The sequence below is a fragment of the Anguilla anguilla genome, chromosome 16, assembly GCF_013347855.1.
Source record: "Anguilla anguilla isolate fAngAng1 chromosome 16, fAngAng1.pri, whole genome shotgun sequence".
Lineage (NCBI taxonomy): Eukaryota > Metazoa > Chordata > Actinopteri > Anguilliformes > Anguillidae > Anguilla > Anguilla anguilla.
In genome coordinates this window covers 14,418,589-14,995,304 of record NC_049216.1, presented here as the reverse complement: position 1 = coordinate 14,995,304, position 576,716 = coordinate 14,418,589, and the positions used below count along the sequence as shown (strand labels likewise).

The 576,716-nt window shown below is 42.0% G+C and overlaps 28 protein-coding genes, 1 long non-coding RNA gene and 1 other non-coding gene across 63 annotated transcripts; 13 read left to right on the top strand and 17 right to left on the bottom strand.

Moving 5' to 3' along the window:
- The first annotated feature begins 111,942 nt into the window (after positions 1-111,942).
- On the top strand, positions 111,943-127,830 carry znf507 (zinc finger protein 507). The gene is made up of 7 exons (XM_035396217.1): positions 111,943-112,048; positions 114,506-116,844; positions 117,257-117,377; positions 117,790-117,901; positions 120,550-120,654; positions 123,738-123,872; positions 125,066-127,830. The coding sequence occupies exons 2-7, from the start codon at positions 114,508-114,510 to the stop codon at positions 125,460-125,462; spliced, it is 3,207 nt and encodes a 1,068-aa protein (XP_035252108.1). The 5' UTR covers positions 111,943-112,048; positions 114,506-114,507; the 3' UTR covers positions 125,463-127,830.
- A 23,530-nt stretch (positions 127,831-151,360) lies between these two features.
- LOC118214698 (neural-cadherin-like) lies at positions 151,361-280,013 on the bottom strand. Its single transcript, XM_035394838.1, has 33 exons — positions 278,745-280,013; positions 241,366-241,563; positions 239,011-239,236; positions 235,321-235,525; positions 231,865-231,976; positions 228,948-229,197; positions 218,235-218,377; positions 215,724-215,896; positions 214,036-214,204; positions 212,806-212,976; positions 212,265-212,437; positions 211,419-211,586; positions 209,030-209,279; positions 204,759-204,886; positions 201,673-201,859; positions 200,292-200,435; positions 198,275-198,558; positions 193,501-195,115; positions 192,927-193,020; positions 190,325-190,509; positions 186,446-186,672; positions 182,691-182,968; positions 175,434-175,648; positions 172,047-172,174; positions 170,894-171,021; positions 170,549-170,672; positions 169,114-169,294; positions 165,024-165,190; positions 160,999-161,263; positions 160,251-160,431; positions 158,719-158,963; positions 154,828-154,982; positions 151,361-152,718 (listed from the first exon to the last, which is right to left on the bottom strand). The coding sequence occupies exons 1-33, from the start codon at positions 279,757-279,759 to the stop codon at positions 152,227-152,229; spliced, it is 8,676 nt and encodes a 2,891-aa protein (XP_035250729.1). The 5' UTR covers positions 279,760-280,013; the 3' UTR covers positions 151,361-152,226.
- A 10,434-nt stretch (positions 280,014-290,447) lies between these two features.
- banp (BTG3 associated nuclear protein) lies at positions 290,448-304,957 on the bottom strand. 8 transcript variants are annotated; one of them, XM_035396181.1, is made up of 14 exons: positions 304,824-304,936; positions 301,460-301,566; positions 300,820-301,023; positions 299,880-299,956; positions 299,387-299,565; positions 299,119-299,226; positions 298,207-298,376; positions 297,041-297,280; positions 296,778-296,936; positions 295,733-295,857; positions 295,521-295,592; positions 295,316-295,360; positions 291,964-292,107; positions 290,448-291,427 (listed from the first exon to the last, which is right to left on the bottom strand). In XM_035396181.1, the coding sequence occupies exons 3-14, from the start codon at positions 300,890-300,892 to the stop codon at positions 291,299-291,301; spliced, it is 1,521 nt and encodes a 506-aa protein (XP_035252072.1). In that variant the 5' UTR covers positions 300,893-301,023; positions 301,460-301,566; positions 304,824-304,936; the 3' UTR covers positions 290,448-291,298. The 8 variants fall into 8 exon arrangements, with proteins under 8 accessions (XP_035252072.1, XP_035252075.1, XP_035252074.1 ...); XM_035396184.1 differs by having other exon boundaries at positions 300,820-301,020; XM_035396183.1 differs by having other exon boundaries at positions 301,460-301,602; positions 304,824-304,894.
- On the top strand, positions 304,946-309,606 carry LOC118215413. Of its 2 annotated transcripts, none has more exons than XR_004762813.1 (2): positions 304,946-305,069; positions 307,589-309,606. It is a non-coding gene; the product is annotated as an uncharacterized LOC118215413 (long non-coding RNA). The 2 variants fall into 2 exon arrangements; XR_004762814.1 differs by lacking the exon at positions 304,946-305,069 and adding an exon at positions 307,259-307,384.
- Positions 305,705-309,558, bottom strand: pdcd2l (programmed cell death 2-like). Its single transcript, XM_035396190.1, has 6 exons — positions 309,424-309,558; positions 308,204-308,367; positions 307,500-307,925; positions 307,256-307,369; positions 306,315-306,463; positions 305,705-305,885 (listed from the first exon to the last, which is right to left on the bottom strand). The coding sequence occupies exons 1-6, from the start codon at positions 309,547-309,549 to the stop codon at positions 305,755-305,757; spliced, it is 1,110 nt and encodes a 369-aa protein (XP_035252081.1). The 5' UTR covers positions 309,550-309,558; the 3' UTR covers positions 305,705-305,754.
- A 357-nt stretch (positions 309,607-309,963) lies between the features above and the next one.
- On the bottom strand, positions 309,964-319,096 carry fbxo31 (F-box protein 31). Of its 2 annotated transcripts, XM_035396178.1 has the most exons (10): positions 318,601-319,096; positions 316,725-316,796; positions 316,510-316,596; positions 314,747-314,823; positions 314,259-314,426; positions 313,924-313,998; positions 312,857-312,966; positions 312,583-312,736; positions 312,124-312,443; positions 309,964-312,045 (listed from the first exon to the last, which is right to left on the bottom strand). In XM_035396178.1, exons 1-10 carry the CDS (start codon positions 318,992-318,994, stop codon positions 311,823-311,825), a joined length of 1,680 nt encoding a protein of 559 aa, XP_035252069.1. In that variant the 5' UTR covers positions 318,995-319,096; the 3' UTR covers positions 309,964-311,822. The 2 variants fall into 2 exon arrangements, with proteins under 2 accessions (XP_035252069.1, XP_035252070.1); XM_035396179.1 differs by lacking the exon at positions 316,510-316,596 and having other exon boundaries at positions 318,601-319,094.
- A 2,098-nt stretch (positions 319,097-321,194) lies between these two features.
- Positions 321,195-337,251, top strand: fanci (FA complementation group I). Of its 8 annotated transcripts, none has more exons than XM_035396168.1 (40): positions 321,195-321,505; positions 321,960-322,044; positions 322,345-322,388; positions 322,546-322,640; positions 322,768-322,840; positions 322,924-323,054; positions 323,195-323,348; positions 323,486-323,543; positions 323,680-323,721; positions 323,802-323,925; positions 324,550-324,635; positions 324,915-325,047; positions 325,201-325,290; positions 325,791-325,927; positions 326,013-326,193; positions 326,310-326,397; positions 326,485-326,615; positions 326,948-327,018; positions 327,260-327,374; positions 327,625-327,747; positions 328,089-328,157; positions 328,365-328,466; positions 329,047-329,229; positions 329,401-329,519; positions 329,840-329,998; positions 331,353-331,532; positions 331,814-331,977; positions 332,228-332,307; positions 332,387-332,503; positions 333,025-333,076; positions 333,747-333,874; positions 334,216-334,281; positions 334,388-334,484; positions 334,651-334,835; positions 334,952-335,008; positions 335,181-335,240; positions 335,353-335,421; positions 336,189-336,284; positions 336,446-336,532; positions 336,815-337,251. In XM_035396168.1, the coding sequence occupies exons 4-40, from the start codon at positions 322,548-322,550 to the stop codon at positions 336,875-336,877; spliced, it is 3,963 nt and encodes a 1,320-aa protein (XP_035252059.1). In that variant the 5' UTR covers positions 321,195-321,505; positions 321,960-322,044; positions 322,345-322,388; positions 322,546-322,547; the 3' UTR covers positions 336,878-337,251. The 8 variants fall into 8 exon arrangements, with proteins under 8 accessions (XP_035252059.1, XP_035252063.1, XP_035252064.1 ...); XM_035396172.1 differs by having other exon boundaries at positions 321,960-322,119; XM_035396173.1 differs by lacking the exon at positions 321,960-322,044.
- Positions 321,406-321,478, bottom strand: trnar-acg. Its single transcript has one exon. It is a non-coding gene; the product is annotated as a tRNA-Arg (tRNA).
- polg (polymerase (DNA directed), gamma) lies at positions 336,658-351,592 on the bottom strand. Its single transcript, XM_035396176.1, has 23 exons — positions 351,461-351,592; positions 350,204-350,823; positions 349,420-349,615; positions 349,063-349,230; positions 348,357-348,503; positions 347,820-347,899; positions 347,463-347,645; positions 346,497-346,639; positions 345,856-345,979; positions 345,547-345,768; positions 345,222-345,333; positions 344,173-344,244; positions 343,935-344,048; positions 343,533-343,693; positions 343,077-343,130; positions 342,734-342,851; positions 341,520-341,655; positions 341,181-341,427; positions 340,818-340,940; positions 340,535-340,703; positions 337,842-338,050; positions 337,553-337,713; positions 336,658-337,091 (listed from the first exon to the last, which is right to left on the bottom strand). Exons 2-23 carry the CDS (start codon positions 350,776-350,778, stop codon positions 337,018-337,020), a joined length of 3,588 nt encoding a protein of 1,195 aa, XP_035252067.1. The 5' UTR covers positions 350,779-350,823; positions 351,461-351,592; the 3' UTR covers positions 336,658-337,017.
- A 4,376-nt stretch (positions 351,593-355,968) lies between these two features.
- rhcgb (Rh family, C glycoprotein b) lies at positions 355,969-362,364 on the bottom strand. Its single transcript, XM_035394912.1, has 11 exons — positions 362,023-362,364; positions 361,244-361,436; positions 360,447-360,597; positions 360,170-360,317; positions 359,870-360,036; positions 359,533-359,670; positions 359,237-359,373; positions 358,594-358,718; positions 358,263-358,336; positions 357,760-357,833; positions 355,969-357,289 (listed from the first exon to the last, which is right to left on the bottom strand). Exons 1-11 carry the CDS (start codon positions 362,309-362,311, stop codon positions 357,256-357,258), a joined length of 1,530 nt encoding a protein of 509 aa, XP_035250803.1. The 5' UTR covers positions 362,312-362,364; the 3' UTR covers positions 355,969-357,255.
- Positions 362,365-369,316: 6,952 nt separating this feature from the next.
- On the bottom strand, positions 369,317-373,488 carry gdpgp1 (GDP-D-glucose phosphorylase 1). The gene has a single exon (XM_035394913.1). The coding sequence runs from the start codon at positions 372,171-372,173 to the stop codon at positions 371,043-371,045; it is 1,131 nt and encodes a 376-aa protein (XP_035250804.1). The 5' UTR covers positions 372,174-373,488; the 3' UTR covers positions 369,317-371,042.
- A 269-nt stretch (positions 373,489-373,757) lies between these two features.
- On the top strand, positions 373,758-377,769 carry LOC118214736 (calcium and integrin-binding protein 1-like). The gene is made up of 7 exons (XM_035394917.1): positions 373,758-373,988; positions 374,497-374,531; positions 374,760-374,859; positions 374,992-375,145; positions 375,305-375,423; positions 375,734-375,822; positions 375,932-377,769. Exons 1-7 carry the CDS (start codon positions 373,938-373,940, stop codon positions 375,951-375,953), a joined length of 570 nt encoding a protein of 189 aa, XP_035250808.1. The 5' UTR covers positions 373,758-373,937; the 3' UTR covers positions 375,954-377,769.
- A 193-nt stretch (positions 377,770-377,962) lies between these two features.
- On the bottom strand, positions 377,963-382,658 carry LOC118214735 (RCC1 domain-containing protein 1-like). Of its 2 annotated transcripts, XM_035394915.1 has the most exons (8): positions 382,357-382,658; positions 381,744-381,953; positions 381,490-381,655; positions 380,093-380,214; positions 379,231-379,332; positions 378,781-378,906; positions 378,581-378,610; positions 377,968-378,229 (listed from the first exon to the last, which is right to left on the bottom strand). In XM_035394915.1, exons 1-8 carry the CDS (start codon positions 382,556-382,558, stop codon positions 378,063-378,065), a joined length of 1,125 nt encoding a protein of 374 aa, XP_035250806.1. In that variant the 5' UTR covers positions 382,559-382,658; the 3' UTR covers positions 377,968-378,062. The 2 variants fall into 2 exon arrangements, with proteins under 2 accessions (XP_035250807.1, XP_035250806.1); XM_035394916.1 differs by lacking the exons at positions 381,490-381,655; positions 382,357-382,658 and having other exon boundaries at positions 377,963-378,229; positions 381,856-381,953.
- A 1,279-nt stretch (positions 382,659-383,937) lies between these two features.
- Positions 383,938-389,092, top strand: selenos (selenoprotein S). The gene is made up of 6 exons (XM_035394918.1): positions 383,938-384,155; positions 385,549-385,680; positions 385,793-385,902; positions 387,312-387,401; positions 387,515-387,584; positions 387,888-389,092. The coding sequence occupies exons 1-6, from the start codon at positions 384,074-384,076 to the stop codon at positions 387,965-387,967; spliced, it is 564 nt and encodes a 187-aa protein (XP_035250809.1). The 5' UTR covers positions 383,938-384,073; the 3' UTR covers positions 387,968-389,092.
- Positions 389,093-389,583: 491 nt separating this feature from the next.
- On the top strand, positions 389,584-395,568 carry LOC118214914 (chondroitin sulfate synthase 1-like). The gene is made up of 3 exons (XM_035395208.1): positions 389,584-390,551; positions 391,683-392,178; positions 393,528-395,568. Exons 1-3 carry the CDS (start codon positions 390,277-390,279, stop codon positions 395,121-395,123), a joined length of 2,367 nt encoding a protein of 788 aa, XP_035251099.1. The 5' UTR covers positions 389,584-390,276; the 3' UTR covers positions 395,124-395,568.
- A 487-nt stretch (positions 395,569-396,055) lies between these two features.
- Positions 396,056-402,464, bottom strand: LOC118215468 (creatine kinase S-type, mitochondrial-like). 2 transcript variants are annotated; one of them, XM_035396308.1, is made up of 10 exons: positions 402,316-402,440; positions 401,543-401,613; positions 400,777-400,975; positions 400,151-400,246; positions 399,224-399,445; positions 398,989-399,074; positions 398,399-398,522; positions 397,579-397,713; positions 397,070-397,195; positions 396,056-396,503 (listed from the first exon to the last, which is right to left on the bottom strand). In XM_035396308.1, the coding sequence occupies exons 3-10, from the start codon at positions 400,936-400,938 to the stop codon at positions 396,390-396,392; spliced, it is 1,065 nt and encodes a 354-aa protein (XP_035252199.1). In that variant the 5' UTR covers positions 400,939-400,975; positions 401,543-401,613; positions 402,316-402,440; the 3' UTR covers positions 396,056-396,389. The 2 variants fall into 2 exon arrangements, with proteins under 2 accessions (XP_035252199.1, XP_035252200.1); XM_035396309.1 differs by lacking the exon at positions 401,543-401,613 and having other exon boundaries at positions 402,316-402,464.
- A 2,118-nt stretch (positions 402,465-404,582) lies between these two features.
- LOC118215168 (pleckstrin homology domain-containing family O member 2-like) lies at positions 404,583-417,179 on the top strand. The gene is made up of 6 exons (XM_035395630.1): positions 404,583-405,070; positions 406,551-406,682; positions 407,505-407,627; positions 409,400-409,504; positions 412,538-412,636; positions 414,367-417,179. Exons 1-6 carry the CDS (start codon positions 405,062-405,064, stop codon positions 415,750-415,752), a joined length of 1,854 nt encoding a protein of 617 aa, XP_035251521.1. The 5' UTR covers positions 404,583-405,061; the 3' UTR covers positions 415,753-417,179.
- Positions 417,180-417,986: 807 nt separating this feature from the next.
- LOC118215169 (maspardin-like) lies at positions 417,987-424,242 on the bottom strand. 3 transcript variants are annotated; one of them, XM_035395633.1, is made up of 9 exons: positions 424,113-424,242; positions 422,991-423,055; positions 422,475-422,636; positions 422,127-422,207; positions 421,875-422,020; positions 421,659-421,767; positions 421,314-421,421; positions 420,736-420,876; positions 417,987-418,650 (listed from the first exon to the last, which is right to left on the bottom strand). In XM_035395633.1, the coding sequence occupies exons 2-9, from the start codon at positions 423,051-423,053 to the stop codon at positions 418,495-418,497; spliced, it is 966 nt and encodes a 321-aa protein (XP_035251524.1). In that variant the 5' UTR covers positions 423,054-423,055; positions 424,113-424,242; the 3' UTR covers positions 417,987-418,494. The 3 variants fall into 3 exon arrangements, with proteins under 3 accessions (XP_035251524.1, XP_035251523.1, XP_035251522.1); XM_035395632.1 differs by having other exon boundaries at positions 424,082-424,239; XM_035395631.1 differs by lacking the exon at positions 424,113-424,242 and adding an exon at positions 423,562-424,067.
- A 1,927-nt stretch (positions 424,243-426,169) lies between these two features.
- On the top strand, positions 426,170-432,965 carry LOC118215592 (ubiquitin-associated protein 1-like). The gene is made up of 6 exons (XM_035396487.1): positions 426,170-426,429; positions 427,996-428,128; positions 428,713-429,207; positions 430,262-430,450; positions 431,681-431,782; positions 432,056-432,965. The coding sequence occupies exons 2-6, from the start codon at positions 427,997-427,999 to the stop codon at positions 432,188-432,190; spliced, it is 1,053 nt and encodes a 350-aa protein (XP_035252378.1). The 5' UTR covers positions 426,170-426,429; position 427,996; the 3' UTR covers positions 432,191-432,965.
- A 672-nt stretch (positions 432,966-433,637) lies between these two features.
- LOC118215354 (ras-like protein family member 12) lies at positions 433,638-438,216 on the top strand. Its single transcript, XM_035396055.1, has 6 exons — positions 433,638-433,904; positions 434,188-434,279; positions 434,625-434,681; positions 435,775-435,848; positions 436,258-436,448; positions 437,029-438,216. Exons 2-6 carry the CDS (start codon positions 434,189-434,191, stop codon positions 437,351-437,353), a joined length of 738 nt encoding a protein of 245 aa, XP_035251946.1. The 5' UTR covers positions 433,638-433,904; position 434,188; the 3' UTR covers positions 437,354-438,216.
- A 17-nt stretch (positions 438,217-438,233) lies between these two features.
- LOC118215353 (early nodulin-75-like) lies at positions 438,234-443,257 on the bottom strand. Of its 2 annotated transcripts, none has more exons than XM_035396054.1 (5): positions 443,138-443,257; positions 441,887-441,945; positions 440,834-440,968; positions 439,645-439,735; positions 438,234-439,242 (listed from the first exon to the last, which is right to left on the bottom strand). In XM_035396054.1, the coding sequence occupies exons 1-5, from the start codon at positions 443,164-443,166 to the stop codon at positions 438,552-438,554; spliced, it is 1,005 nt and encodes a 334-aa protein (XP_035251945.1). In that variant the 5' UTR covers positions 443,167-443,257; the 3' UTR covers positions 438,234-438,551. The 2 variants fall into 2 exon arrangements, with proteins under 2 accessions (XP_035251945.1, XP_035251944.1); XM_035396053.1 differs by lacking the exon at positions 443,138-443,257 and adding an exon at positions 442,893-443,086.
- On the top strand, positions 441,180-449,627 carry mtfmt (mitochondrial methionyl-tRNA formyltransferase). 4 transcript variants are annotated; one of them, XM_035396048.1, is made up of 10 exons: positions 441,180-441,317; positions 444,167-444,411; positions 445,837-446,037; positions 446,181-446,303; positions 446,650-446,752; positions 447,159-447,234; positions 447,493-447,584; positions 447,677-447,755; positions 447,864-447,931; positions 448,409-449,627. In XM_035396048.1, exons 2-10 carry the CDS (start codon positions 444,362-444,364, stop codon positions 448,631-448,633), a joined length of 1,017 nt encoding a protein of 338 aa, XP_035251939.1. In that variant the 5' UTR covers positions 441,180-441,317; positions 444,167-444,361; the 3' UTR covers positions 448,634-449,627. The 4 variants fall into 4 exon arrangements, with proteins under 4 accessions (XP_035251939.1, XP_035251940.1, XP_035251941.1 ...); XM_035396049.1 differs by lacking the exon at positions 441,180-441,317 and adding an exon at positions 441,395-441,574; XM_035396047.1 differs by lacking the exons at positions 441,180-441,317; positions 444,167-444,411 and adding an exon at positions 444,431-445,649.
- Positions 449,628-449,650: 23 nt separating this feature from the next.
- On the bottom strand, positions 449,651-457,752 carry LOC118215350 (protein regulator of cytokinesis 1-like). Of its 5 annotated transcripts, none has more exons than XM_035396045.1 (14): positions 457,620-457,752; positions 454,659-454,791; positions 454,453-454,575; positions 454,030-454,269; positions 453,690-453,860; positions 453,449-453,598; positions 453,055-453,202; positions 452,838-452,974; positions 452,449-452,544; positions 452,209-452,355; positions 452,009-452,125; positions 451,376-451,486; positions 450,929-451,111; positions 449,651-450,373 (listed from the first exon to the last, which is right to left on the bottom strand). In XM_035396045.1, the coding sequence occupies exons 3-14, from the start codon at positions 454,561-454,563 to the stop codon at positions 450,302-450,304; spliced, it is 1,683 nt and encodes a 560-aa protein (XP_035251936.1). In that variant the 5' UTR covers positions 454,564-454,575; positions 454,659-454,791; positions 457,620-457,752; the 3' UTR covers positions 449,651-450,301. The 5 variants fall into 5 exon arrangements, with proteins under 5 accessions (XP_035251936.1, XP_035251934.1, XP_035251937.1 ...); XM_035396043.1 differs by lacking the exon at positions 457,620-457,752 and adding an exon at positions 455,764-456,437; XM_035396046.1 differs by lacking the exon at positions 457,620-457,752 and adding an exon at positions 455,210-455,719.
- LOC118215355 (huntingtin-interacting protein K) lies at positions 457,737-459,296 on the bottom strand. The gene is made up of 4 exons (XM_035396056.1): positions 459,094-459,296; positions 458,598-458,653; positions 458,421-458,472; positions 457,737-457,966 (listed from the first exon to the last, which is right to left on the bottom strand). The coding sequence occupies exons 1-4, from the start codon at positions 459,253-459,255 to the stop codon at positions 457,871-457,873; spliced, it is 366 nt and encodes a 121-aa protein (XP_035251947.1). The 5' UTR covers positions 459,256-459,296; the 3' UTR covers positions 457,737-457,870.
- A 10,450-nt stretch (positions 459,297-469,746) lies between these two features.
- On the top strand, positions 469,747-471,474 carry LOC118214970 (cocaine- and amphetamine-regulated transcript protein-like). The gene is made up of 3 exons (XM_035395283.1): positions 469,747-470,236; positions 470,628-470,711; positions 471,138-471,474. Exons 1-3 carry the CDS (start codon positions 470,072-470,074, stop codon positions 471,243-471,245), a joined length of 357 nt encoding a protein of 118 aa, XP_035251174.1. The 5' UTR covers positions 469,747-470,071; the 3' UTR covers positions 471,246-471,474.
- A 4,226-nt stretch (positions 471,475-475,700) lies between these two features.
- On the bottom strand, positions 475,701-480,463 carry cdkn2aip (CDKN2A interacting protein). Of its 2 annotated transcripts, XM_035396604.1 has the most exons (5): positions 480,154-480,463; positions 478,895-479,027; positions 478,460-478,709; positions 478,098-478,219; positions 475,701-477,829 (listed from the first exon to the last, which is right to left on the bottom strand). In XM_035396604.1, the coding sequence occupies exons 3-5, from the start codon at positions 478,705-478,707 to the stop codon at positions 477,234-477,236; spliced, it is 966 nt and encodes a 321-aa protein (XP_035252495.1). In that variant the 5' UTR covers positions 478,708-478,709; positions 478,895-479,027; positions 480,154-480,463; the 3' UTR covers positions 475,701-477,233. The 2 variants fall into 2 exon arrangements, with proteins under 2 accessions (XP_035252495.1, XP_035252494.1); XM_035396603.1 differs by lacking the exon at positions 478,895-479,027 and having other exon boundaries at positions 480,154-480,462.
- Positions 480,464-487,163: 6,700 nt separating this feature from the next.
- On the top strand, positions 487,164-531,751 carry LOC118215073 (microtubule-associated protein 1B-like). 2 transcript variants are annotated; one of them, XM_035395491.1, is made up of 7 exons: positions 487,164-487,463; positions 493,428-493,529; positions 511,740-511,822; positions 512,433-512,573; positions 513,241-524,587; positions 526,067-526,299; positions 526,556-531,751. In XM_035395491.1, exons 1-7 carry the CDS (start codon positions 487,202-487,204, stop codon positions 526,709-526,711), a joined length of 12,324 nt encoding a protein of 4,107 aa, XP_035251382.1. In that variant the 5' UTR covers positions 487,164-487,201; the 3' UTR covers positions 526,712-531,751. The 2 variants fall into 2 exon arrangements, with proteins under 2 accessions (XP_035251382.1, XP_035251384.1); XM_035395493.1 differs by lacking the exons at positions 487,164-487,463; positions 493,428-493,529 and adding an exon at positions 498,629-498,820.
- A 2,844-nt stretch (positions 531,752-534,595) lies between these two features.
- Positions 534,596-558,077, bottom strand: LOC118215748 (inositol hexakisphosphate and diphosphoinositol-pentakisphosphate kinase 2-like). Of its 3 annotated transcripts, XM_035396719.1 has the most exons (32): positions 557,955-558,077; positions 555,200-555,463; positions 554,684-554,879; positions 554,302-554,392; positions 553,963-554,048; positions 553,499-553,653; positions 552,711-552,812; positions 552,299-552,460; positions 552,043-552,164; positions 551,635-551,736; positions 551,187-551,273; positions 550,951-551,026; positions 550,533-550,642; positions 549,674-549,697; positions 548,436-548,521; positions 548,062-548,187; positions 546,922-547,095; positions 546,465-546,509; positions 544,936-545,057; positions 544,039-544,221; positions 543,473-543,614; positions 543,065-543,288; positions 542,847-542,974; positions 542,260-542,374; positions 541,893-542,000; positions 541,685-541,801; positions 541,386-541,517; positions 541,082-541,169; positions 539,864-539,926; positions 537,140-537,271; positions 536,829-536,941; positions 534,596-536,509 (listed from the first exon to the last, which is right to left on the bottom strand). In XM_035396719.1, the coding sequence occupies exons 2-32, from the start codon at positions 555,320-555,322 to the stop codon at positions 536,483-536,485; spliced, it is 3,561 nt and encodes a 1,186-aa protein (XP_035252610.1). In that variant the 5' UTR covers positions 555,323-555,463; positions 557,955-558,077; the 3' UTR covers positions 534,596-536,482. The 3 variants fall into 3 exon arrangements, with proteins under 3 accessions (XP_035252610.1, XP_035252611.1, XP_035252612.1); XM_035396720.1 differs by lacking the exon at positions 539,864-539,926 and having other exon boundaries at positions 541,386-541,538; XM_035396721.1 differs by lacking the exon at positions 546,922-547,095 and having other exon boundaries at positions 541,386-541,538.
- A 2,207-nt stretch (positions 558,078-560,284) lies between these two features.
- On the top strand, positions 560,285-570,268 carry LOC118215746 (aggrecan core protein-like). 2 transcript variants are annotated; one of them, XM_035396718.1, is made up of 17 exons: positions 560,285-560,566; positions 562,272-562,357; positions 562,679-563,050; positions 563,501-563,675; positions 563,974-564,101; positions 564,409-564,702; positions 564,851-565,159; positions 565,318-565,492; positions 565,756-565,883; positions 565,974-566,267; positions 566,736-566,822; positions 566,914-567,873; positions 568,473-568,631; positions 568,741-568,823; positions 569,095-569,239; positions 569,387-569,569; positions 569,934-570,268. In XM_035396718.1, the coding sequence occupies exons 2-17, from the start codon at positions 562,279-562,281 to the stop codon at positions 570,026-570,028; spliced, it is 3,666 nt and encodes a 1,221-aa protein (XP_035252609.1). In that variant the 5' UTR covers positions 560,285-560,566; positions 562,272-562,278; the 3' UTR covers positions 570,029-570,268. The 2 variants fall into 2 exon arrangements, with proteins under 2 accessions (XP_035252609.1, XP_035252608.1); XM_035396717.1 differs by having other exon boundaries at positions 568,413-568,631.
- A 965-nt stretch (positions 570,269-571,233) lies between these two features.
- LOC118215749 (hyaluronan and proteoglycan link protein 3-like) lies at positions 571,234-576,086 on the bottom strand. Its single transcript, XM_035396722.1, has 5 exons — positions 575,980-576,086; positions 573,235-573,407; positions 572,688-573,053; positions 572,273-572,575; positions 571,234-571,681 (listed from the first exon to the last, which is right to left on the bottom strand). Exons 2-5 carry the CDS (start codon positions 573,368-573,370, stop codon positions 571,398-571,400), a joined length of 1,089 nt encoding a protein of 362 aa, XP_035252613.1. The 5' UTR covers positions 573,371-573,407; positions 575,980-576,086; the 3' UTR covers positions 571,234-571,397.
- Between the last annotated feature and the right edge of the window lie 630 nt (positions 576,087-576,716).

Sequence of the window (576,716 nt, the reverse complement as noted above, 5' to 3'; positions counted from 1 at the left end):
CCTCGGCGGCAAGGGCGGAGACCCCACATAATCTGATCTTCTACTTTTAAAGTCAATGTGAAACAGTAATCTTAAGTGATACGTTCAGCAGAATTTAAGAGCTCACCTAAAGACTGCATTAGTATTGCTTGAACTTGATTTCAATCATTTTGAAAATGGGGGTGCCTTTTCGATAGAGAAACAAATTGAAATTATTTCAACAAATCACTACAGCTGCTATCTCACAAATATGGGTAAAACAAATGAATGTGTAGTTTCTTTTTTTTTTTAGTTTAGTTGTTGTGTAATTACAGAACCCAGTTGCTTTGTTGGGTTATTTTAAAGGCAGAAAAAACATATATAGGTTGATGGTATGAGGTCAGATCCACACAGAATTTATTAATGTCTCACATCTCTTTATACCCTGACCCCTCGTGCCAAAGTAAACAAGGCCTGCCAATGTTGAAGGAGCACCAAGGTGGCAGCATTATATTTTAATTTAATTACCTCCCAAAGTGTGAAAAATGTCTCTAAATTTAACATCTATACCCAACAGGGCACTTACACCTCATACAATACAATAGTTTCTGTATGACCACCAGTTTTTGTTATATAATGAATTCTCCATCAGCAAATACATGCAGGCACACATAACACGAAAAGGAGGAATCCAGGAAAATGCTATGGCATCATTTTACATACGTATATCCTTATACTCTTATTGCTGGAATTATTCCAGTTATATGCTCGTTTAATGATTACACTTTTCTGTCACACCATTGTTTTTACACTCGTGGGCAGAACTGATTTCCTGCCAAATTGTCTAGTCAGCGACTATAAATTCACCATTGATGTCTTGTTTTTCAGGAATAATTACACTGTAGCTTAAATGTTAGCCCATTTACTACCGGTGTAGGAAGTGACAATAAAATCAATTCAAAACAATTCCCAAAAGTGCGCAAAATGTTCTGCAGTGTAAGAGGATTAACCGAGCCTGCAGCCCACTCCCTGCGTTCACTTAGCGATACCCATCTCCCTCACCTGAAATGGCGAGGGCCAGCGCGCTCCTCCACAGGAAAGGGAGAGGAGGAGGAGGAGGAGGAGGAAGAAGGGGTGCTGTAGTTTTGACCCCTTTTTTTCCGCTGAGCTGACTTCCTTACTCTGAAGCTCAGGATCATTTCTCAAGACTCACCCGGAGTTTGAGGAATCGCGGGGCCCGATTCCCCACCCTCCTCATCAGTGACATCATGATGAAAGCTGTCTTTTTCCCCCCTCCCTCGCCTAGTCGCTACCTCCCTCTTTCTGATCTCTCTCTCTCATTCTTTCGCTCCCTCTCTCCCTTTCCTTTTTTTCCCCCCTTCGCCGATGTTTCCGCGGGAGTCAGAAACTCAACAAAGCGGATCGCGCGAGCGCCTGGCGCCGCAGAGCAGAGCAGAGCAGAGCATGCTGCTCGTGTCTGTGACCACTGTATGCAAAGCTTGGCATTAGTCACAGACCGGCCGCCCCTGACAGTCCCGGCAGTGTGAGGGAGATTAATGTGAGGTAGGGCCACTTTATTATTGTCACTCTGTTCTTTCACACTCTGCCTCTGACTTTCAATTCTGCTCCAGGATTAATTGTCTGCTCCCTCCTTCCCCCCCTATGACGGATGTGGAGGGACGGGAGTAACACAGGCACCTGCCTCTGGCCTTGACAACCCCCAGCCTAGCCCGAGGCCAGGGAGGAAATATGGTACATGGTCACTTTCCTGGGCAGCGCTTGCAAAACAACAACCACAACAACAACAAAAAAAAAGACAAAAAACCTGTATTTTTTTCCACTGGCCACTGTGCTGTTACATATCAACTGGGTAAAAATAGGATTCTTGCTTCCGAAGAAAAAAGAAATACTGCTTTACACTAAAAACACACCAAAATATGCATTTACTGTTGTGTCTTGAATACTGACCATGTTTCCTGTTAAATCTAAATGGAGATTCAAATCCACAGTATATGCACATGTATGTGTATGTATACATGGAAATACAAATACATCAGTAAGTCGTGTTTATGGCATTTACTGATGAATGATATACAAGAGGTAGGGTGTCACATATAGAAATGGTATCTTCACCTTGGAGACTGGAGACCGGATTTCACATGGCTGTCAGGAGGAGGTTGCTGAATTAGCCCCTGTCCCACACACACACACACACACACACACACACCTCATAGAAATCAGAACATGAAAGAGTACTTAGGAGAGGTAGAATCTGAGAGTAATGTGGATGCAGGAAAGCACTGAAGAGGATTTATATAATCATGGAGACCTCATTGGCCCATCATGGTCTACTAGCCAGGTTGCCCAATAACTCTCATGTAAAACTCCACTGTTCGTCAGAATAGTTTTAATTAAATAACTTTTTTATGCATCTTTTTTTATGTGTTCATTGATTTCCTTCTGTGGTCCGGCACTGGAGTCCCCAAAGCAGAATACTCTCATGCCATAGGAGGAACTCAGGACAAATGACAGTGCACTGGATCCATCTCCTGCTCACCGTCTGTACTCACGCACAGATTACATTGCTGCAATCCCCCCCACCCCCCCACCCCCCCCAACCAGCCCTCATCTCCCAGGTTTCAATCTGCACCTGTCCTCTTTTTACAGCTGGGAGTTTGAGTTTCTTTGTGAAGGCAATCACTCTTGGTCTCAATAAAGCCTTAGCTGATTGCTGTAGCATGAAGCTTCAGACCACACTGTTTTGTACATATTTCATTCCATAATGCCTGGATGTATAAAAAATGTATTTTTAAAGGATTGCTTGACACCAATGCCTGCAAATAACTTCACTGGAACAGAAAAAATAGAAAAAGTGTAAAACCTAACTGGTTTATGTTTTAAAGTGTTTAATATACGTGACCAACTGCAGAGGAGCACTACGCCTACCTTTGAGAGATTTGGCAAGAAAGAGGTTAATAAAGTCTCTAACCATAAATTGCACAATATGGACACCTCCATAAAGTTACATCCAATATATAAATATATACACACTCTCTCTCTCACACACACGTACAAAACGAAGATGCACATACAAGTATTGAGTATGTGCACAAATGGAGGATAAAAAACAGGTCCAGATACTGGCACAGAGTGCAGTTTGTAACCCTGAACTCTCACGTACACTCTCAGGAAATACTCCTTTTGTGGAAGCACCTGAAACAAAATGGGCGAAGGTGGCTGAAACAAAATGGGCGAAGGTGGCCCAAAAGCAAAGAGCTGCCTCTTTAAGAAACCCGAAAGGAAGGAGAGTGCCGAAACATCCTTCAAACCTGACATTAAGTATTCAGATGTTACTAAAGCAAAGTGTTGGCAATTAAAATAATCAATCTTCCCGGCGATGCACCTAACAGCTGTTCAATAAGTCCTCCCCTTTTCCTGGGGAGGGGAGAGAGGAGGTCCACTTTTAGCTGTCCTTCAGCGATGACATCGCCGGGCTCCCTCCCGTCCTCGCGGCGCGGGCCCTCCTGGGCCCGGTGTCAGCCGGTTCTGCTGTGTTGTTTCTTTGTTATAAATAACAACAGGCCACCTGGACTAGCAGCGGTACCTGGGCGCCGGAGCCTTAATGATCCCGCAGGCTAGCGGCGCGGCTCGCTCCTGATCCCAGATAATGGGACTGATGGGAGCTGGAGAGGAGTGACGGATGACAGAGACGGATGGCTCCAGACAAACATGTGCTGACAACCAGTGAATACGGGGCAGCCTTGCAGAAAGGTCAACACTGAAAAGTACCTCGCATGACTTTCAAAGTTTCACCCAGCGGGGGAAAAAAAAAAAGACCCTGCCCCCGCAATCAGGAGGGTGGTAGTGAGTGTTTTGTGCCTCTGTGCGTGTGTGTGAGTGTGTGTGTGTGTGAGAGAGTGTGTGTGTGTGTGCCCCATTTATGTACATGCGAGTTGTTTGTTTTGATTACTTTTCTGAGTCTCCTGTTGCCCCATACTATGAATAGATTAAATAATTTTTCTCAGCAAGAGGTGTTATGTATTGGGAAACAAATATATGCATTTCTTAGGGGTGTGCTTAAATGATCTCCTGTTTAAACATATGCAGGTCTTATGCACGTAATATTGCGGAGCTTACAAAATCACGGAAGACCCACATTTCTGGACTAACACATGGATCATGATATTGAGCGAGTGCTAACTGCTAACTGTGCTAACAATTTTCGATTGTCGTAACCACAAAAAAGAATGTTCTTGCCATGTTCGCAATGTAGCAGAAATGTTCATCTGTGTTTTGTGTTAGCGGGGTTTCCAGCCAGCCTCGGTCTCAAGAGGTGCCCCTACTGAAGCGCTGCTCGTGCTGGCGTACAAAGGGCAGTAAATTACGATACGTCTGCATCTATAGGAATGCTGAAGTATGTGTGACGAGCCCGAGACTCACTCTCCCGCAGGATAAAAAATGGCAGGTTGTGCTGGGAAGGGGATGAGAGGGGGAGCAGAGGAGAGGAGGGGGGAGCGCGTCTCCAGCTTACACTTGGGACAGTTGTACATCTTCATGCCCTCGCCCCTCGGCCCCCATTTACACCGGAATAAGGCTCGTGCGAGCTCCCTTGTTCAGCATGCTGTTTTTTAATCCAAAACAAATGATTGCAGAGAAAAGGGGTGAGAGGGAGAAACAAAAAAGGAGCATTATCACCTTGGCCAAGCATCAGGAGTATAAAAAAAGAAGAAAGGGTCTGTGGGCAAATTCATCTTCCTCCTGCTACAATCAATCTCTCGCCAAAAGAAATACACAATAACTAGGCAGGAAGGGGCCAAGATTTATGGGCCAGAGCCATCTCCACTGACCAGCATCCACCTCACCCGCTCTGTGCCTAACGCTCCCTGCTGGACTGCTCTCTCTCTCTTACTCGCTCTCACTCGCTCGCTCGCTCTCTCTCTCTCTCTCTCTCTCTCTTACTTGCTCTCTCTCGCTCTCTCTCTCTCTCTCTCTTATATACTGTCACTGTTGACCATTTTACAAGTGCATTAGCTTTATTTAATGAAATCAGCAAGTTATTTAACAGGTACAAGTTATGCAGGATGTAAGGTTAGTTGTAAAAGTAATAGTTGTAATGGTTTAACATCCTAACTAGAACATTTTTATACCAACATATTCCTTTAGTTGATGTCTTGATGGCCAAGAAAGCATAGGAGTTTAAATTCACTTTTTTGTCTCCCAATGTCCGTAATTTTTTCACGTTTACTCAATGTATTTATAATGCAATAACTGTTCAGTTACAGATATAGTTTGCACTCATTTTTTCATTATTGATATTACAAATACAAATAGTGACAGATTACAGAAAATCAGCATGCTTAAACTGACACAGTGGTCTCTTCTCAGTTTGCTTATATATCAGGAGGACACTCGTTTATATTTCTGGTATTTTTACAGGCTTGCAAGAAAATGCTGATCTCAAAAATGAATATGAAAACCAATAACCGTTGTGCCTATTAGCATCATTCTAAAACAATACACCACTCAAAATGTAAAAAATAAGATTTAACAAGAGATAAATTAATAATACATAACCAATTAAATGTGTTACATATTATTCCACGTAAACAGACTTCTTGAGATGACTGAATTTTAGAACTTTAAAAGTTTGCGTAGGGTGGAAAAGGCACAGTAAGAGGCCTGGCTTATTGACTTCACTTCCTGGACAGGTCTGCCAGCCATCACCCACATCTAATTTGAGTATAATCGATCCTTCAAATAATTAGGTCTTCATGAAATTGGCAAATGCAGCAAATTAGCAAAACTCCTCTTTACTGCAACTCTTCAGATGTTTCTATTAAAATGTCAATTGATTGTGAAAATGAAATTATAACTTTAATTAGGCTTTATGCATATAAAGGCATTCAATAATTACCTCAAACACAAATGAGAAAGCGCCAAGGAGCCAGCAGCTGATACCTAATGTACTGAAAAGATCACATTACCTAGGAAATTGGAGGACTACTTATTCTAATTATTATTATTTGGTGCTTAAATTTTATGAGGAACAGAACTGATACCAAAAGGTAAAAATGTACATTTTTATAGGAGAACATTGCTAGGGTTCAATTAGAGACCTGGAACCATTTTTGACACTTTGACATTTGTTCAAATACATATGTGCAATATCTGATTTGATTTATTTGATCTGTCAATCAAATTATATTTTATATTTCAGCCTTTGAAAATTTACCATGGACTTCCAACCAAAATGGAAATATATTATTTTCAGATTACATTTTTCAAAAGAAAAGCCTAATTTTTTTTTTCCTTTGGGGGGGCGGGGGGGGGGGGGGGGGGGCGGCAGAGGGGGTGTTCCCATAAGAGCAGATACAGCGCACAGAGGTAAAAATTCATTTCTTAAGAGCTATATATCAAGCCATATTTGTTTAATGAGTCTAACAGTGAAAAGATGTATAGAACATGTCAGGCCTCCAGTACCAGTGCGTTCTGGGAAACAGATAACATCAGAGAATGTGACCGCTCACTCTGTCTCCACACCCGGCTCCTTTATCTACAGCTTCCTCACCGGATTATAAATGAGAGGGCACCAGGGAACAAGGAGCAAAAATAATGGGAAAAAACATCAGCTCAGGGAAAAAAAAAAAAATGATAAAAAAGTGAAAACAGATTCATATTTACCACAACTACCAGAAAGAGAAAGTTCAACAGCCATAAACTTTTAAGTAATAAAAATGTTATTTTCATTTTTATTTGCCATGCTGCACTTTTTTCTTGTTTTTGCATGTATAACTAACCTTTATTTCCCGCGCTGGATCCCTCTTTTGTTAAGATATGTAAATGAAATGCGAGTTGGAGACGTGGGGGTAATTAATTGTAAATCTAAGAATAATGTTTCCTTGTCAGGAGTGTCTTTGAGTTGTGTAACATTTTAAAGAGTAATGCGGTTAAGTGTGCTAGCATCCGTTAGCGGACTGTCTAACTGTTTGGCATCCGGAATGCTTAAACAGTGGCAGTACTTCGCCCCTCCTTGCCTTGTCTAAGCCCAGAACTTCATAACCACCTCCTTGAGTATTTCACCAAAGCCCTAGAGTATACATTCACCACAGAGCCAGACAAGAAGCACAGGAAATGGCAGCATGTTCCCAATGATGGCTAAAATCCCCCAGAATCCTGCTGAAAAGCTATTTAATCCTAGAGTAATCTACTTGTTCAGTAGGATGCTTTTCAAGGCTTTATTATTTCATAATATTTGGCTATTCCCTGTATTTTGTTGCTCATAATTATATTAATTCGGCACAAAAAAATGTCAATTAGCTTTATGTCCAATCATTTTAGAAAAGTGCATTGTTTTCATCTTTGTGCAGTCATTACTACTTCTAAGGTAAAAAAAATCACTTACTATATGACCTTGTAACCAATAATTCAGAAGAGGAAAAGATATAGTGGAAAGCAGAAGGGTTAAAAAGTTCAGAGGTATTCATCCTTTCTCTTTAAGAAGTGACAGATCTGTCCCTCTGTCCAAACACATTGTGCCAAAAAACATCCACACCAATGACGGGCCATCTCGAAACAAAGGTGTGAAAAAGAATTTTAATAAATAAATAGAGAAGCGCGTGTGCCACTACATGACAGCATAGGCTAACATCTGCACCATCTACATGGGAGCTAAAAGCCTATTCAGGTTTGAGTCCTCCTGGATGTCTACCTGAGCAAATGAGCATTCGAAAGCTCTCTGTTTTATGTTGACACAAACTCTGAGGTGCTTGGGACACGCTTCCAAGTGTACAGCAAGACAGGTGAGAATGAAATGCACTTTTACGAGTTCCCAAGTCAAAACACCTCGAGAAATCCAGCCTCTGGGCACTGATGGCAACACAGGCTAACCAGATAAAGACAGGTTGGTTTGGAAACACGAATACAAGACTGTTCAAAATCCGTTATATTAGAGGTCTTAATGTATGCTGGGCTGTTACGTTAGTCTACATTTTTTCCTCAAATGAAGACTTCCCCTGGAGGTAAAGAGCCAACTGTGTGAGTTTCTTTATTGACTGCACGAGAGAGTGGATCTGTGAGGGAGTTACAGCCTTGTGGAGCCCGCTGATCTGGCCGGATGTCACAAACCAGTGGTAAGCCTGGTAATAGCACCCTGGGGACCCTCCGAGCCTCATTGTAGCTCTCCCTCACAGTCAGTCACACATTTAAACCCATGATAAAGGAACGGTGCCTTTCCTTCCTTGAAGCCATTTAGAGCGTTCATTTACAACCCAAAAACAGCGAAGCCCTGTTAGCCTGCCTGCAGTTCTTTCAGCCATTGCCATTTCTGATTATCAAGGCCCATGGCGGCACTTTAGTATACTGTATTCTCATTTGACTATTTAACATGATCTCATTTGACATTCCTGCAAATCAAAAACACTCATTGGTCTCTGAAAGGTATTAAAAGGTACACCTCCCAGCATGACACCCCAGCCATGCCTTCAGTTCACAGAAGGCCGTGCTTAAGCCATGTGTCTATCATCGGCGTCTTGAAGGACCCCCTTTTTAACATCCCTCCACTTCTCCGGCTTTGTTTTGAGCCGGCCTGTCTTCCTGTCGATTAGTGACGAGCAAACTGACCTTTTCCCCACGTCACATGTCAGGGCCCATCACGTCTGTGACCCACTCCCTGTCGCAATAGCGTCCGGAGCTTTTTCTGACCCGGTTAATGTTTCTCAAAATGTATCATTTAAAGTGAGCTGTGATCTGAGGCGAGGTGACAGAGGGGGCCGCGGTCGCGGCGGCGGCCCCGGCCCGGCAGGATGTGCGCGGCGAAGACGCGCCGCGCGCCGCTCTGGCGTTCCGGGACAGGAAAAAGGAAAAAACACATCTTTCATTAGCGCCGTGATAGCAGACAGCTGCCAAGAAAAATGCCAAGACGACGCCCCTTCGCTGACACTCTGAGGCGCGGGGGGGAGCGTGACAGAGAAGCTGGTCAGCTCCGGTTAGGAGCGGGGCTCAGGATGCTCAGCGGACAGCGGGGCGGGCGGGCCGAGCGTTTGGAGATGCCTGAACGGCGCGGGATCGCACCCGCGACTGGGCCAGTCACCACCTCGCTGAGGGATTTATGGGCAGGATGACCTCATTTGACGACAAGCAGTGATGACCCAAATAATTCATATCGCATGGCCTTGGTGTAAATGTGACACCTATGCTACTGCCTGAAATATCTTCACAATAGTGATTTACTCAATACAAGGCTATGCCAGAGGATTATCAGCTGAATATGTATTGGGCACACTCAAATTGTGCAGAATAGGTCCTTCCCTTTCAAAATCATTCCAACACAAATAAGAATATACATGAATCTTTCTTATTGTTTTGAAAGTGAAATTTAGCTCTTTTATGATCATCACATAAAGAGAGTCTCACTTCTCAGATGCATGAAGGGAATACTATCTATAGCCAAGACCAGTGCATAAATATAACTATTACATCTTGTGAATGAATGAGTGTATGAATAAAGTTAAGAGGCATTGCCATACTTACAGGGGCATCGTCATGACTAACCAGAAACAAGCCTAAGGTGCAGCAACACGAGGCCTCAAGCAATTTTCATAACAAAAAAAGAAGTTATTCTGTCAGTTATTCAGTAATGCCTTCAGTAATTACATTACTTGTAAGAATTTAGTCATTGCAAATGTAACAAATTACACACAGCAGTCACAAGTATGATGCACAGACCAATAAGAAGCTCACTTAGGGCCCAATCCTGATTCTAAAAGCCCAATTCTAGGGGCTTTTTATGCACTCCCAGCCTTATAAGACTGTATTGTCTGAGACATGTGCACTCTCACTTGAGATGTGCACCCCCGCTTAAACCTGAAGTCCACTATAATTATATTAGCACCTCCCTAACTATTCCCACTGATGGAAAATGTGAAATGGTTCAGATTTCCCATGCTATTGCTTTTTGGCAATGACAAAGAGAAGAACAAGGCAAAAAAAATCATAAAAGTGTGAATAGTAGCTAGTCACTAAGCTCTTGAAGGGCTGGCTCATAAAAAGGTGGCCAGGACCCTGCTCTTTAAAACAATTCTGAGAATGCTCCAATTAGACTGGGTTTGAACAGCGGAGGCATATTTGTTATTAGCCGAATCGGCTAGCAAAGGTAGTGACATTCAAATAAAAAAAAAAACATTTATGCTATTTTAATTTGTCTTCATATTATTTGTTTCAACACAAAAGTTTGCATTTCTATGAAAATCTACACTGATTGCATCAATTTCATATTGCGTGCAAAACTATTGTTATCCACATGGAACAAAAGCCAGAGCCGTATTTCCACATGCAGGGTGACAGATTTTCCCTATGTATGCTAACTTTTTATGCAAGCAAATACTGCATAGACAAAACCAGATAAAAGCCTGAAGCTAGGGTTCAAGTTAGCTCGGAATTCAACGGGACACACCTTGTTTTCAGTGAGACTGCACCCAAAGTGTGCATCTGTTATCTCCCCAGCTAACTCGCTTATGGGAAAAAACCGTTAACTTGTGTGAAAACTCAAGCTAAGCGTGGCATCTCAAACCAGGATCAGGCCCAGCGTGAGTATGGACAGATCACCGCACATCATCTTTAGGTGCACTAGTCTTATTTTTGTTTAAAAAAAAAAAAATCTTTTAGAAACCAAACACCATTTTGGCTTGGTCATATCAAATGTCAAATGAACTCACTCAAGAGTCCATTAAGCATTTATGTGAATTTATAAGATTTAACTATTAGTCAAATATAAACTACTCATGGATATATTATGAATTCATGGAGCATTTTCTCTCGGTTTCCTGTATTTTCAGTCATATTTTATTCACTCCCTCCCCACATGCACGCAAATACACACCCTCATATACACACATGCACAAACAAGCACTTTCCATATCTCTGGAGGAAAAGCGGTTTTGCTACGTAAACATTTTCTACTCTTTGTCTTTTTTCCACGATAACTGTAACAAAATTAATCTAGCTGTCTTGTGAGATAGGTAATGGCAACATAACACTAAATAATAAATGCAGCGTGTGACATTGGAGACCTTAGTGATGGAGGGACAGGAATCACTTTTAATGCTGAAAGGGTTTCTTTGCCGTTTCTCTAATTGAAGGTTTCTGACCTGGTTTGAACCGTCTGCTCAACATTTTGTGTCACGGACTAATCACCCCTCTGATTTTGTGGGAGACTTCTTTCTCACATTCAAATAACAGAGATAGCTTAAAAATAACCACGAAAGAAACTGACAACAGCTTCAAGTAATACCAAGGGTAAGAAACAAAACAAAAAGTAAGGCATTGTTGAAAAGACATATTTGCAGTAACCCAAAACCAATCTAGTCTCTTCAAACCGAATTAGACATCTCCTGGGTAATTTCAATGTATGAATTAATTATATAATTAAAATAATGATTAATGGCCATATTAATCAAAATGATTGTACATTAGATCGGTTTTTGGATTCATTGCCGATGAGGTCAGAGGGAGGTGTCAGCTGGATCACCGTAATTACGAGCTGAACAAATATAACACGTTCTTTAAACAAAGGCTTTGCATTCAGAGTGCGCGCGCGTGCTTCCACAGAGCACACACAGAGGGTGTGCGCTAACTTTGGGAAACGCAGAGAATGGCGGCGTAATTAGCCGGGGCCCCGTCTGGGGGGGAGGCGAAGCCGAGCGGCCCGCGCTGAACACCGGGGTTCTCCCGGCGCGTGGCGGCGTGTCGCGGCGTGTCCCCGCTCCTTCCCCCTCGTTACGGCTCCGGCGGCAGGGCAGGTGCGCGGCGGTGGCAGCGGTCACACATCATTGCCTTATCTCATCTTATCTGACGCAGAGAGATGATGGTCCTCGTTCGGCCCGCCGGACGAGCCCCCTCCCCCCGCACACCCCCCCTCCACCCCCCACCCCCCCACTGCCTAGTAACAGCGTTGGGGCCGTGCCCGGCCCCGCTCCCTCCCTGGTCTAACCGTGCCACGGCCAGACGAATAGATTTTCTTCTTTATTTATAACCCGCATCAGTCTTCCTTTCAGGGCCTTCAGCGCAGGTAGCTGTTTTATATGAAATGAACAATCTTTATAGACGTACCGGAGCCATAACAAGGCTGATTTTCAGTGCGGCTTGGGTATATAAGTCTCGGAGAATTGTCAGGCTTCTTGCTCGACAAATCAAGCCTAACTTATGATGTTTTCGGTGTAATTTTTATTCCCGTTTGACTGGCCAACTACCCGGTGGTAATAGGATGTTGGGAAAGGCCGGTGGGGATGTTTGCGCGGGCCGTGATTGATGGACGCGGCCCGCATTTTTCATTTATATCTCCCCATTCTGAATCAGTTAAGTTTAGGAAAAATGAAACAAAACGGCAAGAAAAATGCCCGCAGATTACGGAGAGGCGAGCTCGTAGATCTAAGTTCAGCCCACATCGGGGCACGGATTGTCCGCCGACATTAAGTTATCTAAATGAAAATCAATACTATATGTGCCAGCGTTTACTACAGAGAACAAGTGCCCTGAGACTGGGGGGCTAATCACGCTCTCGCCTCTCACGGGCCTGCATCTGCGCCACAACCCCTAGGGTGCCTCTAATTGGCTTCGGGCTGATCATACAAGAGTTAAATGCATAAGCAGAGAGGACATCTTGTTTTTCCAAGCAGTCACGGCTGCGAGGTGGAGAGGCTCACCTGTGTGTGCATAACCAGGCGAGATGGCCCCTGGCCACTGGAGAAATCACACACCGGTCACGCAAGAGCTGCTTCTCACCTGTCAGCCATGTTAGAATCATCTCATCCGGCTCACAATTAGGCAAAGAGCGCATCCTGCACAGGAGATGGTGGCTGATGAAGACCTACGCATTGCCTGTACCCGATGCAACCCGCCAGAGTGCCTAATGCTGCCGCTACCAAAAACACTCTCGCAATGTCTCTGTAACATCACAAGCGTTTCAGGCGGTAGTTGCGTAAACCACACACCTCATCTGCAAAAAGGTAAAACATGTATACTGAATGAAACAAATACTCAAATTTAACTGCAGAAAATCTCTGCCTCTCTCACTCTCCATCTCTCTCCCCCTCTCTCTCTCTCTCATTTGATCTTTTATACCGTAGTTACTCCTTGTGATTTCGCCCATTCTAATTTCCATTATTAATCCACTTTCTCTTTTAAGAAATCCTGCTGTGAAGGTGGATAGGGCCATCCTTCTGGGAAAGACCATTATCCTCCCGGCTTTATGACAATCTCAATGATTTTTTAATGCCAATGTTCAGAGAACATACCAATAACGAGATTAATAACAAGGTAATCTAGATTTGCTGGTTCCCTGCACTCTGATTATACTCCAGAATTCACTCATTGAGAAGCACCTAATACACCCAACCACTTGTCTCTCAATTATAAGAAGTACATTAACTCTCTGCTCTCCACAGATGCGCACACACCAAATGCATACACATACGTGCATATGCACACACACACACACATTCACACACACTCAGAATGCATGCCTGCATAAGCACATACACACGTGCACATATATCCTCTCTCACATGCACACACACTCTAGGGAATGGTACACTTTCACCTTTTTAAAAAAAAAACACATTTTATTCTATTAAGCAGCACAAAGCCTGTGCTTCTGTATATTTGCTTTAGAACAGAAATGTATATGTAAGCAGGGGGGAATGTGCATGGAAAATGGTGTCTCTAACGCACTAATCCTCTATCAGAGGAAGGAGGCGATAAATGTCATTTCTACAGACGCACTGTAATTCTGTTTTTTATTTTTATTTTTTTTAAGCTTTGATTTAATCAGATAAAACACAAGCTGAGAAAACACAAAGCTTATTTTTTAAAAGAGAAACAAAAACATACGAAGAGCGGGAGAGTGAGACAGGGAAAAACAGGTGCCGAGACAGTGTATTAGGAGTATTCCATAATGCACCTCCATTCTCCGGATTCTGGCGCTGTTTAAAAAGAGGAAATTTCTACATTGCGGATGCAGTCAGGCGGAGGACAGGAACTCGGCCGTCCTAATAAATCAGCCCTCGGTCCCTGGTGGCAGATAGCAACAGGGGAATTCTGCAGAGAGCAACGCTGCACGTTGACCCAAGCAGGAGCTTAGCGAGAAATGATGTTCTCTTAAACAGCCCCCCCGTAGAGATCCTCCACATTTCCCCTCCTCTGACAAATTAGAAATGCCCCCGACCGCATTGCTCCTGCGACAAAAACAGGGTCCGATTTAGCAATGCACAAACTGGCCATTATCTCACTGCATAAAGAGGCCATTTATAGGAGAGCCTTAGGACACTGGCGGCGCAGGGGAAGGGCTGAGCGTGCCTGAAAAATGACCCCCATCTGGAGCCACCAACACCGCTAACTACCCTGGGGAAAATACCTCGTTTGAGCTTATGGGAGTCTTATTAAAGTTAATAATAAAAAAATAGAAAATAATAAAAAAAAGTCACTTTTTATTTCTCTAAATGGTCCCCACCAAACAAGCACCTTGACTTCAATAAGCGCACTCTATGGCAGAGAAAGCGCCGTTGCTATTATAGATCAACTTTCATAATGCATTCTCTGACTTTCTTATTCCCCACATGTCCAGGCTGCCAGAGGAGGAAAGCAACCAGCGGAAGACAGACCATAAGACATTCACGTCAGCTACAAGCAGAAGCATTAGGGTGCACCTGCCATCAATAAAATATGAAAGGTTTTCTTTTAATGTCACCTTACATTTCTTATATTAATGATTTGCTTTGATTAACTACCACTCAAATGTACAGCCATATCTCTGAAATGATAATAAGATATATGTGGCTTCAGTATTAGAATCACCATGCATTCAAATGTGTCAGCTATTTATAAAAAAAAAAATTATAAAATTATTTTAAAAAATTATATATATATATATATATATATGACCAACTAATATCACGCTATTACAACAAACACTGTACAAATACTTATTCAGATTCTGAGAGCTTCTTGACAGATTTTCAAATTACATTCATAAAAATAGTATCAAGTCATTATTAATTCCTTATCTGGAACGATTAAATAACACACTCAAAAGTATGACAGTAGTTTCTACGTGGGATTCAAACCAGCGAAGATCTGCAGAGCTTTGTTGTAAATCCTATTCCATTCTGTTACCCACATATGCATCACCAGAGATAATTGAAATGATATCAAAACTATAATTAAAGAGTCTTGAGAACTAACAACCTATTGGAATACGCTTTCATTGCACAAAGCTATACGTCACTAAGGTCAAAGGTTTGACAACATCACAAAAAGATCATATCTGACTGCATTTTAAAACAAAACTCTCTGAGTAAAAATGTGTGCAAAACATACACCGACTGTAATGGCACATGGCATTACAGTACATACATTAAATGACATTATGAATATGGCCTTCAAAAGAATGTCTCAGGTCTTAGCATCTGTTCATGGTGGAATGGACTTGCCTGCTTTTCAGTGTACGCTATCCCCATTTTCGCATCTCCAAAGCTAGCGTGTATAAAATATGAGATTGCTTAAACTGTGCCTCTCCTTCTGAGGAGCACCTAGCAGCGCTAGCATTAGGTGTGCGGTTAACAAGTAGGCGTTTCTCTGGGGGAGGAAGGTGCGGCAACTAGCACAACAATAGATGCAGGCTCCTCTCTGTGAGTAAAGCACTCAGTGGGTATCACTCCCGTGTAATTTACAGAAGTGGCGCCCAATCCATCACAGGGAAGCAAACTCCATCTCCCTCCCCGGCTCCCCCAGTCCAGGCAGGCTGAATCACAGTAATGACATTGCTTTCTTTAATAAACAGATATTGGACTTTTAATAGGTTTTGTTGTGCTATTGACCTATTTTGTTGTTCTTTTGTGTTGACATTTGTCATTATTTACTAAATTAAAATACTCAGCGATAGAACATAGCATTTGCCCCTCTGGAATCGGATATGTCATTTTGGAACTTCAAAATAAACCTCATACACTGCATGGGACATGCTATAACTGTTTCTATATTGCTTCGGTATGATGACTGTCAGTTGTTTTATCAGTATGAGTACTGAACATGCTACAGTACAACTTCTTAAATAATGACTGTGCATCCAAAAAAAAAAGTCACTTATCTTTAAAGAGCAGTTACTACGCAGGTTAAGCAGAGTGATATAATTAAAGACTGTTCTTTAGTCTTATTTCAGGCTCTGAGGAGTCAAATAATCACCAAACCCTCAGTATTCAAGACTAGTTTAAATTCACTTCTCAGAGCAAACAGCAACCCATTGCAGAGACAGGCAAAAAAAAAAAAAAAAAAAAAAAAAGTGGCGTTTGGAATATCCAAGTACACTTCTAATCTCCGTTTTCCATTGTCACCGCCATTCAGGCTGCTGGGGAACCCATACTTTTTGCTGCGTTTCATCTTAAGTGAGTTTATTCAGGTGCTGGCAATGTTTTCCCCCGAAAGAGCAGCATGGGGGAGAGGAACGGTGGTAAATGTGGCCACACATCCACAATGAAGCAGCCAGCCCAGAGGACCGGGTCAGTCGTCCCACCAATGATGTCCGCCGCCCCGTGATGGCTACCAGCCCCACAAATACCCACAGACCTCAATCCATTTTTATTGTATTCTGGCTGCAGTGTTATATTTCCTGCCTCCCCTTAGCACCACACACACAGTGCACTCGAAAACAAAAATCCATAATATCGATCCTGCAATGTCACCACAATTATTCTTTTGAAACAGCCATTGAAAACAAATTACATCTGCACTGCCTTTTCATCTGATTGCTCCGGGTGAGCAATGCTCACTCCTCTCGCCTCCAGCATTTCCACCGCTAGCAGTGTGTCACTAACGACGGCAGCAGGACGTATGGGGGGGGGGGGGGGGTCCAGGAGGGGGATCAAGGCAATGGCAATGAAAGAGAAACTTAGGGCAAATGAAAGCTTAAATTAGTAATACTATAGAAGAAGCTCAAGTAGCTGAAAGAAAACAGGGAATGATGGGATGTACCTCCAATAATTACCTGGCTGGTTTCCTCCCTCGCCTATAGGAAAATGCACCATTGGCACATTAAACAATGGTGAAATCCAATTAGAATGATCCTGGTCCTATTTTTCTTTCTGAAGCACTGAGTGCCTCACATTTTATGCGTACTGTAGTTTTACATTTTATTTATTTTCTTTTTTTTTTTTAAATAATCTATAAGTATTCAAAATTTAATCTCCAGTTAAATACCGAGAAATATACTGTGAATTCCATTAATATTCTGATTTGCATATGTAATTACCATATATAAAACTGTCATATCTTTGAATTCTAATCCAGGTGGAATTGAACTAATTCATGTCATGGGGATTGATATTACATGTTTTACTCTTTTATTTCTGTATATTTTTGTAATAAACATAATATTGTCATGTAATTTTAACAGGTGTGATACTAGTTCAAATTCAAATTATTAACTATGTGCCAAGACTCAAGAAACATTATTAGCTGTTTATCTGAAGTGCAAAATGTAATTTTAATCCTGTAAATTATTTATAGCAATTGATGGCTGTTTACAAAGCACTTCTGTTTTTGATTAAATTCATACATACTTCCAATATATTTGAAATAATATGGTTCGCATTTTACATACCATTGAATTCTACTGTGGATTTCAATTAGACTAGTAGGCATTAAATGAATTAGCATTTGATACAAGTAAAAAAATGTGCAATCCGTCTTTGTATGAAAACCAATGAAATGCAAAAAGTGCTAACTAGGTCCTACTTCCTTCTACGAACTGTAAAATCAAACCTGTAAACCATACAGCATATCCTAATTTACTAGTAGAACTGACTATTCAAATGCAAGATTACAGAACTCATGACAACGAATGAGCATGATAACAAGAAATATGTTTCTATGCAATCAGCATTTAAAGAAAAAGGTTTTGTTCCATCCTGAATGATTCAAATAGTGCTGTACCCAAACCGCGAGACCAATGTAACTTACACAAGTACACTTTCTTTCACACGCAACACACATGGTTAGCATTTCCTCTTTAGTTTCTGTCAAAACCACATATTATCTCAGTGCAAACTACAAAGTTTTCTAATGGATCTGGTTCAGCGGGGCCTGCTTGTGGTATCACTTGACAACAGAGCGGGTAAAAAAAAAAAAAAGTGTCAAGTCATCCGTGTTTGTAATTAATTCCGGCTTCCCCTCACCACCCCAGGAGTGGGTTTGAGGCAGAATTCTTTTGTTAAGCTTTGACCACACAAGTCACAGTAGCAGGCTTCCTGCAGCAGGGAAACGCCAACTTTGGAGTATTAAGAAAACCAATAGCCTTGTTGACATGAACATGGGAGTCTAACCCCCGAAGCCTCCTGATATGAAGCATTGATTTTTCTGTCTGGGCACAGTGCTAAAACCATTCATTCTCTATGGGCAGCAGCACTCTCCAGGCCAAATTTTCTCTGCCTTTTTCCCCCTCCCATACTCACCTCCAGGCAAAAACTTGAGGAATAAATTCACCAGGGCTCCCAGATGTGATTTGTGTTGGGCCCATGTCAAGATGAGGGGGTTAAACATCTCAGGCACTTCGGAATAGGGCTGACCCTGCGACCCCTGGCCCAACAGCCTCTCTCCCTCTTGCGCGCACACGCACGCACACACACACACACACACACACACAGAGTCGTGCACGAGTCTCTCCATAGGCAGAGCACGCGACATGACTCCTGCTAGCTTAGCAGAACGCATTCAATTATCGCTTAAACCCTTTTCATCAATCCGTCTCTTTCCCTCCAATATTCGACTTTTTTTATCCACCCCCCTCCCCTGTTCTCCATTTCTCTCATCTCGTCTCGTTTCTAAACCAAAATAACAATAATATTAATTACTGCTCTAACGAGATTCAAACTTACTGAGGTGTAGCAGAGCAAGGGTTTTTTCTGGATATTTAATTAATTGCAGCTATTTTTGAACTGAGTTTTATTCACACTTTCTGTGTCTGAACTCTTCTTATTACTTCTTACTAATGTACACCCTGCACACGTCTGACGTAGGGTCTTTCACTAGGGTAAAAAGAAAAATAATGAGTTGTGTGCTTATTGATATAAATATGTTGTTACTAGCCTTGCCTTGTCTTTTAACATATAATAAGGAGACCTCAAACTTCTTGAAGTGGATCTATTTAAGGGCCGTCTCAAAAATAGTGGCAGCCACAATAAATTGGACCATGAATTATTCTAAGAAGTTATTGTGTATTAATTCACAGTTTTATCAAACATCAATAAAATTATGCATCTTATTGTAAAAAAATACACTTTTAATGGTGCTCTCACTTGTTTTAATAGTCATTTTCTTAATGACTGCTCCGAAGTAGTTCATATCAATAAATAAATGATATATTATTTTCGAGTTCTCTCATCTGTCCAATGTCACATAGAAAACAGGAGCTGGGAGCTCCTCCATGCCGTAAAAATGCATTAAAGAGATTTGGAATGAGGACAGGCACTGTAGCTCTAGGCCACAAATTTAAATAATAATCCCCCCCTCAATCACTTCAAATGTTTCCAATTCATTTATTTAAATCAAAGGCTCATAAACCCAGACTTAAAAAAATGTGAAACGCTTTTCTTCCGTTTTTCAACTACCATAAGGTTGCTGTGACGTTCCTTTCCAATTTCAGCATCCAGTGAGAAGGTTGATAACGAGGAATGTCCCTGCTCTCATCCAGGTCTGCAGTCCATTTTGTGTGTGTTTTTTATACACTTTGTTTGATTACATCAGGAACTGCCATCTGCCGGCTAATATATTCATTTGCCTATAACGCTTAAAGATGAGAAGGGAAAACTTATGACACGAACCTGAGAGTGAAGACGCAGATTTGAAATTAGAATTTATGTAAACAGCGCAATGATTTTTTCAAGGCTTGATTAGCCAAGCCCATGAAGAAATTCTGGAAATGTATATAATTATTTTAACTGTCATACAGTGGCAATCGTAATTGACAAGATTTGTATGAGATATGATGCAATAACGGAATATATTAAAAAAATATCTTGGCTTGATTACCAGGAGAACATTAGGGGAGCTGCAATATTATAACAACACAATTATCATGGCCTCCCCAGGACATGCTGGTAGCATTTTTAATGCATTAGCGAGCCTTAGCTAACGAAGAAAAAAAAAATTAACTACAGCAGATTTTCAAAGCACCAGTTGTACCCAATATCATTAAAAATTTATATAACTTTCCCTCAACATGACAAGTGTTTGGTCTGAGAGAAGATGTGCCGTGAGCTGGGAAGAGAAAAATCTTGTTATTTTTTGCAGATCTCTCCCTCTCTCACTCCTTCTGTATCTTTCATTCTGCCTCCCCCCCCCCCCACCCCCCCCTCCGCCCCAGCCATCACCTCTCCAGCTGAAAGATGTACCCATTACAGAGTGACAGTTTGACACACAATGACCCGTCAGAGCATTCATCTCTCAATGTTTTATTTTAGTCAGCAGCCAAAACTGAGGAGAAAATAAGCAAGTTGTTTCAAGGCCCTGGAAAAAGATCAAACATTCACTGGCATCCTTACTCTCTGGACCTTTGATTTACAGTGGATGTGTCAGAGGCTGATTAGCCAGGGTGAGTGCTTAAAAACCTATAGATGCAGTGCAATTATACCAGCGCCATTCCCCCAACCCAGCACCCGATGCATTCTCTACCCCGGCTTACCATTGTGTGTACCTATGTGAATGCATGCATGTGTACAGGTGTGTATGCATGTTTGTATGAGAACGTATACGTGTGCATGAGTACGTACACGTGTGCATGTGTGTACGAGTATGTACGCGTGTGCATGTGTGTATGAGAACGTACGCGTGTGCATGTGTGTGAGAACATACGCGTGTGTATGAGTACGTACGCGTGTGCATGTGTGTATGAGAACGTACGCGTGTGCATGTGTGTATGAGTACGTACACGTGTGCATGTGTGTATGAGAACGTACGCGTGTGCACGTGTGTATGAGTACGTACACGTGTGCATGTGTGTACGAGTATGTACGCGTGTGCATGTGTGTATGAGTATGTACGCGTGTGCATGTGTGTATGAGAACGTACGCGTGTGCATGTGTGTATGAGTACGTACACGTGTGCATGTGTGTACGAGTATGTACGCGTGTGCATGTGTGTATGAGAACGTACGCGTGTGCATGTGTGTATGAGTACGTACGCGTGTGCATGTGTGTATGAGTACGTACGCGTGTGCATGTGTGTATGAGAACATACGCGTGTGCATGTATGAGAACGTACGTGTGTGCATGTGTGTATGAGAACGTACGCGTGTGCATGTTTGTATGAGAACATACGCGTGTGCATGTGTGTATGAGAACATACGCGTGTGCACGTGTGCAAGAGTACATATGCGTGTATCTGCACAGGAGTGGGTTGGACTTGTTGGTTTGGTATTGGTCTGCCCTTGAGAGCGTGCTCAGCTTACATGTTGCATCTCTGCCTCCGCTGCGCACAGGAAGCAAGAGCCTGTTACTCCGCTTCCTCCATTTACTGCACTCTACCATTCTACTGCTCTCATCCAGACAGCATCCAGTATGCACATTAATTCATTTTTCCCCTCTTTCTCCGATTGCAATATAACACAATAGAGTGCCATTGCCATTTAACATTTTTGTAATAATCATAAAGCCATAACCATAATCATGATGTGCAACACCATAAAACGGTTCAAACAGGGATCTGGGGCTCCAGCGTGTCTCAGTGGTGCTAGCCCCGCGCGCGGGCTAAGCCCTGCAGCCTTTGCATCGCCGGTTCGAGTCTGGGCCACGCCGTTTTTCAGCCGGGAGTCTGCAGCGGAGGGACACAATTAGCCTCGTCTCTCCAGGGGTACGCTGCGTTTAAGTCAGGCAGCATCGGGTTTCTACTGCATAAGCTCCTCCTAACGACTGTCTTCAGTAAGAGCCGGCCTCTCCTCTCCTCTCCTCTCCCGCTCTACTCACCAGCTCACAGGCAAGCGTACGAGAGGAACGCGTGTCTTCAGCTGTACATGCAGTCAGTACAGCGGTGATACTAGAGAATAGTACAGCTGCCGTTTTCCAAATAGGAGAAAGGGGGAGGGAGACGAAGCGGGGTTTGGGCTTTATAGCGATTCAGTCAGTGTGTGAGACCAAGCCAACGCTCGCCTGTGTGAAGGGCAAGGTGCAGTGGAGAGGCGGGGCCGAGGACTCGTAGCCAGGTCCGGTGGGCGTGCCACTGAGATGGTACCCTTGGATAAGGTCCCTAACCCAATTAGCTCCGGTGAAAACACAGAGGTGCAGACGGGTCGACCGAATATGTGGAAGATGTAAAAGTGCAGCGCGCTTAAAGTCACCTTGAATAAGGCTGAGTAAACGCATCGCGTGCAGCCTAACAACCGACGCTGAACCTGGTCCAGGTGCCGCGCGCGCGTGAGGTCCCGCAGCTTTATTGAGTTTTATGGAGACCTGGTACGTGTGCGGTCCTGACGATCAGTCACCACCCACAAGGTGTCCAGAGCATCGCTCCGGTCCATCAGAGACCGCACACAGGGCGCAAAGCACAGCCTCACACACAGCCTCACTCACAAGCCTCACGCTTTCTGCCCAGAAACCAATTCACCAGCTTTAAGATTCAGTGCTAAACCCACATCATTTGTTGTCCATAACATTTCAGCCTCTTGACAAATTTAAGCCGACAGTACCTTTTTTTTCTGTTTGTACTGTTATGCCATTGAAATTCATTTGAAAATGTAAATACTGAAAAGGTAGAACTTAAGCGATTATTCAGTTAAGCACAAACCTCAATGTGGTAAGTCCAAATTCAGAATACAAGAATTCAGTATTTTTATGATTCATTAAGAATGCATTTTTCTAGGCAAGGCTAAAACTGCAAAACACAACAGGTTTTAAGAGGAACAAAAAATAAAACGCATATTTTTTTCAGGCATAATGTTCTTTGAGCATTCCCTGATCACTGTCTGCATATTGTTTCCCAGGCACAGACACAACCAGTTTCTGGGTTCTCAAGAACAGATATTGCTGGGCTGGACCTCCAATAAAAGTGCAGTACCCAGCATGTTTTAAAAAAATAAAACACACCGTTTCATGGTTGTGTATTTCCCCAAGCATTTTATAATCGCAATCTGTATCACATTTCCAGTGTATCTATCAAAGCGAAATAGCCAGCAGATCCATCCATTGTGCTGGAGGTTTTTTGTCTCAGATAAAGTGCAAGCCATGCTAATCCACGTAGGGGAGAAACAAACACACTACAGGGCATTGAATTCAAATCTAATAAACCTGTGTGGAACTGTAGAAAATCAAGGCCTTCCTTGTGTAGTGATTACCTCGCTGTCCCCATTATGGGCTTTCTTAAAGCAGTCTGATTTGTTTTCTTTTCAGCTGCAGTGTACCTTAAGCTCACTTTCTTTTGACTTTTCCTATATTTTAAAAAAGTACATTATTTTATACATTATTATTTGGCCATATTGCCATATTGGGTTCAATACATAAATATTTAGGAAGATAAACATATAAATACATTAGGACATATATTTGTTCCTTATGCTATAATTCCTTAGTGAGATGGGGGCTTTATTTGAGATTTTATGCCATGTTAAGGACAGAAGGAATAGGTTGCATGATATTTTTATACAAATCAAATGTAATTGCATGGCTAAATTGTCCAGTTAAGTTTTTAATGAGATCTTCTCTCTGACTGTAGTCCAGTCAGCTGTAAGAATTAAGCATTTTTTGCAGAATATAAATGCAGTTGAGAGTTGGACCCAGAGTGCTTACTACTGTTCTTCATGACCGTTTTAGAGTAAGATGTATGAAATCAGACTATAATATACACTATTTCAAATTGAAAGCACAGTGGTGGTGTCAGATAAGGTGAGTGTGTTTGTATGTGTATGTGTGTGTGTGTGTGTGTGTGTGTGTGTGTGTGTGTCTGTGAGCGCGTATGGCAGCATTTAATGTTTAATAACATGAATCTGCGACATGGCCATGTCTTACTAAATAGTAAGACAACTGCAGTATTGTTGGCATCGTGGCATATCTTTGATTGTCCAACCCAGGATGTCTAGGAGTTGAACCATCTTTCTAGTTTCTGAAATCTGAAGATTTTACATGTTAATCAAAAACGTTAATATAATATCAGTGTGCCTGTTAATAAGATGAATGAAAGAAATTTGACAAAACCCAAAAATCATTTTAAAAATAATTTCTCCTATTGCTACATTCTTACATCATTATTTAAGTTCTGCCTCCATTTTTGCATATTGAACGTAAACCACCTCCTACCATATTCAATATAATAAGCCGTCAAATGTTTCATCTTCTTTGTTTCCACAGCTTTGCCATTCATTCTGTCTTGTTTTAATTGTAAAGTAATTATGCTGTCACAAAGATCTTCTCATTTTGAACTATGGAAATAATTGCCCTGGTTTTAATTGAGAATGCATTACTAAAACATTATTCTTAACTATGTCCTCCAAAGAAGAGCTGAAAAAATCCCAGATTAAACATTCATTATTGTGCCACTATGATTTTTAAAAATGCTTTTGAGATGCAGTCACGGGTACCGCCCAAACGCTTTACTGTAGTACAGGATGCATCATTTAACCATAAAACTGCAAGAAGATATAAAAATGACCTCTTGTTTAAGTAGTTCATGTTGTGTGTCAGAAACCACATCTTAATCTAAGCATTTCAAATTTATCTCACCGTGTAATAAACGCGGTCCGCTACGGTCTACATTATCAAAATTAAAAGCGGAAAAACATTTTACACAGACGTAAGCTTTTTACATTTTTCTGAATGACATTAAAGCCCAATCATGGAGTGTCAACAAATTGCTCCTTCAAATCGCTCTAAGTGAATTAGTTGTTCATCTGGAGAAAGAGCTTTTTCATCAGGCCCGCGAAACCTTTTCTGCTCCCCTATGCACCAGCAAACATGCTGATACAATTTAAAGGTCATGTTCTTTTCAAACTGACAGGGGCCTTCCAAAACTTTGACGAGGGGTCCCTCCAAAGAATCGCACCGTCCGTTTAAACGGAAAAGGAATTAAGCTCGGTGTCAAGCTGGTGTCAGTTCAATCATGTAAACTGATTAGAAAACTAAGCCAGGAACTGCACTGCCCTGCTCTGTGACCGACAGCATATCAGCGTCAGCAATGATTTTGTGTTGAAAACAATAAACTGGTAGCCGGTAACTGACACGAGTGAAGCAAGCAGGGAAAGCGAAGAAAGAATAATAATGCACAAGTTTATGATAAAGATATGAATCTCCTAAAAAACAGAGGTTTTCCTTCATATTTTAATATTGTTTTATTTTTATTTCAATGTCTCCGAGATTCTTCAAACATATGCAAGTTTAATCACATGAACAGGCCACTCAGAGCGTAATGGCCCCCAGAAATTAAGCATTTAAGTGTCTTAAATGTCTTTCACTTACATCTAATACCTGGAATTAGTCTTGTTGCCCTTCTTAGTACTTTTTATAGAGCTTACAATTTATATTCTTATATTATTGTGGCACCCAGAACTTGACACAGCAAATGTAAATGTAGTCTCACAAAGGCATTGTTTAACACCTCCTTTGATATATACTCAATACTTCCGTACGTCCTGGCATAATTTTTACCGTTTTTACAGCTTCTGCACAATCCATAGATTCACATGGGCTCAGGTCATCTGTTACATTCCAAGTCCAGTCTTTTTTTTTTTTTTTTTTTTTTTTTTTAAAGTGGTGCACATTCTACTTCAGCACCTCCAATAAAATAATCCTGTCTTAAACCGTTCTCCCCGGATCCTACAGAGGCAGACGTACGGCCTGCGCCACACACAAACACGCACACTTGGCTCCTTTATACTGAGGACGGCGAGCAGCGAGGTGGGCTGAGGACTGTATGCATCGAACACTCAAACTCTCCGGATCCCACTGCACCTAACAAGCCTTCAGGGGCAAAGGGTTAACAGCCATAGACGAGTCTTATTCTGAGTCGCCCCCAAGTTCCTGTACAGATCTAAAGGACGGATCTAATGCACGGAAAAATCAGCCTGCTTAGCTAGTCCATCTTTTAACAGTCAGAACCATTGTCAGGAAATGACTTCAACAACACTTGGCTTGGAGGAATGTAATCATTAGGTTTGACAATGTTACACTTGGACACTTTGCTATGCAAAGAAGGATGCTATTCTTGGTCACTTGAAAACACAGATGAAAATTAGAATTTTTGTTTGCTTGACAGCCATGAGTGGCTGCCATTTTCCAGTTATTAATGACTTGGTGTTCAATGATGATACTAAATATTATGGTTTTTTTATGGAACACTATTAAAATTTAGGGACCGCCATCATGCTGTAGTAGTGGCAACTCTTGTGTTCCAAAATTCTACTGTCCTCAACAGCACGCCATTCAACTTGAAAGCAACGCCTATTACATATCAAATGGACAGAACTATAATCCGAAACCACTAACTATCTTATCGCAGGATTTAATCACACAGAAGCTAGAGGGCTATTCCAGGTTCCCTTTTAACAGCCAGTGTTTCCATAATGTCTTCATTCAAACCGCCTACCTAGATAAAAATTTGACGCAAAGTAGCATTTATTACAGATTCCTAAATTCTCTGTAATAAGCAACTGCTCCCTAGATGTGAAAATGGACGATTCTCGCTCGAAAATCATTCTCACATCCCTAATCTTAAAGGCGGTTTAAAGGGTCACGTGGTGCCTCAGTACCAACGATGTTCCACAAAGGAAAAATAAAAACAAAGTAAAACAAAAAAAAAAAGGTACGAGCCCCATGATATGAAATAATTTCTTGAGGGGAGAAACGGTGGGAAACAGAAAGGGGAACGGCGTGCGTGCGGAGGGCAGGAGTCTCGGCGGACAGTTCCCCCCATACCCCTGATTTAAAAGCAGCTGTAATAGTCAGTGAGGAGAGTGTTAAGAGACTCTGGCGTGTGCACGCCTAATGCACAAAGGTCATTGATTCCGGAGCCCATTTTTTGAACAATTTGTCTGGATTTTGGCATTTTGCGAGCGCACACAGGACAGCTCTCCAGCAGGCCGACCTTGACAGCGAATTGGATAAATAAACCCTCAATTTAGCCCTTCTCGCTCGGAGCCGGCCGGGCAGCCCGTCCCGCCGGGAGCCTTCACCTATCCATATCGTTCAGCCCGGCGGTTCAGCTTCCAAACGGCGGTGCGGTGCGGTGCGCCGGCTGCTGCTCACCGCCGGTGACAAACAGGGCCTTAAAGATAAGCTAACAGCGCTCGCTCTCGCACCAGTCAAAGTCAATCGCGCCTGCATTGAAAATTTAATGCCAATTCCATCTCTGCGCCCATCGCCGCCACCCCCCCCCCACCCAACCCCACGCCCCCACCTCCCCCTTCCCCCTTCCCATCACCCCTCCCAGCTTCTCCTATCCCAGGAGGCACCTCAACTAAGAGCATCACTCCATAACAGGTAATGACGTGGCATTTAATGATACTGTCCAAAGTGATCCAGGCCCTGCAGACAGGTAATGTACGCTCGTGTACCAGAGATAAGCATGGCTGAGTGTGCCAGAACAGAGCGGCAATACTGTATCTTTCACCGCCCTGTCACCAGATACAATGTGACATATGCACTGCCATCCTACCTGGCCTTTCCTTTACTTTGGGGAAAAGAGCATTTCCTGATATAACTAAGCCAGCCAAGTGTAAAGGAAAGGAGGCTAGGGGGGAGGCAGGAGGCAGGGGGTGGGAGAAAAGGGCTACCACCAGGCAGTGATTAAGAATTCACAGCCCTCTTTTAATAGTTCTGCACACCGCGTTCCCAGGAACCAAAGCAAACCTTATTGAAAGGAGAGCCCTTCATTTGAGTGTTCGTGCAGGAGTGCAGGCAGAGGGGGGGTGGGGGGGGGGAGCGTTTTGGGATGATAGATAAGGTTAAACAAGGTGCATTTCTGATTATTTACTCCTGCCGGGATGTCGGCGAAGAGCCGGGCGGACGGGGGGCAGACGGGGAGTAAAGGAGCGGAGGAGAAGGAGGGGGGGAAGAAAAGGGAGAAGTCATTTGCATCTTTCATTCGGTGTATCGGGGACGAGAGAGCAGGATTATCTGACAGCTTTCTGCCGCTGATGGGCCTAAAGTGTGCATTCATTTCCAGTTCTCTGACAAACTTCCCCTCTGCCTGTTTGAGATGCACCGGGGAGAGAGAGAGAGAGAGAAAGGGGGTGGGGGGTGAGAAAGAAAAACAGATTGTGGGAGAGAGAGAGAGAATGAGAGTGTGAGAGAGTGAAAGAGAGAGGAAGGGGGGGAGTGAGAAATAGAAACAGATTGTGGGAGAGAGAATGAGTGTGAGAGAGCGAAAGAGAGAGAAACAGAGACAGACAAACAGAAAAAGAGAGAGTTAGAGAGAGTGAGACAGAAAGAGAGAGAGAGTGAAAGAGGCAGCAGTAAGGTTTCTGGATCCTTCCATCAGCACGCTGATCCTGGCTTTAACTAGCAGGGCATCTGCAGAGGGTGTTTGTGTGCAGCATGACAAACGGAAATCACTGTTATGATAGCAAATCAAATAAAGCATAAAGTGCTTCCTTTACTGCAGAGCATGAACCCGGGAACCCTCCCCAAGCAAAAACACCTGAAAACACTCCACCGTCATACAGCCATAACCTGCCTCTGTACCACCATACAGCCATAACCTGCCTCTGTACCACCATGCAGCCATAACCTGCCTCTGTACCACCATGCAGCCACAACCTGCTTATTTACCACCATGCAGCCACAACCTGCTTATTTACCACCATGCAGCCACAACCTGCTTATTTACCACCATACAGCCATAACCTGCCTCTGTACCACCATGCAGCCACAACCTGCCTCTGTACCACCATGCAGCCACAACCTGCTTATTTACCACCATGCAGCCACAACCTGCTTATTTACCACCATGCAGCCACAACCTGCTTATTTACCACCATACAGCCATAACCTGCCTCTGTACCACCATGCAGCCACAACCTGCTTATTTACCACCATGCAGCCACAACCTGCCTCTGTACCACCATGCGGCCACAACCTGCTTATTTACCACCATGCAGCCACAACCTGCTTATTTACCACCATACAGCCACAACCTGCCTATTTACCACCATACAGCTACAACCTGCCTATTTACCACCATACAGCTACAACCTGCCTATTTACCACCATACAGCCACAACCTGCCTATTTACCACTATACAGCCACAACCTGCCTCTGTACCACCATACAGCCATAACCTGCCTCTGTACCACCATGCAGCCATAACCTGCCTCTGTACCACCATGCAGCCACAACCTGCTTATTTACCACCATGCAGCCACAACCTGCTTATTTACCACCATGCAGCCACAACCTGCTTATTTACCACCATACAGCCATAACCTGCCTCTGTACCACCATGCAGCCACAACCTGCCTCTGTACCACCATGCAGCCACAACCTGCTTATTTACCACCATGCAGCCACAACCTGCTTATTTACCACCATGCAGCCACAACCTGCTTATTTACCACCATACAGCCATAACCTGCCTCTGTACCACCATGCAGCCACAACCTGCTTATTTACCACCATGCAGCCACAACCTGCCTCTGTACCACCATGCGGCCACAACCTGCTTATTTACCACCATGCAGCCACAACCTGCTTATTTACCACCATACAGCCACAACCTGCCTATTTACCACCATACAGCCACAACCTGCCTATTTACCACCATACAGCCATGACCTGCCTCTGTACCACCATGCAGCCACAACCTGCTTATTTACCACCATGCAGCCACAACCTGCCTATTTACCACCATACAGCCACAACCTGCCTATTTACCACCATACAGCCATAACCTGCCTCTGTACCATCATGCAGCCACAACCTGCTTATTTACCACCATGCAGCCACAACCTGCCTATTTACCACCATACAGCTACAACCTGCCTATTTACCACCATACAGCTACAACCTGCCTATTTACCACCATACAGCCACAACCTGCCTATTTACCACTATACAGCCACAACCTGCCTATTTACCGCCATACAGCCATAACCTGCCTCTGTATCACCATGCAGCCATAACCTGCCTCTGTACCACCATGCAGCCACAACCTGCCTATTTACCACCATACAGCCACAACCTGCTTATTTACCACCATACAGCTACAACCTGCCTATTTACCACCATACAGCCACAACCTGCCTATTTACCACCATGCAGCCACAACCTGCCTATTTACCACCATACAGCCATGACCTGCCTCTGTACCACCATGCAGCCACAACCTGCTTATTTACCACCATGCAGCCACAACCTGCCTATTTACCACCATTCAGCCACAACCTGCCTATTTACCACCATGCAGCCACAACCTGCCTAGTTACCACCATTCAGCCACAACCTGCCTCTGTACCACCATGCAGCCACAACCTGCTTATTTACCACCATGCAGCCACAACCTGCCTATTTACCACCATTCAGCCACAACCTGCTTATTTACCACCATGCAGCCACAACCTGCCTATTTACCACCATACAGCCACAACCTGCCTATTTACCACCATACAGCCACAACCTGCCTATTTACCACCATACAGCCATGACCTGCCTCTGTACCACCATGCAGCCACAACCTGCTTATTTACCACCATGCAGCCACAACCTGCCTATTTACCACCATACAGCCACAACCTGCCTATTTACCACCATACAGCCATAACCTGCCTCTGTACCATCATGCAGCCACAACCTGCTTATTTACCACCATGCAGCCACAACCTGCCTATTTACCACCATACAGCTACAACCTGCCTATTTACCACCATACAGCCACAACCTGCCTATTTACCACTATACAGCCACAACCTGCCTATTTACCGCCATACAGCCATAACCTGCCTCTGTATCACCATGCAGCCATAACCTGCCTCTGTACCACCATGCAGCCACAACCTGCCTATTTACCACCATACAGCCACAACCTGCTTATTTACCACCATACAGCTACAACCTGCCTATTTACCACCATACAGCCACAACCTGCCTATTTACCACCATGCAGCCACAACCTGCCTATTTACCACCATACAGCCACAACCTGCTTATTTACCACCATGCAGCCACAACCTGCTTATTTACCACCATGCAGCCACAACCTGCCTATTTACCACCATACAGCCACAACCTGCCTATTTACCAACATGCAGCCACAACCTGCCTATTTACCAACATGCAGCTACAACCTGCCTATTTACCAACATGCAGCCACAACCTGCCTATTTACCACCATGCAGCCACAACCTGCCTATTTACCACCATACAGCTACAACCTGCCTATTTACCACCATACAGCCACAACCTGCCTATTTACCACCATACAGCCATAACCTGCCTATTTACCACCATACAGCCACAACTCGCCTATTTACCACCATGCAGCCACAACCTGCCTATTTACCACCATGCAGCCACAACCTGCCTATTTACCAACATGCAGCCACAACCTGCCTATTTACCACCATGCAGCCACAACCTGCCTATTTACCACCATACAGCTACAACCTGCCTATGTACCACCATACAGCTACAACCTGCCTATTTACCACCATGCAGCCACAACCTGCCTATTTACCACCATACAGCCACAACCCGCCTATTTACCACCATGCAGCCACAACCTGCCTATTTACCACCATACAGCCACAACCTGCCTATTTACCACCATGCAGCCACAACCTGCCTATTTACCAACATGCAGCCACAACCTGCCTATTTACCACCATGCAGCCACAACCTGCCTATTTACCACCATACAGCTACAACCTGCCTATGTACCACCATACAGCTACAACCTGCCTATTTACCACCATACAGCCACAACCTGCCTATTTACCACCATGCAGCCACAACCTGCCTATTTACCACCATACAGCCACAACCCACAAATTTACAAATGAGTGAGCACATACTTAATGTATAAGCATACATTAGAAAGAAATAAAATTCCATTTCACCTGAAAATTTTCAATGGATTCAGTCGATTTAGAATTAGAAATGCTTAAATTGTGTTTTCAGGGAAAATTCTCTAAGAATCTGAAAATGAATCCCTGTGGCAGAGGCAGCCCTGGCAGGCATGAATTAAATGAATGACACTTAAAATTTCGTCTGCGCACCCAAATACTTCCACCGAGCATTCTCATATTTTTTCTCCAGTAAAATGTGGGCCCTTTCAACTTTGAAAGAAGGCGCATTTAAAAAAGAAAAGAAACAAGACTCAAATTATTTTTGTAAGTAATATGAATTCATTCTTGACAAAATGGAGATCATGCTTAAGAGTGGTTTTTATGGCTAAAGAGTGTGCCGTTTATCAGGTTTTTATAAAGTAACCACACCATCAACCCTCGATCTCTCACACACACACACGCACACACATGCAAGCACATGCACGCACGCACGCACGCACACACACACAATATACAGTATTCCCTACCCCCCACAGTGGATTTGATTTCCCTGCTGTTGAACTGAAAGGGCTGTTTGAACAAACAGGCTGTGTCACAGACAGCCCTAATGACACCTTCAGATATAAAAGCATGAAATTCAAGCAAAATACTTTCTGGCTGTGATAATGAGAGCCTTGGTCTAATACAATGTCAAAGGAAGGAAAATGCATGTGGGCAACTTCATCTTGTTAATGTAATATACCTAAAATTTCTTATAATAATAGTCTATGTGGTGCTAATAACTACGTTTCAGCCCCTTCCGCTATTTTATGTCTCTTCAGTTTAATCAGTCTTTTTCTGGGCCCTGAACGTGTGTGCGTGTGTGGTTATGGATATGTGCATTTGCATGTGCGCGCATTTTGTGTGTTTGCATACATGTATGCGAGGCATCAATGTGTACGCGCGGTGGTGTTTGAAAACGCAGACGAACAGAACGTGCATCAGAAAAGTGTGATTGGAGTGTTGCTGAGAGATTGGAACATGTTCTCCTGGAGCAGGTCTGTCTCTCCTTGTTGTTTATGCTTCCCCGAGGGCTGCCTGAAGGCATGCTTCAAGTCCCTGTTGTCACACAATTCCTAAAATCAGAACAGCATTGAACACTCCTGTTCACTCCTGTGCTAGGGGTACCACACACTGAGATCAGATGGAAGCATGCACACACGTACACACACACACACGCAACCACATGCGCGCGCACACACACACACGCATGCACGCGCGAGCACACACACACACACACACAGAGCATAACATCCACATGTCAGAAACATGCAATGAAACATCAGTCTTCATCAGATACATACAATCTCTCAGTCTCTCTCTCTCTCTCCCACACACATACATGTACACACACACACACACACACACACACACAAAATAACTATCAATGTCCATCTGAAACGCACACACACGTCAGAGGTGCACAACCTTAATGGCTGTGAGAGCAGCACACACACAGCCGAGTGAACACAGCGCAGCACAAGCCAAAGCCAAAGATGGCACACACCGGCCTTCTCCGCAGTCCGGCTCCTCACACACACCACCCCACCGCGGCTCTCCTCCCGCCCAGCGGCACGCGTCTGTTCCCGGTGAACACACTAAAGCTGTCTTTTGATTTGATTTTTATTCCAGAAGAATAAATACACGGGGATTATTTAGTAATGTGCAGCAGGCCCCACAAATCAGCCGGCCTTCTCTGACCATCATTCACGGGCGAATATTTTACAACACAATTATTTCCCCGCTGACACAAATGAGTTGCAGCAGAGAACCTGCAGCAAGCTAATTAAGTTTAGGACGGCCGTGCCGTTATTAAAACAATCAAAGCATTTTACTGCCAATGCTGTGGGACATGGCATCTCGCCGGACACGACAGGACAGGACAGCGCCGCAGACCGCTCCAGCACCGCGCAATATGGACAGAACCAGAACCGGCTCATGAATACACTGTCCATTACACTTTCATTGGGAGCTTTATTCTGGAACTTTATTTTTCTTGATCGATATATGGGTGTGTAAATAGGTAGCCAATTAATTTTCGGTTTCTAACAGAACCCCAGATAATATATTATGCATGCCCACTTATTATTCATAGTAACCGTAATTGTAGTCGGGTTTTACTAATAGTAGTATTTTTACTATTATTATTGCTACTAGAAGTATTACAGCATGTTTATTTGGACCATATCCATTTTCAAGTATGAAGCAAAATACAATTTTTTCTCTTTTTATATGAAACTCAACCTCTGATTTTTGTAAACTGTTCTTGCCTTGAGTTTTGACAAATGTATATTAATTTATAGCATCACACTTGAAAAAAGGGTATTTAATGATTGTAAAACTATTCTTTTACCTGATTGGAGAAATGTTCCATCTAATTTTCCAGACACTTGGGCTATATAAGTATGATCACAGGCCATAGAAAATGACAAAGAGGAAGGTGTTGTAACAATTACAATAGGCGCAGTGAGCAAATTGAATTTAACAAAAAAACCCATCGTACACAAATGAAAACTGGAGGACGCATAGTTTTCTGACAATTAAAACGCGGGCGTGAACAGCAAAATTGTATTCTACAATTAAAACACCTAATTCAATTTCACATTCACAGACCATTAAAAATGCAGGGCTCTGTTCTTTTCGGGGGTGGGGGGATGAGCAGATCAGCCCAGCCCTGGGCAGTGTCGTGGCTCAGTTCCTCTCTATAAGTGCTTCTTTGTTCCTTAGTTATTGGCATTCCTGTTAATTGGCATTAAGACGCCTGGAGCTCCTCGTGCAGGAGCTCCGCGCAGCCAAGTAGCTTTTCCCTGCAAACGGCAGCGCGGAGTGGCTGACTTGTCAAAAAATAAATAAATGCCTCCTCTGAAGTCCTTGGCGGAACAAAAAATGCAATGATAGCTGATATTCTCTGCTCCTAATTACTTTGTATTTATTCTACCCCCCTCCCCCATTTTCTTTCCTATTGGGTTGAATCTAAAACTTTGGTAATAATACAGACCTGTCTGATTCCTAAGGGAACGAAGGCCGATGCGGACCGGGCTTGCCGTTGCTGGCGGCGTGGCGAGCGGCTCTGGTCTAAAGGTGATCTCGTACGGTCGTCTCGAACAGTGACCTGCCGCGCTGAAAGACTCGGGTCCCCATGACCCGAAAAGCTGCACACTCCTGCAAACTCCCACTCATTATGCCAGACGACCTCAGACCGCTGCCTGGCAGGCTCCAGTCTGTGCATGACACAAACAGGGCAAGGCGACCCCCCCCACCCCCCGCCCCCCGCCCCTCACCCCTCTGCATGTGCCCCAGCAGGGGGCCAGGTCAATGCCACACAGCGGCGGGGCAGTCAGGTAAACCAGATTAAGACATCTTTCGGTATGCGCCCAGCCGTTCGCAGGCATCATTGCTCCCGGGGGACCCCGCGGCCCTAAACCTTCCCTAACGGGCTAGCTGAATAGGTAAATGGCTTCCACGAGGCCCGGGAAAATCAATGCGTGTAAACGCAGTTCTCACTGCCTCGGGATGATCCTGTCCAAGTCATTTTATTATTGCTCAAGGAGCCGGCATCGACCTGACCGTTAACCACTCAGAGATGGCTAGTAACAATCCGATGAAGAGGAGCCGTCCTGTCCGTTTGAATCTGACTTCCCCACCCCGGGAAGACTCTGAATTAGTCTCACTTCTGCATTATTAGTCGCACACATGTAGGTACTGCACTCACAGACATACACGTATGCTCATTAATTTATGCACAAATAAGAACACTATGGATATGTCCGTGTTCGGGCTGGAGGGTTCAAATCCTGACTGGATCTGCTGGTCTACTTCTGAGCAAGCCATTTCCCTTCAGCTGCTCCCATGTGATCGGACTGGTTTACTGAGCGTGCAGTGTTATATGTACTGTACAGTATGCTGTACTGGATGTTGTCCTACTGGTTTACTGCACATAGTGTTATATGTACCGTACTGTAGGTTGCCCTGAATTAGGGACTGTCCCAAGTACATTCATTTCACTGTGAAACTGTTATTCAGACACCAAGGATGTTGTTTTTGTACACCTTTAAATGCTAAAGCAAATATCATCACTATTCCTGCAATCAGACCTCATGTCCCCCAGGCTCTCTGAATGCTGAATGCTAACCCCTTTTTTCTAAAATTGACTGTTTTTACAGTTCACTCTCTAGGCCAGGATTAAATCAATATTTGTCCTTAACTTTGATTTTAAAAAGAAAAGTAAGGGTTAACAAGCCTCAAATCCTGTTAGTTACATTCAAAGTTACTGAAAGTTACGGACAGACATTTATTGGATCCAGCCCCCAGAGAGCCCCGGTGGGTAAAAACCACAAGCATCACCTCCAGAGTCGTGTGTTCTAACCGCTCCTTCACGGCGTCTGGCAGACTATAAGCATCTCAAACGCAGCGAGATCATCACTTTCTCATGTGTCAAATCAACAGCAAGCAGCCCTTTCTCGTGGTGTTTTCAGGCATGAAAATCCAGCAAATGCGCTTCAAACGCATGCCTACAGCAAACCTCTTTTTTTAAAAAGTGTGTTTATCCGACAATCTAACGCCGAGCCGGCGCTGGATTCATTCCCAATTAGTATTATGTTTAAAACGTACGGCACACTTTAACTCTCTGTCATGACAGCGTCAGCAAAGTACAGTACGTTTGCAACACCGGGAGTCTGCATATACTCTACAATGAAGCAAAAAAAAAAATTGTTATTTGAGCCGTTTATACATGCATACTTCTGTTAGGATAAATCATCATCTAGTCTGGATATGCACCAGGCTAGTGTGGTGCTTAGGCCCTGGGGGAATACATCTATAGTCTACTGCAAGTTTAGCAGTACTGCTGCACTGTTGTGTGACACAGATTTCTCTGATCCATTGCATTCATTTGCATTACCTGGGCATTTTAAAGCTCATACATGATGTAGGGGAATGACTGTTCGGGCTCGGATTCAATATTACCGCTATGTGTTTTGTCCATAACTGTGAATAATGAAATTAGTCAAGTGTTAGGTTTTTTTTTTGTTCTTCACTCAACATAATGGGGTACTCTATATGCATAAACTGTCCAGAATAATCTTAATCATTGTTTTCCACCATATTATTAAAAAGTGGTTCATAGAAAAATATCCAAAGTCTTACTATGGAGGCTGAAATGATAGTCCTGGTGCTGGTTTCAGAAATGTAACCAGTGCAACTGTGTATGTATATGATGTACAGTACAATAAATTATATAACAATACCCAGCGAGCAGAGAATTGCTGTGGTCTGTGCTTTGGGCATCTTGAGGATGTGCAGACATATATTTAGTTTGATCATAGTTTATAATAATACTCATGTTTTATTTCTGCAGTCTTCGGTCTACAACCAATAGCACAAAAGGCATATTACCTACACACTGTCCCCACCTACATTCATGGTCCCCCAGTCATTGTCCGATCGAGATCAATAATGCTGTGGTAATATTGTAAATGTTATTTACGACGGGCTAAAATTTAATGGTTATGAGGAATATGGACATTTTGGTTAGTGTTCATGGCACAAAGTTCTGGAAAACCTCCCAGAGTATGCATTTACACATCACTAATCAACAGTACAAGTGTTTCTAGTATCACAAACCATTATGAATGCAATCTCTTGAGTTTAGTGCCCACAAACTAAACTTTAAAATATTGTAGGCTAAAACAATGAGACTGTTACCTAATTTGCCTATCCATATTTTCAAATGAAGCACATTGGTGCTGAACTGTTGGTTGAAGGCCAAAGTATTATGGAGGATCAGAGTGATTTTTTTCCTTTTTCCTCAAAAAATGAATAAATTAAAACGGAAAACATTCATTTTTCAAAAGGAAGGTTGACATTTCTGGCAGAAATTAGACGAGAGTCGATCAATAGAGCTGACTTGGCTGATGCTTTTGCGATTCTTAACGTACAAAAGAATGGCGTTCTTCTCTCTGTCATTTGTTTGGTTTAAGTTTTGAAATGCTTATTAAACACTGGGAGGATGTAGAAATAGGCTGTGTGCAATGGGTTCAGCTGTTTTCTGGCAAAAAAATGGATCTCCTCAGAGTTTTAGGAAGTGCACTGAAAATATGTCTCGTGTCCCCCGTTGTGTGTGATGCTGTATTAAAGCCATATTTTGTGTCATCACTGACAGATATATGGTGTGCCTTAAACAATATGAACTATGTGTTAAGAAATAAACTGCTTACACCACCGGAATTCTTACAGGAACACTTCAATCCAGACTCAGCCACTTTTATATAATTATTTTTTTTAGCACATTTTTCCCTGGTGCAAGCAGTCAGGGACACGTCTTGCAATAAAACACTGAGGGAACGAATCCCAACTATCAAATTACATGTTTGGCGGAGAGAAATACCTTGTTTGTTTAATGCACATTTACGGTACGCAACTGCTAACGTTTTGCAGGGGAAAATACAGTGGTGTGGTTTTCGCATTGCTTTCAAAGCAAAGACGATGATGCTGCCTTTTTTTTTTTTTCAAAACAGCAACTTTGTAAAGTAAGTCTTGGATGATGCTGTGTCTGCATTCTTTTTTTTTTTTTTTTTTTTTTTTTACTGTAAGGTGATGTCAAATTGCAGAGATAATATTTTATGATCGCGGAGGAAAGAAATTTCTTGCCAAATTCATGTTAGCTAATCCTCATCTTAAACAGGATTGAAAGCACAACAGCACCTTAGCGTTGCACTGCCATAGCAGCAGCACTCTCTCTCTCTCTTCCTCTCCCTCTCCATAATATATCTACAGTATATAAGCTGAGAGAGAGAGAGAGAGAGGTAACTAGTTCCTGCTCCTTTTAAGCAGTCCACTTGTTTAGAGCTCTCCTGTGGCAGATGACCTGTGAGTGACAGTACACAGACTCTCCTCACTCCCTACTCCTCTCCCGCTGTGGTCCTGGGAAGGGGAAAACAGATGTTGGGAGGGCTGGAGGAGAGCAGGATGGCATTCTATCGTTAATGCTCCCCGCGCATAAATCTGCGTAATGAGAGACAGCCCATGCGCTAACCCCGGCTACGTACTCTTTCATTATTCCACCGGGGGAGGCAGGGAGAAAGATGGCTCCCTGCTCGCAGGAATGCAAGACCAATGATACTCCATTTCCCTGGCAAGACACTGCAAAGGCAAGATGCCGTGCCTTCCTGTCTTCCTGACAGAGAGATCCGGTCTGTGCTAAACTAAACTCTACTATCTATGTATCCTCGAATATTAATGAGCAATCAGGCCCGGAAAGTATTTTCTGTTTGAATTATTGGCAGTTAAGAAGGATTACACATAGATCCATACTGATTACAGTCAGAACCTACCAATGAATATTCATAAGCTTGTGTATTGAACAGTAGGCAAAGTTATCCATTCTACTGGTAAATCGTACTTTCCTTTACCAGCTTAAACTTAACAAAAGTACTTAACATCTTGTATCATATTCTATCAGCCTTAAATTTTCATCAAGAGTAAAAAAAATTTTTTTTTAAAAACATTAAATTCATTTTGGTAAAGAAACACCTCAAGAACATCACATTGGTAAATTATTTACCAAAATGTAAATTCCTCTAACCCATTTCTTAAGTCTGTTTTCTTGCAACCATATCCTTCTTGCTAACATATTATCTTTCAGACCAGAGCCAGATCATTGCCGTGATTAATGCTGTGTGTATGTGCGAGGTGCTAACGCAAAAATTTATTGTGTTCTTTCGCACAAACAAAGAAGAAAGATGGCATCTTGTGATTTGGGCCAGCCCCAAAATTTGCTATGGTGCTGGTGCCCTCACACCCAGAATGCTTTGCTTCAGAGACAGTGGTCTGTTGTGGAAGACAGACATTGGTCTTAACCGATAAAGCTGTCAACGATGAAAGAAGAAGGCCCTCCATAGTGGTGCACAGCAACAATGGTGGCAGTGACATGCACTGTGGGCTTCCCTTTGCCTTTTAAAGCATGCCAAACTTTTGAAGAGGCTCTCTCACTTTATAAATCATCTCGCTGGCTCCTAGGATCCTGGCAGACTCCATTGACAGGAGAGTCAAAATGACGTGAGTGATGGCGGGGGTGGGGGTGGTGTCAGGATAACAATCAAAAGCATGAGAGAATACAGGTGTTTCGGTTTACGAGACAACCGCTCTCCCCTGGATCTTTGACAGCTGTTGATGTTATCAGTAACGCGCGGCTATTATTGGCTGTGGTCTAGGGGGCCGAGAGGCCTTTCCCTTAGCAACGTCTTGCTGGTTGATAACATTTGGCTGAACTTTCAGACGCGAGCCTCCCTCCTGACTTTCCTACAGTCAGGCCCGCCTAAACCGATCAGAGAGAGAGACGCGCGCCAGGGAAGACAAGTAAAATATTATTGACTGGAGTGTTTCACGTCTATTAGGGAGAAAGTGCAGAGGGAGGGAGCGGTGCGGAGAGCTGACAGGCTTCAAGATAATCAGGGGGAAATGAAGGCAGCGGAGTAACCCTTCGCCAGAGGAAAACCCGCCGCCGTGCAAGAGGTCGCTGTGCACAGCGAAAAACAAATACAAACTGGCAAACAAGAGACGGCCATTAACTTTGATCCTAACAGCCTCTGCTCTTAATGTTATAAATAACTTTTTTTTTTCTTTCCTATTCTCTCCGGCCCTGGCAAAACAAAAGTGGCGAACAAAGGCTAATGTTTCGAGTAACGGTCTGTTTTGTAGGAGCGCCATTAAAGTTCTGAGAACACTGGAAACTCGTGACGTCCCCCTAATTACAACGGGAAGTATACGGATTAAGCGCCCCGTTCCTGGTATGGGGTCACAACTTGGGTAAAGATGCAAGGGACTAGAACTACCATTTCCCTTTTTTTCTATAACCGACTAAATTCAGCAATATCACATACCAGTGGAAATGCTTCCATGGGGGCTGTTCTTCCAAGGACAGACTTCATTTTGTGCTTAAGAATGACATATTTCTGACAAGAAGCCCACTTTCCAATGGCCGTCTGGTGTGGGTCATCACGCTGGCGCTGACTTGAAGGGGGTCTGTATACCGCACTTGTGGGAATGGGGGGGGGGGATTACGGACCCTCGGCCGCCCCCCCCCCCCCCCATAGTCCCGCTTGCCTTCGAGTCTGCGGTTTATCTGTTCGATGTAGCACCATGGGAAACTGATGCATTTCAAATCCCATACAAAATGAAAGTTACTCTATTATTTACTACAATATGTAAACCACACGTAATCCCTGCTCACGGCCTGAAGATGCATATGGCTTGGTATGTTCGGAGATAAATATGAAATGGAGTCACGACAGGAGGCAGCAAATTAATGGCTGCCATGTTGTGATAAAGGGTGATTTTCCTTCTAAAATTTTGCACTGATAAAACTTTAACCTGGCGAGATTACCGACAGGAAAGAAATTGAATGCATGCAATCCCTTTTTTCCATTTTCTTTTTTTAACGTTAATTCACCATTCCAAAATGCTCACCACAGATAATCTGTCATAAAGCATTTTCCTCCGCAGAATGAGTCATATTACTATTTGAAAACTGTAAGGGACTCTCAATCCAACCCTTTTACGTTTAACAAAATATTAATTTCCACTTCCGATGTTCACGAGTGATATTCAGAAATGAAGACTAATAGCAGAAATTATATTTGGTAATAATTTATGTTGCGGACCCTAAGAGCTACAAAGTCCCCATCTGACTCATCCGTAGGAATCCAGTATAATTTCAATACTATGCATATTTAAGCTCCCTGCTTTTCAAACCTTCTTCTGGGAATACATCCAGTCTGGTTCTCTCTTATAGTCTGACACAAATTCAAAATAGGGTGTTTAGGTGTATACAAGCCATGCCGTTTGCTTTGCATTTAACTCCCGCTTGTGGCTCAAATCCAAAAAGCACTTCTTTAACCTGATTTTTTTTTTAATTTTTTTTTTACATGACTACAATATTTATCCTCTTGCATAAATATTTTAATGAAGTAAATTTTCACCAGGAACAGTCATCTTTTATCATTAGAGGCCTCAGATAGCAGGGTGTAGCAAAGCAAAGGGGAAGGCAGGGCTGGGGCGGCGGGGCTTTAAATCATAAAGCCATGTGCCTTTCTTCTCTGCCAGTCCATTTTATGTGCAGGGTAATAAATTACACCCCCGCTTATTATTCTGCAATTATGAGCAAAACCTTGTTTTTGCTTTACTTAGTTACAAAGACAGGAAGTCTTCCAAATGATCCATGGGAGTCCCATCATGAGCCTACATCCCATGCCTTGGACAGAGTGGAGATTATAGAGCAGAGTGGATATCAGTCCATTTCAAAAGTAAACATGCATAAGAAGCCATTTCACTTTACTGTATTATTTATTTTCTTTGCTGATGTCATTTTCTAGGATAGTTTATACAGGATTCACATTTTACATATTTACTCATTAATATTGGTAGACGCATACATTTTTACCGAATCAATTCAGATGGTTATACCCTCTCTGGGTTCAAATTAGAAAACCCCTGCATACAAGTTCAGTTCCTGAACCATTACTTGATGTACAAAAGGATCAAAAGCACATCATAATGTGGTGAACCTTGGTTCCCAAGTATCAGGTATTTATAAAGAATCTACTGCATTCATTTTGGGTTCAAAAATTAACACCACGAGCAAAAGAGTAGTAATAAAGGTAAAGAAACTGACCTTGTAACTCAAAGGTTGTGGATTTGATTCCCAGCTAGGGTGGTGCCATCACACCCTTGAGCAAGGTACTAAACCTGAATTGCTGCAAAAAGATTCATTTGTATTAATGGACTGTATGCAAAAAAATATAGTAAACAAATAAATGTAAGTAGTAATCTATGTAATCCCTAGAGATAAGAGTGTCCGCTAAATGCTGAAATTGAATGAAATGTTGATCTGGGTGGAGGAACCTGCTCCAGTGGGGCTCTGTTTATCTGGAAATTGTTACATAATCTATTAAAGTCCTTCATCGTGGCCATCCATCCATCTATCCATCCATTTTCTTATAGTGCTTATCCCAGCATGCAGGACTACCCCCTGGACAGGTCGCTAATCCATCACGAGGCACACACACACACCATTCACTCCCACACTCACACCTATGGGCAATTTACAGTCTCCAATTAGCCTACTGTATGTCTTTGGACTGTGGGAGGAAACTGGAGGACTGGGCGGAAACCCACGAGGACACGGGAAGAACGCGCAAACTCCGCACTGAAAGGTCCTCGGTCGGGATTCAAACTCGGTACCTTCTTGCTGTGACACGACAGAGGTATTCACTGCACCACTATGCCGGCCCACATCATGGCCTTTAAAAAATATTCTATTGTACTTGGACATACAGGAATAGTCAGTATGGGCATGGGACCACACAAGTGTATATGTAAAACTAATATTCAGTAGTGTGCAATCACAAGTGCATTCCAAAGTGTGTCATCAAGATAGCCGGCAAAATAATAGATTATTTCAGATCCCATTACGAGAGATCATTTTGCATCACGCATGGACAAATGAAAACTGACAGTGATTCCAGCTTTGCCTCCGGGTTCAGCAATGACACAGAAGACTCCTAAATCGCCTTCTCCGGGCAAAGGTGAAAGTGTTTATTTGCAGTAAATTCAAACGCATATTGTGTTGAAAGCGAAAACGTTTAAGTCAGCATAGCAATAAAAGCTCAGCAAATTCTAAATGTTGCACTTATTGATGTAGCAACCAAAGACCACACATTTTACAGAACCACCAGAAGCCATCATGGAAAGTAACTGATTACTGATGTAGTGATGAATGGTAGCCATGTTGCTTTAGTAGGCTATAAACCTAGGCAGGCAGTTGCTTTGCATGTGAAGGTAAGAACTTTGCACGTTGAGAGGAATCACTCAGTCCACTCTAGTGCTGCAATCTGACATCGTAGCGTGTGACTTTGCTTCAAATGACCTCCGAAATCTCATTAAGCTATTAAACCTTCAAAAATGTTTTCTAACAGAAGTGCACTTTAGGCTGGACATGTTTGTACATTCATATGGTCCTTTGTACAAACATGCCTTTATGGTTAACAAAAAACACTGTTTACAGGAGAGACAGTCTTTAATTGTAAAACATGGGTGCCCTGCCTCAGGTGACATTTTCTACAGTGAAAGGAAATGTCCATAGTTAAAAACCATTTTAAAAGAAATTGTCAAAAAAAAACACAATCCATCTATACAATAAACCAAAAGGAAATCAGGGAACCAGCCCAGACTCATATCATCACTACCATAGCCACTTTCATCCCCTCCACCCCACCCTCTGTGCCACGAAACAATATGCTCCCTAACATTTGCCAGGAAAATAGATTATAACTTTAATCGCAAAATAAGCTTTGAAAAAGGAATTGGTAACTCTAATCACACAGGCCTTTGTTGTCCCTGTGGTTTTGTCTTTGAGAAGGAGATTAATTTCAGCCTCTCCGACAAAATAACTGTCTGGTACAGTACAGGGAGGGGAAGGGAGGGGAGGCGGGGTGGGAAGGAGGGGGGCATGGGGTGATTCCATGTTATTGAGTGCCATGTGAAATTCAGAGCAACTGAAATGAGGAGGGCCATGTGGCCTGTCCCTAGAAACAAACTGACGAGCAAGTGGTTCCAATCAGCGCATTATTCTGCTACAGTAAGAGAGAAATATGGGCGATGGCAGAAGAGGATGATGGGACAGCTTGTAAAAATCAAATCTGGTGCTAAACTTTTACTCATAAGAAAGGGAACTCAGGTATTCTGAAGTACATGGTTGATTCATACTAAATTTCTGCTATAAATGTATGAGTGGAAATCCTTTTTTTCCATAATGATCTAGGATTTTCAACTGACTAGTGAAAATTTGTGCAAGTCATTGTTAATCTCAAGGATGCAACTGGATACCTTTTCATAGTCCAGTCTCATTCAGGCCTGGTCCTGGTAGGCCATTGTATACGTACATGCTGAACAGAATTTTAAATCTCTTGACAATTAGGCTAACTGCTATAAGTTATTTGCGGAATGTGTAGCTGGATATGTGCTTATGTTCTGAAAAGATAAAAGTGAAGGTATTTCAGGGCTCAATTTTTTCATTTGCAACCCTCAATTTAGCAATGTAGATTACATTCAAATTAAGTGATTATGATTAGTTATACTGATTGATTGTTATAGAGCCTAAAACAATTAAACAATTAAGACAAATCCAAAACCTCCACTCAAAATATGTTAGTGTGGTAAATTTTATAAAAATAAGAAAGAGATGGCTTTACCTTGGGATTTTTAGCTCCACAAACACAACTCTGACCATACATTCATTCAACTTTAATGTAAATCAAATAAACACCAGGAAATGTCAAGTCTGCATCAGTATTTAATTACAAGATCAACCAAGTTCAGTGAATTAAACACAAGAAAATATCAGCACACACTGTGGTTCACCAGAACTCATATTAAAAAAAAACATTTATAACCCACAAAAAAACTGGCAGCCTAACACTAGTTAAATATCTTCTGATTACTGGATACATTGTATTATTTTAATCCTCATTTTGGTAATATTTTAATACTACTTCAACCTAACTTAACATTTTATAGCTAAACCTTGCTGTCCAGATTTCCCCCCTCCCCCCACCCACACTTCATGATTTTTAAGCTCCCAGAAAACTATGTGCTCATGCACATGCATGCATGAGTCTTTATATTTATTCACATGAGTGTGAGTACATACATGCCTAAGCCTGTGTATGTATATGTATATGTATATACGTACATTCTATTTGTGATTGAATTTGTCTGTTCATTCTATGTGTTTGAGCACGCTCATGTGCATCTGTGCGCATGTGGGTGTGTGCATGTGCGTGCGTGTGCATGTGTTTTTCAGTGTGTGTGTGTTTGTGTGTGTGTGTGTGTGTGTTTGTGTGTGTGTGTGTGTGTGTGGATGCGTGCAGCAGCAGTCCTCGAAGCGGCTTGTTGGTAGTCCTGTGATGCAGACCAACAGAAGCTGATGCTTTTTTTTTTCCAAGCCATCTTATTTCTTCATACCAAAGAAAACAGCCACAGGTCTTAAAAAAAAAAAACACCAGAAGACACTTAACGCAAGTCCAACTTAAGCCAGCCAAACTCAGCTATGACACTGCTGCTACTGCTCTGTCACAATGCAGTTTACTTTAAAAAAAGAGAATTCACAGCATAGGCCACCTTACGCTTTCTAGCCCACTCCACCAGTTCATATCCCTCCAAGTTTTCTGAAAATGGGCAGAGGAGCAAATACACCACATCTGAGGAGATTAATTATGCACTTTATGCTTTTAATAATATGCAACACAAATGCTCTTGCTTTTATCATGCGGCTTCCTCCAAATTTAGAAGTTCTGCATATGTAAGCTCTCCCCTTTGCTGTGAGCGACAGCCTTTTCACTTGCGAAAAGCAAAGGAACAGGAAGGCAAATAAAATGCACATGTTCCCCCCACAGCTCATTTTGTAATTAGCTCCAGCCATGTCAGCAGTTTTTATGAAAAATTTCCGAAACACACGAGCAGCTCATCTGCATGTGAGGGAAGACAGCACTACTGCGGCGACTCCGTGACGCATTTACAATGTGTGTGTCTTTCTTCTTAACCAGCCCACTAATCACACAAATTATTGCATCTAATTACCACTGAAGCTCTAATTAATTCTTTCAGTACCACATCATTTAGTGCGCATTCACACCACAGCACCTGTTTTGAAAATCCCCGCCGTTAATTTGTTTATAAACAAACATAATTTGCATAAAATGTTTAATGAATGGTTTTGTGATTCGGTGCGATCCTCCAGTCGTGTTTTGGTTCCGAGGAGGGTCAGAGAGAGAGAGGGCCGCCAAATTAACCCGACCAAAATTCCTCTGCACATTGCACGATTTTTTTTTCTCCCTAATATATATTAATAAAATGAAAACACTCAGTGCTAATTAATACGAGCATGCGCTGCTAATTACTCTGCTGTATAACAAGCGAGTTGTTGAACCCTTTTAGAAAATCATGTCAGTTTGGTTTTTTAATACGTTCTCTGTGCATGGACTGTTAATGGAACGAGGAGACAAAGAGCGAGCGTGGGACTCCGAGACACAACAGATACAGGCGCTGCAGAGCAACAGTGCAGACGCAACGCTCCCACAACACGGTTATAACAACGCTCACCGACCCTCACCGCTGCATCTGGTGCACACATTCACACTTCCCACTCAGGTAAGAAGCCAATTACGGCAACAGAGAGAAACCAAACTGAGTCTGTCTGCAGAGGATCAGACTTTTTAACCAGGAAAGGATATGACTGTGATGGGTTTTGTTGCAAACACCAAGTTTCTGTTGCTGACCAAGCAGAAGTATAAAACACATGGGCACGATCCATACTTTTACATTTGCAATTCAGTGTTGTCGGAACCATCTTGAATGCCATACAGGCAATACATTTTCTTTTTTTAAAATTCCATGCATAAAAACATGATCTCTCTCTTCGTGTTATTTGTGATGTTAATAAGAATGAAGAGATACATGGAAGTAATTAACCACTTATGAGTACTAATCTTAATAAACTCTTTTATTGGGGAAAAGTGTAAAGAAATACTGTATTATCTGTATTACGTTTGTACACCACCTACAGTTGAGCATGTTAAACATAGTACAATGTCAGGCTCACAAAAGCAAACACAAATTGCTTGAAAAACATCTAATCAAAAATAATGACAATAATATGAGAAATAAGCATGCTGGGTGTATGTTCTGTGTTAAATATACCCTTTCAGTCAAGGTTGCTGTTGATTACATATGACACTAATGTTTGTTCCTTTGGACACTGTTCCCCCTGCTGGTGCAAAATCATAATTGTGCTTCAGTTATTAATATAATTATTCAATACTATATTATTAATGTGTGTTTCATTTGAATGTAAGCTTTCAGAAAGAAATCAAGATAACCAAAGTGCATTATGTATGTAAAAAATGATAAATATCCCAAGATATAGTTAAAAGCTCCTTCACTCATAAAATTTGCTAAAAAAATTATTAAATAAAAAATCAGTCTATATTAATATTTTGTCTGTATAGAGGGTGTTTCTTTATTTTTTTCATAATCATATTTCTTTTTCAACATTTGAGTTTTTTTTCAAAGTGTTTAAAATACCATGCATTTTGATATACATTATACAGGTACAGTATAGAGAAGCGTATTTTACTCTGCAGACACTAGAAGTCATGAAAATGCCCTGCTTTTCTCCCCACAGACATACCTAGAGTTCATTCCTTCAGACACATATTTATATATTGATAGAGTAGCATCTTGTTTTCATTTTTCTTGTCTGAAAGAAGTTTTCCAATTAGATACAGCATGTATGAGAACTATCTTGTAAAGATGCCTGTTAAAATATAATAAATAAAGGAAGACATATGTATTACCTGTTGACTATAGGAACAATATGAGTATGACAAAAGATTTTCTAAAAATCAGAACTAAGGAAACTAATTGTATACTGCTAGCATTATAACTCATATTCCCATGTTTGCAAAGAGTGGCATCATTCTATTTTAGAGATATTTACCATGGTTCAACAAGAATTAGTGGTAGGTGGTGATTTTTGACGGAGCATATTAAGAATTAATCATTCTTAATAATTCATAAGGCTTCTAAAGTTATACATTAATTTTTGATCTTCTCCATCCAACTCTATTATTTGCATGGAATCAAATCAGATTATAAATAATGCTATGACATCAGTTCAGAACAGCAGTGTCCCTGTGCTGTAATGCCAGGCAAACGTTGAACACATTTATTATTATTATTATGTGTCTAACACTGTTCTTTTATTTTCCTTGGGCAGCTCTAGAGTCCTCAGCTGTGACCCACATACAGTTAGAGACAACTACAGACATATCTCTATCTTGCACGCACGCGCACACGCGCACACCCAAACACATGCACAAGCACACACGCAGACACTCACACATGCACACACACACACACAAACACACACGCTTCTTACATAAATAATTACCCCACTTCCAATTATGATTCATTCAGAGTTAAACATGCTTTATGTTTCTCCGACTCTTATTAGACCACTTGAGTTTTCAGAAGTGCTGAGCTATTTGAGAAATGATCAATTAAAAATGGAACACAATTTGCATATAAGGAAGGGGAGATTTATGAGGAGTAAGAGTACACAGCAAAGTACATCAGTCTCACATCCATCGGAATTCATATGGTTTGTGACTGATCTTAAATTCTAGAGCCTGAAGAAGATAAAGTGTTCTGTTGCTGCTATTGTCAGGAGTCTAAATCCTAGACAAGATTTATTAGTAATCTTATCAGACACGTCTCAACTTTTTTTTCTTTAATATGTGTCAGCCTCCTCCCAGGAATTTTCCTTGCACCAATTATGTTTTTCCAACGCTTGAACCTCCTATTCTCGGTAGATTGTGTATACACGGATTTCTCACCCGCACGTGTGTGTGTGTGTGTGTGTGTGTGTGAGAGAGAGAGAGAGAGAGAAAGAGAGAGAGCTCTTTGAATGTGCAGATCTATAAATCATGGTTTTTTATAAACCCCCTTTCACACCCCATGACTCTGACTAAAACAGGGTGATTGATCATAGACTAGTTAGTTATGTAATTTTAACAAAAGCACAAAAAACATATATCCTTGGTTTGATAATCAGGGTATTCATCATTAAAATCTGAACCCTGAAGCAATGGTTTTAACATATTCTAATGACTACCTCATTTGCAAATTGCATTGACCTTTCATGTGCGCTTAGTAAGCACCTTGTTCTACTGTGTACTGTATTTATTGTTTGCCAATACAAACTAGGCAAAGATTGGATAATTACTGCAATCTATTAACTCCATTGCTTTTCACCTACTTGAATGGTGTACCTGTACACGATATGGGACTGTTTATAGGAGGACTCAAGTCTAAAATCTGAGAGCTTTTATCATTAAAACTCAGGCATGCATTTTGACAACCTGTGATGGATAAGGTGGAGGGGGCTTCATTCAGCAATTATAATTATCATGTCCCTATGCCTCCTTATGCTTCCTTAATAATATTCATGTACCACCCCCGCCCAAAAAAATAAAAAATAAAAATACATGTATCATCAACAGTATTACCAATAGTAAAAACTGGACATGTCATCGAAAAACTTGCAAGCACACCCTTACAGTTAGAATTCAATCACCTAGCTCCCCAGAGAGGTACATGAAGAGTTACTGTGATGCCTTCTCTCAAACACGTATGCCCCCTGCATATGCATAAAGTATGTGTGAATAATATGTGCCTCATGTGTAAACAGAGTGTAGAGTATAATGCATTTCATATTCACTTAGGCTGTGAGCCACCTGACTTCTTTAAAAAAAAAAAGTGTACCGTGTACATTAACAGTACAGTAAAACTAAATAAATAAATAATTGTAAACAAATAAATAAAAGCAAAAAAAAAAGAAAAAAGCCAAGGCACACATCTAGTGCGCCCGTGCACCTGCATACATCTTTACTGTTCTGGGGAAGGGGAATTCTGTGTGTGCACGTGTGCATGCCTGTGTTCATTCTACATACACAGTACACGTGTGTATTCATGCATTACATTTGAGTGTGTGTGTGTGTTCATTCTATGTGTTTGTGTGTGCATACATGTTTTCATTCTGGGTGTGTATTCATTTTATTTCAGGGCATGCGTGTGCACATGTGTATTCTTTTTGTGTGTGTGTATGTGTGCATATGTGTACTTATTTTATGTGAGTGTGTGTGTGTGCATGTGTGCTCATTTTATGTGTGTGTGTGCGTGCACATGTACTCATTTTACATGTGTGTGTGCATATGGGGACATGTGTACTTATTTTACGCATGTGTGTGTGTGTATGTGTACTCACTTTGTGTGTGTGTATGTGTGCACATGTATTCATTTTATGTGTGCATAGGTACACACACCACAAACCTTGGCCTACTATCAATCCCTCTCCAGTGCTCCTGCTCAACTCTCTGGCTGTCCATTTGAAGACAGTTATGGATAGATAACACTACAGATGCTGGTAATTAAAACAACACTAATTTTGTCTTGCTAGCTGCGCTTTGTTGTTGGAAATCATCTATCATGGCCACGCCTGCCTCTCACAAAGAGGAGACATTTGTCTCATCGTCCTTTCTGCTTGCTCGACACTTTTGCTCGCCTTCTCTCCTCGTCCCTCAGAGTACCTGGTTTCGTTTTTTTTTTTCTTTTTTTTTTGCAGATGCAATACGACTGCCCCCTGTATCCCCATCACCTGGATGGTGCACACACCCCCCCCCCCCCCCCAGCACTTTCCACCCTGTAGGTTACACATGCAATCTCTACGGTTTCTTTTTTACCCACAGGGTACAAATTCTGTACGTCTGAACCCCCATTTGGTATGAATATAATATCCACCTATTTCCCGCCCAGAGAAAACAAGTACAATCTCTACCGCTTCTTTTTGGCCCAGAGAGCATGGTCTTGGAATAAAGAGAGTGATTAAAATATGAGATGCATATGCACAGGATATGTTTTTTTATGAGTAGAGCCTGAGAAACAGAGACACAGGGTCATTGATTTCCGCTGGTTATTTATTCTATCTGCTGGTTTATTATCAGTGGGTTCTGCCTATATCACAATTATTTTTGTTACTATCTCAGCGTGTCGGTGTGTTTAAGTATTCCGTGTTTATCTTAAAATAAGACTGTATACGATAATTATTTTTGCGAGAAATACATCCTTTCTTCTTCAGAGAATTAAGCCCGTGAAATAAGAATGTTTCAATTATTTTGAGAGCAAATGCAAATTGAATACGTATGCATTGGAGGGAAAACACAAAAAAATATAAATATGTTTTAATTTTAAGATATATTTTCCTGAAAAAGTAAACTTTGTTTAGCGTGGGTATCATGTGCATATGGGCCAATATTAATGAATCACCGTCTTAAAGACTTAATTTTAGATATAATAATGTATTGAATAATATTCCCTAATTAGAGTTTGATTTGAAAGATGAGCCAATAGACAAGCCAGACATATACAGAACATGTGGAGTGGATGTCACATAATGTCACCGTTAGATGCAGACATATGCAGTCAATTACAGCATGCAGCCCGGGCAAGCAGGGCCTAAATGTAAAATGGTATCTGAGCACATGCTAATGGTCAAGGGATGCCATTCTGTTGTGTGATACCGTGAGGATGGATCTACAGTACATGCTTGCAATGTCATACTATTACATGTACATCAGGGTTACATACTCTCTGTATCTCTCTCTCTCTCTCTCTCCCCATCTCTCTTACATACAGCAGCTAGTTTTAGAGAGGCACAGTCTCAGAGACTGCACCCCTGTAACCTAGGACAGCCATAAAGCGTTTTACTCCGATTCAGCGGTGATTATATAGCATCCGGGCCTGCAGACACTGGCTGCGGTACTTAAATCTCTGTTTGGGTCCCAGTCACCGGTGGCTCCCCCTAATTGCTCTCAGTGGGGAAAGTAGCAGCCGCTCCCTTAATAACAGCACAGATGTGCATCTTCCCACCACCAGGCAGACACCAGCAAAACCCCTTTATTAAAGCAACTGCTAATTGAGATAGGAACAAAATAATAGAGGATGACACTTTAATGAAGACGTGCACGGAGCCACTTCCCCCCCCCTCCCCCCTCCTCCCAAGAAAATATGCACTTCTTCGGCTATATTACAAAATTATACGGAGATATCCTCATAGTAATTCGTTTGGCGATACTTAAGAGAAGCGAGAAAACATTATCGTTCTCAAGTGTTTGAAGGCAATAAAGCTCAGCCGGCAAGGAACAGCAGACACAACAGAATCAGTTTCCCCCCCCCCCCTTTTTCTTTCCCCCCCCCCGTGGTGTGGTGTGGCGCACTGGCATGTCCCGGTGCCTGCATCCGCAGCCTCGCTGTGGAACGCCAGGCTTACAGCGGGGACGCGCGAGCGCCCGCCCCACGCAGATCACTCCTGCGCCCGCGCCCGGCGACGGAGGGAGCCGCCACAGGTCCGGACAGGGGGCAGCGGTACCAGGCCCTTCCGCCGCCGCCTCGCCCAAACGGCTAGCGCCCTGGCTTCTGAGCAAATGAACGCGAGCGTTTCATAAATATGCATGGAGCGTGCCATTCTTTCGGCTTTCTGAAGCAGAGACAGGGACGACTGTCAACCGCCCGCTCCAGCCTCCCACACAGGAAAACAGTGAAAAATGAGCGGGTAATCACGTCGCTTTTGATAGAGCGAAAGTAATTGTTTTCTTCAAGCGATACAATTTTAGAAACGGCTGATTTGATTAAAACGTATAATCCGAACGACGTTGGCTTAAAGGCGCATCAGTCGGGGGTTAGGGAAGGAAATGACACGGGGAGGCAGGCTGACTCTTGTCAAGGGCTGCACCTGATACCTGCTGTGTGGGTGTAGAACAGGACGCCGTGAAAGACCACTCGCACGTCCTTGTGAAACAAGTGCTTTGCAGAGCTCTTTTTCCACCCTGTGGAATGGTTATGCTTGTTAATGAAACCAACACGGTGCGTTCCTCTCAAAGCCTCATTCTGCTATTCCACGGTTTTAAATGTGGGTTATGCTCTTCTGAAAACACTTGTAGATTTTGCAGTTCACCTCATTATATAACTCTTTGATATGGGGACCTATAACTTGCTGTTCACCACACAAGAGCAATCCTAAAATAATAGTCATTTTATTTTGAATGGCTTTTATTTTAGGATTGTAAGTAATGGAATAAATGTAATTTGTTATTTTGTAAATAATGCAAAAAACTATTATTTTTGCAATAGGATATTAATTAGGCTTAGCTCACACTACAAACTGTGCAACCAAAATTACTATCTGGATGATGTCATGGTCACACCCTTCTTATTGGATATATGGTCACCATGGTAGCATTTCCCCAGTCAGCCTGGCTCCAAGACTCATCGCTCTCTAGGGACCTCCACCGGTCGATTGGGCACCTAAAGTTCTGCTTGCTAAAGCTGGACACAAAGTGTCTTTCTCTGACTCATGTCTGCGCAAGCGTGGCTCTTGGGCTGTGGCGTCAAAAGGAGCTATTGTCAACAGCGTGCACTTCAGAGGGGATTGGCTACTCATTTACACACTCCAGCATCGACTACAACGATTGCAGCATGAGCATGGCGGTACATGATTGGTTATTCCAAACTGGGGAGAAAATTGGGTAGAAAATCATGAAAAGCTTGCAAATTTTGGAAAAAGACGGGGAGAATTAATATCAGAATTTAAACTGTATTGGGTCACAGTAAAAGCCACAGGGCTACCATCTGCTCATGATTACCTCCAGAATGTCACACACTGAATTCAGTGCCCTACACTTGAAGTGTACTGTATAGTAAGAGTGGGTACTGTTTCATCTCTAATGTTCACCACCTCTTTCATTTTTATTTTTCTGAAGACAAGAAAGCAAGCAGCTTTTAAGCTAGTCTCTGTTACAGACAAGGCTTTCTTATGACTGTGCAAGAAATATGCCTATTCTTTACAAGGCACAATGTAATCCGAGTTGATGTGTCTAATGTGCCGTGAACATTCAACTAATGGGGACTACAACAGAAAAATTCTGTGACAGACAACGGAAAGGAAAAGTTATGATTAGTTTTCGAGGCTATCTAGCTAACCAGGCTATCTAGCCATCTGACCAGCCTATCTAGCTAGCTTACCAGGCTACCTACCTACATGACAAGGATGTTTAGCCAGCTGATCAGTTACAAGAATTACAATTGCCCATAAAGGAGTGAAGTATCAAGGGGATTAACAGCTGCTCTTTGTATAGTATACTGTATACAAGCGCCAGCCCAGTTACTGCCTCAGAATTACTTAAGAGAATTACATCCAAGAATTACTGAGAGAATTAGTTCAAAATCAGAAATCAATTCTCTGAATCTTCTGAAGAAATTTTCCAATATTATGGCTGTTTTGCATCCTGATATTGCAGAGATGTAATATATGCAGTTTTATGTGCAACTGTTATAACAGCATAGGGAATGCTTTTAAAATGAAATTTTTCTTCATGTATGTTTTTTTTCATATGAATCTTCAAGTATATATTTGCATAAACAAACATAAGTTAGGCCAAAATATTGGCACAGTTCCTTGCCCATCAAAATACTGCAATGCCAAAACACTGCACCACAACACAGGAAAGGAATGTTTTTTTATAATATACGGTCCATCCATAAAATATGCCCGCTCCATCAATATCGCACAACATGGAAAAATGTGTCATTCTGAAATATGACTCAGGAACCAGATGCGGGTTTGACAGGTTACATCACGCAGACTCTGTAATAAGGCCGGATTCTGGAGCGGTTCAGATAAAGTAACCAACCCAGAGAGCGGTCCGTCTGTCCATCTAGGGTTTCGATCCGACGTCCTTCAGGTTGCTGGAGGGTTGGTCGGTAGGATGGTTCTGAGCCGTGCGGCGGGGGCTGTGTTGAGCATGGGACGACGGGGGCTGCGCTGAGCCTGGGACGGCGGGGACAGTTAACCCCTGGGTTCTGGGCTTCACAGAGCAGATGCCTTCAGCTCATTAGAGCTGGCGGCGCGGGGGAGCCTCGGGAGGCCTCCCTCTCCCCCCGGCGTGTACGGTGTCTGCTCGCGGCCCCTGCGCATTGATCAGTCAATTTGCCTCAGCCTGACCCCTGCGTGTCACCTCCCGCTCCTCCGAGGGTTACTCTCTCTCTTTATCTCCGCGCCTCCGCGCTCCCCGTCGCTCTTCCTACATACGTCGACAATTTCTGCAATTATGTCCCCAAATTGGCGCGCAATTTTATTTTTATTTATTTTATTTTTTTTTTGGATGTTCGATACAGAGCCCTCCCCCGGCTCCAGCGTACCGAGAAAAGACGATCCGACTCATTCCCCCCTCTTGACCCAGATTAAACAGAATTTGAACTTGTGTGTGCTCGCGGTGGAGCGTCGAAGGAAAGCAGGAAACAGAATACGAGACATGCAAACAGAATGCAAGAGCCATGACCGGTTCATGTGCGCGTGATGGATACAGTAGGAGGCAGGTTTCTGTATCTGCCATGACTCCAGACTCCTTTCAAAGGCCATGTCTTTCAGTGCTCATTTCCCCACGTGCCATCTAATATGACCACAAATGTGGAAATAAGAGACACATTAGTCCCACACATTTAAATCTCAGTGTGTGAGCCCCCAACAATCAAGAAATCATGGCAGAATGCAGATTGTGTGTTCCAACCACACATTTTACACTGTTAGAGTAAAGCACGTTACTGTGAGCGCCACACATTTTACACTGTTAGAGTAAAGCACGTTGCTATGAGCACCACACATTTTACACTGTTAGAGTAAATCACTTTCACTTCCTCTCTCTCTTTTTCACTCTCTCTCCCTCCTTCACTCCCTCTCTCTCTCATTCACTTCTCCCCAGCACACAGCTGCTCACAGGCTCCACCCAAAGGCAGATTTCCCTCTCAGCAACAACCAGAAGCTGCTATGCTTTTTCTTTTTTTTCTTCTTTTTTTCTGTTAATTTCAGCAGTATATGAGCATAAAAAATGAGACTCTTTCACAGGCGAGCGGCAGCTTTTTGATTGAAGTGAGTGATTTTCACAGCTGCACCTGTGGAAAATTGATGATAATGCTGTTGAAACCATTTATTACAACTTTACTAAGATGAATACGAGATGTATTCTCTCATCATGCAAATGCTGGGGATAATAAGCCCTCTTCCTCACCAGGAAAAAAAGGAAAAATGAACTTTTTTCCATTTTCTTTTTTCATTAGAAATTATATTCTGCTCCCGAGTCTTCTGGGTTTCCAGGATAAGACTTGATCCTGTGTGTCATAAAGATGTGATCTGAAGAAGTCCAGAGGGACTTCAGATATAGCTGTGGCCTTCAAAACAATAAGGACTTCTTTTTTTAAAAGATTTGACTTTCTCCAATAATACCCTTTTTTTCAATGGAATAACTGAAATATCCCAATAAATTGCGTGTTGTGACCCTTTTGTGTCAAATGATAATTGATGAATGAATAATAATGACATTATTATTATTATTATTATTATTACTACAGCACTTCAACCTATTTTTTTTTTATTTTTTTAAAGAGAGCTCCTTTTTCCCTACCTGTCATATTGCAGAATGGTGAGCCTGTTTTTAGAAATCCCCGTTAGTCTTCCTGGAGTGGCTGTAGTGGGGAGCAATGTCACTTTTTTTCTTCCGTTTGTCTGCAGTATGTCCTGGGCTCCAGCGCCTCCCTCCCCCACTCCCCCCTACCCCTGCCTGGCAGGGCAGATTTCCCCTAATGCCTCACGGCTCCTGCCGCGAGGCGGCTGACGGACGGCAGGCCGCGTACGGGCGTGTCACAGTCGGGCCCCGCTGTCAGCCGGGCCCCGCGGCCCGAGGAGGACGCGGCGGAGGCAGGCCGGGGCCCCGTAACCACGGCGAGGGGGGACCGAGGCCACACGGACGCGCCAGATTGATAGACAGCGATCAGGACTCTGGGCCTGTAATATCGATCAGGAGCCGGGATTAGAATCTCTCTTTCTCTCTCCCTCTCCCTCGCTCGCTCTCTCCGCTCCTCCGGGCCACGTGTTGCACTCTGCCTGACCCGGCCGGCCGCGCAAACGCCACATTCGTCTCCAGCAGCGCTCAAAATGTCACCTGTCACCCTGGAGTTGGGGGGGGGGGGGGGGGGGAGCAGTTGTTTTCTGAAGCCACACACACACACACTTTTTTCCTTTGTTTCCCTCTGCACGGATGGAGCAAGTAATCCAATCAGTATTTAACAACCAATCGATTGCTTTGATTATTAAATTACTGGTAAAAAAATTTTTTTAAAGAAGTATAAAGAGAGCAGTAAATAGAGAAGTTTGAAAAGTGGTGCATCAAAAACCTGTGTATTTCAGTAAATTTAATTCCTCTTGAACCACATTAGACGATTTCACAGTACTGGGAAGAGCCTTTCATATACAGTTTGACTCCTGGATTTCCATCTGTGTTTGTTTAAACCTGTCTAAAAGACCAGGAGACAGAAAATTTGATGAATCCCTTTTCATTGAGCAAATAGTTCATCTTAAACAACAAATGAAATTGATTTAAAATGTAGTGCAGAAAAATCACTACAGAAAGAATGCAGAACAACACACATTATAACTGAACAAGTTATTTCACATTCCTGAATTCTCAATCAGCTCTTTTGCTAAATAACAAATATGACACGTATCACATTGTCATTTCCAGCTATATATACCGTATCAGTTTATTGATATTGCCACAAAGTTTGGTTGAAAGTGCAGCATACGCCTTTTTTAATCCCATCTCTCCTCTTTAATATTTACATCACAGCATGGCAACTGGGCGGACCATTATTTTCCCTCCGTCTCCGTGAAGAGGGATTTGGCGATATTAAAAGTAAATATGTTACAGTGTGACTTTTCAAGAGGACAGTCCCCTGATTGTTCATCCAGGGGGCATGTGGCATTGTGCACCGAGTAATCTCCCAGATTGTTGTCTCTCTCCCGGGCCACTGATAAGAAGGTTCTGGAATTGGATAGCGGAGCCCGGTTCTTGACACTGAAAACCGAAAACTACTTTTATGTCCCAGAGCTATTTAATTTACCCGCAGCGAGCGACGTGCACTTTTTCTTCTTCTCATCATCAGGATTATAAAAGGATCTTAAAAGTGTCTGTACATGCTACTTCTTTCATATGCTTCTGGTTATTGCACTGCAAATGCAGCTGCCCTCCAGAGTAATGTAAATCACTCAACGAATGACTTCGAAAACTGCACCTGGGGGGGGGGGGGGGGGGGGGGGGGGGGGGGGGGTGGGGGGGGGAACTAAAAGCTGGAAAAAATTCACTGTTGAACATCGATCCATATCTAAAACTCTTTACCTAAAACTCATATCAATGGTGAGTTTAAATGAAGAATTAAGGATTAGTCCATTGTGTGGCCAGATGTTATTCCTGCTCATGATATTTCCATGGGCTTTGGGCACTGAGCAGTTGCTCTCTGTCTGGTGCATGTGACTGCTGTTCCGAGGCCCTCCTGCAGCAGAGTAATAAAGCCTTTATCAAGGTAGAGCGCTGAGATCAAAGGCATATCCTGTACTCACATTCTGAGTGATATGACAGAATGTGATTCATCTCCATGAGATGAATTCTAGCAGGAGTGCAAGAGATGAATTAGCTAATTTTGCATCAAGGCGCAGCTGGTGGCTTCACTTTCAGGTCACTGGTGCATTCTGGGATACACGTCAGACTACATGTCTGGGATACATGTCAGACTACTGGCTCCAGTTCAGCTTTTGGCCCAGTTCAGACTTTATTATGGAAAATATTTTTTTACAAAAACTTTCAAAAGTAGCTTTCAGATGGCTATCCGGACTATTATGAATTTCACATTTCACCATTTGTGACTTTTTTCCCCAAAAGTCTGTCATTGGTAAAAATCAGTTTTAAAAAGAAGGAATTAGGAAAACAAGTGCAACTAATCTCACGTGATTGTCTGAAAATTGTGGCCACTCTACTGATAGCCACAAGGAATTCTTATCTTGAGTTTCCATAGTTTATGTTAATCAGACTTGGACTGCTACACAGCACCCATCAGAGGCTGAATTAAAGCAAAACTGACCCCTCCTAGAAGCACAAATCTATACAATCCAGCACACATATTCAAATCTGCCTGAGGTATTGTGTACAGTTAACTGATAAACAAAATTGACACTAATAAAAAAAGTGCAAATGTGATGATGAAGCAGCATCAGTGTGGTCTTTCATACCAAAAGCAAGAGGATACTTTCGTGTATTTTCAGCCTGAAATGACCCATATCAGTGAGCAGTTGTGGAGTAGTTATGGCTTGTCGCCACAAACTACAGAATATTAAGTGTTACATAATTTGAAAACAATTTTTCTAAGAGAGGGGAAAGGGGAGGAAAAAGCAAGGGGGGGGAGAGAGAAAGACAGAGAAAGAGAGAGAAGAAGAGAGCGAGACAGAGAGAGAGAGAGAGAGAGAGAGAGAGAGAGAGAAATCCACAGTGAAGTTTGGGATTCAGAAATACCTTGGCTTGCTTTCCCTGGCCGAGACGTCAGGCGGAATGACAGGGCAGTATGGCGGTGTTGATGGCTCTGACAGGTTGTCACGGGGAGATCACTGCCACACCGCTGTCTCTCCTCCTGAAAACTGACCCCTTCAGCTCGCCGGGCCCACTGGTCATGCCGTCCCTGTCTTTCTCCAAGCGTTTCTGACAGGAGACATGAGCTCTCCACCGCTCACGCTGGCACCTGGGACACATCGGGGAGTACACAGGTAGGGCCCGCTATTTTCTGTTGTCTCCAGGCGAGCATTCCAGTAGAAATAGGGGGAAAAAACTGACATTTAAAGTAGCAGACCCCTCGATTTTAATAAAATAAATAGTGATGAACCCCATCGATACCCTTTACTGCGCAACTGGGCGTTTCACAGGCTTGATTCCGGTTTAATTTGCTCTAAAAGCAACATTAAAGCAACTCAAGATATAAAGGTTGGGAATATTAAATATGGTCACCTGTATGAAGATTAAATAAAGTAAAAGGAATAAGTGGATGCTGAAAAAGCTAGAGGATTAGCCATGTCAGTGCACATGCTGAGAAACGAGTTTAACCAAGGTGACAGCATTTAGTCTTAAGAGTACACTTTTGTCCACTCCCTGTGGAGAAGGGTAATCTAATTTTTATGTTTATGTTACAATTTGAATACCATCTTTTTTTCTCTATTCTGGGCGAAGACAGGTGCCTCATGCACCCTAAATACGACTAAATACGATTTAATGGGACTTAAAAAAGACAAAATATCCACAATTCTCAGTTATGCCTGACAAGGCTATTTTTATTGATTTGTGAAGAGACATACCAGGTTCTGAGTAACTGAAATTAGCCGATAGATTAGAGATAAACTAAAATGGCCTTTTTACATGAAATTCAGAAAAAACACTTTTTTTAAACACTGATATTATGTCAGGGAGCCATTCATTTATTTTCCTCAAAAGTATAAATGCAATGTTCTTTCCAGATATCTGAAAAAATAAGCACATAACTTTCTAATAATACAGAATGATCAATTTAAGAAGTGGAAGACATGTGAGGCTAAACTTTTTTTCCCTCCAAATAAAGGACATGCACTCTTAAAAGTACCTTTTAATAACACTCCAAGAGCCTGAGCAGACAGCATATTTATTATTAAAATTGTTATGGAAAATCATTCTGTGTTCATAAATCTTCTGTCTTGTTGTTGCCAGACGGCACGGTGAAGAGATTTAGAGGCAGGCAGGAATTGATATCTGCACTTTGAGCTAATGGCTGGTCCGATCACTTGCGCTTGAGGAATGAGGAGTCAGGGGAAGAGAGGCTCAGCTGAATGCTGTGGGGCGGGGGCCAAATGCCTGCCATCATGTACCCATGGCTGGGGGCGCTTGTTTCTCTTTTAATGGCAACACATTTTCCGGGATCATCTGTCTTTGGATGCAAAGTCCTTCAGTTATTAAAGAGGACGTTGTGACAATGGGGTTAGGAAGTTGCTATTTTTTGTAAATGACGCTATAAGTCTGTTATCTGCAGCTAGGTAGTAAATAGAGCATGTGTAGTTATGCGTCATAGATCGGTAAAATATGCTTCTGAGGCATTAAGGGTCATTTTTAAAATTGACTGACTTTAATCAAAAAATCTCAAGGAGAAGAGGAAGAGGGCTTTTGTCCAAAGAATCTGTTTCCCTGTCTCCAACTCTAATTCACCCTTTTACCCCCTAACAAAATGTCACATGCTCTCAAAATGTAATAAATAATAAGTAAATAAATACATAAATACATAAATTACCTGAAAGACCAGAAAACACTCAGGAAAAATGTCACATAGATTTTGCTGAAATTATTTATTAGGTTACTCTTTTGTCCTCAATATGCTGTGCGTATAACATGGAGACACTTAATTCTGAGGCAATAATAAAACATTAGTGAAAGATTCACAGATTTTAGGAATTATGTACTGAAGTATAAATCTTTGCATGCAAGTAACTTTTAAGTTAGTCCTCCAAAAATGTGCCGATACACACGTCAGTGCGTGTGGAGTCACTCTACTGTTCAGACAGCTGGAAGAGAATGTGTACACTATTAGTATCCATATGGCCAACCTACACTGGAATATGATTTCTCAAAAATATGACAAAGCAACACGAAAGAAACAGGTGTCCAGACCACTGATCACTAAGCTTGTCTGAGTTTGAAAGAGCAACAGGACTTAATTTCCTAACTTCTATCAAATGACAGCAAAGGAATGAGCTGGCTTCTAGTTTTACCCAGGAACATATCACTCCACTCCACCAACTTCAACCAATTACCAACTTCGGTAGTATGGCAGTTTTTAGCAAGAATTGGCGTACTCAACAGCAAGTCAGTACTGCTCATCTAAGTTTTGTCTCATCAGCTCCTATAAAGTAGCTACACACAGAAACACAAATTGCAAGCTCGAGTTACAGTAGCTAAAGTTAAGCAGTTATTGTTAGCACACTATGATATACTTCATTACAAATTACTTCACCATGAAAGTGTCACTAGCTAGCTATTACACTTGTAACATAAGTTGCTTGTAGGCAACATAGCTTTTAACTATGGTACGAGCATTTCATTAACAGTAGCACATCATAGAAAATAACTATATAGTTACAGCTAGCTACCCACACAGTTGGTTTGTGTTGAGAGACTACAATAGGAAGGATGATTCCTGTTCCTACTCTTATTTTAATTGCATATTCGTTTAACTCAGAAATATATGGAAGACCATTTTCAGCAAAATTTTGCATAATTTGGAGCCAATTCAGCCAACTACTCGTTCCATCAAAACTGTCAAATCTTCTCAAATTCAAACACACACTCACACTCTTTAGCTTGTATTTTTTATGATGTTATTTTTATGTTTATTTATTAATTTTTTTTAAAGAACATAGATACTGTATTTGGGGGAGGAGGGGAGGAGGAGGGCACGACGGATAAAAAGAATGTGCAGTAATTTGGCCAGAGAATATCTTCAGGGCCAAATGTAAGCTGTGAAATAAAAGCCATAAATTCTAAGTGGCGGCACCACTGAGATAAAAGTATGGGGACATATCCAGTGCAAAGAAATAAATAAAGACGTCATTTAGATAAAGACGCAGAGCTCAGTCAGTGCTGTGAAATAGGTGGGACAGAAAAATGACATTTCTGAACTCATTGGAAATATTTTAAAATAACCAGAAGCCAATTTTTTTAAAACCATGCTGTAAAGATTTTGTAAGTTTTTTTCACCTCTGATGTTCCAAGAGGACTTTATTATCTGAAGGATGTTTTTCCATTCCAATTTATTTTTGTACTTTTTATTTATTTTTATTTTTTTCAGGGTCAAGATTTGGCAAATGATCTTTTCATGTGTCCATACAGACAGCTTGTTTAATATTCCCCATGCAACAATAACTAATGTCACGTCATGACACTATTTTTAAGCTAACATTTCGGACCCCAGAAAGAGTAGCTAGGAGTAGCTGGCACAGCTACTTAGCTAATGGTGATCTAAATAAATAAATAAATAAATGAATGAATGAATGAATGAATATTAGATTGCATAAAGCTTGTTGTACTGGGTGGCTAATGCTGTATGGAACAACATGAATTTTCTATTTTTTTCACCAACTATTTAAATTAATCTTAGAACATTCCATGAAATTTGTAAGTTTGTTCAGGAGCATAAAAATATGTTAAGTCATATTGTTATTTTACTTATCAAGCACAATATTTTCAGAAAATTCCAGTTTTATCAAAAGTATTTTTTATATAAGCTGGAAAATTAAACTTTAACATTTTTGTATTTGTGTGAGTGTGTGCGCGTGTGTGTGTGTGTGTGTGAGTGCGCGTGTGTGTGCGTGTGTGGACAGAATAATATACGAATAGATACGGTTTACAACTATGATTAAATAAAGACAAAAAAAGCATAATGCAGTTTCTTTACAGTACAATGGCCACAGCAGATTACCAATTTGGCCTTTGCAATGGGGAAATGTTGTGCTTTTGCTTCTCCAGGTCCTTATGGTGGTGGGGTTGTAGAGGCTGTAGGCTTGCGCCTGGGCTGTACAGCCAAAAGAGTGTCAAAACGTATGGGCCGTGCCATTTATCATGTAATCTAGTGAGCGAATGGACGGGGCACTATCAGCAATCTGGTATTGATCCTCACAAGGCCCTGCTATTGTTCATCTGTGCACCTGGAGTGGCAGTGAGCATTAATGAAAGAAACTAAACAATGCATACCAATCAGAGCCCTGAATCACAGTTTTCTGCAGAAGAAACAAGGGGAAAGAATGAAGAAGAGGAAAACAAGAGTGGAAAAAAGAAAGTCTGGAGTCATGGGAGGGAAACTTTTCAGATCTTCTTGTGCTCTCATATGCATACAATGTACGTTGGATGGATCAAAACATTGTTTTGACTTTATTTTCTACTTGCCATGACAGTTATGGCCCATTCTCAATGTGGATCGTAAATCTTAAATTCACTTACACCTGCTTTCATTCCTGGAAAATATAAAACATGGACATCGGTACTGAGCTCTGGGAAACATGTACAGAATCATGTTTTCAGTGGTAATAGAAATGGTTTTTATTCTGTACTATCCTATCTTGTATTCCACTGTGCCAAACAGTACGATTTTCAATGGGAATCCTGGACTTCTTCCCCACATTGTTTGTACATTCGTCATTTGAATTTTATGGTGATTCTCTCGTCTTGCCACTGAGGAAGGCTGCTGCAGGTGAACAAAAGGTGGTGCGACGGATTCTTATTCAGTGTAGTTTTTTAAGACCATGTGCAATCAAAATCATTATTTAGGAATAGTTAATAGAAGAATATATTTAAATGCTATGATATTAAGTGCTCGTTATTCTGTTCAGATTCTGAATGGGTTTTTTGACCTTGCAAGGTACTTAAACAGAATTATTTCAGTAAATACCCAGCTGTGTAAACTGATTTTATGTAAAAGAATGTAAGTAGCATAACCCTCACTGGATGAGCGTCTGCAAAATGTCAAACATGGAAAACGTGAACAGTATGTGTAGAATTACAGTTTAATATTTTCAGGATCTATAGAATTCTTGCTCATGAAACCTGGCAGGGGGGTACACTGTTTTGGTATTTATACCCTCATATAGTTTAAAAGAAGAAAACCTGGCAGTACACTGTAAAATACAGCATGCATGAAACACTAAATTCATTACGATCTTCTTGCGTGTATACATCAGACAAACATGGAGGCTGGCAACCCAGTGCAGCGTAGCTGTCTCACACATGCAGTCTCACACATGACCTCCAACCGCAAATGAGTGTTGCGAATGTGGACCCCGGCTGAGCCCTGGCCCCCCGCGCAAACACACACCCGCACCCCCGGCCATGCGGCTTGTACTTAGCCCTCCCTAATGATTTGCGCCAGTGAGAGTGTGAACCGAGATAACTGAGATGTAAGGGGCCACATGAACTATTAATGCGTACAAGTCCCTTTTCCTGTGGAGCGATCACCACAGCTGTCCACCATGCTGTGGGAACTACCCACATTTGAATGTTTCAATAACGAAACATTTTCATGCAGGGTTTTAAGCTGTAATTAAATGAATGAAATGAATCTTTCCTTTTTGTCTTCCACCAAGTAACCCATCCGCTCCCAAAACAGAATGATAGGGGGATCCAGTTTAATCAAACCACTTCCCCCACCACCCCTATTTAAAAATTGAATTGGATTCATTTCTGTAATGATTCTCTTTCTTCATATACCCAAGTATGACCCTGAAATTCCTCCTGCTCATTTTGTAAAAAATTTCCCCTCATAAGAAAAAATAAAAAATCAAGATTGTATTAATGTGAATAATTTCTGGCAACACAGTCACTTATATTTCTTTACACTTTACAAGGTCTGCACCAAGGGCTGTATTACAGAAATATCCAAACTGCCAAATCCTCTCAGACCGGACACGACATTGGATAGTTTTGATAAAATACCAAGTGTTCCTGTCCTATCTTGTGGCACATTAAGTTAGGAGCCAAGGTTTTACAGAACAATCCTAACGTTCATATTCCATTGTGATCCTATCGTTTTGTAAGTTTCGTAATTACTACAAGAGAAATGAAGGGAAAGGCTAGAAACTTGTGCTTCTCATAATCCCATCTCTAGGTAGGTGCAACCTTTAGCCCATTACTTGTTCTAGGTAATGTTGTCTAAGCTACTATAGATGCACACACCTGATTTAGTAAACACCTAAGTTAGCCAGTAGAGATTGTTAATGGAGAGCTAAAACTAGGCCGTCTGACTCAATGAATTGGATTTACATTAACCAAAGTTAGCTGGCTAGCCATTTACTGTAATTGGCAATCAAACACACAAAACATTAAATTAACAGTAGATTTGCAGTGTGAGTGATGTATTACCCAGTCATATAAAAGCCTGATTTTCCATAGATGAAGGTAATTACAACAGAATTACCTGTCTTTTCTCCACATATGCACAAAATTCACCACAAGAGAGCATAGACTCAGGCACACCACCGGAGATACAATTATGATGCACAATTTTGAGAGCCGGTTGAGTTGAGAGTTTGGATGCATTTCATTGATCTGGGGGACATGAAACCTTCATCCAGACATAAAGGGGACCTCGTGCTCTCCATTTGTGAGAAAAAACACAAATCACTAAAATCGCAAGTTGCAAGGTTTGCATGATTGCATGAGACAGCAAGGGATATTTACAAATATATTTATATACTGCAATGCTTGGATGTTGGCACACAATTGTAAAAAAAAAAAAAATCCCCCCTCCAGAGTGTGATTGCCCATAGCATCACCATCTGTGTAAAGAGAGATGGAGCAATACGCATTCTGCACATTCTGGTCGGTTTGGGGATTGGGGGGTGGGCTCCAGTCTCTACTCAAACAGTATCTGAAACACTCCAGCAATGTCAAGGTAACAGATACCGTTACTGCATTTTGTCTGTTGCTTTAATCATTTTATTAGAAAATGGAACACTCAAGAATGCCTTTTAATACTGCGCCTACTAAACTAACTACGAAAGCATTTTCTGTGTTTTCTCTAGAGGTATCCAGGCCAAGCATTACTCAGGCTTGTATTTGTCTCTGCGCTCAGTGGGGTAATGTTTTTCTTCCTTGCATTGCTAACGTGACAAATAGCACGCGCACACACACAGACAAACACACACACACACACACGCACGTACACACGTGCGCGCACACATGCACATACACATGCACCCCACTTAATGTGCTCTGCTAAATAAACCACCTAGTGCTCTGGCTCCAGCTTATTCGTTTTTTTATTTTATTTTAAGTTTGATGGCTACATGGCTGGCCAACAACAACGAGGATTTTTGGTACAGCTACATTTTTATAGAATGAACATGAAAAGTAAAACAGAACATCATACGATTGATTTTGCACTCTGAAAAATAAATGCCTAATTTTCTCAGGCATAAAAGCAGGTCAATTTCTTAAAATAAAAAAAAAATGTAATTATAGCCTCCTAGACTTCCATCAAAAATGCTGAAGATGGTCAAGACAGGAAACCAGGGACTGGTGTTCTCCGTGAAGCTCACAGACTCCAGTGGTTACCATAGGTTCTGCAGTTTAGTAAGCCTCAGATGCCAAAAAAGCAAATGCCCCCATTGAAGCCCATTCAAAACTACCCTGGCCAATTTAAACTACTTTGGACAGCAATTTTAAATTCAATAAATTTTCACACCGCAAGTATTCTCCAGGGACTAAGAAGATGTAGGACAAAAGATGCAGGATTTTTAAAATTTCTATCGTCACAACACGTGCACCTGCGTGCACGAACACACAGGTGCATTAACGAGCATGAAGCTGTGACAACTAAAGGGAGGGGGGATTGAGCCAGCTGAGACTTTAAGTTGCCTGCACAGAACAGGTGTATCGTAATCTACTGAGGAGAGCTAGGATCAATCCACCTCAGGATACACCTTCAGTGTCAATATTGCTTTGATTATATTGTTTTAATATCATTACTATTAGCATTAATAATAATGTTTTCTCTGTTTTCTGTAATAACATCACGTTTGTGTTTCCTGTAAATAATGAAAATGAGCCAATTAAATTACATGAGTTACAGACCACATTTCTATTTATTTTGGAAGTCATATATTTATCTATTTAAAGACAGTAGCTTGACTATAATCTTACCCAGCAAAGCTAGGTGGTAAGATTGCTAGCAAGAATTTGGATTTCAGTCAGTCAGAAGTAGTGGTTAGCCAGCTACTTACAAGATTACTTACTATTAGCTAGCAAAGTTCAACTCTCTAGCTAGCTGGCCAGTTGCAGCTAGCCAGTTAGGTATAGCTACAGCTTGATAGCTTGTCAAACAATAGTTATTTGGTTAGCTGGCTAACCACAACTTCTCACTGTAATTCAAAGCCTTGCTACCTAGGTTACCTGCTTTTCCATAAGCAGCTAGCTAATGCAATGTTACAGTCAAGTGTAGCAAATGTTTCCATGAAAAATATCAACTTTCTTATTATTTTAACTCGCAGAAACATTAAAAACCACATTAGAAATGTCCTTGTCACAAGGAGTCACTTATTTTCTATCATAAAATAATGTAGCTAGCTAGCTGCTAGATGCAACTGCCAGACAACGTGGAAGCTTTAGCTCTCAATTCTCAGAGTGAGCCCCCAGAGTGCTTAGTCGTTCACATCAATGCTCTGTGTTTACCATGATCCCTCACATTTAGGTACCAAGTGCACATGCTCTGGTGCCAAAAAGCCCTATAGTCAAACATGGCAGCCTTCATGAACTGGCTTCATGCACCAATAAGCAGCTCCCATAAGAATCCATGCAACTGGTAAACGGAAGCAGTCCCCAGTTCTTGTATATCTCGACAGGTCAAAAGAGCCAAGGACCAAGGGATTTATTTTTTCCGTTTATTGGCTGTTGACTGAGAAGACAAAGGAACCAAGCTAGCTCTACTTATTTTATGTTCATATTGTCTACTCTCAGATCAGATTCAACCCAAATCCAAACCACAGCCATAAAAAATTGACAATGATACAGAATCAGCTATAAATGGCCTTACATAACTGTCTGGACTTAAGAACTCATTCCTAGATGGGTAACCAAACTGTTTTATACAGCCAGTCCCCTTGGCAGTTTCAAGAACAGGGTTGGGGTCAATTCCATTTTGAATTTAGCAAATTCAGCTAAGTAACTGAAAGTCAATTAACAAATTTAAAAAATCCTCACAGAACACCATACACATTTTCAATTCATTAATTTAATTTTAATTACTTTTGAGAACTGACTGAATCGAAAGCAGAATTGATTCCAACCCTGTTCTCAGTTGTCCACCGTGGGATGACATCATCTTCATCGACAAACAAATGTACTTCCTGACCCCTGCCACAGTTGCTGTAAAAAAAAAATATATATATATATATATATATATATATATTCAAAAGCATTCTGTGTTTCATCATTTAAAGAGGTGACGCGTTTACAGGCAGTACATTCGACAGCATTGGAGGACGTGGAAATCGACGCTCTGCTTTCTCTCAGGCGTCAGACACACCGCCGCCCCAGTGAGTGAAGTCTTAATCCGTCCCCCTTGCGTTAATCCTCTCAACTTATTTTGATATTATTTACAGAGTGACATATCAGCTGACTCCGGCATGACCCGGCAGGTCTTGAGCGTAAAGAGATGTAAAGGCGAGCTGACTGCTGGAGGAGCAACAGCCAGTAGATAAAGCACTCATCTAAAGCCGGTGTCATGTAATTCCCCTTTAATGCAGTCAAGTCCAATTCCGGCGAGTTTAGATCCACCAACCCTCTGGAGGGCTGCTGTCATTACTAGGTAGAAGCTCAGCGCTGACAATGGCAAAACCGTGCAGGCCTAGTTTCAGAAACACCTCTGTGAGTCTGGTAAGTGTGCGCTTGTGTGTGTGTGTCTGTGCATTTTATGTGCCTGATGTCAATGAAATATGCCTGCATAGCCAGCAGCAGCCCAGTTCACTCTCTTTTCTATCTGATTTTTGAAGAAAGAACAAGGGGCTCACAAAGAGCTTATGTCCCTTGTGTGTCTGCTTTGTTTATCCTTTACTTCCACTCTGCATTCTTCTCCTTCCTTATTCCATCTCTCTCTCTCCCTCGTTCCTTTTGTTTTGTTACTTTGTGTGCGTGTTTTCTACAAGCCTTCCTTATGGTGGTGTTAGATGCACATCACACTAATCTTCTCTGAGAAAAATGATTGCTGCTAGCATCCAGGCTCTGTATGCCCTGTATATATCTGTGCCCTATGGGGAAAAATAGCTTTTATGGTGCAAAACTTAATACAGGTATACCAAAATATTTACTATATCTTGTATATCTTTTGTGTGATAAAAAGAGCACTCAGTTTTCCAACATGATTTGTTGTGTGCAATGACAGTAGAAAAAAGGAGTATATATATATATATATATATATATATATATATATAGGCTATATATATTCATTGTAAATGTTGTACAGTAGTAGACCTAAGTTCAAAAACCATTAGGCTACCAGTTGGACATTACATGCAAAAAAAAAATCATATGATCACAGCTCATGCACACAACATTTGGGGTAAAAACATTTTTTTTAATTCAGTATAATAAAGATGCATAAATGTGTGATCATGTGGAAACACTTTCATTCCATAAACTTTGTACATTAAGCACAAAAAATAGAAATCAGCTACCAAATAATTCAAATAAAGCCATGATGAATCCATAGTCCTAGAAAGGGAAGCCTTGGTAAAACTGTTTGTGCGTGTATGTGAACTGCATGCGTGCCGTGTGCGGGCGTACGCGTGTTGATATTACAGAACAAGGTTGGTCACATATTAATAATTATCCCTGACAATCTTTTACATCAGAAGAGTCCCCCAAGTACAAAGATATTACATCCTCTCTCCTCATTTATCTTTCCTGCTTACGGCCCCTCCGTGGTCAGCAAGCTCAGTGGACATTTAATTATGAGCACATCATAAATGCAGCTGACAGGGCAGCAGTGGTGGACCCTGTGCCCCAGGGAGGGGCCCGGCTCCCCCTGCCTCCTGGAGAATGGGACTTACAGCACAGCTAGCCCACAGCCGGTGTCAACTCCTCCATTTTAACTAATGGCATAAATTGCTGTGCTCTTTTTTTATAGCGGCGAAGGGATTCATGGGGGACTGTGGACAGCGGATCAGGAGGGGAGGGTGCGAGGATATATTTTTCGCCTCCCTCAGAAAAGCACCTTCTGACTTTCAAAATGAAAATGGACGGGGTGCGCTGGGATTGTAATTAATTATTGCAGTTGTGACGTTTCATAAATATAACACAAGTCATATATATGTAAAGGTATGATTCATCTGTGACAGGTATGATCAGTGCCAGGACTTCAAACTACTCTGAGGGAGGAGAAAATCCCAGGATTCTGCCTCTTTATGGCTGCTTCCTACATCATTTCACAGTAATTCCGATGGCTGCTCAGCGTCGCTACGAGGCTGAGCGTCGCTACGAGGCTGAGCGTCGCTGTGTGGATATCCCAGACTGAGCTGAAGAGGTGTAGTCTTCACAAAATAATTAGGCCACCAAATTCTTCATTCATTAATCAGTAAGTAGACAAAGCACAGCCCATCATGCCTATTCTGACACATACAGCAAGGTCTTTTGAACAGTCTTTTCATAAAACTCACTAAATCTGAAAACATTTTTGTTTGTTTTTCTGTATGTATGTCTGTATTGTGTCTGATTTAAATCCCAGTGAATGTAATTTCCTATGAAGATGTGCACTCATGAATCTCTTTCATACCATATTTTAAGAAAAGAAAAGAAAATCCCTAAACAATGTTGATGACCATCACCTCCGCGGTTGACTTTGGATCTGGGCAACGGCTCCCACGGCCATCAGTGCCCAATCTTAGAAACATTTACAACGTGTCAATCCCAGCGGCCATCGGGAAGACTTGATTTAAATTCCACATCAGCTTCCATTGTTCTCCCCATCTATATCACTTACCCAAACCCCTCTCACCTGCCTTTGTGATCTTATCTGCAATCTTATTCTTGACCTAAGGATGGATACGGCTTTACAGTGATGTCATAAGAGAAAAGTTTATTCTTCAACCTCATGCAAAATAGGACAACCACTATCGGTTTCCACAAAGTCATTATTTTCATATTCGGTTACGATTTGCATATAGACAGTCTTTGCAAATACCTTTGTAACAACAACTCACCGGACTCAATTTGTCACAATATTGGAATACAAATACTACAAGTACGAGTGTTTTTGACTGTACGTCCTCCACTGGTCTACTTGTACATTCTTAAAACACTACAACGCATCAGGGGACCAGCTGAGGTGGATCTAAATTGCCAACAGCGCCTTTCCAAAAACCTTGGGCTGACATGGCTGCCCTATGCTGTGTGCGCGCGTGTCCTTTAAATGTATTAAAGCTTTTCAAAATCTGCTACACAAAGCACATTCTAAAACTACGGCTTGTCCATTTAAGCAAACGGTCTCTGGGACACCCACAGGTCAGCAGAGCTTTTTAAAATAAATCACTGGTCCTCTCATGGAGAGAGAGGGCAAGATATAGGGGGAGAAAGGAAGAAGGTTGAAGGTTGACTTTGAGTCCTTTTCTTTCATTGTGGATTTCCATTTTACTTTAGGTATGAAGAGCACGGACATGAAATGTAGTCAGGTTAGGAGAACAGATACACCGGTGAGCCTAGTCTTTATGTTCGGTATGATCACATGCTTTTGGCACCACGTTCTCAGCTGAAGACGATACCCCCCCCAAAAAAACATTGAAAATAACCGCGCTACCATACAATGTGAGAAATGATCTGGTATCAGAAATTTGTTTAATGGCAGATAACTCAGTATGCAAAAATGGCAAAACATCAGTTGTTTCTAAGCTTGTCCAGGTCTCACGCGAGTCAAAGTCAGTCTCAGTAGGTGACGAAATAAGAGCCTGGAGACCTGCGCGCTTTGTACATTTGAGGAAAAAGAAGGGCGGAAGCCCAATGGCAGTTTATTCCCGTGTGAAACAAATTGTTCCCGAGTGCTGTTTGTCACATTTGGCTTTCTCCCCATTGTCATACACTTTGTTGTTTTTTCAGTTCGTTTCATCTTTAAAAATACAGAGTCAAGTAACAATGCGGCAATATCAAAGAGGGGTGAGAGGCTCACATTATTATATATGCGTGTGTGTGTGTGTGTGTGTATGCGTATGTGGCAAGTTTTTTACAAGCAGGGACAAGGTTAACCTTTCTCCTTTTCTGCTTATTGTGTAATTATTCTCTGACTTTAGAAGTGTATGACTAAAATCAGCTACTGTGCTACTGTGTAGCAATGCAGTGCACTCGTAACATTACCAGATCCAACTGGTGGGGTGTTATGGTTTTGGCATGTATGGCTGCCACAGATACTGGTTCACTTCTCATCAATGATTATGTAACTGCTAATAGCAGCAGTAGAATGGATTCTGAATAGTACAGAACCATCTTATCTGCTCCAGCTCAAACAAATGCCTGAAAGCTGATTGGACGATGCTTCATCCTACAAGCAAGACAATAATCCCAAACATACTGCTAAAGCAACAAAGGAGTGTTTCAAAGCCAAAAACTGGAAAATTCCAAGTCAACGGCCAAGTCATTCATCCAAATCAAAGTGAATATGTGTTTCATGTGCTGAAGAGAAGACATAAGGCAAAGAGCCCTAAAAAAAAGCAGGAGCTCAAGATGATTGCAGTACAGGTCTGGGAGAGCTTCACCAGAGAAGATACTCAGCACCTGGTTATGTCTATGGGTCACAGACTTCTAGCAGTCATTGCATGCAAATGATATGCGACAAAGTACTAAACATGACTACGTTCATTTACAAAACATTAATATGTCCCAAACTTTATGGTCCTCTGAAATGGGGGGCTATGTATAAAAAGCACAATAATTCCTACATGGTGAAATAAAAATGTATAAAATACCCTTTAATAAAAACCGAGAATGCGCACTTTTGCCACATGTGGAGTACAGAGCCAAATCAAGACAAAAAAATAAAGGTCTTTGTCCCAAACATTATGGAGCTCACAGTGTGTGTGTGCGCGTGTGCATGTGTGCGTGCGTGTATGCGCACCTCAGTTCAAGCCTACCGTCTAACAATTTGGAAAACGTTTCCAAGTGAAGCTGCCGCAGCGGCTGATGATGGCAGGATGCGTAGCTTCAGTAATGATTTGGGAATCATTCATTGTCAAGCCCCGCGCATCTCATCTGAGCGGCTCCTTATTACAGTGAGTGTTTGGCATCTAAATTCTGCCTGCCTGTAAAGAAAATAGCAACCAACTGACTGGGGAGGGCGCAGAAATGGATCCTAACATTATACACCAATTTGTGAGCGCTGGGAGGTGGGGGCGGGGAAGCGCCTTTTTTTTTTTTTTTTTTTTTTTTGCTGGCAACGAAAGTGTCATATTGAGGAGAAATTGTCCTTCCGAATGCTGAGGTACATATTTCTGTGCCTTCCCCCAAAAGACCAGAAACGGGAAAGACAAAGCATATAATAATTAAAGGCCTGGCACAATGGAGGGATGCTGGAGAGAAAGCTGAAAAGTAGCTATCATGTTGGCAGATAAATTCCACACACAATTATTCATCCCCAGGCCCTTGACATGTAGATTAATGAGTTTGATAACCCAGGGCTTTCCGGAGAAGTAGATTCAATTCTGTTGCACGGGTTCCTCCCGCTGCTCCCTAACTACAAACAACGCTTCGGAATGCTGAGAGGAAAAAAACAAATCGATACGTTTGCGACGGACGCAGGCGCGAAGGAGGAGTCGCGTTCGGCGACGCCGTACCTCCAGCGCCGCTCGCCCGCCTCACCGGTGGGGAACACGCGCGTGGGCGCGGGCGGGAACAGGCTTTGCACCCTCTCCTTCGCCCCTGCATTGTCCTCTGTGTCCTTTCACAGACACGAGTGTGTCGGGGCAAAGAGAGAGGACACGGGGAGGCATCCTCAGTGCTCTATATGAAGGAAACGACGTGCTTTCTGCTCTTCGCTGCTTAGGACCCTGGCCCCAGACAGCCTTTTGAAATGCGCTGCATAACTGAACACAGCTCATCTGCCCATTGTTTCAGTATCGGGCATCAGCAAGGTGGCAGACATGGGGCTGGCAGTGTTCAAACCAGCCAACAAACGGCACACCTTCAATTTTTACCAAATTCTTCGAGCTGAATTGACAATCAAGCAAAATGGGCCGCATTCACTTTTCTTTTTTCTTTCCTTTTGTTTTTAAAGAAAAAAATTGCTGGCCATATTTTCGTTGGTGTTTTTGTGTGTCAGCCGGTTTTGTTTGGAGATAGCAAACCATTGGGTCCCTTAACGCATTGGGAACCTGCTGGCTCAGGAACCCTCCAACAGTCACAATAAAGGTGAGGAGGGAGCAAAGTGCTCCAATTCAGGAGCCAAATGCCGCTTTTCAATTAGCCGTCGCAAAGCGAAAAAGCAAAGCCTGTGATTTAATCACTAATAACCATTTTTTTAAAAACCAGTAGATAAAGTAAAATTAGAAAAGGAATAACTTGAAGAAATAGCTGTTGAAATTCTCCACATTTACAACTTGTTATAGCTACATGCAGTAATTTCAATGTTCTTAAAACTTATGGTAGAACGTGAGCAGTGGGTTATTTGGCAGTGTGTCTGTGGTACAGTCCTGTGGGTGAGTGCTTGTTTAATCTGATTGTTGTAATATCATTTCCCCAGCCGATTCCACACATCTGCCGTGCATTCCATGGCGGTACACAACATGATCTCACGTGCGGAAGCATGGTGGGAAGGCCATTTCCTCCGCGGAGGGGAGTGGAGCCGACACGACCACCCATTAAGAGTCTCCCCTGCCCGTGATCTTCCCAGTGTTCGCAGAGCCAGGAACAGAATGTGCGGAACACTCCGGGGAAATATGTCACAATCCCAGCATGCTCCTACCCCGAGCTGATTGGACCTTTTTTTGAATTACTCCAGCTTGCCGTCTTATACTTGGAGAGAATTATTATGACTGAAGAATAGGGAATCTCCTTACTTAGCCTATACCACTACTATACTCCATGCCCTTTCTAATTAGAAATGGTATAGAGTCATTTTTCAAGATTAAACTCAGATTAAACGGCATTTTTTCTGATAAGACCTCAGTATTTATACAGTGTACAGTATTTAATTAAATGACTGCCAGTCGCCGTGTATATGTGCCTATAAGGACACAGAGATAGTATTATGACTCATTCGACATTCAGGGATACCAGGCATGAGTCTAAATGTGGAAGAGTAAATGTGGAATGAAACTTCTAAAGCAAATATAGTCACCCAATGTGCAGCAGCTTGGTTGTGACATCTAGACTATGTCCTTATGCAGGGGTGGATGATACGGCCAAAATATCATATCACAATTTTTTAGGATATATCACGATTCACGATACGGATCAGAATTTTTTTTTTCATGTTGCTTTTCTAAGACTCTCGCAAGTTTCTGAACAGAACAACCAAACTGGTAATTATACAATTACTCCATCTGCACCATTTTAAGAAAATACAGACCTAAAAGTAAACAAACGTTTAAGTATTTAAAACACAAGTGAAGGAATAACAGAAAGACCACTCAGGCCAAAGTACTTCATTTCTTTCTTAATTTATTTTAAATTCTACACCAGTTTTAAAATGTAAACGGCACTCAAGAGCATTTCTGCAAAACAATAACAGACAAAAATGGCATGCATTCTGAGTCAGGGATTTTAAGAAATAAACCAGTTTCAAAAGCGACTAAACCATAAATCAGCCACCAAAGTGGTGCTCTGAAAACCTTTAACTGTATATCCTGCGGTATACTCAAAATGCAACAGAATGACCAGTTTCAAAAAAGAGATGGACAAAAATCCATGGCTGGATGCACAAACGTGAGATCCCGTATGTTAAACTCTCCGCATGCTCTTTGGGGTGCTTGCTTTTCAGGCAATTAAAAAGGTCTGTTGCATGGCCTTATCCCTGCAAACTTTGCAAATGACTGTGCTTTGAGCACTGTCCGGCTGGAAAAATCTAAACCAGTTCCATATTACTGAACTGGAACTTTTTTCGGAAACAAAACAAATACTTCACACCCTTTCTTATGAATTATTTACATACAATCTATTCATACAGCTCGGTATTTGTTGAAACAACTCAGGTTAATCTGTTTCTTCAAAATGTATTTAGTGATCTTAAATGTTCTGTTTCAAAATAGAGAACAAAGGTTTTGAGTGTGTTCATGCCCTGGACCATGACCTGGAAAACAAAAGGCTGCAACTCTGCAGTTAGAAGGGTGCAGATTTTGGCAAAGGCCAAAGTATGACAGCAGCACAACTGCAGTCCCCAAACACTGTCTAGGCCTACATACTAGTGTCGGTTCTCCTTAACACGCAGAGAGAGTGGGAGCCTGGTCAAGCACTCTGCCAGCATTGTTCAGTTTCACAGTAGGATTAAGGTGAACAAAGGATCTGTGATACAGCCATTTTTTCCTCAGCACGCTCTCAATCTGCTGGGCGGTATTGACAGCTCGGAATTAAAAATGGCTCTGCAATTGGTGCCTAGGCAACGCTGTGTGACATCACCCACCGATTTATATCATTTCATAGTCACTCATCTGTCTCCTGAAACCACGCTCAAGCACTTTAGCTGATGTTTGCGAGTAAGCAGTATTTAGTACCGGGAGGGTCAAAGAGACTCAGTGCCCTGCCATGCCCTGGGGAGGGGAAAGGGGAGAGGTATGAGAGTGTAGCGGGGAGAGGGGGGTGGTTGTTACACTAAATATGATCATGACTACATCCAAAGGTAATGATTAGCATCAAGACAGATAAAGTAGAGTCCACACACTATATAGCCTACTGCTGCCAAGATAAAAGTTTAGTAATTCCATGGATGTGATGCTTCACGCTGCAAGCTTCATCATCCTTCATCAGACAAAAGAAAGTTTGAAAATGGCGCTGTTAAATATCCATATCATTTCCAGAAGGATGAAGTGATGTGGGTGTAAACTTTTTTTTGTCTAAAAAAAGAGCGTGAAAGCAGTGTGCGGACTGTACTTCATCATGATTCGTTTTCGGTCTGGCACCTGTTGAGATTTTGGGGAGTTTTTGTTTTCTTCCTTCAAATTTCTAATTTGAAAATTTGCTGGTTCCAACTGTGAAATCAAAAACATTTTTAAAGTTTCATTAAATTAAGGATCACTGAAAGCACTCTGCCCAGCAGCCAGTAATGATCAACACCAGACCCCTAAGCCGCATGCACCTTTAAAAGGCTGCCTTTACAACAGCGACCGTCTCCTTCCGAAAGGCACAAAAGTTACCGCAGAGTTCGGTATAAACAGTCATTTGCTTACTCTGCATTGTGTTTGTGACCATTTATCATCGAGGCCTTGAAATATTGAGAGGTTTCCTGTCCGTTAGCAGGCCGCTGTCAATGATTTGCACCCCGGTTGTAATTGTCTTTGACCGATTCTACCCAGGCAAACCGGCTTCCATGTTCTCCCTCTAATTCGCAGAGCTTCCGTACTGCAAGCCTTCCCGCGGCTGCTTTTTCAGAGAAATCCAGAGACCTGACTATGCTATGGCCATGGGGACCTGCCACATTAAAAGTATTCAGAGTGCCTATAAGTCACTATAGTCACTATACATGTGTAATTTATGGCAAACATACCATGCATGTTTTATCCTTAAAGAATGTATAATAAATTTAAAATAGCTTACACTGCCAATCCTATGACCACAAGTTAGGGATGGTGATTTTTTCATTTTTTCACAGATCTAGTGATCGCATGATGTGCTTGATTCCTAGCATGGGAGAAGAATCTATTTTTAGAACGCATCTTTGCGGGGCAGCACCACTCGTTGTATAGAAAATGCACGCACCCATAACAATGCACGAGTTGTGGCTAGTTTGTATGGCATGATTCAGTTCACTTTTTTGTATTTTTTCCTGAACTTTGACAAATGAATCTGAACAAGTGCAGGGCTTTTGATTTGTACATGGCATTCTAAATTCATTTCAGCGAAACAAATTAATTCCTGCTTTGTAATGATTCAGATCGTATGTAGCATAAATCTATACAAAGAGACTGCAGCCTGACTGGATTTGGGCCTAAGGCCTGAATTTAGTCAACATTTGTTCATTTGTCCTTTATGTTGACTCAGTGTTGTTTTTTTCCATCATGAATTCAGCAACGACCAAAACGAACGAACAAAACAAAGTAATGGCTGTGTGTGCTGAAGCTCATATACCTATAGCACAAAATAAGCACACATTAACTGAATCCAGGCCTAAGTGTCTTTTTGGAAAAAAAGATTATGCAAAATGGACACCCCAAGTCTGAAGGAATGTAGGACAAACTGACTGTATGGAAACTCAGTTTAAAGGTCATTTCTATTCATTTGGCAGGGATAACATGTAAAGCGAGTATCATACATTAACACAATTGTGAAATGGAAAGAATGAAATAAGTGCAAATAAGGCAGTAATGTTCCCTCAGACCCCATATTCTCCTCCACGCACACCCCGCCCCCCTTTTAAACAGTAAAGTACAGTACACTCTCATCAGAAGCATCGTACTGAAAGGCCAACATCCTGAATAAAATGGAGTGGTATAAATATTTATGCTTGTAAAGTGCCCACATAATCAGACAGAGGGCTGTCAGGAGATGTTTTGTGGAAGGGAATGTGTGTGATGTGCCAGGATAGACACTCATGTACACTCCGGTGTCTATGTGTGTGTGTGTGTGTGTGTGTGTGTGTGCGTGCGTGCAAGTGCTCACATGTGCGTGTACATGCACACATGCATGCGTGTATGTGTGTGTGTGTGTGTGTGTACACACGTGTACACTCCCATGAATTTGTGTGTGTTTGTGTGCCTGTGTTTGTATGTACGTGTGTGTGTGTGTACACTCCTGTGTGTTTGTGTGCCTGTGTTTGTATGTACGTGTGTGTGTGTGTACACTCCCATGTGTTTGTTTGTGTGTGTGTGCGTGTGCACACTAGCTACACACTGCCAGTGTGAGAGGAGGGAGGCCTAGTGAGGAGCCCTCGTCCCTCCACTCCTCACAAACACACACGGCTCTTACAGAGAAGGCCTTTACAGGCAGCTGCAGCGTCCAGCCCGCGGCCCCTCCGCCGAGCCCAGAGAGACGGGGGCTGCAGGGAAACGCAGTCCCTGAAAAGCTCCGAGCCAGGTGGGAGGCAGCGGGGATAAATAACACATACAGGCACCAAACACGCCGATGTTTCAAAAAGGTTCCCAGGGAGAAATACGAGGGGGCCAAAGTACGCGTGTCCATAAAAAAGATGAAATAAGGCGAAGGTGTTACGGCCGTGAAACAGGATGATTTGAGTATTCACAGCTGGGCCGGAGGATGTTCCAGGCCGGCCCATGAATCCACCGCTGCGTTTGTCACGCCTGCACTGTCCCCCGAGGGGAGGTGCACGGCCTGCCGCGGTTCAAATGAGTGCAATATGGATGGTCCTGTTGGGTCGATGGCCAGGCCGACACGTCATTCTCATAACATCGCATTAAGCATGTAACACTGCGCCAACAGAATAGCACAAAAGCACGGCTGAGATAGCTCACCAAGCCTTAGTTATCTGCTGGAAACCTTACAGATTCCATTCCATTATACTTGTAAAAAAATACATTGCACCACACGCACACATCCATAATACTGGAGGTGATCATATCTTAATTTTTTATTTTTCGCCAAAATGATTCCCCGATGCACCGTCAGCAGTGACTGCTGTGTAGAGTTCTCACAACGTTACCTTAACTTTGTGGTCTCAGGATAACGTTTAGCGATAATTACGAGGACGGCGCCAAAAAACAGCATGGCCGTGAGCGAGGCTTAAGCTAGCCGGCGTCGGGCGCTAAAGTCAGAAGACACAAATAGAGAAACCGAGCGCGTTTGCCGGAGTGCCGCAGCCGGGCTGTCGCTTTCCACAACGTCGCCTCCGCCGACCCGCGAGCGCACCGCCCCGCGCCCAGACAGGTATCGGAGTTAAAAGAGGACGGCGCGCCTTAAAAAGCAGGTGCCCTTCTGGGAGATGTAGTGGATAAATGTCTTGTGAAAAGCCCGTAAATATTCCATCGCCTCGCTGTCATTACAACCATGAAATGATAATGAAGCGTGAGAGAAGCGTGATTTCATATTCATGTGACAGCGTTAGGCCTTCATAAGCAAACTAAAATATTTATTAGCGAAATTCTCAATATCTTCGCTGGTAATCTGAAAAAAAAGGACTAAAAATGTTTTATAATAAAAATGAGATTGAATACGGAGGTAAAAAAAAAAGTGGTTGGCTGGTTTTTATTGCTTCTATTAAGTCTTGGCAAAACAATTTTCCCCCCTTTCGTTAGTAAGGCACAAAAATTAAAAAATTGCCCTAGGGCTAGGGGATTTCACAGTAATGATTAAAAACAAGAAATTGTGATACGCAAGCTATTTGACAGTGGCGTAATCAAATTGAAGGCAATCAAATTTATCTTTGGGTGATAATTTTTTATTTATTTTTTTTTAAAGTTGCATAAACCATATGCAAGAGCGAAAGCTTAGTACGTAAATGAATAACATATTACATTTTTATGGCTCTTATTAGGAATCTGTTGTTGAGAAAACCAACATCATGTAGGTGAATCTGGAAGTGAACACATGATTTGCACTATGCCTTTACCTGCACAAAATTAAAGATTGTTGTGCCCCCACCATGCACACAACACGCTTTATTATCTAAAATGAAGAAAATAATATTGAAGCGGTGCTCAATATTATGCGTTATGAAGAGAGGAGACAACAAACAGACCAAATCTAGTTCAACCTTTGTTGCACAAACAAATCTGCCATGTATTGATAGCATTAAGAAACCTACAAACATACCGAAATACACATTCACTCTCTCATATGCGCGCACACACACACACAACAATGAAACAAACACATGCATATTGTCAATTCATACAAGCACATAGACACACAACACACATGCAAACATTCACACAACCACAGAAATCATAACACACACAGATAGGCCTACTATGGATACACACGCATACACACACACACACAGACACACAGATACGTAAACACTCACACACAGACCCCATATCACACACTGATACCGCGATACACACACATACACACACACACACAGATACGTAAACACTCGCACATACATTACACTCACACACAGACCCCATATCACACGCTGATACCGCGATACACACACATACACACACACGCACGCACGCTACATTATGAATAACAAAGAGAGGGTAGGAGGGGAGGGGGGGAGCCCTTGAAACGGATGAAAAATTAGCAATAGAAATGACCACAATCAATTCTGAAACACTGCACAAAATTAATTAGAGTTTTGCATCAGAGGCATGGAGGTGGATTCTGCCGGTCGGCCACATTTGTCTCCCGCCTCGCGATACACGGCACCGCCATTAACACAGCCAGATCTGTTCTCACCCACAAGTACCTCGCCCTCCTATCAGGTCTGGGATTGGCACAAATGATTAACTCCAAATTATTCAAATGATCTTACAACAGCCTCGACAGGAGGGACATTTGCCGCGATTCGCGGCACTGTGAGAGAGGGGGCAGATTTACAGCCATTCATCAAAATCAGCCTTGACGCGCGCTGACAGACTGCACACGCATCTCGCCGCGGCAACATGCCATGGCAACGACGGGGCCGGGCTCCTCCGCACGCCGCTCCCTCCGTCTCTCCTCCTCTCCGAACTCTCTCTCTCTCCTCCTCCTGCTCCTTCTCTCCCCTTCGCTGCTGGGTGCCCTTATGCCCACTGTGTGTGTGTGTGTGTGTCGGGCATCGCACGTCTTCATTTGCATTAATGCACAATTAGCCGAAACCTCGTTTTTTATACATTTTTCTTCCTTCGGGCTGCGTGATCAAATCGTTATGAATACGAAGTTGTGTTTCTCTCCCCAAAAGCACTCAATGGGAAAATATTTTTTTCTGACTGTTCAAAGAGGACTGTACATCTAGGGAAATAAAAAGGGGGAAAAAATGAAAGAGACGATATATATGAACCATAAAATAAATCATAAAATAAAATAAATCTTAAAATGTGTCCCATTGCACACATACACAAGGGGGCAATTTAAATGGGTAGTCAGTGCTGTTGCTGAGGTAGAACTGAAGTGTTGATACTTTCAGTCAACAGTTTTGATTCATTTCTACAACTTTGATTTTCTAAAAAAAAAAAAAAAAAAAAAAGATTTGTACAAAGTAGATTAATTCTCATTCAATATTACTGTTAGGAAAGAATGTCAAATCTACTTTTTTGTTCAAATACTTGAAAGAGGACGAGTGTAATTAAATTAAACGTCTATTGTACAGCCAGGGAACTTGAATGCAATCAAACCTTGGAGAAAAAAAATCATATTAAACAGAGTATCAAACTAAGGTTAGTGTGCATATATTTTCATATGTCAAAATCTAAGGGTTAATGTATCTAGATTAGCACTCAGGAATACCGATCTGATATATTTTAATTAACGGTATCCTATTCAAATGCTCGAAGGAACAAAAAAAAAAAAAAAAAAAAAGTTTTGACAGCTCTAATTAATGGCCACACAAAAATGTGGAGCCGATCTTGCGAAGACGTTTGGTTCATTGGACGAGCGAGTCTGGAGCACGGTCAAACAGTCAAACACTCGCCTGATCCTCCTTTCATTTTTGCTTCAACAGTGTGGGGAAGCGAGGAGAGTGTGAGCCGGTTGGGGGGGGGGGGGGGGGGGGGGGGGAGAGATAAATGACTTTTTACCTCGTCAACGCGGGCCTCCTGACACCAGCCCTAATGAAACCTCCAGGGAGCAGACAATGGCATCTCTCGCACACCACGTACAAAGGACAGCAGATTATGTACGGCGTTTTGGGTCACCGGACGCCAACGCTGGCACTACAGCGCCGTGCCACCCCAAGCGGGTCTGCGCAATCTGCCCCGGAGAGAAGAATGTGCTCGGCTACCCCATACCCAGGGCACAGCCCCAGAACTTCCCAATCCAATGTCCCCTAAATCACTGGGATTGCTTGGGTTTAATCTGAGGTGCTCTGTGGCAATGGCACGCAAGCAAATAGGTTTATTGTGCACCGTTGGTTCATTTTAACCCCAGTTTTTTTTTTTTTTGTACTTTTTTCTTTTTTTTTCTTGAAAGGGGAGGGCAAGAGAAATCCCATCGCCTCACTCGTTTCTTCCATCTGAGGACATAATTCAAATCCCACACTATCGCTTCTGCAAGCTCCTCATAGGCCCGTGATAAACCCGGAGCCAGGAAGGCAAACAAAGGCATCAATCTTCACTGATCAACATGAGATAGAGAGAGAGAGGAAAAATGGGGAAGCAAATTGAATGTCAATATGGAGGCCTGAGACCAAAGGCCTCGCTGGCCAAAGTCCAGCACCTGTCATACTGGCCTTCGTGGTCTGCTGTCTGGTGCTCGTTTGTGTGTGTGTGCGCATGTGTGTGTGCGCGAGCGTGTGAGCGTGTGAGCGAGTGAGCGTGTGCGTGCAAGCGGCTACTAAGCTACGTATTTTAAATTGTTGCGAGCAGAGGTTGATCAGACCCTTGTATAAGAGACTTTAGAAGACTGATCTAATGACAGTAAGAATTTGTGCTTGAGGTTCTGAAACTGTGGTTCAGTTTCTACTCCAGAGGCCAGAAATGATGAGTGGGTATGAAATATAAAGCAAGAAATCTTGTACATGAACCCAGAAAGGGAATTTTTCCCCAGTTTGGAATGCCCAATTGCAATAGTAGCCCTGTCCTACAGTATGTCAATTCAGGACAGCATGCGTTAGCAAGCACAGTCAGTCTCTGCACGTGCAGACAGCCACATGTGAATTTTACTCTGTAGTCCATATGCTGAGCTAAGCAGGACAACTGCAGACTGCTGGTACAGAGAGAAGCAGGGCGCCTGGTCAACCAGGGGAATTTCCTGTTGAACTCCTTACCCACAGGGGGCGCTCTTTCCTATTACACTTTGTCCTGTGAGACTCCCTACCACAGCCAGAACTAGCACACTAGCACAGTTTTGATCGAACCCGTACAGTGTGTCACAACATCATTGGCACCCAAGAGGATGTGCCACTCAGGGGCTTTTATGTCAAAAATGATGAAGAAAATGTCAATGTTCAACCTGCGTTGCATCTTAATGAGATTTCATTCCATTTTGACAAACGTGATAATTTCCTGGACCATTGATCTTTCTGATGCAAACCTGTTTGATGGAAACTTTTCTAACCTCTGTCTGATTTACAACATTGTGACCAAGCATAGATAAAAACAAAGCTTTGCTTAACCAGAAATGAGCAATAAAGATTTTTCCTCATTGAAAAAATTAAATAATAAATAAATACCATTTTAATGTGTTGCCTCTTACTTCCCCCCTCCCCCATTTTGCAATGCCCAGTCATACTCAATGGCAGTGCTCACTGCATTTGGGAGAGTGCAGACAAGCGTGCGCTCTTATACGAAGCATGCGCCGCCAGTCGCCGCTCATCAGCCTAGCGGTTGGGCTCTCGCACAGACGTGAGTGAGAGGAGTACGGTTCAGGTGCAGCCGAACAGGTGGCCGGGGGGCGCCCGGCCGTCCCGCGGGGGTTGGTGGCGGGCGCCTGGCCGTTCCGTTCTGGCGAGTGATTAGACGCTGTAATCTCTGGTGACCGTAATCCTGGGCTTTGAGCAGCGGAAACCCTCCCTGCGCTGCCCTGAGGACCTCCCGGTCACAGTCAACACGGGCAGCATCCAGATCTGATACCACACCCTGGGGCCCAAACACGCGCTAAAACTCCCTACACAGGACGAGCCACCCAGAGGCCTGACGGCCTCATTTTTAGCACTTTATTATTATTATTATTATTATTATTATAATTACTGTTATTGTTATTGTTATTAAGAGTGCCACTTCTCAATACTCCACCAATAATGAATGTAGTTTTCAATTCAGAAATGGTGCATTAGCAAAACAATACATTTCTGTATATGCTGCCTTTTCTTCCAGCTTACCCACTCCACTTTCTCTAATATTCACAATTAAAGCATCTGGATTCATGCAGGTTATCTCCGTCTTCCGCCCTCTGTCTCCCTCTCTCTAATATTCTCAATTAATGAATCTGGATCCATACAGGTTATCTTCCCTCACAATGGTCTTATGAATATGCAAACTGAATTCATCCAGCCACTAGCTTAAGATGCCAATTACAGTCTTGCACTCATTAAAATTCAGAAGGGTTTTTGTTTTTTTTTAACAAATCCATTTTTTGTACTTCTTTTTGAACCGTTAAATATTATAGTCACACTTATTGCTGTTTCCTTAAGTGTTGCCGTGTTGTGTGGTGGGATCAGGCAAGTGAAAAAAACTCAATATATAATAGTTCAACCGCAGGTTTAATTATGCTGGAAGCCTGTTGTTAAAACAGAACTATTTTAATGTAAAAGAATCTAAATGTGGGGCGACATAGCTCAGGAGGTAAGACCGATTGTCTGGCAGTCGGAGGGTTGCCGGTTCAAACCCCGCCCTGGGCGTGTCGAAGTGTCCTTGAGCAAGACACCTAACCCCTAACTGCTCTGGCGAATGAGAGGCATCAATTATAAAAGCGCTATATAAATGCAGTCCATTTAAATGTAGTGAGAGCAAAATACAGTTTCTGTCTATCTATACTGTAAGCATTCAAATTATTATTATTTTAGGGTGTATTTTGAATGTGAAGTCTTACTGTTTGTTGATTTCTACTCAAAATCCAGCATTTATTTTAAGATTGTAACAGAAAGATGGAAAACCAGACAGTTCCTGGAAGGTACCACAAAATAATGGAACAGGAAACAAGTGAGAAATAGACTTTCAGATAGCACATGCAGGGAGTGGCACCACATACTCACAGTCAGTACAGTCATTAATTGGGCCTTTCCCTAGGGGGGGGCGGGTCTGTTGGTCTGGCGAGTGATGGTCACCTCAACCTTCTTTTTGTGACGTGCGGAGTGAGCGATCAGCTGGGCATATGCCTTTTATAGGGCCAGTTTCACTGGGGGCACCGCAGGGCAGGACAGGGCTGTGTTCGACATGAGAGAGGGCGAGTGAACAATCGGTGATTTCATTACTGACGGTAATCCATCAGCGCAATGTACACGCATTAACGGGAGTCAGAACACTCACAGAAATAGTCCGTTTTTATCCCTTTTGAGGTACAAGGAATTAAACATTGAGCAGAGCAATATCCGCTTTGTGTGAATAGAGAAGCAAAGCCGACAGCTACTTTAGGAGGCCTTGTCCATTACAGAAACGATAAAGCAGACTTTCAATTCACTGGAGAGATATAACACAATGTGCACATTATGTTCTCTCCACAGATTTTTGAACCCAGAGCTTAAGGGATGACAGAAGCTTCTGAATATTCGTAAGTAGCGAGACCATTGCCTTGCCTCTAAATCTTTCCACCATCAATAGGCACAACTGCCAATTTTTTAAGTCAGAAAGCAGCGAAATCTGAATGCATTCATATTGATAAGGTGTGACAGAGCAGTGACTTTGCTGGAACACACTGATAAGACACTGGTACAGACAGGATGAAAAAGCGCTAGATCTTATTACGGAAACAAAAATGCTTTTGGTGTGAGAGGAAGGAAGCAGCAGTAATACGCACCCGCAGTGTGGACAGATCCACAGTAAACGGTACCACGACTCCTCTACTCAGTGTGTGTGTGTTCTGTTCGGATTTCAGTCTGGACAGGTGTAGTTATCAGTGTGCACTCACGCACGTGCGGGCGCACAGATTTCAAACTTCACCTCCGCTAATAACGTCCCAGCTCTTCCAGCGTATACACAGGCACTCCGTCTCCAGCAAGCAGTCCCCCCAATAATCACGGCAAAGTGTGTGTGATGAACTGGAAAAAGTCTATTCAAACAAAGCTCATTATCCCCCAGCACCTCCGGGCCCCGTGACAAATTAAGAGAAGGGATTTTCCCAGAGACCAAAGAGTGATGTGGAGGAAACGCGCGGTCGCGGACGTGCGTCGGTTGCGCACACGCGTCGAACGCGTCGACGTGCAAAAGTGCACAGCTACGTGCAGCCGCGAAGCCCGCGAAGGTGCTACTCCGCCTCGCCGCCCCCGCTATCGCCGGGGCGCTAGGTGGGAAGCTGCCGGGTGCGCTGGGTGGGGAGCTGCCGGGTGCGCTGGGTGGGAAGCTGCCGGGTGCGCTGGGTGGGGAGCTAAGCAGGGAGGGCTGACGGCTGATTGACGCGCGGGCGCGGCGGTATAGCGGGAGGCTTTAACCGTTTATTACCGGCGCCGAGACATCAAGGGGAAACCTTTATTGACAGCGGAGACGCGGGGTGTCAAATGTTTACCATCGCTTTCAAGCGCCACATCTGAGGCCTTTTCTTTTAGCGCCTTCCTCTCCTCCTCAGCCGCCGCTCGGCCCTCCCCCCGCCGCCCGATTACTGATTAAAGCGCAGCGCATGTCAGCTGCCTGCCAGCTCCACCACTGTTTACACAGCGGCAATAACACAAAATTAGGCTCCGCCGCGTTACTGTTTCAATGGGAGAAATATTGCGATTGAAAACTCTGTGTCTGGTCCCTCTTTGGTATACTCTCCCCGGTGATTTTAACAGCCCGTGCAGCCTTCACAGACCACGCAGTGAAATCCTAAACATCAAGAAGAAATGGAAATCAAGAAGATTTTTCCCCCTGAAGACATTTCTTTTTAAAAAAAGGTATATGTGTGAATAAAAATCATGTTTGAATCACAGATTATAAAGACAGCGGAATCACTGTTTGTCGTCTTCAGAAAAGGTGATTTTCGCTTGTTTTTTTTGTGAAATTTTTGCAGTTGTTTTCCTTGATTAGACAGCTGATACCAACTGTGATACCAGCCAAAACTCATGATTTTACCTGGCCATACCTCTCCAAATCAATATTGCACATTTACACTTAACTTTTAAAAAATATCTGTGCAATACAATTTACACAGTAGCAACCTAAGCAAGAGGGGCTGGAAAGGAGTAAAGAAAAACATAAGGTAGCCTAATTTTATTGTTGGGAAAAAAAGATAATTCTAAGGACAGTAATGTACAGTACTTCACTTATGGGTAACGGCGCCCTCTGTGGGTGCATCAATGAAATGGAAAATGGAGTCAAAAACTCTCCCATCACATTAGACTTGTTTACCTGCATTTCCAGCATGACATCTCTCCACAACTAGCTCACATGTTAAATAATAAAAACAACCGCCTGCCTTTATGTATCACTGTACTCAGCATGCACTGCACATTATCTACATTAAAAAAACTGTTATTATATTTGGACATGACATTCAAAATTCCAAGAGACATTTTAATGTAAAATTCAAATTCCTGATAATTTGTGAAGGCCAGTTCAGCCAACAGCCTAAATGCAGCCTGCACAGTTGGCATGGTTTCAGTCTCACTTTTGGTAAAGATGATTCCAGCTGCCAAACACTTCCTGTCCAAAAACCTCAGCAGGTATAATGATTTGTAGATCGACTGTAAAATCGGTTTCTAAGGATCTACTTACATGAGGTTCCCGCGTAACCGAATCCAGGAACTTTAGAGTTTACAGGTAGGAAATTACTGTAGAAGAAAATGCACATTTCTGCATTTTAAATCCTGATTTACTCTATTAATTCAGCTTTACTCTGAGGGTTTCCGTTGTTTATCTGGTGCCCTTTATGCATCTAGTTAATTGCTGCTTCAATAGAGAAATACATTGCAAAACATATACGTTAAGTACTGTACATTACGTCACCCTGCTCTGTACACCATTACCAACCTTTCGGCAGTGCGGAATGAGCCTGTCTTTCTGGGGATAAAAATTGAGGGGATTAAAGGGTACCAAGGGTTTTCAATGAGAAAGCAGATATATTATTTGGTTGGGTGTAGTACACACTTAGCCTTCTGTGAGGGACTTTTACTGGATGTTTGCTCATTATGCCCAGATATATCCTTTCCCCAGGGGTTCATTTTTAAACACTTATTGAATCTTTCCTGAAAACCTGAAACTAATTCATAGCCCCAAATAGACATGCGTGTTAAATTAAGAGGGCAAAGTATTCAACACTTTTTTTCTGAGAGCTTTCTTTTGTTTGTTTCTTCAATATTGCCCTTCCATGAAGGTTTATAGAAGGGGGCCAGTATAAAAGGTGCACGTTTGTGGTACTGCGAACGCAGTGCAAAATGTGTGCTCTGTTCCAAATTCTAACAACTCGGGCATCTGTCCCAGGAGCACAGCCATGAATCACCAGCGCCGCTGCGTTTAGCGCTCGTTAAACGATAACGCTAACGGTAGCCTCTCTCGCCGTCTCGTTGGCTGCGATACAGGAATGTCCTTTTTTTCCAGAACAGCGGGAAGAATGTAGCGCTGGAGATCAGGACAGTCAGATCTGAGCGTGTAAAGCTGACATAAATGCTTCTGTGCAGCGCAACTGGCGCGGTATGAGCTTCCATGTCACATCCTTGGATCCGTAGCCCCGGGCAACGAACGCCCCCCTCCCCAGTCCCCCACTGCCCTCCCTCCCTCCCTCCCCTCCCCAAATGGTGACATGGGTAAACTGGGGGCCTGGCCGCTGTGGTAGTGACTGACTGACTGGGCCCCAGTCATGTCACCATTCATTCTCGCAATGTTTTGCAGTCCCGTCAAGTCCTCCTACTGACACCACTGACAGCCCCCGTCTCCTGCCCCTTAACTGTCCAGTGTGGTTTCCTCATCCTGGTAGATAAGACTTTACTGAACAATAAACTATAGAGACAGACAGGTTTCCCCATCCTTAGTGAGCTTAAACACTTAAACCCACAGTTGGCTGAACTATTTCTTATCCACAACAGATATTAAATCTACTTGAAAGCTACTCTTTGAGATCTGTAATGAAATTAAGTTCATCTCGTGTCTGCTGTAAAACAAAAAGTTCATAAATCTTACAATGAAAACGGGGGAAAGTGTTTAGACACACCAAGTCAGTGGGACGCACTGCACTGGGTTTGTATGTGCTTGGTACAGCTAAGCAAACTATTTGTGGACCATTGCATTCTCATAGAACCGCTGCAGGTGAATTTCAAATGATTACAACTATTGCACATTTGACCGAGTAAAGCTCTCCACGAAGCTTGGAATCACTGCCTGGTCAATTGAAAGCACAGAGAGGTGTCCTCAGGATGATGCACCATAACCAGGCCCTTTAAACTAGACTTCATTGGCCCTGATCCGGTCCTAAATTACTCATGTGGCAAATCACCATGTTCAAATGTGCAATTCAGTTCTGCCAGGCTCTGAATATCTCACAAGCACCGAAACCCATTTTGCACAATGTAAACAAACAGACAACAAACCCCGAATAGATAGAAAAGGGGGTTAAGTGAGGCACCCCTGTTTGTCAACCACAGGGAGGGAAGCAGGTGTTTGGCGTTACAGAGGTATAGTACAGTTCATGTCTGTGTGCTGGTGGCCCTCTTGGAAAGCACAGTAATGTTAGCCGGCAAAGGCTCCCGTCAGCAGCATCAAGCACTAACTCAATATCAGTGAAATCCCCATAATGGTTAATGGCCTTTTAGTTCACCCCAATTAAAACAGGTTTAGTTGCCCTTTAAAAAATTCCCTTCCTCATGACAAATTAAATATTACTGAAAAAAATGTGGAAAAAAAGAAAAAATATATATTTTTAAGTCAGCAATAATCTCAAACTAATTACAAGTAAAGCAGATTCACCATACCAAGTTGCTTCAGCCAATTAATTTATATCATTTCCATGATAGCATAGAGTACTATACCACTTTGTCTTTTATTCTGTACACACACACCCACACAGATTTCATAAAGCACTTCGTTGGATTCTCTCTCCCTCACTCTCACTCTCTCTCTTTCTCTCACAATGCGCTGAATGTTAAAATCTCGGAAATACATCTCATTCGATGACTGCGTAATTGTATCATTCCCTAGAAATTGTCACTGAGATTGTGTGCAAACCCTGACCATGGTATTAGAGTATAATCTTAGGGTTGTGATACTGATGTAAGATATTAGAATTACACTTTGCATTTTCAATACCCTCCTTACAATTAAATCATGTGTAGGAATCATTAAAACTCCAACATCTTCATCCCCCCCCCCACCCCCCATATAGACCGTTGACCTTCCTCTGTCCCGTCCCTTCATTAATATTACAGCATTACTGAATCACTGTTTCTCTGTGGTTCCCAGATTGGCCGGTGCTGATTGCTAATGGCTGAGTCCTTTAATAATACTTAAAGGATAATAGTTTGTGCCCAATGTAATTAAACACTAATTAAACTTAAACCCCCTTTGTTAAATTGTGGCCTATATATTGTGAATACAGGAATGTAATTACGCGAAGCTATTTAGAGCCAGCCGCAGAAAAAAAAAAATACAGATCAATTTTTTTTTATTTTTTATGAATGTGTAAAATTGAAGCTGGTAAAGTGTGAGAACAGTGTGGCAGGGTTAGGTTCCGCACCAGGAGGTCATGGGTTTAAATCCCAAGGAATTTTATCTAAATTGCTTCTTTAAAGAGTTCACTGCATACATGGGTCATAAAAGGCATACATAAAAATGTAAAAAATGTAAAAATTAAAATCTCACACATGCAGCTTGCAAGTAATCCCTGGATAGGGATAAGTCCAGTTTCAAAGTAAACAAACATGCACCGGAAAATGATGAAGTTAACCACTTTACTAAAGGGGTTCTAGGTCAGAAATGCACAGAATTGGGTCAGGTCAGCACATCTCAGGTCAATTTGAACACTGAGGTGACATCAGTCTGTCAGGTACCAAGATGGCGATGCCTTCCTGTCCCCACACATTTACAAGAGGAATCGCGAGACAGGGGAAAACGATCAGTGGACTGTGTGAACTGCACGGCACTACTGATCAGTCAAAGCTCGTACATTTACGCCGCGCATTCCTCATTACACGGCCCCTGGGATGCATATGTGGCAGACCCCATTAAAGCAGTTCCACCTTTCCCAAAACGGACTACACTTCCCAGTCACCTCGGATGCATCTCATATTTTACAAAGTATCTGAAGAAAACCATCTTATTGGAGCTATGGGGGGTTTTTTGTATGCACAAGAAAATTAGTGAAGATAACTGCATAAAAAATTTTTTATTTTTTTTTATTTTAAAATTTATTTATCTCAGAATAAAAAAAATAAAGAAAACATTTCGCTACACTGTTGAAAATGGTCAAAAGGAGCCTTGGAGTGGCCGTTTTACAGTTAGTGCGTATTTACAGTTAGCGCGCGTATGGAGATGAGCCTAGCGGAGGGTAAAGGCAGGGGGAAGAGGGAGAGCCGTGTGTGAAGTGGGTGCAGAAAGACCTCCTCCTCTCATTACACAGATGGTGCTTACTCCAACGAGTCTCTGATTAGCGCTTCCTCTTTTCTCCCCCCTCGCCCCCCCCCCCCCCACCCCCTCGTTTTTCCAGCGAGGAGATGTGAGGGGAGTAAAGCGGGGTGTGAAAATATTTACACGGAAAGTGAGCGGCAGGCTTTGTGATTCATTAAGGCGCATTAACGGTGATTTTAGTGCTGATGCGGCCGTCCCACTTTGAGCTGAGATGACAATGGACGCCATGACAGGAATATTGCTCGCTTTTCAAAGAGAGAAAGACTTTTACTGGAGGAATAAAATCCTGTTGGAGGAGAAAGAGAACGGCGAAAAGAGATTGTGTTTTCTCAGTCAGCGGATAAAAGAATTACAATGTGACAAACTTGAAAATCAGCCCTACACCTAAGGGCAAGCTAATTGCATTAATTTTTCTTGACAACTTTACAGAAACAATGGCGTCTATTGTGCAGAGAAGTACCCCTGTCGTTTTTCAGCCGTGATGAAATTAGTACAAAGTGTTCTCTCTGGCTATAATCAATCATTACTTTTATTCGTGCCACAAAATATTGCTGAAACCATATTTTTCTCACTTGAGGACAAATGCTTCTTGATTGTGTACTGCACTTGTCTATAAATATATCTCACTGGGGCTCCCTATAGGATTACGTTGAGTTTTCCAGAATAAACATCTGTTTCTACTAGCCCTGAGATAGACAAACTGCTATTTTTCTTGACCTAAAAACAACAAAAAGGATTTAGAGAGAAGAGCTGCAGGCTCACAGTGAAAGTGCACTCCAGAGTGGAGACCCACACTGTTCCTCTGCACTGGCTGCTGAGCTAACACAGTACACAGCTGGACAGAATGAGAATAAGATGTGATAGGCATGATGAGGAGGATGATGATGATGACGATGATTATTATTATCTTTTTCTGGAGTACCTTTGTTGAATCTCACAGTACTTTGTAATAAGTAGGGGAGGGGAGACTAACTTGAATCATCACCAGTGTGAAGCACACTTGTGTGACACACGGCAACAATGCACCAGAACTGCACCACAATTCTCAACACGCATTGGCCAAGGTGCAGAGGAAGTGATTCACTTCAAAAATTAATCCAGGGAAATGATTAGATGGCCAAATATGGAATCTTCTTAAAAAAGTGCCTTCTGAACTTAAATGATATCAATTAGCCAGGACATTTATTTTCATGGTCCTATATTTTAGAAATCGGGAGTTTACATAGATGTGGCATTGAATGTGCAGTGTGGCATGATACTTATGTGCTGGAAAAATATGAACCTGGTTCTATCACATTCAGACATACCTGTGTGTCACCAGTGATATTGCCTTGTTTGGGGAATGAATGTGCATTTTCTGTCTAGAACAAGTAGCCTAATAGTCGCTGTGGTATCACTGGAAATCAACATCTCTGAAATAAATCAATTTACACTTTTGCCAGTCACCGTACCTCATTTATTAATGTAATTTACTGTACATGGTAAATTGGAGGCATTTCATTGGCATGTATTTTAAGGGTATTGTAAGTTAGTTTTTATTCTAAATGTACATACTACATGAACTACAGCTAATGGGGTTTCTCCTTTATAGCACCATCTCAGCATTTCAGCTGGAAACTGGCTTGATCCAAACAAAATGGCCTTTTTTCCCCTAGAATGGTCCAGGCTGTATGGATCTGATGCCGAATGATTTCAAATGGTATTTCCACTGGTTCAGATCATCCTAGCTAACACAAACTGCATGAGAAAAGTTTTGATTTTCTAATTGGTAACGCATCTGAATTTTTATTGAATTTCTCACAGGGAGACATTTATCTTCCTGTTGGAGCACCGTCTCCAGTCCAGGAAGAGACGGGGGAGGGGGGGATACGGGCAAACCTGGCCCCCCCACCACAACCCCCACCTCCACCCCCCTCCTCAATCAGGATGGAAATTGTTTCAGGCAACACTCTACCAGCCAGGAAGGACTTCACTAAATTAATCTGGCCATTTACCTAATTATACAGGGGCCGAGCACGGGCGCAAGACCGCACCGCAGCACCTGGGCTGTGCAGCAGGCAGGATGCAGCCAGGGCAGACGCTCCCGAATCTCATTTCCTCCCTGCTTTTACCACAGTAAGAGAGGTGTGTGAATGATGCATAGCTCCAACCATGTTTTAAATGAACCAATATATATGCATTCTTTTTTTTCTTGCTGTTGTTTTTCATGTGCATATAATTAAGCTTTTATTGCGTTGTGTTTTTTTTTTTTTTTTTTGAGCAGCAAAAGGCCTTGAAAGGCCTATCTAATATTATTTCTAATTAAAACAATTTTCATATGCAACTTCTGTGTTCGGGTTATCTCGCACTTATGATTTTGAAGTAGCGAGCCTGTTTCTTTCATATTCATAATATTCAAATCGTACTGACACGACCTTCCAGTTAACTCGCCAATTTAAGCCAAAGCCAGCAGTCGGGTTCAAAGGAGTGACTCGTATGGTCTGGTTAGACTTTTCCCAATGCTAAATCCAGTAAGAAGAGCGGAACACAGGCTGCTCAAAGTAACGCAGGGAAATGCAGTAAGTGCCGTGCGCTTTAATAATGTCGAGGTCCTGACCTCACGGCTCCGGGGACGCTGCTGCGGAAGGATGACCCGAGAGTAAGGGGGAACACTCGAGCCGTGCCAGTGCGTGAACTCGCCCGTTTTCTCTGAAGGCAGAGGACCTGTCCTGCTATTCCCTGGAGTAAGAGGTCTTCCAAGAGAACCTCGCCGTAACCAAAGCAAAACCCACTTATCAAACACCAAGCCGCACCATCTTATGGGGTCCAGCAGTAATCAATCAGCATTTGTATAGAGGTGATGGGAAGACCGTTCCGTCTGGCCATGTGTTCTGTGCTTCCTTCTCGGGGGCTCACCATGGAATAACGAGAGCGAGTGTGGGGGCTGACCCATATCATACTGTGCTTAGTGGAGTCTAGCAGAGTTTATCGGCCTCTGTGACTTCATAGTTTTCCTGGGTCGTAACCACAGATAGTACTGTCAGTGTAGTGTACCTACATAGGCAACTACAAAAGAAGCAACTACAAGCAAAGCTGTGCCAATGGGAAACAAAAGGTGCATTTAGAATGAACATTAAAATGCATATATAAGCAATAACTGCCAAAAAAACTGCGATATCCATCAGGGTGCAAATGACCCAGGGACATATCAGGCCCTTTACAGGAAAGCGCATTTTGGGTCCTGGCTAACTGTGGCATGTGCTGGCTCTCACTCCAGCGGGGCTCAGGTAATTAGGTTTGATGGAGCTCTTAACAGAGCGCTGATCGCGAGCTGACGTGTCTGTCAGAAGCGAAACATCCCGGGCGAGCAAGCCCTCCGCCGCTCGCTTTCCCAGCTGGCTGGTGACAGCACTCGCGTGTTCAAAAAAGTCAACAGAGAAAAGCGTGTGCGATATAAACACGCGAGAACATAAAAACCCGTTACAGTACCACAGTATGCCACTACGAGGGTCACAGCTCATAAATAGTCATGTTGCAGCAAAAGACAGATGATAAATTCTGATAAGTTTTGATGCAATATATAATTGTCATTGTTTTGTTTTTATTTGGCTTCTCTTTGATAACATGCACATTTTGTCTTGTGACAACAGAACAATAATTTTTTTTTTCACTTTATTAAACATGGGAAAGCATTAAATATAAATATGATGCCAGTTTGTTTCCTTTGTGTCTCTTCAGCAAATTAGTACAGATATGAAATTGTTAGATTAAATGTTTTATGGATTGATTATCGGACCCTAAACTAAGACAGTTTTTTTTTTAGTTTACATGAGCAGCAAAACATTTAAGGAAAGGTAAAGAAACATATTAGTTAGCACCAAATACACCTCATTTAGAATTGGGGCATTTCTTCAGTAGCACAATCCTGATTGAAATTAAATCCACAAATACATTTTTATCAAATAATTGATAAAGAGAACAGTGCTCAAAAACCAGCTGTCAAGACTGGCCTTCCAGGACCGGGATGAATTAATCACGTCATATTTTTATTTTCTTTATTATTATTTTATGTATTTATTTTGAGGGGGGGGGGGTATCACAATAATAATTGCAAAATAAAAGGGAAATCCCAGTGACCATATTTACAATTCTGAATGATGATACATGGAAACCATGAAACCTTAAATGGAGCACAAGTGATGTTTGATGTAACTTGGGAAGTTTGAAAAATGTCCCTATGTGGACACCATACCAGGATTGTTTGGAAGAAACACATTTTGGACCAGCTATGTGTTGCACATGGATGTGGCCCACAGCACATAGCCTACTACTCTTGTGAACACTATCACCCTTTAAGCCCTGGCCTTAGCTCAGTCAGCTTATCTCTGGCATTCTTCAACATCTGATTTCCATTTTGGAGTGTGCACTCCAATTTTCATTCTAATTCTTTTAATTGTAATTGTGTTATTTTCAATAGTGTCCCCACTGTATAAAGGGTTATACAAACAGAAAGTAAAATACAGGTAAAAATATTTATTTGCCACAGTCCTGCTCTTGATATTTTGAGGAAAAGGTTCATGATTTAACTACACAAACATATGAAGCTTCGAATGAAATTATATAATGCATATATATATCTATAATACAAATCTATGAGAAACAGCTCATTGCAATAATATTCAATATTAATATTTTAAATTATATATTATGTATAAAGATAATTCCATTGTCATCAGATAATGATGCTCATGATTTTCATGATGATTATTATTACTATTATTATTATTATCATTGTTATTATGCTGCAGTATGTTTTGTATAGTTTTCTTTTGTTTAGTTATTGGTATCTTTAATAGGTTAACAGGATAACTAGTTGCCCTTTCCTACTGTAAAGACTTTAACAGGTAGTTTGCTGGCAGGTAGCTTAGTGACTGGATGCCACTGTGGGTCATCATTAACTTACTAACCATTTGCTCTAAAAATTGTCAATGATTGTCCATCGCCAACTGCCAAGTCTGCTGCTTACTGGCACCCTCATGTGATCACAGATAGTAGGTACATAGTAATAACTTGTAGGCTACACTTTTACTTTTTCAAGTGAATTTCAAATCTGTTCTCTCTATTATGAATGTGTAGAGGTATGTGAAATTTTAACTGTAAAAAATCAACCTATGACACCAAACCAAGACACAATTTCTTACTTAACTACTTTCTCTCTCATCACACACATACATGCACACAACTCAAAATATACATTATAAAATTATTCAAGACAAGAATTGTTTTCCTTGTGTACACAGAATTATTTTGCATACCCATTTCAGCTAAACTCTATGCTAAATAAATACAGCAATAAGCCACATTCAATTTTGTGCCATCTCATTAGGAACTTGTCTGGAATAAACAAAATGAAATGTGTGTGAAAATGAGCAAATCAGATCAGATTTAACAAGCAGCAAAAAATTTTATCCCCCAATTTAAATCCCCAAACTTAAGGAAGCATTTGTACATCTTTTGAACCACTTTGTACCTCCTTTTTTTCTTCTTTTTTTGTAAACGGTATTCAAAATATATCCATTTTGTTCTTGGCATGGTTTCTGGAATCCTACTATGGTACGGTGTTTTAAAGGCTCAAATCAAAAGAAATAAATAAATGAAATGCCATAGAAGATATTTAGAATTTGTAGAGACCTGTGAATTAGATTTTTTTTTTTTTTTTAAAGAGAATCAATGGATAATCGAGATCAAGGATACCCAATCATAAATCAAGTCAATTATGTGTATTGCATGTGTAGGGAGGTATTCTGGTCTGGCCCCTCTGCTCAGTTACAGCACTGGCTGTTCGTGCACCCTTATCTCATGTTTTAAGCACAAAAGGAACACTGTTGAGCGATCCAACGATCATAACCTGGATGATTTCAAAAGCAGATTTATTGTGGTAAATATTTTGACTCTTTGACTTCAGTGATAATTTCATCTTTATAAGGTAATATTTTCTCACATTATTTCCTTACATTAGGTGAATATTGCACTTAAAATGCTACCATTTCATTCTTTTTACCAGTCTAATAAACATATTTTATTACATCTATAAATCAACCAAACAAAAACATACCATGAGTTGTTAATCTTGCACATTTTATCATAAACTGTAATCTATAAAAAATATGTTTTATACGAAAATGTGCTCAGCTAAATACTTTAAGTAAATGTAATGAATGTGGATAACATCATGTATAAATCTTGGTTGCTGCATGTTGTTAATTTGATACATTAGGCAATAATTTGCTATAAATAATTGTTTATTAGCTGGCCAATCCTGTCCCAAGTGTTAATGAATCTATTTAAGGAGATCTGCAGTAAGATTTCAATCAGGGAGCATTTTTTTTCTTTTTCTTTTTTGTAGACTGGGTAATCTACTTTTCCATTAAAATACACACGTCATTTAACAGAATGAAACCAACTGTCCACAGTATAGTTCTCTTATCTTTTAATTTCCCCCATCTGACTTTGAACTTAAGAAGTGAAGAAAACACTGCGATCACGACTGAGGTTTTTGTGAATACAATCAAAAACAATTACGACAGCGGCATCCTAAACTGTAAGGAAAATGAGTGTGAGAATGAAATCAGGAGAGCAGTTAGTGGTGGTGGCTATAAAGTGTACAGAACGTTATTAGTGGAAGGAATACACGACAGCAAAGAGGCTTTCAGCAAAATCGGTTTCTTACACGGCAGAGAGCCCGGTGGACTGTCCAGGCTTCAGAGGGCAGATTAAATCAATGTTGATTTGCTCTGTTAATACCAAATCATAAAGGTAAGTGTTACCAGTCCATTCACCCAACAGAACACATCTAGGTACTGAGATCACATCAACTGCTTGAAATGTGTCACATATGGGGTTGGCCAGAGCCTCAACTTGAACCTCAGCTGAGGTCAAGCACAAGGCCCAAACCATTCCCACCTTTTAATTACATTGAGAAAGAAAAAAAAAAAAAAGAATGCTGCTGGGTACAAAATTCAAGAACCTGCTAATTTTACCGGTAGCTGCAGCAGAATTTCTCCACTTTATTAATTAAATTATTTATTTATTTTTATCCAACTGCTCACTGATCAATAAGTAATTTATTTTACAGGCTAAAGGAAAATAGTTCCATGCTTGAGCAATCAAAAGGGAATGTTGCAGTAATTTGTAAGTTTTTGTTTGAACACTTTGCTTTTGGTAAGGAGAAAGAGAGAAAATAAACACTGAGGTTTAAGGGAGTCTGTCAAACAGTGAAGGAGGTCTTGTATTTTACTGGATTTTATAACAAATAATAAGGAATAAGGAATTCCAGAGCTAAAATGTTATCAATAAAAGCAAATAAAAAATATTTTCCATATTTGTGTATATTTACCATACTCTAGCATGAACATCTTCCATTGAACACATACCCCTAAATAAGTTCTGAAACGCCAAATTTGAATGTACGTGCATGAGTCCCTTTCAAGGGGACTCCTGCTTTTTGTGAAGGTCAGCCATTTTAATGATCAATGAAACCATGGGACGGGCGTAGCTACGGAGAAAGGCGGGACAGTGGAAGCGCTACTCTCCCGCCTGGCACAAATAAACAAACTTGATCTACAGCCCGGCTTTATCAGCTCGGATCCTAACACAGTGAGGCAAACGGCCCTGTTTATCCAAATAATTCTCCATTACACGTCTGGCAGCTCGGAGCAAAATAAAAAAAGGAAACCCTCGCCCCTCTGAAATAAAGCATACATAACAATTGTACGCAGCGATTGTGGGGAAAGAATAGCTGATGACCTCGGCGTACTCCTTCCTAATGCAATAAGAGCGATGGGGAATTCATTCGTTTTGATTCAGCCGCAGCCAGACCGGGGCACAGCGTGGCAAACACGCAGCAGGAAGGGGAGGACCACCGCGGCTACACGGAACGCCACTGGCACACAGCGCTGCGCACGTATTCTCTGCTGCATGGACATACCTTACACAAAATTATCATTTTCTTACAGTCAAAATGTTATTGAAGATATCGGCTTGAAACAGTGCTTCAAAAACAATCATTATCATCATCATTATCAAAAGGTTACAATGTAGTGTTATATAAAGCAGACTCATATATTCACTAATGAAAAATATTTATGATCTACCGAATGAAATACATATTGCTAATATTGCAGGGTTTTTTTTTTTTTTTTTTTAATTGCTTGGATTCATACTTCTTCAGCAGTAGCAGAATATATTTATTCCACTGAAAAATTCACATTGTCTTCAGCATTCCAATGCAACCCTCATCGGTAACAATGCTGGGAATGTCTCTCAGCTTAAATATTCTTGAAGGATTCATTTCACCCAAAGGGGAGGGAGGTAATACACCTATGAGTGGCTGAGAGAGAATGAAATAGGATCTGATGGAACACAAACAAAGTAGCAGCGCGCAACAAAATGGTTTTAACAGAGGTCAAGCGCACTGCAGACGCCTTTCCAGGGAGAGGGCTAAGGGAGAAGGGAAAAATCAACCGCAACTGACATTTTATTTGTTTTCCAAGTCAAATGGGAAACATACATCCTTCCTTATTGCCTTAAGACCTACAGTGCAATACCAGTCCCATGGTGGTCACACACAGAGAGAGAAACACAAGTCACATGATGAGATGGTGCACATCAATTTCCTGTAAAAACAATATTGTGTTCATTTTCCTCACACGCCACACGGATACAATATAAATGGGGAGTAAAACACGGCTAAATACTTTCGGCTGCACGGCCGTTCGTCAGCGGCGATAAATGAAAGGTTCTGCAGCTGCACAAAGGTCCCTGCACTGCTGCCAGTCCCATTGCTTACTCTGCTGCAGCTCATAGGGCTATGCTGCCGCCCACAGGCCAATTGGAATACTGCACCCAAATGGATTTCGCTGCTGCAAAAAGAGGTGCCCTTCCACCTGCCTAGAAATAAATGAATTACTTAAAACTAGATGTATTAAAGGTTCATAACTGTACATGTGTCAGCAAACAAATCACTGAGGAAATTCGAAAACACAGTCATGGGGTCGTCAGTTGAGCAAAATGTTATTGGAAGTTCCTCCCACTGATATTATTAGTTTCACATAGATCTTCCATATTTCATAAACAATTATTTGTATGACGACTGCACAGGCGTCTTGCCTGACACCTATGAAAGCATAAAAATAACCAAGGAGGGATCTGAGATCATAATCTGCCATCAATCAGAACAATATAGAGCCATACAGCATGTTCAAATGCACTTAAACTTTCTGCCCTTTTCTCAAGGTCCTGACCCTGTGATGGAGCTAAAGACGGGTTATCACTTGGCCCAGGACAGAGCAGAGCGGAGCAGGGACGCAGTTAAAGAGTGCTGTCAGTTGTGCGACGAGTGAGCCTTGATTTGCAACAAAGTGACATCATCAGACAGGATTTGGATCAGAGAGCCCTCTGGGGCTGCCACTCCTCTTTTGTCTCTCAGATCTCTATTGTCACTGTGAATGCACTGACCCAGCACGGCGTGCCGCACCTCTCAGGCTAACAAGCGCTCGTGCACGTCCAGGAGACTGGGACGCCCAGCGCACGTGTGCGGGAGGGAGCGCACACCGATAAACACGCACACGCAAGCAAGGGCGTTCACATGTTGACAGACATGAAGCACGGGGATTTTGGAATAGAATTCTTATCAGTACAAAGTGTACGGGTGTGGCGTCAGAGTGCCGAGTACACCACAGCGCGGCAGAGCAGAGTAGAGAGCGAGAAGCTTCTAATGTTGAGTACAGAGAAAAGTCCCAGTACTACAGCCTGTGGTTCACCTACATCCAATCCACTGGGCTCTCAACACAGCTCTCCATATTCAATGAAATAAACAACTGAATGACAATAAGAACATCATCTGTCCATAAATTACAGCATAAATGTGCTGATGATGCCTCTTGTAAAATATGATGTATAAACTTCACGTACATGGATGTTTATAAATACTGTGGCACACCTACCATGAAAGTGAAGATGCCATATATTGACATCTTTGCATTTGAACTTTTTTGCATTTGGACAGGTGAACTTTGCATTTCTTTCACCCAGGAATTAATAGCCAACACACTGATATAAACAAATAAATTCCCATATTCTAAAAAAGGCCTGACACTCGCGTTTCTCCAGTAATATACATACTGGCTCTATGTAGCAGTGTAGCATAATGGCTAGGGAACTGGACTTGAACTAGGCTCCATCGAAGGCTGTTGGTCCGGTGCCCAGCTGGGGGGCAGCAGACGTACCCTTGAGCACAGTACTTAATCTGACCTGCTCAAGTAAAATATCCACCTTTATAAATAGACTGTATGTAAAAATGTAATGGTGTAAATGGCTCTGGAGAAGAGCGTTAACTCAAAGCCAAAATGTAATGTGTGTAACAAGAAAATGGTGACAATTACAAGCGTTCAAACAAGCAGATATGGTACATTTCAGCGCTATGGCCTTTCAATGTGCACTGGCTCCACAATCTTGCCGTGTCCTCATAACAGTACATTACAATACAATAGCAATGAGAAAGCAACGTCAACCGGGCTGTCAAGAAAGGGGAGCCGATACGTTTCGCCATGATTCCCTCTGCAGTTTATTCTGGGTATGAAAAGAGCAAGCAGTCACCGCACGTGCAATCTGCATGGCGCAAAACACACTGCTCCTTGAGCCCTACATCTCATCCTTCAGTTAAGCACGCTGCCTGCAAACCAAGCTTTGTTTTTGGAATGCGTTCATATTTTACATCACATCTGCGACCACGCAAGTCCATATAGGCCTAGCTATTGTGTATATTGCCTCTATTTATTGTATAAAATAAACAATAATGAGATACAGTGCCAGTATAGAACCGTATGGAGCTTTAGCAACTGATAGTCTGTAGAATTACAGATGTCAAATGCACTTCCAATTTACGACACACTGAGTTCCAGGCTGCCCTTCTCTCTTACATGCTCATACACACATACACAAATAGAACACTTGTTTCTCATATAGCCAGAGAGAAGGGAACGGTGTATACTCAGCAGGTTATTACAATCACACCCTCAATCCTCTCCTACATCAATCCCCTCAGTCCTCAAAAAAACAGAATTCTGAACTAATAGCTTAAACTGAAGTATTATTTTAATACTTCAATAGAAATAACCTAATTCCAACATTCTCAAAGAAACAGGTTCCTTGCTCTAGGCTACTGCGTAATGGTTGAGGGAAAGTATATAGCTTGTCACTTCAGATTAGAGAACTGTGCCTCTGTGCCTTTGAATGAAAGGCAGAGCCGGTAATAGGAAGTGTAGATATTAGAGTTAATAAAATAATGTGGAAGAAGATGTATGTGCAACTTGACCAAGTATAGCATGGGGAGAGACGCGCATTAGCCTGTTCACTCAACTATTGGAGCCTAACCTCTAATGACATTTTCCCCACAGTGGGACTGAGAGAAATAATGTATACAATATGTCATGGGTATTTGTGGGGTCACACACACTGTGTACATTTAATGCAGCTTTTCTCTCAGACCCAGCCTGGAGAATCAGTCCATACATTATCTTTTTTTTACATTTTGTCACACGGTGTTTTTCCTCAAATGTGGCAGGTCTGTGTCTGTATAAATCTGCAGAGAGCTGCGCTGAGTACTTTCTGTATTCTATGGGCGCTTGGAGGTTTACATAATCTCAGATGACCCGTTATGGTGTGTTAAAATGCACTTGGAGGTATGCTGAGAAGCCCACTGCCTGACAACCAGACAAAGACAGGCTCCTCACTCACAGTGCTCTTTGTCCTAAACACAGTGACCATTTTCGGCATTACACGTTTTGTACACTAGAAAAGGCATTTAAGAAAATTATAAAACTCCTATTTATAACAAACAATTATTAAATATTAAACACAAATCGCTCTGCAGTTTGGGTAGAGGCTAAGGTTGGGAATATATACTGTACACCTGGGTGAATTCAACATCGACACTGTCCTTAATTCAAAATTTATGGTGTTCATCTTTTTCTTCACAAAGTCAGTTAGTGGAGCTCAGTAATAGTAATCAAAATCAACTGGCAAAGCTGTTCCTGAAGGCAGATTTTGAAAATTGCCCTAATTTGTAAGTGAAAGGTAAAGCCTGATGTTTACTGTATCCAGGCCATGATGGGGGCCAGGCTGAATTTATGCAGGCATTTGGAGGGGGAGGGGGGGTGGGGGGAGTGCACCCGGGAGCGCAGAAAAGGTGCGGAAGGCGGGATAAAGGCTGGCTCTCACAGGCAGACGCGCGGCGCGCAGCCAGGGCGGTATTCAAACAAACAACGGTTTTTAAAAATCGCCGCACTGGGCGAGAAGCCCCCCGTAAACACTTTATGATGTAGTGCCGGGGTGTTTAATTAAAACAATAAATCCAGCGGGCGCATTAGCGCCGCGGCTCTCTCGTGACCTCCGACTCGCCCGGCCCCGCGTCGAGACGCTGCATTAGAGGCTCTCTCTCACCTTCCGACCGGACCTCAATTCACCAGGCTGGGAACACGGCGAAGCAAATGGCCTTTATTACTCTCCACATTCAGAAATGATTTCGGTCATATTTCACTCAATGGTTATGGGATGCGGGCTAAAACAGCATGCGCTTATTGTGTTTTTTTAACACGGCGTGTTGTGTCGAGGAGACGGAGCGGAGAGCGATAGTGGTCATCAAAAATTGTGGTGTTGCAATATGAGGGAGGTGCCTCTTCAGATCAATGCGGTGACAGAGTGGGCTCGTTCTAAGGACCCGCACACTCTGACCTTTCCAAATCCTGAGACTGCACACTACATAATGAGTCTTAAATAGTACGTGCTACTTTATTAAACAATAAGTTCTGAACAATCATCTAGACAGAATGGAAGAAAATCATGTCAAGTTTGATTAAATCATTCTTCAAAGTATAAGCAAAAATTGTTTTTGTTACTGTAAAATATCTAAGCAAGCTTACTTCGATTCAAAAACAAAGGGGTTTTTTTTCCTTGTTAAATATGGCAGAACTTACCACTACTACCCACTGGATGGTGTAAGGTTATCATTAAATGATTATAGCAAGATTACAGGATGCAAGCAAACATCCATCATTTATATTTTACAAAACACCTTGAATAAACTTTTGGCTGCATTAGTTGCATAGAAAACCAACAGTAACAGCCCAGGAGCCTTTGTGCAAGTAACGGACTGAGAAATATAAACGTTTTTAACTGTGCATTTATGTGTTTAAACACATATGACCAAATAGCTAATTTATGTTGGTTTAAATGAGGCAGATAGGTTAATCCAAATGGTCAGACATACAGTGCAATAGTTTGTAGGGATAACCTATACCATATTTATGTATAGCAGAAGCAGTATTCAAGGGCACTGCCAGGGATTTGGGCCCCATCTGCCTTATAATGGGAATGATTTCAGAAGTAACCAATTCATTTAGCAGCAAAAGAACTGTATTTAGAATCACATTTAGAGATTGCACAATTCACTAGCTCAGAATCATTGCATGCATATAAGACATGTTCATACTCATCTCTGTCAGTCTGGCCCTGCTGCACAGGATTCCATTCATGCCTAATGTATCCTCTGGGCACAGCCTGCCACCCCAATTCAAAAGCAAGCCACTGAAATATAGGTGGAACATTCTGGAACATTAAACTTATCTTCCAGCACCCAATCTATGGCCTCATCACTCTCATTGTCCATGGATACACAAAAGGCCTTGCTCCAAGCTGTTTGACACGAAACAGAATTTCTGCTTAAACGATTAGTGTATCCATCCATGCACAATACATAAGCAAGCGACACCTATGAATGTTTATGCAAAAACCTGATGAATACTGAAAAACTTATAAAGTATGCATGTACTGCACTCCCTTACAGAAAAGTCCTTCAGACCAATCAAATTATTTTTCCCAGACTGTCAGATGTTAACGGTTATGGAGTTTCTCATAATTACTTTGTTTTTGTTAATTTGGTTTTGATTTTATTTTTCCCCAATGCTATATTAGTACAAAACTAGTAATATCAATAATAAATAATTTCATTATTTATTAATAAGTTTACATATTGTAAAAAGTATATGGAAAATACAGGAAGCAGAGAAATAACAAACTATCAAATTATCAGCAAAAAAATCTTTTGAAAACACCTTTTAATTTATGCATTTCCTCTCTATTCCATGAAGTATAAAATTTAATAAAATTTTATTACCACTCAGATAACAAAATGGCTTTGTTACCAGTCAATGCCATCTTTTTTCAAGGATTCAAGAATTATCAGAATCGAGGGTTTTTAAATTAATATTGAATGAATGCATTGAATGGAACACTCAGGAATTGAAAATTACAGATACACAGAAATGCCACATTTTGGAAATTACATGAAAATGTTTGTTAGTGTGTCTACTTTATCTGTTTATATGACAGTATTTTTGCCCGCTTTGGTTTAAATAATAATACGAAATACACTGGGTGTCTGATTTTCTCTAGTTTTCACAGCCGAGCCCCCCACAAGGTCAGTGGACCTCTGGGAACCTAACAGGACAGGAAGGCAGACGTGTCCTCTGAAATTAAAGGAACGGGCTGACAGGTGACTGCATACCTGTGCTCACTAGTGACCAGAGCAGATTCATGAGAGTCAGCCCCACTCACTCCTCTAGCCTCTTTAAGATGATGCATGGTTTCATTTCCATAGACACCATATCATGGGCCCAGCGTAGAAGTTTGCACCAAAAAATGAGTCATATTTACAGGCAAGAGGTTCATCAGAGGGCATCACACACTCTAGCTACTGTTTCACAACCCTCATTAGAATACGGGGGAAGCGTGCGCACACGCACGCAAATGCTGTTTGAGTCACAACACTTCTTTTTCCCCCCTTTCTCTACATTTTATCATACACTCAACCACAAGCTCAGGCCAGGTCATTTCTGCAACATCTTCAGTCTAGGAAAGACAAATATCTATGCTCCATGGATAAAGCGTGCTTGTATCGCTTCAACTAAACTATGCGGATGAATGTAATCTCTGATGAATGTAATTTCTGACGCTTACCAAGCTGCATGTCATTTTTTTCCATGAGGCCTTATTTCTGTTAATAATGATGCATCCATTCTTTTCACAATGCCATTTTTATGCAGTGCTACGTTCCTGCCAGGTGGATATTGAAAAATAGATTTTACTCTCAGTGAGGCTCACCTAGTTAAAGGTTAAGCAAATTAAAATTAGTATGTGCATTCTCCAATATGCGTGAAGTGCACAGTTCTCTTAAGATGGGGGACTGTGTAGCTAAGGCATGCAGATCCCCAACACCCGATTCACCAAAGATTCAGGCTACTATGACGTGAGGTGATGGCCAATTGCGTTTTGGATATGGTTAAGCTATTGCTATTCATGCATTAGCCCACTGGATCCCTGGGCACAGTCAGTATTGAGATTCTCTCGATTCTATCCAGGCCAAAGAGCTCATCACTATATTGTGCTTGATGAGCAAACCCTTATAAAGCAACTTCATAGTTTTAAAAAAAATAAATTTAAAAAAATGTTGTTTTGTTCCCTTTCAATTTCCAGTTCTCCTGCATTTTTCACAATGGAAAGAACTGAAAACAAGGCTTTTCAAATCTCACACAATCAAGCTACCAAAATCACAGCTAATGTAGGAGAAACACTAAATAACCTTTTCGTGTTCTACATCTGCTGTGTCCAGCCCACCTCCTCGGATTGCTTTCTATCCCAAAAGCAGGTCTGCAGTTAATGCTCAGCTTGAACACAGCTACTTTTCGCCTAATTATATGGAATATTCAAGGGAGTTATTAATAATTGTGTTATAATCTATTCAAAGATTTCAGAATTTCACCGCTTAGGGAATTTCAAATTATGTAGGAAATTATTGCACTTTCAACTAAATCTAGCCCACTTGAAATTTTATCCAATGCATCATTTTATGAAAATTAACTTCCTTGTGAACCAGGTGATTTCATAAGAATGTGAAAATTGGTGAGTCAAATCATTGCTTGCCAAAACAAGTCAGTGGCATTCCATTATCTGCCAGCAGAGGGCAATTATAACAGCAAGACACAATGACAAATAAATCATGCAGAACACATTTAATAAGGATAGACAGAGTGACTTGATGTTGGCCCACAACTCAGGTTTTTAGTTTATATTTATATTTTTGTTTTTATTTAATAAGCAGTCTGAATACATATTCAAACAATGCTGAACAATAGCAAACCATATACCACACATTTCCAAACAGGACGTCCTTTACAAAAGATTTCTGATTGAATACATTGTTGTACACTGTGAATCTGTGCACGCCGAGTTTTCCTGATAATTAAATTACAGCTTTTTTCCTTCCTTAATAGTTTCCTGTCACCACACCCCACCCCTCCCCCAACCCACTTTTATGATTTATTTGCAGTATGCTTTAGCAGTGTGGTTATGTTTTGTAGCAAGGCAAAGTCAGTCAGCCTACGCAAGACTCTGGGGTTGTTGAATCAAAGTACAGTGATTTATAAAATAAAAAAAAATAAAAAATCAATACACATTAAGCATTCCTTGTATGTGTTATATAAAATGTAAGGCTGTTTGAACAATCATTACTTCCATATCAAGAGGAGAGAGAGGAAAGGGTGGAAACAAGGACAATTCCACCCCTTTGAGCCAGGCTGCAGTGGCAAAATGACCAAGCCAGTGCAGACCCCACAGAGCCTTCGTGAATGCTACATTAGTTCTTTGATTAAATACAGTACAATACTGTTCCACTAGATAGGCTATTCATGCTCACTCACCATTCTAACATACTGATATCTCGCATGTTCTGGGAGTATTTTTACTGAAGCAATCCAGGTAAAGTATATAGTGTCAGGCAGCAGATTGGACAGGGCTACACTGCCATAGGGAGCGCACCAGTAAGCAGTTCATTTACTTACTAACCAGTCGTGTCCTTTTGACTGTGGAAGGTGCACGCCCTTTAAGGCAGATTCCTCCTCTACATAACACTTGGAGCACTTTCACTTGGCTTTTAAAAATTCACTTAATTTTATATTATTTTTTTTCATTTTACATTACTTTTTTCCATTTTAATTTATTTGTAACTGAATTAACATTTTCTTTGACAGTGTACTTGCTGCTACTGTATTTGCAAACCAGAATGTGCTTGGTTTAGAATTACAGGTTCAGTTACCTACCTGCAGTAGACATTTTAAGGGGAAAGCGGACATATACTACAGGGTATATATACATATAATGGTGCTTAGACTGGACGTTAGGTAGTCACCCATGTCTCTGGGAGTCTCTCTAATTTTAGTTTGTTCAATGGGGGGGGATATATGGGTGCCATTTATTGGGCCTCAGTGACAAAAGCCATTCTTTATTTGGTCAGTACATCGCTGTCAAGAGTCAAGCAGCTTTTTGCATAAGCAGAGCACCTCCTTTCTTTGAATTTCTGTGCAAATACCATACTGTGGGTTAACTGCAAGCCTTTCCAACCGAGGCTTAACCTGTGGATTCAGGGGGTAATTTGCACTTATTTTTTTCGGAGTCGTCTTGCATAATGTTATGTAAAATTAAACGTGCACAACCTGCTCTCCCATTTAAAGCACATGAACATAAGGTAAAGGACAAAAGTCTACTCAGCACATATAGCGAAGAATAATCAACACTTTGTTTAACATATAGGTTTCATCCTGCCATCTGTCACTGCAGATTTTCAAATTAAGGAGGGGTCATGAAAGCATCCGCATAAGTAGGAATTCTATAGGAAAGAAAAAGAGTTGCACACTTAATGCAGTCTTTTTTTCTTTTTTTTTCTTTGCAGTCAGAAAAACGATTAAAATTACTCAAATTAAGTGGAACAATGACACAAGTTTAGTTGAAAGTTCAGAATCCTGTCGAAGTCAGCAAATATTCACGTCAAACTGACAAACTAAATGATCAATTCCATATAGCCCATCAATACTTTATATAGTAGGCTAGTGTTAGCTGTACGATTGTCAAGCTTTTCCTTATCACCAATAGATAACGGGTATTTAAAACGTGTTCTTTTACAAAGTAAATTAGATCTAAATCTCCAGTTTCAAAGAGCCTTAAACAAGCAATAGAATAGCCTGAAAACAGTTGAATTTTAATTTTACAACGGTATCATTCCAGCGTAGGTGCCCAGAAGCCCCCAACAGGTTCACTGTAGGAACCAAAGAGACTACTATTATTTTTTTACCGTAAAACCGGGTAATAAGCACGCTTATCTGCAGTGACTTCTTACAGGAAAATATAACGATACGTCCCAACTGTCTACGGCATCTGTTAACGAGTCGGCTTATGAAATCGAGGCTACTGCAATAAAATCAATTCTGGTCACCTGACCCGTTTCACAGAGTCACGTGATTACTGCTCCATCCTCGCCATTTTGAGTGTAGCGTGAGAGAAAGAGATCACTTTTACTGCAAAAGGAAAAAGCTCAAAGTCTTTCATGTGCTGAGGCCAAAGATCATTGAGAATTGCTGGACCAGTAAGTAGTCACCGACCCAAAACATAAAAGCCGTATCACCTCGGATCTCTGGTAATTTGGTGGGAAAATGAATTTATTGCGCTGATATTCGGTGTGTTTTTGGTAGCTAGCTTGCTGGAGTATGGACTTCTGTATGGTTGGCAATGCAGTTGTCATGCCATGCTTCTGCCCCCTTTAACATTGGCGTTTCCATGGACCCCAATGCCCCGTTAAATCTTATACAGCTAGCTTCTAATGAGTGTTGAGCAGTTGTATGGTATAGGGTAACAAGCCTTATCAGGAGTGAATATGTTGAAAGATCATAGGCACACTCGCTGGTCAGCTGCATTTAAGGATATTGTATTTTTAGCATAATCTGTTCAGCCCGCCGACGCCCCCTGCTCATATCTATGCTAAAATATTCTTTGGGCGCGCTGTTCAGGGAGGTTGCTGGCTGCCGATTTCGCTTCTTTAAATCGTAAGTTGGCTGTCTGTTGTTACCTAGCTACAAGGGGTGATGCGCTAACGTTACCTTAGTACTCCGTAGGTAACGAGCGCTTTCTCCCCATGTTCGAGATCTAGATGGCGTTTGCGAGCGCTAGGCTTCCTTCTGTATTGCCAGACAGTTCACATGTACAATATGTTTTGTTTGATAGGATACAGACATCTCCAGCTGCCAAGGTAAAGATGATTAAGTAATTGGTTAATACGAATAGCAAGCCAGCGAGCTCCAATTGGCTTTTTTTCCTGCTTTAGATCGAGAGGGCAGTCTTCGAAATCCCAGGTTGATTACTTGTAGTAATGTGAATTCAAACAGGGAAGTGATATGGTCATGTTTATAAAAATAGTCTTGATCCAGTCTTTTAATGGAAATAAGCCGCATTCAACAAAAAAGAGAAAGTATAAAAACGGGAACATGGTTTGCGGTCGAAAGTGTAAAATAATTTAACCTCACCGATAAGAACTTTAATCATAGGAAATCCAAAGCGTTTCCTCAGACGATTGCTCTGATGAATCCACTTGCTTCATGATGTGGATTCGCCAAAAACTATGATGAAAGTTTCATTAGCTTGTATACATGCTAAAGAGAGGCTAAATTTGGCAGCAAGAGGAAGACAATGTTGGAAAAGGAAGTACATATTACAACACCCTAGGCAAATAGACTTGGTACCATTTTTAGCTTCCAATTTGGAGAAGGAGCAGGAAAGAGTAACCATAGGTCGTGCTATACGAGTTCATCAGTGGATAATGTGTACAGCAATTGCAGTTCAAGGGGTAGTTGAATTTGTGACAGAATTAATATTTTATGTAAAATACACATGCATGTGCATGCACACGTATGTAGGCCTATATCCCTGCTCATTTCCTCCCCATAAATATTCCGAAATTACCTGTGCAAACCATTAAATTCTTAATTTTCAAATAATTTGTACTTCCAAACCACTTAATATATATGATATAATGGTTTACATACATTTAAATGTCAGTGCAGTCCTGGAGGATCCCGGCTTCTGCTTACAGCTGGGTTAAACGTATAGTGAACATAACTCGGGGGGGGACTCCAGGGGCTTAGTGCTGCTCATCAGGATGACTGTTATTGTTTTGGTGGGGGGGAAGTTCATCTCTATTGAACGGGGACTACGCCCTCCAGCATCTACAATGGTAAAGGGACCCTGGAGACCTCAGAGAACTTCCTGCAATCAAAATGCACAGAAATGCCTGGGGTTTGCTGTGATCCAACAATGCAAATTCTCCAGGATGAAGTCATCCTATCCTATTGTACACTTGGTGCTAAATAACAAGTGTGGGGAGCACATTAGGCCTGGGAAGAATAGGCTATTTGATATGCTCAGTGGTAAGCTGATGTGTTCTAGCACAATGGTAGGCAGGGTATGTACTGCGGATGTGATATTAAAAACCCAGCATGCACAGGTGGACTGGTTCTGAGGTGGAGGTGTGATGGTATTTCCTTTAGCACACTATGGCTGGAGATCATGGTTTCTGTTTATTGAGGTCTCCTTGACTACACAAGGCTGTAGAGACCATGTTCTGGCCCCACACTGCAAACACTGTAGTTCCTCGAAGGAAAGGTTTGTCTGGGTGTAGGGCTGGGAGGGTCATGTATAAACTACATTTACAGGAAATGCAGCTTTACAGTATCAGATTTACAGTAGCGTTTCTTTGGGCTAATTGCACGACAGGCCTAGTCAGGCACAGTAGCCTATAAGGTGCAAGAAAAAATAAAAATGCTAATTATGGCATGAGGAGTCGGTTCCCATGCTGGGGAGGGCAAATATGCCTGCTGGAAACCCAGATAGTGGTCAGCAGAAAACCTTGTCATGCCACACAGAACTTAGTTTAACTTTCCAATTGCTACATGATAGTTTGAAATAGTGCGGTCTTCATGACTAAGGTTACGTTCAAGTCTCAGAAACATACAGAATACGCACTCCGCTGTATTGCGTTTTCTGCCCTTAGGCATGGAGGAGACCAGCAGTGTGGCGCTCCTGGTCCCCCACACGCGGGAGCAGCAGGACGTAGCCTTCGCCCCGGAGCTGGGGGCTGCCATCGGGGCGCAGAGGCAGGCCGCCGACTCCCTGATCCAGGTGATCGAGAAGCTCAGCAAGATCGTGGAGAAGAGGCCCAGGCGCTGCACGCTGTCGGGGAGGAAGAGGCCCCACCTGCCCTGCGCCTCCGTCCCACCGCAGGACAACAGGGGGGAGGGCGAGGACGCCCCCTCCAAAAAGGCCAGAGGCGGCGAGGGGCCTGCGGACGGGGCCTCCGGGGAGGACCGTCTCCAGCCAGGAGGCGCGCAGGAGGCGTGTGGCCACAGGACGGTCACCTGCTACCAGTGCAGCCTGTGCAGGTTCACGTCCCCGGCGCTGTCCCAGCTCAAAGAGCACCTTCAGCAGCACGACGAGCAGCAGAACGATATCATCCTCGTGTGCTCCGAGTGCTGTTTCACCTCTCGCCAGCAGGAGGAGCTGGAGGCGCACATCAGGGAGCACCTGGGCGGCGAGGACTGCGTTAAAGACGACGCGTCGGAGTTGCGGGGTGGCACGGGGAAGGGGGCGGAGTTCTTCGGGGAGGAGGCCAGTGGCCCGCGAGCGAGCGCAGAGGACGGGGAGGCCAAAGCTGGCCGCGATGGCGCCGCGGAGGGAGAGCCCGCCGGGAAGAAGTGGTACAGCTACGAGCAGTACGGCATGTACCGCTGCCTGATCTGCAGCTACGTCTGCGGCCAGCAGCGCATGCTCAAGACGCACGCCTGGAAGCACGCCGGCCTGGTCGACTGCTCTTACCCCATATTTGAGGACGAGTCAGAGAGGCCCTCCGCGCAGGCCCCGGCCCCTGCCGAGGAAGCCGTGGTGGTTCTCGCGCCAGAGGCCCTGCACCACGCCCCTTCCTTCCAGATCAGCCTCTGCCCCGTGCCGGCCGACTGCCAGGAGAAGCCTGCCGAGGAGCCGGAGGAGGCCAACGCCCCCAAGGTCCCTGAGGCAGAGGAGCCAGTGGTGGAGGTGCAGGTCACCACCGAACAGGAGCAGGAACAGGAGTCCTCCAGCATGGACAGCCTCCTAACCTCCGCGCAGAAGATCATCAGCTGCAGCTCCAATGGAGCAGGCCACGTCAATGTCATCGTGGAGCGGCTACCTGGAGCAGAGGAACCCGGAGCCAGCAAGCCCTTCATCATAAGCCCAGACACGCAGGCCAGAGAGCCCTTCATCATGGGCCCAGACACGCAGGCCAGCAAGCCCTTTGTCATGAGCCCAGACACGCAGGCCAGAGAGCCCATCATGGACCCAGACACACAGGCCAGCAAGCCCTTCGTCATGAGCCCAGACACGCAGGCCAGAGAGCCCTTCATCATGGGCCCAGACACGCAGGCCAGCAAGCCCATTATCATGGGCCCAGACACACAGGCCAGCAAGCCCATTATCATGGGCCCAGACACGCAGGCAAGCAAGCCCTTCCTCATGAGCCCAGACACGCAGGCCAGCAAGAGGCTACTGGTGGAGGAGGCCCACCCAGTGTACTACGAGGAGGAGGTGGTGATCGGCTGGTGTCACGGCGACCCGCAGCAGGGCGGGGCCGAGTCCCCTGAGGACCCGGCGGCGGACGAGAACGTCCCGCCGGCCCGGAGGAGGACCCACTCCGAGTCCCTCAGGCTGCACTCGCTGGCCGCGGAGGCCCTGGTCGCCATGCCGACGCGGATGCCCGAGCTGATGAAGGCCGGCATCAAGGGCGTGGTGGAGCTGAGCGCGCAGGGCCCCGGCGCCGGCCCGCGCTTCGTGGAGATCGCCTCCGCAGGCGAGGGCCTGGCCGGCGTGGAGGACGTGGCGGGGGGCACGGCAGCGCTGGTGGGCCTGGAGCTGCAGGCCTCCCCGCGCAGGGACAGCGGTGCAGCGGCGGCGGCAGGCGAGGGCCCGGCCAAGGCGGGCATCAGCGTGTCCCTGCTGACCGTCATCGAGAAGCTGCGCGAGCGCACCGACCAGAACGCCTCCGACGAGGACATCCTGAAGGAGCTCCAGGACAACGCCCAGAGCCAGCCGGGCGGAGAGGGCGCCGCGCCCGACGCCGGCCTGGTGGAGTTCGTCCCTGACAGCGACAGGCCCTACCGCTGCCGTCTGTGCCGCTACAGCAGCGGGAACAAGGGCTACATCAAGCAGCACCTGCGCGTGCACCGCCAGAGGCAGCCGTACCAGTGCCCCATCTGCGAGCACATCGCCCAGGACAGCAAGGACCTGGAGAGCCACATGATCAACCACTGCAAGACCCGAATGTACCACTGCAAGCAGTGCGCCGACACCTTCTACTACAAGGTGAGGAATCCCACTCTTTACTTCACCTGCAGTGAAAACCAACAGAGACGTACTGCTGTGAGCTGTAGAGGGAAACGGCCGTTCAGGGTTAGAGTTGTTGAGCGATTGCTTCTTTATTGCGCCAATCCTCGTCATAAAGATAAGACAAAATAAACCGTCTGAAAGCATCAGCGAGACAATTTTTATTATTATTTTTTATAACCAAAAGTTTTTCACGAGAGCCTGCTACACTGCAGCGCAAGGTTATTAGTACGTGCAGTCCAAGAACGTCTGTTGAAATTTCGGCATGACGGCAGCCAGGCTATTTGTGAAAATGAAATTCTCCACTTTGAAAGTGCGTGAGTTTAATTTCCGCTTGCAGGAAAGTTATTTGTGCAGAGCTCGCTCCATCACCGTTTTCCTCATGCTTCAGAGTCAGCTGAGGAACCACGAGAGGGACCAGCACGGGCTGGGTGACTCCACGGCAACGCTGATCCCCGTCACCGAAACGACGGCTGCCATGGAGGAGTCTGAGGAGAAGGCCGCAGATGAGGGTAAGGACCGCAGGCGTGGTCACGCACAGACGCGGTCACACGGTATAGGGGTGGTTGATATGACCGTTGCAGATCGGCAACAAAACTAGTTCAGCGTGGGCGTGTCTTCACACAAATCGTGGAAGCGCCCTTCAAACCATTCAGAAAAATTCCACAGTAACGATTTCACAGCATCAGCAAGTAATATGAATGCACTGCTATGAATGTAATTATTCAGCATTAGCATGCATGCATTTAGACTGAGGTTTTTCTTCCATTCTTTCCTTCATTCAGTCAAGGACTTCCAACAGAATCCACTGTAATAAAAGGCTACATTTGCTTCTCAGCTTTTTAAGGCGTAAAAACTCTATCGGTTTTGACTATTGGAGTAGAACGCAGTCAAACTCGGTCCCGCTTCCCGTCTTCGTTCCAGATGCTTGCAGCGTGCAGAAGATCTACAAGTGCGACGTGTGCGACTACAGCAGCTCCACGTACGTCGGCGTCCGTAATCATCGGAGGGTCCACAACTCGGACAAGCCTTACAGGTACGGGCGGAGCCCGAGCCCCTTTAAAACAGGCTGAGGCCTGTGAGGCCCTGGTGTGGACTGTGGGGCCCAGTCCTCTGCAGAAGCGTGCTCACACAGCCGTCTGACTGTACAGCTGGGTACACAGCTCCTGGAGTCACCCCTCTAATCACACTACGGTGTGTGATCACAGGAGAGAGGAGTTTCTCCAAACAGGTGTGTAACTGGCCAAGGGGTCCTAGCAGATGGAAGCATTTCAAGGGGCATGATGTACTCCATTCAGATTCAGGAATGCAAGCTGTATCCTCTGTATGCTGGTTTTTTGTTCCAACCACAGGTGCAACCCTTGAACAGTAATAGAGAACCTTTACATTGCATTTAATTGGGCCCTTTAAAAGTCTGTTAAATAGATGCGTTTACCCCAAGGTCATGTAACGTGCATAACTAGGAACACAAGGTATGCAACTTCTAAAGCCAATATCAGTAGCCAATATTTGGCTGGCCATATATTAACACCCTGGATTACATTATAGCACAAATGCAAACCAAAACCAAGTTTCCACAGTCACAGAAGTAGATGCCCACAGGTGTCAGCTTAAGTCAGAAAAATATAAATATATATTTGCACGTCAAACTATTGAGTTAAGAGTCTACAGGCTCTGTTGACTCTCCGTATAGCTTTGCTTATGGTTTTTTTTTTCCTTTATATACAATCTACTCATAAACCTGAATATTTTACTGATGCAATTCAGGTGAAATACCTTGTTCAGATACAACCGCAGCACCTCAGCTGGGAATAATACCTGCAACCCTTCAGCTGCAGGCCCAGTTCCCCAAACATCATACTACACTACCGCTTCCCCCCACTACAGAAAAATACTGACATCACCTCAACCATTCATGGCTTTAAAAAATACAAAAATAACAGAACTGAAAGCAAACCAGTTCTGAAAATCAGTTGTTTGGCTTATGCACAATTATTCAGCCTTTACAGCCTCTAACATTAACAGAAATGGTTATTTGTATGGAAGATTCTAGTCACTCCTTGCCTATGGTCAGCTAGATTTAGACAGCTTTGGAGGTGCAAGCATGTAACACAAATTGCCAGCAGAGGGCAGTAGTGCTACATCTCACCTATGGGTTCACACTGCACAGCATCCTTGTACCATTCAGTCAGAGCTCTTCATGCACGCACTACATTCTGGCCACTTACACAGGAGTATCGTCTCAGGAGGGGATAAATGTTGAATTCGTATGGCTGTCCACTGGGCAACCAATATCCCAAATCTGGTTGCCCAGGTTTACCCCTCAGTTGGCCACACCAAGCACTACTCCACAAGCATGAAGACAATAAAATAGAAACACGTTACTGCAGTTTATTTGCAAAGAATTTATACAAGACCATTTTAAAGACAGCAAGTATTTACACAACTAATTTCCTGCTTTCTCTGACAATCACCAATGTGCAACAGTAGCTGAAATTAACAGCGGCTGTCTGTGCTGTGGCCCCTCTTCTCCCCCGCTCCACTGGGCGCTGTTAATGCAGCCTGGGTGCGGCATCCAGGGTTTCCTGCAGCACTTGGCGACTCTCCCCTTTCTCCAAATCCATATTGCAGCAGCGTGCTCGTCACAAGCAGCACCAGGCCTTCTTCTCGTGGCCAAAATTTCCACTAATTAAAAAAGTGTCAGTTTAAAAGTTCCTTCGTAAAGTTAGTTGAAAATCTTTTCACCTTTAGATATAGTCAGGTCAACCGGCTAATTTAGCTAGCGACCCATATTAGCTGCAAATAGATTATCCATCTACTTGATGCTAATGCAACAACCCAGCTTCTCCCCATTTAATATATGCCTCAAATATTGAAACATACATGGTTTACTTAATACACCGAACGATGTCTTGCCTCAAAGTTAATCCTGTGATATACAGAACGAGCTCTGTCCACTGTCAGAGTAGCGCTGAGGTGCCAGAGAAATTCTCCCCAGCACCGTTGGCACGTGAGTGCGGGTTGCGAATGAGGAGAGGGGGCAGCCAATAAAAAGCTCCTTGCGCCTTTCACAAATAAACTCAGACTGAACAACTATTTTTGACCAGTTGTGCAGGTGCAGTTAGCGCTGGGAGAAAAAGAAGAGGCATTGCGGGGGAAAAAATGCCAGGCCTCTACAACCTTTTGCCTACCAGGCAAGCAGTTCTCAACAACTTCAGTTGCTTGGAGCCAGAAAGCAGTGGTCCCAGATACCAGCCATTTTGTCCACCCCTGTGTCTGTGTCGCAATCAGTAGGCTTCACTCCAGAAGTGTCAGACAGTGCAGCCGGCTGGCGGGTTCTCCATTATGCCAGTTTGAACGTTTTGTCTGGAGGCCTTTGCACTGCTCACCCTGTGGGCATTGCTTGGTCTGAGCTTCGCGATAAATGGCCCTGGAAAAATGCCAGTCACACCTTTTGTGCGCAAACACAGAAACACTGTTCAGCTCAGCCGGCCGTACCTAATTATTTATGAAGGTTTTTCTAGCACACCCAAGTTTTACTTCTCGGAAGTATTGATTTAAGGCACACCCCATCATTTGCTAAACCCAGCGTGCCCACCCCCCATTGATGGGATAGGATTGTGATGTCTGTCGGGGCAGAGAGCTTCTGGTCTCTGATCTCCCCTCTGCTTGTGTATCTCACAGGTGCTGCAGTTGTGATTTTGCTACAACTAACATGAACAGCCTGAAGAGTCACATGAGGAGGCACCCCCAGGAACACCAGGCTGTGCAGCTGCTGGAGCAGTACAGGTAGGAGCAGGACAGCTGTACTGCACAGCTATGAGAATAACAGGCTCTGTACAGGCAGGAGCAGGACACCTGTACTGCACAGATGTGAGAATAACAGGCTCTGTACAGGCAGGAGCAGGACACCTGTACTGCACAGATGTGAGAATAACAGGCTCTGTACAGGGAGGAGCAGGACAGAGTGGAGCACGGCAGGTGTGCGCTATACAGGTAGGGAGAGGGGCAGGTGTGCGCTATACAGGTAGGGAGAGAGGAGCAGCGTCAAGACTAACACACACTGTACAAAAAACGTGCAGACTTCACACCATTGCACGCAGTTCGCCACGTACTCAAAGTAAATGCAGACTTCGCTTTACTGTTGTCTGTCGGACGCTGTATAACAGTTAGTCTGCCAGTTCAATCAATTTGCTTTTATTTAGCTAGCCAATACAAATTCGTATGCCACAATTCACTTCGCTACCCTTCACATGAATTGTAACCTCGAATCAAGTCATGATAAAGATAGGCCGACACAGCAAAAGGAGACGCGCTGTTGAGCTATTGTAGCGAAAACAAACGAACCGATAGCCATAACGTTACTCCTCTGTAAGCTACCAAACCAGCTAAACACAAGAGCAAACCGATAGGAATTCTCCATACAGAAAATCATAGATGATCAAAGAGACAATTACATTAGCTATACACATTAATTTCATGAATTTATGAAATGCAGAAGCGCTACATCTTGAAACAGCCAGGAAGATTAACGTCAGATAAACTAATTCAATCCTAGACTCCAGCTCCACTTAATTTATCCTTTGGCTCATTTAACTAAAGGGTTGGGAAACTTACTAAGAAGGGTTAGAACCTAAAAGCGTGATGCGATGGTTCTTATTATTAGTACATTAAATAAACGCACTGCTGTAGAGGTGGTCCCCAACTCCCCAGAAACCCTGAAAGAAAACCAACGCACTCACCAGTGGCGGTGGGAAGAATCCAGCCATGAAGCGGCATGCATGGCGATTGTTCTGGGCCTGCCCAAGATTCAGGCTACGGCGCCGTGTTTGTTTGTTTGTTTTCTGTCCAGCTTTGTTGTTCAAATGCTTTTTTTTAACACGCAAAACAAAAAATCAAATAAAAAAGATTCCTTCAGCGGTGAACAAGTACAACAAACACAAGGGATATACGCAAGATTCCAAAAACAAAATAGACGGTGAGACACTCAATACAAAACGGTTCTAACTCTGTAGCCGACCTTTTTGAAACGATAGCTGCCAAAACAAGATTCTCCACAAAGTAGCTAAATCTCTCTATAAGTCTTCTACAACGTCTTCTTGTCATGTAAGTTTCGTCCTCCCTGTTTTTCATTTAACAATTTCCCGCCACTGTATTCGTTGCCCTATGACCCGTTAGGTCAGGTGGATAAGGTGAAAAACCACTGGACATAATTTTATTTTATTTTTTAAAGGGGGGGGGGGGGGGAGGCAATAGGCATACGTACAGCCCACACAAATCAAAGACATAAAATAAAGCCTTTCCGATCGTGTGCTTAATTCTACTACTACTGCCTTTGAAAGATTGATTAAGTGTAGCAATGACAGATTGATAAAATATTGGTGTATAGAATAGAAAATCCGGAATGTTATCGATGGTAAATCAGTTCAAACAAATGGTAATAAACCAAGCCAGCATTCTGGTAAAATCATTTAAGGTAACATTATGGCGACATTTTAGATTTAAGCCAGTCTTTAGCAAATTGTGTTCTTTTTGGCACTGAAACAAGATGTGGGAACACCGTCCAAATTCGAGAAAACAACAGATGCAGAGAAACCCATGCTGATGGAGCCTCTGAATAGCAGAGCTATTTTTAATATTATTCTTGAGAAAACCACTGCATGACTTCGTCGGAATATGGTGGCACTGGCAGATGATGCATTTTATTTATAAGCGCAGGGATGTTGTGAATCCGCTGTCTCCTGAGGATAAGGGGATTTGGCTACAGAAAATAAAAACGCCATTGTTCTCAAAAAAGCGATATCGGATTGATTTTTTATTTTTTTTTAAATGCATTTACTGCTGAAAATGAACTGTACCGCTGGGTAAACAGCCTTAACCACCTGAGCAGTTTCTCTCAAGGTGTGAAGTTCTCACCTTCACATGTGAGATATCCACCTACCTGCTGTATAGCCAATTAAAGTAACACAAGGGGTCTTCCACTTCATATCTGAACTCATAAAATGTTTGTATCATTGCCGGTTGCTTTTTCCCCCAATAATTATGCGAAGTGATGTGTAGTAATATCAGTTGTTATCCTGTGTTTTAATAGCTCACTTTCTAACTCACACTCACTTCATTAATGCTGAATATTTACATGAAAACCTCGATTTGCGATGTGGCTGCAGTGCGACGGTTTAGATTTTCAAAGCAGAAACGCAAAACAAGGTGTGATTTCTTCTTGGCAGCATCTTCAAATGTTCATTCAATTATTTTAATTAACAGGGATTGTCTGGAATGAAGAACCAAAATCTTTAGTGTGCGCTGATATACAGTTATAGACAGTGAGACCCAATTTGACGTTGATATAAATCCCAGAGGCAAGATCATTTAGCTTTTTCTTTTTTTTTTTTTTTTTTAAATAATTGAAATTAAATTGAAACTTGTTTTGTTTCAATAAAACTTTTGTTTCAAGCTACTGTTGTCATTATTTCTTAGTTATTGCATAGTTTGTTTAGGCTGTTTAGCTGCAGGTTTAATGGGAAATTAAATCTGGCCCTTAATAATCATGTAGGCAATGTTTTAAGTCTGACGGAAGAATTTATGAGATTCGTTCAGACTCAATTTTAGAAAAAAAATTTCCAGGTGCACCACGCGCTTTGCGCACACCTATGGCACCGAAAATACCAGCATTCACTAGCCACGCCCAGTGCACCTATGCCTCACGCCATTGACATTGCCCATGTGCTGTGTGACATTGATTCCGGAAAATGAGTCTATTGGGCCCATGCAGAACAGTGGTTTTCTGATTTCTGGTGCCATGACACAAAATTGTTTGCGCACACGGAAATGTTTGTTTGGATTTTAACCCAGTGCGCTCCCACTGCCTGCAGGTGTTCCATGTGTGGCTACGTGTGCAGTCATCCTCCGTCTCTCAAGTCGCACATGTGGAAGCACGCAGGTGACCAGAACTACAACTACGAGCAGGTGAACAAAGCCATCAACGAGGCCATATCGCAGAGCAGCAGGTAAGCACCAGCCCTTTCTGGAGTCCTCTGCTGTTGCACATACTTCAGCACAGACCAGGCACGGTGTGTGTGTGTGTGTGTGCATGTGCTGGTATTTATGGCTGTAGACACATGGAGGCTTTAGCATAGAGCACATTTTACATGTTTGTGTGTATTTGTGTGTGTGTATGTTCATGGCTATAGACACAGGGAGGCTGTTGGACGTACTTTAGCATAGAGCACATTTTACGCGTTTATGTGTGTGCAGACTTTAGCATAGAGCACATTTTACGTGTTTATGTGTGTGCAGACTTTAGCATAGAGCACATTTTACGTGTTTGTGTGTGCAGACTTTAGCATAGAGCACATTTTACGTGTTTATGTGTGCAGACTTTAGCATAGAGCACATTTTACGTGTTTATGTGTGTGCAGACTTTAGCATAGAGCACATTTTACGTGTTTATGTGTGTGCAGACTTCAGCATAGAGCACATTTTACGTGTTTATGTGTGTGCAGACTTCAGCATAGAGCACATTTTACGTGTTTATGTGTGTGCAGACTTCAGCATAGAGCACATTTTACGTGTTTATGTGTGTGCAGACTTCAGCATAGAGCACATTTTACGTGTTTGTGTGTGCAGACTTCAGCATAGAGCACATTTTACGTGTTTATGTGTGTGCAGACTTCAGCATAGAGCACATTTTACGTGTTTATGTGTGTGCAGACTTTAGCATAGAGCACATTTTACGTGTTTATGTGTGTGCAGACTTTAGCATAGAGCACATTTTACGTGTTTATGTGTGTGCAGACTTTAGCATAGAGCACATTTTATGTGTTTATGTGTGTGCAGACTTTAGCATAGAGCACATTTTACGTGTTTATGTGTGTGCAGACTTTAGTATAGAGCACATTTTACGTGTTTATGTGTGTGCAGACTTCAGCATAGAGCACATTTTACGTGTTTATGTGTGTGCAGACTTTAGCATAGAGCACATTTTACGTGTTTATGTGTGTGCAGACTTTAGTATAGAGCACATTTTACGTGTTTATGTGTGTGCAGACTTTAGCATAGAGCACATTTTACGTGTTTATGTGTGTGCAGACTTTAGCGTAGACCACGTTGTTGGTGCGTGTGTCAGACAGTGTGTACGCTCATGGCTGTAGACACAGGGAGGCTACTGGGGCAGTGCATTGCAGCTTCTGCTCTGGTGCAGGTCTCCCAGCATGCCTCAGAAATCCACCGCCGTGCTGGAGCAGGCGTGCGCGCTCTCCAGCGGAACGGAAAGGGCCACGCCCAGTTTGGACCCTCCGGCTGCGACCTCTCTGGAAACGGGTGGGGCGGGCGCGCCTGTGACATCGGCAGAGGTCGTCCAGCACTCGTCCCCGGCCGGAGGGACCCCCAGTGCCCCCGAGAAGGGGGCTGCTCACCCCAGGGTGGGCATGGAGTACTGCGTGCTGCTGTTCTGCTGCTGCATCTGCGGCTTCGAGTCCCCCAGTAAAGAGCGGCTGATGGAGCACATGAAGGAGCATGAGGGGGAGATCATCAGCATCATCCTGAACAAGGAGCAGCAGCAGGGAGTCCAGGCAGCTGCCCCTGGCACGGGCCACTGAGGAAACCTCGCCCCCTCCCCATCCCACAGACCCAATGGCAACCTGCACTGCCCCCATGCTCCTCCCCCAAGGTCCCCACCGTCCCTCAGGATTATATACCCACACTTATTCTGAGAGTATCACTATGGAAATGTACGTCTGTGTCCCATCTCTGCTACTCTCTCCCTCTCTAACAGTCCCTTTGTCTCTCTATCTCACTCGTCCCCTCCTTCCTCTCTATGTCCATCTCTCTTAACAGTCACAAATGACTGTCGGTTTTACGTTGCCTTTCCTCTTGAAAATTTGATCATCCTTTTTCAGATGGATGACAAATGATGGTCAGTCTGTAACTAACGAACAGGAAAACTAGGCCATCAGAACCTTCATTTTCAAAGGAATCTTAAATATTTTTTTTAGAAAATAACAGTTGCATACATTTTTGGATCTCCGTTGGCTAAGACAGTCAAATACCTCATTAAACCAGTATTTCTGAGTAGAAATAGTGTTCAGCCCGTCATACTGGGCATAAATGGTATGAATGGTAAGAAGGCAGCTTCTCTTATGAATCACTCTTCACTGTAATATTTAATCTATAAACACACACACACACACACACACGTGCATTTATATTCAATATTTAAGGTTCCACCCCTTTAAGCTTGGTAGGAAACTAGACGCTTGCCACAGTATGAGTCACAATTTATATTTTCGTTAATATTTATTTAATTTATGTTTATACGTGTCATTTTATGATACTTCTGCACAAAGGACATACATAAAACATCATTGTGTGCATGGTGCTATTGAACTGTTAAGCTGTAAAATGCAAAAAGTTCTCGGTTCACATAAGTAACTCAAGGAATGTGTCATATATATCCTACAAGAGTGGGATAAACGGTTTAGAAGGGGTATGGCTTCTCATTTTTGTAGGTTTGTGTCATGAACCACATCTACGTAATGTAACGGTGACATTCTCATGGTCTGTGGTCCAACATTCGTACCAGTACATTTGTAGTTCTCTCAGACTGACAGGCTAATAGGTAATCTTGGTACAATTTGAAATGGCAAGCGCTAAGTGACAACGTATAACTTTATATTAAGTTTGATTTTGTACAATCATACGCAAGTGGTTATTTGACAGAGGAAGTGATTGGTAGCTATTAGTGTTTTTCATTAGGCGTTTTGTACTGTATATTATTAAATATGAGTCACCTTGATATTTCAATTCATTTGCTACTTTATAGCTCAGAGTGATACCTTACCAGCCCAAATGATTTCAAAATAGCTTATTTTATCTCAAAACCAAAAAGGTGATCTTTATATCATTTCATAATTAAGGTATTAATGTCTTTTTAGAATTTATTTATATTTAGCATATTCTCAGTTAATGCTATCGAGTGTCTGAACTCAACCAAAAGCATTTCAGTTCTGATAGATTTTAAAAAAGAATACATTTGTATCATTTTTATTAAGCTGCTTACTTATGACTGACATTACTATTTCTGTCCACCTTTTGCTAAAGATCTCTTTAAAAACACGCTGTTGCTGCAGGGAACATTTGTTGGACAAACTGGTGGTGGGATTGCGAGTCTGACATTGTAGACCCTTTATCTAAAAATTGTGGTCAGATATCAGTGGGTCTGGTGTGTGTGCATGTATGTGTGCGCGATTTAGCGTGTCTAAGCATAAGTATATTCCACAGCTGTTGGATTCACTTGAATGTATTTTCTAATTAAATTGCATTGTAAATCATTTAACTGACATTAATTTGGAATTTTTACTTTTTTGTGAGGGGCGTCGGCTGTTCAAAGTAGTAAAACATGACCTCCCCATGTAGTTTAATGCACACTCAGTCTTATTTATGCTGAAATATATTCTTTAGTTCATTTGCATACCTGTACTGTTTTTGGTCAAGCAACGGGGGTTAAAATGACTGATTTACTTTGGTGGTTTCTGCATTGCATTGAAATATTGTTATCTGTTTGGCATGCAGACAATATAGCCAGTAAGTAAAATACCAGCTGATTATTTTTATTTTTCCTATTTAATTTACAATTTAGAACAGGGTGAAACAGCTTGACTTTAAGTCACACTTGCATATTTACTTGTTCCTATAGCTTTTTTATGCATTTTTGAATGACCTCATAGGCGCATAAAAACTGAATGGAATCTGAAAGTTGATGTCTATGCCATTTTCTGCAGGCATTGTGCGTTGGATATTCCCGATCTCTTGTAATGGCACTTATGTCACCAACAAATTAAAAATCTATGTAGATATCACTGATTTAATGTTATTTTTGCAGTGGGTGTACTGTAGTGCAGCAGAATATATTCATGTGTGTGTCGTTTGACTTTGTTACCTTTCTGGACATAAAGAAAATACGTGGAATTAATTGGAGGATTCTTGTTTTTGTATAACAGGAATGCAACCATAGATGTGAAGTGCAATATTCATTAAGATGCTCAGTTGCAGAATACGGAAAAAAAAAACGATGCACAAACAGATTGAAATCCTGACTGAAGAGTAGAATAGCTCATTTCAGCCTGCCTCAGACAGTGTTGTCGTGCATGGTAATGTGCCAGCTTATGGCAAGGCTTCTGTAGAATGATGGGATATTGTATGTGTCTATATGTATAGACAGAAGCCACGGGTATACCTCATGGTTGTGTCAGAATATAATGCAAATGCCTGCCTGCCTGCCTGTCCATGCAGCTCAATAAATAACAAGCTTTATAATCTGTGGTTGCAATCCTGTACAACATTTGATTATTTGAGTATGCCATTTGAGCAGCGTGTACCCTCTATGGTTGTTGTAAACAGTGTTCAATCATTCCTTGCCTAGTGTGCCAGATTTTGAGCTTCTTCCATCACAGATTTTGGAATAACATTTTGCATTGTGGGATGTCATGCTGCAGGTTTAAAAATGTTTGAATTTTTGAAAGTCCTTTTGAAATTTGGCTAAAGACAAGAAAAACCGTCAAATTAATAAAAACTTTAGGCTCCCAAACGCTAACTGTCCTTGTAATTTAGAATGCTTCTATAGGAAAGTTGGTACATTTCAGTTTTTCAAACCATCTTTAGCCCCAGTCATTGCCATGGGCAGGAGATAGAAATATAATTAGAATTTCCTTGAAAATCTTTACATTTATGCTAAATGTTTTATATGTTTTTTATTTTAGCCCTTTGTGTCACCTCTGAAAATGTAAAATATTTGATTTTTGATCTAATTATGCAGAAGACTCAAAAAACCTTAAACGTCATCGTAGGAAATCAATCAAAACCTTCTGCTGTCTGTTCATTTTGGATTTTTAGTTTTTGGCCAAGAATGAATAATATAAGAGTTATTTATAATGGTCATCATTTTGTAATTCAACACTCACAACACAATCAGACATGTGCAAACCACAATTTCTCCTTGTGGCACACCTGGCATAGTAATGACCCTGTTTGGGGGGGGGGGGGGGGGGGGGGGGGGGACTTTACTTTAGACCATTTTTGTGGGAATTTAGTTTCGATTTTAGACTGCGTTGTAAAATGAATATCCATGTCTAGGAACCTACACTTTATATCACCTTTGATCTTTAAAGCAGAGCTTTGTGCCTCCTGTTACGGCTGTGGCTCTGAGTGTGGTAGAATATGATTGATTCTAGGTTTTAGTAGGTATAGTTGGAGAGATAGATGAGGGGTCAGTGTTGCGATATATATCCTAGGTACGATAATCAAATGCAAAGCTCTCATGAAAGTTTGCATGGGTCCTGTACAATGTTACAGCATGTTAAAATGCCTATGAAATTTAGGATATGTCAACCAGAGAAAATTTACAGTGCCCTCGAATTATTTACACCCTTGATAGAGATGAACAAAAAAAAAACTGCGAAAAGTACCAAACTGTATTTAAATGAAAAAAGTGAACATTTTTTTATTTTGATTCTGTGAAATGAACCAAAGTTACACTTCTGAAATTATAGATTTCCCCCTCCCCAAAAAACCCTTTTCAGTATTTTGTGCACCCTCTATTCATAAGGAAAACATTACGGAATCATCTTCTGTTGTCTTTTTAAAAAATTATTATTTTAAAAAACAAACCTTGGTGATGTCTGGTGGTAGATTTGTAGGCTGTGTCTCCAAGATCTAAACAATTTTTGTGGTCTCGAACTGTGATATTGAATTTTCACCTGAAGATACGATTGTGTCCTTCACCAGGCACATTTATCACTGTTTTTAAACTGAATTTACCTGAAAGTGGTTATATTTGTTGAAACCATCTGACTCGAGGGAAATAACCCTTTGTCTTGTTTCTTAGAGGTCTTTGCTTTTCCTTATGGTCATGACCCACCAGAGTTTACACTTGCGCCATCATGTCTATACCCCAGTAACACAAAGCCATGTGAGGCCACAGTATAGTTCCCCATGACTGACATCAATATTTGTTGGATTTTAAGTTTTATTGGGGGGCATAAATTCACATCTTGATGGGGGGGGGGGGGAAATAGGCTAAAATGTTTTTTCTTCAAATCATTGTATTGAAGAATTTAGTTGTCCCTTTTTGGCCAAACAAAATAAGTCATGAACTGTATTTTATAAAGTCTTCTTTGCACATCTTTATCCAGGGTGTGAGTAATTTGAGGGAGCTGCATCCAATAGCTTGGGCTGTTTGATAAAACGCTTGGTGTCATTTCCTGTTTTGAGTTCATTTTCAAACCTCATCGCTAATGGACAAGTCCATTTGTATCACAATGAACTAAAATTCAAGCATATGTAGTAGGAACATTGTAGTGAATGAAATGTTTCCACTTGTGTGCCTTTGTATGTTCTTATGCTGACTTTCATAAGAATGTCCTTTTGAATGCCCATAAAGTGAATATGTAAGTACGCCTCAAAGCAGGAATGTCCTGCTCCAGCATTTCAGTTTTATATCACAAGGTCTGGTTTTCACTTACTGTATGTACTCTGTTCAAACTTGACAGTCATTGATTTTGTGATGTACACCAACCTATCTGGTACTATAAGGATTTATACAGGATTGCTTATATAAAAATGTATATATTATTGGAAACTTTCTTTTTTTTTTTTTTAAAGAAAATCTATTTTTAAAAATGTCTTGTAAAAACACTAAGAACATTTAAACAAAAAAAAACAAATGCTTTTTAGCCAAAGTGTAGAACCATTATGGCAGGCTTAAATACCCACTGCAACTTGAACAGTTTATATTTATAATTAAATTCAGCATATTAAGCTGCATGCCTTAATGCCAAAGCAGTGAAGAAAGACTTGATCACATCTTTTACCCAGTAATCTACCCTTTTAGATATTGTAACTGCCTTCAAGTTTGTGATGTTAGATTTATTTATTTTGCATACTGTCTTCGGTTATTGTTATGACATTTCATTGGTAATAAAGACAAACAAAAAAATTATCCATTTGCATCATTTCTGGAGGAAAAGGAGTGGTGATTAGTACAGCCCAAGTTAGTAAAATCTAACCTTTAAATCACTTACCAAATGTTGAATGTAGTAGTTAACAGAAATTAGGCATTCCAGTCATGATTCAGTTCACTAAAGTAGGGGTGTCAAACTCCAGTCCTGGAGGGCCAGTGTCTGCCAATTTTTGTGCTTTCATTTCAATAAGTGGCCAATTAAGACCTTGAGATTTATGTGTGTTGACTCTTTAGCCAATCAGCATCTTAAATTAATAACTGGTGCAGAAACACAGCAAGCCAGCACGCACTGCAGCCTTCCAGGACTGGATTCTGACCGAGCCCTGTTTCACAGAGCATGATTACAAAATTAGTTAGTTTGTGAAACCTGGAACCCTCCCAAATGTGGAATATGGACTGAAAGTTCCATTCCAGGTTTTACTCAATTCAATAATCCTGCTCAGTAATACCCCCCACGCACTCTAGATCGTTATACTCCCTTAGTCTCCTTTTCAAAAGACTCATACAGCGCAAACTCATTCAGCAACTACAGCAGCAAAGGCTGTGCCACAAGCTAAATTGTGGCAACCATTTCACTTAACTGTGTTGTGATCAGTTTTTGCGCATACCTTTAAAAATACCCATTGCATTTGCACATGAGCCTTCAATAGCATATTGTTAAGACTAGTAGTTAAATCCACTGGCTAAACTTAGGTTTTGGTTTTGAATACCCTCCATAGTATACACCAATATTGTGCAGAGTAGAATCTCCAAATTTTACATAGTACAGAATAATGTTACTTTGATCCATGCAACACTTCAGCCTACCCAAGCATTTAATTTAATTTCTTATTTTAAAAGTACAACATTTTAAGCAGATCAGACAAGTTGAGGCTCCATGAAACAGTGCAAGTATGGAATTATAATAATTTCAGCACAGTGCAGGGGATGAGCACTGTAGCATGTGGCAAACAGGCACAGTGAACAACAAAATGATCCACTTACCACCTTTTATTCAACTTGAACAACAATATACTCCATTGAATAAAAATATCAACAAAAGTGCACTGATAGCAAAAAAGGAAAAACAGCAGACTCGAAAGTTACACCTCAGCCCTCATGGTGGAAAAACAGAGGTCTGTCTTTAGGGCTGGTATAAAGCCCAGTGATTAGGCTTCCCTGATTGGTAAATAGTTACAGCTGCTTTCCAGCCTGTAAGTGGGCCCAGCGCTGTCCATGGTCCTGCGGTTTTCCGAGGTCACTGAAACACCTGAGGTCCTCAACAGACAGCAGAGCAGATATGAGTGTGAGGCTACTCCTCTTACCCTTCCTGGCACCTCACTATTCAAAGCAATCTACAATTCAAATATGCTAGCAAGCCATATTTTGACACTTTGACCTCATGATAACTTTAGATTGAAACATGGCCAAGTTTGATAACTATGAATTGTTAAGCAGTGCAGTACAATGGTTAGGGAACTGGGTGCATAACCTAAAAGCTGCAAGTTAGATTCCAGGATAAGAGCATCTGCTTAGTGACTGTTATGTAATATAAAAGCGCATGCATTGTTTAGTTTCCACGTGTGGAAAGGAAAAAAAGTGCACATTGTAGCCTGCAACTGAAACGTTCTGCAGCCACGTAATGACAACAAGAAGGTTGCTGACAACCTTTTATTCCAGAAAGAATTCTTTATTCTTTCACTGATTTATTCACAAAAAACTGGACCTGTTTCCTCAGTTCTTTCAGTTTGTTCATTGATTTACTTTTGGAGTATTTGACAGCCGCTTGTTCAAACAGTTACTGGCACCTTCATGAGTGAGTGCTGTCAGCACAGTAAAATACTGGATAGCCATTGATTGTGTGAACAAGAAAAATCAGTACATTGAAGTGGAGATTTAAAAAATAAGTGATGAACAAAATAAAAATTACAAAGTGAAAGGATGTATAATTATTAATAAGTCGTTCTATAACTTTAACAATTCTTGCAGCTAATGTTGTAGCACTCCAAATTTAAAACCTTTTAAGTAAAAAAATGACAAGGCATTTCTGTCAGCTGCAAGGATTCCATTCCATTCTTCTCAGGCAAATCTCGGCTTAACAGTAATAGGCCACAGGCCCTTACTAACAGTCCTACTTTTCAGTTCATACTTGCCAGTGATAACAAGCATCGGCAAAGGACAGCCACAGCCTACTTTCTTCGGACTTATTGAGAAGTAATCAAGACAAATGAGCTCCTTCCAAGAAAAGCCATTAAACATTTATACTCTTCTTCCCTCCTCAATCCCTTTCTCCTGTGATCTGCCAGCCAATTTATTTTCTTCAGTCCCTTTGATAATCTACGGCCCTTTCATGTCAGCTGTAGAAATTTTTTCATCCAGTCACCAAGAGATTTCTCCCTCGTCCCCACAAAATTTAATATCTAGTGGGCATTCAATATGGTCTTTACCATTGGCGACATATAATGAAATACATGCGCAAGTAATGTTTGAATTCCTTTTAGGCTGACAAATTGCACAGCACCTTTAAACAATATGTAGGCCTTTAAACTGTGGCCATGGTAAATAATTGATATGTTCCCATTTTGTTGTTATTAAAAGTGGTCATTCTGGGGAATTAACTACACTTTAGGGCTGTAGCTTTGTATCAGATGTGGCCATTCAAATCAAAGTCTTTTTCACAGAGGCTGAAACATTCTGAAGGCTGTAATGCTGAGATTTGTAGCCAAGGAGACATAAACGATGTATAACTTGAAAAAAATAGTTCAATAGGGAGGTGTAGCGCTGGCTTGCAGGCTCCATTATTTTCATTATTCTTCCACACTAGTGCTCTGAACATGAGCAGGCTTCCATTCCTAGGTGGCATCTGAGCAAACAATACAAGGTGAATAAGCAAAATAGTGAGCATAAGAGAAGAAAAGTGAGGCCAAAAAATATATTTAAATGAAACAGATTTTCATGTTAAAAATATTTGCTTATTGATGTAAGAATCCCTTCAGACACATCAAATTGCAGAAGTAAATTTGAGTGATGAAGAAGCCTGTGGTGTTTTACCGGAATGGGATTAATTTGATGTTATCTCGATTATCTGACTCTAAAATAATCTTTGAATCTGCTGTATAAAGGAGATTGTTTATAAAGTAATGTACACTTTGTAAGTCATTTTAGATAAAGACGTCTGCTAAATGCGTAAAATGTAAACATAAGAAGATAACCAATCTCTTGTGTGTCCGCATGTGGACGCAAGCTGTCCCAAACAAATGGATTACATGGCTTCCTGCAAACTATATGTCACTCTGTCACACAGAAGGGTTTTATCAGGATTATTTTGCAAACAGCAAAAAAGAGTTGAAAGCTATACTATATCAAGAGTTCAGGATGAACGTATGTGCTTGAAGGCAGTTCTGTATAATTATTGTTTTGCCTTTTCTCATTTTGAAACATCTCTTCAGGCTTTTTCTATGTTGAAAGTGTCTGTGTGAGTGTGTTTGTTAAAAATAGATCTTTTTCACAAAGTCATAATAACACATATTCAAAGCAAACCTGCAGCTTAATTGAAGGAGAAAGTACAAGTTTCCTCATTTGAAATTGTAATTATAAGAAGTAAACTTCAGCCAGCACCAGCTTTGCTTAATATCAGTTAGCGATTATTTTTGTGCAATTTAAAACTTGCAACAGGACTGTATTTCTGTCTCACTCTATCCCTCTAACCTGCTCACTGCAATGGTGGCTTCAAGAAATCTGTTCCATATTTGTTTTGATTTTGTCAAGTTTAGCTTTCATCATGCAAGTTAAATCTTTGGGCATAGCCTGTGTTCTGCTCCAGGCTTCCTGTAGAGCTGTCTGCTGTCCCCCCTCTCACTGGGGTCTAAGATCAGCCACTGCTTTTTTCAAAAATATAAACTTATAATTCATAGATCAATGTATGTGTTGTATCACTTGTGTGTAGTTTATCACACATGGGGTATAAAACACCAGAGCCCCTGAACTTGAAGCATTGACTCTAAATTTTCAACGCCGCTGCGAAGCAAAAATAACCTTCAGAAAGGTGTACGATCCTCTGAGTCATCTTCTGATTTTACATGAATATGTATGAATGATAAAACCTTTTAAAATGAAGTAAACTTTTTGGGAGAGGGTTTACCAAAATATCCCAGGCATTGCCTCTGAATATACACCTGGAAAAACTGAAAAATTAAATAAATAAAAAAAACAAGAAGTGAAATAAAAAACCACAAACGTCACAACTAAGAAACTGAACCTTTGCAAGGTTTAGCTTCATGTGTTGGAGATATAAATAGATGAAAGTGTTGAACTGCAATGAAAGCCTGTAGGGCGTTTTGTTTTTGCACTTGCTGGTATTATATTTCCTGCCGCTTCTCTGGTTATGTTGGGCTGTTCGGTAGCTGCTGGCATTTTCTCTTTCCTCATGGTGGACTTTGTAGCGTCTGCTACTTCACAATCTGCTGCACGTCCTGAAGACCCCCCGCATGCACTATTCTTGTTTGCGTCATGATGTCGAGTTGCCCTTAAAAAATTTCCTACGTTGAAATCTATAATTGGTGAGCTATGTGGAGGATGCAGACTTCAAAATGTGACCCCCAAAACACTGTTAATGCAGAGCAGGTTTCACATGTTTCAATGACCATATAGATCAGAGGGTTTATTTTGTTTAGGTTATTAAGTTTGAGTCCTGATAAATAAATTATAAATTAGGGTGAACAATTATTTAATCTGGTTTTCTCATTTAAAATGAGAAAACCAAACCCCCCCCCCCCCCCCCCCCCCCCATCATACATACTCCAATGGACTGTATCTGATCTTATCTCTGATTCAGTACCAGTGCTCCCGAAATCAAAATGTTATTAGACGAACTATATGTGCTGTAGCCAAGGTAAGCTTTTTTTTTTCAAAATGTAGGTTTGTATAGTTAACTAGGAAAACACAATAAGAAGTTGCACATTTCATACGAGGATGGGTTTATTTTTTTTTGCGTACTTTTGTATTTTCATCAAGAATCCAATGACATTTTCCCTCATAAGCCTGACTGAAGGTAATATCAAGAGGTCCTTAGAGACGCAGTGGTGAATATGTGTGACCTGAAGTAATTACTAGTATTAGACTGCAATGGCAACTGAAAGGCTAATGATGCTGGTGAAAATAAATGCTGATTCCTGCCAGGCTTCATAATCAACACTCTTTTAGCCAGAGGGATGAACGCAGGGTGTTTTCATACTTGGTTAATCTTCTTTTTTTTTCAGGCTGCTTAACAAATTTTATTTTTTCACACTGCAATGTGACTGCATTCACAGGGGAGACACAACCTAGCTTCCCAATAGATAGTCAAATTTGAATTTGAATTTATCTGTGTCCATCTTGCAAAGGAATATTGATTTTAGTGGAAACATTGCTACGAGTTGCCAATTTTGTACAGCCTATGCAAAGAGTTACATTTTATAAAGTAAAAGCATTTTAACAGCCTCATTAAAAGGTGATACTATATGGCAGGGAAAGTGGAGTACACATTATAATACATTTTTTGTTGCTAAAATTTAGCACTTCCTCACTGCGCACTGTCTGTATAAGCATTCGTGAGTGAAAGGTATTACAAAATACAAGACTCCGTCTTCAACTGAAAATATTTGTCAGCAGCTTCCACTATAAAAAAGTTATGTTTCTATTTTAGCATACAGTATGGACAGCTTTTTAGCTCCTAAGCGGACTACCTTACATGTAACTTAAGCACCTACAATCTTAATGCAGTTTCATCAGTTTACAACTGGATGTATATCAGTTGAATTACACAGCAGCGTGAAGGTACTACAGTATCATGATGAAATTGAAACCTGCAGCCTCCCTGTGGTCTGTTTAGGAGAAAGGCACAGTTTGAAAGAGGGCTGAACAGTTTTATGTGTGAATAATTTCTTTCTCTTAGCGTTCAGGGTCCATCTTACCCAGAGATGAATGAACCAAGGAAACAAGGAGAAGACTGGACACCAGTGGTGAGACCTCAGTGGTAACACTGCATGCCTCCAGATATTGAGCCACCTTCTCTGTCTCACCTGCTCTATTTTGCTGTGTCTAATGAATGTCTTATACTTTGAATACAAGGTGGCAGTACTGCTGTAGATCAAATTTCAGTGTGGTTACTCCAATAGAAGTCAATCTGTTTATATGGGGAATGGAAATAATTAAGAGCAAATATTCAAGGAAAGTGTTCTTTTAAGACAGCGAATGGAAACTGGTAATTCTTTTAATTCATTTTTTTTTAATTACAGATGTACTTTTCTCTCTGAACTTATTATTATGTCAGAAAGGTCTTTGTGGTGCTACTCTGTGAGTAATATCTCTGTACCTGGTTGTAGTCCTCTAGATATGTGAGTGTCTGTTTATGTAACCCAGTGAGCCTGGTATGGGGGTGAGTGCTCATATCAAAGTACTCTCAGGTAGGCATTTACCTCATCCGTGGGCTGTCATTCTAGATTCACTTCATAATGCAATAGTTGAAATGGTTTTTTCTTTCTTTTTCTTTTTTACCAGTTCTGTTGCTCGCATACAATCAAATAATGATTTATTTAAGGAAAGGATAATATTTTGAAAAACATTCATTCAAAACAAGATTTTCTAGGACATAAATGAACAGCAAAACAAGAAGATACTGCACCAATTTAATTTTGTACAAAGAAAGATCTTGAAATGACAGAAAATTATGAATAATAATATCTCAAGTGGTCCTTCTAGACCTTTGTCTCAGGCTCCTGTAAATTAGTTTTTTAAACTCTGTATTTGCTTTTAATCAAAAAGTTTTGTCGATCATGCTTCATAGTTATGAAGCTTATGAAAAAAGTAAGTGCTGGTGCATTATTTACAAGGAAAATGTTAAACAAGAAGTGCCTTAGTGAAGTTTGACGAGCTGTCCCTCTACTCCCTGTCTATCCACAGTTTGGTGTTCACTATGAATTATTTAACAAAGGTAAGCCCTGCTTCTTTAGTCAGTATCCTCTGTCACTCCCAACGACGGATACCTCTGGGATTGTACATTAAATATCACCTCCCTGCAACAGAACGGTGATATACGCTTGGTACACCAAATACTGAATCTCCAAACTGTAAATGTCGAAAGAATTTCCTCTGTTTCCTCTGTCTTTCAATTTTTGTCACTTTAATTGGCTGAGCTACAGAAAGTACCCCTGCTGAGTTGTGATGTCTTTATGTTTGTGAAGAAAAAGTTTGGCATGGAGATGAGCCAGGTTTTTGTGACATTTATTTTGGCAAGGTTTATAATGACAATTTCACAAGTACATTTCATTATTAACTTGTTTATTTGGTCCTTCTTAATGTGACTAATGAGGCAATGTTTCATTTTAAGTGAGTCCCATTAGCAGTCTATGTGACCTGACCTGACCAACCACCTTTTGCCTTGTGTCTCCTGTCTGTTTCCCTGGCCACCTTTGTCTGTTTTCTGCTGATACTGGACATGTTCGAGTGCCTGGTGGAAACACTGGCAGTGCAAATGCACCTCTGGTAATGTGGGCAGTAGCACGACTGGGCATAACTGAGCTTCTCTTGCAGTGTACTGTATTTAGCGGTCTGTGGTAAGAAGCAGCCAAACAGACGCATTCACCTCCCCCGATCCTCCCACTTGACACAGAAAAATGACCTGGAACATGCCTGTGCAAAGATGTCAAAGATTACTCTTTATCATTATTTTTGACTAAACATGCTTTAAATCCTATATAATAATTAACACTAGGTTTTCTTTTTTGCATTGGAACGGTCAGCAGTTGTGATATTTGCATTGCCAACAGTTGGTTTCTCTCATTCAAGGTGCAGTGAAGTGGCAGGGAGAGGTTTTTCCACATTCACACCTGACATGTATACCCGTGGGAGTGCCCACAGCCATAAATTTGCCCCATATATACTAATCATCATAGCCTATTTTCAGGCATTGATATTATCATTTCTGTCCTGGCCAATGAAAAACTCTTTATTAGTTAAGCTTAAGTTTATTAATTAATTGATGTAAATGCCACTAGTTTTTTCTTAATATACAAAGTATGACTTCATTTACCTTTATTTTAGTATGGAAATGCATGGGGAATGAGAAAATAAACTCTGAATATTGGTGAAATGATCCCCATGAATATAGATTTATGCAATTGTTGAGGAAACAAACTAAACATCACACCAAGCATCTCCACTAGGTGGGGATGTGGTAACAATCAAAGGCCTTTTGAAATGCAATGTTGAGGATTTGAATTAATCTTTGTATTTTAATTTTTTTTTATCATACTAATATCACTTAAATTTACCAGATACAGCATTTAAAAAGGTTGGGCCTTCTTAGTATGCTGTCTAAATACATGATAATTGTGATAAATGTATTGGTAATATTTCCGTAAGAGATTTATCAAATTATCATATATTATTATTTCTGTGAATGGCTTACTGTGATGAATCCTAAGAGATGTAAAAATAATGGCCCAAGTACTGTACATATGTATAGAGTTTATGATAATATTGCTATATGCATGTATTCTTGTTTTTTTTTTTTTTCATCACATCTCTAATCTCAATGCAAATCTGTTCTCAGTGTCTGGTGCCAGGAGCAGCCCTTTTCCCCAGTACTCCGATTCCACAATTCTGGCCCAAAGTCACGGACACCATTTTAAAACCCCTGGAATTCTGTGACCCAGATACCGAGGAGCTGAAGACTAGGGCATGGAAGTGCGTCACATCCTCCTGAAAATTGTGTGAGCTCCTATATTTTACATCACCTCCTTTTTAAGATCAAATTCCATGCTTAATGCAGCTGCCAGTGAGCACTTACAATAAGTATAGATTCCATTTCTGAGCATGAGCATCAGTGTTTAGGAACAGCCCAGCAGTTGGCAGTGGTTCAGTGTACTGTGGAGCCCTGTTCCAATAACATTGGATTTATGTGATTCGAGATTGAGGTGAATTGACCCAGCGTACTTTTCATTGTGAGAGTTATGTATAGAGGAATGGCAGGGGGGCACTGTGAAATTACACAGGTTCTCCAAAAGAAAATCCAATTTGCGAGACAGATTAGAGTGTCACCCAGCCTTCACGGGTGCATCCGGATTAACCCTCTTTTCCCTTCTAATCATAATTACGATAACAGCCGAATTAAGCAAAGGTCATGTTTCACAAATTAGTTCTTCTTGTTTTCATATGTAGCTCATGTTAGTTCTGTGTACAAGATAATAGTGTACAAAATGATAGTGTACTGCTTATTTGCTTAATTAAGCTAAAGTGGTGAGCTTACTAAGTGACGTGGGTCTGTTTGAACTTCAGATATTCGGGAATTTTCAGTATCAATGTGATCTGTGTCTTTGTCAAAAATTCTGAAGCATTGTTATCTTCCCTTAAAATGTTGAACATTACCTGCCATGCAATTCATTGCTACTCCATTGTTCAGTTATGAAAATTGCCACAGTTGCCTATAGTACATAAAAGCCAAGTAATTCTGAAAAGTGCGGCCCTGTTCTTGAATAATGAAGACAAATAAGTCTTTTGTTTGCTCTGGGACATTCAGGGAAATGGAATGCAGTTGCTGGTCTTTTACATTTGGCGCCTGAACAAAGGCTTTTTCATGAGCTTTATGTGCATTATTATGTTGTCAACGACTTCACGTCCTCCGTTTTTACTTCCATGCTAATTACTGTTGCTTCAACAGCGTTACATATTTCTCTTTCAGTTGTGCAATGGAAAAGCTTCTCTCCCCGAGAAGTCTCGTATACTTAACACCTAACGCAATAAAAGAATATAGTTGCACTGTTTGTATTGCGTGTTTCAAACATGGTTAGATGCTGTAATTAATAGAAAGCATGTAAGATACATTATTATTACCTTGGTGTTGCACATGATGACCTTGGTGTTGCACATCTATGCACACACACACACACACACACACACAAACACCTACACACACACACACACAATTGTAGCCTTGCAAATGCTGAGATTGGGCAAAAATACTTTGTGGGTTTACCAAAGGAGGAAAACTGCATTTAATTCTTATCCCCAGTGATTTTATTTGTGTGAGAAAGATGAGGAAGATCTATTGGCTGGTGTCAGCTCTTCTTTAAGGGCCATGTGTGTGGAATACATGGCAAATTAGATATGTTGTACTAACTGCAGTCCCTGAATTTACCATGGTCCCTTGGGAATCTAAGCATTGTGAACTGACTAACAAGTCTTACAATTTTGCAATATGAATTTCACAACATCACTGACAGATTCAGATACATTCTGACTGAAATCCCCACCATATAATGTGACAACAAAGTACTTATCATTCAGGTGAATTGTCCAGGTGAATTGTCCATATCAGAAGTTAACCATAGACTTTCCTGAAGTTTCCTTTCACAGTAGTTGTCTCATTCTGTGGTTTCACAGATGAATACAGATATGTGACTACCCACAGCGCAAAACTTCTCTTCTGGAATATTAATGACAGTAATCAAGTTTTATAATGTCACTGGGGTGCAGGGCAACACACAATGACATTTGCATAGCAGAATATATCTAAAATTGGATGTAAATCAGCTTGGTCTAGAGGATCCTGCTAAAATATTCAGTAATTATCCATGTTTAGTGACCCTGAGTGACCAAAATACCCCATGACCCACCCTGCACAGGTCAAAGACCAAATGCATTTCATAGTTACTTATCACAGATGTGGTGATTAGCCCTGGGAGTTATACCATAGACATTCTGAAGTGCAATGGGACACTGCATCACAGAACCATAGAGAATTCTAAAATTTTGGCACATTAAATTTGAATTAGCATTGAATTATGGGAATCAAATGGCCCACAGTAAAAGACAGGTGTAGGTATTGTAGGAATGAGGGGTAGACTCAGTCAGCCTCTTGGTCACAGCAGAGCTCTATCCCATTCGAACAAAGCAGATTTACAGGCACTGTTACTGATGCCATCCCAAAAAAATAAATATTCCTATATTTTCCGGAAAAGTCTAACTGTGATACAAGATTGATTTTTTTATGACCTCATTTCATTAAAATTTTACCCACAGGTAGCAAAATAAGAATTGTTCTGACAACAGAAAGAGCTATTCTGGTAGATTATGTATGGAAGAGCAACCTACCTGATTGAATGGGCTGGTCCGGCATTCACCCACCATATAGTGTGGCTTTGCTGAGACTGAAGACAGGAAATTGAAGGGGACATTTGATCCTATCCCGTGAACACATCGCTGAGTCTGGAGCAATCTTGCCTGTTTCAGATTAAAACATCCCCACAGACAGGGGTCCGATCAGCACCGGTCAGGGCAAGGTGTCCATATGGTGTTCGCTCGCCAGCCGTCAACAAATGAATAAAAAGCCCTCTGTTTCTATGAGAATGAGACTGGGCCCAGGAATTGACCTAGCTGGGAAGCAGAGCTTGTTGCTTGTAATTAAGGCAGCCAACTCTAAGCAGAGTCCAGTGGAAAGACAGAAAATTACACCGAATGCTCTTCAGAGAAATGGGGTAACTTAATGGTCTTCCTTGTATGTTCTGTTCTCCAGTAAAGCGTTGAAAGCATGCCTTGATAATGCAAAGATGAATGGCTCAGCCTTTAAAGGCACTCCAAGCTCAGCTCTTTTGAGACATTGACTCGGTTTTGTCTTAGCTGTGGCCAGGGCATAGCTACACAAGCTCATTTGGTGATGACTGAACTTGCCCAAATGTGTTTGTAACGGCTTTCAATGTGCCATGAAACCATAAGCCATGGTCAATGGGGTAGATCTTGAACTCACCTCCAATACTAACAAACTAAAGGTCCACTCGAGAATAAAACTCAAAATGTTTATTATAGGCTTTCAGTTATCGAACAGCAGTTCCAAAACATTCATAAACAACAAAAAATCTATTTGCTAATCTATTGTGGAGAATGAAAAGCTACAGTGCAGCTTACAAATAAAAAATATTCCTCATCTTCTGTATCGAATTTAACTAAATTTTCATGTAGCCACCTTCTCACAGAGAAATGCAAGACCTTCTTAAATCATGTCATGAATGAAATTAATTTTAAAAAACCGCAGTACAAAAACATTGACTGATGGGTGTTTGAGGAGTGGAAAGACTTGAGACACCTGTATGTGCAAGATGATCCACTATCCCCTGGGTGATGTGGTGATGCAGAGGTCGTTTAAGAGTGACAGCGGACATGAGAACAAGGTCGGGTGCGCCTGTCACGGACAGCTCAATATACTCCTGGAGGCACGAAAGCGGCTGACTTTGGCATTGTCTGGTCACCCGACTGCTCACACTGCCTGTTGATCAGCAGGTGTATCAGATCTGTGCCCAGCAGACTCGTGGGATACTGGAGGGGAGTATCGGCCATGAGAGGAGACACAGCTGTGACAGCTGAGCCTGTGGGACCTGCTGGACGTAGCTAACGGGCATCTGTGTGTCACCCAGCAGGGTGCTACTGTTCTCCCAATGGCAGCCTGTGTCCCAATTATGATGTGTGTGTGTGTGTGTCTATATGTGTGTGTGCGTGTGTGTTTGTGTGTGTGTTTGTGTGTGTGTGTGCATGTGTGTGTGCGTGTGTGTGCGTGCGTGCGTGTGTGTGCGTGTGTGCATAAGTGTGTGCGTGCGTGTGTGTGTTGTGTGAGAGGGAGTGGGATTGTGTTTGTGTGCATTGTCTGTAAATAATGAATGCTTGTCAGCCTCTGTCAATCACCGGTAGAACAAAGCGGGATTGCATTGAAGATGCCCAATTATATACAAGATCCAGCATTCTCTGATCTTGCTAGCAAAGGTAGAAAAGAGAATGTGGGAGAAATCTTATGTTTTCCATTTTTTCTTTTGATGCATTAACAGCTGTTCTTCATTATCTTGATTTTTCTTGACATTTGCAAACTTTGCATGACAAGGTCGCTGGGAAAAATGTAATCTCTGAAGCAGAGGCAGGCTGTGACATTTTTGACTCCAGTGGTTAAAGAGGGCTTTTGGTGACCCCAGGCCATATCTTGGGCAGATTTGTAAAATGAGTGTATTCTGCATTTTCCCACTGTATTTCTGCAACTGGTTTAGTGCATTGCTCTTGTTCACACTGTGATAAGTACCAATTTTAAACCTTTTTTTAATCTGTTCCATAATTTGGAATTCCCAATCTTTACCGTGGTTCCTCGCAGTAATACATTATTGCATTATTATTGCATTGTTGCTCAGTTTGGGAGGGTGCTCTACTTCTTCCCCCTCTGCAGTCCTGCCAGCTCCTGTGCTGTACGAGTGCAAAATCTGTACAGGTGGAGCAGACAGACACACCTCCAAACAGAGCAGACACTTTCGGACGACGCAGGAAATAACTGGCTGACTGAGGCCCTCCTTCCCTAGGAAATGCAATAACCAGCTGTGCCTCAGCCAGCACACTGACTGAAATTCATTGGTCTTTCCCTCCAGCCCGCCAAAAATAAGTCTCTCCGTGAGTATCAAGTGGCATTTGCCGATGTGATTGGCTCCCCTCCTGCCTGGAGTGATGGGGAATCACATCAGGCTGACAGCAGGCTGAAGGCAGAGTCTTTAATTAACACTATGCAGACAAGCACATGGGAAGCTGCATCTACGCCATCCAGAAGATGCAGCAGCCACATAAGAACAGCGTTTAAACGGCAGCGATAGAGGCCGCAAGGTTGAAATTGCCGTCACGTTCGGCAGCTGACGGGAAACCTGAGTGTTTTGCATAGTTGCAGCTGTGGGCTGTCTCATCTCAGCCAGCAGAACTAGCACATTTGGTTCTTGCTGGAAACCCACCATGTGCCGTTTTGTGATATCACTTAGCCTTCATTCATACTTCTGATTTTACAGCAGACGTCTCTGTGGTGTAGTGTTCCACCTTTCGTCAGATTCACAATATAACTGCTCACAGTTCTACCAATATACTGTACATCCTGCTATTTAACCAGGATCTAGGGGACCTATGAATAGATGCACTCTCCATACATCTAAGAGAAAAACAATCCGTGAAACTGTATCTGAAAAGAACACTTTTTGACGATGGGAATAATATATTTACTGTAGACAGATATCTAAATTTATGTTTAATCTGGAGGTGCCACTAAAGGTGCCCTTGAAGTTGGAGTGGAAATGAGTGTGAGGAGGTTCCCGGGGAAGAGAATAAAAAGATAGGGGGTGAAAAGACCGGAACGTGAGCAATGGGTGTGTAATGGCTGTCCACTCAGAACTTTTTATTTTTGTGCGTTTATTCTAAACTTTTTCACCTCGGTTCATTTTTCCTCAATACCCACCCTCACATTACCATTGCCTGAAATTTAACCCTTGACAGTCAACTTTCGTCAAGGAGTTGATATATATATACACACACACACTGTATAATACACAACAGCTGCAGCAATTCTTTTTCATTTTTTATCATTATAATCTGCATATAATCATCACATGGACAATTTTGACAGTTGAATTGTTACCTTGCCTGATTTCCCATCTTTTGGTACATACATTCCTAAAAGCAATTTGCCTATTCTGCCTCTAGTCACTTTTATGTGCTGCTGCTCAGAGCTGAACAGGCAGCTAGAATATGCAGAAAAGAAAGGTCCCAGCGGGTGTTTCACTGGAATTTGGATTATTACAGGAGAACTGCTCCTCGTGGCAGTTTACCTATGGATTTGCCACTGGAGCTGTATTATTATCAAAAAACAAAAACAAACAGTGACTACAATTCCTAAGCCCTTCCCTCTTACCCAGATGTAAATATAGATGCTTCCTGAGCACACAGTCCATGTAGCACAAGGTACATCTCAGTAAGTTAAGTATTAAAAAGTGAGTTCGGTCAACTATCCACGAGTAGCTGGTTCTTTCAAGTCCACTGAAACTAATTTATAATTTCTGAAGTTGAAAGGAACAGAATAAGAGTTTGTAAAAGAAGTCTTGATTGTCACTGTGTAGGTGGAGGCTAAAAATTTAGATGAGCAAAGTAACTGACAAAACAAAACATTGTGCCAAAATAATGAATTCCACGTTTTGATGCATAAATGGACTGTAGAAACCTGCGTTTAAAATCAGTTATGTTTAGCATACCAAATTGTCCATACATTTTAGTGAAATATAAATGGTATTTCAATGGCACTTAGAAACAGCTACCTCTTTAATTTTGGACATTTAATAAAGCAATGGAAGTGATTATATGTTTTTTAAATGTTATCTGCCAAAAAATGTATAAAGATAATTTCAACGATAGTGTGATTCATGTATTTTTTGGACTGTATGGGTATGCATGTGTGCGTGTGTAAACAGTTTTTACCATTTGGCATAAATTAGCATTTAATTCTTAATTTTTGTTGCATCTGACCATAAAACATGATTAAAAAGCTTTTGTTTGCCGTAGTCATGTTATTTCTATCTGTGCTGGCTTCAGAAAAGGCTTCTGCTTTTAAAGAACTCTGGCAAAACACTAGATTCTTGCAAACAATATTGAACAATTGATAGATTTTTTAATATGCAGTTTAAGATGCCAGATGTTTGTTGAAGCACACAATACACAATCATTGTTCTAGAGGGAGACCACATACCCTTACGAAATGTAACTGAGTCCCACATCATCAGTCCAAAGTCAGGACTTGAAGAATCAGCTATGATTTATTTTGTGAAAAAAAAACTCTTGACTGCTTGGGTATGACTACAAATTACCAAAGCACAGCTATTTAACATGTACGTGAATAACTATTTGTTCAGCTTTGCATTAAACACAAGTGGAACTGTAAATGTTTATGCCTAGTATGGAAGAACAGGGTGTTTTACCACAAGATGAGAAGTGTTAACGTTGATTCTCTCTTATACTGAACCACAGATGGCACTAATTTGCAAATATTAGAACGCTTAACACCATGATGAGCTCGGTAATTGCCGTTTAACATGAATTGTGTGAAAAACATGAATGACTTTATGATCCTCAGGTTAACTCGGGACAGAGTAAAACCAGCAATAAATTCTTAATTGACTTGGAAAAGAATTGAACGCTGTGATGAAAATATCCCAACTTGGGTGAAAAAAAAGCTATGCACTGGATGATATTGCTTTTGCGTTAAAGTGTGGCGAAGTTCTGAACGTCAGTAGCGGAATCAGAGAGGAAATAGCATCGCATTTCAATCAGGGCTCTGCCTTTAAAATGAGACAGAGCTGTACTCACCTATTTTCCATTTAAGAGTGCTGACCAACCATTCACATTGTTGCAGCTTTCCACAAAGTCACATTCTGCATTTAGTGAACTCAATCTCTCAACAGCTGTCATGAAAAGATATTATGTTGGGTTTGCATGAGAAATGTTAGATGATGCATTTAAATTAAATAAAAATGAGCTAACCGCAAACAGACAGCTGTAAAAGCAACATTTTATGTTTTGGGTAATTATTAGTCAGCAAGCAAGCTAGCTTCCACACAAAATCAAGGCAACAACAACCACACAACCAACCACAAATTTTTTTACAACATCCTTTTGCCTGGTATAAACTGTCCTGCAATTGCGACTAGTTTCAAGACAAAATGTTGTCATTGGTAGATGTATCTAACTATTCAACGAGGATAATTATTGCTAGTGGTACTGGAACATTTGTGATGATGGAATTAGCATGAAATGAAAAAGAAAAAAATGCTAAATCACCCAAGTTTGAGGCTTTATTGTGTGGATGTCTGAAGCTGGTTGTGAATTCTGTCTGTACATTAGGTGAGAAGGTTCAGAAGTTAATGTTCTGAAAAGTGCCAAACTCTCAGTGCTGTATAGGTATGGGGCATACCGTCCCACCAAGCCATAATTTGGTGGGAAGTTCAAAAGATACAGCTGTTATAAAAAACTAGGGACATAAGCCTCCTCTACAATAGATATCATATATGTTATAGATCTATGGTTCGCTACCAATCACTCTCCAAAGTGTTCTGCTTCTACAGCATCACTGCACTGTATCAAAATTTGAATTGTTGCCATCTGAGTGACGATATCGCCCCCCTCCATTTACTAAAAATAGATCCAAGTTTTCATTTGTTCCACAAGCCATTAAGTTTTTAAACGGGTAATGCACTAGCACCTTATCCCCCATGCACTTTGACCACTCCTTCCTGGTCACAAAGGATGTCCAGCTGGTCTGGGCAGGAGTTGCCCCCATCCTAACTATTGTTCTTTCTTTTTTTCTTTTTTTACACCTAATTTATTGCAAGGTGCGAAGTATGTGTATGAGTATGTCTGTTAGTGATTTTTGTGATGTTATGATGAAATGCTTTGTGATTATGCTGCAAACCAACTTCCCCACAGGGACAAATAAAAATATCTATCAGTTGGGCATTGCTATATGAAAATAATTGATGTAGGCTATTTACAAAGCATTTTAAATCTAATAATTTTACAAGATAATTGGCAAGGGGATACAGCCGTATTGCTATAGTCTATCAACCTTTCGTTAATTCTCAGAAGACACAAGACTGAGGAAACGAGCCCTCATTTACACAGGTGCCGAAAATACATTAATTAAATTAAAACAACAATAAAAAGTATCATTAAAATGGGTTCATAATTTGTTTTTTGTTCTTGTTTGTATTATTTTATTTTATTTAGGTACTAGCTAGATACATGCTTGCTAGCTAACTAGCAAAATAGCTAACATTACCGATAGTACGTGAACACGCTAATGAACTTTTTTTATCATCAAGTAATATTGTAAATCTATTTAAAAGAGGGTTTACTTAAAAATATGCAGAAGCAAATTACGTGCAGAAACCCCCCTTCAAGGGGTTTGACCTCCAATGCCAAACCCCTTGAAAGAGTCCAACACAATGTTACTTTTTTTTTTAAAAATACATATTTTGCAACAGAATTTCCCATACATCTGACCCAAAATATTCTATTGTTTCTAACAGTTTTTAACAAAACTACTTTTAATATTTATTATGATGGGTTTTTTTTATTTATTGTGAGCAAACTGTCAATACTGTAGTGTGGCACTCACTAATTATGCTTTATGCTCCAGCCCATATTCTATTGCGACTGTCCATACTGCAAGAGAGAACTGTAAATAGCATTTTCACTGAAATATTTACAGTATTTTGTAAAGTTAAATTTGGCTCACTTCATAATCAATCATAAAAATAAATAAAAAAATGTATTATTTGATCTTCTCTAATGAGCCGAGCACTGTATGGAAATCAGTTGGGAAAGGTGCAGCGAAATATAAAAAGTGCCTGCCACCCATCCAGTTCAGTCGAATGTTCAGGTAAACATGGCAAACACTGGTGTAAATCAGAAGGACAGACGTCATAGACTCATACCAATAACATAATCAAAGAGATATTTATTTGAAAAAAAAAAGGTTTCAAGTGGTGTAAATATAAATCAACATGATCAAAGAAATGAAAAAACAATACAAAATACAAGTTCACTTTTTAAAGAAGCAGGAAAGTTTACAGTGTGGTTATCCCATAGATAGTTTAACACTTTTAAAACCATATACTGTCATTTTTCTATGTACAAACAAGATAGAAATAAAAAAGCAATTTCACAATTTGTGAATTCACCACACAAAAGCCACCCATTAGCACAAATTTAAAAGTGAGGAGTTAGACACTGTTGGCACATACAGCACCAGCTATAAATGAAAAGTCCTATGAGTCATAAATGAAATGATATATAGTTCACACTTTAATAATACTTAGTTTTGTAGGCAATGAATAACCCCTCACTCATACCAGGTCCTAACAAATCATATTTTCAGGGAGCAAATCATACTTCATCCAGAAGAAAGGTTAGCTTTTATAGGCAGAATTACAGAAGCATTCCCTATTCCCACATGTGAATCTTACTTCAACTCATTTGCTACCTTTTAAAATTGGCACACTTGAAATGCATGCCCAAACCATTGACTTCGAGTAGCCACAAAATGCAAGAATTTTTCATTTCATAGCATGACAGCCAGCTATCATCTCACATTAGGATTAGAACTCTGATGTCTTTTAAAAGCCCCCTCTTCCTGACAGCTGTGCTGTGATGCATAACAGATTTCTGTTAAAAAAAGATAAACTGGGTTTTATAACTGTACCCCGAGAAGCATATAATACAGTGTGTTGGCATTTTGTCATTCCACAAGAACCTTGCTACATGTGTTTTCATTCCATTTCATTGTGGACAAACCATTTCTAAATCCATTACCATTTCTCTGTGAAACCTCAATGTATATAATCATCCCTGCAGCAACACATTAGGCAGAAAAAAACGCAGAAATGTTAATAGGAGTGAAACGTCTTGTCCCTCTGAAAACGACCTAGAAGTGTTTTTTTCTCTTCAGTTTCTCATGATGTTAACGTGAAAGTGGGAAGCGGTAAGAATTTTTTGTGCTCCTTTAAACAAGAGCAAATGTTATTACATTTGAAATACTTTCTAAAGGATATAAACTTTGGATTTGTTCAGTTTAATGTCCCAGCTCCTGCCACTTCATATCCCAGAGTCAAATCATCCTTCCGGATAAGTCCTATTCTCACTTGGTTAAAACTGGGCTTTTCAGCTGAATTGCCAGCACTCAACCAACGCCACTTTGGTTCTTCCCGTGATTGCAATTCATTTGAGCTGATCATTCTCAACACTTGCAGACACGATGTAGGCTCAGCAGGTTAGATGGAGCACAAAGATTCAAGCCTTAGAATATATTATGTGAATTATTATCTTTGGACATACAGGTTTTCCACTGCAGTATTTATACTGTAGGCCATTGTGCACAGGCCTTCTATTAACCCCAGAAGCAGAACCTTCAAGTACAAATCGTGGCACCATTCTTTGAAGCTGTACGAGGCATCCTGTAAGTGTTCGTTCCTGTTTTTGTTTGTGCACTTAGCTCCATGTAAGGCGCAGATTTTGGCTTCCACATCTATGTGGGGGATTGAAAAATAGAAAATAAAGGAAAAAAAATGCCTGTTTGCATTACTTTCTGATCGATGATAAAAAAAACAGCATTCTTAACTTTCAAAGCCTACAGAAGTATAGTGGGCGGCAGTGTAGTATAATGGTGTGGCATTGAAGAAGAAGCGGACTGGTCTTGGCTGTGCCGGCTGGTGGAGAGAACAAACGCACCTGGGTTGCGTTGACAGACCAGCCCAGGTGGTTAAAGGTGTGCTGCTCTCCAGAGCTTGGAGCTGAGACCGGGAGCACGGACCAAGTTTTAGATTTTAGTTTCAGTCTTCTTTGTCAGAGAATGACAGAGAAAGTGAACCGGTGCTGAAAAGCAGGAGGAGCTGGGAAGCTGAAAAGCAGGAGGAGCTGGGAAGCTGAAAAGCTGAAGGAGCTGGGAAGCTGAAAAGCAGGAGGAGCTGGGAAGCTGAAAAGCAGGAGGAGCTGGGAAGCTGAAAAGCAGGAGGAGCTGGGAAGCTGAAAAGCAGGAGGAGCTGGGAAGCTGAAAAGCTGAAGGAGCTGGGAAGCTGAAAAGCAGGAGGAGCTGGGAAGCTGAAAAGCAGGAGGAGCTGGGAAGCTGAAAAGCAGGAGGAGCTGGGAAGCTGAAAAGCAGGAGGAGCTGGGAAGCTGAAAAGCAGAAGGAGCTGGGAAGCTGAAAAGCAGGAGGAGCTGGGAAGCTGAAAAGCAGGAGGAGCTGGGAAGCTAAAAAGCAGGCCAGCTATGAATGGTGAGCCGAAGGGCTGCCGCTCAGTTTTGCTTTCTTTTGTCTTTACTATTTTAGTTTGTTGTGTTAGTTTATTGTTTTCGCCCAGAACCCGTGAGGGGGAAGGGGGAAGACGTTTGTTCATTTCATTCTGTGTTTGCGTGGGTGCGCTCTCTCTCCCTCCATGTGGCAACCAATGGTGCACTCCCAGAACTGCCGCATCTCTCTCCCAGGGGTGTCACGCTGGCATGTGACTAATGGGTAAAGAACTTGTCTTGTAACCTAAAGGCTGCAGGTTTGATTCCTGGATAGGATACTGGCATTGTACCTGTGAGCAAGATACTTAACCTTCATAGTTTCAGTATATACGCAGCCGTATAAATGGATGCAATATAAATGCTTTGTAAAAAGTTGTGCAAGTCGCTTTGGATAAGAGCGTCTGCTAAATGCTTGTAATGTAATGAGTATCTTCATCAAATCACAATCATTTTAAGCTACTGATTGTACATGTAACAGCATGTCTTGTACCAAGGGGAACATGGAAAAATTTGATTTACAAATAGAACACGTTTCACTGAAATCATTGTCATCAGCAAGTCACTACAAAAAGGCAATTCTCAGTCCCTTACGGTAAGTGCCGTACCCTTCAGTCCCATTCCACTTAACACGAGTTCCAGACAAAAAGACAGTAATAAGGCTTGTCTTAAATTTCCTTTAGGGTCCTCTAGTGTCCTCAACAGCTGGCAGATGGCGCTCAGAGGTCGCTGGCCTCGGCCCTCTCGTAGAGCGCTTTGAGCTTCTCGAAGCGCGGCCCCCACTCGCGCAGGCAGTCGTGGCTCCTCTCCTCCTCCAGGCCCGCGGAGCTGAAGGAGCTGAGCGATCCGGCCGGCGAGCCCCCGCCCTCGGTGGAGAACACCTGCAGCGAGTCGAAGGGCGCCGTCTCCGGGTGCTGGTCCGCGTCCCGGATGATCTCGCACAGGTAGCGGGCCAGGTCCTGGCTGGAGAAGGACAGGCTCTTCCGGGCCGAGTGGACGGGCTGGCCCGGGCCCCGGGCCTGGGACCAGGACGGCGGGACGTCCCGGCGTAGGGTGGTGGTGGTGGTGGTGGTGCTGCTGCTGCTGCTGGACTTGTTGGTGTCCTGCTGCACGTGCGCATGGTACTGACCCCCCCGGGAACGACCGTACTGTACGGACTGGGCTGGGCTAGGCTGGAGAGACTTCTGCAGTTCTGCCATGTCATAGGCATTCTAGAGGGAGACAGACCGCAAGCGTCCTTTTAAACTCTTCCTTCTTTTTAAAACTTGTTTTTGTATTTACACTTTTTCCCCTTTGGCTCCATAATTTGAAATGCAGAATCATGTTCTGGCTGCATCGGTCACCACGTGCTCTCTGGCCGAATCAGGAGAGCGCAGAAAAGAACGCACTGTCCTCCATAGCATGCAATGTCAGACAGCAGTTCTCATACACCACAAGTTGTGCTCACACAGACTCAAGTCAAAGGATGACACGCCATGTGTAGCTTAACAGATGGACCCGCGGCAATTGTATGATATTGTATGATGACAGGTTTTCATCCAGGCAAACCAAAACCCTCCCATTCCTGAGCTATTCTAGGACTAATCATGACTGCCCACCACAGTCAGCACTGACACAGGATTTGGTACCAGACCACGGGGCCCATCCATGCACTAGAACAGTGCTTTAACCGAATAAGCCACCCAACAGCACACTGTTTCCCTCCTTACTGTGATGTTTTTACCTGCCTGAGAGCTTTGGTGGGAAAAGATGAAATAAGGCTCTTGAAAATTTCTCTTTTCATTAAGTTTTTCCACATAAATGACGCACAAAAGCAGGCTGTGATAAGAGGGCTTTGAAAATGACAGAACATTTCATTTTCGCATTGAATTTTAAACAACTTTTGAGTTGTATAGACATATTGGCAATCCAGGCCTTGACAAACTTTCTGAAGCATGTGTCCTCAGACAAGGTATGTTTTTCATTTGTCTACAGGATCAAGACACTTTGTGATCACATTTCATCTTGCTTATATTTTTCATCATGCTACACCAATACATTTTCTGTAGACTACTAGCTTTACTAGAAGTTAAGAAATGGTAACCAACAGTCATGACATCATAACTGGGATTTATATGTGTATGGTGTGTTATAATTGTTCAACCACTGTTGAAATTAAATTTGCTCACGTGGGCCAAGCAAATAAAGATATAGCTTGGAACATATACCATATTATGCATGTTATGGTTAATGTAATATTAGAATTTAATCCCTTTAAAAATATTAAAAACAGAGAAAAGTTCAATATAACGTTATTGATCCTTGAGGACAAATTACTCATTAAGGGAAGAAAAACCTTCGCAGTGGGGTCAATTTTGAATTAATTTAATTAACTACATACTGTACTGTTATCACCACCAAGTTTCTTTAAAAAAGAAAAAAACTAAGAATAAAGATTTAATAACTGACCCTCCAATTAATGAGATTTACTCATTTGCATATATGCATCAGTTTGGCTTGTAGCTAACATATTTTAGCTAATATTTCATCTCAGATTTTAAGGAACGTGCGATGATATGTACCAAGTTTTGATAAAACTGGATTGATGGAGAGTTCTGTGTAAAGTTTGAGGCCTCTGCATGTTATGGATGCTGTAGTTTACTTTTCTGTAATGGTCAAATTTCACCACAGTATTAGATTTTGCGGCTTTACCGCGCAATTCCGACTTTGGGTGTTTGAGTAAACACGTGCCACGTTCTAGAAATGTTCTTTTGAAGAGGAAAAAATCTGAATTAGCATGCCCCGCATCTCAAATGCTTGGTCCCATAACAATAATAAATATAAAAATATACCTCACTGAAACACAAATAAACATCAATATCAATAATTTGTATAATAATGGCGACAGACGTTCTATTTTAAATAATGCAGACATGGAAGGGAACAGAGTGGAAACATCAAATGAGAGCGTGTTGCTCCTACAGTGCACTCCCACAGATAAACTCCCTGGGTCTCAGGACTCAGGAGATTTTACTGCAGGCTCTTGAAGACACCCAGTGCATTTATGCTAAAAACACCTGCGGGAGACTGATAGGCAACTTGGCAACTATGATAATGCACAGAAGAGCATTCAAATGCTGTAAAGAGAAAACAGGCATTCGGGAATATAAAATAGTGTATTTCTGTGAAGGCATCAAGACTCTGGTACTGTGTGTGTGTGTGCGCCCGTGTGCGCCTGTGTGCGTGTGTATGTGCGCGTCAGTTAACTGAATTGAAAAGTTCCCGGGGGATTTTCCACAAGGCAGCTAACCCCCTGCTGTCGGTCTGCGGGACGGCCTCACCTGATCCTCCTCCCCTCCACCCTCCTCATCGTAGTTCAGCACGTTCTCCCGGATGTCCTCCCAACCGTCGTGGTGCGCAGACACATGGTACACACCCTCCTTCAGGCCCTTGTAGCTCCTCCAGCGTGACCACAGGAAGATACCCAGCAGTAGCACTGACAGGCAGGGAGGTAGAGAGGGGAGTTAAACATCCTTTTCATACCCCAGACAGCAGGAAAGTTCCTACAATGGTTATGTGGAAAATGTAAGCAGAATGAATTTTTCAACTCTAGACCCGACTGACCTTTAGAAAGCTGAGAGTAAATTATTCTCCTTCACTTTTCTCTCCCCCTTGATCCCGCTCTCTATTTCTCTCTCCTACTCACTCTTGTACTCCCAATCCTGTTTTGCTTTCTTTATCCCATTCCTTCTCCCTTTTTCTCTCCATTTCCCTTGATTGTTCTCTTTCTTGTCTGCACACACACATCACTAGAGATCTCTCTGGCAGTGCTGCCATTGTATCCACCTTCAGTGACAAATGAGTGGGAGAAAAAAACAGGAGTAAATGTGAAGAGGCTGCCAACTATGCAGGGACACTGTCGCCACCTCTACCCCATAATCATCTTATCTGTCTGAGACGCAACTTAACGTGTCAATCTAAACTCTGCGACGTGTGTCCAAAGATGAATACGCAAATCAATATTACTTAAGCTCAACTACTGATGTGAACATCAGACTTGCATGCACATTTACAGGAGCATGTGTCAGCCATACCATCTCCACTCCACAGGAACGAACAGAAGCGGTGAGAAACACATTCCTGTTCCCCCCCTTAAATACAGATGTGAAGTCCAGCCCTGCACAGTGTTGAGTCTCTTATTTCCTACAGAGCTAAAAAAAAAAAAAAATGCCTGACCGCACAAGTGCTGCAAACAGAATTGCCACATTGCTCTTTCTATCCTTCTGCGTAGTGGATGGCAGAGAGCAGTGCTGCTTATTGATCACCCTACCCAGATCTCCCTAGGTCTAGAGAAGACCGATAATGCATCTCAATGACCCAAGTGACATTCAGGATTCCACACACAGTGCCGAGTGGGGCTCCATGCCACTGGCGCCACAGGCACCAGCTGCCCGGTGACACACTCTGAGAACGTGAAGCCCAGATTGGCTGTGCTTGCTGGGAGATCTGCTGCTGATGAATGTGCCGCTGCTGGAACATGAAGCCTGGGACAGTCCTCTTTCTCTGCCTTCATCACACTTAGCTACAGAGACAAGGGGGGCAGCTGGTCTATTGTCCTCAGTAAGTACAGCCAGAGTCCAATGCTTGAAACACACATTTATGTCCTAACAGATGTTACAGTCCACCAATGATGCACATGCCTGGCATTAAGAGAGGTAAAGGCAGACATTTTGATGATTTTGTTCCAAGACAAGCATTTTATTTATACGAATTTACTGGGCATGTGACGAGTGCCCTGCTTCTATCAATACCAGACACACACCATATTGAAGAGGTATTCTTAAAAACTAAATTAAATGAAATGTTACAAGCTGTTTTTTATGAATTAACAACTCACTTCTGCTCAATGTTCAAAGTGTATTAAATGTACAAAGTTTTTCCCTCAGCTATGATGCAGTTTAACATAATACGAAATGTTAAAAAAGTTACATTTTTATCATTCCTCTATTATGGAAATAACAGGCACACAAATGTGTTGGAATAAAGTATAACAAGGACAAGAACGCAGCTTTTGTTCCTCACATACTAAAAAGGTGTCACTGCTGCTCCAAAACCTTTAATAAGAACACAACTACATTCACAACATTTAGAGTGTAGACTAAATCAATGGGAATATGCTGTTGGGTTTGCCTGGGTCTAAAAGCACGAGTACTGAGTGGTTAATTTAAAACAGCTGGTGACAGAATAAATGTTGCACATTTAATCTAGAGAACTAGAACATTTAGTCTTGATTCAGTTTAATTTAGCAGTGGTCCATCCATCCAGCTTCAATGACAAATCTAAGCATTCTTCACTGTTTGTAGCCTCTGTCAATCTTTATTATACAATTTCCTTCATGGGCCCCCTGGCTGGAAATTTCTTGTTATATTTCCAGTCCTACTGTAGAAGATGGGGGCAGACATATCTTCTGGCCTCGATATCAGTGCGGTTTCTCCATAACGAACTGCAATTCCCAGCAAAACCATGCCCAGAGGAGCACTAACAAAGGCTGTGTTCTCATGGATAGAGCTCATAATACCAAATTTAACTGTGCATAACTTGGCTTCTCTATTATAACTGCCATCCATGATTAACTGGGTTTCATGAAGGATGGTGTCATGGAGTTTTTATTACTAAAACCGCAGCACACATGGTATTACGTATCGCCCTAAAAGTTGGCTCATGTTAATTTTGTAACCACGTTTATAGACCTGTACATGTAAGTTGTAAGACCCAAAAGATTAGCTAAAATTCTACATTCTGTGACATGATTTTATGTGACTTTATTAATGCCCACCTCTGGCAGGGAAACCTGAAACACAGCATGATGCTACGTCCCTTTTAACCCAGCAAGGTCCTCCACAATCTTTATAAGCCATGCACTGCAGTGTAGAAGAGCAGACCGTAACTGGAGGTGGGCCGCTAAGATTTGTCAAGCTTCAAGCTTCAAGAGGCAAGTTCAAAGTTTGAGGAAGAGAATGAGCACAAATATCAGGAAGTTCCCTGAGACGTCCTTGCCTCCTGTGAGCTCAGTGGCCAACTGCTACGTCCATTCAGGCTTGATATGAGTCCCAATTAAGAGTCATTCTGATTTTTGCGACATGGTGTTGGCGAGCCACATGGGCTCTACTGAATTAAGGGGAGAGGCTTCCTTTTTTTCCTCTTTCCGTTCCACTGCTGAAACAGAGCAGGGGCCAGACCGCCCTGCGCCACGCGCTGTGTGCTAGGCAAGATAAATAGGAAGTGTAACGGCATTAAGATTTTCAGCGGGGAGCGGAGGTGGTGGAGCGGAGGCGGTGGCACAGCGCTTGTGTGTTAAACCTATTTGCCGCTAAGAAAGGCAGCTTCTTCAACCAAGGATGCTTTTGTCGCCTATAATGAATATCAAGGCAAAACCAAACCTATTTACTTTTAATAAAAAAATGTATTTCCTCCAGACAAATGTAAATGCAAAGAAATGACCCTCAGCTACTTTAGTTTCAGTACAAGGTTCATGGGGCTGATTTAAATTCTAGCCCAAACCCCTATTCATTGATCTTGCTTTCTTTGAGCCTCAGTAAACTGCACATTGTGTGACTACAGATTGGGTAATTAACACTTAAAAAACACCAGTCACTGTCAATAAACAAGGTTGTGCTCGATGAGAAATGAATAAATATGCTTTACACTCAGTCTGAATAGGTGCTGACGTTAAACCACATTCGAAGCAGGACAAAGTCAAACTCTTTTTTCTCATTTCAAAGAGGTTGTTGCTACCACGTATAGCTGAGAAGGTTTGTACTTGAAAAACTATATTGGACCCAGCCAGGGATGCTTAGCATGTCCATTATGCACTGCAGTCTAACAAAGTCCTACTCAATCAGGTGAAAATGAAATCAAATATGAATTATGTTAACTGACTGCTGCTACTGCTACTGCTACTGTTACTGCTACTGCTACTGCTACTGCTACTGCTACTGCTACTGCTACTGCTACTGCTACTAATAATAATAATAACAGCAACGCCATAAAAAAGCACAGAGGATGACTAGATAAGACAGAGACACATGAAGAAGGCATTTCAATGTGAATGAAAAATGGGACGTGGGTTTCCTTGTTCTATTCAGTGGACAGGGGATCAGGACAGTACATACAATAAAGGCGAGTCAAATTGAAAAAAAGAGGTAAAAAGAGGACACAGTGAACATAGCTACCTAGGAGCGCCAAGAAGCAAATGCAGATGGCAAACAGGGAGCTGAAGCTGAGCCCAACATCGTCGTGGTAGACGGCCAGCGCGACCTCACAGTGGCGCCCCCTGTAGCCCTCAGGGCACTGGCAGGTGAACTTGGATGGGGACTGCGCCATGCAGGTGCCACGGTGGCATGGGTGGCTGGCACACAAGGTGTAGATACAGAACTTTCCAGTGGAGTTTTCCTGCACCATGTGACCAAGAGGACACCTGAAATGCAATGAGAGGAACGATGGATAACCTTTCATTAATTAAAAAAAATAACAAAAAACTTGAGATATAACAAAATGGAGAATTATACGACAGACATTTTTCTGTTATGAGCAACTGGGGATCATTTGGAAAATGTTGATTGCTGGTTTGTACGCATTATTCCTGTCGTATATATCTGTATCTAGTGAGCACGCTGACAGATCACACTGGCTGGAAATGCCCTGTTACTGTGCATGGATGTGCCATCTTCACATGGGGAGCATTCTAGAGATAATCTTTATTTGAAAATAGCTGCCTGGTTCAAATTCAGTTGAATCCACAGAAAAAAAAAACAAGAAATGCATTGATTCAACTACTATTTACAAGGGGCTTGCTTTCATGAATTACCCCCAATGTGTTATAATTAGCTAGTAAATGCCAGCATTCTAGAGCAAACCTTTATTACTTAGGCAAATTTACAATGCTGGTCAATAGTCAATTTACAGCTGCCTGGTCAGATCTCTCAAATGTACACACACAGTGTAGAGAAATAGAAAATACTTATCTTCAAAAAGGCAGGCTCACATTCATATTTATAAATCCAAAATCGGTCGAGGACATGAGCGTGCACACAGCACACAGTCTAATTTCTGTGAACAAACATTTGATACATTCGGCTCAATATATTTAAATGTTTAACATGCAGTAGTAAACCCATGTCTTGGCTCAATAAAAGCCAAGAGACTTAGTCTATGATTCATATGCCCTAAGGGGCATTATCTGTGGAATGGAAGCCTGGATGAGAAACCCGGAATATAAGATTTTAAGGGCTTCAATATATCTCTGAATATTAAGAATAAAAAAGGCCAAGCATGCGGCTTGAAAATCTATTTTCAGTTATACTCCTTACTAAGATGCCAATATTCTCTAAATTCCATGCTCCATGTTATCAGGATTTTCTCACATAAGGTGCACCACTGAGGCTTAAGAAATTTCAGTGAATCGGGAAGCAAACGGATACAAGCTCTGCTGGGTTGTAGACCACTTGAGCCACGGTCCTGAAACCCCTGTGTTTAAAAGCTAAGTAGCATGAGACTCCTCTGCAGACAGATGAAAGACATTGTCTGCTGTGCTGTTTTCCAGCTGCTTAAAATAAAACCCTTGAAGAGATCAAAACTGTGACTCACCGCATTTACGGAGGCTGTTTGCCAATGTTTAATGAACTCATTGGCAAAGCTTTGATACGTCTTTTTACCTGACCTGCTTGAAAACCTCCTTTTGCCCACAACCTGCGGTTTCCAGTACCTGCACTCATGCATCCTCCACAGATCCACACAGCTGAAGGGGGGGCTGCAGTGGTTCCTCCTGCAGGAGTCCGAGGGGCATCCCATAGACACGCCCTGCGACCTCACCTCCGATATCCCTTCTTTGGCCTGCCCATCCATGGGCACGTACAGGCCGTTCAGCCTCAGGTCCTGAATGCAGCCTGGAAAGAGAGCATTAAATATTCACAGGCACCCAGAGCCGGACGTGCGAGCGCACCGGCGCACACACACACGCACGCGCGTGCGCACACACCCTTCCCTTCAGAGGAAAAGATGCTTTTAAAATCCATTTAATAAACACACACAATGTGTGTTTCTGCCCGAGGCAAAGCAGTCGATTGAGCCTCGTACGGCGCAGGATCGCTTCTAACCGGCGACTCTTCCCTCCTTTTTCAGCCGAGAGACTTTCATGTCACATTATGTCATTTATACTGCATAGTCCCAGAGCTTAATCATACTGTGTTTCAGCTGCACCGTGCCAACCTTCCCCTCGGCTATAACACATTTTATACACTAAAGATGCATTTGTGGGAATCATTAATTCATAATTGATATTAATCATTCATCACAATGCAGCATGATACTGTGCAGTGCAGGCGAGAGTAAATTTATAAAACCTGTTATTTTGGAATGTTCTGGAGGAAGATGCATTTCTCAGCAGGCTTCCTCTACCATGCTCATCATGCAACACCCTTCTCAGAGGAGCTTAGGGTGAGCTCCTGAGATACCTTGAAAGCTCTTGTTGTGGCCGGAGGGGAAGGAATTCCCCAGCATCACCACCGCTGGGTCAATGACGATCTCTCGGCTCCGCCCAGGGAACGCGGTCACTTCCCGCCTCCCGCCTCCCCCGTTGAGCCGCAGGGTCAGTTCGTTGTCGTAGCGATCCAGGTGGACCTTGTGCCACTCCCCATTGTCAACACGATAGGAGGGTAGTGTAAGGGAGTAGTCCCCATCACCGAGGTTGTAGAAGACAGCCAGCAGGCCCTGATAGATCTGAAACGGTCAGGAAACGGTGACTGAGAACCGATCAATTTGACCCGACAGGCCATCAACGCTCCATATAAACACATGGAGCTGGATTTTCTAAGAAGTTGGGGCACTAACAGAATTATACATACACCTAGATTAATTGGAGACATTCAGGCAGCGTAACTCAATAGGGCTTTAATTTATTCAAGAATTTGTTTTAAGTGTGAGTCCCTCAGCACGGTCATGAGGACAGCATGTCTCCCTATATTCCCCTAAAGCTCTTTAAATGAATTTACTCCTCAGCCTGATGGTATAAAGACTCTCCCTTTAATCAGTTTTTTTTTCTCTCAATTCCCAGTACATAAGTAAACAAAGACAATTAGCTCTATTGATCCAGGCCCTAAGTTTTACTCCTGAACCCAACAAAACAAAGAGAATCTCCAACACCAGAAACTATCTTTCTGCACAGTTCTGCATTATTACACAGCATCCCAGATGGTCCCTGGTTTCCATTGTACAATCTAAAATGCAGGTAGCTGGGGAAGAGAAAGAGAAATATCGATTTGGTTTGCCAAATATTTCTCTACTTCCTGAAAGGGAAATTAAAGCAGATTAACCGCCCCTTATAGAAACGACCGACTTTCAGGGAGCACTAACGAATTATGCGTGAGAGAAAGGAACTAACTTCAGAGATTAGACGGTGGTAGCCTATCTGTCATTGCTGGAAAGTGACAAGGTCTTCATTTCAATTTCAAAAACACTAAGACAGTCCCACTGAGCATAATTTGCAAACTGCTATTTTACTTCAGCTCTTTTGTAGAAGGAAACAACAGACAGAAATGAGCTGAGATGGAATTGCACAAATCTTGATGCATGTAATATTATTCACTGTTAAATTTCCCCAAACCTAACACCCCATACACCATGCACCCTCGTCCCCCTCTCATACCCTATCATCTGTATAAAATACATGAAAAATTTTTAACAAACATTTTCAGATGGTCTGAAGGTTGTTTTATAACAATTGTGTTCTTGCCAAGGTTTCTAAATGAACTATTAATTATATTTAGTCCTTGTTAGGAGCAGCTCTTTGACATGCTAAAAGCAGGTTTCAAATGCTCCTTGTTTTCTTTCTTTTTGTACATAGATTGTCTCAGTGTGGAGATTTTCCAACCACTTCCAGCCTCCCCAAGCATCATTCATGGTGAACTCAGGCTGCAATACTGAACAAAGAGAATATGGTGACTGGTGCAAAATTGCAGATGTGATGGACCATAGTCATTAGATTCTATCTCTTATACAGGAAGACTCATGACATCTGAGAGTGAGTGGTATGCTGACCTCCCAGACATGATTTAGGGATCTTACCACAAAAATGTCATATAAATCACAGCAAGACTAAACCTATTTCCATTGAAAATTTTAATTAAATATTTAATTAAACAGACAGCAATCAATTATATACATATTAGATTATATAAATGTGCACTTCTGGGTGGCTGAGTTTCCCATTCAATTTACCTCCCCATCACTATTAGCTATCACGACGGACCACCACATGGAAAATGATTTTGCCACATTTAGCCACTGAGTATTACTTATGGGAAGTCAGGGACAGTGCTTCCAAACTACAGTCAATCCATGCACAACATTAGCTAAAACTGCAGAGAGAGTCATATTACCAATATGAGAATATAAAACACTGTCCTCGAACTGAGAGAATATTAAAAAACAGTCCAAACTATATTTTCATAAATATGTCACAAGAATGATGCACCACTAGACAATGACACAGAAATTCACAGAAATGATGAGCCCCTAAAAACTTTTGAGCTCTTTCTGGCAGAGATGGGAAAGAATGGATGGGAATTTGTAAAATAGCTCTGTTCTGTGGACTACAATCGGAGGCATTAAGATGAGCACTGAAAGGCTGACTGCATAATACCAAAGGACATCTGAGCTCATAGGGAATAAGGTTGGGACTCTTTGTGCTTGGAATGAGAAGACCTGTGTTGGGTTTTTAAATAATTGCGGCTCCCTGAACAGCTTCCTCTCGGGAGCACTCGGGATACTGTCAGCTACGGAAAAATTTAAATCTTCCGCAGAGATGTTCCTTTAAGTCTATCATGAAGCATTCTGATGACTTGTGATTGTTCTTCATGTAAATGAGCACCGCATTTATCCTTATTAAAGCAGGCAAAATGCATGCGGGAAGCATTTGGAGAAGAAGTGAAAGCATTCCTCTAGACCACCCATCCTGAGCAGAACAGAGCAAGTTTCCCATACATCTCTGAAATTTAAATAAAGGAAAAGAGGTATCTGTTCACGCACTTTACGACTGCAAAGGGAGTATAAAGAGGATATATGTGATTTACTGTAATTTAAAATAAGTTGCACAAAAAAAAACAGTTTGCCCCAAATGCAATACAGAACAGGGCTTGAAATGAGCTTTTCTGAAAGAAATACAATGAAGCTGACGCAGGGAAAAAAAAATCTCTAGATATTCCTATCCGCCGCAATATTGTTCACCCAGAAAAGAAGTCTTAAGATTAGCCTTAAATACAAAATAAGATTGAAAATTACAAAACAAACCCCATATATTACCCCATAAACTGATAGGGACATGGGGACCTATGTACAATAAGGCATCGAAATAGTAATGTTAGAACGCGTGAAACTGCAGTCATTACATGACAAAAGCACGTAATGAATGGTACCACCAAATGTAGCAGGCTAATGATTGTGGTCCACTTGCAGTTAATTCAGGCAGTTAGTTAATTCAAGAACAGTGGGCTAGTATATAGCTTCATAGCCAAAGTCATTACATAGCTACCATATGGCCGTCATTTAAAACACCAACCTTAATGAAAACATCTTCTTTGACTCAACCTCCTCTTCAACCTTCAACTCAAAGGTTGTGTGTTCAGTTCCTAGCTGGGGCACTGCCAGTGCACCCCTGAGCAAAGTTCTTACAGTAACATGAATTGCTTCAGGAAAAGATCCAACTACATAAATTGATTGTATGAAAAGAATGTAACCAGTGCAAGTCTCTCGGGACGAGAACATCCGCTGAATGCCAAAATGCAATGCAATTCATTTGATTTTCATTTTTTCTTTCCTCCGTTATTCTTTGTCGTATTTCAGTCGGGTGGCTGAGTTTCCCATTCAATTTACCTCCCCATCTCTATTAGCCATTGCAACGGACCACCACAGAGAAAATGATCTTTGCGGGTTTGGAGCCACTGAGTATTAGTTAAAGGAATGTCAGGGGCAGAGGTTCCAATCTACAATCAATCCATCCACATTATTACCTAAAATTGCAGTGTGAGTCACATATATTGTCTATTTGAGCTTGTTGAATATTTTTTTATTTATTTGGTTGTATATCATTGTGTTTTGATAGCTAAATGTAAACTGTGCTGAATGAAAGGGTCAAATTTATTTGTATGTTTCTGGGAATATCAGCTGAAGTGGCTGGTAAGGCTAGCTAAATTACCCATCTCTTTCAAGCACATTTTTCTTTCAGGATGAAAAAAAACCTCCAACATACCAATCACGGGAAAGTCACACCCAGGTTCTGCCAATCTTGAAACATCATGAAAAAGACATTGCTTTGCTTTGTTTCAGTGAGCCTGTCTTAAATGCTACCCCATGACAGAGCTGTAAATCCCTGCACAGTTTACAAAAGAGACCCAGCTAAGAGGATGCTGATGTAACAGCTCTGTTACGTGAAATGGGGGGTGTTATTTCAGTGGATGAGTGGGGGCGCAGAAAACCAGCTCACCTCCAGGCGCAGGTACTCGCTCTGCTCCTTGGACAACAGGCTGATAATGACACCCCAGTGTTTCCGGGTCCGCACCAGAGCCTGCACCAATGTCCTGCGGGCTGGCAGGGGGGACCCCAACTGGAAATGGATGTAGCTGCGCCCATCAAAGGAGTACTCGGGGACCTCTGTCAATCACACATGGCAAACAACATACTCTGCTCTGTAAAAATGCAGAAGCCAGCCAAAGGAAAAAAGTTCACTCAGTTCTTATTCTCACTCTGTAAACAATGCCTTCACACTTCCTAAGACTTACAGATGGCCTTCTCTCTCCCCGCTCATTCATCTTATTTTTAATTACAAATTCATTCAGTTTTTAATGCCGGTAAGATTCCTTTTAATACTCCCTTACCCAGTCACCCTTTGGTACAATATTTGTCTGTGGGTAGAGGGTTGGTATCTAATCTGTATAACAGATTTTTTTCACAGAGAGCAAGACACAGCCTTCTGTTTCAATGGTGTGGGAAGGGGAGCTGCAGCCAGTCTTGGTGTGTTGCACCTGTATGGGAAAGTGCGTGGGCTAATATCTTTTTCCTTCCAGGAATTTGGCACACCAAATCATCCACTATAAACCCATACATAAAGCCTTTACTTTACCATTGAAACCGTTTCAAACGAAACTTTCCTCAGACCCGCACTGCCATATGTAAATCTAGAACTGTCGGTACTGTTATACATATGCTTTACATATGTTTGGGGAATTTCTGGTCTGATACTGTTGCTGTATTATCTAATACTCTTGAACGATGACTCCTCACTGCAGTGCTCCGTTCCTCACTGTAGGCTTCTTTTAGCTGTACTTACTGCGGCAAAGAAGAAAGTACTTCAGCTATGGTTTATTCCTGACCAACCACCCATGTCCACCTGGCTGTCTAATATTTTATGTATTGCTACTCATTTAGGATCTTCAGTTAGGTTACAGAGAGCTAAGAGTAAAACTATTAAGATAAGTGTCACAGAAGATAAAAGGGAGCTATTAGGATTTGTAATTGTATTTTTTTCATATCTCTTTTGTTTTATGTATTGTACTGTCTCTTACATCAGACATATTGGATAACCCAGTGATACCAATGTATTCAATAAAAAGTTCACAAAAAAACAATGCCTTCACACTAATTAACAGTGCTTCCATGATTCAAACACATTTAGCCTCCCATTCATTAAACAAATACAGTATAATTGATGAACTCAGGTGTGGTACCTCACAAGAAAGTAAGTATTTTACATGATTATTCGGGGATATTTAATTCAAATGAACCTTTCAGAAGCAGCTCCAAGGCTCTTCAAACATAATTCTTTGTCGACATTCCCTGTCCCCGTTCTGTGCATCCTCCTATAAGACGTATTTATTAATTTATTTACTGGATTTTTGAACATCATGGCTGCACACTTCATTCAGCTTTCATCTCACTACAGTGTAAGGCTGCCTTTAATAACTTGTCCCTTTCCATTCCCAGGAGATAAAATGAAGCTGAATGTCAACTTTATTGACAAGTCCCCACAGAGTAGCATGACTATTCAAATGTCCTTTCCTGTTCATGCTGGATGATGGAGCATATGATCCTGCCCTCCTCATCTCAGTTTTTTTAAAGAGCCCATAAACACATTGTTTGATAATGTGAACTCTGTGCCCCTCATTATTCATCAAGATGGAATGAGTGGGAGGAGGTGAGGTGCCATTTAAATCTGTATTCTGTCCAGATGAGCATATTCAGGGATTGTGTTTAAACAGAAGGACGGTCTGGGGACAGTACTGTGTCTATGTTCTCCACATTCTGCCAGTGCTGGGTTTACTGTATATCATCGCATCCCTTTCATTCATTATTCATTTAGCTCCAGATAACCACTATGCATCCTAGAAAAGGTGGTTTCCTTTACTCACTGGCTTACTGACTGACAAAATGACTGACCAGCTTTTTTAAGTATTTAATATTTTATTTTTATTTTTATGCATATCTGTCATTGTGGGTATTTGTTGTTATTTATTTATTTTATAGTATACTACGCCGCAGAACAAATGTGCCCCAAGGGGATAATAAGGAACTAACTAACTAGCTTCTGTCAAAATAAATATTCTGTATTTGGGTCTGCACTATTGAAAATAAAACATTTTGGTGGCCATCTAGTGTGATGTGGACCACCAAATTAAATATCCTTTTGAAGCAGTCATTTTACTGAAAACCTTAAAGTAACTTTACTCAGAAACACAGTTTTGCCTGTAATCACTCAAGGCAATCATTCTTAATTGTAATGCACTATAACATAATTAATAGAACAATGCACAATCAATGAACTATGCTTTGTAATCACCAATGCTTGTCTAACAAAATGTGAGAATCTCTAGAGATTACTGTACCCAAATCTAACGTGAAACAAATAATTCTGAAAAGGGTATTGATGTAGTAGGATAAAAAAACAACATCAAAATGGGTTGGCGTAAACACAAATGTGTGCACATGTACAGATCAATTGTATGGACTTTTGAAACAAAATAACCATAATGTCACAGTGCATTAGTTTGCTAATTGAAATTCAGGAAATCACAGAACAAATCTCCAGCAACATGTTCTCTATAAGATGCAAATTTTAGCCACCCCACACTGTGCAACATATGCAAATGAAGCTGAATTATCCAACTGTTTTGAAACCACTCTGAAACAGCAATTTAGCATATATTAGGAAAATATTTATCTTACTCAATTTCAGTCAAAATGTGAAAAACCATTAAATATGTCATTTAAACAAAAGGACAGCATTTCTGCATTTTTTAGAAGAAAAAAAAACCTGGTGGCTCAAAGGCTGTTTGAAATAGTTTTTATCACATTATCACACATTTACTTGCAAATGTAACTTTTTTGGTTTCAGAACACAAACATGCCTCTGTGAAACCATTGCTTTTCAGTGTAGTAATGAATGAAAAGTAAGAAAAGTTTGTATGGGTTTAACTTCTTGGTTGAGTTATCAGAATATCTCAAGATACTGTAAAAGATCCTTTATCAAGGCAGTAGAGGGAGCTTTATTATTTGACACAATGCCAAAAAGACAGAAGTTTACAGAAAATAGACATACTTTTTTGTGTGTATTCATAAGTAGTAAAAAAAAACACAATTGCCCCAGAATTCCAATCAGTTTTTATGTTTTACCAAAAGTTTCCTTTTCTGTGTTTTACTGTGGCCTTTGTATGGTACATATTATTTAAATAGTGTCTTAGTTTAAGCAGTTGTTGCAGTTTTTTTTAAATCAGTCATACTGTGAATCAGTAAGACTGCATATCCATTACCATCATTGTACATTGGCTGACATCGTCAGAAGTCACCTGCCATTTTCAAAATGAACAGTTTTGTGGTTTGATCTTAAATTTATTTAATGTTAGCCATTGGTAAGATCTTCACCTTAGCATTAAATATCGGGTTCAAGCCATTTGAATTGGTATTTTTAACTGTAGTGGGCCTGTCACTGGCAAAATAACAACCTGACAGACCCTTAACAACCTTGGTATTGTGTTCTGACTGAAAATATTATGTTTTTACTCATGATGTAGAGATGATTTAAATCATGTTTTTGTTCAAATTTGTATGGTCAGGGAGTACAAGTTGTATTACAGTATGAAGGTTGTACTATTAGATTCTAACCCTGAAGATGTATTAGCCACATGCCCTTGCTTATTTAAATTACCCTTTTCCCCTGTGGATTACTGCACTCATGACTGTCAATGTATTCTGACAACCTCTTGGAACTTTGCATGAGTTTTTAAAAAGGAAAACTCAGGTCTTGTTGACTGAACTTTACAGGAAATATCTAAACAACAAAGCCAAAAAGCCAACCAAATCAACAACTTATCGTTATTTACTTATCGTTTGCTTAGTTTGCCAAAATTGTTTTTAGAACTGTTTTTTATATGTTGCTGCAAGGCTGAGGAGCCGAAACCTAGGATTTTTACTCTCTTGTACTTGTATAATGGGATGTGACAATAAACCTTTTGAATCTTGAATCTCAACTAAATTCTGCATTTAATAAATAGTTCAGTACATCCACGCATTGGGTGCCATACCCCGCTCGCACTGGTGCCCGGTGTACCCTGGCATACACTGGCAGCTGAAGGAACCCCACTCTCCATGGCATTGGCCATGGGGTCCGCAGGATGGGTACCCCATGTTTACGCAGTTTCCGTCTGTCATTAGACAACCTGGGGCACTATTCACAGAGTCTGCAGGAGACCCAAGATCATACACCTGAAAGAAAGAAAGCCAGATATGAGGTAAGCATGGGGCATTTTGGTTTCAAATACCTTCACTTTAGGTAGGGGTCTCAAATTTGAGTCATGCAGAGTCATTATCTCTGCTGGTTTTTCTTATTTCCTTTCAATCAGCAGCTAATTTGTGTTTTAAAAATGAGGTATACAGACTCTAGCGAATCAGGGACCAAAATTAAGCACTTATGTGCAGGAAAACGTCAAAAAACCAGCAGACACAAAGGCCCTCTTGGATTTGGGTTGGACATCCCTGGTTTATGGTGTCCCGTATTCACAGTACCACATGTGATGCATTGTTACTACAGCGCTGTGTCAATTTACACTTTGCTGTTCATAATCAGAAAAAAAAACTGGACTCAATACCTTGTAATGTAATAACATAATTACTACAGCACTGTATGAATGCGCAATTTCAGGTTTTCCAAGAGTGATTAAAAGGGCAGTAAAGTAAAAATTAATAGTGAAATATCTTGTTTAATATGTGTGAAATAGCTGGATTCTAAGCAACCGCTCAATAATATATGATGAAACTGGAAGGCAACTCTGAGTTACAACTGCAAGTAAAAAGCAAAAAACAAGTTTTCAACACCTTTAGGTATCTAACATAAGACATGATTTGAAATTGGGCAATGAAAATATTTATTTTAGCTGACAGCTACCCACTGTACATCCAACCTCCTCTCAATAATAACAACAACCATTCAAAACTGCCTTTCCAGTCAGTCAGCCAGGGGTTTGACCCCAGCTAACAGTTCAGTGTCAACAAGGTGGTCTTTTGTGAGTTGTCTAAGCTGTACAGATGATTTTTGTTGATTAGTACTTCAGGACATTAGAATGTTTTTAATTAGTGCATTTAAAATCCTTGAAAAGGCAAAACATGCACACAGAGTATAATAATTTGGTATATAGTTTACTTTGGCATTTAAAAACGGTAGCTGTATATGTAGATTGTGAATTATAATAATATCATATCACCATCATCATCATCATCCTGAAAAAGAATAGAACTTTTCTTGTATGCGCATGCAAATTAATTATAGTGGTGGTGGGTCACTGCTATTTAATCTTGAACAAGGTTTTTATCCTGAATTACTTCAGTAAATGAAGTACATGAATGTAAAGAATGCAAGTTGTATTAGTTGATCTGGGTAATGGTGTCCGCAAAAAGCCTAAAATGTAATGTATGTAACATGGACGTGGTTTGGATCATGGTTGTAGTGTATGGCACCGTTACCTTACTATCCAACACCAGGTTGCGGATACAGCCTGAGAAGTGCTTGTGCTGTAACTGAGGGTAGATGTAGGGTAGATTCTCATTGACTCCACCCAGCTGCAATACTTGGGTCACATTGAGGTGCCTAGGGGTGACACACATGGGTGGTTATTCAACCCATCTATCCATCCATCCAGGCACTACTAGCCACAATCAATCCAGCAATCATTCTCCAGTGAGGCAAAAAGTTAAATGGCCTATGATACAGACCAACTTATGATGCAAACATGATGCAGCTGGTATCAAATCAGTTACTACAGGAGCAGTGAGCAGGGGTTGAGGAATGTGAGGAATCAGTTGCATTACCTGTCCAGGTTTGGTGTGACTCCTGTGACTTCACAGGAGGAGTGGTCTTCAGTTGTCAGCCATCTGTCCACGCCCTCCATCTCCATGACGGTGACACCACTGCAGCGGTCCAGGGTGAAACGCACTTCCTGCAGAACGTGGGGAGGAGCAAAGAGATCTATGTGAGTGAGTCAGAAGACGGTCCAGAGATAGAAACAGCTCTCCTCCCTGTATGTGTACGTGCTCTTTGGGTGCTCTGATCTTCAACAGTAGATGCTGTTTGGTTCCAAAAATGCTCCTTTTAAATTATTTTATTTCTCCTTTATTTTACCAGGTAAGTCACATTGAGATTTCAATCTCTTTATCAGGCGAGCCCCGGCCAAGAAAGTCAGCAAGCAGTCAGTTAACACATAAAACACATGTAGACTGACTGCCTGCTGTCACACATAACAAGTGACATCAATAAAATCACAGATTATACATATTACAATTCAGGTAAAACAATTACAAACATCAGCTTTTAAGGTCTCCAGTAACCTCTTAAACTCCTTAAGGGATGAAGTAGTCCAGCTTAATGTCCTTCTGAAGCTGGTTCCAGGACCATGGGGCATAAAATAACTAAAAGACATCTTTACTAATTCTGTGGAAGGGTGAGGTGCAGTAAAATGGCAAGCTTTGTGAATACAAGTTGTAAGAATTTAGACAAAGGCAATTTAGAAATTGAGATTTTGGAAGTCTGATTGAGACATTGGTAGTCAGATCAGTGTTTGTGCGCCTAGTCCTGTCATAACCTAACTTATTATCAGGACTATTATAACATAAAATATTGAGAAGGTAAGAGACGTGTAACCCACACATGCTGGGTTAATGTGCATAGCAGTCTGGGGATATAACAGAGACAGATTTGAAACATCCAGACATTTTTGGCTGACACCTTATACCTGGATTTGTGTCACAGCTGGGGGAAAAAAACATTTTCCTGGACGTGCCAACCACAGATATTTCAATTGTCAATATGAAGTAGTATAGCAGTGTCCTCTTTCCTTACAATTCAGGATTCAGATTTTCAGATTTTGAATTATTAAAATGTTCTTTAATATTCCAGAATCCCAGAGGAATCCAGAACCATTAGTCAGTCAAGTGGAGTGATAAATGTCTCCATGTAAACACGCACCTTACTATTGCTCCTTACGTCTAGCCTGTGCCACCGTCTGTCGGCTACATCCACGTTGCTTGGCAACTGAAGCACCAAGGTGCCAGAGCCATGGTTTATCTTCAAAGTAGGTGTGCCGTCAATAATTTCTGGGAAGAAAGACATTATTATGAAAAACCTTGCGGTCACAGAAAGTTTTTATAAGACGCTTCCACATATTATCAAGGTCTAAAGGATTTATCACGATATACTGCAAAAAGAGTAACATATTAATGGACATATGCCTCTTTGTAAAATGAACAGAACCAAAGCTGATACAAGAACCACAAGTTACGGTCTAAAACATGCGATTCATAACAAAACCGTATAAGAAATTATTTTTAAAAAGGGCCTAATTCATTAATGCTTTAGTAAAGTAGTGCCAAAATGTTTTCATAGGCCACACTGAACTAAAAATTCTCGCCAGAATTACAAAAGTTAAGGGAACGCAGATTTCCTTTGTACTGACAAGAGTTTGTTGATAAATACCAATCACTCATATTTTAAAAAGCTCTTGCATGGCACAGCAAATTTATATTCAGCAATGACCCTAAAACCACACAAAAGGCAAAGGAGGTAGCTCCTGATCCCACCAGAATTGCATCCAAATGCCAAATAAGAGGAAAGAGAAACTGAGGTTCTTTTATCACTCCAAAAAAAATGATTTAGCAGTGTGAGTAGCACAGCACCCAAAAAGACCACGATTTGGAATTACTTTGACCACTGGTTCACAGGAACATCCGGTATAATATTTTTGGTTAACATTTGCGACTCTAGGAAAACTCTAGGGAGAAAAGTTCTTCCCCAAAAGCAATACAAACAGCTTTCACTTTTTCACAGTTCACCTGAAAGAAAGAAGTCCCACTTGGGAACCGTTAAAACAGGAGCGCCTTTTTTTTCAGAGCCAGTGAGACATATACACCCAGTGTCTGTGCCTGTCTGAAAATCCCTTTGCAGATTAAGCTGAAGAGCGTGAACACTCTGGAGGAAACGCCACAGGTAAAGGGTGAGGCTGCCAGAACGTCAGCCCCGTCAGTCTGGGTTCGGTGCGTTTCCTGCGCCTGACATTTCCAGGTGCAGGGGGCTGCGGTGGGCGGCTGCTGGGGGAGGCTGCCTGAGAGCCGGGGGGATGGCGGCGGAGGACGCAGCGGCAGCACTCAGTCTAATTGAGATTAATCAGGAGATGATGTGCCGGGAGCGGCGTGCGCGGCCGCTCAGAGACAGCACTTAGTTCCGGCGAGTTACGGATGGCGTGGGCCGGATGGACGGATTATGGCATTAATGCATTTGGACAAGAGCGGGGAATGGTGTGCGCCGGGGTCCCAACACACTTCTGCTTTTAATCTACATCTGTGATCATGCCCAGTCCCTCATCTGCATTCCCCATTTCTCCGTCTCTTTCTGACACCGGAGAAGATTAATCCTCCTGCTACGGCGTGAGGAATGGGGCAGGTGAGCGAAAAAAATGTTTTTCTTCTCAAATATGAAAAATTACTCCTCTCAAGCCCTGAAGCAGATGTCACAAAAGGCAACAGGAGGATTTAATAAATTATATTACAAATGACTGAATAAACACTATCAGCAACAGATAGGGTTTCTGAAAGCATTTGACTTAGAAGAGCAGCCTGAAAGATTGCAAGTCATGCTGTTCATATCCCCCTGGGTATTCCTGCACAAAACTCTGTAACTTGAAAGTGACAGTCGAAAACCAGTACCATGATAAAAATTCTATGAGGCTAAGACTGTAAAACAGATTTGGGAAAACTGACAATAACATGCATGTTGCACACTGGGTGCAAGCACTCCACATTCTCAATCCAGGGATAGAGTTCCTCAGAGTGGGTCCAGGAAAACCCAGTTATTGCTTCCTGTTCAGACTCTCTCCAGCCTGATCTCATTGTGATATTGGCCTCAGTGAAGAACGTGCATGACTGGCAGATACTGTGGATCTAGCTCGCATGTGTACCCTTCTTTTACGGTAGGGGGCCCATGTCTGTGTCACCTCAAATATCACCCCAAGTCTGAGTATATGGGTAACCTTTAGAGAATAAAATTACCATTACATTAAATTTAATAATAAGTACATGCCTGTGGATAAATTATAGTTGAATGATAGCAATAATAATTTAAAAGGGTAGGGGGCTCATTCAGAGGGGAAAAGAGGTGGAAGCTCTCTCCTATTCCCCAAGTGATGCTAATTATAGGCTAGATCAGGACTCAAGTTTTATAAATATATGGCTCCACTCTAATCTACAAGTACATCCCACGATTATTATTCAAATTGCATAACATGCCATAGAAAGCACATAAGCTCCGGAAACACATACCAATACTGCATCTGAAGCTAAATCCACCATAGTCTATGTCACATTTAAAGAGCCACTTAACACTAACATCTCAGAGTTTTTCTACTAAAGCCTCAGGACCCCAAAGCAATAAGAATTGTGCAGTAGTTACTGAATAGTTACCGAAATGGGTTTGTGTTTCTGGCTTACGGCTGCAACAACAGAGAATATGTCAAGACAAGGAGGTCTCTTTCTCTCCCCCTCTCCCCCTGTTCTTCTTTTCTCTCACAACCTCAATACTGTCTGTCACACACTTTTCTGACAGAGCCCTCTTGTTTGAAGTAGGATTCATTTGACTCAGGCTCTGATTATTCTCTCCTTCCTTTTGTGCTTCAGCTCACTTGGCCAGTGGGAGCACAACCTGGCGGACCCTCCCAACTGAGCCTGTCTGATTCAATAGCAGGTGCCGGAGAGGGGGATCAATTGCTGCCAGCCCAAAATCCTTTACATTTTTGCAACCAAAGCACAGGAGAAAGTGTACTTTAACTCCCCATATCACTGACTCAGAGGAAACTGCTTTAAGTGGGTATACTTGCACATATGCATCTACAAACAACTTAAAAATGACAAAAAAATTAAATAAATCAGTTGAACATGCAGCACAGTAGTCCGTTTTTCAAACCATTGAACCACAATATTTAATTCAAGTGCAAAAAATAAAAAACATATCCATGTGCTTATTTGCCATTACATTTTCAAGATGAATATTTTTTTAATATTTATTATTTGAGTTGCCTTGTTATATGTACATGCTGTAAAGCCAGTTAAAAGAAATACATAAAATGCAGCAGCACTGAATGTCTATTCACATTATTTAACGTAAAGGAAAATCAAATATACACAATATATATGAAGACCATACCACTCCTCAAACTCTTCATAGGAGTTTCGCATTTGACATAGGTTACCCCAGTATTTAAAAAAATAATCTACCTTCGCACAGAGAGCAGTGACTTAAGACTGCTCTAGATAAGTGCTATCTGTGTTAATGCATGACGTTTCCAGAGATCGCTGCTGACTTCACCTATTGCCATGAAGTCCTCAGGGTCCCATGGCTGTAACTGGGCCACTGGCCCGCTGTAGAGCAGCAGGCCATCTGCAGCCTCGGTGATAAACTCCAGGGAGAGGTGGCTCTCGAAGCATGGCCTTATGGGGGGAAACCAAGCATAGCCATCACCATGGAAACTGTGCTTGGTCTGCTGGCAGTCTGGGCCATCAAACTGCGGAGGGCACTGGCATCTGTAGGAAAAGAAAGAGGGGGGGGGGGGAAACAGAGCAAAGCTCCAAAATGATTACCGTTATGATATACTGCACCCTCATATGCCAGCGGAATCTGCAGAGCCTTGCTTCTGCATGACAGAACAATGAAATTGCTCGACTACAACAATAATAGCAAACACAAACACAAGACAGCTCTCTCCTTCCTGTGGGATACAATTCTCATTACTCAACCCTAATAACAAATGAAGCCAGACGGCCCAATGTTCCTGCACGTCCTGCACAGATGAAGCTCTTAAAACTCCGGAAGCCTCCGTGTCAGCAGATAAGGAGCGGTCCTCACTTTCTCTCCTGTCGGCATGCAGATCTTCATCTCGCTTTGACTGTCTCTTCCAACAGAACTCTTTCACGCATTTATCCCCTCCAAACTCTCCCCGCTGCACTGTCTGGATCCGCAAGCACTGTCACTGCTCATGCAGCCGGAATGAAGATCCTGACAACGGAGCCATGACCAGTATCTCTCGAGTCACACTCTACCACACAACCGCATACCAATCTGACAGCACATTCTCTCGCACACCAGACTGCGCTCGCTTACATATTCGCTTTGATAGAAACACACAGCTCCAAAAAAAATAAGCACATTTCAGGACCCTTTGCTTGCCGTACACGGTTTCGCGAATTAACTGCATCTACTTGCACTTTCCAGAATTCCATTTGAACTTATGAAAGCATTGGTCTTCTCTCCTCTCAGACCTACCCAATACAAATAATTCATTCACTTTACACATATGCCATTTTCATTCCAATGCCTACCTCAGCTGACCAGTCCCTGTCACCCACACGTGACCTTAAGAACATTTTCTCTTCTTTCCACGTAAGACTATCTACCAGTCTTGATGTGCAACCACACTCCCCCCCTCCCTCCCACATACTATATACAGCTGGTCAAAACCCCATTTCACACTGCCTATCACCACTTCAGGACACATTAATAATGCATTACTTGTTTATTTTGTCAAAAGGCCCAGCTATTTTCTTGTTCATTTTTCTTAGTGCCGCTTCAATAATTCTAATAACGCTTCTGTCAAAGCTTGCACCCCTCCAACACATTCCTCACATTTTCTGTGTGCAGCGGAAAAGCCCTTTACATCTCGTGTTGTGCATTTACTCTTTCTTCTCTAGCTGCCGCTCTGATCAGAGATGGAAGGGGCTCTGCGGCTGCAGTGGCATCTCCCTCCTTGACAGAAAAACAAATGAAAGAGGACGACTCAAGAACTACACGCTTGGGCTAATACAATAATGCGCTCCTTTAATAACTGCAAACAATAATCAAAGATACGCCTGTGTTTACAAAGCAAACGGCAGGGAAGAGACAACATGAGGTGGAGCACTCCGGATGAATGATGAGCCGCACTTTTAAATCAGAGCAAACAAAAGATAAGTGAATCTTTTACTGTCAATCTTTCAGGCACAAAAGTACAAATCCTCAAACAATAATTGACTGTGAAAGTTGGCGATATATTTTCAGATGTTTTTTTTTCCAGTTTTTCAACTGAAATCGTAAAGTCTTTAAAAAGGTTTACATCCTGGATGGTCTGTTGGCAGGAAGGTGAAATAACACAAGACCCTGGAAACAAGTCCTCGTGTCTTATACTCAGGTTTCACAAAACAGAGACCAGACCAAGCAGGCAGACATGTTAAATGCATCACAGACCATATTATGCTTTTCAGCTGACATGTGATGGGGTTGTTCACAGTTTGAGCAATGAGGTCTGGATTCTATTACAGTCAAAGTTTGTCTTCTTTCTGTACACAAGGGTTAACATGCAGTCATTCCCTGTGAGTACCAGGCGATCAGAAACATGAAATAAATCACAACTGTGACAACCTGTGACTCACACAGAATGCATTTTAGAGTCTGATCTTTTAACATCTTCAGAGGAACTGTGACACGAAATGTTCCCCAGGGATTTCAGAAAAATAGCTATTGAGTATTCTGACCAATTTGTTAGATCCAAAGTGAGAAAAATAAATTGACATGATGGCAAATCCACTAACATTTAATTTTACATTCTGATTTTCCACCTGTAATGCCGGTATGAAAATGTCACTAGCTTTGTGAGAGGACCAGTAATCTTGCTGTCTTTTGGCTCAAACACAGCTGTTCTTCTGATTATGTTTTTCTTTAAATCTGAAATAAATAATCTCCATCTCCATTAATTATTTCCATCTTTGGGTTGGTGCCATTTTATCATCTTGCAAAATTTAATCAGAAGAGCAAAGGCAAACAATGGTTTCTTCAAAGCTAACTTTTTATCAGCAAGAATATGGAGGTCACACCCTGGCATTTAGCATTTTTAAATAAAAGGAGACTTTTGCAGCTTTAATGATAATCTTTTTCCAGATAAAATGAAACCAATTAGTCAAAATAACATATTTCAAACTCTGGCTCAGCTGAGATGCAACTCATTGGTGATTCCAGATGGCTTTATGATATTCATCTTCATTGACACATTTTTTGTAGTTCAAAGACAGAGAAGCACATCAACATCAGGTTCCATGACAGACAAAGCCACCTCTTGAAATAGCACAAGTGACCTTGATGCTTTATAAACCATTCACTCCAGAGAGTGTAAACCTATATGTATGGAACTGCCAATTTGCCCACCACTCTGTGGGGAGGTAAGGCTATGGCTTGTAGTGTACTTTGTACAGAATTAATTACTGTAGCTTTACCCTTGTTACAGACATGCATATAACAGAATAATTAACTGCAACTACACCGACAACATAAGGCTTTGTGCAATTCATTATTCTCAGTACAGCAAGGTGTGAATTTGTAGGTTCATCTTCAGCATGGTTTTTTCTTTTTTATAAACTTATTTGTTGAATTATTTGCATGTTCAATTTTATATCCACAAAAGCTATTCAGTTTCAGCTGAATATCATCTTCACCCAAAACAGCCAATTGCCTTTGCCATGTCAAGTCTTGATGCATTACACCTTGCAGGCTGGGTTTAACTGAAGCCTGTCCCAGCCTGTTTTATCATGGATGAAAAACTGGTGTGTTAGAGGTGTTGGAGGCCACTTAATGCAAAGCAGGGTATGGTGCCATCTTGCAGAAAGCCTATTTTCCCATTGTGGGTTTTAAATATATACCTTTGTTCTTGACATTGTATCTCAGATGTGTTGTTCAGTGTAAGGCAAAGCAAATAAAGCACCATATTTTTATGAGAATAGAAAAAAAATAACATTCAAGGAGATTGTTCAGAGCCAACATTTTGAAACTGTTTCAACAAAACATTTTCATTTAGACAGAATCTGTTCTTTTAATACTGTTTTGAATGAATCCAAAATAATTCTTAATTTTCATATTTGGTTAAAAATTCCTAAACCATCATCCAGTGTACCACTAGGCCAGAACTGGGTAATTTGAAATACTGAGTGTGGGCACAAACTAAAATGCTTAAATGTTTTCAACAGACCCTGCAATACAAAAAAAAAAACTTTTATTTGATCAATTTATGTAAATTGTAAATAGACATGACCTGGATTAAATTGCTGGACGATGTCATGAATATGTAAAAGTGTTACTTATTTCCCACAGACACACTGAAGTTCACACAACGCTGCCCATAACAAAAAGAAAAGGAGAGCATCGTCATCCTATCTTGAACTCACTTGATCCTCATCCTCCAAGGTGCATGTCTTGCACAGCAGTTAAAACGGGAATATTACCCGACGTACAATAAGCATGTTTGCTTCAGACCATTCAGTCACAGGTAATAATTTTCTTTGTCAAACAGACAGGTGTCAAAATTCTTGCCAATATTACCAATTAGTCTGGACTGACCTAGGCTGTTTGACAGCAGAACAGAGTGAAGTTTCAGCTTATGTTGACAGTTACACACTTGCAGTCATAGTCTGGAGTCAAACTAGTATTCTAATTCAGTAAATCAAGACTAGATAAATTAACCACAGACTATTGCTGCTGGTTAAAAAAAAAAAAAAAAAAACTGCAAAAAACTAAGGAACTAAAACACCTCCTCCATTATCTACCAATTCAAGTGACTATCTTGTAATTATCAAAGGTTTAGCCTGGTTATAACCCAAGTGTAATTGTGCATTTCCTAGGAAATTAAACAATACTTACTTCCTAAGAAATGTTTTCAAGAAAGTATTATCTAAATTCAGAAGAAAGTACATAATTATACTCAGGCTATAACCAACCTAAATCTTTGATAACTAGAAAGTAGTCACTTGATTTGATAGGTAATATAGAAGGTGTTTTTCAGTATTTCAGTTTTAGTTTCATAGTATTTGCCTGTTTTTTTAACAGTGGTAATTACCCAGTTATGTGTTATTTTTTTACCACATATTTACCTGATAAATATCTAATACTTAAGGGACTATAAAAAGAAGAGCCTCCCTAGTAAATGCCAGCACTGCAACTCAAGCAGGAGCCATATATTTGGCTTTTGAAAAGAGGCCCAGAACAGTGCCTGGTCTCTTAAAGATGCACAGTACATGCGGGGAAGGCAAGGGCACTTGATGCTGTAGAGCAGAAGGGCAATGCTTTTGGTTAAAACTAGAAGGAAGGAAAGTTGCAGTCAGTCTACAGGTTCATTCAGTTATTAAAATCTAAAGGCTCTAGGTGGATGAGGATGTGAGGGAGAAACTTCAAGCAGGGCCACAAACCTAGACCTCCCACCCCCTTCCCCCCTCCCCCCCATCCCAACACAACCCCAACCCCATGCCTGTGTGCTTATTTCAGCAGTGTGTGACTAATGCCGTCAAGAGTGTCAGAGCCCAGACAAAGGAAAAGAAAGGGCTGCGGAGTCTTGCTGTGACAGTGCGGGATCTCTGAAGCTTGAAATATAAGCGCTGCCATGCATGTAGCATAAGGGAAAGTGCACCGCAGGAGAGAGGTGAATAGCAGCTTCGCCCCACACCTCCACAGCTCCGCACAACACGACCGCGAGGACCGTACGAGCAGCTTCGAGGGGATATAAATCCCTCACTTCATGACATTTAACACACATATCAAATTGGGGTTTTGAAAGTAATTTTCGTTAATCTGTAAAAATGCAGCACGCCTCCAGAAAATTAACGCCAGGATTAGCCTATGGTTGGATACCCTAAGCATTATTGTATGTGGCTGCTTCGTACATTATGTATTTGATTATTCTAACAAAAAAAAACTAATCCGGGGTTCGCATTCTTGATTTAATGAACTTTTTTAATTTCAATAGTTTTTCCCTACAAGAGTGTAGCAATAATTTTGCTTCTTTCATTTCCTTAAAAGGGCTCTGCAGTGAATTTGAAAGCACTAATTGGACATTTGATGAAAGATAGTGGTAACGCTAATGAAATGTTATTCCGTATAAGGCAGTGCTTTACATAAATGCAGTGCTTCTGCTTGTGTGTCAGTCTCATTAGTCACATGCCCATACAGTCTCTGGGCGATGGGAATGTACACAGTACAGTAACAGTGCAAATCATGCGCTTTAAATAAATTGCTTTAATACCTCACAAAAAAAAAACGAACAGACTTGTTGAGTCAATTATAATAACAAAGAATCAATGTCATGGCACATGAAAAAAGGATGAGAGAGGCACTGTGCTAACTGTGTACCCCATAGCTTCACAGATTCACTTCCCTTTAATCAGCTGGAGAGATGTGCGTTCCTCTCGGAAACAGCACAGGGGAAAACTATATTACCGAGTGCGGGGTCAACATTACACCAAAGGCAAAGACAAGAAGTGAGGTGGTGGGTTTCTTAAACTCCATCCAATTACATGATGAATCAGAATAAGAAGACAGTGCAAAACCGTGCCAATAGATTCAGCCTCCCTTCTCTTCTTCCCCGAACGAGTCATTAAGTGGGCAACAGAGCTAGCATATCTGAGAGGGCTCTGCATGTACTGTACTATTTGGTGGCAAATCAATTTACCCAGTGGATAAGGGAACAATATAGGAAAAAAATTTAATTAATTACAAAAACATCCTTGAGGAAGCTTTTCTTTTGTCATTTATGAAGGGTGTCTTGCAGGTTAAAAAAATTAGATTTACATACACACGTGTGAATTTCTGTCACATGCCAACTACGTAAAGTCCTGAACACTGTCATCATGCTATGGCCACATTAAATTTTCCTAAACACATAAAAAGAATAATTTAGATTCTGGCTTTTAGTTCCATTCACACAAATATGGAAAAAAAACTATTATCACTGTCACTTGCTTACTCAGAATGGGTAAAGAGCAATTCCGGTCTCTCCTGATTATACATAATTTAATTTGTACCTATTTAGCATTACATTCTCCTGTTTTTTTTTAGTTTTTTTTTAACACCATTTACACTTTTATATCCCAGTCTTCTGTCCATTTAGAGAAGTGAACTACCACTGGATATGTGCAAATGTGCTCAAGGACACAATACCATTGCTCACCCAACACTTGAACCCACCACATTCAAGGCCAAAAAGGAACAAGGGCAACCTTCACGCGGATGTGCTCTTTCTGTATACACAGTAAAGGTAAGACACCAATCTTAACATGTAACTTCTGTACACTCCTAATCCAGTGGTTTGCAATACTGAGGAGCCCTGAGGTCTGATGGGTTTAGTTGTTACTGACCATTACATTTATAATTAAAGCAGCTGATTAAAGTTATCACACCTCACGTGATTCACTAAGCCTGATGTGATTGCTGACTTGAAGATGGAAGAAAAAAAAAAAGAAAACAGTTGAACCCAAAGCTCTCCAGGTACATGGTTGCACACCCTTTTCCTAAACTCTGTTGCTGGCTCACCAGTGACAAGATTCTTCCCCATCTTTCACATTCATATGATCACTGACTCTATCCAAACAAGTTCTGCCAACCTAGTATTGCAGGGGAGGCTAGCGTGTTGTCCCCAGAGGTAAAGAACCCCACTGTCATTAAGGTAAGACACTGATACACACCTGTACCTGCTTTCAAAATGTTAAGGCAATGATGCTCATCTGCACCTGCTCTGCCTGTGGATAATGGTAAGACAGGGACCCTGAGGTCTCTCACCTGTATCCACTCTGGCTGTCAATGCAGATTCCACCATTGTAGCAGGGGTTTCTGGGATAGGAAGCACAGGTCTGGTGCACATGGTCTCTTCCCGAGCAGCTGCACACAGGAGCGTCCATCACCATCACCGACACCAGAGACATGCTCCCAGAATCCACCACAGTAGGCGTGTCACTGATGGTCAGGTGGTTAGAACAGCCACTGCTGTTCCCGCAGTCCATGTCCACACACTCGTCAATGTGCACCTGGCTGATGTTAACCTGGAGAAATGACTGAAGCTGAGGGAGAGAGAAAGGAAGAGGGAAGGGGTTGAGGAAGGGGGAGAGTGCAGGAGGGACACAGAGACAAGGACAGTGGGACAGAGGGATGTGGGAAGGGTGAGGAAAAAGGCAGAAAAGAGAGAGGGGAGGGGCAGAGGGTAGAGAGTGAAAAATAGGAAATAAATAGAGGGGGATGAAAAAAACATGAGAGGAGGGAGAGAGGGAGAAATTATCAAGCAGCATGTTGAATGCTAAGTAAAGGCATGGTGCAGGAGCAGTCTTCATTACAAACAGGATTTCTCTAGGGCACTCAGCACAGAAGGAAACATACATGGAAAACCTTTGCGTGCACATAGAGATACAGAGAGGCTGCCCCCCCCCCCCCCCCCACCACAAAGACAGACAGACAAATAGAGTGAGTGGGTGTGAGAGAGAAATGATAGTTCAGTACAGCCACTTGCTAACCATGTTTTCATTGCACATCATATACAACTTGTGGAGTTTCATCAACAGCCTTTCCTTAGTTATCCACGTACAGCCAAATGTGCATTTAATTGGTCCAAATGTTATGCTAATTTCACTGTCACTTGCATGAATTCATCTCTTGTCCACTGTGTACCCACTATGAGAAAGCAGCTGTCACAAGGAGAATGCATTCCAGCATGTCAGACAAAACACAACATTCACAGGTAACAGCTTTATTGAGAATTTCACTTCAAAGCCGCTGGCAGCTTGAGTCACGCGTAGGAAGTAAAGAGCAGCTCTATCTGAATCTAGACTTGAAACGTTTTTCAAAAAGTGTCAGTTTTTATTCATGATTTACTCAGTCTCCAAAATGTGTTCACGTCTGTGTAGGTCTGCAGGTGGCCAGGGTGGTGCCCACAGGAAGCCGTGTCGCTGTTGCATGTGACAGCTGGCCAAGAGCAGGAGCAGCGCCACCAGAGACAGATCCTCCATTGTTAATCGTTCATCTCATCAGGCTGAATGTTGCGCTAGTGTTTGTTGTTTCACAAGCATCTGTTGTGTCAGCTACGTAGCTTGTACTAGCACCCAGGGCTGTTATATTACCATTATGATTCAATGGAGTTCTGTTGACAATGTTAATGTATTATTACAGTTCTGAGCTTTGTAATGAATATTTGCACGTGCATATTTCTCAAGAATAACTCCACAGAATGTAACAGGACTACACAGATAGAAAAGTACTGCATATTTCCACAAGCCTTTCATACAGTGCATGGGGGCTCAATATGAAGACACAGCAGCCTACAGTCAAAAGTCCTATTAGTGTAATGGTGCTTGTATGAGTGGGACCACAATGGAGGCATGCAATTGATGACACTAATAATGAAAATCATCTCTTTTTTTAAGCGAGAGAGAGAGAGAGAGAGAGAGAGAGAGAGAGGTTTCCCCTGTGATGAGTGTATGAAAAGTATGAAAAGTACAAGTAGTTGGAGTCTTTTCAAGTGTGAAGAGATGATTCCACAAGGAGAGACTTGTGTCTAAATCAGCTCCTGGCTTCTGTCTCCTTAAACTGTACAAATTACCTAACCAAAAAAATAGAATAAAATAGTGGAACTATTAGGCTTGAGAAACACATCTTGTTGGGGGCAGAATTTCTCACACGAAGGCAACACATAGTTTCAGTCTGCTGTGCTTTGTGTGAAATCACAATGTCTGCCACCAGCTCTCTAAATGGTGGCAGGGAATATCTCCCTTGCCAGCTCTAGGGTGAGATGTGCACAGAGGGGAATCTCTGAAAGAGCAACACTGCAACTACACAGCAGTGGCATAATTGCAACAGAAGGATACAGACTAAAACTGCAGTTGCTTATTTTTTGTGGTTCTTGGAAGGATCATTTTTCCCCAGACTGAGAAACCGATTAAATTCTTCCACAATATGCAGACATGCTTCTTCTGCCCCTTACATCAGCGAACAGCAACACCCTTACACCACTGTTCTTCCCCCTCAACAGCCAAGACTTCCCTGGGTAATCACTGGGCACCGTTCACTGTGGTGCTTCATGCGTTCATCCTTCTGGTGGACTGTGTGCGAGTAGGTTTTATTTTTATTTCCTGTTTCACAGCAGGAAGAGGGAGGGGCTCTGGGGATGTTCAAAGCTGAAATGTGAGGAAGGGAGGGAGGGAGGAATGGGCAGGAGTGACTGGCAGGGTGGAGGGCACTGCATGATCCATTATTCACAGAAGGGTGCTGCTCAAACTTTGGAGCACCAGGGGCTTGTGCTCTCTCTTTCTCTGAACTAAAAGCACATGCCCTACTTCCCCCCACACAGAACACATTAGCCACAAAATGAAACCACACATCTGGAAATGCATATGGGTGGCTGAATGCATTTTTTATTACCGTTTTTCTCTATATATATATATATATATATATATATATATATTGTACCTCCACTACTCTGAGGTACATTATAATTAATTATAGTGAACCGTAGAACAGATGGCTAATTACAGCCTCACTGCTTTGCAATTCCAGCTCTGATGTCACTTTTACTCGTACAGTGAATAGCTTAGAATAAATACATGAAAATCTGAGTTTAATTTCAGCAATGAAATTGTTATATCTTGTGTGCCTTTAATGAGGTGCTAACAATCACAGCAGGTCTGGCTTAAACATTACTAGTGAATCCCTAGGGATTCCTGGTCGGCATTTCGCATCTACATTTCCCAGTGTAAACTATTTTATTATACATGGTAGGCTACAGATATAATTTTTTCTGAAAATAATTTTTCATACTGTGTGCGCACAGATCTTCAATCTTAAAAAATAAAATCATACATATTTGAGTATGATAAGACATGCTATGGTAACAGCATGTGTTAGATTGACACACATTAAGGCTGTTTAGGTAATTACATTAAAGTTTTCATTTCCAAATAGAGATGCACCTGGAGCACTGTCTGGCAATTATGGACGTGTGTAGCGCTCCACCTCACTGTCTGAGGCAATTCCTCTGTTGAGATCTTGTCGTCCTGCTCACCTTCTGACATTTTGCAGGTGCTAATGAGACTGACCTTTTCTTCCCCATTTCCTTACATTAATGAAATAAGTTGAGAAGACTGGAGTTGCATGTTTTTTGTTGACAATTTCTAATGGATTCTGTACAGACAATCTATCAAGATTAGCTGTAGAATGTGGAGAGAGAGAGGGAGAGAGAGAAACAGAGACAGAAACAAAGAGAGAGAGAGAGGAACAGAGACTGAGACAAATACATAGAGAGAGACAGAGACAGAACGAATGGGTGGGAGAAGTTGGCTTTATTAATGCTTGGAATTCTAATGGAGTGAAAGTAGTCAACATGCTATTGCCACAGCAGGGAACTATTCCCTTGTCAATTGTAATACTCAGTTCAACGCTTACAGATAAAAATGGGAGTTTTTGGCACGCTGTGTGTGAGTGTGTGTGTGTGTGTGTGTGTGTGTGACAGAGAGACAGAGAGAAAGTAGCGGGAAAAAAAGTTTGGGAGGTACCTTCTGCTTGTGAGCAGCGAGGTATCCGTGTAGCTTCTCTGACCTCAGAAAGGGGGCGCTATGCATAGAGAACCTCACGTCCAGAGTCCTCTCCCGCACTTCCATCAGGCCAAAGATGTTGATGTTGTCAGAGCTGGTGGGTAGCATCTCGGAAAGAAAGTCTCTGAACATCTTGTATCGGCTCCGTGCATCGCCCTGGCGCTCGATAAACTCCTTGGCTGTGATATCTGGACAGGAAAATGCACAGATCCTGCAGCATTAAAGCAACGCCACATTTAATTAAATCTGTCTTTCATTTTCAAACCGATTTACTTCAAAGCACAAAGCTCGGAAAAAGAACAGTTGTGAAAATGAATAAGATATTAAGCCGCTTTTCAGGGGGAAGCCAAGCACCTGTGACTGAAATGTCTAGCAAGACCACAAAATTTATGAAACATTCACGTTTCATTTACAACAGTTTCATAACAAAAAAAAAAGTAGAACTGAGAGCTTTTTTCGATTCATACAGACAGGCGCCGTCAAACATTTTCACACTTTGTAATTATACAGGAAACTTTTTTCCTTTCACAAAGTGATTTCCATGACAATGGCCATTTCACAGTCACAGTCATGGCTGTGAATGTAGCCTCAGTGCTAAATTACAGTAGGATAAGGAAAGAAACTCAAGCCTTCTGCTTCAGTCTGCAGCATAGCAGTGCTGCCTGCATGACAGAATGAAGGTAAAAGCACTTCTGTGGAAGAAAGCCGTTGAGAGCCATGGACACTTTTAATTGCCTCAATTTCCTTCAACACCAGATTAAAAGCTGTCATTCTCCCAGGGAGGAGTTATATATACAGCTTTGTGTTCGTTCTCTGCAGGTCGCCGAAAGACCTTGCTGTTAATAGCAGGTCTGAACTATCGGTGCTCTGTAATGGGGAAGCAAAGATAAAAAAACAGGCTTACAGATTTCACTTCTTTTTTATTCTCTATTGATATCCCTTTTCTGACTCAATCGTTGTGTCTTTTGACTTTGGAACGAGTCTTCTTTATGTCTGTGGGAGGAGGCAGCCAGATCAAAACATGGGGAAAATTTGTCCAGCCATGTTGAAAAGTGAGGAATGAGAAAAATGGGCCTGTATTGGCAGCTCTGACCCCAGTGGCAAGTGAAAGGGGATCCAGTTACATTTAGCCTGTATCATGATCTGGTGCCTGAATCACACAGCCTAGGAATTCTTCTTTCCAGTGACCCACTTTGTGTCAATATTGTGATTGTAAGTACGACAGTAAATAAAAAAGCACATCTCCCCCCTATGCGGGTTTTCCATCCAGTGGACGGGGGAGGCAGGCAGAAGGCCTTATTGCTCGAGAGTGACTCCTCTAGCTAACGGGACATCTGCAGCCTGTATGCTCCAGCTGCGCATAAAGCCGCTCGTCTCCAGCGGGCTGACTGGACATCTTTGCTGGACTGCGGCGCAGGAGCGCTACCTGGCATTCAGCATGCGCTGAAGGAGCACATGTGCTTGTCCTTGCTTTCCTGAACTGGCAAAGGTACTCACACTGTAATGAGCAGGGTCTACGCATATGATTCACAAAGTTGTCAAAAAAAGAAGGAAGAAAAAAGAAGAACAGGGCCCTGTCATGCACAATAACCCACAGAGTGAGACTGAAGAATTGTCACAAGTCATACAGTATTCATCCAAGCACTAAGTGGAATCATTTTTCAATTTCTTTTTTATTGATCCCATAACCAGGACTTCTAAAAAATCTAATTGATGCTCAACCAACTGCAGAGTCCTTGAAGCAACAGTAACGAGATTTTAAAGACTTCATATATTGACTCAAGTAGATGATTCAAGGGCAAAGGCTGCGGACTATACGTTTCACCTCTCAATCAATTTCAGAAGTTAAAAAAACCCTCTTCCTAATCTCTTAAATAGAATTTATAGACTAATATCATTTTACAGTTGTCTAAATTGGTTTTTAAATGTCAAGAAGGCCATCAATAATATTATAATTTGAAATTTTCATAATTTTAAATATTCAGTGTGAACAATATGAAGTAGCTCCAAAAGCAAATTACCTTAAAATAAATGTGGTTTAGGTTTAAATGACTGAAGTCTGGAAATGAAAAATGGGTTTATAAATCCAAGGTATAAAGTGATTGTCCACCCTAGTTTTTTAAATCAATCAAATTTTATTTATATAGCGCATTTCATACAATTGCAACTCAGTGTGCTTTATAAAAAAAATAAATAAAAGAATCAGGGCATTAAGGAAGAAAAAATAAAAAGATGAAGACCAAAAGCAATAAAAAAGCAATTGTACAGAGCGCTGAAACTATAAAATTACTACATCAATTCAAATCGAGAGGTTGGTTTTAAAATATAACCAGACAAATCTGTAATTTGTAAACAACAAATCCGCAATTTGCCAGCAATGCATATTGCATTTATCCTTCCATGAAGGATCAGTTTGAGTGCCGATCACGACGGCACCTGAGTTATATTTAGACCACCAAATCAAAATGACTCTACAGACCACCAAATAAAAATAATATGATTCTACAGACCACCAAGCTAATGCCGAGCTCTACAGACTACCGAGTGAACAGACTACCAAATGTTCTATAGACTACTGAGCTAACCAGCTCTAGTCCTAGGTCACAATTGAAAGCAAATAATTCAGACAAACGAGTCTCGCTTTGAGTCTACTCTCACTCATTCTTATCTGTTTTAGAATCTCGGTGGAACCTCACATTACTGGTGCAAACTGATACAGAATAACCATAAAATCATAGTAAAATAAAATAAAAATTAGATAAGCTAGAAGTCTCTTACAAAATAAGAGTCTCAGTAAAATAAGAGTAAAAAGAATTGAGTAGGGGTGCTAATTAAGTAAAAGCAATGTCAAAAAAGGTATGTTACAAGTTTAGTTTTGTAGCTTGATGCAAACTTGATTGACAATGTGTCAACCACCCCGTTTAGCATTAAAGTAAAGTAGTAAGAACAAAATCAATGGCTCTAATGAGTATGAAATTGTGTTAACAGCAGCAAAGAACCACAGGTTCGGAAAACAAAAAAGAAGTGCCACTTAATCAGGCGTTGGGGTGAGGTGAAAGTGCTAGACAACATCGATGTTTACATCTCAAACTCAAGCACCTTTAATGCCACTCACACTCACAACCACAAAGAAAATGGCAAGTAGCACTGAAAACACAAGATAATTCAAAAAACATCCACTTAGTGCTGAGAGTAGTCTAATGCATAATACATTTTTGGTAGCTACACTAAAATTTGCATGTTCATGGCAAATCAGCAATTGCTGACTTTCGAGCAAGCTATATGAAACTTACAATGCCAGATAAGTATAAAGCAAATTGCAATCCAATTACATTTGTGACTGTAAGTAATCTTTAAATTTGAATCCAAATACAGATTTCAGCAAAAATTTGCCTTGTTCCATTATGAATACCAATCAGAAATTCATGGTGCTGTCTGATGTGAAGCATGCAGAATGCCTGGAGAGACAATCTGGTGGTCCATATTTCATTATTATAGTGAGTGAACAACATTATTTATTGGTTTCCAGTGCTGATTTTTCCCAAGGAAAACCAGAACAATTAAACTGGAAAATCTTGGGATAGCATTGCTGTATTTAATTCCCACTTTAATTACATGCAAGAATATAAAAACAATGCACCTGTAACATATGTAATGTGAAGGATATACCTCACTTTGCAGTCAAGAAGCATGTCCTATAGCAGACTAAATCTGTGGGACAGAGCCTCACGGCAGTGTGAAGGGACTATTTTCAGATGTAGATCCCTTTGTGTGACTAAATGCTGCAGTTCAACACATAATCAGAGGTCCCTCTGAATGTGGGGGGTGGGACCAAAGTACCTGCTAGGCGAAGTGAGCCAGAGTTGTAGATGTCGTCATCAAGCAGCTCCTGAACGTGCACGGTGACACTGGACACGACGTCTGGCCAAACACCGTCGGAAACATGCACCTTGAACTTGTAGTTTCCTGGTGGTGTGTTTTCCTTGATGATCAGAAAACCTGTCCTTTTATTTAGAATGAAGTAGCTGTGAGAAAGTAGAGAGAAAATATTGAGATTATGATTGCAACAATTTACTATTTACAAAAAGTAAATTTCAGTTGCCTTTCTATTTTAATACATTGCTTTTGCAAATGCTGTTTAAGAACAGTGGTGTGAATGGTGTAATACAAAACTGGTTTCCAAAGCTCCCAGTGAGCTACAGCTGCGGATATTTGCAATAGTGTTGATGTGTTGAGAACATCTGTTCATCTATGCACATTAAAGCGAGGGAATTACTTTCCTAATAATGAATAAATCAGTTCTTTAAGTAAATAAATGCCACTTACCTGTTTATAGATAGCACTTGCCTTTAATGGCTTTATGCTTAATCACTTTGCTATTCATATTATGTTGAGGGCAATTCCAGCGTTACTCATGTTACATGTACTGTGAGTGGGTATTGCAATCATTTGTTGTACTACTCAGTGAACTGATGGAACATCCTTATTTTTGTACCTTAGCAACCTTTGACCACTGCTAGGGTCTGCATATGAAAATACAAGAAAACTTTGTCGGTTATTGTGTGGCAATAAGTTTTGTCTGTGTTATGCCAAAGTCACAGGGCATTTTTTCACCTAAGTTTGCTTTGGCAATCTTGTTGAACTATAGATGCCACAACAAAAGTGATGCATTTTATTTTAAACTGTATTTACTAACTTTACAACAGCACCAAACTATTGACGTAAGATATAAAATAGTTGTATTCATGGGCAGACAACCAAAAAACGTCATGCTACTCACATTACGTTAGTCACCTTACATGTTAATTGATATTATTAACTAGAAAATAATCCAAGTTTTGTTGAATCAGATTGATATGAGGCACAGCTCTCAGTATGCCTTGATTATATGCATTCTTAAGAAGTGTTTATCTTCTATTTGTAAGTCATTGCTTCCTATCTTAAATGATTATCTGCTACTGATAGCGCCCCTGATCAAAGGGGCCAGACATTCCGGATTTAAATCTGATGATCCTAAGATCATTTCTAATAACAGACTAATCTCTATTCTAACATGTCTTTCTAAGGTCTTAGAAAAAATTATGTATAATAGGCTAGCTGAATACTGAGAATACAATCTTTTATATCCTTGTCAATTTGGATTTAGAGAAAAACATTCCACTGCATTTGGTCCAATGAATGGATAAGTTATCTAAGACTTTAGAGCTTTAGACAACAATTAATTCACAATTGGTATAATCATTTATTTATCTAAAGCCTTTGATAGAGTATATCAAAATACCTGCCATTTGTACCTAGGAATAAACATGGAATAGTTCTCAGCAAAGATGTTTAATCATCTGACTATGTGTCTACTATGTAAGTAGAGTAAGCTATACAAAATTCTTAAGTGTGTTCATCAATGAAAAACTTAATTGGAAAAATACACATAGTTTTTATTTCTACCAAAATTGCCAAGAATATTGATGTCATCAGCAAAATTAGACATGTCTTACCAAGAAAATACCATATATCTCCTTATACCCCTTCCTCTCCTATTGGAATATTGTCTGGACCAGTATCAACAAGACTAACCTCTTTTTACATTACAGAAACAGTTTGTTAGAATATCTACCTTCTCTGATCCACTGGCCAGCTCTTTACATATATTCCAAAATTGTGGAATTTTCATTATTTATAATCTTAATGTACTTCAAATTTGTATATTTGTTTTTCAACACTAAATTAATCTTCTACCAATATGTTTTAGTAATCTACTCCTGCCTAACAACAGTGCACAGTTGTCCCAGCAGGGCTTCTTCTGATCTCCACACTCCTTTTTAGGACTGCTCAAGGTCAGTTCTAAGTGAGCTATTGAGGGACATGTCTTTTGAATACTCTACTTAACCATTCATGAAAAAAAAAAACTGTTCATCAATGACTGCATAAGAAATAATTAAAAATATCTTCTCGGACAGACCAATATTCAGCAGATTCTATAAACATTCTGTATGAGTGAATTCTTATTTGTTTTTTCTTTTTCTCACATTTGGTTTATTGCTGATTCTTTTTCAATTATTGAGTTTAATGATGTTCTCTATTGGGGAGGTATTTGCATGAACCCTCTGTGAATGCTTTACTTGTGTTAAAGAAGACATTTATTCAAATTTCTGAGTGTTTTGTTAAGTTTCTATGGAATCATCAGGAGCACAGACTACCGAAATTGGCCTTTGGGTTTCAAGTTTTGTGACACTTGTGAGAGAGAAAGACAGAGTAAAGTAGATGTTGATGCTGGTGCAAACCTTGAGAGGTAGTTCAAGGGCTTATCTTAAACAGGCTGTCAGCTTTAGTCATCTCTTGGCTGCCTTTCAGGTGAAGAACAGAAGCACTGCTGGGCCCCTGAAATATTCCAAAGTTCTGAACCTCTCCCAAGAGTGCCATTCCAAAAGAAAAAAACTCTTACTTGGGCACATGTCCTGCGAAGGCATACGTTTTATTGTCCCAGTCATCTGGGTCTGGAGCATAAACCTTGCCCAGGACTGCTGTTGGCATCCTTCCTGTTGAGGGAGAAAAGGGGTATTGATTCTCTTTTGTGAGGTGTTGGATCAAGGTGTTAAGCCTCTTTATTATTTCCCCCCATCCCAGTTTAGAGTAGCAAGTCTTTTTCACAAGTTTTATGTCCTGCAAGAACTAATAACTGTTTCACCACACATCAGAGACCAGAGGGCAGAGAATCGCTTTCTGGAGATCTTTTAAGGGTTGAGAAAAACATTATCACATCACAGAAAAAAGAGCATTCGGACAAAAAGCCTGAATGTGTTTCCGAGATTTATGCTCCACCACTCACACCTCAACACATTCAACAATGAGTAGCCCTGTACATCCATTAAATAAAAACTGCAACTACATTCTCAACTGGAAATGAGAGTGGTTTTACAAAGAGGAAATGAATTTTAAAAAAGTGAACAAATGGCTTACAGACTATTGCAACACACAGATGAGCTATTCAAGGGCAAGGCGATAGGACACAACCTCACCTCTGTGGCTGTTGATGTAAATATCCTTGTCCCCAGCCTGGTGGGCGTGGTCGTTCTCATCGCCAATAGTGATGGTCAGAGTGTTGGTGACACTTTTGGAGGGGTGGCCACTGTCCTTTGTGATGATGGGCAGATAGAACTCCTTATGCTTTTCGCGGTCAAAGGTGCGCAGAGCAGTGATGGTAGCTGTGTTATTTCCATTGTCCTGTAGGAAAAAACTGCCTCCATCATAGTACTCTGGGGGCAAGGTGAAGGTGAAGGGAGGCCCGTTCTCTGCAGAGTCTCGATCCACCACATGCAACAGCGTGGAAGTCTGGTTGAGATGTACGATCTGCGGACCCGGAACATTCTCCCACACTACAGGCATGTAGGCCATTTCAAACTCTGGCCCATTGTCATTGACATCCAGCAAACTCAGCTGAACCGTGACACTCCCTGTTTGCGCCGGACTCCCGCTATCTGTTGCCAAGATGACTAAGTAATGCTGTGCCATTCTTTCTCTGTCCAATGGTCTTGCCACACGGATCACTCCAGTCTGGTCCACTGAAAATTGATTGTATGGGTCGGATTCTGAATAGATGCTGTACGTGATTTCCTGGTTCAGACCAGAATCTGAGTCACTGGCAACCACCTTAACGATGCTGGTGTCTACGGGGACATCTTCAGGCAACGGTGTAAGGGCATAGAAGTGTGGGATGAAAACTGGTGCATGGTCATTGTAATCTTCCACCTCAATGACACAATGGATCATGCTGAAATAGTCTAAGTCCTCAACCTTTATGGTGAGATTGAACCATTGTTCACTGGACTTCTCATAATCCAGCCTCTTCTTTAGCTGAAGTGTCCCACGCTGCTCCTGCCTGTGACTTACCATGTAAAACTTCTGGTCCTGGTCTCCTCCTACTATGCTGAAAGTCAGCTGAGCATTCTCCCCAACGTCTGCGTCTGTGGCCGAGAGCTCCAGGACGGCTGAGTTTACCTCACTGATCTCTGAGATACGGGCACCACAAGCATTCTCAGTGAACCGGGGGGCATGGTCATTGACATCTGTAACCTGGATAGTGGCAGTACCTGTGCCTGTCATGCCCCCTCCATCCTTAGCCTCCACCACCAGAAGGTACTTCTCCACCTTCTCCCGGTCCAAGTTGCCTACTGCCACATAGATTGTGCCAGTGTTAGGGTTGATGCTGAACAAGTCAGTACTGGCACTATTTCGAGCATTCCCGACAACCCTGTAGGTGAGCACGGCGTTTTGACCCACAGTAGTGTCATCCATGTCGGAGGCAGTCATCTCCATGACTGAGGTGTCGGGGGGTGAGTTCTCAGGGACATTGCCATTGCAGTTATCAGGCATGCAGATGAAGACAGGCCCATTGTCATTGATATCCCACACGTTGATTATGACATCAGTGAAGCCAGTTAGCCCCTCCCCCGCCTCATCAGTGGCCAGCACCACAAACCTCCAAACTGCCCGCTCCTCGCGGTTCAAGGTCTTCTGGGCGTATATCTTCCCCGTCACCTCATCAATGATGAATTCACTCTCAGCTCCCTGACCATGGAGAGAATACCTCAGGGCCTCCTGGTTGGCATCTTTATCTGGGTCAGTTGCTGTTACCTAGGAGATCAAACAGAATGTATCTGGTGTTTTTTGCAGCAGTCTTAACTTTTCTAATCGATTGCAGTGCTGTTTAATTATTCAAAACCTCTGACTTCGAGCCAGTGTTTGGAGTTCTTCACACCTATACAAAGAAACTCAAAAAGAAAATATGAAAGACATATTACCAGAGACATTTTGTTTCTTACACATTTAATATTTAGAAGTTCAACATTTTCATAGTACAAGTATAAATACATGGCAGGATTCAGTGGAGGTGTAATTCTTAAGGTGTAATGTGACGCCAGCATTTTACTCTCACATTATGACTAACCAGAGTCAAAACTATTACACAAATGTTTTAAAAACTTGCTGATTCATAAATAAATCTTTTTCTTTTGCTTTGTTGTAGAAGCAAATGTATCAGCAGTGAAGACATATGTGCCCCATATATGGTAAATGTTGAGGGCTAACATAGTAGGATACAATTATTACATTTGTTTCTGTAGTGTAAAGGCTGGGAACTATAACCAAAATGATCAAAACTATAGTTGTTCACTAGCAGCCACCCAAGAGAAAGTTGCATTATTGTAATCAATAATGTCAATCAACACACATGCATGCTTTCTGCTGATACAAACAGTGTGCAGTAATGACAGACTTGTCTCATTAGTGGTGCGTTTTAAAAGTCACTCTCAGAGTGACCCAAACCACGATGATTGTTGCCGGTCATTTTTATAGTTAATATCATAGGTCATATACTTTCATTAATTCCAACTGGAAGAATGTAATTTAACCTTTGGTATTGGTATTTGTATCATTATCGTTCCCAGTGGAGATGTGCATAGCACATTTAGCTTAAGGTATAATACTTTATAAATAATGCATACATCACCTTAATTCTGGGTGTTCTGCAGGGTGGTATTTGTTCATTAATTGTCCAAAAACAAAGTGTTTACAGTATCTAACATAACTGGGGATATGTTGCTTAGAGACTAAGTCAGAGCAGACGAAGAAACAGAAGACCATATAAATGGCAGACACTTAGAAATATGTAGGTTCTATATGGAACACAATACGCACAGTTAATAGAGCCTAAAATATTAAAGTGCAGTGCAATTTGCACTGACTGCATGGGGGTAAAATGCATTTTATTTGCCAAGAATACAACCTGAAATCTTGGGCACAAAATAACGAATGCCATTGGTAACAAAGCATCACGAACAATACAGTGAAAATAAATGTACTTCAAGTTAAGCTGGCAAAAATAAAACCAAATGGAAATGAAGTTGAATAGAATGTTGTTGGGTTTTTTTTATTGCTGCTGAGCAAGCCATTAGATTTAAGATCAAAAATTCAAAATCAAACGGCTTGCTCTGCTGCAGCCATTAAAAAAAGGGATCAAAAAAAGCCAACAACATTTTGTTCAAATGAATTCCCATTTGGTTTTCTTTTTGGCAGCCTAACTTGAAGTACATTTATTTTACAGGATTGCTCTAAATGCTTCATTACCAATGACATTCACGGTTTTGTTTCAGTGCAGGATTGCAGTATTCATTGCAGGCTGTAATATGACCATTGTAGTAATGCATTTAGACAGCTACACTGGCACATTCCGATTAACTGTTGCATGAACAGCCAATACAGAGAGGGTAAGGTTATCACTGAAAATGCTACCAAGAAATGTACTGCATATTAAAAATATCTTCTAGTACTGTTAAAGAAAACATTCTTTGCAAAAAAATAGTTTTAGATTGCTCATTTAATAATGATGAAATTCAAGCTAAGATCTACAGTGCCATGAAAGTATTTGTCCCCTTCCAAATTTCCTCAATTACATAGTTCACACTGAATGATTTCAGATCTTTACATGAACAAAATGTAATATTAGACAAAAACACTTTAAAAATTATTTCATTTATTTAAAGAAAAAAGTTCTCAAACACCGATATCACCCATGTGAAAAAGTAATTGCCCCCTTAATTACTCAGTCTAAAAAATTTAATGATAATTAGATTCAGCTGATTGAACAAAGCCAGGCTTAATTGCAGTCAGCCCTGTTGAATCTAAACCACACTCATACTGAACCTTACCATCAGAGTGAGGTAGCCACCACAAAGTTTCTACAAGCACACTATGCCACAATCAAAGGAAATTCCAGAAGAGAAGAGAAAAAAATTGTTGAAATATATTAGTTTGTAAAGGGTTCCAAAGCCATTTCTAAGGCCCTGGTACTCCACTGAACCACAGTGAGGGCCATTATCTCTAAATGGAGAACACTTGGAACAGTGGTGAATCTTCCCAGGAGTGGCTGACCTGCCGAAATTTCTCCTAGGGCAAAGTAACAACTCATCCAGGAAGTCACAAACAATCCCAGAACAACATCCAAAGAACTGCAGGCCTATCTTGCCTCAGCTAAGTTTATGACTGCACATTGAGAAAGAGCCTGGGAAAAAATGAGATCCATGGGAGAGTAGCAAGGTTGAAAAAAAAGTGAGACTTTAACCTGAGTTGGATGATACTGTAGTTCAGATGCTAGTGTTTCTCTGCCCCCAGTGTCCTCGCTGTAGGACAATTTGTCACAGTGCAGAAGAAACATAGTTGTCGGCCTAGAGCTGCTGAGCACCACCAAACTTGCGTTTCTAACCGTTATTCCCCACTCACTAACACACCTACTGAGAAAGCCCTGACCATAAGTGATAGTACTCTGAGAAATGTGAGATTAGAGACACCAGCTACCATAGTGCAGTGTATGCCTGGTGCCAGAGCTACCGACGTTGAGGCTAATTTAATAGTGCTGGCTAAAAGAAAACGTAAATACTCTAGAATTGTTATTCACATCGGCACCAATGGCATCCGATTGAGGCAATTGGAGGTCACAAAAATTACTTTGTATCGGTGTGTGCAGTGGCTAAAAAGATGTGTCGGGAAGTAATACGCTCTGGGGCACTTCCAGCTCGTAGGAGGTCTACTGTAGGCTATCGTCACTAAATCACTGGCTATCATGATTGGTCCTGGTATTTGTTTTGCACCAATCTTTCTCCGTGTTAAAGTTTTTCATGTGCTGAAAGGTTTTTCATATGATAAAGGACTTAGTAAATCAGACCCTAAGTGTTTCTGTAAAGGATTACGAATATGTTACACAATATAAGAAAATACTGCAAGAAGTAAAAGACGCACCTGTAGCACAAACACAGGCGAGCCATCCAGTTCCTCTGTCACACTGCCATAGTACTCGTTCATGGAGAAGACAGGCGGCTCATCGTTCTTGTTGAGGATGTTGACGATGACCACAGCGTAGTCCTCCCACTTGCCGTCTGATGCCACAACATGCAGTTTGTACCTCTTCACGTGTTCGAAATCCAGTGGCTGGGCGATAAAAATGGTTCCAACCTCGGGCTCCACATCGAATGCACCTCCCGTGTTCCCTGAGGTGATCTGGTAGCGCAGCTTGGCGTTGGCACCTATAGTACCAGACTAGGTTGAAAACTGCAGCACTATAGCACATTAGCTATAGCTATTCAGCTATTGCTCTGGAGAACCAAGTGTCAGAAGGTTTTCATTACCAATTGGTGCGTCATTATATTTAACCACCTAAATCATACCAGCTTCACACTGAATTAACCAAATTGCTGTTGCACCATATTTCTTGGAGTGGATTCAGAATGGTCAAATTACTATGCCAAGAATGTTCATAAAGAATATCAGTTCATACATTGCATGTTGTATGGATTCAGTGTCCATAAAACTGTTACAACCAATTCACTTAAGTAATTATGCAAAAGCATTGATATGCAATTAATACAGACTAGTTTCCATGAGCTAGAATATAAAAAAACTAAAAACCAAAGTTTTTTTTCAGTTCAGCAGTTTAGGTTTGCATCATGAGTGTGCATTCAATTTTTCTTGTCCAGTCCAGAATCTAGCTACATACATAACTATAAATATTCAATGGATGTAGACACGGATTGATAATCATTTTTAATCTTAATCTAAATGAGGACTTTGATTGTGAAATTCATCAGATCAGAGGTCAAATGAAACAGAATTGAAGGCCCTTAGCATAAATAAAAAACAAAGAATATAAATCCTCCAATTTAGAAAGGTTCAAATAATGTAGCCATAATGAACAATCCCCAGTCTAGCACATTTCATTGTTTATTTCTGTGACAGAATTCTAAATGGACCTCGCATGTTTCAGCTTCATTATACTGACTCCCATCAGAGTCTGAGCGGTGGTGTAAACAGACAGACAAGATTATCCTGAATGTCTTTCCCCCTGTTAAACCTGCTATGGCAAAATAGGGCAAAAATGTGGGAACTCATACTTCAGTTATTAGCACAGCAATGTGGGAGACGGCTCTTTCTGAGCTGTGAAATGCTCATGGGGATGAAGCGAGCGCTGCAGTCCGTGTGGTTTATTTAAGAAAGCAGCATGGGGTTGCTCCTTAAGCAAACGTGTTTGCTTAGATGGTAGCGATACAGCCGGTGGGGCTGTAAGCCTCATTCATCATGGGACAAAAATCAGTATGGGCAGCTCTCATTGTAATGATAAATGGTGAATAATATTGTAAAATGTCCTCAAATAATAGAGTCAGCATACAATTCCACAAAGAGGGCAACCCTGTGCAGCGAGATTTATTGCCTGGCCTTGTGAAGGAAGCTGGTTTGAATAGTAGAAAGTGCAGCTTGTCAAACAGAAATGTTATGTCACCATGCAAGGTAGGTTAAAATAGAGAGCCATAATATTTCACATTTTATCACTGTGTAAACATACAGTACCCTTTCTGAAATAGGAATAAAGTTGGGTAATATCCAGTTGCAGTGCTGAAGACAAAGATAATTCATACACATTCAGATTCAGTTAAAGATATACTTTTCATTGAGCTGTGGCCTACAGTGATGACCGATGGTTATGGGTTCAATCCCCACAAAAAAAGATCCTAAACCCTTAAAAATGATGTCGTGCACCTCTTGGCACTCAGCATTACTGAAATTATTTGGTGGCAGTGATGCACAAACAGCTGTTGGCCTGGCTGGGGATAAATGTATGTCAAGCTTTACAACAAGATAAACATCTTAAGGAGCCTTAACAGCACCTATGGAAAAAAGGCTGACTATTTGTACTGATCACCCACTGCCTCTTGAATGACACTCATCTCTGTGACTTTCACCTTTCTCACCCTCCACAACATACCTTCATCCCCATCATTAGCGCTGACAGTGACGAGGGCAAAGCCAACATCCGCGTCCTCATCAACATCGATCTCATAGACGCTCTGAGCGAAGATGGGCTTGTTATCATTCACATCACTGATAAAGATGCGAACGTATGCCGTGTCTGTGGAAAAGATAAGTGGGAGATTAAAAATCCCTGCAGCTCTCATTCTGTCAGCTTGTACCTACTCACTCTCACTCTCTCTCACACTCACACTCTCTCTCTTTCTCTCTCTCTCTCTCTCTCTCTCTCACCCCCTCTCTCTCTCTCTCTCTCTCTCTCCTGCTCCCCCTTTTCAGCTTCATTTCTTACCTCACAATCTCTCTCCCACTCTCTCTACCTCTGGCCCCCTCTTCCCCTTTATCTTACCCCGGTTCTCTTGCTATGTTTCTCCCTCTCCCTTCTCCTTCTCCCTTTTCTGTTTCTGAAGCCATCAGAAGACAGATGTGCAAGCTGCCCCTTAGGGTGAGGGTGGCGTGGGCTCCCCTTGTGAAATGCACTACGTTTCATATGGATATCAAAAAGAACATAATTTACAATATACTTGGCAAGACATGATAAATTATTTAAGCCAGCTGTAGAGGGAGTTTACAATTTAACACTGGTATAATGTAACCCTGCAGCAAAAACTGAAGCCTTAACTTCTCACAAAATCTGAGATGTCAAAAAAAAAAAAAAAACACCAATCCCCTTTCATTCAGTATAATCATATGCAGTATATTCATATCAAGTTCAGAAACTGAAAGTCACTCACTTTCACAACAATTTAAAATGAAGTTTTGTGAGCAGTTTGCATTTTCTGCCAGTGAGGCCTCCCCAACATGTTTGTAATACTTAATTCTATTTTCAGAGTACCTTTCCAATCCTGCTCCCCTCCTTCATGTGTGTACTTTCCTACCCTGCCAAATCAATTGCACTAATGAGTGTAGCAGCAATATAAGAACAAGCTCCTGAAGATCATCATAGGTCCAGTCTCAGAGAGGAGGCTCCACTGCTTTACAAGGCCCTTTCATATGCCCTCATTGAACATTAACAAGCACTCCAAATTTCATTTTCGGTTCACCCTTTCAGTATGTGAACAGTGTTTACACTGTCAAACTATCACAATTAATAAACTTGTGCATTTTACAGTCCATGAAAACATCTACTTCATAAAAAAGTGCATTTCCTTAAGACTAGCTTTCCCTGGGAATTAAATCAGGACTCTTTCCCGCCCGCTAATCATGACCCACTACATGCGGCAGGAGCAGTGTCATCTGCACTTATCGGGAAGCTGGCCATGAACAAACAGAAGCTCCAGTGAGCTACAGATTGGCCCAGGCTATACCCTCTGGATCAACCATGCAAAACTGGCCCTCACCAGAGTTGGGCTGTCCATGCTTTCCGGGTCGGGACGATTCCCACCCGTCCACGGACTTCACTTCCAAAAGATAGGAGCCCTTCATCTCCCGGTCGAACACCGCCTCTGTGTAGATGGCCCCCATATCTGGGTCGATGCGGAAGAACCGGTAATCCCCGCTACGATCATTCAGCAGGGAGTAGGAGATCTGAGGGACAGAGACCATGCACACAGGGAACTGACACCCCTGAAACCAGCACTGCTCAGTCCAGTGCGCAGCACACATTTTAAGAAGCAAGAATGTCTTCTCTAGCTAATTTAAAAAACAGCACTGTCAACATTATTTTCAAATAACAGGTTGAATGAAAATCAAATACAGTAAGGTGGCAAGTACTTTGAAATAGTTCTGTTACCTCTAATAACTGACACATAGTTGTAGCTGATTAAAAAAAAAAAGTATCATTACAAAGTGAACATTGCCAAGAGCCAATGGCATTTGTTGGGTGATCAGTACTTGTCTGTACTAATAGAAAAAAAGTAAGTGAATAGCAGGACAAGATATACTTCCAAAACTATTACTATAACATGTATGGAAATGGGCTAAGAGAGCATTTTATAGGTGGTGGTTGTGCTAAATGACATCTATATTACATTTTAAGAATTTAGCAGATGCTCCTGTCCAGAGCAACTTACACAGCTTGCATTCATTGTACCTACTGTCAATTTATACAGCTGATGTGATTCAGGTTAAGTACCGTGCTCAAAGGTACAATGGCACCATGCCACCTGGAACTATAACCTGAAATCTTATGCTATGCTGCCACTGCTAAATGCTCCCGCATAGATGTGTGCTGGATTGGCATCATTGGGATTACATTAAATTGTGCATTGCGAAATCTTTGCAGCTGTGAAATAACCTATATAGTCTGTAATCCATGAACAGAAAAAAAATTTAATAAAACCAATCCTATTTTCCCCCAAACCTGAAGAAGATGAGTTAATGGCGATGCAAAGTGCAAATTACATCCAGCAAGCATCTGGCAAGGTTAGAATAGCAAGGCTGGAGAGAAAATAAAATTAATTCACAGACAAATCCAAGCCATTCGTAGACACAAGTGCAATACAAAAAATGAACTCAAATATTGAGCAAAGCACATACAGAAAAAGGTGATAAAGACTGGTTTTGAACTTTTAAAGCACTATGGTCAACATCTCACTGAAAGTGTTACTGTAGGTGTATTGACTAAATGGTATCCAAAAAGCCATCTGAATTAAGAAGAAAAATGTATACAGTCTCATAAAAATAAAACAAACTGAAGTGGATCAGGTTATTAAATCAATAGGTGTACTCAACAATGCGTGATAAATAATACCAAAATTATTTCACACATTTCAACTATGAAGGTTTTCATGCTGTTTGTGATTCAGGCATAGTAGATTGCTTCAATTGTTTGATGGTAGAGACAAACAATTGAAGCAATTGCTTGGCCAAGGACTTTGCAGTGTCAAGACATTGCACACGATATTTCACATTTTGTCAAAAGCTACACTTGCCTCACTTATTAAATTTAATTGCAAAAGATCTGCAAGAATGAGTGTGGGCCGTGAATGAGGTCCGTAAATTGACTGTCTACCTGGAGCTGCTTTTTGTTAAACATAATCCTCAAACAGCCTGTCACCCATTGATTTTTATCCCTCAGCACAAAGTGCAATTCAATGAAAACAAGCTGAATTAAGTAAGTGAATGTAATTAATTGCACACCTTTTGAATCAAACCCCAGAATACACTTACAAAGTCTTTTAAAAAAGACTGGTCTTGGGGTTTTGTACCCAGACAGAAAGAGGTTATTACATTGAAAACATTTGTTAGGCCCTGGAAATGATATTTATGTCAATTAAACATTATTACAATTCTTACAATTAAAAAGTATTACAATTTTTAGTCAGCTCCTCAGCCTTCCCTGCAAATTCAAATAGAATTAGATTTACCAAACCTTGTGGCTCCTCAGTGAGGCTGTTATTTAGACCTTTTTAAAAGCAGGTATTATACTTGCAATAACTTACAAGGAAATGAAATTGAAGTGAAATGTCCTACACCAGATTACTTTGACCAAGGTTTGCAAATATGGAGGTCATAGTCTGACAAGTTGGGAAAATTGTTTTGTCCAACAAAAAATAAAAACAAGTGGGCCGCCAGATTTAAGTTTACCCGTACAATAGAATGCTGTATACTTGATATTTCATTATTTTATAGTAGTTACATTGTTCTTGTCTATATCTAGCATTATCCTCAAATGCATTTCTTGTTGGTTATTGTGACAAAGCTGGCCATTGCTTTGCCTTACAGAGATAGAGTACTACTGAAAGATATTTTTAATATAAAAGGAAATTGCAGTTTTTCACGAAGTAGAAAACAGCTCTGCTTCTTACAAAATGGCCCCCCTTCTGCAGCTTACACACAAGCTCTTAACCCATTTAAACTGCAATCTGCAGTAGGTATGCAACTTAATCACAGTTTTTGAGACTATCAGCACAGAATTTATAACAGGAATGTGCTAAAAAAGAAGAGACATTCCCTTAAGACATTGAAAAACATTTTTATAATTAAATTCATAGTGAAGAGGTCTTCATTTTCACAGCTAACTGGATTTACATTGTTCATTATACATTATATGCACGTTCACTTTCCTACTTGAAGTACACTTGGAATTATGTAAAATAACCACGCATTTATTTTTCAGTGAAGATGATTGATTTACTGGACCTGGAAATGCATGGCATTATCAGTGAGCCACCATGAGCTATCATTGCATTGCTTAAAGTGATAGTTAGCAGAACGTTTTAATTTGCATAATTAAGTTTAGTAAAAACCTACATGAGAACCAGAGCACAAACCATTTGGCAGTTATTTCAGGTTTCTAGATTTAGCAAGTCTAACACAATCTTTTTATTTGAGAAAGAAGATGTAAGGTGTTTTATGTCACAGTGGCATGGGATAATTTGTAAATTGTAAATGTATAAGCACTTTACAGACTCACAGTTCAATCAAGCTAACAGTGAAAGAGAATGTATTGAATGATGTGAGTTATATTAAACTGCCTACAAACCTTCCCGTTGATCCCAAGGTCCAGGTCATTAGCAGACACCTGGAGGACCAAGGTGCCAACTTCTGCCCCTTCTGTTACCGCAGCCTCATAGATGGAGGAAGTGAAGAAAGGGACATTGTCGTTGACATCTGGGGAAGCAAAATGAAGCAAAGAAGAATAAATGAGGGAAGTTTATTTGTACAAACCTATGTTTTTAAAGCTGGAAATAGTGGGATAGTTTTGGTCTTGCATGCAGGCACATTTACAGATAGACAACAATATATGCTGAAGACTATGTCCCCCGCCTAATGCCCTTTTGCTTGCAGTGGTTTATTTATTTTTTCTTCTAGCTATGAAAAAAAACAAGTTCAAAACTTTGTCTGATCTACTGCTCTGCACAGGACTGATTTTGCTAGCCAGATTCCACATTTCATTAGGCTCCCACAACATCAAGGGCCCGCCCACACCCATCACATCTGATCTTCACTCATACATGCACTGTGCCTGCAGAAACCGTTTCTGATACCACTACCCCAAATGCAGAAGGGGTATCTGGTATTTGCACCAATGATGATGCAATACAGTAATGATACTTTGACACATTCAAACAAAGTATTTATCACATCACCCAAATAACATCTGTCATCTTGCCTGGCACTTAGGTCTGCAGCTTTTATTTGATGTTCATGTGAGGAAAATCAGAATTATCCATTATAATTTGGAGGAATTTATAAGCCGTTTGAATCCTGTATCATTTCCCACACCTTGTCTCCGTAAACCTCTTCTACTCTGCATGATTTGTACAAATCTACAAAGGGATTCCTGGCGTGTGCCTGGAGCAGAACAGAGACTGGGCTTGGAATGTGTCATCAGCCCAAATTCATCAACCTGCTGTTTCTTTCTCCACCTTACACTTCCGCTCCTCATGACTGGACAAAAGTTAAGGGGGGTGAAAAACCCCGAGCTGAATCATATTAAAGGGGAGAAAAATCATTTTAGTCGGCTCCCCAACCAATTATTCTTCTCTCCTTAAATGAGGCTTGCAGGTGACTCCCATAAGAGGGATGTCTGCATGTGTGCCTGTATGTGCGTTCTGGTTCAAATGTGTTGCTCAATGTAATAAAACTTTAAATGTTTTACTTTTCCTTAAAATGATTTATTTAAAACAACCAAATAATATTTCACTTCTGCTGTATTGTAATTTTTGAGTACTCAAACAAACATACCAAAAACATTCAGGAGGCACTTTATGTGTTGATAATGTCCAATATGCACTTGCTAACAATTTACCATAATTGGACATTTTGCACACGCCATTAAAACAACCAAATTCCACATTTCAAATTTGCATTACATTTGCATTGTTCGTATTTTGCAAACAATCATACATTTCTTGAAAGTCAAGTAAATACAACATAGACAGAGCTGAATGGTTTAGACACCTTCCAACAGGCTGAGATCTGCCCAGTCATCGTATAGGACAAATATTTTCCCATTTAAAATTTGAACAAGACAACTCGTTAAATTAAGAAATCCTGGTCTTTTCTCCAAGGTGTTTCAACTTAAAAGCTCTTTTAACTGTCATTTCTGTATTATCTCTAATTTATTACTACTAGTTAGACAATGTGGTTTGAATACCCTTATCTCGTAACCATACAGCAACCTTAAAACCAACAGTTGTTATGATTAGCATTTAAATCATGGCTCAATGACATCCAGATATCAGTAACCTAAACAAATACTGAGTATACATTTTGATATTGCAGTAAATTTGTGATGAGTCAAAGCATGTAATTAGAGTAGTATTGGGGAACACATAGCTCATCCAGATGCACACATTGACATATACTAGACCACATCCATTCTGACAGTGGCAAGTGTAAGAAACCCCTCAGACACACCAAACAGCAGAAGTATCTGAACCCTTACGCTTTTCCCCTTATATACCCAAAGATGAGAGGAAAACCCCAAGCCATCAAATAAAGACACAATCATAACAAAACAGTGCATCAATGATCCTGCTTGAGCTACCTCTGTAAGCATACCACACTGGGTTAACCTTTGTAGCAGAGACACCAATCTGTTCCCCATTATATTGGCTTTCTACCAATACCAAACATGATTACACTGTATAATGGGGAACCTAAGGTTTACATAATGCTGATCTATTAGATGTTTTGCCACTGAGCAATGACTCTTTATCACACACTGCTGAGTCCCTGTCAGCACTGTAAACAGAGTGTTTCCTCTTTGGGGGTCTGATAATGGCACACTTCTGTAAACCACCCTACACAGGCAGAAATGAGAGTACAAGACATGCCTGGTAAAAAAAAAAAAAAAAAAAGACCAAAGATGTTACAATATATGAAGTCCTCCACAGCATCCCTGTTGCCATGGGTACGGCAACTCCCCCACAAACTATTAGGAGCATTCAACCCCTTATACCAAATTACTTTAGATGACTCTTCGCATCAAACCATTCAAACAAATCCATAGACAGCAGTAGACAAGGATTATAGAAATGAATTATCATAATACTACCCGCACTACTGTGGTAATCTTTCACCACAGCCACATTTCAGCCTAATATTGTGGGTCCCAATAAGAGACCCTCTTTGTCCTTCTAAAAAGTAGGTCACCTGTCTATTGGCCCTATCACGTACAATGGACAGAAGCCTCCAACATAAAAATATACAAGTACGAAACGTATATGTACTTGTAACCTCAACTGCTGACATTTGTGCATTCCACTGGAGGAATGACATGTCTGCAAATTGACAGGAGGGGACTAAGATAAAGGTGGTCATCCTGGTGTAGCAAGTTCAGTTTTTTATTCAACTTAACATGCATATGCCACAGTTTGGCTATTTATAATGAGCATATTTCCCAACACTTATGTAATTTCTTTTTTTTTTTTTTTTTTTACAGTTTTTTGGTATAATAAATATTGGTGAACAAGCATATATTACAAATTGCCTGAATCTGTTGTGCACACAGACATACACATTAACTAAGTACCAGTGAATGCGCAGGTACAGGCATATTAAGTATGTAAACCAACTCTGAGGCTGTTTTGTGTTTGATTTCTAAATCAGATCTCCTTTATCACTACAAGTGCTTGAAAGGTTTTTTTTTTGGTTTTTTTTTACAGTTATCCTACCACAGAGAATTTCAATACTTGCGTGAAGAACATCACACAGTAATTCTGTAATAATATACAGAGTGTTCAACTTATACCACAAGTATTATGGAAAAATATCTTTTCATTTTAATTTGAATAACTGCATACTAGAAATATTGATACTTGGAATATAGAATATAATTGTCGAAAATAGTACTTCAGAAAAAAAACCATAACTCATGAATATACAGATAAGGATATTGTTTAAAATATATCCTGTTCTGACAGGGAAAATTTTCATTAGTGCTTCAAAATCTAAATGAAAATTTTTAATGAACCTAGAAAGGTGTTTCAAAGCAAGTTTCAGCTTTCAATTTCACATCAAATTAAACAGGTCCCCACCCACACATACTCTTGTGTCTCAGAAATAAGGCACTAAATCAGCATGATTCCAGGGCTCTTTAAAAGCCCTTAAGTATTCCTTCTGATACAGAGGCAACAGTTAGCCAACCTTAAACATTAACTAACCTAACTGGCCTGTAGCATTAACACCTAATTGCCATCAAATGCTCAGGCACATCAACAAATCCAACCCCTACGCTGCAGTCCAGAAACCCCAATGATTTGTGGCCTTCTGGTATTTATGCTTCCAGGCCTTCCTCCAAATCCTCCATGTCCTTAACCCTCACTACTGGCCCTGGCATGCCACCTCCCTCCTCCTCAGGCCTAGCTGTGCTGTATTAAACTCCCACCACCTGCTGTTCAGCTACAGCAGGGCTGCTACAACCCATTAACCAACAAAATAGCCTGGTTCTTTATAATCTTATTCCAAGTCAACTGTGAAAATTCATCATCTTCTGCATTCCCAAAATCCTTTGCCAGGCAGTTAATACAGAAACTCTAATGGACAGTCCTGCTTTTGATCCACATTCTTTACACATTCCATCCTGTTACACCATTAGGGTACGTACAGTATGTCACATTAAGTTCTGTTAACTTCTTTGGTTGTGGTCTACACATTTATTGTAGAACAACTGGCTGTTATTTATGTATTTTAACTACATAAACAATTACTGAATCAACTGAATCAAGTAAGTTAAGTACCTGTTAATGAACCCTCAGCACTGACACACGCCCCATGAAATAAGCATTGCCCTTTAACATGCAGTACCTGTCACATTGATGTAGACAGTGGTGAAAGCAGCCAAAGGGACGGCCGCCACATTCTGGGCGCGGACCCTGAGCATGAAGTTCCGGGTGGTTTCGTAGTCCAGAGGCTCCGCCACCAGGATGGAAGCGGAGCCGTCCTCACGGTTGGGCGTCAGGTAGAAGCGCACGGGCATGTTGGTCTCAGGCACCATCCCGTCCTCCAGGTTGTACGTGACTCTGGGGTCGCCCAAGGGGGAGGTGGCCTTAATCGTCTGAGTCGTACAACAAACAGGAGGTGAAATGCAGTTACGCTCTATTGCATCACATTATTTTGAACAGAGCTTACTGGGATGCAGGTTTGCTGTGAATTCAGCAAGCTGGATAACTTATACTGATCAGAGAGAAATAAACATTTTTATTCCAGATCATTTCCAGCGCATCACATTAAAACACACATTCATGTGCCAGATCAATTAGAACTTACTAAGCCCCAGTGCATTCCCTCAGTGAAATAATCATTTACATGCCTTTAATAGCTCATTAAAGATCAGGAAGTTCATAAAAATTAATTTTCAATGCATTCCTTCAAGATTTTGCTTTAAATTATCCACGCTGTCACGCTCCTGTGCTAACAGCTTGAAATAAAATGTTTTCTTTTCAATATTTCAAAAAATATAAGTAATGGTTGAGAATGTTCCATGGGGGAGATGGGGATGAGCAACATTAAAGGACACATCCAGGCTGGATGAGTTTCAGCGAATGGAGAGGCTCAGGCTGCAGGACAGACAGACAGACAAGAGCTTTCCCAAGATGCAACATAAACAGCAGAGACTGAGACAGGGCCCCTGAGGCTCTTCTCTTAAGGCCATGACAGCCTGATTGTTAGTACTAGTAGTACATTGAGACTCATTACAGCAGCATGACAGCGTTACCTATATGGTGAGTTTGCGCATCTCCTGCACTGGTCGCTGGAGTCTTTCATAGTGACAGGTTCAGCACGGGGAAATCATGCAGAATGATCACTGAGGACACTGTGATCGTACTGAGGCACACCATGCTGAGGTACTGTCAAAGCAGTTGTAGAACCAATGGAAGTCCTGGATTTTAATCTGTTTGCCTGACATTGGACCACTGGAGCTAGTGGTATTATCCTTATTAATTTTGCATATACCCTTGCATTTAATGACATGGCATGTGCAGTCATTACATGGATAGTCATTCAGACAGCTGGTTGGTTACTCCAGCCATTTGGAAAAAAGCTGTAATTATAAACTGTGATAAGCAGCATGTAAATTATGTCATTTCAGGAAAGCAGTATACTAAAAGCCTCAACATACTAAAGCTTCATGTTACTGTAGAATAGTAACATACCAAAGGCTCATGTCAATGTATAACAGCAACATACTAAAGCCTCATGTTACTGTAGAATAGTAACATACCAAAGCCTTAACATACTAAAGCCTCATGTTACTGTAGAATAGTAACATACCAAAGCCTTAACATACTAAAGCTTCATGTTACTGTAGAATAGTAACATACCAAAGCCTTAACATACTAAAGCTTCGTGTTACTGCAGAATAGTAACATACTAATGCCTCATGTTACTGTAGAATAGTAACATAGTAAAGCCTCATGTTACTGTAGAATAGTAACATAATAAAGCCTCACGTTACTGTAGAACAGCAACATACTAAAGCCTCATGTTACTATAGAACAGCAACATACTAAAACCTCATGTTACTGTAGAAAACCATGATGAGAAGTATAGGCTGATAAAATGTGCATGAAAGCTGAAAAGGCATTTTAAAGAATGTGATGGATTAACCCGTTTCAAATGTAAAATTTCAAGTTTGATGTTTAACACTAATAAATGAATTACAACGATAAAAAGTATTTTCAGCAATTTATTGATGGATATGCTGAATTGAAAATGGTAAGTGTGGGGCATGTATGGGCATACGATTACGTGTGTGTTTATCTGTGTATGTGTGTGTGTGCGTGAGTTTGTGCATGCATGTGTGTGCATGTGTATGTGTGTTTACGTATGTGTGTGTGTGGTTTTGTGAACGAGGCCTAATGTGAGTCCATTAACTTAATAAAAATAAAGAAAGCCTACATTCTTGCGCACTGTACAAAATCTACTTCACGAGTCTCATACCCAACAGGTTGCATTCTATGATGGAAGAATATCTCCCTTCCAAAAGAAATAATGTCCAAAAAAAGGTTTTGGGCCAATTCTATTTTAATCCTGTCAATTCAGGAAATGAACTGAAATTCAATATGTGAATTTTCTACGGATTTTAAAACTAATTCAATTGGTTTCAAATCATTCCCCGAATTCAATGAATTAAAACGAATCAGACCCCAACTTCAATCTTAAAACAAATACTTTGATAGAGACCCATACGCACCACAATAGGAGTGTCCCTCATGGTGTTCTCTGGGATCACCACATCATAACTGTCCCTCTCCCACTGCGGGGGCTGGTTTTTCACATTTGTGATGGTGACTGCCAGCTCCACCATACTGCTGCGGTTCCCTCCATCAGTGGCTATGATCTCCCTTGTGATGTAAGACCTCTGAAGCCACCCAATGACAAAACACCATCACTGATACTGGTCACGCAATCTGACATCACTGGCTACACGATACAGGAACTCATTGAGCAGAGAAGCAACTTCACCAAGGTAATAGCAAAGCTGTTTTTTCAGCACCCACCCTATCTCTTGCTTTATTGTTTATATTCTGTTCAATATTACATCCTGTTTTCTGTTATTTCTCTGAAAAACAGATCCGCAGGTACTAAGCATAGGTATGAATGTAATATTGACTGGGCAGAGACTAGCATATACAATCCATGACCAATAGTTGGTATAGACATAGCATAGACTACAAATGCACAAGACTACATTTCCCCTGACTACCTTTGTGAAGTGAACTGTCAGACATTCATCAAATTAAAAAGCTCCATATTTACAGATGAATTGTACAGACCAGTTCTGATCTCATGTTGAACTGAGAGAAGAGCTGGTTGATGAAGTATAAATGGCTGAGATCTCCTTTTTTGCTACAGGTCTACGTAGCAATGTTATATTAGAACATGCTGTTGATAGTGCAATCGCCAGATTACGAGCCTAATCTTACTTATTAATATAGACCAAGGTGGGAGAAAGATCTCACTGATGTGATGACAAAGCTGGCAGCTTGTTGATTAAGCTGGCAGCTGTAAGTGCACTCAGATCGGTCACAAGGCTCACCTGTGAAATGGGCTGACTGACATAGACCCAGCCCGTGACGGGGTTGACTCTGAAGTACTCTGGCTGTTCCAGTGACATTGAGTAAGTGACGGCTGCGTTGGTGCTGTAGTCATCATCGTGCGCCGCCACACGGAGGAAGCTGGTGCCAATCATAGTGTCCTCCCTCAGAAAGTCTGTGGGAAATCAACAAATTAAATTATCCTTCAGAATAACAGTCATAGGGGAGAATTTATGACGTGGTATTAATACAGATGTCCACTGAGAACGCACATGGATACTACTCATAAACACAGACATACATACACACAGAGACACACAGACACATAGTGAATGAACACACTCCTGTGGCACACTAACAGAAAATACACAGTAAAATAATATAGATACATATAAAAAGCAAAGCAAACATACATAGCAAGTGAGTCACACACTCTCTCTCTCTCTCTTGCTCTCACACACACACGCAAACACGCACGCACACACGCACGCACGCACGCACTAACTGAACTGATGCTGATGCTTAGTAAGGGAAGTGACTCACATTCATATCGCAGGTTCTCAAACTTGGGGCTGTTGTCATTTTCATCTAGAATAAGGATATTGAGCTGGCAGATCCCGATCAGGGGTTCAGCTGCTTGGTCCGTGGCTGTTACCGTGACAGCATACTCCCTTTGCTTCTCACGGTCGAATGTCCTGGCTGTCACGATCACACCTGGAAAAGGACGTGTTGCCACAGTGTCACTTTCCCATCAAAACTAGGTAACAAGCTAGAACACTGTCGTTTTAAGCATGAGGTGGTGTAATAGTCTATTCGTGGTGTTCTTATGACTAACACATTTCACCGATCAGGGCAATAGGCAAAAGTTAGAGAGGGGATCTCTTATGAATGTATTAACTTTACTGAGTAGAATAAGCATTAAACAATTAAACAACTGCAAACAACTAAAATTAACATTAGTTGTTTGCTTTAACTAACTGTATTGCAGAGTACTACATGTAATGAAAGTGTGAAAATTCACATTCAATATTCTTTGCAGAAAAAGTGAACTTAATGAGCTTAACTGCATTTAAGTATCAGGTTTAGAACCTTTATATTCTTAATAACGTCACATTATGAAAGGTTGTGATGAAAGGTCATTTGGCCAAACTTTAAAATGGCTCACACTTCAGGCTACAGTATGAATTTCAGACAGAAACTGTGAAGTTGAAATTATTAATTCATTCAATGCAGCTTCACCATGGGCTTCTGTCTCGGAACTGGCAGCATGAGCGATTGCATTATTAATTAGTAAGACAACAACAGAAGCATATATTGTTTGAGAAATTATATTAGCTGAGCTGAGCTAATAAAATTTCTCATGAATGTTACAAAAAAGGCCTAGGCCTACTCTTACCCTAAAAAAGTGTAATTTTTGTGGACAATGGCAATTAAATTCTTAAGTAAAAGCATAATTTAAAACTTAATGTCTTAAATAAAAACACATTACATTGAGTGTTTTTACTTGTTCAATATGAGGATATGAAACTATTTGTAATTCAGAGCATTTTGCAGTTTGCTCTGAATAAGAATGTCTGCCAAATTATATTAATGCAAATCTAAACTAGATTGGTATTGGATGTACTGGATCCATTTGGCTCTGATACCTTGCCTACAGATATTACATGGGTAATGCGGCTCCACACATCTACCCTATGCACTGCTAGACACTGTTAGCCTGACCGCTACATTGCACCATGCATTCCTTATGGCAGATGACCCTTTCCAATGCACCTGTGTCTGGATGGATGCTGAAGGCGGGTATTGTGCTGTCTTTGTGCATGAATCCGTAAGTCACTTTCCCATTGGCTCCCTCGTCTGCATCGGCCGCGTGCACCTGCAGGACAAATGTTCCAGCGGGCTGGTTCTCCAGCACCGAGGTTCTCTCCCTGTACTGCTGGCACTGGGCGAGCCAGAAAGACAGAAACAGAGAGCGAGAGAGATGGGGGGAGAGGGAGGGGGAGAAAGTCTTGAGTCTCACTATCCCTGGTGTTATTTCTATTGAGAATAATTTCCAGCTTGTAATACCATCATTGAGGACCTATGGATGGAAAGAATATGGCACATAATTCAGACATGCTCCACCACCCACACAAAATTTCATCACCATCTGCAAGGTAAAAAAAAATCACAGGCTAAATTCTAAACCCATCACTTGAAATGCAATTCTGGCTACTTCACTGAAACACAGAGAGATGCTGCAATGGGAAAAATCCCTCATCAATTCAGCACTCTCCACTGATGGGTTACTTTTTTCATATAATTAATGACAGGGGGATCTGTCTTCCTCCCCTTCCTCCCTTCTCCTCCTCTTCACATTAGTTGCCAAAGGCTTCCCAGGGAGGCCCAGCAGACTGGGGTCCCTAAGAGGAGGGACAGAGTCAGAACTCACATTAAAATATCAAACTCCCATCTTCATTTACCCTGCCGCAGTTTGGCACACTAAGACAACCCAACCAAGCTTCAGAGTAACAACTGCCACAGGAGACTGTGAGTTAATTCAGTGTGTGTGTGCATGTGCACGTGTGTGTGTACGTGTGTGTGTCATGTGTGGGGCATGAGTATTTGTGGAAGTGTAGGGGTACAGGTATATGTGAGCGTATAGCGTGTGTGTGTGTGTGTGTGTGTGTGTGTGTGTGGCATCTGTACGGCATGAGTGCTTGTGTGTGTGTGTGGCATGAGTGTGTGGAAGTGTAGAGGTACAGGTATATGTGAGAGTATAGTGTGTGTGTATGTGTGTGTGTGTGTGTGTGTGTGTGTGTGTGTGCGAAATATGTGGGTGAATGCAAGTGAGTGTGTGTTCGGTGTACGTGGTGTGGGTACTTGCATGTATGTGTGCGTGATTTTGTATGCATGTACAGGTATATGTGAGTGTATAGTGTGTGTGTGTGTCAGTATGTGAATATGTGTGGCTACACAAAGGCTAGTCTGTATGTGAGCATGCCACAGTGAAAGCACAGAGTCAGCTCATAGGAACAATAGCAATGCAGCTTCCTGTGGGACCCTATCCTCCTGACAAGAAAGCTTTGAAAAAGCTGAAATGTGTGTATGACCAAGTGAAGTTCATGTACAAGTGCTCCTCCATAAAGCTGATATTTGCAGACACAAGCTTATCACATGTCACCACCTCCTTGTTTACCCGGGGCCTTTCAAATTGAGACATTGGCTAAAGTAAGTACAGCATGATGGTTCAGCCAAATATTTCAACACTAATTAAAAATTCTTAGACGATCTGGAAATAGAACAGGGCTGCCAGCTAATAACTCCTCCAGAGACTACCACAGAGACAGCGAGACTGAAAGGCAGAGAGGTCCATCTTCTGAAAAAGATAACGAGAGGAACACCTGCACCACGAAGACAAGCTCTTCTGCTTCACAAATAACAACACACAATGAAGTCAGGGGAATACGTGGCACTCGTACCTTCTCAAAAATGGGCTTGTTGTTGTTAACATCATCCACTCCCACGATGACCTGGGCAGTTGAAGAGAGGGCATGAGGCCCACCGGAGGCGTTGTCATCCGTTGCGGTGACGTTGAGGATGTACTCCAGGCCCTGCAGTTTCGGAGGGGGGCTGGAGCGTAGGCGGATCAGCCCTGTAAATCCAAGCAGCTGCGATCAGCAAATTACAGAACTCCATCACTCGCTAGCGCACGGAGGGGTAGGAGGCAGCTTGACATGTGTGGGGGAGAAAAATATGGGGGTACAGTTTACATGGATTAGTCTTAAATAGGCTACATGAGAAAACAGGACTTGGCGCTGAGAGAGGACAGAACAGGCAATTAATGAATAGCCTCTGATATGAAAGGGCTATGAGACAGGGGGCTGAATTTGCCTACAACATTCTGCCCACCCTAACATCCTATTTATCTGGCAAACAAAAGTGTTTTCATTCATTTTTTGACAGAAACAGAAGACGACAACAGAAGAATAGTGTAGTTTCAATACAACAGAGAGAGAGTGAGAGAGAGAAAAGGGAGAGAGAGAGAGAGAGGGGAGAGAGAGGGAGGGAGGGAGAGAGAGCGAGAGAGAGAGAGAGGGAGGGAGGGCTGCAACTGAGTTTGAGTGAGCTTAATAAACCAGCGCAATATCCCCATTCCAAATCATCTCCAGCTCCCTACTCATCTCCTCTCACTCAGATATTTACAATTGCACTTTTGTCCCCTTGGCGCCTGTGCCCAGTTCCTTTCCACAAGCCTATTGTGTGGGCAGCAAATTTCCATCCTGCACTTTGAAATTTAATGACTTCTCTGTATCCAGAGACTTATTTCTGGCCTTCCATGTGTAGGCAGAAGACACACTTAATGCATTTCTTCTTATCTCCAGAGACAGAGGCGGCATGGGACACAAATGCATCAGAGAGAGAGACAAATATTTACATCCCTTTCAGAAAACACCTGACAGAATCATGTTACCCTTACGCTGCTGGTCCTTGGGAGAACTGCATGATCCTTCTATCTTCTCCTCCCAGGGGTAGATAAAGGACATCTTACATCAATGAGGAAAGCGGTGCTCTACATGCAGGACATTTGCCATGAAGAATTGGAATATATCCACCACTGAACTGAAACTAATGCATTTCACAAGGCACACTGTGCTCTTGGATGTGCAATGAAAACCTACAGCCAATTCCCATTATCATCAAACCATAGCACGAGATACCGCCATTGCTGGTGCTATAAAAGTCCAGTAATTACTACAGGGCTTTTCTCAATGAGGGATTCTCTCAGTCAGATTCTAATCAACCAGAATTAAATATGGCTGACATAATATGTCCCCCCTATCCAATAACTCCTCATGACAGTAGGGGAGAAAATATATGCTGCTAAATGAGCTGGTGCCGCTAGCAAAAACACATTGCATTTTTAACTTAATGTGCTTTTTTAAATAGTGACATAGATGCACAACACAAAATACAAGGGAGTTCACATTCCAGCACATTTTCTCATGTGAAGGCCTCTCTGGATCGAGGGCTATGACTTCCCTGAAGTCACGCCTCATGGTTAAATATGGGCTTCTGACCGTTTAGAGTTTGAAATGCAGTCCCCTTGGGGAGGCGGGGGGATATGTAGGCCAGGAGTGGAGCGTTAGCGTTTGTAATGGAGAATGCACAGGAGGTGGTGCCCTCAGTCAGCCAGCAGGGGTACTCCAGGCACAGACCAGACAGCATATACCAAAAAACATCTCTCCGCGTGGCAGGGGAGGCCACCGGCAAGTAGATTTACATGCCATCCATCATTAGCATCTCCTGCCCACCCCCAAATAAAAACACGGGATTGAGGGAGGATAAAGAGCTGAACATCAACCCCTGGGCGTGCAGCATCACCAGCGGGAGCTACCGTCATCTGAGCCACAGACTGCGAGCAAAGGTGAAGTCCCTGCTGGAATCCAGAGGGGCAGCAGACAAATGTCTCCCCGGCTAACGCGCTTATCTATTCATGTATTCCGGGAACATTCCGAATGTAATCCCCAAAACATTCCCAGCACCGATTTCAGAGCAAGAGCGCCTCATCCTCGTGTCCCCAGAGTTCCATGGCTAAAATATATTAACAGTGCACTCATTTTGAAGATATGAACTTGGTGCCAATATTTTGTTTACATATCTTGTAGTTTTTTTTAATACAGAGAGGGTAATCACTCTAATGGTGTTGTTTGAATTCATAAAATTACATTAAATAACAAGGTTTCACCTTTCACTGAGCTATGGCCAAATTAACACCAAGACAGTTCAGTTCCCATGCAGACAAACGCAATGAATTATTAAGCATATTTGAAACTGAAAGAAATCTGAAAATATAAAAAGACTGAACCTAAAAGGCTTATTTGCCATTGGCAAGTCAGTGAGAGATTCATTTTAAGGCGAATCAACTTGTTAGTGATCATTTAATAAAATACAGGAGAAGTGTGCGCTGTGAGAAAGGCTCAGGAAGTCACCTTTTTGGCTGTCAATAACAAAGTTGCCCTCGTTGTTGCCTGTTATGATCCGGTATGTGATTCCATCTCCGTCGGGGTCCTTGGCTAAAACCGTAGCAACCAGTGTGTTGGGCCCAGCATCTTCGGAGACAAAGGTCCGATAACTGTTGGCAGAGAAGCAGCATGAAATCTAGCTTTTCCTGTGAGCAAAAAAAACCTTTTGATTGAGAATTGAACTAATCAAATCAATCAATTAAAAAACAAAATTGAAACCCATAAGCATTTAAAATTCAGGATGTGTGCTATATCCCTCCTGTAAAAAGTTACTTATTTTAAAGAGCAAGATAAGTTAAATATCTCCACATGAAATGCAACAGCAAGGTTACGAATGAATGAAAACAAATCATTTTCTATGGCTCTCCCAGTAGAGGCTGACATCAGACAGAATTGCAGGGCAGAGGTGAGTGGCTCAGCACAAGTGTAAACGAAACAGTCTATCTTCAGACAAGTGTAGATGTCACTACAATCACACCCCTAAGAGAACACAGACAAACAAAAACACATCTGCCAAACTCTCCCAAGACCTGGCAGGGAGCTCCAAGGGTAATTCAGAGCAGCCGCAAGGACAGAACTAGTACAAAGCAATCACAACCACTCTGCCAAGCACCTCCGAGCGTTGGGCAGTGGGTTTTTTTCACACCCTGCTAACATGCAGACACAGACAATCACAGATAATTATGAACTGTTATGCATTGTGGTGCACGGTATCTGCATGTATGTGTGTATGCACAGTTAATCGCAAAAGTATTGGGACAGAGATGCAATTCTTGTTGTTTTGCCTCTGCACTCCAGCATATTGGATATAATTTGGAAATAAAATAATGAATGTGTGGTTAAAGCGCAGAGTGAGGACATTTATATTCACATCAGGTAAAGATAAAGAAGAATGACACACCTTTTTGAACAGTCCCCCCATTATAGAGGAGCAAAAGTAATTGGACAATTGGCTGATCAGCTGTTTCTTGGCCAGCTGTGTGTCTTTGCATCATTTCATGCAAGGGAAAGCTATATGTGAAAATGTCTACAGTTGATTTGAGCTGTGGAATTTGTATTTGGAGTCTCTTGCTGTTGTCTATGAACATGAGGGCCAAATCAGTGTCAATGCCATCATGAGACTGAAAAATCAGAATACATCGAGTGAACCAAAACATTTGGTGTGTCAAAATCAACTGGTACATTATTAGGAACCAAGAATGCGGTGGTGAGCTCAACAATAGCAAATGACCAGGTCGGTTACGGAAGACCATTGTACTGGATGACCAAAGTACACTTTCAATTGTGAAAACCCCCCTTTCCAATGGTTGAACACACCATTCACAGCCACACCAAACATTCCCTATTTGTTGGAATATATGACTCGGTGAAAACGAAATAAACACCTGCCAGCCAAATCTTTTTAAAAGGTGTTCCCAGCTGGCTGCTGTATTCAGGTTGTATTGGGCTATTTTCAAACACTGTGATCATGCCTCCTAGGAGCATCACTTCGCCATCTACAGAATTGCCTTGGTTGCGAGACTAAAATGAGAAGCCTTGGAAGGAGAAAAAAAAAAGTTTCATTTTGAGACTAAAAATATAACTTGACAAAGTCTGTGTGCAAAATGACACAGAGGGAGCAAAAAGGACAAGCAGAACGTCTGCAGAGGTCCGCTCCTTTCATCAACTACAAGGAGACAAATCAGTAGACCTGTATACCATTTCCTCAGTTCTACAGGTTACTATTACCATTGTTTATATACTGGTGGTACTCAATGTAATGATGGTGGCCTGTAACATTGTAAATAATGTATTACTGTAAATTACATATTCCTGTAATCTTTGCCTGTGATTGATTTGTTGGCCTATAGCCTGTGCTCTGTTCCTGAATTATTTAATAAAGAATTTTTAAATGAAAGCCGTGCAGGGCAAACTCCACACAAAGTACAACGTTCATTGTTCAGAATAAACAGAATATATTAGTCCAACAGGGATAACGTACAGTGCCGTGAAAAAGAATTGCAAATTTGTCACACTGAATAGTTTCAGCTCTTTAGACAAAATGTAATGTTCGACAAAAGGAACATGGGTAAACACGAAACACATCTTTAAAATTATTTCATTTATTTAATTAAAAAAGTTCTAACATCCACATCACCCATGTGAAAAAGTAATTGCCCCCTTAAACCTAATAACTGGATGCACCACCCTTAGCAGCAATGAGTGCAACCATACACTTCCTACAATTTGATATCAGTCTTTCCCATTGCTGCAGAGGAATGTTAGCCCACTGATCTTTGCTGAACTGCATTAATTCAGACAAACAGGTAGGTTTTTGAGCATGCTCATTTCAGGTCCTGTCACAGCGTCTCTATTGGCTTCAAGTCAGGACTTTGATGAGGCCACTCTTTTCAGCTAATCAGATGTGGACCTGCTTATGTGTTTTGGATCATGGTCTTGCTGCATAACTCAATTACATTTCAGCTCACAGACAGAGACTGGACATTCTCCATCAGAATGTTCTGGTTCAAAGTAGAATTCAGCGGTTCCTTCAATAATGGAAAGTCGTCCAGGTCCCAAAGCACACAATCACAATACCACAACCATGCCTGACTGTTGGTATGATGTTCTTACTGTGAAATACTGTATTTGATTTGTCAGACATAATTGGACCAGTCATACAAAAAGTTCCACTTTTGAGTCTGTCCATAGAACATTATCCCAAAAGGCTTGGGGATCATCCTGGTGCTTTTTTGCAAATGTGAAATGAGCATTGATGTTTCTCTTGGTTAGCAGTGGTTCCCTCCTTGCTACTCTCCCATGAATCCCATTTTTGCCCAGTCTCTTTCTTATTGTAGAGCCATGAACACTGACCTAGCTGAAGCTACAGCGGCTTTCAGTTATTTGGATGTTTTTCTGGGATCTTTTGTGACTTCCTGGATGAGTTTCCGCTGTGCTCTTGGTAATGGGAAGATTCACCACTGTTCCAAGTTCTGTTCCAAGTGTTCTCCATTTGGAGATACAGTACAGACTGTGAAGTTCCAGAACCTTAAAAATGGCTTTGTAACCCTTTCTAGGCTGATATATTTCAAAAACTTTTTTTTCTCATCTCTTTTGGGATTTCCTTTGATTGAGTTTGCTTGTTGGAACTTTGTGGTGACTACTTCACTCAGTTGGTAATGTTCAATATGAGTAAGATTCAGATTCAAAAGGACTGGCTGCAATCAAGCCTGGCTGTGTTCAATCAGCTGAATATAATTATCAATTAAATTTAGTTAATTAGTTGATTGAGTAACTAATGGGGCAAGTACTTTTTCACATGGGTGATATGGGTGTTCGTTAACTTTTTTAATTAAATAAATGAATAATTTAAAAAATGTGTTGATAACTTTTTTCATTAAATAAATGAATAATTAAAAAAAGCATTTTGCATTTACTCAGTTTCTCTTGGTCTAATATTACATTTTGTCTTACGATCTGAAACCATTTGGTGTGACAAATATGCAATAATAGAGAAATTCAGGAAGGAGGCAAATACTTTCACTGTACTGCATCACAGTAAAATGTGCTCTGTCATAGATGATTTAATTTATTTTATTGTTTAAAATTAAGATGAATCCCTGCACGAATCTCTCACTGTATTAAACCAAGTGTAGAGCATAGAAAAATAAATGCAGCTGCACCCAAATCCTTACTTACTGTAAGCTATAATGTTTTTTGCCACACTGGCATGTGCTTTAATGCATGGGATTTGAACTCACATCCTTCTCATGTGCGGAGATGAATGTGAATACATGGGACTCGACAGGCAGAAGGGATATGATGAGCTGCACGGGGCATTCACTTTGAGTAAATTAATACAGTGCAGCAGCTGTCATCGTGAATAAATGATGGACTTGGCAGTCGGCTCTGTTCAACCTTCAGAACCGCCGATGAGGACTACGGAGGCCCAAGGCACCAGCCTAGGCCAAATGTTAAGGTCAGAATTGCTTGGAAATCATGAGAGGCACAGCATAATCACCTGCTCTAACTAAGTACAGTAATTCACTTCACATGTAAGCTTTTCTCTCTCAGCTGTAGCACTCTCCACTCCCCATGTTAACATCTGCAAAGACGTGTACTGTATAGCGAAGATCTCTCCTGGCACAGCTCTTGTATGGCATATAAATCTGCAACGAGGATGGGAATTACTCTACCCAGCTAAGACATCCACTGAGGAAGGGGCAATGACACATACATGCAAGTAAACACAGAAACACACAGGGAAACAAACTTACAGTCATATGCATGCACATTGCACACACGTACACACATTCATGGCCATACACACACAACACACAAAAACACTCAAACTCACACAAATGTACCCAATGTGAATGTACTTGGTTAGCTTTTTTTTTTTTTCTCCCACTACATCACGTCCTGTGGCATGCTGCAAAACGATCCACAATGATGGTCAACCATTCGGTCTCAGGGGCTTCTCGGGTGTTTTTGTCAGAAACACAGAAGGATTGGGTATGAGACGAGTAGTAGAGACTGCATTAACTTGGCAGTTCAGCCACGACCATGCATACAGTGCTGATTGATGGATAACAGAGAAGTGGTGACGGGCAATTCATATGAGTGATTAGTAATCCCAAGTGGAGGCACCTTGCCCTATTCTCCTTTGCCATGGTAGCCCTGCCATTGCTCTTGTCTTGCGTAAGACATGTGTGACCCGTGATCTGTCATGAGTCACAAAGGGCTGCCATTTCTCAAAACATGATCACTCGCCTCCTCCCCCCTCCTCAAAGGAAAACTGCTAGTTTATAAAAGATCCCTTCTCCATGAGGAAAATAAAGAGAAAAACAGGCAGCAGAAACACTACCACCAGCCTTGTGCTCAAACTGCATCTGTGCCTGTCGCTACCTGCGCCTTGATCAGTCAATACAGTGACAGCACCGATGACAGGCTCTGACTGGTGACTGACAGCACACAGCCGGAGCTGGGGAGTGACACAATGGAATCTGTCACGTTGCAATTCTAAATTCCATGCACACTCTTTGCCGTCTCATTATCTACCCCATCAATTCCATTTCAACCAAATTCAAAATTAATCTGTAATTATTTCAGAGGCCTGTTTTCATCAAAGCAATGAACACAAGCACAATGCCCATAATATGTAACATTGTATTGGTTTTTCTTTCAAATAAAGTGGAGCTTTTTAACAGCTCTACAGTGGGATTACTTTAATACATTCTCTGGATATAGTCTACTAATAATGACCCATGATTGCAAGATCGATTGACTTTCAGCCACATCAAATGCGTTTAAATATCCTGTGCAATCATTTTTCAGTCATTAAAGTGGTCATTAGCTGAAAAGAAAGATATGCAGGCTTACTTTTCCAAATTTATAAACAGGAAAATAAGCATGTAATTTCTCAAGTCCAAAACCAAATCCTCAATATAAGAATATAAAAGTATACAAAAAGGATCTTCTTTCTTTATGAATATAAAAAAAATTCATTTGACATCTCAGCAGAATAATTGAGTAAGGGCCACATTTACTAAGCATGCTGCGAATTACCATCAGTGCCGCAAAATTATGCGTCACCAAATGTTTTTCAGTTTCTCCAAGTTGCTGGAACAAACAATGTCCTTTTTTGCTGTTATGTTTATAGAATTCCATCTAAAGAGAAAACGAGAATGTTGGTACCAAGAAAGGTCATAGACAGGACTTCAGATTTGGAGATTAGGGACACTAGATGGTGTTGATGACCATCTACATGTAGTGTCCTCCTTTTAAGGCATTTTAAATGTGGTTTAATTTCTTTAAATAGATGCTAATATTACTCATCACGCATTGACCCAACACACATTTTATGGATATGCATTTTTATTGTTTTACCAGCGCAAAGTTCCAGTGCGGCATCTTCCTAAATATGAAAAAAAGGATCTTGCCTTGTTAAAAGCACCACAAACACTTAGTAAATATGGCCCTTAATATCAAAACATTTTTTCCTTAATATATAATAAATCGTTATTTTGATCTCACATGGTCTTTAAAAGTTGGGTAATTAGTATAATTTCTAATTTCAGGTGGCAGGGAGTGGCCTGATTGAGTAATTGCCCAAATTTCATCCACTTGAATCTCTTCTGATAACTGCACTTTTTGCCCTGATGTTGCTTTATTCTGCATTATGAACTGACAACCTACAAAGGAATGAGCCACAAGCAAAAGAACAATAAAATGACATTTTACTGTTTCTATTATCTTTTAAATCGAAAATGAGCAAAATTGTATTTGACAGTATAAACCACCTTTTTGGCATATTTTTAAAAGTCTGAAACAATACCCCAGTATCCAATCTGACAACACTTCTTTGTCAAAAACATCTCGCTTGACATTTTTGACAAACGAGTAGTTTTCCTTATGTTCAGCAGTAGACACGAGCGGTTTAGGCAAGCTGGAATTCATTCATGCGATTCATCTTTCAATCCCTGACCTTTGCACTCGTTTTTGCAATGCAGGATGCTCTGGAAAAGAGCATCTGCTAAAATGGCAGCTATTTAATGTAAAGAAATTAAATCAGAAATACGGACCATGACTGCTGCAAATCTCAGTTCAGGTTATTGTCTACTATTGACATGTACATAAAGCACTGTATCTTCAGCATACATTTTCAAACGAACAGACAGCCAAACAAGAGGCAGGTCAATAATACATAACCAAATATTCACCTCTGAGGAAAATGTGCAAAACGCCTATCCTTTTCCCCCCTGCTTTTTCAGTACAAGTTCATTTGATGACTCGCAGCAGTAGTAGCAGTAGTTTTCAATACCTATGCTGCTATGCAGCAACAAATAACATATATTCTGAATACTATGCAGGATATGAAATTATTGCTTATTCCAATACCAGGATTGGGTGTTTCTTTACAGAACCTTTGAGCAATTGAAATATTGCTATCCATGTTCCTCTGACTACGTGTTGTTCATACAATAAGATCAATGGAATTTTACATAAAATTAAATCAGATCTATTGTTTTTATAGGTTTTTTGTTAATGTATTTGTGCATCATTAATTCATGTTAACAACTACATTAGTTAATGCCACTTCATACTGGGATTAAAAAAAAACTGTTAATGTATTTGTTAATGGTTAACTAATCATAAGTTCATTCTATCCTAGTTTTGCTAATGTATAAATAATCATGTAACCAATACATTAGTTCATGTGTTTGTTAATTACTAAAAAAAATGTCATGCTTAATGTTAGTAGTTAATACCTGTTAGTAGCAGTAGTTAATTAACTGTTAACAGTTAATACCAATTCATATGACCTTTTTGTGAAGTGTTTTAAATAATAAAACTACAACTTCTTGGATACATTTTAGGATAGGTACCAAAATATGTCATATAGCCAACAGTTTCTCCTATGAATCCTATATTTCTGCTTGGGATTTATTAACTCTTTATACTGTTCAAGCATACTATGTCTTCCTTTTTTAGGTTCCTAAGTCCATCTCAGGAGAGGGAAGGTTTGATATCAGACACGAGTTTCCACAGATCACTCGCCAAGTACTCCTACCTGCAGCAAACACTGGTCCTTTAATCCGCTTTAATCCGCTTGTTGCATGATAAATGCTTAAAACGGTTTTCTTTGGTGTTGTACTGCCTTCCTTACCCCCTGCCCCACTCCGCAGGTCCTCATGTTCACCTGCCTTGCACATGAATAGGACAGCAGTATTCCTCCACTCTTTCTCTCCCTGTACCCCCCACCCCCAACCCACCCCCACTCAGCGGGAGAACTGACGGCCTGATTGATTGTAGACCTGCTGCCAGAAAATGGGCCAATTATGAAGCTAAGGGCCAGAGAAATGCTGGAGAGAAACAACAGGAGAGCAAAAGCAAAGTAACAGAGAGCAAGAAGGGTATAGGGCAACTACCATCATAGGGTAAAAGCAGGGAAACTGCCACTCTCAGCATCACTCAGTCAGAGGGGCTTCCTTGTTATAACTGCTACATTGTCATGTCTTTTCCAGGTGACAGTTGAAAAATACATTTAGGGCCAAATTAGGACCTAGCTAGTGGCAAATTAACGTGTATTCGTATAGTTGTAAGAGGCTGGTTTCAGAGGAATAGATTACCTGTGTGTGCGGCGGGAGTTTGGTTTCATCATGGCCAATGAGATCAGCCTTATTGCCACTGTAGAGATCAGATCTTTCCCTTATTGGCACTGCATTAACACCATAAGTAAACTGGCAGTTTTGTCATGTCTGATATAGTTCTCTAGGAGTCATCACATTTATGGCACCTCATAGAAACGTGTTCAGGAAAACTATCTTGTAAAGATAGGCTGCAAACTAGAAGAGCAAGGCACAGTCTATTTTCATCTCAGCTATTTACATTTCTTTATTATTCGTAACAAAAACTTTATAGATTATCAGTTTTTGAGTTTACCAGACTATTTAAGTGACATTTTCTCTCCTTCAATTATGTTTTATTGATGCTGTCGTGGTGATCTACAGCCACAGCCATACCAGCCAACCACTTACAGCCATTATAACACCCAAAACAAAATGGAGAAAACACATTTAGACCATCTCAGCTCTTCTGTGACTGGAATAAGAGGATGGTTCACTTTTTCTGAAGGCCAGCCACAGCCAAAACATACTCAGTTTTATGTGTTTATAGTCACCGGGGCATTATTTGTTTGCTTCTCTTTTTCCTGTTGTGCACATTTCAGCAAGTCAATTTATAATCCTGTTAGGTAGCTTAAAACTGTGTGCTACTTGTACTCAACACTGCTTCCTGATATAAAGACTTGAATAAAATCAAACAGTACCTGTTTCAGGAAATTGTCTCTCTCTCTCTTAACATCCACCAGTCTTTCAAGTGTGATCACTAAGATGCATATGTGCATTGTTCACGTGTGTGTTTTGGTAAAATTACAAATGTAGCACATAGCGCCTGGGTAGGGTAATATCCAAACAAATTATTCTGCAGCACTCTTGCACAATGCCAAATGTCTCCCTCCCCCAAGAGTCATGACACGCTAAAACTTGATTAGTATACAAATTACTACAGCTGGTTTGCAAGTTTGTAGTGGAATTAATTTTCCATCTATTGTGTGTGGTTACAACCACATTCCTGGAGCTGCTCATTTTTCAGAGATTACATCCAAATTCAATTAAATTTACACAGATGTCCTTTTTGACATGTTTGATGAGCCAGCTTTGATTGCCTTAAACAGCATCACTAACCAGTGCCAATTGGACCTCAAAGGTCAAGAATCTGGCTCAACCAGCCGAAGGCAATCACAGATACAGTCATCCAAGATGTCTCCATCCGAGAAATGCAATCATTCTGCAAATCACACACTGCATTGGTCACATATTTTCACCCCCTGTCAAAGTAGCTGATTTTCCCTGAAGCAATTTTAGCACTGTTAAGAAAGAGATAAAAGCCCAACTGCACGCTGGGTAAAATGTCAATTCAAATGATCTAATGATTCATTCAGTTCAATTGAATTTCATGTGTATAGTGCTTTCTACAGAGACACTGCCACAAATATGCTTTACAGCAGAAATGCAGAAGGAAATTGGGCAAAAAGCCTGCACCCCATAAAGCGAACAATTGAAGTTTAAAAAAAGAAATCCCCAGTGGGAAGGAAAACACTTAACGGGTGGCAAAAAAAACTCCCCAGTGGGAAGAAACCCAGCTATAGAGGGGGAGCCCATCCTCCACTGGTTGGCCCAGTGTAATAATTAAGACAGAATTAATGGTAGCATGTAACGAGGGATCTATCAGATCAAAAAATCAAACAGGTTAGGCTACAGTCAGCGGTGGTTAAAGTAGCTGGAAAAATAGACAGTTCAAGCAGAAAGATAGCAATATGTAATTCAGAGGGGCAGGGTGATGCGCCTCCAGGTTGCGTCATGGTGTGGGCATGAATCAGGAACAAGGCTGGAGTGGTAGAGGAATGTGCTTTCATACCATACATCCTTTATCTATACCCACTTATTCCTGGTCAGGGTCACGGGGGGTGCTGGAGCCTATCCCAGTTTGCATTGGGCAAGAGGCAGGAATAGACCCTGGACAGGTCTCCAATCTATCGCAGGGCACACACACTATTCACTCACCATCCACTCACACACTTATACCTATGGGCAATTTAGAGTCTTCAATTGGCCTACCTGACTGTGGGAGGAAACCAGAGTACCCAGAGGCAACCCATGCAGACACGGGGAGGACATGCAAACTCCACACAGAAAGACCCAGGCCGCCCCTGCTTTCATACCAAGATATATTATATTGTAGATCATGACCTGGCAGTATGAAATGCCATTGCAGTTCCAAGACCTCAATGAGATTTTTCAGGCTAGGTTAAGTCAGCCTGTCTAAAACCAACCAGGCATGGTTACAACCCACTGCTGGGTTGATATGTGCATGTGGTGAACTGTTTACTGTTTTATTACTTTTGTTTAATTTCTACAGTATATATTGTTGTTCCAAGTCAGTCAGGTAATGGCTATGTATTAAATCAACAGTCAATCAAAGGATGGGAGCAAGGAACAAAAGAAGGAGAAAGGAGAGGAGAAAGAGAGCCATGGAAGCATGTAGAGTGAGGGAGAGAGCAGCATTAACCATAGCTAGGCTGCAAGCAATGCAAAGAGTTAGTGCGTGCAATGCAAAGAGCATACATGTGGTACATACATCAGCTGAGAGAACTGCGGCGCCTCATCGTTGACGTTGGCCATGCGAATGCGGATGGTGGCAGTTCCCGTGCGGGGAACCTCCCCCTTGTCCACGGCCATCACCACAAACTCATACAGGTGGTTGGGGCGCTCGTAGTCGAGCGGCCTGGCCGGAAAGATGGTGCCATGGGGCGATACGCTGAAGTCTGGGCTCAGCGTGTAGTAGGTGAGCTCGGCGTTCAGGTCTGAGTCACAATCACTGGCCGACACTGGGGGGAAGAAGAAAGATACTTTAGCTGTGCTTCAGGCTACATGGTGCTGCACTGCAGAATTGTAGTGCTTCGTTGCTTTACATCATTTATGTCCTCACCTGCCCCTCATGGACAATTATTCTGTACTGCACAAGCACAGCTGATACGCAAGACTGTAACACGGTCTCTACCGCTCTCCATTCCACCCCAGTGTATTTAATTAACATGATTATTTGCAAGGCAAGAATAGAGTACCCCTGAGGTGCACTCTTCAGAAAAAGTTATCTTTTCCAAAACAAAAAAAAGCATTTCTTTGCATCTCTAGTTGAAACAGATTGTTATTGAGAAAGCCACATTCAGACTGGGCAGTAAATAAGGCCCTCTGGCTTACTGCATGTAAGCGAAATTAAAATGTAAGCAAGCAAAAATATAGTAGAGCAATAAAATATTTTTTTTATTTGCATAGCAGGATTGCACACATTTTATCGCAATTATTTAAAATTGTGGATTCATGTACCCTTTGTTCTCCACACTGGCACTTGAGAATATTAATGGCAAAAATCTGAATTGTGCAGGCTTTGTAATTTAAACAAATTAGAAGTGCATGTGTTGCTAAAGACGGCCTTTATTGTAGGTTGTGCTGCAAGCTAATGTGGTAGTTAACAGAGTGACGTATCATTAAGTGTAGGCTAGAGATTAAAACGGATCTGTCTTTTCGCATGCACACACACATGCACACAACGCAGGTTGGATAGCTATAATAGTTTCTGGTATTAGTTTCTGGGATTTTGGCTGATGAAAATGCTGAGCAGCTAGTGACTTTGGAAAACCACTGGCAAGCCAAGACGTTAATGTGAAGCCCTGTCTGGACTTATCAGCATATTTGCATAACTGAATACAGAATTATAATTGTTACAGCATTTACACAGTTTTGGTAAAATGGTGTGAATGCTCTAAAATGGCTTTATGATGATCAGCAATACTATTTTCACTATTCCATGCATCTCTTCTAGTCATTGCCTTTCATGGAGTGTTTTTAAGATGGGTCTGTGCCCAAGCATACCCCATGGAGAGTGCAGCATTTGTGCCGAAAACTGCAGTCAGAACAAATGTGATCTCTTTTGTCAGTTCCATCTCAGTACAAGCAATTTCCTCGAGTCAAATGGGATGCAGACCCAAGGAATTTGACAGACTCTAAAAAGCCTGTGACAAGATATACTCTGATTTATAGCTCTCACACACATCCACCCATTAAACACTTGGTCTGTATATGTAACCCCGCACTATAGGTGGCTTGCTGGCTGATCGTTCATCTCACAGATGTCATGACATTTATATGCAGAGCATATTAAACCAAAAAAGCCAATCCTATTTGGCCATATCAGCTATCTGGTCTTGGAAAACATTTGTACTGTGTATTACATTTTTCTGGTGCCTTGCTGATCATAAAGAACAGTGAACCTTGTGAACTGAACAGGAACCCAATAGCCCTGTGACTGTACAAATGTAACTATTCTTCCAGACTGTGGTTCATCACTGTGGTTTATGTGGCAGGTCCAAAACAATCACATTCTTCAGACTCAGCCTTACACAGTGAAGGTGGTCATTGTGTCTCCAGTGCAATCATGTTCACGTGTTAGCAGGATGCTAATCATGGGAATAGTCTAAGACAAAAAAACTGCACTAACACATAATGTGAATAAATTTTTAAAAAAGTCCTCAAAAACCAACATGTTACAGCACACTGAGGTGACCTAATTAGCTTGTTTTCCACATGTCGACAAGTATGGCTATGGGTTGCTAACCTGAGACCAGTGCAGTCTTCTGTCCGCTCATTCACAACAATTACAGCAAACAGATCTGAATGTCTCTCGAATACTTAAAGCGCAGCTGTTCGGGTGACTACTGTTTTAAAATTAGCCTGACAATGTGCTAATGTGGTACTTGTAGTGTAAATGTATTACTTGTTTTTTTATGGCAGGAGAGTTAACAGCTGGCCAGTTCTGCCTTGCATTATTTATTTTTGAATCAACATGAATAAAGGTGGCATTTGATCCAGCATTTTTAATTTCTCTTCCATTTATAACTCCAGAGAAATGATGAAATGATTTCATCATCCGTGAAGACCCACAAAGCTTTCATGTGATTTTAGCCACATACTGGCAGAAGAGACCCTTTTGGACAGGGGAGGGCCATTCCAAGTGCAAATTACATTGAGCAATGTAGCAATTGAGAAATGTACAATATACTTTTACGTTCCCCATATGAATAAAAAAGTATGTTATGACTAATTTAAAAATCAGAAATGTCCTTTGAGGAAATTATCAGTCAAAATATATTTTATGATCTGATAATGATGATGACTAACAGAATTTCAGTAATAAAATGAGATACCATAATATGCAGTACGTCATCTCACACCTTTTACAAAATAAAAACCAATAAATGGACCTCATCTTCCAGTCCATGAAAAAGAGTACACCTGAATGTGCACACACTCCATAGTGTGTTATTACCATTGTTCAGTGGAGTACTCATTTAAGCAGAAGGTGCTTCACACTGTAGAACAGACTTGGAATTCATCAATTTTTGCTCAGAGATTCCTTGAATCGGAGACACTCCGTGTAACCCTTCCTGGATGGAACCAATGGGGTATTCTGCAAAATGTTTAGTTGGGCTGCTCACCTTGTAGGAGAGAGGTTGCCGTGGTTACAGTCTCAGGGACCCCATCTTTGCTGTAAATGGACTGTAGGAATTCTGGGACACAGTCATTTTCATCTGTTATCAGCACTCGGACCTGTTTTATGAACAGGGAAAGGAGGAATGTAGAGTTATCAAAAGCATTAATGTTTCTAATGGCTTCAGTCCTAAGAGAAAGACAGGAGGGGGGGAAATGGCAGGACATTATATTTTTTTCAATACAAACTGTGAACGTTTTTATTGGAAAAACAGTAAACAATACATTAAAACAAATAAAACACCTTATACTTTTAAATAGTCAGGCCGTTCTGGGGATAAAAGGGGTCCTATCGGTAATAGATACGTGTACCTAATATAGTGGCCTGTGTGTGCGTGTGTGACTGTCTGTCTGTCTGTGTGTCCGTCTCTTGAGTAAAGTTTTTTATTTGTGCCAAAAAAACTACATTCACAGCCCAATTTCATTTGCTAGCAGCAGAGCTACATCTTCTACCGAAGCAAGGATGTAATTTCAGTAATACTTTGATAAGTACCCCACATCATTGACTGAATGATTTAATTAGTTTTTTCCTATCTTGATTGCAAGTTTATTTCCAAAGTACATGTATTTATTTTACCCCCTACACCAGACACCACCTCATCTCTCTGCTAACTCTGTGAACAGTGAAGTGACAACAGATTAATGTCACACTGTGCACAAAAATAAACTGGTGTAATAGATTTCCTCACAAGCATACTTAATGTGGTTGATTCGCTCAATATCGCCTCGTAGTTGTTCCATGGTTTGTAAGAATTCTTTATTCCCGCATTTCTGTCTCTATTTCATTAATTGCGTGTGAGCTGCACATTTTTTGTGTCTTCATAACTAAATATGGGCAAGAAATTAGCAAGGTGGATGTGGAAATGTTCTGGAGCTTTTAAAAAGTAACACTGGAAACCATGGACAAGGTCAAATTGCAGCATAGTTGCAGCACACCCATGATTTGATAGGTTGCCCATATACAAAACGTGTTCTGTCAACATACCACTCCGATAGGGTCCATAGTAAATAAATAACGAGGGTGTAGGCACTGGCAAATCAGAGAGATCAAACCCTTTATCTTAAGGTATAAGTGGACTGAGTCCATACTTTCTCCACAGCTGAGAGATGAAGCGCCTGAGCCTGAGAATATGGGAGCAGTGCTAAGAGTGTTTTTTTTAGCTGGAATATTAAAAAACAGAGTGGCACAATGATCAAATAATCAATCAAAAATAAATAATTTATTCATTCCACACTCCAGTTCCACTTGTCAATGAAAATATCATGAGGCAAATCATATCTTACACATCAAAAGACAAATCATGTCTTACACGTGCTGAAGCCTCTTAAAATGCTATTTTAAGAAGCTTCAGCACATAGCTGCATCAGTCACTGTAGTACTGAAATCAATTAGCTATGTATATTTTAAAGGAATAGTTTTTATCGTTGAATAAATCGTTCTTGAAAAAAAAAATCTGGAAAACTGTTTACCGAGCTGGTAAACTACTTTCAATCAGCCCCTTAACGGACTAGCAGTAATGACACAGAAAACTCCTAAAAGCAATCCCTAAACCTTTAAGTCACATTGGTGATATTCTAATTTACCATGATTGTTCAGGATATATTTTTTTTTTAGATGAAGAGCACAGATAATTCTGCATAATCGAATGCGAGTAAAAAGGGAGGTTGTTCATTTCTAGCCACATTTCTTGAGGGGTAGCTATTTTCATACAACTATGCTTGTCAGTTACTTTCAGAAAGAAAGCAGATTGGCATGACATGACTAAAGTGATGTACTCAATGAGTGTGATCTCATTTATGGCCTACATCTACAAGATGAAAGGGTACATTTTGCTTATTAATAGCTACTAAAAAGAAAGAGATGATATGGCCCTCTTTATGCACAAGCCTGATCAAAAAAAAAAAGAAACACACTCCCAATACTTAAAACAGAGCTTCCAATTCGCTTTAATCTCTGATGAGTTCCGCATGCCCTGAAAGCCAGTCAGTTCTGCCCTATCCTTTTAAAGTAGAGGTGTTGCCAGGTTTAGCTATACACTGACGGTTGGAAACCGAGATGTTTTATAAAAGTGACAATGGACCAGTATTCTCCATTCTGAATTCCTGCTTAATGCCGACCAGAATTCATTTTTCTTCTGGTTATTTTTTCCTATATTCAAAGCTTTGTCCATGGAAAAGCAGGGCAGTGCTTTGGCAGTGCCCTGCCACAGTTGGCGGGTGAGACTGGCATTGTAAATTGGGCATGGTAATCTGTGCCCTTTATGAGCGAGGCTGCCTCCAGCAGTTCCATCACAATACAAACGCCCGGGGTAGTGACTGTGTCTTTCCCTCCTATGAAACTCTCGCCACAGGATTAGATGCATTTAAGGAACAGCTGTCCTTTAGCTAGCTGTGAGAGTTTGAGCTTGGTTAGAGATGTGCCGTGTGCTTTTATGGTTTGCTCTTCTCGTTTCTCTTTGATGAGGCGTTATCTCTTTCCACGGTTTTGGGAGATGCCCTATTCAGGCCCACCTTCCACTAAAACCTAAAAAATGCAATGTCCTTAAAACACACAAGTGAACTTCTAAGGAACCAGATGTATTTAGGGTTAATTTGATGTGAAGTCTGTCAAATCAGGAAATTAATTAAAATTCAGACTATCACTCAAAAAATTATCATAAGAATATTATGGAATATTATAGACTTGTTCATTACTTGAAATCAAGGAAGTAATGGGCTACTTAAGCAAGATAAACTTTCTAAAAACATGTGCAAATACAGTGTTTGTGTATAAAACAAACAGGCTAACTAGTCTAGGACAAGAAATACAATCACCTGTGTAAGCACAGCAGACTAACAAAATCCCACAGAAGGTACACATCCAACTGATTCTGGTATACAGGTGAAAATATATCAGATTTAAATGAGTTTTCAGTGCATCCCTTCTTTATTTACAATTCTAATTCTAATACACTTCCCAGGAGAAATCATGGCAGTGGATACATGGAGAAGCAGAATTAGTGAGGGTGCCGTGGGTGCAGTGCACCCATATGAGCAGCCATGGGGGCCCCCCTGAGCACCCAAGAATAGACACCAACCTAGGCCTACTTCCTGAAAAACATTGTTTTTTGAATGTTGACAAGTAACATTGTGTACCGTTTGTGTTTTTTTTTTTTAAACTCACTTTTCATTTGAGTTTTTCTAAGCATGATGCTCTATTTCTCATCATGCCTCAAACCCACATGTATGACAGGCAAGCTTCACCCCTGGATATATGTTATTGCCATACAATACTTCAAAATGACCCTTTTTTCACAAGAGCAACAGTCAGACTGCTTGAAATGACTCCTGGGAACTGTAGGAGGGTTTTTCCTCAGTAGGATGATTGAGTCAGTAGCCCAGGATGGTGGCTGAGCTGGACCCACCTCGGCAGCGCTGCTCAGGCTGTTGTAGCTCTCACTGGCCCGGACCAGCAGCAGGTAGCGATGCTGGTCACTCTCAAAGTCAATGGTGCGGGTCAGGCTGATCTCGCCGGTTTCCTGCTGGATGGAGAAGAGGCTGCTGGGGTTGATCAGCAGACTGTAACTGAGCGGATGCTTCTGGAAGGACACAGCCGGGGTCATCAAGAACCTGTGATGGCAGAGACACTGTTATAGTTTTACAATAATAGACGTTCGTGATTTTTTTTTTTTTTACACATACAAGATTGTGTGAACAAGCTTACCCTACAGAAATGAAACGTACTGAACATGTATTATCAAGCCACTATTAGAACTAACACTTCAAAATACATCAGCAAATATACATCAGGTATTGCTGCTTAATTCCTCAAGTCCATATATTTGCAATACACTGCGGCATGCTACAAAAAGTATGCCCTCAGACTGCTACATGACAGAACAAAGCTGTATGTGGCTTTCATTTGTTAAACATATAAAAATGTGTATGTGATACTGGCCACCTCATTTACCCAGAATAATCCTTTAAAGCATGCATGTGATGCTTTGTAATAGTGTGTATTGCCCTGACCATGTCATGACTATGTTTATTGACAAGTTTGCTCAGAGAAGTATGTTATTTCCCACAGATGAAATGTTCATGCCAAGGTGGCTGTGAGACTGGAGGGCACAATGAGCTTTTTTCCATTGAAAAGAATAAATAAATACAGAAGTTCCTTCAGAACTTACTTGCCATTTATATTCATTTCCATAACTGACAAATAACAAAACTGGGCTCCATCAGACAAGACCAGAAATTTTACAATTTACCAATTGAGCTGTATCACATGCATGTGTGGGGCACAGCGAGGGCAATGTCTGCAGTCCATTAGATCATGAGACCATGAGATTACCCATAGCCGTTGGACAGGGGATGCCATGATAGACACTTTTGGCAGCAGACCGTCACAGTCAATGTGAGCCGTGATTACCAAATACCGCACCACAGCCCCCAGACGTGCAGTCACAGGCTGAGCCGGTTACACAATGGAAATTACAAGGCGGCTAAAAAAGCATTGTGGGCAGACAGCTCCAGTGAATCTTTTCTGCCTCAACTGGCAGGCCATGAACTCTCAGATTATCCCTGCCTGATCCATCTCGAGTGGAATCGCTGCACTGCCTAGCAGCGAACTTTCTGTCGACCTGTTAAATCAATTAGATGCAGACAATACGGAAAGAGAGAAAGCAGCAGGGACGGGGTCAGCTGCCCACCCCCCGCAATCTGCCTCTCCCCACGTTGCTGCTCCTGGAGGGTGCATCACTGAGAAGAGGCAGGAAAATGAAACCATTCCCAAGTCAAAAGCTAGCTCAATGCCTGCCAGGACAATTGTCTTTTTCCAGTCCTGCAGCTGGAATATTGAACCTGAAAAGTCTCCAAAGTAGCCATTTCACCACTGGCTAAAGCTAAAAGAGCCAAGCGATACAAATTATATTTGTGGCATGCAGTAATTTATGTTGAATGTTCTTTTCAAAAAATGAGAATAATAGCCGTCTGGTCTGTGTCCTCGCAATCAAACCAATTATGTGTGCACCTTTAATAAATCAACATGTCTGTGATTCACAAAATGGAGATATAACAACACTAGAATGGTAATACAGCAAACTGAGATGACTACTACATTTAGCATCATGCATAACTAGCACACCCTATACACTGAAATTATGCACTAATGAACTGTGTAGTTATTGCTGAGAGCATTTAATTTAAGGCTCCAGTGAGATTCGGCAGAGCACAATCCAGTGTGTTCATATTAGGGTTGGAGGGAGATGCCACCATTTGTATTTGTATCTGTATTTGTTCAACCAACAAAATCATTTGTATTTGCATTTGGATAAAAAACTGGAAGTGGGTGTGGCTAAAACCAGAAATATACAGCATTTCACCTGAAGCTGCATAAAAAGCCAAAAATCATTTTGTTGTTTTTTGTTTGTAAATACATGTTCTCCCCTCTTTGTTGAAGCCCCACTTTACCTGTATGTTTGATTTTCATAAGATTGGATAAATTAAAGAAAACATAGAACATTCCTTGGGTGGAATAATTCTTCAGCCATTACGCTCTTAATTCATACTTTCCCAAGTTGTATTTTGTGAAGACAAGCTGCTTCACATGAGCTGGGAGCAGTCTAGAGTGATGGGGAGACACAACCTGCTGTGCTAAAATGTTGCTTGGAGGAATAACTCGTTGGGGGGCAGGTCAGATATTTTAGAGCCACATGTGCCAATGCTGGGTGTATCATTAGCCAACAACATTTTGTACTACCTACTACCACCATGCTGATGTCCAGCGGCGTCAGACGAATCCTGAATTACACCACCAGCACAAGCAACAACCTAATTTCATTAGATTACGAAACCATATATGGAAAAACTATTTTCTTAAAATAAAGGACACTATTTATTGTATTTCCAATTCATAGCGGTTTTGTTGTATAGACTGAGGGAAAATGTATCAAGGAATATTACAGGAACACTAGGAAAAGTGCTAAAATGTGCATGAAAAAACACAAAATGGAAAAAGCAGATAGAAAATACAGAGTGCAATATTTTACAAAATAAGTAATTTCTTTTGTCAAACCAATTTCAGCACATTTCTCCCTCCCTTCTCCTTGGAGTGTGCTTTTACATAGCCTATGCACGACTGCTCCCATCAATTCTTCAGAGAACGCGCTTTGGTGGTCACAGGGACTGTATGCGCACAAATCAGTTACATTTTGCACAGTTGTCATGTAGCTTCTCCATTCAGTTTATTCAAAGTCTCAGTTTCAGTGTAAACCTAAAAATATGTTAGTGGCATTATCCCCATGTTCACATTCTAATTTATATAACAATTATTCATTCCCACCCTAAAGGATTTATCAACTTCATTACATAATTGCAGAGAATGAATTTCATGAGATTATACACATGAAATTAGTTTGGATAGTGCTTGATTGGGAAATTTTTATAAAAGTGCTGTTCATTAAGTTACTGGACTGGAGTACACAGCGACACGTTCGCACCAGGGTAAAAGCACCTGTTTATTGTCTGGCAGGGGGTTTTGTGGATAAAAAGGTACAAACTGCCTGCATTTCTATACGAGTAGATTTTCTTTTGAAATTTTAAAAACGCAGTTATTTAAGCGCAAATATTTAGGAAAGTCGTGGAAGGAGGAGGATATAGCACTTGGAGGAATTTTAATTTTAAAGTCCCCAAAGCCAGATGGCCTCACTCTGGGGCCTATCTAGTGTTAAGGGAAACTCTCACCTTTTGTCTCTCTGCAGGTGTGTATGTATCTGAGAAAGTTGGCACTGAGCATATTGCATCAAAGAGGTGGAAAAAAAGATGTGAATATTATCGGCCAAATTCGGGGAAATATTCGGAGAGAAAGCATTATTCCAGTGTTGCTGAATATGTCCATCCCTAGTTCATACGCAGCGAACTGAGCAGACCGGATTTTCATTCTATCGCTCCACTCAGTCACATGATCCCTGTCAGCCACACAAAACACAGGCAGTCAGTGGACACATGCTTCAACGGCTTCTACTTCTAAATAGAGGTGGACTACAGGCGTGTGTGTGTGTGTGTGTGTGTGTGTGTGTGTGTGTGTGAGAGAGAGAGAGAGAGAGAGAGTTTCTCACAGCTGTCCCTCGGGTGTGTTCTCAGGAATGGAGATAGAGTAGGAGGCATTGGTAAACTGGGGTGCCCTGGGTCCCGCCACCACAGACACCAAGGCTGGAGGACTGCGGCTGCCCATCTTGTCAGCAGCCACAACATTCAGTAGGTACTCCCTGTCCTTCTGCAGGGGCAATCCTGTCGTCTTGATATGGCCGCTCTTCTTGTCCACATCAAAGCGGCCATCACCGCCTGCAACCACACAGCAATAAGGAGAACAAACTCAATAAAAGTTTATACAAATGAAACATAAGAAAAAAAACATGCTCATCTATTGATTCTACTCTATTCATCTCTAGCACATACAATCTCATTACACAAAGGTACTTTCATCATGATTACACAAGCAGCGCCTTGCACAGTTTTGACGGCAGGTTGCCTCAGAGTTTGAGATCATGACATGTAAATAGGAATTTACATTTATCAGCTACACTACCAACTACACTGTCACGCAATTAATAAAAAATTCTTAATTATTTCTTTAAAAATTTAATTTATGTCTAAAACTGTCATGATTTAAGACTCTGAGGCAATAAATTATAAAAGGACCAAAGCACTTTAGCAAGCCACAGTAAATGCAGAACTTCAACACCTTTCACTCTCATCACCATCGATAACTCATACACGTATGATTTAGCAAATGTCTATTGATATGCACATTTGCAAAATCATGGCTACACACAGCCAGACATTAAGTCCTCACTATTACATCACTACCTTATTGCTGATACAAACATCAATACACTCATTTACTTACTGTAAAATATAAAATGAATATAAATTATATGAACAAGAGTCATATTCTGTGCAAACAGGGACTTGGTGGAGTCTTCAAAAAATCTATTTCACTTTAGATATGCCTGTGAAAACACAACTAGCCTTGATATAGCAGATACATCAAATTGTTTTTTGAACATTTATTTTCCCCAATTGCTTACAATTGGTATATATTCTTTAAATATTTTCACAAAAGTGGGCTGTAAAACTTTTGACACTTTTTCCAACAAAAATGCATTTCTAATCTTTTTGTTTCCATTGTCATCATTAAGGCCCAGATTCAAAACCAAATTGGGACTACGGAAAGAGGCTTCATTATTACAAGGCATCATTTAGTGCTTATACCCATAGGAATATTTTTGCTTGAAGAACTCGAAAAGCCTGCTGCAATGGTCATTTTGTGTGTGTCCCAGGTCATTGCTGACTGCAGCTATATCACATTTTAATGTTAAGCAACAATGTTCAATAAAAAGCCATTGTGCACCATTTTTGCAAGGATTGGTATACCAAAAATGAATAACTGTTTGCTGTTTTTGTGAAGTGAATGTAATGAAAGTTCTTTCTGAAATAATTGGGTTTTGTGCATGTTAGACCTCTGCTATTATACTGCTACTGCTGATTTTTTTTCTTTCTTTGACAAATGTATCAAACCTGTAATACAAACTCTTTTCTGTTTCATAAGCAGGTTTTACTCATAGATTAAAGCTTCTAGGTTCATAACAAAATGCATCAAATCCAATCGAAATATCCAAAACAACTGCACACTCTATACAACAAAAATGCAGTCACTGCTGTCTCAAACCCGCCTGACTGTTCTATGGGAATTTTAATTAGAGTACATGCAGCACAAATTCATTTTCTTCGATAGTAGATTTATCTTTACAAGGACAGTAATTGGATGCTAGTCTCCTCATCAGGTTAGAGGGGCTAATTGAAAACAAAACAAGTTGACCTGCTGAAATCTTTCATTGAGTCCTTACACTGATGGAGATGAAATCAGAATTATTGCCAGTCTCCAGTGAATTAGTCTATTATCCATTATCCTCATTATGAGGGCCTATTTCTGCCTTATCTTTTGCACCCTTTCTGCAACATTACGTAATATAACAATATAAAGTGCTGCCTTTCCTTTCAGTAGAAGAGTCTCTAGATGAAATGACTATCACAGAGAACAGATAGGACAGAATGACATTAAGAGAAGAAACCTTGAAAGAGACACATATAGACTACAAATTCAGTATAAAAAGAAAGCATGACAAAATAACTTTCAGCTTTAAAATATTTTAAACATGCTTTTAACATAAATGTTAAAAGTTACTTTTAACATAAATATTAAAATTATTTACCTTTTTTCATAAAATGAATCAAGGTAAAGTACTGATGCCATTTTAAGTAAATGAGTGTCTGGACAGTGAGTACTGTCTGTGGTTACTTAAAGACAATAGTGAATATAAAGTAAAAGGTAAAATGTAAAACCCATTAGTGGGGTATAAGCAATCCCCATAGCATTTATGGCACTTTAAAATCAATTAGGAAGTACTCACCATCAGACAGGAAGTACTCCACCTCCCCGTTGCTGCCCTCATCCCCATCGTGTGCCTGAAGCTTGTACACCAGAGAGCCGGGCGGGGCGTTGGGGGCCACCACAGCCAGGTAGGGGGATGGGACCATGGTCCATTCTGGTGCATTGTCATTCACATCGGTCACAATCAGCTCTACTTGGATCAGGTACCAGTCTGGACCTGAGTTGAGAGAGAAGACAAATATATCAGTTAAACTGAAAAGGCAACAACGTTTATATGGTTAAACGGTTACATTAAATATGTTAACGTTACATAGTTTAAACAATACATTTTATCACATATTTTATCCTTGGTGAAATCATTTAAATTTAAACTCTGAACATGGCACTGCTCTCATTCATTGGAGTCCCTTAGTATTTGACCTCCCTTAATTTTATAATAAATAATAATATTAATGTCCTTTTATTAGTATTGAGTGCTCCAGAGTCATTCCACAGGAAATGGACAAGGACCTGTTCCCCAGAATCCTTTCATTTTTAAATATACATATTCATTACCTAGCTGTAAAGACTAAAGCTGAAGATTAAGCACCAGATTTCATTCCAAATAGTTATTGAGAAATAAATGATCATCCAAAATACCCTCCCGGAGGCATCATTTTCAGATGTATCTCTGGTAAAAATATCATTCTTTTTTGTAAGATCTCAAGGACAATCTTACAATCACAACTTAAAAGAAAGTCATCTATGCAAAATAATGGTTATAAATGTATACTGGTGATTCATTATCAATAGAAGACAATCACGAGGCGTTGTTTTTCTTTCATCATTTCTTGGAGATATGTACATTTCCTGTCAATGGATATCACCCTTACATAACTCCTTGTTAAAATGATAAATTAATCTTTATATAAAATGTATACTTTAATATCATATAATCATTGGCCACCAGAGTTCAATGTTCTAACAGAAAAACACAAAGGTGTACACTACTGCCCCATTTTAAAAAATATATAATTGTTTTGAAGATGGAACAGAACTTGAACAGAATGTGCTAAATTATATTTTCTAAGGTTTATAGTTATGAAATGTCACCACCCTAGCCTATGTCCACAGACTATATTGCATCAAGATGCTGCATCAATTCCATAATAGGATTAAAGAAATAGATTTTAACAATAAAAGAATTCCACAAGAATGATGCATGTCAACATTATATCACTATGCTTTATTTGTGAATGAGTCATGTGTACGATTAAGGCCACATATGACCCATCATTCCTAAAGATTTTTGTTGATCTAATTTTCATTCGTACTACATTTATATTTGGGACAATTATACTTTGTGTGTTCTTTGGATTCTGCATAATTCCTATAAATTAAGATTTATTTCATTCCTATACTTCAGTGCAAGCATAGGAGTTCACCCCCCAATCTGGCAGCCATATTGGAACATCTTATTCATGATACCATGTCTAAATTTCTATTTTATTCATTTTAATACACAAAGACTGCCTATAGCTATTGAGGAAAATTGGAAACATATGACTGGTTGAATTTTAATGGCGACTCCCCTGCATTCTATGTAGGTTGCATTTTAGTCTTCCTGGGTAAAAACTAGAGGGCTAATCATTTGTTAATCATGCTTCATATATTTTTAATTGACCCAAAATTGGAAAGACTTCTTTTCAACAGTAACACAATGAGCTCTGATCTACAGTGATCTCAGCTCATGTGCCAAGCACTCTCAGATGTGAGGTCACTGCTAAATATTTATAAATCAGTAATGCTTACTGGAGCTCAATGGGGCTCCATCAAATAAAATAATAATCTTTATCATTTTACACTGTGACTCTCAAACCCAAGGACCCTTCACAGGCAAAAACTGCAGAGAAACAAGTGGGTATTACTGGAGTGCGAAGACTGCCAAATGTCAAAATACACTCAGAGAAAAGAACATTGCTATTAGCTTAAAATACTGCTAGTTGTGCAATTGCTAGCCATAAAGTCACAATGTTCTCCACCACTTAATTTATCCTCAAACACAGCTACACTTGCAGGAATGACTCATAATTGAAGCAGGCATCCAAATGGGGTATTGGTGCATGGGTGCTCCGAGTAAACGCAAGGCAGTGAATGATGTGGGTGCAGTAGGCAAATGCATGGTGGGGGTGGAGGGGGTGGGGACACTAATTGGGGTGCCTTTGGTGAGGGACGGGATAATGAGCCGTACAGAAATCCTGAAGAGGCAGACAAACCTGAGGCCGGGCCAGACCAGAGCAGGTTCTGACATAATTTAGAAGTGTTAGCCCGTTAGAGTGTAAATGCTTAAATCTAGTAAACTACTGTACTAGCTACGTGGCTTGCATATTGACAGCACAGTACAAGCAGCTTCACCGGCTAAGCGACTTACATCATCATTCACTCACATCAGCTAAAGGCAGGAGAAACAGAGACAGACAAACAAAGAGAGAGAGCAGTCCCCAGTGTAACCCTTACACCATACCTACTTCCTGTCTGAGGAGGGCCCATTATATTGTGAGAAAACGCCATTAGTTTAATTCCATGGAACAGAGCATGAGACCTCATGTTGAAGAATACAGATATTTTCCACATCACTGTTGTATTATTGCATTCAAACCAAGTAAAAATGCCTTTTTGAGTGCACTCACATGCACCCCAACTCTCTTACTTAACCTCATCTCACGCGTGTTGCTGTGCTTCCAGGTGGATAAACCAGGTAAATATAGCAGGGGTGTTGACAGGGGATATGGTAATGTCAGCCACCCAAGTGCCCAAGATCCTGTCAGTCAGCCTCTGCTTTGAAAGACAGGTATACCCTGAGACTGAGAATGAGAGATGGAGATTCAAAGGAAGAAGGTAATAAAAAAAAAGAGCAACCATGCAGTGCTGAGATAATGTCAGGCTAAACAGCACAACAGATGCAGATGAAACTTGACAACATGACAAATGAAACTATAGAACAAGAAAGAGGGAACAAAAACAAATACAAAACTGCCATACTGTATAAAGAGGTGGGGAACTTTTTCCAAAACATTGAAAAGAATATTGTGTCGGTCTGTACATTGACAGCTTCCAATATGTTCTTTTTGTTGAGATACTTATTTAGCCAGAGAAAACCTTACAGGACATGACAAAAATCCCTTAGTAAAAAGGGGTATGGATATCAATTATTTAATGAAAATGGAATTTGATTTCATATTTTGAAAGCATGAAATCCACCCCTTGGTTGTTTTTGGTGTCCATTTTCAGAAAATTGAATCTGTTCAGTTCTGACTGTTCATCTACAGGCATGACATCTGATTGGACAAAGCAGCATTAAGGACCTACACCGTTAACTCCATGGAAAAAAATTAATTAAATTAAAAATAATCACTAAAGAGTAACATCGTAAGGCAGGGGTATCAAACTCCAGTCCTGCAGGGCTGCAGTTTCTGCCGGTTTTTGTGATTTCCTTTCAATCTGCAGGCCAATTTAGGCCTTGGAAACAAGATGTATACACTCTTTAGTCAATCAGAAACTTAAATTAAAGACTTTGGTGCAGGAACACATCAAATCAGCAGACACAACAGCCCTCCAGGATTTGAGTTTCAGATCACAGCTCTGAGGGATTTAAAACTTAAGGGACCAAACAAGTTATTGTGAAGTGAAGAGGTAAGTGAGAACAATATTGCCAAGTTTAATTTAGATTTTATAGGACGTTTAAAATTTGGCATTCTTGAGGTAATCAAGAGATTTCAAACACATGCAGGGTAGCCACAGGTGGGTCCACTGAGACTGTACTGCAATTACACATTGGAAGGCTTTGTATTTTGTTTTTCTATGTAAAAACTAGGTCTCCGTCTGCTGAAAGAGTTTGCCCAATCAATTAAATGCAAAGCCAGTAATTGAATCAGTCTAATTTGTGTTTGGTGCTACAATTAAAGGGAGCACCCGATAAAAACAAGTTTCAACAAAAGCACTGAGGTGCCACAGCTCAAATAAAAGAAAAAAGGACAAAGCATGGGGGAATTCAAAATGAAGACACAGCACAAGAGAAATCTTGATTAGCAAAAAATATCATGCAAGCCTGTAGTAACGAGGGTGAGCACTATCGGGAGAGCTTAATTCAGAAATTAATTTCCTGTGCAAAAATATTTTTCAATTCCAATATTCCTATGCAAAATTATTTTCAATTCCAATATGCAGTGCCAGTTTCATGGACAGGCAACTAACACCAGATTCAAAGGTTTTCAAAGGAGAAAACAGAGCAAAAGCACAGAGCAAAAGCTGTACCAATATAAACAATTTCCACCTGTTTTTAAATTATTAGAGTTCAGTGCTGTGAACAATTAATCATTGTTTTCCAAATGACAGTCATGCTTCTAAACTGACAGAAGACATGTACCACTGATATTTCTATATACCTAAAAGCAGATTAGGATATCCATTTAAATTTCAAACTGATTTGATTTATGCCGGCACAACTTTTTTTTTTTTTTAATTCTGAATAAACTAAGTAATTTGCTGGTATGAACAGCCTCTGGAAACATCACTACACACACTTCTTTGGAGGTTCTTTTGAAGTACATTTTCTTGCTTTAAGACCACAAACAACCAAATGTGGTTCTAAAATACCCATCCTAAGGGGGAAAAAAGTAATAAATCAATAAAATTCATGACCAATGAAGCACATACTTAAAATGAAATCAAAACACTTCAGGAAGTGAACTATTCCTTTTAAGCAGAGGCTGACATGAAACCAGAAACCTCACCGAAAAGTTAGATGCCAACGAGAAGAGTAGCAGCAATTTCTTAAAAATAAAGATTGTGTCTTCTCTGCTCTTTTCTGTATTGTGAAAGCAAACAAATATACCTATGAAACTATCTAACCATATAGGTTAATATACATTCTGCCCACTTCCTGTTTGAGTGCATGCATGTGCATCTTTGTGATAACATGTTCACCTAGCACCTGCACCATAAAGGTGTTTTTGATAGAGAAATTGTTCTTTTTATTTGATTTTAATAAGTAAGATCAGCTAACATCCGTGTCAGGAATATTAATGAGAATGAAAATAAATTTGATAAATGAAGTTAATCATAATAGAAACAAATGGGAAAAATAATTTCATTTGGGTCTGAAAGTGCATTTGTATCTCTCAGGTCTCCTGGTAATGTTCAAGAACAAAGACAGAGGAGGGTATGATAATAAATAAGTGTAAGAAATGTAAACCCTGTGCATATCACCAAGCAGTACACAGGACACAAGACAGTTTTCCAGAAAAACTTAATTACTGTTGTCACATCTGCGCATAACATAGTGTGTAGGTATGTAGTCAGTCCCAGACAATTATTTGTTCCTCCAAAAAAATTAATCTATTTGTTAATTAATGTGAAATTAGCTTCTCCAGGTTGGACATGCATACTCATACATATGGAAGTCTTACCAATGTAGGAGAGTCCGGGGCACAACCTAACAGGTTTGCACTCATTTTAAAAACAGGCATATTAGAGTACATATTTTTTCCACCCACAAACAAGATGCTTGTCTTTGCTATGATGAGACCATCAGTACAGTTCTGGGACATTCCTGTCAATTACAGTTCAACTGAAAGTATTGGAAGTGAAATGTTACAACATTCCCCATAGTCAGGGCAAGCAGTAACAGCTCCCGGGCACACTGGGCAGTGTCCAAAACTGGCAGAAAACAGGCTGGAAATAACTTTGTTTTAATTAAGTCAAAAGGTAGATAAATACATTTCCTACAGTAATTTTATACTGGTGTAAAAATTGCCTATATTTTGTCTAATCCACATATGACACTTACCATTAGTTTATGATTAATGTCTCCAAAGACATAGATAAGAGCAAGTGCTCCCCATTGCCTATAGCAGCCAGTATAGCATAGGTGTCAAATTCAAGTCCATGAGCGCCGCAGTGTCTGCTGGTTTATGAAGAGTTCGGCACAAGTTCGATTCAAGTCATTGATTGGCTATGGAATCCACACACCCTGTTCTCAGGAGCTTAACTGGCAGCTGATTGAAAGGAAAACACAAACCCGCAGACACTACAGCCTCCTTGGGATTCAGTTTGATATCCTTGCTATATTGGACATGATATACATAGAAAAGATGTGCTACGCAGCGTTGTAAATAGAGTTATGATATTTATACTCCTGAATGGCTCAGTTTCTGCTTGCTAGTGTCATGTAAAAACTATACTCTTATAATTCACATGACTGATTTAAATAACTTATTCAGAGTGTGGTGCACACATTCATTAAATCGAAAAAAACACTTGGGCAAAAAATACATTTACTTGCATAGTGCTATAAATTGACATTTTCAAATCATCCCAACACTCACAAGAGCATCATTGCTATAACACACAAGTGAAAACAAATACATAAAATTCTTGCTCAGGTGTAAATACTTAATACCAATGTTTCAACATGACAGTTTGTGCCCTAGGCTCCCCTACACTGAACAAGATGACCAGGGATGACATTTTGAGGCAGATTCAGAAACTTTCCTTACATTTTTTTTTTTTTTTTTTTAAACAATGAAATAAGAAACTTACATTTCTCAGTTCTCTTTTTCTGGAACCTCCCCAGTCCTTTTTTTTTTTTTTTTTTTTACTGCAAATTACTTCCTGAGAATCACATGTCACATGACCACTGAGTGGAGCAATCCATTCTCCAAACATCAAAATCATTGGACAAAGCAGGGTTGCAGGCTACCATCAAAAGCTGTCAGGTGGCTAATGGACAACATGACCCACTAGCACTAATCAGTTGAATGTAACTGAATGGGTTACCCCTCATGCCCTTAAACCCTGAAGTGTCACTCAGTAGTGCGTCCTCTTCATACATCTCCTGGGAGTCAGAATTCTAAAGCAAAATTAGAAACTGGAATTCTAATCAGTGGAATTACTTTGGCATTTGGCAAAAGCAGCAAGTTTTCTATATCACTGGCACAGCTTCAGCAAAGACACTTTTTCACAAGTCGTGAAAATCACCGTGTAGACTTTTGAAGTTACTCGAAGTATGACCACTAACCAGCCAACATGCCAACCAACATTATGTCCATTGAAGCCTCAAGTACCAGTAAATAATATTTCAATTAATAATAGTAGACATTTCATCCTCATATGGATTCATGGTATCAATGTGTAAAAAATTCACTGCTACAAGTGAATGTGATTGATTTTACCATTTATATAGCCTCATCTTTAAAACTGCAAGCACCAATATTTTCTGATTATGAATAAAAACAATATCATTCAAGGGCTTATAAATATATTATCATAACCATATTAACATAAGATATACATTGTAGCACCGTGCTGAGGGTTGCCACTATGCCAGGTGCAAACAGGCAAAGCAAACACAAGAAAGTTATTGGCTTACCACCATTTATTCGACGAAAGGAACAGCAAAATACTCCACTAAATAATCTACAAAGGGGCCCTGATGACACAAAGGAAGGACAAAAGAATCCAAAGTTACAACAGAGCACTCACACCATACCCATGTAGACAAACAAATGCCTTTCTGAAGTCCTGGGATCAAGGCATATTATAAAGCCCAATGATTAGGCAATGGGTAGCAGCTGCCCTGATTGGCAATGTGTTACAGCTGCTACCATGCCTGTGGAGCCAACGCTGTCCATGGTCCTGCAGCTTTCCCAGGTCACTGCAACACCTGAAGTGCTGAACAAACAGCACACCAGATAAAGGTGCAAAGAGAGGGGGTTCTACTGTTTCCTGGTGAGACATTATCTATATGTAGCATATTCTACTTGAAGTCCACCTGGTCATCCAGAACAACAACCTGGTTCTTTGCAAAAAAACCGTCAAGACAAATTCATCAATCAGTTTATTCTTTTTATTTTCACACCTGCCAGTGAATGCATCTGTCACAATGTCGCAGCAAAAGAAATGCCAGTGGGCCCAATTATACTGATTCTAATAGCACTGATTGATTAGTGCTGATATAGGTCTGACTCAACCATGTAAGCGTGTAATGGATGCTGACTCAGTCATGTATGTGGGTGTAAAGGGGGGTGACTCAGTCATGTGAGCAGGTATAACAGGGGATGACTCAGTCATTTTAATGCAAAAGCAAATACTCCTGCCTATTACATTGATTTGTACAGTATTTAAAAAACCACATTTATGGGGCTAAGCATTCAAACCTTTCTTTCATAGAATGGGTAATGCCTATTTTTTTCTGGCATTGTTTCTTACTTTTTCCTTGCTAAACAAATGCAGTATTAACGCTGTTGCCTAAAAAGTCATATCTATGTCAAAATAACCATAAGAGCTGCAGCTTTTACCACCATTAATCACCAAATCCTTCATAACTGGCAAGAGTGTCTTTGGGGCATAGCGGGGGGCTAAGCTCTTGTGGTTCTGATCCTACCAGTCATAGACATATTTCTGTTCAAAGAGATTTCCTTTGATCTTATTAGAGCAAAATATGAAGTATAAGGATCTTGGGCCACTGCAATTTTCAATATTAATGTTACCCCATGGTAAGGTAATTTGGAAACATGATGTCAGTTTCTATTGTTAAGCAGAAGATATGCAACTTATATATCTCCATGATGCTGCTGGAATCTCTCCCAAAAGAGAGATCAGCAGGATCATGTCTGTGCCAAAAGGCAATAAAGAAGTAAAACCAATGTTATTTTACTGCATCTGGTTATTACTCAAGGCAAATGTAAATACACTACGTTAATATACTGCATGTAAGGTGTTTATGAGTCATATTTCATCACAGGGTGGTGCATAATTGGCTATAGTGCTACTGAAGCAGGGTTTCAGTCACCAGGGTTGTCCCTGTTTAATGGAGGAGGAATTATTTTGGCACTCAGACACCTGCAGTCAGCCTGTACCAATTTCACATTAAATGTTTTCTTTTAATGAAATTCTCAGCAGTTGGTGGACTACAAAGACACATTGGGTATTCCAGAGTGTCAGAAATGAAGTAATTAAAGATTTTAAAATGTTTTTAAATAAGTGTCTGCTATTTTGTTGATTTATATGGTGATTTAAATTGAATCAGGCACATGATCATCACTTCTGAGAGTGAAGGGAGAATATATCGGTTAGTAAGATCGCTTCAACAAAAGCAATCAGGCATATCATGTCACAATAATGCAAGTTTCTGAAACATGTTGCGTCTACACTTAAAATGTAATTTACAAATTCATACTTTTATTGATGTGAGATATTTTTGATATTTGGATTGCTTAAAATTTGCCTTTTCTTTGGTTTATTTATTTATTTATTTATTTATTCATACATTTCTTCAATCAGTTACACATGTACTTATTATGACATTTATGTGCTTCATTTCTGCAAGATCTATTGAAATAGACAAAAGTGATCTTTTTATGATAATAATATTCACACTCAAATAAAAGGATGATTGCAGCTCTGAAAGTATTTAGGAGTACTTTTTCTTCCATCATGTGTTAAAATGCCTTTGAAACCCTGGGCCTCTTTTGCATTCTAGTATTATCAGTTCAGTTCAATTGTTTTACTACGCTTTTGTTTTTATTAGAGAAGTGTAAATTTGTGAATTTCATCTCCACCGCTTGCGTCAAGAAAGGGCAGATAAGGGTATAAATGTGTCTAATTGAAAAATAAAGTAAAACCAATTAATTTCAGCACATTTCTTCTAGAATGTGCCCGTGGATAGATTATTTCTACATTGTATAAAGTGTACTCTGACTAATGGCTTAAGCTTAGATATCTTTGAGGTTACAATCATAGCATGAACAGTATCGTTTTTTTTTTTTTTTTCAAACAATGATTGGGCAGCAGTGATTGGATCCCATTTTTTTCCAGAGGTTCCCATGCGCAGACAGAAGAGCAAGATTTACATGTGTTTTCTAATATTAAAGGTGGAGGAAAACAGAGATGAAGCACACAAACACACACACACACACACACACACACAGGCTCATATACACATATTTCAGTGCGCCCATATCCTGACGTCACCCTCAATGACCCCCATTATCCACAAACCTCTGCAGTGTTGACCCTCACAGGATCTGGTAAATCTGCCAGCAGCAGATATTAAACAGACCAAATTCCACTTGTCTGTGTGGAATATCATCAGAAATAATATATAAACATCCCCTCTTGGAATAGACAAAAATAAGAGACAAAAACAAACCTAAGAGAAAGAACATTTTCATTTTCTAAGACTTCTAAGACTAGGGCTATTAGACAATGTCATTTACATAATAAGAATAAAAAACAATGAATAAAGGCCAAGCACAATGCAGCCTGTGGCAAAAAAGTTCATGCAGAGCAACTAGCCACAAAAACTTAGGTTGTTAAGACTAGCTTAAATAAGCAATGTTTAATTAACATGATTATAATAAGCAAAACAAAGTGCTTCAGACCTCAAATTAGCCCCACAATATGCACTGACAGACAGGGAAACAGGTTTCTGTGAGTAAAATTGATTGTTAGACTATATTTAAGGTCTATATTTGAAGCAGATACATGTCATCCAGTTTATGTAAATGATAGCAATGACACAGAGAAATTTACATTGAATGTCAACAACCACAACCATCCTTTTCCTCATTCATTAGGTTTGCTGAAGCATCAAAAGTCACATTTTTATCTGCACAAGAATTAGGTCTGAAATCAAAAGTAGCCAAAATGGCTCCAAAAAGATTTCCTGCAGTGTTCTACTGAAAAACAATGCCAATAAACCAAAACTGTGACAGCTCATAAAAGGATTATTAACAGGATTAATAATGCATAGGGATGAACGTGAAATGAGAGGATTAGAGCAGTAGCTTTGAAGTCAATTTGGAGACAGAAATTTACTGCCAACAGTCGACAGCCTTTCATATGTGCAGAAACAAAACACCAGTTTTTTAATCAGTTATGAAGAGAGGTTGTCATGAGCAGCTTAAATTATGAACTGCTTTATTTTCAGTTGTGAATTTATCAATTTAAAATTATTCTAGAATCTAGACTGATATTTGCTCCTAGGATAATTATTGATGAACATGAACAGCAAAAAATATCATTCTCAATACCAACTGAAATCATTTTGATACCATGTCGAGATTTTGTTTTGGTGTTGGAGTGTATAAAAATGGAACGGAAATAATTGTTCCATGTAAAGACTGCATTTTTCAGCCTTTTACAGTGCCAATTGTGATCATGATCATGCATAATTAGCCAATCTAATCATAATTATGGCAGAAAAAGTGAGAGTCCTTCAGTCACAGGAATGATAATCATTATTTGAAACTGTAATTCATTGGGGATATTTAGGGTACACTACAAAGAAACAAGAAGAATGCATTCTTATTTAGACAGACTTTCATGATTCTGGCTAGGCTTTAGCACAGACCTGGGAAGGAACGGTGTTGAAAACACAGTAAATCATCTCTGGACACCAGGTGCTCAGACAAATATATAGATCACAGGAGACCCATATTTCATAATAATTATCTTAATCCAGTGTTGAAGAGAGGTCTACTTTGGGGGGCCAGGCAGCAATGTAGTATAATTGCAATGGAACTGCACTTGTAACTCAGTGGTTGCCGATTAGATTCCCAGGTACTGTCATTGGAGCCTTGAGCAAGGTACTTAACCTGGAATGCTTCAGTAAATATCCAGCTGTATAAATGGATTGTATGTAAAAGGGAAGAAAGTAAGCTTTGTAATTCGCTCAAGGTAAAAATGTCTGTGAAGTTCTCAATGGAATATAAATATTTATACATAACATTGTGAAGTCAGATGCTCAGTAGGAGGAATGCTTAAAGCATGCACACTAGGAGGTGCATTGCTCATGGAAGCATCCTATGGCCTACATGTACAAACAGTATACTATTCATATAATATTCATCTGCTTAACATGTGTTAGGATAAATCATTCCTAATCATACCAATGTAACATATACATTTTTTTGCATTTTGCAAAGGGCACAACAAGGGCAGTGTGTGAGTGTGTGTGTGTGTGTTGCTTAGTCTTGGGTGTGACAGTCCCAGGTTACAAGCCTCATCCTCCCCCGTACTGATAATCCTCTTTCAGCCAGGCTGTAAGAAGTAGGTAAGTGGTTTCTAATTCTTCAAGTACAATGATTAAAATCCAGCCATGAGCTGCAGGGTGGGTGGCACTGAATGGGGCGTCCCAGGACAGGAATCACTATGAAAACAAACAGAACCGCCGCACTGAGAAAATCCCCCAGTTTCTATACTGCAGGAAACTAATGCCAAAATGTTAAGGAAATCCCACTGTATGGGCGAGCATGGCACAGTGGGTCCTCGTAACACAGGCTAATGCACTACAAACCCCAAAGCCCCCAGAAGCACCATTTGGGACCAGCATGGGTTTATTCTTTTGAAGTGTGCAATTGTCAAATAAAAAGGCCCTGGTGTCCTGTCTCTTTCAAAGATCGATGTTTGTCCCTGGCATGCGTGTCATCACAAAGCACAGCCAATCGACAGGAAATGCTCATACTTCATTGGTTTGGCTAGTTCTGTAGTGTAATCTGTTTGAGAAAACGCAGGTTGGGTTAAAGGCACATCCCATTTGTGCGGTTTCTGCCAGCTGTATAAAGATGTCGTTGAAAGAAGTATGACTCCCAAATAAATTGAAAAATTTCTTCTGACCAAATAGCACTCTCTCTTCTTTCAATTTACCAACACACCAGCACTACTGAGTCCTTATCTTATCTCTATAGCTGAAATGAAGGCCATGTGGAAATCTATTACGACAAATGTTGCTGAGGTTTCAAAATGCGGTTCCATTTCCTTCTTGGTTCAATCCCATTTCTGTTAAACCCAGAAATCAGTCACCTTTACCTAATGCTGCCTTTTCACATGACATACGTTTAATGTGAGGTTTGCTTCCAAATTTTTTCCAACTAATTTTTTTAACTATGACGTGACATGATGAGTGCCTTCACACGATTACCATATCAACTTTGGTACGGACAGGCAATGCTGCACATATATACACACATAAACATAAGCACACACATGCACATAGTTACTCCATCCATACTCCCAGAACTCAGATCAATATCTTATCAAAGACTCAAGACAGGAACCAGAAAGTCAACCTGTGGAGAAGGAATCTGCCCCTTCAGATTTAAAGTTAATATTTAAAGAGCTGTGGCTCTGGGATCTGAGACGGGTTCCTGTAATTACGATTCCCTCAGCATGTTTCTAATGTGTTGTTCATTTGTATGACACACACCGCACTCTTTCGCCATGCAGCCTCTTTACAGTGAAGGCAAGAAATGAAATTGTAGCTGAACCTGAACTCAGGCTGCAAGGGTTGTCAATGCCTAACTGCAGAGTCTGCAGAGACTGGCTGAGCAGACCTTTTCTTAATAAGTCTTTCTGGGAGATGGAACAGCTTGATTCCGCTACCACAGTGCATTAAATGAGAGAAAAACACGGTGCAGATTTGCAGTGAGGCTTATTCTGAGCTTGTGGAGACACTATCCCAGTTCTCTAGATGCAGCTCTCTATCTACATCTGAGAGCAGGGGAGAGTATTTTAATGAACAAATCAACAGTGCCCTACAAAACTGGCAAGAGAAAGGAGGGGCATTATTTAGGATTAGATATATAAAGACTTCCAGATCACAGGAAGCGAACAGCATGGTTCCCTGCCTGTGATAAAAGCACAGATTATCTTCACAACATTTGAGTTATGCTCCCTCAAATGCTCCACAAATCCAGCTTAATACAGTATGCACTGAAATCTATCAGCTGGGCCGTCTGTCTGTTGAGGCCCTGTCTGCAAAAAGCCCAGCAGTCGTACATGTAAAGCTGAAAAAGGTGAATCAGGACAACAAGGCAAGATGTCAGGATGTCGTTTTAACATGTCCTTAGTATTATGCATATAATTATACTGTATATGGGTAGCAGACATACAGACTTTTCTGTAAGTCTCTGAAGTCTTCTTATGCCTGTTTGAACTGACTTGACGTAATTTCATTTTTAAAAAAGGGTGGCAGCAGTGTTCTACATGGAATTAAAATCTCTAAACTCAACTCGACTAGTCTATTGCCCCGGCGTCCAATAGAATCAGCGTGATTTACTGAGTGACAGCCCCCTGCATTAGAGCAACAACCAACCCAGCCTCGCACATCACACAATTGTTACATCAGGTCCAATGGTGAATTACCCAACCCCACAGGCCCAGATCAATGACATCTCAATCCAGACTGGATTCTGGAATCACGGGTGTACTGAAGCAGCAAGTGACCCCAAATTTCCACTCCCATCTCCACAGTCTCCTCGACTCTTTCTCTCCTCCTGCTGTCTTAGTTCCACCCACATTCACTCCACATGTTCTCCATCCACTCCATCATCTGTATTTCAACTCTTCCCTTTGTACTTTCTCTCCATCCACCCTCACTTTGGGGAGAGGGAAACAAGCACATAAATAATGCAGAACAGTTGACATTTTTCAAACTTTTCAGTGCTTTTTAAGTCTGTAGTGGACAGTATGGAATTTGGGGCAATAGTGCACGCGTCTAAAAAAATATTGTAATACAGTCCTAAATGAAAAAATAACGCTAAAATGCAGTGAGATCACAAGCTGCAGTTGATGCCACTGTCAGCATTTTTTTGTCAGCCATAAATTAAACATCACAATCCATGTTACCTTTCTCAATAAAAGTTCACCTAACAATATGTGGAGGACTTTGTTTTTTTTTATCACAGCAGTAAAAGTGTAATTTCATAGCGGATGTGATGTTGGGCAGCAGAACCAGGGGGGCATGTGGTTCACCCTCAGGCCTGTTTCAGCTGGAGGCAAAGCTCCAAATGGAACGTAATGGGGCTCTTTGTCCCAGAAGTGCTCCCTCTGGCATTCTCTCACCCCTCTGTGGCTAGACCACCTCGCCTCACCACCACCTCCGCCATGACAGTCCCCCTGGGCACAAAGGATAGGCACTCTCCAATTCCCCTCATGAATAAGCATAGACATTCACACAAATGGATGTGATTAGAACAGCAAAATATAAGGGAATGCATCTGAAGCATCTAGATGAGGCAAATTTCACAAGAGCCTAGTTTATTTCCCTAACTGCTTTGCGGTAATTTTAAATGCTTTAGCTATCCCACAGGGCATAGCTTCTCTAAAGGTAGACACTACATAGAACAAGGAGAGCAGGGGGAGTTTAGGTGACACAAAGTGACTTGAAGCCAAAGCCTTAAGGTGCTGCATACTAGTCACTGACAATCAAACATATTCATGGTTAAACATGGAAGAATTATACGTCCACAAAACTGCAATTACCCAACAGCGTAAACAGGTCACATGTAGTACAGTACAAATGCAAAATGTATGATTTTAGATTATTTCGCAAGGTGTAGTGATCTTGGTTTGCTTTCAGATGTTGAGAGAACCACGCAAATAATTTCTCATTCATACTTCCTTATTGAAATTATGAGAAATCAATGGCACCTGGTTGAGCAATATCATTATTGTAGATTCATGTCATAATGTGAAAAAGGTGTTAAGGGTCCCATCTTCTAAAAAAAAATAATAAGAAAGCTCAGTAACTACGACACCTGAAGCCACCAACATTTTCCACTACGCGCCGATCTTAGGTTTGAGTAAACACTTTGCTTAAACACATAATGGGAAACCTGTTTTTTATTGGAAGTTGGTGATTTATCCATCATCATGCAGAAGGCTTCCTGCCGGCGGCCCGGGTTCGTATCCCAGCCAATGCCCCAAAAACCCAGCCACTGGGGATGCGCATTCTTAGTGCCGGCCCCAAGCCCGGATAAATGGGAGGGCTGCGTCAGGAAGGGTGTCTGGCGTTAAACATATGCCAAATCAAATATGCGGATCATAAATCTGATCCGCTGTGGCGACTCCTGACGGGAACAGCCAAAAGAAGAAGAAGAAGAAGAAGAAGAAGATGCAGAGGGCTTCTCAGAGAAGACTTTGGGGGATTTAAAAATGGTTTGTATCATGAGCAGCTTGGGGGTGCTCACCGTAGCAATTATCATTGCTTTTAGGAAATGACTTAATGACTTACTGGTGTCACTTTATATATATCACTATATATATATATATATATATATATATATCACTGACTTAACGAAAATATGTACCACAATCAATGGTAAATGGTCTGAAGCATATAGTCATCTTTGCCTAACAACTAATATTTGTCAGATAACTATTATTCCATAACATTGCACATTTTATTTAACAGCTAACAATACACTCTCACCTTACCTTACACAGCCATAACATTTAGCCTTTTCAGATGGTAAAAACACAGCTTTAGCCTTTGACATAATATAATATACAACAGGCACCAGCCCCAACAAATATACCTTATGTGAGCACCACCAAGATCCAAACTTGCATTTGAGAGCAAACAGCCTCCCAGGGCATGTGGCTGCAGTTCTGACTGGTGCAGGTGCCCACATTATGAGAGACATGCCCACGCATGCACCCCAGAACAACCTTGCTTCCGCAACACCCACAACCAAATAGAGTCAGTCCTTTCTATTGCAGCAGTTCACATAAAAAGCCCCAGAGTTCGTTATTGTGATGTGGGAGCCATCAATTGGAACCACATACCGCGAATAGCCCCTTCTCACCTTAAAATGCACAGCTATTTGCAGAAAGGCTTTATGGATGAGCAGGAGCAGATGTCTAAGCTTCAAGTGTCAACTAATAGCTTAGCACACCACACACTGAAATTATTCCACTGTTCACAACTGCAAATAGTTTGGCCAACTGAAAATAGTTCGTCTAAAACATATATATTCTTTTAACGTATGAAAGCTGTGACAGTGCAGTTCACTTTGTTTTCATTTGCTACTCTCACTGGGTAGCTGTTATGGTTGCGTCTGACAGGATAAAACTTATCCACAGAGAATGTAAGAGCCCCCAGGCTACATTTTGCTTTCTGATTGATTTAATATATCATCAACCCTGCTGCCAATAAATAAGAATACCTTCAAGTTTTGTGTCATGTGCCAAAATGTTCTGCACAATGACCTTCAGACATCAGGCCTTGCAGCAATTTGAAGTTTTGTATTTACAATGTACAAAGAGATACGTAAGTCAAGTTTTGTAAATGAGGTGTCATACTTCTTTTTTTTATATAGTTGGATAACATACTCATGTTGTTGTAACTAAAAAAACCTGATTTAGGAATACAAACGTTTCTGGAACTGATTGATCATGATACTCAAATGTATATTTATTGTCATACTTTGACTGATGAAGACAGCATTTAGTCTCTAACTGATTCACTGCTGTGTTTGCGGCTGCTTCTGCATGGCTAACCGTTTGGCTGTGGCGTGACACTGAGGGAGCGGTGTTGAAGAATTATGGGCTGTTCCTTCTCCTCGTGTGTATCCCTGACAAAGGCCTGTTCATTTACTCTAGGTTTCCACTGAAACCAATTTTTGGAGCTCAGGCTGACAGTCTTTCATATTAAAATTCAAGCAAAAGCACCATAGCACTCTCAACCTATGTCATAACAGTGCTCTGAATCACATATTTCTTTTCCTATTGCTTTTAAAACTTTTTTAGACTGGCCAGCACAGACTGTCTGAAATTGAGCTACATATGGTAAAGTTCGGTCATGATATAGAAAAGGTCACAATAAAGTGCCTGAATGTCCTTGCTTTTCCAGCTTACTGTCACAAAAACATGGTTTAAATTTGATAAATATTCAGACTTGCTATTTCATTTAACAACATTTTAACTAATTTCCTAAATTATTTCAGGTGAAAAAAGTACTGCAAAAATCACTGATACCATCAAAAAAGAGGAGCAAGACAGCTGTTAAAATAAACACCACGAGTAATGAACTATATCTTTTTTTCTCATTTCCAATTTGTGGGCTCTTATTAAAGTCAATTGAGCTCCAACAAGGACCAAGACATTCTGGCCAAAAAGCCTCTACAGTAACGCAAGGACAAAATCACAAACTCTTTTAATCAAGCTGCCCAGCTATTTATTTCTACTCAGTGTCCTTTAAATATTTGTAAGGGTACAGTAGCTGTTTCCAGATGGATGAAGTAAACCTTCATGCTCTTACCACACCACAGCTCAGTAAATCCCTCATCTCCTGTGTATTTTCAATTTGGCTTTTGCATCATGTCTAACTTATCCCAGAGCGTTTGCTGCTTTCGCACTGTGTTTAATGTGTACCAATGTGTTCAATATTGTTTGTAGGTTCCGCCAGCGAATGTCTGTTTCTCCTCGGCTATTTGGACTAAAACCCAATACAAACATGAAAAAAAAAATTTAATTGAGGCAAACATTGTTAATGGTGTATTTGAGACAATCCTAATTACGGCAATTCCCACTCGCCATTTGTGAATTCCTTCCAGATGCCCAAACAGGTCTCATTACTCTCTGTATATGTGCGGTGCACATGCTCAAAGGTAGCCCTGCCAGAGACACTCCCCCTCCTTCTGTCTTCTTCTGCACCAAATCTCCTAGCATATGGTAGAGCCCATCCGCGCTGGAATCCCAGGCACTGGTGTGAGAGAATGGAGATCCTGCATTGGCCAAAATGAGCTCAGCAGACGACCAACCCACTGGCTGTGAACGGGGATTCTTACATCCTTTTCACACCTGCTTTGTGAAGCTCTCCACCAACTGTCATGCTGTGGGCCTCATTCCTCATACACAGACACACACACACACACACACAAGCATGCGCACACCTCCCGCACACCGCCACGATCAAATGGCATACACTTTCATTGACATACAAGAACATACATGCATGCAGGCATACACACACATGCACAAGTGTACCAAGGTCTCACACATATGCACATACACAGGCCAGTGCATAACAGTGTACCTGAAAAAATCAAATGTGTCTAATGAAATAGATATTTTTCCTGGGCAGATTTCAACCTAAAAGGGATGATACTCTTCTGTGCTTGTACCGTGCTGTTGAGGGCTGATATTTCTGAGTATGTTACCATAGTGATCATAATAATTGAAAAAATGGACTGAATGAAAGTGTAAGTTAATAATGGGGGCCACTGTCTTGTTCCTTCTTCACAAATGTAATAATGGGGCCTTCTTTGTTGGTCATTATTGAGTGCAAACATGAAAACACATTCCTTTTAAATTTTCAGCTTCCTCTTGTCAAAGATTCTATTCCAATTCTATCCCTGCCCGTTTTCAGTATCATATGTTATGCTCTTTGTGGCGCTTCCAATCATTGTGAAAGGTACTTCAAGTCTGACACAAAGAGGACCATATCACTCGCGCTTTGTGAAATCTTTCGCCATATTTATCAAAGCAGGGCCGAATCTATGCTGAGTGCATTCTGGATAACAGCAGGTCAATTATGAATATTTCCTTACAAAACGAGCTCACAGTGTGTGGGTAGAACCAGTTATACTCAGAGCAAAATCTTGATGAAACCAAAAAACAAAACAGAAATGTGAACTGGAGATGTAAGGATAAGTGGAGTACACCAGATGTTGGGAGCAGCTGTTATGTTGAATTTTGATGTAAAAATAGGCTGTGACTAATTGCATAGTGATTGCCTGAAACGTCATTTTGTCATAATTATAAAAACATTACAATAAATAACTGTCTGCAACTAGGTCATCCTGCAGTACAAATGCGCATTTACATCTAAATGCATGACAGTCGGTGTTACGGCAGTATTATCTGAGAGAACATGATATATGTTCTCTCATGATATACAGCATTATTCTGGAATTGGTATGAATGAAAATAAAGGTTTTCCTTTTTAAAATAACTGCATGCACACCTAAACCCAACATTCATGCTTCCAGCGGGATTGATAACAATATCAGAGTAAACATGGAGAATTAGTTAATCCACTTCAAAAAAAAACTAATATACTAAGACTTGCCAAACTCTTGAACTTTCCAATAACTTTATTATAACTCATGAGTAGGCGTTTTTGTATATTAAAGAGAGCCTTGTGGATAGGACCTTACTGTACAGTACCTTCTGCCTAAGACTGCTTCAGGACAGACAAACACAAACGTCTGATTTCCCCAGGGTGCTCCCCACATCATCTCTCATTTAGCATGCTCCCTCTGGCTCGAATTGAGTATTCCTGGAAAGTTTATCTCATTATGGCGCCGGAAAGTTCTACTCAAGATGAGCCTCAATCGAAAATGGCTCAACACAGCCAGGTTTAGCTGTTCCAGGTTGTACTATCAGCAGAGCCCACGTTCTAGAGCCATTCGCTGTAACAGATTGTGTTTACCACACGGTTGCCTGAGATGGACAAACACTGTGCATTTAATCAATGGAAAAAAATCAATTTCTCTGGGAGGAAAATACACTTCCCTGGCGAGGGAGCATAGAATCCTCTCCACTGTCAATCCAGATCTGCACACAAGCAACATAACCAGTGTGGTTCCTGCAATGCAGGCCCACATACCTTGCTCTGGAAATCCAACCAAAGACATCAGCCTTAAATCTCAACACCATAGCGTATTTATTATGTTCCATTCTGTTCATTATGCCTTGATTTACAGAAAAGAGTTCCAACCATCACACTGCAAAAGGAGGCAATGACACACGTGAGAGATGGGGGAGAGGTGTATCAAACTGCATGCAGTACCACATGGATTCCAAATTCCGGCACATCACGTCAAATGAATGTTCTGTCATTCCATATCTTAATTCTGTGTGGATGAAACTCTATCTATGCAAACTGATAAGTACATTCACTGGCACGGAAATATGCTTCTGTGCAGAACAAGAGTACAGGCTAACTGATTTCACACGGAGCACACTTTCGGGCCAGCATCCCAAAGAAAGGCAGAAATGTACTTGGAAATGCACAACACCAATTACTGGCATGCCGCACTTGTTTCTCCCCCTTTTTCTACTACATCCTGAATTCGAAATACCAGTGGTAATGGACATTAATAATGCAGCCATTTTTCCTGATTAGTACACATCTCTCTGCTCCATACTCTGGTGTCTCTCAGTTTTGTTCCCTCAGAGGAGAGTCAGGAGTACTCTTGCTGCCTGCTAAGGTTCAGATAAAGCCCATGTCAAGCCTCTGTGACAATGTAGGTTGTGTAAATACTTGTAATCACAATGCGCATATTTTTTTCTATGCTATTCAATTTAATCAAAGGCAGTGGCTATGTATCTTCCAAAAGATCTTCAAAGTCAACCATAATGGTGTGCCAAATTCTGAAATCTGAGACTAAGCCCGGACCAAAGGCTTGTTGCTACCAACTAAAATTAAACAAAATGTTGTGGAACTCACCCCCAAAACAAAAGCTAACAAGACTAATAAAAAGGAATGCAAAATTATACAGACATGGTTGTGCTCATGAAACGAAAGATAGACTCTCTCACAGACTTTTCAGTCTGCCTGTATGCAAGAGAGCAGCAAGGAAGTCTTTTTGGCTACTTGATTTCTCTGGAGCCAGACAAGATTAATTATCCTCTATTATGCACAAATTGCTTTACAGCAAAGGTAAGCCACTGTTTTTTTTTCACTGACAAAAGAAAACCAAAGGTGTTTTGACTTCAATTTTGAATGCTAATACTGTAAACTGATTATTAGCACCTTTCACAAGTGGATCTTTTCTGAACATCACCTCAGAAGCTAAGCACTGGTTATCCATCAGGTCCATTAACTGACAAAACCGATCAATCGCACTCAGTCATACCTCAGCCATGTCATGAGCCCGGGGTCTGTTCTGATGAATGGCCGTTCATGTAATTATATTTATGGACGCATTACTGTTCATTACTGCTCCACTTAGTGACTGTGATCACTTTCTACATCACTTTCTGTATTGTATATCAAAGTGATATACAGTACCACCTCACTTGCAATGTAGCCTTTGAGAGTAATTCAGAGCACGCATCTATAATGTAGCTGTCACTGAATAATGTCAGTGAAGTAGAGAAAATGGGGTTCATATGATTGATTTGATTCAAAAAAATGATGAGTCCTTTTGTCAAAATATTTAAAAACTATAAAGCAAAATTCTCTGTGTTAAAGCAACCTTAATATTGATACTGTGTGTGTGTTTGTGTTACATCATACTCTTCCAGACTTCATTTTACACAGAACATTGTGTTGTGCATAACTGAAAATGCTTCCCCTGACACATGCATATGTGTTGGGTGGTGGTGGTGGTGGTGGTGGTGGGGAGGGGGTTGGTGTGTGTGGGGTGGGGGGGGGGTGTAATTATGAGTGTTTTTCTGTCATATTTATACCCATAAACACAGGCAGGCTCTACATGTTTCACGGCATCAACGAGTGATAACAAACCCTTTTGGAAGAACAGAGAGAGGGAGGTGTAAATTACAACCATGGTGTGAATCGCTAATACTTGTCATCCACCGCTGCAGCCACTCAGTCAAAATGAGCAGAATGGCCTCCCGTGTGATGCAGTCTGCAAGACCCTGTGCACATCAACCGCTTTATTTAACCATCTTTAACCAGCTAAGTTAATTAAGAAGTAGTTCTCATTTACAACAGCAGCCTGGCCAAGAAGCCAAAACTCATCAATGTAGTAAAAACTGAGTCAGAGACAGCACTCGGACTGAACATACAAACAGGGCCACAAACAGAGACAATCAGGAAAACATTCATGTGTTATTTGAATGTGTATGTATTGTTATATTGTATGATATGTATTATCCTTTCATTGAAGTGGCACAAGTACTGTCAGTCCTGCCCGGGCTGACCATTGCTTAGTACAACAAGGATCACAATGGAAATAAGTCATCATAACTTTATTGTGTCTAGTTTCCTCAATAATTCTACTGTGAAAATTGTTGGTACCAAAGGGCTACAACCGTATGTATATTTTAACATATGTTAAATAAAATCAATCAATTAATTCAGTTGCATTCAAGCGTATATAAATGTTTTTCCTACAGTATTAGATGCTCATCAGAGCAAAATAAGTAATGTATTGCACATGCAATCATGAAAATACTCTGAAAGGGCCTTTTAGTCAACTGCAGAAAAAGCAGGTTTTTTCGCCAGGCGCAATCTAAACATTGCTTAACCCCTGCCCTGAGCTGAGCCGCGCTAGCGGAGGTGGTGCAGCACAACCTTCACAGAGCCCGTGAAGGCCCATGCCTCCCCCACTTTCACACCTCCAGCTGACACAGGGATCCTGCTATTCACCTAATTAGCAGCGCTTGTTAATCGGTGAGATGGACCAGCACAAAGGCTCATGTGATGGCTACATACATCCTAATTGCTCGCCATTCTCCAAAATCAGGGAGGCAGAACAAATTCAGGGCTCGGTGACAGAGCTGAAGAGCAGCGTTCCCAGACAAAGGCACACACGCACACCTACACACACACACACACACACACACGCACACCTACACACACACACACACACACACACACACACATGTGCGCGTGAGCGGACACACGCACACACACACACGGCTCACTAATTTCATCAACATTCAGACATAGGATGTAATTATCGTATGGTCAGATGACTGGGCAAAACCGTGAGCATGAAGTATGCTGCTCAAATTGAGGAATCTTCTAAACCGCCGGCTCACATCCCCATTCTTCTGAGCCAAGTTCGCGAGGCGGGGCAGTTCTAAACTAAACCGCTAAACTGGTACCGCCGGTAGAAAAAACTCCAGAAATTGAGTGCAGTCACAGCATGAATTACCTTTTGTGTGTGTCTGTGGCCTCATGCCAACCAGACACAACACAATTTCTAATGTGATTTTGCTGTTACAGACAAATAGTCAATATCAGAGAGAAATCATTAGAGTTACAGCTTTATCAGGGTACCGAAAGACCACTGATTTAGAAAAGACTGTCGTTATTTACTTCCGATAAACCATTTAACCATGTCCTTTAACATTTATTTTTGTTAAACTGAGTTTAGTTAGGTTTGCATATCTTCAAATAAAATATTATTGGTTCAAAATATAGTTTTTATTCTATACTGTTTAGCAATCACTGATACATGATCAGAATTTCTGCGTGCCTACACTGTATGGGGACTGTAACACAGCTGAGAGGTAAAAACATATTTGATGTAGTGGCTAGCTAATTAATTCATTCATTTTCACTTTTTCACGCACAAGAAGTAATTATATGAATGCCCTTCAAGACCGAGCTCTACGTATGACAAGATAGACATGAAAGAAAGATAGGGATAAGAAGCTTCAAAGCTAATTATGAAATTATCAATGATCATCTCCATTTCCTTCTGCCCCATATATGAAGGGGTAAAAAAGAATAGCATTTTGTTACCCAGATCCCCAGTGAAAATTCCTAACCAACACAAACTGTAGAGAGAGAGAGAGATGCGAGAGAGAGAGAGGAAAGATATTGTGAGAGAGAGAGAGAGCAAGCGAGAGACAGAGAGAAGAGAACATGCTGTTCTCACCTCTCTCTTTACATTGATACCGAATCACATACAAATTGTCTAATGCATTCATTTCATTTGAAATGGGAATGCATGCACACAGAAATAAGGCAGATAATGTAATCTACCCTGAAGAAACACCTTACAGAATATGTAGAGGGAATGACAGTATGAAGAATCCTGCTCTGACTCCCAAAATAGCTAAGATAAATGAAAAAAAAACTGATGAAGAAAATAAATTCTTATATCCTATACATCTAGGCTGTTCAGAATGAGTTTCAACAAATACATGTCAATTTCCTGTCAAAGGAATGTCAAAACAGGTATCAGAAGTGCAATCCAATGAGCAGTCAAAATGCATGTTTACATTAAAATATATTAAAACAAAGCACACTTAAAATAATACCTAATATCTTTCAAAATGTTTTACTGTGGAGCAAGAAACTTCACAAGCAGATGAAGTACAGATATGTCCTGGAGGTCCTCTCTGACCACTTGATCTAATCAGGCATGTTCAGGTTCAATTAGATTAAATTGTGAATGTGTGTGTGTATGTCTGACTGGGACGGTCTTATTCGATGAATCATGAAATTAATTTCTGTGTTGCTTTGTTGGCTTTGCAGGTCAGAAGACAGTTAAAATGTGCTGGCTATTCTACCCTGCAAACACTTTCTGCAGTTCAATTATGTCCTCCTGAGATGAAAAAGTATGATATATATACATATTTTTATACACAAAACAAGTGTCTTGAATAACAGTGAAAATATTTTCAAAAATATTATTTATTTTATTTTTTGTATGGCCCATGTAGTGTAGGTTTCAGCATAGTATAATATATGGTTCTTGAGATTAAGACCAGAGACTCATAAAAATGAATTGCTGGGTCTTAGGGGGATGTGTAAAATGTCTCACACATTCTTCTGCATATATTGGATGTGACACTGGCTCTTGTAATTTTGATTTATTGTTTTTTACCCTTCTTTTTCAGCAAGGAAAGGATAAACATGTCTTTGGAACATGTTGCACATTGTGAAAACCAACACATATGCGAGTGTCAAATTCAAAGGAAATCTGTCCACTCCGTCAAGCAAATTGGAGAAACAATTGTCTGACTGCAACATCTCTCAGCTGCATAAACAACAATAAAGTAGCCAACAGGCCTCATAAACCTCTGTCCTTTCTTCATACATAGGTCTCCAAATAGGTTTTTCGACGTTCATTGCCAGTATCCATTCAGCATAATGTAACCAAAAGGTCGTATTCAGCATTTTCCTCACTGGCCAGCACAGAATAGGCTATTTATGTGGTTTGATAGATCATGTAGGAACAGAAGAGTGTGTAATGAAAAGAGCAGGCCATTCAGCCCATCCATGTGATCTACCTACAGCCTGGAGAGCACCCAGATCAGCAGCAAGCCCAGACCTGACCACCCCAGTGGTCTCTGCCTCCACTGCAAGAACTAGCAAGTTTTTCCACACATTGACATCGCTCCATTTAAAAAATAATAAAGGACACCAGCACAGGTCTAACCCTTCATTAAATTCCACTGTGGCCTCTTGTTCTGCTTGTTCTGCTCACAGATCTCAAGATATTTTGTAATTCATTTTATTAATCCCAGTTAGGAATTTAAAAACATCAAACTAAACCCACTTAAGTCCCCATTTGTTGAACTGAAATATATTGACTTTATATCTTTAAAGTATTTCCTAATGTCGTTTACATATCAGACAATTTCATATCTGGAACTAGTTCATAAATTAGCAAAGACACAGTTCAGTATGTACCTCGCAATTAAAATATTGAATTTAATATGGTGTTGTGTGCTGAAATCTCCAATATAGGCCTATCATTGTTGGCTTACTCCAGTTCTTTCAGAACACAGAACATTTTTAATGCGTTCAATTAAATATATTGATGAAAAATATAATATTTTTGCATTACATAATTTATAAAACATTATAGTCAAATAAGAAGCATGGAAGCAACATCAAAAAAGCATCAGATTATTATTTCTAATAAAACTTGACTGAAGTCAATAAGGTGACTGAATCTTGCTGAAATACAATAAAACAACAAAATGATGTAGCAATAGCACCTCTTCCAAATAGACATAGTTTGCCCAGATTTACCACTTAATTTTGCCAGCAGAATTTCAGTAACACTTGTGATTGAGGTCTTGATTTCAGCACATTAAAACAGCAAAAAAGTTTGTCATTTGGTCTAGCCATGCACAATTTATCCAGCAGAAAGCGCAGTTACCCAGTGAACATTTTGCAGGGAAAAGTTGGTGAAACAACGTCTAGGCATTCCGGTGAAAAGTGAGCTTTCTAGCTAACTAGGAAGCAACCAGATTTTATCCAGATAAAACCTGAGCTATATTGGGGTTCATCTAGTCTGTTCATGTCAAAACGTCTCTCAACCCAGACTTCCACCCCTCTGGATGTCTAGATTCTTGCTTTTGCTCACTGTGTAACCCTTATACAGAAGGCTAAAAGCCAATTACAGTCACTTGGCAACCAGTTCTCTCACAAGTGGCATAGCTGAGTTAGTCAATCACATACTGTATTAAAGCCTGCTCAGTCCATTAGAATTACATAATATTACCAATTAGTGTTTTAGTTAAACAAATGTTTTAAAAGGGGTCTTGTTTGTTGCTGGCTGTGATTTTCGATTATATCTCCATGCAAAGGGAGCAAACAACAAGGATGACTGATATTGCTGTTAATGCATTGCGTCATCAGCTTCCCACATAACATGCAGCTATCACAGCTATATGCTGACGTGTGGCACACCAATCCCTTCTTCCACCTCAAAATTTAAGTTCAATAAAACATTCCGCATATCTCCAATTGTGTATTCATTCAAACCGTAGAAGATACAGAAGTATCCAAACCTCTGTAATTGGCATAAACATATGCTATCCACAGAAGGCGATGCAAACTGTTACAAAGCTAGACATGCATGATGCATGATATTGATGAGCATCATATTTCTCTTTGAAGAAATATGAAATGTTGGTTAAATTCCACAAACATTTAACCAATGCTATTCATTTTATGGCAAAAATGCTTCACAACATTCGGCTCTCCCTGAAATAAGTAACTACAGACAAGAGAATCAGGCTCCATTATCAACCATAAACAATAATGCAAAAATCATTTTCATCAAATGGAATGACTGAACTGATCCACTGTAAGGAATTGGGTGACATCCAGAAAATCAGAAGCAAAATTAACCTCAGCAACAAGCTTTGGCTTGTGATGCATCTGCATCACCTCCAGTCCAGTCAATGACATTTGGAATAGAGCAGAGGAAAGTCCCAGTGCTGCTCGGTGCCACTTCTCCATGCTTCTGTCATGGAAGTGGAGAGGTCCTTTCATACCAGTAGGAATTTTAGCTCTGGCTCCCCTGCAGTTTCAGCTTGGTCACCCATACAGCGTGACCAGTCCACGACTGACCGTTCAACAACTGTTCACAAAGAAGTGACAGCTCAGGCAACCTTGGAGCCCCCTGCACACTAAGTGGAAGGTAGGTTCCCAAAAAACCCATGTCTAACATGTAATGACCACATTCCAGATTCTGACAGTAGCAGATAAACTGAAATGAGAATCGGCTTTTTTTTGTAAGACTCTTTTCTAAGTTTCATTACATTACATTTAGCCATTCAGCAGATGCTCTTATCCAGGGCAACTAACACATCTTTTACATATAATCCATAGTATACAGCTGGATATATACTGTAGCAATGCAGGTTAATCGCCTTGCTCAAGGTCGCAATGGCAGTGATCCAACAAGGAATAACAAACCAGTTTCCTACCCATTATGCTAGACTACTGTCCAAATAGAATAAGACATCCATAGGACACTGTCTCAGAAATAGTTGCACATGCACTAAACAAGGGGGTGAATGTTAATGTTACAAGTTAATAGTATGAATGTACGCATGTGTCTGCACGTGCTCATTTTAGATCCTCAAAACAACCCAGCACCTATTGAAGCATTTAGACAAATGAGACTGCAATGCCTCTAGCACCACACCACCAGTCATTCCTCCAGCTTGGTACTTTAGATGGTACAAAAACTGCAGGACCAAAATAGAATTTAATTGTGTATATTAGCCTATCACAAGCCAGCATCAGGTATATTAATGAACCCATGCACTCACACTTGCACTAAAAGTGGAGATTACACAGTGGAGATGTCACAAAGCCCATGATTTGTATTTTATTTGTATTTTATGTTAATTTTAATTAGGCAATTAGGCACATTAAAATTGAGATAATTTTTTTTAATCATGTGGAAAAAGCACGTTATGTGAAAAAAATATTATTGTATTTCTTCGTTTTGCACAGAAAGGAAGCGCAAACAAAAAATAAAACATGTAAACATGTACATAACCCAGACATGTAGATAACCCAGAAAGTATTTCAAATCAAATCATATCATTCAAAATCATATCAACATAAAGGGATACAATTTAACAGGTGGGTGGTTAAAAGGCAAAACAGAAGACCCCAGAAATTTGGAGTAAAGATGGAAATATTATTACCTATTTTTCCCACTTCCCTCCCTGATTTTGAATGTCTAATTGCAGCTGCAGGCCCATAGCATTGCTGCGACAACATCCTCTGCCAATTCTACAGGTAGGCTGTGTCCAAATCACCCTCCTAACTACTGAGTCCTCAAAAAATGTGCTGTCTACTAAGCACACTGCTTACTGTGTAGTATGTATTTTTAGTACTCGGTGGGCAATATGAGAAAAATATCTTCCATGCTATTTTCCAACCGTACTGCGTAAGTGTCATAAAATGTTCCTCCCTTGCGGCAATGCTCAAGTGTCGTTGCTGTTGAAGGAAAATACCAGCAAAGCTGTGCATGGAATCAAATTCTCCCGAATATACCCAGTGAAACACTGGAAATAAGCATATCATCCTGGGATTTTAAGTACACTAAGCACACCTGTTACACTAAGTACATTACATTTAGTGTTCACTAATTTTGCCTACTTAACAATTTTCTCATCCAGTGTACTAAAATTGCATACTTAAAAGTAGGCACACTGATTCAGACCACAGTCTGTTCCATTATAGCATTTTAGCAGTCAGGCTTCCTGAGGCCCAAGATAACTTCCAGAGACTGACGGATGACATGCAGTCTGGGAGTACACACAGGCATATTTAGATGATGTTAATATTCACACCATGATGTAGGAGAACCATTCCAACAAGCTACACTGCAGTGCAGCCTCTGACAACCACTAACTCACACAAATGCCCAGCACTGATTTGGTCCTTAAAGGGATATTTCACTTTGATATAACACAAGTAATTTTGTTGGAGCTTATCCCATTGTATTGGCACAGCGTGAATAGCAGCAACATCACCTGTCCCTGCTGACTGTTAATGGCATCGTAGTTCCTCTCAGTTGTCTGGCTCCCAATTCACTCCAATTCATTTTTGGGACCTTGCTGAGATTAATCGTTCTGAAGCATGATCTGACTACAGAGGATAACAGATCGATAAAAAAGAGTACTAACGTCAAACGGTCTGTTTTTTTGAAAATCTTCATTGGATGAATGAACATTTTCCAGTGAAGAAAAAGAAGATCCAGGAAAAAATTTGATTATTTTAGCAATGTATCCTTATTTTTATATTAACGATGTATTCATGCTCAGCATGCTCATATTCAGATGGCCGCATCAACTGCATTAAAATATCAAACTACGGCCTGCTGTATTTCTACGCAGTAACCAATCTTCAGTTTATAGCTAATGTAAACCTAGAAACAGCTTATCAGCTAAAAAAAAAAACTGAAAAAAAACAGTGACTGTTTGACGTTAGTGTTCTCTTTTATTAATCTACTATCCTCTGTAGTTTGTTTGTGCTTTTAAACAATTTGATAAAATTTGGGCGAGATCCCAAAAAAGAATGCGAGTGAATTGGGAGCTGAACAACCAGGAGGAACGGCGATGGCGTTAACAATTAAAAGGGACAGTTAGGTTGAAAGTATTCATGCTATGCAGATAAAATGGGGTAAGATCCACAAAAATAATTGTGTTATACCAAAGTGAAATATCCCTTCAAGGAAATTTTATGTATTGTCATACATTGTAAATGTGTGAACTTTTGATAAAATATTATACATTTCACAGTAGTTATTTGTATACTTGCCAAAACTATTGTGAATATTGTGAAGTGTTGCTATATATTTTCTAATATAGCCTATTCCATTCAGATGAGTATGCAAATCATAAACAAATTTTACCTTACATCCTGCTTTGATTTTTTATTATTTTATTTTTAATTTATTTTTGTACTTTTGTAAAAACTCAGGTGATATTTTTTGGTCAGCTGTTTTGAAACAGCTGATTGAATGTTTTGAAACACTCAAACACTCTTAATCGGCGGCAGCTAAGATAGCACTACAGGCATTTAAAAACTTTACTTTAACAGAGCAAGCCAGGGAGAGGCATTGTTTGCTGTGAGCTCCTTAAACCCAAAGAGGATAAAGGGACAGTGGACAGATACTGGCGCCATCCTGGTAGTTATTATAAACGATTTATACAGCACCAAAGCTCCATTATCTGAGCTGACCCGGAAGCAAGCGCCTGAAAAGCTGATCTGGAAGCGTACAAAAGCTGCCTTTCAGTTCTAAAAGCAGCCCTCTGCTCCAGCCTGTGCTTGTAAATGCTCTCCTTCCCTAGTCCATTTCTTCTACAGACAGACACCTCAGCAACTGGCCCTACTGAACTCCACTCTGTGGCATGGGAGCTGTCCAGTGCTGAAAGGGACATCGCTGAAGAGAATTCCTGCAATGCTCAGCTGTCTTTCATTTTGTGATTACAGACAGCTGCGCGGAGAAGCAAATCACAAGGAGTGAAAAGAACCTGTCCCATGTTACAGAGTAATACAGATGCAGGGTTTAATGGTTAATTGTTTTGCAGTGTGCAGTTTTTGTAAGTCTCATTAAAAACACATTATGCTTGATGCAGCATCAATTTGGCCTTGTAAAGTGCTCCCAGAATTATATTTTAGCTGAGTGATGAGTGACAGGACAAACCTTGAATGGATTCACAACTTAATCGTTACAGAATGATCTGGCAGCAAAATAGGTTGTTTATTTGAATAGGTTGCCAAATCAAAGTGTGGGATATAAAGAGACACAGAGGCAAGAGGGGATGAGAGAACAGACAGAGAAGAAGAAAATGCTTTTTTAAAAAGGCAGTAAGAGGGAACGGGCAAAAGGAAGCAAGCGGAGAGGCAAAGGAGAAGGAAAATAAAGAAGGAGAAGAGAAAGAGCACAGTGGCTAATGTGAAGCAGCCTGTGAGTTTGGCAGCACCACACATGGGAGCCAGGAAGCAGAGCGATTGGACAGTTTCCTGTGCGCTAACACGTTTCTCTCTAAATGCAACCACGGTCCTTTTGATAATTAATCCACCAGAGGATTACTGTCAGCCAAGCCTCTCCTGACCCATTACTTGCTGTCTACAAAAAAAAAATGCAGCACAACAACACGAGAGAAAAGTGCAGTAACACATATTGTGTGAACAGATGCTGGATTAAGGGTATCTTAGGCATGAACACCCAGTTACCAAAGTTGAGTATCTTTTCCCCAGAGGCCAAAGGAGGGAGTGCACATCATTCAGTATGTGCACTGTCACCATTCAAAAAATTACACAACTGATTTGTAATCAATAGTTCCAAAGCAAGTCCATAAGGGAGAACATGATTTAACTTATGCGGGTGCTATGTTCCCATGAAAATATTAAGATATTATTTCAAAAATATGATATCAATATTAAGAATGCACCTTAAACAACAACAAGACTTTCATTTAGTAATTTTTACAATCAACAATAGCAACAAATGGCTGACATTTTGTCCAAAACAATTTATCAAGCCAACTAACCCATTATAAAATTGGTAAACTTCTTGTCCAACTTGCTCTTGATCTAATTAAACTATTTGTAGTCTATCAAAGTCAAGAGTCTGAATCAAATAAATTATTTATATTATGTATTTACAAAACATAAAATTTGTCACAATGCCCTTCACAGATTGAACTGTTGGTGCTGAGCAATAAGCTTGATACAGAAGCTGCTAATCCCTTTAACTGGTGTTACATCTGCTGGATATACTGTCACTATTATATTTATCAGGTTAAAATATCTATCTACCTCATCTATGTCACCGGGTATGATGCCAGTGCAAAGTACAAACCATGACAGGCTGACTGCCTGATATGATGCTGCTGGGACAATCTACCATAAGACACATGCTTGGCACTAGCCTCTTATCAGCAGACAAACCTGACTGTTCTGATATCTTTTTTATAAGCTTGTTGCTTGCTTATCCTAATCTAATTCCTGAGAAATCTATTTTATCCACTCTGTAAATCCTATATGCATTGAGTGTGTAATACTGGAGAGTTCTATGTACCTGCAATTGGGTGTGTGGGTGTTCATGTGTGAGCACATGTGTATGCATGCATGATAGTAGGAAAGAGATCCAGTAATGCACACGAGATTGTGCAGAGAATCAAGTACACAATCAACTCAAGAGATGTTTCCCGTGAACGTGTACTTTCCTGGTACTCAAATCATTCCACCAGAACATATAATGAATTGATTTCCCCTCCACCCGACAAATCCATATACATACACACCCCCTGATTCCTCTTATCATATACACACATGTACAGTGCCTCTGTAATAGAGGGTATCCAGGCAGACACAGGGCTGGAGATCACACTCTTCCCAGTCCTTCCAGATGGAGATTGCATACCCATTATGCAAGGCAAAGAACAATATGTCCCATCATCCACCAGCAGGTTTTAAAGCTTTTAAAGATACGTGCTGATAACACAAAATGCATATACTTCCCAGAAAGCTGTTATCACAACAAATGAGAACTAAAGCAGGGATCGTAAAACTGCAGTGCTGAAGGGCCAAAGTGTCCTAAGGTTTTTTGTGGTTTCTTTTCAATCAGCAGCACATTTAGACTAAACACTTAAAAACAGTGCTAAAACATACGGACACCAGCTGAAATTGCAGCCTTCAATGATTTTTAGATTGAGAACTAGGCCCTAAAGGGAAGGGTGACTACTCCTACAATGGCTGTTCTAAGAATCGCCGCTTGTTCAGAAGCCATGTGAAACTCCCATTAGATTTGTAAGGAACTTGCATTAATGTCAAACCTAAACCACAAAACAAAGAATGACGACACCTTTCCTGACAGACTCAACTGAAAACAAGGCTAGCATGAGGTTTGCACTGGGCCCTTTGATGTGGAAGATACCACACTCAAATTATAAAGACACTACACCTTCAGATAGACACTGAGCACAGAATGACCAACAGATGCAGGCTGACAGAGGGAACGAGCTATGTTCACACTGTCATCAACAACGAGGTCAAGGTAGGTGTACATTTTCTTCCACTGTATAAAATATGTATGTAACATAATACAGACATACCCAAAACTACAAAGATAAATAAGAAATGGTCTATAATTAATTTACTTGCAGAAGAGGCATAAACTGTTCTTTCAGTGAAGAAACGGAGGTATACTGCATTGCAAGTTCATATGAAGCCATGTGTTGCTGCCTGTGTAGCAAGCACTAAAGCTACTTTACTCAATTATTAAATGTCATAATTCATGCTCATACTTAATAGTTCTGCTTATTTAATAGTTTTCCCTTCCAATAAATGCTATTTATCCACGCGTATTCCGTCATGACATACATATACAGTATCAGCCATACCTATATCAGCAGCTGAACTGAAAATAACTGTAATTAATTAAGAGAGCAGTAGACTGACAGTCGATACGCTGAGAGAGCTTTCAGGATTACTGATGCCAAGATGTGAGAGTTCCAGATAGGCGTGATGGACAGGTGGAGATGAAAAAGAGAGCGGTCTGCAGGCCGAAAGTCTGGATGCTGTGTGGAAAAAGGTGGGGCTGTCCTAAAGGAGGGGCAGCACCACCTTCCTGTTTGATCCTCACATCTGCTCACTCTGTCTCCACATGCAAATTCAATGATCCTGATGCAAGAATAACACTAAAAACCCAGCACATCAAAAGAGAGTGCAGCCTCGCAGTGGAAAAAAAACTGTCCTGATAGAGCTTCATTAACATTAATTATTTATATCTGAGAGTGTCACAGCACAATTAAGAGATTTTCAGCAGACGCAGATCAAAGCTCGGGAAAGGGAAAGAGGGAACAACGCTAAATATGCTTTTAGTCTTCCTCCACAGTAAATGCTGTCAAAATTCACACTGAGGTTGGCAGGCAGAGGATGGATTCATTAGACTCTACAGCAGAGAGGCCCTTGATGGATATGTACCTGATAGGACCACAGCACTCAGAAATGTCCTCAGGCTAAAAGAGGACAGAGGGTGGACCATAAAGATATCAGTGGCTAAGTCTATTAGGATGACAGAGAAGAGAGGACTGAACATCTGTGCTTGTCCACTTTTTTAATAGGCACTATCATTCGTGAATTCACCAGTCAAAGGGCACGGGTACATAGAAAGCATATTTGGGAGACCAGTTAAATATTGTGTGCAGTCCGATGAAGAGAAAGAATTTCTTAAGTGCTCGGAATGCTAAAAGGTCAGTAGATCCACTTCCCATACATTATTGAACCCAGCTGCTTTTATCAAAGTCTGAGAATCCTCTATTCCATAGAAAACTATGCTCACGCACACACAACTGGACACAAAGGACCTGAGCCAGCTATCCAGACAGGCAGCAATTAAAATATCAACATGCCAGACAAATTATCCTCTGCATACTCACATAAATTCCTCAGTACAGGGCACAAATAAATGATTGAGCATCATGACAATCAGAAGCATGATGATCACAATAAATGCAGGATTTAACCACTTCTTTATTCCTGAGAGATTTCATTTGAAATGAGAAAGTGAACGAGGCAGATTACATGATTAATGTTTGCAGATGAGGAAAGGTGCTGCAGGATCTCTCCTCAAGAGAGAAGAAATGCACACAAAACCATTTCAGCACTGTAGAATAATACTAAAACTGAACTAACGTCATGAGGATGGATTTGATCTTTGCTTGGCTCCTGAAGGGTAATTTTCCTGATGATGAGAAAGATGGTTATTATTATTATTATTATTATTGGTACTACTGCTAGTAGTAGCTTATGCCCATAATCATACCTGTATATCAGGGGGCAGATTAATATGAGTGGTTCTGCATCACTGCAATGTTAATAAGATTTCTCATGGTTATTTTGTTCCATTGCTAATCGGCACGGCGGTGCAGAGGATAGCATTGTCACCTTACAGCAAGAAGGTCCTGGGCCTTTCTGTGTGGAGTTTGTTCTCCCCATGTTCATGTGGGTTTCCTCCAGGCACCCCGGGTTCCTCCCACTATCCAAAGACATGCAGGTAGGCTAATAGGACACTCTAAACTGCCCTTAGGTATTAATGTGTGAGTGAATGGTGTGTGTGCCCTGTGATAAATTGGCGGCCTGTCCAGGGTGTATTTCTGCCTCTCGCCCAATGCACGCTGGGATAGGCTCCAGCACCCCCCACAACCCCACCCAGGATATGTGGGTATAGATAATGGATGGATGGATGCTAATTATGTAACTACTTTTTTTCTGTTCTTTTTTTTTACCATACTAGCATTAACTACATCAGACTCAGCTGGTACAATATCCTAATAATAATCATAATAATATAACAGAGGAAATGTTGTTATCAACAAAGTAGAGCACAGAACTCTTTGTCCACTATAATAGCTGACAGTACACAGCTGGAAGAAACATGGCTAATGGGTAGCATATCAACAGTTGTAAGAGAAATCTGCACAAAAAGGACATGGGTTCATTTGAAAAGACTGCACATAGTTCCTCCACATTCAAGTACACCTCAATATAACAAGTGTCAGAGCATGGTGGTGATGTTTATTGCCTATATATTGCGCACAATATGTAAGGTCTAACATTGTGTGCGAACACCAGAAATAAACTACAGGTTATAATATGTAGCCACACATAGAATATACTTCAAATAAATACAGATTTAAGAATGTTTAGGTTGCCTGTCTCTCAAAATTACAGTCTGTCCTTATGTAGTCTACCCAATGTGTGGCTCCATATAAAAAATATATTAAAATGTATGGTCAATTTAAGGTTATGCATACGGCTTGGCAAACAGTTATAAGGCCCTTGAAATTATTAAAATCAACTGAATAAATTGTGTTCCTTATTTAAAAAATAATTTACAACTAATTATTGTTGAATTGTATTTTTATTACAGTTCATTTCGCTGCAGAAGCTGTTATATCTGTTGAAGTATACAAGGTAATTGACTTATCACATTGTGATTATACCTGGTGAGATGCAGATGTCTTGTAATCTCTGCGGGTGATAATTAACCCAGCAATAAGCATACTCAAGCGAACTGCGAAAATCTGTAATAACACAGAATGCGCCGAGTATAATCAAGTTTCCCAACAGAGACAGCACGCAAAATGTTAGCGATTTTCTCAGTAAATACACAAATCTTGTTTTTATTTATATCATGGTATAAAAAAAACGCTTTCCATTGCGAATTTCGGTGTTGTAATTTATCTGGTTAACATCATAAGTAAATCGTTAGATCTGAAAAGTAGGCCTAGTTATGGATTTGTTATCTACAAACACATTTGCGAACAGTAGTCCTATTTTAATTCTTCCTCGTGACTAATATGAATTAGCATCAATAATAGCCTAAAGGTAACATGTGAACAAGTATCTAAGGTCTCATGGTTCATCTGATAACGTTTGGATGTAAACTCCGCTTCTAGTTCAGGTTTTATGCAACTTATACTCTACTGTTACATTACTTTCATGAAGAAAAGTGCAAGAACTGAAAACAGTATTAGCATAAGTAAAAAAGGGGGGAAATGCGTAAAAGATATATGCATGGCACCAAGGACCACAGAAAGAGTGCCCTATTCACAGACACAAACACGCTAAATAAAAAGTAATGTGCTCACCTCGTTTATCCTGTATTTTAACAGTGATCTCCACAATCGGTTCTGTCTCCCTGTCAAGTCGTCTAGCAATCACTAAATCCCCGCTGTCCCGACTGACGGTGACCGGCGTATTCTCTAGGTCGGGGTACACCAATTCAAAGGTCGCTGCCTGAAATCTCGCAGAGATCAGGTTCATCACAACAGAACCGATGCCAGCGTCTTCTGAGACATTGATAATGACCGTGTTTTCAGACTCCAGAAGAGACCTCGACTTCCGAGGAAGTCCAATTAGCTTACTCGCTCTGAACGGTGGTGCTGCTGACCACTGTCGTGGACTAATCTCGATTTCCATATCTTGGCTAGTTCTAGACGGCCACCCATGATCTTTTGCAAACACACGGAACTTAATCGGGGTAACCAGACCCAGTATGGAATCCACCAGTAAAATATCTCCGGTTTTTGGTACAACATAGAAACTTCCGTTTTTTGGAATCCCGAAGTAAATCAATTCGGCATTATTTCCACTGTCTGTGTCCACCGCCTTCACATTGTACACTACAGATCGAAGTGCCGTAGCATCGTCCAAAGTTATTTTAATATATGGATTGTTGAAAGATGGATCATGGTCATTTGTGTCCAATACGTCAACTTTAACGGATGCAACTTTGGCGACCACACGGTCAGACGAAGAACAAGTTTGGCAACATAACCCCAAGCTAAGGAGGTATTCAGACCTCTCTTCCCTGTCCAAGATCTTGGAGGTTTTCAACAATACGTGACCGCGTTTGTGGTGGGCAAAGACGTGGAAATCCTCACTGCCGGCCCCCAGGAGTTTCAGGTGCGTACCCGTATTTGGGCACCATTTTTGTGAGTCCGTCCGCTTCACTGGGATACCAAGTCCGTTTACTTTTGACCCAGGTGGTGAGTTCTCAAAAACATGTCCATGAAACAAGGGAACAGGGCTGTCCGTTTTATTCCCCAAAACAGTTGATAAGAAATACGATGCTAAAATTGTCCAACGCATGGCTCTGTGCATTTTGACCACAGCAAGTGGCTTAGTAGCTTGTCTTATGATAGCGAACCATTTCACATAAGTTTCCTTATTTCATTCAAAATGTAAAAGAACCGAAAATCCCGACAGTGCCTAATGCCAATTTCTACTTGACGCGGCAGAACTTTCCCAGCGCCTTCACTACGCTCTAACTAAGGTCTGCCTGCTTCTTCATACAGCCCGAGTGCGCGATGATTCGCGCGGTGTTGGTATGTTTAACTGCAGCACGTAATGCTGGACAGCGCCAAGCTCCGGGGGGTTGGGGGTGTGGCATCAGGTAGAGGGAATCCTCCAGGGAACCCCGCGCCACGTGACTGACACTAATACATAACCACTATTCTCTCCTTGTTTTCGTTGGCTAAACTGACCAGAGTATTTAACCTCAGTAAGAGCTACTTTCCATGCGGTACTACCATGACTATTGAGCATTGTTCAATATTGACCTCCAAATATACAAATATTTCCCAGCAACCTGAGATATCCAGATATTTACTCTGATATGTAAACTATTGGTAATTTAAAACATACCAAAACATGATCTATATCATATAAACACAAATGATAGTTTTGTATATGATTTTTCCGTTTTAATATAGCACGCTTAAAATTAAAATTGTGCTCCTTCAGAATTATTGTATGATCAGCACACGCAGGTGCAGAGCAGAGTTCATGTAAATATGAAGAGGTTGTTATTCAGACGTTCTAAAAATTTAAGGCCATAAATTATTCCAAATCTATAATAGTAAGCACATAAAAATGTCCTTTTTTAAATACATACTTTGAGTATTAAGTCTATCACAGTCATCAGGTTCCTCATCTGTTCCCATTCTATGACTTTTTTTGGCAAGAATGTAACACTGCACAATACAGTACTCTATAGAATGCTAAAACACAAATCTGTTGGCTTGCAATGCAGCCTTTGGGTTTTTGTCTTTAATTTGTCAAATAACATCATTAGTTTGCCATCAAATAGGCAGTACACTCCTAGCAAACCACAACATTGAAATGTATTTAAAGTCCAAGGTAAATGGGAAAAGGCCATTGGGGTAGATACTGCAGACATGATTGGCCATGTTCATTGTCCCTAGACAAACTTGTGCGCGTTGATTGATAGTGAAAAAAGATAGCATTCTTTACCAGTCCATCTCTGTGCAACTGTGCAGTGTCTGTGTGTTGACAAGATCGATAGGGACATATCCAGGATCCCATATTCTTGAATTAGAAATGGTCTGAATGACACCTGGTTGTTTCTCTTGGCCAGGGGAGGATTCAGTTCACTTGTTTCATAGCATGACTATACATGTAAAATTTGTGCTGCAAAATAAGTAATTGGGCAACGGTTTTACCTGGCCACTGAGTCATTCCAGTGCCTGGCCAGTGCATGGCCAAACAAATAATGGCTTAGTTTTCCATATTGGGTTCCAGTTTCTACAGACGCAGTTTCACATTGCAACTGATGACAATCAAACAAATCAATGTGCTATCTAATCATGTATTTAATTGCACTGTCATCATATAGACTTCAAACACATTTCATCTTGGATGAATATTGTTGTTCATAACTTGTACCAACAGATTTCTGTAGACTCCGTAGATTTAACATTATGAATGTACTATTAAGCTGATAACAGTCCTTGTGGGTTTTACCAGCTTTTTTCATTTATTATCTTACAACCTATGCTTTTACATATAGCACAAGCTTTACTCTTAGGCTTTTCCAAAGATAAGTGCCATTTTAAACACAGGGAGTGTTTCTGAAAATGTAGATCTTCCTCCTCTTAGAACATCTTAATACCTTATCAAAGGTTTTCTGCGCACTGTCTAGAGCTCAAGGCAGCTTTCAGGCTCCTTTGCTCTCCTGTATTCTCGGAGGATATTCCACTGTCTATTTTGGTTACAAAGTTACTGGTAAGTTACTGAGTAAATTAGATGAAAGGGACAAAGCCTTCATATTTTCAATCATAGCTCACTCTCTCATCCCAACAAAGACATAGTCGTTCACCTTCACATCCATTATTTTACTCTCAACATTTCCTTATATTTTTACTCCAACATAAGTAACTCTCTATAATGTCAAAATGAATTGGAGCTTTTAGACGTCTTCAGGGTTCTATTAAAATACAAACCTACAAATGACGTAATTCACATTCTGCAAAGACTGTATTTACTACCAAAGGCCTATCTACAAGGCTTGACTCTGGAGTAGCAAATACTTTTATAAAGGAGAAATTTTTTTTTAAAGAAATGTTGAAAAATAATATTTTTGTATCCTGAATGTGTTGAAATTATTGTGTTGGTGAAAGGGGAAACAACTTCAATGCATTCAAATATTAAGGTGCAACAGGATAAAATGTTAAAAAGTTCAAGGGGAAATATATTTTCTCAAGGAATTGCATGTTATGTAGTGTTTTTATTTTAGCTGTGTAAATATTGATGTTGTCATTTCTCTTTTTGAGAGAACAGAATACATAAGGAGACACAGCCGCTTGTATTTGCATTCTGAGCATATTTGCTCCTTATATAATATCCCTAGTGTCCTGCTGGAATTGATAGGGGAAGCATACAGTGCTAGTGCCAGAATCATTAACAGGAAATACAACACCGCCCTACTGAAGTCTAACCTTTAATGCTACCTGTGTTTCTAACTAAGAAAACTGGCTTGACATTTGTTCCACCACCATTTACTGAGTAGGATATAGAATTACTGCTTGCGGATAAATCTCGGGATTTTAATTTGCTTCACACCACTGGAGAAGAATGTCCCCGCCTTTTTTGTTACAGGAATAAATCAATATAAAAAACAAAAAGAAATGGTATGCTTTGGCAAAGAGGATCTTTGTACATTAAGGTAAAGGGCAGTTGCGTGATCTATAATGCTCAAACAAAAGCTGACATGTTCATTCAGCAAGGCAAGGTCACTTTGAGCTCTAAGAACTACGATCTGCTAGGAACATGGAAAAATGCCACTCCATCTCCAGAGAAGTTAACTGTCAGAAATATTGTCAATGTTTGCGAGCTTTGTAGTTGAGCGCTACATTTATTTTCCAAGGTGAATGCTGAGGATTTCCCAGCTGAAGCAAGACAGAAATAAAAATGATGGCTTTAATCATGTGGAGTCCTGCTTCACTGAGCTTGAGCTATTTCACAATGGTGTACTCTATATCTTGGTCTAACAAATATTTTGGATAGGCCTTAAAGCAATTTTTCTCTTCTATGTGTTATGCACTGAGTACATTATTACATTCAATGTGTTTAGCCCTCTCCAAAAATATTCCCTGAACAAGTATTAATGCCCCAGCATCCAAGGAATCATGGATCATGCTCTCAAGCAGGCTAGCTAGAAAAATTGATCATTTGATGCTGAATCCTGACAATGCAGCTCCCAACTCTGATCAGCAACAGTATAGCCTGGCTGATAATTGCCCATGGCTTTTTGACAAAAAAAAGATATAATGACAAAATGTATCCAATTAACCAATAATCATATAATTGTTATTTCCGACTTGAACCTGATAGAAAATATCTGACTTTTTTGCTGTCTGTCAACAATATGCAATTAATTGTAGCAAATTTCCTAAGAAGAATGATAAAAAAAGACCTCTTCCTGTTCTGCTCACTTTGTGGAGATTGACACAAAAAGACTTAAAGCTGTACTTGCTGCCAAGATTCTTCCAGCAAGTATTGACTCAGGGAATGAATACATATGCAGACAACATATTCAAGTTTTTTCTTTGAAATTTTTTCAAACCTTTTACTTATTTCACCCATAAAGTGCATAAAGTATTAATATTTGAACAAAAATATTAATTGAAGCATATTTGATTTGTAATTAAACAAATGGGGCATGAAGTGTAGTGGATACTTTTGCAAGATACAGCAAAACTATCAGCAAATACAACTTTCAATGTTTTGCCACTGAAGCCTACCACTGGGATTAATGAACAATAAATATTTGAATTATGAACATTCATTCAACAATGAAAGCATGTCTGTTGAATTCAAAAAGATTACTTAAGGGGATTAAACCAGATACATATTATGAACCATGTACATAGAAGATTGACCACAACATGACCAGTTTATTAATCAGTCACAAGGGAAGACATCATTAGGAATTGTGAGACATTACGCCACACTTTAACGCACAGTGGTCAATGAGCAGTCTGCTGATTCACTTCCTTCTCACTATCCCTTGTGCAGTGATGTGGGTAGACCTCAGGCTAATCCATTTGTCCTCAAGGGTCATTCCATGCCAACTCAACCATAGCCAATACCAAACCCTCTCCGATGTCTCAAGAAACATTTACCAGGGGATTTTGAGGAGTGCTGAGTTCAAGAATGTGCTGAGTTAAAAAAAAAATTGAAATTCCCTGATGAGATTGACCAGAAAAATCCTTTGGACTACAGGTTAGATCCTAAAATCATGTTTTTTAACTTTTTTTATTCACTGAATAATACTATCAAGAAATCCATGCCAGGAACCCCAAAATCATTTCTGCCAATTGGCAAGTCAAGGGTGAAATTGAGTTTTTTTTTAGTTTCAGCCTAATCCGAGATCAAGGAAACATTGTTTCTTTTTTGTTTCATGTCTCCCCACAGCCAGGCTCTACAGCCCTCCTGATATGTGACTTTGCAGTTTGATCAAATTTAGACCAAAATAACCTGTGAAGTTAATCTCATTGTAAAAATATGGATAAATGGTCATTTACATGTGTTTACCATCCACTATAGCCCTGCCCTCCACTCCAGACTGCTGGTTTTATGAATGGCATAATCTTCTAATCTCTTTGGTGAAGCGAGCAGAAAAAAGGTTATTCAACCTAAAAGCTCTCTTGGAATGCTCTCTTGTTTGCTACAGAAAAAAAATAGCTATGACTTTTTTTATTCCAAATGAGCTTTTACTTGGAGGGGGAGAAGTCTGTGAGCCAAACAGAAGTAGGAAACAGCCTCATTTCTCTGTTTTTGGAAGACATTCATTTTATCAGCATTGTTAGGAATCAGCTAGGCCTAAAGCTGTGTGGCAGTTCCTGTTGCTGGATCTTCTGTAAATACTTTGCCAGTAATGAGAGGCTGAGAACAACAACTATTATTTATTAATTTATTCATCAGATTACCTTTTCCGGGGTAACTTTTCATGCCTTTGCCTTACACATCCTCTGACCCATTTACAGTTTATAAATATGAACTGTAGAAGCAACTTTTTTCAAGAAGAATTTTGCCCACAGAAAGCAAAAATGAGAGAAAAATTGGAAGGGAAATCGTACCCCTCATGTCTCAACAATCATATTTTAATCCTGCACTGTTAAAGAAAGAGATTGTATCCTTTCAGAAGCTTCCAGAATAAATCTATATAAGAACAGAGAACCTCTTTTTTCTTTTTAATACATGCCGGAAAAAACTGTATGTTTTCTCAGAGTCCACATTCGTTAGCCATTAATATCTATATCATATTTCAGTAGTTCCTTTTTTCAAAGCTCTATACAGGATCTTAAAAAGAACTTTTTAAGTTGACATTTCAAATCTCCTAAAATGGCATCCCAATGACCAAAAGTGACTTTTCTTTTGAGTAATGTTCATTGCGGATTCATCCACACCCTGCCGGCACAGGAACCCCCCAAAAAAGAATAAAGTGCTCTTAAGTCCTCCATCAGTTGTCACTGTGAATGAATGTCATTTACCAGCTGCCAGCCATAATTGTACAGATTGCACCATCAGAATTTCTCCGTAATCCTGATGGATTGTAATGTGCTCTTGGAGGCTATTGTTTGACAGAGAAGCAACCTTCCCCCAGACAGAAATGACTTGTGGAATGGCTTGTGGAATAATGAGTGTGAGGACTGCCTTCCATCCTTGCTTTGTCACGTTTGCTAATTTCATTAGGGCTGCTGGCTAGCCCCTGCCTTACGGAAAGAGCAGACGTGCTGTCCACTGTTAGGTCAGCGGCGTGTGCGTGTCGGCAGGGGGAGGCAGGATGTGACCTCAGTCTAAAAACGGGGGGGTTGGTTAATGGGGAAGGGGGGCTCATCGTCATCTCCTTTTAAAGCAGGGCGCAGTAAGGAGATAAACCAGTGTCCAGCTGTGATTACGGCATTAAGCTCACAGATTGCTGATGAATGCGCACACACTCACTCCTCATTAACAAGCAAGGTCTGTAAATCCATCTCCTCCTCGCTAAGAGCAGAATAATCTGTGCTTCTCAGCCCATTATACCTTCACTCCCTCCAGTTTATATTGCCCATTTACCTTATTTGATTATACTGAACAACACTAAACATGGTATTCCCTGGTATTCCCTCCTCTTTGTTACTCCATGACTGCACAGCTTTCATCCATCTTTCCATTTACACAGTCCCCTCAGGCAAATGGCCAGGCTTTTCCATACCTCTCCACCAGATTTACTCGGCTGCCCCACCCCACCTCAGTCTAGCTTTCACAACATCATCGGAGGCTCACTCTCTCCTTTGTGTCGTCCTCCATGTCAGCCAATCGGTTCTGTTGGCTTTCAAACAGCTACGCTCCCCAGCCATCGCCGCGTCGCGCGTAAACAAAGAGCCATCTCACCCCAGATTCACTCAGCAGGCAAACAGCCCAAGAACGGTTTCCCAGCAGGTGCAGCCTCGAGATAACGTCTAACAGGTTCAGCTCCTGAGGAAAAATCCTGCCCTCTACTGCAGGCATCAGTCGACACATTCAATCTCTCTGCTGATCAAACTCAGCCGTAACGCAAGAAGAGGTCAGGAATGGCTGAGAGAGCGCGATAAACTCATCCGCCCTGATATTCCAACGCTTTGTGTACTTTTCACCGTCGCAGTCGACTTCGGAAGAGAATCAGAGGTAGAAAGTCACATAAAATCAGAAAGCGTACGGAATAATTCTATTAACAGTTCATACTAATGACGGCTATAAAGACGCGTGTTCACTCTCGATTCGGTTGGTGGAGTGCAGTGCCATTTAACACATTCTGTTGTCTTCTTTTTTGCTCTAAAGGTTTATTGCCCCTGCCAAGTCATACCAAACGTAAAAAAATACTTGCGCAATCAGCATTGGGTTATGGCCCTGCAATTTGCTAACTCCTCATGTAAAGGTATAATGGATCGTGCAACTAACACAGAAAAGGCTGGGATTGCCTGGGCCGTCCAGAATCAGGCGCTGAAGCTATAATGAGCAAGACTGCGGGATAAGTGAATGTCAGTGGTGAATAATGATTATCAATGGCAAATAGAAAGAATTCGCTAATTAAAAATGAAACTGTAAAACCTAATGTCCTAAATTATAGCTGCCAGTTTGCTAATTAGGTGATGTATTCAACTACTTTATTTTTAGCCACAACTACCATTTAGAACATTTTGTTTATATTTCTGTCTTTCATTAATTGCATATTTTGAACAGTCAGGTAAAATAAGCTTTATCTTTTTTTTTGTCATTCTTGGTAATATTGTGAATTGTCTGTTTGGCTATAAGTAGTTAAAAGTTATACATAGATCAATGCCCCATAATTCCATTTATTAACTGAACAAGCCAATGCATTGCAGCTTTTTGTGGGTTTTGAATAAAAAGCTTTAAACGTTGAAACATTTTACCAAGGTTGGCTTTCTCAGCAACAGCCAGGCCTTCAGATGAAACTGTTTGGAAACATCTACCCAACCAGTGTTCCTGTTTTTTATTTTTTATTTGCACATTGTGTTCCACAATCACTTTGTGTCATTCTTATTGAATTAAATTCATTAATGATCTTAACTATCCATTTAAACTCTCACCTTCTTTGAAAATTTACAGAGCCATTACATCCTTGGGCTGGCTTGGTAATGTGTGCTCTGTCTACTAAATCAAGTCTTATTTTCCATTTCACATTCTGACCTGGTTCTGACATAAAAATGGTAAATTTAACGTATTCACATTTCATTAATAAAAAATAATATAAGACCTGCAATATGCTCCCACTTCCAGGCATTACCTCTTATGAATCTTGCTCGAAGATTTTCATGGGAAGAGTCTTCACTTGGTGTCATGCCATCTGAAGAAATCTTAAATGATAATATGGCATTCACTGGCACCAGAATCCCAAATGAGATGCAATGACAGTAATATCTATAGTTATAGTTATAGTTACACGTCAGACGAAGAGCACCACAGGAAAGGTCCACAGTATCTCCGATAAAATGGCTATTTCATATGATCTGCTGCACAAATTTGTTCAGACATATGCATCACTCTACTGATGGCATATACATGTTTGTTTTTCATAATAAAAAGACGAGGGACACCATTAAATACATTTGCCATCAATCTGATTAAGTGAAAGGTCACAACTAGGTCACAGATACAGTTGAAACCTGCATTATGTTCGGTTTTTTTCTTCCTTACACACCGAACTATAATCAGATAGCCAGTTATAAAAAATAATTGCATCATATCTTGGACCCAATCCAAGTCAACCAAAATAACTGAATCGCTCCAGAATAGTGCCAAAATGGTTCCTTTCTGATCATGAGGCATTTTCCCCTGAAGTATAAAGTTTTGCTTCATCATTAAAACTATCACATAACATCCAGCACTTTAACAATAAGGAATAAGAAGGTTTTCTTCCTGTGAGTTAAATGCAGGCTCTGGAGAACAGCAGTGTGGACCCAGGACTCCATCCCTGTCTGTGCATCAAGATGATCTGCGCAAGGCGACTCAGTCTGGTGATGTTACTGATTTCATTTTGTTTCTTCAATTAAAACGACTGTGTAGGCACCTCCTTGCATTTTAATTGCATTTGCAGAGGTTACTGTGGCCTGGCTTTACTGCTGTGGATGAATTACCATGTTAAAAATGATTCAGCATGGGATTCACAGGCACCTCCAGCCTCCCACGATCGGAAGAGGCTGTCATAACTCATGAGTACAGTTAAATCACAGAGTTATTTGCTCTCTTAATTAGCAAGAATTTCTGTTCTCTGGTTGCTTTCCACCATGTTTAATATTCAGTATATAAATATCCATGCTTAATTGTTCTCAAAAGCTTTATAAAATGTCTTACACATAGTGTAGATGCTTAAATAATAATGTTTATTTTGGTTAATGTATACAAAAATGTTAATCGGAAGCAGATGTACCAAAGTGAGAGAAAAACAGTGATAAATAAAAAAAAAATCCTTTCATCGTCCGTCTCAGGCCACAGCAATCAATCTTCCACCTTCAGAAAGAACATCCGACGTGCTTCTTTTCTGTGCTTGATGAATAATACTGCAGCCTCATCCATGGCCATGATGCACAGTGGCACATCTTTTCACCAGATTTTCTTTTTTTTGTTGGGAGGGGCTAAATGGGAATAGAGGGCTAGCCATGTAGAGCTAATGCTGAATTAATTGTCCATCCTCACTGCCTTCTTACTCTTTGCAGGATGATTTTTTTCCCAACCTGCCCTCTGTGGTACTTGACATTGCAGAACTGAAGCTCGGTTAATCTGAAGGCCCTGGACCTTGAAGTTACTTTTCATGCATCTTTGGGCTGCTGGTCTTAGCTGTTTGATCTTTTGTCCAACCACTTGCTTTCTGTCCAGCAATTTGTGAGAGCCAAGCAAATAACCCCATTTCTTTCTCTTTTTTCTTCATTGCTTAAGTAGGTCACATTGCTTGGTTTTGCTCTGGAGGTCTACGATTTTAAATGCACGGTTATAAATTATTGAATTCTTGCAGACTTTGGCGCGCATTGTTACATTCATTGTTGAATTGAATTTAATATTTTCATCTCCAGGGACAGAGCATTACCCTGTCTGACACCATAGAAACCCATCCCACCATCTCCTCACAAAAGCAGGAAATGTGAATTAAAGTAGGTGTACACGGACGTCCGTCACATCTCGATTCAAGGTTGGCTGTGGACTCTGTGGACTGCGGTCTTACTTCTCGCTGGTTCACCAAACTTTATGACAACCAATGTGTCACTTCCCCATTGACAAGTTTGAAAACAAGTGAAACTTCCTGCGAATGTCAGTCAATTTGTCATATTCCGTTTATTTCTGGTGTGTTACCCACGGATGACAAGGCATGGAGGAGTGGGTTGCCTATACTGGCCTGGTGCAAATCAGCACTATTTCAGGGGCAGGTCTTAGGGGGTTATGGATACAGAAATGCATGCAGAGAAGGGGACAGAGGGAGGAACAAAAAAATCAACTGGTGCACAAATCAAGATTTGAGACTGTAGCCTATGGCCACATGGTCTTATTTGTTGTTGGTTCACAAAACCTTACATCCATCTAACAATACATTGTATCAGCTTCTCGTTGAGTTCTTTGAAAATAGTATTACATTATTATTACTATATAATAACTTTTTTTGTGCTTACACTAAACAGTTGTCCACATTTAATGCCTCTGACTGTGGCCCCATTGGTCAAAAGCCACATCGATGGTTATTTAATATTTCACATTAATTAAAATATTTAATATTTCAATGAGCAACTCTCAATCCATGCATTTTTTACACCTTTCTCCAGCCCCTCCCCCCACCAGACCCAAGTGCCATTCTGAAATACCATAGTGTTAGTGCAGTGTCCGTGGCTTGTGGATGTAGCAGGAATTGCTTGTTATTATTATGCGAGTTATCTTCCACTTTGTTCCATATTTTACTGAAATAAACTGTTTCGTTAGACTGGATTAGAGAACAAGACAAAAAGAAAAAGATATCCTGCTTGTTTCTTGGCAACAATGAACTTTTTATTCAAGTGAATAAATCTCTTAACAGAAACGACACCAGAAAAGAAAAAAACTTTTTGCCTCCATATTTGGTAAGTTCATTGTCACGCGCTGGTGTGTCTCGGTAAACTGCCTTCTACAAAAGCTCCACCAATTCTGAGGCGTGGTGAAAGCCTGGTATGAATAACTAACAAACAAAAAGAAGCTATTTGAGCTACCAGGAAAGAGGGGCAAGGGGGCTGAAAACTAGGAGGGATGAAAAGGTCAATTTAAAAGTTTCTCAGAAGAAAAGACCCTCAAATCATACTACATTATAAATAGCTCTCCTCAGGAGGCTGGGCTCCACACTGTGAAGGCCTTAGAAGACTGCAGGTCTTGCAAGATTCGGGAAGGGGGCAGTTTGGCCGAGTTAGTCAAGAGCAAATTCAGCTGCGCTAAAGAAGCAGTCAGAATGTGCTCAGAACGAAAGGGAAAAGCACATGTGCAGTTCGGGAGCGCTGAGGATGCTCAGGTGCATGTTTCAATGATTCCGTCAAAGTGTCACTGCCATGATGTGCTGCAGCCACACTGGTGCCGTGTGTTGGTGCCGTGAGAGCAGCCGAAAGGGTCACGGCCTCGAGGCTCTCACGTTCTCGGGACTCTGGCATAAACCTGCTCCTCCTGACCTCCAGCCTGAGCTCATAGCTCAGAAACCCGGGCAAAAATGCCCTTTGATAAATACCCTTTCATCAATTCAGCCCTTCTGTTTGTATAAAAAAACATCACAGATCAGCCTCGCTTCCTGTGGGGGGTGTGTCCTTATGAGTGTCAGTCACTGCAGACAGGAAGTTTGGCGTGGCTCTGCCCCTCAGGTGCCCACAGTGTTGACGGGCATCTGCAGCTGAACCACTTCTCCGTTCTCGCCCTGCTGCGCTTGGATGGCTTCGTGTTTCACCTCCATATCCGTCTGCAAGGGGGTGGCTAGTGGCCCTGTGCCCTGTGGGCGAGCATGCGAGAGAGAGAGAGAGAGAGAGAGAGAGAGAGAGAGAGATTCAACACTGATACACATTATATATACATTTTATGCATTCAGCAGATGCTTGACTGTAAACTGCATTAGCAACTAATACAGTTTACAGTCTTTACATGCAATCAATTTATGCAGCTGGATATTTTGCTGACGCAATTCTTGCTCGAGGGTACAACAGCAGTGCTCCACCTGGGAATGAAGCCTCAACCTTGGAGCAGAAAGTCTGTGTTCCCTGACCATTAAAATACACTGCCACAAAACAAACAGAATTACACATGCACGCGCTATATACTGTACTATAAACACACACACACACACACACACACACACACACACTCATTTAAACACACACGGAAGTACCAGCACATACACAAAACACACAGCTGAAAACTGCGTTTGCACAAAATAAGGTTACAGGTTATTTCTATTTCAACAGTAAGCCTCGGTTGCGGTGGGGGCCATCTCGGATGCGTCGGGTGACGGTGGCGTCCCTGGCGCCTCACCTGCACAGCGGGGGCGGGCTCGGTGACTGGGGCCAGCTGCACGTACTGCACCTGGATGTCACTGGCCTGCAGCGGCGAGCCCTCCACTCCCGTCGCCCCGGGATCCGCCGACGCCACGGCGATGAGCTGAGCTCCCCGCAGCACCTGCACAGGTGAGGACACAGAGGAGCCGTTTCTCACAGCTGAAGGAAGGGTAATTCTACTCTCAATGCAACAGTGAGAAAAAGGCTACTTTTAGCAATTGTAATGGGTATAAAGTTAAATTGCTGAGCTTGGTCTCTTCGTGCTGTAATACAAGTACTGCCAAGCCAAACTTCTCCCAGGCACGCAGAGTCTGACCCTGCTGTGCTCTTGGGAATTACTGCCAAGAGGAAAGTTTAAATGAGTTACCTGATTTACTATAAACCATTATTATGTTTACTACTGAAATCTCCAATCAGTGGATGCCAGTAGGATCTGCTTGTCTCTAGAGAAGGAATTTGACTTCAGTGTCAAGAAAATTGTCCAGGGATCGCAGACTTCAAACAAAGCAGCTAATTTATTTTTACAGATTTTGAACAGTGTTAAACTCCAACGAGTGGATAATTATGTTCTTTTTCCTCTAATTTTGAAACATAATTTAATTTCAGAATACACCGACTTTATGGTGTCATACATTTCCCCTCCCCCAACACCACTTAAGAGAAACTAAAAATAGTCCTTCATGAATGTTAGTTTAGGATTTGTTGTGTGCTTATTTTGGCAGATGCATGGGTGATGTGGAAGACTACCGATCTCACACAAACACACATGTACAGACTCACACTCACTCAAACACACACGTACAGATTCGCACTCACTCAAACACACACATACAGACTCACACTCACTCAAACACACACATACAGACTCACACTCACTCAAACACACATGCTCTGCTCTTTCTCGTGTAGTGGGGTGATATGAATACTGTGAGGCTCGCATGCGGCTGAAAGGAGTAGGAGGGATTAGTCGCCAAATCCCCGAGCCACTCGGACAAAACCTATTTGACATTATCACTTAAACCCTTAACTATATAAAACCGGATCCGGAGTTTGTGCGTTTATGTGGGCAGGAACTGATCTGAGTTCATGAGAATAGCGTTGCGCTGCGGAAATGACTCACCCTGCACTAACGCCTATGAGACCGGCAGATAGAGGAGACAGCACACAAGTATTACAATCCAACAAAACCCATTTAAAGCCTTCTCAAGCCCAAAGATCAGACCCATAGAAATACGTTACATTTTACAGCTAAAAACTGAAGAAACACCTTGCTTCTTCAACCAGCTTAGGAGGGAGAAAGAGAAACTGATTTTTTTTTTTTTTTTTTGGGGGGGGGGGGGGGGGGGGGGGGTATTTCAAAGGCCTATAAACCCTCATAATGCATGTGATAACCTGACCACTTTAAATGTAACTCTAAAATGAACTAAATGCAATTGATCTTTTGGAATGATAAATATGAACTGATGTGTTAAGTACAGTGAGGGGTGGCAATACAGTCCTCTCTCTGACAGACATTACATGAGTATTTACAAAGTAGCCCACTTCACAGTTAACTGTGAATAACAATAGCATTGTAGAGCAAAAGAAATTGAACTTTCCACCAAATACCTTTAAAATTAATGACATACACCAAATGCTTACATTTAACCAGCCACTTTGCTGAAGATTTCATCTTCTGAGCTGAGCTGAGCTGAGATGTATTCTACCTAGAATGCAACAGGTCTGAGCTGCACACCAACAAATATCCAAAAACATTTTTTCAAATCCATTTATTTCATATCTACCATGTGGGAAATAATCTTTTGGACTACTATTTTCAAAAAAACAACATTGATGTTTGTGTTATTTTAAACCTTTGGCACTATATTAAAATATATCAAGCCAATTAGTGATTTGAAATTTGGCACGTATTCAAATACATCATGCCAATAAGTTTTGAAATTTAACTGAAATGTAGAAGTGTAGAAAGAGAAAGAGAGAGGTGCTCAGTTTGCTGCGACTCTGCTGCCCCCTGGTGAATTCTTCAGCAATATCAACTTCAAGTCCACTCAATTGTACAATAGGCAAGTAAACTGCAACTCATTACAAGACACAGATACAATACACAGCACCCTAGTAATTCACCAAGCATATGTCTAGTGAATACCGTCCTCTGCGGCAGACCCATGCCACACCACCTTGCTAACACAGCCTCTCAGAGTTGACAAAATCTCTTTTTCAGATTTCCCATTTTAAAATTCTGGAATCTGTATAAATAGTACATTTTATGTTTCCTGAAGCTCTCATATTGACTGGTTGCTCATTCATACAAAAACTTGCAAATATCTGGTCAATGTAGACTTTTTTGATTCAGACAGTACTAATAGCTCTAAGCAACTCATCATGACTGCTATTAAACTCAGTCATTGTGTATGGTTGTATTTTCAGAGGCATTTTATTTTCATTATCTAACTGCCAGTTAAGAGATTTTCAGTCCACAATCTTATTATTCAGTAGAGCTTCAGATTTAAGCATTCAAGATAATTACTGAAATAACACAATAATTGAACAGAGCCTATATCACATGCTTAGTTGTCTATAATCACTGTTCAAGCAGTACAATTTATTGACAAATCAGCAGTGTTGCATTTAATGATTGTGGTCTGAACACAGGAAATGTCATACCCCCTCTGGAGAAAGTCTAGATCTAATACTTCCAGTTTTAGATTTAATGCAAATGTACAAGCATGCACCTTCTCCTCACACCACCATTCTACTGAGAAACAGCATCCCATAATAAGAAAGAGTCACAGGACACCCTGCGGTAGATATGGCTGTCAGGTTGGACAGGACACCAGCACAATCTTCATGCAACAACTAAGTGATATGCCAACGTGACTGAATCCGTCCAATACATGCGAACTGACGACCACATAAATCAGATATACAGAAATCTGATATGTCAGCTGTGTCGGATTTGAGCGTAAACAAGCAATGTCTAATGTTCGATGTGTAGAGTGAACAGTCCTTGCTGCTTTTGCTAAGCACCTCAAATACATTTATGTGTTTGAGAACAGAAGGGCTTCCCATCTGTACAGTAGTAGATTATGTAAATCCTTTTAATTTAAGAAATCTACGCGCTGGATATGTGAGAGGAAATCTATAGAGAAAGCTTGGCTCCAACTATAATGAATGTGGCTCTGCAAACCAGAGCACTGAGCAAAAACAGGTATGACTTCACTTTGCATATGAAGACAGTGTGTGTTTCCTGATCTCCAGCTACTGCAGCTGATAACGGGGCTGGGGAATGAGGGTGCGTCCTGTACAGCGCTGTGATACGGGGCTCCTACCTGTCCATCCTGCCCAACATGAACCTGGTGGATCTGCAGATTGCCCTGAGGGGGGAAACAAACATTACACATGCAGTCTACAACACACACACGGCGTACGACAAGCGCACGCACAAAGACAACGATACAAACCAGCAAAGACGACGACACAAGCACACACTGTTCAGCATGCACACGCGTGCGCACTGGGGATGGGAGAGCTCACCTCACTGTCCTGCGTGATCTGAACCTGCTCCCCCTGGGGTACCTGTGTGATATGCAGGTGTCCCTGTGGGATCTGAGAGAGAGAGAGAAAGAGAGAGATTAAACAAATTAAACAAATCTTAGTGTGGCCCACCAGTGCGGACCCCTCTGTTAATGTGACAGACAGTTAGGAGTCAGGTGGGTAAATCAGGTAAATATGTATAATAAACTCACCACCTGCACCTGTCCATCCTCGGCGATGCGGTGGATGTGTAGCTGCTGACTGTTGGCCAGAGTGTAGTGTACGGTCTGCTGTGAGGAGCTCTCAGTTGGGGATGTCTCTGCTGCACTGCCCCCTTCTGGAGTAACACAGAAATTACACTGATCAATAAATGAATTACACAAGTTTGTAGCTCAGTCTTGTGAGGAAGCGGAGAAGTCCACACAAAACAATCGGTGATGCCCACACACCTCAAACTGAAAACGCTCAAAAAGACACCCGTTTGCAAATGAATCCAACCAATGAGAAGGACACCTGTAGTGCTGATGTGGCTGCCTGCAGGCTCACAGGCAAGTGTGTGGTACCTGAGGAATGTTTGGTACCTGAGGAGCAGGAGTAGTGTGGTACCTGAGGAGCAGGAGTGTGTGGTACCTGAGGAGTAAGAGTAGTGTGGTACCTGAAGGGTGTGTGGTTCCTGAGGAGCAGGAGTGTGTGGTACCTGAGAAGTAAGCGTAGTGCGGTACCTGAGGAGTAAGAGTAGTGTGGTACCTGAAGGGTGTGTGGTTCCTGAGGAGCAGGAGTGTGTGGTACCTGAGAAGTAAGCGTAGTGTGGTACCTGAGGAGTAAGAGTAGTGTGGTACCTGAAGGGTGTGTGGTTCCTGAGGAGCAGGAGTGTGTGGTACCTGAGGAGTAAGCGTAGTGTGGTACCTGAGGAGTAAGAGTAGTGTGGTACCTGAAGGGTGTGTGGTTCCTGAGGAGCAGGAGTGTGTGGTACCTGAGGAGTAAGAGTAGTGTGGTACCTGAAGGGTGTGTGGTTCCTGAGGAGCAGGAGTGTGTGGTACCTGAGAAGTAAGCGTAGTGTGGTACCTGAGGAGTAAGAGTAGTGTGGTACCTGAAGGGTGTGTGGTTCCTGAGGAGCAGGAGTGTGTGGTACCTGAGGAGCAGGAGTGTGTGGTACCTGAGGAGTAAGCGTAGTGTGGTACCTGAGGAGTAAGAGTAGTGTGGTACCTGAAGGGTGTGTGGTTCCTGAGGAGCAGGAGGCAGGTGCAGGGGGGTTACCTGAGTTCTGGGAGGCGGGGGTCCTCCGGGAGAAGCTCTTGACCGCCAGACTCTGGCCTCGCTGCTTGCGACGCCACGCCGTGCGGCACTTGGAATCGATGCTCTGCTTTATCCGGTACCAGTCCGACTCGGTGATGCCAAACTTGTGGAAGAGGTGGCCTGAGCAGAGAAGGGGGGTGTGGGGGTGAGATGGTGGGAGCAAGGCCGTGGGGCGTGGGATCGGCGGGGGGGGGGGGGGGGGGGGGGGGGCAGTGCTCACTCACAGCGGATGCCGTAGATCATGAGGGGGTCCAGCTGTCTCTTGCCGTGCTTGCCCTGTCCAGACAGGTTGGACACGGCCTGGATCTCGCGGTGGAACAGGTAGTCCAGCAGGGTCAGCGCCATCTTCTCCGCCGTGCGGCAGTTGGTGCTGATGTGCAGCATGTCGGCGGGTGACACCGGGCACCTCACCCGCATTTCCACATTATTCTCATCGCCCAGCCAGGTGCCCAGAGGGTAGTCCTCTGTGCAAGGGGAATAAACACTGACCTATAGGGCTTTACACACGCTGTCTAACACACGCACATACAAACACGTGCTCACACATACAGCACACACTCGCATAAACTTGCGAACACACAAAAGCTGAAATCGGGATTGTGAGATTGCTGTATGAGCAGTGTTGATAGGTTTGAACAATTAAGGTTATATTTATTATAAATCTCATTGATTGTTTTAGTCTGATCAAGTTGTTTTTCTGTTTTAACTTCATTCAACTACACATTCACACACACACATACACACACACTCACTCTGCAACAGCTTCCCACTGCCAGGGACAGATGGCCACATATAGAGTTCAATCATTGTTTGTAAGAATGTACAATAGCCGCAGATCAAAGGGGTATCACCGGCAGCAGAGCAAATGGGTGTCCCCGGCAATTCTGGGTGCAATATATATACCTTCCTGGGAACGTTCACACTTGGCAATTATCACACCTCTAACCAGTTCACTCAAACCCTCACTTGCGGCTGTCTTGTTGGGATTCGGACCGAACGCTAGCTGATGCACCATGGCGAGTCTCCCTTTGGGCATCGTAATAAAACTTTTCAATTGGAAAGTGGTCATCAGTGTGTTACTTCACCAGTCCTGACTTGGTTCCACAAAGGGAGAAGATTCCCAACAATGGGGAAGTGTGCGCATTACTGCAGAGCATGCTTGAGTGTGTGAATGCATGTGTGAGTGTACGTTTGCATTCAAGCGAGTGAGAGAATGTGCGTGTCTGTGTTTGGGCGTGTGTGTGTGTGTGTGCGCGCGCATTTTGGGGAATATCTGCATATCAAGTGTCACAATCATAACTGAATAAATAAATACATGAAATAATAACTAAATCTGTCAAAATAAAGAAAGAAAATATAATAAAGAATAAGAATGAATCCTGGTGTGTACCTTCAGAGTTGAGCGTGATGACGGTGACGTTGTTGGCGTTCTGACTGCCGGCCTGTCCGCTGTTAGACACGGAGTCGCTGGCCTCTGACCCGCTCTCTGCATCCTCCTGGCTGTCCTCTGGGACCGGAACCTTCACCAGGATGGTGTTCTGCCTCCGCCCACTCGCCGTGCTGGACGAGGAGATTTGAGCATCATTTGGGTAACTGCATTCTTGCCAAGGAGTAACAAAATTGCTTTGCTCATGAAAATATCACGAGTGGAGTGTAGCGCGCCATCGAGTTGGAGATTAGCTCAGGATTTTCAAGACTTTCCACATTTCCTTGATGTAGAAAAAACTGAAGGCCTAATTCTGATTGCAGGGTGCTTTAAGCGCCACCTAGAGGTCACTAAAGTTCAGTGCTACCTTAAACTGCTGCTTATCAGGTTTACAAGAAACTAATGGCTGTTTATACAGAAAAGAAAATAAAGTTCACAACTTCTTATAGCTTACTTTATCCACGTATTTCACCACACATCTGTACCAAGCTTTGAAAACAAATGATAAATACGCTGCATATGCCGTTATTGTCTGTGTCTCCAAAATTGCTGTACCTAAACCTTTAAATCTCCTGGAACTTCCTAAACTTAACATGCAGTCCATGTTAGTATGGTACTTTGGAAACCCGAATATGCAGCCGCGCACTGAAAACTGAAAGCACACTGCGATTAACCCCACGTTCCCTGAAAACAAATCCCTTTCTCTCACGATTTTGTAACAACTTGACATTTGGGTTTAACTCAGTGAAGTTTGTTTGAAAAATGCAATGTTCTGTGAATATTGCCCAAAAAAGAAGCTCCACTGGCAGACACGTCCAGTTAGGCACTAGAAGGCTAGAGCACGCAGGACATTTTTACAACACAGCGGTCACTCACTTGCTGAGAAGGTTCTCCAGTGACTCCGCCCCCCGTGTGTTTATCTCCTCTGGGGTCACCCCTTTGGGCCGCTCACTGCTCACGATCACGTTCGTCTCAGGCACAACACTTCAGCAGGGGACAAAGGGAAAGGGAGAGTGAGAGAGAGTGCGTGTGTGTGTGAGTGTGCGTGTGTCTGTGCGTGCCTGTGTGTGGGCATGTGTGCATGTGTGTGCATGCATGTGTGTGTGTGCGCACGTGTCTAAGAATCCAGACAAACGAAGCTCACCACCGAACTTTGTTCCAGGTCTGGGTGGCCCCCAGTGGAGACCCGGCCACCATGGGAACCTGAATGGGCCCCTGATTCTTGTTCACGACGACGTCCAGCTTCTCCTCCAGAGCCTGCAGCTTGGCCTCTATGCCATCCAGACGCTGGCAGATTGTCTGAGTGATGGAAAACAACAAGGACTGCAGAGAGACAGAGAGAGAGAAAGAGAGAGAGAAAGAGAACTATAAATTATGCACACACCACCACAGTCACACACACGACCAGTGATCACAGGTTACCAGTTTTAAGGCATTTCTGGTCCCATTATTTCAAGTTCTCAAGGTGTTATGGATAAACACTGTCACACTGTAACATGCACCCAACACACACACAAATGGTATCTTCAATGTTGTGTGTAACACCATATTAAGGGTCTGTTAAAAATATCCATACTGTAAAACCTCATCATTTATAGTGTATTTCTGTGGCAGCATCCAGAATGCAGTGTCTGTACCTTGAGAGATCCATCCTGGCTGGTGATCTCCACCCTCTGTCTCTTCCTGTCTGGTTTATCATCCACATCCAAAACAGCTACAGCAAACACAGTTATATTTACATTCAAAAGCACAATCATGTCTGTATTCATAACTACACATTAATCATTTAGCACATGATCTTAGAATACATAAAATGAAGAGCATAACTGCTTTCATAAAATACAAAAAATTTCTGTAGTACTACAGAGAAGATTATAGGCATGCTTATAGTCATTTATCATGTAATCCACAATTACAATCCACTTCACGGTCACAATAAAAATAATATGCTTAATCATTTCTAGACTCTTCTTTTTTTCCTACCGAAACTGACCCCTCAGTCAGAGCATAAGGATAGATTATGGACAGACTGGGGGGAGACGGGGAACAGAGTAAGGGCAGAGTAGTGGTGAAGTAGGGGCAGAGTGGGAGGAGATTGGGGGACAGTAGGGGGCAGAAGGGGGAATGTGGTAGAAGAGTAGAGGGAGAGTAGGAATGGGATGGAGGGGGAGTAGGTTCTGGTTGGGGGGAGAGTAGGGGCAGGGTGGGGGTAGAGTAGGTTCAGGGTGGGGGGAGTAGAGGGAGAGTAGGAACAGGGAGGGGGAGAGTAGTTTCAGGGTGGGGAAGAGTAGAGAGAGTAGGAACAGGGTGGGAGAGAGGAGGCGCAGGGTGGGGGTAGAATAATTTCAGGGTGGGGAAGAGAAGAGGGAGAGTAGGAACAGGGTGTGGGAGAGTAGAGGGAGAGTAGCAGCAGAAGGCTGGAGGCAGAGTGGGAGCAGGGTGAAGGTACAGCAGTAGCATGGTAGGGGTGCAGGCAGAGGACATCTGGGGGGACTTTGGGGAGTCTGGAGGTACTGAGTGAGAGAGGATGTCGGAAAACAGTTTGAGGAGAGAGGTGGATTTAGGAGACTGTCATACCAGAGTGATCTTCCTGGTTCAGATCTTCCACCGCAATCTGCACCATCTCCACCAGATCCTGCTCTGACATCATTCAGGCTGCCGTTTCCAAGTGAACAAAAATTCTGCAATCACAGGCCTTAGCCAATCATAGGGGAGCAGTGGAGACAGTACAGGGTGGAGCCAGGAGTGATTTCCTGTAGTCACCTCCTCAGTCTGCTCCTACTGGACAGATACATATGAAGAAACAGCTGAATATATGACCGTTGAAAAAGCAAGTCAGCAACAAAAAAACATATGCCACGTAGCCAGTCTGGCTGCTTGATGGTTTTCCAATAGGAATATATCAAATTTGACAACAAGAACAGGCCATTCTTCCCATCTTAACTTCTAAATTTTTTTCTATACAGTAGACATTATTGAGCAGTGTTAAGCTTAATGTTGAACATCCTCTGCTTTTACTCATTCCTGACATGCGTACAATAATGGACTTTTCGATCAGCAGTGTAGTATAATGGCAAAGGAGCTGGTCTTGTAACCTAAAGAACCCTGCTGTTGTACCCTTGAGCAAGGTACTTAACCTGCATTGCTTCGGTATACATCCAGCTGAATAAATGGATGCACTGTAAATGTTATGTAAAAAAAAAAGAACTAGAAATACCGCCTCGCGGTTGTATGCCTCCGCCAACCAGTAGCCAGTGCTCTGTTTTTCGCGGTGATGTGCTGGGGTGGTGGTATCAAGGCTTGGAGGTCAGCAGTCTCAACAAGCTGTTAAAGAAGGCCAGCTATGTGATCAGGTTGGAACTGGACAGTGTGGAGGCAGTGGCGAAGAGGAGGACGAACATTATGTCACAGTGAAGTTGACCTCTGACCGTTTGGATATAAAATGTCATCACTTCATTTTATCCTATTAGACATTTGTGTGAAACTTTGTCATAATTAGCGTATGAATTCTTGAGTTATGGCCAAAAAACATGTTTTGTGAGCTCACAGTGACCTTGACCTTTGACCACCAAAATCTAACCAGTTCATCCTTGAGTCCAAGTGGACGTTTGTGCCAAATTTGAAGAAATTCCCTCAAGGTGTTCCTGAGATATCGCGTTCACAAGAATGGGACTGACGGACGGACAACCCAAAAACATAATGCCTCCGGCCACAGCTGTGCTGTCATGGAGGAATAAAAAGTTCTGTAAGTTGCTCTGATTAAGAGCATCTGCTACATGCCTGTAATGTAATGTAATGAACTTTAATCTATGCCACCTATGCCCTTTTATTCAACAAACAAAACTCAACTTGAAATAGCCTATCTGTTGTGGTCAATGTTCTAGCTCACTTCCCCCTTGATTTCCTTTTACAAACCTGAAAATGTACCATATGTATTTTGTTTTCTTAACTTCTAAATTTCATAACCAATTTAATTGCACTTCTCTGCACTTTTTAAAAGAGTTTCTATATCCTTAGTGTGGTACCCTGAAAAGGACACAATTCTCCAAATATGGTTATACAAATGTAACTTATTTTGACGTATACCTTGCCCATTTTACTATATAGCCTACATAATACGTAAGTACTTGGACTGAGAAAAGTTCTGTCTTTTGGCTCTGTTGTTCAGCACATTGTATCTGAAATTGAAATCTGAAAAGTTAAGCTAAAAGGGCAGTAATTCCCACACGGATCACCTGAAATGGATGTAAACACCTTCTAATTAAAGCTGATGGTCTGCACTTTAACCTCAAAATCATTGTTTCATTTAAAATCTAATGTGCTGGAGTAGAGCCAAAAACACAAAAACAAAAAAATCATGTCACTGTCCCAATACTTCGAGACTGCACGATATATCTCTGAATGCTGCTGGTCTGCATTACTACGGCAATCAATTATTACTCCCAAGTCTTTTTAAAACTGAACACATTCCAATTGTGCATTATTTCTGGATTTTCCCCTGCTTTTCTGCAATAGTTCATAGTAAAACCATATACTTTTAAACCAAAAAACGTGATATGTTTTACTCATTGTTTTTTATGCGTGGTGAGAGGTAGCCTATATTCCGTGACATCTTTAGGCTCTTTGGAGCTGGACTGTCAGTAAGGAGCAATATTGCTGGCAGGTGTTTGGGAGGCTAGTTCTTTGTGGATAATGGTGATTTAGTTCTACAGGACGTTGGTGGTGGTTTGTGGGATTCCATATGTAAGCTCTCTGTACTCAAAGTGATGTGTACTCCATCACGGAGTGTTTAATTACATACGGTCTCATTTCAACAGCATCTCCTAGGGGACCAAGGATGGGATGGGACTGGATTGGATTGGATTGAACTGGCTCTTAACACATGGAAGGTTACATTTCTGAAGTCCAAATTACAGTTTGAAGAGATAATTCACTTCACAGGTTTTTTTAAATAACTTATTTCTACTGGGGACCATCTTATATGATATATGCAACTGGAGACCTCTGCGGTCAAAGAACGACTGGCAAAATAGAAGAATTAATATAAATATTTATAGTTGTTAATAAATTCTATTAAAATGAATCTATTCATATATACAGGCTTTGGAAACATAATGTCGCTGTACAAGCTACTTTGGACTTACCCAGAGTGTTTCCTAGCTTTAAACCAAACCTCTCAGATGACCACATACCAACCATTAAGACAGCTGGTCATCAGAACCATATCTAAAATATCCTTCATTGCACATAAAAACTGCCCAGGCCAATCAAAAACATACACCAAATCTGACACAACACCAAAAATACCCCAGAAAGTGAAGTATTCTTTAAAGGGATAAGTCTGAAGCCAGGCCCTGATGAATGGAGGCAACGTGCCTGGATAGCCTTGCTTTGGCTGGAATGTTGCTCTAGTCAGTGCTTCTATGGGGCGCGACCCAAAATAAGTCATGAGAGTGTATGAGGTCGGTCCCAGAATGAGTCTGTGTTAGTCCATCAGGACTATGCTAGTATGTGTATTTGAAGAGTCCCTGAAAGGTCCAAAATTTCTCATTTGGGTCCCAATACCAGTGCTCTAGGTGATCAATTATTAATAGCATGCTTCCAACAATGCAACAGCTGACCCATAACCATATGAACGATGCAACAGCAGAATTGCATTGCCTATTTTTAAGTAACGTTATGTATTAGTTAGCACTGTGTTGTGTTAGCAACGAATAGGGCTTGGCTGCTGCACTAAGCGGTACACGAAATCTAGGTCTAGCTAGCTCCAAAGTGGAAAAAATGAGAAATGCAATATAAAGCGAATTTATATTTTATTCACATTGGTTGATCAGGAGAAATTAAGGGAACAAGAGAAAAACTTCGTGAAACCAATACGCTGCAAATTCTAATAATCCAGAAACAAACTACACAACGTTAGCTAGCCAGCTAGGTTAGCTACAGCTACCGATAACTTGCATGTTAGCCAGCTAGTTTGGAGAAAAAAAGATAGACCTAGCTCAACAAGATACAGCGGACTTGCTGCATCTGCAATTAGCCAATACAATTTCCAGGAGTCAAGCTAGCCACCTACTCCCACAAACATGTAGCTATGCTAAGGCAATACAACAAAGCGGGAAAGCTGGATCAGGTTGAGAGAACCTAGCTAAAATAGCCAATTTAACCAGTTAACATCCAGTTTGACTCAAGTTTTCTTGCTAGCTAACGAATTAGCAACCCTGATTTAAGCATGTGAAAATATTTTACCGTAAAAAAGAACGGTACGATTGAAACGTTGGCCAAGAACTCGGTCATCTAAATTAGCCAACTGATATAAAGTCAAATAGCCTAGCTAGATCGAACGGTCTTTTAGCAGCTAACAGTTAGCTAGCAAGATATAAAAAAAACAGCTACCTAGGCCCCAATGCCTGAACAACCGACAGATGAGAAATGTTATCGGTGGTGGTGGTAGTGATAGTGAAAGAATTAAAAGCAATAAAAAGTGTTCGGATAAAAGCAAGATCAACACCAGAATGTCACACCCCACTTTACACCAACTCTCGATAGCGGGATATGAACAGCGTGAGTTTGGTTTATATTACCGTGTGAATGATGAATTCTCGTGTTGTTTGTAGGGATTCCGATAATGGCGTCCTTCCTCGCGAGAAAAAGCCCCACTTTCTGCTCGAGCTAAGGAAGGCTGCAAAGGCGGTGTTAATGGGAGGAGTCTACGGTGCAGTCTCCCGACTGAATCGCAGAGGACAGAGACAGAGTATGTTCAACCAGAAAATGTTAAATTGCTACTGTCTTAGATTATATTGAACGTGCAATTTGAACGCATCTAAAAGGTACGTAGATCTTGTTGCTATTTTCAGTTTGGCCAGTTAGCTCCAGAATGACTTAAATTGGTGCACTGCACAAATTCAGATTTAGGCAATGAACCGTGCCTTCAGGGTCACAGCCTATAGTAGTCAATACCATACATAATACATACTGTTACAAAATAAAATTTGATGTCATTGAAGGTGCAAACAGTAAATAAAGAATGTAGCATTATTAAGAAGTAAATGGATTAAGGGGTATAGTACAGAATTAGATGAGCCGAGGTGAAGTTTTAAACAGGTGCAGTTTCAATCTGAGTGAAAGATGGGCAGTGTCTGCTGTCCTCATTGTGGGGAGCTCATCGAGAGGAAGGCCCCTTTAGAGAGATGACATAATACACTGAATTCTTAAAGGTAGCTACATCATTTGCAATAGTTCTATATGAAATACAAAGTAAATTTGATGTACATGGCTTTGCTGAGATAAGTACTAAGAGTGTGTCCCAACAGCAAAATGCAAACACTATAAGCTTGAATGGATCCAGCTATTAAACGTTGCATTGCTCCACAAATGCTGGGTTCAATTGCTTTTGCGTTATCGCCCAATTGTGTGTCCAGGTGTTGTCAGATGACTCAGGAAGAGGAGTCTAGGAGACAGGAAGTCCAGAGTATTCAAAGAGAAGACAATTTTATTTACACCATTGTAATACTGTCACTTGAAAAACTTTTGGTCTGGGTCTGTCTGAACAAACACAAACTCCTCTAAAGGTGTGTCCAAGCCAATCTCCCAGCAGCTTCTCCTACAGGTATAGATGAGAACGGTCCCAAATTCCACCGCCACCTCTGCAGAGACAAAGGAAACAAGACTTACCATACAATTTACAAGTATTCATCAGCATTTCACAAACTAACCATTATCTTGCATGTAAATAACATGCACATGCTAAAATCAACAAAGACTGTGTGACTTCTATATATCATTAAACAAATGTAGATAGCCTTTTAAAAATAAGCAGATATAATTTAAAGCCCGATTTAAAGGATGCTGAACTGTTTTCACCATACTGTCACCAGTCAAATCTAAGTGCATCAATTATTTATATCTATATTTTAGATCATTCTTGAATTTCAGGTACTATGCCTGGTCACACACCATTCAGCAACACCAGAGAAAAACTGAACCCAAACCACACTATGCTTTTCGCTTGTCATCAAAAACATGTGATTTACTCATGTGTGGAAATGCAACTGTGGACTCTCACCCATACCCACCCAAACTGGAGTCCGTGCTCCTGAGCAAGCTGACCAGAGCTGGCATGAGCTGAAACTCAAATGTTCTGGGACCGCCACAGCGACCACAGGGTGCTACCACATTGGAGGGAGCATCTGTGATGAGTAAGGGTGACCCACTCCAGCAGTACCTGGAAAACAAAAACAATAATGCTATTATACATGACACACTATTGATAACTGACTTTACAAGCTAGACACATTGGTGCTTTGCTGACATGACTGTTCCTGGAAGCAATATGGGCCCTACAGTCTGGTACTGAATTCAGACCATGCAAGTGCCAACTGCGGCCAGCAGCCTTGTAAGGTGATACAGAAATGGCTCAACCATTGCCCAAGGATGGGAGGGTTTCAGATGGCTGGGATGATGTAGCGTCTTATCGTGCACCAGTGAACCCCCGCTCGTTTATCAGGCATCTGTAGTCTGCCTGTTGCACTGCCAAAACCGGGCTGCGTTTTTGAAGCTTACTTCCTGGTCTTGTTGAGAGACATTGTTCACCACCGCCAGTGCGGATGGCTCCAGTATAGGTGTTTAAGCCACCTGTTTCAATGTAGGTCAATGGTTTTAGTTTAGTTGACAAAATTCAAACACATGTATCAAAAGACTTGCATGTGAAGAAATTGTCAAGGATATAGTGAGTGGCCAGATATGGTAATGTCCCTGCACATCCACAAAGCCCCAGCCAGAAACAAACCTTATTTCAGAGATTATATTTCATGTTCAAATATTGCAAATGCTGTTGCTACCTTTAAGCATTCAGTGTATTATGTCATCTCTCTAAAGGGGCCCTCCTCTCGATCACATCTCTATCTGAGTCCCCCAGTGGTGGGATGAGCTCCCCACAAAGAGGACAGCAGTCCCTGCCCATCTTCCACTCAGTCACACCCATCTGACCACACACAGCAGCTTCTTGTGTTTTCACCTTAAGATCTGTTGTGGACACAAGGAGATCTTCTTCATGAACCTGGAGAAGACCTGGTCACCATGGCGAGCTTCAGTCTTCTCATATTTCTCCATGCTCTCTCTACCTTCACAGCTGAAAACAGCACAGGTTCAAAAATGTTTAAGATGTTTGAGCAGCACTGAGTGCATTTAAATGCATGGGCCAGAGGCTACAGTATGCTACAGAAAAAATGCAGCCCTGACCTGCAGTTGGTGCAATCTACCTGTCCATCTCCCCCACAGCCACGCCCTCTCTCTGCTCATACTCCTGAAGCAGTTTTTGTTCATGCTCCAAATCTGCTTGGGCCCACAGATCTGCCTCCTCCATCACACTGACGTAGTGGGAGCAGAATGTGGGCACCCGTCCTGGATCAAGGACACACCCCTTGAGACTGCAGTCCCCTTCCTCCACCAGCCTGAGCCCTTCCATCCTCGTGCTGAAGTCCAGATCAGGCGTGGAGCTCGTGCCAGGCCCTTCATTGCTGCAGGCAGGAGCCGAACTATCAGACCCCTCCTCTGCCTCGCCCCAGTCATCTGCTTCTTCACACCAGTCTCTGGTTGCCATGGGAGCCTCTTTGACCACAGCACATTTAGTCCTCTGGTCCTCACACACAGGGCTCTCCAGGCACTGTGAGCGTAGTACAGTCCAGCTGCAAACGTCAGTTATTAATATCATCCAGGTGTGCAATCAGCCACAGGCAAACAATCACTGATATCACTTAGATGTAAAATCTTGCAAATAATCACTAATATCAACCAGACATAAAATCTCACAATCATATACCCACAATCAAATTTACTGCTAACAATTAGAGACATAATCACATTTGAAAGAACGCAAACAGGCGCACAACGATCTATGCACATTTATAATGGTTAAATAAACTATTGTAAATATAAAATTCATCATGCTAGCATGAGACCTTACCTTTCAGATTTCCCGTAGCACAGTGGGTTTGGACAGGCGAACACATTTATGGTGCGATGATACGGAGACGCCGCTAGAGGGCAGTACACTTGCACAACATGGGTAAGATCTGTACTGCAGAGAGCGCAGCTTGGGTAACGCAATGACACTGAAGGGAGGCGATCCTAAAAATAATAATAAAAGTTGTGTCTGCTCCGTTTCAGCAAAATTTTTTATTTGTGATAACATAACGAGGTTATAAAACCTTAAAAGTTACGTACATATACTTGTTTAATAAGGAATTCATCGATGTGTATCATTTCTTACTAGCTAACCGAAAAAGGATTCGAAAAAGGGTATTCGAGCCAGCCAGGAGTCGAACCTAGAATCTTCTGATCCGTAGTCAGACGCGTTATCCCACTGGCCCGACCGCGACGCTATGCCATCAATGTTACATTATAAGCTTGGCGATTTGGTTGTAATCGTGGCCAAATTGGCAAATCTGTATTTGTGGAAAAAAACAATTATGCCGTTCGGTTTAGTCAGTTAGTGACAAATGGTGATTTAATCCGAGCCTTTGTCTGTCTTCGTAGACTAACTAATACAAAACTGAACGAATCTTCCGAACGCCAAATAAATGAAGTCCACAACATGTGTAGCAAGCCGCATGTGACCACTGCTGACATACTCACCACATTACCTAGCTCAAGTTTTATTCCATTGCTTTTTTATTCTGGTGGCTAACATTAGCCAGCTAGGGTAAAACAAAATGGGAAATGTATGGCAATATTTATAATCAATAATAAAATCTGCAAATACAATACAAAAGAAAGAACAACAACTGGGTATTTATCGATTCTTGCGTTAGCATTTAAGCAGCCGGGGACTGCGGCTGAAGTCAATACGTGACTGTTTGGCGAGGTAAACCCGACGAGGAGAGTAAACAATTCGACTCAAAACGAGTGGAAACTGGTGTGAAATACTTGTCAAGCCACATATATTTGGCGACAATATTACATAGCAAATAAACATATGGATAGAACACTACCGTTTCACGTGTTCATGAGCAACATTAAAAAGCTTGCGTTGCCTGGCTTCCGAGCTAATGCTAACATCCGCCAGCCAGCGGACTCCCAGGACGACAGCGTATCTACGCAACACAAGCCTAAATAAGTACATACATGCAAAAGTTGTCAGAAATCAACAGCAAACTATAATCTAGTCAGCAATGTCCATCTTACCGGCAGGCCTCCGATTTTGTTGGTACAGAAAGAGGATACGTTTTTCCCAATGGCCTCATCACACAACCCTACCAAAACTGACTCGACTACGGCAGCCATCTGCTTGAATGCATGCGTGTTAGCCATGCAACTATGCAGACATTAGTTTCACATCACCACAGACAGCATCGAATGTGGAAATGGGACACTCATCAAAACACTCAAACATCCTAAATTTTTGAAAATGTATTACTTGAAAAGCAACCGTATCACGTGTTCTAACAAAAGTGGCATTACAGGCTAAACATCACATAATTCCCAAGAACACCACACGGTAGCAGTTCTGTAATTTCACCTAGTTGAGTGGATTGCACTACTGAAACTTGAACGGCTACAAAATGAATGCGCAGATTCGTTTAAAAAAAATACTTGGATCTGTCCATTTCGCGGCCATGGAAAATAACGGAATTAAATTCACTACGTGGGAATCCTTTAACGATACTGCCATTTTTGCGAAGTATATTTTCCAGTTGGAATAAAGAAACAAGGCAAACAGGGCAATACATTTTAGTGTTTATTGAGAACAGAGAGGCAGTAAAGCTGCAGAACTCTGTGAAGTCCAGTGGAAGTGGTATATTTAACGTGTACAAATAAAACAAAAAAAACCCATAAATTTAATAAATATTCAAACCATTGAAAATCAGCGGAACACCATTGTTACATATGAGAACAAAACAAGAGTCCTTACAGCCATATCTCTGAACAAAATTGCCATTTTCTGCGAGCTGCACTTTCTAAAACTTGTTTGTACTAAAAGTCATCAATATCAACGAAACTACGTACACCCGTATCTAAATAAAAGAGCAGACAACTAATATACTCATCAAATAATTGGCATGTGCGCGTATGTCTATTTTAAAGTATCTTTGTTTCTGTTGACGACTGTAAATTAAACTGCTTACACAAGCTTCAATGAAATAAAAAATATGGCTAAATCTAGAGTTTATTTAATCACACATCCATTACCTGCTTTGAAAGTGCACTTAAAAAGTGGAAGCCTCACTGCGCAATGCTTAGGTCTGAGACCAGCACATTAAACTGCACGTAATAAATAAATATGTAAATACTTCTGCTGTCGTTTTGTAGCCCTTTCTTCTCCATGCAGTAAAACTGAACAAATGACTACTGTAGTGAACAGATTGATAATACTGCATTGGCTCTTTTGTACTGCTGCTGTCCTACCGTACTGGAGCTGTGAGCACACACGAATTTCTCTCACTATCATCAATTTAAGTAGTAACCACTTTCTAAAGGAATCGTGTATTATACAGAAATACTAAATACATAATAACTAATATTAAAGCATTAGTTTATCCTCCTAATTAAATGTCCCAGGATGTGACTGTGGAACATTTATTCTTCACACCAGAAGTAGCCTTTTACACATAACGTAACCTTAAGAGTTAAATTCATCCTTCAAGCAATTAACAGCTCAGTATACTGTGGTTTTCGATTATGGTTGGAATCATGGTCCCCAGGATCGTGTCTGAAACCCCTGCATTACACACACACTGCACCACACTGACCCGGATCAGACGCATGCAGAACCCTGTCGGCTCACAGCGGAAACATGGCTACCATCTGCATCTTTACTCTCGTCTCTGCGAGCCTTTCTGACTGCGTCACAACAGTGAGATTATGGAATTTCTTTATTGGTGTCAATCTGATTATGCTTCACTGAGGGGCTGTCATGTGGCTACTGGAAAACAGGCTTCTAGAAGATAGGGCAACAAAGGTCATCGGATCCAGACTCAGACCAAAGTGCTATATACCCATGTAAATAAGTGCTGCAGAGAGGCAGGGGGAGAGGAAGGACCCATAATCCACACTGATCAGGGAACCCTCTGAAGCAAGCAACCATTCGCACAATGAACTAAACAATAAACAATCACATGATGGAGTTCCTGACCATGAACAGAGCTACTTGGTGGGAAAAGAAGACAGGAACAGCAGCTTAGCATCTGACAGATTCAGGCCTAGCACACCTTGTCTTTCAGTATGTTACCATTTTAACTGGTCTTCATCTGGAGAGTGCCATGTACACAGTAGTACAGCAGATACAGTAGTGTACATTACAGAAAAGGGCCTTCACACTCTCATACAGACTGCATGATTATAGCTTATTTTTCATATACTACATATATGTGAGTATGTGTCTCCTCTTGGAGTAAGCTTAGCTCTGATTAAATATTGGTTACAAAATGGAGGCACGCAGTTTATCGAGTGAAATAATTTCCAGCAGTATTAAAATCATCATCATCACCAATTAAAGTTAGGAAAGCGGGCGTGTTCCTGCATCACATGACCCGTGCACATGCTGCTACGGGGCAGGGTGTCGGCAGGGCGGGGCAGGGCTTCCGTCAGGACGTCCAGGACTGCATACTCCGCAGCATGTCCTCAAAGCGCTCCATAGAGGGGGCCTGGGCGTAGGGAAGGCGGTCCGTCAGACGGCTGTACAGACTGAAGGACTTCAGCTCCAGCCATATAAACCCAAAGCGGTCATCATCGAACAGGACAAACAGGCCAGGCGTGCGCTCGGGACTTGTGAAGCCATGGCCCGCAATCAGGCCCGTGCCATAAAAGCTGCAAGAGATCCGTCAATCAATCAGCTAACCAATCTGTGAGCCAATCAGTGCAGGGCGGGGGGAATATTTAACTTACCACATCTTGCAGGTACGAGGGTACACCTCATTTCGAGCCATGATACCCAGGGGCAATACAAAGGGGTGAGGTTCGGGGGAGGAACTGGCAGGCGTGGCTTCTACCCCTGACACAGGTTCTGCCCTCTCCTCAGATTCAGCCCCGCCTTCTGCCCCCTGAAGGGGCAGTTCCTGTGCCTCCCCCTGCACCTGCTCATGGACCCCCAGGACCAGGCGGGACAGCTCCTCCATGCTCTGCTGGCATTCCAGGTCTGGCAGCTGCAGCGGCCGTCTCAGGTCCACGTCCAGAGTCAGCTGACCTGCTGGGACGTTGGGGTCCCCCTGCACGGGTGGGACCATGGGTGGGTGATTTCAACACATCCTCAGCCGAGGGAGCAGACCACACGTGTGTGCATGAGATAGTTTCTGCCTGTGTGTGTGTGTTTCTGGCAGTGTGTGTGTGGTGTGAAGCAAGACTCACAGTAAGCTTGGTTCCTTTGGCGCGTGGACCATGGAAGCTGAGCATGACGATCTCCAGGCCATGGCTGCCGTAGGTGCCCTTGAAGAGGCCAGGCTGCAGCAGGTCCGAGGGCAGGTGTGGGGGGAGGTAGATACGCCGGTACGTCAAGCAATTACTGAAAGCACAGAGAAAACAGGCTTATGATAATGGTACAGACCTGTTACTAATGATGGGGATGAATGACAAAGACACACTCATGTTGGTTTATGTGGAGGATGTAATGCCATAGACCTACTCATACTGGCTGGTGTAGATAAACTTCATGAGTATAAGCTCCTGCATGTGCTCATGGAAGATCTCCTCCAGTGTCCTCCCCCACTCCTCCTCCAGCCACGTACGAAACTCCTGAAAACACACACACATAGTGACATGGAAGACAGCTGTTCACATTACCAACACATTACCTCCACCTCCCTTTTGTCTTAATTCAGGAATTGCAAATTACCACACCCCTAGTCAATGTATCGATAGCTAACAAGATACACTATATGACCAAAAGTATCTGGACACCCCTTGGTCTGGGGTTGTTGTTTATAGTTTGGGCTTGGTCCCTTAATTCCAGTGAAGGAAAATTTTAATGCTACAGCATACAATCACATTCTAGACGATTCTGTGCTGATATATACACAAGCCACTGACTAGGAATAAAGGCGCAATTAATGTTTCAATAGCAGACCGATTCAAATACATTGTACAAGATGTGCTTGAAAACTGTGAAACATGTACTCACCAACATTATGGGTATGTCTGGGTAGCAAATATGCCTGCAAACCCCTCAGTTTGGTAGAAAAAGGCACTGGTTTCTTCATTACAGCCAATGGGGAAATTTAGAGGTGTGGTGCACTGAATACCATACTGGTTGCTACAACTTGCAATAAACCAAGCGGTTGCATCCGTTCCATAACATATCCATAACTTCAGCGATTGGATCAATCAACATAGACGTAATTTTGTGCGACTGTACATTACTTAGCGCCATACTAAGTTTTGTGTTGAGGATACAAGGTGCAACCAAATTTAGCAGAAACCTAGTTGTAAAGTAACAAGTAGCTCCTAAGCTTGTAGTGTGAGCTTTAAGTTCCAAATTAAAAGAAAACTGGTGCAACCGTACCCTGGTCTCTATGCCTCTCCCAAACTGGTAGAGGACATTGGAGAGATAACTCAGTCCTAAAAATATGAGTGGGCACTCCAGGTTTGGAGAAAAGGATAGGGTATAAAAAAATGGGTGAGGGTCCAAACAGCACCCCCTACCATGTTGACCCAATCCCCTCCTCAGGCCAGCTGTCTACCCCACCCCCTCACCTCCTGCCTGCCCCCGGGCATGCGATGGTAATCTGTCTGGTTGCACTTTGTGGAAAACTCATCCTTCTTCACCGTCTGTAAAAAGAGAGTCAGGTTCTCCTGAGTAACAGAAGCTGTAGCAGTACATTCAAAATAATACATTTCCCAGCTGCCTTCACACAATACTACAGCTTAATGTAAAGCACTTGCTGAACGTAAAGCACTTTGAGCTACATTTTATGTATGAAAGGTGCTATATAAGTAAAGCTTATTATTACTAGAACTCATTATGCACTTTCTGCCTGCGCGTATGCTGTATGACTATGCGCACGCATAATGTACTGTTTGTGTCTCACTTGAATGTCTCCCTTGTGTGGCCCCTTGTGGCCATACATGCACTCCACAATGGCCTTGCTGCTCTCCCACATGTGAATGCGGAACAGGGGGCGTCGTCGCATAGGGTCCTCTACGCGAGGGTCATGAGGAGGCAGGTACATCCAACCAATGATAAACAAGCCATCCACCTGCAGATACAGCATTGGAGAAAGAGAAAAAGCAACATGAACGATAAAGCAAAAAAATCACCAATGAAAGCAAAATACACTTTTGACGAGGCTTTGAAATGCTTGATTAAGATAAATATGGGCTTCGGACAGTAGCAAGAGTTTCTTATCTTGTAATGTGTACTTCAGAGTTGTACACACATGAAATTAGGTGTGTTTATGATGGGCTATTGTTTTGTCTGTTACTGAAATGAACAGTTTAAATTAGTTGTTCGATGGTGTTTTTCGGGTGGGTGCGGCTGGTTTGGGGAATGCCGTTGGATTGTGGGTACAGTACTTACCACCACATTAAGCAGCCCTCCATATGGGCCGATGTCTGGCTGCCACAGCCCTAGGATGTGTCTGTACGGGTGCAGCACTGAAAGACAGAGTCAGTCGCACTCACACCAAAACAGAACGGCAGGCATCAAACTACAAACACAAACCAAAGCAGAACTGCCGCAGTATCCATCACACATACACATCACAACATGCAAGAGCAGTGTGAAGAAATCCTTTCCTTCAAGCACAGTGTACACATTAAATTTAAGATTACAGAAAGTCCTAAGCAAGGATAATGTGAGTGACCCCAATATGTTACCAGTGGACTACAGCAGAACAGAGGTAGTCAGATCTGACACAAGATGAGTTCTGAAGTTGTACGAAGTGTCACCGCCCCATGACCAGGTAACACTTTCTTTTCTCTTATCATGGTCCTGTTGTGTGATTGCATTAGACCTTTGTGCCCCATCCAATAAATTCACCCTGCGCTGCTTTGCAGGAGTCTGCTTGGCACTGCATTCTGCTGCAGCTCCACACAGCCGAGCAGCCTTCAGAGAACAGCTGCGCTTTGCTGTCCCGTTACATTACCGTGTGCTTACTTTTTATTGCCGTGGAAACCAGACACCAGGCAGAAATCAGTAAAAAGTTTAAAACATATCTCTACTTGCTGCTCACACAGCACTCATGGCGATATTTATCATTGCTTACAGGGCCGAGGTCAGTGTGCAAACTACGTATTTCACAGCGTGAGCCACAGCCAACTGCCAAGGGAAATTAAAGGGATAGTTCACCTTCTGGTGGTTTTTGATCCTTTTTTTCCGTTTTTAATTTTATTACAATCACTGAGAGGTTTAGTGTATGTTTTCATTTGACCCAGACAATTTTTATGTGAGATGGTAGATATTTTTGGATATTTCTGCTTGGTTCACAAAGGTATCAATGTAGGCAAGGGGTTTATGGTCAAAAGCAACTCCAAAGCAGCAATTTGTGAACAAATTGTGAATAAGAAATATACACTAAAACTGACACATTAAAAAAAACCCAGCAAGTGAACTATCCCTTTAAGGCCTAAATCCAAAAACATCAAGTTCTGAAAGATGAAGTCAAAATTCTCATTAGAGATACAGGAGTTATTCTGAAAAACAGCATGTCTCTCATTCAGTCAGTGGAGGGTTCTGATCTACCACTCCAACCAATCCACAAGTACAAATATTTTAATACCTCTGTATCTCATAACCCAATCAGACATCTCAATCTCCTTTAGCCAATCAGGGATTTCGCCATCTCCCATAGCCTAACAAACATTTATCGACATCAAGTGAGCCAAATGAACACAGTGCCTTTTGGCCCTGTATGTTGAAGCAGGGGTTCACTGACACATGCCTGTGTGAGAGAAACTGATGAACTAAGGTCTGAAGGTTGGTCACGCGATTCACTCAGTAGTCAGCAGCAGGTGAAGAGAAGTTGTCAGAAGGGAGTTAATGGCAGTAGTCAGGAGGTTGTTACAACTAAATACATTTTTAAATGTACCACACCCCCCTCTGACCCACAGCACAGCCTGCAGTCACAGCCCAGTGCAATGTGGCAGGCTGTTACTGCCATGGCCTTTTTTAGTATGTGGAGCAGGTGTGTGTGTAGTACATACAGGCTAGCTCGGGTGTGTTAAAGTCATGCATGTAGTTCAAGACATAAAGCTACTAAGCCAGTGAGATTTATTCCATGCATGTTTTTTGGTTCATAGAGTGGAGCAAGTATGTTAAATTTAGATGTACTTTGTACATACAGTGGGTATATATATCTCGATAGTCCATGTGCTCATAATCTGGAAGGAGTCTGATAAAACGTCCAGACTTGACCCGTGGATCGACCCCTGGACAGTTTGAGGACATGAAGTACAGGCCATAGTAAAGAAACAAATGAGGGGAAGAGAAGAAAACTTGAGGACACTATGGGGGGAAGACACTATGTAGTGTGTATGAGGTATGCAATCCAACTCACGTTTCACATACAACTCCCGGCTGGACACACCCACCACTTCCATCTTACGAGGGTCCTCCATCATGCCAAACTCTGAAAAAGAGAAAAAAGAAGAAAAAAAAATGTATATATATATATATATATATATATATATATATAGAGAGAGAGAGAGAGAGAGAGAGAGAGAGAGAGAGGCACTATTACTTAATGAAGAAATGTGAATATTACACTGAATGCACTAAATAAGAAGGCATGCAGGGCTTTTTACACTACGAAGAGGAAGCTGCATAGTTTAGCACCACTTATTTGGCTCAAAGTGTTTGAAAATATAATTCAGCCTACTGCGCTTTATGCCAGTAAATTAGGGGGTGTCATCACAAACCAGGTTTAGATCCACCAGGCAAAACACCCAGCAGAAGACCTGCATGTACAATTCTGGAATTAGTATTGTACAATGCTGGAGAATTAAAATTCAAGGTCACTTAAAACAATGTGTGCCAAACTCTTTGAACGATGAAGCCCTGCTATGCAGCTAAACCCTGAAAAGTGTCCCAACAGCCAGCTGGTTCCAAGACCCACTGGTCAGAGAAACACCACTATTGCTCATCAGAACAACATATCAAAAACACATTCAGTGTGAAAATACAATTTCAAACAGCTCAAAAAATACCTGGACTTTGGGAATAAAAAACCCAAAGACAGAAGATGTATACTCCTATACTATTTAGGTAATATTCTTTTCCAGTAAAGAATCCAAAACAGACACCAGTTCTGAACAAATAATGCATGGGCGATGACAGTTTGGTCACTGAAAGAGATTTCACCATCAAGTCAGACAAGCCTGCAACTGCAGGCTTTCTGATGACTGTGAAACCAGACACTGATATTCAGGCTGTAGTAAATATGAGGTAGTAAATAACCTGCACCCTGGCAAGGGAAACATTCTTTAAAAGGATAAACACTGTCTTTCTACTTCAAAATCATGATTGGTGTTTAAAGGTGACAGAAGGAAAAGAGCCTGGAGCCACACTAGCAGCTTGATATAGCCACATACCACAGCCTGAGGGAGACACAGCAAGGCTGCAGGACAAAAATAGGAAAATGTGGCTATTAAATTATTCTACAATTTGCATTATTCTGTCATTTGTACAAAGGGTCTGTTAAACTGCAATTTCCATAAGTCATAATCAAATGTGTAAATAACAGAACAAGAATAAGACCAGACCTTGACTACCTGCTATGCACTATGACAGGGGTCCCCACATGTAAGAAACAGCAACAGGATTAAAATGTAAGCTCTCCTGAAAAGAAACGAATCTGGAAATATATTAGTAGGATATCCCAGCTAGCCATAGACCTGACATTTCTGAATGCTTTTGCATGCTCCATATAAATGTATGCGTGTGCTTCATGCATATATATTGTATGTACATAGCTCATTATGTATTTCTTAAAGTTGAAAGAACACTACAACATCAAAGAAAGAGCTGTTCTTTTCCACTAGCCTGACACAATCGAGACGGTCACCAAGGAAGGCTTCTTCGGTAGATTCGTTATCAAAGCGTATGGTTTGTTTGCCGTGTTGCGTAATGGCACACTGTTCGTTGAATGCGTTTTTTTTCCACAGGGCAGCAAAAATCGATCAGAAAGCTTTTAGAACACATTCCCAGAATTCTTCCGTCGGGACGTTTTTCCGACACAGCGTTGGTGCAAAGAGTCACTCCTAACCTTGCAGCTGTAGCCTCAAACCCCTTTCACATACAAGGTAGCTAGCTAGTTAGCTAAGTGAAATGTCACAGAACACCCTACACACAGAGCGATGCACTTAATATTAAACAGGTCGGTGTTAAATGCAAGCTATTGAAAACAATTATTGTGGTTATCAGTTAATATTTACCTTCCTTGCAGCGTCTTCTCCATATAGTTTCAGTGTTGAGAATTTGCTTGAATTTTTTGCAGACAAGCGCTAGGTTCGGTAGCGCTGTGCCCGGCAACGAAGAGAAGATATGAACCAACAGTTCTGGCGGCAGCTGCAATAATGACTGCGGATTCGGGGTTCCGCTGCTGCCGGGGTGTTTGTTGACATCTGCGGCCACCGGCCCAAGTGCAGCAGTTGTGTCGTCCAGCGGGCAGGCACTGGCCTCCGCTTTCATTTTACCCACAATCCGTTCTCCCTCTTCCTCGTCCATGTCCACCTCAGAGTCACTGTCTTGGCCCTGTTGGTTCTGTCGCTGTCGCCGCCTGCACCTCCGCGACTGCCCCACTCCGCAGAGCCTGGCGCACACCGCCATCCGTCCTCACCAAAAGGGGAACATTACATCACCTCACCGTTAGCTCGTCCAAGCTACAGGCTTATCTCTCCTGTCAGTGCGTGCCTGGGCGGTTACCGAAGACGTAGTCAGTGGTACGTCATGTCGTGTGGAACGTAGCGTACGTAATCTAACTTGTTATGGTTTAGTGCGACCACGGTGGGGAGCCCAAAATACACTTGTGTCTGATGCCCCTTGAGCGTACACCTTCCTGAATGAAACTAAAGGATTTGGATTTACACTAGAAAAAGTAGTAAAAGATGTATTACTGTGAAATGTGTTTTATTTACAATAACAAGAGCAAACTTTTGTCATATTTACAAACCCCAGATTTGCTCTTTAAGTTTTGATAGTCTAATAATGCAATATTTAAATTAGTGAATTCCATGATCGATTGGTATCCATAATAGCACTAGTGTCATAAATCCAGAAGATTGAGTAAATAGCGATAGTTGTAACTATAAGGTTACTTGCCCCTATCTTAAAGAGAATAACGCGTCTATTAGTACCAATATTTGGATCGGAGGTATGCCATTCACCAAGTTATGGCTTAGCAGGGCATGCCCCATGCCAATACAGAACCAAGATTTTTGTTCTTGTCAGTGTTTCCTACAGAAATAACCACAATGACCACAGACTCTCTGACCTTAAGAACATTAACTCCTGTACATTCTGACCTCACGTAAATGCACATAATTCGATACAACTTCACACGTCCACACAATAAAGCCCCAAACTTAGGTAATTTTGCATTTTTTCCTTTTTCTTTTTCCTGCCAATTCCGTAATCCCAATGCTCCAGTCGCACAATCAATACTTCCCCCTAATGGACAATTAGCTAGGTCTTCTGCCAATAACAACCACTTGCACATAGGTTGTACTTGGATAAACAAGGAAAATGGACAAAAAAAACTGTCCTGTCCGTTAAAATAAACAGCAAACAACACCATTAAAGAATGTCTTTTTATTGCAAAGACCAGAACTGTTGTTTGAATACTTTTGTGTAAAATACATTCATACTTTAGTCAGTTTCGCTTTTGGCATTTTAAGTAAAACAGTACAAACAAGTAAAACACAAAGTAAAATAATAAAAAATCTTATTTGTGATTTGTGAGCACAATTTTCTGAACAAAATAATGTCAATAAAATAATAATAATAATAATAATAATAATAATAATAATACATTTTCTAAATGATATGGTTTTCACACACCCAAAGCACTTGATGCAGACAGTTGTTCAAACATATAGTGTAGTCATTTTTTAAGTGTCACGCAGCTGAATTGCAGATTATTTCCATTTGACACTTTGGTGTGACCCTTAAAGTCTTAAATGACCACATTCCGTTCAGATAGTAAAATGGAAAAATTGGTACGAGTAAAACCGTCATATATTAAGCGTCAATTTGCATGTATAATGTCAATCTATAAGTTTTATTGCGCAATCTTGTTTGTTTCTTTAATCCTTCAGGATGTTTTTTTTTTCTTTTTCTCAAATATTATAATTCAGTGTTCAAGAACTTTATTCCTTTCAATTACCAGTAGTGACTGCTTCATGAATGTTCAGTTTCTACATTCTAATGACATATAAATATGTCAATCAATATTGTGTGCTTGTTAATAAAATGGTTTATTTACATTGTTTACAATAGTACTGATTCAGAACATTGCTAAACAGCAAACCACAAATATGGTTTCCAGTTTTTTACCCACTTATGAACATTTTCTATTTTGAAACACATCCATCATGGAAAAAAATTTTCTTAAGAATTAAATAAAACAGATAACATCTGTTATGGCATCTTTTAAACAGTGCCACGGCAGTCTAAAATGCTTTACAAATGATCATAATGACTTAGATCTTGCAAATACAGGCAAATAATCACTAATATCAACCAGACATAAAATCTCACAATCATATACCCACAATCAAATTTACTGCTAACAATTAGAGACATAATCACATTTGAAAGAACGCAAACAGGCGCACAACGATCCATGCACATTTATAATGGTTAAATAAACTATTGTAAATATGAAATTCATCATGCTAGCATGAGACCTTACCTTTAACATTTCCCGTAGCGCAGTGGGTTTGGACAGGCAAACACAGGTATGGTGCGATGATACGGATACGCCGCTAGAGGGCAGTACACTTGCACAACATGGGTAAGATCTGTACTGCAGAGAGCGCAGCTTGGGTAACGCAATGACACTGAAGGGAGGCGATCTTTAAAAAAAAATAATGAAAGTTGTGTCTGCTCCGTTTCAGCAAAATATTTTAACTGTGATAACATAACGAGGTTATAAAACCTTAAAAGTTACGTACATATACTTGTTTAATAAGGAATTCATCGATGTGTATCATTTCTTACTAGCGAACCGAAAAAGGATTCGAGCCAGCCAGGAGTCGAACCTGGAATCTTCTGATCCGTAGTCAGACGCGTTATCCATTGCGCCACTGGCCCCCCACGAAGTTTTTCTTCCCCCAACAGGTATAACAGTCTACTCAATTCCAGTAGTGATAATTGTATATTTTAGTTGATGTGCTATATGTTCCTAAATACGAATGACTGTCCACGTGTATGTAAACAGTTAGAATGAAACTACTAAGAGGTGAAATGAAACAAATCTGACCAGTACTTACACAAGGCTAAAAGTAATTCTGACGTCGCATTAGCTAGCTGACGTTAACTAGCAAATATACATTCATTAGAATGTGTTTAGAATGCTAGCCAAATCAAAAACAGCAACCTAGCTGCTGGGGCCCACTAATTTTAAGGTTACACATTTGCTGTACGGATTTGGTAAAGCTACATTAGATAGCCCATTACCTTGGGCAGTTCAGCGTGACGTTTGCGAAAAAACAGTCCACTGACTACCAATAAGAAAAATTTTTAGACCATAAGAACGCTCTTCTAACCAATGAGAACGCTGTCTGTAACACAGCTGTTGCGCCACGTTTCCTGAGAGCGGCGGTCGACTACTCCAACTGGCGGGAGATTTTATTTGAAAACCCTACTGCTTGGGACGAGTAAGTCTTGACAAAGATATGGAACCGAATGAAACGTCAAGTGATTAAATGTTATTACTTTAACCTAGTTATAAGGTTAGTAAGGAACTCTCGCAGTTAGCTGGCTATTTTCGACGGAATAGTCTGCTAGTAATAATAGTAGCTGTAGTAGCCAGGTTAGCAATTTCGGCACTCAATAGTCAAGTAACAGGTACTTCTTAAGTAAGTGAACAGTGGCATGGTAGCTGCAGTAGTCTATCGCAATCGTCGGTGAATGTTTAAGTTCGACGACGCGTGTAATTATTTTAGGCTTTCCGGTAGGTAGTCACTAACGTTAGATCGCAATCAACTTTCCATAGAGGTCGGTAAGTATCGTCCTTGTATCGAAGGAACCTGTCATTGTAACAATTCCCCATTGATTTTGTAAGCTACTTGCAGCAATTGAAGATTAATAAATGCCTGCTTATAATGGCTTGAAATTATTCATCTAAGTGTAACTAATATACGAGTAATCGCAAACAGACATGAGGGCTGTCGTGGAGCGCCTCGTTTTTCTGTCTGGGGGAGAGGACCGCAGAGAGCTGCAGAATTACGTCTCCTCCTTGCCAGAGGACGAGGTGAGCAACACTGTATTCCGCTGTGCAACACTATGCTACTACCCCATGCTGTGTTGTCATCCTTTGAAAATCGGCATGGTGTCTCAGAATGCTCCAGATTGTAACTTGCCTTTGGATTCTCTCCCAGCTGACAGCACTCATCACACACAGTGCCATAAAGGGAAAGGATGTCGGGGCTGTGATCAAAGCCATACTAAAAGGTAGGTTTGTGAGAGGTTTAGTGTAATATCCATCATGGTGGTGTGATGCAGTTAGATGAGGTGTGTCTGCTGTGTGCTTACAGGTTCCCCACCCACTACACCAGAGGGCGTGGCTTGCAGAGTGCTCCTGTACAAGCACTGTATCCCACTCTGCGAATCTGGAGACCTGCAACCGGAGGTGGCCTCTGACATAATCGGCTTGCTTATGATGGAGGTGAGAGCAGTCTTCTTCCTAGCAGTGTCTGTGAGTCTGTCTCGGCTCTCTGTCAGAGTCTGACAGTACCCAACAGCCTGTTTCTGTGAGTTTAGAGCAGGGTCTCTGAGGCTCTTCTCCTGTGCATTTTCCACATGCAGACTCACGCGCTGCCTGGGCCCGCTCTGGCACAGTTAGCCTCTGTGTTTGTGGAAGCCATCAAAGCGGGGTCCATGGGCAGCGGGAAATCTCTGGAGCTGTTTCCCACCGTTCTCACAGCCCTGTCTGCAACAGAGAAGCTGGCATATGCCAAAGGTACAAATCCGCAGTGCATTCCAAGAGGTTTCCTATGGGAAATATACAATCTAATGTGAGAAATATAAGTCTGTGTGTAAATGGGCCTGCTGAGCATATGGAAGAGCTTTGATTGGCTCTTCACTAACTCTCTTCAGGAGAACTAAGCGGGGATGAATACAGGAAACAGTTAATCAACAGTCTGTGCTCCTGCAGGTCAGTACATCTCAGCCTGTCCTCACACACTCACACACACACACACTCACACTCATACTCGCACACATGCATGCGTGTGCGCACACACATTCCGGTGTGTTCACTTGCTATTAACCTTCCTGTTTTGTTCTTGCAGGTGGGACCCTCAGTGCGTGACCCATCTCACTTCTATGTTCAGGTATGTATTATTCTTTATTTGTGTGCTGTGGCTGTATAAACCAACTGTGCCGGCTTCATTTTCACCTGTGTGTTGTGCAGGGATGTGCCTCTGTCCAAGGAGGAGCTGCAGTTTGTGGTGGAAAAAGTTCTAAGGATGTGCAACAAACTAGACCTGCAGGAAATCCCTCCCCTGGCCTATCAGCTCCTTCTCCTGACAGCCAAGGTGTGTGTTTGCATGCATTACCCCGGTAAGCAGTCTGGCTAAATTGTGAACTCGCTTTATGAAACTGAAAATCGTGAGTTTATCCAAAACATTTCGACAAACAAACGGGTTAGTGAGTTAGCCATGTATGTGAAACAGGGCCCAGGAGGGTATTTCACAAAGCAGGATTACTGAGTTAGCTGGACAACTCTGCTGAGTAAAACCCTGAACAGCTCTTTTTAGTTCAGTCCATGTTTCAGATTTGGGAGGGTTCTGGGTTTTTATCAAACCAAATCAGTAATCCTGCTTCATGAACAGGGCCCAGGATTACTGAGTTAGCTGGATAATGGCATTAAGTAAAACCTGGAACCCTCCCAAATCTGGAACATGGACTGTTAAAAGAGCTGTTCCAGGTTTTACTTGGTACAGTTATCCAGCTAATTTAGTAATCCTGTTTTGTGAAATAGCACCCAGGAGTATGTGGGTGAGTATGTGCATGTTTTCTAGGCAAACGCGAGTGTGTGAACGCATGTTTGTGTGTTTATGTAAGTAGGTGAGTGAATGTGCATGCAAAAGCTGCATTCTCTTTAATGTGGTATGTATGTGTAAAAGGCTTTATTGTAATCCATGTGTTTCTGTCTCTAGGGTTGTAAGAAGCTGGTGCTGGACGGTCTTGTGAATTTCTTTAATGAACAGGACCAGCGAGTGTCTGAAGAAGCAAAGCACAGCGAGTGAGTGGTCTCTTGTTGATCGGTCAGTATTTTCTGCCTCTTTACTGATAGGCCAGTGCACGATTAGTCTGTGCTGATTGCAGTGGCAGTGCTGGATTCGGTTGGTCTCATCAACTCAAAAAGTCAGAATAAAATAGCTTGTGATTGTATATATTACGTGTTTGCATTTAGGTGGTCATCAGCAAGGGGTAAGTTTATCAAGTGAATGCACATTGTGTGTCTACGTTGCAGTGGCTTGGGGGTGCAGTCTGCTGATTGGTGTGTGTGTCTGTGTTAAAGTGGTCTGGATGTCGAGGTGCAGTCCGTGCCTCAGGACCAGCTGCGGCATGTAGAGGGAACGACCATCTTGCACGTGGTATTCGCTGTGCGACTGGACCACGAACTGGGCAAAGAGCTACTCAAGAGCGTCAAGGTCTTTCTCACTTACATTCATAGTTGTCGCTGTTTAAGGAGTGAAAAGTTTCAGCATTTCAGAATGTTTAGCATCTTTAATGGGCACTAATTGGTGCTTACACTTTTTTTTATGCTTTGTTATGTTGATAATGTGGGTGTGGTCTGTCTGCAGGCGGGGCAGGGTGAGTTGGGTGGGGGCTTATGTCCCTTTAGTATTGCCCTCCTGCTGTCTGTGGCCCGGATTCAACGCTATGAGGAGCAGGTCAGTCCCTCTGCATTGTGGGTACAGCCAGGTTTATTCTGTGTGTTATAACACCCGGATAGTCACATTTGTGTATTGTTTAGTAGAGCTGTATATGTGTGGAGTACTTTATGTTGTAGTACTTTCTGTGCTGTGTTTATTGTGTGTGTTATGGTGTATATTGTGGGGTTGAGTGTATTGCAGTGTGTGTATTGTAGTGTGTGTTATGGTGTATATTGGCATTGAGTGTGTATTGTAGTGTGTGTTATGATGTATATTGTGGCGTTGAGTGTGTATTGTAGTGTGTGTTATGGTGTATATTGTGGGGTTGAGTGTATTGCAGTGTGTGTATTGTAGTGTGTGTTATGGTGTATATTATGGCATTGAGTGTGTATTGTAGTGTGTGTTATGATGTATATTGTGGCGTTGAGTGTGTATTGTAGTGTGTGTTATGATGTATATTGTGGCGTTGAGTGTGTATTGTAGTGTGCGTATTGAGGCTGCGGTGCTCTGTCTGGCAGGTGTTTGAGCTCCTGAAAGCTGCAGTGATGAGGAGTCTGAAGGATGAGCAGGTGCAGTCCGGCTCCATGTTCGTGCAGGGCCTATTCCCACAGAGCCGGGGAGTCACACACATGATCCTGGACACCGTCAGGAACAGGTGAGAGCTCCGGCCCCCGGCCCCCATCTTTAGGCAGGGCTCAGAGGCAGAGGTGTGATCTGACCAGGACGTGTTGCCATTGCAGCGTGTTCGGCTGGGACCACGTCACACAGGGTCTGGTGCAGCTGGGGTTCATTCTCATGGACTCCTTCGGACCCAAGCCAGGGCCTTTCGGCAAGACCTCCGAGGGCCAGACGGGCGTGGCCAAGACCCCTGCCCAGCAGGCGTGCCAGCTGGGAAGACTCATTCTCCTGGAGAGCTTCAAGGTATCACAGGAGTTCAGGAAAACAGAGTCCCTAACGCCCGTTATACCCACAGCACACGGTTTAGGAGGAAACGACGTTCATTGACTGTACAAAGTGTTGCTTATCTGTTTCTGCAGTTGCACGAGCCAATCAGAATCGAGATTCTGGAGCAAGTCCTGACCAGACTAGTGACAAAGATGGCCTGTCCTGTGTCCCATTTCATAGGTACATAAAGCAGCTTGTCCCTGTCTCCCCCCTCCCCCCACAGGTAAGCACAGGGATCTCATGTAACTCTGCTTCTTCTGTTCTCAGACCTGTTCTCAGACATCGCTGTGTCAGCTCCCATGATCCTCCTGGAGTCATCCTCCAAGGTGATGGAGACCTTTGACCATTTGCCGTACCTGCCCCTCTGCACAGTGGAGGGTCTGCTACAGGCTGTGCAGGTAACTTAAGCACTCAGATGTTCCCAACACCTGTACCATAACCATACTATACATCTGTACTTAAACCTATACCGTAATACTGTACCTGTGCACTCGTATTTTTACACCTATACCATAACCCTGTATCTGTACACCTGTACTTCACACCGATACCATAACCCTGTATCTGTACACCTGTACTTCACACCAATACCATAATCCTGTACCTGTTCACCTGTACTTTACACCGATACCATAATCCTGTCTGTTACACCTGTACATAAACCTGCTGTACCACAGAACTGTATTGCATACCTGTGCATCGCCCCATACTGCTGTCCTTCTCTCTGCAGCCCTTGCTGAGAGTCAGTGTGTCCCTGAGGGACGCCTTGATCCTGGTGCTGAGAAAGGCCGTGTTCTCCAGGTACACCCTCTTCTCTCCTCTGCACTCCCCTTCTCTTCTCCTCCACACGGCTCCTCCTTTCAGCAGAAGTCATTTCATTTCTAGATTACCCAGGAAGGAATAAAACTGGATAACGAAGGTCCCATTACTGTAAAACACAGTGTGTACACAAGTGTGTAGATTAGAGACTGGCCCAAATGGAGCAGCGCGTGCTCTTGTGGGTGCTGGGATGAGTGATTGTGCTCGTCCTGCCTCCTCACAGTCAGCTGGATGGACGCAAAGCCGCAGTGGCTGGATTCCTGCTGCTGCTCAAGAACTTCAAAGTCCTGGGAAGTGTGGCCTGCAGCCAAGCCAGCCAGACGGTGTCAGCCAGCCAGGTGCAGCGTGTAGCTCCTCCCCCTCTCTCTTAGCCCACCCCCTCTCAACTGTGTGTGTGTGTTCGTGTGCACGCACGTGCGTGTGTGTGTGTGCATGTCACAGGTTCAGGTGGATGATCATTTTGTCTTTGCGTGTGCATGTCACAGGTTCAGGTGGATGATTATTTTGTCTTTGTGTGCACGCGCGTGTGTGTGTGTGTGTGCATGTGGATGATTATTTTGTCTTTGTGTGCGCACGCGCGTGTCACAGGTGCAGGTGGATGTCCATTCGCGGTATAACTCCGCTGCCAATGAGTCTCTGTGCCTGGAGATCCTGGGCAGCCTGCGGCGCAGTCTGGGACAGCAAGCTGACGTGAGAGGCCTGCTCTACCAGGTACTGCCTGCGTGTGATGGGAGAGTGATGGAGGTGTGATGAAGGAGATGCCAGTGCTGAGAGGGGCCTGTGAAGCTAATCGGGCTCTCCACATTAGAACAAATCTGCCTGTTAATAGAGCAAGGCAGTGTAGGTGAAAATCGGTTCGGTAAATTTAGCCCTGATCCTAGATACTAGAAATAACTTTGTTTTTGTTCCTGCTTTAGAAGCTGAGGCACTCGGGCTGTTAGAGAGCAGGTTTTTCACAGCACTGCTAATGTTCTCTAGGCTGAAGGTGAAGGGGGTCTAGAGGGGCTGAATGGCCTGTATCTAATGTTCTGATGTTCCCCTGTTTGTCCCAGGGTTTCCACGGTGTCCTTTGCCGCAACTCCCAGCTGGCCAGCTCCATTCTGCAGACTCTGCTCTCACAGGTGTGTGTTTGTGTGTGTCTGTGTGTGTGTGTCCATAATATCAGAACAATTGCTAAGCTGGGTCAGGTTCACGGGGTTTTCAGCTGAGCGCCTTCGTGTCACTGTACCGTTAGGAGATGCTACGATTTAATCTGGAGTCAAATGCATCCTAGATTGTCCATAATTTTGTTGAATGTGTGAAAAAGAAATGTGTGTGTGTGTGTACAGCTGAGACGGTACTACGAGCCAGAGCAGGACCTGTTGCCGCCGGTGAAGCTGGAGAGGTGCATCAGCGCTCAGGGAGAGAGCGTCTTCCTGCAGGAGCCCCTGGTACAGCCCCTACTGAGCATCACACCATCGCTGTGCGTGTGTGTGCGTGTGTGTGCGCGTGTGTGTGTGTGTGTGTGTGCCTGTGCGCGTGTGCATGGCTAGACAATTCACACATGTACATGCTTGTGGAATATATGATTGAGTACAATATTGATTAGTCTCACTCAAATTAAAAGACAGTTTGAGGAAAAAGCCCTTAAAGCTACTTACTCATTTCAGTATGGCTCCGTGCTTAGCAACACTGGCTAACATCTGCTCTGGTTTGGTGGATTTGCTGGAAGTGATGTCCATAAGCAGCAGTCTGCAGCATAGCTTTCAGTCTTACACCTTCTGTTTAAAAACAAAATAACAGGTTGTGCTCGGTTTAGTCACCTTGAACACGACATTGACATGGTTCACTCGGTTATAATCCAGAAACTAGGCAGACTAGCAGTATTAGCCAGACTGTACCACAGTGGCTGGATAATAGCTTACACTTCAATTACAACCAGTTGCTTCAGATGTACGCAGTGTAAAGACCAGTGTCCGCTTGTGTACTTGCACGTATTGGTATTTATTGGTGTTGCTGTGTGTTCTGCAGGCCCGGCTGCTGAGCTGCACGGTGCACTGCTCGCTGTGGTACCAGGACCTGCAGCAGCGTGCGCGGTCTGCCACTGACGGAAACGAGGATGAGGAGGAGGGCGGGGTCCAGGAGGAGCTGCAGGATGTTCTCGACAGCATCACCAGGCGCATGATGAAGAGCGAGCTGGAAGACTTTGAGCTGGTAACGTGTTTTTTTTTTAATTTTTTTATTTTTTACTTTTTGCAGTGGTCTGTCCGTCTCTCCCTCCTGCAGTGCTCTCTCTCTCTTTCTCTCACCTGCGTTCTGAGTTCTGTGCTTCTTTCTCTCTCTTATCTCTGAGTCTCCTGACATCAGTCTCTCTGGCCTCCACAGGACAAATCTGCTGACTTCTCATCCTCCAGTGTTGGGGTGAAGAACAACATCTACGCTGGGCTGGTGCTGGGGGTGTATGAAGTTCTGATTGAGTACAACTTCATTAAAGCCAACTACAGGTACCCTGTATGCCATCCCCTTTCTTTGGCACACCTCTGTCTTTTATACATGTCCTTTTCTCTGTGACATGCCCACTCTCTCATACATGTCCTTTTCTCTCTCTGACATGCCCACTCTCTCATACGTCATTTTCTCTCTCTGACATGCCCACTCTCTCATACATGTCCTTTTCTCTCTCTGACATGCCCACTCTCTCATACGTCATTTTCTCTCTCTGACATGCCCACTCTCTCATACATGTCACTTTCTCTCTCTGACACTCCCACTCTCTCATACATGTCACTTTCTCTCTGTGACACGCCCCCTTTCTCTGACGCAGTAAGAACTGCTTTGAGGACGTGCTTCAGCTCTTCTCCCGCTGGCACAAGCTGTCTGACATCCTGAAGGAGAAGTCCAGCAAGAGCAAGTCTCCCTGCAGCCAGACAGGCAGCCTGCTCTCTCTGGGCTGCGTGTCCACACTGCTCACCGCCCTTTTCAGGTGTGTGTGCACGCGTGTGCAGCCAATAGCAATGCAAGAATTGTGTGTAGATTAGCATATTACATCAATGTGTCACCTGAGCATGTTGATTGGTTTCACACGTCAAAAATGAAGGTGTCAGCATGTCAAGTTTGGAAGCGTTAAAATTTGACATGTTGACACCTTCATTCTATTCGTCTAAAAATATGCAGTGTTTACATATGCCTGTTTACACTGCAATTTTTACTGTGTCACCAGGTGAGAGATACAGTAAGAGATGAGATGTAATTTTTTAGACATTTTGGTGCCGTTGGCTTTCCATAGTAAACGTGCATGTGTGCGTGTGTGTGTGTGAGAGAGAGTGTGTGTGTTACTGCCGGAGGTGAACAGCCGTGTTTGCGTATCAGAGACAGCACGCAGAGCCGAGAGGAGAGCCTGTGTGTGTGTGTTAGTGTGTGTGTGTTAGTGTGTGTGTGTGTGTGTGTGTGTGTGTGTGTGTGTGTGTGTGTGTGTGAGAGTGCGTGAGTGTGTGTGTGTGTTACTGCGTGTGAGAGTGCGTGTGTGTCCTTGGGCATGCGTGACAGCCGTGTGTTTGCGTATCAGAGACAGCACGCAGAGCCGAGAGGAGAGCCTGTGTGTGTGTGTTAGTGTGTGTGTGTGTGTGTGTGTGTGTGTGTGTGTGTTAGTGCGTGTGAGTGCACGTGTGTGTCGTTGGGCATGCGTGACAGCTGTGTGTTTGCGTATCAGAGACAGCACGCTGAGCCGAGAGGAGAGCCTGTGTGTGTGTGTGTGTGTGTGTGTGTGTGTTACTGCGTGTGAGAGTGCGTGTGTGTCCTTGGGCATGCGTGACAGCCGTGTGTTTGCGTATCAGAGACAGCACGCTGAGCCGAGAGGAGAGCCTGTGTGTGTGTGTGTGTGTGTGTGTGTGTTACTGCGTGTGAGAGTGCGTGTGTGTCCTTGGGCATGCGTGACAGCCGTGTGTTTGCGTATCAGAGACAGCACGCTGAGCCGAGAGGAGAGCCTGTGTGTGTGTGTGTGTGTGTGTGTGTTACTGCGTGTGAGAGTGCGTGTGTGTCCTTGGGCATGCGTGACAGCTGTGTGTTTGCGTATCAGAGACAGCACGCTGAGCCGAGAGGAGAGCCTGTGTGTGTGTGTGTGTGTGTGTGTGTGTGTGTGTGTGTTACTGCGTGTGAGAGTGCGTGTGTGTCCTTGGGCATGCGTGACAGCCGTGTGTTTGCGTATCAGAGACAGCACGCTGAGCCGAGAGGAGAGCCTGTGTGTGTGTGTGTGTGTGTGTGTGTGTGTGTGTGTTACTGCGTGTGAGAGTGCGTGTGTGTCCTTGGGCATGCGTGACAGCCGTGTGTTTGCGTATCAGAGACGGCACGCTGAGCCGAGAGGAGAGCCTGTGTGTGCTGCGCTCCAGCGCAGAGTTCCAGCGCTACGCCGTCAGTGTGGCCGTGCAGAAAATCCAGCAGCTGCAGGAGACGGGAAGCAAGGACAGCGCAGAGAGGGAGAGCACTGACCGCACCTTCCGCCACCTCTGTGACATCACCAGGTCAGGCTCTCTGTAGGCTCTATGACATCACCGGGTCAGGCTGCATGAAATCATAAGGTTAGGCTGTATGAAATAACAAGGTAAGGCTGAATGACATCACTAGGTCAGGTTGTATGACATCACTGTCAGGCTGCATGAAATCAAAAAGTCAGGCTGTAAGACATTAGGTAAACCTGTATGACATCACCAGATTAATCTATGTTACTATCACTAGATCAGGCAGTGTGACATCACCAGGTCAGGCTTTGTGACATGCTGATAGGCTGTTGTCACGGTTACAGTGCTCTGATGTGGAGGTACAGCAGGATCCCGGCTGCTCTGGAGGAGGCGGGTCAGGGGGCCTATCGGAGCACCTCTCTGCTGTGCTTGGATGGCCTGCTGAAGGTGTTCAGCTTCGTGCTGCAGCGACACCCTGCCCGCACCAAGCACTTCCTGTGCGCTGTCGGTGAGATGATACAGGCTCCGCCCAATTATCAGCTCCGCCTCATTGTGGGGAAACCACCAGCAAGCATGCAACTCTATGCATGTAATTCTGCAGGCAGGACACTCAAGTGTGCTACTCTATAATTACATGGGATCAGCCTTGGGGAACACTACCCAGTAGTGTCCATTTGCCTGTTGGTCTCCTCTGTATTCTCTGCATGTAATGTAAAAATAAAGTTTCCTCTCAGCCAGTTCTCTTTTAATGCCGTTAGATGTCTCTGAGGAAGAGGAGCAAGACGTAGCGGGCTCCAGTGTGATGAAGAACATCGCTTTCTACATCCGCCAGTTCCAGGTACTGCCAGTCCCCAGGCTGAGCGTGTTGCTTTGTTCTCACCCCTGGTTTTGACCCCATGTCTCTCGTTTGGACGCAGAGGGCTCTGGTGTCCCAGCTCAGCGGAGCCGAAGACGACTTCAACAGCAAGGAGGCCCAGCTACTGCTCAGCATCCTGGGAGTGCTCACTGGCCAACTGGAGCCCTCATCAGCACAGGTAAAGCACTGAGCCCTCAACAGCACAGATAAAGCACTAGAACATTCATCAGCACAGGTAAAGCAGTAGAGGCCTCATCAACACAGGTAAAGCACTGAGCTCTCAGCAGCATAGATACAGCACTAGAACCCTCAGCAGCACAGGTAAAGCACTGAGCCCTCAGCAGCACAGATAAAGTACTAGAACATTCATCAGCACAGGTAAAACACTGGAGCTCTCAGTAGCACAGGTAAAGCACTGGAGCTCTCAGCAGCACAGGTAAAGCACTGAGCTCTCAGCAGCACAGGTACAGCACTAGAGCTCTAATCAGCACAGGTAAAGCACTCAGCCCTCAGTAGCACAGGTAGAGCATTAGAGCAGCTGTTAGCTCTAGGCATGTACTGTTAAATCTCAGGACTTTCAAAGATCAAGTTCACAATCCTTAAATACAGTCAGGGCAAGTAACCCAGGAAGATATACAGTAGAAGTCACTGTGCAAATCCCTGTCCTACATGCTCTCCTGACCCTGTTCCTTTTGGCAGTTTGTTCAGATGATCACCTGGACTGTTAAAATCAGCAAGGAGACCGGTTTGGGTGAGTAGAGTTAATATGTACCGAATTATTAAAGATTACTGGTGGACCTGGACAGGTTACTTCAGGTGCATTCCCCCGAGCTTGGTTCAGGGCACTGAACACACATTATTTCTTAAGATAATTTGTACACAAAAACAGAATGAATTATCTGCTAGTTGGAATTCTGCCATCCACCCACCCTTACACATAGTATTGCTACTCCCAAAACCGATCTTGAGGAAATGTATTCATGAAGTGTTTCGCAGTATGACTGGTAGTCTGGATCAGGTTTCCCAGTTTTTACCCTAATCTGGTCAATTATGGAGCTGAAAGCCCAAACTGATCCAGGCTCAGGCCTGCCTGCTGGCCCTGTGTGACGTGTTTCCCATAAGGCCCATTAAAATCAGCCAGGTCAGGTGCCCAGAGAGCACACTGGTTACAAAGAAAAATATCCGAATGCTGATGAGGTAAAGTTAGAGAACGGGTGTGAAACACAGGTGGTGGTGGGTGTATTTATTTTATAAATTACCGCCAGTAATTTAATACATCTTTAAATGCGACACATTAATTGATTTCGTTTTCTACCTGTTGTGTGCCATTAAAAAAATATACCATGCTGTCAAGCCGTGTGATAGCGGGGCGGGGTTAGTGCACAGGTTTGATTGACAGGTTTTTTTATCCCACCCCCTAGAGGACGTGGCTTTCTGTAAGGCACTGCTGTCTCTGCTGTTCCGGCTGCATGCTCTGTATAAGAGCCCCGTGACTGTGCTGTGGGAGCTCTGCCAGGACATCCACGGAGAGCTGGGGGACATTGATCAGGTATGGACTGAAGCCCTCTAACACTGACACTGTCCCTTCTAACACTGACACTCATACCTCTCACATCAACATTCCCCTCTAATACAAACACTTCCCTCTAACAACAGCACTCCTCTCCAACACTTAACACCCTCTCCTCTAACACTAGCATTGTCCCCTGCAACACTAAACACTGTTCGCTCTAATACAAACACCCTCTAACACTTAACACTGTACCCTCTAACACTAAGGCTTTCTCCCTCTAATACTAACTCCCTCCCCCTCCCAACACCAACACTCTCTCTCCCCCTCTAACACCAACACTTGTGCTGCAGTTTAGCTGTCCTCTTATCCCCACACAGGATGTGGAAGTGGAGAAGCAGTCTCACTTCGCCATAGTGAACCTGAAGACTGCCCCGCCCACTGCGGTGAGTGCTCCGCCCCTCATGGCCCAGGACGAGATCAGGATTGGATCAGTGCTGACCATGTCCTGGGACAGATCAGCAGTGATCCGTCTCTACCATGTTGCTCCAGATCCTGGTTCTGACGCAAGTGGGTCGGATCCTGGACGAGGTCGACTGGCTGATCGCTAAGAAGAAGGGGCAGCTGGGAACGGAGCAAGGGAACTCGGGTAGGCCACGCCCTCCGTGTGCGTGCGTGCGTGTGCACGTTGCAGTGGGTGATGTTTGGGGTGTGTCTGGTATACAGTTAAAGTGCATGTGATGATGCATGTCATTAGGGGATGTGTATGACCGCTGTTGGAGGAATATGTGAGTGACGGCTCATGGGGTGTACAGAGGGGGCCACACAGGTGGGGGCGCAGCAGGACCCCGTGGAGAAGGCGGTGACGTTGCAGATGGGGACGCTGCTGACCGCGCTGAACGAGCTGGTTCAGACCGCCCTGCCCCCCGGACCCTGCACCATCACCCTGCTGAGGACGCTGGGCCACACCTACACCATCCTCACCACCCTCATCAAATACGTGAGTCCCTGCCCTGTCCCGGCCAGTAGGCCCACAGTGGGCAGCGCCTAGGCTGTGCTGAGGTGGGTGGGACTAAAGGTGAACCCAGTAACCTGTTAACCTCTGCCTCTCCACAGTACATCCAGCGCTCCTCCACCCAGGCTGCCGGCCTTCCTTCCCGGATCGAGAAACTGGTTCGTTTCTCTGCTGCTGTAAAATGTGCAATCACCTGCCCCACCCCCTCCACATACCTGCCCCACCCCCTCCACACACCTGCCCTGTCCCCTCCACACACCTGCCCTGTCCCCTCTGCACACCTTCCCCGCCCCCTCCGCACACCTTACACTCCGACCTCTGTTTGTTCAGGTGAAGCTGTCTGGGTCCCACCTCACGCCACAGTGCTACTCCTTCATCACCTACGTACAGGTAAGACCTGGTCTTCTCACTCGGGGACACTCAGTTAGCGTTGCCTGTATTTAGCAGCAAGTCCTCACTTTCTGAAGAGCGCTCGGCTGATTGATGACGCTGTTTCTGACAGAGCGAGGACCCGACTGCAGGCGGAGAGAAGAAGAAAAAGAAGAAGGAAGAAGGAGTGGCTGCTGCTTCGGTATGGAACATCCTGTGTTATTAAACGCCATGGGTAAATTAGGGGTGCACCAAGGCACTAAGGCCATATATTCTTCATTCATTTCCCCTGATGGCATATACTCTGGGTCACTCCCAGTGTGGATTCCTACAGTGTGTGCTTCTATGGTAGTGGCTGTCTTAACAAGTGGTCAAAATCCTCCCACATCCTTCTGGGGGGTGGAGCTTAGGCCTATGTCATATCACAAAAATCCACGTGTGTTACAGTAACCAGGTGTATGGTAACGGACCTAACACTGAGCCACATTCACCCCAACTTCAAAGATACAGTTGAATACATAGCGAAATAAAAAGATGAACAGAGCTTATTACGCAGCTAGGCAGGGAGCTGCAGTGTATCTGTCCTAAAGAAGCAGAAAGCATATACACAAGCACAGTGCAGGGTCTCACCGGGCAGCTAGTGTGCAGATCCAAAACTCGGTGGAAACGGTCCTCTCTTCAAAGTCTGGCCACCAATCCCTCACAGATGTTTCAAAATGGGAATTGGGGGAAATCACTGACTGCCTGTGGCAACCTGCACTCTTTCCCAAAATAGATTTCTATAACTACGCAGAAATAACACGTAGGCTGCAGCAGGCAGTCTAACAAGCACGCTGTAGAGAATGTGGTAAGCGCAGAGTTCACCATGTCATCAGGAGCAGCACACGGCAGACACAGCAAAGCGAGGCACAAAGCAGGGGAGACAGGAATGCAGCACCTGTTAAACATAAAGGGCTGTTTCCCCTGCAGGCTAAAGTTCTTCGTGAGTCCAGGGCCATTCCCAGCTTGATCTTCAGTATTGAACAGTACGAGAAATTTCTCATCGTCCTCTCTAAGAAGTCCAAGGTACGTCCAGTCATAGTTCCATAACACATTTTGTTTCAGCTAACAGAAATGTAAGTGCAGCCAAAGACTTGACTGCTTTGGCCGTTTCCTGATGGAGATGGGCTGCTCATAGCAAGTCACGGCTGCAGGAAATGCACTTAAACCCTCTGCGCCCCCTGCAGGTAAAACTCATGCAGTACATGAAGCTCAGCACTTCCAGAGACTTTCGCATCAACGGCACAACGCTGGAGGCTGTGCTACAGGAACAGGTTCGGCTCCCCTGACCCTTGACCCTAACTGCATGCTCACTGAAATGTGACCTTTGACCCTGATCCTTAACCCTGACCACCCACAGAGATGCTGCGAACCACTCCCAAAAACCATAGCACACCACTTTTAACACACCACTCTGTTAATTCTTTTATTATATTTACAGTATATTGACAGGCTGTACGCAATGTGGCTCCAGGCATTTCGATGAATAGGCTGCGTATGTCTGATTTCTGCATTTATGCCAGTCCCACGCATTGAGTCGAGCACGTTTGTTTCAGACTGCAGTCTCTCAGGAGTCTGAAGAGAGCCAGAGGCCTCAGAAAAAGAGAAGGAAGCAGTGAGTGCTGTCCAGCCCTGCTCGGCCTACGCTGATTGGCTGCTCCATCATTCCGCCTCTCACAGTGGACGTTGGTTGGCTGCTTCGTTACTAGGCCTTGCACATCGGAACTCTGATTGGCTACCGTTTTTTTTCGTAAATCGGTTAGTTTTTTTGTGTCCCTCTGGCCAGAGAACCCTGAGTGATCTTAATGATCTGATAAATGTCCAGAGCCTCACCTGTAAAAGAGTAAGATGTTACCAATGTCAAACACTGATAAAATATTCATACCTGAATATTAGAGTGAATGAAATAGGAACAGTGTGTTAAAATTGTCTCTCAAGGTTTTGTTATGATTTAAAAGCTAAAGTATTAAAGTTTGCCCTTCTATGCACCATAGTTCTACTTGTTTTTATGAAGAAACAACAATTAGTATATGTGCGGGGTGTAGGTAGTGTTTGGGTATAAGTGAAGGGTGGCAGGCCTTAATTGAAGAGAATATATTGCAGCATACTGTAAATAGGTGGGAGAATATAAAATATAAAAAATATTTAACAGCAATGCATTTACATATATGTATATTGCAATAACCACAGCAAACTTATAAAAACCTACATAGTGAAGCACAGGAATTGTGAATGTGACAGTTGACAGGTGGTGTATGCAGGGTGTAGGTACTGTGCGTAGGTGGGGCCCTCACCCTGCAGCAGCCCATATCTGCGCTGGAGGCCCGTGGGGTTGGACGGGGTCCTGCAGTCCATGTGGACCTCCTTGCGCAGACACTGATCGATATCCACTGCGCTGAAGAAGGCCACCGACTGGGGAAGGTCCAGCATTCCCAGCTTATAGGAGAACATGCACCTGGGGAGAGAGAGAGAAAGAGACAGACCAGTCACCACTGCACCAAGGAGGAATACCAGTCACTGCAACACCAGGGAGAGTAGAAGAACACCAGCTGTACAGCAGATGCGGCTGCAGGCGGCACTGACCGCGTGAGCAGGTTGGTGATCTGCAGAGCCAGGGCGGCGCGGTAGCGGTCCTCTGTTCTGACAAGGTAGCGCACCTCATCGTGGATGCTGATGCAGAAGCGCCCGTCAATGTCGTACTCCTCAAACAGCCAGCGCATGGACACCAGCATCAGGTGCAGGTAGTCCACTGCTGAGCTCTGTACCACCCAGTTCACCCGGCTGGTGATGAACTGAGACACACAGGGAGGGAGAGATCCAGCATACCAGTATGGAGGTGGACTGGACAAATCACATCATGGCCTGTATGTATATTTGTGCGGTTGGGGTGTGTGTGTGTAAGTGCGGTTGGGGGATGTGTGTGTGTGTGTATATTAGTGTGGTTGGGGTGTGTGTGTGTGTGTGTATATTAGTGCGGTTGGGGGGTGTGTGTGTGTGTGTAAGTGCGGTTGGGGGGTGTGTGTGTGTGTATTGGTGCGGTTGGGGGGGGTGTGTGCGTGTATATTAGTGCGGTTGGGGGGGTGTGTGTATTAATGTGGTTGGGGTGTGTGTGTGTGTGTATTAGTGCGGTTGGGGGGGTGGGGTGTGTGTAAGTGCGGTTGGGGGGGCGTGTGTGTATTAGTGTGGTTGGGGGGTGTGTGTGTGTGTGTATATTAGTGCGGTTGGGGGGGGTGTGCGTGTATATTAGTGCAGTTGGGGGGGGTGTGTGTGTGTATTAGTGCGGTTGGGGGGTGTGTGTGTGTGTGTATATGAATGCGGTTGGGGGGGTGTGTGTGTGTGTATATTAGTGCGGTTGGGGGGGCGTGTGCGTGTATATGAATGCGGTTGGGGGGGTGTGTGTGTATATTAGTGCGGTTGGGGTGTGTGTGTGTGTGTGTGTATATTAGTGCGGTTGGGGTGCGTGTGTGAGCGTGTGTATATTAGTGCGGTTGGGGTGCGTGTGTGAGCGTGTGTGTATATTAGTGCGATTGGGGTGCGTGTGTGAGCGTGTGTATATTAGTGCGGTTGGGGTGCGTGTGTGAGCGTGTGTGTATATTAGTGCGGTTGGGGTGTGTGTGTGTGTGTGTGTATATTAGTGCGGTTGGGGTGCGTGTGTGAGCGTGTGTATATTAGTGCGGTTGGGGTGCGTGTGTGTGTGTGTATATTAGTGCGGTTGGGGTGCGTGTGTGAGCGTGTGTATATTAGTGCGGTTGGGGTGCGTGTGTGAGCGTGTGTATATTAGTGCGGTTGGGGTGCGTGTGTGAGCGTGTGTATATTAGTGCGGTTGGGGTGCGTGTGTGAGCGTGTGTGTATATTAGTGCGATTGGGGTGCGTGTGTGAGCGTGTGTATATTAGTGCGGTTGGGGTGCGTGTGTGAGCGTGTGTGTATATTAGTGCGGTTGGGGTGTGTGTGTGTGTGTGTGTATATTAGTGCGGTTGGGGTGCGTGTGTGAGCGTGTGTATATTAGTGCGGTTGGGGTGCGTGTGTGTGTGTGTATATTAGTGCGGTTGGGGTGCGTGTGTGAGCGTGTGTATATTAGTGCGGTTGGGGTGCGTGTGTGAGCGTGTGTATATTAGTGCGGTTGGGGTGCGTGTGTGAGCGTGTGTATATTAGTGCGGTTGGGGTGCGTGTGTGAGCGTGTGTATATTAGTGCGGTTGGGGTGCGTGTGTGAGCGTGTGTATATTAGTGCGGTTGGGGTGCGTGTGTGAGCGTGTGTATATTAGTGCGGTTGGGGAGCGTGTGTATATTAGTGCGGTTGGGGTTCGTGTGTGAGTGTGTATATTAATGCGGTTGGGGGGGCGTGTGCGTGTATATGAATGCGGTTGGGGGGGTGTGCGTGTGTGAGCGTGTGTATATTAGTGCGGTTGAGGTGCGTGTGTGAGCGTGTGTATATTAGTGCGGTTGGGGTGCGTGTGTGAGCGTGTGTATATTAGTGCGGTTGGGGTGCGTGTGTGAGCGTGTGTATATTAGTGCGGTTGGGGTGCGTGTGTGAGCGTGTGTATATTAATGCGGTTGGGGTGCGTGTGTGAGCGTGTGTATATTAGTGCGGTTGGGGGGGCGTGTGCGTGTATATGAATGCGGTTGGGGGGGTGTGCGTGTGTGTGTGTGTGTGTATTAGTGCGGTTGGGGTGCGTGTGTGAGCGTGTGTATATTAGTGCGGTTGGGGTGCGTGTGTGAGCGTGTGTGTGTGTGTATATTAGTGCGGTTGGGGTGCGTGTGTGAGCGTGTGTATATTAGTGCGGTTGGGGTGCGTGTGTGAGCGTGTGTGTATATTAGTGCGGTTGGGGTGCGTGTGTGAGCGTGTGTATATTAGTGCGGTTGGGGTGCGTGTGTGAGCGTGTGTATATTAGTGCGGTTGGGGTGCGTGTGTGAGCGTGTGTGTATATTAGTGCGGTTGGGGTGCGTGTGTGAGCGTGTGTATATTAGTGCGGTTGGGGTGCGTGTGTGAGCGTGTGTATATTAGTGCGGTTGGGGTGCGTGTGTGAGCGTGTGTATATTAGTGCGGTTGGGGTGCGTGTGCGAGCGTGTGTATATTAGTGCGGTTGGGGTGCGTGTGCGAGCGTGTGTATATTAGTGCGGTTGGGGTGCGTGTGTGAGCGTGTGTATATTAGTGCGGTTGGGGGGGTGTGCGTGTGTGTGTATATGAATGCGGTTGGGGGGGTGTGCGTGTGTGTGTGTGTGTATATTAGTGCGGTTGGGGTGCGTGTGTGAGCGTGTGTGTGTGTTATTTCTCACCTCGTTGTTGACGGTGCGCGGCTCCAGGGCGCGGCTGATGCGGCAGCCCAGGACCGGGGTGCTGGGCTCTGCGGACTGCGCGATGCTCTCCAGCTTATTAAACATGGCCGACTCCGTCCCGCCCGCCCACACCCGCTTCCCTGCAATATCCCAACGCCCGCGCCTCGACCTGCGGAAGCAAGCGGCACAGACATTGCCCCCTGCTGCTCAAAGTGCCTCACACCACCCTACTGCCCACAGGACACTGCCCCCTGCTGGTGAGCGGCACTCCACAGCGACTCGCCTCTGGGCAGCCAGGTTATTGATCCTGCGCAGCTCCTGCAGAGAAATGCTGCCGTCCTCCTCCTGCTCCACCTCCAGCCCCAGCTCTCTCACCAGCCACTCCCCGTCCTCCGACAGCTGGTACCTGTGCGCACACACCATCTTTACTGTAGTCTGTGGAGTGCGTACACACAGTGTCGTAGCATACAAAATCCATTTCATTTTTTCCTGATTTTCAGATTTCTTTGGTTTCAATTTCCCTGATTTTTGATCTCCTGATTATCGCGCAAGTCATTTTTCTTTGCTGTATTCACTTCAGCAGTACAAAACTTTTATTTTGAAATAAAGACCTTTCTGACACCTGCATGCGGGCAGAAGCGGGTACCTGCGGATGCCCTTGGTGATGGCGTACATGTGCCGGGCTTTGGCGGCGGCGTCCGTCTGGCTGAGCCGGTGGTTGAACTGCATGAGCAGGCGCTCGGCGAAGGGCTGGCCGGCGCCGTAGATGCGGCCGTAGTTGAAGACCTTGGCCTGCTCGCGGCTGATCCCCGCCGCCTCCGCCGTGCGGCTGTGCAGGTCCGTGCCGTCGCTCTTCTTCCCCTGCAGGGTCATCCAGCCAAACGCTGTGCAGCCTGCAGACACGCCCCCGCGTCAGCACGCCCGGGACACACCCCCCCACCCCCACGCTACGGCCGGAAGTCAGGTGACCTGTGTGTCAGATTACCGTGGAGACCAGCGAAGTGCGCCTCTCCCAGGAGCGCAGCGATCCACAGCTCCTGAGAGTCCACGTCTGCCCCGACCAGGTGGTACCCGGGAGGCACCTGCACCATCGCCTTCAGCTCGCTGCCGACCCGATCGCCCTGCAGAAACACAGCACGCCATCAGCCTACACCATAAGCACCACCTATAGCACAGCACCACCACACTACACCATAACCACCTATACCACAGCACCGTCAAACGCAGCACCACCACACTACACCATAACCACCTATACCACACACAGCACCATCACACTACACCATAACCACCTATACCACACACAGCACCATCACACTACACCATAACCACACAGCACCATCACACTATACCATAACCATCTATACCATAACCCCCATACCACACACAGCACCATCATACAACACCATAACCACCATACCACACAGCACCATCACACTACACCATAAGCACCATACCACACAGCACCACCATACTGCACCATAACCACCACCTATACCATACTCAGCACCACTGCACAACATGATAAGCATCTATACCACATAGCACCAGGGCATTACAATATAACCACCACCTTTACCACACACAGCACCATCATACTACACCATAACCACCACCTATACCACACAGCACCATCAAACTACACCATAACCACCTATACCACACACAGCACCATCACACTACACCATAACCACCTATACCACACAGCACCATCAATACTAGGGCTGGGCGATATACCACAACAATAATTGGTTCCTTTTTTCAGAGCGCAGTAACAATCATTGCCACCATGTGGTGTATTGCCTTTCTTTTTGTCTTTTATCATCTTTTACTTATGCCTGACGCAGAAGGAAATATCCAAACTTCAGAGGCCACGTAAAATGCATCCATAAAAAAACTTCACCACTGATATCAATGTGATGTTTTTCCCCAGAAGCATTTCACATGGCTTCTGAAGTTTAGATATTTACTACCGTATCCGTTATGATTTTTTTCAAAAAGACAAAAGAAAGCCAATATGTGGGGTGGCCGCAATGATTGTTATTATGCTCAAAAAAATATTTAATAATCATCATTGTGGGATATCACCCAGCCCAAATCTATACCACACAAGTAGCATCACACCACAATGTAACCACCACCTATACCACACGCACACTCCTCTATACCCATCTGACCCCTCCCCCTCCCCTCCCTTACCCGGGCATTGCTGGCAGTCAGCCAGGTGGGCTCCACAGCTCTGCGTGTGACCGTTCCCGCGGTGACCACCTGGGGCAGGATGGCCCCGTACTGCCCCTCCTCGTCATAGTCGGCGTGTCTGAGGGACGGGACGCAGGAGCTCAGCTGCACTTAGTGCCAGCGCACAGACTGAAGCAGGGCCAGGCCTCTGCTCGGAAATGATCAGCTAAACAGCACTAAAACGTTTTCCCAATGATAGGAGAACAGGAGGAATGCCAGAGGGGAGTAAGAGTGATGTGGGAATCGACATGCGACACTGTTCTGCATGAAGCACAGTGAGAGCATCGCTGGCGTAGAGTCGCACCTGCTGACGGTCCGCGGCAGCTCCCCCTTCCTCAGCCAAACCACCTTCTGTGAGCTGTGGAGGAAGGAGGAAGAGCCCGTTAACGTCACTGAACACAGAGCCCGTTAACGTCACTGAACACAGAGCCCGTTAACGTCACTGAACACAGAGCCCGTTAACGTCACTGAACACAGAGCCCGTTAACGTCACTGAACACGAAAACCGTTAACGTCACTGAACACAGAGCCCGTTAACGTCACTGAACACAGAGCCCGTCAACGTCACTGAACACAGAGCCCGTTAACGTCACTGAACACAGAGCCCGTTAACGTCACTGAACACAGAGCCCGTTAACGTCACTGAACACAGAGCCCGTTAACGTCACTGAACACAGAGCCCGTTAACGTCACTGAACACAGAGCCCGTTAATGTCACTGAACACGGAGCCCCGAGCGCAGGAGTTACCGCATGCGCTACCTGATGCGTTTGTGCGCGTTCCTCCAGAACGAGATCATCTTGTTGATCTCCAGAGCTCGGGTAGCGCTGGTGCCCCCGCGCCCCGCCTGCAAAGTGCCGTCCTCCATCTTGGACAAGAAGTCCTTAGCGAACGGGCTTCCCACGTTGTTATCATTCCCGTCCTGCCAACAGACCACAAAGGTTGAGCCAGCTTCCATGAGCACACAAACGTGTGAGTGTGAGAGTGTAAGTGTTTGTGTGTGTGTGTGTGTGTGTGTGCTTTAAGGACAGTGCATGTGTGTGTGTGAGAGCTTGTGAGAGCATATTTATGAGTCAGTGTGAGTATTTACCTGTGTGTGTACAAATGAGTGTGTATGCATGAAAATGTACATATATGCAAGTGACTTTGTGTAAGTATCTCACCTTATGAGGTAGTTTAAAAAACCAGCAGCCTGGGATATTGACATCATTGTGTGGTCCGTTACCATGGTGATAGGGACACTGGCTCTCCCCCTGGAGTTTTGGATGCCCTCGCTCCTGTGACAGAGACCAAGAGTGTACAGCCATGAATCTTCCAGAAAGACCTGCAGAGAACTATCAGGGAGACTTTCAGAGTAGACATGAATGGTCCAGAGAGACCCAACAGAAGAATATCCTATACCTCTGTCCCCCTGTGTTTCTTAGCCACAGTGTCTTCCTCATTGACACTGTCCAGGTGACTCAGCACCTCCACCTGTAGGCAAAAAGAGGAAATGCATTGTAGCCGCTGCTGATCTGGACATAACCTTATCAAAACTGAACTAGTCTCATTCACAGGCAGCATGTCCACCCCTAGGCTTAAATAACACTACTTTGGCATGTTGTGAAGCAATTTATTCGGTTTACAGTCAGTCCAATAAGTAAGCACCACCTGTTCCTCACTTCCTTAAAGTTCATCCATGTTTAAATATTGTTTCCATTTTTCTGTAACCTCTTGCCTTTGCAATAAATGTTATAACAATATAACTGCATTTTTATTGAAACATGCTAGCTAATGTAATCCAAAACACTAATTAAAATTCCAGCAATTTTCTTGCATTAAGTTGCACCCATACTCAGTACACTGTGCCTGGTCACGATCCTGTGTATAAAATGGCATTCAGTAGTAACTGAATATTTATTTCTGCAATCTGCATGACATTTAATAAGTGTTACAAGGGGCAGTTGTGGAGGTAAGTTTCTGCAGCTTACCTCCAGTCGATTCACGTTCTCAGCAGCAATATCCTTAGTCAGACACTGACTACAGCAGTGGTCTCCAATCCTGGTCCTGGAGAGCTACAGGGTCTGCTGGTTTTCATAGTGACTCTGCACTTCATGAATCAATTAGAGCAGTTGATTACACAGTTAACTCAACTCACCTGGTGTCTTGGGTCTCAATTGGGTGCTGATTTTAAGGTGAAAACAAAAACCAGCAGACCCTGTAGCTCTCCAGGACCAGGGTTGGAGACCACTGGACTACAGCATATTGGTTGTGAATTTACCACCCTCAACTATGATTTGTCACATCAAATGATTGACGGGGACGATGAGCTCAACTCCTCCTCACTGGAGGATGGGCTCGTCCTCAAACAAACTGCTTTTACAGCCAGGTATCACATCCACAAGGACATAAAAAAATGCTCACTAGCTAGGCTAGCCTTGAACGCGACCCCAGGAACGCGGCTCACCTACCGTCTGCCACACGCTGCTGTCCGTCAACATGTAGTCATCCGAGAGCGGCCTGTCATCGTGTTGCCACGACTCCCGACTCTCACAGCTCTGCCTGTACACGCCCTCAATGGCCCTGCGCAGAGGGCCAACATTCTTATTTTACCAACATTCAGAACAAATTTCTTCAGTCAACTGACTGTATGTTTTAGCTAGTAACGTGTTTCATAGTACTATAGTACTATATCTCCAGGGCTGTTCTTTCCTTCAGCAGCATGTCTAGTGTTAAAGTATGTGAATCAGACATGTGGCCCAGGTGTGTCCCCGTCCCGCTTGCGCCCGGCTCTACCTGTGAGGACACGCGGCCCCCTCGCCAAGGTCCTCCTCCTGCAGGTTGTCCCTGCGACCGGGGACCAGGTACCCCCAGCCGTGCCGCTCCACGTAGTGCAGGGGGAAGCCGTCCCAGCGCAGCCCCATCAGTTTGGGAGTGACCCTCATCTGCAAGCTGATCAGCCCGGGCCCGGGGGACCACGCCTCCTCCGACATCTTCAGACACAGCTTACGGTACCACCTGGAGAGAGGGGATGTGAGTGTGGCCTCTGCTTTGGAAAGAGTGTCGTGTGTTGAACCCGGACCGGTTGTGGAGGGCAGTACTCACGCTGGATGCCCGGGAAGGTGCTGGCTCTTCTTGGGTAAGCGGCTAACGGTCTCCTTCAATCGCTCCAGTGATGCTCTGCCAGCTGGGGGCGCTGTTCCTTCCTCATCCATGGGTGGGCCTGGGTCTGATTAACACCCAACATGAGTACTCTGCCCTACATTGAACAGCTGTACTGTGCACTACACTCAACTCACTGCATACTGCACTATAACCACAGAACACTGTGCTAAACTTGTGGCATTGCAGATGCAAGGCAGTGTGTGGAGATGGTAGTACTGTAAATACATTGTGTGATGATGTAGTGCAGTAGATATAGTGGGTAGTGATGGTAGTGCTGTAACTGCAGTGTGTGATGATATAGTGCAGTAGATATAGTGGGTAGTGACTGTAGTGCTGTAAATGCAGTGTGTGTTGACAAAGTGCAGTAGATGTAGTGGGTAGTGACTGTAGTGCTGTAAATGCAGTGTGTGTTGATGAAGTGCAGTAGATGTAGTGGGTAGTGATGGTAGTGCTGTAAATGCAGTGTGTGTTGATGAAGTGCAGTGGATGTAGTGGGTAGAGATGGGATTGCTGTAAATGTAGTGCGTGAAGACATAATGCTGTAGATGTTGTGTGTCTTGTTGTAGTGCAGTAGGCTGTACCTTGGTCCCAGTCAGCCATAGTGCTGCTGTCTGCAGGGGTCTCAGGTGTAACTGGCTGCTTCTTCTTCCTGACCGGTGACTTTTTCTGCTTAAACTCCTGCACATCCCACTCCAGATCCCATAGCCAAGGGTCCTCTTTAAATCTGAGAGTCAATATGCATACACATGCACCCACAATAAGTGTGAATTCAGGCAATGCAATAAAACATGTTACAAAATTCAAAAGCAACAAATAAATACATTTTGAAGAGATTTGGTCCCCAATAATCAAATTTTCCATTGAATTTGCCTGTTAACTAGTTCTACACACATGACACTGACTTTTGGCTACCCAACTAAAAATATACTAATTTTCCTTTTTTTAATTTTATTTATAAAATATATTTCCTTTTTTGCATTTGTTTTTAGCTTTTTGAACATAGTACTGCTTTTGTTTTATACATCTAGGGCAGTGGTTCTCAAACTCGGTCCTGGGGGACCCCTGTGTATGCTGGTTTTCATTCCAACCTCAACAACAATCCCAGAATTTTAACAAGCTGTTAATTTTTCTTAATTAGGTGCTTTTCATGTTTTAGAGCTGGGGTCCCCAGTCTTAAACAGAAAGGGTCCAGTGTGGGTGCACACACCTGATCCTGATTCTACTAATCAAGGTGTTCAGCAGTGACTCTAGTGATTGATTAGTGGAATCAGGTGTGCGCACCCACACTGGCCCTTTCTGGAACCCCAGCTTTAAAACATGAAAAGCACCTAATTAAGAAAAATTAACAGCTTGTTAAAATTCTGGGATTGCTGTTGAGGTTGGAATGAAAACCAGCATACACAGGGATCCCCAGGACCGAGTCTGAGAACCACTGATCTAGGGGGAGTGCCTTCCTCAGCGGTGGTAATATATGCAAAACTATAACAACAAAGTGTGAAATACACAGTGATGCACGGAATGTTCCACAAGCCGTTCCGCTGCCTCACCGCTGCTCCTCGATCAGGTGGCAGGCGTCATCCGCCAGGTTCATCAGAGACTTCTTCATCTCCCTCTGCAGCTCCTCAAACGTGCCCTGGGCTTCCTCCAAATACCGCTCCCAGTTTTGATTGACGGGTAGGTAGGACACGCCCATTTCCAGCATCCCTGCGAATGTGACCGGGTGGGGACACCTGAAGGGGAGAGGAGCAGTGTGTGTCTTTGCGTCTGAGTGAGCACTGTACAGAGGAGGAGTGTGTGTCTCTTTGTCTGAGTGAGCACTGTACAGAAGAGAAGTGTGTGTATCTGTGTCTGAGTGAGCACTGTACAGAGGAGAAGTGTGGCAGCGTCCAGCCAAGGTTCCTCACCTCTCCATAAAGAGGGGTAGCTGTTCTGTGAACACTTGGTGTGTGGACTGGACATCAAGGGCACAGTACCTCATCAGCTCCTGCAGAGGGCGCCACAGAGCAAAGGTATCAAAGGCTTATTAGACCCTCTCATGCTCACTTTCACACCTAGAACAACTTTGCTGCCGATAAAGTGATATGCCACAATGCTTAGCATTTCATTTGGAACAGGCACATTGCTTTAATGTATATGGTGTGTCTCCCAATAAAGTTCCCCATCTCCCTAAAAAATTTTTTGTGGGAAACCAGAAAATCCTTTTACTGTGTAATGTACTGTGTATTCATAGTCATAATTCAACACATAAATTTGAAAAATATGTAACTCTCATAGCCTGAGACGAACCCAACCAAAGTGCAAATAAAAATTAGCAATTTAAAACACATCCCAAAGCCAAGCGCTTTAAGTGACCTGGAATGCAGGGTAAAATGGGGGCGTGGCCTGGAGCGATATGAGGAGTGAGTGGGGTGACTTGGGGATCTTTTTAGGCTCTGTCTCACCTGGAAACTGTCTCTCACGTCCGCCATGCTGCCTTTGACAAAGATCTCCCGGGCCTCCTTCTCCAGCGGGGCTCCACCCACGTACAGAGCGTGCACGTCCGCGAGGTTATTCACACTGCTGAGCTCCACCCAGTCCCAACCGCCAATCTGCACACGTGCACACGCGCACACACACATGGGGTGCATTAAAGAGCATCAAAACATCATGTGACTGTTTTACATGTTACCAAACTGAACACGCAGATCACAGAACGCTGAGGGCACGGTGTCCCAAAATGTGATTACGTGCAGTACTTACGATGTCGCTGATGGCATACTTTAACTCACTGCAATATGCAACCCCGACCCCACCATACAGCAAACAGAGCTAACAGTTCTAACACAATGACACAGCCAGAAAACATCACCCGAGCGTTGCAAAACACAGCAAACCACTGAGCGAACATCCTATACAACAGACGGACCATTGAAAAAGTAGCAAAGTAAGTAAAAGCTATGTTGTATCCATTGAATAAGTCCAAATCCACTACAACATAATATATGAATACCCGATAGTTGAATAAATGAATATCACTCTCAGCTGCAATATTTCCTTTTTCCAAACTCGCAAATATGATTACTGACAGTGAGGATGCTGTTATTACTGACATTGTTATTATTCAGATTAACACAACATTAATTATCCACAGTAACATTTACAACTGACCGCTGGACCCTGCTTGCTCCGGCCAGCTTTCTTCAAGTGCTCTTTCACCTCCTGTAGACCACGCCTCTTTCCGTACTTTCTGGCCAACCAGAGGGAGCGCTGGAAGCCAGTCAGACCAGAGATGGCCATGTGTAGACTCATCGTGTCCAAGAAGCGCATTTTGGAACCCTGCACTCAACCAAACAAAGGCCAAGGACATGAATTTGTCTGATTATCAAACATGGACACACAAATCATCACCCAATAAACAAGTAATTTGCCAAACACTTATTCACAGTTCAAGGAAAGACCTGAAACCAGTCAGGGTCCATTTCATAAGGCTGAATGCAGCATTGCTGTGCATACAGTCTAACTCACCTTCAGCAGGTACTGCTCTTTGACATGAGCACGATCAAAACTGACATTGTGTCCCACCACCAGCCTTTCCTTCCACTGCCCTGCAGGGGGGCGACTGGTGTTGGGCGGAGTCTCCAGAGGAATGAGGTCACCCAGGGTCAGCTGACTAGACCAGGTGTACCTGTCTTCAATCAGCCTTCTACTGCACCAAGAGTACCTGCCACGACCCCACAAACCAGTTATGTTACACAGTAAAAGTAACTGCAAACAGCACTAAAAATCTAGTGCTGAACCTGTACACAAATGAGCAAGGGAATTCAATAAATCTGTGTGTTGGGCTGACGTATAATGGAGGAAGACTGCCTTGTGTTTATGTTGCTGTCATTAAGGAGAAATCAAGATCACCATAAATGGGTGTATGGACATACATGGCTTACAGATCATAATATAAATAATCATATTCAAACATAAGTGTTGACAATTTGTTATTGTAATTATAAGCCTGAGGTACACACCACAAGAGTACACACAGTTACCACACACTTCCTGGGACTTGAGAGAGGTATGCATTAAGTTTCCACACAAACAATTTTTGTTTTCCTCCATTTCACTTAGTTGGGCTTGAGGGAACATATTTGGGCCCGGCAAAAACAGTCAGACTGTGATTGGGTGAAATGGAATGCGCTCGGGTCAGTTATGAAAACAGCTACGACATAGCACACAAACAGCGAAGGCATGGAAACACAACTCGTGACTGAAAGCTCAGCAGTGTGTGCGTCACCGGGTGTACTCTATGTACTCTTACCAGGCAGTTGGAGAAACTGCCACAGCCAGTGTGGGGCAGTGTCCCTGTGACATGCACACCTCCACATCAAACACCAGAGCCAGCTCATCAGGGAATTCCACCCTGCTGGGTGCTCCATCTGGGCCATAGCGGGTCCAGCCCGTCTCCCAGGCCCAGTGCTCAGGTAAGGTGGGCAGAGGGGCCTGCAGCAGCAGGCTGGCTGCCTCCAGGTAAGGGAGGCTCTGCTTCTCGGCCAGGTTGCGAAAGTGCTGGTCAATGTCACTCCCGTACATGTCGGGCAGGCGCAGCTGCACATCGGGCAGAGGCGGAGTCTCTCGGGCCCACAGGTGGTGATTCTGCAGGTGCTTCACACTGCGCTCCACCTCTCGCACCCCGTGGCTCTCCACTTTTCCACGGAAAATCTGCTCGTGCAGGTTCCTGGACAGCATCTGGATCTTTAGTGGGTTGAATCGGGTCTCGGGCACCGGGTCATCCTGACGATGCTGTTTGGCTGAGGAACATCTGCTTCTGCTCAAAAAAGGCCTGCCCCCAAACTGACTGGACAGCAGCAACCTGGGTCCACGCTGCATTGCCATGTCGACGCGATCAACTAACACCAGCCTGAGGGCAACCACACGCTCCTGAAGAACATCACAGAAACTAGAATAGTATCCTCTCATTGGTGCATAAATACAATAACCCACATCTTTTAGACACAATCATGTTGACCTTAGGAAAGCAACAATACTTATTTTTTAATTATAAAACTTTTAATTAAGGTTTAAAATTATAAAATCGCTCTAACGCAATCTATGCAACAATCAGCCATACACTGAACCATATTTGCTAACATAGATATTTAAAAGGTGATAACTGGTAATTCATCAAAACAAAAAGGTTTCAATGACTTGTATTACAAATTCACATTCTCGACGTGATTAAACTAAATTTCTACACTAGTGTAAAACACATTTCACAGTTAGTCTCCAGTGCTTACATTTAGATCTAACTGTAATTCCAAGAATTCGCTATTTTGTTAACAAACTCTAGGTGACAGACGTACAGTATCAGAGTGCCTAACTCGCTTGTTGCACTCTTAAAAAATTAAGCTTCCAGTTAAGTGGCCATATTAAATGGAAAAAGCCTTTCATTTATGGATTCTTTCTTATCCACTCTGACGCTACCTAAACTAGTACCTCTGAGTTTCGAGCAGCCTAGCGCTCTACGCATTTAACTTACAGACACAGTTTACTAGCTAGCGTTAGGTGGCTTACTTACTTCATAAACAGCTACCAAACAGCCCCTCTTTGTTAGCTAAATATACAGCATGTTGTATTTTGGCCAGATCGCCATGCATGAGACGAGTTAGTTTCGCTACGCATAAACACGTCCGTGTCTGTGATATTTAAACAGCATAAATTAACACACAGCGACACTCAGTGGTTGGGAGGTATTTTTTTATTTGTAGCCGACTCAGCTCGTCATTTTTGTTAGCCAATGTTTCCTGGTGTTATATATGACATTTTTTATAGTACCATTTACCATGTTGGTGGGTACATCCCGTTGGCCGAGTGGCCTAATGGATAAGGTGTCTGACTTCGGATCGTAAAGAAAGATTGTAGGTTCGAGTCCTGCCGCGGTCGTCCGTTTTAGGCATGAATCGAACACGATTGGAGTCGTCGTTGACACATTCAACACCTTTACGCAAAATGATTTGTGACTCGGATGTTACCGTTTGTTCTTAGCCATTTAAATTCCTTTGCATCTCAGTGGATTCTCTTTAATGAAAATAGGAGGATGGATAACAGAATATCAATATTAAATCACTTTTTTTTCTTTCTTTTTTTCTTTTTTACATTTATTTTGTTTAAAATGAATTTGAAATAACTAAAATCATATAACTATAATTAAATAACCATAACTCTACATACTTGTTATTTTATTTTTACATTTAATTATTGCATTTAATTGAAAGCTGCAGCCTACAACTTAATGTCATTTGGAAGTAATAAATGGATCCACTCTCATTTGTTTAAAATGTGAATACAAATACAAAGGGTTATGAGATGGCAGACATAGAACATGTATAAATAGTGTTCATTTTCAAAAAATTTTTTTAACATATTCTGATTAAAGATTTAAGTTTAGTGAAATGAGAATCAGCAATCTTCCTATCAGAAACCACTCAGCCAGACAGAGAGCAGCCTCCTGCAGCCACTGTTGTTTGGTCGAGGTGGGATTAGGCTTCCTGTTCCTCTAGCCTCTGTCGAAGCTGACGTAGGGTTTGGAGCAGCAGGTGGGTCTCCTGCAGGAGGGCCTGATGTTCTGCCCATGCGACCGCATTCTGCCGCACAGCGTGGCCTCGCTGCTGCTCCTGCATGTGCAGCTCCAGCTCCAGGGCCTGTAATCTTCATATTCACAAATGGGAAAGACCAGTTCCAGTGAATGGAGGCAGTGCCACATTAGTACTTAAATTGCATTCATAAAACATGGGTGCTGTGGTCACCAGTCACCATCAGAAAACAGACAAAAGAAAATTGTAGACTACCTAACTAGATGTTGTCTCTTTGCAGCTCCGAGAGATGCTGTGTGAAATAACAGCTCCTTCTGGTAGCCATACTGTAAATGGTGATGCAGGAGCTCCGCCTCTCTCCATAGACCTCTCCACATTACCTCCCCTTGCAGCCCTAAGACACAAACACAGACACCAAAGATTCAGGTACAACAAAGTATACATCCCAGGAGCAACTCCAACACATAAAGCAGAAAAGAAGTAGCTGCTGTAATTACTCTATAGTCCTTGGCTCGTTTTAATCCATTTGAGTCCTGTCTTCTACTCACATTTGCTTCAATATATAATACACACAGTGACCATGAAGGTATGCCAATCTAGTTTTAAGGGAAACTCTCACTCGCTGTCTCTCTGCAGGTGTGTATGTGTGTGTGTGTGTGTGTGTGTGTGAGTCTAACAGAGAAAAAGATCCAAATCCAAATAAAATATTGACCAAATTCGGGAGGAGAAAACATTCAGAGAGGATGCAGTATTCGAGTACTGCCAAATATGGTTATTTGTATTCAGCACCATCCCTACTCTCTGTGTACAAGCTGGCTATATTATTGACACTAAAGCTCAGCCTGAAAGTTTGATACCAGTTAAAAGGTAGAATGAGCAGCTGTATGGCAGAACTAGATAAGATGGCCCCTCACACCTGGAATGAACTGCAAAAAAGACTTCAATTGAATTACATTGTATCATCGGGCCATTTTAGATCCCTGATCACAGATTTGATCACTTTTGATTCTGTTTTTGAACTGTTTTTAATTGATGCTTGTTATTATCTCTTTTATGCTTTTTTATTTCTTTTACTTCTTATACCTCTTGTAATCTTGACGCATTGAGAAAGAGGGTTCCTACCCTCAACTGTCACCGAGAATCTTAAATAAAGGTTGAATGAATGAAAAAAAAAATTACACTGTAGTGTTAATCACTGCCTATTCCACCCTCAGCTTGTTTTCTTACAACTAAGCTTAGCGAGCATCAAGTTTGCACAACATCAACACTTCATACCTACAGGCACACACACGTCACATAGTTAAAACTTTAACCTGCATGTTTATCGGTGACAAAAGCTTCTCTTGCATTTTGCTGTCACTTACTGATCATTGTCTCAAGTGAAACCACTGATTTTATCAAAAATGCTGGCACGTGTTTGGGTATGGTTGTGTGTGGTTGCCAGGTAAATTGTCGCTTGGAGTATCTCGCCCAAAGAGCAAATAAATCACGAGTCAATACTAGTCTTGTGCTCACAATTCACATTCTGAAATGAGATCATTGTCTGGATCACACCCACTATTTGTCGAAACCTGGAGCCAAAATAAGAAATCAGAAAAAAAAATGAAATTTCTTAAATATATTACATGGTACTTTTTCTTTTTTTTCAAACCATGGCAGCCATACCACGATATACCCCGTTTCTACAAAATAGCTGAAAAAGCAGAGTGGGCTTGTCTAGTACTTAATGGGAGATATTTTCTGTCTAAAGGCACTACAAAATTATTCACACTCAAAACAAAATGTGTTAAAAACAACATGTAACGTGTCATTTTTTTAACACATCTCCATTAAGGACATCACATTTTGTGTTACTTTCAACACAGCCTGTGTTAAAAAGTCTCCCTTTGTACACATAAATTGAATATTTGTAACACAAAATGAGTAACTTCAACACAAAATGTTTTGAAAGTAACACAAAAGTAGTAACACAGTAAGTGTGACAGATATTAACACATCCTTTTTGAGAGTGTTCAAAGGATGTACCATGTAATACTCTGTTTAGAATTTTAATTTGTGGCATTTAGCTAAACTTGTCAGAAGCGGCACTATTTTGCTCAAATAATTTAAATAATATTACAAATGCCTAGTGGTTATTATTTATTATTGATTTTATTTATTTATTTATTTTATTTTTTATTTTTTTGGAAAATGCTAATAATGCTCTGGCTAAAGCATTATTCAGTTACTTAAGCTAGCATTTCCATCTTTCCATGTCCTCCAAATTCTTGTTCTGATTCTTCCAAATTCTTGTCCCTTTTGCTGAATGAAACCAATAAATCTGTAATTAATTTTATTACAAATTTTATTCATTTGTGTCCAATAACACAAGACATCATATGCAGTACTTGATTTTACATGTTCAAAATATAATTTTGCACAATTAAAGAAGGAACTCACAAATAACCTGCTAGATATATCTGGCAATAGATACAGACTGACAGTAAAAAAATACAAAGGCCTTGCTGTGTACCAGCTGGCTATATTACTGATGACACTAAAGCTCAGCCTGAAAGTTTGATACCAGTTAAAAGGTAGGAAGAGCAGCTGTATGGCTGAATTACACTGTAGCGTAAATCACAGCCTATCGCACCCTCAGCTTGTTTTCTTACAACTAAGCATAGCAAGCATCAAGTTTGTACAACATCAACGCTTCACACCTACCCGCATACACACGTCACATGTACTGTACAGATAAGGTAATCTTGAATAGTTCGATTTAAAACTTTAATCTGCATGTTTATCGGTATCTAAAGATTCTCTTGCATTTTGCTGTTACTTACTGTATTGTCTGATCATTGTCTCAAGTTAAACCACTGATTTTATCAAAGAGGCTCTCACATGTTTGGATATGGTTGTGCGTGGTTGCCAGGTAAACAATCGCCTGGAGTAGCATACCCGAAGGGCAAATAGATCACCGCAGTCAACACTAATTGTGTGCTCACAATTCACATTATGAAATGAGATTCTTGTCTGGATCACACCCACTATTCATCAAAAACTGGAGCCAATCCAAAACTGACAGCTCAAATGAAATTTCATAAATGTATTTTCTTATACATTTTTTCAAACGCATAGACCATGGCAACCATACCACTATATATCCTGTTCCTACAAAATGGCTGGAAAAACTAGAGTGGGCTTGTTTAGTACTTGATGGGAAATATTTTCTGTCTAAAGGTGCTCAAAGGATGTACAGTAATACTCTGCTTTGAATTAATTTGAATCAGTGGTATTTTTATAAACTTAAGTCATAAGTGCAACTATTTTTTTATAATTTAAATAATATTACTGATGCCTAGTGGTTAAATTTATTTGACTTTCAAAAAAATGCTATAACTCAGGCTAAAGCATTATTCAATTACTCAAACTAGCATTTCCATCTTTCCATGTCCTCCAAAATTTTTACTGAATCCTTTTGCTGAATAACACAAATAAATCTGTAATTTATTTATTACAAAGTTTATTCATTTGCGTACATTAACACAAGGCATCATACGCAATACTTGATCTTACATGTTCAAAATATAAAATTACACAAAAATATCAACTATACCCCTTCACAAATGTATTATGTAATGTAATCTTGGGAAAGAGACTTTGGTACGCATTTCAGAAGCAATCAAGACATTTTGTTTATTAAGAGTTTTTCATTGGCCATGTGTCTCCCATGTTTTTGGCTATATAAAGGTCGCAGTTAAAAACAAAACTACACGTACATTAGCAGATTACCAGCAAACATACAGCCTCAATAGCTTTCATTTAATCCTGAATGCAGAGAATAGTATAGCTGAAAAGCTTCTATTTAAAACATACAGAGTGCAGTCTAATTAAAATACAGAGTAAAATTGCCCATTGAATACTTGAAAATATGGCTTAGTATAAAAATAATTTAATGATTGTACAGCTTGATAAGGATTCTGCTAAATAAAGACTTTAGATTCCTGGGTTGAGTCTGGCCATATTATTGGTGTCACATTCTAGTTATTTCGCAGAGCTGACAGACATTTATTAAAATAATTAACCATTTATAATTATAAAAGTGAATATGGCACAAATGTAAAAGTCTATATACAGCTGCAAAACCTGTAATAACATATTCTTGTAAAAGCATAATAATGATTATAAGATGTGACATTAATTAGCATATTATGTGAAATACATTAAAATGAGGACCAATATATTAGTAAATAATGTTTCTGTACTACTTCAATGCAGCAAATCTTCCTAATTTTAACAGTGATCAGTCCAGACATTACAAATAGTAAAAATACACTCACGCACACATGCACGCAGAGACGTAGCCACATACACACACACACGCACTTCCACATGTTATGGGTCATATTATGATATTTTGTATATATATATATATATATATATATATATATATAAGCAATGCCATATCAATCTAGTTAAGACATGAAATTTAGTCATGAAATCTAGTTAAGCTACATTTGTAATCAATACAGAATTATTCTTTACGAATATAATACACACTGTCAAAGAAATAGCATCATACTAACAGGTATCACCTTCTGGACTTTTGGAGTCTGAGTCTCTGACATTTCCCTAATTGCTGATGGCTTACATTAATGTAATAAGTATAGGAGCAGTCTCTCGCAGGTCACTCTGGCCAAGTGCATTCCCCCGCTTCCAGAAGGGCATCTTCATTAATGGCTGTTGCTATGGAAGAGCTGAGGCACTGGTCTGTAGTCCTGCAGAGCGTCAGGCTGCAGCACTAGCTCTGCTCCACAGAGAAGTTGGATTCAGACCTGGGATCAGTGAAGAGAGCACTTACAAACCAAAAGGCTTCCCATAGTGTGAGCACATGACTGATCTCAGATCAGCTCACTGCCTCTGTTGAGCCAGCACACCTACACACCTCTGTCTCCACCACCTCAGTACAGACATGGGTGTATATACCCTGTTTTATTAGATACACAGAATAACTGGTTCAGCTCCCTGAACTCGAAAATAAACTAAATAAACATGCTCACTCAAGCATATTAACTGTAGGGTGCTGAATGCCACAACCTAGAAATGAAAGAGAGAAGTTGACAGCACTCACTAGAATATTATAAACTATTGTTTTATTGCATCCATGTATGAAGGCAGGACATGCATGACCTCTTCATTTATTCCTGGGCACAAGGAAGGCTTATGCCAAAAATGTGCATGTCGTGCACAAGGGCACTCTGTTACAGCCTCACATATGCTCACTTTCCCATCAGCCCAAACTTACATTTCCTGCTGCTTGTTGCTCATGTGGTTGTTGTATTCCAGAATTGGGGGAATGCTCTCCTCATCTTCAGGCAGCTAAACACAGAAAGATACCAAAAACACAAAACTCATTAGAGAGAGATATAAATATGCAACTATACACAGACACGCCTTAAATATACAAAAGTACACCGTGATATCATAAACACTCAGCTGAGAATCTCAGTTCAAACCCCCCTCCGTTTAAACTAGGTAATTTTGTCAGCAGGCAAACCACAAGCAAAGTTTCAGTTTCCATGTCATACTTTTACTCCTCTCACCCTGCCTGTAGAATCACTGGCACAAAATACATTTTTCTATAGGAGGTGTTGATTACACTATGGGGGATAATAGTCATGTAAGGAAAAGTAAATTAGCCTTGGTGATTCTGAGCTCACTTTCGGCAGCTTCTGCAGATCAGATAAAGCAAATGGCACTGCCTGGTGGTGAATACTTTTAGCACGTGCTGTATGCGAGTGTCCTCACCTCCCAGTACACTTCATCATCGAAGCAGTTGTCGTCTGCAGGGTCCCCCCAGATTGGCAGCCTCAGGATGATACCTGCATGTAGAGATGAGAAAGTTAACCTGGAGCACTTCTCAAGTCCCCCAAATCTCTCCCTTAACGCCTCCACCCTCTACTCATGCACACCAAACAACACACATCGCCACATCTTTTGAGGCAACCTTATGATATATTATCCATATCTTGTTATTGACATAAAATATATTATCAAGATATTTTCATAAAGAGGTCATTCCATATGGAAATAATGAGATATGGCTTAGGTCTGCATGTACAGTTCCAGTTTTACTCACCGACTAATACTCCTCCTCCAATTCCAAAAACGATGGCCACACAAATCCCGGCTGCCTGGTGGCCACCCTGAATATTGGGGGTCCGATCTTTAAAATCCCCCTCAAAGTCGAAGGTATTGATTAATCTGTGGACAACAGACATGTTCATTCCAAATACCCTGGTCATTTAAGCACACATAATCCTGTAGGTTTCCTACAAGTCACACCCACAACACTAGGTAAGGTTAACTTTACATTAATGCCTTTATTTAAATGTTAAATAAATGACTGCTAATTAATGTAGGTCTGTTTAGTTAGTGGGCTCTAGGTACGTTCCTTTGTAGCACATTCCCTTAATTATGAGAAGCAGAAGAGTTCCAAGATTTTATCATTAAAATCTGACATCCTCACTCACTGACAGATTACCTTAAATAAGAATTTAATCTAATTTCTTACCAAATCACCTCCAGAACAAGGTGTACATTAATGAAAACCAACAAAGAATTGCTGATGCAGTATAATAATAATAATCATCATCATCATCATCGTCATCATCATCATCATCACGTGATACATTCTGTCTCTATCTGCTACAACGTGCACTCTCCTTGTTCTGTTCTCAATTCGACATTTGACAGGTCTGAGAGGTCAAAGGGCAACTCACCCCTCATGTCCGTATGTGGACTCTGAGGCAGCTGCTGCAGTAATGGCCCCAACGATGCCACCAATCACTCCTGGCATGGCATGCAGGTTATGTACGCCGCAGGTGTCCTGAATCTTCAGTCTTTTCTCCATGAACGGCTGTGGGAATGAAAAGCACTTCAGCCCCCTGCGTATTCACACTGTTTAGCCAGCATGTAATGCAATGTGAACATTCACAGTGTCTAAATAAGGGCAGCTTATAAGGTTTCATGTCGGCTGTCTGTAAGGTGGCGTGTGGGCAATGTGTGATCAACTCACCGAGATGTAGAGGTAGCCAAAAGTAGACAGAATGCCACAGCAGAAACCCACAATCAGGGAGCCATAGGGTGTCAACAGAAACTCAGCAGCGGTTCCCACAGCTACACCACCCGCCAGGGTGGCGTTCTGTATGTGCACCTGCATAACAACAGAGAACAGCATTGTCAGAACACAAGCAGAATTAAACGCATCCCTCCTCTAAAGCACTTTTGGCTCCCTCTCAACCTCTTGCTGATGTGAGGTGAGCATTCTGAAAATGTCACGAACGTATACGAATATATAAAAGTAATACACAACATCATCGTTATCACCATCATCACTCTCTGCTCAGTCCTACCATATCCAGTTTGCCTTTCTTCTGGAAAACACTGGAGATGGCTACGGTGGTCAGGACAGTAGATGCCAAGGCGAGGTAGGTGTTAATGGCTGCCCGGTGCTGCCCATCACCATGGTCTGTGATTGCTGAGTTGAAACTGGGCCAGAACATCCAAAGGAAGAGCGTGCCTTTGAAGGGAGATCATGTAATGTGGTTACTCATGAGACATCATCAAATGCTTTACACCACACACTTGTATATACCCATAGGTTACTGAAACTCTGAGGAAACCCTCAGACTCGTAGTGAAGCTGACACTCACCAATCATAGCGAATACGTCCGAATGGTACACAGACCCTTGCAGACGTTTGCTCTGGTCCAAATGAGGGCGATAGAGAACCCAAGAGATGGCTAGACCATAATAACCTCCAAAAGTATGGATCACCATGGAGCCACCGGCATCTCTGGCCTGTTAAACGCACAAAGCATCGTCTGTTAATACAGATGCGCGTGCGCACAGGCACACACACACACACACACGCACACACACACACATACATTCGATCCCCCTCCACCAGGCAGCAGCTGTGAGGCTTACATGAATGACGGTGAGAATGATGAACTCCTCCACTGCAAAGAGCGTCACACCAAAGAGTGTCATCACTAGTAGCTGGACCGGGCTGACCTTCCCCAGAACTGCGCCATATGCAATCAGACAACCGGCCACACAGAAGTCTGCGTTGATGAGGCTAGGAAGGCAAAGTGCACTTTAGAGGAAGCACAAGCACATTGTTCTAGACACATCTTAATTTCTATTCAAGACTGTATGTACGCTTCAGCCCAGTGTGAACAGCCAGCAGCTTGTACAGGATGTAAAGATAGAGAATCAAAAAAAAAACTAACCGCGAAGACTATTGGATGAGTTATCTTTGTACATATGAAGAAGCTGTCAGAAAATCTGACAGATCTAACCCAATGCAGGAATCTAAAGGTGTCTTTTAACAATATGTCTTATTGGCCCAGATCTGTCTGAGACATTGTCAAACTAATCAGAGAGAACTGAAGATTACACGGCATTGAACATGCCCAAACTTGACCAGTGACATCAAACACAGTGAAAATATTTTCATTTTGTGGTTTCACTTTCATAATTTCTGATAAAGACATTAGACTACATGGAGCAAACATAAGAAATTAAGTGTAAACAGGTTATGTGTTCACAGAGTTATTTTTCATAGGGGACTGGCCCAAAAAAGGGACCTGTTAGGGGGTATGAGGGGGTTAGGCTATAGCTTCAGGGACATGCACCGATACCGGGCTGGCAGGGGCTAGAAAGGGCGCTCCCTTTCTTTTACCGGTTCTACGCACTGCTCTAACGGAGACCATTTCCCTCACCTTTCAACGCCGATTTTGATCTTCCCGTCCGTGTGGTCCAGGGAGTGGAACCAGCCCTGCATCAGCAGAGCCCACTGAATGCCGAAGGCGGCGATGAGGAAGTTGAAACCCACGGCACCGAAGCTGTACTTCTTCAGAAAGGTCATGAGGAAGCCAAAACCCACGAAGATCATCACGTGCACGTCCTGGAAGCCTGAAACCAGATAAAATAATGCATTTTAATAAGCTGTGCTCTACAGAAAAAGAGTAAGAGAGGTGAGAACATTTTTTCTATATACAGGTGCTATAATACAGGTGCAGCGTTTTTCAGGGCACAAGTTGTGACATAATAATCTTGACTCAGTAGAACTGTTCTCTGAGAGATGTGGTACCTTTCAGATATTTAAGTTTGCTTAAAACAAATTGTGATTCTCAAAATTGAGGCCCTCCACAGTAAAAGATACTTTGATTTAAATGGGTGCACTAAACACTAAATGAATAAAACTTCACAGCCACCAAAACAGTCAAACTCATATCCTTTTGAGTCATGTACTTTTCCTACTTTACCTCCAGCTTCATTGCTTTGTACCCAAAAGCCTTTTACCCCCAGCCTTTCTCTCAAAACCGCACTAACATTGCTTTTAAAAAAGTCTCCTTCAATGAAGATCATGCACCACAAGCACACCTGAGCTTTTGCCCCAAAAGCTTTTTAGCCCAAAACTTTTTTATCTCCAAAGCTATTTTATCCCAGAAGAAACACAGAAATGACAGAGCTGCAGCTGTCAGAGTCATGTACTTACTTGGGTACCTGAAGTAAAAGTCATTCTCTATATCACTTGATATGTTGTGTGATTTCCTGTGTTCACTCCAGTGAGTGTCAGACTCCTCATCGTAGCGGATAAAGACGCCAAACAGAATGATCATAGCAATCTGCCAGACAAAGCACACCATGGGGAGGCTCACTCGAACATTAGTGTTCTTTGGCCGACAGAAGAAGTCCTTCACACCTTGAATGCAGTTCCCCATATTCAGTATTGAGTCAGGTTGATGGATAAACTGCAACTGCCAAAATGCCCTGGTCCTTAACATCACCTGCTGTAATTAGGGAGATTTATATAGAACTGGTTTGGGGGTGTGTCACTCCTCCTGACTGCCTGTATGGTGGCCACAGACACACCTCCCCACACCCACAGAGCAGTCATCCCCTCCCCCGAGCAAACCCCCCCCCCCCCCCGAGAGCGTCACGTTCCAAACCCGTTTTCGGGTAATACTGAGGTGCAAGGGCATTAAAACTAAATATTAAATATTATCAAAAGCAAAGTTATCTGGTTTCCATTGTGCATAGGTGTAATTACTCAATTCTTCATTAATGAATAAAGTGCTTTTTGAGAAAAACCACTTCAGAGAAAAAGAGAAATGGAACATTAGAGATAAGCATCTTATCTTCTCTTAAAGTTTCAATATATGGAATATTTCTAATCTAAATTAGTGAGTTTTCTTCATATGCTAAATTTTGCAGTCACTCTTCAAGCAGAAAATACTGTCATGCTTGATGTTTAATATATTGTGAATTTGAGTGACCTACAAATTATTTTATAGAATTTTTTTAAAGCCATTTATTGTAAAAAATTGAATCATGCTATATAATGTAAAGAAAAAAGAGCTTTATTAACGGTGTTAAGGTGAGGTTTTGAAAGGGCAGTCACTACTGTGAACCCCACCATCACATGCTCAAAGATAACTATTATGAATGAAGATGGGGAAACATCTGAAAGATCTAATCCTTTAATAAGTTTACAGAATAAAAGCTTTAAACCCTAATTGATGTCACTGGGAGAAAAAAAGAATGAACCTTTAATCCTATGATATGTGAATGAACATGCTTGTCCTGTTCTAGCTCTTATTTCACACAAATCATTTAATTATGAGTTGAAATATTCTCCACAGAACCTGTATAAATATATAAAGGTGGCAGATGGGTTTGATTAGTACAGGAGTGGGTGTATTCTGGCAAGCAGCTAATGAGAAAGCGTGAGAATTATGATAAATCTGTCATCAATCTCATTTAGGCTGGGACGCATGGAAACAATTTTGCTAAATAAATGACAGCCGATCTCCAAGAGGGGAAATGCACATTATAAAGATTCAGTTAGTAGCTATTGGCAATACACAGAGATGGCCTATTGTCTAGACAGGCAACATGGAGGACCCTTCTGAGCACAAAAAGCCCTGGAGGTTGGGCTGGGGGAGTGTGTGCATGTGTGTGGGGGCGGGGGGGGAGGGGGGGGGGGTGATGAAGAAAAATGGTACATTCCAGATATTATCAACATGTTCTGAAGAGGCACAAAAACAGTATTTTGACAGCATTACATAATCAGCCGTTGTTTTATATAACAGTGTTTGTTGGTTATTATGATATGGATAATTGCAATTAAAAACACATTTCAGCTATTGACCCATGCCATTTCTTGTATTCTATCATTATAGGCCAGACCCAGAAATTAACATTCAATTATCTAAAAATGACTTAGGTCAGGTCTGGGTCAAAAAACTCTTTGACTTGTAAAATTACTACAATTTTTAAAGAAACACGAATTTCCACAAACAACTCCTTTCATATGACTGTATTTTTTGGTTAATAACGTAATTTATAAAAAATGATCTGGGGTTTGCAGGTGTCTTTTCAAATCTTATGGGCTATTAGACCCAGATAAGGATTGTTTTCCACAATTTTGTTTTGGTCGGTGTAATTTGTGGTCTTAAACTCCATAAACTGCCCAGCAAAGAAAACAAGAATGTGCTTAGGGCATATGGGGAGACAAGTGTTAAACATGTGACAGAAAATCAGCTACTACTCACAAATTGATCCTGCATTGATAAGGGTCTAATAGTCACATGCGAAAAGCACAGGAGATCGAGCATTGTGATCTTTATCTAAAGTCTGCATTCCACTGATGCTTTTGGTCACACTCTTCATCATGTGAACCCACATTCCACCTGCAGTACATTCCAGCAGCAACAGAAGAGCAGATCTGGAGGTTGATCTCTCACAGGACAGGTTGAGACACAGGTTAGACATCCATCTTGGCTTTGTTGTACTATTAAACTTTGACTTCAAACTTCCTGGTAATCTACCTCAGAGGAGGATCAAATATTTTCTCCAGTCATGACTCAGGCTAGGAGTTCAAATGTGACCAAATGGGCTGTCAAGTTTTTACGAATTACTGTAAGATCCTTGCCCAAATTACTTCCCAAGTGCTAACCCAAAATTAGGGTCCTTCTGTATGTATTTTCAGAGTAACATTGTAAAATATAATTTGAAAATAAGCACACCCCAGTGGCAACCTTTGATTTGGAGCCCTCAACAGCTGCAATCGTTCTTATGAGACTGACTTGCTATACCAGTTCAGCTGGGACCGAGCTGAAAAAATATATATCGACAAAAGAATTTTTTAACAGAGATAAGAATGTGGAATAACTGGTAGTTGATCTCTTATTTAAGGACTATGTTCTGCGTGTGTCTCCTGACAGCTCACTAAAGATTAGATGAAGTGATAGTATTCACATACACAGAACACCCATTTATTAGTGCCCTTCCTCTTTTAACAGTTCAAATGTACTCATATGAGCACTCTCTCTTAGGAATACTCACATGCAATCTGCACCTAAAATAACACAAATGGTCTCGTTCAATAATGTTATGATTCAGTTCATTTTTGTTAATTTTGTGTGTTTGAAGCGCTCAAACAAAAATAAATGCACTTTGAACATACTTACATGCTTATTTTCAGTTGTCATCAAAAATATTTGTAAATATTTAATTTCATGCGTTGTTAAGCTGGCATTTTAGCTATATCTTGAGCACCATACAATTTATGCAGAATCTATGTGCACATGAGATATAAGGTAGAATCAAAAATGACCAGCCAAAAATATGGTGAAACTAAAACTATCTCGGTATCTTAATATGTTTGGAATGGCATGGGGGAGTTCACCTGACGTCCTTGATTTTTTCACAGTTTATGATTGGTGATGCCTGGACTGTAGCTCATGAAGTAAATAGAGCTCTATGATTTTGAAGAACCATGAGGACCAATGAATCATAGTAAAATCCTGCTAAAATGATAGGCTATAAGTCTACACTGAAATTGAGTGTTGGCATCCAGTGGTGGTGTCCAATTTGGGACAGTGATTGAGAGACTTCACTGTAGGAAATATATTAAGTCCAGTCAATTTTGCTTTTATCTCATATAAGTACAATTAGATTAGTATTAGCCATGTTGAATTGGGATAAGCAGATCATCTCTGATGCATATATATATATATCATTTTTTATTAAAACACAGATTATAGACTTTCTTCAACCAAATTTGAAATCTGAATAAACATGAACCACATAGGTCCCAACTAAATAGCCTGCCTAAAGTATATAGGCCAAATAGGCCTAATTTGTCAGACCTATAATACAATAAAAGTAGAACAGTTGGAACGCAATCAAACTACTGACAGAAAAGAATTATGGTGTAGTCCAACTTGTGTCTTCAGATTCAAAAGGCTGCCTTTTAAATTACACACCCTACACTATGTAGGCCAAGCATTTGTTTCATGTGCTGACAGCTGAAATGTTGGCACACTTAAGATTGCCCATGACACCATAATACCATGTAGAGAAAAGGAGCAGTGCAAAAACAGTATTATTAAATAATATCTTCAAAGATATATTAAATTGAATAGCCTAACCTTTCCCTCTTTACATGTAATATAGTCCTCAGAAAAAACAAATGTGTTGTAATTAAATTATAAACAAAAATATTTAGTGTATGGCAAGAATGAAAGGATATTGGGAAATCCCTTCTAATGGAATCGACATTGAAGCATCCAGTGATATTTGAGAGCAGAGGAGACATTGATTCATCACTGAAATACAATTTTGATCGCACAGTTTTTTCTATTTTATGTTCCCATTTTGAGTTCACATATTCATTACTTCTCAACAGCCCTAAAATAAAAGGAAAACCATCTGTACATCCTAGCTGTGAGGCTAGAGATTTTTTCCTATAGACAGGGCCACCAACAAGGCTACATTCAAAATACCTATAGCTTTGGCTAACCTCTTGACAATCCACATATCAAATCATTGATTCTGAACCTATTTACAGTGTATATATGGTAGGGGTAGAGGGAAATGGCATTTGTATTTGTTCAACCAAAAAATTATTTGTATTTGTATTTGGATAAAAACCGGATGTGTGTAGAGTTTAACCCAAAGCTGTATAAAATGCCAAAAAACCCTGATTTTTACCATTATAATTACTGGCACTGCTATTGTTGAGATGATTTTACAACAACATTATGAATAATGTAGTTTAACAAAAGGTAATATGCTTTTTAAAGCTGTGTTTAACAAACAACGGACTATATGTTATATAGCCATAACAGGCATTTATAACACTGAGAACAAACAAAAAAAACAAAGTCAAAATAAAGTTTCAAACACAGGCAAATGTTTTTAATAAATATAAACATAGTTATTCATCCTTACTCTGTACTGCAGAGTATGAACAGCATGAACTCCACCATCACCCCTACCTGAGGGACACTGAAGTCAATTATAAACTTTTTAAAAAGAATTATAATAAAAAATAGTTTCTCATCTTCATTATGAACTACTGTACCCCCTGAACTCCTAATTAAATAAAAACTACAGAATTTAAGGCACACGTGTTGTTTTTTTGTTTGTTAACACTTTTTCTCCCCTCATTGTTGTAGTCTCACTTTACCTTTATGTTTGATTTGTATAAGCTTGGATAAATTAAACATCAAAAAGCTCTTAGCTCTTACTCAAATTTCCCCAAGTTGTATTTTGTGAAGACAAGCTGCTGCACCAGCATGACAGAATCGATTTATGCACCAGTAACGACCCAATTTAATAAAGATTAGGAAATCATATATTACAAAACTGTTTTATTGAAATAGGACACAACTCAATAAATCTAAGTTGCAAAACATGCCATGGACCTCTTTTTAGATGAGTCTGAAATAAAAAGATGAGTTCAACGTTTGTATTTATACATTATAGCCGTTTTGTTATATAGGCTGCGAAGATGTAAGCTATCGAGGCATATTACAGAAACCTTGAGAAAAGCGCTTAAAATGTGCACGACAAAACCCAAAAAAGGCCTATTGTTTTCAGCACATTTCTCCATGTATTCTCTTTGGAGAGTCTTTATTCTTATTCAAAGTCTCAGTTTCGGAGAAAACCTGTCGGTGGCATTATCTCCGCGAAGCTCCAAGCCTATCATTTCTATAACTACAGCGTCCACAATTGTTCATGGGGTGGGGGTCCGAATTCAAATAATATTGGGAAAATTCGGGAGGATAAAACATTCGGAGAGAACGCATTATAAGAGGGTCACCGAATATGGTATTTGTATTCGACATGATCCCTAATATATGGGTTGTCAAAATTCCAAGAACTGATAGAGTTCGATTACAATTTGGCAAAAAAACAAATGGAACCGGTTTCATCTAAACTTTCGCACCAGACAACGCCTATTGGAGCTTGATTGTTGCTGGGGTGGATGCGAAGTCTGACAAAGTCCTGTTATTTACATTGAACTGTTAGTTATTCAGTTGAATTTGATTTTATTTGCATGGCTCTTTTTGCAAAAACTTTTTTTAAAAAGGACATCTACAAAGTTCGCATAAAAATGCAGAGTAAAGGTGTTGCTTAATTTCTTCAAAAATATACCGATAAAGTCATTTAAAATGTAGGTTATTTTACAATCGGTTGTGTTTATGTCAGCGGCCTCTTTAAGGTCAGTTGACTAATGCTTATGGGGGGCGGGTTTCGGTGCGAGACATTGGGTTTCTCATGAACAACATGAACATGAACGCTTCGCAGTTTTGATTACTCAAAATTGACAGACTAGCCTATTATATGCTATTATTACGCTATACTTATACAGCTTCAGAGTTTCTGCTAATAATCAGCCATGGTGCTGCACCCAGCCATGGTGCTGCACCACAGCAAGATTTAGAGCGTCACGGTAGCATAAATCACCTAAATAATCGAATACATTTAAATGTGCTCAGTGACCTTCTGAAAATAATCTGATGCTCCAATTGGCATCCATAATACTCTATTAGGCTATGCAGTGTATATCATCCGAAATTTGGGGGGGGGAAGCCCATCTAATCTCACACACCTCATAACTCGAGCTGTGTAGGCTAATGTATCCTCAAATAAGAAGTAACAGCATAATTGTACCAGCCCTTGATAAATGGAAACAATTAGCGTTGGCAGTGTCCTCGGACTTTAGTCCCCATGTAGGCTATGCCGCTTAGTTTTAGATAAAAATTCATTCGACTTTTTGGAGTGCTCTGCACGTGAATGTATGTGTAAAATAGACACAGAGCACCACCATTGCAAAGTCATAACGTTTTTAAGTCATAAGCGTAAACTCACATGGTTTTGAATGAATACCAGCCCACTCATCCAATGAGTATTTCAATGATTAGTAGGCTTATTTTCAAATCATTCGCTAATTCAATTCAAAGTCTTACATTATTGTCTAAATTAGACAGCAGAAATGTTTTTTGTTCACTTGCAAAAGGTAAGGAACATAATCTTATTCAGGTGAACATGGTGCAAGTGCCATTCTCTTTGGGCATATGGTCTATTATTGGCCAGCAGCTTTGAGCACAGGCGGCTGCGCCACTGCAGTCATCAGCTATTTTTTGTGTCAGATTAAAACACGCGGTTCATGTTGTTTGTATCTTGCCGGACCAGCACCTCGCAATAACACGCTGCGCACACGCTGTTTTTCATATATATATAAATAATTTTTAAGTTAAAAAAGTTGGCTCTAGGATCCATCACAGGCATTTTCTTCAGGCATTTTACTACAATTGCAGCTGCGCCATTGAGCATAGATTTACTGCCATTTTAAAGTGAATTAAATAGTGAAAGAAAGATGTATGAAGCCACCATATAAGGACAATTGAGGGTGTTCACTGGGTGGAGTCATAAAGCTTGTTCAGGAAAGCACACTTTTAGGGACATTTGTGATATAAAAATGAAACGTGCGTATGTGTGCTTTAAGAAACTTTATTCATTAGTATGCCCATTTTATGAATCATGGGTAGAAACATTTTTAACTGATCCTACTATATAATTTAGGATGAAAACCACACGAATTCAAAGCATGAGGCTTCGGCCTGTCGCATAAGAATAATTGTTTTTGCATATACACCCTTTTGCAAGTTTTATTGGCTACATTCAAACAACAGCTTGTTGTATTTTCATAATCTGAAGATTTCCTTGATTATATATGACATGCATAAGGTGCCAGTAACTATGCTGAGAAGAATGATTATGCAAAACATGCTGATTATAAAAAGACAAAAGCGATTCTGGGCATGGAGTCAACTTCTATACATTCTGCAAGTCACATGGTCTGATTGTGCAAGGTGTAAGACGTCACTATCTCTCCTGCACGCATCTTTCTCAAAGACATAGTTCCAACTTGTATTTTTCCATCAACAAACTGGATGACATAAAATAGTACAATATTAATAAAATCAAGTATTTTGTTATGTAGATATATTACCCCATGCCATGTTTCCCCTCACAGCACACCAGGCTGTAGGCAAAATAATAAAATAATGAAAACTATTCACTCTCTTTGTGAAAAACAGCATGGAAACAGTTAGAATCAACTTAATGCCATTTATACAGTACTTAAAATATGTGCCACAAGAATGTACGGTACATAAGGCAAGACTATCTGAATTTCACACATAAAATAGTAGGAAACCCAAATTAAACAAGGAGTGAGTGAAGCCTTCCCATGAGCAGGCAACCACGACTACTTCACGGGTCGTGGTGCATCCATCCTGCTCTCAAACGTTGAGAGCAAGGCTACACGCCGACATCCAACCTCCCTTCCTAGCACACAGTGTCAAATGGAATTAGTCCAAGCAAGGAAGGCCCATATGAGCAATGAACATAGAATAGACAGAAAGGACAATACAAATTTGACACCCAGCACAGAAATTCTCCCATAACACATATCAATAAACTATTAATGTCAGTAATACTGAAAGGCCATGTACCATACATGCAAACACACACACAAATATCATGAGATGCTTAATACAAACACATGTGAGTGGTGGATAGACATTACGAAAAAAAATGATCAGAGTGAGGATACAGGGGGAGATACAAGTATGCCTTCCAGTCAAAGGGAAATAGACAGTTTGTTTTTAATCTTTTATTTTATCCAAGAACGCTTGGTCTATGTGAAGGTTTTGGTTCTACCCCAGCACAAAAATAACTGACTCAACTAATAAACTATTAATGTCAGTAATACTGAAAGGCCATGTACCATACATGCAAACACACACACAAATATCATGAGATGCTTAATACAAACACATGTGAGTGGTGGATAGACATTACGAAAAAAAAATGATCAGAGTGAGGATACAGGGGGAGATACAAGTATGCCTTCCAGTCAAAGGGAAATAGACAGTTTTTTTTTAAATCTTTTATTTTATCCAAGAACGCTTGGTCTATGTGAAGGTTTTGGTTCTACCCCAGCACAAAAATAACTGACTCAACTAATAAAGGCTCTAATGGAAGAACGTGACCTTTTTTCTTTTTTTGGTTGAATCAGGTGTTTTAGTGCTGGGACAAAAGCAGTCACGCACCCGACCATTCTTGGATTATCATGGACACCAAAGTTATGCAAAAGGTTCACACACCATGCGTTTCTAAAATATGTTGAATTATCTACGCGGATAGTAGCCTACGCTACTGATGTACTTGTAATTGTTTGCATAGCTCTGATTGTAACTGCGTAAATTCGTCACCGGGAAGGAGATATTTTTGAATAATGGTTTTCACTTCGCTTTCAGTGATGGCGTCAAAGTCCCTTCTGTTCTTAAATGGCAAATGCCCAGCTAACTCACAAAGAGCCACGTTGAAGGCGGATTCTTCTTTCGCCCCGAAGCAGGATATCCTTGGCCACACGATTATGCGTACACCAGAACGAGAAAGCGCAGGTTCATGTCGCTTACCCGGTGGGCAACCCCTGGTAAGAAACATGTTATGTGCGACATTTCTTTCCACTAAAAAGTTTGTCAGTTGCCAAATGACAGTGGCAGTTTCATGCAAGCATTCTCCTTCCGTATAAAACAAGAATCCGGACGGGAAGTCAATTAATCGGTGAAAGCCCTTCTTGGGAACTAAAGGTTCGGTCGGAGCAGATTCTATCCGCAGCTCCGAGTCTAAGTAGTATCCATGGAGGTGTAAATGATTAACTGATGCAAATGCCCCTAGACTGTTGAATCCCACTCGAAATCCTGAATCGGCGCTTAGAAACACAGACTCAATTCCAGTTTGAATGGCAGAGGCAGTAAGGATCTGTGGCATGCAGTGCGTCGGTTCCGGTATAAATAAACAATGGCCGAATTCGAGCGGACTCACGTTGATTACAACAATCACTTTGTCGCGTGCTCCTTCAAGTCCATTTTCATTACAGCGTGACGTGATGTCTTTGAATTGAGGTTCTACATCTGCCTCATTTGAGTTTTGTTTGCTTATCTGAAATAGAATTTCATGAGAATGTATCTTATTAAAGTTGAATTGTTCCGAGTCAAATCGTTGCCTTATGCTGAATATTTGCTGAGGTTTTCGCCTCTCTTGCCCCCGCATGATGTTAAGCTGAGCTACGAAACCATACGGTCCGGGAAGAATCCGTGTCTTTAAATCCCCGAGAGGATAACGGAATAGCCCATGCTCCATCTTCTCAGTCCAAGTAGACCGCAATCGTTTGTCAAATTTAGACAGTTTTTCGAGTGTTTCGCATCCCTGGGAGCGCACAACACGACGAACCAAATCCTGGTCACTGTAAACAAAAGGCTGAGTCAAAAAGCTTTCCATATGGGCTAGCTATCCAGCCAGTTCGACTTGATCTCAACTTCCAGAAACCTGTCCTGGTGATATTTCCTCGAACTCTCTCGTATTAACCGATTTAATTTCGTATTCAAAATCTGTAGTAGTTCAGCTCCTTAGAGAATATATGTAGAGACAGCGACGCCAATAGAAACCTATGGGGAGGACATGGGGGAACGCATCAGAACCAGGAAGTACTATTTTTTCGCTCAACAGACATGCTCAGGTGTGCCCTTGGTCACATGCAATACACAGTTCAGAGGTCACATGCCTAATCGGATGCACAACGAGGATAGCGCAGAGCAGTGACGCAAGGCTACGCAAAACACACGGTATTCATGGGTTACAGCTCTATGGTTACACTTTGTAGTCCTAAAACCCGAAAGTAAGTTCGCAATTTTTAGCCATGGGTTCCCACGGCAAAATTCCCATGTTTTTTCCCATAGGGAAATATCTCAACCGTAGATTGCGAAGCTGTTAAATTACTATATTGAAACTACAAAGGCTGTCGCGTGCAGGCGAGCCAGTATGGAAACTACTAGTATAGAGTGACGTAACACAATGCGACCGGTGTTGTAGTTTCAATATCGCAACTTGTAGTTAATTGGTTAGCAACTCACTGTAAAGCACATAGTGGCTTCGAAATTTACGGTTGAGATATTAAAGGGTGTAATTTATCTCCTAGAACAAAACGCGAAACTCTCTTAGGCTTACGTTAACCACAGGCCTTATTTTCGGCAGAAAACTAAATCCCTATGGGGAAAAAACACTAGAAATCTGTTGAAGGAACCCATGGTGGAAAGAAAACGTCCGGGTTGGCCTACAAAATGACGTCATACGCTCGGTAATGACGGCTCTAACACCGACTGAAGGGTGTGTTACCGACATCTACAGTGCTGGAGTGTAAACGTTAGACTAAACCTCTTCAGTCGCAACTAAGTTTTTAAAAACATTGCAGAAAGCATTGGGATGTTTCACAAATATGGATAAAATATATTTCTATTAATAAAGTTAGAGAATGTTTAATTATGCTAATATGATTACAGTATATCGATATTTGTATAATTAATGTGTAAAGCAAAGTTAATTGGCTACATAAATGTCACATTATTAATTTACTTGTCTTTACATTATTGATGTATAACGTTTCAAAATGGAGCTAACTCATGTAGCCTATGGCCAGGCAGCTTAACGTTGTCGATATGTCCACGAATAAGTTACATTTACCATTTTACATACATGGAACTCACTGAACTGTATACGATGTACCCTATACGACTGATAAAACAAATTAATGTTTTATCAGTCGCTCCCAGTATCGCTTAACCAAATTAGCGTACGGAAGACACATTTTGTCACTTTATACTTATTTGCTACCAGTCTAGTCAATACGTTAAAAAAACACATAGGCTACAAGTAGTTGCAACGGAGAAACAGCACGAATTAGCTTTATTTTATCAACTCTATTCGGGAACCTTAGCTCAGTTTTTGACTTTTTACCATTTTCAAGTGGATATAGCTAGTCTCTATGGAAACCATAAACTCGCCTACTAGTTAGGTACGCGAATTGCTTGCTAGCTACAGGAAAAGGAAGTAGAAAAAGTTGTCTTGCTAATGCTATCAACTAAGTGGCAAAGTTACTATAGCGCTACAAAGTTCTTTGAGACCATTTTGTTCAACTTTTCACTTAGCTACATAGTAATTTAACTTGATTCGTTTATAGCTACTTGCTAGTTGAAGTTAACATTAATAATGGGAACAACGGCCAGTCAGTTACAAAAGGATTTGCTTTCCGAGTATCAGGTAAGGAAGCCAGTTTGCTAGAGGCTAACGTTACGGATTAACGTAGTTGTTCATCCTATCGCTAAATAAATGCCATTCATATATAAACTAAAACTACCAATTAAAGTGCTATTCTTGCCAGCGATGTGGGTCGCTAGGAATCTGGAAGATAAATTGAACGCGATTCAATTTAATCTGCTGTTTTCCTGCTTTTAACGTGAATTTACCGTTAGCTAGCGTACAGCTGGTGAGCTAAACATCCTCTGAGCCTCATCTAGTAATATCTGACTAGCAGGGTAACCTGGAACACACTTGGCTTGTTTTTAAACTGAATTCATGTTCGTTAATTGTGTAGGCTTGGTATTATTGGCTTTCTTGGTAGATTAGATAGTTAGCAACGTAGACTAACATTAATTATACTTTAATTTTTTTTCCCTTTTGCAAGTTTAATTTTTTTTATATAGCTACCCAACGTTGCACTGTTCGTTGAACATTCTCTTAATAAAGTTGCAATTTGTCTAATTTCCAGGAGCTGACATTTTTAACAAAGCAAGAAATCCTGCTGTAAGTACATTTTCCTTGCCTTATTAGTCATAATGTAGTTTTGTTATGTGTCCTCAGCAGGAAATGAGTAAATTGCCATGGAATTTGGACTTCAATCCGTTGTTACTACAGGGTGATATGATTCAGTTGCACGGATATTTTATGGTAGCTGCGGGTACATCAATTAAAAAAAAAAAAATTAAAAAAAAACGAAACTACGAAGTCTGTTGTTTTAATCTTTTTTTTCAGGGCCCACAAGAGATTCAGTGAGCTGATGGCCAAGGAGGAGAGGAGTAGTCCTAGCCTCCGTGTTCCCATGGAAAAGATCCTGACAATGCCAGAGCTCAAGGTACAAATTGGTTTCAGGTCATCACCTTTCACTCATTATTCCCCATAATGAGAGGGAGTGGCAGTCTTTGTTTGCTTTTTGTTGTATGCAGTTTAAGTTTAACAAATCCCCTGATTTGGTCTTCCCTGCCAGTCCAACCCTTTCCGTGAAAGGATCTGCCATGTGTTCTCCACCTCTGACATGAAAGATGGAAGTCTGACCTTTGAGGACTTTTTGGACCTTCTGAGTGCCTTTAGTGACTCTGCCACTCTGGAGATTAAATCACACTACGCCTTCCGCATCTTTGGTGAGGGTCTGATTTCCCACTATCACACTAAACACTGATCAGACATATGGGTAATTCACACTTGGAACACATTTAACATGTATCAAAAACATTTCTAACATCTATTTATGATCTGGTGAGGCAGGTGGCACTCATTGAATATAACTGTGTGTTGGTTAGACTTTGATGATGACGGCACGCTGGACTGCGGGGACCTGGAAAAGCTGGTCAACTGTCTGACTGGGGAGACAGAGGATACCAGGCTAAACCCTGAGGAGATGAGACAGCTCATCACTAATGTAAGTCTGTTCTTTTTGGCCATACACCTTAATCATCTGTGAGCATGTCCGGGTCAATTCAACACACTTTTTTCCCTATGGGAAAAATGCATTGGCAATCTGACGAGAAAAACCCATGGCTCAAAAATTCGAACTTACTTCCGGGTTTTAGGACTACAAACTGTAACACTCTGTTAAGTTGTGCTGGTGGAGTGCTCTGTCCGAATAAGTGGAAATCGAGGAATTCAAGCTGAAGCAGCTGATAGAATCAACAAGAAACAGCCACTTCATAAGGGGTTCCTCGTGTCTGATCTCCTTTGAACAATCTCAGATCTTGGAGGAGTCTGATATCGACAAGGATGGAACAGTGAACCTCTCTGAGTTCCAGCACGTAATTTCCAGATCACCAGATTTTGTCAGGTGAGCAGACATTGATCATTTCAAATCTGAAATTAAAATTGGTATACATATGTTAATATTTCTTAAATGACTGTTTTTGACCTAATTACCTTCTTCAATTTCTCTCCAGTTCATTTAAGATTGTGCTGTGAGCTCTCTGCCATGTGACTGGCTGACTAAGAAACAAACCAATGAGACTGCCTGATGTCTGACTCACCCAAAGGACTCCCTTTTAATTGACTTTATTACAAAAATAGCTATTAAATTATTACATTTACAGACATCTATAAATGCTTAATGTGCCTTTAAGGTAGAAAATGTAATTGATTGATATCTATCAAATAATTGAAGTGTGTGCCTGATAAACGTTCAGTTTAACAGGTACACACACTGACATACGTTTTTTTTTGTTATTCTTTCTTGTGTAAAATGATCATGTGCTGTAAAGAACCACCTATTGCCACCAGGATTGGTTTTTTGCTCTTTACAGTGGAAAAACTGTGGAATACGCACAAGTGATCTCTTGTATAAAGAGGGTCCAGCATTTTTCGGTATTTGATTCATACCATAAAATCTAGTTTTTAATCTTGACTGCAGTTCTATTCTGATATTTTATTGAGTGAAAAGCTATATTACAGTTTCTGTGCAATAATTCTTGACTGTCTAATGCATTTCATAATGAACTATGAAAGAATTTTATTAATACGTCATCCTTCGAAAAGTTCTTTTTTTAAGTAGATCCATATGATAGTTTACCTAGTTTTATAGATGTTACAAAAATAATATATTGAGCTTTCTTTCTGAAGGTATTACTTCTGGAAATAGAATTAGGCTGTTATATATATATATATATGGATGTATTTTTTGAAATCGGCCATTTGACAAGATTTAATATTCCCTTTGAATTTTGAATACTTGCATGTGTGCCTTTAGATAAGGCGACAGAGCACTCTTCTCTCACACACTCAGGATTTGCTATATCCGTGTCTGTGTGTATTTAGTGCATAAAGCTGTGTATAAAATAAAGAATATTAAAGTTGCTGAAAATAGTTGAAATAATCATAAATTATCACAGAGGGATGTATCCACTACACATCCACCAAATATATATTCAAAGTAATGTCAATAACTGTAATGACACACATTTCAGGTAAGGCATAAAATCCGTATTGGAAAAAACCTAAGGATTGTACGAGCATGGTCAGGAGCGCACTGCCACCCCATCTTCCCCCTCAGGGGTGGCTTGGGAAACCCCATCTTTGCAGTCCTCATACTCAGAATTCTGTACCCAAAAAAAATGTTTAATACACCTACAGGCACTATGTTGGATTTTTTGGGCAGGCCATACCAGAATAAGGCGTAAGTAAGATTATCACTGCTGACTTTGTAACTCGGTTTAATTATTACCTGATATCGTCTCTCAGCATAGTAGCTCACCAACATTCCCATAGCCGAAGCTGTCTCTCCCAAAAATATCTATAAACCGTTAATATTTAAAATCACTGTAATGCTCACTAGGACAGAGGCTTAATTTACCTATAACCTTAAAAGTAAGTTTTATATTGTATATTGACCTGAACCAATAATATATGCAAGGGAATAAATTGGTACTTCATGGGTCCTCACTGATCCTTAATTAAGTATGCACAGGCCAGGAGAAAAAATTTTGAAGTTAATTTTTAACAGAGTTTGAAGTGGGCACGAGTCCTGCATCGAAGTCTGGCATTCTATACTTCATCTCTAGTCTTTTTGGAATATTCTGCTGTCTTTTGTTTTTTTAATTTTGGTCTTGGCACATTCTTGGGATTACCACTGGAGAAACAACTGGGGTTTGGTATTTTCTTTCATTAATTTCTTGTGTGACGGTAACCTGTCCATGTCTGTAACATTCATTATCTTTTTAACATAGTTGGGTCTTTAGATTATATGTGAACATATGCATTAACTTAATAAATTTCTTCATTTTAATCCGGTTGTGAATTGTACATTTTAATAAAGGTCGATCTAACAGGTTGATCTGCCTATCAACAAATTCAGCATTTTAATTTATATCTTTGATAGAAATATTTTAAATGTTGGATAAGTGAGATGTTTAACTGTTGATGCATTTGTGTTTGGTATTCAGAGTGCTGGACATTGAATGAGGGTGTTCACCATTAAAACGGCTGGATTCAGAAAAGAAACATTTTAATTCATCCTCACTTCCCCTGCAATGTAATAAAAATGTCTTGGCAAAAAGGGAAGTGGACAGATGGGAGCCATCAGGGTGGGATCTGGGGGGTGGAGTCTTTTTCCTCTGTGCACACAAATGTGTTCCAGGGCCCACAAACCACATCTACCACACGCAGGCTCCTGTCTGCAAAGAAATCCACCCGGGTAGGCTGGTCTAATGTTTGGGTCGTCTTATGGCCCAGCTGCCCGTACTCACCTGAAACACACAGGCAAGAGCTGATTGTGGGCAAATGCAGGGCGGGGAACAAGAGCTTCTCATTTCATCTCTCAAACCTCTGTACTGTACATGTGCGTGGAATTATTTACAATTCATAGTTTATGCTTGGGGTTTTCGTCAAAGCATTTAAAACAAAGATGGCTTTTCATCATGCATTTATCCAATGACTGTGCTCTTCAAAATACAATGTTTGTGTGTACCAAGCATTTATGGATGTACTTAAAATGCACTCAAGGAAATTCAGAGAAATTAGCAGTCTGCGATGCATTTTTGATCACCAACCTAAATTTGCTCGACAACCAACTTAGGCTTTAGCTACAAGAGACTTACCCCAACCCCATGTAAAGAGATCACCAGCACCTGGAAGAGAAATGCCAAAATGTCATGAAATTGATGAAGTAGGGGACTGTGAGAAATGCATTGTGGTAGGAGGTCAGAGATGAGAGCTGTAGTGGGAGAAAATCAAGTGGAGTAGGAGGGGCTTACAGATGAATACTGCAGTGTGAGACCATGGAGCGGGAGGGGCTTACCGGTGAGTGCTGCAGTGTGGCGAGAGCCGCAGCTGACCCGGGTTACTTCAGCCTCCTCTGGCAGGTCCAGCAGAGCAGGGAATGCCTGGATTGATATGAACACCTCCTTTCTGTCTGATTCAGTTCCTAATCAAGCACAAACTGCATCCATAACCATCAACAGCTAATACATACACATACTAACCACCCTCACACTTCATTTTTGCACCTCCTAACGTTCACAGCTGTTAGTAATGTACCGACATGCACTGGTCTAGGAATCATTCTAGCCTGGTCTGGCACTGTTGTACATATTAAGTGAATATACTTATATTTCGCCGACACTTAGTCACTCTGAATAAAAGCATCTGGTAAATGAATTCAATATCCCGCTAACTGCTCACAGAAAATGTACACACATATGGTGTCGGGTATTGGGAAAGTGGGTGTGGTCAATTGTAGCTGGCTCACCTGCAGCAGTGCCTCCCTGCAGTGTCCCTCTTCCTATCGTGTGGGATGGTAGGCCAAGCTGACCACTTTCATTCCAGCCCCAAGTGTACAAATCTCCCTCACCTGTCCACACAGTTATGCACACATTTCCATACATGCATATAAACTGACAGAAGAATGAAGTAGCATGCACTCATACAAACATAAAGAACATGTACAGTACAAACCCACAAAATGCATTGGAACAGAGTTGAAAAAATAACTAAGTCACAGGATGAAGAGTCACAGGCACACATCTACATTAAAATACACAATATGACCAAATGTATCTGGACACCCTTAGGTCTGGGGCTGTTGTTCATGGTTTGGGCTAGGCCCCTTAGTTCCAGTGAAGGCAAATCTTAATGCTACAGCATGCAATCACATTCTAGATGATTCTGGCTTTCCTAACAGTTTGGGGAAGGACATTTGCTGATTCAGCATGACAATGCCCCCGGGCACACAGCAAGGTCCATATAGAAATGGTTTTGTCGAGAACAGTGTTGAAGAACTCGACTGGCCTGCAAAGAGCCCTGACCTGAACTCCATCCAATACCTTTGGGATCAATTGAAAAGCCGACTGCAAGCCAGGCCTAATTGCCGACCTCACTAACACACCTCTGGCTGAACGGAAGCAAATCCTTGAATCAATGCCCCAACATCTAGTATAAAGCCTTTCCAGAAGAGTGGAGGTTTTCATAACAGAAAAGGGTGGACCAACTCCATATTAATGCCCATAATTTTGGATGAGATGTTGGATGTCAGGTGTCCCCATACTTTTGGCCATATAGTGTATCTCTGGTCATTTCATAACCTAGATGGTGCAGCACACAGAGTAACTTACCACTGATGCAGACAGAATGCCAGCCCCCAGCTGCCACGCCCTTCATGGTCATGCCCCACAGTCCCTCCACCACCCGAGGCTCAACCTCTCGACCAAGTTCACCATGCCCCAGCTGCCCGTGACTGCCAACATAACCACTACATGGTAAGCATTGCAGGATCCATTTAATGTGTGCTAAACTCAAAACAATTTTACTAAAAACAAGGAGGCAATGCATGTTTTGGCTTGGGTTTTGGGAAATCAGTATTGTTTTCGCCACCAGTTTTCGATTTAGTCATGGTCTTTGTCTTTTGACAAAAATGCATTTTAGTTTTAGTCATATTTTAGTCATGCCTTCTTCATTCATTTTAGTCAAGACAAAAATGACTAAAATAGTATTTATTTTAGTTGACAAAAAGAACCAAGTATTTTAGTCACATTTTAGTCCAAACTTAATTTTTAAATTTACAAGGGCTGAGAGTCTGTGGTCACTGTGGATATTTCTATAGGAAACCCTGAGAAGTGGAAAACTCTCAGTGCTGTATAAGTATGGGCCATGCCACCCCAGCAAGGCATAACTTGGCTGGATGTGCAACAAAACAGCATCGTCGGAGTCTTTTTTCGTTTCCTCATATTTCCCTAATTTAAAATGCAAAATGAATTAGTCATCGTTATCATTCCAAAAAGGCATTTTCATCATGTTATTGTCTTAGTCATCATCAAGAAAAAACTGGGCGTTGACAAAATTTGTCAATTTTAGTTGACGAACACAACACTGTGGGTAATGAACAGTATATAAGGTCACAGATGATAGGTTATAGGTAAGGACATAGGTAGTGGTAGCACACGATTCTTACCTTAACTATGTCAATCATAAAACATGAAGCTATAATAAAAAACTCAAGCCATAAACTGTATAAGCTGATTCATAATCAACAAGACTTAATCACAATAGGAAATCTCTTTTTCAGTATAAATATTGTACACATCAAGTGGCAATAAACAGGAACTTCACCCAAAAGCATTCATCAGACTGGACGAAAAGTTATTTGGATATGCATAAAGAACACTCGTTCCACCTATGACAATGACTAATTCAGCACATTGGGTTTAAGTCTGATAGTCACTATGAGTGTGACAATTGATTCTATTTCCAACCACATACAGTGTACAGTGAGGGTGCTGTGACCACTATTACTACAACCTACTACACAGTGAGAGAGCTGTGTCCACTATTGCTATACCCAACAGCACACTAAGCAAGCCACAACTGCTACTGCACCCACATGCCAAGTAAGAGATATGTGACTGCTATTACCACACAACTGCAGTGAGCAAAGTCAAATTTCTCTTATGGGGCCTGCTATCAATAGGAATATTCGGGTCTGACAGAGGGAAAGTCAGGTTATGGTTCTCACCTGCTAGAGCCCCAGGTGTACACAGTACCAGAAGCACTTAGCAGGACTGCGTGTTCCATACCCAGAGCCAGACTGACCCCACACAAATGTGGAGACAGAACATGCATGAAAGGAGGGGCTGAAACAACGTAACCTCCTGGGACCAGAGGAAGTCTGTCAGAGAGTTCTACAGACAAGGGCACAAGTAAACAGGTGGATTATCAGAACGTTATAGCCTTCCAGTTCGATCGTCATGATCTTCAGTTGTTTTATACCTGTATTCTCAGGCGCGTGTTTCATCCTCCAGACGGGCATACTATCAATTTCGTCCAAGCTCCAGCATTCTGTTCGGTCTTTGAATGCAAGGGTCAGGTAACGTTCACTGACCTGCGCATCCCAACAGCCATAGCTTTGTGGAAAACAGCTGTGCGCTTTGCGAGAGGGTGGGTCTGACCAAAAGCCGGACAGACATACACTGCTGTCACCTGCAGCAAAAATATATTATTATTATTACTGAAAATATTTAATTCATTGGTTCTTTGGGAGGATAACATTAAACACCCAAATAGAAATGAGAAGTTCCTGTACACTGTGCTCTCGCAAAATTTATTTTGTCACACTGCAAACTCCAATCGTTTAGCACACGTTCGTCGAGCACTGATTTTCCATTACTGTGAAACATTTGTATAGTAAAATGTCAGACAGCTTAATACACAGGCTTTGCCCACGATTGGCCTAGTTATCATTTCTGTTGTACCAACATCGTTTGGTGTCCTAATTCCATAATAGCGTTGTAATTATGGGTGACGTGTACACATTCCCAACAAAGCTTGATAGGCTGTGCAGCAATTTCAGTTCTTTCTCGTCTATGTCTTGGTTACGGTTCACCTGCACACTGCAGAAAAGCAGTTCGGCTCCAGCTCGCTCCAACAAGCTGTAGGCGTTTCTCTCCATCGGGGCAGCAGGAACTAAGCCTTACGGGAGCGATCACTTTCACTTCGACATCTTCGTCACTTGTGGATTCCTTCCCGGAACTAGCATAAGAATATATTTGACCAAACGCGTTAAATCCGAATCCAAACCAAATCATTGAAAAGCAAACATTTAGCTCAGCGTCGTCTTCTTCTCTGGTGGTTTGAAATAACCGCCTAGTTAAAGTTCATACCGCCACCTACTGCAGATAAATCATAGCGAATAAAAAGTAACTGCAGAGGGTGTGTCAGGGTTAACAGGGGCTCATTCCAATAGCTTATTTATTTATTTATTTTTATTTTATTTTTTTACCTTCTTTCATCCTTTCCTCGCGTCGTTCCTATCTGTATAGTTTTTAATGAGTTGTAGATTACTGAATGCTGAGAGTTTAGATTCAAGAGTAACTCAAGAGTTTGGATCCGTGTATTTTTCATTCTGGATGGAGTGTAAGGCTTGATAATAGATTGTATACTAGAGGATGCAGTGGTGCATGTTTCCACATGCACAAGGGCCAGAGGTTTGTAGCCATAAATGGTAACCAGAAGTGGAAGAAGAAGAGAGGTGCACCATGTCAGTAATTTGGCTGGTTATAGACAAGATAAGCAGCATTATTCTGTATTATAAGCTAGATAGGCCCGATGTAACATGCAGGGAAATCAGCAAGAAGATAGCACACAGGCTATCCAGGGGTACATGTTCTCAGTGACAGCTTTCTCTTATTCTTGGCAGCCTGGGGTGCAGTAACCATCATGTCATCAATGGTAATGGCGAGATCCCCAGGGGGAAAAGATGTAGCTGGTAGACAGAGTAGTTCTGCTCAGGCAAGAATTAGTTTGAGATTCCAATTTATCATCCAGCTTGAAATGATACAGAGGTGAGCTTTGAGGTCCGGATATGTCCCAAGAGAGTGGCCAGCCCATAAAGCGTACATAGAAACTGGAGAGGGTAGAAAGGGCCAGGCGGTGCAGCCTAGGAAATAACGGGAAACAGCATCTACTGCGCATGCTTGAGGGCAAAAGCGCTTGCTGCCCATTGAATTCAATATAGAAATCAAAGGTGATTTAACGACCAGAAGAAACCTCATCGGTCCATTTTTTAGTGATCATTAATGTTATTATGTGCAGCAGTTTCTGAAACAATGGTTGTTTTGGTTTTGTTTAAGTCTTGGGAAAATATTAATTAAAATGTGCATATTTTATTTCATAATGCATATTTTTCAATATGCTTTTCATATGAAACGTAACGGTCGTCAATCGAGTCTCAAAATAACATTGAGGACGTTTTATTTTGCCATCAAAAGTCTAATATTCCCCATTCACTTTAATGGGAGCTCCAATGATTTTCCCTCAACACGCGCAGTACTTGCTTACTTCCGGGACTTCACAAGCTTAGGTCGAATCTCTTCGGTGGTTAGCTGAAGGCTGCTCGTCTGTCCAGTTAGATAAGGCGGTGTTAAGCGTACGTAGTTGACGTATTCATAGATATACGAAACTGCACGTATCCGATCGCTCCACGTCACCCTTCTATCAACAATCCGACAAGGAGGACGTAGAGCGGTCAGCTCAGCATGGTATACATAAAGTAGACAATACATCTATATATTTTTTGTTGTTGGTCTTCTGTGTGCGCCAGAATGGAAGCGGATGAAGAAACAACAGAGATAAAAACAGAGACGACCGTCGAAAACCAGGATCTAAGTTTCCTACAGCAAACTGGTAACTGTCACCACAAGAACAACAATCATAGAAAAAATGTAGCTGTTTAGCTAACATTAGCTAGCACCACCTGTTTTTGCTTGCTGGCTTGCCAACAAGTTAAATGATTAACATTACATTAACATTTTATTTATAGTCTACGTTGGATAATTTGGCATGGTTTAAAACAGGCCTAAGTTGCCCCGGTACGTATACAAGGCGTATTGCAACCAGCAATTCTACTTTATCTAGCTAGCCTAGCTAGCATTTGTTGTTTTAATGATAAACGTTGTTCTTACCAGTTGCTTACCAATTGTGTAGACTAGTCAGAGATTGCCAGCTTAGCTAACCTCCGATTTGGACCACTTGGCATCCATTTGGGTAGCTAGCTGACTAATGTTCAGTTTTGCATTTGTTTTAGTAGCCGTAGCTAATACTGTACTCGAGCTGCAGGACTGGTGAACGTTAGCTATAACTTACATTGGCGTAATTTTTTTTTTTACCGTATAAAGTCCCTGGCTTGTGTACGTTTTGTTTACATTCCGGACAAATGTAACTGCAAGCGAATCTTACGTTACCGCTATTTCCCTCGCAGCACTTTCAACACAAGCAATGCCGGAAGCTCTGTCTTAAAATTTCTTCTCATCGTGAAGAGTGCCTGACCCGCACTCTTGAAATGCGAACACTAAGGGCATACTACTAGTTCAGTAATATTGTAACCCTCTGGTGCCAAAAAGCAAATTCCCCCAATGAAGTCCATTAAAAACTATGAATTTAGCCTGGCTAAATTATACTGTATAGACAGTTTTTTGGCGCCAGAGGGTTTTAAGCTTTCTGGAGAATGCCCATCACTAATCCCCTGGGTGCACCCTACAACGTGTTATAAGCACACTAATATAGTATACTTTCTTAACATAAGAAAGTGTACTTGTTCACCTTTGAACTATTATACACTTCAGGAAAGTATATTTGGGCTTATACTTGAAATTCTTTGTAACTTTTAGTACATCAAGTATACTCCAGTAGGCTACAGAAAATGATACTAAAATACTAAACTAGCAGTAAGCCACTAGTGTTCACTGGATGTTTTAGTTACTTTTGAGTTTTATTTACTAAAAAGGGGCAGTTTATTACCAAAATTGTCAGAGTCAGACCAGTGGGTTTATATTTGAACTTCGTGTAGCCTACAGGTTTTCTTTTTTTTTGTAAGGAGGTGCAGTGCTATATGGTTTTAACACCCTGCACTATGATGGCATTTTTTCCCCTCTTTTTTGTGAAGCTAAAGTATCATGTACATTTGGCCTATTGCTTAGTCACAGGAATTGGCTTAAAAACATTAAATTAATTTATATCTGTAATTCTGAGCTACTGATAGAATGAAAGACAGAAACTTTTGCTTTATGTGTGTTGGCAGTGGGAGTGTTTGTGGCTGAATATGGCTGGTGCCTGCTCCTCCTCTGTGTGGGAGTTTACTTGCTCATCCAACACCTCAGCAAACGGAGATCCAGTCAAGAAGCTCACTGGTCTGGCCAGGGAACTGATGAAGGTTTGTCACTATAATCCTAACCTCACCACCAGCCGATAGTACTATCACCTTTTCTACTGAGCGCTATGAAACCTAAACTCCAGGATCCTGATCTTTCCAACTCTTTCCACAGTGGATACTGTAGCGGTGGTGAAACGCCAGGAAGCCTTAGAAGCTTCTCGGAGACGGATGCAGGAGGAGCTGAATGCTAAAGCAATGCAGTATAAGGAGAAGCAACAGACAGTAAGCAACAAGGAAGCCCTTTAATATCCCTCTGATGCTATACTAATGTTGAGACTGAAGTCTCCTGCGAACATGTAAAATGGTTGTGATGTTTTGTATTCATGTTGTGTGTCTGGGGCCTAAACTGTGTTTATCTCCTTCCGATGCCCAAAACATTTCAGCTCATTAACTGTAGATCAGGGGTGTCAAACTTCAGTCCTGGAGGGCAGCGGTGTCTGCTGGTTTTTTGTTGTGTTTCAACACAAGTGATTCAGCTCAGTCATTGATTGGCTGAAGATTACTGCTGCTGATTGAAAGGAAACTGCCAATACCAGCAGACACTGCAGCCTGCCAGGACTGAAGTTTGACATCCCTGCTGTAGACCAACGCTTCCCAACCTTTTTCAGGGGGCGGTGATTGAAAAGTTTTTGAGGCCCACAATAAATGTAACCATGTAAAATCTAACCACAAAATTGCAAATAAGCCATGAATCTTGATAAAACTGACTGCTCGAACAGCCTCATCTAAAACAGTCTTGAGTTCTGCTGACATTTTCTTTGTAGCCAGAGCTTCCCTATGTATACTGCAGTGGATAGCTTTTACTTGTGGAGCCACTGCTTTCACTTGTGTGACAAGCCTACTGTACTGGCCCAACTTTGCGTGGGTCCCATTGGTATTTATTCCTACACATTTGGACCAGTCTATCCCATTTGAAACAATAAATTTGCTGAGTGCGTCAAAAATTGCCGCAGCAGTTGAATGTGTGGGTAAGGACTTGCAGAACAGTATGTCTTAAAATGTGATTGGCTGACCTAGACTTGGAGAAAAAACCTTTTTTTGTGGATTTGTGGATCCTTTTGCAAATCATGCCGCAAAGATTGTGTCAAAAGTCCACAAATAAAAGCAAGCGACAGGCAATGTGAACCAGCTGCATTTATTTGTGGGTCAGTTACTTTTTTTATTTATTTCTTTTTTAGACTATAATACCCCCACACTTGTGGAATTTGAATTTAACCTAACTTGTGCATTGGTCAAATACATTGAACGCCTAGCAGCACTGCTGTCATACCGAAGGTTCATGTTGGTCATGTTTTCCGTTTTATACACATTTTAACAGGAAATACCACATGAGTACAACATTGTAAATATCAACTGTGTTTGCTAATTTTAGTCTGTTAATCAATAGTAAATCGTTTTTCATTTTAATTAATTTAAATATTTTGGGGGAATCATTTGGCGGCCCACCTGCAATACCCCAACAGCCCACAGGTTGGGAAACGCTGCTGTAGATGATGTCGTAGAGTCTACAGGTCTGAAGTGTGATTAGTGTTGGAGCTGCAGGTGTGGCGTGTGCTGTGGGTTGTGGTGCACAGTGTGGGTTGTGTTACAGCTGCTGGCGTTCTGGTTTTGCAGTATGGCTTGTGTTACAGCTGCAGGAGGAGAAGAGGAAGCAGAAGATTGAGATGTGGGAGAGTATGCAGCAGGGAAAAAGTTACCAGGGAAACGCGAACGTTTTAAACGTAAGATCTGTTTCTCATGTATTCTGATTCGAAATTGTAAGACCTGCTTATAATTATGATCCAAGTTGTCACTTATGCGTCCTGACTGTATTTCTGTGTCTCTAATGTTGCAGAGTACAGAAGAGGCCAGTACATCCACCGTGGTGAAACCCAAGTCTGATAAAAAGCCTCTTAGGAACAGTGGTGAGTGAAAAGAAGCTCTGGTGTATGCTGGTGATCCCCGAGTGTGCTCAGTGCAGATCTGCTCAGAAGTTCTGCTCAGTTCTGCCCATTTAGGCGGGGGGTGGGCAAGCTGAATGAAAAGGATGTACATAAATTTGTTTAAAAAAAAAAAAAAAAAAAAAAATTTTTTAATGTTGCAAGATTAAAAATGTATGTGTTCCATATTAAAAGTGTCACTAGCTCTGTTCTTTATTCCATAATATGGAGTGCCCAACGTGTGTGCTGCAGTTGCAAAGGTTGATACCACAGTGCTCTGTGTTTCAGGGTTCAATCCTCTGACAGGGGAAGGAGGAGGAGCCTGTGTGTGGCGACCAGGCAGAAGAGGGCCCTCTGCTGGTGGATGAGGCTAAAGACCGTCGGAGTGACGCTGCCTCAGTGACACTCTGACTCCACTCTAGGGCATACACAGACCGTCTGACTGGAGCTGCCAGCTCTCATTGTCTTTTTGTGTTATATAAACCCCGACCCTAACGCCACAAAAATGGGTTAACTATCTACACTGATTGAATGGCAAATGTAATAGGTATTTAATTCTCACTTTTTGAAAAAGTATATATGAAAAATGCAATGGGCTGCTTTGTGGGAGTGCAGGCTTAGCTTTTGCACCACAAGCATGGGTTTAGCCACTTTCCACCATGACGGCAGGTTGAGACCATTAGATGAGTGATTTAGATTAATAATTTGACTCTTGACTGAGCCAACTGACCTGGGCTCCACAGGAGAGGAGGGACCCTGTTGGCTTCATCCTTCCATAGTAGGGTACGCTTGAAGACCAGATTTCCTGTGGTTACCGCTCCACCAGTACTCCTGGGCTACTTGCCTGGTATTGACAGGGAACCAGTTGTTGGCAAAAGGTGTTCCCCACTGATTGTCAGTAGCCCCCCTGTGGACTGCCAAGCAGGTTGTTCTGTGTATAACTGGTCACTGGTTCATGCTTTTTTCAGCTGCTGTGCACTTTGGTATGTGCTGTGGTTAGAATAAGTAGTGACAAACATGTGGTCATAATGACCAATCCAAAAATGGGGTGGGGTTTAAAAAGGCCAATGAGACTGCCAGCTTACAATGAAGCCGCCCCTGTAAAGGGCATGTTGGTCTGTAGGGGTGGCTGATGTGGTTCAGAGGCTTGTATGTTCTGAGTTTTTTTTTTTTTTTTTTTTCCTTAATATTTACAGTAGAATTTATAAAGCTTGTCTAATTGTGAGATTAAAGAAGGATGGCTACTGCAGTGCACAATGACCCTGTAACTAGTGAATACTCTAAATCTGAGAATTGCATGCATCTGTGTTAAGTGATGCAACACCCTCAGAGGAACTATAGTCACTAAACTTGTGAGGGTATACTCTTTGCTCTGATCCAGACAGTTGTGTACTAACTTATCAGGCTTTAGTCAACACTTTCATGCTTTTCAGCTGTTCTGAAAAAAAATAAATCAAAACTTGTAATAAAAAGGCAAGTTGGTATGCATCTAATTTGTCGTGCTCATTTCTGAAAACGGAATTCAAATTTCCGAGTGAATTAATGAGTGTGAGAGTGGTTACTGGTGTTGCGATGGAAAGGCGGTGTACTCTAGCAATGGAAGCATCGAAAACAGCGAGAATCATGATTAAATTACGTATTTGTTTTTAGTATTCTGAGGTAAAGAAATGATGTTTCATATTCGGATTTTTAAGGTATTTTCCAAAATAAGAGCTATTTTTATGCTAATATTACCTCAATTGTATAATTACTGGGGGGGAAAAACGTGTTTTAGTTGATAATTATATTTTTGTTGGAATCATGATGGATATGTAGAAAGTGCATCGCGTATACGAATACGTTGCCTTACGGTAAAGCCAATCTGATCTCCGCGCAGTCCGCTACGGTATACCAAATTGGTCAGTATCCTCAGTATAAAATCTGCAGTGTAAAGCGCGTTGGGTAATCCTCACGGCGAATAAACAGAATGGGGGAGATTCTTTTAGAGCAGGACGTTCTCAGACTAGGTACAAGGGGGGCCATGTGTATGCTGGATTTCGTTCCAATTTATCTTTAGTTCAATTAAGGTAGGCTAATTGAACAGGTGTTTAAATTCTTTCATTGTCCTTGACACAATGCAGGCATGGCTCGTTATCATTTGCTTCTATTATAAGTATTCCTTATGTACAAAATGGTTCGTTTTTTAGTGGCCTTGTGTCCACGCGCTCATCAATTCGGGGCCTGTTGATTAATCCCAGTTTTTAATTTCATCAGTTAAACATTACCTCTCCTTATGTATGCCTAATCGTTTGCAAAATAGCACAGCGTGAATGTGGGACTTTTATTCTTCACGACATGCGTAGCTATTTCGGACATACTGTGACAAAGAGGATATATAGGCTAATCCATCAAAACATGAAAAACAGAATTAAGAAAAGTCAACAGCTTGTTAAAATTGTAGGTTTGCAGTTGTGACTGGAACAAAAAGTAGCATACACCGCGATCCTCCAGGGCAGATTTTGACAGCCACTGTCTGAGAGTAAACAAGCCCCTTTGGCACTGGCTGTGTTGCTGCCGATACAACAGGAGACACTTCTGTTATGAGAGAGCAGGGGCTGCAATCCGACAAGTAAGGTCGCTGAAAGAGACACTGTCGTTTAAAAATAAGCAGCAGGAACCAGCAGCACAGTTTCGAAGGATGGAAAGTAGCAGTATGAAAGCATTGGCTAGTCTTCTTCTAGGCCTGGTAGTTGGGTTTTCTCTGGCTTCCAAATTTATTATGACCCGACCCAGAGAAATGCAGAAAACTGTTCTGAAACACCGGACTAGCGGCGGCAGCGGACTACTGTGGACACCGCAGGACAACGATTTTGTGACAGCTCTGAAGAATTCCCCGAGGCCCAGTAACTTCATATTCATCGGTGTTATCACTGCGCAAAAATACCTAAATAACCGAGCCATAGCAGCTCATAGGTAAGAAACGTCCCTTAACTGTCACTGCTTTCCACCAAAGCTCTAGGCATATTTTTCAGATGATTTCGAATTTAGTGTGAGTAGGCCTGTTTGTCTTAGCCTGGGAATTTTATTCAATATATTTTTTATTATTCAGGATAGAATAACCTAAGCGCTTAATTATACTGTAATAATAAATAAAGGATTAATAAACAATAATAATAATTTTGTTGAATAAACTACTTAGCCCTAATGTCAGTTCCTTCTCTCTGACTCTTAAAATAGTTTTGTTCAATTTAGACTTTGACCTTAAAACCAAACATGCAGTGCTCTGTTGCCTAACCTTTGTAAATGCATCGTCTTGCATGATTTAAAAAGGCATTTTTGCTTCGTTCTTCAGATATTAATTGCATAATCAAGTAATTTCCGATGGCCTACCTGGGCAGGACTAAGAGCATAGACAGAATAAAAATAGACTGTATTTAAAGCACCGTTCATACATGGATTTCCAATCAAATTAAACTAAGAACCATCTAAACTGAATAAAAACAAAAACAATACTGTAAAGAATGTAAAGAAGTGCAATAAATAAGATATAGAATTCTAGATACTTGAAGTCAGTAAAAATGGGAATCTCTTTATCTCTTTATGACTAAAAGCAGTACAAATGAGAAAATCAGGCTGTAATGTCATAAGAACAAATCACTCTAATGTGATATCATTCCAACTCAAAGTACTTATTTCCTGTATATTTTCAAGAAATGAAATTTTCCCTAAACAAAATTTGCCCTATCAGTATCCTACTGTACACGTTAAGTGTGGCAGTAATTGCATAAGAGAGATTGATTGTTGAACGCCATTTGACGGCATTTGCACATTACGAATTTGAAAGGCACATAAGCTTTTTATCAGCATTCATTTGGGAGTTCTGAAGTGCACCAACTTGTCTCATGAAATCAAGGACTCGATTGCAAGCTCAGTGGGTCGCTGCCGTCTGCTCACATACAGAGTAGTATGAGAACGGAAATTCTAGCCGGTTTCGGAGAACAGTATAGACAGGAATATTGTTTCTAAATTGCTCACCATCTCCCCTCCTTGCCATGCTAATTGGGTATGTCTCTCCTCCTTGCTGTGATGATTTGGCATGTGCAGGACCTGGGCTCAGACTGTCCCAGGCCGGGTGCTGTTCTTCTCCAGCGAGGGTTCAGACACCTCTCTCCCACTCCCTGTGGTGCCTCTTCAGAACGTGGATGACTCCTACCCACCGCAGAAGAAGTCATTCATGATGCTTAAGTACATGCATGACCATTACCTGGACCAGTACGAGTGGTTCATGCGGGTGGACGATGACATCTACATCCATACTGAGCGTCTGGAGAGCTTCTTGCGCAGCTTGAATAGCAGCAAGGCCTTTCTGCTTGGCCAGACAGGCACAGGGGCCCAAGACGAGCTGGACACGTTGGCACTAGAGCCCGGAGAAAACTTCTGCATGGGGGGCCCTGGGGTGGTGATGAGCCGAGAAGTGCTGCGTCGAATGGCCCCCCACATCAGCCAGTGCCTGCGGGAGATGCACACCCGCCATGAGGATGTGGAGCTAGGCCGCTGTGTCCGCAGGTTTGCTGGCGTGCAATGCGTTTGGTCCTATGAGGTGAGAGGAAACCACTCTTTTGCAAAAACTGATTGGTTCTAAATGAGGCTGATATGACTGAATGGCATAATAGTTCTGGGTCTGTGTCTGATTGGCTCACGGGGCCAGGTATCTGATTGGTTCATTAGGCCAGGTTCTGAGACTGATTAGCTTAGTGGCCCAGGTTCAATGTTTGATTTGCTCATGGGGACGAGGCTCATATTTGACGGGCTACTTAAGCCAGGCCCAGTGCCTAATTAGCTCGTTAAGTCAGGGTGAGTGACTGATTGGCACATAGGATCAGAACTGAAAATTTGAATAATTCTGGCATATTGTACAAACATGCAAACTTAAGCATATGGATACTGTAGTTACATATATACAAATATGAACAGGTTCACACACACTGCATCTATAGGCATACCTTTAAAGTGGTACTTCACCCAAAAGTGAGACTTCCACATTCCTCTGCTTACTTCCAGAGCGTTCATTTCACTTAATGTCCGCTAGCCAAAGCTTCTGGTAGCAAATTCCAGGCACTCAATTTTTAGACTTCAATTCAAAATGAATGGAAATAGCTAAGATTATAACCTGTTTAACTCATCTGAACTTCTATTGTAATGTCTCTGTGGAATATCAATGCAGTCATTTATAACAATGGACAATTTAAAAGCTTTCTGTATGATGAACAATAATAATAATTGTATAAACCCTTACAATATATAATTTTAATTAGAAACTTGCTAACTAGCTAATGTTGCTATCTCTTTGCACTCAACCAACATCACCAACACTTGGAATGCTAAGCTACATTTTTAAAACATAAATCATACACCAGTTGCAGCTTGTGACCTGGGTGACTGAAATCTTGTCTAAACTCCATCTTCTGGTATAAGCACTTTCAGTTGCACCTGAATGGTTCACACCACCTTAAGATTAGATTCTTGTTGATAATAGCTTAATAGATAACTGTTTCCAGTTAAAATAGTTTACTCTGTGCAAATGTTTTCCCTTTCCAAATGTGTCAGTTCAATCATTAAATAAAAGACACAATTTCTGTTCTTGCTCAGGGGGAGGTGTGTATGTTTCCTTGTGTGTATACCTAAATGCATCTGTATTTTACAGATCATTCTGCAAATATCTGAATATGGTCAAATGGAAGGAATTAAAATGAGGAGATTAGGAAAAGAATTTGATTTGTAGATGATGTATTGACCACTGTGTATAAAATCTTGTTGCCACAGATTAGTCTTCACCTGTCTCCAGCAATACCACAGATAGGTCTGTACCAGTTACATAGCACAGAATGGTCTGCACCATTAAATGCCACAGACTAGATTGTGCTTGTTTCTTATTTTTTCTTCTTGTAGATGCAGTACCTGTTTTATCAGAACTACGAACCTGATAAGAAAGGGTTCATCGAGGATCTGAGCAACAGTAAGCTCTACCAAGCCATCACCCTGCACCCCAACAAGAGCCCGCCGCACCTGTACCGCCTGCACAGCTTCATGCTGAGCCGCAAGATGACCGAGCTGCAGCACCGTACCATCCGGCTGCACCGCGAGATCCTGCAGATGAGTCACCTCACCAACACCACGCCACACTACGAGGACCTGCGGCTGGGCGCCGCCCCCGGCTTCACCGGCCTCCCGTCGAGGCGACGGCAGGAGGTCCTGGAGTGGGAGTTCTTCACTGACGCGCATCTCTACTCCGCCTCCGACCGGCACCCACCACGCCGTGCCCTCAGCCCCCCTCTGAAGGCGGCGCTTGATGACATAATCGTGCAGGTGATGGAGACGCTCAACGCCAATGGCAAGGCCAGGGAGCACGTCGTTGATTTCAAGAAGATCCTTTATGGTTATCGCAGGGTGGATGCACTACACAGGGCCGAGTACATCCTGGACCTCCTGCTGCTGTACCGGAGGCTGAAGGGGCCGGGCGTGGCAGTGCCCGTGAGGAGACACGCCTACCTGCTACAGGCCTTCAGCAGGGCTTTCTTTCGGGAGGAGAGCGACATGGACGCTGCGCTGCTGGCAGGCAGGATAGACCAGGACTCCGGCCCCATCGCCTTCTTCCACAAATCCCTTGGGAGGCTCTATCCACTTCGGCTGGGTGACCCCAGCTCAGACTTGAGACCCGGTCTGCCGAGGGTCAACATCCTGGTTCCACTCTCTGGAAGGTATGAGGTCTTCGTCCGCTTTATGGCCAACTTTGAGAAGGTATGCCTTGCCTCCAAGCAGGCTGTGAAGCTGCTGGTCCTGCTGTTTAGTGCTGAGGATGAGGCCGAAAGCAAGAGTGGGGGGGCAGAGACAGTCAGACACACTGAGCTGGTGACAAAGTACCACAGGAAGTATCCTTGGGCAGATATTGCAGTCCAGCCTGTAGAAGGCCCCTTTTCCCGGGGGCTGGCCCTACACATAGGCTCCTCCCACTTCTCCCACAACTCTCTGCTTTTCTTCTGTGATGTGGACTTGCTGTTTACAGCTGATTTCTTGAAGAGGTGTAGCGATAATACCATATTTGGGGAGCAGGCGTACTTCCCTGTCATTTTCAGCCAGTATGACCCCAAGCTGGAAGGGGGAGCCAGCAACAGCCCGTATGTGTTCACCACCAAAACAGGGCTGTGGAGACACTACGGCTTTGGCATAGTGTGTGTGTACAAAGGTGACCTTGTGCGAGCAGGAGGCGTTGATGTCTCCATACAAGGGTGGGGCCTGGAGGACGTGGATCTTTTTAATAAATTTATCCAATCGGGGACAAGAGTGTTCAGGAGTGCTGACCCTGGGATTGTGCATATGCACCACCCTGTAGTGTGTGACCCCCAGCTGGATGCCGGACGCTATAAGATGTGCTTGGGCTCCAGAGCCTCCTCCTACGCAGACACCCTCCAACTGGCACAACTGTGGCTGGAAAAGAATCGTCAGGGCTTCCACAGGACCAATATCACACATTCACATGTTGACTAATCTATTTTCATGAGGAAGAAATTAAATGACTGCACACCCTTTCTGACAAGAGTATCGGTAAATGTCAAGAGCATCTTCAATTCAGTTAAAAAATAATGTATTTCTGAATAAGCATGAGAATGCAAAGATGTATTCTATTTTTTATTCTACATCCAGTCCAAACGTTCTCTGTGGCGGAAACTGGGGGAGGCCTGTCTTACTGCTCTGTGATGTATGTACAGGTAAAGCCCCAGTTCAAAACAAAGTGCTGCTACTTAACAGGCCTGTCTAGTGCTGATTCATTTTTAATGTTGTGACAGAATACATTTTTTTACCTGGATCGCACAAATGTTTTATAAAGTTTACAAGTGAGGACTTTGGGGGCTGCTGGGCGGCTCACTCAGTAAGGGCACCGCTTGTGGCTCGTGAGTGAGTTAGAAATAAAGAACCCTAGAATTTACTTTCACATGTGCAGTAATTGTAATCAATGCTGTATGTTCCATTATTAGTTAAATATTTTAACCTGATGTGAATTGGTCACTACCTGTGGATGTCAAATACACTCAGTCATTAAATTGGAATGGCAGGTATGCCATCCAGCCAAGTTACAGCTTGGCAGGGCGGCATGCCCCATACCTATACAGCACCGAGAGTTTGGCACAGTTTTGACACTCAGCCCTTAAAAACATTAATTTCTGACCTTATTTCAACAGACTGAATTCACAAACAACTTCACATGTCCACACAATAAAGCCCCAGACTAAGGGGATTTTGTGTTTTCTCCTTTTTCCTGCCTGATCACATCATAAATGCTCCAAGCCCACAAATAATATATCTCCCCATTGGACATTTAAGGTACATCACTCAATAAAAACATCGAATGTACATGCCAAATAACATTTATAGAAGTACACTCGTTTAAAAGAGCAAAACTTTAATGTTCATATGCCTCCTTCACAACAAGCTGTATTCCAAAGCAATGCTACCCAATATTTCCTAAATTCTTTCAAGTAACATGGCCCTGTGTGTACAAGCATACAGTGCAATCAATGGGGCAAACATAAGTGTAGATAGGTTTGTAAGATTATGTATTTTAAATATTTTCCATCAGGTATATATTAGACTGCAGAGCCACACCAGTGTAAGTACATACAGCTGTGCAGTGTTTGTTGAATATCAGCATTGGTGTACTCACGGGTTATAGAATGCTTTCATCAGACATTTTCTCTTTCTGGTGAAATTCTGCATTAAAACCACATGGGGAGCCACTGAGCAAACAGAGTCAATCTATTTGAACTGGCTGATGGGCGGAGGGATCTGGATGTTCTGGCCTTTCTCCAGTTTCTTCTCACAGTCGATTAGATAGTTCACCCCATCAATCACTAACTGGACAAGCTGCACCTGGAAGAATGGACAGACCCACCTCAGTGGCACCAGAAAATCTTCAAAACACTCTCTGGTACCCCTACTGTAGAGCTGGAACCAGACTGGCTGATTATACTCAATCACATACAGTGAGCTCCATAATGTTTGGGACAAAAACATATATTTATAATGATTTGGCTCTGTACTCCACAATTTTAGATTTGTAATCAAACAATTCACAGCCTCATAATGACTTCCTTGACTGGCACAACTCTGGTCCTCATGTTGACAAACACTAATAACACACTCCCAGCGGCAATCAAAAGGCTAGAATCACAATACTAGATGCTGAAACTGTGATTCCATTTGTCCCAAACATTATGAAGCCTTGAAATGGGGGGACTATTTATAAAAAGTATTGTTATTTCTACATGGTGAAACCAAAATGTATAAAAATGCCCTTACTAAAATTCCCTTTCATGTCAGTGGAGCAGAGAGCGGGGAGAGGGTGCAGAGAGAAAACACATGCAGTTCTATGGGTATAAAAATGATATTGTTCGTTTCTCAAAGATAATAATCAACAAACAAGATATCCAACAGACCTCAGACCTGCCCATTCGGTCCTGGTTGGAGATGTCGAAGATGCCGTTTGCAACGACTGTGTTCTCCCCTCCACTCCCTCTTTTCTGCAGGCGCAGATTTTCCAGGATTTTGGGGAAGTGGGGGTCCTGCAGGTTGTAATAATTTTACTTCTTAGGATGTTCAAGTTGTAGATTCAAAGTTTGTCAAAAACAATTTTACAAAGCATAAAACAGTATCCTTAACAATATGTAACATACATGATAAGAAAGGCAGTTCAGTTACAGAGAAAAGTTTCTATGGTTGTGTGTTTATGCATTGCTGGACCAATCATGATGGTTCACAGTAATCACTCTGCAATCACAGAAACAGTGGTCATGATGAATACAAATATGACACATTGAGACACCTGTTGCCTGTCTGTAACCCAGATCAACATGCATAGTCAAGACACCCAGTAAGTCTCTCATGGTTAGAGCCAACATCCAAGAATGCCTGAGGCAGAAGTGAGATGATGTCATGGGTGCTGTACCTTGCTGAGGTGGGGCAGAGTGATGTGAACGCTGGCTCTCAGACCTGTACCCAGGTTGGATGGACATGTGAGAATGTAACCCAATTTCTCATTCCACATGAACTCCCAGCCCTTCTCCATGATCTGCTTTTCCACCTGACAGCAACAGAAGTCTGAATGCACCTGTGTCCTACTGTGACAGACACATCTGTTCATCTGTATCCTAGAGTGGGAAAACCCAATTCACCAGTTTGCTGTATCTCATTTGTCACACAATCCAAGAACACCCTCAATATTGGACTAAAGAAACAGCAAGAAAGTCCAGGTTCAGGGCATTTCTGCGTGGGTTTCCTCTAGGTACTCTGGCTTGCTCCCAGAGTCCAAAGACATGAAATTTAGACTAATTGGAGAGTTTACTGCACCCATGTGTGGGTGAATGGTGAGTGTGCTCTGTGACAGATTGCCGATCTGTCCAGGGTGTATTCCTGTCTGTCCACAAATGCACGCTGGGATAGACTCCAGCCCCCCTCCATGACCAAATTCAAGAATAAGCAGGTTAGATAAAGGATGGATGGGACATCCCACCATTGAAAGGGCCATATGTGACCCTCTTGGTATATGTTTTCCATTTAATAAAGCTATTATTTAATACCTAGTAACAAAATCAGGCCTGTATACAAAAAGAGCTCCCCTATAATCTGACTAAACTGTTTTTGCATAAACTAAGTACTGAGTTTGACAGGAGGCCTTTGATAAAGCATGCATATACTTACTGTGTCCATGACAACAGGTGTGTGTGGCAGGACACCAGGAGAGGGAGTGTGAGAGAGTGTGTGGTTACCTCTTTCAGTCCCTTGCAGAATCGCTCAAACACTTGCTTCATGTTGCCACCCTTTTCCATGGAGATGACACGGGTGTGGTCCTCTTCATTGACCCACACAAGGAAGGTCTTCTGCTTGTTGTGCCTGTGGATTTCCAGCAGAGGGCAAGAGGCTTACAAACAAGTTGCACTGTATTACACACCGCTGTACCACTTCCACAAAGGCCCTTTTCCAAGTTCTCTGATAGAAAAATGTGAATTAGTGTGCCATTTGGCTTGTGGAATAAACTGAATTTCAGTATAGAAATGTTTACAGGTGATCTTGATTTCTGAGGTGTGCAATGGCACACTGCAGGTACTGCTGTAGCCAGAAGTGTTGATGCCTGGTCAGGAAACAGGTGCTGTTGTTTTCCTCATACAGGTTATGGGAAGAGATTTTTTTTTTTTTATTCATTTATTTTTTTTAATGAATGTATTAATTTAACTAAATAATTGGGATATCTTTGGCATAAACTGAGGCACAATATACACACAGCATAAAAAAACAAGGGAAATTGTATTTTATCTCCAACTTTCAAACAAGAATGTAAATAAACTCTGAATCCTTGTACCAGATCCCACGAGAATCGGGCCAATCCCGGGCCATTCCAGTGCAAGTCATTAGAGGAGAAACTGGTTTTTCAAACAAGAAGTGATCCTGTACAAAACAAAAGAGAAGTCTTCAATAAACTCTGCCTCTGCTGTGACACTGAGTAAACAATACAGCTTAGGTGGGCAAACCATTTTAGTTACTCTGGCTAATGTCCTCTCCCTCAATATTCTGAATGCAATGCAGCCATCACTTACGTCCGTCAGCTGCTGCTGCTCCTGCTCTGTAATTTCTGCCACGCTGTAATAGTGACCCTCCAGCTCCCCCTGGAGGCTGGTGAGGGCATTAACCACTACCCGCTGCACCTCCCGCCGCCCTGCCCGTGTGCATGCTGGGGGCAGACTGAGCCCCCTGATGCTGCGGCCCACTCGTACCCGGCACGACAGTACATATCGCTCATCCAGTTGTCCCCTGTCGATCTGTAGCACACACACAGCGACAGGACATGCTTTAACACACTGTGTGTCACCCCTGGGAGGGAGATGCGGCAATTGCAGTTTTGCATCCTAATTTGCCACATGGACAAAGCACACCCACACCAACGCTAAATCAAATGAACAAACACCTTCACCCTTCACCCTTCCCCCTCATGGGTTCCAGGCAGAAACAATGAAACAACAACCTAAAATAACAAAGACAAAATAATGCAGAGTGACAGCTTTTCGGCTCCTTACTTTTAGATGGCCAGCTTTTCAGCTTCTAAAACAGACTCTCTCACCATTTGCTCCTAGTCTCGGCCCCACACTGGGAAAAGGAACACACCTATAATCACCTGGGCTGAGTTCTTAACACAACTCAGGTGTGTGCTCTCTCTGCTGGTGGGCGTGGCCAAGACAAATCCCCTTCTCTGACTGATAAAATGCCACACACAGTCTTTAGTTCTTTCCCTTGTGCACACATAACAGTAGAAGTATTTTCACCATAACTCTAAGCTTGTGTATCAGAGGGCAGACAGTATATATAATATCAGAATCTGCTGCAGTGTTTCATCATATTTCATCTTATTATGGTTAGTAATTTTGAGAAATACAATGATAGAGCCATGGCCATTGTCTGTGATCTCAGTGTGTTTTAGCAGAATCCACCTGGTGACAAATGCCTGAGTGATCTACTGAAGAATATACCTTGCTGGGATCCAGGTCAGTGGGTTGCGTCATAGTATATGGGTTGTACCCATTGTGCCTTTCCATAATGACCGGAAAAAAGAGATCAGCGAACACCTGAGACAAACACAGAGTTATGAACACATTGCTTGCAGTACATGACATTCAGATTCAGATTTAATTTACTCTTCTCAGACAAGGAACATTGTATCCACAGCTATCAAGACCAAATGCAACAGAAAAGAAGAAAAAACTGGCCTATGTTGTTAACAGACCTGTTACATGTGGGTGTAACCTAGCATAATTGTGTGAACTGACCTATGACAGTGTGTATTTAACTTGGCTTGCAACGTGAATTGATGTTTCAGGGTATGCCTACTATTTAGGCTAATATGGGAACAGGTGATGTGTGAAAACCCTCCCCCCTTTTATATGCTGCCCTGCCAGTGTTGCTAATTTCGTTGTGCTTTTAATCATTGTCCATCTAATATAAAATATTAATACATTGTAATATTAAACATTATAATCTGCTTGGAAACTTGTTCCTCATTCCTGGGTTACATTGTTGCCACTGAAGTACCATAGATACATGAACCTTAAATTCAGTTCAGTTCCGCTTCCTGTTACAATGATGATTGCACCCTCACCTCATATGATTCCTCATCCCCAGCCACCATGCCCACAGACTCGACGAAGGGCTGCCCAGGATTGTCCACTCCTGTCTGGATGGCCTGGTCCAGAGTGAAGCCATTGGGCGTGACTTTGTGGTACAGGTTGGCATACATGGCAGGAGTCAGGTAAGTGGCCATGTAGCTGTGGTGCTTACGCAAATCTGGGTACTCTGCGCTGTCAGAATGAATTATTAGATTGAGCAAAGTCCATACAGGAAAATCAAATATATAGGCTATACAAAAAACACAGGTTTTGTTATATAGAAAATATTTTGACTGAAGGTGAAGGTTACAACTGACTGGCTTTGACAATTATCTGTCTACAAATATCATTCTGTTGTAGAAGCAGAGATAAACTTCCATGCTTTTTACAGGTATTCAAGAGCTGAACTGAATTACTTTCTTAGATATTCATGTTAGATCTTGTTAGAGAGTTAATTCAGGAATCTTTTGATTTTACATTTCACAGCTTTCAAAAAAATAAATAAAATCTTCCAGGGGTGTTTAAATATTGATGCGACACATATTGATGTGGCACTGGAAGAAGAAAGTTGTGTTGTAATGACCTATATGGTGCATACACAGTGCTCAGGAAAGTTCAGTTAAACATTCAGACTATTTGAATTCATTATAATACAAAGCATACTGAAATGGGAGACATGCCTCCAGACCCCCTATAGGGTTTAAGTTCTCAAGGTCTTTGCATTCCAACTCCCCCAGTATTCAAACTAAAGTTACGCACCTGCAGTCATGGTTTATCTTTACATCCAGGGGCGGAGACAGAGGGCTGGCATTGCCCACTCTAGCCTCTGTCTTGCCCAATCAATCAGAAAATGAGAAAAGTTTAGTTTTAACATACATTATTTCATGATTGATAAGATGTCAGTCTAATTTGAAAACTAAACTGTCTGGTAGGATTGGGAGTCAAATTCCACTGGCACAAAAGGAAGTCCATGCAAGTACTTTTTTGAAGACATTTACATAAATGGAAAATTTGTCCCAGTTAAAAATTTAGGCTTATATTTCTTTCTGTTAAAGTTACAACTCCTTGAAAACAAGCCATTGGCCTGTCAGTTCTTTAATTTTTGTTGTCTGCTCATACCATTGCTGAAGTTGAAAGTGATGCATGAGGCATGCTCATTACATTTTGAAATGGAAACCCAGCTCTTACTTAAAAATGCCCAACCTGTCAATGCATTCTATGACCAACCCTGAGTCCAAGAATTTACCTCAGGTGTAGCAACCAAATTACAGTTGTATAATATGTATGGAATATGTATTGGGGGGGGGGAGGCAGGAGGCAAAAACCTACCAAAGCTTTAGATTTTTTTCACCAGCTCGTGCAAAACGTGGACCAGGCAACATTGGTAGACCAACTGAAGCCACAGTACCACCAATTATGCGTGGCTACCAGCCACAATCGGCACTGGAAGACTGAGATGCACCGCAATATGGAAACAGAGTTCCCTAAAATGGAATTTAAATCCTTTACATTTGACTGAGAAAGTGTGTTACCTGGGTGGGTAAGCTCTCCTCACTTGCAATCCAGGACTTACGTGCTCCCTGTTCAGAAGGAGCCCAGCAGTGAAGGTCCCACCTCCCACTAAGGACAGGATCCCCACGGTCTTTCTCCAGGAAAAAATCCTGTTGAAGATGCCTGCCATGTTATTTCCACTCCTCAAGAGGTTGAAAGATTCTAACTAAGTTGAGACTTGGGTGAGAAATGGAAATGGATGTGTGTAACATGACAGAAAAGAACCTTCAGTAGTGGGCTGGTCCATGAAGTTTCACAGCTAACAGATAGGAATGAGGTAAAACTGGTAGAACATGACTGACCAGAAAGATTGGAAGTGGTGATTAGGTATCGGAAGACAGGAAATGTGATGAAACTGAACTGGACAAATTCCTTGCAGGATGCGGTTGGGGATATGTTGTATGCAAAAGTATTGACAAATGGCATTCTGCTATATAGCATATCAGAGGCTCAGCAGGGGAAAGCATCACAATAGTAGCTATGACCATCTTAAAAATTAAGCTGGTATAAACTGGGCTAACTGGACATGAGCTGGTCAACCATTTTGGTCAAGCAGAACGAGCTGGGCATGAGCTGGTAAACCAACATGTTCAAGCTTGATATACGCTGGTCTGTTATGAACTGGTCAACTAGCATGGTCACACTTGCCAGCAACTTACTGTAAATTTTACTGTGTTCTTTTTACAGTAACCTGCTAGCAGTTACACAATTATAAAAAATATTTGTTAATTAGGCCTGATTATATCCATCCATTATCTAACCCGCTTATTCCTGGAATCACAGGGAGGCTGGAGCCTACCCAGCATGCATTGGGCAAGAGGCAGGAACATATCCTGGACAGGTCACCAGTCCATCACAGGGCACACACACACCATTCAGTCACACCTATGGGCAATTTAGAGTGCCCAATTAGCCTAACCCGCATGTCTTTGGACTGTGGGAGAAAACCCATGTGAAAAGGGGGAGGACATGAAAACTCCACACAGGAGGGTGGACCCTAGGACCTTTTTGCTGTGTCCACAGTCCACAGTCCACAGTACCACCATGCTGCCCCTGATTATGTATACATAAAAATATAAAAACAATCCACCTGCCTTTGATCTGTAAGGGGAACTTCTTGGTAGGGTCTGAAACAGTCATTTAATGCAAATGAAAATGCGAAGGAGGGTTTGCATTATTATTTGAATTGTGTCAGGGTCGATGCAGGAAACCATGGAAGTGAAGTTGCAAATGGCAAAACTACTGTGGATTACTACTGTAAGTTATGCCCCTGCAGCAAGACACCAGTTCATGCAGGTGTGCATGTTTTGACACAGGACATCCAACACCCAAGAACTGTAAAAACACCTCCCACCCCACCCAGAAAACTCCCAGCTCATATCAGTACCAACTGCCTGATTGTATGTTCTGCAATGATAATATCACAAAAAAAACTGCCATGCGGTACAGCCCAATAACACGTGATCATAAAATAAAATACCAAGTAACACATACCAAGTAACACTAGCTTAAAAGCTGTTGGAAAGTAGCGTGTAAAACTTTAGGTGGAAAGAAAATAAGAATAAGAAGAATAACAACTATGCAAAAGAACAGGCAGTGGGTCACTGAAGCAACCACACTAATTCATTTATGGTTTGGATTTGAACGACATATTTGTCACCCAACAAATTTCTAGCTTGCGGGGCATACCCCCATACATATTCATCAAACAAAACAGATCAACAAGTAGCCTAAACCTGATAGAGTACTGAGAGTTGAGGATAAAGCTCAACCTTACACATAAAACTGCTGAATCACTCGGCATCTGAAAGAGAATTACTCTAGTATTTTGATGGTTTGTAGTCCTTGCAGCTTCTTGGGCCATGAAAATGAAAATATTTCTGTCAATAAGTAATTATTAAGGTTGTCTGTGATACAGTTTCAAAAACATAGCGCTTCTGTCACTTCTTTTGAAAATGTTCAACATATTGTGCCCATTCAATGTTCAATTCTGTATTTATTTTTCCTGCAGTTGTTAAACATGAAAATGTAAACATGCCATGAAAATGTAATTATTTGATTTTTGTTTTTCTGACATGCTATGTGATAGGCTACACATTTATTTTCAAATAAAACACTATACTTTTAATTGATGTCACGTATCTCAAGAAGCTCTGCCCTAGATGCACGTTTTTACTGAGTTTTTGTTGTATCTATGCAACAATGTAGGCTATGACTTAAGGGGCATATATTTCCGCATGCGATTAGAAACCAAAGAAACTTGCGCTGGGTCCAGTATGACAATTCTTGAAAGCGGAAAGTTCTGAACTCATCTTATTTTACGTTTAATGGTTGCAAACCACAACTATGCGTTATGTTTGTAAAATCGCTTTTCGCAGCTTTGCACACAAAACCTAGCAAGTGATGCGTGATAATTCGGTAGATGTTGCTGTTAGTGTGCATCATGGGCAACATCAAGATTCTCGAACAGATCAAGAGCTCTTTGCTGAGGAGGACGCGGTCCTACCGGAAACTACACTTTTTTGAACTTGCTTCGTACAATGAGTCGAAAGGAAAGTAGGCTATACAAGAAGAAAGCTCTAATAAAGAGCTGAAACATTTTTAGTTCCAAAAATATTATTAACGTCACGAGAAAGTGGACGGCGAAAAGAAGATTAATGACCTTAGATTCTGGACGATAAGCAGGACAAGTGTTTCAGAGAAAATAACGGATCATTCTTTTTTATCATGGAAGATGTGAGTAGGATCCGACGCGGCCGGAGTTTGGGTGTGTTCTGTATGTAGTCTAGGCTACTTCATTTAGGATAGTTAATGATTTACTGACAAGACACAAAAATCGAACTGTCTGCATACACCTTTTTTGGGATAATGTGCGTTATAATTTTTTAAATTTTATTATTATTATTATTATTTTTTATTTTTTTTAAATATTGGGGGCGTAGGCTGTTTTCTTAAGCATTTAATGAGATGACATTGCTAGGTTACCAAAGAGTGAGCCCAGCAACAAAATAAAGGGCAGAAAGAAACTCTAAAAAGGGTTCTCGTCTAGGCTAAGGGGTGGATACAAGCTGTTGGCTTACAAGCCTAAGGCTGATGGTAGCCGATTTGCATAATGATGTGGAACTGTAGTTTATTCTTCACAACAGTAGCCTACAGTAAAAACAGTCACCGCATGTGAACATCAAAACAGGCGCTGAATTAGACCCAGCCTGTTTATTCCATACAGTAGGCAACTTTTGCCAAGGTATATTACCCGGAAATGTAGCCTATGCAGCAGAAATGTTGGAGGTCAGAAGATGATCCTTGCAACCCGGCTTGTTGGTATGGCTCAATAGGCCTTATGATCCCACGGATACGGGGCGTTGTCATGCACCTGTCATTGTGCACCTGCCAGGTGTCGACAAAATTGCTCGCGCTTACAGATAATATCTAGCTTCGGAAAAATTAACGCGCCTCCGATGTATTCATGGGTGTACATAGCGATGGCCTAAAGAAAGCTTGCTGTTCAAAAACAAGCACTGATTTATAGCCTGCATTGCCATTAGAAAAGTTGCTAGCTTTGGCAGTGATGTGGACTGCATCATATAACTTGTTTTTCCCGGGGTTTGTGGATAAAATGCGTCCGTCCGAACTTTTGTAGCAGGAAACATTTAGTTGATGTAGCCTACATGTTGCATGGTTGCAGAAATTCAAAATAGCCTAAAACTGATTTAAATCAAACAGCCATGAAAGTTCAAATGTGAGTTATTTAATATAGTTCCATGCGTGATTTGATACATTTTACCGTAAAATTTAAGCCTTTCCTGAAGTGTGCCGGTAAACCTCTGAACGCCTGAGCTGTAGGTCACTCTAGTCGTTTGAAATCTGGAGTCCCTATGTGCTACACTTTCTAACAGAGAGAGTGTTTCTGTGTATTGGTGTACAGCTATTTGTGTGATTGTGTGGATGTCAGTGGTTATTTATCTGTGAATGTGTGTGAATAAGAGAGCTGTAGGCTATGTAGGTGTCAGATGGTATGTGTGCCATATCTGTTTTTATGAGAGAATGTGCGTATTTGTGTTAGTAGGTGTGTATCTGTGTGAGTGTGTGCGAGTATGCATGTGTGTTGCTGTCTATTGGTACGTGTCTGTACGGGTGTGTTATAATAACTGTGTGTGTGTGTTGGGAGGGGTTCTGGGTGAGCTCTTGATGTCTCTCTCTCTCTGTATGGTGGCAGGGTGTGAAAGGAGCCACGTCGGAGCCAGGGAAGGTGGGGTGGGTGAAGAAATCCTCAGGGAAGCTACTGGGGAGCTACAAGGAACGCTACATCAAGGTGGAGAAGACAGAGATGGTGGTGTTCAAAAATCAGGTGCGCACAGAGACGGATGTTGCACAGTGAGATACTCAGAGATGAATGTGTTGCACAGTGAGATGAGACTGTGTGAGGTGTGGCATAGAGATGGATGTGCAGGATGACATTTTTGATTATTGTTTATTTGTTTTAAATGCATCCAGAAATAGTGTCTGAAGAAAAAGTGGACTGTAGCTACATAGCACTGTATAATGCTTCCTGTATTGGTGCACCTGTAGAGGAGAGGTATGTATCGTAGTGTAGAATGTAGGGACGAGAGATGTGTGCAATCTTTCACACACATCTTGTCGTTGTTTGAAAGACTGCTACACTGAAACACACTGCTGTACTGACACACACCGCTGCACTGAAACATACTTCTTCACTGAAAGACACTGCAAAATGACACACTGCAAACTGAAACACACTGCTACACTGAGACACACTGCTGCACTGAAGCACACTGCAAACTGAAACACACTACTTCACTGAAACACACTGCTGCACTGACACACACTGCTGCACTGAAACACACTGCTGCACTGACACACACTGCTGCACTGAAACACACTGCTGCACTGACACACTGCTGCACTGACACACACTGCTACACTGAAACACACTGCTACACTGACACACACTGCTACACTGACACACACTGCTGCACTGACACACACTGCTGCACTGACACACACTGCTGCACTGACACACTGCTGCACTGAAACACACTGCTGCCCTGAAACACACTGCTGCACTGACACACTGCTGCACTGACACACACTGCTGCAATGACACATTTCTGCTATTTAATATTTAGACGATGCTTGTTCTTTCACTCAGGAGTTACAGACCTGCTTAGAGAGAGTGGATCTTGAGAAGTATGATAAATGCCTTGAGTTGCGGAGTACCTTCAAAAAGAAGAGCCGGCTGGTGCTGATCCAGGCCCCCAACTGTGGGAGTAAGGTGATTTGAAGCTGGTCGGCGGGGGTGGGGTTCTGCACTGACCATTTGATGTTTGCACTGCTGGTGAAAACTGTTCTTAAATTCACCTGGTCATCAAAGGCTGTGAACCTATTTTTATGCAATTCCATGCAACAGCAGTGTAGTTGTACAGAAAAGTGTAAACCACTTGTTAGCTAAGAAGTACCTATAAGAGTCTGCAGAGTTCAGGTCTTGTGAGACCAAAATTTCACTTGTGTCAGAGTGATGACAAGAGCAAAGAGTGGAGGCCAAAAGGAACTGCCCAAGATCCAAAGCACCACCCATCATCTGTGAAGCATGGTGGCGGTGTTATGGTTTTGGCATATATTGTTGCCACAGGTGCTGTGTACAAATCTTTAAATAGTGCTGCAATTTCTGCATGGTGAAACCAAAGTGTAAAACCCTTAAATAGAAGCGGAGAACGTGTCTTTTAACCACATGTGAATAGATAACAAATCAGAAATGGTGGAGTTCAGAGCCAAAAAAAATACATGTTTTTGTCCCAAACTTTATGGAGCTTACTGTATGCGGTATTATTCCATAGCACACTGTAGCTTTTCTTTGGTTGAAATTTTGCCATGGTTTTCAAGTTATCAGATATAAAACCACTATAAGGAACAGTGCATATGCACAGCTCTTACTCACTGAACACAGATACTGTGAGGGAGTTGGAGTTTTGGGAGACCAACCACGACTGAACAGGGGGTTCTTTAAGCTATTAACCAGAGGTAAAATAGCCACAAAGTCTCAAGAGACAAGGGAAAGGAAAACAATACTCCTTAGGGAGAGTATCCCAAAGAAAAAGCTCTACACAACCCACGTACTGGGTAAAAAAGAACTAAGGCTTAAGGAGTATAAAAATAAAACAAAACTGCCGGAGCAGAAAACGGGGCAACTCAAAGAAAACAGACCTCGAACCGAGGCTGAAAAAGTAAAACCCTAAAGAAAGAATACTGAGCTTAGATTGTGGCACTAACTTGTTGCCAACAATCTAAAAAAGCTAAAGACTGTTGTGCTAATTTTATAGCCACAACAATCCAATATCGCAGCTCAATCCTTTACCTTTACCTTTACCTTTACCTTTACCTTTACCTTTACCTTTACCTTTACCTTTACCTTTACCTTTACCTTTACCTTTACCTTTACCTTTACCTTTACCTCGCTTGACAGAATACCGGCTCTCGTGCAACATAAGTGACACTGAAGCAAAGCTTATCGGCTTGCTCAGGGTTTAAATAGAACACCAACAGGTGCGAATTGTAAAAGGAAATTTGCACGTGTATAATTCAATCAACTCAATGGCCGTAATAACTGAAGAAAAGATGCATGAAAAAACCAATGGCCGTAATAACTGAAGAAAAGGCGCAGGAAGGAAAAGAAATGGTGGCATCAGCCAAAACCATGACAGATACACTGCAGCTGTAAGCCTTTCAGTATTACAGTACAGTCACAAGGTAGCATTCAGTAACACAGTTGTGTGTTTTATTGTTCTGTAGTTCAGTTGCATGCTGCACTGTTTGGTAAAAGAGGTCCCAGTGCAACTTCAGTAACTCAGCAGACACAGGAAGTCTTCATACATATCTGCAGCAGAACCAGCCGAACGGCAGGTTACCAAAACACGGCTTTAATAAGGATACTGAACTTACACATACTCAGTCTGACCCACTCTCACATTCAATCCATCTCCACTCCATCACACACACACATACAGTCAGCACACCGCAGGTCTCCTGTTCTGTGCTTGTGGGTTCCAGGTCCATAATGTCAAGCTTCAGGTGGAGAATTCTGAGGAGAAGGAGGCATGGATCAAGGCCCTCAATGATGCCATCAACAGAGCTAAAAACAAGATCTTTGATGAGGTAATGTAATATTTTAATGGTATTTGCTTGCTGAGTTAATGATGTCTTGACAATGTTTTTTACATAATTGGCTTAAGTATGGGATGGGGTTTGTAACTGAGTAGTTGTAGGTTTGATTCCCAAATTGATTTACTGAATTGCTTCAGTAAAGGTTGGCCCTGTGACTTGGCCCTGTGTGTATAAGCATGCACTACATGGACAGGCCAAACATATGTGTGGATGGCTCTCTCACAGTCAAGATTGATTGAATAGGCGTGTATATGTCCAATTTGTATTGGTATGTATGTATTTCGCTGCCCAGCCTTTCGGTTGCGTGAATGATAGTATGTTTCTTGGTATAAGTGTGTGTTCGTAAATGTGAATGTAACATGCTGCGAGGGAAATGTCCCCATGGGGATAAAGAAGTTCTCTATGTATGTATGTACAATATGTATTTTACATGCTGTATTTATTGTACGTAGCAAATATACAATAATTTGCACATGTACTCAAATTCAGTTCAGAAGCAAGTATAAACATGTTTTCTGGAGAAATATGCTTCCTGTAGTTACTCAGCAGCAGTTTTGTACGTTAATTTCAATGTGTTCCATGAGGCAATTCAAAATATTTGACTCTTTGATCTGACACAAAGTTTGCATGACATTGTAAAATGGTAAGATTACAAAACACAGGACCAAGTGACTTGAAAGAATTGAGGAAATATTTGGTAGCATTGCTTTGAAATACATCTTATGTCATTTCGGTGAGGCAAGATAGCCTATATTGTTTGTAGTACCGTAACTTGGCGTCATTTTGATAGCAATACTTTTGAGTAACTTGGCATTTTTGTACGTTGAAAACGTGTTTTTTATGAGATATAATTTCTTTTTGCAAAGCGTTTTATTATGAGAGTGAGAAATGCGAAGTGACCCTGTAAGAAACGGTTGTGGATTATGGCTATCGTTGTGTGAATTTGTATGCAGTCTGATGAGCGTGTACCGTTCAGCAGTTTCGGTTTGCTATATATGTAAAACAGTGGCTGTGAGAAAGGGTGCGGTGGCGTAAGCGTAAACGCATCAGAAACGCAGATGAAATATGGCCAGTGTATGTACTCACGGATTTGACGTCCATCCAACGAGGCTTGACTGACAAAAGAATCAGCAAGCCCGTAGAATTATAACTCCCTAGGTCGCAAGTTGTGTAGCCTTCTGTCCTGCTCCGTTGTCTGTTATTTCGTGGAGATGCACTTTTAGTGTTTGTAAGGTTTATAAGGCATTTTGATAGGCTTATCTGCAGGTAGGAATCCTCTTCGCTGTTTTGCTAAACTAGAACTGGAAAACATGATAGTGGAGAATAGGAGCAGACGCATATGTCCCAGCAGGCTTTGCATATGAGAAAATAACAACAGTGTGAGAAAAATTAGGATGAAATTATGAAATTGCGTAGTTGAAACAGTATGTTTTTAGCAGAATGGGCATGTAGGTGAAGGTTGACATGATCACGGAGTATAGTGCGAAGTAAATGGAGTAACCATGAGCGAGCTTATATTCCTTATCGAATGGTATATATAACAGTCGCTATAAAGCGTTAGCCGTTGAAGTGGAGGGTTAAGTAACGTGTGAAATCTATTGCACTGCTGTGTTTTTTTCATGTTCAGTACTAGTAGTTATAATTATGAGTGAATCATGATTTTAAATGTAATGTTTTAATGGGGAGTTGCAGAACGTACATACGTAGTAATTGTTTGTATGTGGCTAGATAGAGAACAGGGCGAGGTAACATGAATGTAGAAACGTGGCGTTTGCTGATAAGAAGGTTTTGTACGGTAGCCAAGTGAAGAAATGTAGTTAGTAGAAATGGCACAGCGGTGAACTGGTGTAACTTTTTAATAAAAGGAATACATTTGCCGTCATGAAATGCATATGGGTGGCCATGAGTGAGTTTTGGTAAAGCAAATATAAGCGTAAGAGAACGTTAGTGTAAAAGAGGAAATTATCTGCCTGAGGACGAGGCGGGATTCAATCGTTCAACCGGAGGTTTACCAGTCTGTCACTTTGTTAGGGCAGCACCATGACATAGCTATGCAATGCGTGAAATATCATTAGCAAACCTGTCCATGGTTTTAAAGAAGAACACAGGCGAGTAAGCACAGAAGAGCTCCCGTTGAATCCATATGGCTTTGCAATATTGTAGCCGGTGCAGACGGCTACGTCATAATACAGTGTATACGTTCGGGGAACGGCTGGTAGATATGGTGCAAAAGCAATAATTGAGAAGTAGTAGACAATTATTAGTGAGGGTAAAAGCAGGTTAAAGAAACACGTTCCTAGCTGGGCTTGAACCTGTGACCCTGTGTTCCCAAGACTGTAACCTTACCCACTAGGCCACAGGCAGACTAGTTGTTTGTACTTAAAATGTTTCAGAGTAAAAAGGTATGGGTATTTTGTGTGTGTATGCAAGTTTTTCATTGGGTCGTGTAGGTGAAGATTTGGCGGGTGTCGGTAAAATGTCCAATGGGGAGACATGTTATTAGTGGGATAGGCTGCAGGAAAAATAAGAATGAGAAGAAGAAGAAGATGAAGAAGGAGAAAATTCAAAATCCTTAGTTTTGGGCTTTATTGTGTGGACATGTGAAGTTGTTTATGAAATCTGTCTGTTGAAATGGGGTCAGAATGTACAGAATTTAATGTTTTTAAGGGCTGAGTGTCTGTGGCTGTTGTGGTTATTTCTGTGGGGAACCCTGAAAAGTGCCAAACTCTCGGTGCTGTATAGGTATGGGGCATGCCCCCGCCAAGGCGTAACTTGGCGGGATGGCATACCTGCCATCCCAATGTTTAAAAAAGTAAGCTCTGAAATTTGGTCTGGATTTATTTTATATGGTAATTTAATACTTTGCTGCAAAATTCTGCTCCAGCGTGTGGTATTGCAGAGTTCTAAGTGTTCTACTATATCCAGTAAATAAACAGCTGAAGAGATGAGGAGGCCCATGATGAGCACAAGCATAAAAGAATGCCCTTAGAATGTGATATGCATGGCTTTTATTCTTATCCCCAGGTGAAGGTAGATGAAAGCTGTTCTTTAGACCATGTGACTCAGTCTCGTCCCCGAGGAAACCGCAGCCGTAGGCCACCTACCAGAATTCACTTGAAGGAGGTAAGGGTATATGAGTATCTAAGTTATGGAGAATGTAAGTATCTGAGTAATGAAGCAACTAAAGCCGCGTTTCCACCGCAGGAACTAGGGTCTAGATTTAGTTCCGGGGGCTTTGTTTTACCCCCCAAAAGGTTCCTGCTCGGGGGGTAGTACTTTCCGAAAGTACAGGAACCTTTTGGGTGGAGCTTGCAGCGCTGAACATTTCTGATTGGTCGAGTACTCGCAGCAGTTTTTTGTGTCTATTTTCAGGCGCCATGTTTAAAAATATGCAGGCGCAAACCAATTTATTTTCATAATAACTTCAAATCAAACTTGTATGTAATGCGGCGCAGTAGCCTACTTTTGGTTATAGCCTGCCAACGTCTTGGAATTATAACGTGTGCTCTTCTGTTCTTTTCTTGCTTTAGTATTCGTTTTATAAAATGCTAAGCATTCGTGCTGGGACAGCATATTACGTACTAAAACATTCAAACGGATTAATTCGGTTGCTGAATATTTTCTTCCGGATTTTCTTTGTTAGCCCGTTGTAATTGACTCAAAACCTTTGATACAGTTATGTGAGGTATGCGGTAGTTCTGCGTAATTCACATTGGTGATACAGTAAAAGCAAACTGGAAATCACCTTCCGCACTTTTTGTCATGGTAAAATAACAGGTTAATTCTAGTAATCGTACCTTTAGCTTTTTCAGACTGCCGTAATTTTACTCTGCCATTCTTCAATTCCACAAAAAGACCAGGAAGACTATGGACTAATTTATGGTGCATGGTTCGCATCTGGAGGGCACACTTCGCTGCTCGGCTAGCAGTAACTTCGAAGGAAAACAATCGGTGGCTGTACCACTACTAATTTAAATTTTCACGCAAGTCCGAGTTTTCGTTTTATTCTTGTCATTTTGCGATTAGCCTATATAGAATTGACGATGAGAAAGTAATCAAACAGCAAATTGTTTACAACGTGTGCATGCTTTCTGCTGTTGTTGCCAGTTATATTGGAAATGTGAATGCATTCTGTCGCTTCGGATGTCAAGACATGAAAGCGAATGTTCGCATAAAAACAAATGAATGTGTTTGAGAAGATATATAAAACAGTTACAATCTGACTATTGGTCTGTTATATCCTATTTGTTGCATAACGGTCCAAGTTCAACTACCAACGACAGTTTTGCTTGACAACGGTAAAATATGCCCAAATGGCTGCAGAAGAATATTTCAATTCCATGTGATTAAATGGATAAAAATCAATAAATACAAAAGTAACCATATATAGTCATTGTTGGTAACCCGTTGTATATAAGTGGAATAAACCCCTCCGGGCTGTCCCGGTTATTAGAAAATAATGTAGGCTACTTCGGTGGTAGTATGGGGTTACAGAAGAAATCATATGACAGATGGACCGACGACAACGTCGCTTTTTCATACGTCAGTGGGCTAATTTGCCTAATCTTCGCGGGACTTTAGACCCCGGTGGAAACGCAGACAACCATTGGCTGAAGGAACCTTTTAGTTCCTGGTAAAGTAGTTCCTGGGAGTGAAAGTTCCGGGTAATTTTGGTGGAAACTCGGCTTAAGTCATTGAGTAGCTGAGTAACAACATTGCTGAATACCCTTGCACAGGTGGTGAAAATGAAAATTAAGCCTTTGCTTTCCACAAATACACACTTAGGAATTTCCTCTTGGTAACATGGAGATTTTCTTATAAATTGTTTTTAGCCCCCCTCCTATCTCTTCCAGGTTGCCAGTGCTTCCTCTGATGGTATCCTAAGGCTTGACCTGGATACAGCTGAACACACTCCCAATGGGACCCATGAACTGAGTGCAGCCACAGTTGAGGTCACTGACATTAAGACAGACCATGTACCGAAGCCACCCGTGGCCCTGTTGCAGCCCAGTGAGGGCCTCCAGGAGACACTCAGCGAGGAGGGGATGACTGACCCCATACCTCCGCTGAAGGAGAGCAAACTCAGGGTACTGGAGGAGGAGGACACATCGGCTGGGACCACTGCTGACAGTGGTTCAGAACCAGTGGCAACAGAAAAACCTACAGGTACACAGGATCATGCGGAGGACCATCCCTTTGAATTACCATCGAAGTCACAGCTCAGCACCGCCTCTGAGCAAGTAATGGGCAAGGATGGCCTCAGTCCCACCCTCTCTGACACACCCATCACACCACCAGTGGACATGCCTACTTCACCCGTACTCCAACGGCATGAGTCTGACCAACCTACCCCTGAACAGGAGCTGCCCTCTGAACAGGAGCTGCCCTCTGAACATGAGGTGCCCTTTGAACAGGAGCTGCCCTCTGAACATGAGGTGCCCTTTGAACAGGAGATGCCCTTTGAACAGGAAGTGGCCAACCCACTGCTGAATGCACCTGAACCCCCAGCATCCTTATCCTATAGGGCAGAAGTCCAGTTTGTTATAGGCCCTGTCCAGCCTCTGGTCACTGAACCTGCAGAATATTCACCAGAATTGCTTCCAGAATCTCTTCCAGAACCTTCCTCAGAATTTTCTCCAGAACATGCTCCAACACCTGCTCCAGAATCTCCTCCCTCTACGGAACCTGCTCCAGAAAGTTCTGGCCTGCCAGCGACCCCTAATATGAAGTCCCTGAAGGTCCTAGCTGTCAGTGATCAGTCATGTGACCACTGGGAGGGGTCAGTGCAGGATCCAGCTTCCTCAGAAGAGACCATTATTCCTCTTGAGAGACTGGGGGTTCTGTCAGAGGAAACAGGATGTAGCCCCTCCATGGGGCAAGAAGACATTAAGTCTAAAGACAGTGGCCAGCGATCTCATGATGGGGCTGACAGCTTGGAGGAGGATGGGGCCGGGAGTCCACCTCACTCCATCCCCACCCCCGTGGGGGACCTGATGTCCAGCGAGGAGGAGCAGCGCCCCAACGTGGACGAGTTGCGCAGCCGTGTTGCACATGAGCTGCAGACCACCCAGGAGCTTCTGGGAGAGGTGTGCCAAGGAGAAGGGCGAGGCCTGGTGCCAGAGGATCTTCTGATGAAGGCAGCCAAGAAATTTCAGCTGGCCCAGCTCTGCCTGAGACAGGCCAGCACCCTCAAACTCTGTGAACCCCCCAGCAGGAAGGACAAGAGGACAAGCTGGTGACCACACAACACTCACACCCAATCTCTCTCTCTGTGTCTCTCCCTCTCTCTCACACATGCACACACACAGCAACACACTTGAGAATGAACTCCCCACCACAAAAAAACACCATGGCAACATTTTCTAACCACTTCCTGTAAAAGTAACATGCCAATGAACATGCATTTTTTTAAACTTTTGCTAAAGTAAAGGTTTAACTGTAAAACATAGGCCATTGTTTAAAACAGCAAATAAAGTATGGGTCATGTATGTACTTCACACATTTACGCATATTATAACTTTGCTTCAAAAATTGTACGTTAATTAACATTTGCACGAAAAGGATACATTGCATTAGCAGAGCAGCTTTATATCTTTTATGTTACTTCAGTTATGTAGTATCTTCTTATCACATGCAGATTCAGAAACCTTGGTGCCTTTAAGTTGACCACCATCATGATGAATGCAGTCCTATGGGGTGAATTTAAAGGCATTGACAGTGCAGCAGCCTTTTCCCCCAGCCAGGCACTAGAGCAGCTGATCTCCTGGAAGTGTTTGATCGTTGCTATTCTTCAGAATGTTTTATAATACAGCTGATATTCATGGTATGTTGTAGTGTTGCTGATATTCAGGTCTAACTGAGCGCCAGACTGCTTTTGTTGTGCAGCTGATTTCCTGGGTGTGTTGGACTGCAGCTAATCTCCAGGGTTTTATGGTAGTGCAGCAGACCTTTAGGGTGTTGTCCTTGTGCAGATGCACAGTAGTTGAGCGATCCTTCCTGTATGAAACAGTGTTGTGTAATACGGTACATGTGGCCTCATATTAATGTTTACGGTTTAAATTATTAACAAACTTCACATGTGGGTTAGAGGTAATACACAAGTACTTTTTTCTGAGTACTTCCTTTGTTCTCTGTGAAGTAGAACGGATATTTTAAAATGTACATTCTGTCGAGTAAAAACTTGAGACAAACCCACTTTCAGTGTTGGCCCATGTCTAGTTAAAAAAGAGAATGTAACCCACTTTAAGGATATTTAAGATCAGTCTAGAAAGTTCAGTAAGTGTGGTTTATCATATTGCACATTTAACAATGCCATGCTTGCTTTATTGCTCAATCTGTGTGAGTGCATTTGGTTACTTGCTGTTATTTTAGGGTTCTTGTTTGTGATTCATTAGTCTAACATACTGGTAGAGCTGAAAACGTCCATTCACTGATGATTCAAAAATCTGTTAGGTAAATAGTCTAATCTGATATGATCTTATATTGTGCACGAAGGTCATAAAACTTAAAAATGGATGTAAAAAAGCTAAATATAAAAGATGTATATGTATTTGTAATGTTGTAGTATTGCTGTGCAATATGTTTGGAATCTTACTAATGATAAATTTGGGTCCAGTGCTATGTAAACATGTATTAATAAAGAGGTTTTATCTCTATAGTAAAATATGATCTTAGCCCTCACTAATTTTTGCACAGCATATTTCGGGCATAAATGGCACAAAAGACTCCTGAAAATTTATAAGAATTATCACCAATATAACAAAAAAGGTCAGTTAGTAAATTAAGAGGCATCAGAAATTAGCAGTCAGCAATTTAACAGCTACAGTGTACAGTTTAAGTATTATTTCCTTTTTGACACATTAACTTCAGAGGCAGTATAACTTTTGCATTCAAAACAGGAAATCCATCAGCACATCACACCCTTAGCAGCACAGTCCACAACTCCGCCCACCCCCACTTACCAATGACACATACCATGCCCCCCACCCTCCAGTAACACATACCACGCCCCCCACCCCAGCCTGCCAATCTTCACATGCAGTGGCTGTGCAGTCTGAGGGAAAGATGCATGATGCTGTTCTGTGGGCAAGAAAAGCAAACACCTCCGGCCTGTTTCAGTAGGGCTTCAGCAAAGAATTAAATTAAGCGGTGAGCGACTGAGTGAGGGAGAGGTTTCGAGAGGGACCGTTGCTTATCTGTGTTATTTCATGGTTTTTCTGCTCAGACGTTTGATAGCCATGAATATCTCATAGAAAATGTCTCCCTCTTGTGACAAGGACTTGACAAAGCTGTAAAACCAAAGTCTGTATGGAGAAAACTAAACTGACACCTAAGCATAACCCCACAGACCTTACTGTCCTATCACAGCACAAACTCACATACCATACTGTCCAATCACAGAACAATCTCACCGATCCAATATCTACGCACAGCACAAAACAGAGATCCTAAGAAATCACCACAGAAACCTGGCTGGTTTTGGTAATCAAGCATGATGCTTTACTTAATCAAAAAATAATTTTTTTAAAATGTACCAGAGAATAAAGATCTCTCATAATCTGTTCTGTATATTCATTTCCTCAACACAGTACACAAGGAACTGCATTGATCAGTGCATTGTGGCAAATTTAATACTGAGCAACAAGGAGGAAATGTTTGGCAGTGTTGATGTAATGTTAGAAAACACACACAAGAAATCAATGTAGAATGGAAGATGAAGAAAAAACAATTTTAACACGATCATAAAAGAAGAAAATTTACAAGAGGCAATATAACAAATCCATACAAGCAATTATTATATTTACAGAAACCTTTTTTCTAAAAATATTTTCTCCAAAGAAAAATAGGCTAATTTTATTTTTTCTTGTACTTAACTCATATCGATTCGTAAGAAAAACACTGAGGCTGGTTGAGACCTGTATGAAAGGCAGACTGGTGGGTTTTGGGTCCATGCTGGTTTTTGGGGGTGCCCTTTGTCACGGTCAGTGCTGGCGGGAAGCGGTGGCTGAGTCCTGCGGTTCCTCCTCTGGGTCACTGTCACCACCGCACCGTGTTCTCTGTACATCCAGCTCCTCTGCACTGACCATGGCAGGGTCTATGGCTGCATACCGCGTGCCGTGGAACTGGCGCAAGTGAATCTGAGATGGCAACATCACCAATTAATCAACTGCAGACCACCAACCAAGCCTTTCACACTCAGGACTGTGCAGGGAAGAGGCTACACTGTTCAGTATCTTTCACCATAAACCCCTGCAGCTGGGTATAAATCCCTGTAGCAGAGTATACATTTATGAAGAGAGTACATATCCCTACAACTGGGTATTAATTCCTGTAGCAGAGTATGCATTTATGCAGAGTACATATCCCTACAACTGGGTATAAATTCCTGTAGCAGAGTATGCATTTATGCAGAGAGTACATATCCCTACAACTGGGTATAAATCCCTGTAGCAGAGTATGCATTTATGCAGAGAGTACATATCCCTACAACTGGGTATAAATTGCTGTAGCAGAGTATGCATTTATGCAGAGAGTACATATCCCTACAACTGGGTATAAATTCCTGTAGCAGAGTATGCATTTATGCAGAGAGTACATATCCCTACAACTGGGTATAAATCCCTGTAGCAGGGCATTTATCTGTGTAGCCGGGTATAAATTTCTGCAAGTGAGTATATATCCCTACATCTGGGTATTAATGCCTATAGCTGGATATAAATATCTGTAGCAGAGTATACATTCTGCAGAGAGTATATATCCCTCCAACTGGGACTGCTGACATGTCAAAGTTGAAGTAAAAATGTCATAGAGCTAGGCTAAATATTTTCTAAATGAGCAAAATCAAAAAACTGTTACATTTATGGCGACTCTCCCGATTTTATAGATCATCATGTAATGTAACAACATAATTCCAAGAAAATTTCCAAAATATGCACTAATGGTTTATGCAAATATGTCATCTCTTTGCAATGGAATGAGTGGGAAATGGCAAATACCTGAATTATGTAACAATCCTTTATGCTATTAAGTGGATTCTACTGTATTAACCTACACTGTTTTGCCTATAAGTGCAGATTGAACTGAGAAATAAAATTCTGAAAAGCTTTTAATGCTGTGTAGAGTACAAGCATTCATGGTGCAAGCATTCGTGCAAGCAATATTAATTAATATAGTTAAGTAATATAGCTTTGATTGACTTGAAATGTTTTTGAAGACATATTACAATTCCAAATACCACTATTCCTGTAGATGATCCTGTCACAATGTTTAAATCCTCCAGTATAGGTGATATTCTCCCCCCTTCTGGCACTTACAGTATGTAACCCTTAAATAAATATTAATTGTTCCAATTTTTATTTTTGTCACGGTTTTAATTTTCATAGCCTACATCTCAGTGCACTGTGGTGGTCTCTTGAAGACCAGAACTTTACAAATGTAGCTAAATAGCACGCAACACTAAGTCAGTAAAGAAAATCCCCTGTCAAAACACTTTTGTCAGTCTATATTAACAGTTTGTACTTCCTACAGCAAAGGACACAACCTTCCAACACCGACTTCCACTTCCTTCTCCACCCCCCACCCAGTTCTTTTCAAGCATGTGTGTGGCACTTGGGAACTTTCGTCTTACAGTTAAATTATTGGAGGCTACAGCTAACAACTTCCAATGAAAAATTCATTGGTTGCAAGTATGCCTCGTTGGCCTGAGAGCCGCTAGCTGAATTGCCAACGGATGAGACATAGCCACATTGTTGGAGCAACTCAACCCTTGGTCTCACCACATCATGTACAAATTCCCTGGGGTGCATTATAAATCCCTATACCTTAGTATAATTTCCCAGTGCTTGGATATTCATGGATATATGGAGCAGGATATTAATTCATTTCACTCCATACACAGAAATACACAGGGGAAAGTCAGATATTCATGTAAAGCAGTTACCAACACACACTGCCATGCGCTGATGTGGTGAAAAAGAGGAACAGCTGCCTGCTGGTGACAGAGGCCCTGCTCTTAGTTCCTCTATTAAAGGCATTACAAGAGAAACAGCTGAAATTACTCTGATCGCAAACAGACCACTCGTTCTTTTTTTTGGGCTGGCCCTCAGTATTAATATCCTGCACTTGCCTGTTTTAGCAAAGGGGATAGAGAGCATACACTGCAAGCCTGAGGCTTAAACTCATCTGGAGAAAGACTGCAGACTGATTCCGACGGGCAGACTAACCTGGATGTACAGATTGACTTCTGCACTCCTGCACAGGTAGGGGAAGTTCCCCCCAGTTTTTAGGTGAGCTCTCTTTGCATCAGGGTACAGCTTGTACATCTCCTCTTTCACTTCATGCGAAAGGGCACTCTGATCAAACACCTTAAAATTGACAGAAAAGCCATCAGCCTTACAAATACCTCTAAACAACAGAATAACCATCGGTTTTACAAAATCTTTCAAACAACATCATAACCATAAGCCTAACAAATATCTTCCAACAGAATAACCATCATCACTATTACCTCAAAATAACAAAAGCCATTGGTATTACACACATATTCAAAATAAAACTGGGGCATTTTTATATAAGTTTGTAATCAAATTTGTTTTTGGTTCAAATTTTCACATTGCACTGTGCTGCACTGTGCAGGGGAATCACAATGGGGGGAATAGTGGATCTGCGTACTCAGGGTCCCAAGAAAGGCGGGGTGGGGTGGGTTCCACACTCAAGTAACACATGAACCCTAGGTGCTTCAGTATGAAGTAATACAGGTAACAATGCAGTGAGGTGAATGTGAGGGAGAGGCAGAGCTTACATCGATGATGGTGACCGCCACATCCTTTATTTTGTGCGGTTCCACATAAGAGTTCTGGCAGTTGAGTGTCAGCCGAGAGGCCAGTTCGCTCTGGCTCAAACTCTCCAGCTGCAGGAAACAACAGCACATTAGTCACAATCATTGAGGAAAGAGGCATTGGCAAACCGGCATACTCTTATTTTGTCTCGCTTCCTCTGCATAGTACTCCACCCTGCAGGTGAGAGTCTTAGGGACATTCAGCCCAACTCAGCAGCCTTTCTCTGCCTAATCCAGGAAGAAGCAAGTGCTTTTAACACAAATGTGGAAGAGGGTAGGATCTCAGTAATAAACTGAATTATCTCTCACCCGATCCACCATAAAGTCGATGGCTTCCACCATCTTTGAGTCCACCGGCCCTCTGGCAAAGTTACCGAGAACGATCTTCTTCAGCATGAAGGCAGGCATCAACCAGAAACTGGGAGACATCAGAAAAGACAAGATTAAAACTGTGAATTTCCCACAATACATCAGTGAACCACAAACCTGCGGAAGTCATTCTCCAAACCCTGGCTGCACTTTTACCTGTTTGCCGTCAAAGTCTGGTGAAAGATGGATGTGTCACTAAAGGAGTTGCAGAGGATAAGAGAGTGCACTCTGGGGGATTTGTGTGTGCACTCAGCAAACTTCTGTGCCAGGAAGCCTCCTAAAGAGGCCCCAAACAGATGCACCTTTTTCAAATGGAGAAATATGCACAATCAAATCAAATGTCATAAGAAAACTACTATTGGTGATAACATTTTTTAAATGGCTAAAATTTCTTTAAAAAAGGCAGACCTTGTCCAGCTGTAAGTAATCTAGCAACTTTCTGAATCCATCACAAAACTCCAGCAGATCCCAGTACACAGGGTACTGCAGCTAGAGGAAAGAAAATGTATCCCTATCTGTTAATCAAATTTTCCAGTAATCATAAATGCATGTAAATCATATATTGCCACTTCTTAAAAACACACAACCTGTATCTGGTGAATTCAATTTTAACTTCCCTTCCCTTTTAATTCGTGAAAAATAAATATTTTTTGTTATGTAAAAATAATCTGGAAAACACGTCTGGTGAAAAAGCATAAAAATAAGCACACTAAAAAATCACTGCTGCTGAGGGGCTGTTCGATTTTAGGGGCTCACCGATATCACCCTGTACCCCCAGCCTGTGAGGGCTAAGATCTGCTGGAAGAACACCTCAGCTGTCCCGCTGACCGGGGGGAGCAAGATGATGGGACATCTGATGCTTTTGGGGCCAGCATCATACAGTGACCAAACCTTACTGTCGTCATCATCCACAATAATCTACAGCAACAGACAGAACAGGTCAACTGTCATCATCCAGGAAGATGAGAGCAAGGTGAGCTGCTCTTCACCAGCACTGCTGTGTGAAAGAGGAATGGAGAGGACACCTCCAGTACGGTATCCTGTTAAGATGACCAAAGCTTGGACCCTGTCTCTCACATGTAAAATGAGATGCTGCAAGTAAACATTGTGGTAAAAACAAAATGTCCAACATGGAAAGATATCAAATGACAATTTTTTTTTGGGCAGATCTGATATACTATGCAAACAAAATTAGTCATAACTATAAGCTTGAGCTGGTATACTGTGCATTTTCTATCAGTGAGGCATCAATGACCATTAAAAAAATCTTACTCGTTTGAGTGGAACGGTGCTTCTGAACCAGTTGTAGTCTGGAGATACTCTTATCTCCTCCATTTCTGTGGGGAAAGGAAGCCAGAGTTGGTGATCTAATAGAAATCATATTTAAACTGCACCCCTAAAGCGCGTTGGACAGAATGAACGTGGTTGAAGGCTCGTTAGAAATCAAGCTGACAATATTCCTTATATCAATGCAACACATCGAGTTAAATCACGTGACCCACTTTTGACTACAGAACATCCAACGTACCACACCACCAACATTCTGAATCTAACAGGGTGAACTTCAGAGAGGACGCAAACTGACATTTTCATAAATGTATTGAATAAATATCTCTACCAATAACTCGCCATAAAGATTTGGGCTCCATGAAAGTGGCGATTATGTCTAGGGATTACAATATAGTCACGTTAAAACCACCCAATTATCCTTTGGTGAAGAGACGCAAAAACATAATAAACAGAATAAATTAGTATGGCCGTGAACAACATGGACAATATGCATTCAGCATGGTTTTAAAAGACAAACGCAATTTAAAGAAAACAAGAACGAAAAAGCACTTACTGCGCTGCACCTGTTTTACTTGGAGATAGTTCGGTATAAATAACCAATTCCGTGCATTTACCATTTCCAAAGAATAAAATTAAAAAACGTTTTGCTTATTGGCCAGATGAGTTACGTGCTGTACATCTGGTTTGTAGCTAGCCAACTGGCTTTTGTAACATACAAGTTACAATAAATCAAAGCTACTTCACCGTAGAACTTGGGCCACTTGAAGACCAGATAGAAACCACAGTATCAAGCACGGACACATACAAAACGTTCCAACTAGAGCATAGCTTTACTGGTAATATCTTGTTGTGTATAAACGTTGTCCTTTAGGTCTCTTCCAATCGTTTTCACGGGGATCATTTTAATTACGCTTGATTCGAGCGCACATAAAGGAGCAGGCTAATCAAACCAATTTATGTCAAGAATTCACGTTTCCATCCTGTCAGGCTGAAACAAAAGCAATACGATTAATTTTTAAGAAAATACAATAAGAATGTGAAAAGAAAAAACAATCAAGGAAACCAGATATTACCGTATTTTTGATTACATTCGGTCCTACTCACATTTAACTTTTTACCAAGGTTAGCATTAGCTAGCTAGCTGCCTTGCTCATACCTTCAATAAATATAACGTTAGTTGTAAACCGAAACATATGACTTTTCTTTTCTGCTTAGACTTCCGTAATTCAGAGAGCACCGCCCCACTTTTAGTAGAACATGCGCAGAAGGCCCATAAAAACAGCGAGAGAGAAGGTTTACTGATCTAGAATGAACGTTTTGGCGTAAAATATATTGACATAATATTCGCCATTATTAATACTCACAACGCTTTACTTGTGTTTTAACTTTGTTTACGTCATTTCAGACTTGTTATCTTTAACTGGTTATAAACTGATTTCATTTGAAACCAGCTGACTTTGATACTGCACCATTTTCAATATTATATGTACCAGCGGGGGTAGGCACCGTTGGTAATGGTGGGTGCACAGTAAGGTACCGTCTGTCCAGCTTGCCCGCATTCTCCAGTCATTCATTAGTTTTGTGACATCTCGTAGGCAACCCGCAAGTTAAACAGTTCGTTTGCAAGCCTGAATGGTCGCTGCTGATGAACTAAGAAACTGCAGCGCTTAGTGTGTTTTGTGGTGAAGTGGGACACTTTTAGGCAAATCGTTCTTTAGACCATCAAAGTGAGTCAAGAGCTACTCCATTGATGTATTTTATCAACATTCTTATGGTGAAATAAAGTTATAAGTTGTTTCTAAATAAATTATGTACAGACTGGTGACAAATTAAAGGAAAATCCTGAATAAATGAATGGAGAAACTTAACGAATGCAGATGCTTCCAGATAGGTGTACTGCATGATACAATTAAGCAATTAACTTCTTATCATGCTCTGTGGCATGTATAAAAATGTTGAGCAGGCCCAGTTGACCTTGATTTTGGATCACGGTGGCAAGAGGAAAAGAGTTAATGAACTTTGAAAGAGAGTTCATTAATGGGGATGGCATGGGCTTCAGTCACAAACTGGCTACTGGCTAGTTTTAACCTGGGAACAGTGATTAAAGTGATGTCTACATTTAAAGTTACGGGAACAACATCAGTAAAGAGGGTCCGAAATTGTGGTTGAAAGAGCACATTCAATGACCGTGACGCTTGTGTATTAATGTGATCTGTAAGTAAAAACAGAAGAGCAACTCTTCCTCAGGTGACGGAGAATGTCAATGCAGGTCATGATCAGACTGTCAGCAAGAACTGTACATCGACAACTACATAGAGAGGGATATTATAATAAAGCCGCAGCGCATAAACCCCTCATTACAAAGACGAATGCACATTTGAGAGTCCAGTGGTGAAAAAAACATACTGGTCTACAGAAATGTGGAAAAAGGGATATGGTCAGATGAGTCATCCTTCACCATATTCTTAACACGTGGGCGAGTGAATGTGTGCTGTACACCAAAAAAATGGCACAGGCCTAAATGCTTGATCCCAACAGGGAGGGGGTATGGTAGCTATGTTTATGTATTGTCCTTGTAGAATTTTGTCCCTGCACTATCATTAACTTAATTAGATGAACCTATGAAATGGAAAGGAGCTAGAATGCAGTGATTTGAATGCCGTTCCTATCACTGAAACATGTTATACTGTACGTATAACCCTATAATGGCATCGCCCCCCCCAAACATCCAATAAAAATCCACGAGGCAGAGAAAGATGGCTCAAACATGTTTTGGACCCTTGTCTACATATTCAAGCAAAGACTACACCTTGCCACAAGAGGGTGCAGTAGACCTTCCGATCTACAATAATAATAATAATAGTATATATTGTAGTCAGTGTATTTATGACATGCTCTGCCTGAAGTAAGAGATGGTCATCTGTAGCTGTGCTGATGTGGGTCTGTTTCCCATTGTCTCTGTGTTTCTCTGAATACCTCCCTTTCTACTTACATTAAATCTGTATGATGCACTGTTTTCTGACAGCTGTCACATAACCATTATACCAAGACAACAAAAAAAGTAAATCTAGCAAAAAAAACTTCATTTTGTCATTTGAAGTTGAGGGCAAACTGCTGTCCAACCTCTTCTTCTCTATTTCCGTTTTCTCTACAGGTTTCCATTCCTTATCACATGTTAAGGGAAAAAGCAAGTGCACAGCTGTTTTAAATCTGAACGATTCCTGAATGTTTCCTGTAGCTTTCCCCCAGGCGTGGTTCCAGGAAAACAGGTGGAGTCAGTGAGTTATGTCAGTCTTTAAGGATCAAGGGGAATTAGCATGCGTGAGTGATGTCATCTCCATCACAGAGGCAGTGTCCTGCCCTGCTTTCTGCACACCCGTTCAGACCCACTGAACAGCGCTGAGGAGACTGTGGAGCACAGGTGAGCTAAGGGAGTGAGATGTTGCTGGGTTTTAGTTAGACTCTGCTGTTGTTTAATACAGCAGTGTGCCTGTCTCTGTATGATCAGGACACCATATATAATGATGATTGTATTGTGACATTGTGATGTTTTAATATTTTCATATAGTGATTCGGCGATATTGTGATACTGCGGGCATCCCTACATTTGGGACCAGTTCTGGGGGTTGTTTTTAGAGCTGTTATTGGGTGAAAGTCATCTGTGTGAAAAGTTAAAAGATTTCAGAGTGCAGTATTAAAAAAAGGACCACAATGGAAATAAGCCTTTGGGCTTTGTTGTGTTTTAATCCTTTTGATGATTTCTGTATCTGGGACATCTCTGGCTAGAGGGGCCCATTGTATTTTAATGATCAATAAAGAATTTCAATCAATCAATCAATCAATCAATCAATTAGATTTCAGTGTTGTTTATGATATATTATAGTGCTAGAAATCAGTGTGCTGTATGGACTTGTAGTTTAATGTGCGACATCAGTGTCAGGGGTTGTCCGCACAGCTAGATCTTCTGTCACATGTTGGAGATGTTTCATATTTACACATTGGCCTTAGTTATTGCCATGAATGTTTACGTATGTATAGTTTTTAATTCCTTCCTTTTTCACATCAATCATTATGTTATCCTCAGAAATGTTTCAGTCCTTCAGCAATGGTGACTGTCAATCATAGTGGATCTATAACATAATATTACCCAGTGTTCCCCCTGAGAAAAATAGGTTTAATTCTATTCTATTCTATTTGACAAGTTCAAGTAAAAGAGATCATGATCTCAACCTTTTCAGAATGAAGCCTTGGTAGTGGAGCTTTATTGGTGTATGTTTTTAGGTTGTTTGTGAGCCCCTAACCTAAGACAATTTCCTAACACTGTGTTAGACAAAGTTTTTTGAATCTTGAATCTTACTATCTTAAGGCCAATTTGAATGGTCATATTTGTTTTTTACGGTTGTGTTTTCCATAATACGCAAATGTACATATAGTAAATTAGCATTCTACTGGTCTTTCAGGTGCTCTACACACAGGCATGAGCAGCAGATTAAAACCTAAGGAGACAGCTGGTGGTTGAGGTTTTGCTTTTGCCTGTCTGTGCTTAAGCCTTCAGCCATCTGCCCCCCTGCTCCACCCCATCCCACTAATGCAGCAGCAGCAGCTGCCCGGGCACAGAGTGTGGGATTGTGGGATTGTGATTTTTCTAGCACAGTGATGACGCACTGAGGGGTCAGTGGGCCTTGTGTCACAGATCCCATGAGGACTCACCTGACAAAGTAGTGTCGCTGAAGTTCTCTTGACCAATGAGAGCACAACATCAGGTGGTGCCTGTGATGCTGCAGCCCTTAATCTGTTTACCTACGAAAAGCTCTGTACTGTATTATGCTGTAAACAGATAAAGCGGGGGAAGAAATTATACATTTCTTGGCATGTGGATGTCAGATGCCAGGTGGCAACCCTGTATGTATGCATCTATGTGTGTACATGTACTTGTTTTAATCTAAAATGATTGTTAAAAGGATATTTCTTTTCTGTTGCACTGCAGAATGAACAGTCTTGAGGAAATTCCCTTTAAGATCCCAGCTGGGCCACTAGAAGACCCAGTGAAGGAAGTGGAGCTGATCTCCGCCCTTGAGCTCACACTGCCTGACTATCTGTGTCTCCTGCAGCAAACAGAGGTCAGAACCACATCACACCCACACCTTGTTTCCACTAGCTGAGCTTGTGTGTGATCACTCTGTGTAAATTCTCAGTGTGGTCCCTCATGTGAATTGTCAGTGCAACCTCTCCAGGATAACTGAGGCAGGTGCTGTGCCCTGTCTGATTTAATGATTCTTGCTTCACATGTTGTGCAATGATGTGCAGATTTGCGCGTCTTGGTTTCTGTTTTTTTTTTCTTTTTTTCTCCCACTTATCTCTTTGAGTTGGAATGCCCAGTCCTATTCATTATATATTAATGTTCACTGCTTTAACCTCCACTATCGATTTGGCAGATCATAGCCTAACACGTGCTCTCCTCAGAAGCAGGCGATGCCAAGTGCTACTTCTCATCACACTGTGGCTTGTGAGCCAGGCTTGTGGCTCCTAACCGTGGGCAATGCTACCACCAATTATGTGTTATCCTCTGGGGCTACTGGGCACAGTTGGCAGTGGCACAGTCAGGATTTGAACCTAGACTGTGCAGTCCAGCTATACGGTAGAACAATGACTTAACCAGATGAACCGCCCAGCTGTTCATCTGCCCCTGTTTGTGTTTTGACAGTACGAGTTCGACCTGGAGAACTGGGTCCTGACAGGGCTTCAGGGGGGGTACTCCACAGCTCCCCACAACCCCCTACCCCGCTGCGCCTCGGGGGTGTATCCCTCCTGCCCCCCCTACTGGCAGATGCTCAGCAGCCCCCCGGAGCACCGCTCACTCCGCCGCAGTCACAGCCTCAGCGCCTCGGACCTCCATCCCTGGCCCTGCTCTGAGGACGAGGGGCCCTCCCTGGAGAAAGGGCGCCCCCACAGCGCTGTGGGCCCAGCCTCTGGCCCCGCCCACCTCAGGAAGACCTCCCCTTCCTGTCTCCAGGAGTTCAGGCAGTCCTCGCTGTCGGCACTGGACCCGCCTAAAGGGCGTGGTGCCGTCTACCAGGGCCAGAGGCACACCAAGAGGAGGCTCCACCCACTGTGCTACGGCACTCGAAACCACTCCTTTTCCCCACAGCCACTGTTTGATTGCTGTCCCCAGCAGACGAGGCCCTCCTCTACCCCACCGGTAGGACTTGACTCCACTCCCCAGTCCTCTTCTGCAGTCTTATGTAGTGCTTTGAGAGCTGGGCTTGTAAACCAAAGATTGGAGGTTAAAATCCCCAGTAATGTACAGCAATTGTTGTCCATAAATTCAGGGGTTTAAGTCTAAATGGCTACAGTAAATATCATGCTGTTTAAACGAATAATGTTAAACTGTGAACTATGTGAGTTGTGTGGGTATGGAAAGATACTTCTGTTTTTAAAGTGGAACAGCTGCTGTGCCAAGAAACCTTGTTTTCTTTTTTTAAATCACGAGGCTACATTAAGTTCTGCAATGTGGTAGGAGAAGCCCACATAAAGGCAGACAGGCAGAGACTGGAATTTATCTAAAGATGTTGTGGACATGGAGCATATACTGAGGGGCAGTGCATACAGTATATCCATAGTCCACTGTGTAATAAAAGAGAAAAGATATAAACCACTGCAAATAAACCACTGTGTGGTTTAAATGGCTCAGGGGACTCTGAAGTATTTAATATTTTAGGAATTTCTTAAAAGGCTGCATGTAGTGTTTACCAAATTCCACTCATCTTTCTGGGTATCACCAATGCTATTTTGATTTACATGGCATTCATTCATGTTTTGATCAGGCCTTACATCAGAGGAGAGGAAATGGCTCCATTTTATGTTTTGTTTTTCTCATGACACACACCAAATGTTTGGAAAGGAGGATAATAATAGCCAACGTAAAGTTTTTTCCTGGCATCTTTCCAAGGTATTATCTAAGCCTGCTGTGCTGATCTGAAAGGGTCCCTGCTGATGCATGTCAAGGCAGTAAACAAGTTTGACTTTTTAATATTCTGATATGAATATCTTTTTTCTATATTAGCACAGGAAAACAATGCCATGTTAAATTGCATAAAAGCTTGAAAATTCTAAAAAATTGTCCTGCAGGCTTTAGTTTCCTAGCCAATGATCGTCAAGGGAGCCAAATGTAACATTTCGATGGAAGGATAAGGGGGTAGGGGGCTGTACTGCTCCCAGGGGAGGTGTAACTCTATTCTGTATTTCTCCTGTAGTCTCTTGGCCACCCCTTGATTGGCTGTGCCCCGAGTTCCCACACACCACTGTTGGACTCCCCAGTTGAGCTGCTGTCAGCCCTGAGTCAGGAGGAGCGGGAGCTGCTGGAGGCCGTCACAGAGAGGGGGTACCCCCTCCGCAACGCCATCCTCGCCCTGCAAAGAACCGGCCCACAGAGCCCTGAGCAGGTCTGTCACCCTGAAACCGCCACAGTTCTGCATAATCCTGCTGCACCCCATCTCCAACAGACACCCCAAACTTACAGAGCCCCACCCAGGTTTTCCAAAGCTGCTCATTTACTGGCTCAGTGTAACTTGGTGCTTGGGTACATTTGTTTTTATGTTTTTTGTTTTTGTGATGTTGCCAGCTGCTTCTTTTCACATCACAGCCCATAAGCTGAGCTTGCTCAGACATGAATTACAGGAAGACACTTCATGTGCAGCTTTAGCAAGCAAACTGAGACATGGATCCTGGCTTACTGAACCCTCCCTAACCCTGTTGACTAATTGTGTATCACCCTTTGGGGCTACTGGTCACAGAGAGCACTGACATGGGCAAAGTTCAATCCCAGACTGTACAGCTCATCCATACACTAGAACAGGATGAACTATCAAGCAGCCCTGTATGGCTGCATTTTTAACCAGTGACTTCAGCTGATGGCTAACTGCTTACATTGTGCTTATGTAAGATGTGAAAATCTGGCAGGTATGTGCATTCTTTAGATCTGTACCACCCTCTGCTTCTCATTTGAGGAGGGGATATCCACTCTAAGTTTGACAACCCTGACATTCAGGCTTTAGAAAAAATATGAAAGTAGATCCCAGGTTTCCAAGGGACCCCTTTCCCCCATGGGAGATTTCCCTGCAGCTCCTAGGAGACATGAGGGTATCTGAAAGGCAGTGTGTGTATGCATGTGGGGGGAGGGGAGTGTCCTAGTTTGAAGGGGATTTTTACTCTGGGCTGTGAAGTGAAAGTGATTCTAATATTGGTGTAGACAGGGTGTGGCTCCTCCATCAGACAGGCAACCACTCAGATTGAGTCTCTGTCTTCAAGGTAAACAATAAACATGAACAGCAGTGTTTATCCATTTTTTATTGATGAGGTATTGGGGATGTCAGGAGGAAGGGCACGATTGTGAAAAAAAATTCTGTAACTCCCCCTGCACCTGTTACATTTTATAAGGCTATCTTTTTGAATAATAACTTTTCATTATCAATTAATTATCCATTTCTTTATTTCCCAGTTAAGAATGCCCAGTCACAAGTGGAAATTCTGTCTGTGAGGTTACTCTGTCCCTGAATACTTAGCCCTGATTGGTTGGGCAAACAGCATTAGGGTAGTTGGTATTGTGGTAACGTTGGTATGTAGATGTCAGCATGTCTTACGAACATATCGACTTGTCCTCCCTCTTCCTGTAGATCCTGAGCTACCTGAAGACATGTGACCGGCTGTGTGATCTGGGGTATGATGAAGCTCAGGTGGAGGAGGCCCTGGAAATGTTCCAGAACTGCGAGACTAAGGTAAGCGATCACATGACTGTCCCAGACATCTTCCTCATCCTCTGTCTCACTTGATTGGAGACGCCCTATTGTTCAGAGGTGGTATTCTTTGTCTTTCATGTGTGGGTCACATGGTGCTGCTCCAAAATCTCTCCTCAGAAATCATGACAAATCACATGGACTTTTTGTGCATCATTCATTCAGTTTTATACTGCAATATGGGAACTAATCAGGATGAATCAGCATTAATCAGTGGCTACTGTGAAGTAACTGAGGGATTTTTGGCTCTTTCAGGCTGCTGAGTTCCTGCACCTTCTGACCCAGTTTAAAGAAATGGGCTTTCAGCAGAACACCATCAAAGAGGTTCTGCTGGTCCATGAGAACCACAGAGAACAGGCCCTGGAGGAGCTAATGATGCAGGCAGTGTGACTGTGCCTGAACAGTCCCAATCAATTCAGTTCTAGATTTAGTTTTGTTAAAATGTACTGCAAATGTACTGTATGTTCATTTTTCAACTGTTTTTCAACTGTTTTTCAACTTTGACTTTCCATATATTTCATGTTCCCTTGCACTTTTTTACTTAGTAAAAATAGTACATGCAAATACAAACATGCATTGTGTTGATGTAGAATTTCAGTGGAGATGCAATGCAATGCCTCTGAAAAAAATAGTTTTCATTAAAAACTTGAGTACTGCACCTGTTTCATATCACCTGAGGCACAATACACCTGTTTCCTCTCACCTGCTGCCCTGGAATATGACCTGGTGTGTTCCTGCTCACACGACTGATTTGTAACTGGTCCTCTATATGATATCTGCTCTGAGGAGCTCTTAACTTCATTTTCCAGGGGCTTTCATATTTTTAATATTGATATAAAATAAGGAAAACAAAGCATCATTTTAAAGCATCAAAACCTTTATGTTTACTTTGATTTTACAGATAATTAAACATCTGAAAAGCCAACTTTTTTTAACAAAGACACACTTAAATTTGTTTCTAATGTTTGCATTAATTTAAATTATGTATTATTTGCAATATATAATTTCATATAATCAAGACACTCCTCATAGACAGGGTGGTTATTTATTATTTTGTTTAAGTTTCCAGCGCTCTGTGGTTTTGCTGACCTGAACTGCTCTGCCTTGTTGACTCCTGGGACTGGTCTATAAATGGTTCATTCACAATAAAAACAGGAAAAACAGATTTAAAGGTCTCTTTCTTGAAGACTTATGTGCATTTGTGTCTGTGTCCAATAAGAATGGACGCTAATACATCTCTAAATACTAGCTGCGACGATTCACAGCTTTTTAAAATATGTTTGTTTGGAATGAAAACCAGCAAACACAACGACTCCCTGGGACAAGGTTTGGGAAGTACTCCTTTAGATGTACATACACACAAATTCTGCAGCTGTACATAGATATAGATGGTTACAATGTGCGTAGTTATAGATATACAGCCCATTGTGGAATTTTCATTCGGAGTCTGTTGCTGTTGTCTTACATTACATTACATTTATTTGACAGATGCTTTTATCCAAAGCAACGTACAGTAAGTGCATACCGAAGGTCATCTCTCAACATAACATTTGTCTCTCAATATGATGATCAAATAATTCAGCCAAAACATTTGGTGTGTCAAAATCAACTGTTAGATACATTGTTAGGAAGCAAGAACGTTCAATGCAATTTTTCTTTTCTCTCGTTGTTCTGAGTGTCCTTTCCCACGAGGTGCACAAGGCATACTACCGCATAGTTAATGTAGAAAAAAGACCCCTGCGATTTCCTTACAAGGAATTTGGCAGTCAATCAATTACGTAAGCTACATTCTTCAGCAAATCGTTGGCTTCTTATTCCTTCATTTAGCGCTGACTTTTTCCATTCATAGTGTGCATGGATACAAATCAAAACTTTTGAAGCCCTACACTAGACAAGATTTTTAAGAATGCACCGGGAATAAATAAGATATTTTGTAAACCTCAAAACGTTGTTTTTTCCCCGGTGTCTGAAAGAACTAGTTTTGTGTGTGCTATTTATCTTGTGAAACCTGGAGAAATGTTTAAGAACCGCATTGACTTAAACTTCGTTGCTTACATTACAACTTGTTCGCTGAGTGTTTGAGCATAGCGCCGGATATTTGAAGGTAAGCTTGATTTCTCTTAGGAACGATGCACGGTGTTTTTGCAACATGAACACGGCTTGCCTTAGCTTTACGCTCAGGGGCTTGTATTTATTTTCCTTGCGCAAAACTGCACATAAAATTATAAATTCTATCTATCCTAAATTGCTCACTATCTTTACTTTTTTTAATTTATATGGTAGAAATCGTAATATAATTTACTTTTTTGAACCATTCAAATTATTAGTATTTGCTTATTCATATTTCTTACAGTTGTATTCCTTCCCATTTGCATTTTATGATTTAGTATGTTCGGGAGAACAAGGACTGGCGGTGTTCTCTCTGCTCCGTCAGAGTGCAATGTAGCAGTTCTGGGAACCATGGGCTCCGGGAAGTCAGGTATACAAACGACTGCGTTTGCGAGACAACTTAAAGTACTTCTTATCAGCGATTTAACGTTTAGAGCATTGTTTTTAGAATATGTAATGCTATTGGATAAACGTGTTTTCATCACAGCACTGATGAGAGTGGTAGGCTAAACGATGCAGCCTGTAGCCTATACTACATAGCTAATTGTACGCATTGAGATATGTTTAGGAATGTTTGCTATTTCAGAAAACATACTGGGAGCGAACTTCCCTATTTACATAGACAGTGTTTCTGTGAGGCGTGGGTTTCCCATGCCCCTGTGAGGACCCTGCCTCCGATGTATTGTGACAGGAAGTTGATCTTTCTCATCCTCAGCTCTGACAGTAAAGTTCCTCACTAAACGCTTTATCACTGAATATGACCCCTACCTGGGTAAGTGCAATCCCACCACGAACGCCATTTGCTACCGTTATTTTATGTTATCTCATGGTTTTGCTGTTATTTTATCACAAAATTAGATATTTGACATTTTATTGTCCGGTTCATGATATACATTATGATATTTGGCAGATACTATTATTCAGAGTGACTTACACATGGCTGATTACTTTTTTAATATACAATTAATTTATACACCTGGACATTGTATTGAAGGAACTCAGATTAAGTACCTGGCTTAAAGGTGTCTTGCATAGCAGTGCTTCAATTGGGAATTGAACCCACAAGACCAGTTCCCTAACCATTACACTACATTCCGTCTGATAAGAATACATAGTTTATATAGCCAAGAGACTTGATACTCAAGAAGTGAAATGCTTTTTTGATTGACTTTCAGGTAGCTCCCCAAAGTAGCTTCACATATTAATCAAGACTTATGAAGAACATCCTGAGGTGACCTCTCAGGGCAGTGTTAACCCTTTCGGGTCAAGGCTAGTGTCTTTGGGCAGGGTTAGCTGGCCATATGAAAGTTGCATGCAGTGGTGAAAGCTTTGTTCAGAATGTGGCACACGGCATAATGGGCACAGGAAAACCAACCACTGCCTCATTCAAGAGATTCACTCATTCACAATTTGCTAAACTTACAAATATCACTTCTGTGTGTGTGTGTGTGTGAGAGAGAGAGAGAGAGAGAGTGCATATTTGGGGAGGGGACATTTGTATAGCAGTATCCAGGAAGGTTGGTTCTCTGTACCAGTTATTGCACCCTCCAATTAGTGTCCACCAGGTTATGCAACTGGTGAACGATCGGATTTCTCACATCTTTCCATGGACTCCATGGACCCAATCTCTCCACTGCAACAGGGCCACAAAACCGCTGCCCTCTGTGGTCTGAGGAGGATTTAGAAACAGGAAACTGGAAACTGAATTGCCTTGGCCTCTGCTTTCCCTCAAGGAGATTATTCCAGGAACCTAGCATACTCAGGAGGCATTGTCTTCTTGTAACCTTAAAAAAACCCTTAATGTTTCCCAACCTCAGACTAGATCAACTTCAGTCTTTCACTGAAGAGTTTCTCTTGTGTTCCAGAAGACACATATTCTTCAGAGGAGACTGTGGACCAGCAACCTGTGGTTGTGAAAGTGATGGACACAGCCGACCAGGTAGAGTACATAACCAAGGACCTGGAGGGCGCACACGTTGCATCTTTTATCACAGGTGAAAATACTGTACATACAAAAAATACTGTACGTACACATGCCTACTACCCACAATAGGTTTGAATATATAATGTACAGCAACCCTATTTTAAATGAAATATTACATATAAAATGTACGCAAACATTGCAATGTAAGAGAATCAGGTACAACAAGCATCATACAGATTATAATGACTGTGATGATTACAGGAAATGTACAACTGATTGGATGTTCCTGTTAAACAGAGAGCAACTCTAGAGTTTTTTTGTTCTGGGAGGACAGTCCAGCAGTTTTGAGACAGAGAGACAGACGGGCATACATGGGTGTGGTTAGGTGTATGATTGGGCCGGTTCTTTGCTGGTTCCTATCCAGGATGGGCCAGTGGACTGTGAGCGTTACCTGACCTGGGCCAGTGCTTTTCTGGTGGTGTACAGCATTGCTGAACGCCACACCTTTGAGGGCTGCCAGGCCTACCTGGACATCCTGGCCCTGCACTCACGTGGGGAAACCCCCCAACCCCCTATCATCCTGCTGGGGAACAAGGTGGACATGGAGAGATACAGGTACACACACACGTCATGCTCACATACTCAACATACTTGCACTCACATATAGTCTCACACACACATACACTCTCACACACACACACACACACACACACACACACACACACTCACACGCACATATTAATTACATTCACACAAAACAAAGTCACCTTCAAAAAGCGTCTGAAACCACACCTCATGTAGCCAACCATAGGACTGGACTTCCTTGACCACAGTCTTGTCCACAGTCTTGCTTTCAAGGTATTAATATTATCCTCTGTCACATTGTAATGTCTATGATCATGTGAATATTTGTACTGTCTTGAAGTCTGTCATGTTGTTATGTCCTTTTTAATATTTTATGTGGACCCCAGGAAGACTAGCATTCCTTCCGGCGACAGCTAATGGCGATTCAAAATAAACAATAAACAATAAACGCACACACACACATATCATACTCACATGCTCAACATACTCACACACACATATACTCACACTCACATATACTCTCACACACATATACTCATACTCACATACACTCACTCTCTCACACACACACACTCACAGCAATCTTTCTGTTTTTTTGCATCAAATTCAGGCAAGTGAGCAGGTGTGAGGGTGTGGCCTTGGCATCCCGGTACAGCTGCTTGTTCTTCGAGGTTTCGGCATGCCTGGACTTTCTGTCAGTGCAGCAGGTGTTCCACGAGGCGGTGCGTGAGGTGCGGCGGGAGCCGGATCGCGAGGGGGCCCCACTTTTGCGGCCACTCTACATCAGCGAGGACAAGCCCCCGCCCAGCCTGTCCAACTCCTCGCTCCTGCCCCCCCTGGCCACTGCCAAGCTCGTTAGTGTCAAGTCCTCCCGTGCCCAGAGCAAACGCCGTGCCCCCACCCTCACGCTTCTCAAGGGCTTCAAGATCTTCTGACGTCCCCCCAAAGAAAACCCCAAAAACAAACCTCATCCAGTCTGATTCCTGTGTGGAAGTGAGAAGTGCAGTGGAGAGAGTGCTCACAAACAGCACTGAAACTCACTGTGCACAAACAGCTCTCACTAGGAGATCCATCCCAGAGAAGTCCTGCCATTTCAGTGTAAGCTTTACTGCAGTTCTTATCATTCACTCAGAAAACGAGGCCCAATGTCATATTTCCAGGATGACAGCAACTGCATGGCTGTAAACCCTATGACATGAGCCCATTGATGGACATATTTGGGCAGTAGTGTAGCAGAATGGTTACTGAACTGGGCTTATAACTCAGAGACTATGGATTATGGAACTTGAACAGCTGAGAATTCTCCTTATACATTGGCACTGCTGGGCTGTTGTTGATACAAAATGAGTACAGTCATAAGCGAACAACAGCTAGTATTTGGCCACAAAAGACAAGGAAACCCCACCAGATGGGACTGTATTATTTATGGGGAAATATTTGTGTGCTATTTGTGTTCTACAGCATTCACTGAAAAAGTTAGGTTAGTGTACATATAGGTCTTCTAAATGTATTATGAATAGCTATTTTGTTTCAGTCTAATACATTCTCTTGTACCATGCCAATTTTGAACTATTAAAAACTGAAAAATGGTGATAACATCATGCACACACACATGCCTTTGTAATGAATATATTAGAAAGGGCATACATGAATAAAATGTAGTTCATGACATATCAGCACCATGATATGATATAGAAAATGTATTATAAAGTATTCATAATTCCATGTAATCGCAATGTAATGTTTTTGTGATGCTCATGAATGCATCATGAGTGCTTTATGAAGATAGTTCATATAAATTATTGGCAAATAAAATATAAAACAATAAACACATTGCAGTTTATTTAGCACACAGAATTCAGAACCACAATGATTAGCAGGTGAAAGTTACTCAGGACAGACTGGTGACCCCTACTGGCAATATTCTTTATTACAGTAACTCCTCTGAGTCTGTGATTGTGTGTGACATGAGAAAGTCAGTGTTTATTGGCCAAAAGAAGAGTCACATGGTGCAGGGCAGTTTAACCTCTGTTGAGATCTGCACTCCTCATTCTGCCTGTCAGTTGATTCTGGTGCTCTTGTGGGAGCTCACTGCCACAGCCCAGAGAAGTCATCCTCGAGGTTTGAGATTCACTATGACCCATTTCCATCTGTCTCCTGGGAGATGGCATCTGTGGGTCCGGACTCCTTAGTTTGGCCACTGTCCTGGGGTGACTCAAAGTCAGGCTGACTCTCCAGGGGTTCACTGATATGAAGTGGTTTACTTTCCTGAAGGGGGTCACTCTCCTGAGGGGGTTCACTAAAAGGGTGGAGTTCACGCCCATCAGTGGGTTCAGTGATTTGGGGTGGCTCACTTTCCTGAGGGGGGTCACTGATTTGGAGGGGTTCGCTTTCCTGAAGGGGCTGGGCAGGTTCACTAGCCTGAGGTGGTTGATTGATCTCAATGGGTTCAATTTCTTGAGGGGATTCATTGATCTGGGGGGTTTCATCATCCTGAGGGGGTTCATTTATTTGGGGAGGTTCGTGTTCTTGAGGAGGTACATTGATCTGGACAAGTTCACTTTCCTGGGGGGGTTCACTGATATGGGTGGATTCATTGTCCTGTGTGGTCTGGATGTCTTTTGGGGTCTTACCATTTGGCTGGCTAACCTGTGGTGTTTGGCTGACCTGGGAGGTCTGGGTGTCTTTGGAGGTGTCTGCTTGAATGGGGGTCTGTGCCTGAGGGGGGGTGCTGCAGGCCTGGGTCACCTCTGTCAGGCCCTGGAGCTCCTCCCTCTGTACTGCCAGGGCGGCGGCCTTGTACTGGGCCAGCTTCTTCCTGCTCCTGCTCAGGGGAAGTAATAAACACAGCGCCCTCTGTCTGCCACAGGATGCAACTCAGCCTAAGACTAATGCAACTCAGCCCTACATATTTGTCTCCACTTGATTCATTTATGGCCTGATTCCACACAGTTTAACCTCCACAGATTAAAGGTTATTTAGACATTCTGTAATACATCTGCATGCAAATACCACATCTAATGTGGTGTGAGATTAGACACAGTTAACCATTTGCTTTGGATTTTTCATTTTAAAACATCACAAGGGAAAATGGCCATTAGTGAGCAGGATGATGTGGGTACTCTTTTAACAGCCATCAGGAGGTGGGGTGATGTGGGTGCTCTTTTAACAGCTAGCGAGGATCGGGACGGTGGGGTGCTCTTTTGAACGCTGCACTCCTGCTGACCTGTTTGCCATGGTGCCGATCACCAGCAGTACGCTCCCCAACAGGAGTGCCCCGAATGACAGACCCAACATGGAATACTTCCAAGAGGATGCTGTGGAAGACAGATAAGGGGGGGAATCACCTTTACGTCTATTGCATACATTCACACTATGTGCATACGTAGACAAAATTTCACAAGTGATACAAGTCACATTACAATAGAACCGATAGAAGTTTATTTTTTCAATTGTGGAGGTCAGCACACAAAAAACAAAAACGTAAAAAAACGTATTTTAAGATTTAAGACAAGAAATTATTCAAGATTTAATTCCACTGTACAATGCACTTTTTACTTGGTTATAAAGACATGAGGTTACAGGCATGTGCACCTAGATATTGCAATATTTGCAGGTTCCAATAATGATCATATTTACTCATATATTGTGGTGCAATATGATTTATGATCATATTTCATTTTTTATTTTGGGACAGCTGAGTGACTTATCCTGTTAAGGTGCTGTATGGATGGGCCCTAAGGTCTGGCATGGAGTCTGGACCATACCGGGGCTTGCTGTGGCTGGCAGACCCACAGGGCGCTGAGCACTTGGCTGCATTTTAATTGGCCAGGATGATAGTGCCTCGTTGCATACCAGCAGCCCCTGCTAGTCGGCCACATCTGTCAAGATGTGCACAGGACTCTTCAGACTCATGTCTGTGGGAGCCTGGCTTGCCAGCTGTGATGTGATAAGAAGCGGGGCTGGCAGTATGTGCTTCAGGGGAAATCACATACTTGTTTGCACTCTTCTGAATCAACATTAGAGGTTGTGGGAATGGGCACTGATAAACTTGACTCAGCAAACTGGGGTGAAAAGGGGGGAAATGCATATATTCTCTTTCAATGTGTCACAATACAATATTTATATAGCCTTTCTGTTAGGGTGAACAAATGTGATGAGCGTGTTCAGTGAAAGTGTGAATGAGCTGAGTTTATGACTGACTACAGCCAATCAGGCATAGACTTCAGCATTTCTCCTCAGCCACATAACCTCTTCTTTCCTGACAGTTCTTTTATCACCTACCAGATAAAGTCCTCTCTACTGTCAAACAGCCATTCCCATGCTACCCATTTCAATCCAGGCCCTGCAGTGATTCCCTCCCAGAAATTCTGTCCAACACCAGACTGTGGGTATAGGAACGGGAGGTAACTCACGGTCTTCGGTACGGTAGTACCACTTAAGGAATGCTTTCTGTTCCTCTGTCATGCCATGCCCTGGAGCAACCTGATGATCCACCGCAGCACCTTCAGTCTGCTGGGCCTCTGTGTCCCCGGACACCCAACCGGACCCTGTGGGGTGAGCACAGAAAGAGCGTGGGTCACCTGGGTCACCAGCCCCACCTCCTGCTGTAAAAGGCGGGTTGACCCCATGGCCCTGTGGCCTTTGCACTCTGATGTCTGTGCAATCCAGCCAAGGAGAGTCCGTATGAACCGACAAACAATCTGCCATGCCCTCCGCAGCTCTACTGATCCACCCCGGCTGGCAAGCCTGTCACCATGACAATGCCAGCACAGGACAGAGCTGCAGCCACAGGGGGTGGTGAAGACAGCTGTGGCCATTTAGCCAGACAGGCACCTCCCTGATCCTTCATTAACTAGGAAATGGCTGTCTTCTCAGGCCCAATGCTGGAGGTCAAAGGTAGGGTCACAGGGCGTGAGCTGCAGGGTCCATTTCTTCAGGGAGTCCTCTAAACACTAACCATAATGTGGGCTGCCAGGTGCAAAACTGCACACTGAGATACACTCAGTGATATATTAAACACCACAGGCACCAACTGAATGTAACATTGTATTTTTTAATACTTTACTCCCTTTTCTGGAAAGACCTGTGAGCATATTTGACCAGATAACAGATCAGATAACAGACCAGATAGCAGATTCATCGACTGATCACAGGTATGTGACTGCCAAAGCAGAAGATAACTGGTTTATTGCTGTAACTGGTTAGCTGCCTGAAAACTCAATTGTAGAAGAGGCAATAGCAGAGAAAGAGTGAACAGTAGAGATACACAGATGTCTGTATACCTCATTAAAAAAAAATCAAAGGTCGAAAACAGAAGACAGCACAAAAAATAGGAAGGTACAACGATTAAATTCCTTACAGTCCAGACAAACCAAATTCCCTCCTTATTTTGTTTTATGTGTGATGAAATTACAGTCGTATGATTAGTATTCAGTACACCATGTAATAGTGTATTGATTACCTACCTTGTAATAATAAGCAGAAGGCAATCCATGTGTGTAACATTCTTGTCTGTGCACAGAGCCTGTAGACATACAGCAAGATACATTTATATTCAGTCAGACACATGTACTGTATTGTTGGCAAATCATTTTAAAAACTTAAAAATTATGACTTAATTCTTATTAGTAATCATAATTCATGTGCATTACACTGTATATTATCCTGGGTCAGAGAGCAATAATAATAACCATAACCTTGATCACCATCATTTGTCATGTACACCTGCATTCAACAGCACCTTAACTACAACCTTGAATTTAAATACCGAGTTTAGACCAGAGAACCATAAAAAGTGCAGCTGTAGTCGAGAAAGTACAGACAATTGGCCCCATATGTTAATTCTAGCACATATTGTATCTACCATTTGATCCTGTGAAAGCAAACAGCCTTGGATTTTAAGGAATCAAAATCAGCCAATGATCACCCTTCCAAATCAAAAATGGGCTCTGATACCACAAGCAGTCCTGAACTGCTGGTTATTTTAGCTTCTGCTCAGCTCAGCCTTTTCTAGAGGGGCTACTATTTGCAATTATAGTGTATGTAGGTATAAGCTGTTTACAGGAAGAAAGAGTAAAATAAAAGACCAATAAAATGCTATCTTACAAACAGGCATGGCAGCAATGCACAGTGTCTACACAAATGCCAGGAATTGTGACATAAAGCAAGAAAATGTATATCAAGCAACTCCATAGCAGTGTGTACAGTGGATTTATGCCTGTATGTTTGCATGTATGTATGTTTCCTTTGGAACTATTTCCTGTAACATGCAGCTGAAAATCGCTCCACTCATGGAAAGAAGTACTGGAATAATTTGAAAACAGATATTTATGTCTGTAAATGGGAACAAACAGTATAAATTGTTTTTCACATGTGCAGCCTCTGGAAACATAACATTGCGGTAGAAGCTGATTTGTAGGTACATGAAGTTATTTTCTTGCTTTAGACCACAAACCACAAAATGTCCTGTACCTGTCCTTGTACAACTGGTAGGTCATTAGAAACTTCATTGTACACAAAAACTGTCTGGGTAAATTGAAAGCACGCCCTAAGACTGAAATAATATCAAAGAGCCCCAAAAAGTGAATGCTCCCTTTAAAAAATATTCTGCATCTAGAATTTGGTGGCACATAGAAGATGGCCTGAGAAGCTGATGTATGAGTAACTGAATATTAATTATAAATAGAAGCAAAGAGAACACACAAAAGCTCTCTTACCTTTTTGAAGGAAACATGAGTTGGCTCATTAGGTACACAGATTGTACATGTGGACATTGGCAGACGTGACTGTGCTTTACTTCAAATTACAAAGACTCAGGGAGAGGCCAAAGGTCATAAGGGTGGAGTCTACACATATCAGTTTTTATCCCCATTGTTTACACTGTAAAGAAGCCAGTGCTTTGAAGTTTTTTCTGCAACATTATTTTCAGAAATGAGCCTTGCCATTTATTTCGCAAAACAGAAATTCTGTCAGTGGACAGCCCACAGAAAACATCACACGGATAGCCATCTTTATTGCTCCCTGTGCAGTGCAAAGACATCAGCTTTTACCAACTTTTTGTTTTGTTTCACAAGTAGCCATCTATAAAAAGTGCTATAATTTCTACAAGGCGAAACAAAGTGTATTAAAATACCCTTTAATAAAAGCTGAGAATCTGCTCTTCAACCACATCTGAATTGGTTGATTACATATCTAAAATGGTGTACACAACCACATCAAGAAAAAAAAGTCTTTGTACCAAACATTATGGAGCCCACTATATATACTGTGTGTGTGTGTGTGTGTGTGTGTATATATATATATATATATATATATATATATATATATATATATGAATCTGTCTCAATAGTGTGCTAGGTTCCCTCAAGATAGGACAGCTTATAAGACAATAATTAGAAATACAGACAGAATAGCCGTACAGTAAACTATAAACCTGGTTGAATATTAATAATAATAGCATGGTATGCAAAGTGCAGTGGTAGAGAAGGATACAACTGTAATAATCCAATTTAGTAGGTTGAGCCTGAGCGGCAGTCCTGAAAGTAGATTCAAATAAGTGTAATTATAACATCATAATTGCAGATTATGTTTACTTTTTCCAATAAAACTACTAGGCCATCTGCCTCTGACACTCTCTCAAACAATGTCAGGCACCAAATTTTGAAGAACTTTAAAGCAGATGTTGAGAAGCAACTTTTAAAATGTAGTTTTCACACTTTGACCAATGTTGTTTGTTTACTCTACAGGCAGAGTTCTCACAGCTTCCACAACCCTTGGACCTGGAACCCCAGAGAACTGGTCTATGACTCAACGGTCAAACACCTGTCACATGGATCTCCTGAAATATTTGTTCTTTCGGGGAAGGAGTTTGGAGGATAAACACTGAGAGGCAAATGACACAGGTGTCATCTCTGATGGCAACGTCAAGGTAGCTTTGAGAAATGGGCTGTCACTTTATTCTGCTGGAACAGCCATTTATAAGAGCAGCCAGGTATGCACCTGAACATTATTATGCTATTGCACATTGTTTTAAACTTTTAAACAAACCAACACTTTTGCTGTTTGTAACAACTATTTCACTATACTTATTTTGTTCACTTGAAAATAAAAGTCAAGTCAATATGACCAGTAATATGGGTAGGCTATCAAAATGATATAATTACAGAAAATACACAGAACACAGTTTAGTGTTTAGTGCCAGAATGTATAAATTTGGAATAGATGTATACTGACTTAGACTTAGACACAGCTGGCGAATATTTTAATGACACTACTGAAAATCATATTCAATTGAACAAAAAGCATTTGGCCAATGAGCATCTAAAACTAAACCATATAAATCAGTGGTTCTCAGGGTTGGTCCAGACCTGGACCCACTATGTATGTTGGGTTTTGGTACAGCCAGACTTTTCATCTAAGGTTGTTTAAACTTGAACTTCAGCTTTATTTAACACAATACAGACTTTCCATTTGCTCTGCCTTTGAATTCTTCAGTTTCAGTAACTCTGTGTCCACTCTTTGAACAGTTAGGACCCAAATAATTTTACCAGCCAGTCTATAATTGATTCAATTATAAATGCGTATGCCTATTGTATATAATGGCTTTAATATGACCAAGTGACATTAAAATTGTCGAACTGAGAAACAATTAGTGGCTTTTTTTCTCATTCAGAGGTCTCAGCAACGGTTGAAAATTCATACACCAGCATACACAATGGTTTTGGAACCACTGCTATAAATGGAAGTAGGAACGAGTTACTAAATGTGAAGGGTTTAGCAGTCCGTCACGGACTTCGATTCAGGGGACAGGAAATGAAAGCAATAGTACGGGAAATATGGCGGCGCCCTGTAAACATACCAATACCAAACTCGAGAACTAGTTGCCTCATATCGCTTTAACTAACAATAATTTAATATGGCTACATCCAGCAGGGTTCATTAGTAAACAGGCTAATCATTATTCCAAGACAAAATGTGGAAAAATGTCAAGTATGTTCAGCCAAAAGGATTTAGACAAATAGCAATTATTGGTATGAATTTACTCGCTCCAAAAACATGTTGTTTTGGACTATGGCGGGTCAGACGGATTTTATCGAGCTACAACAGCAGTGTACATCACACGGACCATTCTGTCCAGAAAGAGTGTAGAACGGAACCACCTTGGAAGGTTCTGTTCTTCGGAACGGACGAGTTCGCCGTGGAATCTTTGAAAATTCTCTATGCTTCAAGGTACTGCACAGTAAATGTTTCATGAGCCGTCGTCGAACATTTAAACTGCCAGCTAATATTTTTTATGAATATCTCGCTAAATGTTGGACAAGTTCAGAGAATTAACAGAGCTGCACATCGCCAGCTAAATTGGAAGCTAGTTATGTTTGATTCCTTTCCCTGTGTTCGTGTACCCGTCTTGTCACAGACAGGAGTCTAGTGGCAGAATCGTTGAATCCCTTGAAGTAGTGACCTTAGACAAGGACCTGCCCGTCAGGAGATTTGCCAGTGCGAATAACCTTGTGGTCCATGACTGGCCGCATGTACATCCGCAAGGACGGTTCGACGTGGGTGTGGTCGTGTCTTTTGGCTGTCTGCTTCGGGAGGGTCTGATCCGTCAGTTTCAGTAGTACGTATTTATTTACCGCCACGTTAATTGTTGTTGAGTGCAGTAAAGTCGCCAGTGTCAATTGTAAGTGAGATGTCCTTAAATGTCTGTTCTATCTCCGCCTCCTTGGTGTGATCCCAGTCCGTCTGTGTTTTTCCTTCCAGCGGGATCCTGAATGTTCACCCTAGCCTTTTACCCCGGTGGCGAGGCCCAGCCCCGGTGTTCCACACTGTTCTTCACGGAGACGCTGTCACCGGAGTCACCATCATGCAGATTAGGCCCAACAGGTATCCTTTCTCCAACAGAGAGCGGCCACTAGGCTTTCGGGGGTTTCACACGTTCCAGGTGATGATGGATCCAGGCTCTATTCTGTAAAGGGGAGATGAGGTCTATTTTCATCAGTGTCAGCCTGATCGAGACCATTCTGAGGATCTGAATGTTTCTTTGTTAGCATGGGTGCTGAAGGGTTGCTGTTTCCATTAATGTGTGCCATTTATCTTACAACTGTCTGTTTTGTTGAGTCTACTGCAACTACACTGTAATTAGATTGTGTACTTCTCATGAGAGCACACCAATATTAATGTCTGTGTTAAGCCATGGTGTGACCCACTGCTAAATGTGTTGCTGTTTCAGGTTTGATGTGGGCCCTATTCTCAGTCAAGAAGTCTGCCAGGTTCCAGAGCACTGTACATCTGAACAGCTGGGAGCCAGTTTGGCCACTGTGGGAGCCTCTTTGGTCAGTATGATCAAACTGATTATTGTGATGTAATAGGTGAGAGTCAGCAGTGGCAGGATGTAACCATGACCTCAAAGTACACAAAACCACCTGAATAGCATGTTAGCCCATTCACCTAAAGAGACGTTGCTCTAGCTAGGCTGGCAATGACTATTTTCCAAGTCTTGGGGAGTGAAGTCACTTATGACAGCCTGTACAGCACTGGAAAACTAACTGCAGTCTGCTACATTGATTTGGGAATTTAATCTAAAGATTGAAATCCATTACTTCTTTGTCTGCTTGGAACACACCACATTAAATCATAAAGATTTAATCTGTTTGCAATGTGAACTTTTAGCCATAGGTGTGTTCATATTTGTCCTGTAATGCAGAGCAGACTGATGTTTGTTAAATGTTCTACCAACAGTTAATTGAAACCCTGAAAAATCTTCCGGAGAGAATAGCAAACAGGAAAGAGCAGTCAAAGGAAGGTGCTACTTTGGGTAAGGTCCAGTCTCTGCATCAGATCTCTTAACCCATCACAGGCCTGGAGGTTTAGCTGGGGCTGAATGAAACTCAGTGGCTAGTTTATCAGATTAGCACACTAATGGGATGTAATGTGTGTGTAAAAAAATAAGTAAATGTACATATGAAAATGATAGGTTAGTATTTGAGATCTGTAAGTCTGTGAAATGCAATTCCAGGCCCAGCTCCTCATTAAAGCCCATCTTACTGGGTCCTATACCCCCTCCCCTCCACAGCCCCCAAAATCAACACGGCCATGAGTTGGGTGATGTGGGAAGAGCAGACTTGCGATCACATCAGCCGTCTGTATCGTGCTATCGGCTCACGGGTAATAACTCAGTCTTTTTTAATGATGCTGATAATAATGCTAGTGTTAACACAAGGGTTGTGTGTGCATGCTAATGGGGTTCCATCTGATAGGTCCCACTAAGAACCCTTTGGATGGGAGACTTCATAAAGCTTTTGGACTTTGTGGGGAAATTCAGCGTATCAGAAGCTGGTAAATACTGCATGTGATGTACTTACCTGTATGTGTGCTTGTAGACTCAGATATTGAAGCTGCTCTTTGAAAATTTTTTTAAAACGCAACTTGTTGACTTATTGACAGAAGACAGAGCAGTGCCAGGATCCATACTGTTCCACAAGGAGTCAAACACACTACTTGTTCGCTGCAAGGTATGATTGCTGTATGTATACTGATGCCACTGTTTGATTGCAGAATTGGATTAATTCATGCCTTGTCAACTGGTCAGGTAAGACCTATGAAATGACTAATTTTGAGCATCTCAATTGCAACTTTACTCTATCAGAACATTTCTGCAATGTGCCTGACACTCAAGACAGCTTTAACTTCCACATACTAAGCTGGGAGTTTGTCAATGATATGGTGCTTCTAAATATTTAGGCAAAGAGGTACCAGGCATTTTTCTGTAACACATCATGTAATGGTATCTATTCATAAGTATACTCTGACAGCTCACATGCAGGGGCGTTTCTCACAAGAGCTCTGGTAGGGAATCCACAGCCTTTTGGGTCCAACCCCAGTCCCTGCACCAGTGTTACTGAGGACAGTGAGGAAATCTTTCTCCATTATGCAGAGCAGTGAGCGAGTCTGTCCATTCTAAATGCAAATCCTCATTCTCTCTTTACCAGGATGGCTGGGTGGGATTCAAAACAGTGATGCTGAGGAAAAGGCTTTCAGCTGCAGATTTTTACAATGGCTACCTTCACACCTTCTTCATAAAGAGACATTGCCTACAACACCAGCACTGCCTGTTTCAGAGCAAACTGGCCCAAACCAACGAACAGCCTTCAAGACTGACCCCTCCCAGACTGGGTGCACACGCAACTGGAACAGTTTATCGCTCAAAAGACTGAACTTAAACGCGTTTGTGCCACAAACATATGCCTGTTTTAAGGCAGTGTTGAGGTGTTGTATAATTATTAGCCCACATTAGCTGACCATGCCTGAATGCAGTGGTAGGTGACTCAGTGAGGAGAAGGGAAACTGGCTTGATACAGTTAAGCTCAATTTTAATGGGGAGAAGAAAAAAAACATTTTCCCAGAAGATTGTGACATTGCTCTGTACACCAGACACGCTTATTTTGCTTGGGCGTAACCTCTCTGAATTGCTATGACTCTTGAAGTGTGTGCAGTTTATCAATTTTGGTAAAGAGCAGAACTTTGAATCAGCTTTTCTGATTGGGCAGAAGCGATGAGCTGCATCAGCTGTCTCACATGTGGAAGTGTGTGATCTTTTTTAGTGTCACCTTTTACTGGTGACCAGGGCTAATAAAACAGGGTTGAGACAGAATGACAAGTCCATGCCAGGGTTATTAAAAAATGCACAAAACAGGGCCCAGGTGGTAACTTTGCGTAATGGCTGTGGTAGATTCGGCTTTACTCCTACTGTCAACTCGCAATTCGTTGTCCCCCTGTATTTAGCTGCATTTAGGATTTCTAAAGTTCTACCCAGTCTTAAAAAGAGACCACCACAATGCACTGAGATGTAGGCTACGGGAAAATTGAAACGTGGCAATTTTTAAATTGGAACAATTTATTAAAGGGTTACACATTGTAAATGCCAAAATTGGGGGATACATATTTTTTGTGCAATTTGTCCTGTAGGTGGCTTGGAAAAAAAAAAACACTTTCAGTGCAGGAATAACCCTGCATGCATTGCTGCCAAACCAGAAGAAAATTAGGAATGTTATCACATGGAGCTACTTGGTTCCAGTTTGACACCAGTGTGCACGCACGCACACACACCACAACCAAATTTCAATAACCTTGAGGACGGCCTCACTTATTGGCTCTACCCTATGTGTAGCTTAACCACTCCCTTGATGCTGCAATAAAAAGCCTACATTATTAAAGTTCCATGATCTCTCTTAGTCTTACATACACATGCATTAACACTCCAATAGCATGAGCGATATACAGAAATATAAACTAGTTCTCTGTACAACACAGAAAAAACAACTGAATAAAATTACATTTATTCAATAACCCATTATTGATGTACAGAAAATCAGTACTATCCTTTTGAAGTGGGGACATACAGTACAGAGTTTAGAAAGCATAGAAATAAGAGCTAGAAGTAAGAGGGATAACTTGTGCAAAATATTCATGATTAGCATACAGACCGTGATGTAGCATACATAAACTGGGCAAGGTGCTGAGAACCGGCCGTGCGTAATAGTGTTAAACCGCTATAAATAAAATATAAATACAAATCTTCATAGAAGCATGAGTCTGCATGTGAATTCAGAGGGCAGTAGTGTAGCATAACGGATAGAGAACTGGGCTTCTCTGAGGTTGTAGGGTCAATTCCCAAATGGACCACTACTGCTGTACCTTTGAGCAAGGTACTTGACCTGAACCGATTCAGTAAAAATCCTCTAGACCTGGATCTAGATAAGAGCATCTGCTAAAGTCCAGAATACAGTGCAATGAATTCAAATTCAGATTACACCACGATACGTTTACCTTTTAAAACACATTAGAGGCTTTTCTGATTTTTTTCTGTTCTCAGTGCACTGGGGTCAGGGCTGTGATGCAGTGGAGTTGAGAGCTCCCGTCTTACAGAGAGACTTGGACACTTTTGAGAGCTCCCGCTGTGAAAAGGGGTAGACGCATTTAAAACACAATCTTGCAAAATGCAGGCAATGCAACAGTCACTGGAGGAGTTATGTTCACAATACAATGCAATAAATACAAATTATATAGTTTAGAATTGAATATTGATAAGGATATAGCAAGTTAATCTGTAGAATTCTCATATGCACCAAATCATTCATGGAAATGGACTTAACATACACAGGCTAAATATGTACACTTACCCTACATTTTTAAATATACCAAAACGATAAATAAAAGAACTACAATCACACGAATGTATACATTTACAGCCTACATTTTGTTTTTAAAGCTTTGAAGTCCGCTGTAACAGTTATGAGGGCAATGCAAGGAATGCAACTCTAACCAGAGGCATCAACCGGCTTTGCACTACCCATTAAAAATGTCTTCGGGACATGGGGATTCCTCCTGCTGTCCCTATGTTGGAAGCGTTTAGCAAAATAATGGCAGGACAAGGCGAGACTACAAATATAACGTATGACGTGTAGAGGTTATACATATAATGATAAATGTTTTCAGGAAACTTAAATTACCGCAAATTCGGAATAGGTGCTGGCAACAGAGTTTATGCTGACATTACGCTGTGGGGTGGCTGGGCTTCCTGAGGCTCCGCCCACTTCTTTTCCATTCTGGGGAGTGAGGTTCTCCTTGTTGTGCTCAAGGAGGCCAGCGCGTGGTGGACGGCCAGGGCGACCCGGGGTTCGAGTAGTCGGACCCTACAGCAGGTTGGATAAGGGTTATCAGCACTTCCAAAGGCCTCAGTCCATCTAATCACAAAGCCCGCTGCACTCAGTTTTCAATAGCTAATTTCATCCAATTACCTTTTTTGTCTCTTCGCTTTGGCACCCAAAGTCACAGACTATGTTAATACAAGTAAACAAAGTAATGTTGCTGCTGTTGCTGATAATGTAAGCCCAAGCTTCGGAGTGGTTAGACCGAACCTGGCGGTTTCAGAGAGATCCGGATCGGACCCGACTGACCTTGCAGACGGACAGGGCGGGGCGGGGCCCCGGGGAGAGGCACAGGGTTCCCCAGGCAGTGCGCAGGGTGCCGTTAGGGGCGGAGCTAGAGACGCTGCAGGTGCCATTGAGCTGGGGAGACGCAGCGGGTTAGTGACAGACCCTCTGATGCCCATGTTAACGGGATAATTCACTTTCTAGAGTTTTCCCTGTTGTGTCAGTTTCAGTGTATGTTTTCAATTGGCTCAGATAGTATTCATGAGCAATGAAGGATATTTTAGATACTTGCAGATGTTTCCGTTGACCTGCTGGCCTTATAGTGGCTGGTATACGGGTTTGTGGTTAAAAAACCCTTCAAGTAAATTGTACAGTGACACTTCCAGAGGCTATACATATGAACACATTCATTTCATAGCATTTCCTCACTTTCTTTACGTCCTTCGTCACATGCAAAAATCGTCCAGACAATTGAATGCCCTAAAACTGAACTATCGTAAAACTCTTGAAAGTAAACCATCCCTTCAGTACTCCCAGCATAACCCACAGTGAAGAATACCAACACCTGCACGGAAGCAGAGGAAGCGAGGCGGAGCTCCTTCGCCCAAGGCCCCAGGCCTGCCGTGAGCGAGGCCGAAAGTGGCGGTGCGCGGTTACCTTGCGTGTTTTCCCCGGCGTTCCGCTTCCCGGGAGCTTGTGTTTGGACGGGGTCCGCTTGACCGTGACCGTGCCGTACAGCATGTCCTCCTCCGTCTGCCGGCTCTTCTTTAGGTGCTGCCGGATGACACAGCACCTTTAATGCACACTGCTCCGTGTGCCGCATCGCTTTTTCGATTAAAAGTAATTACATCTTTTACCCTCTCCAATTTCTCCCTCTCTTTCTCGGTGCGATGGAGTTCCCAATGCACCTCCACAAACTGCTGGAAATTCTGGCCCCTGACCAGGAACTCTTGACCCTCCTGCTCCTTCCAGGCATCCATCTGCGCCTTCAGCTTCTTCTCCAGCTGAACACGAAAGGGCAGAAGCACCATGTTACCACTGATCACAGCCACAGAACCAGGGTCACAGGCAGTCGCTTCGCTGGCCAGGCAGCTCACCTTTGTCAGGCTTTTGAGCAGTTCGGTCCTCTGCTTCTCCTCTTTCAGAAGGTTCCCCCCTCTGTTGATGAATCTGGAAGGATCTGTTGCTTTTTTCTGCGTAAAATAACATACATATTTTATCCCTCCATTATTTTTCATTACAGGTATTTAGCAGACGCTCTTGTTCAGAGCAACTTACACAACTTTTTACATAGCATTTACATTGCATCCATTTATGCAGCAGGATATATATGAAGCAATGCAGGTTAAGCACCTTGCCCAAGGTAGTGTCCTACCTGGGAATCGAACCTGTGACCTTTGGGTTACAAGACCAGCTCCTTACCCATTATACTACACTGCTGCCCACATTAAAAGGTGTCCCACTGAAGCATGGACCTTTTCCTCACCTCAAGCTCTCGGAAGAGCTTCCAGCTGTCCTCCCAGCGTTGCACGCCGTCAAACAGCTCTCTGTGGGCCTCGTAGCGCTGCTTGAGCTGCAGGAGCTCAGCCTTGTGCACAGCCAGCAGCTCCTCTGTGAAGTCATCTACACAAACACAGCGTGACTGTAACCCCCCCAGTGACAGACCTACACAGGTAACGCTTCTCCACCTACACCACACTTACCACTGCAATGCAGAGTGAAGGCCTGCTGCTGCTCAGCACTGAGAAAGCACAGGTCCCAGTAGCAGGCCATCTCCACCCGGATGTCCTTGATTAAGCCCTGAATGCGATCAAGCTTCAGCTCCTCCAGACGACTCAACTCTGCTTGCAACTGTGGACGGGGGAAAACACGTACTGAACTAGCCGGCAACACCAACTAACCTGTGAAGCACTGAAAATCATGCTATGTAAAAATGTTGTGCAAGTCGCTCTGGATAAGAGCGTCTGCTAAATGCCTGTAACGTAATGTCTGAAGCCAACTGCAGCTCAGTGCAGGGCTGACCACAGACAGGGGAGAAATGCTACTCGGGCACACGAGGCTCTACATGATGTGAGATTGGCCTCATGGTGTCCTTACAGCCTCCAGGTTCCTCTTCTTGGAGCTGGCCATGTGTTGGGCGAGGACGTCCCTCTCCTCCTGGCACACCTCCAGCCGGTCCCACAGCTCTCGGATCCGACTGCGGCAAAAACCGCACCGCTCGGCGGTCTCCGCCTTCCGCTTTTCCAGCTGAACAAGGGACAGCGAGGGGTTACCAAGGTCAGCCCACCAGTCTCATTCCAGCTCAACAGAGTAAAAGGGACAGATGTGTGTGTGTTACCGTGCTCAGCAGCAGTCCCAGAGAGGCGATGTTTTCTTCGGAAAGGCAAAAAGCATCCTCGTCCTCATGAACCACGTCCCTCTCGAAACTAGTGTCCGGTAGCTGCTCCAGATCTTCCATGCATAAGATAATCTGCTTCTTAAGGCCCACAAACTCACTGCGTCTCCTTTCCTGAACACACACACATTAATGTTATTGCAAACCCTCTAAACACACACACACACACAAGTCTCAAACACCATACATTTTCTCTTCTCCTCTGGTGTGCTACTCAGTAGCATTTCAGTGAGGGCAGTTAATGAGTTCTGCACATGCTCATTAACAGGAGGCATTTGGTGACCTTTTCTGCAGTGAGGCTGGCGAGGTGCAGGCGGAAGTCCTGCAGCTGCTGTAAGGAGGGTACGGCTTGGTCATCGCATACGAGGCTGTAGGAGTCCGCGCACAGGATGTCACACAGGTCCTGGTCCTGCTCCCTCAGGGTCTTCAGCTCCTGCATCCTCTGGCTCTTCTGCTTCGTCAGAGTCTCCACTCTTGTCCGAAGGTCCTTATCCACCTGCAGCATTGTGCCGCTGCGCTCCTCCTGCCAACACACAGTCCAAACTCACAATCTGCTTTAATTAAACTTCTACAATACTGTCTCACTAATTCACAGCATCCTAAACACAGCTCGGTTATTTTAAATGTTTCCCCTTTCAAGCAGCTGTAGATTGGACAAGAGTACGTTACCTCAGGGGCGGCTGTAGAGTGGACCACGGTATCTTACCTCAAAGGGGGACAGCTGAAGTTCCCTGCACAGGGTGTCCAGCTCCCTGCGACACTTCTCTATGCTGCCCCGTAAGCTCTTGCGCAGATTCTCCTCCTCTAATATCATCATATCCAGCAGACCCTATGGACACAATGCACATTGTGCCCTTCAGCATTGCAGCTCTAGACATCAAAGGGAGGAAAGGCTTCCGCTTCACAACTCACTTTTATATAGTTCTTTACAGATTCGGTCCTCTGCACCCGCTGGTCCTCCGGTATTCCAATTTCCTCCCAGATGTCCTTCAGACGACACAGCGCTGCGTTCAGGCACGTCACCGACTCCGCTAAAAGCACCTCACTGCAATATGATTACATCAGTTTAGGCCAGTTAGCCAGCTTCCAAGTGCATTCAACTATAAGTAGAACGAGGCAAACGGTGCAGACACTGGGTGAAGTATTAATGCTAGCAGTAGCCCAACTAAACGAAGCTAAAGTTGATTCGATACTCACAGACTGACATTTGTCATTCTCGTTCCACCTTAAATCACCACGGATGACATAGCGAGGCTTCCTGTTTTCATCTCTAAACAGTCTAATTTTCACCTTTGACCACTATTATTACACATGATTTTAGATTCCCACCACCCTTTTGCGTCTTTTATAATCTAGATTGATAGTCAGGCTAGGTGCCAATTTAACACGAGTGGAGTTTTACGACATGATTGCTAGATACGACTTCTGGGACCTCATTGCCATACGTGATTGTCTCTGCTCACCCGGTTTGTTGAATGAGTTCAATTTTGCATGTTCACGTTGTCAGCTGTCATAACAATAGTTTTTCATCAACCTCTGCCACGCCCCTCTTTGTCGCAATTATTTTGCCAACAAAAGAATAGTTTAGGCATGTACTTCTTAATCGATAGAAGCTACCTAGCTACAAAAATTGAAATTAGCTACCTGGTTGGCATTGCTAACGGCAATTAAGAATTAACGTTAGCTAGCTAGTCTAGACTAACATTACCCCAAACCCTGGCCAACGACCCATATATATGTTTGTGGAACGGTTATGAAAGACCAGAACCTTTTATTCGACAATGAATAGCTAGTACTGGTTCTAAAAACAGCCTGTCGATACTAACGCAGATTCGCAAACATTAGGTAAAACAGAAGAGAAACATCATAATTTGCTAATTTAGTCATACTTTTAGCTACTGTAATCCACCCTGTCTAGCTGCAACACCGTTTACGTTAGGCTAGAACTAGATTAGCTGATTTAGCTGACGTTAGTTTAGAAAGATCACATTTAAGTTAAATTAACTACACTACCGACCTTCGTCTCATTGCGAAAATCCTCGTGTCTGTTGCAATTTGTGCTCTACTTCGCTTTAATGTGGTAAAACAGAAAAGTTATACTATTCTTAACTATGTTCAGCTTTTCTGTGATTAGCCTTTTGATTCAAATTCTACATCCAAACATTGCGCTGCTTCTCATTGGCTAGCCAGCGAAAGCAATTTCTCAAACAGAGACAGAGGGCAACCCGTCATACTCCGAAAACCACGCCCACCGGAGGGGAAAACAATCGGCGCCAAGGGCTGAAACGCTAACAAAATACCTGTAGCTAGCTAAAAACATTAGATTTAAGCATGTCAAATGATTATTTTAGCACCCTATGTCTACCTGCGTTAGTCTAACCCTAGCTTGCTACTTCAGTGTAGCGACAACGTTATAATGGTCTCTGAAAAACGGTATTTGCCTTTGGCTCGGGGGGCTTCTGGTGAAACTGATGCAGAAATTAACCGTAGTTTAAACATGGCAGCTAGAATTTAGCTAACGTTAGCTACTTATTACCTGCATTTCTCCAAAAAACCCGTTTTGTGATATTTCTTGACATCAGCCATGTTGCATTTTTCTTTTCTTTTTTTACATTTTACAATTACACTGGATTCCCACTCGAAGCAATCAAGCGTTCACAGTTGTAACCCAAGTCGACTACGGCATATGGCAAGCCGTTTTAGCTTTAATTTAATTTCTAGAGGATATCGCAAATTCTAACTAGTTAGAATGCAAATTCTTGATATCAGAAATTCAATTGTAACTAGTTGTGTATTTCTGATATCAGAAATTTGATCAGAAAGTTAAAATGCATATTATTGATATCGGAAATAATTTTAACTAGTTAAAATGCCAGTTCTTGATATCGGAAATTTTGTTTTAACTAGCTAGTCAGATTGAAAACGTTTCTCATTCATTTCAATGAGAGTTGGAATTTGGCCTAGTTAAAATGCCAATTTCTGATATCATAAAATCAATTACTGATATCAACAATATAATTTCAACTAGTTAGAATACCTATTTCTGATATTATGAATTCAATTTTAACTAGTTAAAACTTGAATTCTTGATATCAGAAATTCAGTTGTAACTAGTTAAAATGGGAATTCTTGATATCAATAATATAATTTTAACTAGTTTTAATTATGTCAAATTTTCACTAGTTAAAATAGGAATTCTTGATATCAAAAATGAAAGGTCCCATTGAAATGAATGGGGAAAACCCTTGAATTATAACTAATTACAATTGAATTTCTGATATCAAGAATTTTCATTCCAACTAGTTAAAATTGTATTTGTGATATCCTCTAGAAATGAATTAAAGCTAAAACGGCTTGCCATAACCTGCAGTGTTAAATTCATCCCCATTTACTTGTCCCCCCTTTCCCCTCACATCGCATCAATTGATCTTGATACCCACTAGGCTACTCCATATTTTCGATTTTTTCCTGTTTTACTCCTCAAGTAAATCAAGTTAAAAAAAAAAAAAAAAACCATGGCGGAACCTGGGATAATACTAGAGTTCAACAAATTTCTGGGCACATTATTTTAAAAAAAAAAATCCACTTATTCAAGGACCCTGAATGTGGAAATAGTTCACTCACCCCGTAATTTAAGAGCGCTGAAATATATTTTTTAAATGATTTTTGTACCATGATTTTAAACTAATAGAAAACATGTTTTTGTCATTGCCGTCAGTGACTAATGTATCCCAGACCTTTGTCCTTGTTTTCTTTGGCTACATAGTTTTGTGAAATCTCTGATGAGCTCCAGAGGTGACATTAATTTAATATCAATGGTTTTTATTATCCTCAGTCAACCAAACCCAATAATATTTTCTTATTATTACTAACCTTTATTTATGCAGGGTAGTGAGCACGCATGCTCTTTTGCAGCAACGCTTTGTGAACATCATATATCCCCCCCAAATAGCCTAACCTGCATGTCTTTGGATTTAAAGAAGGGTGGGGAACATTTCAAATATTTTTTTTATTTAAAAAAAGAAAAAAAAAAACAAGAAAAGGTTTTGTCCATGAGCCTGGAGCAGGGAAGGGGTGCTGGTAAGGTGGCAGCTGGCTGCGGGGTTCAGCGCAGTTTAACATGCTCAGTTCGTTAGAGCGATAAGAGCTTCCACCACGTTGCCCATGTGTTCCCTCAGACTGCGCTCGGCTAAACCCCTTGAGATTTCCATCTCACTCATCTGCAAACAACAAACAGTGATTTGAGAAATTCATATGGGCATCTGGTTCTCAGGGCTGTATTCTGAAATGCAATAACGCACTTGTGACAGTATGTGCTGGCATGCATACTGGTGAGCATGTAACACAAATCAGCCATATAACAGTGTCTATATTGAGTATGCAATTTCATATCATCATCCTGCCAGTATTTTATATGTACATATAAAATGCATTTATTGGACTTCTGAACTGTTTCAGAGGCCATTAAAATTGGTTTTTGTTTCAAAGCAATTTGAGAAACAAACTACTTGATCCACACTCGTACAAGAATTACTCAAGTGGGGTCACATTGTAAGGACCTCTGGAATGATAAATGCAAAACGTATGCATCAATTTATACTTTCTACATATTTTAAATGCTCCATTCATCAATCAGTACTAAATGTAATTTTGAGTTAGCCTTGTTTGACTTACTATAAGTTCTACGTCTTCCTTCTTGATTGTGACTTTGGCGAGCTCTTTCTCTCTGCAAAGGAAAGATGTCCGTCAGGGGAAAAAAATAACGCACACAAACACTAAGTCATTGTTCCTGTAGAGATGCTGTTTATCAGAAATTCATCTATAAATAATAGGTGAATAGAAATAAAATACCTCTCTTGTTTGGCTTTCTGTTCCCTTGAGCGCCTGTCGCCAATCACTGACATAGCCTGGAACCCAGAACAAATTAGTCTAAGGTTAATCGAATTAAAATGCTAACAAATACGGGTCTGGTTAGCTACGAGGCAATTCAAGACGAATTAAATATTTATAATATCCACTCCATAAAAAATCATGTCAGGGGAAATGACTGAATGAAACGCCCAAGTTAGCCAACGTTATATAGCTCGCCTAGATTTTTGTTTATTCAATAAGGCTGACCACAGCAGGTTATGGGACACATAGAACGTGAACGTTTTCATTTTGGCTAGTGTTATTTTTACAGTACATATATTAGTAGCCGGTTAGCCACCATAGATCTTAACGCGTTAACTAACCAGCCAAAGATCCCACTTTTGCGTAAGGCACCGGTTGTGCTACTTGCTAACGTTAGCTATCAGCTGCCTAGCGTTGGTTCAATCGCGACATGTGTTCTGAAGGACTTTATTACCGTTTCCAGATCAGAGCTTAATATTTCTTTCTCCTCCGCATAGTCGGTAACACGCTCCAAATCTGCGGCGCCGCTGTCATGTTTTCGAGGTTTTTCTGCCGGTTTTTCAGTGCAATTCTCTTCGGCTTCCAAATCCAAATCCACATCACCTTCGGCTGCCATGTTTGCTGATGGACGACCGGAACTAAAAGAGAGCACAACTTTGGTAGACGGACGGAAATGGAGTGAACAGTCTTGTCACGTGATCGCGAGTGTACTTTTCTCATTTTTTCAATTTGGAAGAAATGTATGGCATGATTCAAAGAAGGGAGAGCACTTTGAAATAAAACAAGGTACAATGTGTTAAATATTCATGACATAAGAAAACGGCCAAAAATTATTTAAATGGAAAACGTTCAAAGCCAGGACACGTTTTTTTTTGTCTTTTTCAGCTTCCCATTATGTTGATCATTGTCATTACTTTAATGTTCCCTTTAGAATTGCATGTCATCTTCACAACACCAGCAATAATCTCAATAGGACTGTGGGCACGGGGTGTCCAGTTAAAACAGAGCTCAGTGAATTTGCACAAATCAATTGCTGATTCAGTTCTTTAATTTATTTGCTGTAATGATGGAAGTTGCCCTGACATCGACTCTGAATATGACCTCGACCAAGACAGTGACCATGATGCCACGTTTAACTTCCTCTTATAGCCAGAAGAGTAAGCAAACTACCTTTAAACTACATAGGTCATGATACCTTGGAGTAACAGTGGTTGCCAAAGGGCTTACAAAGTGGAAATGGACAACACGCTGTAAGACATAGGACTGCCTGCCTCCCACTTAATGTGAAATGAATGATTTGGAAGTTTTTTAGATTGTTCCTTACTCACTACCTTATTATATTAGAGCTTCATTTTTAGCATAAAATGTGCCTTCACATGACAAGCTTTGGACAGTCTAGGCATGACTGAATGAAGCTATGCATTTTAAAAACAATGAGGTTATTCATAAACATTGATGGTGACAACTCTGCATTTTGCAAAATCTGAGAGTTGTTAATTATCAAGGTGCTTAGGTTTTGGGGCAGGGAACACAACAAAGTAACAAAACCGTCAGTTCAGAGATCAGTACATGAGACAAAACAAAGCTTAGCTTTCATTGCACAATTGCAGTATATAATATGTTAATAAGTTACTTTTAGTTGTGTAAGTTATTTTTTATTGTGGGTTTATAGTATAATAGCAAAACTGAAATTACAGAATTCTGTAATAAAACTGGTGACATCCTGTTATTTGTACAAAACCAGTTCATAGTCTTACTCTCACACAGCTGGATCGCTACAGCCCACAACACCTTTGGAAAGTCTAAATTGGGATACAAGATAAACTGGGGTCCAAATCCAAAATTCCCTCAGTGAGATGCAGTGACTCAGACATTAATTTTGGGTGAAGCAGCACTAGTTACAAATATCTCTTCAACCAAAACAAACAGAAACGTATATAGCATTCATAAACTCAACTTCATTGCATTGTTTTCTTTGTATAATCTTCAAAACTATGGAAAAAAAAAAACTAACAGACAAGTGGTAGCACTTTATTGACCTCATGGTAGATGGTAAACTGCATTATCAGAATAGGATTTAGAGACTTCACAACAGATGCAAGGGATGAATGCCTGTCTTTCACTTTACACTTTGGCAAAATTAACCTTCTTCTAATGAAGCTTTTGTATTGCAACTGGAATTCCTGAAGGGAGTGCTATCGGTTACTAAGAGATTTTGCTTTTATAATTAATGTGTAAATGGTATCCAGCTATTCAAACAGTCTTGCTTAACTTATTTTCATCCTCCTTTGTAATTGTGTGTAACCATTGTCTTGGTGTTTTGTCTCTGTTTCTGTTTATCAGTGTGTGCCCTTTATCTCACAAAAAGTGGATTATTTGGTGGGGAGTTGGTAGCACTAGGGGGAAGGAAATAGGGGGAGTGGGAGGGGGTGAATGGACTCTATGGGAAATTGATTATCTGACTCTTCTCTGACTGAGATAGTGTATTATTCCCTTGGGAGTGGTTGGGAATTATTATAAAAGAAACTATATTTTCAGTGCTAAATATACAAGGTGTTGTAATGTACATTGGAATGACCTGAATAAATGGTTTCACAAAATTATACACATAATTATTGCTATTAATATTGGAATCAGACATCTATTTTTTACAGTCTCTGATAGGGACGCTGTGTGACTGTGGATGGGGCAGCAACTGCAACTCCTTTCTACTCAAGTGTATATGGATTAATGTCTCCTGCAGAGGGCATCAACACACTAACTTCACACTGGAAGCCTGACAGCAACCTGCGGAGATGACTGTAGCCCCCTACCCTTCTTCTGAATGTCACAGCACACAATCCATGTGCTTTGGTTTGGTCTCTTCTGAGAAGTAAATTAGACAATCTATGTGTTGTCCCTTTAAGGCAGAATAGTATATATTATGCCACTAATGCTCATTTTTCTTGTAGTGAAAAGACACCAAATAAATATTGTGCTCTCATCCATGTGGCTTGATATTAATTTCTGTATTTCTGTACTGCAGCAAATAACCCAGGAGAGAGAAAGGAGAGGGGATTTAAAAAATCTAGTTTAAATTAATAGTTTGTGCCAGATCTCCTCAATAACACAGTTTAGCTACCTATCGTCAGGACTTCACATGCATTTTGCTTAGATTAGTTCAAAGTGAGATGGAATTTTTTTTTTCTCGTGGGTTTGGGATAAATGGGACATTCATAGCTTTAGCTATGGTTTTAGCTGTAGTTACGTAAGAATACACCAGTAAACAGCAAGCAGCTGGGTTTTTTTTTAAATAACCTGAATTTTGCATTTGGTGGAGACATGAATATTATACCTTGTGAATGGAAAATAATATGTGATGTTTCTGAGCTGCTCCGTTATTATGTAACAAAGACAATGTGAAAACACAGAAAGACGTCATGCACCAGGTACATTATCAGGAAAAGGCAGTGAAGCTCATTGTCTGTGCAGCTTTACCTCACTGTGACCTCAGCTCTCTAAGCCCCTGCTGATTCCAAAGCCAGAAAATCACTTGTCCACTGTAAGATAGACAAGAGATCTGGCGATATGAGAGAGAGAGAGAGGAGGAAGTAGAAATCAGATAGGAAGACAGTAAGATAAAAGAGAGAGAGAGAGTGTGTGTGTGTGTGTGCGTGTGTGTGTGTACCCCCTAGCTATACATTGATCCCACAGAGAAACAGTTTGTCCTGCTGATCATTAGCAGGGCACAAAAAAAAAATGTTTATGTGGACTATGTGAACATGGGGTGACTCTGACCTCTGACCTCACCTGAACCTCAGAATTTGCCTCATGTGCTGGTCTGTCATACATTTCCCCTGTGGGTTGCTCTGAATCATTACCACAGTAAATCAGAGGATGACATTTTTTATTACTCTCTTCATTAAAATTAGAAGGGATAAGCTTCTTTGTAATTACCACATGTAATAAAAACAGAGGTGCTTTATTTATCTGGACAGTCACAAGGTTTAATGCAGGCTGTCAGACACTAGGGAGCTTTTAACTCCTTTAGGAACCTAGGAATAAAACATGCCAAATAAAGAGAAAATATGTCTTTGTGCCAAATGTCCTGATGTTTGTATCATTGCAATGCTTTTGAGCAAGGCAAGTGCCAGAAACTTCAACAAACAGTGCAATGCCAAGCCGTTTGTTAATACAAAGTATGTAATCTGTAAAGATTTGCAGAATGCCTTGACTTTGCATGTATGTGATATAGAAATTGTATATAATGAATACCAAAACTTACACCCTTCAACATGCTCAGATACAGAGATGTAGGGACTGTTGAGCATTTTACTCTACTGCTGGTCTCCCAGCTTAGAGGCTACTGCATAGGACTTCATTGCCACACAATGGTGAGGCTGAGGTATGGCACAACTGAGGGTTATGTGAGACTATTGATCCCAGGTCAGCACAAGTCAGCTTGAATGAATCATCACAGCTGTGCGTGCATAATATTTATACTACAGTACCATCGTTGGCTCCACTGAGTTTAGCCTTCACTCCTACAGAGGAATGAGGTTCATATTCACCACCATAACAACCATCCATTGCTTAATATCTTTATATTTTTTGTCTTTATATTTGAATTTGAATTATATATACTCATGTTTTCCACCTTCTTCCCTCCCAGGGTCTCAGTAATCCTATATGTCATTGAGACCCGATGATAGCATCACAGTGTCACAAATACAGATTGGGCCAAAAATGTCAAATATTACGAGATTTTTTCCTGACACTTATTAAGCGATGTTTAATTGTATAGCAGTGATCAGAAGTGTGGGGCTGAATATACAGAACGTGCGCAGTGAAATAAAGCCAAATTCTTTTTAAAGGGCCATTGTTTGAGTCTGAAAATCAGCTTGCTGTTTGCACAGTGCTGGGTAGTATTGAGCATGCTATTCACAAACAGTAGCAGCGCTGTCAGAGAGGCTGCTGCCCCAGGCTGTGCTTTATTATGTGCCCCTACGGTCATACATTTCCAGTTTCCTCTGCCTGTTAAAAATAATCTGGAAAATTGATGTGATTTCTCCCCTGTGTGCTTTGGCAACCATCAAATGAGTTATAACATTTCCAGCAATATGACGCTGACGACTATGAAATTATGAAACAAGTTCAGCGATAAAACCGACAGGCTTTGTGTCTCTCAGGTCACGGTCATGTGTGCATCCCTCATGGGAAAGGGTTTTAAAAGCAATACAAACATGTCAGTAAAAACGGCCACTCAGAAACAGGCCAATCAGAAACAGGAAAGGAGGCTGTAGCCCCATTGACCTCTTCCTAGATGGCTGTAATTGTGTCAACTTCGACACAAGAAGGGTATCCATGAGTAATACCTATCATCCGAGCTTCACATGAGGTTTGAGTATTGGGTGTTAATAATTAATCATGTTTTAATGACTTCAGGGGGAAATAACTTGCAAGGAGGATTTATTCTGCAAAGACAAGATCTGTCAGTTGCTTATGAGAGAAATAAAAATGCAGACTTGTGCAAAGACAGCAGACCTATTATACCCTGTGATGGCAGATTCCTGAGTGATTAAAAACACCATATAAAAACCTGTGGCAAAAATATGACAAGGCCATATATTATATTGTCTCAAGTATTATTTGTGTAGCTTATGTAGCACACACTGAACGCTGGAGTAATCTCCATAGATTTTCAAGTGTAGACATAAACACGGGAAACATGTCCCGGATGATGTGACACAATGTAAATAAGATTGCGGACACACTGTCTGTCATGATGATATAAACACTGAGCCACTGGGAGCACATAAACAGCAATATTCTGAAATTTTTGAGTCAATTTTGATTAATTAACGCAATGTGAAAGGGGGTGCACATGGCTGCACTGATTGGGTGTGGTGTGAAGTATGGTGGTGTAAGAGCAGGGTCTGTCTTATCTAACTAGCAAATTTAGATATTAAATTGGCCTTATGTTTTGGATGCAGGGTTAAGCATTATGATATTATTATCAAAAGATTCACCGTCTTAGAATTTTTATAAAACAAAAGTCTGTGTAAGGAGGTAATCTAGCTCAGCTAAAGAAGGAAACATGAAAGTTTTACTACTGCACCTGACAACAAGACATTCATTTTTGTAAACAAATAATTGTTAAATCTTGCCAGTCTTGATCTCCACCTTCAGGCAATATATTTTCCATGGAAAAAAACCTAATCATACCACGTTGGTTTTTGCTTGAAACTGAAATTGGTTCTAAAACAATCATAAGATATTGTCCGTTTCTCAAAGATGATGTTCTAAAGATTAGATATCCGACAGTATTACAAAATGGAGAGGAGGTAATGGGGAGAAGGAGATGTAGGGGTTTGTTTATGAGTATAATGCTGGTGATACATGATTAGAATCATAGGATGTTGTCTACTGTTGTTCAAATTGGGAGCAATATAAATGTATTTTGCAACTCTCTGATATACGGTGCAGTCCCTCTATCAAATCAAATAACAACTACATCCAATAGAGAGACGTCATATAAATGCCCACACAGCAATGAAAACCGGAATGGAGGAATTCATGTGTATTTCTGAACACTGACTACATGTAAATGTGCTACCAAGAGTGACTCATCAGCAAATGAGGCATGAAAATGGATAAAGCAACCTTCTGCTGCATTATCAAAACTGAAAAAAATGGTTTTATTCTAATGCTATACACTTCTTGTAGTTAATCAAGTCCAATGTTTTTTTATACATGAATGAATGGTGCATTGTTCATTAAGACTCTGCAGGTGGATAATGTCAAAACATTCAGATATATGAGGAATAGCTAAATGAAAAAGAAAGATGTTTGTCATAGCAGTAGGAGGCACCAGCAAAACACATCAACCATATCAACGCTTCTGCACATCACTGAACACCAGACTGAGGCAGGTTCTAAGCCTTGCGCTGTGGATTTTGAGCTCCCAAGCTGAAAATGTATCACCTGCTGTCTTCTTTCAGGTTCCTTGTCCATGCACAGGTAATGTGGATAGGCTCCTCCTCCATGCACAGGTTAATGTGGATAGGCTCCTCCTCCATGCACAGGTTAATGTGGATAGGGTCCTTCTCCATGCACAGGTTAATGTGGACAGGCTCTTTTGCTATGTACATGTTTGTTTGAACAAGGTCCTCCATGTGTGCTGTGTGATTTAGAGATGGAAAATATTTATTTCAGGTTTTCTGTCTGATTGTATGTTTTGTCTTGACAGTATTGTCTCTGAACTGAAATTGACTATTATAGGTCACCTTGTACCAACTCTTAAATTGAATGCATTGATGGAATTTGAAGGGCTGTTATCAATATTCCATTCTGTGGGTTTTGACTGGTAGTCAAGCAGGACACAGCGGAATTCCTCTCTCATATCTTTACCTTTCTGGTTGGAAGGTTATACACATATTATGACTCTTGAGACATTATATTTATTGCAAACTAAAGATAGCTGGGTGCTTCTTTGATTCTGTGTAAGTCGTGTGACTCAGTGTCTCTTGGACACCAGTTTATGAGTTTTGTCTGTCCCAGACTCCCAGAGAGATGCAGAAATACAGAATAGAAGGTATAGTTATGGGGCACAGTGCACAGGGGTTTTGTGATGATAGGGTGTAGGGCTGTTTTGGGAATTTGTGCGTGGGTGTTGTTAAGTAGATTGTCCGGAAGATAAATGGGAGCAGAACACTCCCCATAGTGAACCTATAAGCACTAGGGTAACAAAAGGATTTTAAACCACTGCATACTGTAGGTCATCCTCCATGGGATAATTTATAGCAGGTTTAATATAGCTCAAAGTGCTATATAGACTGTCCTTCCAGTTCAGGCATCTAATCCTGGAAGACTATGAGCTGTAGAGGAAGCTGTTGGATGTGGGACTGAGAAAAGCTGTCAATTTGCAGGGGTGCTGGGTGTCATGGGGGACCAGGTTGTTATGGGAGATGTGGCTATTACTGAGGAGAGGGGTTGTTATCTGGTGAGAACAGGGTTTGGGGGAGCAGAAAGGGGGTTTTAGGGGGTATAATCTGTATAATCTGTAATGAGTTTAATTGGGTGGATGGAATTACATTCTGGGGGATTATCAGGGAAGCAGGATGATTTTAAAGGGTGCATACCTCCCCACTTCCCCACAGCCTGGCTGATAGCTGACCAATCAAACATCATGCAGAAATAGGGGTGAGCCCTCATATAGTTATGCATATAGTGAGTGACCACAAACAACTACATGAGACAATGGAGCTATGATCTATTTCAGTGGTAACCAACCCTGTTCCTGGAGATCGGCATTGAGCTGCTAATTAGTAGAGTCAGGTGTGCCAAATTAGGGTTGAAATGAAAACCAACAGGATGGTAGATCTCCAGGAACATGGTTGGTTACCACAGATCTATTTAATTATTCATAAGCATTGCTATGCAATAAAACACAAAATGATCATAACCATTAACATGTGATAATGGATCATAACCACTGTGATATAATAAATACACTGCAATCATAACCATGAATAGAAAAACCTTTCCTTTCAAAGATTTCTAAGATTCCCTGCGGGTCTTGCAGATAAGCTGTGAATACATGAAAAGCAATGGTGGCTCAATGTGTTCTAAATGTACTGCAAATGTGCAATTCATTATTTGAAATAATATATTATTCCTGGTTACTCTTCAAACTCTCTCATCTTGTGACACAGCAGAAGCATCTTAGGGATCTGCTTCTGATTGAATATTTGAGACCAGCCAATGAAGCCTCAATAAATAGCCTTCTGCCACACTGAAACCCCAAACATAGAGATTCAGGGAGCTTTTCTTCAAGGAAATGGATGGGTGTACAGAGAAAAACAAGCCTCCATGAATTACAGGGGGAACTGCTGCTTGTATTCAGTCATAGTTGAGATGTAAGCACCCAGAATTCGTGGATGGGGTATTGAAGAAAGTTTCCATTTCAAGTTTCAAGTTTTCTTTCATATAATTTTCCTGGAGTCATAGTTTTACTTGTTGCAAATCAGGGAGTAAAACTGTGTGTGTGCGTGTGTGCATGCATGTGTGTGTGTGTGTGTGTGTGTGCATGTATGTGTTCTGGGGTATGTGAGTATGTGTGTTTGCATGCAAATCTGTGTGTGCTTGCACATGCATGCAAGTTTGTGTATATTATTTCAAACAATGAATTACACATTTGCTGGAGATTAGTAACTTTAACGCAAGCAGTTTTTGTGCTATGCATTGCACAAAAGCCAGACTGGAATTCTTCTAAAAGATTACAAGTAGTCGTAAAAGCCAATAACTGCTTTGAAACCACCTTTTCAAGTACCTTCAAAAAAAAGGCAACTTTGGGATTGTCCTATCATTGTTAATGACAGAAGAATCTAGATTAGGTTTCTTCAAAAGAGACTGAACAATGGTATATTTAAAGCAAGAAAGAACAGAGCCCGACTTCAGTGAGCTGCTAATAATTGACAGGATATCAATTAACTGAAAGATTTAATAATTAAATAATCAATTTATTGAATAAGCCTAATCTCCATCATCCTGGCAAAGCTATGACATTTCCGGAGCAAGCTAAAGGAAAGAGTTAACCCAGATAGCAAGGGACTCCAGACTGGATCTGTGCCGATTCTGGCCCAAAATCACTTGCTTTCTGGGATGGGTCTTCATCCAAACAATGCATTCAGGCGTAATAAAATGCCACTTTCACAAATCCTTGTTAATTGCTATTTTCCTAATTGTAATGTAACTGAATGTTTCAGCTAATGGTCTGGACAAGTGCTTCAGTATAGGGATATTGTTCATTCCTATAATCACCTATTACATTCAGCAGCTACCTTTGCAGCTGTTTTGACTGTTGTCAAATGAAAGAGTACTTAGTCTGTATTTTAATTTTCAGTCACACAGACAGCTGAGCATTGATGGAACCAGTCTGTGGCATTCGGTCCGCCGGAGAAGCGGATTGGTCTCTGGATAAGAGCGTCTGCTAAATGCCTATAATGTAATGTCTCGGTTGCGCCGGCTGGTGGAGGGAGCACACACACCTGGGCTGCGTTAGCTAATCAACCCAGGTGCTTAAATGTGTGCTGCTCTCCACAGTTCGGGACCGAGAGCGGGAGCTGACACCGAGAGCGTGTTGTTTTATTTGAGTTTCGTTTTATTTCAGTTTTGTTTCTTTTAGAAAGGGGAACCGTGAACCTCCACTGAAAAGTCAGGAGCTGGTCTGCTGAAAAGCAGCTACAGAGCGGGGAACTGAAATAGTTGTCGCTCTGTTTTACTTTATTTTGTCTTTGTTATTTTTGTTTGTTGTTTTAGTTAATCGTTTTCGCCTGGAACCCGTGAGGGGGAAGGGTGAAGATGGCGTTTATTTTATTTAATGTTTGTGTGGGTGCGCGCTCTCTCTCTCCATGCGACAGACAACGGTGTTCCCCGGCACTGCCGCATCTCCCTCCCAGGGATGTCTCACCGGCGTGTGAGTCATATTCGGAAGTCGTTTAGGTTGCTTTCATATCGAATGCACCATAACTGAAAACTATAGGCCTATCTCAAATGTTACAAATAGGTTGCTTGTGGGGAATGGAGGATATGATTTTATCTATTCTAAAGTAGATTTCCCGGATACCATTTTGGAGATTTTCATTGGTGGACCTCGTGTATAAAACATTACAATAAAAAAATCTAATAAGACACGACATTGAAATGCATTGCGCTAAATATTTATGAACAATTGACATCGTAACGATCGAAAGGAAACCTTACAGTGTAGAAATGTTGCAAATATGATTTAATGCTATATTGGAATTTGTTTATAATATAACCTAAACCGTCATTCAATAAAGTTCAGACATGCAGTCAGGACAGCTTGTCAGAAGACTTGTTCTGTAGGCTATTTTAATAATAAATCACAGCATATATGAAATGTCTAAATACAGTGAGCACCATAATTCATTGGACAGTGACACATTTTTTGTTATTTTGGTTCTGTACTCTAGCACTTTGAGTTTGAAAGGATACAATGACAATGAGGTTGAAGTGCAGGCTGTCAGCTTTAATTTGAAGGTATTTTCATCCATAGTGCTGTAGTACAGAGCCACAATAACAAAAAAATGTCCACTGTCCAATGAATTATGGTGCTCACTGTACATTTCATAGGCCTGTACTTTATATTTATATGCAATAGAACTTCTTATAGCCAGCAGGATTTTAAATATATTTACATTAGACCAATCAACGAACGTGTTTGTGCTCAGTCACCCACGCACTGTTTCTTGCGTCTGAAAAATAAATAAATAAATGGTTTAGGAGGGGCAGGGAATTCACTGTGAATACGATGATTGTGGACCGGATAAAACCTGACAGGGCAGCCCATTTTGGTATTTAAAGCGCATCCCTGACAAAGGGAAGAGAACTCATCGCACCTTTGTGTAGCGATATCAGCGTTCAGAACCATGGAGAGCTCAAGACTGTGGACAAGAGCGGTGGTCTGCGCCGTGTTGCTGTTCGTACTCGGTGGCGCTGAAACGAATGACTCGGACATGGATTTAGAACTTGAAACAAGAGCTTTAACGGACTTCTACCGCAAAGATCCGAACCTCACCGACGAAAAACAGCTTGTAAGTCTTCCGGACATACATAGACGTAGATTTCATTTCAGCTTTGGAGGAGACACACTGTTGGACCACATAGTCTCGCGTAGTCAAAAGTCAAGTCTTACAAGCATACTATCTAGTTAAAGGTTAATAATTCGTGGCAATGTCCACCATAACGCTCTAACTTCAACACTGTCACCATGAATGAAAAAAATATTTATATATATATACATATTTATATAAATATATTAAATATGTACATATTTATATATATATATATTTATATAAACGTACCACTGTGTCATTCAGTCAATAGTGCTTGTCATTATTAGTTTCTAAAACAAGGTATAATAAATTAATGTTACATATGATTATGCACTATTATTTCTTTATGGACTTTTTCTCTTTTCAACAGCTCGGGGCTCTGCAAGACGTTCTAGAAAAACTTCAGAAAAAACGAATTCCATCTTGGGAAAAGAAATTCGGCCAAGTTCCCACGGTAAATTTATGATACACATGACTAAAATACACGGTTTATATGCACTTTGAAAGTGTCCACTTGTTGTCAATATGTAGACTACTGTTATTCAGTAGTCTACCTTTATAGTTGATTCGTTGCTTCTTTCACAGTTACTACAGTCAAGCCAATCGAAAGCTGGTTTAATTGCCAAATACGTGTTGTCCATGTGTTCAATTAGCCTACCATTTGCGGCAACCACATAAAAGTGGACCGAAGAGCACGACTTCGTGGTTCTATGGGGTTAAAACAAGTTTCCTCAGAGCAATTCGCGTATCTCTCAGTACAAGCTATGGAAGAAAACAAGCAAAAAAGTCATATTCATTTGTAAATTTGTGTCTGACGATAAGCTTGCGTTTTGCTGGAATGACGCGCATGGTTATTTTGTTTACTTATCTTTATTTGCAGTGCGACGTGGGAGAGCAGTGTGCTGTGAGAAAGGGAGCACGAATCGGCAAGATGTGTGACTGTCCGCGCCGGGCGTTTTGCAACTTTTTCCTTTTGAAGTGCCTGTAAACAATGTTAAATTGAATATATTTCAAGTTCCAGTTTAATGATAAATAGACGCTGGCCCAATTATCGTGTATATGAGTATTGCATTTTTCCCGGATGTAACAAGAGTCAATGAATAAACTGACGTGGTGGTTTATAGAATATCCGATCTGTTCCACCGCCTGATGGTTTTTCGACATATTTTACTGTCAGAAACATGTTATTAAATTAAAATATGTCACTGTTTTGTAAAGCAGTCTGTGTGGTCAGTGAATATACTGTCGTGAGTATATTTAAAATTTTGAGACAACGAAAAAGCTTTGGATTTTAGCACGAGTTGCTCATGCAAAAGAATTATAAACATGTTCACGAAATTTGATTGAAAGGAGGAGGTGGACAGTGATGAATAAACTGAAAATCTGAATAAACGAATAACCTCACATTTGAATCTTTACATGATCCTAACCTACCTGCCGCTTTAGATAAATGATAAATCATATCAATATTAGTCACTAACAATACATAGGGAAAAGACCGTGTATGGCTACTAGAAAATGCTCGCTTAATCGCTCTGCCAGGTAGTATCTTACCACCCTGTATCCAGAAACAGATGAGTCCATCACCAAATTTATGGACAATCAGCTGTAATGACGTTAAATAATAAAGTTATGAACTTCATTATTTAAAAAAAAAAAAAACCAAAAACATATTGTTACGTAGCCCCTGCTCAACTTAATCGTTCCAGAAACAAACCATATCCACTGCTTCACTTCTGGCATCGAAGCTTCATCTTAAGAAACCTTCCCTTGCGTATCCCAGCAGATAAGATATCTGGCAAACGTGAGAAGGGACACACCAGCCATTTTCACAAAAACAATAACACAAAACGCATTCCACAATCGGTGAAACTGCATTTTCCACTCGACAGTCGTCTGCGCTTTGACGGATTGCCAAATAATATATGTAGAATAAAATTTACGGTAAATAGCATAGTCCTATCCTTTTTCCTAAACCACTGTATGACTTTACTGAAAATCAATATTTGAGCACATGGATGTGAAACATATCTTACACTTGGTGTCACTATGGCGTATTGGGCCGACCTACAGGCCAGGGTATATTCCAGGGCTCTGTGGAGTTTTGTCCTCCGCCGCTGCGAGGCCCGCCAATGCCAGACGACCCTCTTGTTTATGGCTGTGACAACGAGGCTTAGACATAAATTGCCTTCTTACTGAAGAAATGAAAGGTCATCAGCTCTGAATGGAGAGCGGTGGTGAATTTGTTTCAAAACAGAAAGATTTGGCAGAATCGTCTCAGAAGCTCTTGGGAAATATTCAGACGCTCGGGCGAGCCTTCAACATGGGAAACAACAGATACACAGATACAATAAATAAATAATGGGCTCTACTGAGCTTTACTAAACAAGCGCCCTGGTGACAAATATGAAGCGAATACTGAAACATGTTGAAATGGCATAACTATTCTATATAATCAGAAACCCTTACTCATGATGCTGTAGGCTAATCAGAAATGGCAAAAATAAATATTTGACATACATATCAAGACAGACCAGATAGCATATAGCACAGCCGTTTTCTATTTCTTATCAAGGTCTGATTATGACATCAGTTATTGCGAGTAAAAAAAAAAACGCACTTGCCATCAATTATTCAAAGAAATGTGCCAATTTAACAGACTGTCTGGAAAGCCAAACATAGGAAATTAACAATACCCCCAAAGTCTCCACAGAGTTGTTCTGAGAGGACTGTACTGTCATCAGTCTTACTTTTCCTATCAGTTCTGCTAGGGAGAGAGAATATAAATTGGTGTATCTCGGAAGCGTGGGGGGAAATTTGATTCCGCTCGGCTGTTGATGCATCCGCATAAAGTTCAAGCAAAATTAAGTGGCTTTATTTCTTCTACAAAAACGAATCAACGAGACATGATAGACGTCAATTGACGTCAGCTGTGCGCTGCTTAAAGCGGATTCACAGCTCGAATACCAAGGCGCCTCCTCTTCCACTGTGCACAGGCACATCCTCGCAAAAACGACCCATCTGATTCGGAATCTTTGCCTTTGCCAAGTCACTGCAATTTGCATGTTGGTTTTAGTAACATGCAATTTAGTTTTATGTCGAGGATCCTCCAACAACCCATTCGTTCTTGTCGTATCATTGTAATTCATCAATGTCCCCACGCAAGTGGCTGACAGCTCAATCTCTTTAGAGTAATGAGAATGCATTCTGCAGCAGTTTGGAGCGACAGATAGCCAATGACAAAAAAAGCACAAACCGTCTGCACCATCAAGTGGCCTCTGCCCACATGGTTCGGCTTTTTATGCACCCTGACATTAAACATCCACAAGGATGCGCGCTCCTGGCTGTTCCGCTGTCAATCAAACCAGTAAAGCCAGTCACCCGTGTTTTCTGGCGATTAAACTGATTTCTGCACATTATCGTTTATACAGACCTGTGACAAAGTAAAAGAAAACCCTAAATAAATGAGTGGAGAAACAGAACGAATGCAGATGCTTCCATACAGGTTTAGGCCTACTGCATGATACAGTTAAGCAAATAACATCCTGTCATGCAAAAAGATCTACTTTGAAAGAGTGCTCATTATTAGGCCACAGATGGTAGGAGCTTCAGTTTCAAAGACAGCTCAACTGGCTACTGTTTCAACAGGAACAGTGCCTAAAGTGACATCTATGGGAAAGACATCAATAAATAGGGATGGAAATTGTGGTCAAAAGCACACATGACCATAATGCTTGTGCATTAGTGTGGTATGTAAGGAAAAACAGAAGAGCAACTGAGAATGTCAATGCAGGATGTGATCAGACTGTAAGAATAATCCGTCAACAACTACACAAGGACGAATGCACATTTCAGAGTTCAGTGGTGGAAAAACCATAAGCACTGGTCTAGAGAGATGTGGGAAAAGTGATATGGTCAGATGAGTCACCCTTCACCATATTCTTGACAAGTTGACGAGAGCATGTGTGACGTACACCAAGAGAACGGTACAGGACTGAATGCTTGATCCCTACAGCGAGGGGTTCCGGTGGCTGTTATGCTGTAGGGCATTTTCCTGGCATGGTTTGGGTCAACTTGTGCTTTTAGGGAGAAGGGTCACTGCAAATCAGTATTTAAGTTAAGTTATTCTGACTGATCACCTTTTCCTATGATGTAACATTTCTATCCTGAAGGGATCTGTCCCTTCCATGATGACAATGCCCCCATCCAGAGGGCACGAGGGGTCATGGTTTTATAAAAATGAAAATGATGTGAATCACATGCTATGGCCTTTGCCGTCACCAAATCTCAACCCAATTGAACACCTATGGGAGATTTTGGACCAACGTGTTAGATAGAGATCTCCACCACCAACACCAAATTAATCCAGGATCACTCTTATCATTTGTATCCTTCTAATTTGTTCCTGTAGCACTTTCATGTTACACTTTTACCTCCATCCAGCACTTATATTGTACTTGGATTGTTATCTTGATGTTGCAGCACGTTGTCATGGATCCTAGTTTTGATTTGCCATAACTTTCTGACCTAGGCTATGAATAACTGTTACATAATCAGTTTTGTACCTTATTGGACCTCTGTTTTGTGACCTCCATTATGAACTTATTGTACGTTGGTTTGGATGAAAGCGTCAAACAAATGAATGTAATGTAAATGTAATGGACTGTCTTTGGAAGAATGGTGTTCCATCCCTCCAGTAGAGTTCCAGAGACTTGTAGAATCTATGCCAAGGGGCATTGAAGCTGTTCTGGCGGCTCGTGGTGGCCCAACGCCGTACTAAGACAGTTGGTTTTTCCTTTAATTTGTCACCCGTCTGTATATAGACGATGATATATGATGGCTTTCCCATAAATCTAAATGCAGATGTCACTTTAGCTACTCTTCCTATTGAAACACTAGCCAGTTGAGCAGTCTTTGTGACGGAAGCTCCTGCCATCTGTGCCTCAATAATGAACCCTCAAAGTCACTTAGATCTTTCCCTCTTGCCATCTTGATTCAAAAATCAAGGTCAACTGGGCCTGCTCAGCATTTTTATATTGTAATTAGAACACGAGGAACTGAAACTGTGTGATATGCAGATTCCTTTCTGGTCAGACGGGCGCTTTACTCTCCAGTAAGTTTCCTTGCCAGCAAAGAAAAAGAAAAGCAGGTTCACTTTCAGATCATCTGTGAAGTTTCCATTCACAGAATCCAGCTAAAAAAAATAATTATTTTGCGGTTTCAGGCAGACAGCATTTTTCAACATAGAAAATGCATTTCCATGTCAGGCACTGTACCAATACAAAGGACCCTAGCTGGATAAAGCTCAAATGGGTTTGCTGAAATTACCTAAACATGTAGTGAATGAGCTGAAGGAAAGGTAACTCAACAACAAAATTTAGGATAACTGCATTTCAGTTGAGAGCCTGCACCCTCTACATGGTGAAGACAAAAAACCACAAACATCTTTTAAACAGTTTATTTACAAAATATAGAAACAGGAGCAAAGTGTGCAGTGTACAGTACTGTGCAGTGATATGGTTATGTGATTACACATTGGCATGTTGAACATGACATACAGAGCATGAGGAAAACTACAGCAGGTTTACACAGCAAACAGACAAACTCTGCCTGAGCCCTGCTCTGCTCAATGACAACACCGGCAAAATAAAAGACCTGAAGTGTTCAGAGATGTGAACGCAGAGAACACCGCCTGTATGAGTGCACAGAGGGGTGTGACCATGGACCACAAGCGCACACAAACACGCACAGGCGTAGGCGCGAGGCAAGGGTGTAACCTACTGCACAGTCGTGTGGGTTAAGCCTCTCACATACACTTCAGCACATCTGTTTCTTATATCTTAACTACACCACCATCTTTCCCCTCATTTTAGCTTGAAACCAAAGCAAAACATTATTGAACCCATTTTATGTATACAACACCACAAAGCAGGGGGGTTAAATTCACTGTGAAAAAATTCTAATCAGAAAGCAAAACACAGCAGTCTACAGTACACACTGAAAAGAACAGCAGCAAACAATGTTTTCCCGAGTGCACCTTCTAACATTAGGAAGACAGGCGAGAGAACTGCGCGCCTGTACTTTCCCCATGACATCAAAAACTCATTCAGAAAAAGACTCACCATTTGTCACACAAACAGTCTCAAATGAAGCACACTTCTTAACCAAGTTCACAGAATTCCTTCAGAAACATGCAAAAAGAAAACTTTAGGAACATTTTATAAATGCAAATTTGAACTCAAATTCCCATCATCTTATGAACTGAAAAAGATGCGGTGAGTGCTATTGCTGTGTGCACTGACTTCTTGCCCTTTTGTGTTAAGATATGATCCCTCCAGCTTTCACACATATGCCCACACACTCTCTCTTTCACAATGACCATTATACACTGCAGTCTGCATAACCAATGTCTTACAACTAGCTTAGTATCTAATTGTCCAGGTTTTGTAGATTTATCATGGTGTACATGTACTTGGACAAGATCATCTAACTTTGCCGGTCATAAAAAATACACAAACTTTGCAATACATTTATAAATGCAAATTTTCAGACTAATGCAGAGCAACCATACATGTGTGACAAACTGCTTAATCTCAGCTGCACAGCTGTGTACAGAGGGAATTAAGGAACTATCAGTCCTTTAAATATTTGGTCAGCTGCATGAATACCTGCCGATGTTACTGTACAGGAAAGCTCTTTCCAAACAGCTCATTTTCATCCTGTCCAGCTGCATTCTAATAAAATCTATTAATTTCTACTCTTGGTACCAGAAAATCCCTGAATGTGACCCTTCACCATTTCTTTGGGTACAGTTTAATCACTGCACTAAGCAACCAATAGGAGTCGCTCATTGTTTTCAGCAGCCAATAGCACTCTCTTGGCTGGCTGTAGCTATGCCTGATCTCACCCTTGCAGAACGTGGCAAGGCCGTGCCCATATTCTATTTAGGCTGTAGCGGGGGTATCGCAGGGCGGGGCTAGGACACAGAAGTGGAGGGCTCTGGTTGGAAGGGGTAGCTGAGTGCAGGGGGAAGGCCAGAGCTCCTGGTCTGCTCGTCGTGGAGCACCAGGTCCTCGACGTCTTGCCCGCGAAAGCGCCGCCGGCAGACCCGCACGGTCACTTTGCGGCCCTGGAAGATCTTCAGCGCCTCTTTGGAGGCCATGGCGCGGGCGGCGTCCTCGTCCCGCCCATAGCCCGTGCCCATGTACACCGTGAGGCAGCGCAGCTCACAGACCTGGCCCTCCCGCTGGGTCCGGCTGGCCGGCAGGTCGGGGATGTCCCGCAGGGGCACGAACGTGCAGCTCAGGCTGGCCTTGGCCGCCTCCACGCAGGCCCGCAGGATCTCGAAGTGGTCCAGGTTCGGGCCGAATCCGCCCGCCGACACCAGCTTCCAGGCCACGGTCTTGTACAGCCGGTTGAAGAAAGGCTGGTGTTCTGTCGCGGCCTGCGGCGGGGGCCCCGGTTTGAGGGCCCCGGCAGCCCCGGTGCGTCCCCCGGCCCTTCCGGCCCCGCGGTTTTCCGCGTCGCTGCCCCCTGCCTTCAGCCTCTTCTGCGAGCCGTCAGCCTCCCCGTCTGTCAACAACATCACACAAGCATTGTGTTGATTAAGCGCATTTACACTCTCCCGCTATTATCACAGCGACAGTGGGCCACTCCCGGGGCTGGGGATGATTCACTTCCACCGCAAATGACCAGTGGAAGCAGAAACAAAATCAGGCATTGGCTCATTTCCCCACACATTATTCTAAGGTAATACATGTCACTCTGTGGTTTATTGGAGTCACACACTGTCAATATCTGCCCATCGGAGTAGTGGGAAGATACTGACACACACACGTACCTGATGCGACACTCCTCTTTCCTTTTCCCATGATCTCATCCCTTGTTTTTCGGACAGGAATCTCGTGAACAACCACCCCTTCTGCCATCTCCATAACCTTCTCCATCACAGGCTGGGGATATCTGCATGCAAATACATGCAGAATAGTCAGACAATACATGGAAAACTATTTTACTTCAGAGAAGCTCAGGCTCAAATTTACTTCATACACTCCAGCTGAAAATGATTTCCAAACAGTGAGCACCAATCACAGCCCTGGCCAAAACATCCAGTCAGTTGAAATAAACTCAGATCAAAGGGTTAAATTGTGCAACTACTGATCCCCATCCAGTTAGGACTGATAAACTGACATCACCACTCACTTGCAGCCCAGGAAGACATGGTTTGCCCACACCATGGAGAGAGACAGCATTCTGTCCAGACTGGAACTAGGCTGGCCTGGATGTATGGTGGGAAAGGCCTCCATATTACGCAGGATGAACTCTCGTCTGGCGTTCCACTGTTTGTTGGTCTCACAGTGACCCCTTAGCGACTCCACCCACTCTGCAAGGTGCTGGTTCTGGCGTAGGAACTCCGAGACAACATCCTCCCCTTTCTCCTCCTCTGCCATCTCTACAAAACATGGCATACATTTGCAGTGTTTCCAATCTTAGAGCGCCCACACAGACACACTAGTGTTAGGGTTTACTCAGATGGAAATGATCTTTTTTATATATATGCAAACAACATTCACACTAGCTATTTATTAGCGGTTAGACAGAGTCCAAAATAGTCAGGGCTGCCCTAACAAAGCACACCTCATTCAACAGCTAGGGATTTCTTTGAGCTGCCAATTAGTAGAATCAGGTGTGCCAAATTTGGGTTGAAATGAAAACCCACAGGACGATAGATCTCCAGGAAAACGGATGGGCAGTCCTGGTGTAAGTGAAACTGTTTAAAAAAAATAAATAAAATTAGGATCTGCCAACAAAATTTCTGTTATTGCAGTTCAAACAAAACTACTTGTTACGGAGCTAGTTTGTCGACACTAAGTACAGCTAGAGGCAGTCATTTCATTTGCATGACGTATTCACCTTTACTAGTTACTTTTTTTGAAAGTGCGTCGTTCAGTAAAGTACTGATACACGGTACATTTTCCAAAAACGAGGCAAGATGAACGGCAGTGAGCAAGCTACGCCTAATGGCACAATATTTCCTTACTGCCGTAAGTCACAGCATCACCAATCTACGCTTCAACGCGCTGTCTAACATTTAAGTGATAAGGAAAATGAAATTGTTCCAGCACGACAAACCAAATGCATTTTAACGTCCCAATGTGTACGTGCTTACTATGTAAATAGCTCTGTCAAGTTTGGGTTGGTGACACTTCAGCTAAGGGCGAAGTTAAACCAACTTCGTTAACTAGCTAGATACTCTCGTTAGTCTACATCCACGATAGTTAAACGCGTGACACAGTCGGTTCACTGGCTGAAATTTGATTACCATGTAACGTTACTTGGCTGACTAACTGCATAAACTTGTACTTTCTTAACGGTATAATAGTTAATAGTAGTCTAGTGCTCCTAACAAGCCGATGGACAGTCACTGAGGCCTAATGTCCGGTAACGTCTGAAATTGTAAACCCCAAGAGTTTGCCAGCTAGCTAAGGTAGCTAACACCGAGACCACGATAGCTAGCTTTCTAGCTTACGTTAGACGTGTAACGCTGGGGTTTATTTCTTTTGTTTTAGCATGTTAATTAAGTTGTCTACATTATAGCTAAATTGCAGCCTTCGTGTTAATGTAATAATTTACTGACAAACTTCCTTATGTCTGTCGTTTTGTTTTCTAGCTAGCAAAACAACGCTAGTCAACAATTCCAAGCTTGCTAGCCAACGTAAATCCGTTTTCGGGCAGCATAATGTCACGCGAGTATGCTGGCTATGTAGTTGAGGCTCATCCACATTGTAAACGAAATGGAACGGCACGGTTTAAATCGGTTATGAGCTTACTAACAAAGTTTAAAACTATAAATAATTTCATGTTGATCGAACAGAAACCAACAAATAAAAACTAACCTCGAATCGCTCCTTGCCACGGCAACGTTACTACATGGCCGGTGGAATGGTAAATTGCTTTTTAAACTACAACTCCCGTAATATCTATTCGCGAGTCCATTCCATAAACTGTATAAAATAGGTCCTTTCTCTGGGGAAAAATGGGATACTAGATTAAATGCGACACGTTTGAAGTACTGTCCAAAATGGCACCCTAAATGGACGCACATCTAAAGCCCAAAGGTTTCAGTTTCTTTTGGGAAAATAATAATTTATAATCTATTCATGTAGCTAATTATTCCAGGCCAACAAATCAGGAAGTATTGTTTCTATGGCATCAGAGTTTTGCGCCTGCGCATATCGTTTATGGTTTTGAGGCCATCTAAGAATAAAACTACAGTTACCAAAGTACAACGCGGTTTTATCAGGAAACGTCATCTGTTGCACATGGGGCTTCCCAAATGTTTTGTTTCTAGTAATTCAGTGTATCCAATCCAATTATTCGTGAGGCCCGTTGCCGTTAAGATTGTATCCTGATGATATGTTGTTGTGAAATTATCATTTAGCCTTCTAACAATAAAGTACAGCGTTCGAATCCTTACTCAGGCGTTAGGTATCTACAGTCTTAATGGCTTAGTTTCCACCACTGGAGGGCGGTGGCGGTACAATATTTCAAACTCCTGCTCAAGATTAGCTCTGAAAGGGACCTAGTGACTGAGTTCCTCTTCGATTCTCTGTGTTCCCCAAACCCTACTGTTAATCCCACTTGATGACCATAATAATATTATAATATTAATATATAAAAGTTTTTTGCGGTTTATTACTTTTATAATGCTATTCATTTTCAGGTTCCCTGTTCATGTTCCTTGTTCACCATCACCAGATTACCCCTGTCTGGGGTATTTACATTTTTTATGAATGCAATGTAAGTATTTAAAATATCGGGATTTATATAGATCCTTTTCCTCTCCTTGATGAGTGGTTGAATGTGGCCCAGAACAGTGGCCTTGCAGAATGACTCCAAATCTGAAGTAGGTCAGACAGCCACACAGTGAGCAACCCCTCTCCGACAGCACAGGCAAGACACTCCAGCACCTACTTACAGCTTTCTAAAGATACACAGCACCATGGGAGCTCTCTCTATATATATACCTCCCATAGAATAGCCAAGGTCAAACCTCTTTTGTAACTTTTCAGGCAACCAGAAATCATTAGAGGAATTATGGAGTTCTGCAGAAATTCTCTTGGGCTGTTCAGAACTCTGCCGCTGCTGCTTTCGCTTTAAAACCAAGCAATCGGCAATTATGTGACCAGGCTTATGGCAGTAAAAACATTTCCACTCCGTTGCCCATGGGGAAACTGGTCGAGGACGATTGTCAGGTGTTACAGAAGACAAAATACTAGAGCAAGGTTAAATGGACTGAATATCAGTCAAATCAAACTTTATTTATATAGTGCATTTCACAAACAATTGTCACAATGCGCTTCACAGACAACCCTGGCCTAAACCCCCACAGGAGCAAGCCTAAGCAACAGTGGCAAGGAAAGTCTCCCTGTTACAGATAGGAAGAAACCTCAGAAAGAACCAGGCTCAAGGGTGGAACCCATCCTCCTCTGGTCGGCTCAGGGTGTAGCTTTGTGATCGACATGGTCAGTCAGTCAATGTTCACGTTGATAAAATTAGTGGCAGCTAAGTGACAATCCTGAGGTAACAGCTCAGATGATGGGTAGGGCCGGGTAGCGGTGGTGGGGAGTGGCAGGCGGCAATGGAAGTGGGCTGAGTGGAAGCGGCATTCCTCTCATTAACAATGTACTCGCTCTGTCACTGCTGAGGAAGGCTCCGTTTTTGAAAGCCACTTACTACCCGAGTCACATGTGTCTGAGGAATCTGAGAAAGTTCAGTGGTTTGTAACTAGGAATGAGTAAACAACAACAACAAAAAAAAAAAACATCCCAAGAGGCCAGAATTCAAGTTTGCTTCTGGTGTTGGCATTCTCCTTACAAAAACAGCAGATGGTGCTCTTGCCCCTATGAACAGCCTTGGAGGGGTTTGCAGTGTCACTGAAAAATGAGCTCTTTCATAATCATATGTGGAGGTGTCATGAATTACTGGAAATATTTGGGACTGCACCCACTTGCATGTACCTGTACCACTTACACTTCTATTTGAGCTGAGAACTGTCCAACTTCAATCATTGGATTACTCAGCTTGGGGCCCTCATAGAACTTGCTTAGATTTCGTGATAACTTTGATCAGTACAATAATGTTCGTATACATGAATTAATTTGTACATCTTGGATGCACATGTTTTTTTAAAATCTAAAAATCACAAATGCCCGGGACATTTTGTGCATGTTAGGCTTAATTTTTTTCGCCTTGTGAATGCCTTCAATTACCTTTACCTTCTTGTGTCCTTTGTCTCCTTTCCTATAGGTATCTTTTAGCAATCACACAACAGAAACTGAAACTAAAATGGCATGCAAACAAAGAAAGAAAAATGTTATACCTGTGAATATGGACCAGCCTCAAGAGATAGTTGGTATACGTGATCTGGTCCTTAGAGGTCAGCACATTTTCACATCAAATTTGCTTCTTAGATGGTAGAACTGCAGTAGATTTCATTTGACATACATTTTCAATCAAATACGAACATTTTATAAATGAGGCAATAATTCTGCTTTAGAAGAGCTTGCCAAAACCAGGTCTTGTTTCATCTGTACATACTTTGAACTTTTCTATATCAATTAAATTTTGAATATTTCTCAGTAGGATACAGCTCACTGACATTTAGCACTCTAGGAAGCTTGTGACTTTCTCTTACAGTCCATAATAGCATCATTGACAGACAAGAAAGAGAACAGTAAATAATACAATTTGGCAGGAGCCTCCTGTTACAGAGCAGGAATGAATCAGCACTTTGAATGTGCCGAATTTAAATTTTTTGCATGGTAACCAAGGGCTGCTGCCTAATTACAGTCTTGACAACAGTTGTAACCTTGGAAACAGCCTTTCTACTTCGACTAGGTAAATTTGGAGAAAACAGCTGCCCCACAAACGCACATTGATACTCATGAGTAAAACACTAAAACATTCCAGGGTATTATTTCCTTGATAATTTCCCTGATGCAATGGCTAGCTGCCCTTCTTAAAATACTTTGTCCAGTGTTCCTTGAGGTTGAAAATTAATTCGCACACTACATACTGGACAGCATTGCTCTTTGTGACATGCACTTAATGTATCTACACACTGTCATTCTCTGTAAGGATGTCTTCCAAAAAACACATGTGCACACATGTATACATAAGTAAATGCATACACACATACAGTTGTGGGCAAACCTGGCTAAAGTTTATGGACCCTAATCCCCCCCCCCAAAAAAAAAAGCTCAAACGTGGCCACTGATTTGGTTTACCCTTGGCATAATCAGACATTAAGTATGTAAACAAAGGAAAGACGGCAGTGTAGTATTATGGGTAAGGAGTTGGTCTTGTAATCTAACGGTTGCAGGTTCGAGTCCCCGCTAGGACACTGCTATTGTACCCTTGAGAAAGGTACTTAACCTGCATTGCTTCAATATATATTCAGCTAAATAAATGGATGCAATGTAAATGCTATTTAAAAAGTTGTGTAAGTCACTCTGGATAAGAGCATCTGCTAAATGCCTGTAATGTAATGTAAAGGTCTGAAATAACTGTCACAGTCCCCAGATATGAATATTATTGAAAATCTGTGGGGAGATCTCCAACATGCAGTGCATGTGAGGACACATGAGTATTTCTGAGCTACAATAGTTCTGCAAGGCAGAGTGGGGAACAAATTCCAAAAGCAAGACTAGAAAGATGTACCTGCCTACAGGAAACATTTGAATGCTGTTCTAGTCCAGCCAAAGGAGGCATTTATAAGTACTAACTGACAGGATGTCCACACTTTTATGCATGTCGTGTTCAAAGTTCATTATTTTAATTTGTAATGAATGCCGATATATAATAATCATGCATTAAAATTTGCAGAAAGATGTCATGTTTAATGTGTGCCATGTAGAGGTCAGGCATTCCCAAAGCTTTTCGTACAGCTACACATACAAAATATTAATTGATCTGTAACTTTACATGCATGTCACATTTTGGTTAATCATATTCACCATCTTTATATGTTCTCATTTGAATTTACTCACATTTGACTCCCTCTCCCTCAGGACCCCTCCCCCATTCTCCCCCAATCTTCTTTCTCTTTTGGAAGGTTGCCCAGGGAATGCTGATTGGTGCAGTGCAGGGAGAGAGAAGGCGAATTGGAATGTGTGTGCAATTGTGCTCAAAAAGACCATAATATTCACTTCATCTCCTATAACAGCTTCCTTTTCCCACAGGCAGGCACATTGCATCCTGCATTCCTGCCCTTCACAGTGCCTACCTGTCATCTTTGTAGGTGTGGGCTTGCAGCTGTAACGGAGGCCCTGAAACAATCCATGTGAATTTGAGGGAAAGCTGAACTAGGAACAGTGTCAACAGCACTGTCTTAACTTAAAATTGTTTTACTCAAAAACAGATGCCTGGCACTATTGGTTGCATTAGCTGGCAAGAAAATCTGCAATTCTGTTTGAAAACAAGATGGTTTTGATCACAGTTAACGTATTTTATGGGAGAAGAGCGTGCAAAAGTAAAAAGAAATAGTAAGGAACTGTTGAAATCTGTTTATTACACATTGATTTTCACAAACAGTTTTGGAATTAACATTTTTTCATAAGCCATGCCCACTGCAAATTCATTATCGTTTAGCCATAATTTGACTAAACTCACTGCTAGTAATAAACCAATTAAAATGACATAGTTATAAACTTATGTGCATTAACAGTTAGATCAAGACTCCAAAAAGTTTTAACCCAACCACATGGTGGTGCTATAGAGATTGAAATATTAAAAAAATTCACTACAAATCACAGTTCCTTTGTAGCGATGTCAAATGTCCTACAGTGAGGAAGTCCTCATTAGGAGGCCTTTTGTGCTTTATGGGTTGGTGCCATCTTGAACTGGCCACCATTTTGCACCTATTACTTTTCTGAGTTCTTCCTTACCTGCTTGGCTGATTCTAATGAAACTTGGCATTTTCCTAGCAGGTGTTACCCAACAATGCAGTACCAAATTTGGTGGCAATTGGAGACGCTGTAATAGTCAGTTGAATTTATAATTATTGAACAATCATAACTCCTGCACTGTTTCACCTAGAGACTTGAAAACAATGACAGTAGATGTCCCTCTTCACAAAGAACACATTTTTCTCAAAGAATCATAAGACCAACATATTGGATTTTCCACCATTGTGAATTTTCTGAAATCACTGAAAATGATTCTTCTACGAAAATGGCCAATTTGCATTTCATTTTCCCTCACCTCACATACCTTTATACAGGTATTATTTTCCTCACGGTTATGTCAAAATATGGCTGAATAATGATCCAATAAATTTGCAATGGTTATGGCTTATCACAACAATGCAAATAATCCCACAACCGTTTCAAAGTTAGGAAACTTGGTATGAGCTCTGACAGAAGGTTTTAGCTGCCAGCCCCAAAGGCTTAGCCCAGTCCAACCCCATAGTGGTGCTATAGAGATCCAAATATAAAGAAATATTCAAAAATTCACTGTTGCATCAGACACCAGTTTTTCTATGTATTGCAAGGTTCTAACATTGAAATAGACTGTTTTATACACGCTGGTTTTTTAAATTGTATTAATTATAATTAATATTAATTTTATCATATATACATTATACAATTTAATGTGAAGATAAACTCATTGTCCTCATATGAGGACATCATTTTTTTCAAAAACTACTTCCTGTTCAAAGACTTTCCATAGTTATCGAGAACTACAAGCTAAAAATAGCTAGGAGAAATTAAAAATGCACACAAAAACATGCTCCAGGTCTCAGGAGGCTAGAGAAGGCCATGTTCCTTAATGACAATGATTATTATTCCATAATTCTACTACTAGTACTATTACTACTGATGCTGATCATATAATAATAAAAATCTCTGGCTATGCATCATTTTGTGGACTATAGAATTAGTTATTTTCAAGACTGAAAAGAATATCCACATTTGGATGTGGACATGTCCAAACCATCGTGACGCACTGGGATACAAACAGAATCTATTTTAACATCCCAGAAATATGATATTTAATCATATTTAATACAGATACTGTCTAACAGGAGTGGCAGAGGCACAAAAAAAACAAGACAAATGAGCACAAGCTGAATTGAGCACTGTGAGAGCTGACACATGGGCAGGGGTACTGTATAGAGATCAGGAGCTCCGTCAGCAGTGGGCATGGTCGAGCAGTGATGGCAGCAAATAAAATCACAGCAGTGATGTTGATGCTTGTAGTGTCAGTAGCTCTTTACAAGCTCTTTTTTCAAGGTCTTTATGCTGTCACACTGTGGGTCTGCAGGTGCCAAGCCGGTGCCAGCAAGGCTGCGGACCTTTTCTGCAGTGATGGGTGATCTGCTGTGGGTGGTGGCGTCACTGTGCTCACCACAGTCACAGAGGAGGTAGGACACACACTGCTGCCTGTATCAGCACCATCCCAGCTCACATGCACTACCCTCTGCATCAGCACATCTTTTGGATGTTCTGATAAGGTGGCAGGTTTATTTGCATGGTGTGCATTGGGCTGTGAGCTTCTTTTGTGACCTGACAAAACAAAAAACCCACTATACATATTATATGGTTCTATCTACTGTCGTTATTTTAATTGTCTTTGTTATCAAGTGTTATATTTCTGTAGTTCTGAAGAGGAGTTGTCTCCTTATGGCTGTTAATACTGCAGGCACATTAGCAGACGTTATTTCATCTCACCATCAGAAATGAAGCCTCTGTTTTTGTATTTGAACACCTCAACACTTCGGTCCCAAAACCTCCTATCTGATGCACCGAATCATGACATCAAATAACCACAGGATTCTAACCAATCATATGCTGGTAAATGTTTCATACGTTAGCTACGTACCACTCCCACTGGCCCTCCCACAGTCTTTACACCCGCGCAGTTCTCGTGGCAGTAGTTGTCATGGAGATAGAAGTGGTCCCAGCGTCAGCTCATGGTGATGTTGCCATGGAGATCCTAGCCAAAGCTCCGCTGGCGGTGCTGGAAGAGGAAGATAGCAGCGCGGGACTGGCATCCGAGGAGCTCGGGGAACGAGTTCAGCACCGCGGACAGCACCGTCGACGAGGACCACCGTTCTGTCACGAAAGATATTACATGCTTATTGTGATCGGAGAGATCGCGACAGAACTCCAGCTGCAGTCTGTCAGAGAACACATTGAACAGGGTGAGTGTATAAGGTCCCTGGAGTTTTGCTGATTGTTTTAAATTTCTTAGTGTAATTTGTGGCGAAAATAAACGCAGTGAAGTTTGAATATATGTAAAGATCAAAAACGTTTCCTGTGAGAGCGAAAGATATTGATTTCCCTATAAAAAGAAACGACAGAGGCCTCTTCTCTAAAATGCAAACAACTCGGCAGATTTTATAGCCTATTTGCTGTCCTCTGCTTCTCCTCGCTCAAACGATGAATGTTCAGAGTAAGCAAAAATGAAAATCCATATACTATCATATCGTTACGCACCTTTTGAATCGTTAGACGTATTCTAGAAGCACCAATATAACATCTATACTGCTATGCAGATCTGCGTAAAATAGACTACATTTAATCTGGGCTATATGCCAAGAAAATGATAGCCTACTAATCGTAATGAAAATGTTCCGTTGATTAATGTCGCTGTAGCGATTAAAGTTACATTTTCGATTATCCAACTGTTGTTATCGACTCAAAGGCAATGTATTAGAAAACTATCTTGAATCATTGAAGTAGGCTAGGGATCCGTGAAAACTCAGACTGCGGCGCCTGCGCTCTTTGATCAACAAGCATCACAAACACTGCGCCAATTTGACGTCGCAATTTAATGTTAGTTACACGCTAGTTATTTCTACTGCAGGATTTGGAGGTGATAGCGTTAGAAGTATAATAAAAATAAAAGTTGTCATTTGATTTGTGTCAGAACGAAGTTCTATGTTCTGTTTTGTTGCTGTGAGAAAACACTGCAGCTCTTGTCAGAATGGCACAGAGTTCTCTGGTTATGAAAGACGTTTCGGGATCGGATGGAGGCTCATTTAGAATTTTGCTGGCGCAGTCCAAACAGAATACTTTACCGTGTTTCGGATTCGGCAAAACAGACGTAACATAGTCTGAATAGATTGTATACATTGAAATAAACTGTTCTCACGGCTAGAAGAGTTTAGAATAATACCTATGCCTATGATGTAGCCTATTTTGGTTAACATCTCATTTGAAATGTTGCAGACTAATTAATGCCTCAATTTATGGAGTAGCTCTAACTTATATCAATGTGCAAGTTCTTAAAGGTACAAGAGGCCACAGAATTCTAAATTCTAAAAACGAATCTCTCATATTTTAAATGTGATATTATTTAATTATGAAAACTATAACTATCGAGTTGAAAGGTAATTTCAAGGACATGTTCAAGGAGATGCATTGTTCATGAGTGTAAACCAACATACAAGACGGCCAAATTTGAAGCAGGACAGCAATTCCTATCAATCCAATCTGACCTGAAGGTGAGGTCTGTATTGGGATGGTCTGTGATGATGACTCACAGAGGAGACTCTTGAACAGAACTTAGAGATTGATTGCTTAGAGTAGCCTAGATTTCAGTGAGTCCCATAGCAGGATACTGATATGTATTAATTGTTCATAAGATGTTCATTTAAAAAATGTTATGCTATTTGTATTTATTATTAGATATCCTTATCAGACTATTTTAATTTTCCACATTTCCACATAATTCATTTCAGCACATTTCTGTTACTGATGTGGAAAGAGTAACTCCCATATCAGCTGCAACCAGGCATTTGGTTGCTGAGCACATATTGGCCAATATTTTGGTTTATAGCTGTCAGAGATACTGGGTGTGGCTAGGAGCGTGAAACACAGTGTGGACATAAGGTAGGTTCTGAATGTAACAATGCAGACAAGGAATATTGCTGCTATTCTTCATGCCTCCTTTATGCTGTTTTCTGATTCTCAGCTTGTATATATTTTATCATGTCAGGCTATGTCTTTTGCCTGGTACTGGGATTACAATGTTTCCTTGGCTTGTGCATTAGGCTGGTTATATAACGAGCTAAACTGAAAGCCGGTAAGACAAGAAGCTGCATCATGTAAATATGTCTGTATGATGCCTTAGAAAGACCTACTTGTGTGAATGAAAACAGAGGAAGTAAATGAGTGCAGCAGAGGGACATGCTAACCTGTTAGAGAGCGTGAGAGACACAAGATGTTTGAGTGGGCTGTCAGAGAAAGATTGACCAGCCTTAAGTGGTATAGGTTAGTCCTGAGTTAAAGTGAGCTGTCTTGACTGGTGATGGGCAATCTTGAGTTGGAATGCACTAGGATAGACCTTTTTAACTGAAAGAGATAATGGGTGGGGCACCTCTTCTGAATCCTTCAGCAGGGCACCTGACTTTTTGCAGAAAATATCCAGCTGCATCAATGACACAATGTAAGCAATACATTCTAAATAAGTATGTAGTCATTCTTGAGCTGTTAGCTGTGCGATAACAGGGCGATATAGCTCAGGAGGTAAGACCAATTGTCTGGCAGTCGGAGGGTTGCCGAGGGTTCAAACCCCGCCCTGGGCATGTCGAAGTGTCCTTGAGCAAGACACCTAACCCCTAACCTCTAACTGCTCTGACGAATGAGAGGCATCAATTGTAAAGCGCTTTGGATAAAAGCGCTATATAAATGCAGTCCATTTACCATTTACTGTGCATAGCTGTGAGTTGTAGCTGTGCATGAAGATGTTTCTTCCAGAACCCTGAAAAAGCTTTACTGCAACTGAAATGTAAAAAAATCTGTACTGTAATTTCTGCAAATAGCAATTTCATTTGAATAATTTGGTGAGAAATTAAAGGAAAAACCAACCAAACCAACAAAGTGTCTTAGTAAGATGTTGGGCCACCACAAGCCACCAGAACAGCTATAGTCAGCCTTGGCATAGATTCTACAAGACTCTGTAACTCTACCAGAGGGATGTAACAACATTCTTCCAAAAGATATTCCCTCATTTGGTGTTTTGATGATGGTGGTGGAGAGTGCTGTCTAACTCATTGGTCCAAAATCTCCACTAGGTGTTCAATTGGGTTTAGATCTGGTGACTGCGAAGGCCATAGAATATCATTAACATCATGTTCATATACACCAAACCATTCCATGACACCTTATGCCCTATGAATGAGGGCATTGTCATCCTGGAGGAGATCACTCCCATCACAATATAAATGTTTCATAGGATAAAGGTGATTGCTCAGAATAACTTTGTATTGATTTGCCGTGACCCTTCCCTCTAAGGGGACAAGTAGGCGCAAACCATGCCAAGAAAATGGCCTCCACAGCATAACAGAGCCACCAGACCCCCTCACTGTAGGGTCAAGCATTCAGGCCGGTACCATTCTCTTGGTGTACACCACACATGGACTCGCCCGCTCGTTGCAAATATGGTGAAGGATGACTCATCTGACCATATCACTTTTCTCACATCTCTGTAGACCAGTACCTTTGGTTTTTGCACCACTGAACTCTCAAATGTGCATTTGTCTATGTAATGAGGGGTTTAAGCACTCCAACCCTACTATAATATCCCTCTCTGTAGTTGTCGATGGTCTGTTCTTGCTGACAGTCTGATCATATCCTGCATTGACATTCTCAGTCACCTGAGGAAGCATTGCTCTTCTGTTTTTCCCTTACATATCTCACTAATACCCGAACATCACGGTCATCGAATGTGCGCTTTCGACCACAAATTTTGACCCTGTTTACTGATGTCTTTCCCATAGATCTAAATGCAGATGTCACTTTAGTCACTGTTCCCATTGAAACACTAGCCAGTTGAACAGTCTTTGTGACTGAAGCTCCTGCCATCTGTGTTCTAATAATGAACTCTCTTTCAAAGTCACCTAGATCTTTTCCTCTTTTTTGCAGAAATGCACAACACTGTGTTTGGAAAGAAAAATCACTACTCACCAACACCAAAACCTCAACCCAACTGTGAAGCATGGTGGAGGGAGCATCATGGTTTGGGGCTGCTTTGCTGCCTCAGGACCTGAAAAACTTGCAGTCATTGAGGGAACAAAGAATCTAAACCAGAAGCTTAATAGAAGTTGGATGATGCTACAAGACAATGACCCCAAACGCATGAGTAAATCAACAACAGAATGGTTTAAACAGAGGAGTGGCCAAGTCAGAATCCAGACCTTAACCCAATTGAAATGCTGTGGCATGACCTGAAGAGGGCTGTTCATGCAAGGCATCTGAGAAATTTCAATGATCTGAATTGAATCTGAAGCAGTTTTATAAGGAGGAATGGTCTTAAAGTCATCCTAACCGTTGTACAAGTCTGATTGGCAGCTATAGGGAACATTTGGTGGAGGTTATTGCTGCTAAAGTGGTCATACCAGATACTAGATACAAGGGATCACATACTTTTTCTGGCCTGAACTGTTTATGATTAGACAATGTGTTCAATAAAGACATGAAAAGTGCAATTGATTGTGTGTTAGTAAAAAGAATGTGTCTATTATTGTGACTTAGATGAGGATCAGACTACATTTAATGAATAATTAATGCAGAAATCCAGATAATTCCAAAGGGTTCACACACTTTTTCTTGCAACTGTATATGATCTTTTTTATGCTAAATAACTTGATATAATCAGAGACCGAATGTTGAATCAATATATTTATGAGGTGTGGAACGAGTGTGAGCGCCCTCAGTAGAATAGCATAAGCGATGACTGAAGCTGTGTTTTGCATTTGAAATGCATTAAAGCACATCACAAAAATGAGCTGAACAACTGCTGAATTAACATAACTGGGAATACTGGGAATAAACATACTGGGAATAAAAATGTCAGAAGAAAAAGCAAGTATTCCCCAAAACAACATTAGAAAGATCATATTCTCCTCAGAGGAGGAGGAAGGGGGGCCTTGGGAGAATTAAAAAAACTAGAAGGCCCTGCCTGTAGTCTGTGAACTAAAGGCATTTCTGTATAGTGGAGGATATGTTGAAGATATTTAGAATGGAGGTTGCACTGTAAAGTCTAAAATGGAGTCTTTGCTGCAGTCATAATAGTAGTTGTGCTGTGGAATATGTAAAATGGAGTCTGCTCTAGTCAGAATTGAGGCTGTGTTGCATATTCTGTATAATGTAGTCTAACTAAGATATAGTGTGGCTGTTGTATAGAGTGGAAAATGGAGGCTGTGCCCTCAAGTCTGTTTAATGGAGGCTGTGCTCTGTAATCTGGACAATAGAGGCTGTGTTAAAATGAGACTGCACAGCAGCACCACACTGCCAACTGCTGAGTGGACACAGATGGAATTTGTTTCTCAGGCTATCTTCTTATTTTCAAACTAAATTAATCCTATATCATAAGCTGTGGGTGGTACTGTATATATTCATCCAAGCAAAATAAAACAATCCAGTGCTAAAACAACCATGGTGTTTAGCTGTTGACTTTACCCTCTCAGTACAAATGATTTTATGTAAGTGAATGATTTAATAAGGATGTCTTTTCCTCTTGATTTTGTGTATTGCTTACAATGTGATTCCAAAGCGTTTTTGTATACAAAATTTTAACTTTGTACTCAGTGCTCTCTAATAATAATACTGTAACAACAACAACACTAATAATAACCAGAAAGCTGAAAATGCTTCACAGTGAAAAAATAAGACCATGTATATAGAATAAGGGGAAATGCATGCAAGTGAATAAAAACAAACAAAATTTTTAAAATATAAAATCAATCTTAAATGTGTTCTCAGCTGAGACTTTTAGTGAAACCTTCCTCACTTGGTCAAACATTCTCTTTTGTGGCAAACAGTTTTTGTGTATACACAGAAAATTATGCTTCACAACTTTGTACATAATTCACCTTTGGAACACACAAGTTTTGCTCCAGCAGATTTCTGGTTGGCTGATGATAATACATTAAAAGCTGCATTAGTTAATGTATTCAGGTGCTGGTCCATTTCTGGCTGTAGACTGACAGGTGCACTCTGTTACTCTGCTCTCTGTATAACTGTTACTCTGCAATCTCTGTAACTATTGGCCTTCGCTTAGTCTGCTATTTCTGTTACTCTCTGCTCTGTCAGTAACTGTGCACTTGCTGCTCTGCTCCCTCTGTGACTGTGCTCTCTCTGTGACTCTGTGTTCCTCACAGGTATTCGCTCCTGGGACATCAGCCTCACTTCCTGTGACCTTCCGCGGGAGTTGCAGCTCTTCGTGACGCGGCACTCTGCCCATTTTTCTGAAGAGGTTAGAGGTCAGTCACACTGGGGTTTGGGACTCTGTCCAGCCTGGTACTAAAACAAGGACCCACAGGCCTAATGACAACTCAGGACTACAGAATTTATTATTTGAATCTGTGCATGGCAATATGAAAATTCTGTTCTCCAAAAATGTCTGCTGTTCTGAGTGAGTCTTATTGATACCCAGACACTGTGATGTCAGATCTTTCTTTTAATGAAAGGATTTACTGGAATAGATGATCAGGTTTTCCCATGTGGCCGAGCTGAATAATCCAAAATCAATGGTACATTGGGCTGACTGTGGCCAGCGGCCCCACAGGGGCGGTGCATAATTGGCTTAGCATCGCTCAGGGATATGGGAGGGATACAGCTGGGAGGGATATAGTATTGTTCATTGTTCAAATGACTCCTGCTGGCTGGCTGGTGTAAGACTCTTTCCTTTAGGAGGATTCAAATTGGGTGGGTGTGGTATAGGACTCATCCCTTTACAGAAGGGGAAAATAATATATGACTTAAATTTACAGCTACATCTTAGAAGGAGGAAAAAGCCTAGGACTGCTCCGGGTATGGTACAAGATGTCGACTGGCACCCTCTAGAGAGTCCACCTCGGTACTGCAGTATGCAGTTAAGTTTGCATATGTGGAGCTGCACACCTAAGGTTGGTGTGGCTAGCCAGGGATGCTACCATCGCCTGTTGAAAAATGGTATGACCCATTTATCAGGAAGTGGATTGCAAGGAAAGTCTCATACTGTAATTGCATGTACGCACAATTACTGAAAAGGCTATGGCTAAATATAGTTTTCCTACCATAAATGAAGCCACGATGACTAAACGTAAGTGACTTGTGACTAAGGCCTGATTTATACTATACTTATACAGTTTATACTATACTTATACTGATCATAACAATGGAGGTGCACAGCATATGAAAGCAGTCATCCTCCATGTGTACAAACATAGCCATCTATAGCCTGACTCTGAATGTTGAGGTGAAGGCTGTAACTGCAATGGGGCAGGTATGTCAACTAACTTTTTGAAAGAAAAAATGTATCACTTCCCAAATCCCTAAAATGTAAATCTGGAATCCACTATTTTTTATTTATTTTTTGCAGTAGATGGCTTCAAATGATAATTGTTGCTCAAGCAGACAAAACAAAAATGCTAATATTATAAAACAACCTTTATTCTGTTATTCAAAGACATCAAAAGTACATATAAGCTTAGGTTAATTTTAATGTAGACATCAGGGACAAGATAAAAAATGTAGGACTGTTAGCTTGCTAGTATTAATTATATAAATAAGTGAGCTAGTAAATCAGTCATTCCATGGGAAATGGAATAGGCTGTTGGACCTGTTTCTCAAAATCTCTTCAATTTTAACGTACATATTCCTTACCTATCTGTAAAGACTAAAACTGAAGCTAGAGCTCCAAATAGCTGTTGAGAAATAAATGACCAGTAGTCATTCAAAATGGCATCCTTTTACTGAGATCATTTTCAGATGTCTGTGTCTCTGGGAAAAATAAGGATAATAATCTCATTCTTTTTTTTACAAGGACAACATAAATATGTTATGGTAATTATATGGTAACTTGAACTATTCATCTATGCAAAATAATGGTTATAAATGTATACTGGGGGTACACATGTGGGCATATTTTTTCAGCCTCATTTTTTCATCATTTGATAGATATGTACTCAGCTCATTTCTGTCAATGAATATCACTCTTAAATAACATGAACCCCCACCCCCCCCCCCCCCGCTTTCCATTTAGACTGTTTTTGGATAAATGTTATGTGATCCCTTAGCATGTGATTTACAGGTATTGTGGGTTCCGTTAATATTAGGAACCATCCAAATTATTTAAAGATCAGTAAACCCATACAGCATCTGTACAGCATTGTTCCCAAAAATAACCCCCCCCCCCCACATTGGCCCCTTTCAGCTTGTGATTTTCCATTGAGTCATCTTCAAGTTCTCCTCCCCTCCACCCTCTCTCCCTCGCGTTTGTGTCACTTCCTGTCTCTGATGCGTAATACCGCAATCCCACCTCCAATCAGTAACCCTTCCATATGCAGGCCAGAGAGGGAGCTGTTCTGACCTTCTTAAAGACAGCATTTTAATGAGGTTTTTCTTCCCTGCTATCACTGAGGGAAGGCCTAGCACTGGTGGGGGCCAGTCCTGCTGTGCGTGAGACATGGTAAGCGTTAATGAGGGTGGAGATATGATGAGGTTAAGCACATTGCCCTCGAGAGGCCTGTGAATGGGAGGGGAAACGTTTGTTATCGGCAAGCAGAGGGCCTTGAAAACAGAGCTGCAGTCATACCAGTCATCCCCCAATGAGCTTCGCCCTGATACCCCCTCAAACTGCAGATGAGTGTCTAATGTATATGTTAAACACGAAGGTAAGCTGGAGGTTAAAGCCCCACACATTTTGAAAGACTGTGAAAGGTGGCTTCTTTAGTGATTTCTCTGCAGAGAAAATGTTGAATCAATCAAGATGAAAATTCAGCCAATTTTACTGAACCTGTTTTAGCTGCAGTGTTGCCCTCAGCAATGTCGCCATGGTGACTTGCAATTATAGAGCAAAGTGAGTGAAGTCTCACTTCAGCTGCCTTAGATGAAAAACAGAAGTCACAGGTGAAGGACTGTGTACGCTTGTGTATGGATGTACAGGAAGTAGGAGGGGCAGAACAGAAATCTGTAGGGGGGCTACACTTTGTGGGAGGTCTTATTGTTCCACAGACAAGGAAACTGGTATTATCTATCATTTTTTTAAAGGAAAGTTGCTCTGTGAGGGTTTTTTCCTGCTGTCGTTTTCGTGTAGATTTCTCTTCACCTCAGTCCTGGGACGGTTTCCTCTCCTGTGCAGCAGACTACACCTGAGAAAGGAGCTGGAGTAGATCTCTGCCTTCTGAGCATATCCCAATTTTAACCCCCCCCCAACCCCCCCCCCCCCCCCCCCGCTCATTCCTATTACTCCACTTATCCCATCTAATCTGTTACCCCACCACCCCTCCCCCAAATGTAGCAAAACTGTGATCCCTATGTCATGTAGATTGAGAGAAATTCAGACCGCCATTTCTCTCTCAGAGTCACCGCAACTCAATAGTTGTGAAAAATGTCCCAATTAAATAATAATAAAAGTACATAAATAACTTGTACCCCATTCTAAACCCACATAAACACCCAGCCTATCCTAATTCTGCCTTTCCGGAGGGCCAATTAAAGCTCCCCCATCAACCTCTCCACACCCCGCTGGGATTGAAATCCAGTCCATGTCCTCATTATGAGCAGCTGTGGGTCCTCACTCTCAGACACTGCACCTCCAGCATGCAACACTCTGAACACAGCCAGGGCTGTTGCCGGGCTGCATATCAGCACTGTGAACACAACCCCCCCCCCCCCCCCCCCCCCTTACGCCCCACACACGCACACACACTGATAAACACACTATGCTGTAGCTGCAGTCTGGCTCATTGTGAATGGCCTGCATTTATTTAAAATACAGCTGAACAATACGTCTTCCACTCCCCCATAGGAAGATTTGGAGACACATCTTAATGACTGCAAGTTATGTGATTTTATTGCCAAGTTTTGGACAATTATAATGGGCCAATCAAACCTGTTTTGGACAGAAATTTAAGTACTTTTACAAATAAATGAGTTACAGATATTTATATATATAAATATATATTTAGCAAAGGTTGGCTGCATTTATTTTGCTGTTGAGGGTCAATACATTTGGGATGGTCAGTAAGGTTGGTCTATCTATTGAAAGGGAAAAATGGGGGTGGTAAGTGCTGCAGTATGTGGTGTTGGGGAATTAATATTGAAAACTCTTATCTGGTCTGCATTAGTAATTGGGGAACCAAAGCCTACAGGCAGTTAATAACTGCCAAATTCGCTCTCATTGTATCTGTAACACAGGCTACAATGAATACAAATTACACAAAAATGTCGGTGTAAAATGAATCCGCCCACAGCATCTGGGTAGCCTAATTTCCCAACACATCATGTTCTTTGTTTGTCTAAATTTGGTGCGGTAGAGAATAGGACAGCTCATGTCTGTGCAGCCTTTGAGCAGGACAGTAGCATCTTTGTGGAATGGCAGTAGGTGTGGTTTGATGGCAGTGGGTGTGGTTTAACGACAGTGGATATGGCATGCTGACAATGAATGTGGCTTGATGACAGGGTTTTGATTGATCTGGGTGAAGATTGTTGCCAGTGGGTGTGACTTCATGGCGTAGAAGCTAGGAACAGGCCTTTGAGTTATGTACTAATACATTTTAGGTTCAGACACCTGTATAACTTGTATACAAAGTAATTTGTATTCCAAGATTTTAGAATCCACATAGAATTTATAAACAGAATTATTATTCAAAATCCAGAATTATTATTTATTCAAAATAATATATAAAATTATGCTAGTACCGAGCTATATTTTAATTTTCAAACATTTGAAAAATATTTAATTGAATGGAATCAACCAAAACAACACTTTTCTCATGTTAAAAATTTCCAAAAAGGAATGAAGTGCCACTAATATTCACATCCTTGTATTAAGTGGTATCTTTAGTTTTTAATTTATTTGTTAGTAACTGTCTCCTGACTAGTGAAGTTCAACAACCCTTGTTGTATTTCTTCTGAGAGTTCTTTACCTTTCCCCATAGTAATGGATAACAAGTGAATTTAATGTGTGTTACCTCATTTATAATTTTTATATACTTATTTGTTCGTTTTGAAACACAACCTTTTGAAAAATATATTACTGGTTGAGCAAAAATCATTTCTCTGAGCTGTTGAATTAGAATACAATAGGCTGTTTTTCACATTTTTGACCGTACAATATAGCTTTTTTTGCCTACAATGTTTATTTTATGTAGCCTTTTTTGCTCATCTTCATCAAGGCCTCCAAATGGAAACAGCAGGGTGGGGTTTTTTTATTTTTTGCTATGTACTTTTGAATTTTGGATTACATACATTTGGATTTGCAATCAAAAGATGGACAAAAGGGCATAAACAATTGGATGGACTGTGAATTGGGTTCACTTTGGGACGGCATGGGTTAAGCGCTGGTGCATTATACGAGGAGTTCTCTGGCCCCTCCCTGGACCGCAACCGGAGGCCGGGCCGGCTGGTCGCTGCAGACAGTGTTACCGCATCTGTCTGCTACACGGCTGCATCCCCCTATATGACCCCTCCCTCTCTTCATCCTACCGGCACTCGCATGAGCGGCTGCTCGTCTCGCTCTCAAGTTGCCGGACTTGTCGCTGTGTACAAACACAGCCCATCAGTTACGGTATGTACATCACACTGCGGGTGCAATGCACTGCATTGGACGCATTTCCACCGCAAAGGCGAAATAACGTGTTTTCAGTCTGATACATTTTTTGGAGCTGCTCTGTTATCTGCGGTAGTTAAGTCAGATTGTTGGTTATCGCTCGCCTGCATGCTTTCTTGTTTCTGTGCGTCTGCCCCTCTGTCGCTGCTTTGGATATGAATTGTCTTCGCTCGTTTTCTTCGAATAGGCTATGTGCATTACCGTCTAGACTGTTGCAATGCGGGCAGCTGGTCGTTTCTTGGCGTTTAAGATGCTGTTCCTGGTGGTCTGATAATATAAACAAATGCACCCGCTTGAACCTGATCAGAGAATTAACTAATTAAATAATCAGACAGCTACTTACATCTACCTGGACAAGTGTCAAGATACAGGATATAAACTGATGGATTTCCCTTCTCTTTGATTAAATGTTTAACGGAGTAGATTTATTTTAGCCACATTGTTTTTTGTTTGCGGTGGTTTTGCATTTATTTCAGAGAAAAATCACAAAGCCTCAAAATTCTGTTATTTTACTGAGATAATTATGCGGAACGAACCGCCTTCGGTGAAAACGGGTCTTCGGCGACTTCCAAGTTGAAAGAGGAATCATTTTTGAGGTACGAGACCTCGTTCTAAATTCGCCGAGGAAAAGACGGTGAATTGTTATAACGTATTAATGCCAATGGCTGCTGGAATAGGCTACACTATACGGACCCAAGGAGTTCAGTCTGTAGCCTACTAAATGTGCGTGATTAATTGCGGACTGAATATTGAGCATTTGCTATATAAGATCAGGGAAAACATTAGGTTAACAGTTTGATCTGGTTTGGACAATAGCCTACTTGTTAGTGTTTGGGGTTATGTAGATGTAACAGTTTTATACTAATGCAACACTATTAGACATGGAGTTAGTTTAAAAATGACCTAATTTTGACAATGTCATCGCGTTTAGTGCGTTACATTCTATTTGCTCTGAAAGTGTTTTTGCGTCTGCCACTGACCAATTTTAGGTCAGTTTAATAAATTACAAGGTCATAAAGATTAATGCTTTTTGTGTTGATACGATGGTCAGTGTGTTACCGGGGTGAGCTGAGGTCGATTCCTAGTTTCCCCGGCCTCAATAAGTGGCGGAGTCGTCGGTGCTATCTTTGTGGTGCTCAAATAAACGGGAGAAATGCTACCTGCTGGATTGCGTCGCTTTCGGAGATCTGGACGTAATAACCCCCAAAAAACAGCTTTGTGCGAGTAATTGTGATAGAGACAATCTTTCGCAAAATACTCGACTCGACTGTAATTACCTGTACTCTTAGAAAATAAATAAATGAAAATGAATAAATAGCCTACGTAAAAAATAATTATGGACCACTTCAAACGTTGATTTGTTTAAAAAAAAAAAAAACGCAAGCGAAAAGTCAACAGGAAAGCAGAAACAAAACAAACAAGAAAAATACTGCGCAGTTTTCTCTTCATTGATTTGCATTAAGGGGGTGTGACCAATTTGAACAGGAAGGCTAGGTAATGGTGTTTTCATATTAGATCTGCAGGACCCTCCCCTTGTGACAGAAATAACCGTTCCTTTCAGGGATTTTCGACTTAGAAAATGCATTTAAACCGATAGTATAGGTGAATATATATGTCACTGTAAAATGTGTATTATTAATGGGTGGTGTCCTGGTATTAGTGTTTTGCTATTGAAGCCCCAGCAAAGTTATTGTTCTTTATATCATGGCTGTGCTATACTGCAGCAGTCTCAGTGTTTGACTGATGCAATCTGCAGCTGAAACATCATAGCAGATAATGGAAATTTAATTTGTCAACAATTTGTACTGATGCCAATGCAGTTTGATGTATTTCAGCAGTTTCACAGAAGCACGTGATGTCACATGGAGCCAGTCCCACAGCTAACACCCGCTGTGTCAAACAGGAGTCCAGGGCTTGAGCTCTGAGACAGGAAGAATGGAATGTAAAAACCTTTTTCACTGTAAATCTGCCTTAATCTGGGACTGTCCCACTCACAAGCTAAAAAATGCAACAAGCAATTTTCTCATCACAGACGAAACCCGCTGCTTCTTATGATGGTCTGTACATGTGGGACAAATCCATGCACTGTCTGATGATTTACCTACACAAGCCTGCCACCTGCCAGAATATAATATTGCGGATCATGTGATTATTTGACCAGGAGTATATTAGATGTTAATGGTTATGGTAATGGTATCGAAGATCAAAGAGCAGGAGGTGGATAAGAAGTGTAGGCGTGGATAGTGAAGGGAAACTCAAGGGTGTGTGAGGTGGAGGGAGGGGTCTAGACACAGGTCTGGCTTTGGCATATCTGGGTGGGTGCTTTTTTTAGCTTCCGCCACTCTGCAGGGCTGCACAGCAATGCAGTTGTCCTGCCTCACCCTGGAGCGGCTGCGAGAGAGGACAGGCCTAAGTAGAATGAGAGGGGGTTTGATGTTAGGGGAGTGTCCTGGTCTAAGTAGGCGGGGCTGAGTGGAGTGAGAGGAGATATAAATTTAAATATAGCTCAGTACTCTTATTACTTATGCCTCCCACTACATTCCCTTTAGTCACCCTCTTTCCCCCCTTGCTATTCTTCATGCTCACTCTACACTTTCCGCGTCTCACAAGCAACGGCATCACCCGTGGTTTTCTTCAATATTGCAAGGTTATTGGTCTGATCACGTGATGCATGTAGAAAATTAATTTCTGAAAGCAATAGTAAAGAAATGCTGACAAACCACAAATGGCTCAATGCAGTCATCCAATAAATTCCTAAATGCAGAGTCTGTCCTAGGGGTGGGACTTTTTATGATTTTCTCTACTTGATGGCAAGCTTTTTCCTTCTCGATTACTTGAGTACTCTTTTTAAAATAAATTAATCAGTTAATGTTTCGGTGCTTGAAGCCCATTTGACTTTAGTAGACTAATTGGCTGCAGACATGGTTTGATAGATGTTTTATTTAGCTATTCAGGGAAATAAAGACATAAAACAGACAACACTAGGCAACATCTTAGAAGTCATGGCCTAAGATTATAAGATAATAATTTTGTGTCTCTCGTGTGCACTGAACTCAATGTACAAAGGACGACAATTATTGAAATACGAGACATTGTGGAAAATAAAATCACTAAATTAAATAGTCTATCTCTTACACTTGACAGCAGTTCAAAACTAAAACAATTAAAAAACAGGCAGGGTGACAGTTACGAACAGCAATGCCTGATGCTCACAGGAGAAAATGTGTGAGTCTTCAGCACTATGCACAATCTTATCTTGTGAGCTACAGCTACGTGTGTAACTTGCTTTGGCCGACAAAAAATAATTGTGTGCTGCAAGAGATGTTGTAAGCTATTGATGCTTTATAGGCTATCATATCATTCTTACATCATTGTGACATTTTTTGTGAACTACTTTCACATTTATAAGCCTGTCTTTTGAATAGCCTAAAGATGGTAGCCTAGATTCAAGATGAGATTCAAGTGCTTTTAAATGATTACTCATTACAGCATTAAATGCAAAAAACGCTATTTCATTTTATTCCAAGAAAATAACAAAACCATGTATAAATGGTTGAATGTATGCTTCATTTTCTTCATTTTTCATTTAACAGACATACTTAATGAAATTTAATTTTTCCATTTTAGGTGATAGAGTACAAATGAGGTTTAGGCTGGTGTTAGTGTTACGAAAATGTTAAGTGTCAGGGATGAGGCAAGATTATGGTTTTGTTTTCAAGCTTGGGAAAGGGTTAGGACAAGGGTTAGTCTTTGATTTTAGATGATTAAGTTTTTCACTGGTAGGAATGTAACACCATTGGCTTAAATATTTGGATATGTTTTAATTGAAATACTTTTTACAAAATAAATGACTTCAAACACATTACTATTTCTTTTATTGAACTGATGACATTTCTGTTGTCTTAGATCAATTGTAATTGAAAAAAAGACAAAAATTTAAGAGAACTCCTTGGACTAGAATTAGATTTTAGGGCTAAAATTAGGGCTGGGGCTAAGGTTAGGGTCAGGAAATCAGTAGGTGTTAGGGTTGAGGCAAGATTTTATGTTAAAGAACTTCAGAAACAAGGCGAGGGTTAATCTGTTTTTGTGTTAGTCTGTCACTTGTAGGATGTAGCACTATAGTCTTATATATTTTGAGATACATTTTTCAAAATAAATAACTTCAAACACATTTATTTGTATTTCTTTTATTGAATTGTTATTTCAGTTGTTTTGTTTGTCAATTTTCATTAAAAATTAGATATTTAAAAGAACTCCCCAGGCTAGAATGAGGTTTTAGGGTTAAGCATTGTGGCAGGTTAAGCACTGTGGAATAAACCTTTGATAAATGTTTCAGTAGAGAGGAACTGTGATGTGTGGCCTTGGGCCCCCTACCGATGCAGCATATTAGCAGTTTCTAGCACTGTTTGTCCTTCCTTACAGCTTACTGGATGCACTCTGCTGTTAACTGAATGCCTGTTCAATGCCCCATGGTCATGGTGTCTAATACATATTTATGACATGCTGCAGGCTTCCACCAGCTCAGTCCTTGTTGCTTATTGCTTAATCTTTGTTTCATTGAGTTTATGGATTTTGTCTGGAGACAAAGGAGTATTCTAATGGTCTCTAGCCATGCCTTGAGTTGCTGCTCTAGGTCTAGAGCACTTTTCCAGTGTCACTACTGTAAACAAAATAAAGCTGAATAATTAAACAAAAATCCAGCTGTCACACAAATCCTGTTTCCTGTTGCGTTGTTGGTCTCTCCATCTGCTGAAGCATGGATACATGGCTGTCCTGCTGTTCCCTGGTGTGAGTACAGATGCACAGGCTTGGAAGAGCTGAATCATATGCAAAAGTGCTTCTCTCGGGACACGTTTCTGCAGCAGGCATGTTGTAGTTATGTACGTGGTACCTGCTATTGCTGTTAAACCAAATTCCACTAATGATGTTATTTTCTAATGGGCAATTAATTGGTCCTGGGTTGTTTGAACCAATGAATAAGTCTTGAAGTCATTCATTACACAGTTCACATAGCAACTGTGTGTGTGTGTTATTGGGCAAGGGAAAGTGACTCATGAAAAAAAACAGAAAATGAAAGCATTTTGTGGCCGACTGTCAGTTCAGAGAAAGTTCTAGAATCACTTCCATCTCCGCAAACAGCATAATGGCAGCAGCAGGTTTTTTAAAAATATCTTTTCCAAGTGAGTCTGTAATAGTGATAAGATCTCAAGTCTGAAGATACATTTCAGTGAGGCTTTAAAGCTGAGGCAAGTGTGCCATGTGACCAGACTGTGTGCCCAAGAATGCCAATTGGCAGCTTTAGGTTTTACCTTTATAGACAACCTTTATCTGCCTTTGCAGCTTATCATAATTACTTGCATTATTAGCACTGCCGCTTTTCTTTTTTTACCTGATACTTAATTGATCAGCTGTTCCTACTGATTGACCAGAGATTTAACTCGCTTGGTGCCCCAGGTTTAAATCAGTCCTGATAGAGGGCCAGATTTCAGTATCCCTGCCTTAGTAGCTTCTTAACTGTGGCACCCAGTGCTGAGTATGATCTCATTTCTGGCGCCTGCTGTTTCCAGGGCAACATGATGCAATTCTGCCACTGCTTGGGGAGGCTGATGGCATGCCTGTTTCTGGCTTGCTGTGTCCCCCCTCCCCCTGGCTGCCAACCGCAACCCGTTGGCTTGGCAGGATTTGGACAGGACAGGAGACCGGTTTTCTTCTGGCAGTCTTGGGGTTTTCTCATAGTCAGTATCTCAGCACAAAGTACACACTGCGCCCAGTTGTAACAAAAATGTACATTCCTCCAGGCGCATTCCTCGCATGCACAGGGCCATTACAGACGGACACTGGTGTGGGTTTTTACAAATTATCCATTTATATTGCTGGCCATTTTCCGAACCTATTCAGGTTCAGCAGCTTGCTGGATCAGGTGTGGTGTCTGGGGCACTGCAGCCTGCCAGGTTACACTGAGGTTAAGAAGATCTATGTCATTGTGTTCTCACTGATGTGCTGGGACAGCCCTGAGCATAAGACTCTACATACTGGCTGACATTCCCACTTTTTACTGCATCAAAGTTGCCCAGGCATTAGTTGTACTTGAAGTGGACACAGGTCATACTGAGGAGACTGAGTAGTTGACTGGGGGTAGGGTGTTACCGGACTGCACTCAGGTGGTTGTCTGTGGTTGAGTGGCACGGCTGTGATTATCACTGAGGATTTAAATGGATTACCAATGGAATCTTCCAGTTCCAGTGCCAACCGAATAACAAGACATAGATTACAGGCAGGAACTAGGACACCAGCTTTCTGAAATGCTCGCGAGATGCCAACCGGTGAACAGGAGGGATGTTTAGGTGCCGCAGTATAGAAGAAAGTGGAGGATGGGAAGTGAAGTTTAGCAGTATAGGAGACTGTATGGGATGGCAGTGCTGGTATAACAGAGCAGTGGATTGGATTGGATAGGCGTGTATGACAGTACAGAAGACTGTACTGGTGGCTAATGAAGATGCAGCGGTATAGGGAACCACACAGAAGGTCGTGTCTATATGGAGGGGAATGATGAATCATGCACTGGCCACTATAAAAACAGATTTGACTTCAGTTTCAAACCCAGAAAATCACTTCAGGCTATAAATACCTATGATGTTGAGTCCTCAAATCTGAAAAATTATGTAGAATTCTCTGAGAATTATTTGTCAGGTTTAATCAGTTCTCATAAATATTGTTATTGGGAAAGTCTTACACTTTGTTATTGTTCCCAAAAAATCACACAGATATAATACTATACCGAGATGATATTTTGCTGTTGTACATTTGCAGTTGAAATGGCCTTCTGTTCTGGATGTCACTAGTGCAGTAATTTTATTTTGTTCTATACACAGTACGTACCTATTGAGCACTACATGGCACATCAGCCCACTTTACTGTATCTCGGTAGTACTGTGATGTATATTCTCAGAAGTGTGACCTCACTGTGCAGTGTTTCTGTTTGCAGTGTTAGACACAGCAAATAGACCCGCTTTGCTGAATCCCAGAAGCACTGTACTGTATATATGCAGTGCAGAGGAGAGTGCTGCCGTCTCTGGTCTGGGTAATCTGTCCCGTAAATGTGCTGATCTGCGAGGCTACCTGCTGACGGAGGCCTGACTCAGCAGCCCACCGCCTGAGAGCCGGCCTGCTGCAGTGCTGGAGTCAGCCCCAAAACATTGATCCAGGATCAGCTTGCCCAGCCTTAAGCCGCGGCCCACAACCATTTTGATAAATAAAACACTGATCCAGAATCATCTTGCCTTGACTTGAAGCTCACCGCAGGCCTTTTGGATGCAGCTCATCAAAACATATGCAGAAGAGAAGATTAGAAGCTTCTCAGGCTGTTTAGCAGCAGTGTGGTTGGTCTACAGAACCTTGTCAGGGTGTCCCTTGTAAATGATATAGGGAATGCAGAGGTAATGGTTATCCTGTTGGCTCTTGTTACATAGTCTGTGTGTCAGTATAGAGGTTTCTCTGGTATCTGACCATCCTTATTGATTAATATATGGAGGTCAAGCCCTGTTTGTCTCCATTTATGCACCTTGCTGTTGCTATAATGTTCAAAGTTAGGAGTCATTTGGGTGTGGATTGGGTGGGGACGATCACTAGGGCTTGTATACCAGTGCTAACATTAGGCTCAGTGGCACTGTCCTCTGTGCTGAAAAGCATAACTGTACTCAAAACGGGGCCCACTGCCCACCATACCTCCACTGGCGATGTAGCCATGACCTAAGGCAACATTCACATAAAACACGTAAACTTCCCTTGAAGTTCAGCACAATCATTCAAAATATAGAAGACAGGAAGTATTTTCAGTATTTAAACTGGCAAGCATTTAATGATAAGCAAAAGCAACAGAAAAGATGAAATATTAAATAAGCCACATGATTCAATAAACACTACTGAAGAACAAAGTTCTAAATTTGGAGTGCAGAAGTAGAGCAATGACTTCTCAGTTTTAGCTTCTGAAAAAGATGTTTTAACATCTTTGTGTGTTCTGCTGGATCCTGGATAACAAAAATGTTTTCAAAAAGATTATTTTATTTTTATTGAATGCCTCTTGTATTGTTGGTTTCAGCATAGTAGAATATATAGTTCTTCAGATTAGGACCAGGGACTCATGTCCCCTATGAATTGCCAGGTCTGTAGTGGTTATGATAAAAAGTTATTTAAGGACACAGAACTGAAAGTTTATGTTTGGCATTTTCATAATGGAGCTGGCAGGTAGAGTGATTCATTTTTCTTTTACTTTGTTGAAATAGGTCATGATCCTTGTATTTCTCTGTTGAGGTCTACTTTTGTGAAATGTCCCCAAATGTCACCCTGCTTCTGAATCGCAGTTGATTCATAATGTACAGGGAATGCGTTATTGTGAAGCATGGAAGCTACATGGCAGTGCCTTCCACAGTACTGATCAAAATTAATGTTTATGAACTTTTAGAAATGTGAAAGTTACCTTGCTGGGCAGAGTAGTGAGAAACTTTTGAAGAATTCACAGTGAATTTCAACTGTCCTAGCTCACAGGAATTTACTGAAACACTGCCATTTGCTTCCCCCCCAAAAAAAATTCCTGGTTCGTTTCTCCCTTAAAAGGATTGTCAGTGTCCAGAATGTGACTGTGGTCCTCTTCGAGATGGCAGAATGTGAGAGGAGAGGAGAGGGGAAAAGAGGAGAGATGGGGGGAGGTGCTTGGCAGAACACCCTGCTCTTTCCTCAGCACTGTTGGATCAACAATGCAAATCACAGAATCACTCGTGCCTGACATTTACTGCGCTGCTTCACCATTTTCTCCCTACCTACTACTGTGTTACAAAAGCTTAGCCTACTACAATACTTCCTTTACAGATCAATATTTGCCAACTGTGCTACCCGTATGATTTATGAAACAATGAAAAAATGTTTAATATTTTTACATAACCCTCTCAAAACAGATATATTATCGGAATGTGCAATCTCTGCACTGCTGGGGAATGGTGAGTTATGTGAGTATTGGGGTTTAGGGGATCTCCCAGAGTGTGTTTCATAGTGGTGGCAGTGGGGTGAGTAGGTGTGTTTGGTTTCTTAGGGAGTATGAGGAGTGGTGGTGTATTTGGCAGTGATTGAGCTGAGTCGAGGAGTGTTTATTAGTGATTGAGCTGAATGAGGGTGTGCTTGATCATTGGGGAGATGGTGAACCTGTGTGCATCCTGTGTGATTAGGCCACATTCCCTCAGACAGTAAGACGCTTACAGTGTGGGCCAACTGCAGCTTCTGGGATCAGTACTCCTCCCCCTCACTGTAGGAGTAAGCAGCACTGAGGAGCACTGTAACAGGAAACGACTGCACGAGAAGCTCCAAGCTCTAAAACAGCTGTGATTCTGTCTCTAAAATGGCGGGTTCTGTCTCTATATCTGCTCTGATTCTGTCTCTGAAACAGCTGTGATTCTGTCTCTAAAACAGCTGTGATTATGTCTCTAAAATGCCTGGTTCTGTCTCCATATCAGCTCGGATTCTGTCTCTGAAACAGCTGTGATTCTGTCTCTAAAATGGCTGTGATTCTGTCTCTAAAATGGCTGTGATTCTGTCTCTATATCGGCTGTGATTCTGTCTCTAAAACAGCTGTGATTCTGTCTCTAAAATGGCTGATTCTGTCTCTAAAACAGCTGTGATTCTGTCTCTAAAATGGCTGTGATTCTGTGTCTAAAACAGCTGTGATTCTGCTTCTAATTCAGCTGTGATTTTGTCTCTAATACAGCTGCGATTCTATCGCTAATACAGCAGTGATTCTGTCTCTAATACAGCAGTGATTGTCTCGAATACAGCTGTGGCACTTGTGTGTTTAACAGACATGCACCTCTGAACATGTTGTTTAATGGCCAGCAGGGTTATACACATGCAAACGCTTTTAAAATAGACTGTGTGTTGTGTTTTGCTGTGCTTTTCCTCTTCAGTGAAACCACACTGCCTCTGCATATAGGTTCCAACCAAACTTTCCATGCAAAAAGTAAGATTTAAAAAAATCCTTTAACAGAGAGGGCTATTGGAGGAGGGCCCAAATGAGCGGAGCAGCCAGTGCTGTTCTGCTCCATAGAAATGCGAATGAATCACATTGTTTCTCATCAGGCCCTGATTTCCTCTCTGTAACTCAAAGGATATGAATGATGCAACTGTGTGCAACGACTCTCTGGGATAAGTGCTCAAGAGTGACATCATGCCCAGTTTGATGAGTCATTCTTCAGCAGCGTCTGGGCTGTGTTTCTAGGAGACAGAGGCCCGGTCACCATGATACAAATGTATTGCTATGGAAACAGGCCATAGTGGTCAGGAGTGCGCAGTTAAAAAGACTTTCTGAATGTCTTTGTGTGATGAAGTCATTTCCGCACAGCAGTAATACTGGGATGTATGCCGGGTAACACTTCCACATACTGAAGCTCTCAAGATATTTTTTGCTAGTTAGTCCAGGACCAAGGAGCCAGCTGAGGGCCTTTTTACCTAAGTCAGTTGTTATTCTTGGTACCTGGAATTTTATTAAAGATTGACAGTGTTGATTAAAAGAACTTTGACTTTTATACAGAAAGACATGACAGTAGAGTACCAAGTACAATTTTGTAAATGAAAAAAAAACTGATATCTGCATCTGGGATTTCTGGGGAAAACCAGCTGATGATATCAACTTAAGATGAATTAACACTTTATTTCTAGCACTTTGCTGTTTCTCTAACAGCATTCTTCTGACAGTTCTTGTGTTAAGAATAATATTGTCTTGAAGGAATTAAATTCAGTCACCAAAAACACAGAGCACCTTCAGCAACCTGGTGACTGCAGCACCTACACAACCAGTGCAGACCAGCAGCACGTCCCTGCCTTCTGTTAAACTCCAGGAGCTCTGTTCTACCTTGAATGTCATGTCTGTCCTCTCCTACCCTTTTTCTCCTTGCTGCTACAGTGTCACTGAGTCCCCACAGGCTGCAGCACAAAAACAGCCTGACCCCTGTAAAGCTAGCTGCTCTGGTTTCTCTGGTTAAGCCTGCTAACTCACTAGCATTATGCGCTTAATATGTTAGTATGATAGAGACTTGGATATTGCTACATTGTTTGTATTGCTCTGTGCAAATCCTTTCAGGAAGGATGCCTCTCCTGCGCAAAAATGCTGCAGTGTGTCTGGTAGGAGTTGCTGGTAACAGCCAGCTGACAGTCCCCATGGTAACAACCAATGGAAACTATCCACTGAACATAGCAAATCCTCACTGTGGGAGAGCATACACCTGTGTTTGGGTAGTTATGCTTCCACACTGTGGCTAAGAGTATGTTATGGTCACATTTTGCATTGCATAATTGTTTTTAAGTTAAGTGTAATGCAATAATGCAGTATTATTGTATTTGGTTTATTGGTTTAGTAGATGTCCTGATCCAGAGCAACTTATTGTGTCTTCAGCCAATGAGAGTTAATGTTTCCTGCTCCTCTCAAGCCTCATAACTGGCTTAACTATGATGAGTGTCTGTCATTGGCTCTTCTTGTAAATTGTATTTTTTCAAACACAGAGCTTTGGATGAAGGTTTGTAAATGATAGTTATTTTTGATGTCAACTTCAAATGAACATTATTATAAAGCCTCTTTTGGACTAAATGATAAAAAAATGAGTGGAATATGAAACCTGACCTTTATTGCTTATTTCCTGAGTTACAGGCTGTTCTTGATAAGCTGGCTTGTCATGTCAAGAGTGGTAAATCTGAGTTGTCTGCTGGGTTATCACCACCTGCAATTCATGTCCATTCCTATCTTCGTGTTATTTTTATTTGTGAAGCTTGCCCTTTGAATCCTTGCCTCGGGTCATTCTTTCTGCTACAGTGCCACAATGAACCATGTGCATATGAACACAGCAGATCTTCATTCAAGTGAATGAATTCCCTTTATCACTGACCTATTGTGTTGGTAACCCATACACTACCACTTAACAAAAAGTTTATTCAGCTGCTGTTACAATGTATACGACTGGGATTATAGTTCAGACAGCACACCCGGGTGTGTTATGCATTTTGGTGTAGCTGTGTGCTACTATAATGTGATGCCATGGATACTTGCTATTCATAAACTGATTCTGGCTTTCTCCTGTCATTTTAAATGTGTTGGCAAGGAAACAGGTTCCCTACACAGTGGTATAAATTGATTCTGCATCCATCTGCTGGGTAACATCTGCATCACCAATAACAACAATTAGCAACAGGCATGAACAATGATGGAACAAAGCAGTTTGGTGGAATCAAATGTAGTCCTGCTTTAAGTGAATAATAATGAAAAAAACATACAGATACAGGTAACACAGCAGTTATATGTAATTATATTTTAGCATTTTGTAGATGTTCTCCCTTGGAGTGACTTAAACAGATTACATTTGTTTCATACAATCATTTTATATAGCTAGATGTTTTTTGCAAAAGCAATTCAGGTTAAGCACCTTGCTCAAGGGTACAATGGCATTTCCCCAGCTAGGAATCAACTTTGCACCGCTGAGTGACAAGGCCAGGTCCCTAACTGTTATTCTACACTGCCACCCTTGTTTTAATAAGGCACAGCTTTAGGAACACAGTAACCTTGGTTATGGTCTCATTCCTTGCCAGCCTATTTCTTGACCTACTTCCATGTTCCAGCTTTTCTACTCTTGTAGATGTTGTCTCTTTGCTTAACATCTGCCCGGCGTAGGGCCGTCCTGAACCTCCCCAAAGCTCTGAGTGTTTTCCACAGGGGAGCTCTGGATGAGCTCAAGTGCAGGATTTTGTGTCCTGCTCTCATTATGGACTGTGACCACATATGGAATTCACAGCAGTAGATGTGATCTGAATATAAGTTGAAGTTTGGTTCCCTCTGTGTCTCCCTCAGGACAGAGAACTCTGCACCACTGCAGTGATGTCCTGGAGACTGTGGTCTTAGTCAACCCCTCAGAGGGCGCCGTCACATCTGAGGTGAGAGAACAAATTGTCCAAATCATGTTTATATAATGAATAATATGTAAAATGATGTCATTGTGTTTTTTGAACACCCTGTTTTCTTTCCAATGTGGAATATCCAGTCATGTTCATGCTGCAATGCAAGCTCTATTATCAATTCAGGAGAGCGCTGACAAGCATGTGCTCTCCACTTATCACACAACAATTCGCAAGTCCAATTCACAAAGACATGAATCAGAGGAAGACACTTTGTGCGCATCTCAACAGATTAACCTGCAGGTGCCCAATCGACTTGTGGGAGTTGTTGATGCACAGTGAGACACTGTCATCCCAGCTATTTGAAACCCTCATCCCTGGGTGATGCTAGAGCCAATTGTGCATCACTCTATGGGTCTGCCGGCCACTTTCAATACTCAACACTAACACCAAACCTTGGGGCGCATCAATGCACTAGACTCGTGCTTTAACAGGATGAGCCACCCAGAAGCCCCATAATTGTACTGGTTTAGACTTTTATGAAATGCAATAAATTTCAAACTCTAATCTTGCAGTGTTGGAGTTTAAATATGTTTACATAATGCATGTAAGATATTCTGCTGTTGTGTTGTCCTTTCTGCTGACCCAGGTCTGGGACTTGATCTACGACTCGGCAGCACATAAGTTACTGATTCTGAGTGGTCAAAGCAGTGACCAGGGCAGTGACCTCCTCTTGCAGAGCGGGGCATTCTCCTTCAAAAACGTCTCAGAAATCTTCTGTGATCCTGGGGTGAGCAAAGTGCCTGGTGAAATTAGTTTGCCACAGTAGAACCTTAAAGACACAACCCTGTCAGAAAAGGATGTCCTTCTGAGCTCCAAAATGTTTTAAACTTTGAAACTGATCTCAAAATACATGTATATTAAGTATCAAAAAGGGTTTAGTTTGATAGTCAATATTGTAAAAAAAAGTAAAGATGGAAAGTGAGCGGGAGTCCCAAGGCACTCTTAATGGTAAAGTTAAAAGCCTTTATTTGAACATGGTAAGGAATAATTAAAACGTGCTGGACCTACACATTGTGGCCTCACACAGCCTTAATCAGGGTTTTGAAAGCATAAGGGGCACAATGTTACATATTCACTACCATCAAGTGTCATTCACAAATTAGCTAATGGAATGATTGGATAAAAATTGGAGTTTTAGTCCCATTTTTATCCAATTATTTAGGAATTATATAAAGAAACTACTTTTTCTGTTACTGTATACTTTATAACTCTATACACTGTTGAGTATCAATGATGACAACTACATATTTTAGTTGAATGACTCTCTGAAAGCTTAAATTCAATGTAGTTTTTGTATTTTAAACCATGTTATTTATGTAATAAGCATGATTATTACACTGCATATAGAAATGTATGAGGAATGACTCAGGGTATTCACTGGCCTCCCTGTGTAGGTTGTTGACTTGCTTGGCAGAGCAGCCCCTGAGCACCAGGCCACACTTACGGTGTCCTGCCGTGGTGAGGGCTGCTGGAGCTTCCTGGGCAGGCAGCAGCACTTTCAGGAGTTCTTCAAATACAGACTGAATCCTAAGCCTGCATTGCCCAAGATGGACGGGGTCACAGACTTCACTGAGTATCTTTCTGAGACAGTGGATGTGCCATCGCCCTTTGACCTCCTGGAGCCACCCACCTCTGGGGGCTTCCTAAAGCTGTCCAAACCATGCTGTTACATCTTCCCTGGGGGAAGGGGAGACTCTGCCCTCTTTGCAGTGAATGGCTTCAACATATTGGTGGATGGAGGTTCAGAACGCAAGTCGTGTTTCTGGAAGTTGGTCAGACACCTGGACCGAATCGACTCCGTTCTTCTTACGCATATTGGGGCAGATAACCTCCCTGGAATCAATGGGCTCCTCCAGAGAAAGATGGCTGAGCAGGACGAGGAAAGGTCACAGGGCTCCACCACCTACAGTGACTGGATGAAGAACCTGATCTCCCCAGAGCTGGGTGTTGTGTTCTTCAATGTTCCTGAGAAACTTCGGACACCTGAATCAACTCTAAAGGCTAAGCGCAGCATTGAGGAGGCTTCTCTTACTCTGCAGTACCTCAGCAAACTAGGAATAAAGCCCGAGCCACTATTCAGGGCGGTCAGCAACACTGTGGAGCCCATTACCTTGTTCCACAAGATGGGTGTGGGCCGTCTTGACATGTATGTTCTAAACCCAGTGAAGGACAGTAAAGAGATGCAGTTCCTTATGCAGAAATGGGCTGGAAACAGTAAGGCTAAAACAGGAATTGTGCTGCCCAATGGAAAAGAAGGGGAGATCTCTGTTCCTTACCTGACTTCTGTAACAGCTCTAGTGGTCTGGCTCCCTGCTAACCCTTCAGAGAAGATCATTAGAGTGCTGTTTCCTGGAAACGCTCCACAGAACAAAATCTTAGAAGGACTGGACAAGTTGAAGCACCTTGACTTTCTGCGTTACCCAGTAGCCACTCAGAAAGACATATCCTCTGGAGCACCCCCTACCATTGTAAAACAGACAAAAATGAAGCAAAGGGTCGACAGCAAAGAAAGCCTTAAATCTTCCCCCAGGACAAATGTAGCCTCAAAAGCTGCTAAGAAAGAGGGAGATGGGTGCGAGGAAATGTTTGTCACAGAGACAAAGAGTGGCTTTGTAAAGGAGAACAAGATTGAGAAAAAAGAGAAGAAACTGAGAGAAACTGATAAAATTACCAAGCCAGTGAAAGCTAAGACAGACTCATCTGAGACAGTAAAACAGGAGAAAAAGAAGCTAACTAAGGAAAAGTCTATGAAAAAACATACAAAGGACAGGGTGTCCAAGATGGATGAGAAGAAGGACAAAGAGAAGAAAGAGATCAAGAAGGTAAAGAAAGATGATTCAGCTAAAAAAGATGATAAAAAAGAAAGCAAAATGAAGGAAGACAAAAAGAAGGATGCAGCTAAGCCAGAATTAAGAAAAATCACTAAGCCTGACCTAAAACCCTTTACTCCAGAGGTTCGAAAGACCCTGCACAAAGCTAAAACGCATGGAAAAACTGACAAAACCAAAGCTAAAATAGTCAAAGAACAAACAGCTGTATGTGCGCCTACTGCAGTACCAGCTACTGAAGAGATTCAACCAGAGACTCGACCAGAAACTCAACCAGTGATACAGCCAGGAGCTCAACCAGAGACTCTGCCAGAGATCCAATCAGAGACCCTGCCAGAGATCGAACCAGAGGCTCAGCCAGAGAGCCAAATAGAGGCTCAGTCAGTAAGCCAACCAGAGACCCATCAAGAGATCCAAATTGAGACTCAGCCAGTGATCCAACCAGACATACAATCAGAGACTCAACAGAAGACTGAGTCAGAGATTCAGCCAGAGATACATCTGAAATCAGAAGAACCAGTGATATTGGAGGATAGCTCCATCATTTCCTCCCCAGAAGATCTCACTAAGGATTTTGAGCAACTGAAACAGGATGAGCTATCCAAACTGGAAACAGTACCAGCAGACGATAAATTGATGTCATCAGAGCCTTGTGCAGATGACACTGCGGTGCTGAGCCCTCAACAGGAGGCGGCAGGACTAATCAAAGTTCCATCCCACACTATAACAGACACAACCTTACCACCCTTGTGGCCTCCTGATGATGGAGTAACAGCCACAGACACTGGGACTGAATTTCATTTCAGTAAGCAGCTCCCTAGAGAACTGGAGGCACAATCACTGGCTAAAGAGGAAGAACCATTTGAAGATGAAGGTGCAGCCATGGATGATGATGACATGGAAGAGGAGAGAGGACATGCTAAAACGAAAACAGTGGAGGAAGAAGGTGATATGGGAATGGGGGGTGAAGAAGATGAAGGAAAGTGGAAGGAGGTTAAAGACAATGAAGGAGTGGAAAGAAAGCATGAGGAAGAGGAGATGGAGAAAAATGAAAAATGTACAAGAAAGGGTAAAACACAGGAGGATCCTAAAAGGATGAAGGATGATGAAAAGGAAATCGGTGTCATGGAGCAAGCAGAATTAGAGGCGGTTCAAGACTTAAATGCAGTTGGTGATGAGGAGTTTAAGGCTAAAACCAAAGACGACAATATAGAAAACATTGACAAAATGGAGTGGGATAGTAAACAAATGGGAGATGACTTATCTGCAAAAGAAGATGAGGATGATGCTGGATATCTGTCCAACATAGGAGCCACCACTGCTGCCATTACATCAACTGCACAAGGAGCCACTGCTGCAGAGCATGTCTCCTATATTCAGGACGAGACTATCCCGGGATATTCTGAAACCGAACAGACAATCTCAGATGAAGAGATTCATGAGGAATCAGAAGACAGGATGCCACACCTCTGTTATGAAGTTGGGACCTATGACATTTCTGTCCCAGATGAAACTGGGTCCTTCCATGCCATCCATGGCATAGGGGAAGTGACAGCACCTGTCCCTGATACACTAGACATAGCAGCAAAGGGATTCATGGATGGACAAGACTCCGCATTAGCTGTGTACACTGCAAATGTAATTGCAGCACCCCTGGCAGAAGAGGAGCATATCTCCTCAGCTACATCCATCACTGAATGTGATAAACTTTCATCTTTTGCCACCTCTGTTGCTGAAGATCAATCCATAGCCTCTGTGACGGCACCCCAATTGGAGGAAACTGGAAGAGGCACTTTGTTTCTGGACACAGCTAGCAACATACCATCATCCGTTCAGGCTGAGGCCACCCAAGGGAGGGATTATGTGCACTCTGCTGGAACTATCTCACCTACATCCTCCTTGGAGGAGGACAAATATTTCAAATCACCTCCTTCTGAGGAGCTCCAGCCTGTCCCAGCAGTATTAGAGACAGGAGATGAGCCAGTTCAGGAACAAGTGGAAGAAGAAGATGAAGAAGATGATGAAGACCAGACACCCAATGTTGATATTTCTCTGAGTAAGCTCCAGGAAGGCTATGCATTTCATTCAATGTTCCATGACAGAGATTCTGAAATTCTCACTTCATCTATGCCACCCCCTACTTCACCACCACCTGTAGACACTCCTCACCCCCTTGCAGCTGGTGGAATACAGGCCTCTCTGACCAAAGAGGAGCCTATGTTGGGAGGAGCTACAAAACCTCCCTCTCCCCAACCTTATTTCTCCAGCATGCTGGAATCCAGTGCTTTCTTAGAAGGGGAGGAGAGATGCCTGAGTCCAGATGATAGCACAGTGAAAATGGCCTCCCCTACACAGTCCGGGCCTCCCAGCCCTGGCCTCACGCCCTCCCGTCAGTCACCCGTGGAGAAGGTTGATGAGTTCCCAGGACAGGAGGATAAAAATGGTGACAGGGAAAGTCCACCAAAAGGCTCAAAAACAGAAGAGGAAGATGGCAAAAAAGACAAGACAGAGCCTTGTCTGCACAAACATGAACATTTTGAACCTGCTGAGGTGGAGAAACTGCAAACTTTTGAAAAAGAAATTACTGATGCTGCTTTTTCCTCAGAGGAAATTAGAGAGGAGCTCTGCCTAATCCCAACAGAGCTTTCACTGAAACGGGAGACTAAGTCAGTTACCTCAGTGGATGAGTCCAGAGAAAAACAAGTGGTATCACCCACAGAAAAAGATGAAAAAGATTTTATGACAAAGGATATTTCCAAGGAAATGGTAGTTCCTGAAGAAAGTAATAAAGAGGTGGAAGAAGATGAAAAGAGGAAGGATGTACCTGTCAAACTGACAGAGGAAAAGCAGAGCACATTTCCTGATGTGAAGACCTGTGAGGCTAAGTCTTTTGAAGAAGGTAGGATGAGGGAGGAAGAGAAAAAACAGCAGGCGAAATCATTGGAAGATTCCTCCTTGCAAACCTCACAGGTTGGATCAGAAACAAGAAAGCCAGCTACAGACTCACACGAAGAACTCAAACCTAAGCTTCTACATTCTGAAGGAGAGGAAAAAGACAATGAGGGTGATGATGTTTGCTTATCTGGAGCACAGTCCAGATCTGAATCACTAGAGCCTGGCATGTCAGAGGTATCCAAAGTGACTCATCTGCCCTCTTCGATTATCTCTGATCAACTGGACTTGAGGAGCGTTGAACAAGCTTCCACAGTGTCCCCTGATACGTTTTCAGAAGAGGACTTACAAACATCACCCCTTGATGCCATAGAAGAAGTGAGGCATTTTCCACCTGTACCAGAAGAGGAGAGCACTATCCAAACAAAAACTTTATCACTGCCTGTCACCGACACTATGACCATTACCTCTGCTGTCATTGCTGTAACTCAACCCACAGAAATTGAAAAGGCATCTGGAAGCTTTATACATTCCATTAATGACAGCCAGGGCAGTGTGGATGAATCTGCTCAACCCGATAATATGATACCTTCACATAGTCCCAGCAAAGATGGTAATCAGTACTCCAGAGAAGCATCAGGGCAGCAGGCAAAAGAGGAGAAGCCAGAGAAGGAAGCAAAGCGTGAAATGGAGCGAGAACGTGAGGCTGCCTCTCCAGTCTCTGTTCCACCTACCCCATATTTCAGCGTGGAAAAGGACACAAATGAAAAAATCTCACAAGACAATAAAGATGTGCCTACAGACAAAGAGAGTCATGATGCAACTAAGTATCATCCTGAGGAGAAGCTAATCACAGAAGGACAAGAGTGGGATGCAAAGGGTGAGCTGAAATCAAAAATGGGACCTGGTGATACAGCAGAAACAGGCAGCAAAGCTATATTTGAGTCAGAAGCTAAAGAAAAGGTTGATAGGGGAGCTTCAGGAGCTTCTGTTGAGGAGCAGGACAGAGAGGAAATTCTGTCATTCAACAAAGCTGATTACCATGCAGCTGCTTTCAAAGAGACAGAGAAGAGTATTTGTTTTGATCGTGATAACTCTCCAGAACATGAAGTCCGTGAGAAAGGCCAGGAGGAGGAGAGTGAAAGGGAGGAGAGACAAGATACTCCTTTTGTCGATGGAAAAACCTTCATGTACACTGAAATCTATGACAACAAAACAACTGAACACCTGGAACCCAAACATCAACAGGAACAGCTTGACAAAAGTAAAGAAAAAACTATTGAGAAAGAGGAAACTAACGAGAAAGGGGAGTCTGCAGGCAAAGAGAAAACTCCTGAAAAAGAGGTTGCATCCGAGAAAAAAGACCTGTCTCCTTCAGCAACGACCGCAGCTGTGGACAATAATGGAATGTCTGCCCAAGAGGATGCATTTCCCAGGGGTGCGTCAGGTGAAAAATTGTCATCTTCACCCTTGCCAGACCAGTCTAATCTGGAGGCAAAATTGTCCACCTTACATGTTGATGATGTTCCAGAGAAACAGTCCGCAGAGAAGGAGACAGAGAAGGAAAAGACAACATCTGAGAATGAGAAAGAAAAACAATATGTACTTGAAACTGATAAAAGAGAATTTCCTTCAGGTTACCCTTTACCAGCAGAGAAAGATCTTTCCTCCTCAGTCTCTTTGTTTGATAACAAAGACAGCCACACCAGTACAGTCACCTGCACTAAATCATCAGGCCAGCACTTGGATGACAATATTATGGCATCTGAGTACTCTGACAATAGTAGTCCTGGTCCCAGTAAATCTGGGATAAGTCTCAGTGGAAAAGAGGGAGCCATGGTGATGGGTCATATGAGGTTAATGATGGAAGAAGAGGATGATGAGGATGAAGAAGATGTGGAGGCAGACGAGGAGGATGGCATGGGAGCGAATGACTCAGATTTGGAGAAAGGTGCCAAAGAAAAATCAGAAAAGGAACATGTAAGTTCTTTCAGCGATGCCACCAGCTCAAAATGTCCAGAGATGAAAGAAACAGAGACAGACATCTCCAGTGTACCTACATATGAGTATGGCTTCAACGGGCAGGGATCACCCTCTACATTTGCACCATCTCAACCCAGCCACAGCAGCCAACAGATTGAGGCTGAGGATGATGCTGAGGCCGAGGATGTTTCCCATTTTACCAAAGGCTACACTGAAATGGGATTAACAGGAACTGAAGAGCGTCCTTCTGAACCTAGGTATTCCTGTGATGAGGACAGCAGAGACTCTAATCTCAGCAGCCAGGTGGACAGCAAAGAGAAGAAAGACAGATTCCCTGATCAATCTGAACCTGCCCTGCCAGCTAAGCCAAGTGAAGATCACCACCACAGGGAGACAGAACTAAAGCTGGAAGACCAGGACACGCAAGACATCCTAAGCAAAGAATCTGAGGATTCTGCTTCTTTTAGTTTAGGCTACACAACCACACTGGCCACTGCACATTCCTCTGTCTCTTTCTTATCCACCTCTGCCTCCCCCTCTGACAACCGCCAGCTTGGAGAGGAGCGGGAGACACATGCTGTGACATCTGACACACCTTCCAGGCCTGAAAGTGCAGGCTTTGAATATTCCTCTTTTAAAGAGGATCACTCCTTTGTCATGGGTTCTCCTTTTTCATGTTCTGGGGGTCTGGTTAAAGACGAGTACCTGGAGGTCTCTGAAAAGCTGACCGTAACAACAACAACAACCACAGAGTCAACATCCAGCCTCACAAAATTCAGAGATGAAGAGATGAAGCCCTTCTCTTCAGTGGAGGATAAAACAAAACAGGATTTTGCATCTGAGCAGGATAAAAAGGAGCAGTATTTTTCATATAAGCTGGATAAGACAGACCAGCCTTTCATATCTGAAAAGGATAAGGAAGGTCAGCTGTGTCCATCAGAGCAGGCTAAGAAAGAACATGATTTTGCATCTGAACATGAAAATGAAGAACAATATTTACAATCTGAGCACGTTAGAAAAGAGCAGTTCTTTCCATCTGAGCAGGATAAGAAAGACCAGCCTTTCCCATCAGACCAGGACACGAAAGAGGGTTTTTTATGTGAACATGATAACAAAGAGCAGTATTTCCCATCTCAGCAGGTTAAAGAAGACCAATCCCATCCATGTGAACATAAGAAAGACCAATCATTCCCATTTGAAGATGCTAAGAAAGAGAAGCATTTCCCATTAGGGCAAGCTACTAAAGAGCAGCCCTACCAATCTGAAGAGGGTAAGAAATTGCAGCCCTGCCTATCTAAACATAAGACTGACCAGTCTTTCCCATCTGAGGATCAGAAAGAGCAGACCTGCTCACCTGAACATGAGAAAAAACTGCCTTCATCACCTGATGAGGCTAAGAAAGAACATGTTACAAAAGAACAGCCCTTCCCATCAGAACAGGTTAGTGAGGAGCTGCCTTTCCCCACTGAGCAGGCTAAGAAAGAGCAGCCTTTGCCATTAGAACAAGATAAGGAGAAGCCCTGTGCTTCAGAGCCGGATACAAAAGAACAGACCTTCCCTTTAGAACAAGCATTGAAAGAGCAGACCTTCCCTTCTGAGCAGGATGCAAACGAGCAATTTTGCTCACCTGAGCATGAGAAAAAACTGCCTTTAGCACCTGAAGAAGCTAAGAAAGAACATGTTACAAAAGAACAGCTCTTCCCATTTGAAGAGGCTAAGAAAGAGCAGCCCTTACCACCAGAGCAGGCTGCAAAAGAGCAGTCCTTCCGATCTGAAGAGGGTAAGAAATTGCAGCCCTGTGCTTCAGAGCCGGATACAAAAGAACAGACCTTGCCTTTAGAACAGGCATTGAAAGAGCAGGCCTTCCCTTCTGAGCAGGATACAAACGAGCAGACTTGCTCACCTGAGCATGAGAAAAAACTGCCTTTAGCATCTGAAGAAGCTAAGAAAGAACAGGTTACAAAAGAACAGCTCTTCCCATTTGAAGAGGCTGAGAAAGAGCAGCCCTTACCACCAGAGCAGGCTGCAAAAAAACAGTCCTTCCAATCTGAAGAGGGTAAGAAACTACAGCCCTGTGCTTCAGAGCAGGATACAAAAGAGCAGACCTTGCCTTTAGAGCAGGTTACGAAAGAGCAGACCTTGCCTTCAGTGCTGGATACGAAACAGCAGATCTTCCCTTCTGAGCAGGATATGAAAGAGCAGACCTTGTCGTCAGAGAAGGATACGAAAGAGCAGACCTTGCCTTTAGAGCAGGATACAAAAGAGCAGACCATGCCTTCAGAGCATGATACAAAAGAGCAGACCTTCCCTTCAGATCAGGATACAAAAGAGCAGACCTTTCCTTCAGAGAAGGCTACGAAAGAGCAGACTTTCCCTTCAGATCAGGCTACAAAAGACCAGACCTTCCCTTCAAAGAAGGATATGAAAGAGCAGACCTTGCATTCAGAGAAGGATATGAAAGAGCAGACCTTGTCGTCAGAGAAGGATACGAAAGAGCAGACCTTGCCTTTAGAGCAGGATACAAAAGAGCAGACCATGCCTTCAGAGCATGATACAAAAGAGCAGACCTTCCCTTCAGATCAGGATACAAAAGAGCAGACCTTTCCTTCAGAGAAGGCTACGAAAGAGCAGACTTTCCCTTCAGATCAGGCTACAAAAGACCAGACCTTCCCTTCAAAGAAGGATATGAAAGAGCAGACCTTGCATTCAGAGAAGGATATGAAAGAGCAGACCTTGCCTTCAGAGCAGGTTATGAAAGAGCAGACCTTGCCTTCAGAGCAGGATTTGAAAGAGCAGATCTTCCCTTCAGAGCAGGATTTGAAAGAGCAGACCTTGCCTTCAGAGCAGGATTTGAAAGAGCAGACCTTGCCTTCAGAGAAGGATATGAAAGAGCAGACCTTGCATTCAGAGCAGGATATGAAAGAGCAGACCTTCCCTTCAGAGCAGGATACAAAAGAGCAGACCTTCCCTTCAGAGAAGGCTACGAAAGAGCAGACCTTCCCTTCAGATCAGGATACAAAAGACCAGACCTTCCCTTCAAAGAAGGATATGAAAGAGCAGACCTTGCATTCAGAGAAGGATATGAAAGAGCAGACCTTCCCTTCAGAGCAGGATACAAAAGAGCAGACCTTCCCTTCAGAGAAGGCTACGAAAGAGCAGACCTTCCCTTCAGATCAGGATACAAAAGACCAGACCTTCCCTTCAAAGAAGGATATGAAAGAGCAGACCTTGCATTCAGAGAAGGATATGAAAGAGCACACCTTCCCTTCAGAGCAGGATACAAAAGAGCACACCTTCCCTTCAGAGCAGGATACAAAAGAGCAGACCTTGCCATCAGAGCAGGGTATGAAAGAGGTTTCCAGTGCAATAGGCTCCATGGCAGACCAGCCTCTGCATTCTGATCCATGCTCTTCTAAGCTTGATGAAGCTGAGGCACCAAAGAAACCCAAAGATCCTGGATCAGCTGCACCTTCTTCACCACAGTTACAATTTGTCCAGGAAGGGTCCCGCAGTCTGTTTGAGGTCTCTCCATTACAGCGAGCTGAATCCTCAGATAAAGACTTGGAACTAGAGAATAAAGGTAGTGACGAAGAGCCTGAGATGTGTGGTATGGAACAGAGCACTTTACCATGTCGAATTGAATGCCAAAGATCTCCCACGGTCCCTACCAAGCCAAAGGAAGGAGCGCAGTGCACCTCACTGACCCAGGTGGGGAGTAGCACTTTCCCTGATGTGCTGACATCATGTTCTTCCCATCAATCACCACATACTATGGACACATCATCAGATAACAGTGGTACACAATTCAGCATAGTCCTTCCAGGGACCATTTGTAGAGAAATGCCCAGCACCTCATTGGCAGCAGGTGAAAAAAACATTGAATATGAGGAGGAGGAGGAAGAAGAAGAGGAGGAAGACAAGGAGAGAGGGAGGGAGCAGTCAAGAAAGTTGAGCAATACATGTGGGATGCTGAAAGGTTTATATCCAGGTGATTCACCTCCACTTTATAGAGAAGTAGATGATGACCAGGAAGAAGAAGAGCGAGAGCCAGACCACCCTGCCCGACCCCTCTCACTGACATCAGCCGATCAGCCCTTCCACTCATCCATCTCCCCAGAGACATCCCAAGAAATAGGATGTGACCCTGAGCATCCGAGTGTCTGCACAGAGGTCACTTCCTCACACACATCTGCCAGCTTCTCATCCAGTGAATACAAGCATCGCAAAGGAGAGATCTCCCCATCATTCATTAACCCCAGCCCACATCAGCTGTCCAGTGCAGAGGAGGAAGCCCGGGACAGTGACCAGTCCGAGGAGGGTGAGGAACATCGGCAGCAGTCTTCAGTGAAGAAGAGATCCCACAAACATCAGCGCCACCACCATACCCATGGCCACCAGGGGGAGAGCACCAGTGCCACAGTTCCCAGGGTGATGCTGGCTGGGGAGGAGACTCCACCTACTTCATTGAGTGAATCTCTGGCTTCACAGTCTGACTCTGATGTGCCCCCTGAGACAGAAGAGTGTCCATCTATTACTGCAGAAGGCAACTTGGACTCAGATGAGGATGCTGAGCATTTGCCAGTAGACAAATCAGCTGGGGCCACTGGAACAGGTAGCCACCACTCACCATTGCAAAAACCATTGGAAAGGAGCCAGGACCCCCTGCCTGCACCAATGATGGACCCCTTTCCTCGTCCCCCTCACCCTGATGTTTGCATGGTCGACCCAGAGGTTCTGGCCAGTGACCAGAACCACACAGATAGACCATTCAAGAGGGATATGAAGGCTAACAAAGGTCTGCGGAAGTCACTGGGGAAACCAAAGTCAGCCTCTCCGGTCCGGAAAAGTGAATCTAAGGCAAGAAGATCCAGCACTCCAGTCAAACAGACCACTAAAGATTCCTCACCTCGAGCTTCTTCTCTGAGGAGGAAGGAGGCAGAGAAGACATCCAGAATCTCAAGGGCATCAGAGGGTCAGGGGTTACAAGGGGAAGAGAACCCTGGGAGAGGTCTGGTCAATGGGATCAAAAGCAACACAGGTATGACTGACTTGGGAACATATGAGTGATCTGGTAACATTCAACAGTTGCTTTGTGAATAAAAAATTTGAGAATGAAAGTGACACAAATTGATTGCAAATAGAATATATAAAGAATGAAGACATCAGAACAGAACAAATTGATATCAAGCGACTGTCATGACACTGTTAATTATCTGGAATTTAACTGAAAACACATAGTACATATACAAAAAAGAAATCCAGGATCTAACAATCCAGGATCTAATAAACTTTGGTGTGAGTCAATACAATTTAGAAATGGTATATAAAAGCCTTGTTGAGAGTATGTTTTCTATTAACATGCTTACATGGTATAGAAACATGAAAGTAAAGAGCAAAGGGAAATCAAGAGTAGTCCACATGCTAAGCTTCCTAGCATCCTAGCATCAAAATCTATGGAATGTGTACATAAAAAAACTCACAAGAAAGTAATATCTCATACACACTCTTTCTCCAATTTGAAAAGCTATTAGGATGTAGGATTTTATTAGGATCCCCATTAGCTGATACAGAACATCAGCTACTCTTCCTGGGGTCCACACAAAACACAAAAACATGACAAATAAGACACTTACAGACAAAACAACCAGGCAAGTGCAATGGAATGTCATGAATGCTACAAACCATTTATTCACAACTAATCTAGTAAAGCTACAGAGAAGAATGATCAGGGCAAGATAATATTATGCTCTGACACAATGGCTAACTCTGAAGTCTTAAATGATTTGATGTTGTATACTTAGTCTGTCCAGTTGGTGGCTGAACAGAGGGGTTGAGGTTTCCTGCTGGTTCACTGCTTAGTAGCATCCTATGTGGAACGGCCGACCACAATGGTGGGCAGTGCATTTTGGCTGCGCAATGACACAGAGGGAACCACTTTCTCTGAGGGGTCCTTCTTCCCAGAAAAAGACTAGTAGTTTATCTCTCTGAAACTAGTGCATTCAAATCAGGCTGAATTTGAATTCTCCATAGTGATTAATGGATTAAAGAGAGGATGGCCTTATTGTAAAGCTGAGTCCCAGCCTACTGGACAAGGTCTCTTGTGGTACAATATATGGTTCAAGGGTGAGGCCTGGCTTACCATGGCCAAGTCTGTTGTTCTTGTCAGTTAAAGCGATAAAGTTGCAGCTCTCCAAGCTAGTTCACAGAACAAACTGAAGAAAGCAGGGTAGGGCCCTGCTTTTATTAAGTGTCTTAACAGTAAAGCATAAAGTAAAATTCAACAAAGAAAATGATTGGCTGTGTCCATTCAAATAACAAGGAGCTGTCGGTCAGCTCTGCCATACTACAGGGTAATCTGTCTCTTGTGTGGGATCTGGTTCCCTTTCCTTACTACCTTTAGAGGTAGATGGGTGGCATTCTAAAAGGATAATGAAAGAAATAAAGGAAAATTTCCATTGTTTTTGTTTTCTATAACTGCTTGAGGCAAGGATTGAATGATGTGTGTCTCCATCACAAGGTTCTAACTCCCAGAAGTTTAGTTCAACTGCATCCTCTGGATCACCTATCTATGTGGACCTGGCCTACATCCCCAACCACTGCAGTGGCAAGAACGTGGACCAGGAGTTCTTCAAGAGACTGCGTGCCATGTATTACGTGGCGAGCGGGAATGATGTGGCCAGCGGGGAGCCAAGCCGTGGGGTTCTAGACGCACTGCTGGAGGGCAAAGCCCAATGGGGCTCAAATCTCCAGGTAAGCAGAACCTCTTTTTCTAAACTCTCATCTACTTCCATTGCCTTCAGCGAAAGTCATATACTTGTTCAGCTTCAACTCTCCTTACGGGTAGATGCTGTATAAGGAACATGATGATTGGGTTTGGTGAAGAATTTGACACACATTGTACATTCTTCTGCATGTTGACGTGATGACACAAAGCTCTCATCCCATTTTGTCTTTTTCTCTTCCTCTTCTTTCCCTATCCATCTCATGCCTCCTTTCCTCCGGCTAGGTGACACTAATCCCGACCCATGACACGGAGGTGATGCGGGACTGGTACCAGCAGACCCATGAGAGACAGCAGGAGCTCAACATCATGGTTCTGGCCAGCAGTAGCACTGTCGTCATGCAGGATGAGTCTTTCCCAGCCTGCAAAATCGAGTTCTAAAGGCCCAGATGGGCCATGAGTCCTGTAGCCCCCTGCTTCTGCCACTCTCCGTTTCTCCATCTATCCCTCTGTCTTTGTGTCTGTCTGTCTGTGGGATGAGGGAGGGAGCTGTTGCAGTCATCTCTTTAGTGATGCCCACACCTTTCTCTAAAAGTTCTATATTCGTTACCAGCCTATTTGAAGTGTGCTGCGCTCGTGTGTTTGGTCTCAATCACTAGCCTTGTATCACCAAACATATGCAAATGTCGCGCTGCAGCACGCCGAGTACACGCAAACTCCTGTGAAAATGTATGTTTACCAGAGAGAAAGAGTGTGTGAAAAGTATGTCTCTGTCTGAAGAAACAGGCTATCAAAGGAGTAAGTGTCTGTGCACTTTAAACTTTGCAAACCTTTTGAGGTAATTGATGCCTTTTTACCAGTGGAATAATGATATGAATACCTCTTTTTAAATTAGACTCAGTCAAAGCACAAATGTACCCTGTCTAATATTTAGCATGCAACCAACTGCAGCATAGGAGTTCCTTTCCCTTCTCCAGTGGGTGAATTTAAAATAATCCAAATTTCTCCTTTTAGCATTATCCCACTTATCCAAGAGACTGGGGTAAGAGTGCACTATCCCCCTTACTCTAGAGACTGGGTAAGCATGCACTACCCACTTAAGGGCACCCTCTCCCACTTACCCTACAGATTGGGTAAGTGTACACTACCCACTTTGCTAAGAGACCGGGACAAGTGTTCTACCCACATATCCTAGAGACTGAATCTTTGAATTTCTATAAGGCAGTGTTGCTGAGTTCTTGTGCTCTAAAACTAGAGTGCCATCTATACACCTGTTTCAGGTGTGGACCACTCCCCCAGAAGTACCTGTGCCTAATGTCGCAGGTGAAACTACAAACACTGAATATATGAGAAGCTTCTTTTACCTAACCTACAGAAACACTCTTACAAAGAAGGGAATGGCTGTTTAGGCTGCTGTTTTTAAGGGTAATTATATTAAGTGCTGAAATTAATATGTGGTACAACAGTAAAGAACCTTCTCAAATTCTCGTACTCTGTGGACACAGCTTTTCAGAAATGCGTTATATTTCTGTCTTTAGTGAAAAAATAATGCAAAATATTGAGCAGTCTGGAGTCTCCTGACTGCAGTATTGTACGCACAGTTTGCTTGTATACAGATAGGACTTCCCTCTGTGGAGGGATTCATTTCCCAAAGGGAGATTTTCTCTCAGAATGTGTTTCATGGGTTCAGCTCATGTGAAATGAAGTGCACTATAGTGAAATCTGTGGTTTATTAATGTATTCAATTTTCCTGTGTCATATATGACATGCATTTTAAGGCATGTAGTTGGAGTGTCAGTTAAAGAAGATTTTTGTTGAAAGAAGTGTTCAGTATGCAAACACCTGAGGGTGTTTACCTTTGCTGTGTGTGTGGTCTGGTCAGGTGGAGCATCTAGCCATCACTTGCTCTGCACTGTTTTATTGGAGCCAGACTTTTGCTGTTGAGCTGAGCTCTTAAGAATTCAGGCAGCAGAACCCGCAGGCTGTGTCTGATTCATGTTCTCCAAATGTGGAGAAACCGTACACATTTTTGCTAACTATGCTACAGCATGCTGTCACAGCATTGTGATCATTCTGTCCCAACACATTTTAATTATACTTGGTGAATATATAAATAAACATATATATAACATAAAGAACTGTGCATTAGACATAAAATAATAATTGCTGTTGCAAAGTAATAATTAAAGGGTGCCTTTGAGGCATTTTGTTGAATATAGTTGATCAACCATTGGTTCATGTAATAATTTAGCATTCTCGCTCCGTCTTCATCATGTTCTCTCAAAGTAAATTTGCACTGGTGTTTGAGCACGTTGATGTGAGACCTCTAGGGTATTGCACTAGATAAATGCAGCTGCCTATTTTCATGTATATTGTGTGTATTATGGGATTAGGATATTTTTACACATAAAATATATTGCAAGTCAATAAATTAAAAAAAAAAAAGACATGAGAATCTTATATATTCAAAATGTAATTGTCCTTGTGGCAGACTACTGGAATGTTTGTATGGGATTTCCTGTATTATGAATACAGTATTTTTTGCTTTGGTTCTATCATTCTTTGGTTTATTTTGAGAGTAGTGTTCACATGGGATGTAATAACGCAGAAACTTGATCTAAAGTTGTTTCACAGGTGTCCTAAGAGAGTGTCTCCCCAGAGAGCATGTATGAATGAGGCTGTGGTCCATGCACTCGTACCCGCTGTAAATGTAGCAATAGAGAAGGTTTCCTATGCTAGAATCTTGCTGACACCTGTCAATGCTAAGGAGCGGATATCCTGAATTACTGGGGATTTAGACATGTTAACTGTGCATGAAGCAATCCTGGGAGGATTTCTGCTTGATGGGGGTTTAACAGACACACTCATGTGCCTTGGGGTTTGGGTTGGGGAAGGGGGGGGGGGAGTAAAGGTCAAAGGTTAGAGAGAAGACTGTAGTTGAAAATAGCATTATCAAAGAGCATAATTGCACCAAGAAGAATTGCACTAGTGGTTCATTAGTTGATACATATGGATCAAAGATGAATGGATGTACTGAAGTTATAGTGAGAGTTAAGCACATATATAGACCTATCCCCATTTCTAATTTTGGAGTACAAACATTTTGGATACAAAATTGTAAGTGAATGAGCAAGGCCTACAGAATTTACCACCAACTGACAATGTATGAGTCTGCTTGTACAAAGTATCTTTCATCTGCAATGGTGTATGAACATTTTCAAATCTTGTGCTGATTTCTGGAATGCAGAGAGTATGCTTTGTACAGACAGTGAGACCGTACAGTTTAATAGTGAATGCATGGTGGTTATACAGTGTAGCTGTACACCTTTCTGATGGTAGTACCATATTTTTGTGTTCGTATGATTATAAAGTGGTCATTATTTGTTGAAAATTGTTGGTCTCCATAGCAGGGACCTGTGGATATGTTTTTGTTTTAATACCATGTCACATAAAGCTTGTAGATTATGTTTTTAAAACTGTCTTATATGTTTTATTCTAGATATCATATTTTTGGTCTACTTTTGTTTCTCGGTATTGTTAAACAGGCTTATCATCAACAGTATTATATTTTATAGTGATATGTGTTGCTTTAAAATGTTTGGGCCATTAGCACTAATCAGTCATGAGGCACCAGGTTGTTTACATGCGTCTTTTGCATTGCCGTGATTTTGGACAGCTGACAGACTGGATTATGGCACTTTGCTCTGTTTATGAAGGTTGTTTAACTATGTGTTCGCTTTCAAATGCTACAAAGCTTACAACAATGAGGAATAAACTGGGTCTTGTTGCGGGGGGGAGGGAGGGAGGTGCAGCAGGGGGCATTAAGCTTTAGCACAGCTGAACCCTCACCTGCCCTTCCCTGCCCTGCTCTGTCTTGCCTAGGGCTAAGTGTTAATGCCATGTGATTAGCCACAGAACATAGCCTTTGCATGCACATGGCTTTGCTGTAGGTGCATTTATATAAAGATACCAGGGCAGTGTCTTTAAAGTAGGACCTGCCTACTCTTCATGCTGCTATAAGTATGTAATCTAACAGGTTCATTAGATTGCTCTGTATGCACAAATACGTGCTCTTGGGGTGAGGGTTCCAAAGCGCTTGTTGTCATGGAGACCTTGTCAGATCTGGTCTTCACAGCTCAACATGTTTTCATCCCTCGCCTAACCAGAGCTGCATGAGCAAATCTTTCTAGTTTCTTAGCATATGTTGAGAGCATACACCAAAAGTATATATCCATGGCTTTGGTTCACATCCTTGTCTTTAGATACCTGAGTAGTCCGTTTCATTGTCTCCCTATTCTGTATCAATTATTACTATAGTTTCCTTGTCATTTGACCATACAGCTAGAAAAAAAGAAATAAAAAAATAATAATCAGTCTCTTAGCAGGGGCCTCTCCAGTCCCCAGATAAAAGACACACTCCCAAAAACAGTGGCAACTGGCAAATTCATACACATTCACAGACATACACACATACACACACATGCACATGCACACTCGCCTGTACCAAACATAGAAGCGTGGAATGGTATTTTTGAAAATAGAGCTGCCACTCTTAAAGCTGTTTCAAAGAAAAACTTCAGCTGAACTAAGACACTCTAGTCTGCGTAGTAAAATATAGCTAGTATGAAATGAAGATGGAGGACAACATGAGGGGACACATACAAAGATAGGAGAATAATAGAAGGAGAGAACTGAGACCCTGCTGTGTGTGTGTTGTGCGGGTATTGCTTTATTTTCCAGACTTTCAGGAGAACAAAACAAAGAAGTTATTTGATAAAAATGGGTCCGATCTTTGCTTCAAAGCCACTGTAGTTTCAACTGTAAGACTTCAAAGTGTTACGTATGGAACAAGACTTCAGATCTAACAATACTACTATGTATACAGAGAAATACAGCTATATACATGTGAAATGTGCATGTACAAACTGAAACAAACCAGACTGATCAGTTGATCTAAGACATTTAATTCTCCATGGACAGATTATAGATTTTTTTTCCAGGGAAAAAATGAGTGGGGGGTGGGGGGGGGGGGCGTCGTTGATGAATTTCTGTCAACTTTGTTTCCGCAGCTTTCTCCAAACCCTACATCCAGACAGGATATAATCATCAGATCATAATAATGACCATAATTATGACCATTATAATGAGCTTGGCTTGTTTCTGCATGTGGTAAATTATAATCCTGTATGTAATAGTTTAAATGGAAATTAAATCCTGTTTTAAAAAATGTTTAAAAAAATAGCAAATTGTATTAAAATACTGGTTCTGAAACAGCCATGCTTCTTTTTCCTGCGTGGGGTATTGTAAAGAGATTGCTGTGGTAGTTCATCTTTTCGGCACTGTGTTAATCTTAGTTGAGCGGTTATTTTGTGTGCAGTACTCTGTATCTCTCTTTGAATCTAAAATTAAATAGGCCTATTGCAGATTTATTGTAAAAGGGAAACAGCCTGATGATCACCAATAAATTTAATGAGAATCAGAGATGTGTGTGCAGTTGTGCTTTTCTGTCTTGGGTCATCCACGCTCTATATTTAGTGGAGCTACCTCCCCTGATGGAACACATGTCCATGTATTCATTAATAACATATTTAATATTTTCATATTCTTTTTACACAGTACAGTAGGTCTACGGAAGAAAAATCGTTTGCCATAGACGAAGTGAGCTACTGTAAGTGAAAAGGATCCATGTTTACCAGTTTTTTATTTTTCTTTATTTGTCCGAAGGTTTCAAGATTTCAATGTCTTGTTCAGAAAGTGCCTAATGTAGTCCCCCCCCCCCCCCCCAAAAAACACAAATTTACTGTTTTACATAACGTGTTTATAAAATGACATCACCACATTCAGGACAGTGACATGGGTACTGAATTTGGGACCCTTTCATTAGAGCTTGAGAGAATTATCTGGCACCTGTGCGTTTGAAATTGGACTGACGTAATGCTGGGAGCAGGAGGGGGAGCAGACCCACATTCATGTGCAGGAAAAGAGGTCTGGGAAGCAAAACAATGAAACAATTCTTCTGCCTCTCCTCGGAGTGCTGCTGAAGGAGGAGCAGTGCTGAGGGGTGGCACTGAAAGAGGTGGAGGGCTGAAGGAGGTGCGGCGATAGAGAATATGCAGGTCTGAAGGAGGAGCAGTGCTGAGGGGTGGCACTGGAAGAGGTGGAGGGCTGAAGGAGGTGTGGCAGTAGAGAATATGCAGGTCTGAAGGAGGAGCAGTGCTGAGGGGCGCTGAGGAGATGCAACAGTAGGCTGTTCTGCTGATGTCTCAAACTGCTGTATGAGTGAACGTGTGAGGGAAATAAAGGGAAACGTTTTGGATAATAGGTCTTTTCCCCTTTGTTTTTGACAGGTGAAATTTATAAGGCTTCTAAATGAGCAGGCAGCAAGCTCTGGGAGGGGCACAGTGAGTGAGAGAGAGAGCGAGAGAAAGAAGTGAGAAACTACTGTTTATACTGGGGGAGAACAGAGAAATTCAATACTCTAAACAAGCAGCCTTTTAGCATGGTTAGACTTTGAAAAGAAGAGAGATGTATTTGATCTAAACAAGTCCCCTACTGTAAATCCAGGGTGACTTACTTTCCAGAATTGTTTATTTTCATCTGAAATTGTGACTAAAGCCAAGCCCATATTTGAGCATAAAGGACTGATTCCTGACTGGCCAAAACTGTATTCCATACTGTACACACAATCAAAGCATACTTTTAAACAATGTCTGACTTGACTCCTGTCTTTGAGTTGTTTTCACCGCAATTACCAGCGTATTCTATCACTGTCAGTCTCCCAGTTTCCTGGTCTCACTGTCTCACAGTCACAAGCACTGTCTCATAGTCAGCATACTGGCATTATGGCGTACTGAGTGCTGCTCTGTGGGACAGCTCAGTGAGAGGTCAAGAGCCCAGATAAGTGAGAAGCTTGCTCTTCAAGCCCCTTAAACTCCTCAAAGCCTCTAGACTCTTGATCGTACAGCATATGGCTTACAAACAGGTTCACAGAACCCAGCAGACCAGTTGAATGTGCACAGCTTAAAATCAGAGTCGGGCATGATGCAAGGCTTGCCTGCTACAAAATAAGGCTTGAAGGACTAATTAAGGTTATTCTTCCTAGCTGACACAGAGCAGAGCTCTTTGTTCATGCTGCGTCTATCTTTAAGGGTAATTACAGGAATGAAAAGTTATCTCCATGGTAACAGACTAAAGCTCCAGAAACAGAGGGGTGAGTCATCACTGACCTCACTGGGGGTAAGGGGTTGGCGGTGGGGGTGAAGTACAACACAGGTTTGCATGGACTAAACTGTGGACAGACTGTGGACAGTTCACATTCTGCTTCTTGTCATCCCAACCCGACCCCACCCCCCCATCATTCTTTTCCTGTGGCTCTCTGTATCTTTCAGCTGTACGGAGATGGGAATACATCTCCATCCTAATCTGATGCCAGCATGCTCTGCCCTTTTCTGCTGTAGTGAGGCTCCGCCTCTCATTAATGAGGCTCTGCCTCTTTTTGTAATGAACTCCACCTCTCGACACAGTAAAATGACCAGTGTTAATTCAATTCTAACAGAGTTCATACGAGTCCAATAGGGACCAAGAGATGGTTTGACACTGAACATTTTACTGTGTACTCTAATGAGGCTCTGCTTCTCTCAGTCCTTAGCACCAAAAACGGGAGTTAATGAGGATCTGATGATCTCCAATTACACACATTACATACTGCACTTTCATTCTCATTTTAATCACAAACCATGACCTTTAAAAATCATCCACAGGCAAACAGCCTTACTAATTAAACAGTAAAAGTGATATTCAACATGATTATATTTAGCATAATGAAATAGAAGGAAAAATGCAACACTGTAATGATGCAGCAATTTCCATTCCACCCACACACACACACACACACACACACAGTCCTTGAACATAACTCAAATGGCCATACTCACAAAGCCAGGGAAACCAAATGGCTTTGGTTGGTTGGTTGACAAAGAAATAAAAAATATTTTTCATTACTGCTTATCACTGATTAAAATATACTTGTGTATATTTTATTGTTCAGGCTTGTTTTTATTTATGTGAGATTATAACATGGGTATTTGCAATTAAATATGATTTAGTCACTTCCTGGCATAAGTGGTATGCCAACAACCAGTCTTTCTGCATTATTTAATAGCACTAGATTATCTGTTAAAATGCTTTCTAACCGTGCAACAAATTATTACACATAGGTAGATGACTCACAAGCAAAAAGGATGATGTCCAAGGAAAGAAGAAATATGGAATTTTTAAAAACTAATTAGCAGTGTCAGATTCCCCTGAAAACACTGAAGACAAACATTCATATTCAACATCCATACAGTCATTTTTATCAGGCAAAACAACCATTAAAATTCTCACACAGTATATGTGTCACAATAACACACTAACAATGTCAATTTGCAGTGGGTGCTTCTGAGCAGTTTTGATTTCCAAATTAAATAACATAAAATGTTTTCTCATGTAAGAGAAATATCAACACTTTTAAACAAACACTATATAAAGTAATTTTGTAAAACAATAATGTATCATAAACATGCAGTAAAGATTATACCAGCCACAGTGACCCAAATTATGTGCCCAAAACAGAGTAAAAACCTAAATTACAACTGAGTCTGGTGACGTTTTGTTTCTTAAATCTAAACCATGGTCTCTCAGACTTGGTCCTCTCCCCTTCTGTACACTGGGCTCTGTTCCAACCACAAAAGCAACCCCTGAATTTTAAAAAAGCTGCTAATTGTTCTCAACTGGACCTTTTTAAATGTCTGTTGAGGTATGAGTTACCCCATATATGAATGGTCCCATCTCCAGGACTTTAACAGTATGGTCAACTAATGTTCATTTCACACAATGTGCTATATGGCTAAGTATTACTTTAGAGGTTGCATTTTAAAATGCTGATTAAATGATAGACTAACTGGTGAGTTCAAAGAAAAACTAATGGTAACAAGCCAAACTGCATTGCATTAATAACTTGTGCAAGAGTTCAAAACACATTTTCAGCAACCTTCATTGATCAAGGGATTAGCTGTAACAACCCCTAATATTATAAGCTTCAAAGATTTGGTATGTAACATTTAGTATGATGTTCAAAACACAGGTAAAACTAAATTATTTAATAAATGTTTAAGCTGATAAACACAGCTCAGATTTATGGGATTCATCAGGCACAGGTATAATGGGCTTTTGCATGAAAGTAGTTTGCTGTGAATTCAGGAATTTGGCATAGAATGTAGTAGAAGGAAAGTACAGTAGATGAGGTGACTACAGAAGATAACCATAGTAACAGTGGCAGTAACACCTGAGTAATTACACAGAGTAGGAGTAACACCTGAGTAACTGTCTCTTACTGCGGCACTGCTGTGCTTCTATTGCTGATGGCTCAGAGCATTGCCAGGGGAAGCTGACATTTATAAACACTGACCCAGCATTAGGCCCAGTGCTGAAAAAAAACAAACCTAGACCAGGTGCCAAACTGAGCTGTCTCCTCTATGACCCAGTTCTGTCAGGTTGCATATAAGGAGCATGTGGACATTCACTCACACACATATACACACACACACGCGCTCACACACACGCACACACACTACAGGCTCATGCTCAGACGTTCTGTGAATTGAGAGAGCAGGCAGTATATTGATGAGAGCAGTACAGAATAGCATAACAGCAGTTTTCCTGAGAGACTTTAGATTCAGTCACCAGCTCAGAAGCAGGCAGGCTCCAGCTTTACTGTGAAAATGACAGAATAGAGCTTCAGCTACTCCACTGTTCAGGGAGTGACTCTCTATCTCCCTAGTTCTCATTCACAGTCCCACTGTGTTTTGTGAGGTCATGCGGACTTCTGGGTGTTGGAGCCTAAATCAAAGACCTTCTTTTTGATCTGAAGGGGCACGTCTTGGCCTGCAAAGGGGGTGGAGGGGTGTGGCTTAGCCTCATGGAGATCTAGAAAAGTGGTGTGGTACTTGCAGGCGGAAGGAGCTATTAGAAACTTCATTTGGCTGCCGTACTCGTACAGCTCATTGGCTAATCACATGGCTTTCGCAGGCTGTCGATTGGCTGAATGCTGGTCACGCTGGTGTGAAGGTCTCGTTGATGGACATGTAGGAGGAGCTGACAGTCTGGCCACTCCCCTAATGCCCTGACAGCATCTCCACGCTATGCTGGAGCAGCAGAATGGTGCGTCTGTGGTCATGGGGGAGGAGGAACTGCTGCTGTCTGCAGGCACAAATGCAGTAAGCAGCTGTGAGTGAAAGCTCAGACAGTTCTGAGCTTATTTGTGCAAAGCACTATGTTCACACACAACTGAACTTCCTTCCCCCCCCCTCTCTCTTTCTCTTTCTCTCTCTCTCTCTTCCTCTCACACACACATTAATGCAACTACATTCAGTACAATGAATGTGCAGCTGAACACAATGCAGTACAGAGGCAGCACTGTTCCTCAGGGAAGAGAAATGAGCTGCAGAACTGTGCGGTGCACCTGTCAGTCACACACAGGAAGCACAGCTGCCTGGGTGGGCGGGGCAAAGGTACTCACAGCTGCATGAGCCATCTGGGCGGGGATGTACAATGGAGGGCAGGACAGGACGCGCTGGGGGATATAGGCGTCCACAGGAGGCTGAGTCTGAGAGTCGAATATGGCAGAGAGAGCTACAAGGAGCACAGTTATTCAGCGTACAGCACCACACTATTACATCTCATTTCCATGAGCAAAAGATCCTGTCCTCAACTGGAAACAGTTTTAATTAGGTATGCATTTACTTTATACACAAACATTGCTGTAGCAGATTAGAGAAAGGACGCTATTTATGTCTTTATGTCTGTGTGTGTGTGTGTGTGTACACGTACCGATGTTAGCTCTGGAGTCTCCGTCATTTTCGCACACGGCGCTCAGGAACTCATCCACCTGCTTGAGAGAGAGCGAGTTGTGCAGAGTCTCCAGGGGGTAGATAGAGGGCACCAGAGAGCAGCCCTCAAACCCTGCAGCAGAGAAAGCAGCCCCCCCCCCTCCCCATCATCAGTCCATGACCCATGGTGAGCACATGCTAAACACAGTATGTGACATTTTATGTGCATGGGTTTAAAATGCAACCCTGTTCGCAGTCTGCACTGTAAGATTGACAGGAGTGGCTGTGATTCCACACAACCTGCTGAATCTCACTGGGAAATGAAGCGACAGGAATTCAGATTTAAAGTAAAATGCAATGACTCTGATTAAAATGGCATCAATTCAGCAGTGTGCTGCACACTGTTTAGGAAGGAGAAGTACAAACTACTTAAAGGAATCAACAGGCTAGGATAACTCCTTTTTTCATGGCATATCCAATCAGAAAAACCCAACTGGCTTTGTGCTGCCAACTGTCATTTAGAAACACCTTCAAGTGCCCAAGGAATATGTTATATTTAACTTACTTGTTTATTTTGCATCCATAAATAAACAAAAATATCCCTTTAACAAATGTCACAGTTCTGGCGCGGCCCCACCAGAGGGCGCCAGCTCCCCAGCCTTAGTTCATTCCCTGCGCTTGTTTCATGATCATAAATAGTTTGTGGGCTTGCTTCCGGCAAGCCCACTCTTGCTATCTTGCATATTTTTATTATTATTATTATTATCTGCACTTTCTGTCCGATTTTTCTAGTTATATAGTTAGCTAGCTATATAGTTAGCCACGTTTTACTCATGGCACTTTCAGGATATGACTAATCCCTGGAACACAATCGCTACTTGCTTATCCCCGGCTGTGCTACGGTGCGCCGTAGGTCTGGATGGTTTCGTGCTTCTTCTGAGCTATGCACCCTCATTGAAATGCATTGAGGCTTGAGGACAGTGCCAGTTGGAATTTGAAGCAAGCCCACACAATTCCTTAAGGAATTGTAACCTTTCTAGTTTCAATTATTGTATTAGTATTTTTTGGTTGCTGCACATTTGGTCTCGTTAGTATTGTTCACCTTACCTGTTACTTGTAGAATTTAAGGTCCTATTATTCTATATCTGGTCGCCTGGCCTATGTATGCAAAAATTGAACAGGAATGGTCCTGTCTAGCACAGTGTTCCTAGCCCTAGTTTTCCCGCACTTGTCTAGAATTTGAAAATGAGAAAACTGGGCATTTCGGTTGGAACTTGTCTGGCCACAGCAGGATAGTTTCCAACAGACGGAGTAAGTCTTCCACCTTGTCATTTAGTTTGTGAAGTCAGTCTGGCTCTTGTGTTGATTTACGTTTTAATAGGCTCTGCACCATAATCGTTCTTTGTTGTTTCATTGGTTTAACCTGAAACGGGCCTCGCAACTGAAAGGGACCTCGCCTCAATCATAAATAATAATTTAAAAATTCCCACAGTGACTGCAAGAACTGCCTACCCAGTAGTTTCCCAATTCAGCTATTGTTTGCGCAGTTCCATACGTCATTTATTTAAGTGATAACTATTTAACCACTCTTTGAAGGGCGAATTTTGAGGAAAGTCGGGGTATTGTTTGAATAATGGCCTCGTATTAAAGTGACTGGGCTAATTTCAGTTGCATGCAGTTTGTGTTATTTACGAGATGGTTCAGAGGGTGGTGTTGGTGGTGTGGAGGGGTGGGGTAATGAATTGGAATAGAGGGTAAGTGGGCCTCTAATTTGCTTTTGAAATGACCCCCAAAAGGCAAAGGCCGCCCATGTTCTGCACACACCTTTGCTATGTCTTAAACCTTTGGTAACTACTCTCATTCATACACACATTGGCGTCTAAGGGGATGGTCTTAACAACACACAGACAGACACACACACGTACTTGCACACATACACATACTTGAGACAGACTAGCACATTCACCACAAAAAAAGAGTGCCCCCTGGGTGTAGGAAGCCAAATGCAGATAAACACACGTAATATCTGGACTGGACAAGTCTATGAAGATTAATCACAAAGAGAAATCGCAAACACTTGTTAACCTCTCTCCTTCGACAATGGTCAGTGCTGCCCCAGTCCAGCCCACATGACCACAAAACCCAGACACACATGGATCACTCAGAAAAGATTCCCTCCAGGTGGATCCCCAAGATCTTTCATCAGAAATCTCTTCCAGGTGGATCACTACGATCAACTCAGCTCAGTTTTCTGCCAGGTCCAAAAGATTCAGTCATTCTGGAAGTAGTGTTGGCCATGTGATCAGTTTCACAGCAGAAGGTGTGATTGTCAACAAAGGTCAAACGGTTAATAATAAATTCAAGAAACAAACATAAATAATATGTGCATATTTTCATGTGGAAATGTAATATGCACATATCCATCCATTTGGAAACACTGGAATTGTAAGTTGAGAGGAGCAAACCTTTGCAGGAAGTTACAAATAGGAAGTGAAAGGACTGTTAAGGTGAGAGTCCAAGCCACTGGGTGAAGAATAAGACATGAGGAATCACTCCAGAAAGGCTGTTCCCGACCACAGAAGCACATTCGTGGACGTTGTTTGTTACCATTCGAACACATTAGGAGGGTTTTTCATTGCGATAAAGTTTTTAAAATGTCCTTCCAGAAGACATGCAGAACAGAGGAAAAGGATGGGGACCATGTACCAGAATGAAGTAGACGTACCATTAGTTGGATGATTTGCATATGACACAGAAAATCTCTTAACTGGCGGCATAGAGAACAACTCTGAGGAGATAAAAAAAAAGGTTTCTGGCATTACCGTCTCGAACGTTGAACACTAGAGGGTGCTGTGGACCTGTTGTTTGGGCTGAGACTTAGACTAAATAGCAGATGAATCAGATTATTGGTTTGTGGAGATGTTAACGTGATCTGAAAGGCTGTGAGTGTCAGTATTGTTATTGTAAAAAAATAAAACCACACATTAGAGAGCAGAAGCTCATAAGACTGAGAAGATGGGCGTCGGGGAGGATGGGGTGAGTGGGGGAGTGGAAGTGTTTAGAATAATGAAGAGAGTTCAAGGTTCCAGCATTTCCCATTGGTCAGTGAGGTTACCTGTCGTGGTTCATGAAACAGGGAGTGTTTTTGATGTGCTTGTCGTGCTAAATTGCAAATACACCTGAGCTGCATAGGTTCATAGTGGATGATGAAAGGTTCACCTTTAATGTAAGAAAGGAAGGCCAAAACAACGACTGTTCCCCTCAGAGTGCTTTCCGTGTGTGCTAGCCTAGGCTGCCTCACTGGTTAGACCGGTGAAGCAGTTTGCACTAAAGGCTGCAAAATTTCTGACCTGCAGTCCTCTGTTCTCTTGACTCTTCCTCGTGTGACTGAGAAGTCTCTGGATGGTGTCCTGGCCACCTGTACTGATCTACCAACCTCACTTCCTCCTGATGAGGGTTAGAGGAATTTTAGGACGTACCCTCTTTGTCGGGATTACTGCCTGCGTAATGTGGGGGGGCGACAGGTCCCCCCTAGGGTGCTGGCGTTGAAGAGTCCTGCCTGTGGGGGTAGTTAGTCTCCACAATGGAACATGCAAATATTTAAACAATGCAGCAGTCGCAGTCCCCATGATGTCAGCAGAGACCGTGATTCACACCAAGGTCACGCACGTGACTGCTGCCCCAGGCCTGAGCTGGCCTGACTGTGCAGGATTAATATGAGAGAGTTAAGCCAACGGCAATCATTAGACACAGACAATGGAGTGGCAGCAGACACATGTATGCACTCTTTGTGAAGAGGCCAGTTGGGAATATGGCTACAAGGGCAGGCCTGAATGTGGCCACAGGCGTGAGGCGTGAGACTTTAACAGTGTGCGTGCGCGTGTCAGGGGGCATTCCGAGTGGCTATTCTCACACTGCAGAGCTGCAGAAACATGATACCAACCTGCTGCGTTCTGCCGGGCCTCCGGAGACTGGCGCGAGCAGGAGGGGAACAGGCGGTGTCCGGCCCCGCGGGGCGTGTCACAGAGCGTCTGCCCAGACACCAACAAACAGACAAACGGGAAATGACCACAACCACATTTAGCCTGTGTGTCCAGATGACTGAGCATGCAGATATCTTCTGCAGAGATCTGCATGTTCAGTAGATCTGTGTGTTCACTAGGGCTCTGCTTTCAGTGGAGCCCTGAGTACAGTAGTTGTTTGTTCAGTTGAGCCATGCGTGTGTCTGGGTCATGCCGACCATGTACCTCCATGTCGCTGGCTTTCTGACTGCGAATGAGTGATCTCTGCTGAATGCTGATAGGCTCAGAGAAAGGCGAGGCCTGGTCAGGCTCTTCTGGCGATAGGTCCTCAAGGCTGCTCGCATTCTGCTTTCTCTGCTGACCCAAACAGAGATCACCCTGTACCCAGGTCAGGGCACCCCTTGAACCCCCATAGTACAACATTCACATAGCAGCCATTAAATATTCACAGAACACATGCATAGAAAACGTCGGAATGCTCCACTCCTTCATCCCACACAGGAGGGAAAACCTCACCCTCTCACCTCTGCGGAAGCTGGGCGGAACCCAAAACCCAGGGGGTGATTTTCCTGGTCCTCACACCCCCTCACTCCTGGACTGAAATGCAGCTCCACATGGAAGCGTTCCTCTGAAGAGGGGTCCTAAAGCAGCGCACACAGTATCTCAGCAGGGGGCAGTGTTGAGCGAGGGGGGAGTAAGACAGATGTGGAGGGAGCGGGGGTTTCAGCATACCTTCTTATTATCCTCGTACAGCATGATGACAATCTGGGTCATGTAGTTCAGCTCAGAAACGGCGTTCAGATAATCCATTGCACGCTTCCACTGCTCATCTTTCTCCTCCTAAAACACACATGCACATCCATATATAATACTGATATAGTCTCTTGCTCACTCTGTCACACTAACAACCTGATGTCATGCAGATATTGAGCTAATCTCACAGAGTCATGCAGATATTGAGTTAATCTCACAGAGTCATGTAGATATTGAGTTAATCTCACAGAGTCATGTAGATATTGAGTTAATCTCACAGAGTCATGCAGATATTGAGTTAATCTCACTGGGCCATACAGAAACAGAGTCTCACTGTGAGCCTCACATTGAGCAGACCCCCGTAGCGGAAGATGCTGAGCAGGGAGTGGACGTGACTCTCGCTGGTGAAGTACAGCCGCGTTCGTACGTGACGTCCGGGGGACATCACTCCACGGGAGTACCTAAGGGAGAAAGGTCACCCCAAAGCCCCTTTCAATGCAGTGGAAACAGCACATAATTGGGGCTCTTTCAAATTGCTAATTGGATAGGACGCAAGGACGGAGGAATTGAGCAAGTGTGTATTAGGCAAATGGAACGTCCTTGTTCAGTCAAGCGGCATTTTGAAGCCACGTCAATTAAAGACATGGCAGATGGGGAGAGGTGGATCCACAGGTTGATCGTTTATATGTCATATAAAAAAGTTCTGAAAAAAATACTTCTGCAAAAGACGCACTCGTGTTTCCTTGCTCAGGCATGCTATGGGAGCCTACTAGCTCCTAGCTCCTTCAGGGAGCATTTACCAGGTTGGAGTGCCCTTAAAGATGGTGTACTTCGTAAGTTGAGGACCAAGGAGACAAGGACAGATAAAAAGCGATTGGAGTGAACCCTTAGACTTATCGTTGGTGGAGACAGTGCTTTTGGGCAGAGACTCACACTGGGTGGAGCTTGTTGACAGACTCATCCTCGTGTGTCCTCTGAAGGTCCAGCTGTATCTTTTTCACCAGTGGGAGACAGTATGCGTAGGCGATCTCCAGCTTCTCCTCTTTGTTTATGCCGTACTCCTGCAGAGAAGGGGCGGGAGGCTCCATGAGCATGCGGGGTTGGGCTTTAGGTGTGGACAGCACACTCACTGCAAGCCTCTTGCCGCTAACCTGCGGGATGATGATGTCAGCCAGCGCACGGGACCGTCTGAAGAGCTCCAGCATGTGCTCAAGCCCCAGGGACCCGTTGTGCTGTACGTCATACTTGATGCAGTCGTAGATGTCGGGGATCTTGCTGATATCATAGCGACCATTCTTCGTGCGGAAATCCCGCTCCAGTTTGGACCAGCGCTGCAACATGAGCTCCAGGGTCTCACTATGGTACAGCTGCAGATCTGGGAGGAGTAGAGTAACTGTGACCACACCTCAAATCCATATTCCCACCTCACATCTCTGCTCCCTAAACTCTTCTAAACCCCTTTCCCTCTACTTCCCAGACTTCCAACAAGAAGCCTTGTCACACTGCCCTGTAGATCAACATAAACATCCCAGAAAGATTCCCAGGGAAAGAGGACAGACCAGTGGACTTGGGGTCCTCCAGCTTCCTGCGGATCTGGGAGGTGAGGCTCTGAATGAGGCTGTACACCTGGTCACATGTCCTTACAGGGTTCTCAATTGTCCTCATGGAATTCACCAGGGACAGACTGCCTGTGGGAGCAAGCTGCATACATACAAAGTCACAGCACACAATGAAAACACACACACACACACAGCCATATAGGCACATTAAAACTCACACATACAATAAAACTCATACAAATATGCAAACACACCTCGATCCACACATACATGATTTTATATATATATATATATATATATATATATATATATGTATACACACACAGTATATAGTTCTAGGAACAATATTTAACAAATTAGGAAAATGAGTCAGAGACAGCACATGCCTGACAGCACTGTTATCCAGAGCACTATTAAACAGAGGTCTCTAAACCTGTTAATGTTAGTTACTGGAAGAAACTGGAAGAGCTTTATAATAAATACGACCCTGTACTAAGGACAGAGGAGGAGCTTTAGGGTGACTGTTAGTTTTAGATGGATCGCGTGATTGGCCCAGCTGGGGTTACCTTGCTGTAGTCGTCCTCGGTGAAGTCCTGGTTCTTCTGCATGATGTCATGCAGCCGGGCTTTAACGCGCTGCTGGCAGCCAGTCAGAGAGTCGCTGTCGCTGTCCAACAGCCCATTCATGTTGGCACTCTTAACCATCTGAACCAGGATGGGAGTCAGCTCCCCCTCTAGAGCCAGCAGCCCCTGTGCATGCACACACACACAAAATGTGATAGGAAAATCAACTATTATACAGTGATGAGGCACACACTCAGAGAAATAAATGTCAATGGTGACCTGAAGCAGACTGAGAACATGTAAGGCAAAATACTAACTGCAGAAAATGGGTGCAGCAGGAGTGACAGGTCAGAGGCAGTGCACATGGGTGAAGCAGGAGTGGCAGGTCAGGGGCAGTGCACATGGGTGAAGCAGGAGTGACTGGTCAGAGGCAGTGCACATGGGTGAAGCAGGAGTGACTGGTCAGAGGCAGTGCAAACGGGTGAAGCAGGAGTGACAGGTCAGAGGCAGTGCACATGGGTGAAGCAGGAGTGACTGGTCAGAGGCAGTGCACATGGGTGAAGCAGGAGTGACTGGTCAGGGGCAGTGCACATGGGTGAAGCAGGAGTGACAGGTCAGAGGCAGTGCACATGGGTAAAGCAGGAGTGACAGGTCAGGGGTAGTGCACATGGGTGAAGCAGGAGTGACTGGTCAGGGGCAGTGCACATGGGTGAAGCAGGAGTGACTGGTCAGAGGCAGTGCACATGGGTGCAGCAGGAGTGACTGGTCAGAGGCAGTGCACATGGGTGAAGCAGGAGTGACTGGCCAGAGGCAGTGCACATGGGTGAAGCAGGAGTGACTGGTCAGCGGCAGTGCAAGCGGGTGCAGCAGGAGTGACTGGTCAGGGGCAGCGCCGGGTACCTTCGCGAAAGCAGCGGCGGTCATCTGCACACGGCCCTCGTCTGAGGCGTAGATCTTCAGGTCGTGGCGGTACGTGCTGTGAAGGCGGAGCAGACCGCAGCCCGGGAACCCAGCGTAGTCGCCTAGTAACAAGCAGAACAGATAATGGATCTCTGCTGCACACGCCCTGTTAACCAAATACATACACACACACAAACACACAACTACTACACACACACTGATATACACATCACTACACATACACACATGCTGGGAAACAGGACTGTAGAAGACTATTCAAGTGAAAATAACACCACTTTGACAATACACATTTTTTTTCAGCAAGTGTTTATGTGTGGTGATATGTGCATCGGTGTGTGTGTACGTGTGTGTGACACAGCACCTTATTATTGAGTTTAGGCTCTGATGATGTCAGAGAAGTCTGATAAATGGATTGCGTAAGGAGAATTACTCATTATTAATCAAGGATGTTCAACACAAGGCACACACACCATAAAATTATGTCAAAAGACGTGAACATGGATTTGGAGAAAAGAACATAAAAACACTAAGTCCTTGTTGGTTACTGAAGTTAATGCATTAATAAAACTGGTTAAGAATAAAAAATATCAATCCAAATGCAAGAGAACAATCAAGGTAAAAATCCACACACATTCCCCAAAATCCCACTGATAAAAGGGAAACCTTGTAAATCTTGTAGCAACGCACAAAAAAATCCCACTGTCTGTTCTTTAGGTATCTATTCTACGTACATAGAATTACATAAATGAAGGTGAAAATTTCTAATACAATTTGTGATAAATTCTTTAGTATATTAATATTAACAAAACTAAAGTCATAAATCTAAACATATAGTGACATAAAATCCTTTCTCATGAGGGATTTTATACAGAATGTAATACATGGGCTCTTCTGAGAACTCCTGTGCCCAAACAGGCAAGGATCACATCTGCGACACACACATCACAGGGCTCACTCCAGTTCTGCAGCATTTGCCAGATTGCCCAGGGGTCAGTGTGGTTTATTGGGGTACAGAGGGCAAGTTTGTGAACTGGAGACTCTAAATTGCTAAGGTATGCGTGTGTGAGTGAATAGTGTGTGTGCCCTGTGATAGATTGGCGAACTGTCCAGGGTGTATTCCTGCCTCTCACCCAAAATGGGAGAGGTTCCAGCACCCTCTGCGAACCCTGCCCAGGATAAGCGGGTATAGATAATGGATGGACAGAGTTGGTTAAGTTATAGTCGGTTTAGTGTGGTAGAGAATGGGGTAAGATACAGTCAGTTTAGTGGGCTAGAGAGAGTGGGCCAGGGTACAGTCAGTTTAGTGGGGTAGAGAGAGTGGAGTAAGGTAGAGTCGGATTAGTGGGGAAGAGAGAGTGGGGTAAGGTATAGTCGGATTAGTGGTGTAAAGAGAGTGGGGTAAGGTACAGTCAGATTAGTTGGGTAAAGGGAGTGGGGTAAGATGCAGTTGGTTTAGTGGGGTATGGTACAGTCAGTTTAGTTGGGTGCAGACAGAGCACATCCCTTACCACAGTCTACGGGGGACTCACAGCCCAGGGACCTGTGACTACCAGCTACTTCCCCAACAGAACAGGCAGGGAGAGAAGAGGAGAGATGCTGTAACAGAGGGATCAAACACACATCTTCTCCCTAAAACGTTTCCATCCTGATAGTGTGCATACAGTGTCAGTAGGGACAGGTTAATGTTGTCATCTTCATCGAACAGGCAAACTCTCATGCATCTATAACGCTCTCGATTGCTGCCATATCGATCAATAGCATGTCCCAGATGTGATTTTCCGACTGGAAATAGTTATGGCCTAGCTTGTTAGCTAAGTGGCTAGCTATCAACGTTATCTCTGAAGCTGGATAATGTATATAGCCATGTATGTAGCTATAACCCCCATCCCATCTAGTCTTATGATCATACTGTAACTCATGTGCCAGCTATCCCGTATTGCCCGGCTCCTCTGCTCAATCAGATACCTGCAGTCTGCTTGTGCTCTCCTCTGAAGTGCATGCTGCCAGCTTCACCTGGAGTGTAGTGCTGTGTGTGAAGCAGTGACTGCAGCTCTGCAGCTGCACTGCAGAGTAGAAAACAGCTGCACCGCACAGCATGTGCTCCAGAGGAGAGCCTGTGCTCGCCTCTGCTCCCTAGAACTAGATAAGAACATTCCACTGAATAAAATAAATGCAAAAATGAATAACAACAATTATATTTCCTAATATTACTGTTCATGCAAATTAGGCAGCATTCACCAAAACAGAGAACTGATTTTCAATCATGTTTAGAAATTTAATCATTAATACCGGAGCTGCAGGTAGAGTCTGTACATTCAAGAAACAAACAAAATATGAACCACATTAGATTCCATCCCTTCTTTTAGTAGTTTCTGTATATGGAACCTGTAATTAGCCTATATTAAAATGTATAGTATAACTACAGTTATTTATTAATTAACATTATTGTTATATAGTCACATAGAGAGAGGAATACAGCTAAATAACACCAGCACATTCTGTGATGAAGGCAGTACAGCACACAAATACTTGAATCCTTCAGCATTGTATTAACAGTTAACAGTGAGCATTTAACTGTATTATAAATTATCTTACAGCCTTGAAACTATAAGGTAGTTCATCATGAAAAAATTCTTGCATATTTGTCTTATTTGTAAATCATTTTGAACTGAGAAATGTAGTTTTTTAAATGTACACCGAATGAATACATCACTACAACGTGTCTTCTGGGACTGAGAGACATGCATTAGGGATTGTGTGTAACTACAGAGACTCTATAGAATAATTCAATAAACTGACTAAATGGTCAGCTCCATCCGTCTTTGCATCATCTCTACTTCCTATATACAGGGGTTTCTGCTGCAGTGTTACAATATCGAACATTCACTGGTGCAGTATTATCCTTGGTAATGCCTCTTAATGAATATTGGAATATTTCAGCGTCAGTGATAGAGGATAGAACTTTATGAATAAAGAATAGAGTACATGATGAGTCTGGATTCACAGGAATATGGAATCTGCACCTGCTGCAACAAGAGTTACCTACTGGATCAGGGTGACAGGGTCACAGGGTGAGAGGTCACAGGTCAGAGGTAAGTGCTTTACCTTGTCCTCCAGGGTACATACAGCGGAAGGCCCTGCCCAACTCCTCGGCTTGGACTCTGCCTGTGGGGGTCAGTTCCCCTCCCCATTTCAGCACCAGCAGCAGCGATGGGCCCTCTTTCTGTGAGTCTGAGAGAGAGAACTGGTTGAGTCAACACGCACACACGCATGCACTCATGTGCATGCACATACACACACACGTACGCATGCATACACGTTTATCACATAAACACAAGCAGACACAATTGCACACGTACCCCCACAAATTTAGTATGCACAACATTGCACGCATTCTTAATAAACACACATAACCATACATATACGTACATACATTTACATTCACACACTTGGAGTCACTTGGTGCCCTCAGAGCATACCTTCTTCCTCGCTAGAAGTTTTTGGCCGTCCATGTGGCAGGTAGGTGAGCTGAACCTTCCTGTTTATTCCAGAGAAATGGCCATACCTGCAAAAAAGGAGTGGGGGGCAGCAGCCCTTAATCTAAATCCAACCAATGAGAAGTCCTTAATCTAAACCCAGCCAATGGGAAGGCCCTTAATCTAAACCCAGCCAATGGGAAACTAACCTGTGTTCAGAACTATACTGTGCTAGCCTTCAGGCTCTGGCACCACCCAGAAAACATCCCTCAGTGCGCTCTTTCAGTTTCTGCCTGTCCTGCTCTTTTAAATGCCAATGTGCCATTTCTGGTTAAAACCAATGTACAGTGTCTGTTATTATTTAACACTGACAGAAGCACCAGTGTGGCCTGTTGTGTATTAATCTCTTCTGAACAGTGTGTGGATGACTGATGGTCTCTGAAGTATGTTCTAACAGATTAAATGTTGATAATCCACACCAAGAACACAACCAATGGGTTCTTGGTGTGGATTATTGACATTTATCCTTTAGGAAGTATGCATTTACTTGGGTAGTGGAATTTTAGCCACTCTAAGAGACAACTTGAATTTTAAAAATGTCTTTATTTAAAAAGCCTTTTCCATGCACCTTGGTGAGCTGTGAACTAGCAGCAGAATATTATTTGTTCCTCTGGATGTTAGAGTGAACCCTGAGGGTACTGTTTGAGATTGTGGTGGGCAAGTTTAGGGCCAGAAGGGGAAGGGAATAGGAGGTATTGCTCAGAACACAGGACAGACATTCTATACCACAGCACACACAAATGACACCTCATCTCTATCCCGCATGGATCCAAAAACCATGGCGAGAGTGTTCCTACCTCCACTGGCTTATTGGCTTCATTAGAGGATATGGTTAGAGTAGGGATGACCAATCCAACTGTGTCCAAAAACAGCCGGTGTGCATGTAGGTTTCTTTGCTTTAGCCCAGCACTGAAACCCCTGATTCCACCTATTAATGTCTTGATTGAAGACCACAATTTTAGTTAATCCGTTGAATCAGGTGTCATAGTGCTGGGTTGAAGTAAAAAACCTGCACCCACACTGGCCCTTTTTGGATAAGATAGTTGGCACCCCTGGGTTAGACTGTCAGTAAAAGCATGAACATGTCACTGGGAACATTAATGGTTGTTACAGTGCTAATAACAATGAAGAATAAACATTTTAGTCTTGTCAAAAACAACAGGACATATAGAAGTGCGTACTGATAGTCATTCATGCTTGACTCCCTTCAGACAGAGGGGGATGGGGGAGAGAGGGAGAAGGAAAGAAGAAAGAGAGGAACAGCAGTTAGAGCCAGTCCTATGTGGGAAAACAAGAGAGACCATTTCTGCCCATTTCAGGGTAACAAGAGTTTGTACATACACTTCTAACACACAGCAAATATATTGAAACATAGGCTTACAAATAAATGGTGAGAGGGGTTGGCAAATGACTAAATAAACATGCTGAAGGTAAAGGCTACATAAAGTGTTTGTTGTGACGCAAAAGTGGAACACTTTTTATGCAAATAAGCTGTTCAATGACAACACTGTTCGTGCCTGTGCTTTAGCTAGATGGCTGTCTACTTAACCACTACACTGCTGTCTAATATACACTGTATTATTGTCTTCCCATAAAACTGAATACACGTCAGTTTCAAACATGCCTTTCTATTTTGATTGCGTGAGCAATAACTGTCTTTTGCTGCTATCTATGGCAGAAGTCAAGTGTCCTGAATAACAGAAAACCTTTCATTTTAGGCAGAGCTGGTTCTTTGACAGTGTTAACGGTTTTAGTGCTTTTGAGTTGCTGTTCAGAAATTCATGTTTACGTTTTAGGTTTTTGACAGAGCGACTTTTCGGATTCTTTGACAATGTTGATGGCTGTGTCATCTATATATGTGCTGTCACTTCAGTAAAAAATAACAAATGGCACGGTGATACAGGATGTTGTGTGTTGAGACTGAAGCGTCTGTGCGCTGATGGTGCAGTCAGTGCTTCACACAGCACAGGCATGTTCTTGCAGTTGTATCTTTCAGCAGAATGGCTGTGGCAGTAGCCCGTTTATCAGCTAGCGACTCACATCTCCAGAACGGTCTTCAATTGTCCCAGTTTGGACTTCTTCTCTTCGATCTCGCAGTCGCTATGCTGCCCTACGTCTGCCAGCAGCCGCCGAGCAATGTCCAAAACCTCCTGAAAGCACCACAGATAACACATTTCTCACATTACTGGCCCTGACTCATTTTACTGACACCCATGACTCACATTACTCGTGTGTGACTCGTATCAATGACACGTAGGGTCATTAGAGGCATTCACTTGTATTACTGACACACATGACTCTGACACACGACTCATTTTATTTACACTGTTACTGACATGTGCCTTAATTTACCGATAAACGGCTTCTATTTGTGACTGATGTTTCAAAATTTTTGATTCATTCACAGTCAGTTGTGAGAACAGTGATGAGCAGCTGGACCCAGAGGTTATTCATTCACCTGTAACTGCTTTGGTTTTTTCAGCTTGAGTTTCCCAGTCTTGTAGCCTCCGTATTTCCCAAACAGATCAAAGAACCTGTAGAGTAAACACACTTATTGGAGTAAATCTGCACAGAGGAGCTAGATAGTAATGAGAAGGTTGCAATGGGGTTAGGAGAGGGTTATGAGAAGGTCATGTGGGTGGGGGGTTATGATAAGGTTTTGTGAAGGTTAAAAGAAGCTTGTGGGAAACTCACATTGAGTTCCTGACCTCCATCTTCATCTTCTGCTTGGGGGTACGGTCTCCATGTCGGATTATTGCAATGACACAGCGCAGCTCCATCCTACCAAGAACATGGAACAGGCTTACACCCTGAGAAAAGCAGACTCTCCCCCCAGAACAAACAGCATTTCATTACTCTTGGACTGAAACTATAGCCTCCGTGTCTCTGGGGCAACACAAACACATTAAGAACCAGAAAAACAGCACTTCAGCAGACAGGTAATTATGTTTCTCCAGGATCTTGAAGTGCAAACACAGTTAAATGCCATGTAAATGCATGTTACATACTCTCTGGGTACAGGACTTCTTCTCCTTGTCAGTGCTATTCACTGAACTGTTGGGCATCAGGCCGATCACCAGTTCCAGCCCAAGTACCAGTCCCAGTTACAGAGGCAGGTGTGAGGGAGTGGCGGAACACTCACATGGTCCCAGAGGTGGTGGGGACAATGGGGATGTCCTCTGCCTCTATGGGGATGGACCAGGGGATCTGGAACTGAGGGGCCAGCTCCCGCATCACCATGTTTCTATGCGACAGACAATCAGAAGCCAGAAAAAGTATCAACATATTCCTAAGCAACAACCATCCATGCTCCTGTATCACCATGTACATAAGTGACACCCATCCAATCACAAACAGGCTCCTGCATCATCATCTTTCAGAGCAACAAGTCAAACAGAAACCATTCCCTGCCTCATCTTTTTCTATTGGAACAATCAACCAATCAGAAGCCAGCAGCTGTATCACATTTCCTTAAGCAACATCCAGCCAATGTTCTACGTTCCTCTCCGCTGTAAAATGCCTTGATCGAATCACACAGTTCTGCTCTCACCCCAGGATTTTGGCACAATCGTCGTAGTACTTCATGGAGTTCTTCACAAAGCTAAATCCATTCACATCACAGACAAAGGAGTGGCCATTTGCTCGAAGAAGGTCAAAGCCGCACACTGTTTGCTATAATGAAAGTATGGGTCAGGAACACTCCACCAAATAAAACCTCCACCAAACCCCATCAGTTTAATTGCAATGCCAGTGTCTGCGTGTCTGATACCCCAGAGCTGCGCAGAGCAGGGGAGGCAGGGCCTCACCTTGAAGGCCAGGCACACTTTGCGAGCCACCAGTTTCTCCATGGCCGAGAGCATCACAGGGTAGCGGATCTCTTTCCCCTCGCTGTCCCGCTCCACCTTCCCATCCAGCGCTGGAGACTTACGAGCCTCTGCATGGGCATAGTCTGGTCCTACAGTGTATACCTGCATGAGCATGGACATACACACACAAGCACACGCACACACAAACACTCACATGCACACACAGATTCACATGCACACATACGTGTGCACGCACACACACGCACGCACACACATACACGCACGCACACACAGAGCACACACATGCAGGACACACACACACACACACACTTTGGGCTTCATATTTCACAATGTATTTGTGCATATCGATGGTGTTGAAGTGTTAATCTGGGGAGTGACTGAGGTGCTCTACCTTCACATCTGTGCCATCTGTAGGCATGAACTCCTCATAGATGTAGGAGCCTGTCTTTCTCACTCTGCTTTCAGAGGAATATACACTGCTCCTACTGCCAATCTGTAACAGAAAGCGAGAGAGCGGGGAGGGAGGGGGGAGTGGGGACGGGGGGAAAGAGGGGTGTTAGATTTACCCAGCTGTCGGCAAAGCATTAATCAGTATTATTTAAAGTGTGGTGTGTTTACATTATCCTAGCCCATGTGAATGTTCCAGCTTGTGGCAGTACTAACTCAGCACTTCTCATAGCTTTTATTCTGCTTACACGCAGATTGCTGAGTAAGGACAGAAAAGTTGTATATTTGCATTAGAGAAACGGTGCACTTGGTGCTGCTGTAGTAAGCATGATTTCACCCTCCGGGCCATACAGATCCCCACAGGCCTACCGCAACGCAGCGGCACGATCTCTCTCTGAGTGAACCAAGACAGACAGACGGACAGGTACGGATGTCTCAGCTCACAGTGAAATCTAACACCACAGTGCTGGGATTCCTGCACTCAAAGCGCTCTGACACTCTATTTCTGACCCATCATATGGGCCGTCACGTGTCTCCCTGACCAAAAGTCAGAAGATCACAGCTGGTCTCTCTCCCACCCACACTTTAGGACCAGCAGGCAGCAATGCTGTATGTTCTATGCTCTGAAGAGAAGCTTGCACATGCAGGGTTCATAATCACTATATGGATTTTTTTTTTTAAGCTGCACCACCTGAAGTGTAACACTGCCGTGGGACGTCTGGAAGTACAGACCTTTCGGAAGAGACGCTGGCTGCCCCCTCCTGCTGAAGAGGGGTAATAGATGTACACATTGTGGTCCTCTGCACAGACTGGCTTCTCCACAAACGGCTTCTGGAAAATGTCACCGTTCACCTCCACATGGTCCTCCCCTTCAACCAGGTTACCCGCTGATTGGCAGACAGACAGACTCCAGTTACACTCTAAGGTTCCGAGTCCCAGGCTTTAAAGTGACCCACCACTGGAGAAAAACTATGACGTCACAATATGCAGAATGAAAACTTAATATCTCAAAATTAAAAAATAAACTCAAAATAAACAATATTCAAACAGGAATTTAAATGAAAGAAATTCTAAATATAGTATCCTGTGCATTCACAAAAACTTCTTGAGTGTGTTGATATTTCCAGGGGTCAGAGGGTAAGAGGTTTGCAACACTCATGGGGGGTACAGAGAGGAGTGGATTTTGACCTGCTCACCTTCGGGGGTGTCTGGGTCCCGGTTTAAAACAGCATAGCGAGGCAGATCAATCCCCTCCTCCTGTAGGATGCGATACACCTCCCTCCTGGAACAGGGGCAATCGGGCAGTCAGAACACAAACCGCACGCACTGAGAGTTACTCCAAACGCCCATCAGACCTTCATACAGACAGACTATGATGAACACATGTGGCCAGGACAAACTTAACTTAAGCCGTCCTACACACCACCATTTCTTTTTCTTTCATTTACCTATCCCCATTCACACCCAGTAACCCCTCCCACATGCAAAGGAAATTTAAAATACTTTTTCATAGTCACATCACTGGCATGGCCTACCTGTCCTGTATGAAGTACTGCATGTTCAGATCATTGAGGAGTAAGGGGTTTCTGAGTTTTGCGTAACTCACTGCCTTGTCTAGCGGGAATCCTGAAACCATACGCACAGCTGTTAAATTCCTGCTTTCCTTTAACAAGAAAAGCTTTATAAAATAATACGGGGATGGATTTTAAATATTTAACTTAATATTTTACTAAAATATTAGTTGTTTGTGTGGGTGTATTTGGGCTTATTAGTATGGGGTGTACAAGATGTGATTTGGGGTCTGGGTTGTATTTGGTGTGGTGCCTGTTAGGTGTTACTGGTGTCAAGTGTGTAAAGTCTATTTTGGGTGTTAATAGGGTGTAGACGGGGTGTATTGGGGGGTCATCGGTGGGGGACCTTTGGAGTGGAAGCATATGAGACAGTCGCAGAGTGGCCATTTTTCCACGGCATCATTGAGAATGACGTCCTCGGGGAAGATGGAGACAGTGATGTACTCAAACCTGCACAGCCTCTCCAGGATCTGCGTCATGGGCTTGGAGTTGGACTTCTTCATCATGCAGCAGATTCCCACTACGATCTGCCGCTCCGGGGGCTGCACACAGAGCAGGGAGAACTGCTCTTTAATAGCCCTGTCCACATTAGACCCTGATACTGTCCTCCCATATTAGCAACTGCCATAGGCCTTTCCATACATGCCCTTCCTGTGACCCCTCCTACATTTGTGTCTCCCATGCTACCCCACCACATCAGCCCCTCCCATATTCATGCGTCTTTTATATCTCTGATCATGACAATCTGGGCCAATCATCTCTGAAATGTACGTAGTGTAGCACACTGGCAAGAATAAAAGAAACTACATTGCTTGAGCACTCTTCACTGGTTTTACAGAGATGCAGCAATGGTCTCCCTCACCAAATCAGGGTCCATCTGCATGTCTGTCCTCAAGCTGCCCCCTTCTTCATCCTCTTCATCATCCTCACCACCAAAAAAGAACACAGGAGCATTGTTCTGGTTGGGGCCGCTGGGGTTTGACATTATTTCCCAGCACGGCAACCTTCAGTGAGCCACCATGCCATCACAAGGAAACCAGGCCCAGACACAGTGGGGACAGACACAATGGGGGGCTCTTCCCTCTGGATGAAAGTCCTGCTCGTTTTCTGGCCCAACAGTCATACCCTGTAGATAACAGAAACCATTATTATTATTATTATTATTATTATTATAGATATTTTCATATAATTTTTCACTTTTTATTTATATGTGTCACATTCGTTTCACATAAATATTCTTCCTAGATTAATAAATATAACAATATAAAAAGTGTTTTAAAGTAAAAAGTGTGTAAATGTCTGTTAATGTGTTAAATGACAAAACTACTGTATCCTGCTAACACTTCCCAGGCAGAAACTAAAATGGAATCATTACTGAGTCCTCTGTGAAACACCTTCCAACCATATCGACCAACCTCATGATAGACAACATCCCACAATAAAGAACAAATAACAACAGTCCGCATCAACAGACAACCTCACTCCAGTCTCAGGAAATTGAGTCAAACTGACAGTATTAAAGTCAGGCCTTTTTTGAACAGCTTTGTGATTAGCATTGTAGATACCACTGATACCTTCATACCCCACAGACAGCAAACGTCAGGACCAGATTGCCAGCAGGAGCACCCTGCCATGTGCTCTCTCAGAGATAGGCATCACCATCACGGTGCCCCCACACCCCCACAGTGGCAGACCAGAGGGTCACATTTCCCCCATAACTTATGTCACAAGGGTGATGACATTGAGACACTACTGCCCTAAAGACCCCTGAAGAGGGAGCACTAATATTTACAGAGAAGGCCACATAAACAAACAGATTGCTGACAGAATCTATAAATTCATGCAGTCAAGCACCTGAAGGAGAGGCTGACATAAAGACAGAGTTGCAAATAGCTAGCAGGTCTCTCCACACACACCTCTCCACTTAAAGCACCTGCTAGGAAAACACAGTTATTACATATTGACCTGGGACTGCCTGAATCTTATTGCTCGGCTGTTGTGTTGAATACAACCTGAACACTGCAAAGGGACTTTCTGAAACCTCCAGGTAGGCTCTGTTGCATGGTAAATGCAGAAGGAATTGTGTGAATCCACCATTTTAGCTCTGTTTCTAAGTGCTAACTGAAAGTGCCAAGAGGATTGGCTCTGATGTGTTTCCTCACAGAAAGTCAGATTTGACCAATACTGCAGAACCTGTTGACCTTGGCACTGCATTTCCCAATGCAGACTGGGGGTTCTGCAATGCTTTGGAGGTGACCAGCTGGCAAGGTCCTAGCCAACTAATGTCCAGGTGAACATGTAAATGCTATCCGCTAAAGAATTAACTCTATTAGTGTGTTGATTTGTAACATTCAGTGCACATTTTAATCATTTTTGTATTATTTATAATGATACTGATTGGGTTTTTAAAAAATTATTATTATTTTTAAAGAAATACCATTGCCAAGTAAAAGTTGGCCAAGCAACATAACATGATAATCTTTGCAAGAATGCACTATTAGTGCTCAACAGGTGCAGGCCTATCTCAAGGTTAAAGGGTCCCTCCCGCCCCCCCATGTTCTGCCATTTAATCCCCATCAGTGTGAATGCAGGAGGGCGGATGGTCGTCATCAAAGCTATGTTCCGTCTACTGCAGCTGTTCTCTCAGCCAGACTGGATTCTAGCACTGCCTTACATGCAAGAGCAGTTTGTGTGGTCACAGGGCACATAGAGACACTGGAGCTAACAAATAGGACAAGGAATGTTCATACAAGTGCAAATCCCCTAAAAAGCAACTCTCCATGGCCATAATATGGCACGTGTTAAAAAGAGAATGTCCCGCTTTCTTGAATGGGTGCAACGTTGAACCTAAAACCAAGGAATAGGGCACTACCATTCTTACGCCCCGTCCGGCTGGACACACCCCCAAGCCACACCCTGTGACGGTTATGTTCGCTCACAACTCTTCTTCTGCAACTGTCCTGACACTGTTACCCTCTGCGTAGATTTGGCAGTTATGTCCTCTGTCTTTCTTACTTCCCAGATTCCAGTTAACGAGACAGTTTCTTTTAAATTACATGACATCAACTAGACGATGATCAGAACGTAACTATATATCAGACTAATTTTCGACAAATAAGCTGATATATGAATTCACTCTAGAGAAGAGGTCAAATGCGTTCGGGTGCACATGGTTGTCGTTCCGGCCAGCATACGTAAATAACGTTAAATTCGCTGGCAGCCTAGCTAAATCCAGTCACTATTCGGCTGATCAGACTCATTCGTTGCTAAAGAGAAATAGCGTTGAGGTTTTACACCTGTGGTGATAAGCCCAAAAGATGACATACGCCGTCTTTTACCAAGGCTGTTTGTTTAGCTCGAAAATAAGCGATCTAAAAATATAAAACAACAAATAACTAGAAACCGATAGTTTTCCACTCTCTGACTCATCAATAACTTATCGATACTTTGTTTTGCTGGCTAGTTATTTGGGCAGACAACACGATTTCATTAACATGTCAAGACTGTTTTAGCTATCTAGCTGGTTATTGTTTTTCAGTGAGTCATAAAGCCTGAAACTAGCCAGCTGCCCCATATTAGCAGCATACCTAAGTAATAGTTGCGATCGTATTACTTACATCAAAACTGACTGTTTATTGATGCATGATCATGCCCTCCTCTCTGACAGCTCGAGCTCCAAATACAGCCAACCCCTTTGCAGGACGATTTACTGTCAAAATAATGTCCATTTGATCGACGTGGATCTTAGCCATTAGAAGCCTCAAACTTCCTACCTGGGTACCACCCATTTGCTACAAGAACGACGAATCACAACGCCGCGGAGGGAAATTCTGTATCAGACTGAATACATATTCCCAAAACAAGCTACGGACAGGGAGACACCTAGCCGTCAGCCGCCGTAGCACAGTTCGTCGGTCTATATGGTGGTACCAAGTCCCAAAGTCGTAGTAACCGGCAGGGCCCCAATGGCTGGACTCACCATGCTTTTGCACATTACCCTTCATTGGGATTACACCATAACTTTTATGCTTTTGCAAATATTAATTGACAGCAATCAAGCTTTAACATTTTCAGAAAGACATTAAACTTTGAATCATGTCGAGATGAAGTCAGCCTCTGCTCATTTAGAACAGTGAAAGCTCTATCATGCTGGTCTGTGTTTGGGGTGCATATAGCGTCTTTTCTATATTGATGGACTCATTGCTGAGACAGAATAAGGTATCACAAATGTAGGCATACAAGGCCATTATTTATATTGATTTATGTTATACTAACCATGCAGTAGATCACAAAAACAAGTGTGTGTGTCTACATACTCACACACAGAGATAGACATGCACACAAACACCACACATGCACACTGCATATGCACATACCCACACATATGTACTTTACACATACAAACACACTCACAATATTGTCTGGCAAAGATCATTCTCCTTAAAAAAACAATAACCCAGTCACAGTATAAAACGCATGTTTTAACTTATGAGGGTCACTTCACAGTTTCAAATTAACATATATCTAAAAATAGCTCAAAACTTTTAAGGCCTCCTCTATGAAAAGAAGTAAAGTGTCCTTGAAATGCACAATCAGGTATGCATGTTGTGTTTAAAGGGAGTAGAGCAGGACTAAGTCTGGGGTCTTAGTCTGGATTGGTTTAATATAGGGGCTTTTTCTTCCCTTGTCCCAGCCCAGCACAGGGAGAAAGAAAGCCTCCTCTGTGCTCAGACATAAGCAAACAGTGTTCTCTGAAAAACACACTGTCCCACCCATGTCACACACACACCCCCTCCTCACACACTTGCGTGCAGGGACTCACACGCCCACCTCACACACCCTCCCACAGCTGGATCCAGTGCAGGGTTATGTAATGTTACCAGATGAGCCCAAAATCAAAATAATCTTTCCATAAACTTTTCTAATCCTCATGGATGTGTGTCATACAATCAGAGGCAGCCTTACAAATCTCAGACAGGACAATATATGAGTCTTCTGAGGGAATTCATACTTTTTAAACTGTACATGCACCAGAGCTGGAATTATGATTTTAGACACACTCTATGGAATGTAAACTTTTTTGTGGGGTGTGAAATTTATGATGGATTCTGACAAGAGCACCAGGTTACTTGTAACTGTCATTACTGCTCCCCCCTCCCTGTACAGACCCGTGTGTGCTCATGTTTCTTGATCATGTCGCGTGTTCATGTTAACAGGTCAGGTGGTAAGAAATGCACATCCTATGTGCTGCTGAGGCCCCTGGGGATCATGACCTCCCTGCTCATACCTGACAGAGCCTTCCCTAAAGACTGAGGTTTCTCAGGTTAACACCAGCAGCCGGACACACACTACTGTAAAGAACAAATACAATCATGCCCCTATGCACTGTAAAACAAGGGACACTTCTTTACACAATATATGCTGCAAAGACCATTACCTGTCCTTCCATCCCAAATACTGTACTTCTTCCACGTGGCTTTTGGTGGTTAAATTGACTTCTGGGTGGGCTAACAAGCAATTGATTGAACATTTCATTTGAAAAAAATAAAATAACTAAATTGTAATTAAATTAAATTGGTGTTGTTTTAAATAAAGCTTGGTTAGCTGACCCTAGATCAGCACATAGGGCACTGATAAATAGTTAACAAAAACCCAAACTGTGAATCAACAAAGCAAAGATTTGGAGTATAATACATTGTACATTATGTATATAATACATTATGTACAGACTATATTTCCAATTGTCTTCCTCTGATATTAGTTATAATATGACGTAATTGATCACAAATTATTTGCCTCAGGGCATCAATGAAATAACCTGAGAATCAGGCTTCTCTCTCTCTCTCTCTCTCTCTCTCTCAACTCTCTCTCTCTCTCTCTCTCTCTCTCTCTCTCTCTCTCTCTCTCTCTCTCTCTCTCTCTCCCTTACACACGTTGCATACACACACTGCATGTGCTTTACTTGGATCCGGCATTCTGCATTTTACAGTGAAACTTAATAAAGTAACCAGACTTTTTTTAAAAGTGACCTGAACTCATGCAGTCGAGAGACATTAACGTCATTGCAATGCGAATGTGAGTGCAGCAAGAGCACGAATAATATAACGGTTAATGAAGACAGTGAATTTGAAAGGAAACTTGATGCGTTTTTATCCTTCAACGAGTGTGACTCTTATTCCCACGGGATATGTAACTTGGAACATTGCGACAGTTCACTGCATCTCTTAAGGTAAATCGCTGCATGTCTGATACGAACATACGTGTTTCTTTGATTGTTTTAATATATTTACAAACACCGAATGATTAATTTGCCCTTAAAATGACATATATGCTGCACAAAAAGCGAGAGTTAATGGAGTGTAGGCTACATGTTAAATAATGAAATAAGCCATCCTAATAGGGTCCGTATTTCAGTCTGTAGATAGGTAACTTTCGAGACTCGCAGTTATAAATGTTAGCAGTTATATTCTGATACAGTCTTACAATTTTGTGACAGAATATAATAATATTTTATATTTTCACATCGTTGTATATGCAACAAATGCCTAGGAAAATCCCAGTGCCAGGGCTTGAGCTGTTATAGAAATGTAATCATGGTGTAAGGTAGTAGGGGAGACTGGGGACGGTTGGCACAGGGGTTGGTGGGCATACTGCTATTTTCTGGTCCTTTGTAGGTCACAGACAAAAAAATGCATTGCCAAAATGTTTGTTTACTTCAACTGCAGTCATATATTGTGATAAAACATTTGAAAAATTACTCACTTTTTGTGAGGTAAACATTTCAGTTTTGTAGTATCAAAAGTTTAAAAATGTTTACCTCACTTTTTGTGAGGTAAACATTTCAGTTTTGTAGTATCAAAAGTTTAAAAATGGTCTTCTTTTGTTACATATAAATATTGGATATGTATGACTTAGAGTTAGGAATCAGCAACATTTTGAAAGAAGATTTGACAGTCTGTGATGGGTGATGTTAGTTGGGTAACATCATGTGTTCACTAAGGTGGGTCCCAATGTGAGTGGGGTTGGTTGGCACGCTGATCTTGGGGTTGGTTGGTACAATGTTAAAATGCTATTGCTTTTGGGTGGAATATCCTAACATAAATTATGCCAGAGAAATTGAGCAAAGAGTGATAAGTGTGCTGACCAACCCTTGGTCTCCCCTATTAGACAGGATGGTTCTATATCAGAAAACCCACCTATTTCCCTACTCCATTTTCCTTTTGATATATCTGCTTTATTTTCATATCTGACTATTCATTTTTGTCATTCTGTTTTAGTTTTTTATTCCAACTTATTATTGTAATGAACTATTGATGTGGAATTTCCACGTCTGCACACGATGGATTGGAAGTGCTGTTGTTTCCAACAGTTTCCAGGTGTGTTCATTTAGGTGTGTCAAGTGTGTCTGCATGGTCTGTACCTTACATGCGTGTTTGCTTGTCACCAGACATCTCATTAGCAATGTGCACATCGCTGCACTGTGTCCTAAAATATTTAAAGACATTACTGACACTATTGAACAATGTTACGAACAATGCCCATATCGTTTTATTTAAATCACAATACCCGTGGCATGGTGGAGATTTCTATCTAAAGAAGTGTACATGCCAACTGTTCCACACACTAACCCGTCTGAACCTACTGTATGTGAGCAAATTCCTGTTTCACATTTTTCTGAAAGTCCAGAAGAGAGAGGTCTCAGAGGTTCACAGGAAAGCGCAATGTCTGATCACGTGTTGGATGCAGGGCTGTGATGGCCTCCTCGCACTCCTCTCACTCTGAGGCCCAACTCTATGCAGGAGCAAGTGTACTGCGCATGTAGATAGATGTGGTGTTGCACCACAGCTTCTAACAGAAACTGTGCCAGATTCTGTTAGAAGCTTTTAGTAAAACTTGAGAAGTGACAAAGATGGTATTTTCTCATTCTTTCACAGGTAAATTATGTCCACTTTGCTGTTGCTGTGTGTGCTATTGCACCTCATCAGTGGTGGGCTTGCAACAGTACAGGTGTCCAGAACAGGTGAGCTGTTATACTCTCCCAGGTTGTCATTCTGTATATCCATCCCTGTCCATTAGAGATGAATGGAGTAATATTGTAGCATTTGGGCTTGGATGTTGGCATCAGGATCGCACCTAGCTGGAAGAAAGAATCCCCCCAAATCCCAACCCTTTGTACATCAGCGAAGAAGGAGAAAAATGGGGAGAAAAATAGAGAAGGGGAGGTTTCCAGCATCCAGCTCTCCCAAATCTTCTCTTAAAATTCAGTTATGTTTAGCATCTGTTAAGCATGGTTGTATGGAGTTTAAGGCCTGTATCCTACACTTCCCCCTCACACACACAGAGCCAGAAGACACCCTGAGCGTCAGCGTCCCTGTGTCGCCCCCACTGCGGTCTCAGCTGGGAGGGGCGATGGTGGTGCCCTGCTACTTCCTGGACAGCTCTGTCCCAGCCCCCCTCGCCCCCCTCTCCTACTGCATCAAGTGGACTCATGTGACCAAGGACAGGGTGTCGGTGGTGCTGGTGGCCACTGGAGGCTCTGTGCGGGTGGAGCCCCAGTACGTAGGCCGGGTTTCCATGGTGAGTTACCCACTGGTGCCCACAGACGGCAGTATGGAGATCTCTGGGCTGCGCTCCAGTGATTCTGGGACTTACCGCTGCCAAGTGACGCATGGCTTCAGGAAGGCCCAGGACTCAGTGGATACTGAGGTTCCAGGTAAGAACGCAGAGTCAGGGCTTTCTCAGTTACTGCTGTAATACTGTATGTTAACAGTACCATCTCACTGCATGCATGCTCCTTTCACTCACTAAACTGAAGCTCCAACACTTCTTTTTGATTACTTGAGGCACTTTTATTTCACTGGGTGAAGTGCTGAATTTTGACTGGCTGAGGCACGTCTTTTTAATTGTATGAGGCTCAGTGGAGGATTGTATCTGCAAATCACCTCCCAGGAACTAACAGAACTATGGGTAACAACTGAGTAACAACACTGAGAGTTACAGTACTGAGGTTCACTGAGAAACAGCAGTGAGATCAGTTAGTAATGGGACCGACATTACCAGCGCTGGGAAATACCACTAGAGTAATTTCAGGGGGTAACAATGGCTGTCTAACGGCTGGTAGATGAGTTTAGTGGGACTGACAGGTTGTTCTACTCCCTTCCAGGTATTGTGTTCCACTACCGCACCATCTCCTCACGCTACAGCCTGAGCTTTGAGCAGGCCCAGGCAGCATGTTCCCACATCGACGCTGTGATCGCCACTCCAGCACAGCTGCAGGCTGCCTATGAGGACGGGATGCATCAGTGTGATGCTGGCTGGCTGGCCGACCGCACCGTTAGGTCTGTCTGTCCCTCTAGCTGATTACCTGAGTGGCTTTAACAGGGACAGCAACCTTGTTTCTTCTAATAAGCATTTGACATTTGAATTCACAAAAATACTTTAAACGTGTATTCTTCATACTTATTTAACATTCAATTTTTTCAGGAATTTTGTTTTAAGTTTAGAGAAACAAATCTTGTTTTGTGAAGAATATGCTTTCTTGCGCAATACACATGCTGTTCTGTGACATTATTTCCTGAGAGAGTGCTTGTGGTGTTGGCATGTTGGCACAGCCAAAGGACACATTTTGTCTGTCAGGTATCCCATTCAGCATCCCAGGGAGGGTTGCTATGGTGATAAGAACACGCTCCCTGGACTGCGGACGTATGGAGAGCAAGACCTCAGTGAGATGTACGATGTGTACTGTTTCGCACAAGAGCTGACAGGTATGGCATATCAATAAAACAAAGTCTCTGCATTTCAGCCATGCAGGGTATAGTAACTAGCTGTTCCCTAACTCTATGGTGCTCCATGTACGGTATAGTGACTAGCTGTTCCCTAACTCTATGGTGCTCCATGCAGGGTATAGTGACTAGCTGTTCCCTAACTCTATGGTGCTCCAGGCAGGGAATAGTGACTTAGCTGTTCCCTTACTCTATGGTGCTCCATGAGTGACTAGCTGTTCCCTAACTCTATGGTGCTTCAAGTAGGGTATAGTGACTATAGCTGTTCTCTCACTCTGTGGCGCTCCAGGCAAGGTGTTCTACTCCATGTCTCCCCACAAGTTCACCTTTGCGGAGGCCGAAGAACAGTGCATGAAGCTGGGTGCCCGTCTGGCCTCCACTGGGCAGCTGTACCTGGCATGGCAGGCAGGCATGGACATGTGCAGTGCTGGCTGGCTAGCTGACCAAAGCGTCCGATACCCCATCAACATTGCCCGGAAGCAGTGTGGGGGTGGCCTCCTGGGGGTCCGCACAGTGTATCTCTTCCCCAATCAGACAGGGTACCCCCCCTCAAACGCTCGCTACGATGCCATCTGCTTCCAAGGTAAGTAAGGAGGTTATTCCTTATGTTTTCCCTTTTTTTATAATTTGATATGGTCTGCTTCAGCACTGCCTCAATGCTTGCTGTAATGTCATTATTCAAATGTAGGGCTCTGCCCTCTTTGCTGTTTTGGGGTTCCTGTTTCGTGCAGATGAGGGGAGGACAGTGCTATTGAGCAGGGAGGGCAGCCCAGTGAATGTGCCCACTTTCACTGGGGGTACCGAGGTCTTCCTCAGAAGGCTCACCATGGAGACAGAGGCACGGGGGGAAGTGGTGAAACAGGAGCTGGTCCCTGACATCTATGCTGAGCTGCCACTGGCCCCACCCAACAGTATCCCATACAGCTCTGCCAGCACAAAGGGTGTGGTTCAGCAGCACATCACCACGGTGACCGCCCGGCCCAACGTGGGCTCAGAGTTTCCCCGTCATATTGATGCTGAGCCTACACTGCCCCCTACAGGTCAGTGTGGGATTCCTCCTAGAGTGCACAACAGGACGTTGCATTGCATTACATTTATTTGGCAGACGCTTTTATCCAAAGCGTGGTTTAATTTTGACTTAAGGTTATTGTGCAGTGCTCCTCATGACCTCTCTGCTCTGTGGGCGTGTCCTGCGTAGGTGTGGTGTTCCACTACCGTGGCCCGTCCCCCAGCTATGCCCTGACATTTGCAGAGGCCCAGCAGGCGTGTCGGAAAGCAGGCGCGGTCATCGCCAGTCCGCCGCAGCTCCATGCTGCCTTGAGGACCGGCCTCCATGGCTGCAACCCTGGTTGGCTGAGTGACCAGTCTGTCAGGTTACCCTGCTGCCAGACTAACCTTCATTCATCTGACTGGGAATGAGGCTTCATCAACCACACTAGGGGTGGAGCTATGATGTTCTGTCAATCACTGATTCTTATTCACCAATCAAAAGATTTTGCTATGTAAAACTAAAGGGTATGTTTGTTCTAAATCAGTTAGACACTCATAGCAAGTAAGAGATCAGGCTAGTTTTGGTCTTCCATCAGCTAGAGACAGGAGTGTTGGCAGAATTTATAATGTTTTGTTTGATGGGCAGGTACCCCATCGTGTCTCCAGGGGACAAATGTTCAAGGGGCCAGATGGACTCGCCAGCTGTGATGTCACAGGGCCTGCGCCCAGGGCATGAGCGCTATGATGTATACTGCTACACCCACCAGCTGAATGGTAAAACATTAAAGGACATGCAATCATGGAGTTTAGATCTATATTCACAGGAGTGATGTGCCTCTCTCTCTCTCTCTCTCTCTCTCTCAGGTGAGGTTTTCCATGTTGGCTCCACTGATGGTTTTACATATGCAGAGGCTGTGCTCCGCTGTAGGAAGCAGGGTGCCAGGCTGGCATTGCCGGGGCAACTATATGCTGCGTGGAGGGGGGGCTATGATAAGTGTCGCGCCGGCTGGTTGTCGGACCGCAGTGTCAGATACCCCCTCACCAGCCCCCGCCCCCAATGTGGGGAGGGCAGAACTGGGGTTTACACTGCCTATGCCTTCCACAACCAGACCGGGTACCCCAGCCCCCACAACAGATACGACACCTACTGCTTCAGGGGTAAAAATTACCTTCTTTAATATGCTCATCAGGGTGCTCTTTCGCACGCTCTTAATACAATATAACATATTTTAATTACAGCTTAATTAATAAATTTGCTCTCATACAGGCGAACACCATTCTGTGATCTATGCAAAATAATTTGTACATTAACTCCATTGCCTTACCTAGATGACTACAGTATACTATATTTAACTGTAAGGTGTTCCATACCACCTTACCTGGCCAACACTGTTTAAAAGCATCTACATGCCCCTGCTACACAATCAAACTTCTATCTCATATCTGTAATTCACTGTTTCCATTGGATACTCTGTCAGGTATTGGCTGATGTCCTTTGTAAAGAGTGTTGTACCCAACAACTGAACTTAATGTTCAGGCAACAGTCATTCAGTAACTCTGGCTCTTCTTGGGTCCAGAGATAATTAGGTGTGTGCTGTCTTCTGTGTATTCTAACTGACCTGTCAGCAAATCACACTGGGATCCAGCTGAATATAACAGGAACTGAAGGGGATCTGGTGGAAATCACATCCATTCCCAGCCATCTCAGGCCTGGTGAGTTATCTCCACCGTCAACTTGACTGAAAGTGCTGCTCTATCTGTACATCTGTGTGTTCATGAAGCACATTGCCTTTTCTTTTCACAGAGCCCCGCTTCATAACCCTGCCCACCTATGTGGTCCCTCCTACTTCTGTGCCCCCACACACCTCTGTGAAACCGCCCAGTTCTGGTTCTGACCCGACCCCTGAGGCACTCTCTGGGAGTGGTGAAACAGAGTCCAAGGAGAGGGTTGAGAGTGGTGGTGAGATTTCTGGTCAAAGTGGTGATGGGTCAGACAAGCCGGTGACCCTGTTAGGCAGGGGGACGGTCCAGCCTGAGGAGGACTCTGCCTCTGGAGCACAGGAAGCCAGAGAGAGCAGCAGCGGTGTCCATACCCTTTCGGCGGGCCAGTCGGGCTTTGGTTCCTCCTCAGGGGAAAGTGAGGTCCCCTCTGGCTCTGGGGAATCTTCCGGGCTCAGCGGAACACTGCAGAGTCCTGAGCAGGGCGGGGTCTCTGTGATTACCCTGGTGAACAGCAGCGAGGCAGGGAACTCAGGCTCACTGGATGGTGCAGGGCTGGATTCCGGCAGCTCTGGAGACCTCTCAGGCTCCGGGGTCTCTGGGTCTGGCAGTGGCTCCTCCCTCCCAGACGTGGGATTTGTGGACTCAGACTACCGAGATCAAACAGAGAGCTCTGGGAGCTCCAGGCCAGGCCTGGAGGCATCGGGGAACCTGCTGTTAGGATCTGGTGACATCAGTGGATTCCAGTCTGGGGGTGTGCTCTCTGGATCTGGCCTCCCATTGGGCAGTGGTGATGTCACCTTTCTGACAGATGAGGGGATGATGGAGGTGTCGACCAAGCAGACAGATAGCAGGGAGCCGGAGGAGGAGGAGCCTGCCAAGGTGTGGGGAGACCAGGCCCAGGTGGGAGGAGCAGTAGGGGTGAAGCACATCTCTGTGGTCAGCCACAGCGGGGGGCAATCACAGGGGGGTGTGGCTGCCCTCACCCTGCCCACCATCCCTCCACACACCTCCCCTGGACTGGAACAGCCCCTGTCAGTGGATGGTATGTGACCTCTGACCTCAAGCATGAGGAGGTTGTGTGTGCTTTTTGTTCATAGGGAGCATGTAATCCCTTTCCCGACATTTTCAATTCACAAGCCTCCACAGTGTTAGTGTTTGTATCTGTAACCTTATTTTACTGATGCAATAGCACCTTATTTAGCCTATACCAGAGGTAGGCAACAAAGGCCATATCTGTTTCTGACTTTCATGCCAATTTCTGGCCTTAATCACCTAATTAGCCCCAACATTTATTCCTTCTGACACATTAGCTGCATTTCTTGATAAGCACATGAATGACAACTGAAGACTTAGTTATTGTGCCCCTATATAAAATGTTTAACTGTGATCTAAACTGCGTGAACCAGTCTTGGTGTATGCAGCTTGTTAGCTCATTTGTCCAGGGTAACTGGTGGAAACAAAAACCTGCATACACACTGGCCCTCCAGGATCGGAGTTGCCCGCCCCTGGCCTATACAATATCACAATGTTTTAACTGTAGGGTACTCCCCCTGTATGAGCTCACCTGATTTAACTGTGCAGGCAGCCTGGGATGGGGAGTGTTGCCAGATGCCTCACTGTCTCCCCCTGCTGCAACTGTAGAGATGCACGGGTGTGCGGATGGCTGGACTGCATTTGACGGCCACTGTTACCTGCATGTCTCTCGGAGAGAAACCTGGGAAGCGGCCGAACAGCACTGCCAAGACCACGAGTCCCACCTGGCCAGCATCCATTCACCGCAAGAGCAGGAATTTATCACTGGTGAGCAAAGTTCTCACTGTTCTCCATCTCTTTGGCTCTGAGTCTCCCTGCCCAGCCCCCCGCCCCCCGCCCCCGCTCTAGCTTATTGACTGTTCCGCTCTGCTTCCAGCCAATGCGCAGGATTACCAGTGGATTGGGCTGAATGATAAGAGGGTGGAGAACGACTTCCACTGGACAGATGGATCCCCCAGGGTAAGCTTCGCTATGAAAAGGGTTTGATGGACTCCACCGTGTTCCCACCTATGCAATGACTTTACCCTGCCGTATCTCCCCTCAGTTTCACTGTCAGTTACTTTGGAACACAGCCCAAACAGCAGGTCCTCCCCCCAGTGCAGACTCAGTACGGCCCCCTGCACGTTCTGTTACTCTGAGACTGAGAAAAGATGCACTGGCCGTTGTCTGTGTTTTAAATCTTTAAGTCTTGTCCCCTACAGTAAGTGATTGCAGCTGTTTTTTTCCTTAGCAATATGAGAACTGGCGCCCAAACCAGCCGGACAGTTTCTTCAGCGAAGGAGAGGACTGTGTAGCGATGATCTGGCACGAGGGCGGCCAGTGGAATGACGTGCCCTGCACCTACCAGCTGCGCTTCACCTGCAAGTCCAGCCCAGGTGAGCTGAGTGCTCAGCCGGGATTCATACTGGAGCTTCATGGTGACTGAACATAATGAAACTCCTTCATAGTCGTTAGCATCATTAGCCTCTGCACTAACATTTTAACCTTGGTATAACAGACTTTTTTTGGTCATACCCTCTCAGCTTGGTGTGGCCCCCCTCCTGAAGTGGAGAATGCAAGGGTTATTGGCGACAGGAAAGGTCGCTACAGGTTCAGTTCTGCAGTGCGATACAAGTGTAACCCGGGATTCACACAGCGCCACTTGCCTGTGGTGCACTGCATTGCGGGCGGGCAATGGGAGAGGCCACGAGTAAAGTGTGTAAGCTGTGAGTGTGCATTTAACCCCTTTTACACTGATAACACACTTATACACGCACTCTCACTTACACTCACACTTACATACATGTATATTCTATCTTCCACTTTCGCCCTCTCTCTCTTTCTCACACACACACACACACACACAAACACCTATTTTTTACATAAACACACACATGCACACACACACAAATACATAAAACTTGTGTGCTTTTTTTGCCGACAGTAAAACTATTCATTCAAAACCAAATAATTTATAAGACCAAATTATTGAATCATACAGGAAAGATTTAGTGAAACATTGTGACTGGTTCGTTTCATTCCCCATGTCTCACCACGTCTCTCTCTCTCTCTCTCTCTCTCTCTCTCCAGCTGCCCAGATAACAAAGAAAATCCATTCAGAAATGACCCTAGAGAAATCCTCAATAAACATTACAGGGATACAAAGGAAAGATTTAAGGGAATAACAATAAAGAAAGATTTGTTTCTGCAAAAGGAGACTTCACACTAAGCTGGCCCACCTTGAATCCAAACCCAAACAGCTGCTGCTGTGTTCTCTATCTGACTTGTGCCCTTTGTGAGTGCTGTGTTTTAGAGGGGTAAAATAGCTGATGGTTTTATTCATTTGATGCTGTTCTGGTGCTAAGCACAGTGAAATATTTTTTAAATACACTATTTTTGTTATTATTGGTTGGATTTTGCTTTGATGACAGTAGTTACATAGTATATTCTAACAGGAATGTTTACTCTCTGTAGGTAGGAAACAGTGAAATCAGCATAATACACACGTCTCTCAGCCATATTGGAGGTCCCCAGTAGAGATCATCAGTTGGTGATACTGGAGCACTATGCTCTTGACCACCAAACCAAGATTGCCTGACTTTCCCCTCCAATCCTAACCCAAAACAATTTAAAGTAACATTCACATTGTAATCCAGGATCATTTACTCAGAACAAAAACCTGCATCAGTAGTCACAGTTCGTTTGTTGGTCACAGGGGGATGCATCACTCACAGAATATTTAAATAGGACTATTCAAACCCATACTTCATGATCACTGGCAGAGAGAGAGTATTTCAAAGAGCCTTACACTAAACCTCACTGACATAGTGGTAATTACAACTACAAATCAAAGCTCTGAATTAGCCCTGCTTTGGAGAATATGTTGAGACCTGTCAAGCCCCGCCCATCTGCCACAACACGGTATTCCCTTGACGGAAATCACACCTTTGACCAATCATTCACCTCTCACACATTCCACAATCACAGCATGAGATGGCCAACTGTCTCTATGCTCAGCCAAATAGCGATCCATAAGCAGGAGGGAATGCATGTCAAAATTGCCATCTTCATGTTATCTGTTGTACACATGTGAAAATATTATGTTATAATATGAATTTCAGAACTGGAGAAAGGCGTATTGGACTTGGGAACATTTTACACAAAAAATATGGCTTCTGTTTCACATGCTATCTTTCATATAAAATTAAAACCCCTCTGTTTATAAAGGTCACTGTGCATCAGAGTGGTTGTGGGTTCTAGTCAAGCACACTTTCCACAGCCCACAGCTCCAGGGAAAACACTGTACTGCAAAAAAAAAAAACCCACAGAAAATAGAAAGGATACAGTATATTTGAACCCACATAATATTAATAAAAAATTCACAGAAAAATTCTTTAAAAAGATTTATAATCTTTCCCTCAAAAATTCAGTCCATTTATAAACCAAAAGCCAAATGTACACAGTGCTCTAAGTGGTGTGTAAGCAGCTATTAGTCAGCAGTGTAGTATCAGTGTAGTAGTGGGGGTCAGTGCGCAGTGGAAGGTGGGGGGGGTGTCAGTGGGCAGTGTAGCAGTACACGCCGTGTTTCTCGTGCTGGGGGGGGAACCCAAAGCTGCGCACTCCAGGTTCTGGGGGGCCACAGTTGGGGCGGTGCTGGGTGATGGGGTAGCGCAGGCTCCCGTCCGCCAGCCAGCCTGCGTCACAGCGGTCCAATCCTGCGAACCACCAGGAGGCGTACAGCTGGCCCACCTTGGCGATCTGTGCTCCGTCCCTCTCACACGCCCGCTGCGCCTCCCTGAAACTGAATCCGTGTGAGGCCTGCAGGAAGTGTACACGTCCTGCAGGGAAAGGGACACAGTAAATGTGTCAGCGCACTGCAAAGACCACAGCAACATGAGCCTAATATGGTGGTATGAAACAGCCAGGTCAAATACAAATTTGTTCTGGATTAAAATACTTTTCTGTGCTCTACTGATCTTGCCTGGTGTAATTGAGCCTGCCAATATACCCAGAAGGCGGAGTCTGCACTTTTTGAGACTATTTAATTGGTTCCAATACACCAGAGAAGATCAGTAAGGCGTAGAAAAGTATTTGAATCCAAAACAAACATGTATTTGACCCAGGTCTGGAAACAGCCCTAATCAGTAGATATGAGCCAGCCCTTAACCAGGAGATATGAGATAGTCTTAACATGGAGTTATGGAACATTCCTCACATATGAGATAGCCCTAATGAGGAGATTTGATTCATTTTTAACTTACAGATATGGGCCATTCCTAATGATACATGAGAAAGCCCTAATCAGTAGATATAAGGCAGCCCTTATGAGGAGATATGAGACAGCGCTAACTGAAGTGCCATGATGTAGGTGTCATACTCAGGCCAACTCTGTGATGGCACGCAGAGGTCACAGAGAGCTTGTGTCATACCTGATATTGAAGAGGAGAAGCAGAACGCGTCGTAGCGGTGCAGCTGCCGGTGGCGGAGGCCGTAGCTCCGGATGCCGGGGGCCAGGTCTGCGCCCCCACACGCCTCTCGGGCCGAGGTGATGGGGTACTGCACCGTGCCGTCTGCCAGCCAGCCCGCGTTGCACCAGTCCATCCCCTCCTCCCACGCCCAGAACAGCTGCTCAAACGTGGCCAGAGCAGAGTCCTGCTCCTCACAAGTCTGCTGTGCAGCATGGAAGTTCAGCTGATATCGCCCCCCAGGTGGCTGGTACGGGAATACCACTCCTGGGGTGAGACAAAAGGCAGACAGACAGTCAGACAGACAGAAAGACCGGGTTCTAGCTCTGCGGGAAGAGGTTAAAGGAAGCCTGGCAATGTGGCTACCATTCAGCCGTACCTCGTAAAGCCAGGTCAATGGTGACGCTCTGGTCCTCCAGCCCATCGATCACCTCACAGCGGTAGCGTCCCGTGTCGTTCAACTGCAGCTCTCTGATGACGAGGGACACCTCCCCCGGGGTGTGGTCTTGTAGGTTAACACGCCCTTTGAAGTCCTCAAAGCTGCGCTGTCTCGAGCCAATAGCCACCAGCACTTCTTTCTCTGGCCCGTTAGCCGCCTGCCAGTACCATTTCACTCGGGTCCTGCGGGGGACGCTCAACGCAGGCTCGTACCAGTATCGACATTGCAATACTGCACTGCCCCCCCGCAGAGCAAGCACCATGGTCTCTTCTGCCTCCACATGTAGACGCACTCCATTGAAATAAACTGAGGCAAAGAAATAATGTAGACAGATTACAGACACAACACAGACACAGCAGAGACACGCACAAAAAGAGTTCAGTCACTGTGTGGGTGTGGTCAAGTTACAGTGTAGTAGGTCTCTGATGTGAAAAGTTATCTTCTAGCATACTTAGCTGGGTAAATTCAAAATTTTGCAAGTACATACTCTCCTTTTTTCCGTTGCCGTTTCCTTTGTCGTCATAGAAGAAGCCGTTGACATAGCGTGGAGTGGCCCAGCACATGCAGAGCAGCTGTAGCTGTAGCTGTAGCAGGCCAACCAGCAGGAGGCACCTCACTGTCATTGTGGTTCTCAAACTTTTCAGAATGCAAGATTTAGCCCTATATAAAAGCATAAAATATTACTCAGTCAAACCTAATCTAACGCTTAAGTGGACATCAATATATCGGAATGTTGACTGAAGTATTTAAAAAGCAATGCATCTCTGCAGCTATCGCTTTGAACATTGACTATTACGCATACTTACCAGCAGAGGGCAGTGAAAGACAATGAAACCAATCAGACGTCATTACCTCCTTCAAGTTTGATTGTTGCTACTAACGTGGTTGATGACTTACCCGCAGTGCCAGCTGCTGGCATAAACGGTGTTTGCGGGCGTTTAGGGCCACACAGTTCAGGTTGTAAATGTTTTTGTTTTTAAAGACATTTAATCATGCACTTATGGCTTTTTCGATGCTTGCGGCGGTTCCCCAGTGCACGATCGCCAACATATGTCCACCCCCGGTCCGCGATTTCTTTTAACGAAGGTTCAGTTTAAGTCTCCTTATGTCGGCCTATTTAGATCATTGAGGGAGTAAGGTTTATATCTATTAAACTTTGCTCCTTAGGTATATTTTGCACTAATGGAAGACGTCCTTAAAGAGGACTGCGGAAATCACATAGGCTAGATTATCTTGTTGCAAACGCCCATGCTGCTACAACGTAAGTTTTTTTAAATACATTGCTATTTATTTTTATTTATTTTGTATTTTACACAGACCCTTCTTAAATGTATTGTACATTTTCTATTTTATACTGGTTAAGGATATTGAATACACTGGAACAGACCTGGGTCGTATAGGCCTACGTAGGCCTATTTGTTTTGGATTCAAATACTTTTATGTGTTCTATTGATCTTGCCTGGTGCAATTGAGCCTGCCAATATGACCAGAAGTCGGGGGTTTGTACTTTGAGAGTAGCCTATTTAATTGGTTCCAGTACACCAGACAAGATCAGTAAAGCGTAGAGAAGTAGGCTATTTGAATCTAAAACAAATACGTAATTGACGCAGATCTGCATTGGAATTGTGTTATTCCGTCTTATCCGGTTATTGCAAATAGTGTGCCTTTTATTCTGTGAATGCTAATTATATGCTGTGGTAGGTGATGTTGCGCAGCGCTGACTCCGCAAGTTAATTCCTGTAGAACAATGTGTACTGCAATACCCCTATCCAGGATTTAGAGCGTGGCGCCCCCTGTGGTCCAGGCGTTTAATCACCCTAGTAGGGCAGGGGTTACATTAACCTGGGGTACAGACGACCCCATCGCATAAAACAAGTATCAGACTAGCCTAACGTAAGTTAAATGAATAACTTGTCCTATTTATTCGAGTTTGTTTAGTTGATCATTGACGTAACTGTGACGAAACGCAAAACAGAACTAATTGACCGCGCCTGCGGACCTAAAGACTGACAAGTGAACTGCCGTTCACCTGAAACTCTCCGCCAGACGCCCGTGTTTGGACAGTAAGAGTGGCAGGCAAATATCAGAAGTAAAGTGAAACTGTGAATGAAGAACCATCATTGAAAAGCCTGCAAATCAGGAATATTTGACCTCAAATTCCTCAAAACAAAAATGTATGAATGCAGCCTGCTGTAGGTTAGTGCTATTCAGAGGATCGGCGGTTGCGTAATGTTTTGTACCCAATTATTTCCCCGGAGTTTTGTTTTGTCAAAACATACAAAACGTTATTCGTGAATGAAAGTAGCCTAATCATCTTGCTATTGTAATGAACACGAGTTTAAGAGCGACCCGCGCGCTGATGTGTAGAATCTCACCTGTCCGCTTATCAAAAACTGTGTTGAACTGGTGTCTGTCAGGTTGTGCGTCCGAAATAGGCCTACTTATTATGAATAATTTACAGTCAGAAGACAGCGTTCATTTAACTCTCTTCTAATTTCTGATGGTCTCACTTTCTCATAAGTTTTCTCGGTGATTTTTGGAGCCTCCCGTCCCATGAGTACGCAACATATTAAAGCCTAAGGTAAAAAATAATAATAATAATTTAAAAAAAGAAAGAAATCGTTGGCTAAATGTGTACTGGGCTCTCAAATAAAATAGACAAATAAATATGCATGCACAGACACAGAGCGGTTGCTAGTAGTATATGTCAGGCCACAGGGTGGTGCAATGAGCCTATCGTGCACCTGTGCGAGAAACAGAATAGGTAGTGCGAGTGCAGTCTTCAGAATAGAGCTTGAACAGTTTTTACTGGCCGATTAAATGTAACTCGAATTAATACGCGGGCTTTCATTTTCAATTGCGCTTGAGGACTAACCCCCACAAAAGAAATAAAAAATAAAAAAACCGATATGTTCACATTTACAAAAAAAAAAAAAAAAAACACATTTTCTGTCAATTGTCAGGCGTCACTCAAGTAATTCTTGACCAAATTAGATATGAACATCATGGAATATCTATTTAACCTATTGACTTTAATAACAATACCAATTTCATTACTGTAGCCTACTGTATTGCACTTGTAGGTGGAGGGGTAAGTAATAATTTTTGTCACAAGTATTCATCTTGGCTTGCTTTCCTAACATTAGCGAGTCTTAATTATTAAAAACAGTCTTTATATAAAAAAAAAACACAAACAAAAAAAAAGGCATTAAAACCTGGGATAGCTACTTACAGACAGAGATGTATGTTCGTCCCTTGAATAGAAGCACGCCTATGATCGGTTCTGTAGTTACATTTATCACTCTCCGCGCGGACTGACTTTTGCAGTAAAGTGAATCGTATCGCACTCCTTTCAGCAGGTCTTTGGAGGAAAAGGGTCGGAGTGACGTCACTCAAGGCATCGCTTTTGAAGGGGTTCTTGCCTAACATTAAAGCGACAGGGCCACTTCTGCGCCTGTCAGGGAGCAGGACCACTTTCATGTAAACTGAATGTAGCCTAATCTGTTTTCCAGATTTGATAGGTTCTGTGAATTTTATAATTTAGCGCACAATAAAATTTCCAGTGCAGGACCATATGTACTCTGCAAGAGTTCATTTAACACTGGCGTTTTGTGCTGTGCAGAAAGTGTAGCCTAACAGGGTAGATCGAAACTAGCTAGAATTGAGTTCTATAAATTTAACTAATACATAGCCTACTTTTAATCAATGCATCTATGTCAACTCTATCTGTTGGGATATACACATAGATGTAACATGAGTCGACATAAATGTAACAGTTTTTATTTTATTTTACTCAGAAAACATTTAGCCTAGCACTATGCAGTTTTAAAAACAGCTTTGACCTATCCATAGGTCATTTTGATTACATTCATAACTCAATTGCGTCGGATACAATTAAAACTAAAGTAGGCGGATGTTTCATCCATACCTGCTAGTCGGTATGATTGTGACAGAGGTGCGGAATAATTG

Bases quoted from the DNA above. Each gene is read 5' to 3' on its own strand.
- LOC118215749 (XM_035396722.1), bottom strand. From the start codon at position 573,370: ATGACAGTGAGGTGCCTCCTGCTGGTTGGCCTGCTACAGCTACAGCTA. The intron at 572,576-572,687 runs GTACGGCTGAAT...GTCTCACCCCAG, and splicing joins CATTGACCTGGCTTTACGAG to GAGTGGTATTCCCGTACCAG. The intron at 571,682-572,272 runs GTATGACACAAG...CTTTCCCTGCAG, and splicing joins CTTCTCCTCTTCAATATCAG to GACGTGTACACTTCCTGCAG.
- LOC118214970 (XM_035395283.1), top strand. From the start codon at position 470,072: ATGGAGAGCTCAAGACTGTGGACAAGAGCGGTGGTCTGCGCCGTGTTG. The intron at 470,237-470,627 runs GTAAGTCTTCCG...TCTTTTCAACAG, and splicing joins TCACCGACGAAAAACAGCTT to CTCGGGGCTCTGCAAGACGT. The intron at 470,712-471,137 runs GTAAATTTATGA...CTTTATTTGCAG, and splicing joins AATTCGGCCAAGTTCCCACG to TGCGACGTGGGAGAGCAGTG.
- banp (XM_035396180.1), bottom strand. From the start codon at position 300,892: ATGATGTCAGAGCAGGATCTGGTGGAGATGGTGCAGATTGCGGTGGAA. The intron at 299,227-299,386 runs GTGAGCTTCGTT...CCCCTGCTGAAG, and splicing joins ACCTGGAACAAAGTTCGGTG to TGTTGTGCCTGAGACGAACG. The intron at 296,937-297,040 runs GTGAGTGAGCAC...TTCTCTGCTCAG, and splicing joins CATGATCTACGGCATCCGCT to GCCACCTCTTCCACAAGTTT.
- LOC118215355 (XM_035396056.1), bottom strand. From the start codon at position 459,255: ATGGCAGCCGAAGGTGATGTGGATTTGGATTTGGAAGCCGAAGAGAAT. The intron at 458,654-459,093 runs GTAATAAAGTCC...TCTGGGTTCCAG, and splicing joins TAAGCTCTGATCTGGAAACG to GCTATGTCAGTGATTGGCGA. The intron at 457,967-458,420 runs GTAAGTCAAACA...TGTTGTTTGCAG, and splicing joins AGGAAGACGTAGAACTTATA to ATGAGTGAGATGGAAATCTC.
- LOC118215748 (XM_035396719.1), bottom strand. From the start codon at position 555,322: ATGTCAAACCCCAGCGGCCCCAACCAGAACAATGCTCCTGTGTTCTTT. The intron at 551,737-552,042 runs GTGAGAGCAGAA...TCTGTCGCATAG, and splicing joins GATTGTGCCAAAATCCTGGG to AAACATGGTGATGCGGGAGC. The intron at 546,510-546,921 runs GTATCTGATTGA...TTGGGGAAGTAG, and splicing joins AGAGCACAAGCAGACTGCAG to CTGGTAGTCACAGGTCCCTG.
- LOC118215353 (XM_035396053.1), bottom strand. From the start codon at position 442,930: ATGAAGTTTCTAATGACCTACCAGTTGTACAAGGACAG. The intron at 440,969-441,886 runs GTAGGTAATCAA...CTCACCCCACAG, and splicing joins CTTCTGCTTATTATTACAAG to GGTCCGGTTGGGTGTCCGGG. The intron at 439,736-440,833 runs GTGAGTTACCTC...TGTCTTCCACAG, and splicing joins GTACTACCGTACCGAAGACC to CATCCTCTTGGAAGTATTCC.
- fanci (XM_035396175.1), top strand. From the start codon at position 322,548: ATGAGGGCTGTCGTGGAGCGCCTCGTTTTTCTGTCTGGGGGAGAGGAC. The intron at 326,398-326,484 runs GTACATAAAGCA...TTCTGTTCTCAG, and splicing joins TCCTGTGTCCCATTTCATAG to ACCTGTTCTCAGACATCGCT. The intron at 334,282-334,387 runs GTGAGTGCTCCG...ATGTTGCTCCAG, and splicing joins AGACTGCCCCGCCCACTGCG to ATCCTGGTTCTGACGCAAGT.
- LOC118215168 (XM_035395630.1), top strand. The intron at 407,628-409,399 runs GTGATTTGAAGC...TGTGGGTTCCAG, and splicing joins CCCCCAACTGTGGGAGTAAG to GTCCATAATGTCAAGCTTCA. The intron at 412,637-414,366 runs GTAAGGGTATAT...TATCTCTTCCAG, and splicing joins CCAGAATTCACTTGAAGGAG to GTTGCCAGTGCTTCCTCTGA.
- pdcd2l (XM_035396190.1), bottom strand. From the start codon at position 309,549: ATGGCTAACACGCATGCATTCAAGCAGATGGCTGCCGTAGTCGAGTCA. The intron at 308,368-309,423 runs GTAAGATGGACA...TATTATTTTTAG, and splicing joins ACAAAATCGGAGGCCTGCCG to GATCGCCTCCCTTCAGTGTC. The intron at 307,926-308,203 runs GTAAGGTCTCAT...TGACGTTTGCAG, and splicing joins TGCTACGGGAAATCTGAAAG to CTGGACTGTACTACGCTCAC.
- znf507 (XM_035396217.1), top strand. From the start codon at position 114,508: ATGGAGGAGACCAGCAGTGTGGCGCTCCTGGTCCCCCACACGCGGGAG. The intron at 117,902-120,549 runs GTACGGGCGGAG...TGTATCTCACAG, and splicing joins AACTCGGACAAGCCTTACAG to GTGCTGCAGTTGTGATTTTG. The intron at 123,873-125,065 runs GTAAGCACCAGC...GCTCTGGTGCAG, and splicing joins GCCATATCGCAGAGCAGCAG to GTCTCCCAGCATGCCTCAGA.
- selenos (XM_035394918.1), top strand. From the start codon at position 384,074: ATGGAAGCGGATGAAGAAACAACAGAGATAAAAACAGAGACGACCGTC. The intron at 385,903-387,311 runs GTAAGCAACAAG...CTTGTGTTACAG, and splicing joins ATAAGGAGAAGCAACAGACA to CTGCAGGAGGAGAAGAGGAA. The intron at 387,585-387,887 runs GTGAGTGAAAAG...TCTGTGTTTCAG, and splicing joins AAAGCCTCTTAGGAACAGTG to GGTTCAATCCTCTGACAGGG.
- mtfmt (XM_035396047.1), top strand. From the start codon at position 445,393: ATGTGGAAAAATGTCAAGTATGTTCAGCCAAAAGGATTTAGACAAATA. The intron at 446,304-446,649 runs GTATCCTTTCTC...TTGCTGTTTCAG, and splicing joins ATGCAGATTAGGCCCAACAG to GTTTGATGTGGGCCCTATTC. The intron at 446,753-447,158 runs GTCAGTATGATC...TTCTACCAACAG, and splicing joins CCACTGTGGGAGCCTCTTTG to TTAATTGAAACCCTGAAAAA.
- cdkn2aip (XM_035396604.1), bottom strand. From the start codon at position 478,707: ATGGCAGAGGAGGAGAAAGGGGAGGATGTTGTCTCGGAGTTCCTACGC. The intron at 478,220-478,459 runs GTGAGTGGTGAT...ATTTGCATGCAG, and splicing joins CATGTCTTCCTGGGCTGCAA to ATATCCCCAGCCTGTGATGG. The intron at 477,830-478,097 runs GTACGTGTGTGT...TGTTGTTGACAG, and splicing joins AAAGAGGAGTGTCGCATCAG to ACGGGGAGGCTGACGGCTCG.
- LOC118215468 (XM_035396309.1), bottom strand. From the start codon at position 402,464: ATGGCAGGCATCTTCAACAGGATTTTTTCCTGGAGAAAGACCGTGGGG. The intron at 400,247-400,776 runs GTGAGGGTGCAA...TGTTTGTCTCAG, and splicing joins GGGATGAGGAATCATATGAG to GTGTTCGCTGATCTCTTTTT. The intron at 399,446-400,150 runs GTATATTCTTCA...TGTGTGCTACAG, and splicing joins CTGACCTGGATCCCAGCAAG to ATCGACAGGGGACAACTGGA.
- gdpgp1 (XM_035394913.1), bottom strand. From the start codon at position 372,173: ATGGAAAGCTTTTTGACTCAGCCTTTTGTTTACAGTGACCAGGATTTG.
- LOC118215350 (XM_035396042.1), bottom strand. The intron at 452,975-453,054 runs GTAAGTGTGGTG...GTGTTTGTGTAG, and splicing joins CTTCACTCTGCATTGCAGTG to ATGACTTCACAGAGGAGCTG. The intron at 452,545-452,837 runs GTGAGGAAAAGG...TATTTTACGCAG, and splicing joins AGCTCTTCCGAGAGCTTGAG to AAAAAAGCAACAGATCCTTC.
- polg (XM_035396176.1), bottom strand. From the start codon at position 350,778: ATGGCAATGCAGCGTGGACCCAGGTTGCTGCTGTCCAGTCAGTTTGGG. The intron at 343,131-343,532 runs GTAGCGCATGCG...CTTCCTCCACAG, and splicing joins AACGCGCACAAACGCATCAG to CTCACAGAAGGTGGTTTGGC. The intron at 340,704-340,817 runs GCGAGTCGCTGT...TTGCTTCCGCAG, and splicing joins AATAACCTGGCTGCCCAGAG to GTCGAGGCGCGGGCGTTGGG.
- LOC118215746 (XM_035396717.1), top strand. From the start codon at position 562,279: ATGTCCACTTTGCTGTTGCTGTGTGTGCTATTGCACCTCATCAGTGGT. The intron at 564,102-564,408 runs GTATGGCATATC...GTGGCGCTCCAG, and splicing joins TTTCGCACAAGAGCTGACAG to GCAAGGTGTTCTACTCCATG. The intron at 568,632-568,740 runs GTGAGCAAAGTT...CTCTGCTTCCAG, and splicing joins AGAGCAGGAATTTATCACTG to CCAATGCGCAGGATTACCAG.
- rhcgb (XM_035394912.1), bottom strand. From the start codon at position 362,311: ATGTTAAGGACCAGGGCATTTTGGCAGTTGCAGTTTATCCATCAACCT. The intron at 361,437-362,022 runs GTAAGTACATGA...ATCTGGTTTCAG, and splicing joins CTTTTACTTCAGGTACCCAA to GCTTCCAGGACGTGCACGTG. The intron at 357,290-357,759 runs GTAAGTTTGGGC...CACTGATCCCAG, and splicing joins AGCAACAAGCAGCAGGAAAT to GTCTGAATCCAACTTCTCTG.
- fbxo31 (XM_035396178.1), bottom strand. From the start codon at position 318,994: ATGGCGGTGTGCGCCAGGCTCTGCGGAGTGGGGCAGTCGCGGAGGTGC. The intron at 312,737-312,856 runs GTAGGTCTATGG...CTGTGCTTTCAG, and splicing joins ATCTACACCAGCCAGTATGA to TAATTGCTTGACGTACCGGC. The intron at 312,444-312,582 runs GTGAGTCTTGCT...CCACCCGTGCAG, and splicing joins CCAAAGGAACCAAGCTTACT to GGGGACCCCAACGTCCCAGC.
- LOC118215354 (XM_035396055.1), top strand. From the start codon at position 434,189: ATGTTCGGGAGAACAAGGACTGGCGGTGTTCTCTCTGCTCCGTCAGAG. The intron at 434,280-434,624 runs GTATACAAACGA...TCTCATCCTCAG, and splicing joins CATGGGCTCCGGGAAGTCAG to CTCTGACAGTAAAGTTCCTC. The intron at 434,682-435,774 runs GTAAGTGCAATC...CTTGTGTTCCAG, and splicing joins TGAATATGACCCCTACCTGG to AAGACACATATTCTTCAGAG.
- LOC118214735 (XM_035394915.1), bottom strand. From the start codon at position 382,558: ATGATTTGGTTTGGATTCGGATTTAACGCGTTTGGTCAAATATATTCT. The intron at 378,611-378,780 runs GTAAGCCCCTCC...TTTCTCTTCCAG, and splicing joins CCACACTGCAGCACTCACCG to GTGCTGGTGATCTCTTTACA. The intron at 378,230-378,580 runs GTAAGTCTCTTG...TGTGTGTTTCAG, and splicing joins TCTCTTTACATGGGGTTGGG to GTGAGTACGGGCAGCTGGGC.
- LOC118215169 (XM_035395631.1), bottom strand. From the start codon at position 423,625: ATGGTAAATGCACGGAATTGGTTATTTATACCGAACTATCTCCAAGTA. The intron at 422,637-422,990 runs GTAAGATTTTTT...CTGTTGCTGTAG, and splicing joins GCACCGTTCCACTCAAACGA to ATTATTGTGGATGATGACGA. The intron at 420,877-421,313 runs GTAAGCTCTGCC...GTCAATTTTAAG, and splicing joins TGGCGGTCACCATCATCGAT to GTGTTTGATCAGAGTGCCCT.
- LOC118215592 (XM_035396487.1), top strand. From the start codon at position 427,997: ATGAACAGTCTTGAGGAAATTCCCTTTAAGATCCCAGCTGGGCCACTA. The intron at 429,208-430,261 runs GTAGGACTTGAC...TTTCTCCTGTAG, and splicing joins GGCCCTCCTCTACCCCACCG to TCTCTTGGCCACCCCTTGAT. The intron at 430,451-431,680 runs GTCTGTCACCCT...CTCTTCCTGTAG, and splicing joins GCCCACAGAGCCCTGAGCAG to ATCCTGAGCTACCTGAAGAC.
- LOC118215073 (XM_035395491.1), top strand. From the start codon at position 487,202: ATGGAGATAGAAGTGGTCCCAGCGTCAGCTCATGGTGATGTTGCCATG. The intron at 487,464-493,427 runs GTGAGTGTATAA...TGTTCCTCACAG, and splicing joins CAGAGAACACATTGAACAGG to GTATTCGCTCCTGGGACATC. The intron at 493,530-511,739 runs GTCAGTCACACT...TGTCTCCCTCAG, and splicing joins TTTTTCTGAAGAGGTTAGAG to GACAGAGAACTCTGCACCAC.
- LOC118214736 (XM_035394917.1), top strand. From the start codon at position 373,938: ATGGGAACAACGGCCAGTCAGTTACAAAAGGATTTGCTTTCCGAGTAT. The intron at 373,989-374,496 runs GTAAGGAAGCCA...TCTAATTTCCAG, and splicing joins ATTTGCTTTCCGAGTATCAG to GAGCTGACATTTTTAACAAA. The intron at 375,424-375,733 runs GTAAGTCTGTTC...GAACAATCTCAG, and splicing joins TGAGACAGCTCATCACTAAT to ATCTTGGAGGAGTCTGATAT.
- LOC118214914 (XM_035395208.1), top strand. From the start codon at position 390,277: ATGGAAAGTAGCAGTATGAAAGCATTGGCTAGTCTTCTTCTAGGCCTG. The intron at 390,552-391,682 runs GTAAGAAACGTC...TGGCATGTGCAG, and splicing joins CGAGCCATAGCAGCTCATAG to GACCTGGGCTCAGACTGTCC. The intron at 392,179-393,527 runs GTGAGAGGAAAC...TTCTTCTTGTAG, and splicing joins AATGCGTTTGGTCCTATGAG to ATGCAGTACCTGTTTTATCA.
- LOC118214698 (XM_035394838.1), bottom strand. From the start codon at position 279,759: ATGCACAGAGCCATGCGTTGGACAATTTTAGCATCGTATTTCTTATCA. The intron at 215,897-218,234 runs GTGACTTCCTGA...TTGGATTTACAG, and splicing joins TGTTATTGACAGCCAAAAAG to GGCTGATCCGCCTACGCTCC. The intron at 160,432-160,998 runs GTATCTCAGGAG...CTCTCTTTCCAG, and splicing joins CCACAACAAGAGCTTTCAAG to GCTGCATTCAGGACCTGAGG.